General features: G+C 40.9%; 5 protein-coding genes across 14 annotated transcripts; 3 read left to right on the top strand and 2 right to left on the bottom strand.

Moving 5' to 3' along the window:
- Window positions 1-87,001: 87,001 nt before the first annotated feature.
- On the top strand, window positions 87,002-89,734 carry PHOX2B (paired like homeobox 2B; the record flags this gene model as incomplete). Its single annotated transcript, XM_079714788.1, has 3 exons — window positions 87,002-87,242; window positions 88,100-88,287; window positions 89,219-89,734. 3 exons carry the CDS (start codon window positions 87,002-87,004, stop codon window positions 89,732-89,734), a joined length of 945 nt encoding a protein of 314 aa, XP_079570914.1.
- Window positions 89,735-139,875: 50,141 nt separating this feature from the next.
- On the bottom strand, window positions 139,876-483,886 carry LIMCH1 (LIM and calponin homology domains 1). 10 transcript variants are annotated; one of them, XM_079701059.1, is made up of 34 exons: window positions 483,757-483,886; window positions 345,659-345,729; window positions 324,210-324,279; window positions 244,583-244,689; window positions 239,231-239,261; window positions 237,128-237,238; window positions 230,244-230,439; window positions 224,267-224,519; window positions 222,934-223,200; window positions 214,770-215,072; window positions 212,096-212,338; window positions 211,249-211,578; window positions 209,488-209,606; window positions 209,291-209,402; window positions 208,595-208,855; window positions 204,142-204,177; window positions 199,221-199,347; window positions 197,375-197,532; window positions 196,758-197,166; window positions 193,235-193,453; window positions 181,021-181,111; window positions 179,416-179,579; window positions 175,616-175,721; window positions 170,667-170,707; window positions 160,036-160,116; window positions 157,022-157,114; window positions 156,037-156,141; window positions 153,930-154,057; window positions 151,695-151,816; window positions 151,318-151,441; window positions 149,212-149,289; window positions 147,710-147,818; window positions 145,264-145,366; window positions 139,876-139,983 (listed from the first exon to the last, which is right to left on the bottom strand). In XM_079701059.1, exons 1-34 carry the CDS (start codon window positions 483,850-483,852, stop codon window positions 139,958-139,960), a joined length of 4,890 nt encoding a protein of 1,629 aa, XP_079557185.1. In that variant the 5' UTR covers window positions 483,853-483,886; the 3' UTR covers window positions 139,876-139,957. The 10 variants fall into 10 exon arrangements, with proteins under 10 accessions (XP_079557185.1, XP_079557187.1, XP_079557188.1 ...); XM_079701061.1 differs by lacking the exons at window positions 208,595-208,855; window positions 209,291-209,402; window positions 209,488-209,606; ... (2 more) ...; window positions 214,770-215,072; window positions 222,934-223,200 and having other exon boundaries at window positions 149,203-149,289; XM_079701062.1 differs by lacking the exons at window positions 208,595-208,855; window positions 209,291-209,402; window positions 209,488-209,606; ... (2 more) ...; window positions 214,770-215,072; window positions 222,934-223,200.
- A 63,856-nt stretch (window positions 483,887-547,742) lies between these two features.
- Window positions 547,743-549,409, top strand: LOC307055517 (elongation factor 1-alpha 1-like; the record flags this gene model as incomplete). Its single annotated transcript, XM_079707751.1, is given in 2 exon segments — window positions 547,743-548,135; window positions 548,139-549,409. Coding segments are annotated over 2 exon segments (1,386 nt in total). The 3' UTR covers window positions 549,132-549,409.
- Window positions 549,410-553,978: 4,569 nt separating this feature from the next.
- On the bottom strand, window positions 553,979-565,636 carry UCHL1 (ubiquitin C-terminal hydrolase L1; the record flags this gene model as incomplete). Its single annotated transcript, XM_079709587.1, has 7 exons — window positions 553,979-554,400; window positions 558,270-558,328; window positions 559,215-559,281; window positions 560,125-560,172; window positions 560,249-560,334; window positions 562,493-562,643; window positions 565,418-565,636. 7 exons carry the CDS (start codon window positions 565,634-565,636, stop codon window positions 554,314-554,316), a joined length of 717 nt encoding a protein of 238 aa, XP_079565713.1. The 3' UTR covers window positions 553,979-554,313.
- Window positions 555,512-555,682, top strand: LOC307055123 (translation machinery-associated protein 7-like; the record flags this gene model as incomplete). The annotated part of the gene is made up of 1 exon (XM_079707090.1): window positions 555,512-555,682. The coding sequence occupies one exon, from the start codon at window positions 555,512-555,514 to the stop codon at window positions 555,680-555,682; it is 171 nt and encodes a 56-aa protein (XP_079563216.1).
- Window positions 565,637-576,716: the final 11,080 nt, after the last annotated feature.

Here is a 576,716-nt window from a genome sequence, read left to right as displayed (position 1 = left end):
GACAAATATCATATGATATCACTTATATGTGAAATCTAAAATACGACACAAAGGACCATATCTATGAAACAGAGATTCACAGATATAGAGAACAGGCTTGTGGTTGCCAAGGAGGATGGGGATGGGGGAGGGGTAGAATGGGAGTTTGGGGTTGGCAGATGCCAACTATTATATATAGAATACATAAACAACAAGGTCCTACTGTATAGCACAGGGAACTATATTCAATATCCTGTTGTAAACCATAATGGAAAAGAATATGAAAAAGAATATATATATGTACAACTGAATCACTTTGTTGTATAGCAGAAATTAACACAACATTGTAAATCAACTATACTTCAACAAAGTTTAAAAAAAATAGAGTAAAGAAGTAGGGTGATGATTACTCTTGAAGGGTTAGTAATTGGGATGAAGCACAGAGAGGCCTCCATGGAGCTGATCATTTGTTATTTCTTATTCTGGCTACTGGTTCCACAGGTCTGTCCAGTGTGTGAAAATTCGTTGAGCTGTACACCTGAGATATCTGCATTTTTCCGAATATATGCTTTTCTAAAAAAGGGAAAAAGTACTTTCTGCATCCTTTTGAATTCTTTCTCGTGAGGAGTGGTCAGAGTAGGTGGTCTGCCATGCCGTAGGAAAGGAAAGAAGTCAGTGCTTGTTTGGCTTGCCGTTATACCTCTAGCATCTGGCACAGTATTTGGCCCAGAGTAAGGGCTCAATAAATATTTGTGGGTGCCATACATTTGGAATCTAATTTTTAAAAAACACACAATTACTAATTGACCAGTTTTCTTCATTAAAAATCAACCAACCAAGCCAACCAACCAGGAAATAACTGATATATACCTTTAGTAATACAGTCACCTTACTCTAAAAAATGAGGGCTGAATATATTATACTAGTTCATTCACTCCCAGAAAGCTATAAGTGAAGGAGGCTCAAAATGTTTCTCAGTTTAAAAGAGAACAGAATGATCTTAGGATTCATGTATGGACCAAAGGAATTTTTAAGTGAGTTCTTTTTATTTTGGATGTTTTGCCCTATGAGATATCAATTCCTTGAACAAAGAGTAAAAGTAATTTCCCTAATGGGTAGAAATGGGAAAAAAAAGTCTTTAGAAAAGTTTAAATTATATTGAGACGTGAAGGACATTTTACTTGAGGAAGTTAAAAAAAACTTATAACAGAAAAATGTTATAGCTCTGCAGGGAAACCTCAGTAAGTAGCTGTGTGACCTTGACCAAGCCTCCCGGCCTTCTCTGTTTCCAGTTTTCTCATTTGCAAAATGAGAAACAAGCACTAGGTTTCTTTCAAAACTAAAATTCTGTAATTGCGCAATTTCATCTAATGGTAGGAAACATTGACTCCAATTACTTTAAACGTATGAATTATAAATCATTAAAAAGGAAAGGTGGTTTTGTTTAAAGTAACAAAATACAGTATGATTTACAACAAAGTTCATGTTGTTTAGTGGAGGTCTTTTAATGGGGCTTGATTAAGTTATTAAAGAGGATCTAAAGAGTAATTAGAGTATTCATTGTTTAGAATTTTTTCTGCATTTTGCTAAGTACCACCGTGTCAGGGACTGGCCCCAGAGGCTGAGCCTGTTTCCTCTTCTTCCTGGGCACATAGCTAGACTCTAGTTCTCTCCTTCACAGTGAGCTGTGGTCGTGTGTTCTGGCCGATGCAGCATTAGCAGAAGTGATACACGTCTCTTCCAGGCCTGGCCCAATAACACCTCTGACCCAGGATCGTCCCAGCCTTCCCTTAGGCCACAGCATTAGAAGCCACACATAGAAGATGGCAGGGCCACAAGGTGAAGGAATTCTGGCCCTGAATTGTCGCTCGGAGGAGAGCTGCTGATAATCAGGAGCACCTGTTTTGGTCTTTCCATGAACAGGAAATAAATATCTAGTATTTGTTCGATTACATGGTTTGAGTTTACAACTATTAATGCATATTTAACTAAACAAACCCTCACAAAATGTTTCTTAAAAAGAGAAACTGCAGATTGAAGAGAATGCTAATTCTCAGTTTGTGAAAATTCATTGAGCTGTATACTTAAGATACCTGCATTTTTCTGAATGTATATTAAAGTTTTCCTAAAAAGAAAAAAATGCTTTAACTTTCTGCAAGCAAAGCAAATAATAAGAAAATAGCAGAGCTGACATTTCTCCTACTAATAATATTTGTTTTTTTATAAAGAAGAGTTTTCCTAACAATATAAAGTATTACCCTCTCAATATTCTCCAGGGACTGGACCAATCATTACAATATTAGCATTAGGAAGGCAGCAGGGTGTGGTGGAGATGGTGGAGACTGAGGATTCAGTCAGGCTGAGTTCAAGTCCTGATTTTACTACCCAGGGCTTCACTTTTCTCATCTATACAATGAAGCTAATAATAGACACCTAGTTAGGCTGTTAGCAGTAAAACAGAGTGGCTAAAAGCATGAAATTGGGGTTAGGCTACCCAGAATTGAATCCTGGCTCTGCCATCACTGGCTTGGGTGAGATGCTTCAGTTCCCTGTGCTCTGTGTCTTCATCTGGAAGGTGGGGATAATGATATAGATGTTGGAGAATTAATATGAGAATGAAGTGAGTTAATTCATGCAGAGTGCTTAGAATAGTGCCTACCACCAAGATGTATGTAAATGTTTATTTTACTGTTATTGTTGCAAGGATTCACTAGAATCTGGACAAAAATTCACCCACATTGTAGACACTCATTAGATGGCAACAGTGCACTATTCAAAGATGTTTGACAATACTTGTTTGTACATAAAAATGGCAGAATCTTGGTTTGATACCTTCTATATGCACAATACCCTATCGTCCAGAAATTTCATTTTAACCCATTTCAGTTTATCCAATATGTGATGGTATCCGATGAGAAATAGTTTAATTCCATGATTTAACAGGTTATTGCACTGAAAAAAAATAGAGCATATAGAAAGAAATCTGTCTTCTCTAAGACCAAGAGTTGTGGGCTTCTGTATCACGTTTCCCTACTCATATTTAGCTGGACATCAAGCCCTGTGCACCAAACTCTTAAGATTAAGGCCAGACGTGCTTGTCCCCTTAGCTGAGAAAATTTATGGAATCATCTTTCAGCTAGGATAAACTTTCCTTTCTGATAGTGTCCTTTATTAGCAAAAGGTTTTAAAGCATGCACTCTCAAAATTAGTATTATATATTCACTTGTAAATGACATACACTTAGTATTCATATATATGAGTATACATATTTATATACTATACATCACTATAATACACAAAAGCAAAAGTTTTAGCACGATGGAATAAAGGACATTACCTATAGTTTAAAACATATTCCTGGGCTTCCCTGGTGGCACAGTGGTTGAGAGTCCGCCTGCCGATGCAGGGGACATGGGTTCATGCCCCGGCCTGGGAAGATCCCACATGCCGCGGAGCGGCTGGACCCGTGAGCCATGGCTGCTGAGCCTGCATGTCCGGAGCCTGTGCTCCGCAACGGGAGAGACCACTACAGTGAGAGGCCCGCGTACCGCAAAAAAAACCCCAAAAACAAACAAAAAAAACAACATATTCCTAATTGTGATGACTTAATGCAATCATTAGCCAATACCTCAAGGCTCAATATATACTTGGGGTGGTTTCCATTGTTAATGACAGTGTATGTTAACCTATTTTAAATAAGATAATTTCTTACTAATTTCAAAATTGTTTATCTGACTTATGCCAGATCCAATTAGATCATCTTTTTTTTTTAAACTCATTATAACTGATGAAGAATCTTTCTAGAAGTATAAATTCTGCCATTTTCAAATTGTGCTTGCTTTATTAGGATGATCTTCAGTTCACAGTTTCTCCTTTCCTAGTTTGGTTAAAACAAGAAAATATAACTCTTAATCCACTAAACTGGGCACACTCTAAATTATAATGTGTTTCACTATGCCACCAGCAAACAGTTCTGTTTAAGAACCCTAAGGGTGCTCCTGCCCTTCTCTGGGAGAGACTATTGGACACATGAATCTCTGTTGGAGTCACTGAATGAAGGCAGCAATGTCCATACTGTACATATTTTACATATTACTTAAGTTACATGTCTGACTTTTAAAGCTAAAACTATAAATACAAGCAGAAGTTGTAATGTTTTCTTCCTGCGCATCAAAAGGAGCACATGGGGCCCTCACCTCACTTTTGTCTGCACATGGCGTAGGCTGCCCTGAATCATTCTCTTGTAGTTGAATATTTTTCTTCCATGCCAAAGAATATTACCTTTCCATCTCAGGCAGATCTGAAGGTTTCTTTCTTAATGGGTAAGAGAATTTTACCTTCTGTAGTATAGTACTTGTAATTGAAACCTTAGCAATAGAGCAAAAGAAAACTGAGCAGAAGGTGTAAATCCTGCCCTTGGGAGGCTGGTGAGTGTAGGGACACACAACCTGGCCTCGGGCATCATTCAACCCTTGATCCAAGTCCTGGCTCTACTGCTTACTAATGGTGTGAACTTGATGTAAATTAATCAATCTGAAACTCAATTTCCCCATCTGAAAAAAGTGATAATATCTACTGCATTAGGTAGGTATATGTTAGGTTGCTGTGAAAAAAACACACAGGAGGGATAGCTCAAAATACAGTGGCTTACAAAGATGCAATTCTATTTCTTTTACATGTAAAAGTTCATGTACACTGGGCTCCCTTCTCATGATTAAATGGGTCTTTCGGTTACTGCCATTATGTCTGATTCCAGCAAGAAGGAAGAAGGAAAAGGAAAGGGAAGGCACACACTACTTTTCTTTTAAGATTCTGACTTGGAAGTGTTTTAAATCCCATTGGCCAGGCCTTAGGCACATGGACACAGCTAACTGCAAAGGAGCATGGAAAGTGTAGTATTTCCTGGTGACCAGGTGCCTAGCTCCAGGTTTCTATTACTAAAGGAAGACAGGAATAGGATAGGGATTAAATGACACCATTTAGCATAGAACTGGGGCCTGTGGCTATACTACAAACCCAAAGATCACTATTATCGTTATTCAATCTCTAAGTCTTTTGTTTTGTCGTAAGCAAAGTGAATATTGATTGACTGTTTCATTCGGTAAACAGGCATTAAGTACTGATCTTAATATGGCAAGAGTGTCCTGCCTATCCCACTAGGTAGTAAGTATCAAACCAATAGTAACAGAAGTGGATGGGCTTTGAAAACTACATCATCTATCTATCTATCTATCTATCTATCTATCTATCTATCTATCTATGTATCTTTCACTTGCAAGGGATCATTCTTCTTACTCTCACGTTGGGATCTTCTGAGGGCCTTGTATCACAGCTAGAAAAAGGGTAAAAAGAAAATTTCTACAATTTTTGCAGAGAATATAAAAAATAAAAATACTAGGAAAAATAAGCTAATGGGGGAATCTCCTTGAAAGACTGGGGATGAGAAGCAATAGAGCAAAGTGGAAAAGGCCTAGAGTGTGGATCAAGACGATCTCGTGTATTAGACAACTTAGGCTGTAAGAACTCCTCAAATCAGTGTCTTACAACAATATTTCTTACTCCCAGATCTACGGGTTGAAAATAGCTTTGCTTGCTTCTGCCAGGCTCTTCTTGGGTTTGCTCCCTATATCTTTTCATTCTGGCACCTCGGTGTAGGGCATGTTTTTGTGACAGATGGCAGGAGCTTAGGAAGTCAAGCTATATCATGCAAGTGCACTTGGTGCCTCTATTTTTTCTCCCCAGCTTTACTGAGATATAATTGACACTTAAAATTGTGTAAGTTTAAGGTGTATAAATGTGATGGTTTGCTACACTTACTGCACAATGATTACCACCATAACATTACCTACTATCTCCATCCTGTCACATAGTTACCACTTCTTTTTGTGGTGAGAACATTTAAGATGTATTCTCTTAGCAACATTCAAGTATATGACACAGTATTATTAGCTATAATAACCATGCTGTACATTAGATCCCCAAATTTGTTAATCATATAACTGGAAGTTTGTACCCTTTGACAATATCTTGTCATTTCCTATCTTGTCATTTCTCCAGGCCCTGGTAACCACCACTCTCCTATGTTTCTCCGAGTTTGATTTTTTTAGACTCCATATATAGGTGATATCATATAGTATTTGTCTTTCTCTGTCTGATTTACTTCACTTAGCATAATGCCCTCAAGTTTCATCCAACTTGTCACAAATGGCAGGGGATCCTTCTTTCTCATGGCTGAATAATATTACATTGTATATATATGTACTGCATCTTCTTTATCCATTCATCCATTCATGGACACATGTTATTTCCATATCTTGACTATTGTGAGTAATGCTGCAATGAACATGGGAGTACAGATATCTCTATGAGATTGAAGCCTCTGTTTGGATCTGGCATATCCACTCACATTCCATTGATTAAAGCAGGTCATATGGCTAAGACCAAAGTCAATAGCATGGAGAAGTATTTTCCATCTTTTTTTTTTTTTTTAATGTTGAGCCTTCTTTTAATTAATTTATTTTTATTTTTGGCTGTGTTGGGTCTTCGTTTCTGTGAGAGGGCTTTCTCTAGTTGTGGCAAGCGGGGGCCACTCTTCATCGCAGTGCGCGGGCCTCTCACTGTCGTGGCCTCTCTTGTTGCGGAGCACAGGCTCCAGACGCGCAAGCTCAGTAGCTGTGGCTCACGGGCCTAGTTGCTCCACGGCATGTGGGATCTTCCCAGACCAGGGCTCAAACCCGTGTCCCCTGAACTAACAGGCAGATTCCCAACCACTGCACCACCAGGGAAACCCTTTCCATCTTACAAGTAAGCATGGCAAGGGCAGGAAAGGAATAAATAATTGTGAACAAATAATATAGTCTAAAACCCCTGAGTTTGAATTCCCAACTAGCTGTGTGATCAGGAGCAAGGCTCTTAACCTTCCTGAGTCTCATTTATAAATAAGGATAATACAGATAGCCCATAAGAGTGTACTTATTAAATGATATAATCCCTTTAAAGCAGAGTATCCCAGTGGCATGCCACAAATAGATTAAGTGTGTGGCATGATAGCGTATTTTTCAGTCCACAGACCAGCTGGGTGAGACTTGGGGCTACCAGATTCTCAGCCAGTGGCCTCCTGCCACAAACAGCCATGCCTGTATGTTGGCTGCACAAACAGTATCATTTTCTGTGTTCCATGATATGAAAAATATTAGAAGTCACTGGAAAGGAAAGCACCTAGATAGTGCCCGGCACTTGGTAAGTTTTAAACCAGAAGCAGCTGTCGTGACTGATGGATGGAGCAGAGACTGAGGCAGCAGTTTGATGGCAGTGAGGCATCAGTAGGAACCACTGACATAAGAGAATCATGCCCGCCACCCACAGCAGTTTCGAGAAAACTCTACTTGATGCTTTGCTGTTTTCCCCTCTGTGACCCTGTGGGGGTCATGACCTCACCCCACCCCCAGCCCCCAGCAATTTGAGAAATCCTGGGAAAGAGGATGCAGAAGACAATGACCAGAGCCCATGCTCTGTGTGACCAGAGTTGAAAGTTGAATCTAAAAATATGTCTTACTATAGAACACCAATTGTGGCTGTTTCTATAGTCATTCCGGAGCTTATTACAAATCTACCCCAAAAGAAATTCCTGGAATTGTGCTCGTCTGTGAATTGCTGGGAAGACACAGCGCCATTCTTGGTCTGGCATATGGTCAAGGCTGACTTGCAGTGGGTCTGAGTTGGAGCTTCTCACCATCTAAGAGTGGGAAGCCAGTGTTCTGGGTCTCTCTAGATTGGAATTGCTCCTTGCTGCTGAGATATGAGATAGTCTCCTCTTGCTACCATAAACATGAGTATTCTCAGCATAGACCAAAGACTGAGGGCAACAGCCTACGTCACTGGAAAATGTTGCTAATCTTTAGCTAGTGATACTGCCAGGTAAAGCATGTGGCTTTTGTGCACAGAGATGTTTTCCTATTATTTTAGTTTTATGTTTCCCCACTACCCAGCACAGGTGCAGTCAGGGTCTAGTGTCCTAAGACAAATATAACAGTTGAGAAGATTAACATTGAGAACTGAAGTTTAAAAAATAAAGTTGGATCCAATTTTCATGTTATTCTGAAAACTCAGCTTTATCCAAAGTGATTTCCATGGCATGATCATTGGTTTCTTTGACACTGATTTAACCCTTTATTCATTACTTCAGCAGACATTTATTGAAAGCCTTTTATGTGTGAGAGTCTGGAGATACAACAATGAATAAGGCATAGTTTCTGGCCTCAAGGAACTTTCATGGTAGGAATAGAGCATTAACGGAAATAAACATTATTTTGAAATTTCATCATAGTGTTAACTACGACACCTCTAATATCTTATACAGAAGAGAAAAAAAAACTGCATGAACATTCTCTGGTAATTAAACAGTACTTTAGATACACATATGAAAAGTATTGTTAATGAAGTCCATCTCTCTCTCCAAACTTGTGTGTCATAATGAGAATTTCCTATTATCTTTCTGTGGAGGAAGGAAAAAGACTTAGCCAGCAATGTTGCTAAGGGAACAGGGAAATGGCCATTCTCATGTACTGTTGATAGGCCTGAGAGGGGTCTAAATTGGTTCATGCTTTCAGGAATGGCAATCTGGCCATATGTAAATGCCCTACAATGGGAGGGCGATGCTTTAAATAAATTACGGAACATCGCACAAGGGAATACTATGTGAACCATAAAAATGATGCTCAGATGAATAATGAAATGGAATATGTTTTTGAACAAGAAAAATACAAAACAGTAGACACAGTATGATTCCAATTATGTGTGTGTGTGTGTGTGTGTGTACATGCATAAGCAAAACTTGGAAAAAGATAATGCTGATATGTTAAAGGTGGTTATTTCTTTTTTTTTTTTTTTTATTTTATTTTATTTTATTTTATTTTTTTTTTTTAATTTTTATTTTTATTTTTATTTTTTGCTTTATCACAAATTTAATCAGTTATATGTATACATATGTTCCCACATCCCCTCCCTTTTGCGTCTCCCTCCCACCCTCCCCATCCCACCCCTCCAGGCGGTCACAAAGCACCGAGCTGATCCCCCTGCGCTATGCGGCCGCCCCCCACCAGCCATCCACCCCACGCTTGGCAGTGTATACACGTCCATGCCGCTCCCCCACCCCGTCACAGCTCACCCCTCCCCCTCCCCATATCCCCAAGTCCATTCTCCAGTAGGCCTGTGTCTCTATTCCCGTCCTACCCCTATGCTCTTCATGACCTTCCCTTTTCTTAAATTCCATATATATGTGTCAGCACACAGTACCTGTCCTTCTCTTTCCGACCCACTCCACTCTGCACGACAGACTCTAGGTCCATCCACCCCACCACAAATAGCTCAACTTCACTTCCTTCCATGGCTGAGCAATATTCCACTGCATGCATGCGCCACATCTTCTCCACCCATCCATCCGACGACGGACACCCAGGCTGCCTCCATCTCCGGGCCACCGTAAACAGGGCTGCCATGAACACTCTGGTACACGCCTCTCCCTGAACCATGGTTTTCTCAGGGTATACGCCCAGCAGTGGGACCGCAGGGCCATATGGTAGTTCCATTTGTAGTTCTTCAAGGAACCTCCACACCGCTCTCCACAGTGGCTGCTCCAATTCACATTCCCACCAGCAGTGCAAGAGTGCTCCCCCTTTTCCACACCCTCTCCAGCATTTATTGTTTCTAGATTTTTTGATGATGGCCATTCTGACTGGTGTGAGATGATATCTCATTGTAGTTTTGATTTGCATTTCTCTAATTAGTAAAGATGTTGAGCATCCTTTCATGTGTTTGTTGGCAGTCTGTATATCTTCTGTGGAGAAATGTCTATTTAGGTCTTCTGCCCATTTTTGGATTGGGTTGTTTGTTTTTTTGTTATTGAGCTGCATGAGCTGCTTATAAATTTTGGAGATTAATCCTTTGTCAGTTGCTTCATTTGCAAATATTTTCTCCCATTCTGAGGGTTGTCTTTTGGTCTTGTTTATGGTTTCCTTTGCTGTGCAAAAGCTTTTAAGTTTCATTAGGTCCCATGTGTTTATTTTTGTCTTTATTTCCATTTCTCTAGGAGGTGGGTCAAAAAGGATCTTGCTGTGATTTATGTCATAGAGTGTTCTGCCTATGTTGTCCTCTAAGAGTTTGATAGTGTCTGGCCTTACATTTAGGTCTTTAATCCATTTTGAGCTTATTTTTGTGTATGGTGTTAGGGAGTGATCGAATCTCATACTTTTACATGTCCCTGTCCAGTTTTCCCAACACCACTTATTGAAGAGACTGTCCTTTCTCCACTGTACATTCCTGCCTCCTTTATCAAAGATAAGGTGACCATATGTCCGTGGGTTTATCTCTGGGCTTTCTATCCTGTTCCATTGATCTATCTTTCTGTTTCTGTGCCAGTACCATACTGTCTTGATTACTGCAGCTTTGTAGTATAGTCTGAAGTCAGGGAGCCTGATTCCTCCAGCTCCATTTTTCGTTCTCAAGATTGCTTTGGCTATTCGGGGTCTTTTGTGTTTCCATACAAATTGTGAAATTTTTTGTTCTAGTTCTGTGAAAAATGCCAGTGGTATTTTGATAGGGATTGCATTGAATCTGTAGATTGCTTTGGGTAGTAGAGTCATTTTCACAATGTTGATTCTTCCAATCCAAGAACATGGTACATCTCTCCATCTATTTGTATCATCTTTAATTTCTTTCATAAGTGTCTTATAATTTTCTGCATACAGGTCTTTTGTCTCCTTAGGTAGGTTTATTCCTAGATATTTTATTCTTTTTGTTGCAATGGTAAATGGGAGTGTTTCCTTGATTTCACTTTCAGATTTTTCATCATTAGTATATAGGAATGCCAGAGATTTCTGTGCATTAATTTTGTATCCTGCAACTTTACCAAATTCATTGATTAGCTCTAGTAGTTTTCTGGTAGCATCTTTAGGATTCTCTATGTATAGTATCATGTCATCTGCAAACAGTGACAGCTTTACTTCTTCTTTTCCAATTTGGATTCCTTTTATTTGCTTTTCTTCTCTGATTGCTGTGGCTAAAACTTCCAAAACTATGTTGAATAAGAGTGGTGAGAGTGGGCAACCTTGTCTTGTTCCTGATCTTAGTGGAAATGGTTTCAGTTTTTCACCATTGAGGACGATGCTGGCTGTGGGTTTGTCATATATGGCCTTTATTATGTTGAGGAAAGTTCCCTCTATGCCTACTTTCTGCAGGGTTTTTATCATGAATGGGTGTTGAATTTTGTCGAAAGCTTTCTCTGCATCTATTGAGATGATCATATGGTTTTTCTCCTTCAATTTGTTAATATGGTGTATCACGTTGATTGATTTGCGTATATTGAAGAATCCTTGCATTCCTGGGATAAACCCCACTTGATCATGGTGTATGATCCTTTTAATGTGCTGTTGGATTCTGTTTGCTAGTATTTTGTTGAGGATTTTTGCATCTATGTTCATCAGTGATATTGGCCTGTAGTTTTCTTTCTTTGTGACATCCTTGTCTGGTTTTGGTATCAAGGTGATGGTGGCCTCGTAGAATGAGTTTGGGAGTGTTCCTCCCTCTGCTATATTTTGGAAGAGTTTGAGAAGGATAGGCGTTAGCTCTTCTCTAAATGCTTGATAGAATTCGCCTGTGAAGCCATCTGGTCCTGGGCTTTTGTTTGTTGGAAGATTTTTTATCACAGTTTCAATTTCAGTGCTTGTGATTGGTCTGTTCATATGTTCTATTTCTTCCTGATTCAGTCTTGGCAGGTTGTGCATTTCTAAGAATTTGTCCATTTCTTCCAGGTTGTCCATTTTATTGGCATAGAGTTGCTTATAGTAATCTCTCACGATCTTTTGTATTTCTGCAGTGTCAGTTGTTACTTCTCCTTTTTCATTTCTAATTCTATTGATTTGAGTCTTCTCCCTTTTTTTCTTGATGAGTCTGGCTAATGGTTTATCAATTTTGTTTATCTTCTCAAAGAACCAGCTTTTAGTTTTATTGATCTTTGCTATTGTTTCCTTCATTTCTTTTTCATTTATTTCTGATCTGATTTTTATGATTTCTTTCCTTCTGCTAACTTTGGGATGTTTTTGTTCTTCTTTCTCTAATTGCTTTAGGTGCAAGGTTAGGTTGTTTAGTCGAGATATTTCCTGTTTCTTAAGGTGGGATTGTATTGCTATAAACTTCCCTCTTAGAACTGCTTTTGCTGCATCCCATAGGTTTTGGGTCGTCGTGTCTCCATTGTCATTTGTTTCTAGGTATTTTTTTATTTCCTCTTTGATTTCTTCAGTGATCACTTCGTTATTAAGTAATGTATTGTTTAGCCTCCATGTGTTTGTATTTTTTATAGCTCTTTTCCTGTAATTGATATCTAGTCTCATAGCATTGTGGTCGGAAAAGATACTTGATACAATTTCAATTTTCTTAAATTTACCAAGGCTTGATTTGTGACCCAAGATATGATCTATCCTGGAGAATGTTCCATGAGCACTTGAGAAAAATGTGTATTCTGTTGTTTTTGGATGGAATGTCCTATAAATATCAATTAAGTCCATCTTGTTTAATGTATCATTTAAAGCTTGTGTTTCCTTATTTATTTTCATTTTGGATGATCTGTCCATTGGTGAAAGTGGGGTGTTAAAGTCCCCTACTATGATTGTGTTACTGTCGATTTCTCCTTTTATGGCTGTTAGTGTTTGCCTTATGTATTGAGGTGCTCCTATGTTGGGTGCATAAATATTTACAATTGTTATATCTTCTTCTTGGATCGATCCCTTGATCATTATGTAGTGTCCTTCTTTGTCTCTTCTAGTAGTCTTTATTTTAAAGTCTATTTTGTCTGATATGAGAATTGCTACTCCAGCTTTCTTTTGGTTTCCATTTGCATGGAATATCTTTTTCCATCCCCTTACTTTCAGTCTGTATGTGTCTCTAGGTCTGAAGTGGGTCTCTTGTAGACAGCATATATATGGGTCTTGTTTTTGTATCCATTCAGCCAATCTGTGTCTTTTGGTGGGAGCGTTTAGTCCATTTACATTTAAGGTAATTATCGATATGTATGTTCCTATTCCCATTTTCTTAATTGTTTTGGGTTCGTTATTGTAGGTCTTTTCCTTCTGTTGTGTTTCTTGCCTAGAGAAGTTCCTTTAGCATTTGTTGTAAAGCTGGTTTGGTGGTGCTGAACTCTCTCAGCTTTTGCTTGTCTGTAAACGTTTTAATTTCTCCATCAAATCTGAATGAGATCCTTGCTGGGTAGAGTAATCTTGGTTGCAGGTTTCTCTCCTTCATCACTTTAATTATGTCCTGCCACTCCCTTCTGGCTTGTAGAGTTTCTGCTGAGAGATCAGCTGTTATCCTGATGGGGATTCCCTTGTGTGTTATTTGTTGTTTTTGCCTTGCTGCTTTTAATATGATTTCTTTGTGTTTAATTTTTGACAGTTTGATTAATATGTGTCTTGGCGTATTTCTCCTTGGATTTATTCTGTATGGGACTCTCTGTGCTTCTTGGACTTGATTAACTATTTCCTTTCCCATATTAGGGAAGTTTTCAACTATAATCTCTTCAAATATTTTCTCAGTCCCTTTCTTTTTCTCTTCTTCTTCTGGAACCCCTATAATTCGAATGTTGGTGCGTTTAATGTTGTCCCAGAGGTCTCTGATATTGTCCTCTGTTCTTTTCATTCTTTTCTCTTTATTTTGCTCTGCATTAGTTATTTCCACTATTTTATCTTCCACCTCACTTATCCGTTCTTCTGCCTCAGTTATTCTGCTATTGATCCCATCTAGAGTATTTTTCATTTCATTTATTGTGTTTTTAATCGATGCTTGATTCATCTTTAGTTCTACTAGGTCCTTGTTAACTGTTTCTTGCATTTTGTCTATTCTATTTCCAAGATTTTGGATCATCTTTACTATCATTATTCTGAATTCTTTTTCAGATAGACTGCCTATTACCTCTTCATTTGTTAGGTCTGGTGGGTTTTTATCTTGCTCCTTCTCCTGCTGTGTGTTTTTCTGTCTTCTCATTTTGCTTATGTTACTGTGTTTGGGGTCTCCTTTTTGCCGGCTGCAGGTTCGTAGTTCCTGTTGTTTTTGGTGTCTGTCCCCAGTGGCTAAGGTTGGTTTAGTGGGTTGTGTAGGTTTCCTGGTCGAGGGGACTAGTGCCTGTGTTCTGGTGGATGAGGCTGGATCTTGTCTTTCTGGTGGGCAGGTCCACGTCTGGTGGTGTGTTTTGGGGTGTCTGCAGACTTTTTATGATTTTAGGCCACCTCTCTGCTAATGGGTGGCGTTGTGTTCCTGTCTTGCTAGTTGTTTGGCATAGGGTGTCCAGCACTGTAGCTTGCTGGTCGTTGAGTGAAGCTGGGTGCTGGTGTTGAGATGGAGATCTCTGGAAGATTTTCGCCGTTTGATATTATGTGGAGCTGGGAGGTCTCTTGTGGACCAGTGTCCCGAAGTTGGCTCTCCCACCTCAGAGGCACAGTACTGACTCCTGGCTCCTCAATTTGGGATGATTTGTTGTCTATTCATGTATTCCACAGATGCAGGGTACATCAAGTTGATTGTGGAGCTTTAATCCGCTGCTTCTGAGGCTGCTGGGAGAGGTTTCCCTTTCTCTTCTTTGTTCTCACAGCTCCCGGGTCTCAGCTTTGGATTTGGCCCCGCCTCTGCGTGTAGGTCGCCGGAGGGCGTCTGTTCTTCGCTCAGACAGGAAAGGGTTAAAGGAGCAGCCTCTTCGGGAACTCTGGCTCACTCAGGCCGGGCGGGAGGGAGGGGCACGGAGTGCGGGGCGAGCCTGCAGCGGCAGAGGTCGGCGTGACGTTGCACCAGCCCGAGGCGCGCCGTGCGTTCTCCCAGGGAAGCCGCCCCTGGATCCCGGGACCCCGGCAGTGGCGGGCTGCTCAGGCTCCCGGAAGGGCGGTGTGGACAGTGACCTGCGCTCGCACACGGGCTTCTTGGCGGCGGCAGCAGCAGCCCCAGCGTCCCACGCCCGTCACTGGGCTCCGCGCTTTCAGTCGCGACTCGCGCCCGTCTGTGGAGCCCCTTTAAGCAGCGCTCTTAATCCCCTCTCCTCGCGCAGCAGGAAACCAAGAGGGAAGAACAAGTCTCTTGCCTCTTCGGCAGCTCCAGAGTTTTCCCGGACTCCCTCCCGGCTAGCTGTGGCACATTAGCCCCCTTCAGGCTGAGTTCTCGCCGCCAGCCCCAGTCCTCTCCCTGCGCTCTGACCGAAGCCCGAGCCTCAGCTTCCAGCGCCGCCCGCCCCGGCGGGCGAGCAGACAAGCCTCTCGGGCTGGTGAGTGCCGCTCGGCACCGATCCTCTGTGCGGGAATCTCTCCGCTTTGCCCTACCCAGGTATGTGGGGAGTTTCTTGCCTTTTGGGAGGTCTGGGGTCTTCTGCCAGCGTTCAGTAGGTGTTCTGTAGGAGTTGTTCCACGTGTAGCTGTATTTCTGGTGTATCCGTGAGGAGGAAGGTGATCTCCGCGTCTTACTCTTCCGCCATCTTACCCGGAAGTCAAAGGTGGTTATTTCTGAGTCTCGAGATTCCAAGTGATTTTTTTAAAAAATATTTATTTATTTATTTTTGGCTGAATTAATTAATTAATTAGTTTTTGACTGTATTGGGTCTTCATTGCTCTGCCCAGGCTTTCTCTAGTTGTGGTGAGCGGGGGCTTCACTTTTCATTGCGGTGTGTGGACTTCTCATCACGGTGGCTTCTTTTGTTGTGAAGCATGGGCTCTAGGCACACGGGCTTCAGTGGTTGTGGCTCGTGGGTTCCAGAGAGCAGGCTCAGTAGTTGTGGCACACGGGCTTAGTTGCTCCGCGGCATGTGGGATCTTCCCAGACCAGGGCTTGAACCAGTGTCCCCTGCATTGCCAGGCAGATTCTTAACCACTGCGCCACCAGGAAAACCCCCCAAGTGATTTTTAATTTGAGGAGTGTTTTTCATCACTTTCTGAATTTTCTACAAAGAACACATATTACTAGCATAATCAGAGCAGGTTGGGGAGGATTGGGGATTTTTGTTTGTTGTGTGTTTTAAGAATCAAAAAAGTCTGGATCGGATCATGTCAGCTCCAGGGGAAAAATGATTCCAAGTAAAAACATTTACCTTATGTGGCAGAATTAAAGACATGAGCTTAGGTAGCTGGTGGGATTTCTACTGATGTAGAATTTTCCACCTAGGCCTGTGGAAGAGGCACCTTTAGTTTTTTGGTTTTGTTTTTTGTTTTTTTTTTTTGCGGTACGCGGGCCTCTCACCGCTGTGGCCTCTCCCGTTGCGGAGCACAGGCTCCGGACGCGCAGGCTCAGTGGCCATGGCTCACGGGCCCAGCCGCTACGTGGCATGTGGGATCTTCCCAGACCGGGGCACAAACCCACGTCCCCTGCATCGGCAGGCAGACTCTCAACCACTGCGCCACCAGGGAAGCCCACCTTTAGTTTTTTGTTTTGTTTTTTTGTTTTGTTTCTGTGTGTGTAAGCAATGAAATTAATGAAAATTTAGCACACTTACAAGGAGAAGGTGCAGCAGCTCTCTTAGACAAATCAAGCCCTCTTTGGCGATTTTTCATTGGAAATCGGGAAAACAGAGAGCTGGGAGAACTGTTTGCTGGAGCACTATCCAGAACTAGGCCTGAGTAAGGGCTGGTGTTAGAGTTACTGCATGTCTCCCCTCACTTAAATTGTTGAATTTATGGAGCTCAAGAGTGCTGATTTCTCATTTCAGGTTTTCAAATAAAAGTTGATTCTTTTAAGCTACCATATGATCCAGGAATTTTACTTCTGGGCATATATCCAAAGAAAACTCTAATTTGAAAAGATACATACACCCCAATGCTCATAGCAGCACTATTTACAATAGCCAAGACATGGAAGCAACCTAAGTGTCCATCAACAGATGAATGGATAAAGAAGATGTGACACATATATACAATGGAATATTACTCAGCCATAAAGAAGAATGAAATGATGCCATTTGCAGCTACATGGATTGATCTAGAGATTATCATACTAAGTGAAGTAAGTCAGACAGAGAAAGACAGATATCATATATCATTTATATGTAGAATCTAAAAATGTGATACAAATGAACTTATTTACAAAACAGAAACAGACTCAGACATAGAAAACAAATTTATGGTTATCAAAGGGGAAAGGGAGCAATGACTTAGGAGTTCAGAATTAGCAGATGCAAACTACTATATATAATACAGGTAAACAACAAGGTCCTACTGTATAGCACATGGAACTATATTCAATATTGATATTTAATATCTTATAATAAACTATAATGGAAAAAGAGTTGATTCTTTTAAACACTGTATTAAAAATCATTATATATTTTAAACATACTTGAAAAAATAGGAAATTATAGGAAGAACACAGTTTTAAAAATTGGCCTATTTTCTTGACATTTTTCTCCTCCCCCCACTATAAATATTATAGATACAATGAAGCCATCTCTGAACCCTCTCCCCAATCCCATTTCCCTACCTTTCTCCTTAGAGTTAACCACACTAATTATTTCAGTGCTCTTCATTCCTATGCATGTTTCAGTAGTTTTTCTACATATTTTGCATCAATAAACATCGAAACTTTTTTTTCCTAAACTTTTGCTAAACTTCTTTTGGGTATTTTTCCTAGACCCCTCCAATTTTCTTTTTTTGGTTCTTGTTGTTGTTGCTGAGATTTATCTGTGTTGTTAGATGTCACTCTAATTTATTCATTCTGACTGCTGTATAGTAATCCACTGTCGAAATATGCAACAACATATTTATCCATTCTTCCATTGACAGACACTTAGGTTGTTTACAATTTTGTTTTTGTTTTTGCTATTTCCAACAATGCAACGGTGAACATTTGTGAACTTGTATCCCTGTCTAGCATGTATACCTTAGAAGTGGGATTACTGGATCATAGGCTAAGTGTATCTTCTACCTAACTAGGTATAGCCAATGGCTCTTCCAGGTGATTATACCAGCTTACAGTCCCACCATAAGTGTATGAAGGTTCTTGCCAATGTTTGGAATTGCCATTCTTTAAATTTTTGCCAATCTGAAGACTGTGAAATGATTTCTCAGTGTCATTTGATTTCCCTAATTAATCCTGGGGCTGACCATCCTTCCATACATTTATTGGTCATCAGTCTTTTTTTCTTCTTAGCGACTTTTTCTATATGTTGACCACTTCTAAAAAAATATTCTTTTCTATTATTATGGTTCATCACAGGATATTGAGTATAGTTCCCTGTGCTATACAGTAGGACCTTGTTGTTATCTATTCTATATGTAATAGTTTGCATCTGCTAAACCCAAACTCCAAATCCATCCCTTCTCCACCCCCTCCCCCTTGGCAACCACAAGTATTCTCTATGTCTGTTGATCACTTTCTTAATGAGTTTTTAGCCTTTCCCTGTTTGGTTTATTCTCAGCTTTAAAAAAATAAGAAAAAGAAATCCATTCACCTATCCATTCAGCATTTTTTTTTTTTTAGTGAAAATTGGCTGTTAGATGCTGTGACAGGATTATGAAAAAAGTAGTCTTTTACATGCAGATACTCAATTTATACTATGTTTGATGGTAAGAAGAGGACACTCTTCTTCAATATATTATATAAGTGTTGTATTAGGATTAATCTTTACTTCATTTGTATTTTGTTCTTAAGGTTTATTTCAGACTATTCCTGACAAAAATAAAAAATGATGTGGTTACACATATTGCTGTATTGCCCTTAATTGTCCAAATAAAACATCCATTCTAGACTCTAGAATCAGAAAATGAAGGAAGATGGCCATGCTCCCCCAAGGTTATCTTGCCCTCCTTATGCAGCCGCACATGTGGGATGGTCAGGGGTACACAGAGAATGACTAATGTATTAATAAGGCTTACATGTACCTCTCAGCCCCCTATAATTGCATTCCTTTCATTAGCTTTTACCCAGCTGGTCTGAGTTGCACAAACAAAATATTGTATAAGATCAGCCCACTGATGGTAAATTCAGAACAATTTTTGTAAAACCCTTGCCAAGTTACATACTGACCCCAGGGTCTTTAAACCAGCCAAAAAATGTTGAGCAAAAACTGAATTAAATCTATTATCACAAATTTGTGCCCCATAATCTGATGCGACTTCCAGATGTCCAGCCCAAGACCATCTGCTGAATGTCTGTGGGCACGCACTCCCAAAACATGTGCCTGGATAAGAGTAACAGACCGACAGCTTGCAGCTCTGAAACTCTGAGCAGTTGCTGCTTAGACATAAAAGTGACAAAGAATAAACCAGTAAGCGAGGTTTTTTTTGAGAGTTATTTTTTTTAACCATCATTTGCTTTCTGTCTAATTGACCAGTTGCTTTGTTCTTAGAGTCAAATGGCACATCTCTCTCAAAGACAGCAGACTGCGTGATTTCAAATATTTTTAAAAGCAACAACAAAACCTTTGAGAGTTAGCTGCTAACTTAGACTTGGTAATAATTCTGAGTAGCATGTTTTGTTTATTACAGTATCTGTCTTATGGCAGGATTCTGAGAAAACAGACTCTCAGAAGGAGCTGTATGGGCAATAGGTTTACTGGAGGGTGCTCTCAGGAACAATTTGCATGAGAGAGTGAGGGAAGTAGGATTGGGCAGAAAGAGAAACTGGACTGAGAGGCAGTGACAACAGAGGCCTCGTGCATTCCTATGGGGGGGACTTTAGAGCTTGGGTGGTGTGGCAATTAATTTTATTTGTCAACTTGGCCAGGCTGTGGTGCCCATTTGTTTGGTCAAACACCAGGCTAGATGCTGCTGTGAAGGTATATTGTGTGGTATTTTTTGTCGTTGTTGTTAGATGTGAGTAACATTTAAATCAGTACACTTCCACTGAAACAGATTACCCTCCATAATGTGGGTGGGCCTCATACAAAAGTATTAAACCGGGCTTCCCTGGTGGCGCAGTGGTTGAGAGTCCGCCTGCCGATGCAGGGGACGCGGGTTCGTGCCCCGGTCCGGGATGATCCCACGTGCCGCGGAGCGGCTGGGCCCGTGAGCCATGGCCTCTGAGCCTGGGCATCCGGAGCCTGTGCTCCGCAACGGGAGAGGCCACACAGTGAGAGGCCCGCGTACCGCCAAAAAAAAAAAAAAATTAAACAATCATATTTTTAGGCTCTGTAGTTGGTACTAAGAATATGTCGATTAATAATAATAATAATGGTACCAATGAAAGATCAAATGGAAAAGAATGGTCTTCTTTTTCAAAAGTCCGCTTTTAGTAGATCCAACGTATTCCAATTGGGCAATTCCTCTACTATTAGAGGAATAAGTCTTCTAATTTACCTTTGTTCTTCAAAGAGCCGAGACTGGGGTTTCTTGAAAGAGAAGGAATTCTCCTTAAGACTGCAATGTAAAAACCCTGCCTGAGTTTCCATTCTGCTGGAAATTCGGCCTCAGGACTGCAGTATCAACTCTCACCTGAATTTCCAGCCTTTCCTGCAGATTTCAGACTTGACAGCCCCCCACAATCATGTGAGTCAATTCCTTAGCCTAGGGGATAAACCCTAGGGGTCTATGTTATGACCCTTCTATTGGGGTTTGCCATAAACCGCACGTGGCATCAGCTGCCATTACAGTGTCAAGAACTGTGAAGGGTCTGAGATTTTGTGCTACTTGCAAGCTAGCAAGTTAGCTTGCCACCATTTCATGGATGCTGGTAGAAGACATGAGGCTCCTGGGTCAGTTTATTACTCACAGCTCTAGCCATAGCCAGAGTATCAGCATTTTTATACTGATTCCCTGAGCCCCAATGCCCATAAGGAGGATCATATCACACCTGCACCCACAGTGGATTGCATTACAATAGAGGGACCCTGAGTTTAGGGAATATAAATCTTTTATAATGGGCAGTAAGTGTGCCTGTCCTTTGCTCCAGAAGGAGGTACTACCTCCATCTTCCATGGCTGTAAGAAAACCTGCCCTAAGCTTTGGAGGAAGACAGTATATCTTCCAAGTCTATTTGCTATACAAACATCCTTGAAATCATAGTTCAGAACAAAGGACAGACAGTCCCTCAATCATAGGACATGCAGAAAAGACTCATAGAGAATTGTCTCTCAACACAAGAAACCTCTAGCATATGGTCTGCCAGGTCACATGGTCCAAAGGACAGTGCTTTTAAGAAGTTGCTTTTTAATGAAACTCTAAGAATTTGGTCTCTAACTTTATGTTAAACTGTGCTGTCTTTATTTGGCAACTTTTGACCAGTAGATTAAGAGACAGACTGCCTGGGTTTGTGTGGGCTCTGCCAAATACTTGCTGTGTGACCCTGGGAAAGTCACTTAACCCCTCTGTGTCTTAAAGTCTTACCTATATCATGATGATAATAAAAGCACCTCCCATATAGGGTTGTTGTGAAGATTAAATGAATTAATATGGATAAAGTATTTAGAACAGTGTCTGGCACACAGTAACACTGTTTTTATTCAATGCCTTGACATTTGTGCTTAAGGAAACCATTTGCCTCTTCCTCTTCTACTGCAGACAGGTCTATGGAGGCTAGATGGAAGGATCAATGCATTTTCCTTTCCAAACTCTATTGCAGAGTGTTTGCTAATGTGGCAGATATTACTATTGCCTAAGCCGATATCCATTCGCCCTCGTTTCCTTAGTGCTGGAACTTGAATTCCAGGAGTGAACAAAAGACCACATTTCCAAGTCTCTCTTGCAGCTATGTATGGCTTTGTGACTAGATTTTAGATGATAAGCTTCCAATCTGCTGAAATGTAGCTGCCCCACCTTACAGGGGCTCCCTTTTCATCCTTCTGCCTTCCTATCTTCTAGATTTTAATTAGGATGTGATGGTGGCAACTCCAGCAGCCATCCTAAATTGTGAAGGTACAAGCCACAGCCTATGAATAGCTGCAGAGAGAGAGGAGCCCATGTCTCTGTAGACGGCATAGAATTGCTATCTATATCAGCCTTGTATGGTTTGACTCCAGACTTCTTTAACGTAATAGTGAAATCAACTTTTTCTTGGTTAAGCCATCGTGATTTTGCTTGTTTGATATCAGCTATTGGCAGTCAACCTCTCCTGACTCATAACTGCTAGTTGCTATATTCATTCATTCATTAACTGATTCTTTATTCATTCACACGTTTATTGAGTCCTACTCTGTGGTAGGCCCTGTAGAGTTAAAACAACTTCTAGGAATATTTCCTTCCCCAGGTTACTGGGTCTCATGGAAATGAGTTATGGCTCCAATAAAACCAAATGGAAAATTATACAAAATGACTATGTTTGTGTTAGAGTATCGTCCTGTTTTTGAAAATGGAGCTGTTTAATGATCTGCAAATTCACAAGTTCAAAGAAAAGAATGAAGCTGCACTAAAAAATACCTTGGTAATTGTGGGATTCAGAGAGTTCTGGAAACTTGTTTTGATTTTCCTTCCTGCTCCTGGGCTCTGAATTCTTCCCTGCTTCCATCTTTGGTTGGAAATGACATCATCTCTCACTCTCACCAGCCTGAAATGAGTTGTCCTTTATCTCTGCAACTACGAATGTTCCTGTAAAGCCTTCTATTTTTAAGATGCAGGGGAAGCAGATACGAAAGTATATGAGGGAATTGTGATAACAATAATCATACACTCTCCATCTTTAAAAATTTCCACATAGTCCACAAGGCTCATAAATCCTTTAGTTATCTCTTGACAGGTCAGGCTGCTATTAGTAGACATATTTAGGTTAGGTCTATCTATGCAAAAGGAAACTGAGTGTAGAAGTTCTAAAGCTTTAGGTACTCATTCAATAAATATTTATTGAGTATCAACTGCAGACTTGGCACCAGGGATGGGGGTAAGCCACAAAATCAGAATGGTCCTTGCCCTCTTGTTTCTTAGAATTTTCAACAGCTCTCTTCCTTTTCCTGACAAAAAATTTTGAAGTTCCCATCCATCATTAATCTAAACATGCATGTATTCAACTTTTGACCCAGTGTAGACTCATTCAGATTTCTTTTCCCAACGAATCCCACCCCCCATTTTACATGAGTCATGGTATATGTATTCTTTTTTATTTTATTTAAAAAATTTTTTAATATTTATTTATTTATTTTTGCTGTGTTGGGTCTTTGTTTCTGTGCGAGGGCTTTCTCTACTTGTGGCAAGCAGGGGCCACTCTTCATCGCGGTGCACGGGCCTCTCACTATCGCGGCCTCTCTTGTTGCAGAACACAGGCTCCAGATGCGCAGGCTCAGTAGTTGTGGCTTACGGGCCCACTCGCTCTGCGGCATGTGGGATCTTCCCAGACCAGGGCTCGAACCCGTGTCCCCTGCATTGGCAGGCAGATTCTCAACCACTGCGCCACCAGGGAAGCCCCGGTATATGTATTCTTACGGCAATATGGCATAGATTTGAGTTTCTCTAGGAGAGTGCTATACAATTAACATTTATTTACCTCTCCAGGAAACTACTCCCTCCTCTCATAAAAATTAAACCTAATGTGCAAATACTCAGTAATCCTTTTTCTTTCACTTACCTTCAGAGCATCCTCACCTACTCAATGTAAATCATATTTACAAGGTAGGTTTTGTTGTTGTTGATTATTTTGTTTTTCAATATCTGGAGTATAATTGAGATAAAATGTAGGTCACTGAATAAAAGGCCTGGGACTTGTATTTTTCCTGCAACAAACAGCCTTTTGATCTATTTAAATTCATCAATAATAGATTAAACACATTACCATTTTATCTATTTTCTACAACCTCAAATTGGTTTGAAACTTAACAAAAAGTAAAACTATATTTGTATGTTTGTATGTCTTTCACACAGTATGAACTTGACAGGGTGGCATTGCTTTAGAATTCTGCTATGGGGGAAATTGTGTTTAATTGATGTGATAAAAACAAAGGGAAGTAACATAGACTTGAATAGCCAAAGAAAAAGGGTTGGCTTTTTTTTGAATGAAGGAAGTCTGGAAGTTAGATCAACAGTTGTATTTTTCAGTTCACTTTGTTTCTCATTCTCCCTCCCTGACTCCAATCTAATTTATTTTTGCATTAAATAATTCAGCTCCTTTCCTTTTGTAACGGGTTGGATTTGGCGAGAGGAAGACAAACTGCTTAGACCTTGAAAAACACATGGGCTCCTCGGGTAGATGGCATCTGGGAGGACTCAGAACTCCCTCCACATTCTATAGGGAAAAAACAGAGCCAGGTGCATTTCTTCCCAAATCAAATTAGCTGCAAGATGCCACATCCAATTGTGGCAAATTGATGTGAGAGTTTGTGATGTCTGCAGCAGCTCTTCCAGCAAAGGTCACCACGAAAAGACACAGGCACCAGGCGGGGGGTGCAGCAACTTGTGCTAGAGCCTCTCTGACAATAGCAGGGAAGATGTAAAATGCAATCAGCTTTTGGAAAATTGCAAGAGAATCCAGTTGTAAGTATGTATTCTAATTGGATTTACTGTGCCATCATTTACCTCTTTAAGGATGTTAACATAACATTATGTTTAATTGAAAAAATGGGTAGTTAACTATTCAGAAGAGATTCTCCAGCCCCCCATATAAGCCACAGCCTAATCAGGCACAAAATATAGGATGCCCTAATCACATCGCCAGACAGTTTTCACATTTCTTAAATAAAATTTGCTTATTTACCACTGAAAATTAACTCAAAATGTTGACATGTGACAAATTTGCCCATCTTGATAGTTGTTTTTAAAGCTCTCCCCTGACATTAACAAGTTTACATCATGCTTTATGACATTTAATTAGTCATATTTTATTTAATTAGCGTGGTAAGACATCTAAAGCAATCCAAATGTTTTCTGAAATGCCCAAACAGGAGGTGGCAGTTCCATACATTGTGAGAGACCAGGCAAATGTCTCTTCAGACCGATTACCAGGCAGTTTGCATTTTTGGCTACAGCTAGCAGCCTGTTCTTGCTGAGAAATGGGAATATTTTAAGGTTTCAACAACCATTTCAGGACCCCCCTCAAAATCTGTCTGTAAAGTGCATATACTTTTCCATGCTAACTTAACCCAGGATGTCTCTGCTTGAAGGTAAAAATAAAACTATGTACCTGGTAGGCTTGTGATCTAACTGTATTTATTAAATAATGAACGGATAAGTAAGTACGTAATCTTGGAGGAGATGGTTTTATGCGATTGAAATCCTTTCTTCTCACAACTTTCTTCGAGACTTCTCACATACTTTCTTTTCACAACTACTGATGAGTTTCAGGGTGCCAAGACTCTGCTATAAATGCAAGTCTTGAATACACTGAACGTTTATTGAGTGCTTATTATGTGCCAGGCAACTTGCCAACCACTCATGCATTATCGCTGCCATTTGTTAGATGATGAAACGGAGGCTTAGAGACGGTTACTAACAGCTGGCAAAAAAGTGACAAAGTTAAGGGTCAAGCCTAGAGCTTCTCACAGCAGATCAGGGCCCCTGCCAAAAACCACCATGTCCCTCAGAGGGCAGATCTGTGCTCATAAGTAACTCCTCAGCTCTGTTCACACCCAGGCTGCTCTATTCTGAATCCAAAGCTCGAGCACATAACCTGTCCACATCACAGCCTAACTCTTTTGTGGCTAATGGTGGCTGGTCCTACTCCTTTAAAAATACAGATAACTCTAAACAATTCAACATGATTGTGGAATATCCATAATAAAGTACCAAAAAAACCATGATGGAAACTTTATTTCTAATTCTAGCATGTAAATTCTGCTCCTCTCATACTGTAGCCTAGTAATAAAGCTGAGTCACCTATCCTGCCTTAGTTCTCCTAGTTCTAAGATTGCATTTCATTTTATGTTTTTTTAAGTGCTTTTTTAAAAAAAAAAATTATTTATTTATTTGGCTGCACTGGGTCTTAGCTGCAGCATGCGGGATCTTCTTTGCGGCCTGCCAATTGTTAGTTGCGACAGGCAGACGGGATCTAGTTCCCCAACCAGGGATCAAACCAGGGCCCCCTGCACTGGGAGCGTGGAGTCTTAGACACTGGACCACCAGGGAAGTCCCTATAGGACTTCATTTTAAATGCTACTGTAAACCCGAATGGTGCCTCCAAACTTAATATATTTTTTTCTGTACAGATATGTTCGTTCAACTTTTTAAACTGCAATAAGGCAAAGAATGGCCTTTGTTCCATGCAGGTGAGTAAACTAAGATGTCCAAAGGGAGGGGGCGGTGATAGGAGAGGAATCAGAAATCTACTCTCTGCCTTCACTTGACAATATAAAAAACTTGGGGGAGAGTTTTAAAAACACTCATACAAATCTGTTTCAGATTTGGACTGCTTGTATTGGAAAGTGAGATAAGTGTGACTTTAAAGCATTTACTTAAATATTCCAATGGATATGACTCCCCCCCCAATATCTGTGGTTACTCCAACCACTTCCAAACTCCCCCTCCCCTACATAGGGAATGTAGATGTAGGTTTTCTGCTAAAATAGCAGAGCTCTAAGTGCATTAAGAAAATCATTTCAATAGAGCTTTTACTAATGCAGACGATTTTTAAAATGAAACACGGCAGATACAATAGCAGAGGCGCCACAGATTGAATAAATATCACTTAACCAATTACCAATTATCCATGCTAATGAAGGATGAGACAGAGCCCTGATAAATTAAAACCCCAAATAAACCGAATGTTGGTTTAACCAGTGATTCTCCCCCTTTTGCAAAAGCGTCTAAGGAACAGCTATAAAATGACTGATCTGAATTTTACTTCCTCGCCCTTCCTCCACCTGCCCACCCTCTGACTGTGGCCCTGATGGGCAGGAAACCGGTCAAAGGGCAGACAGCTGGAGGGAACTCAAAGGGAGTAGGGGAGACCCACAGAGTAGAGAAGCTGCCCCTGGATAATTGAGAGTTGATTGGATGCACAATGGCCTCCTTTTGTCCACTTTTTATTTTGGATAAGGGGCCACAGCCAAGCCTGATAAGTAGCTCTTTCCTAGACCTTCCTTTCCTGGGCCAGCTGTGCGCATTCATGGGTGACAGCCGTGTTTGGCACATTCCTTGTTTCGCTTCTCTCCTCTCCGAGTAATCAGGGATTGAGCTAGAAAACTCCAGCCATACCGGAAGTCTGGTTCTCGTCATTTTGCAAAACCTCAGCGTAGGTCAAAGACTGGAAAGGACAGGACCGAAGGGGCTGCAGAGAAACATCTTCAAATGATCGGACACCAGGAGCTTCAGGCTACAGCATTCATAAGCCTCTGTCTTGCCCCCTGACATCCTCATGTTCTTCCTTTCTTCCGTTACTCTCACCCTACACTCCCTCATATGGATTCCTTCCCTCACTCCCCTAATACTTGAGTGTTCCATCTTGCCATCCAGGTCCTTTGCCTTATCTCTATTTTGTCGGCGGCCTCCCTCCCTCAGCATCACATATCCTGCATGTGACTGGAGCAATAGCTGGCTTTCTGATGCTCCATGGGGCACCTTGCCCAGGACTAACACAAAGCTACGTGCAACTGTAAGGTCATATCCTTTACTAAAATATCTGAGCCCCTAGACTGCATCTCTGCTAACCTGGCCTTCTCAGTCCAAACCTTAGGACTCCCCTTCCACCTTTCAATGTTTTAGCAACTAAAGGGTTAAAGCTGAGCACAGCAGGGAATCTACTTGACCTCCATTCTATTTGGTTGGTGCTCTTGCTGTGCAGTGCTCTTCAAAAGACACAGGTACCCCCAGGAACCTACCAGTGTTTAGACACAGTAGTAGGAGAATAAGTATAAAATGTTAAATATTTAGTCATTAGCAGAGTGGAAGTTGCTTTCCGGTCCTGTGAGCAGGACTCTGGCTGATCTATGGCTGCGTGTGTTAGAGCCTAGAATAATTTAGGGAAAAGATTTTTACTTATTTTAGAATTCCCGAAATCGTTCACAGCTCCATGTTCTTGCTCTACCTGGCACGCCCTTCCCAACCGTGCTCACCTGGCAAACTGCCACTGATCTTCTAAGACTCTGCTCATGTGTCTCCTCTTGTGCAGTTCTGATGATCCTTGTCTATTTAAGGAGTCACAGGCTTCCCTGTGTTCCCACAGAGGTTTGTACCATTCTCTTTTAGAGTGCCTAATGCCTAGTGCTGGAGCTGTTTGTTAACCCGTCTCTTTCTTCCACTAAACCAGTATTTCTCAACCTTGGCAGCATGTTGGAAGCCTCTGGGGAGTTCTAAGACTCACCAATAGTGGAGTTTCACCATCAGAGATTCTGATTTAATTGGGAAGAGGGGAGATCTGAGGGCCGAGAGATTTAATGCCTCCCCAGTGACTCTAACATGGAGCCCGGTTTGAGCTCCACTGCACTAGACTGAGCTACCTGAGGGAGTTATTGTATCTCACTCCTCTTTATAACCTCTGCCGCTGGCACAGCGCAGAGCAAGTGCTCACTGAATGAATGTATATCTGCATTAGTTGGCCTGCTCTAGTTGGTCAAGAGCCCTGTGGCAGAGACTGCCAACTTTCCACCAGTATTCATTCTCCCCTCTATGGGAGAGGTGGTAGAATTTTAGCTGCAGGTGTAGGGCTATTTAGGAGAAAGACCACGTTTCCCAGCTTCCCTTGTAGCTAGGAGAGGCCAAGAAAGTAATTCTGGTCCATGGGATGTGAGCAGAAATAGTGTGTGCAATTTCAAGGTTATGCCCTTAGAAAGAAAGGTCATCCCCTTCGATGCCCTCTTTCCTCTGTCCCTGCTGGCTGGAGTGCCAACGTGGTGGTGGTGGGCCATCTTGGACATGGGGATGAGAGAAATGTAATAGAAGGGACCTCATCCCTGACTTGGGGAGCCATCTTCCTGGCCCTAGAGAAAGACATAAATTGAAATCACTATTATTTTTGGTCTCTGTTACAGCACCCAAGTGTTTGTGACTAATTTGGAAAAACATTTGTACTGTACTATCACAAAGCCTGATACTTGAGTTTGATAACTCTAGCAAAACTTGTACTAACTCCACTCCAGTCTGGTAGCCAGCTCTGTGGCTTTACAAGAGCAAAACTACTTGTGTTTCTGATGGCTTGCCATCACTCTTAGGCTGAAGGCCAGAATCCAGGTCGTGGACCACAAGGCCTTGCCTCACCAGGCCAGGTCTGCCTCTGCAACATCATCCTGCCCTCTGCTCCCCTTGGTCTCTCTGCCGCAGTCTCACCAGCCTGCTCTTTTTTCCTCAAAGGAGCCTCATTCTCTTCCACCACAGGGCCATTGTATGGGCTGTTGCTTCCATCTGGAATGATCTTGCCCCAAGTTTTCACCCAGTTAACCCTAAGTCGTCCTGCTGGTCTTCAGATCTCAAATTGGTTGTCACTTTCTCAGGTCTCCCCTGACCTCTCTGACTAGGTAACCCCCATATTATACATCTTGAAACTCTCCACATTTATCACAGTTGTAATTTTGTAGTAATTGGAGGTAATTATAATTAGCAATTGTCTATATTACAAGACTCTTAGCTACACAAGAGCAAGGTCTGTGGCTGCTTTTTTTTTTTTTTGCGGTACACTGGCCTCTCACTGTTGTGGCCTCTCCCATTGCAGAGCACAGGCTCCGGACATGCAGGCTCAGCGGCCATGGCTCACGGGCACAGCTGCTCCGCGGCATGTGGGATCTTCCCGGACCGGGGCACGAACACGCGTCCCCTGCATCGGCAGGCGGACTCTCAACCACTGTGCCACCAGGGAAGCCTGTGGCTGTTTTTGCTCACCACTGACTCCCCAGTGCCCAACAGACCGTCAAGCATGTACTAGGAGCTCAGTAAATATTTACTGAATGAACAGATGAATACATGAGTGAGCCAAAGAGGGTAGTCTTTCCCTTCCATTGCAGAACCCGGAAGAGGCAGGGAAGATGGAAATCATATGGTAACGAGGGACTTTATTTCTTAGCGCTTTGGCCAGAGAGCATCACCCAACCATGGTTTGGCTAGAGGAAAGTTAGCCAAGTGTGATCTCACTAGCCTCAGCCTCAAATTAAGTTTTTTTGGCACTCTAACCACCAAATCACAGATAAGTGGGCCAGCTCAGCTCTGGGGTGCAGCATTTCTTCCTCGATCTGTGATGAATGGGAGAGCACTAGTACTTACTCTTTCCTCTTCTGCTTGCAGGTTCATCTGCCTAAACGTTCCTGGTCTGAGCTCCCCTAAAAAGTCATGTGCTCTTGGGACTTCCCTGGTGGTCCAGTGGTTGTGACTTCGCCTTCCAATGCAGGGGGTGCTGGTTTGATCCCTGGCCAGGGAGCTAAGATCCCACATGCCTCGGGGCCAAGAAACCAAGACATGGAACAGAAACAGTGTTGTAATAAATTCAATAGAGACTTTAAAAAATGGTCCACATAAAAAAAATCTTAAAAAAAAAAGTCATGTACTCTTATCCAATATATTTCCTCCTTCCAAAGAATCCAAGTCCTACACTTCCTTCAAAGCCAGCTTGTTCTACCTCCTTCAGGAAGACTTGATGAGCTACACTAACTTGTGAGTACTCCTCCCACTACCCCAGACTTCAGGAGTTTTGTCAGGCGCATTCAATAGGCTTTTATGATAAATTGCTTAGCAACATTATTTGTTTTTATGTAACTATACTATCTCTCCAAATAGAATATAAATTCTTTGAGGGCAGCAATATGAATCTTTTTTCTTAGTACCCAATATAGGGGGTGCTTCCTAGTAAGCAGCTAGTGAAGCATGAAGTGTTTGTTTAGGACAGTGATGGTGATGATGACATAAGGAAGTGTATATTCTCTCCCAAAAGGCTATTGCTAACCTGTAATCCTGTACCTCAGAATTAAGCCAGAATTAGTGCACATGGGTCTTGAGAAAATATTTCACTCCAGGATTGAAAGTCAAGTCCCTTCCAGCACAACACATCATGAGGGCTCTAATTTACTCAGGCCAGAGTGAAATAGATGAGATCTGAATCTCAAAATTGCCCAGGGCAATGAAAACTCTAAATGAATTGAAGAAGTCTCTTTTAACTTTGGTTGTAGTGAAAGAAAAAAAAAAGTTAGGTTAGAAGGGCATTAATCTTGGGTGCTAGCCCTGTGCTTTGTTATATTCACCTGGTGTCGAAAAGCCACTACCTGATTTATTCATCAGAGAGAAACTTATGGTTTCTTTTCTGAGAAAATACCAAAGTATTTTTTCAAGACATGAATTATGTTTTTTTGCTTTTGTCTGTCCATTCATCCATGCTTCCTCCCTTCCTTCCTTCCTTCCTCCCTCCCTCCCTCCCTCCCTTCCCTCCCTCCCTCCTTCCCCTCCTTCCTTCCTTCCATCCTTTTAGCCAGCCAGCAAAGATATATTGAGAGGTGCCCATATGCTAGACACTATGCTAGGCAAGTGATATAAGAACAGGTATTAGTAATAGCAGCAATGAAAAAAGTAGCTAGTGGTTTTTTTGAGTGATTACCATGTGATAGATATGCACATTGCTGCATTTAATCCTTCCAACAACCTCTAATGTGCAGGGCTATTGTATGCCTCACCTTGTATCTTCTTGACTCATCTTTTTAATTCCAGCTGCTGCCATGACAACCAGTTTCCTACAGGTATAACCTGGCAAAACCTTGCTTCAGCTATACCACTTACCTCTCACTTTCTGCTCTGGGGCTTCACTGCTGCCGCCAAGAACTCTACCTGTGGAACTGCTCAGCCGTTCTGATGTGAGCTCAGAAATGAGAGTGTGAGGGAGTCACCAACGGGGCTAACAGGAGGTAGATGGTGGTGGACAAGTGCTCCCTCTTCTATCTCTCAACAGGACAGTTCTGAGGTCTACACGGTTCCTCAGAGGGTCCCAGCAAGATGGAGCCCCAGCGCACAGAGTGACCGGCTCAATAAGGTGTGTATGTACTGATTTTCGCTCTTGCCCTGTTTCACTCTTCCTAGTTCCCTCTTGTTCCCTGAGATCACATCCCCCAAAAGACCACTTGCATAAGTCCTTGGTCTCAGTCCTGCTTTCCAGGAGGGAAATCAAACAAAAACAACTAGCATTCACATTTCAAGACTTGGGAATGTATTGGTGACCCCAAAGATGTAAAGTCCTAATCCCTAGAACCTGTAAACATTACCTTATTTGGGAAAAGGGTCTTTGCAGTTGTGATTAAATTAAGGATGTTTAGATGAGAGATTATCCTGGCTTATCAGATGGGCCCCTCATATTTGTCATCAGATATTATTCATGTGATGAGGCACAGGGAGAGCTGATACACACAGAATAGGAGGAAGCAATGTGACCACAGCGGCAGAGTGAATGATGTGATCACCAGTCAAAGAATGACTGCAGCCACCAGAAGCTGGAAGAGGCGAGGAGAAAATTCTCCTGTGGAGACTCCAGAGGGAGTGGGGACCTGCTGATACCTTGATTTCAGCCTCTGGACACTGATTTCCAGCTTCTGCCCTCCAGAATTGTGAGAGAATGAACGTTCATTGTTTCAAGCCACCAGGTTTGAGGTAATCTGTTACAACACCCACGGGAAATGAATACAAGGAAACTGAGGTTCACGAAGCTCAAATAATTTGCCAAAGGTCCTAGTTAATAAGTGGCAGAGTCAGGATTCAAACTCAGTTCTGTCTGACGCCAGTGCCCAAGTTCTCAATACTTTGCTTCCTCTCCAGAGGGAACAAAATTCCTGCTCTGGAGAGAAGGCAGAATCAGTGCTGATATTGTTAAGTCTACAATGGAAGGAGGTGGGTGTCTGGAAGTTGCAGGGAGAGGAAGGCTTCCCTGGACAGAGGTCATTACCTAGTGGCAACCAGGAAACACTGTGTGAGATGGGACCACACTGAGCGGCACACCTGATAGAGTCCTGTCTGCCCATTTCAACCCACTAACTTCCTTCTTTAATTTCCTCTGATGCTGGCTGAAAGCCAAATCCCTACCCAGTCAGTCCAAAATATTTGCTTTGATTCTCCCACCCTGTTGTCCAGGGTGGACTGAGATGAATTCTCCACAGGAGGGGCTCCCTCCGTTCTGGAGACTTTTCTAGGTTCCCACTAAAGTAAGACATTCTGTCTCTGAAGCCTTGGGAGGGAATTTATTGTGGACTCATGTGTTCATTGAAGGCATGCCCTACCTCAAAATACAGGGTTCGCCAAATGGGACGAAGACCCACTAGCAGTATGTGTTTCTCCACTCTGGAAAGACAGATAAACAGACAACAGGAAGTGAAAATGTACACAGGAACAAGCAAGGAATTTTTCAGGGTTTGTTTGATGGTGGGTGTTAACTCCTTAACTATGACCTTTCTAGTATGGTCATTAAGTCATAATAAAGCCATAAAAAATTCTAACCATTACCACTTAGCCTTAAATATTTTACTCCTCCAATACTTCTGGGGCTACTTCCTCCTTTCACCCAACAGTTTAACCCTGAAGACCTTCTCTGGGTAAGATTATGAGATAGCCTTGCCTAATCCTTCTCAGGGTACTGGGTTGGCACTTCTGATGACAACAGCAAATGCTGACAAGGATGTGGAGCAACAGGAGCTCTCATTCATTACTGGTGGGAAGAAAAATGGTAAGACACTTTGGGAAGATAGTTTGGTAGTTTCTTCAAAACAAACCCATATTATCCAGCAATTGTGCTTCTTGGTATTTACCCAGATGAGTTGAAAACTTATGTCCACACAAACACCTGTACAAATGTTTATAGCAGTGATAGTCATAATTGCCCAAACATGGAAGCAAGCAAGAAGTCCTTCATTAGGTGAGTGGATATATAAACGGTGTATGTCCAGACAATGGAATATTATTCATCACTAAAAAGAAATGAGCTATTAAGCCATGAAAAGATGTGGAGAAAACTTAAATGCATATTACTAAGTGAAAAAGCCAATCTGAAAAGTCTTCATACTGTATTATTCCAACCATATGACATTCTGGGAAAAGCAAAAGTATGGAGACAGTAAATGGATCAGTGGTTGCCAGGGGTTACCAGGGATGAGTAGGCAGAGCACAGAGGATTTTTAAGGTAGTGAAACCACTCTGTATGATACCATAATGGTGGATGTCATTACATATTTGTCAAAATCCATAGAATGTACAACACCAAGAGTGAACCCCAATGTAAACTATGGACTTTGGATGGTAATGATATGTCATTGTCGGTTCATCAATTCTAACAAATGTACCACTCTGATGAGGGATGTTGATAGTAGGGGAAGCTGGGGGAGATTGGGGCAAGAGTTATATGAGACATCTCCATACCTTCTGCTTGATTTTGCTGTGAACCTAAAACTGCTCTAAAAATAAAGTCTATTTTTTTATTATTTATTTTTAAAAATTATTTATTTATGGCTGCGTTGGGTCTTTATTGCTGCCCACGGGCTTATGGCAGTGGCTTCTCTTGTTGCGGAGCATGGGCTCTGGGCACGCAGGCTTCAGTAGTTGTGGCTTGCAGGCTCTAGGGTACAGGCTCAGTAGTTGTGGTGTAAGGACTTAGTTGCTCTGCAGCATGTGGGATCTTCCTGGACCAGGGCTTAAACCCATGTCCCCTGCATTGGCAGGTGGATTCCTAACCACTGTGCCACCAGGGAGTTCCCTAAAGTCTATTTTTAAAAAGTGTGGTTAGTCCAAATTGAGATGTTCTTTAACTATAAAATAGACCCCAAATTACAAAGACTTGTATGAAGAAAAGGAGGAAATATTTTAATAATTTTATTGATTACCTGATAGGAAAACAATATTTGGGATATATTAAGTAAAAGGTATTATTAAAATGTATTTACTTTTTTTTTTACTTAAAAAATGTGGCTACTATAGAGTTTAAAAGAGTATGTGGCTTGTATTCTATTTTTATTTTATTTTAAATTTTAAATTAAAAAAATTTTTTTGGCTGTGCAGCTTGCAGGATCTTAGTTCCCCGACCAGGGATCTAACCCATGCCCCCTACAGTGGAAGCATGGAGTTCTAACCACTGGACAACCAGGGAATTCCCTTGCATTCTATTTCTATTGGACAGTGCTGACTTAGACTATACACAAGCCAGCAATAAAACCAAGACTCTTGGCTTCTATTCCAAGATGAATCATTCATTCAACCAACATATTTGAAGTACCTATTCTGTGATGAATAAAATAGAGATGGTCCCTGCCCTTGGGAAGCTTACAGTCTTTTTCTGCCTTATTATTGAGATCAGTATAAGAAACAGTTTTGAAAAGTACAAAGCACCTTAACAATACAAAGAATAATATGAATATAGTTTCCAAGTGGAAAGAAGACCTGCTTTGATTTCCAGAGGAGAGTTAGAGTTATTTGGAGTCCTCGTGTGGGAAGAAAACCATGCAATCAGTCCAATAATTGTGACCAGTTAAGTGACTTTAAATTGGCATTGGTGTTATACCAGAGGGTAAAAAGGAAAGCTATGAAGTCTATAAAAATTGTAATTTCTGGCAAAAGAAGTTCAAGTTGGGATCCCCTGAAATGTACAGAACCAAAGGAGCTCTGCAGAGAGACTTGTATATCGACCAATCTTTGCCTTGGTAATAAAAGGAGAGGTTAGATTTTAAACAACTTTTCCTTGGTCAGTGCTATTGGGAAATCACAGCAGGAAGGAGTAGGGCAGAAGAAACAGTCAAACAAGGCCTCAAGGGAAGCTTAAATCACTCACAATTGCCAAGAAATCATGGCAGAGTGGTGACCTAGCAGAGGCACCTATGTTTTGAAGGGAAGCTCAGTTTGAACCAAGCCTTTGGGAGGGTCAAGGAGCTAAGAGGTCGGTGACCAGCAGCCTTGTCTCTGAATGGATGGAGGGGTGGAGAAAGCAGAGGCCAGGACCAAGCTTCATGGTGCGCTCAGCAAATGCTCACTGCAGGGTCAGGGACCATGTGCCCAGGAAGGAGACCTTCAAGACCACGCCTCTCATTTTGTAGATGAAAGGGAGGGAGGAACTGGAGGGGAGAAGCAGTCACTGGCTGAGATCTTGCTCTGTGTCAGGGCCTGGGCTACCCGTGGGAGCCCAAAGTGAATAAGATGACCCCTCCTTCTAGGGAGCAATTCCCGACTGGGAGCAGATCCCATTTATTTGGCAAAGTTTCTCCCACATCAGAAGCAGTCTGTAAAATGATTAGTTTAAAAATGTACATTACTCTATTTAAAAACTAATTTTGATAAAATACTCCAAACTTCTTTGTATGAGTCTGTAAAATTGGGATGGTTAGAAGAATTAATTATAAGAGAACATTTTGTACTTCAAAACAAAACCAAAAAAATAAAAAAATAAAAAAGAAACAAAAGGAAAAAACCCATTTTGCTACCACAGGAATCGTTCTTTGTAATTTGCAAATTCTTCCCCAGTTCAGGTACATGCTGGAGCTGGTGTCTGTATAACGATAAAATATTTAAGACAAGATTTAGAGTCACAGGCCTGGGTTCTGACACCAGTCCCACAACTTGCTAGCTGTGTGCCTTGGAGCAAGTTTTTCTTAAGGCCTTAACCTCATGTGTAAAATGGGGCAATGGCACCTACCATAAAAGGCTGTAAAAAGGATTGAATTAAATAACTGAGCTTGCTGAAACTCATAACATATTGTCAGGAAGCTAGAAATGCTCAATGAAAGGTAGCTGTTATTATTGTTGTTGTTGTTATTTTTAATACGTAAACAAGCCTAAAATCTGGATTTTTTCAAAAATCTCCCTTCCTCTCTTGCACGCATTCACAGACACATACTCATATGGTGAATGTAAGTGTCAGAACCAGAACTGGGGCTGGAAAACCTAAGACCTGGGTCAGTTCTCTCTGTCTCTTTCTTTTCATGTTATTCTCTGACAAAGATCAGATCCTATTATTGAGAACTCCAAGAGATTAAATACTTTTTTACACTTGAAATCATTGCATTGAATATTACTTGAAATATAGGTGTCATTGTACCTGGCTAGAAACATTTTTTTTCATTTATTGGACAAATATTTTCTAAGCAGTGACTATGTGTCAGACACAGTTCTGGGCCCTGGTGATACAGTTTTGAAGACCCAAATCCTTGCTCTGAGGATCTTCCATTCTAAACAAATAAGCATGGAGTGTGATGTCAGGTGCTCTGAGAAAACAAATAAAGCAGAGACTAGGAGTGACAGGGCCAGGCTCTTTTTGAAAAGACAATCGGGAAAGGCCTCTTTGGGAAGTTACAGTTGAAGAGATGAGGTTGATGAGCATTAGGGAGTGATGATGCAATCCATGAAGACATCGTGGGGAGGAGTGCTCCAGGCAGGGAAATCAGCAGACATGATGGGGGGGTTGGTTCTTGACTGTGACTCTATTTGTTGAAGTGAAATTTGCCTCTGTGAACATGGCTGTGTATATATTCCTTAGTGAATTTACCATGTTGATGGGTCTTTCAATAAAAGCAGAAATTTGGAAGATAGCTGGTGAAAGGTGGGGGGAGAGTCTGGAGGAGTGGGGGGAAGGCTTAAGGGAATGATAAGATGAGATCTTTAAATGGCTCTATATCTCACTGGTCTCATTCTTAGGGTGTGTCTACATCAGAGTTTCTTAATCTTTGCACTGTTGATATTTTGGACCGATCATTCATTGTTAAGGGTGGGTGGCGGGAAGTTGTCCAGGACACTGCAAAATGTTTAGAAAAATCCTTGGCCTCTACCTACTTGGTTCCAGTAGTATTCCTCATTTGTAGCCATCCAGAATGTCTCCAGACATTGACAAATCACCTCTAGGGAGCAAAATCACCCCCCGTTCAAAACCACTGGTCTATATATTGGTGGAGCAAGTGTTTGGAATTTCTCTACTTTAAAAAGCTCATCACGGGAAAGAAGTTTAATCAACATTTAATTCAAATTTGATTGGGAGGTTAGCTGCATATATCAAGCAGCCATGAATCAAGTGCTTTTTATATACTAGCTTATTTAATCTTCACAATGATCTGATGAAGGAAGTATCATTAGTGATGCTTTATATATGGGGAAACTGGGGCTTCTGGAGATTGACTTGTCCAAGATCATACAGCTAGTGAATGGTAGAGCCAGGATTCAAACCCAGGTTTATTTGACTCCAAAGATCCTCTTTTGCTCTAGATTTGCACTGTCCAATATGGTAGATATTAGCCATATGTGGCTATTTAAATTAAATTAAATTTACAAGTTCAGTTAGGCTAGTTACATTTCAACTGTTCAACAGCAACCTGTGATTAGTGACTACCATATCAGACAGTGTGGATATAACTTTCCATCATCACAGAAAGTTCTGTTGGATGGTACTGCTCTAGACCAATGGGCCCAAGAGGATGTGGAAGGATAAGATAAACGAGCAGACAGTCTTCATCTTCATGGCTGGCATTTTTCAGGCATTGGGATTCAATGTAGTTCTTTGTCCTACCTCACTGCCAACTGTACCAGTCCTCTCTTCCCCAACTCCCCACCATTACTTCCTTGGAGAATTCTTGCTCATGCCACTACATTCTGAAGCCTCCCCAGAGAAGGTAGACACTGTAGCTGCCTTTTGGTAATGACTTTCTCTCTGGCTTAGATCACTTCCGCAGCCTTACACAATCTACCTGCCATGGTTGGCCTTTCTGTGGGAAATACATGTAGGAGGCAGGCACGATCCTGGTGTTGCAAGGAGTTTATTTTTGTTTGCAGAAAAGGCTCTTAGAGAAAGAGATGAGCCTGGCTAGAATCATCATGAAGTCTGTTTTTAGTTCTAGATAAAACTTGCCCAAGAGCCAAAATAAAACTCTGACATCGACTTACTCTACTTCACTCTGCAAGGCAGATGTCCTCATTGCTATGTAGCCCTTTGCCAGTCTTCTTGAGTTCAATCTGGGCAGCCCCACTGTGGCTTTGGTTGGCATGTATTTTTGCCTCCTGCATTATCAGTGCATTACTTTAACAACCTGCCCTGGCAGAAGATGCAGGGATGACGGGTAGGTGCGTGGTACCCATGAGAACATGGTACCCCATCCCAAATAGGAGGAAGAGCTCCTAGTTCTTGTTTATTTTATTTTTTTAATTGAAGTATAGTTGATTTACAATGTTGTGTTAATGTCTGCTATACAGCAAAGTGATTCGGTTATACATATATACATTCTTTTTTATATGCTTTCTCATTATGGTTTATCACAGGATACTGAATTTAGTTCCCTGTGCTATACAGTAGGACCTTGTTGTGTATGCATTCTGTATATAATAGCTTATATCTGCTAACCCCACCCTCCCACTCCATCCCTCTTCCAACTCCCTCCCCTTTGGCAACCACCAGTCTGTTCTCTGTGTCCATGAGTCTGTTTCTGTTTCATAGATAGGTTCATAGTTCTTATTGATTATTCCATTGAGATCAATTTCTGAGGTCCAGAGCAGTCTCTCATTTTGGAAGCATGACTCCTCAGGTGTTTCTACCTCTGGCTACCAATATTCAGGACATATTTATTGAGCACCTCCTTCGTGCCAGACACTGTTCTAGACACTGGGTTTATAGCAGTGAACAAAACAAAAAATTCCCCTGCCTATATGGAACTTGCCTGTTAGTGGGGAGAGATAGACACAAAAGATAATAAATAAAATATATAGGATGACAGATGGGATACACGCTATGGAGAAAAATACAGTAGGGAAAAGAGTTAGGGAGTGCAGGTGAGGTGGCAATTTGAAATAGAGTGTTCAGGGATGGTTTCATGGAGTAAAAACCTAAGGAAAGTAAGATAAAGAGCCATTTGGATATCTGGGAGGATCTGCATTCCAGGTAGAGGAACAGCAAGTGCAAAGGCCCAAGCAGGTAGCAGGAACAGCAAGGAGGCTGGAGGGGCTAGACTGGAGAGAATAATGTGGAGAGGGGTAGGAGGTGAGGTCAGAGAGGTTGCAGGAGCACTAGAGCATGTAGGACCCTGAAGGCCTCTGTAAGGATTTGGCTGCTGTTTGAGTGAGATGAGAAGCCACTGGGCAGAGAATTGACATAAATGATCACTCTCACTTCTGTATTGAGAAAAGATTATAGAGGTGTGTGAGGGTTTTAAAATATGTACCACAGATGCTTCAATACTCCTGTCTTCAAAGAGGGGAGCCTGATTTCCTCTCCTTGAGTGTGGACTGCATTTGGTGACTCACTTCTCACAAATAGAAACGGTGGAAGAGGGGTGCGGGACTTTAGAGATTAAACATAAGGAGAAATGCAGCCTCCTCCTCGCCCTCTCATTCTCTCTCGGTTCACTTGCTCTGGGGGAAGCCAGCTGTCAAGTCAGGAGGACACTCAAGCAGCCTATGGACAGCCCATGTGGTGAGGAACTGAGAACTGCTGCCAGTGGCCAGAGAGGAGCTGAGGTCCTGTGTGGACAGCCATGCCGGTGAGGCATCTTGGATCCTCCAGTCAAGCCCTTGGAGGACACCTTAATGCTCACCTCATGAGAGACGCTGAGCCAGAACAACCCTGCTAAGCCTCCCCTGGGTTCCTGACCCACAGAAACTGTGAGGTAATAAATGCTTATTTTAAGCTGCTAACTTGCTATGCAGCAATAGGTAAGTAATACAAGGAGCGAGGGCAGAAGCCAGGAGTCCAGTTAAGGGGCTGTTTCAGTTACGCACATGAGGACGTGACTTGGAAGTGGTGAAAAATAGCTTTGCAGTCAGGATACGGTGAGTGAGAGAAGGAAGAATCGGGCTTTCATCCTGAAAAATGGGAAGGTCAGCTCCCACTTGAGCTCTTAAAATTATTCAACACATTCAGTCTTCCCCTCCTTAGAAGAATATTTTCTCCTGGCTTCCGTGACACCACACTCTGACTCTGGTTTTCCTTCTATGTCACCTACTGATCCTTTTCATTCTTTGCTGATTCGTCCTCTACCCACGCCCTTGATGTTGGAGTAAGCCAGGGCCGGAGTTTTGGCTTTATTCTCTTTTCAGTGTTTACAGTGTCTCACTGGGAATTCTCATCCTCTGTAAAGACTTTAAATACCATCCATATGACCCGTGATTTCTATTCCTCCAGTTGTGTCCTTCCCATTGAATCCCAGACTCAAAGATCCCTTTGCTTCTTGACATTTCCATGTCTCTCTCTAATGAGTTCTCAATTTTATCATGACCAAAACAGAACTCTTGATTTCCTGCACCAGCCCTACTCTCATGGCAATGGTCTCCATCTCAGTGAGTGGAACCACCATCATCCCAGTTGTTCAAGCCAAAAGTAGAGGCGTCATTCTTGATTTCTCTCTTTCCTTCAACCCTCACCTTCAGCAAGTCTGACTGATTCTACGTCCAAAACATATTCCAAACATGTATACTTCCTGCTATGGCCGCGGATACCACCCTACTTGAAGCTATCATCATTTTTCACTTGCCCTCCTTCTCCTCCACCGTTGCCAGCGTGATATTCAAAGAACACAAATCAGATTGAGAAGCTCTTGCTCTTAAAACCCTTCAAAGACTTTCCATCGCAGTCAAAATCAAATCCAGGCTTGTCTTGTCAGGGCTAACAAGTTCCTACATGAAGTTGGCCCCTGTCTATCTCTGACTTCATCTGATACTACTCGCCTGCTTTATTTTTCCTCAGTCACTCTGACCTTCTCTCTGTTTCTTGATGATGCTAAATTCATTCCTGGATTAAGACATTTGCATTCGTTGTTCCCTCTGCCTGGAATACTCTTTTTCAGATATCTGCGTGGCTCTAACCTTCTTGTCATTTTGGTCTCGTACAAATGTCATTTTCTCGGACAGCCCTTCCCTGAGTTCTAAGTCTCCTTCCGGTCGCTTCTTGTCATTTCATCCTTTTCGGTTTTCTTCATAGCACTTGCCTATCTGAAAGTATCTTGTCCATTTATTCGTTTACTTATTTATTTTCAGTCTTCTGGACACCTAGGCCCTAACCTTAATCCTAACCCTCATTTCTCTTATTCATTACCACATGTATCCTCAGCCTCTATCACAATACCTGGCACATTGCAGGTATTTGATAAATAACTGTTGAATGTATGCATGCATGAATAAATAAATGATCTGACAAAGAAGAAAAATCCCGATCTACTTTTCCATCACCATCTGAACTCAAGGTAGCACAGGTAAAGGGGAGCCCTTCTCAGCTTTACCAAGCCCTCACTTGCCTCTTGGCCTTTTCATTTTCTGACTTCACATACTTGATTCTCTCCTTTCCTCAGATGTCTGCTCAAATGTCACCTTATCAGAGAGGCCTACCCTAACCACTCTTTTTTTTTTTTTTTTTTCTTTTTGCGGTACGCGGGCCTCTCACTGCTGTGGCCTCTCCCGTTGCGGAGCACAGGCTCCGGACGCGCAGGCTCAGCGGCCATGGCTCACGGGCCCAGCCGTTCCGTGGCATGTGGGATCCTCCCGGACCAGGGCACGAACCCATGTCCCCTGCATCAGCAGGCAGACTCCCAACTACTGCGCCACCAGTGAAGCCCCCCCCCCGCAACCACTCTTAATCAAATAGATCCCTCTGTCATTTATTTCTAGAGATCCAGGGCGATAATTCATCTCCATTTTCTCCTCCTCTTAAAATATTGGGCTGTTTTTTTCACTAAGTTGATGAAGTTGTTCATTACTGTGAAGCCTCTTTAAACTTAATGCTTGAGTGAGCTTTTACTGCTCCATAACAAGCTGCCCCCAAATGTAAGGGTTTAAAACAACAAGTTATTTTCTCATGATTCTACAGTCTGGACTGAGCGCTCTGAGGGCTCCTCTGAGGGGCTGGCAGTGGGTGTGATTATATGCTGGGAGCTCAGCTAGGGCTGTCAACAAGAGTGCCTTGGTTCTCCTCCACTGGCCTCTTCACGTGGATCAGGTTTTTCATGGCTTGGCGGCTGGCTTCTAAGAGGGAGTGTTCTGAGCCTGTAAACTCAGAAGCTGCAGATTGCTTGACACCCAGCTTTGGAAGTTGTACTGTGTCACTCGAAGTCAGTCACAGGGCCACACCAGCATCAAAGGGAGAAGATACGACTCTGCCTCCCAATGGGGGAGTAGGAAGGAATTTATGACCATCTTCAACCCATCATCTTTAATCAACTCAGAAAGGCAATCATTTTGATTTCAGTCTTTGTTGATGAAAATGTTTCTAAAAATACATTAGTCCTGCAAGTAGATTATAATGGACAGAGTCTCCTCAATGATTCAGTCTTTCAGAAACTCAGGGTCATTCCCATTATTGTCAAGTTTGGGTCCTAGCCCCAGCTCTGTCACAAGCTACCTAATTTTGTTATCTTGGGAATATCACAGAGGATTTTGGTGTTTGTTTTCTTTTTCTTTTTTTTCTCTTTTTAAAAATTTTTAAATTTTTTGGCTGCGTTGGGTCTTCGTTGCTGTGCGTGGGCTTCTCATTCCGGTGGCTTCTCATTCTGGTGGCTTCTCTTGTTGCAGAGCATGGGCCCTAGAGTGCATGGGCTTCAGTAGTTGTGGCACACAGGCTCAGCAGTTGTGGTGCATGGGCTTAGTTGCTCCACGGCACGTGGGATCTTCCTGGACCAGGGATCGAACCCTTGTCTCCTGCACTGGCAGGCAGATTCTTAACCACTGTGCCCCCAGGGAAGTCCCCTGGTGTTTGTTTTCTCATCCACAAAATGAAGGGATAGAGTTACATGATTTCTATTTTCATTTCCAGCTCTGAGACACTATGATTTCATAGTTTCATTTAAAAAGTACAGGAGGTTAGACTACATCTGTAATAAATTCAAGTCATACCCGCTATGCATAAATTTCTTGTATGAACTTGTGTTTGCTTGTGATTATGTTATTTTTTTCTTTTCTTTCTTTTAAAAAATATAACCCATAATTCAATCACTGAGAATTTACCTCCCTTAACTCCAAGTTTCTGGGCCTTTGTATTTGACATTAGATCAAACATGGTAATTTGTGTTTGGCTTTTGGTTGACATTTGCATTGCCCTCCCATTTCTGTGCTTTTACAGCTGGAAAGACTAACCAGCTAAAGATCACCTAATTAGTCGATCTTCCATGTTTAGAGATGGACAGGAAACTGGAAACAGAGAATGGAAGGAGAAAGGCCGAGCCTTTGGTCTCTTTTTCCTTCACCTCAACATCATAATTTACCTCTCATTCTTCACCTTCAAAATTTATCTTAACTCAAACTTCATCCTTCCCCTCCCTCTTCCCCAGGACATTTTCATCTTCTCCATGGCCATAAAAGAAGAGCAACAAGAACCACCTCAAGAGCTAATGTTTATTGAGATGATTTAATTCTCTCAGTGACATTGAGTGAGGTATCACAATTAGCCCATTTTACAGATGAAGAAGCTGAAGCTCAGACCGTCTGTAACTTGGCCAAGATCTCTCAGAGAGGAAGTGGTTAGATCTTGGATGTGAATCTAGACCCTGTAATTCCAGAGTCTTGATCCAAACACTATGCCATCTGGCCATGAAACTAACCAGAATACAAAGTTCTGGATTCAACTGACTGGATTTGTGTGTTGAAGCATAGCGTACATACCTAAAAGTATGAAAATCATAAGTATATAGATAGCTTAATGAATTATCCAAAGGGAGCTCACCTGATAAACAGAACATACAAAGAATAGAACATTGTCCAGGAGCTGTCCAGCAGCTGTCAACTGTCCAGGAGCCCCCTCATGTATCCATCTCAAGTCACTGCCCTCTCTTCCCCGAGAATAACAATCATTCTAACATCTGAATTCGTTTTGCTTGTTTTTAAGCTTCCTATAAATGGAATCATATAGAATGTACTCTTTTTTTTTAAAGTTTATTATTATTTTTAAATTGAGGTATAATTGACATATAACATTATATTTGTTTCAGGTGTACAACATAATGATTTAATAGCTGTATGCATTGTGGAATGATTACATTATTCCTTTTGGAATGAAGGTATAGAACATTTGTTATACAGTTGAAGGAGGGTAATTGTTAAGTTCAGTTAATCTATTCATAGCAGAGACTGCCAGGTGTTCTCCAAAGCCCTTTTTCTTATCTTCCTAGACACACAGTGGAGCAGCATTTCCCAGCCTCCACTGCAGTTAGCTGTTGCCTTGAGACTGTGCTCTCATCAACGAGAGTAAAAGTACTGTATACCCTTTTCCCCTTTCAGTAGGCTGGATAGAGAGAGCCCCCCATTTCTTGAAGATGGCAGAGACTCCATCAGCATGAGTCCCTGGGTGACTGGTGGGGAAGGGCTGACCTGTTCGCCCACCCATTATTATAATAAATGAACTTCATTGTGTTTGAGTCATTATATATATGTATAATTATATATAATATCATTATATATATAATATAATTATATACTGGCTGGTCTATTTGTTACAGTAATTAGTCTATCATACATAAGTTTTACTGTGTTTTTCAAGATGCTTCAAAATACTTTAATGCTATTCTACTGGCTACAAAAAAGAACTAAATTATTTTCTATCTGTTGAGACATCTTCAATATTAAGATGATATCCATAATGTCCTATGTGTCTCAGGCCCTAAACTATCCTCAGAATGTGCCCTGATGGTTCTCTTTATACCCATCCTTATCTCTGCCCGTAGACTTCCCATCAGCCTTTGGTTATTTATTAAACAAATACCACTTTGGGCATCAGTTATATACCACCAGTGTTACAGGCATCGCTGAAAAGCAGTGAACAAAACAGAGAAAACGCTGCCCTCACGCAGCTTAGGGGAAGTTAGTGGCCTCAGGCGGTCCCTTGGTCAGCCACAGTAACTATCACTGCAGTCCAGAACCCCACACAGACAATAAACTTGTTCTGGTAATTGAGTTTACTATATAATGGAGATATCCCACTGAAAGTTTTTTAAAATTATTTCTAAAATGGGCCACAAATTTCCATTTTTTTTCTAGACTCAAGGTACAGAACACAATTTTACCTCATTATCATTATAACTGTATTATGTGGTAATGTAGCAGTAAGTCAAGGGCCAATGAAGTGCAGAGAACAATTTGCCTATACAACACGGCCTCAGATTGCTATGCCTTTTGAATTCTCACATCTACCTTTGACAGTTTTTCTATTTCCTTCATCCCAGTTGGGTTGTTTTTACCCTCCCGCCGGAATCCATTTTCACCTTGCAATTTGCTCCTTGTAGCTAAGAGAACTGAGAACTCAGGTTTTCTCGAATAGGGTTCTAATAAGGACGAAGTGAGAGGGCACAAGGCCACTGGAACCTTGGTTTTGCAATGCAGCTTTGACTGCTAGAAACTTTCCTGATCATTTGTTGCTTCCTTGCTGAGTTGTAGGTAGCTGCGGTCGATGGATATTTGATTTTTGTACCTGAGCCAAAATTTTGCCTGATGTTTGCTTCATAATTCTGCTTTGTCCTTTTGTAGAAATGTTCACACTTTGCAAGAGGGAAATAAAGAGATTAATTGCCAGAAACTCTGTTAGCCATTGAACTTTTAATAAAAACAGATTTTGGAGAAATTTGAAGAGGTTTTATTATGGGGGAAAGAATAAGAGTTCTGTGCTCCATGAAAGCTGGTGACCAGGGAGCTGGCCTGGAGAAGGAGGTCTAGAGGGAGAGGCCCTGGGGCCCAAACAGAAGGGTTCCAGGAAGTGAGTCTCAGGTGACCCTGAGGAGGGCAGGTTTGCCTTAGAATTTTAAGTGGGCCTACAGTTCAGACAGAAAGGATTTTGCCTTCTCCCAGGGAATTGTGGTAAATAACCATGGCGTTGACATAGGGGAGACACTGGTAGTTAAACTAGAAAGTGGAACTGCGGTTGACTCTAAAAATCTAATTTATGGATTAACTGGTGCCCAGTCAAAATAACTAATAATTCTGAGACTATAATTACCCACCTGTAGGCTTTCTATTTTTCCTCCAACTTTCTACTTTTCTGCATTTTACAAATGTTTAATAATGAACATGCATTCTTTTTATAATAAAAAAAATCCAATTAACTTAATTACAAAAAAATTACCCACCAGGTGACGGGAGGTTTCTCATTAATTTATCATTGGCTGTCATAGTCTGGCTTCAAGATCTCTGCCCGCTGAGGAACAGTTACTCGTGTGCTCTCAATGGCTGAATCCAGGTGTGTGTTGTAGGGGGCGTGAGGGAGGGGACGGAGGTGATAGGAAGAGTGAAGGGAAAAACAGTCCCCCAGAGCACATCTTTGGAAAAGAGAGCCACTGCAACTCCCTTTAAGTGGGAGCAGTGCCCATGGCTTTGGTGATTTCAAAAGGAGAGGGGTCTTCCCTGGTGGCGCAGTGGTTGAGAGTCCGCCTGCCGATGCAGGGGACACGGGTTCGTGCCCCGGTCCGGGAAGATCCCACATGCCGCGGAGCGGCTGGGCCCGTGAGCCGTGGCCGCTGAGCCTGCGCGTCTGGAGCCTGTGCTCCGCAACGACAGAGGCCACAATGGTGAGAGGCCCGCGTACGGCAAAAAAAAAAAAAAAGGGGGGAGGGGAAGGAAGCAGAGTTTCTGCTGGGGGTGGGAGGAGCTCTCTGCGTGTCTGATTTAGTTACACTATGTCCACTATCACTGATGGCATTTGGAAAGCTGGGTTTGGTCCAAACGGGAGCCTGGAAGAGAAGTCTGCCTCTATGCTGTGTGGTTCCTGCGAGGGTGCCAGAGATGGAGCAGCCAACTAGCTTCTCTCCCACCCAGGGCCATATTCTATCTCCCGCTGATAGGCTAGTTAGGTAGGCTTGCTGGGTAGATCTGCTTTGATACTGCCCAAAGCTTATAAAATCATCATCATTTCTCTAGGTTAGACCTGATGTTGGTGTTCGGGTGACCTGAATGAAAACTTGGGAAGACCTGAAGTGATTTACTCAATGCAAATGGAACCGTTCATTTTACTTTCATCTGAGGAAGTCAACATCATCTAGTGAGCAGCCGCTCTGAGCTCATTAAGGAAATAAAGGATGCAATCCTTGCCAGCCCAGGCTCCAGATGGAAGAGTCTCCCATTTCTCTGAAGTGCAGTGCCATCCTGGGATTCCAACATCACACCCCACACGTGGGGGAAGGAGGAATTTAGTCACAGTTTGCACTGAGGGTCAGAGGACTGCAGATGAGAATTAAGGACACAATGGAAAATGAAAATGTGTCATCACAAAGGGAAAAAAAATGTGTCTGGAATTGGAAAGGATGTTCATAGTCTGAAAGAAGCACACACGCACTAGGTATGGTTAATGCTTGACAGCTTTGTAATAATCATTCCATTATTGATTAACTTCACATTGTGGTGCCCGTAGTTAATTGTAGCCTTTTCCTGTTTTTGGCTCTGGTGTTTAAAGGCAAAATAGGCCCTTTGTTATGCTCTCAGAAGAACTATTTACACATTTTGATTTGGCAAAGAACAGCTCATTTTTTTCTGGGCCCTTCTGGCTTTTTTATTCCATATGGAATATGCAGGCAAAACTGGCTGAACTTTCAAACATCAGCTAAATCCTAATAATCACTACAGTGTTCCTTACCTTGCTCTTCTCAAATGGCTATATTTATTATAAACCAAGTCAACATTCTGCCACAGAAAGGTCAGTCTAACGGGGCCATCCGTCTGCTGCACTAATACTTCCAGAGCCAGAGGCCCTCTGACGCTGCTCGTTCAGCTTTACAGGCAGCCTGATCTGGAATGTGGTTCTCTCCCCAGGGAAGGGTCCCCAGGCACCATGTGGAGGAGGGGAGGTTGTGAGCAAAGTCATCAGCCCCTTAGAAGACGTCCTGACCTCCCCAGGACTGAACTTTCAACCTCTTGAGCTGACAGTTAGTGGTGGATGCACAAATTTTGTTTGCGACTAATTGCAGCTTATAAATGGAGCATTGTGGCCCTGGAAAAGAGTCTCTCTCCCCAGGGTCACCCAAGTGGAATCTGGACACAAGAGAGCCTGTCCCCTAATGGGCCTCCTCCGTGAGCCCTTCCCACCCTCTTGGGCTCTGGGCTTGCCTCCTTCATCAAGTTGAGAGCTAGAGGGCACAGCAGGAGACTCCTCTGCGAATCTTCTCTTCCAAATGCCAGGCTATTCATAGCTTGCAGCTCCCTCAGGAATTCCCACAGACTGACTGCCCAGAGCTGACTATTGTCTCGCCACCCAGCAGCAGTGGGGCCTCTCACAGACCCAAGGACACACGCCATCTCAAAGCACAAAATACTTTGCAAACCATCCATTGGGGGTTCATCAAGGAAACTCTGGAAAGTTGAGAGGAAGCAGAGGCAAGTTGGGAGGGTAGAGGGTGGATAAGATTTTCCAGCAAATCGACTGCTTCTTGTTAGTTTCTCAAAGCAGATACAGTTTGTAAATGACGAGGAAGCGATGGAATGGTTTAGAACAAGAAGCCACATCTCCATCTCTTGGAGGCGGCACTAGGGATGTGTCCAGCCTCTCTCTGATAGCACAGCAGGCTGCACGTGTGAATCACAGACCCCACGGACAGAAACCTTCAGCTGTAAGACGAAAGGGGTAGCCAAGGGTGACTCTCTTTGTTTTCTCCGAGAGTCTCATTGGACTGAGGAGATAGCTAATATCACCCTGTATCCTCAAACCATGAAAAGAACATAAGGAACTCTGTGAAAGTGTAGAGTGAGCTTCCCAGACCAGCGTCATATTGTTCTCAGTTAATCAAATTTGTCAAATTGTTCCCAGTGCCTTAGAGCTAAAGGGTGATACTTAGGACCACGGTAAACAAATCCCCAGCCATCTGCTCTGACAGCTGTTGGACCTTGAGCAAGAACTTGTACCCGTGGAGTCTTCTGAGAGCCCCAGGCGCAGGGATGGACTAGAACGGTTCAATCATCAAGTGGCCAAAGGTTAAAACTACTAATGGCCCCTGGGATATCTGCACCCAGCCAGTGGCACTCCCAGGAAGGAGCTACAAGAGCAAAATTTCTGCTCTGCCGGTCAGCCTCCCAACACCCCAGTTTCTGTGGCCACTGGATATTTTCTCAATACCTTTAGCCTAGCCTTAAAAATCAATGCAGTTAGTGAACAGCTTAGTTGAAACTGAACACATCTATTGATGCTGAAACGAGAGCTGTGCACTTCCAGCCAATTTAAAGAAATCTGCTCTGATGATCTATTCGATTCTGTGGCTTTCAAGTGTGAGGGCTCAGAGAATTAGCTTGCAGTTACAGTAAATTATTTCTGTGAAAGTTGTTTGCTTCTAACAAGTTAGTTTTCATGTCCCAATTTCATTAAGCCAACTGGGTTTCATAAATGATGTTAGAATAAGATGACCAACCATCCCAGTTATCCTGAGACTGTCCTTGTTTTAAAACTGAAAACCCCACATCCTGGGAAAATCCCTCATTCCTGGACAAACTGGGATGGTTTGTCACTATACCAACTCCTTTGCCTTCCAACGAGTCAGGATGTCCTGCTGAGTTTGAAAGTGTAGCAATGTAATAAATTCTGAGTTTCTGCGTTTAAAATCTTAGCGGGGTACAGATTGAAAGGGGGTCATCTGAAAGTGGGGAGGGGCTTCTCTCCTGGATATCTGTTTATTTTGTAATTATCCATGTGACAATTTTCAAAGGTTACTTTACATTTACAGTTACTGCAAAATACTGGCTATATTCCCTGTGTTATACAATACATCCTTGAGCATGTCTTATACCCAGTAGTTTGACCTCCCACTCCCCCATCTCTATATGCCTCCCCACAACTGGTAACCACTAGCTTGTTCTCTTTATCTGTGAGTCTGCTTCTTTTTTGTTATATTCACTTGTTTGTTGTATTTTTTGGATTCTGCATGTAAGTGATATCATCCAGTATTTGTCTTTTTTTTTTTTTTTTTTTTTGCGATACGCGGGCCTCTCACTGTTGTGGCCTCTCCCGTTGCGGAGCACAGGCTCCGGACACGCAGGCTCAGCGGCCATGGCTCACGGGCCCAGCCGCTCCACGGCATGTGGGATCTTCCTGGACAGGGGCACGAACCCGTGTTCCCTGCATTGGCAGGCGGACTCTCAACCACTGCGCCACCAGGGAAGCCCCTGTCTTTTTCTAAGTCAGTGCTTTTTAAACTTGAATGTGTCAACGAATCACCTTGGGGATCTTGTTAAAAATGCAGGTTCTGGTTCAGTAGATCTGGGGTGGAGCCTGAGATTCTGCATTTCTAACAAGCTCTGGGTGCTGCTGGTGGTCCGAGGCCCACATTTTAAGTAGCAAGGTCCCGGGTGACTGTACCTAAGTTTTCTTTACCTTTAGGACATTTCTAAAGAGAGACAGAGGAAAAAAATATTTCAAAGGAAGTAGAGGAAGAAAATTGCACTTTATACCCTCAAAAATAATGTCTGTTGAGAAAGAATCCTGTGAGCTTTAGTGTGCAACACAAATGCGATTAGAATTGAACCAAAACATCAGTGTACCTAGGAAAGGAAGGCAGATGGGAGGAAGTAAAGGGAATAAGGAACGGGGTGGCAATTACAGTGTCTGTGGCTGGAGGGGAGCCACTCTTCTTCAGAGTACCAGCACTTGCCTTTTCTTCCATCACTCTCTTTGCTGAACTTTGTAGCAGTCAGGCGTCTCCCTTCCAAAGGTTGCTCCGAGTGTAAGCGGTACTTTTGGTGCGAGGCAAGGAAATGTTTCATTCTCTTTCAACTGGTTGCAAGAACCCTACAAAAAGACCCATTAAAGATGAAAAATGAAATATGCTCTGAAAAAATGTACCAGTCTTTTCCTGTTGGTTGTCGTTTATGGTGTTTCTGAAGACACAAAAACAGATAATGAAGTACATAAGTAAGTAGAAGAGGAAATATCATTCAGTCAAATGCCTGACAGGAAATGGATTATGCTAAATCACATACAGTTCTGATATTGTTTTACAATAGCGGTTGTTAACGCAATTCAGTGAACGGCTATTGTTCACACGGCCCTGGTTAATGAGATGACACATTTAGGGGCAGAAGAGGAATGCTGGGATGAAATGTTTTAATTATTTAAGAACAAAATATATGTGCCTCAGAAATGGATAAGATGTTGTTGTTCCCCAGATGGCATCAGTTGTGACCCTGGGAGAGTTCACATCCCTTTCCCTGAAGAGAAGCATCAAACGTGGATGATGAAATTGTCACTAAGCACCAAAAAAAACCCTCCAATGTATTTTTATGTTCCATGAAAAAATGTGCTCTACCCAGTATGACTTTTACTTACTGCTCTTTCAGGGGCTTTGGACTCAAATAGAAAACACTTTTTTCCTGACAGGTCATCAACACAGAAGTAGCCCAAACTATGCTCCAGATTTCTTTGCATTTCCACAAAGGAGGAATACGGAATTGGAATAAACAGATTTCACAGTTTTCCCTTACCTAGGAGTCTGCCTCTGTTCAATTGTCTGTCATGTTTTTGTTTTGAACAGCCAGCTGCTCATAAATGTTCCTTTTGATCTGATGTCCTCAGATGCCCTTTCAGACTGTGCCAGGCTGGTGAGTGGAGCTGTTGATTGACTCATCACCAACACAGGTGGTTTCTCAGCCCAGCACACACCGCTCCAGTTCTTTAGAGAACGCTGGTGATGCTCCTTTGTCTTCACATGGATGAAAATTGCCCCGTTGCATCTTAGGTGTGCTTCCCTCTCTTTTTCCTTGATATGGGTATGCGGGGGCTGGTGGAGGGAAGCACAGAAGAGGGACAGCGAAAGAGGGCCGGTTGTATTCTTCTGCCTCTGCAGCCCCCGTGTTCACAACCTGCATACAGTGGGGACCATACACACACGTCTAGACGCCATCCCGGCTCCTCAGGTGTCCACACCTTGGACTTTGCTGCTGGTGGCGAGCCACAGCTCACAGGCAATGGTCTGTTTAAAATGTCCCTCCTTGCCTCCTTTCCTTTAATTTGCTCAGTCACTTGCACAGATTTACACACTCGCTCCTTTTATATACAGTTTGGGCATTTAACCTTATAACTGTCTTCCTCTCTCTCTCATATACATGTGTATAGGTATATGTGTTCCGTAACAGCTTATGGAAAAACCTGAACGAACTTTTGGCCAGCCCAGTATGCGTATCTGGCTGAGCTGCGGGTGGCTCGCGGGATCTTAGTTCTCTATTTAAAGTCATAATTTCCCCCTCCACTCCCCCACCCGCCCCTGTTTCTTTCTATTCTCTATAACTGCCTTGTTACATCTGACTCTGCACTCTCTGCTCCTGAGGGCATCGGGTCGTTCAGACTTTCAGTCATGGAACAAATATTTTTGGAGTGCCTCCAATGTTGGCAGTCACAGTTGTAGGTACTGGGGTACCACACTGACCAAAACAAAGCCCTGGCTCCTTTCATTCTAGTGGTGGGGCGGAGAGCCAGTCAACAAACACAGAACCAAATAGGTAAGCGCTACATTAGATGGTAATGAGTTCTAGGGAGGAGAATGTATAAGGTCAGGAGGATGGGAGTACAGCAGGGGACGTGGGGTGGTGCTCTTGTGCAAGGAATGGACGGTGGACCCCACATCCAGGGCTACTCCTGAGGGGTGGGTTTCATACAACTCCAGGCGGTGCCTTTCTCCTCATGGCTATTATACATCATTGTGGTTATGAAAATATTCTGGCATATGGGATCAAATTGAGAAAGAGAGGAACTTTCTTCTGATTTGTCCGTTTGGACTAATGCTGGGGCTTGATAAGGTGACATTTTAGCAGAGACCTGGAGGAAGGGAGGGAGGGACTCACACAGGTGTCAGGCAGATGAACAGCAAAGGTGAGGCCCTGAAGCAGGGGCTTCTTGGTGGGTCGGGGTCACAAGGCCAGCGGCTGGAGCAGAGGGGGTAATGGGCAGGTGGTAGGAGGTGCCCGTTACCTGGGGCACCAGGCTGGGGTGGAGGAGGGCAGATCACAGAGGGCTTGGGAGACCACTGGAGGGCCTTTGTCTTTCATTTTAATGGAAACAGAAAGTAGCTGGAGAGTTCTGAACTAAGGAGGGCTGTGACCTGATTTACATATTTTATGAATCACTCTGAAATATGGAGATCTGATTCTGGGGACAAGAGTACCAGAAGATAATAATGAGGTTATTGCAATTCTCCAGGTGAAAGAAGACAATGGTGTGGCCCAAGGTGGTGACAGTGGAAGTAGTAGAGAATATTAATTCTGGATATGTTTTTGGGAGAAGCCTTTCATGTGATTCCTGAGATCCACTGGCTTCTTGCACAAAGTGATGAGAGGCCCTTTCTTGCACACCAGGTCTATTTCACCAATCAATATCCTACAGAAGGTATGACGGAACCTCAGCATTGGAAGGGCTCTTAGAGGCAGGACATCTAGTGGAAAAAGAGTGAGAACAGAGACACTTGGTTTGGTCTTCACGTTGTGGAGTCTTGGATTTTGATGGAGGTGGGTAAGAATGAGATTGATGCCTCATAATAAACGTTGGTTTATCTGAAATTCACAGTGGTCCCACACTAGTAAACTAAAGGTGGAGGCTGGATCTTATTGTACGAAAGCACAAGATCTGAAAGCTCCCAATCTCACCAAATTCTCCTCTAAGAGCGTCTATTCCAACCTCTCACACAATGCAGGGGTTCCTGGCCCAGCATCCCAGAACATGTAAACCTGACTGTGACTACACCTCCTGGCAGAGTTCTCATTATTTCAAGGGCATTCACCATTCTCTTGGACACTTCCAAGCTTCTGGAAGTTTCTTCTTGGACAGGATTGAAATCCTTCTCTTTTCTACCCTTCTGCCCTCTGGAGCTATGCTGGCCAAAGAGAGACAATACAGTTGTATTGGTTAAGAGCATGGGCTCTGGAGCCAGACGGTCTAGGTCAGAATTCAAGCTCTTTGTGAACTTGAGCAAGTTACTTAACTCATCTGTGTCTCAGTTTCCTCATCAACAAGGTAGCAAATCTAAAGCACTTATAAGAGGACACGACACAGATTAAGTGCCCAAAAAGGGTAACTATAATGATTTATCCTGCATATTGATATGAATGTGAGAACCAGTTCCATATGTGAACACAGATCTCAAGAAGCTATACTTTCCCTGTCATTTACCAATTCTCATTAAGTTGTATAACCCCACAAGATTCCTGATAGCAACTATCAGTGAAATCTTACAAAAGCAAAGAGCCTGGGTTTGCCTTGGGGGCAGCAAGGAAAGGGGATTTACTCTTTACTGGTCTGAGGTTCAAGTAACAAGAAACCTGCTGTTGGGTCTCCAGCATTTAGAGGTTGACTCCATCTCAAATATTGATTCCCAAACCCCATTTCACTTAGGAAGCAGTTTTTCAGGATGCAGTGAAATGGTATTAGACTAGGTTTTATACTCTGATTTTGGGCATTTGAATCTGGCTCCAGCATTTCTTAGTCTATAATCATGGGCAACTTATTTAGTGATAATTATAATAATGCTACATATTCCTTAGGTTTGTTGTGAAGATTAAAGGAGACAATGCATATAAAGTTCTTAGCACAATCTAGCTGATCCAGAAATACTAGCAATAATTTTAAGTTCTAGAAATAAGTTTCTAAGATGAAGTCAATTCTTAAAAATGACTGTGTTTGAAAGTAACCAAAACTACATTCTCTGGGCTTCTTAGGGCATTTTATGTAGAGAGGAAGACAGGAAAATCAAGACTTGCTGCTGCTACCTTCCTGCCAAGTGTAGGCTCACTGAGGTTCATGATTGGAACCTCGTGGAACTGACCTCACCATCAAAGAAATGCAGGAGACTCTGAAGTCAGCTTACCTGACTGATACCTACCCAGCAACTGAAAATTAGAAATTTGCTTAAACTGGTTATTTGGTAGCAGGTAGTTTTTTTTGGGGTAGGAGATACATATATATATATAGTTGAGGTATCATTGATTTACAATATTATATTAATTTCAAGTGTGCAACAAAGAGATTCAAAATTTGTGTAGATTATACTCCATTTATAGTTATTATAAAATATTGGCTATATTCCCTATGCTTTACAATATATCCTTGCAGCTTATTTACTTTATACATAGTAGTTTGTATCTCTTAATCTCCTGCCCCTATCTTGCCCCTCCCCCTTTCCTTCTCCACACTGGTAACCACTAGTTTGTTCTCTATATCTGAGTCAGTTTCTTTTTTGTTGTATTTGCTAGTTTGTTTTATTTTTTATATTGGACATGTAGATTTTTAACAACATTTTTTTTCCTGAAAACAAAAATAATACATTTTTTAGTAGAAATATAGGAAAGCATAGAATAACCCAGAGAAGCAAACCATGTTTATTTCCACTGTTCAGAAGTTTTCTGCACAGCACACCAGGTGGGCAAGCAGCATAAGGCAGAGTGAGTCTGTCTGGTCCACTTCCAAGACCCTCGCAGGTACAGCGCCTGGTACAGAAGAGTCCTTGGTAATAAGTTGTTGGATGAATGACATATAATCAGGTGTATAAATATATTTCTGTCCCCACTGGGGATCATAATTGTCAGGTAGATTTTTTTTCATGTTTCTTTCTCTTAATTGGGCCCTCTGAAATATTGAATTTAAAGCCAGCAGTGAGTATAAGTAGATCCTAAATGAGTCAAGAATCACAGGCTCCTGTTTTGCCCATCTGTTGATCCACAACCCAAGAAGTGCTCATATGAATGGATCTTGAAGGCTGAGTTTGCTGATCTTAAGTGAATGGACCCTGCCTTGGCTTCTCCTCTCCAGGCTCCAAGGGTCAGTTGGTTCTTTAGCCTGGCTTCACCCAGAAATCTTTCCTCCTGAGAGTTTTAAAATTGCACTTTCAATTATTTGGAGGAGTTTTGCAAACATTTTAGAGGATTTCCTCCCCCATCCCAATTCAGCATTCCTTCTAATTATGATAGATACCACTTATTAAATACTTACAATAGGCATTGTCCTATGCTAAGCCTCAAACAGGTATTATCTCATTTGATTCTCATAACAACTCTTTGCGTTGGTCATCACCACTTTTATTTTATAGCTGAAAGAATTAGAGACTTAGGAAGGTGAAATGACTTTCCCAAAGTCACACAGCTTGTAAGTGGGAGATTCTAGTCAAGGTCTGCCTGACTCTGAATTCCATGCTTCAACCACCTTGATTGCTGTCATCAGAGTTTATGTGTAATTTTGCGTATTGTTCTTTATATTTAGCTTTATTTGATGAGCATTTACTCAAACTATTCTATTACCTTCAGCAGCATCATTCGAAACGTCGAAATAGTATTCTGAGTAGAATGTCAGAGCAGAAATGACCAACATAGGAAATTCAGACAGTCAAGAAGAGCATCCTGTTGTGGAGCCCCAGGGGGGTGAGATGGGGACAAACTAAAAGCCTACTAGCATAAAGGGACCAGGTGCTAGGAGACCTACAGCTTGGCAGACTCAACATTTGGCTCTCAGGAAATGATAGGAGCACTGAACAAAGGGGCTACAGAAGGGGGAAAGGGAGATTCTAGATTTTTACATTTTCCTATATCTGTTTTTTGCCTATCGGCCCTATTTTTCATTGGGCTGAACTCTTCTTATTACCCAGATTACATGGCATATTACGACGGTTTGACCATCAGAGGTCTGGGGGGCATAGGTGAGAAATAACGTCAAATGCAGATCTGCTGCTACGATCTCTCTCTCTCTCATCTGAAGAATCTGGAGGATGACTAGCAAGGGGTAAAAGAGGCTCCTCTTCTTCTCCTCCGCCCTCCCCCCTCTGGGGGCTGGGTCTTTCTGTCCTCAGAAACCTTGGTTCTGTCCGTGACTGTCAGCAAGGCTGTGAGGGTTGCTGCTGCTTCAGACACTGCCCGGGGGCAGATTGCTGGACCCTCCAGCCCAGCCCTGCCTTCCACACAATGAAGACCCTTCAGCTTCTCCCCAAGCTGTCTCAGGGCCACCCCTGGTAGGATGGGGGTGGGCAATTGAGTGGACCCCAGTGCAGGAGGGCAAAAGAGAGGGAGGTAGAAGGGCACGGTTAAAATCAGAGATTTTTTGAACGCTGGGTTAAAATCCCACCTCTGGGGCTTCCCTGGTGGCGCGGTGGTTGAGAGTCCGCCTGCCGATGCAGGGGACGGGGGTTCGTGCCCCGGTCTGGGAGGATCCCACATGCCGCGGAGCGGCTGGGCCTGTGAGCCATGGCCGCTGGGCCTGTGCGTCCGGAGCCTGTGCTCCGCAACGGGAGAGGCCACAACAGTGAGAGGCCCACATAACGCAAAAAAAAAAAAAAAAAAAAAAAAAAATCCCACCTCTGCCATTTATCTATGTAACTTTGATTTGTGTTACTTCACCTGGCAGAACCTCAGTTTTTCTATCTATAAAATGGTGATGATAGTCCCTAACTTACAGAATTGCTGAAAGGATTAAATAAAATTCAAGGACTGTGCTTGCTGTTCCATACATGTTCACTGATACTCGTGTTGTCAGCCTTAACAGCCTGAGGAACTACTTTCTTCTATTTTGAAAACAGTCCTATTTTGGTGTAATCTTCTTCTACTTAGTTAAACTGGTTCATTTATGCCTGGGTGAATTAATTTACTAACCTTCCCTTCCCTCTCCCAAAGTTTTTGTTCTTCTAGGTTCATGGCTTGGAGAAAGGACATGTAAGTCCTTTTTCTTTGAAGGATACTGGGGCCTGAGGCGACCCTCAGGTGACCTTCTGTTCTTGTCAGAGAATCTAGCTGGAGAGAAGTGTGCAGGAGGCACAGGTTTTTTTGTTCAGGAGTATTTAAAGGCATGTGTTATTCTTTGTAGGTTATGTACAGAAGCTATCCTAACATTTGCAGGTGAGAGAGTGAAATATTCCTTTCTCAGGACAAGACCTTCTGTTGGCATTATCTGTTTTTTTCTTTAAGTCTTGGGAACCCAGAAGAAGAAAGTGTGTGACCCTGAGAGGAAAGTGTGGCCTGAGAGAAAAGTGTGACCAATAATTGCTGATGGGAATTAACACTACTCTGTGATCTGTGTGGTTGTCATTAGTAACACAGTGAGGTTGCAGGGGGTTTAGAACAATGAGAAGAAAGAAAGAAAGAAAGAAAGAAAGAAAGAAAGAAAGAAAGAAAGAAAGAAAGAGAGAGAGAAAGAAAGAGAGAGAGAGAGGGAGGGAGGGAGGGAGGGAGGAAGGAAGGAAGGAAGGAAAGAAAGAAGGAAGAAAGAAAGAAAGGGGGAAAGAGAGAAAGAAAGGAAGGAAGAGTCTCATATTTTAGTAAAACAAGAAGAAGAAAACTTATGTCCCAATAGTAGGAAGGGATTTTAGGGTTAAATGGTGCCAGTTTGCTAAGAGTCTGCTTCTTCTTTATATTCCTCTAAGCAGTTCCTCAGTTCCTAGGCAGTCACCCTATTTCTGCTTTCAAGGGTCATTTCTCCTGTGACTATAGCAAGTCATCATTTCTCTTTCTAGAATGTGGGTTCAGAAAATTGCAATTGTTAACAATTTTAACATTGAATCTTAGGACAAAACTGAAAAAAAAATTTAAGTGCTGGATTGTTTCTAGAAACTACTCGATTTAGGGGATTTTAAATCACCAGGAATAGTCACAGTTGATTATTCTAGAAGTGATTGCATTTACCCAAATCTCAAAATTAATCATGCATATTTGCTTGGATTGACATGTTGATGCTGTTTACCACAAATAATCCCTCAAAGCTCAGGATCTGTTTTTAATTTTTACCCTAAATTAGAATTTAGCTTTTGAACAAAACTTGTTTACAGTTACTTAAAATTCCATGTAAATATATAAACTCCAACTTGTTCTCATTTAATTTCTCTGCCATTTTCACAGGCAATTTTTACATGAAAATCATGTCACCCTTAACAACCTAGACTTATTTCCTCATTTCCCTTTAATGGTTTTGTGTTCTGGGTTTCATTTAAGAATGGACTGCTTACATTTCACTTACAAATCTCCCTTCTAATCACTGTTATTAATATCACAATTTTGTTGTAATATCTGTAAGAGCACAAAATGTGTCCTCTTAAAGATGCATTTGCCAACCCCTGAATTGCATACATTTCAATTACAACTCTCCCTCATAATTATTATTATTAATATCACAATTACCATCGTAATATCCATAAGACTGCAGAAGGTGTCCTGTCATGGGTGCCTTTACAAACAGCTTGTCCAGTTTCCTCTTAAGAAAAATGTGGCAGACTTTATCTAAATTCGACTTCCCCCTATAATTTACATTAGACAACACACTCCATCAATAAAACCATCAAAATGATCTACTGCATTGTAGACAAAAGTTATTGTGTCAAGTTGACACTAATCAGTTAATTCCAGTAAACCTTCAGATAAACAAAAGCTTGTTGTCTATTACTGATGTGTGTGATGGGCCCCTTGTATGTCCTATGGTTCTGCCCATCTATAGAGATGTATCTGGCAGACACTTGCCCTGAGGCATCTATATGGAAACCGAGACAAGATCTATAGTTAATGATGTTGACCCTGACTCCCCCAACAGAGATTGAATTCAAATCCTCATAATATCTCGACAGCTGATATGTATACTGTGCTAATAATATTAACAATTACTCTGCCACTGGGATTCCCCAGGCTCTGACTTAAGCGATTTTAAAGCTTCTTCCCTAATATGAACTGATTTCCTTGTTTATACCCAACATCAGCACCGTCTCCCCATTAAGACAATGATGTGCTTCTGAATGGGGAAAGGCTTTTCTTAATATAGGTGTCTTATATTTCTAAGAAATTCTGTGGGAGTTAAACACTTCTGGACAAACTGATAGTATAGGTGATGGTGTGAGAAAGTGTTTCTAGTCACTGTTTTCCTGGCAGGCTGGGCTAGCAGGACTGGGGAGAGAGCTAGCTTCACATTGTTACCGTTGACGTGGATCAGAGAGCATTCCAAATGTCAACAGGCCTTGTCTGGTGTGGCTCTCCTTTGGACATGAAGGGGCAGCCTGTCAATCCCTGCTTGGTGTGATCGGGTGGCTGAGGAATCAGAAATCACCCTTGGGTCTCCTCAGCTCACTGCTGAGCCTTAGAGGAAAGTGAAGGAGCTGAACCAGACCTCTTTTCCTCACCTGTTCTCTCATTCCCTTCCTGCTTCTCTTTCCTCTGCAAAGACTGAGTGGGAAAGGCCACTGCCGACTCACAGGCCACGGAGAAGCTGAGGATGAAATGTTGACAGGGGGCACTGTTAGAAATTAAATTCTGCCCTATTTTGTGTACCATTCTTGTGAGTCACATTTGTGAATAGTAGCGAGAGATTTAATGATCGCATATTTTTTATCTTATTTCCCTTCGGTCGATGGCAATTTTTTTCTGTTAATGTCAACTTAGAGCTCAAAGTAATTTAGTAATTGATTCTAAGCACAGCAGTTCGCCAATGGCAGCTCTCCATTTGTGGGGAATATCTTTGCTAATTTTATCCATCAGAATGAGATTACCATGCTAATCTCTCCTATCCTCCTCTCTTGGTCATTTGGGACATGCTGATGCAAATGACTTATTAGACACAAGGCCTTCATTCAGCCCCGGGATCAGGGAAAGATGAAAGGAAGCCAAAATAAGGATGTTATAATGCCCTAACACACACAGATACTACACACACAAATACACACACACATACACGCTGACACACTAATACTAAAATGATAAGACCCTAAACTGGAAACCAGTATAAAAACTAGTTTTAACAAATGAAAAATGCAGTGTATCAAAATATATTAAATACCTGGAAAGGAAAGGACAAAAAGAATGAAGGCAGAACAAATGCATCTGGAGACACGTAATTGGAAACCTAAACATTCATTGGCTCAGGAAATCTAGAAAGTCCTAAGTCAGGTGGAGGGAGGCAGATGCCCTTAATGAGATTAAGTGGAGAAAACCAAAATGGCTGTGTTAACAAAAAGACTGAGGCTATATCTACAGACACAATCTGTCTGACTGTTTTCGGGGAATGGTTACTGACTAACTTAGTGATTGGTTGTTTGTCTGATTTAATTAAAATGCTGAAACCAGTGTGAGCGTGTGTGGTAAAAATAGCCTGAAACTAGTTTGGGTTACACACACACAATAGGGTATTGTATCACACAATGGGTTGAAAGGGCTTCCAAAGACATTTCTAGTAAATGGACACATTCTAAAATGCTTTGCTTTATGAAATAGCAAAATACTTAGAATGAGTTCAGAAAAGATCCGTTTAAATAATTCAGGTAAGAGTGAATTTCAAGAAAGAAAAATTAGCTAATATAGTAGCTGGGCGAGTGTTTATGAAGGCAGAAAACCCCCCAGAGAGAGAAAAGATATTTAGTATTTAAGATGCCTGATGTGAGATCAAAAGAGGAGAATCTAGATATTAAGCAAATAAATAAATCCTGTCTTTATTTTCCTCAACAGAAGGGAGGAGCGACTGAAATTATGGCCATTTTATCTTCAAAAAGCCAAAGCCTTATTACCAAAATAACAAAAATATGTCATGAAAAATCTAAAACAAAACTATTTTCAAGTTCCAATCATCGGCCCAATTATTTCAAATGTTTTATACTCTAACGTTGTTACACAACAGTGTCAATAGCCTAACAATAGGACAAAAAACTCCAAGGGTCGTTGTCTGTCACATACCCCTAACCTGAGACTGCCACCATCCCTCCCAAACCAGGATTTTCTCTAGACCTCCCAGTGCTGACTAAAGAGGCACAGTTCTGATAATTCAGAGTTATCTGCAACTCTTCTAAATTGTGGCGCTGTCTTGGGGTCCTGGCCCTTGTTCTTCTTCTGACCATGCAGTCAATTGCCAAGTCATATAGACTAACTCTGAAAATTCTCACCTTGTTTTCTATCTTCACTCCCAATTCCCTCATTTGGGTCTTGATTTTTGTTGTTGTTGTTGTTGTTGGGGGAGGGGATAATTCAAATAGTTTTCTTCACGGTTACTTATAGCAGTGGGTAAAGACCAGGGTGGAAGATACAGAATTAGAAGCTAGATTTCTCCAACTATATATGGCCGTATAGATTTGACTTTGAAACCACGTAAATATTTTACATAATTATAAAACAAGTTTAAAAAGAAAACTGAGATTCAAAAGCAAAATTAACCAAATGGATCTAAGTATGTATTGGCTTGATGACATAAGCACACAGAAGGGAACTGTTTCATAAAACTTGAAAACAGTAATTTGACAGCTTTCGATTCATTCTTGTCTATAGTTTTGCTCTAGCCTGCTCTTCTCAGCGCCCCACTCTGAATCATCATGCGTTAGGGCCAGATGACTCTTACTGAAAGCAAAGTCAGGCTGGGCTGGGACCAGGGTAAGACGAGCAAAGTGCTCACCTCGGGTATAAAATTTAAGGGAATGCCAAAACCCTCAGTAATTAAGATAAATATTATTTTAATGCAATATTTTTTTAAAAAATCAAAATTAATCCCAAAGAAATCCATGAGGAGCAAAATATCAAAATTTAAAATAAAGAACAGGATTCAACCATGTGCTTGCATAACCCTGCCTGCCCCTAATCCTCTCCCTGGTTTCAATCAAACTTTACTTACAAAAAGAGCAAAAAAAGGAGCTGGGCACCAAGTTTGCTGATTTTATGTTTTTTAAATATTGCATTATAATATTATTTATCTTGATTAATAAGTTCTTTGGCACCCCCTTAAATTTTGAGCCCAAGGTGAGTGTTCTGCTAGCCTCACCCTAGTCTCAGCCTTGCTCTGTGGTCCATCAAATCAAGTACAAATTCCTCAGCCTGGCATTTTAGGATTTTTGACTTTGGGGAGGTAGTATGGTTTTGTGATGATCTTGGTGGGCTTTGAGCTAGCCAGCGCTAACTACAAAACCTGGCTCTGCTGCTCGCCAGCTGTGGCCAGCTTGTGTAAGTGACTTCACCCTTTGCCTCTTAGTTTCCTCAACTGTAAATGAAGATTAAATAATGTTTACAGAAGGCATCATCCTATTTTTCCAGTCTTACCAGTCCACTGTTACAAAAATGCACAACTCTTTACAAAGTGTTTCATATACATGATTTAAGCGTGATGATAGCCATGTTAGGGAGATTTGATGCTGCTTCCTCCAACCTGAATCTCCTTCCCCCTCAACTCTGCAGTTTAAAAGTAGCCAACTTTCGGGGCTTCCCCGGTGGCGCAGTGGTTGAGAGTCTGCCTGCCAATGCAGGGGACATGGGTTCGTGCCCCGGTCCGGGAAGATCCCGCATGCCGCAGAGTGGCTGCGCCCGTGAGCCATGGCCACTGAGCCTGCGCGTCCGGAGCCTGTGCTCCACAACGGGAGAGGCCACGGCAGTGAGAGGCCCGCATACAGCAAAAAATAAATAAATAAATAAAAGTAGCCAACTTTCAAAGCCAGCCTCAAAATGACCACTTGCAGGAATGCTTTCTAAGTTTCCTGCAACCATGCAACAATAACAAACACGAATTGAGGGCCTGCAGCGTGTCAGTCACCAGGACTCAGCGCTGTACATGACAGAGGTGAGCCCCACCTTCATGGATCTGGAATCTAATGGCGAAAATGAACAAATAAACTACTAAACAAGCGCGTAAAATGACTTTAATTAATAAATAATAAATATCTTAAGTATTATGATTAACAAAATCAATGATTATATTTTTAATTAAATTAAAGTAATTAAATTAATTCTAATATACTTAAAAATAATTCCAGGCAGAGGAAACAGTCATGCAAAGGTCCTGAGCCACAAGAGGTCGGTTTTTGTGTTCAGGGTCCTTGAAGAACTGGAAGAAGGCTAATCCAAGCTGAAAGAAGATAGCAACATGCAGTTCTCTATGAACATTCAGGTAACTTTCATGTATATTTCTTGTGACTACTATCTCTCCCCACTTTATGTTCTGGTCAACTGTACCCTGGTCTGGTTCCAGTATTGGAGAAAGTTAAGAGCTTGGGTTTCTTAACTAGATTGTCTGGCTGGAATCCTGGCTCAATTGCTTATTAGCTGGAAGACCATGGACAAGTTGTAATCTCTCTAAACATTTTTTCCTTGAGTTGTAAAATGGGAGTGGTAATAATAGAACATACCTTATAGGGTTGTTGTGAGGATTCAATGAAGCATCCATGGAAAGCATTTAGAACAACACCAGCACATAGCAAGTGCCATGTAGGGGTTAGTTCTTGTGATTATTATAACTAGCCTGTAAGATCCTTTAAGAGTTCTTGTTTTTGCATTAAAGCAGCAACTTGCACACTGCTTTGCAAATAATAGGCTCTCAAAATATCTGTATTGAATCTAGTCATATATGAAAGACTGAAAAATTTTTTATAAACGCCAGTGATGAGATGTTTATAATTGAGGCATAGATTCTTTATTTGGCATCTTCTTTTCTGTGCTTTGACTTCTTACTGACTGAAAGAAACTATCTGCAAGGAGGGTTCAGGCTGAAACAGCATTTAACAAGGACCACTAGCATATAAGCTTTTAATATGCACCTGAAGCCAATACTGTTCAATGTTAATATTATTCTTTCTTTCTTCATTTGGGACTGTTTTACAGTTTAGGCTATGCCAAGTGACGATTTTTCAAAAAATTCTACATTCAGTAACACTGCTGATGGATATAGCCTGAGCTTTTGTGTTCATTTCCTTTAGGAGGCTGTAGAAATTTCCCACCATCAGGGGTGGGTTATAATTAGCCAGGAGGGCTAATTGTTATAGAGCATTTCTTACCGTGGCCTTTGCTGTAGGAGTGTAGGTGTATGTGATACACTGTAGACTAACTTCTCAGATAATTTGGGATCTTAAAGAATATACTTACTAGTGTTTTGAAATTCCTTTTATAAATAAAACTCCAACAATCCTCCTGTACTTATTCCGAGATGCTTACCCAAACTCACTTTAAGTGTATTAATGACTAATCAGGGAGGGGGAAGGAGTATAGAGCAGGACTCAAACCCCAGTTCTGCCATATAATTGCTGTGTGATTTTAATCTCCGTAGGCAACCTCTTTATGCTTCTCTTCCTTCATCTGTAAACATAAAATACTTATTTCATAGCATTAGTGTGAGGACCGGAGAATACACACACACATACACACTATGCACAGGGCATGACACATGAGTTAGTTTCTTAGGGCTGCTGTAACAAACTATCACAAACTTGGTGACTTAAAACAACAGAAATTCATTCTCTCCAGTTCTGGAGGCCAGAAGTTGAAAAACATTAACACTGGGTCAAAATCAAGGTTATGACAGGGTTGCACTATTTCTAGAGGCTCTGGAGGAGAATCAGTTCCTTGCCTTTTCCAGCCCCTTGTGGCTGCCAGCATTCTCGCTGGCTTGTGGCCACGTCACCCTAATCTCTCCCTACAGAATCATGTCGCCTTCTCTTCTGCCTAATCTCCCCTGGCTCCCTCTTATAGGAATCCATGTGATTCAGACATAGAGAGCAAACTAGTGGTTACCAGTGGGAAGAGGGCAGGGGGGAGGGGCACTATAGGGGTAGGAACTTAAACAGCACAAACTATTAGGTATAAAATAAGCTACATGGATATACTGTATAACATGGGGGCTATAACTTACAATAACTATAAATGGAGTATAACCTTTAAAAATTGTGAATCACTATATTGTACTCGTGTAACTTATATAATATTGTACATCAACTATACTTTAATAAAAAAAAGAATCCATGTGATTGAATTTAGGGCCCGTCTGGATAATTCAATATAATTTCCCCATCTCAAGTTTCTTATCTTAATCATATCTTCAAAGATCCCTTTTCCATATAAATTAAAATTTACAGGTTGCAGGGATTAAGATCTGATATCTTCAAAAGACCATTATTTTATTTTATTTTAATTTATTTTTTAATAATTTTTATTGGAGTATAGTTGATTTACAATGTTGTGTTAGTTTCAGGAGTACAGCAAAGTGAATCAGTTATACATATACATTTATCCACTATTTCTTAGATTCTTTTCCCATAGAGCAAAGGCCATTTTTTTAGCCAACCGCAGTACATAGTGTATATTTAATAAATTGCCTATTATTGTGATAATTATTAGTCATTCTTGAATTTTTAAAAATCAGAATTAGGAGTCTGGTAAAAATACATATTAGTGGCACAATATTAAAAATATAGTTCAAAATATATTTAGAATTTCTCTTTTTTGTTTATCTCAAAAGGTGATTAATAGGTTAATTAAAATGGAAAATATTTTATTCTGCTTTGTAGAGTAAGATGTAGTAGTGAAGTACAAGGGTATTAAATGCCCCCCCACATGACTTTGGGCATATTATATAGCCTTCTGAGGCTCAGTTTCTTTTTTTGTTAACTGGGGACAACCATAGGCATAGGGTTGTCACAAGGATTAAATGAAATAAGCCTGGCACAGAAGAAATACTCTCTAAATGGCAGGTCTTATCAATTCCAAAAATAAATGTACAAGCAAAAATCTGGCCCAATCTCTCTCACTTTTTCCCTGTGTCACTATGAGGATGTATTAGAAGACATAAATGTCAGCTGCTTGAGGAATCATTTCAGTTTGCATCTATACTGACCTCACTTTTTATCTCAGTTTGACCAAGTTTCTTCCAGAGTTAAAATCTCAGATCCTGTTTTTCATTTGCTTGAGGACTGCTGAGCTTTCAGGAGTGGAAGTGCAGCTTCCTATTTATGTGAACTAGTTCAGCCTCAAACCCTTAGGGAGCCTGAGTATGATCTCAATTCTTACAGCAAAGTGGACATCAGTTGAATGCTGTGCTCTGTAATTGACTTCTGCATGCACCTGATGATGAAATAATTGGCCAATTCAAAATCAGATTGCTAAATATTGCAACAAGAAGTCTCAGGGATTCATTTGTGTGTAGATTTTGTAAGTTTCCCATTGTAAGAAGGCTTCCTGAACCAATTCATGTCTTACAAAGGAGAGCTATTAGAAATGACTGGTCCAGGGCATGCAGCTTGTTGGGGGTACCCTGCTTTTGTTCACTTCCAGGATAGGGCATTTTCTACTCTCTGGAGAGCTGCTTCTAACACTTTCTTTTCTTTTTTTGTTCTTATATATATCATCTTTCTTTGTCAGCTGCTGGCCATGGGCGAGATATGCTATGGCCTCAGCAGTCAGGTAATGGGAACATGAATTCTCCTTACACTATGTCATCATACACCTAATATGTAAAAGAGGGGAAGTGGGAACAAAGCAGGGTTTTAGTAGTTTAATTATATTGACATCTCTTGGGTTTAGTAACATTGCTTGTACAGAGTAGTCCATGTGGTGTGATTAGATGTTTTTATCTCCTTTTACAAAATACTATTATGGGGTTGAATTTTTGCTCAATCCTGACCCAGTGCATATAAGAGGACTCCTAAGGACATCCAAGAGGGAATAAATCCTCAAAAAGCATTCTGAAGAGAATGAAATGGACTATTTTTATATCACGCCTACTGGGTGTGAAATTTCAGAAATTCTTGGCATGCGATTTTGGAGAATATTACAACAATAAAATGTAGGCATAAGTAGTCCACAGTATTATGTGTGCAAACATGCTTGTGCATACATTTAATTTAATCTACAAGATTAAATTCCATTTATAGTTTTACCCACTAATATCCTCTGAGCAGGGGCTTAAAATCAAAACAACAACAATAACAAATAGCTACTATTTATTAAGCACTGACCATATGCTAAGGCCTTGATGACTTGTATCTTGTTTATTCTCACAGTAATCTATGAGGCCATTTCTTTATTTTTAATATATTTTTAGCTCCATTTTGCAGGTGAAGAAACTGAGGCTTAGAGGGATAGTAACTTACTAAAATTCCTGGTGGGACTGGAGTTTGAACCTGAGTCTGGCTTTAAAACCATGTTCTTGACACTGCTCAGGACATTATCCTCCTGTGGCCCCATAACCAGTGTCCTCAACTCCCTCTGTTAGCTGTACCTGAGTCATTCAATGTTCAGTGATGCAGGCATTTCTAATATACATTTCCCAAAGTGTGTAGTGAAAACACAGCATGCGTTTCATGACGTCTTGATGGAGCATCCTGTCAGATAGGAAGTGTTCGATGGCCCATGTCAGAAGAGCAGTTTTGTTTGAAGTTTTGTGATCCTTGCACACAGGTCACCTAAGGCCTTTCCTGCTTCTGACTGGCCAGACTACATCTGCTGTCACCAACTTGCCACCCTGCATAGTTCTTTCATTAAGTCTTAAAGAGCTGAGAAATCAGAAAAATTACCGATAAATATAGAAGAGGGCAGGAGGACATTTTTATTGTTATTTTTAAATGCTTTATTGAGTTCATACCAACAGAGGAATATTTTATTTATGAATTTAATATAAATGCCATGAAATATATGCAAAAATACATGAAGCTTATGAACAAAACATTAACACTACTCAAGTTTAATTTTACCAATATCCTCTGGGTTCCATGGGAAGAATTTCAGCATAACATAATTATTTTCAGTTTGATGCAAAAAAATATTGGCTGAGCTTCGACTATGCGCTCGGCACTGAATCTACACGTGTGCAGACGGCTGACGCCTGCCCTCTTTTTTCTCAAACTACACATGATAGAGTCCTTATAAACCTCTCTAATATGGATTGAAAACCTATATGTAATTCTATATTTTAATAACTCTCCAACCCAAAGTTAAGTAAAAGAGCTTTCTAAGTAGCCTTATGTACTAGGTTTTATTATAGAAGCGAGAACTCGAGGGCCTAACGGCATTCCTAATGAGCATGTCACTAACTCCTGATGGGCTGAGACTTAGCCTCAGAATCCTTCTCAGCACAGCACTCCAAGCAGTCACTATTGGACTTGGCATGTGAGCTGCCACACCTCTCCTAAGGTTTTTCACTGAATATGTGAAATGCCATCCACTTAGAGTGGCTACTATTGAACCTTTGCTAATATTCAACATTCATTCCACAAAGATGTATTGAGGAATATAATAGCTAATTTAATAGTTAAGGCTATGGGTTGCTTGCAATGTGCCAGGCACTGCTCCAAGTTCTCTCCTTGCATTATTTAATTATCATAAAAACCCAATGAGGGGGCTTCCCTGGTGGCTCAGTGGTTGAGAGTCCGCCTGCCGATGCAGGGGACACGGGTTCGTGCCCCAGTCCGGGAAGATCCCACACGCCGCGGAGTGGCTGGGCCCGTGAGCCATGGCCGCTGAGCCTGCGTGTCCGGAGCCTGTTCTCCGCAACAGGAGAGGCCACAACAGTGAGAGGCCCGCGTACCGCAAAAAAAAAAAAAAAAAAAAAAAAAAGTGTACTGTTCGTATTGAACATGATAGCTGATGCTGGACTTGAGGGCTAATTTCCAGACAGTGAAGGTTTAGCTGCAACATTCAAAATTGACCATAGTGAGGGGGAATGTGGGCTGGAAGGAGATAGTCCCTGAGTACCCAGGGCCTGGACAAAGATCTTTGTCATGCTAAGGGAGAGAAGGTATATATTTCCATCTTTGATGGTGGCAGAGCTCTGAAAACAGAAACATTTTACCTTTGTTTGCGGCTTTGGGGCCAGAGCTTAATTTATAGACTATCAAAGAAGGAATTATTCTGTAGGTCTCAGGGCAGGTGGAGAGCTCACCAAAGGATTATTTTATTATTTTGAGAGCCCTTGATAACACAAGAACTACGTTTTAAGAAAAATCTCATAAAACCAAAATTCAAGGACATCATCTGACATGCTGCCATTTGACTTTTTCTCATAAATCATTTAATCCTAAGGGTGACAAGATATTCTTCAACCCTACATAAATCTTTGATCATTCTAGTAATTTCCCAGATAAGTATTAGCTAGTTTATACAGTCTTTTCAAATCCCCAAACTGTTAAATGCATCAAAACATATTTAATTCCTAGTGGAACTAGGAGGAAAATGCCCAATTAATCATTTATTACAATTTGGTTGTTACCAAAATAAAAAAATAAGATCCTTTAACCCAGCCCTCAAACAACTTAAATCATATTCAATATGTGTAGACTCAGCAGGTCTTACATGTAAAGTATACTCATTGCCTCATTTATAGAAAAAAAGAGATCCATGAAATATCTTCCTTCGAACAAGTTTCTCAGTATCTTGATCTTTTTGAATGTTTTCTAAAATAACTTGAATTAATTACCTTTTTTTTCTGGACTAGGATATCTGAAAAGATATAAAGAAGGTGGGAAGAAGTAATCCAATGCAGAACATATTTTTTGACATTATTTCTGCTGAGAATCAATGGGATGATAACCCATGCCTGAAGGCAGAGGGATGGGTTGGATGACTCCTTGAAGTCCTTGGCAACTGAATATGTCCAGGATTATGATTATGATTATGTTTACTTATTAACATTTATACTGGGCCATTTTAGTTGATTAGCACAATGCAATTACTAAAAATCTGCAGCTAAAAGTTCTGGGAAACATCTACATTGCTAGGAAAGTCTAGATATGATATCATTTCTGATTTTCAATAATTCAATTAAATAAACAAGCATATTACCTCCATGTTGCCACTGTCTCTCAGCATAGTTTCCAACGTGATGAAGAACTCAGTCTAATTGCTTAAAGTGGGGGCAATGAGAGTTAGTAATCTTCAATTCTTTGCTAATCACTCATTAACCCTTCTCTGTCTATAAAACAAGAAAGATAGTATCTAAAATTGAAGAAGCCATGGATGACCTGAACATGACTGCGTGTTTGCTCTCTTCTTGTCTCTGATGGGTCTAGTCTTGTGGCCACAGCTTCTGGCCAGGGCCAGACTCAGTGGAGGCTGAGAGGGCAGAGACCTGTGAAGTGGACTGGAACAGGGAACCCTTAACCAAAGACCTCTCTGTGTTTTTGAAATGTGGCCATTAGAGATTGATCCTTCTGAGGAAGACTTCATTCCTTGTTAAAATACAAATTCCTCTAAAATTTGAAACTGTTAAGTGTTATCAGCCACAAGTGAATGAATAAGGATTAATTTTCCACATCATTTCTTTAGAGCAGTGTCTCTCAAAGTATGGTCTGGTGACCCCTGGAAATCCCCAACATTCATTCAGGGGAGTGTCTGTGAGGTCAAAACTCTTCTCATAGAAATATAAATACATTGTTTACCTCAAGCAGGCTCATTCTCCCTCAAGTGTGCAGTGAAGTTTTCTAGAGTTTACATAACATGTGATACTGCAACATCTCAGTGCAGAAGCAGATATGAGAACCCGGTTGTCTTCTATCAAGCTAGGTATTTTTAAAAAATCACAAAAATGTTAAACCATGCCACTCTTCTAATATTTTTTTTGTTTTGGAAAATATTTTCATCAAAAGTATTTTGTTTGTGTTAATATTTAATAGGTTTTTATTATTTTTGTGTAAAATAATGAGTAAATATTTTGTATTTTTCTTAGTTTTAATTTCCAATGTGGCAAATATCAACAGATTTAACCCACATACACAAAAGTTCTTTGAGATCCTCAATGATTTTAAACAGTACAAAGGGTATGTCAATTATATCTCAATAAAACTGGAAGAAAAATAAATTAAATAAGTGGCTATTAAAAAGGTGTGTAAAGGAATGCTGGGACCACAAATGTTAGCCATAGAGAGTGTCAAAGTGGAAGAGGACCTTAGAAAGTATTAGATTCTTTCACCCCATTTACACATTGAAAATTGAGTCCCAAAGAGTTAGGACGACTTACCTGATATTCTGGTTACCTATCGTTGTGCTATACACCACGCCAAAACTTAGTGTTTGAAAATACAATAATCATTCCTTTTTCTCTTGAATATGAAATTTGGACTGGGCTTGGAGGGATGACATCTCTGCCCCATGTGATGTCTGGGGCTTCAGCTGGGGTGCAGCGACTGGGGCTCAGTAGGTGTCTCTCTCTCTCTGGTCTTTGCTAGTGGCTATTGGGGCTTCCTCACATGGTGAGCATTCCAAGAAGCTGGGGTGACAACAGCAAGGCTTCCTGTGACCTAGCCTCAGAAGCCCCATAGCTCCTACCACATTCTATTGGTTAAGCAAGTCACTGAGACCAGCCCAGATTCAAAGGGAGGAAAGTTAGACTCCATCTCTCAGCAGGAGGAACATCAAAGACTTTTCCGCCATCTTTAACCTACCACACCTGAGGTCCTAGAAATACTATTAGAAGAACTAAAACTAGAATCCATCTCTCTTGAGTCTTTGTGAAGTATGGCAACGTTGACAGTGGTGCATAGGAGGAGGATGAAAAGAAAAGACCAAAGTGTGAGGGCACTGTGTGAATGAAGAACGTTTCAGGGTGGAGTCTAAGCAGTCATGTGAGTAGCATGTGCATTTGGGAGCCTGAAAGGGAGACTTCAAAGGACAACAGGGGTCATGGACTCTCTGATACAGAAGAGAACTTAATTCTTTCTTATGATGGCTGACTCTCCTCAACGACTTCCCTGCTAGTTGTCTCTGTGTTTTTAATGGTCGGTTTGATTTGCGGGGCCGCCTACTCTGCCTCTGGGAAGCTTTGATTATTACAACACTTTCCCACAGAGCAGAAATCTGTTTCCCTCTAACTTCTACCCAGTGGTTCCAGTTGTATGCTTATATTGGCTTAGGGTAATATTGCGAAAGTCTTCTACATGCAGCTCTATAGCTATTGTAGCTCTTATAGTCCCTGTGAATTCTTTGATTCCAGGTTTCCGACTCTTCATTATAAATTAAAAAATTCCCCTACCAGCCAGGACACTCTCCTATAAGTTACCCCAGTTTGCCAATTGCTCTTTCAAAGTATTCTCCAAGAGGGAGCTGAACAGCCCACTGTTGACAAGCACCGCTATCACACACTGTGCACCCTGCCATTATCCGTGCACATTAATAATATGTGATGCAGAGCCAAACTCCTAAATTTTTTCATGTATGCCTTACTAACTGTGCTCCTCCCAGGTGGTTGTGTGTATGTGTGTGTCTGTGTGTGCTTGTTTTTGTTTTACTCAGCTGTGGAAATTTACATTTATCCCTAGAAATTTTATCTCAATAAATCCAACTTGACAGTATCTTTTTGGATCCAGACTCTATCACTAAGACTACTCATTGTCTCATTTAGCTTCATATAATCTGCAGATTTGTTAAGTATTTTTTCTATACTTTTATCTAAATCATTGATAAAAATGTTGAACTAGACAGAGCCCTATGTCACTCCACTAGAGACCATTCTCTATGCTGATGTCAATCTACTGATCAGCATCCTTTGGGTTCATCTATTCACCTAACTGTTGTTAATTCATCTAATCATCCTATCGTTTAGTCCATATTTCTCCATCTTGTCCAAAATAATACCATGATAGGCCTGGACAAATGCCCTGCTGAAGTCCAGATACATTATGTCGACTGCAATTGGCTGTTCTCTACATCCACTATCCCTGTCAGAGGAAATGAAGCAAATCCTACTCTTCTTCAAATGCACCATGCACTTTGATGATTCCAGGGCTTTGCTCATGTTCTTTTCTCTGTCCAGATTTTCTTCCATTCCACCTCACCTGCCTGCCTATTTCCATTGCTTAGATATCACCTCCTTGCTGTAGCTTTACTCCTTAACTCCGGGCATAATTATTTCCCCAAAGCTCTTTATACACAGTACCATGTCCTAGTTGTTTGTTTATGCCCATTCTCTTCTTTCTCATCTAGAATGAGCTATGTCTTATTTAATAAATGTATGATGACTTTAACTAGTCCCTGGTGTCTAGTGACCATCACTTCCTTTCCAAAATACTCGTATATCACTCAAGCTAAAATCCAATCTAAGACCTGCAATGTGGTCTCTAAATACCAATTCCCACTAAAAAGAACCAGGGCTCCTTGGAGAAATGGTTGATTCCAGGTCTAGGCAAAAAGTATAAAAGAGGAACCTGGGCCATCTTGTACCAGCTACAAGGATGCTATCAAAGACAATTAGTGTCCTGTCAAAAGAACTGAGAAGCCAAATGGAAGAGGCTTCCACTGGTCACAGTTTGGATAATTTGAGCATAAATAAGAATAAATACTGCAATAAAAGAAAATACATAAAATATATTTAGACCCATGAGTACATAACCCTGCAAAACAAAACAAAACACAAAAAATCCACTGATGGTCTTTGAAGGACACCAGGGAACAAACTCACTATTCTGAAAACTGGTATATAAAGAGAAAGATTTCAGCATTTTCCTTAACTTGTCAAACCTTACCATATCTTAGATATCCAGTACTTGATAAGGGAAGGGTTTTTTTCTCTTTATAGAAGTATTCTAGCTAATAAAATAACAAAAATGATATAATTAGAATATTACCATTTGCATACCCTAAACGAATAAAATCATTTAATCTAGGCAATGCTAATCAATAACTCCTAAAATCATTAGGTAGAAAGCTCATGGGGAACTTTATAATGGATAGTTCCAGCTGATGATACCCCAACCTTGCAGATCAAACCTGACATCGTAAAGAGAGAGACAAGGATATGGTGCAAGAGGAAGTACACAGCACCACCTGTGAAGTATCCTCGTTGAAAAATCGAACCTGAACCTGATGAAGCCTCTAAATTCAACTCCCAGTTTACAGAAATAAAAAGGGTTAGGATTAAACGCCACGGGGAGGCTATCAGCCAAATCCAGAATGTGGGTAATTCCACAGTACCTATGACCCATTTTCCTTTAAAATAAATTGTGGGGAGGAAAAAAAGGGGAGGGGGGAGGACCTGTAGATCAGAAGAGACTTAGGAGACATGAAAACAAATGCAATGGGCAGAACTTGATTGGATTCCGATTCAAACAAAATAACTCAAAAAATACTTTTTTGTGACACCATCAGGAAAATGGAACACCAGATATTTGAAGATATTAAGAAATTATAGTTGATATTTTTGGTGTGATGATGGCACTGTGATGATTTATTTTTAGGGGAAAAATTCCTTATCTTTTAGGGCTAATACTGAAATATTTAAGGAGGAAATCATATGATGTCATAGAATTGGCTCAAAACCACCAAGTCAGGGAGGCAGTGGGGGTCAGAATGGCAGGGTGGAAGCGGGGTAGGGATGGAGAGACAAGGTTGGCCATGAGTGGGTAATTGTTGTGTCTGGATAAAGGTTCATGATGCTTTCTTTATATTGTTCTCTTTCCTTCATATGTGGGAAATTTTCATAATACGTTTAAAATTCAATCTAGCATTTTACCTGAATTTGTTGTTGAGTTCATCAGTCTGTTATCTTCAGAACCCATGGTCTTTCCTTTTCTGAAAATTTACGGATTTGCCAGAAGAGCAGTCTTTTCGTTTCTCTTTCATCCTTCACAATTCCACGGAAACCACCAACCATCGTTTGGTGATCTCACTGGTGCGTTCTCTCTGGCCCCTGGGACAGAGACCTTGCAGAACGCATTAAAGTGGGCAGGACCCTTCACAATCACCAATGGGGCTCTGGTCCCTGTCACTAGTGTTCACGCTAATCCTTTTCGTTCCGAAGCTTATTCTCTTTGATAGAAAAGACAAAATTAAAATTGGAGTTTTCTTTATAATTTGGTCTCAATGTTAAAATAAAACCAGCCCCAAGTAATGAATTTATCTTTTTTTAATCATCTAGTTCTAAAGATAAGAAGACCCCTTTGTCCATCATTAGATATTTATTTTTTAAAATAAAGCTGGACTTTGGCATTTTGACTCTATTTTACAGGTCTCTGTTATCCTTGGAATTTACCTATTTCTGCTTTCCTTCTTTTCCGTAGAAAATAGCACAGTAAGAAGAGGGTAGGCAAAACTTTTTTACGGGTACTAAACAATGCTGGTGAGTATTGGAAGGCAGATACTATCATATTCTGCTCTGCAAATAGAAACCAGTGCCACCTTCCTGGAAGGCAGTTTTGCAACATGTGTCCAAAGCTTTTTAAACAGTGTATACTCTTTGATCCAGGAATTCCACTTTTAGGGTTTAATTCTAAGCAAGAATATCATATGGATATGCACAGAGATTTAGCTAATAGGGTGTCCAGAGCAGTGCTTTTAATATAGTTTAATAATTAGAAGCAAACTAAACGTCCAACAGAACAGAGTTGACTAAATAAACTATGGCTTATCATGCAGTGTAATACCACATAGCCATAAAACTGTGTTAGAAGAATATTACATGAAATGGGAAGGTGTTCATGACACATGATTTAGGGGGGAAAGGAGATTACAAAGCAGTACGTAGAGAATGCTTCCCATTTAAAAAAATTTATGTTTACACATGGAACAAAAAGACTGAAAAGTTATATTAAAAAGTTGAAGTATTGATTTTTATCACTTTTTAAGGAATACATTCCATAACATTTTCTATAATGGATACTAAGTACTTTGTAATAAGAAAAAAGTAATTAACAATAAAAATAGGAAGAGGGCACCCAGGGCCAGCTCTGACCACTATGCAGTGCTTCCTTTGTGGGGTGCAGTCTGCTCTGGCCTGACCATCCCCCAAGAACAGTCATGAACCTCCCTTGAAGGGTTTTTGCTGTCCCCTCCTGGTGCACAGAGAAGAGGGGCCAGAATCAATTACTCCCTCGGTTATAAGGGAGCTTCAGCAGCTGGTGCGAGGCTTGCTGCGCAATAGCTGCTAAATAAGGCGTCTGCCCCAGGAACACAGGCCTGGGCAAGGCAAGCCGGAGAAACCCCTCTGGCTTCAGCTCAATCTCCGGAAGGGCACGGTCTGGCTCCACCCTGGGGTTGTTTGGTGCTTTGTGGCTCACCTCTCAGCGGTTAGCACTGTTCATTCAAGAGGTTTCCCTGGGGTTTGGGTTAAAGCTGTTGGCCTCTGCTCTGTAGTCTCTTGTGCGACTCACTGTGCTGTTTTGTCCATTATTATGTCCCATTTCCCTGCTAGCAGCCTCCCTGCCTCTTCTTTAAAAATCTCTCTTCCTCCTCCTTTCCCCCAAGTCCAATCTCAAATGGTGAAGGTTGATCACAAGCAACAGAGTTAGCAGTGAGCTTGTGATTGTAACCCTCAACTCATAATTCTCTAGGCAGCAGTTTAACTTACCCCAGTAAACAAGGGGGTGGAGAGAGAGAGAGAGAGAGAGAGAGAGAGAGAAATATGTGTTTAAAAAGAAAATTAATATTCTCCATTACATCTAACTGGGGAAATACTACAAACATGCATCACTGTAAGCATTTTATTGTCTTCTGGCTCCTGAGGTCTAGGACACGTGGTGCCTGTCCCTGAGTACTGGATTACATTTGCTTCTAAATTCTGAATCAGCTGAAATTCACATTAAAATGCATGAAGCTGCAGCATATTACTGGTAAACTCCACAAACTTCCTAAATAAAACAAAGTAATATAAACAAACAAACAACAACAATAGGATCTTTTGAAAACCCAGAAAGAAGAATATGTTTTAGAAGTTTCAGGATTCTCAAGCATTTTTATATGTATTTCAAGGCTGAGCAGTTTAAGTTAGTGAATGACTCCAGAGCTCCTGACACGGCTCTCACTTGGCTCCCTGGGCTGACTCAGATACAAGATGGTGTTATTGCCACAAATTCTGTGTATGCCAGAGGCAACATAGAGCCCTCAGCTACCAGGGGCTAGGCAAGCTTTCCTTGTGGGTGGAGGATATGGATACCTACTAGATGCGACAGGAGTCACACTGGGAGGTGCCACCTAAAAGAGCTACCTCCACTTCTAGAATGCGTGTTATTCCACCATCCGTGATTCTTTCCTTGGTGATACTTGGCTCTTGGCATCTTCATTTGAAAATACTCCCAGAAGGGAAATACACACAAAATCCTAAGACCTTAACAAAAAGGATGAGGAACGGAGGACAATTACCCTCCTCTCTCCTGGTTTCCGCGTTGTGCTCTTCCCTGAACTCCTTTGATTTCCCACTAAACTCACTGCCCCTTGTGTTCTCTCTTTCATAGAGAAATACTCGAGGGGGAGGTTCTCAGGCAAAAGAACCAAACCAAACCAGAACAAAAACAGAATGTTAGGACTTAAAAGGACCACACAAATTCTTATCCCAATTCCTGAGGTAACTAAGGTCTTTCTCCGGATTGAGCAGTGACAGTCCAGCGTGCAGTCTCGACCCTGCAAACTCGGAGCCCGCGTGTTGCCACACTGCACCATGGGGGTCTCCACCTTCAGTCCACTGACTCCCACCTCCACTCAGAAACCTGCAGACCTCGGGTTTGCTCCATCTCAAAAGTTAGCTTTTCAGACACTATCTGAATCACTTCTACTCTAAAGTGCCGATTTCCAGAATATAGTATTTGACAAATACGGGTTGAATGAGTGAATGAATGAATGGTTGACAGTACCACGTGCTACCAAACCCAGAGAAGTAAGTGTGCTAATGAGGATCTCTAGGCCCAAGTTACAGAAGTGAAGATCTTGCTAGCAGATATGGGGGAGAGTTTTTGTTCTGAGGTGTCCTCTTGGACCCTCTGAGATCCTAGCACATGGCAGGACAATGTCCTCTGCCTGCCCTAAGACTCCACTTCTGTAACCCCTCTTGAATTCCCTTACTTCTCTTTGTCCTACGTTGCTATTCTCTTGGCTTAGATACCCATCATTTCTTGCCTACAGTAGGGCTGCAGCCTCCTAATTTGTCTCCCAGCTCCCCTGCTCCCTCATTCCCCCCCTCCCAGATTATACTTCACTGCATCCCCAGTCCTGCAGGACCTGATTCCAGTCTATCTCTCCTATCTTCTCTCATCACACCCTTCTTTGTGCGCCCCTCCCCCATATCTCCTGTTCTAACAGAAAACTGAAATGAAATATTTCTAGATTCCGAAACACTCCATGCTCTCTCTGGCTTTGGAGTCTGACCAGCACTGGTTCCTCTACCTGCAACTTCCTCCTGTTCCACACCACCACCATTTTCTTTGCTCCCTCCTATTCACCCTTTAGTAGGAGGATGAGTCACCTCGTAGGGGAGGATAGAGGATGCCGCCTCTTCCAGAATCCTTCTCTGATGCTCTAAGAAACTACATGTCCATTATGGGTCTTCTGGGACCTCTTCTTCAGGTCATACTCACATCAGAACTCAGGCTGACACAGCAGCCACATCTGAAGCTCTGTCAGCTACTATTAAACAGGGCAAAAAGGAGAGGGTAGAGACTTGGACACCAGACCTTAAGGCTCACCTGGAAGTCACACTTTAAACTTCCATTCAGTCTTCATTGGCCAAAGTCACATAGCCATATCTAACTTCTAGGGGACAGGGAAGTGAAGTCCTACTGTGTGCCCAGAAATGGGGAGAACTGGAAGTATTTGTTCAACAGCGCTAGCAACTTAAACATTCAAGGAAGTTAAAGCCCAGCAAATCCCCAATGGATTTGGTGACCTTAATGAGAAATGTTTAATTTGTTTGAGGGTGGTGGAAGCCATATTAGAGGAGGCTATGGAGTGATTGAGAAGTAAAGAAATAGAGACAATGAGAAGAGACATCTCCTTCAAGATGTTTGGCGGTCAAGGGGAGAAGGGAGATAAGTGGTGGGGTGGGGGAGTGTAACCAAGGAAGAAAGTGGTGTTCATTGTTTGGTTATTAGTGTGAGTGTAGTTTGAGCATGGTTAGATGACAACAGGATACATCCAGATGAGCATGAGAATTTGAAGATCCATGAAAGGAAGAACTGGGTAAGGTCTTGAGCCAGTGGAAGAGATTGGACTCCAAAGCACCGTGGAGGGATTGGCTTTAGATTGGAATAGGCTTTCCTCCTGCATGCAGCAGGGACAAGAAAGGAGCAAGTGGGTGCAGATGTCAACTGGTTATGGATTGGGAAGTAGAAAGTTGAGGGAATCTTGTCCAGTGGTTTCTGTTATCACTGTGAAATTCCTTTATATAAAGCTATGATAATCTGTTCCACTTGGAGAAATTTAGGAGATCATTATGGTGGGGGGAGGGATGCCCCTTTGTATCGCTGTGGTTTACTAGCACAATGGTTAGGAGGGTGTTGAACATTCTCTTTCTATACCACCCTCCCCTTCTAATTGAGCCTTATTTCAGGCATGTAGGTTTTAACTGCCAAATACAATCCTCTAAGCCCAGTAAAAAGTGGCTCATTCTTAGTTGTTGGCAGTAGGAGTTTTAACATAGCTATGAAATAAAAATCTGTTTCTGTCCAAACTCATCTCAAAATATTCTGTGCGGGCTTCCCTGGTGGCGCAGTGGTTGAGAGTCCGCCTGCCCAATATGGGAGACGCGGGTTCGTGCCCCGGTCCGGGAGGATCCCACATGCCGTGGAGCGGCTGGGCCCGTGAGCCATGGCTGCTGAGCCTGCACGTCCGGAGCCTGTGCTCTGCAACAGGAGAGGCCACAGCAGTGAGAGGCCCGCGTACCGAAAAATAATAATAATAATAAAAAATAAAAAAATTCTGTGCTATTATCAACCCAAGAGGCTTTGTCTTTACCTTCTTCCTGTCTTCAACCTGAAAATGATTTCTCAACCCATACTATACTGACACAGGTCAAGACATTCTCAGCTGAGAAGGACGATCTTACCTGACTCTATTCTTTGGAGCATAAAAAGATGCCTTTAAGGTTTCAGGACATTGCTACATTTGGATGGTGCTACTCCAGTTATTCTGGCAGCTACTGGTCCAGAAACTCATGATCCTCTCTGCAGGTGCTCTTCTGTACCCTTCAAGCTTGGTCAGGGCTCATGATTACTTTTTTTCCTCCCTTTTCAAATAGATTTTTGGGGGCGGTTCAGAGAGGCCTCCCTGCCTAATTTAATTTTGTCTCTCCTTTCTTTGTTGCAAGCAGATGTCACTTCTACATCTGTGACTCTGATCAAATACCCCATGTCTCCTCCACCACCAGCCCAGCAGATGTTACTACTATTAGCTAAACTCCAGCAAAAAAGGTAATAGGCAGCCGCTTCTGCTAATCACAGCACGCGGGAGGTGTGGAGGAGAGGAGGAGAGCTGGCCTCTTCCATGATGATGTCCTTAAAAGGATGGATACTGGGGATCTGTACCCCACTGCCTATTTAGAGAATAGCACTTACACATGGAGTGCCTCCAAAGTTCATTCAAATACAGAGACACCATCTATGACTTACTCATAAAGCTTTAACCCAAACTCACACAGCTAACCCAGGGCAAGTGCCTTTTAAAGTGACATGACCCTGAACACACAATATTTACATATGGGAGTAAAGCACCACCTTAATCATGCGTAAATACTGTGCCTAATGTAAGATAAAACATAGAATTAATTTATATACATACATGCTTTCTGGTGAATTCCTAAAAGATGGAAGTTTTCTGCCTGGTTGCCTTATTTTCTCCCATCTGATGTCCTGGAACATTCTCTATGATTTGTCCACCCTCTTCCACATGCATTATAAATATACAATAGAAAAGACATTGTCCATGCACCATCCAAATTGCAAAGCCAAGTATTTAGTGTGCAATTCAAGGAGACTCTACCAATGCAATTCAATGACTCTACCATCATTATTATTATCATCACCATCATCATCACCATCATAATCAGCATCATTATCATCATCACAGTACTGGTGGCTAACATTCACTGGATTCTTTCCAGGTGCCAAGCACTGTGTTAATTGCTTTGCAGATGCTATTGTTTATTAGTTAATAGTTGTCTCACAGTGCCAGAAATACAAAGAGTTTCTATTATGAAACATGTGTATTAAAATGTGGAAAATATGGTTAAAATTCTAAAATGCTAGGAGAATGTCTATATCAGTGGATCTTCACATTTGGGGATGCTGTGGCTGGTTTCCTTTTATGTTCTGGGGAAGTAAATCCTATCTATGTTATTTTCTTAGTGCAGGTGAGTGGGAAAGACTGCTGCCTGCAGCAATCTTTTGGAGAAACCCAAGGGCAAATTTGTTTTTTAATTCTCTGGTTGAGAGTACTGTTGGTTCTGAGTTGAGCCTTTGGTGGACAGTGGATTTACCGTGCTGGGATAATTTGGATGCAGCATTAAATAAAGCAATCAAAAAGAAAACTCCTCTGAAACTCTCACTGGTATTTCATATTTTATTCATTCCCATGTTATTGTGCTTTGCCTGTGGTAAAACAGCCTCCAAACAGCCTCCAAGGAGTGAAGCATTAGGAGGCTGACAAGCGTTTTCCCATGAATTGCTACTACAATACAATGGCATTTTGTTTGCTGTTTTGTTTCCTTGTCTTCTAACATTCTTTCTGACTTTCAAGGAAAAAAAGAAGAAGAAAAAGAAACCCTCCTATGAATGGCAAAGAAAAGGAAAGAAAAGTTTCTTTTAAACTTTCAACCTTTTTCATTTGGTACTGGGTAGCATGTAAACATTTTTTTTCTCATGGTATATATGCTGGTAGTCTCTTCCCTTTTTTGTGCTCTAAATGGCCTTCCCCCCCGCTTTTACCACATAGCATTGCCTTTCCATTATTGATTCAGAAAATCAGCAGGGGGAAAAAAATCAACCGTGTACACATATTAAGAAAGAGAAGTCAGAGGAAGATGGATCAAACCATCCATCTATCCATGTGGCCATTTATCTATCAATCCATCTCGCTACCCACCACCTCTATTAAAATAAATAGCGGGCACTGTACACATTGCTGGTTGGCTGAAGTTGTGATCTGGACAAAAGGTCTGTTTGGGAAAAGGATGCTGAAGCTCTAATTCTATTTGTGCCGGTTGAAAATCAGGAGGGGTTTTTCTACACTTCACTTTTATTAGATTATTTCTTATAGATGGTTTCTTTTTTCCTCCCAGACGCGTGGTGGAGGCTGCTGAAGCAGTTGGTCTATAGTTGGAATAATTAAATTAACCATTTGGTACAAGTTTTAGGGGAGAGCTCGCGTGTAGAAAGCACAGCTCGGAACAAAACAGGGCGCTGGGGCTGGGGCTCTGGCCTGGCCCAGCCCCTCACGCCTTTCATCTTCGGGTCAGAATCAGGACCACGGAGCACAAAAGACCCGCACAGGGGACGATGGGCCAGGGATGATGGGGGGGTGGGGCGAAGAGAGGGACAGTAACACGGAACAAACTAAACCTACAAGGCCTACAAAGGGGAAAATGAAGTCAAGCGCCTTCGTTCATCGGACCGTGCGGTGCCGGTGCCGAAAGGCCTCCTGGTACAAAGAGAAGGCGGTGCACAGCATCCTGAGCCAGCGAGGCCAGGCACCAGGGGGCGCCTGCAGAGAGGCCGGGGCCGGGCCCGGCACCTGGGAGAGGGTTGGCGCGGTGGGTCGGAGGAGGCTGGGATTCGAGGCCGGTGGGAGCCTCGGACAGCAGGGCGGGGAGAGACCCGGCCCCGGGCGGGCCCGGGGGCAGCGGAGAGCGCGAGCCGGTGCCCTGCACTGGCAGCTGCTGGGCCTGCCCCTCGGCGGCTCCCCCGGGCCCCCCCGCGGCCTCGCACTTCCCTCGCCTTGGCCCTTGGCGGGCTCCTCCCCCCGGTCCTCGTCTTCTCCAGAAGTCACCCTCCGACGCCTCTTCAACACCCAGCTCCCCTGAGCTGCACACCTCACTCCCCACGCCAACTTCCCCTGCGCACAGGAACTGCCTCCAGGCACCGACTAAACCCCAAAGTTCTACATCTTCACCGAAGACTCATCCTCAAAAGAGGCCGAAATAAACCCCTCTCCTCCCAGCTCCCCGCACACTCCAGGTTCGCGGTCCGCCCCCGCCCCAATGGGGACTGTCTGCAAATTAGGACCCGAAGGGGAATCGGCCGGCACTCATTTCGGGTGTACGGCCGGGCCCGGGCGCGGAGCAGCGGCGCGGGGCGCGTGCGCTCTATACCCAGTTGAGACACAACCCCGGGTGCGCCCAGGCGCGGGCGCCAAGAGCGGTGTGAGCCTGGTTATTGGCAAGCGTGGGCCTTGGAGCCCAAACGCATCCCCTCCAGGACACCTCATGTCTTTCTCTTCTCTGCAGAAGCGCTTAAACCCCATATAAGCGGGAGAAGCGGGCTAGCGGGGTGCCACGCAGGCCTGTGCTCCCAGCATCCACATCCCCCGAGTGTGCGCCTGGGGCGGCGGTGTCGCGTTGGGAGAGCCAGGAAGCTCCCCTGAAAAGTCCAAGAGAAACCTGGACAATTGCAGCCTTGTGCTTGACAACCTATCCCCCACCTCCCGGGGCGGGGGATGGGTAAGTCAGGGTGGGGAAAGTCTATGTGCAGCGTCCGAAGGGGCACAGCCGCCTCCCGATCCAAAGGCAGATTCATATTCATGAGAGCGGGATAAATAAAGACAAATCCCCACAGTAATAACACTTGGATTCGCATCCGTCTTTGCTGGCCTTTAGGTTTAGGGGACTGAAGACAGATGTTTGCATCTCTTTTCTCCTCTTGTCTGGTGACCATAAAGAAGAACCATTTAGAGCGCTGCAATTTGTTTCCCGCCGCAGTACAACCTTGTACACATTTATTTTCATTTCACCCCGTGCACAAAAAAGTGCACAGTGGTCACCAAGGGCCCTTCTTTATCAAATACGCATTGTACAACATACAACTGCAATAAAACTATCAGCCCTCCCCATAAAACTATCACCAAGCTCCTCGGCGGGTCCCACCGCCTGCACTCCCGACTTCAGTGCTTCCTCATGTCCAGAGGACGCGCCATCACCTGAAATCAGCCTGAAACTCACCCAGCGGAGAAGCACGAGGTTGGGGGGCTGCTGTCCCTGTTTAATCCATTACGGCGTCCGCTGCAGTTTAGTGCGCAATAAAACACAGTGGCAGTGGAGAGCGGGCGCCCATCCACTCCCCGGCACTAGCATCGAATTAAACCACTTAGTTTGGCAAACACTGAACGCCTAAATGCCCCTATAAAGACTTTATGAGTTTGTTACTTTAATTACTGACTTGTTACAGAGCACATAAAGGGGGTAATGAATGCAATAAAACTAATTATCTGCACATTTAATTCATATAAAATATCCAGGGTTTGTTTACACCACACGGCGATTCAACTAAGCATTCCTCCTCTTGTCCACCGAGAGAAAGGATTTAATGAAATAGTTTCCCTTATTCTGCTAGAGCCTAACAAACCAAATGAAAATTACCCTCCGCTTAAATCATGGGGCCACCGAGGTCCACAAATCACTGCTCGTTTCTTTGTCTGTGCCTCGCTACCAGCACCCAAGAGCCTGGGGTGTTGGACAAGAAAAGTTCCCGACCTGGAGCCTGGGCATTTAAAGAGCAAGGATTTCGTTCACTGCAGTCAGCAAACCTAAAGGGCGAGCAGACAGCAATCCTCTTTCGAAGGTTCGGGTCTTTAGAGAATTGTGGGTACCTGAAAAACTGGAGGCAAAAAAAAAAAACAAAACAACAAAAAAAAAAGGAGCGCACCCGAGAGGGATGGAAGAGGAGGCACATTTGGGGACACTTCATGCCCGCTTGCCAGTTAAACAGAGTAATTAAAAGCAACAACCACACAAACCAACAAAATGCAAACCTCACGCTAATGCAGAAAAACCCAGAACTGAGCACAAAGAAGCCATTGGTTGAAAATCCAGATGTATTTTATTCAAGAGCTTTACTTGGATGTTCTTTTATTTTTTAAATGGCTGGGTAAGCGGAGTCTCTAGAAAAGCACATTAAGCCAAGACAAGAAATGCAGTTTATAAGATGCTTTTTTTAAAAAAAACCCTCTACCAGGTGTATTTTAAAGAAATCCACTTATCGTTCACATACTTGGCCCACTTACTCTGTGTTACAGGGCGCCTGAGTCTTGCCAATGTCCTAGTGCTTTATAACATTTCATGCACTTCAGGGGGTAGGCTTGTTGTTAAATTGAGCGTGTAACGCTCTTACAAAACAAGTTTTCTATGACATCAAGGTTTGTTCTCCCTAACTGAGAAAGAGAGAGAGAGAGAGAGAGAGAGAAGAAGGGGGAAAACACACACACTATCTCAATTTATGCCTAAGGTATATGATCAGTTAAAAAGGCTTAAAAGCTCAGGGAAATTGGATCAGGGAGAATCGTCACCCAACTTTCATTATTTCCAAGTAGTGTGATTGAATTAAAGGGCAGGGAGCTGGTTAGAAGGGAGGATCAGGGGCTCAGTGCGTAATGGTGTGGTATTAAATTCTAATTAGAGATGCAGGAATCAATGATAGGGAGGTTGGACAGCTCAGTTCCCCAGTGCCAGCCCAATAGACGGATGAGTTATTGTCATGTAAAAAGCGCCAGCAATAAGACCAACCGCTTTGCTATTGTCCAAGTGGAAAGAGCCAAGTTTATTATGAGGACTATATGCTCTAGAGACCTCAGACAAGGCATCTCATAGGAGGCTTTTTCATAAAACTAGGCTCTGCTGGTAGTAAGGAGGCCAGTTTGGAGGCAGGCGTTGAGCTGTGCACATCTCCCCACTCCAGCCACCTTCTCCATACCCATCTTTTATTTCATTTTTCCACTTGGCTGAGCCATCCAGAGCCTTTTCAATGTATAAAATGGAATATTCTTACCTCAATTCCTCTGCCTACGAGTCCTGTATGGCCGGGATGGACACCTCGAGCCTGGCTTCAGCCTATGCTGACTTCAGTTCCTGCAGCCAGGCCAGTGGCTTCCAGTATAACCCGATAAGGACCACTTTTGGGGCCACGTCCGGCTGCCCGTCCCTCACGCCAGGATCCTGCAGCCTCGGCACCCTCAGGGACCACCAGAGCAGTCCGTACGCCGCAGGTAAGGACCGCCAGCTTTCTCAGCTGAGGAAGCCGCCTTTCCGCTCGTATATAGGAAGCCTTGATTGCATTTGAAAATGGAAATGTGTTTAGTATTTACCAAACGAAATTTGCTTACACAAATGAAAGAATTTATCACGTTAGAAGCGATTGCAGGGAGGGGTAATTCACTTACAGGGTTACACTATCCTAGTCACACCCGAACCGCCAACAAAATTATCTTAAGCTGCCAAAATGATAGGCATAATTTATTTACTTTGCGATGAGACGTAAAGCTTAGAAAATAATTAAATAACAAAGAGTAAAGCTCATTACTGGCAGTGTCTCTTTTTTTAAGATCCGACAGCGGCTCACACCTCTTTGGCGGGTCATTTTTCTGATTCTTTCTTTCTTTTCTTTTCTTTTCTTTTCTTTTTGCAGCGCTATCCCCCAACTTTTGGGCCGGGTCAACTTTTGAGAATTAAAAAGTTTCAACCGTGGGAGGGTTTGGTAACTTCATCCCTGGCTTCCTGATATTCCGACTGAGGTTTTCGGACTCTTTTTCCTCTCTCGTTCTTCCTCATCAAAGCATTCCCGTGTCCCCGGCCTTCAGCCGTCTCCAATGCGCTATTTCAACCCACCCAAAGGCGCTTGTGCCCGGAGGGACCCCACCACAGCCCGAAGTCTGCGCCCCTGTTTCCGTGTATAACTAATTTGCTCGGGTTTTTCTCGCCAGCTCCTTTCGGCCACTCTCCCGCGCCGGTGTCGGCGGCGGCGGCTCCAGCACCATCTGACCTCTGGAGTCCCCACATTCCGGCTCTGCGGCTCGCGCGCTCCAGACCATTTTGCTCATACTCTGTCCCCTCTGTTGTCCTCCAGTTCCTTACAAGCTCTTCACGGATCACGGCGGCCTCAACGAGAAGCGCAAGCAGCGGCGCATCCGCACCACTTTCACTAGTGCGCAGCTGAAAGAGCTGGAGAGGGTCTTCGCGGAGACGCACTACCCCGACATCTACACCCGGGAGGAGCTGGCCCTGAAGATCGACCTCACCGAAGCGCGAGTCCAGGTACGCGCTCCCGGAAGCCGATCCGGCTTTGCAGCATCGCGCGGGGCAGGGGTGCAGTGCGGGTTATTCTACTGAAGGTCCGAGCTCTCCGGCCTCTCCTGAAAGGCCAGGTCCGGAGGGGCCGTGCGCGCGAGGAAGGGTTAGGGAGCGCGTTCTTGGCTATAAATTCACAGCTGCAAAGTGCTCCCACCCCAGCTAGCGCCGCAGAGGCATTCAGGGGACAGGGAGTGCCCTGGGGGAGGAGTGCAGACTTTGCCTCCGTAGTATAAGTAGTTTTGCCAAATCCCTCCTAACTCAAGAGCTTTTAACTCGGAGCTAATGGCGTAGAGGTACAGGTGCATTTTCCCGGGAACTGTGACTTGCAGCAGATTCGCAAAGGGTCTGGGATTCTATGTAGGTCAAGATCCGCGCGGTACTCTAACCTTTTAGAGACACAGGTGCGCTCAAGAGCAGGCCATGGCGGCTCTGCCCGTGAGCCCCCCAGTGGAGGGGCGGTACGCACCAACGCTAGCTCTTCCAGGCCCAAAGGCCAGGATGGACAGCAGGCCCCAAGCCCAGAGCTCCCCCACCCCCGCCTTCTGTCTACCACTCAGAGTTTAACTTGAGACCTGAGGCCTAGAGGCGATGGCGAGTTTGGAGTGGCTCAGGAAGTAGACTGAGCAAAGGTCCGCCCAAATAAGGGCTTCCATTTTAGGGCCATTCTGGGACCTGCAGCCTTTTCACCTCTCCTGCAAGCCACCATTTCCGGGACATGCTCAAGTCGCCCTAAGAAAGTTTCTCAAAAGATGCACCAGCCACAGGCGCGGGGGTATCCGCGGCGCGTGGAGTTTAAAACAAGCTGAAATGGAACGTGGGCCACCCTAACCGCTTTTCTTTCCCGTTGGCTTCTTTCTCTTGCTGCTTCGCCGCCTCTCTTCTCCTCTCGGGCCAGGTGTGGTTCCAGAACCGCCGCGCCAAGTTCCGCAAGCAGGAGCGCGCGGCCGCGGCTGCAGCGGCCGCGGCCAAGAACGGTTCTTCGGGAAAGAAGTCCGACTCCTCCCGGGACGACGAGAGCAAAGAGGCCAAGAGCACCGATCCGGACAGCACTGGGGGCCCGGGCCCCAACCCCAACCCCACTCCCAGCTGCGGGGCGACTGGCGGCGGCGGCGGCGGGCCCAGCCCTGCAGGAGCCCCGGGGGCGGCGGGGCCGGGGGGGCCGGGAGGCGAACCCGGCAAGAGCGGCGCGGCGGCGGCGGCGGCGGCGGCGGCTGCGGCGGCAGCGGCAGCGGCGGCGGCGGCAGCTGGAGGCCTGGCTGCGGCCGGGGGCCCTGGACAAGGCTGGGCTCCCGGCCCCGGGCCCATCACCTCCATCCCGGATTCGCTCGGGGGCCCCTTCGCCAGCGTCCTATCCTCGCTCCAAAGACCCAACGGTGCCAAAGCCGCCTTAGTGAAGAGCAGTATGTTCTGATCTGGGATCCTGCGGCGGCGGCGGCGGCAGCGGGCGAGCCGGGGCCTGGCGGGCGAGTGGGCGAGCGGGTAGGCCCAAGGCTGTTGTCGCTGCTGCCGTGGCTTTTTCCTTGAGAGCCTAAAGTAATCGCGATAAGAATAAAGAGAAAACGGCGTCGCCTCCATTTCAACCCCACTCCTGCCCCCTTCCTTAACCCCCAAACCAAACCAAATCAAACAACACACCTCCCTGGCTTCGCACCTGCCTCAGGGCCGCGCAGACGGGCCAGGGCTCCGCTTGCCGCCGGGGACGTGTGAGCGGCGCGGCCTGGACTCGGGGGGGATCTCAGGAGGCTGTGTCTGCGTGTCGGTGTATGTCTGTCTCGGGGAATGTGTGTCTGTGGCCCGAGAAGGGTGACAGGGAGAGAGGGGTGGGAGGCCACAACCAACTCAGTGACTTGCTTAGAAAAAGAAAAAAGTAATCAAAACTCCCCCAAATTAAAAAAAAAAAAGGAAGTAACAATTTTTTAAAAACCCGAAAGTTTTTAAAATCTAAGAAAAATAAATAAAGTAAAGGGGGTAAGAGGGAAGCTGCGGCTGGCACTGTGTGAGGGCTCCATCTTGCGAATCCCTAAATTCATCCGCGCCCCCCACCCCGGACAGCACAGACTCCCTTGGGGCTCCTCTTCAGGGAGAGTAGGAAGGCCTTCCAGACGCCCCGCTTCCCCTCTTGTCCTTGGATTCGGGCCACTGCGGCGACGATTCGTGCAGATGGTCCCCGCGGCCAAGGTGACTTCCTCGCGCCAGCTTGCCAGCCCCACCTCGTCGAACAGCATTCCGCCATCTGCGCATCCGAACCGCGCACAGTTGCAGCTCGCAACCTGAATCTGTGCAGCCACTCGGCCCTGAAAGATGCCCTATACATGAAATGCCTTTTCATCTTCAAACTCTGCAAACGATGTCACATATCTCGCAACTCTTCCCTTTTTTTCTGTCCTGACACCCCAACCGGCATTTTCTTCCACCAGCTTTTACTGAACTTTTTGGCACTGCTTTGGATTGGAGTCAATTGCAGTCCACGCAAATGGCTGCAGAGAAATCTACCCAGCAAGGAAAAGAGGCGCACACAAGTTTGCAGAAGTGTCTCTGCATTTCTGTTTGATCCGAAATGGACGCACATCCTGTATGGTGGATGGACTGTATATTGATGATTCCATTCTTCTCGCAGTTTAGACATCTCTGTTGGGATTTTTTGTTTATTTGTTTTTTATTTTAAAAGGCACAAACTATAGATATTAGTTGAATGTTGAGGCTTTAACTTTTTTGGTGTCTTTCTACAACTGTGTTCTGTGACTCAATTGTATCGTGTTAATATCAGTACAGACCGTCTCCTCTACGTGACCGTATAATGTTTTTCTCTTCTTGTAGTCTCTATGGTGTGTCTTTATGGAATAATAAGGTTCTCACGGGTTCAATTCCTTTGTGTTTAGAGAGACCACGGTTCAGACAATGGTATATATTTTTGTTATCAGGTGCATGTCTGTCTGATTTCTTTTTTATTTTTTCCTTCTTGTTGGACTATGTTTGTGAACATAAGCGTCATAAGTTATGTTTCAGATTTTGGAATTTATTTATATGTGTTAAATGAATGCTTCTATTTAAAAGGGAAATATTTCTACATGTGCATATAGTTTTCCAAGAGTGTACCATTAACTTGATTGTTGATAATAAAAACAAAAAGCAAATCTAGCAACTGAACAATTCCGACTTTTTCTTGACTCATTTTTGCTTGATTTTTTTAAAAAATTAATTGAAAAACGATAAGGGAGGACAAGGAAATTGTACAGAATATCTAGATGCCGCAGCGGCTCTGGAAAACTAGGTGGGTTGGGGAATCTAAGTTCACGCGGCTAAATCCAGCCAATATAAAATTTAGTGCTTGGGACAGCAGGCAGGATTCTTCTGGTCCATTTTTATTTCTTTCCCAGTCACAGAGCACAAAAGAAGACGAGGGCGTTGATAAAAGTGCTCAGATCCGTGCCTAGGCTGCGGCTCCGCGGACTCGGCAACCGAGGAAGCAGGGTTAGGCAGCCTTCTAATTCCCAGCTTTGAGAAGCACTCGAAAGTGCAGCATGCAGGTGCCTTCAGGACCGATGGTGTCCGGGGAGGGCCAGGAGGTCTAGCCTCCTTAAGCCCCCAAAACTGCTGGCACCCAGAGACGCCAGGGTGGGTGGGTGGGGTCTTTGCGTGGACGGGTGCATCTGGAAGGCACCAGCCGGAGAGCAGCTCTGCCATGTTGGTGTGTTTGGAGAACTAACATCTACAACAACTGGAATTAGCGAGCACTTGCCTGTACTAGGTCGTGTTTTCCATACATTATCTCATCTACCCCTCAAGACAACATCAGGAAGCAGGTGCAATTACTATCCCTATTTTCTTTTAAACAGATGAGGAAGCTGAGGCAACAGAGAGGTTAACTTGCTCAAGAGGTTCTCGTGTATGAGGGATGGGGCCAGTCTTTGAGCCCAGGAAATCTGATTCCAGAGCCTGCCCTTTAACTATACCAGTGGTTACCAAAGTGTGGTCCCTGGACCAGCGGCCTCAGCATCATCTGGGAACTTGTTAGACCCATGAATTCTTAGACCCCATCTGAGACCTAGTGAATCAGAAACTCTGGGAGTGAGGCCCAGCCATCTGTGTTTCACAAGCCCTGTAGAGGATATGAGAACCGCTGAACTACACTATAATAAACCCAAATGGGAAGGTTCTAGCATTGGAACTGCATTGGGAACAGGTGTGTTTGTGCGTGGTGGGGGTGGGAGCGGTTCTGGAAGCTTCAGTGACACCCTTTTGGAAGGAAGGAATCATCACCACAGACCCAAGATGGAATTCTGCCTTTTCCTTGGACTGTTTGGCTGGGTCAACTTCTTCAAGCAGTTGCCCGTGTGGACTTTTGGTACTTACCTTGGTACCTTTCTGGTTGGGCTTTTTCAATGGAGGAGCCAGCTTCCCTCATTTGAGTGGAGGCCAGTCTGCCAACTCTGGTCTGAGGATTAGCAGCTGATCTGGTTTGAATTTATCAGGGCTTCTCACTTTAAGAATCCAAATATAGTGTGCATCAGATTAGGCAGGTTTCATCAAAAAACTTGAAACCTTTGGGTCTTATCAAACTTCCAGTCATTTTTCTAAAAAGCTTTTAAATAGTCTTTAAAAAATCTGTCTCTAAATGACCTTCAGTAAAGTCTCCAAGACAGCATTCCATAAACAATGGCATTAATTGTGCTGGTCTAAAATGCCAGCAATTGCCAGATCCCTGAGACCCCAGTCTTCAGTTGTAAATATAACTTAGAAGGTCTGGAAGAGACAAAAAGAAAGGCAGGAGAGTATTGACAAAAAGGGCATTCAAGGCCCAGGTAACCCAGTCCTGGGCTTGGCTGGAGGAAAATTAGCCTTCCTCTAGGCATTGAGGGCTGCCAAGTAAGCCTCTGTGAGCTGACATCAGGCCAGTGGGACAGGCATTCTGGAGAAGACAAGACCAGGAGAGAGAAAGAAAACAATAAGGAGAGAGAGGGAAGAAGAGAGATAGGGGAAGAAGAGAGATAGAGAAAGAAGAGGAAAAACAAATAGCCAAAGGAGAGTTTTTGGAAACCCCAGGGAGGGCCCTAGAAATCCTTTCAGATTTGGATAAACTTGATAAGCTTCCCCAAATTCCCTTCTCCTGGCCTTGACCTGCTTTGAGCTACTTATCTCCAGGACAAGGGAAACTTTGGAATATGGTGAGGAAAACATGCTTCCCTCTCTCCACCCCCCTTCCCCACCAGCTTCCCAGAAGACTGTATTTTAAATATCTGGAGGCATCCAGCTCTAGTATTTCAAATATCAACTTCTTTTTACTTTGGGTCACCTCTGCCTCTGGTCAAAAAGCGAACTGTCGGGAGGCAAGTTTATGATCAAATGCAGAATAATGCTCCTGAAATATGATGGAATCTAGTGGCAGGACACTATGTCTCTTGTGTTGTGTCATTTCCTTGGAGCCCGGCACAGTGTGAACAAGCTCACTTTCACTTTTCCTCTCCTAAGGAATTTGCATTTTGGCTCATCAAGGCATCCCTTTTCCTGGCAACTCCGGGACCACATGTGACTTCACAAAACCTGCATGAGTTATTGCCAGACAGCCCTCTCTAGGCCAAGTCCCCTTCACCATGGCCGAGTACAGGGAACCAGAGAGTGGTTTCAGAGGGGAGCCCATAACCCAGCAAAGAGTAGCTGTCTGCTACTCACCTCATGTCCTTAGAAAGACGGCCTCTGGCTAGATAGAGATGGCCCTCAATTCAGGGAAAGGAACTCTGTGACCTTGGACAGCAAATAATTAATCCCTCTGAGCCTGATTCATTAACCATAAATGTGAATAATAGTACAGACTTGTGAGGTCGCTGGGGGGATTACATAGGATGTCCAGTAAGTACCTGGCAGAGCAGGGAGTTTTCAGCAAATGTCAAATACTATTTTTTAACATTATTTTATTATGTAACTCCTGGATTCTGTCTTAATCTCCCTAGCTCAAGCCTCAGAAGATTAAAAAGATCCCTCAGTTGTCACTTATGTCAATGGCCCAGGAACACAGAGTGTGAGAAAATATGCAAAGTGGAATTGGAGAACTTTGCTGAGGGTGACAGTTAACAGCCTAGAATCAGCCAAAGGCTGACAAGTAATAACTACTAATATTTATTGAGTGCTTATTATATGCCAGGCGTTTTTAAGCTGACAAGCTTTAAAGCATTCAATCCTCACAACTACCCTACTGGAAAAGTGCTATTCCCACTTTTTTTTTTTTTCTTAAGAGGAAACTGAGGCATAGAGGGGTAAGGTAACATGCCCAGGTCACACAGCTGGTAGTAACGCAGCAGGGATCCAACCCCAACTGGTTTGTCTCCCAAGCCCATGCACCTTAACAACTGTTCTTTACAGTCTCTGCAAAGGGATGAATTCATTTTAGCCCATGAGGTCCTATACTGCCAGACCTGGGAAGAGATCTCCCCTTGCAAAAGGACTCTGAAAGGTAGGTGAGAGTTAGAAAGGGCATCAGAAAGAGCAGGACTGGGAGGCGAATCCCAACCAGATTCAGAATGAAGTCCAGGGCCTGAAAGGGAGCAGGCTTTGGGATCCCCAGAAGGAGGGAGAATGATTTCTGCAAGGCAACACATCTACGGTTCATAGTCCCTCTCTGGTAAGTGAACAAGGCAAGGAGTGACCAGAAGCATGGCACATGAAAGGGGAAAGAACGGTTACACTGATGAACCGTGGAATGTTGGTAGGTAGACAGGAATAGATGTCAGGAATAGATGTCAACCTCTAGGCTCATTTAGCACCACCATGACAGACAAATCAAATGGCGCAAATGACAAAGCCCACCTGAATCCTTAATTGTTCCAGGCTTAATTTCAGAGTGGCCGCTCACAACTCTCTGTAGATAATAAAACCAAATGCCTTCACTCACTAGTACTTCCATATTGGAAAGCAAAGTACAGTGCAAAGACCTGTGACCTCCTCAGACCAGTAGGCAGGTTATCTGAAGATGGTCTATGACTATGTCCCCATCACCACAGTAGACATCTTGGGTAGTGCTAGTCTTGGCTTAACTCAGGAGTTCTTAACCTTGGGTTCATGGATTGAATTCAAGGAGGAGAGAAAAAAATACATATATATATATTTTCACTAATCTCTACCTGAAATTTGGCAGTTTTTCAATGATGAATGTAGGCAACAAAGCCACAGTAGTAGTATTAGTACATATGACTGTCACCAGTGAAATCACAGATACTTTCATGTCATGTTAGAGGTTTTGAAACTATCTCAATAGGTCATTTGCATTCATCATTAATTTGAAATTGTGGTAATTATTAAACCAGCTACTAGATCTTGTTATTTAATACATTAATAAAGACGCACATACATGATTACAGCACCAATTTGTTTTAAAACATTTTTCATAATTTTATTTTAATTGGCTCCTTTTGTAATCCTATGCATTTTATTTTTTTACATTTAATAACGTTATCTTGAGAGGGGTTCATGGGCATCACCGGCTGCCAAGGGTTCTGTGGTACGTGCACACATGTGCTCTCGTGTGCACGCACACACACACACACACACACACAAGCTAGGAGCTCCTGGCTAATTGATGAGAGCCGGGTATTCCACCCCACTGCAAAGCTCTGACTTTAAGAATCTCTCATCAAGACCAGAGCATGTAATCATTTTACTCTACAGGTGGAAGAAATATTAGCCAAATCCTATAACATGCTCCTTTAAAGCACAAAATAAAATAAAACAAGCCCCCAAAGCTGAACAAAGAAAATTCCAGGATTTTAAAGACCACTGCTGCGTGGAGGTGACAGACAGCACAGGAGAGCAGGAGGTGATTAAAAGGTTTCAACAGGATTTGAACATCCTCATCATATTTACTGAGTATCTTCATGGGCCGGGCACTGTGCTGGGTGCACCACGGAGCAACCCCTATGATGAAGGTGGTGCTTTCCTTCTATTACACTACTGAAATCCAAAGCCATTGAGTCACATGTCCAAGTCACACCACTAATAATGGTAGAGCCAGGATGCAACCCACAGCCCTGAGTCTTAGCCAATATACTAAAAAGCTTAAAAAAAATGAGAAAAGGAATTCTTCATCTTCTGGGCTGTCACTCACTTTATCTTTTGTCTGAACCTGAAGCTATTTAGTTTGTTAAAATACCCCGAGGCCAAGTGATTGAACAACAATGTTACTTTAGCCTTGCATTTGATGTCAAAGACCTCCCTCTGGGGAAAGTCAGACATCAAGGGGGAAATAAAGTCTTCTTACCTGGACATAATTTCATTAGGGAACCAAGTGGATGACTGTTTGCTATTTGCTATCCAATGATTTAAGGGGCGATTTTCAGAACAGGAAGAGCCTGAGTGTAAAATTTAATTTCTTTAAGGCCCTAGAGGCATGGCTACCTCGGGCAAAAGTGAAGTGTAAACCTGGTTTGTCTGAGGCATAAGATATTGTGCTTTTGGAGTATTTACTATGTGTTAGGTACTTGGCTAACTGTTTAGCATTTGTTATGTATTATGACCTTTCAAAATTCCTAAGGTAGATAATAATGTTCTCATTTTAAAAAATCCAAGTAGCAGAGAGGCCAAGCAACTTGCTTAAGATCCCAGAGCTGGTAAGTGCCAGAGCTGAGCTCCAAATCAATGTCCCTTTGATTCCAAAGCCCTGATCAATCTCCGAGAGGTCCCAGAGTCCAGAGGAATCACTGAGGCAATAGCCTAGAATCCAGCACTGCCCTTAGCCTGCCTGTTGACACCTTAAGCCAATGTTAAAAAGGATAGAGAGTGTTATGAAAATGTTCTGGAATTTATAGTGATGATGGCTATACAACTTTGTGAATATACTAAAACCCACCTAATTGTACACTTTAAAAGAGTGAATTTTATGTTATGTGAATCATATCTCGATTTTTTAATTGAATAAATTTGACATGTAACATATAAATTTAAGGTGTACAGCTGTGTTACATTGATACATATTGTAATATGATTGCTGATATAGTGATATTTATCACATTATATAGTTATAGTACAGTATTATTGTCTATATTCATTACACTGTGCATTAGATCTCTATGGTTTATTTACTATTCTTTACAAGTCTGTACCCTTAAACACCATTGCTCTTAACCCCCTCCCCACCGATTCCCTGGTAACCACCATTTTACTCTGTTTTTAACAGGTTTCACTTTTTTATTATTCCACATTAAGTGATATCATATGGTACTTGCCTTTCTCTGTCTGACATCTTGCTTAGCTTAACGTGTTCAAGGTCCAACCATGTTGTCACAAATGGCAGGATGCTCTGCTTTCTCATGGCTGAATAATATTCCATTGCAGGGCTTCCCTGGTGGCGCAGTGGTTAAGAATCCGCCTGCCAATGCAGGGGACAAGGGTTCAAGCCCTGATCAGGGAAGATCCCACATGCCGCGGGGCGACTAAGCCCATGCGCCACAACTACAGAGCCTGCGCTCTAGAACCCGTGAGCCACAACTACTGAGCCCTCGAGCCACAACTACTGGAGCCCGTGCTCTGCAACAAGAGAAGCCCCTGCAATGAGAAGCCTGTACACCACAACCAAGAGTAGCCCCCGCTCACCGCAACTAGAGAAAGCCCACATGTAGCAACAAAGACCCAAAGCAGCCAAAAAAGAAAAAAAAATTTTTTAAAGCAGAGACTAATACAAGAAGCCCATGTCTTGTCTTCCTCTGTGATATCCTTGATTTCTTGCAGGTATAATTCATATATACCTTCATCTCAGTCTTAAGTCAGAGCAACATAAATTAACAAAGGGGGGAGAGAGTGAAAAATATTACCATTTTCTTAAGCAATTATCCTTTTTTTTTTTAAGTCTGGTGAATGTATGTTCTCCAGTATTGATTTTAAAACAAAATGGGCAAAAAATTCTTAAGCTGAAACCTTACACTGTAGTAATTTTTTCAGTCTAATCATTGAAAGTCCAGAGAGCTGTTAAAATAATCAGATATTTAACCATCCCTATACCTGACCATATATTCAAAAAGTCATGCATGGAAACTTCTTTCTAGAGGCACTCTTGCCTTCTATTGAAGGAAAGGGAGTCAGATTTAAAGGATATTTGAAAATGTCTCTGGGATTCATTCACTTATGCTGAGATTTTCTTCAAGTTCACTGAAACATTTTAAACAAGTCATTTCTTGAAAATTCGCAAAAGGCTAAAATTTCAGTACACGTTTATTAGCAGAAATTAGGGTATCCCACCTGAAAGGTTGTTTCGTGTTTTGTTGTAAGGTCTTTTGAGACGTATAGATGATGTTAGGATATGAGTTTGCAAGAAGACAAAAGTTGCATTTTAGGAGTTGATTTTCTGGCCTTAAGACAATTGGGCCTTTTTGTTAACCCAGGATTCTCCTGCTCAGAAAGTTTCTACTTGGAAGGAGAGAACCACATCTAGATGATAGCCCTGTAGTTACTTTCTTTTTGATGAGACGTCCTTCAGCACTGTTAGGGCTAGGATTGGTTAGGACTAGTTTCCATGTCATTCACACCTACTTGCTGAAAAAGTAGTTTGTGATAATAGAACCATATCTGAATAATTCAGTGATTTCAAAGTTTTAAAAAATTTTATAGGTGATACACGCACAAGGTAGAAGTTCAAATGAGTTAAAAGGGTCAATGAAAAGTATATCCTCTTCCTACCTCTGTCCTCTCAAAGTAACCAGACTTACTAGTTTCTTTTGTATCTTTCTTAAGTATAATGGGACGGCTTACCTAATTTCTGTACTTTTTTAAAAAAGTCAACATATATCCCAAAGGTCACTCCCTATCAAAATCTGTTGATCTGCCTTATTTTTAATGGCTTCATAGTATTTGGTTTCCAAAAAGGAATGCAACACAGTTCCTATGCTCCTAATGGCTCCTTGAATGGAAAGGAAGAACGTGACAAGAGACTGCTAATTCTTGCTAATAAGTATTCTCCTCTTCTTCCAGTTAGTGAAAGAACCCCTTGACTTTTTGACTGGCTGCAACATGGGCATCCAGATAGAGGTTACATTTCCCAGCCTCCCTTGAACCTAGACATGGCCATATGCCTAAGTTCTAGCCAACGGGATGAGAGCTGAAGGGATCTGTGCCACTTCTATGTCATGCCCTTTAAAGAAAGCTGCTTGCTGTCAACCTCTTTTCCTTTTGCTATGTGAAAGAATGTAGATGTGGTGGTGAAATAGAAGGTTCCTGAGCCCATGGACCACTTCTTAGAGTAGAAGCCACCCTATTATCCTCTATTAATTTTTTTTTTTTTTTTTTCAGTACGCTGGTCTCTCACTGCTGTGGCCTCTCCCATTGTGGAGCACAGGCTCCGGACGCGCAGGCTCAGCGGCCATGGCTCACGGGCCCAGCCGCTCCGCGGCATGTAGGATCTTCCCAGACCGGGGCACGAACCCGTGTCCCCTGCATCGGCAGGCGGACTCTCAACCACTGCACCACCAGGGAAGCCCCCTCTACCAATTTTTACAGAGAAATAAATAAACTATTACACCAGCAATTGTTTGGTCTGTGTTAAACAACTGAACCACTATCTTGATAAATAAGAGTTGTCCTGGATATTTGTGCTGAATGTGGAGTAGGACTCACCAGATGGATGGGGGTCTGAGAATGACATTTCAGGCTGTTACATGTACAAGGTTGGAGAGACTTAAATCCTTTTTTAAAAGAGCCAGTAAGTGGCAGATGGATTAGATAATTCAGGTCTGTTGTCATCAAAGTCCATAATCATTTCACAACACCATTAGTATGATATTCATTTAAGGTTTTTATTTTCCCCTGGAATATATTGATGGACCTGGGTATTACCCGTATGAATTGCCTAATTTGTTTGTGATTCACTGGGAAATCCCAGAACAGGTTTTTCCAGTAGAATGACATGAAAACCAGTCCTAACCAATCTTCGTGCTAACAGTGCTGAAGGACAATCCCTCAAAGAGAAAGTAACCACAGGGTTATCATCTAGATGTGGTTCTCTCCTTCTATGTAGAAATGTTCTGAGCAGGAGAATCCTGATTAACAAAAAGACCCAATTGTCTTAAGGCCAAAAAATCAATTCCTCAAAATGCAACTTGTGTCTTCTTGCAAAAACATATATACAAGCATCATCTATACTTCTCAAAACACCTTACAAGGAAACATGAAGCAGCCTTCCCAAAGACTTGATTAAGTGCCCAGTAAATAACCTCCTTGCAGCAGGTCTAGAAACATGTTTTACTTCATGACAAAGGAAACCCACTACTAACAGCCAATAATAATAATAACACTTAACTTCTATTCAGGATTTATCATGTGCTAGAAACTGTGCTAAGCACTTTACATGTGCTATCTCATTTTATCTTGGCGACTACCTTATGACATGGGTACTATGATTATTCCATTTTAGAGATAAGGAAACCAGGATTTAAAAGAGATTAAATAGCTTATTCAAGTTCCCACAGTTGGTAAGCAGCAGAACTGGAATTTGATTTAAACTCAAGTCAGCCTGATTCCAGAGACCACTCTGCTCTACTGTACCTGGTTATACACAGCACTCTTGTGCTTACTCATGCTTTTAGAGCATAAAAGCTTCCTCAGGGGCTTCCCTGGTGGCGCAATGGTTGAGAGTCCGCCTGCCGATGCAGGGGACACGGGTTCGTGCCCCGGTCCAGGAAGACCCTACATGCCGTGGAGCGGCTGGGCCCGTGAGCCATGGCCACTGAGCCTGAGAGTCCAGAGCCTGTGCTCAGCAACGGGAGAGGCCACAGCAGTGAGAGGCCCGCATACTGGAAAAAAAAAAAAAAAAGCTTCCTCATGAAGGACCCTCTCCCTGTAAGGGTCATGATGGGGCACAAGGCAGTATTTGTGCACAGTTTTGTGTGTGATTAAATATTCAAGAGCATTTTGTTGCTGTGTGCATTCTGAACCACATCCTTCTGCCAGCGAATGCTTACTTAGTGTTTACCTGTGCCAGGTGCCTACTGGACCTGAGGAGTTGGAACAGGAAGGATTCCATGGTGCTCTGGAAGTGGGTGAGATCCCATGGGGTCTACTTTGGATGCTCCTCTCCCTGTCCATCACTTTTCTTTCAGGTAGCCTTCTTCAGAGTCCAATTCACAGGAGCATCACCAGAAGCAGCCATAAGGGCTTGAGTTTAGGAGGTGGCCCCCAAATGACAAGGACTACACCATTAGGTCTTCCCTCTTTATGACTTTCTCCTAGGAGCAGAGGGTCAAGGCCTCTTCCCCAGCTCAGTGCCCACGTCACCATCTCATTTTGGTAAATATTACAGTAGGCTGATTCAGGGTTGCTAACACTTTCCAATCTGAGCCTGGAGACATCTGTTGCAGGTGATAAATGGATTGTACTTAACCAAAGCCCAACAATGTCCCAAGAAACTAACTGATAGGTCCACAACCTGCTGTGTGGCCCAGTTGAATCAAAGAATGTTATTTCATTTAGTTCTCACAGCAATCTTATAGATAGGTATTATTACTCCCATTTTCCAGATGTACAAACTGAGGCTTAGAGGGGGATGCAAAACTTGCAAGAGATTGCTACAGGAATAAGTGGTGGAAACTTGCATTAGAAACCCCATGCACTTTATTCAATGTTTCTGCTGCCTCCATTGAACCTATGTTTGGAATGGAAAAAATTATAGGAATGAGTTCCACATTCGGGGAATACATGACATTCTTTGCCACGGTCCCTTTGGCTATTTTAAACAAGGAAAATATACATGAAAATACCCATGTCCCCCAGCCCCAACTACAGCTGGGTGCAGAAGCGCATTCTGAGACCACTGGTTGTTATTGAACAAGAGCCCTGTGGGAGTTAAGCATCAGCTCTGAGCCCACTCAGACCTGGAGGAGCCAGGCCAGACCCCAGAGTGTCAGAATGATCCGTTCTTTTCCCTGCAGCAGGATCATTTCCAACCACAGCCAGGGACGGCCGAGGCATTAGCAAGCCTGCGACATCAAAACGGCCAGATCAATTCGCAGAAGCACTTCTAAGAGAAACAAATCAATAAGTTCTTTCCCCTAAAGATTGATAACATCATCAGGAAGCAACAGATGCATTTTAGGGCACCGTACACAGTGCCAGGGAGGTGAGGTCCCTGTGCTAAGGTTCTGCCTCTGGAAAAGCAATTGTAAATCAGCGGCTGAACATCAGTGCCTGCCACACCTGTCACAACAATCAAAGCTAACGTTCTCAATGCACTTGGCAGGTTTCAAGATGCCATCACATACTTTGTCTCTTTGGATTAAGACCCCACAAGGGGGATGTTACTGTCCCCATTTCATGGATGAGATTCAGTAAAACTGAACTGCCCAACTGGTTTAAAGCCATCATTATTTATAACCAAGCTGAGACTTGAATCTTCTGCCTTGGAACCCCATGTTCTTCCTCCTTGCCTAGTGTTCCCCAAACTTCATTCACTTTTTACCACCTTCACAATTTTGCATACATCAGAAAACCTCCTGTGTAATTTTTCTTTTTCTTTTCATTAACCTAGTTTTCTTTACCTAAATAAATTGATGTTAAAAGGAAATTTCTTGTTACTATTATAAATGAAAACAGTATGATTAACTGTAAGTAGAAATCATAAAAAACTGCATGATCTGGGCTTCCCTGGTGGCGCAGTGGTTAAGAGTCCGCCTGCCGATGAAGGGGACACGGGTTTGTGCCCCGGTCCGGGAAGATCCCACATGCCGCGGAGCGGCTGGGCCCGTGAGCCATGGCCGCTGAGCTTGCGCGTCCGGAGCCTGTGCTCCGCAACGGGAGAGGCCACAACAGTGAGAGGCCCGCGTACTGCAAAAAAAAAAAAAAAAAAAAAAAAAAATTGCATGATCTTTGAAAGGAAAAACCATGTCTGCCTGTGTCTTAACCTTCACAGACCACACTCTGTGAACACAATATTATACTACAGAACTTTATGAGGAATAAGAATGTAGTAATTTTAAGTTCTGAGGTCCTAAAACGTGAACTTTGTTTAAGTGAGCTGTGTTATTTTTTTGCCAAAATCGATAGAACAAGATTCACTTTATCTCAACAATAATAAAGGATTTAGGGTTTTAGGACAAATAAAAGAAGTTTTGTCTCCTCTCTCGCTTCCAGAGGCCTCACCCCTGGTACTGGCCCAGGGGAATGGAGGTGTTGGAAAGGGTAAATCAAGATGGGTTTCCTGAAACCTGGAGAATAGAGATGGAAAATTCCAAATTTTACTATTTAAACAAATAAAAATCAGATCGGTGTCCTATGCGTACAGAACAGGAATTAACTACCCTTCTAATTAAAATATTAAATGGAAAAATGTCTAACTTCACCCCAGAGATTAACCTATCATTTAAATTTGTTTAAGACCCATTTACATCCTATTGTCAATCCTGACTCCTATGTGTTCTCCACTGCCTGTCCTCAAAATGTATCAATCCCCTCCTCGCGCTTTACCTGGACCTGCCTTTAATTAGCAGCCTCACTGAAGTGGTCTGAGCTCAGTAGCCCGCCTCATTCTCATCCCCCATTGTTGACCTGTGCTACTGTAATGGCCTCCTCATTCGGTGCCTCCCTTCCAGGCTAATCCCTTCCAATTCATCCTCCACAAGTTGCCTGCATCATTTTTCCAAGATATAGATCTCCATCACCCCACACAGCACTGAACGTATTTAGTGGCTCCCTGTTGCTATAGAATCAAGTCTAAATTCCTAAATCCCACAAGGCCCTTCTTGAGGCAATACTTACATACATCCCTTTTTTGCCTAACCTTCTAAGCATTGCCCCCCAAAGCATCTAATTTAAAGGGATATGGTTTATTTGTAACATTAGGACTTAATGCTTGATTACATCCCTCCCTTTTCTCTAATGGTTTTTTGCCACCACCTTAAACTTCTCTGACAGAGTCCAGAAGACATTCAACAAATAACTTGCTGATGGATCTGTAGAGAAGAGGGGTAGTTTGCACCTCTGGGCCAGGTGTTTTAATGTGAGCAATGCTAAAGAAACACAGAAAAATTATTTGCAGATTCATGAATTATTTATAGACTTCTACTTCCCTTCCAAAAGGTAATTCTTTAAAAACAAAGTTTATTCATCGGTTACTTCCTTTTAGTAAGTGAAAATGTTGAGTGAAATTTCGTTCTTGGTACGAAATGCAAGACTTTAGAAATTCAAATATACATTTAGGAAAGCATACATTTTCATCTATTAGCTGACAATGACTGAAGCAGCAGGCTCTTCTTAGAGCAATTACCAGTTTGAGGAGAAGTGTAAACTTCAGCATAATTCACGAGCTGGTTCATTTTTCTTTCTTCAAGCATCAGTCTGGGTTTGGTATGCAATCAGCCCACACGTACCTTAAGTACATTCTACTTTATGCTGCCTTGCCTTACAGAGTCAGTGGATTCATTATAAATCCATTCTTCTACTCAGCAAACACTGAGTGTCTACGCTGGGCCAGGCACATTCTGAAAGATGGGATCATTTGACACAAATGGTTGGCATATCTAGTATCACAGATCTTTGCTTTAATCCAGAGGTAATCTGAAATGTTTACTGTAGGTAGTTTTGCAAGTTATGTTATAGAAATGATGGCAATATGCATGGTAAATTATGTAAATCTGTCACCTCCTTTTGCTCCTCTTTTTTTTTTTTTTTCAGTACGCGGGCCTCTCACTGTTGTGGCCTCTCCCGTTGCGGAGCACAGGCTCCAGACGCACAGGCTCAGCGGTCATGGCTCACGGGCCCAGCCGCTCCGCGGCATGTGGGATCTTCCCGGACTGGGGCACGAACCCGCGTCCCCTGCATCGGCAGGCGGACTCCCAACCACTGCGCCACCAGGGAAGCCCCCCTTTTGCTCCTCTTGACCACAAACAGCAGCCCTCCACATCTGTATCCTGCTTCACATTAATAATTTCATCACACAAGAAATTCTGCATAATCCCTGCTTTTCATGTGGGAAAACTGAGACATATATATTAAGTGACCTGTTTGTGGTCCGACTACAAATTCCTGTGCAAGTGTGAGTTCAGGGTGGGGCATGGGGATGGGTAGGACTAGGACAAGGGTGAAGATGGAGAACAAGAGAGGAGAATGAAGTGACAAGAAACATGGACTTACTTTGATTGAGTGCCTACTGCATGCCCGGCACCCGGCACACCCTAGTTCATTCGGCCCTCATAGCGTTTTGTGGTAAATATTATTCTCTCTCGTTTTACAGCTGTAGAGACTGGTTGTACAGATTGTAATCAGGGAACCAGTCTACAAACCTGTTGTTTCCACTTTTCCAAGCTAGTACCAGGGCCTTCTGGCCCCCAATCCAGTGTTCTTTCCACTCCATCACACTCGTATCCCAGCTGGAAGAAGGATTCGGTGGTCTGAAGATGCCCTTGGGTGGCTATCTATTAGATGAATTCTGGCTTTCCCATATGTTGATTTCCTAAAGTCTTGTTTGCATTGTTTTGGACACATAACTTGAGCCTCCCTTCCTCATGAGCTCAGCCTTTTTCTCCTCTAGCAAAATAAACATCTCCCACAGGGGTCATATTCACTGATGTTAGAGGTCTTGGAAATCTGACTCAATCTCAGGTTTTCTGTATCTAAAGCAAGATTTCTTCTTTATTTTGAATTTTTGAATTTTATTTTATTATTTTTTTATACAGCAGTTTCTTATTAGTTATTCATTTTATACATATTAGTGTATATATGTCAATCCTAATCTCCCAATTCATCACAAGCAAGATTTCAAAAGGAAAATAAAGATGAAGTTCCGTCCATTGCACTTCTGTCTTTATTTTGGAGAGTATTCAGTGGCTGAGGAAGGCCACTGGATGTTAGACTTCTGGCCAGGGGTGATATCCAAATTATCAACAATCAGCATCAATTAAATGGGTTATCCAGCAGAGAGGGTTCAATCTCTTGGGTCTCTCTCTGTGCCAGGCATTAATCCTTTAGCTGCTGGATCATGGAAGAAGTCTGAGGATCCCAGGAGAGGAGTTGGGATGGCCAGGCTTGCAGGCAGGCATTTAGGAGATCTTAGAAGAGTGATTCTTTCCCAAGCGGTGTGGCTATGTTTTAGTATTTTAACAACCAGTGCAGCCATATTGGTGCTTACTGACTGAGTATTGGCCCTGCTTCTGGCCCTCTTCCCAACCTCAGAGCTCCTGACCCCACTGTCCTCAGCAGGTGACTTCCCTATACTGGGCTGGTGTTGCTTCTAAAGAAGGGGGGAGAAAAGGGGTTACAACTTGAAAAGTTGTTCAGTCTTTTTTTGGCCTCCTAGCTCATCTGCATGCCTTGGGGAATAATGGTTTATGGCAGTGATTGCTGCCATTTGCCAATATTCATTCTTCTCTTCCTACAATAACCCAACTTGGGTTTTAGCTGGGTACACGTCTGCCTAGCTTCACACTACATTTCCCACACTTCCTTGAACCTCAGTGTGATCATTTGTCTGTTGTAGCCAATAGAATTGTACTACTTTCAAAATATGCCTTTAAAAGAAATGAGTGAGGGCCTCCCTGCTGGCACAGTGGTTAAGAATCCATCTGCCAATGCAGGGGACACGGGTTTGAGCCCTGGTCCAGGGAGGTCCCACATGCTGCGGAGCAGCTAAGCCCGTGTGCCACAACTACTGAGCCCACATGCCACAACCACTGAAGCCCGCACACCTAGAGCCTGTGCTCCGCAGCAAGAGAAGCCACCGCAATGAGAAGCCTGAGCACTGCAAGGAAGAGCAGCCCCCGCTTGCCACAACTGGAGAAAGCCCACGTGCAGCAATGAAGAACCAACGCAGCCAAAAATAAATAAATTAATTTAAAAAAAAAATAAAAGAAATGGGTGAGCTCTTCTTTTCCCTTTGTTCTTTCTAATGGCTGGGGTGCATGCAAAAGAGAAAGTAGCCAGAGAGGAGCTGCATTTGAGGATGGCAGATCTGCTCTACTAGCCAGGACTCCTTGGCTCTGGACCATTACATGGGCAAGAAATATTAAGCTCTTCTTGTTTAAGCTACACTATATTGGGGGATCTTTGTTTTAGCAGCTCAGACTCTACCCTAACAAATACTGCTCATTGGTTGTATCATTAGTTGGTTGGGTTTCCATAACTTACTACCTTTGAAAACAGAGGAGGGGGAGAGTGGGTAAAAAAGGCACAGCAGGGCTTCCCTGGTGGCGCAGTGGTTGAGAGTCCGCCTGCTGATGCAGGGGACACGGGTTTGTGCCCCAGTCCGGGAAGATCCCACATGCCGTGGAGCGGCTGGGCCCGTGAGCCATGGCCGCTGAGCCTGCGCGTCCGGAGCCTGTGCTCCACAACAGGAGAGGCCACAACAGTGAGAGGCCCTCGTACCACACACACAAAAAAGGCACAGCATTATACTGATATTAAGGCTGTAAGGTTAAAAAAAAAAAAAAAGCAAATTGCCTTAAGAGAACTGAAAGACATTCTGTGGACAAAGGATGGATCGTATGGGGAAACTGTCGAGAGAAGAGGTTGCAGAGATTAGAGTTAGAGGCCATGTTCGGTGACTTTATTTTGAGTCCAGGCAGACTCACTGAAGTTTTGAGTAAGAAAGTAACACGATCCAGTGTCTATTTTAGAAAGACTGCCCTGGAGTGTGGAGAATGGATTGGGGTTGTGAGGTTGGCAGTGGGGAGGCAAAATTAGAGACTGGGACACCAGGTATGAGGCGGTGGTGGTAAACTGGGTGAGAAATAATGACGGGCTAAACTAAACAAGAGAAAAGTAGGCAAAAGGAGAGACATTAGGGAGTGGAATCCTTGAGATCGGAGGTAAATGAGGGGGCTGGGTTGGTAGAGGAGAGAAGGAGTTTAGGATGATGCCAGGTTTCCAGTTTGTGTGGTGGTTTGCAGTGTTCTGAAGAGGGCATCCTGGCAAACAATAGAAATTGATAAAGCTAGCCTGCAGTGTCTCCCGCTGTCTCTTTCCATTTATACCCTCTCTCCTTCACTCATTTCTTCCCCATGGTCCTGGCTGTGGATCCTATATATTTCTGCCCTTTTCCAGACATGCCATTCAGAAGTGGTTTTCCAGTCTTTTCACTAAGGACTCCTTTGAGTCAATCCCATATGTACCCCAAATTTTGAAACATTTTCTCCCACACATTACCTGTGTCCATCACTTTAAAATGGCCTTGGCCCATTTCCAAGGCCAACTGTAAACCAGATACCACCATTCACATCAGAAACCACAGCTGTCAGATGAGGCTGCTGGTACCTCCCACCCACTTCAAAAATGCCTTGGAATTGCTCAAAAGCCAATCAGAGCTTTGGATTCACAATATCATCGCCACAGTTGAAGTCATTCAAGTAAAAAGGGGGGAATGGGACATTTTAGAGAGTCTGTGTTGCTGGAAGTCAGGTGCATGTGGGATCCTGCTAAATGTTTTGAAATACTGAACCTTGGAGAGTGTTCATTACTAACCTTTTTACTCCTAGGGCTCTGGGTTGCCATGGATTATAGACTTTTTTTCCTCCACAGTAAGGAATAAGAGTTTTAGGTCTCTTCTATGTCTAGTAATGGTCCCTTTCCAGTGCAAGCATTCTTATTCCACCTTGTGGGACTCTAGTTGGGTTTTATTTATTTATTTTTTATTTATTTTTGGCTGTGTTGGGTCTTCGTTTCTGTGCGAGGGCTTTCTCTAGCTGCGGCGAGCGGGGGCCACACTTCATAGCGGTGTGCAGGCCTCTCACTATTGCGGCCTCTCTTGCTGCGGAGCACAGGCTCCAGATGCGCAGGCTCAGTAGTTGTGGCTCACGGGCCTAGTTGCTCTGCGGCATGTGGGATCTTCCTAGACCAGGGCTCGAACCCGTATCCCCTGCATTGACAGGCAGATTCTTAACCACCGCGCTACCAGGGAAGCCCTCTACTACTTGGGTTTTAATCATGGCGTCCTTCTCTAACCAGAGGGACAGGCACATGTCCCAAATTGAACTGATCCTAGTGCCACCTCCTCCCCACAATCATGGTTGGTCCAAGAGGTGGGTATGTGACTCTTTGGGCCACTCATGGACTTTCCTGGGATTGATACATGGATGCTAGAAGAATGAAGGAATCTCTCTTTTGTTGGTGTTGCTAAGCTAGGATAACATAAATGTAGATCTGTCCATATTAATCTTCCTTGGCTGTATGGAGAAAACTCATCTTCAATAATCGAATATTGTGTCAACACCCAGAGAGAAACTGAACTGCGAGATGAGATGAGCAAATTCTGGTGCTGTCTGAGTTGTTGGTTCCAGACCACGTGCCCTTATTCCTGAGGCTCTCCCCTTAATCGCATGAGCCACTTTAGGTTCCTTCTCAGCTCTATGAACCAATGAGTTCCTTACTTGCTTAAGCTGGTTTGAATTGAGCTTTTGATACTTGCAGTGTTCTAATAATACCCGGTCAGTTCCCAAAGCTTATCTATAACAGAATTACTACTTAATGCCCAAGCACTCACAGATCCACGTGAATTGTTATGTTCCTCATCTGGTTTAACATTTGCATTAGAACGAATGCTTTGATGCTTTGATGCATGTTTGAACCCATGTCTCGCCCAATTATGTTTCACCCAAGGAGGGAACAGGTTTTAGGCAGTTTAGCAAGCCAAATGGAGAGAGATTTGCTGAGAGCACCTGGGCAGTCTGCAGACTCTCAAGTCATCTGAGGCCATGAAGCAGAGTCCTTCACCTGCAACATCTACTCCATCTCTAGATCCCCCCTGAGGTAGCTGGGGGCAGGGGTTGGAGCTAATGGATGTCAGGAGTTTATTTTGATGGGCTCTCTTCCAGGTTCCGGTCCTCCCATGCTGGTCCTCCCTCCACTCCTCTGCAGTAAGACATGGGTCGGTTGTCTGGTAGGTCAGTCACCACAAAATAACAATTGCAACCAATACCGCCACCCTTCAGGGAAGGACAGTTTGCAACTAATTACTTCCCATGAAAATACCCAAACATAATTTTGCTCATTATTAAAAATTTCCAATGATAGATTTATCTTCCCCATTAAATAATACATTATTCTCCTACAAAACACATAGTGCACTAGAATTACTAGGCATTGCTTATATTAAATTGCTGCTTAATAAATTAAAACTCCTATGGTTATGAATAAACTAGGTCATCTGCACGTTTTGTAAATTAGTAGTTTCTTGTAGTTATTCTCTCTTGGTCAAAGCCTAAAAGAAGGGGAGAGGAAAAATGATTATCATTATTATTTTATTGTTTTCAAGCCAACTACTGCTCTCTGCACTGTAGTTTAAAATAAGTCACTCAGGGCTTCCCTGGTGGCGCAGTGGTTGAGAATCTGCCTGCCAATGCAGGGGACACAGGTTCGAGCCCTGCTCTGGGAAGATCCCACATGCCGCGGAGCAACTGGCCCCGTGAGCCACAAATACTGAGCCTGCGTGTCTGGAGCCTGTGCTCCACAACGAGACGCCGCGATAGTGAGAGGCCTGCGCACCGCGATGAGGAGTGGCCCCCACTTGCCGCAACTAGAGAAAGCCCTCACACAGAAACGAAGAGCCAACACAGCCATAAATAAATAAATAAATAAATAATTAAAATAAGTCACTCAGTCTAATATGGTAGAATCAATGTTGAGTATCCATCAATTAGGATGAATTTTAAAGGCTATGGTCTGTAAAGTTTTAAAGTCATATTAGAAGCTAAACCTACTGGATGAATAACAAACCTCAGGTCATATTTGAAGATTCTTGAAGCAACAGGCACTGTCCAAAGTGATTTTAATTACTGGGCAAAATGTTTTTTCTTGTTACAACATTTGGGTGTGTTGAGAGGCTTTTCTTTTTGATTTTAGGATAAGTCAACTTCTCTGACATCTTTTCAATTTGAGATGATTAATAGAGATTTTCTATAGTCATATCCAAAATGGTTGACACTATTAAAGAATCAGCTACAAGGACTTCTCAGAGTACCAAATCCTTACTTACAGAATTGTATAATGGAAACAGATGGATGCACTTTTGAGATTTTTGTTTTCGTTTTTAAATTTCCCTACCCACTCAAAGGTTCACGAAGGACGGCAACCAAGCCACATTAAGACAATTGCTCCACCTGCTGGCAAAACTTTGGGATTGTTTAAACCCATGTCTCACCCAACTATGTTTCTTGAAGAGTGAACATACTGGGTGTACACTGCCTCGTGATGCTTGTTTTTCTATAGCTATAGCTCAGTTATTTCTACTGAGATAATTTCCCCCCTCAGAGCTATACACAGATGTTCCTTACACACATTCCTCTTTGTTGTCAGTTACCTCAGGAATCTTTTTCTTTCCTGAGCGATTCCCACCTGCCCTTCCACATAACTTTCTCCACCTCCTCTCTCTTTTTCTCACCACGTGGCAAAAAACAAAACAAAACAAAAAACCAAACAACTTTATCCTGTCTAATATATGTAAGAATAGTGCTGGTAGTAATAAGGAACACAAAAGTCAGACATTGGAACAGTAGATAACACAATAAGGAATCAGTGTCACCAGGCGCTTTGCACTGTTTCCTTCAGAATCTCTACAATAAATCCTAGGCTTATCTGCTTCTAAGTATGCCATTTAAAGTTATATTTATTTCACATTCAGTATTTTTTTCTGTTGGCTCATTAATTTTAAAATGAATAATTTCTTCTCTATTTATTCCCCAATATATGGTAGTTTAGCTACATTAAATAGGTTAACATTATTTCTATGTGTACTGTAGGTTACAGAGAACTAACTTTTTAGTCACAACATTCTGGAAGTTAAAGACATCTATTGAAAAAATTAGTTTTTCTTATTTATTTATTTATCTATTTATCATGAGACACAATTGACATATAATATTGTGTGAGTTTAAGGTGTACAACATGTTGATTTGATACATTTATACATTGCAATATGACTACCATCAGAGTTCTAGCTAACACCTCTATCATGTCACATAATTATCATTTCTTTTTTGTGGTGGGAACAATTAAGATCTAAACTCTTAGCAACTTTGAAGTTTATAATACAGTATTGTTGACTATAATGCTATGCTGTACATTAGATCTCCAGGACTTTTTATCTACTGGTTGCAGGTTTAGTTTGTCTTTTAGAGATACTTCTTCACAATTCCCCTGGCCTCAACTACCACGGTTAAGTATTTGTATTTTTAAAAATTAAGTTGTGCTTAAGCAATTATCAAAGTAGTAATTATTCATAAGGAAAAGGCAAAACAAAATGAATAAAATAAAAAATGAAAATCCCATCCCCTGTACCCTTCTCCATCTCTCATCAGAAATAGTCAAGAGTTTGAAGTGATCCACCCTCAGCTGGTACTAAGTGATCATTTCTTCTTGTTGGAAGCAGAATCTTCTTTCTTGTTCATCACTACCTCACCTGTATTAGTTTTATATTCTTGGTTAGTTAAGTCATAAGGGGGAGAGCTGGTTTAAAAAGGAGATTTTTGGTCAGTGGCAATCCAACATTCCCAGGACTACCCTCTGAAAAAACGAGAAGAAGGGTTTTCATGGAACCTTTAGTCCCTCCCACTTAGCGTCTTCCTTGTGACAAAGTTACCCTGAAATCTGGAAAATTGCTCCTTTTTGGCCACTTTCTCCAATAATTAGTGTATTTTTAATAATACCACCGTCTTGCAATGCCAAACAACCAGTGAATGTTAAAGGGAAATAATCATCTTGTAATTCAGACTGGTAGGAAACAGTCATTTCTAATTACTTGTCATAAGAGAATACAATGCAATTAAAGATTCTGGCTTAGACTAGAGCCTCCACGCAGCCACTGTCTCCACTTGAATCAGAATATTTTTGACTGTCTGAAAAGGCAAAGTCAGAGAGATGGACCATACACTCATTCAAATTGGCTTTTACCATGATGGACGACATCTTACAGATGTTTTATATTTTTGATGGGTGTTATTACATAGACTGGGAGAGGTAATTATTGAAAGCCAAGGTCCTTAGGTCTAGAAGAGTTATTAGGGATTATTTCAGAATGGGTTTAGGCACATTTAAACATGCAGTAGGTGCTTAAGCATGTCAGTCAACATCTTTTTGGAGGACACATTATGGTGAGCTCCTTAGGATACAAAGATAATTTTGTTACTATATCCAAGACACTTTTCAGTCCTCACCCTACTTAATCTTTGGGGCAAAGACAATATTATGTATTCACTGGGTTCTATTTTATTTTCCTCTTCTTGGATGCACAGGAGGACTGCTTTTTCTAGTCTCCCCTGTAGTTTGAAAACTACTTCTGGCCAAAACCTCTACAGGAAAGTGATGTGTGTCACTTCTGTGCCAAGACACAGAAGAGTGTGTGTGAGCCCTCCATGTTCTCTCTTACTCTATTTTGAGGACTTATCTTCAGGTGACAGAGACTCCGGGTGGAACCAGCCTGGTCACTCTTCGGGGTGGGCTTCCTCTGAGTCCTGCAGCAGATTGAGTGTGAGAAGGAAATAAATGCGTAGTGTAAAGCCACTGTGATTTGGAGGGTTAGTTTGTTACTGCAACATCACCTAGCTTATTCTGATTGACAGCCTCTTTGGAGGCATCTGACACCCCTAAACTTACTTGGATTACACCACTCAAAGCTCTCCTGATTTTCCTGCTACTCCTTTGACTTCACCATCTCAGACTGCCTTTAAGGTGCTTCTTCCCAGTCTCAGTCTTTAAATGTTGGAGTTTCTTCGGCTTCCCTGGTGGCGCAGTGGTTGAGAGTCCACCTGCCGATGCAGGGGACACAGGTTCATGCCCCGGTCTGGGAAGATCCCACATGCCGCGGAGCGGCTGGGCCCGTGAGCCATGGCCGCTGAGCCTGCGCGTCTGGAGCCTGTGCTCCGCAACAGGAGAGGCCACAACAGTGAGAGGCCTGCATACCACAAAAAAAAAAAAAAAGTTGGAGTTTCTTGGTTTTCTAACCTGGGCTCTCCTCCTCTCAATGTATGCAGTCTTCCTGTCTCCATTACCATATGATGAGGACTCTCAAAGTTATATCTCTAGCCCAGTCTTCCCTCCTAAGTTATAGATCCCTATACATATCTACCAACCTACTGGGTGTCTTATATGCATCTCAAGCTCAATCTACCCAAAATTTAACTTAAAAGTTCTCCTTCCCTCAAAGCTGTTCCTCCACCAGTTTTTCTATCCTCAGTGAATGGTATCACCATATGTTGTAGCTGTTTACCAAAGATGGCCCTGATGAACCATACCTTCCCATATGCATACTTGTATTTAGACTCTCCCACATTGAATCTGCCTGGCTCTGTGACCCATGTTAACCAGTAGAATGTGGCAGAAGTGAGACATGGCAATGGCAGCTTCCACCTTTGCATTTTTGGGAGCCTTGAGCTACCACCTAAGATGTCCAGCTACTCTTCTGGAGGGTCCCTATGAAGACAGAGAGACCCTGAGTCTACATGGAAAGAAGGGAGAGGCCCAACTCTCCTAACATTCCAGCTGAGCCAGTTTCCCAGCCGTCTGCACCGAGGCCCCAGACGAGATTGAAGCCACCTTGGATGTTCTAGCCCCAGCTGCCCTCTGACTGAGAACACGTGAGAGAGCACAAGCAACAGCAGTAGAAGAACTGCTCAGCTGAGCACTGTCAACTGACAGAATTATGAGAAATAAGAAAGCAGTCGTTTGTTTAGCCATTAAATGTTAAGTGGTTTGATGATGGCCATTCTGACCGGTGTGAGGTGATACCTCATTGTAGGTTTTTTTTTTTCGATACGCAGGCCTCCCACTGCTGTGGCCTCTCCTGCTGTGGAGCACAGGCTCCGGATGCTCAGGCTCAGCGGCCATGGCTCACGGGCCCAGCCGCTCTGCGGCATGTGGAATCCTCCCGGACCGGGCCATGAACCCGTGTCCCCTGCATCGGCAGGCGGACTCTCAACCACTGCGCCACCAGGGAAGCCCCTCATTGTAGTTTTGATTTGCATTTCTCTAATGATTAGTGATGTTGAGCATCCTTTCATGTGTTTGATGGCAATCTGTATATCTTCTTTGGAGAAATGTCTACTTAGGTCTTCTGCCAATTTTTGGATTGGGTTGTTTGTTTTTTTGATATAAAGCTGCATGAGCAGCTTATAAATTTTGGAGATTAATCCTTTGTCAGTTGCTTCATTTGCAAATATTTTCTCCCATTCTGAGGGTTGTCTTTTCGATGTTTTCCTTTGCTGTACAAAAGCTTTTAAGTTTCATTAGGTAACATTTGTTTATTTTTGTTTTTCTTCCCATTTCTCTAGGAGGTGGGTTGAAAAGGATCTTGCTGTGATTTATGTAATAGAATGTTCTGCCTATGTTTTCCTCTAAGAGTTTGATAGTGTCTGGCCTAACATTTAGGTCTTTAATCCATTTTGAGTTTGTTTTTGTGTATGGTGTTATGGAGTGCTCTAATTTGATTCTTTTACATGTAACTGTCCAGTTTTCCCAGCACCACTTATTGAAGAGGCTGTCTTTTCTGCATTGTATATTCTTGCCTCCTTTATCAAAAATAAGCTGACCATATGTGCATAGATTTATCTCTGGGCTTTCTATCCTGTTCCATTGATCTATATTTCTGTTTTTGTGCCAGTACCATACTGTCTTGATTACAGTAGCTTTGTAGTGTAGTCTGAAGTCTAGGAGCCTGATTCCTCCAGCTCCATTTTTCTTTCTCAAGATTGCTTTGGTGAGGGAAGGTAGGAAGATGGTGGAAGAGTGAGACACGGAGATCACCTTCCTCCCCACAGATACATCAGAAATTCATCTACACGTGGAACAACTCCTACAGAACACCTACTGAACACTGACAGAAGACCTCAGACCCCCCAAAAGGTAGATGAAAGGTTCTTGGTGCTGCAGCCAGGAGTCAGTGCTGTGCCTCTGAAGTGGGAGAGCCAACTTCAGGACACGGATCCACAAGAGACCTACCAGTTCCACATAATATCAAGCGGTGAAAATCTCCCAGAGATCTCCATCTCAACACCAGCACCCAGCTTCAGTCAACGACCAGCAAGCTACAGTGTGGGTCACCCTATGCCAAGCAACTAGCAAGACAGGAACACAACCCCACCCATTAGCAGAGAGGCTGCCTAAAAACATAATAAGGCCACAGGCACCCCAAAACACACCACCAGCCGTGGACCTGTCCACCAGAAAGACAAGATCGAGACTCAACCACCAGAACACAGGCACTAGTCCCCCCCACCAGGAAGCCTACACAACCTACTGAACCAACCTTAGCCACTGGGGACAGACACCAAAAACAACGGGAACTACGAATCTGCAGCCTGCAAAAAGGAGACCCCAAACACAGTAAGATAAGCAAAATGAGAAGACAGAAAAACACAGAGCAGGAGAAGGAGCAAGATAAAAACCTACCAGACCTAACAAATGAAGAGGTAATAGGCAGTCTACCTGAAAAAGAATTCAGAATAATGATAGTAAAGATGATCCAAGATTCTATGTCCAAGATCCAAAATCTTGGAAATAGAATAGACAAAATGCAAGAAACAGTTAACAAGGACCTAGAAGAACTAAAGATGAATCAAGCATCGATTAAAAGCACAATAAATGAAATGAAAAATACTCTAGATGGGATCAATAGCAGAATAACTGAGGCAGAAGAACGGATAAGTGAGGTGGAAGATAAAATAGTGGAAATAACTGCTACAGAGCAAAATAAAGAAAAAAGAATGAAAAGAATAGAGGACAGTCTCAGAGACCTCTGGGACAACATTAAACGCACCAACATTCGAATTATAGGGGTTCCAGAAGAAGAAGAGAAAAAGAAAGGGACTGAGAAAATATTTAAAGAGATTATAGTTGAAAACTTCCCTAATATGGGAAAGGAAATACGTAATCAAGGCCAGGAGGCACAGAGAGTCCCATACAGAATAAATCCAAGGAGAAATACACCAAGACACATATTAATCAAACTGTCAAAAATTAAACACAAAGAAATCATATTAAAAGCAGCAAGGGAAAAGCAACAAATAACACACAAGGGAATCCCCATCAGGTTAACAGCTGATCTCTCAGCAGAAACTCTACAAGCCAGAAGGGAGTGGCAGAACATAATTAAAGTGATGAAGGAGAGAAACCTGCAACCAAGATTACTCTACCCAGCAAGGATCTCATTCAGATTTGATGGAGAAATTAAAACGTTTACAGACAAGCAAAAGCTGAGAGAGTTCAGCACCACCAAACCAGCTTTACAACAAATGCTAATGGAACTTCTCTAGGCAAGAAACACAACAGAAGGAAAAGACCTACAATAACGAACCCAAAACAATTAAGGAAATGGGAATAGGAACATACATATCGATGATTACCTTAAATGTAAATGGACTAAATGCTCCCACCAAAAGACACAGAGTGGCTGAATGGATACAAAAACAAGACCCATATATATGCTGTCTACAAGAGACCCACTTAAGACCTAGAGACACATACAGATTGAAAGTAAGGGGATGGAAAAAGATATTCCATGCAAATGGAAATCAAAAGAAAGCTGGAGTAGCAATTCTTATATCAGACAAAATAGACTTTAAAATAAAGACTATTAGAAGAGACAAAGAAGGACACTACATAATGATCAAGGGATCGATCCAAGAAGAAGATATAACAATTGTAAATATTTATGCACCCAACATAGGAGCACTTCAATACATAAGGCAAATGCTAACAGCCATAAAAGGGGAAATCGACAGTAACACACTCATAGTAGGGGACTTTAACACCCCACTTTCACCAATGGACAGATCATCCAAAATGAAAATAAATAAGGAAACACAAGCTTTAAATGATACATTAAACAAGATGGACTTAATTGATATTTATAGGACATTCCATCCAAAAACAACAGAATACACATTTTTCTCAAGTGCTCATGGAATATTCTCCAGGATAGATCATATCTTGGGTCACAAATCAAGCCTTGGTAAATTTAAGAAAATTGAAATTGTATCAAGTATCTTTTCCGACCACAATGCTATAAGACTAGACATCAATTACAGGAAAATATCTGTAAAAAATACAAACACATGGAGGCTAAACAATACACTACTCAATAACGAAGTGATCACTGAAGAAATCAAAGAGGAAATAAAAAAATACCTAGAAACAAATGACAATGGAGACACTACAACCCAAAACCTATGGGACTCAGCAAAAGCAGTTCTAAGGGGGAAGTTTATAGCAATACAATCCCACCTAAAGAAACAGGAAACATCTCGAGTAAACAACCTGACCCTGCACCTAAAGCAATTAGAGAAAGAAGAACAAAAAAACCCCAAAGTTAGCAGAAGGAAAGAAATCATAAAGATCAGATCAGAAATAAATGAAAAAGAAATGAAGGAAACGATAGCAAAGATCAATAAAACTAAAAGCTGGTTCTTTGAGAAGATAAACAAAATTGATAAACCATTAGCCAGACTCATCAAGAAAAAAAGGGAGAAGACACAAATCAATAGAATTAGAAATGAAAAAGGAGAAGTAACAACTGACACTGCAGAAATACAAAAGATCATGAGAGATTACTACAAGAAGTTCTATGCCAATAAAATGGACAACCTGGAAGAAATGGACAAATTCTTAGAAAATCACAACCTTCCGAGACTGAATCAGGAAGAAATAGAAAACATGAATAGACCAATCACAAGCACTGAAATTGAAACTGTGATAAAAAATCTTCCAACAAACAAAAGCCCAGGACCAGATGGCTTCACAGGTGAATTCTATCAAACATTTAGAGAAGAGCTAACACCTATCCTTCTCAAACTCTTCCAAAATATAGCAGGGGGAGGAACACTCCCAAACTCATTCTATGAGGCCACCACCACTACAGGCCAATATCACTGATGAACATAGATGCAAAAATCCTCAACAAAATACTAGCAAACAGAATCCAACAGAACATAAAAAGGATCATACACCATGATCGAGGTGGGTTTATTCCAGGAATGCAAGGATTCTTCAATATATGCAAATCAATCAATGTGATACACCATATTAACAAATTGAAGAAGAAAAACCATATGATCATCTCAATAGATGCAGAGAAAGCTTTCGACAAAATTCAACACCCATTTATGATAAAAACCCTGCAGAAAGTAGGCATAGAGGGAACTTTCCTCAACATAATAAAGGCCATATATGACAAACCCACAGCCAACATCGTCCTCAATGGTGAAAAACTGAAACCATTTCCACTAAGATCAGGAACAAGACAAGGCTGCCCACTCTCACCACTCTTATTCAACTTAGTTTTGGAAGTTTTAGCCACAGCAATCAGAGAAGAAAAGGAAATAAAAGGAATCCAAATCGGAAAAGAAGAAGTAAAGCTGTCACTGTTTGCAGATGACATGATATTATACATAGAGAATCCTAAAGATGCTACCAGAAAACTACTAGAGCTAATCAATGAATTTGGTAAAGTAGCAGGATACAAAATTAATGCACAGAAATCTCTGGCATTCCTGTACACTAATGATGAAAAATCTGAAAGTGAAATCAAGAAAACACTCCCATTTACCATTGCAACAAAAAGAATAAAATATCTAGGAATAAACCTACCTAAGGAGACAAAAGACCTGTATGCAGAAAATTATAAGACACTGATGAAAGAAATTAAAGATGATACAAACAGATGGAGAGATATACCATGCTGCTGGATTGGAAGAATCAATATTGTGAAAATGGCTCTACTACCCAAAGCAATCTACAGATTCAATGCAATCCCTATCAAACTACCACTGGCATTTTTCACAGAACTAGAACAAAAAATTTCAAAATTTGTTTGGAAAAACAAAAGACCCCGAATAGCCAAAGCAATCTTGAGAATGAAAAACGGAGCTGGAGGAATCAGGCTCCCTGACTTCAGACTATACTACAAAGCTACAGTAATCAAGATAGTGTGGTACTGGCACAAAAACAGAAAGATAGATCAATGGAACAGGATAGAAAGCCCAGAGATAAACCCACGCACATATGGTCAACTTATCTTTGATAAAGGAGGCAGGAATGTACAGTGGAGAAAGGACAGCCTCTTCAATAAGTGGTGCTGGGAAAACTGGACAGGGACATGTAAAAGTATGAAATTTGATCATTCCCTGACACCATACACAAAAATAAGCTCAAAATGGATTAAAGACCTAAATGTAAGGCCAGAAACTATCAAACTCTTAGAGGAAAACATAGGCAGAACACTCTATGACATAAATCACAGCAAGATCCTTTTGGACCCACCTCCTAGAGAAATGGAACTAAAAACAAAGATAAACAAATGGGACCTGATGAAACTTCAAAGCTTTTGCACAGCAAAGGAAACCATAAACAAGACCACAAGACAACCCTCAGAATGGGAGAAAATATTTGCAAATGAAGCAACTGACAAAGGATTAATCTCCAAAATTTATAAGCAGCTCATGCAGCTCAATAGCAATAAACAAACAACCCAATCCAAAAATGGGCAGAAGACTTAAATAGGCATTTCTCCAAAGAAGATATCCAGACTGCCAACAAACACATGAAAGAATGCTCAACATCATTAATCATTAGAGGAATGCAAATCAAAACTACAATGAGATATCATCTCACACCAGTCAGAATGGCCATCATCAAGAAATCTAGAAACAATAAATGCTGGAGAGGGTGTGGAGAAAAGGGAACACTCTTGCACTGCTGGTGGGAATGTGAATTGGTACAGCCACTATGGAGAACAGTATGGAGGTTCCTTAAAAAACTAAAAATAGAACTACCATACGACCCAGCAATCCCACTACTAGGCATGTACCCTGAGAAAACCATAATTCAAAAAGGGACATGTACCAAAATGTTCATTGCAGCTCTATTCACAATAGCCCGGAGATGGAAACAACCTAAGTGTCCATCATCGGATGAATGGATAAAGAAGATGTGGCACATATATACAATGGAATATTACTCAGCCATAAAAAGAAATGAAACTGAGCTATTTGTAATGAGGTGGATAGACCTAGAGTCTGTCATACAGAGTGAAGTAAGTCAGAAAGAGAAAGACAAATACCGTATGCTAACACATATATATGGAATTTAAGAAAAAAAATGTCATGAAGAACCTAGGGGTAAAACAGGAATAAAGACACAGACCTACTTGAGAATGGACTTGAGGATATGGGGAGGGGGAAGGGTAAGCTGTGACAAAGCGAAAGAGAGGCATGGACATATATACAGTACCAAATGTAAGGTAGATAGATAGTGGGAAGCAGCCGCAGAGCACAGGGAGATCGGCTCGGTGCTTTGTGACTGCCTGGAGGGGTGGGATGGGGAGGGTGGGAGAGAGGGAGACGCAGGAGGGAAGGGATGTGGGAACAGGTGTATATGTATGACTGATTCACTTTGTTATAAAGCAGAAACTAATAAAAAAAATAAAATAAAATAAAACAAAACCAAATTTCTCCTCTCTGCACCAAAAAAAAAAAAAAAAAAAAGATTGCTTTGGCTATTTGGGGTCTTTTGTGTTTCCATACAAATTGCGGAATTTTTTGTTCTTTTGCAGCTCTATTTACAATAGCCAGGACATGGAAGCAACCTAAGTGTCCATTGACCGATGAATGGATAAAGAAGATGTGGCACATATATACAATGGAATATTAGCCACAAAAAGAAATGAAACTGAGTTATTTGTAGTGAGGTGGATGGCCCTAGAGACTGTCATACAGAGTGAAGTAAGAAAGAGAAAAACAAATACCATATGCTAACACATATATATGCAATCTAAAAAAAAAAAAGAAAGGTTCTGAAGAACCTAGGAGCAGGACAGGAATAAAGATGCAGACATAGAGAATGGACTTGAGGACGGGGGAGGGGGAAGGGTAAGCTGGGATGAAGTGAGAGAGCGGCATGGACACATATACACCACCAAGTGTAAAATGGATAGCTAGTGGGAAGCAGCTGCATAGCACAGGGAGATCAGCTTGGTGCTTTGTGTCCACCTAGAGGGGTGGGATAGAGAGGTTGGGAGGGAGACGCAAAAGGGAAGAGTTATGGGGATATATGTATATGTATAGCTGATTCACTTTGCTATAAAGCAGAAACTAACACACCATTATAAAGCAATTATACTCCAATAAAGATGTTTAAAAAAATGTTAAGTGGTTTGGAATACAGCAGTGTAGATAACTGAAGCACCGGATCCCCAGAAACCTGGAGATGATCTTTCATTTCTCTCCCTCATCCTCCACATCTAGTTTCCAGCCTCTTTGATTATACCTCCTAAATATTTTTTGAGTAGTACTCTTTTTTTCCATATGCCATTTTCCAGTCCAGATTACTATCATCCTTTTACTATTAGATTCCTCCTGTAGCAAGAGGGATCATTTAAATGCAAATTTGGTTATGATCTTGGCCAGCCACCTAAAACCCTCCATGGATCCCTGCTGTTTTTAGGATAAAATTCAATCTTCTTGACATTGCTTCCAAATCTGTGCAGGCTCTGGTCCTTGCCTATTTTCTAGACTTATGCAACTCTACATTTCAATCATCCTAGATTTGTTTCAATTTCTCCAGGGTGCCACTGTTGTCTCTTGACTCCCTGCTTTTTTATTTGTTCTTCTTTCTACCTAAAATACTTTCTCCTGTGGTCATCCCTTCTCTTTCTCCTTTTTCAAATTTCTACTCATCCTTCGGGTCTCAGTTTAAATATAATTTCCTCCTGGAAAACTTCTCTGATCCTCCAAGCCTGGGTTAGTTATCCTTGCCAAGAGTTACTGTGCAATTCATTAATTCTTTCATTCATTAAATTTTTAGTGAGCTTATATTATGAGTCAGACACTGTCACCCTTCCCCTATGATAACCTCATCATACTCCTCTGTAATTATTTGTTTGCCTAGCTTTGTCCCTAGCCTGTAGGCTCTTCAAGGAAAAGGACCATGTTTATCTCATTTCACTTTGTATCTCCAGTGTTTAGCACATAATACTCAATACATACGTAATGAATGGATGAAACTAAACTTAGTCTTTATAGGTGGTATAACCAGTGGAAGGAAATCATTATTCACTAGAGACTCAGTTCTGATAAACATACCACTTAGCATTTTAGTAAATATTTGGCAAGAGAAAAAAGTTCATGGTTTATTGGAGACAAAGCACAATTTTCGAAGACAAATTATGATCAAAATTCAAGTCCAGTTTGATTTTCTGAAATCATAGTTATCCACAAATTGGAGGGCCATAGTAGAAATCATTTAGCATTAAGCCAGCAGCTTTGATTCTGAACAGTTGCAAACATCAGGCTGAATAGAAAAGCTAACCCCCAAAAGTCACTACATCATTTATTTCACAGAGAGTTGCTAGTAGTGTCTGAGTACTCTGAAAACAGCTTGAATATATTTGCTTCAAAGAGACATAGTGCTAGGAATATCCTCATCTATTCTGGAAGGCCTAATATGCCTCAAAGATGAGTGGTTTCCAGGATGCTCAGACCTTATAATTGTGGTCATCCCCAGCAATGACTGCCCCTGGTTGACTGCCCCTGGTTGACTGCCCCTGGTTGACTGCCATAGGAAGCCTGGAAAATGCTAGGTAGACCAGTTTCCTTAAATAGCTTACCATCTTCAAAGGTCTTCAAATAACTGCCTCTGGCTCTTAGTCCCATTTTAGGGAAATTTCTGCAGGAAACCTGGAGTAGCCACCAAAGGATATAGAGGCACACAAACAGGCAAAATCCCGCTATCTTGGAATACTTATTGGTGATCACCCTCAGTCATTCCTGTTAGCATCACTGTCTCTGGTCAAAGAGGTCCTTGCATTCATTACAAAGCCCTTCTACTTTTAGCCTAATTTCAGTAGCCCTTTTGAATATTAGGCATTTATGCGAAGCCACCTCAAGTCCTTTCTGAAAGTATGTTGAATGCAAATAAACATTTCATGTATCAGTTGTTTATTGAATTAAGGTGCAGGCTATATTCCAAAGAGTGGTTTCTCTGGGTGCTTGAAATATGTTTGAGCTTAATTCTTTTAAGGTTTCTGATATTTTTTTGCATTGAGAATATTATTTTACAATAAGAAGTGACAGTATAATAATTAATAGGCCACAGAGGTAGAAGAGAACTTAATAATTATTTTGTCTAAGCCTGTCATTGTACACTTGAGGAAGATGCCACTCACAGAAGACGTGATTTACTTGATTCCTGATGAGATATGCAAACATTAGCCACTAGTGAGGTTTTGTTCAGTATTTTCAATTAAATGTCAATGATAGCTCTATCCGCAAGAATAGAGGAGAACTTTGGCTTTCTGGCCATACTGTTTTATCTTTTTCCTCCACCCCAAACATGACAAATTGGCTCATCACTAGAGATAAACATGTCTGACATCAGTATTTGAACTTGGAGTATTCATGGTTCTATTGGAGCATTTGAATAAAAGCGTTTGAATGACTCCTTATATTAAAAATTAAAACTTTTGAGTTACATAATTGCTATGAATTTAAAGCATGCTGGTGCTAGCAACGGTGGGCAGGTAAGGTTATTTTGACGTTTTCTTCTTTTTAAGCACTTCCGATCTAATTTTAAAACTTTTTGGATCCTACAGGATCTTCTCTTGTAAAGCAGAGGATGTGTAGCTGTGATTATCCACTTAGCCCAGATCCATTCTATGGTTTTAAAAAATGTTATTTGCTAACACATACCAGACTTCACACAGGCAAAAGGTAAACCCACGGGTCCAGTAACAAGATTTGCTGTGTTAAATGCAATTGGTTCTCAAATTTTAAGCAGTTAAATGTCTTAATTTGTCCTTTTCTTCCTACCATAATATAATGAGGATAAACTCTGACACACAGCAGCTCTGCAAAGAGAAGATTTCTCCTTGTTCATTGTTTGTCAAACCAATCTTCTCTCCTGAAATTTGATTTCCCAAGTGCCTTATAGTCCTTAAGCCAGGTGGCTGCAGTGAGTCCTCTTGGAACGTTCATAATCATCTGAAATAAAAGCACACCCTAGAAGCCAGAAACACTTAAGACAATCAAATGGGCTTAGTCACCAAGTGGAAATAACTCTTTGAACCTCGTGCTAACTCTGCCCTTTAGCCTACCCACCGACTCCAGCCCAGGTTGCTGAAGGGAATCACCTTGGCTCTGAAATAAATAGTATGAATATCCTCTGGGTTAAGTACTTATGTGTCCTCTTATACACACAATTCATTTTTCTGGTGCTTGGTTCAAATACTGTCAGCTGGAAGTTTGCCTTGTGGCTTGAAGAAAGAAAACTGTAGTGTGCTTTCCAAAGGACCCTGTCTATAGAGGCCCCCAACCCCAGGCTTCAAGATTTCAATATTAAATATTGTAATCTTTTTCCATAGCAATCAGTCTTCCATCTAGGAAAGGCCAACTGATGAGGTGATATGGTTTTTAGAAAATCAAAGAAATACAGTGTTAAATTTGTGGGGGAAAAGCATGGATTTGGATTTGACTGTACCTCGACAATTCTTGTTTGTTTATTTGTTTGCTTTTTAACAGAATTGTGCTGGGACACGTATGTTTCCTTTTACTTGGTTAACCTGAGCAGTAACTGGACTTCATTATGTATGTAGGCCCCTGATAAACAGGAGAGCTGCTGAACCCTGTGAATTAACCCAACTTTCTAGAATTTTTATGAGATGATAGTAACTACATTGACTTAAAAAGAGATATCAAACTTCTTCTACTTTTTTTTTCCCCCAAATGGGAAAGTCAGGAGATTGGTGTTGAAGAAGAGTAAATAAGAAGAAAGGCAAATCAATGATATTAAAATCAGGTAAGTTGTTACTAGGAAAAACTATGGAACCTATTAAATTTTGACCTTAAAATAAGCATCATAATAATTTTTTAAACCCGAAGTACTACCAGGGATAGAACTATAGGCACCTATGCTCATTTCAATGTGATTTTATTGCTATGTCATGGCCTAGTATGTCTGCCTGTGTTAGGAAGCTTTCCATTCCAAGGGACAGAAAAATCAACTCACACTGGATTAAATAATAAAGAGGAACTTCCCTAGTGGTCCAGTGGTTAAGAATCTGCCTTCCAATGCAGGGTACGTGGGTTCGATCCCTGGTTGGGGAAATAACCACATGCCGCGGGGCAACTAAGCCCTCATGCCACAACTACTGAGCCTACGTGCCTCAACTAGAGAGCCTGTGTGCCACAAACTACAGAGCCCACGCGATCTGGACCCCGCGCCACAACTAGAGAGAAGCCCGCGCACTACAACGAAGATCCCGCGCACAGCAACTGAGACCCTATGCAGCCAAATAAATAAATAAATAATTTTAAAAAATAAATAAAGGAATTTACAGGTATTACGAAAATGCAGTGGTGTGAGTTCCGGAACTGGTTAGTCTAGAGCTCAGTAATGTCACTGTGGACTCTGTTTCTTCTGTTTTTGTTTTTTTTTTTTCTCTACATCTGCCATCTACAGTGTGGGCTTCACCCAGAGGCTGGGCCCTTTGATGTTAGAAGAGAGCTGTCAGTATAATTAGGTCCACATGCTTCCTCTTTTTTATCCAGAGAAAGATAGAGTCTTTCCTTAGCTATCTAACAAAAATTCTGAGATCCCTGTTGATTGGACCTTTAATTGGTTTAAACCTAGGTCACTTTAACCGATATCTGTGGTGAAGGGGTGGGATTATCCTGATGGGTTATAGCAGTAAGACTTTACCCCTGAAGCTGGTGAAGGGGTTCATCCTACCTTAAAACATGACTGCTGTAGAATCGGTGTTGGGAAGGTGGCGATTTTCTATTATATGTACTCTGGGGAACAGTGAATTCAAGGTTCCCCATCCTTGAATTGTCTTTTATGTTAGGCAGTAAAGGATACAATAGTAAATTTAAAGCTATCAGAAATCTTGGTGTTTTTACTGAGCCCCGTTTCTGAGAGCTATTAGAGAAAGTAAGATTGTGAGGTTACCCCTCAGAGTCTTCTCATTTATGTTACTCATGCTTTCCTTCTATGAATCACATAGAAATATACTGATCACATACTGGTTCAAGTCAAAGAGTCAGAGAATTCTTCAATTCTACACCAAAGGATGAAGATCAATGACAATGAAGCTGGGAACTACCACAAATGTTTTACTCAAACTACAAAAATGTTGTATTAAATGATTCATTAAAGCAAAAGATATATCCTTACCTTACTTTTTTCCCCTTGTTTACAAAGATAAACTAAGAAGTTAGACAAGGGCATGTTTATCCCATTCAAAAGATTACCCAAACAGAAGAAACGATGGCATTTGTTGCATACTCTTGAATCACCAAACAATATCATCTTTGGGTCCAGAAGGGAATCTGGTTGCTGGTCAAGTAGACAACCAATATCAGAATTTACAAGCATCCTTGTACCGGCTTTCTGAAAGACAGTACATTCTTAGTCTATCAGAATAGATTGTCTGATATGCTTTTTCTTTTTTATTTTTTTAATTGGGGTATAGTTTTTTACAATGTTGTGTTAGTTTCTACCATACAGAGAAGTGAAGTAGAGTTCTTGTGCTATACAGCAATGATATGCTTTTTCAATACTGGGACTTCCCCAGCAGTCCTGTGTTTGGGATTCCTCATGACCACTGCAGGGGGCACAGGTTCGATCCCTGGTCAGGGACCTAGGATCCCACATGTTGCGTGGCACAGTGAAAAAAACAAAACAAAAAACCACAAAACGTCAATACTAACTCATGTTAGTTGCCTAGTCTCCTGAATTCAGCTTAAGGTGTTTATACACTTTCTAAGATTTCAGCAGCCCTCTGGAATCTTTGCTCGTGGTGCAATGCTTGAGATCTTTGGATACTAGTTTTAGAGCTTTCCCCCCCTGAGTGCTGGGAGAAGGTAGGAGAGAGAAAGGCATGTTAGATATGGACATTATACTTTCCTATAATGTTCAGTCTCTTGACACCCTACAAAAGTTTTATTTGTCCTGCCCTGAGAAATGAGTACCTCAACCATATTCTTGACAGGGTTCCTAATGACAGCATTACTTTCCATTAGAAATTTCTTAGGAGAAAAACTTGACTAAAGAGTGCTAATGAATTCCAGCCATTCCCACAGCTGCCTTGGTCCTTATCTCTCACGAGCCTCCACTTCCTACTTTCATAGTTCCAGATGTTTCCCATTTGGTTTTAATGTTGCCATTCTTGTAGTTGGGCATCACGAAATTTAAAATGGTCTAAGAATTAAAAAAAAAAAGTCTGTATATTATCAAGATACTTGTGTGATTTCCCAAATGTATTAATTGTTCAGTCAATACTTTCCAAAGTGGAAGAGAATGTTGAGAAGAGTATGGAATAGTTTCTTGATGAAATATATTTAGGAAAATGTGGGTTTAACAAATTCAAATGGACTACTGCAGAATTGTTCAGGCCTTTAATATGCATTCTTTACCTCCAAGAAAAACGATATCTGGTGCTTTCTACTCATGTTTGACCATGGAATCCTTTTCCTGAAGAACATTTCATATAACACATCTGAGGAACACACTTTGCAAAATGCTCATTTATGTCAAGTTACCATGTTTTTTGGGAGTCTGTTATCTGCTTTCCCTTTGTTGGCTTTTGTTATTAGATGTTCCTAGGATTCTATTCCATGACAAAATCCAGTAAGGAAAGCTTTGCCATTATTTTTCAAGGAGAAGTAGGATGGGAAAAGGCCCAAAATCTATTTTCTCAAGGAGAGCAGATCTGATTCAAAATCAGGAGCTTCTGATTCATCTTAATTGTTGTATTTCTGAGGGCAGAGGACATTTGCCATTAACTTCTAACAGGATCCTTTTTTCCTATCTTAAAGTACATTCTGCTATGTAAATACAAGGTCATACTAAACTTGGAAAGTGCCAACGCAATGGTTTTAGACAACTGACGTAAGTTTTATGGAAGCATTTTTGCAACCCACTTTTAAGGATAGGGTGAATTCTCCACATGTAAACTGCAAATGGGGATGAGCATCTGGTGTCAGCTACAAGTTCATGTTCAGATCTGAGTATGCCCCAGGGGAACAGAATTCTAATTATCTGAGTTAAGAGGCTGCAGCTGAAAAGCTCACAGGTCACTCCCAGAGCAGCAATATGGTCACATGGTGATGGCCAGGCTTTGCCAAGACTCAATATCCAGATGAATTCTCTCTTTATTCAAGCCTAGACTACATTTCATTGTAGAATTTTGGTAATTGAATAAATTCTAATAAACTCTTATCTGGTATGGATAGCTTTCTTTCTATATTTTCTACTGTTCTTAATTTTTCATGTTATAAAAGCAATAGATGGCCAGTGTTGGCAAAACACACAAAAGTGTGCAGTTAGGATAAAAATCATTCATAATCCCACAAATCAAAAATAACTGCTACTGATATTCTGGTTTATCTATTCCAATATTTTATTTCTTTTTGAGTTGTTACATAGTTCCTTTGCAGGATGCTTTGAAACTATCTCTGAACTTTTTGTGGCCCTAATGCGGTATGCTGGAATTTATTTTGGGGGCAGACTCTCTTTTCTCAGAAGAGCTGCACTGGTGAGACTGTCTAGCTATAGAGAAACAAGTTCAGCAAAAGTTTTTTTTTTTTCCTACTGTAGCCTTGAATATCGGTAGAGTAATTCCACTCCTACAACTTGTACTGTATTCCTACTAACACATGGTAATCCCAACACTAACGAAAACTGCTAACATTTTCTATATGTTAGAATATGTCCTGTTTTAAATGCAGTATCCTATTTAGTCCTTACAATAACACTATGTGTTACATTCTATTATTATCTCCATTGTGCAGGTGAGGAAACCAAGGCACAGAGAGGATAAACAACGTGCCCAAGGTCACAAGTATGAAGTGGTGAAGTTGGGGTTTGAACATTGCACCTCCAGAGTCTGTCTTCCTTCTTCAGACTGAGATGTTAACTGAGGTAAAGGCTGCCTTCACTGTGGGTTGAGTGTAGCCCTGAGAAATCATCGTGATATTAGCTGGCTTGATTCTGATTCCTCTAGCATGTTGGAATACAATGGTGCACTCCAAGGAGCAGGGGTGGTGGGTGAGGGGAGGAGAGAGTGAGAGAATATGAAAAAGCAAAGTCTAGTTGAGAGGAATGTGTCTCTGAACACGGCAGCAGGCCAGAGGCTGGAAGCTAGGGAGGAAGGAAGACATGGCTCCCTGTGAACAGGCTTGGCCAATGGATTTTAAGTGCAATGGTACATGAATTCCAATTTGATGTTTTTCTTTCTTGCCTTGTAATTTGGCTGTGCTATTGTCAACTTTATTAAACTTATCAAAGTTTATTAAACCACAGGAGTCCTCTCTTAGCTGGTCTCTGAAGAATAAAGGAGTGATGGCTTGTACTCATGTTTGGGGCTTAAGTATAGAAGGAATGCTGAAATGGGCAAAAGTGACAGAAGCAGCAGCCTGGGGCAGTAGTCAAGCATGGAAGGTGGGAAACAAAAACCAGGACATGCTGAAGATCACCATAAATAACTGCAGAGAGGACCAGACTTCTTATAGTCCTGTGGGATGGGGCATGGATTTATATTTGGATATCATGGGTAAGCTCAATCCTGTAGGCCTTGAAAACTGGTGACACTTGAGTGACATACACAATACAAAGCATATGTTATATAATACATTTTACTTATAAAACTTGAATCATATTTAATTTGATAAATGGCTTTTTATGTAGCATTTTATTGTGGGTATTTTAATAATTTAAATTAAAATTTTTGAAAATGCTATTTTTTAATGGCAGAAATGTCATTATAAGGAAGTACCATAGTATTCACAACTATTTCCCTATTGTTAGACATCTAGGATGTTTTCCAATTTTTTTGCCTATATAAATAGCAGTGTGGGATAAGAATGCCCATTATCATCACTTACTAGACATCTTAACAATAAAATAAGACATGAAAAAATGAGGACATAATTGGAAGGAGATGAACTTTTTTTTGTAGATGATGATTAACTACACAGAACATCAAAGAGAAATGATAAACAATGCATTTATTAGAACTAATAAGAGTGTCCAGCAAAGTTGCTGTGCCCCAAGTTAACATTTAAAAAAATCAGTGGTATTCTTGTATACTAACAATACCAATTAGAAAATTATAGTCTGTAAGTTCAATTTTGCTTAAAATCCCAGCAGGCATTTTACAGCTATTCCTAAAATTCATATGGAAGGGTAAAGGTCCAAAAATGGCCAAGACAATTTTGAGAAAGGAAGAAATTTGCCCTTCCAGATATCAAGGCTTGATATATAGTAATTAAAACAATGTGATACTGGTGTAGGGATAGTCAAATAGATCAAAGAGATGGAATTATTGCCCAGAAACAGACTCTCAGATATTGCAAGACAGTCTCTCAAAGAAGTGATGTTACAAATCAGCAGGAAAAGGATGAGGTATTTAATAAGTGGATCTGGGAAAATAGACTATCCAAAGGGAAAAAAACACGTTAGATCTGTAGTTCACTTGATAAAGATCTAAATGTGAATTTCAAAACTTTAAAAAATTTTAAGAGAGTAAGTAGCAGAATACCTTTATAGAATTGGAGTAGGGAAGGATTTCTTAAATGAGGCTCTAGAAGCACAGAACTTACACAGATGTTCATATACTTACTATGTTAAAATTTAAAATTGTTGAAAGACAAAATAAAGTTTACAAGACAAACCACAGATTGAGAAGAAACATTTGCAATGTGTGTGACTGATAAAGGATTTAGGATCTAGAATACTTACAAATCCTTATAAAGTAATAAACAAAAGAAAAGAAATTCAACAAGGAAATTTGCAAAGGAAATGAACAGGTAATTCAGGGAAGTGAAACTGGACTGTCCAATAAAGATATAAAAATATGCCCAGCTTCATCAGTAGTCAGGAGGATGCAAATGAAGGCAATGAAATACCATTTCCTTTCCACCAGAGAGGTAAAAATTAACAAGCCTGACTTAGCGAGTTTTGGGTGTGATGGGGGAAATAGGATCTTCCACACACTGTTGTCAGGCTACTTGGAACAATCGCCTTTGAAAGCAGTTTGGCAATATCTCGTGGGCCTGAAGGTACTCATAACAAAACAGCACTTATGAGTGGATGATAAAAAATAAAAAGGCAATCAAGTTGATACTTCCCGATGTGCCCTCCCTGACAGCATTCCCCTCCTTCAACCACAAATCCTGAATTTTGTTTATATTATTTCTTTGCTTTGCTCTTTTACCATATATTATGTACCCACAGAGACTATAATGTTTAGTTTTCTACTGCCTTTGGACTTCATATCAATGGGTATCATACTGTATGTAATCTCTGGTGTCTTGCTATTTTAACCTAATGTTATGTTTTTTGAGATTCATCCAAGTGTATATGTGCACTCCGTGGCTCACTAATTTTTCACTGCTAAAACGGAGTACTGTAATTTATATAAAGCAGCGCTGTGAGGGACATCCTTGAACCTGTCCCATGGACATCTGTGAGAGTTTCTTGAGCTTCTCTAGAGTTTAGGCTAAGGTGTTTATGTTCTAGAAGTGAAATTGCTACATCAAGGGGTATGAGCTTCATCAACTTCACTAGATAATGCACAGTTGTTTACCAATATACATTCTCATCAGCAGTGTGTGAGTTCCCATTCTCCACATCCTCACTGACACTTGATATCATCAAAGTTTAAATTTTTATCAATCTCACGAGTATACGATGGCATTTCATAATTGTTTTAATTTGCATTTCATTCCTAATAAAATTGAATATATATATATATTTTGTTAAGTTTTCTGTGAAGTGCCTTTTCATGTCTTTTGTCCATTTTTCTATTGACCTGTTCTTATTGATATTTTGCAGTTCTTTATATAGTTTGTATGCTAATTCTTTGTTGGCTGTATGTGTGACAAATAACTTCTCTTGGTTTGTAGCTTTATTAAAAACTTTCTTTTTGCGATATAGAAGTTTTTAAATTCTTAATATAATTGAGGACTTTCTATTTTTTGGGGGGTAGAGATAGCCTTATCTTACTTTTAAAGTTTGCATTTCTTTGATCACAAGTAAGGCTGAACTTTTTTTCATGTTTATTGGTCATTTATATTTATTTTTTGTCAGCTTTTTCATGTCCTTTTGCTCATTTTCTATTGATTTGTAAAGGACTTCATATGTGAAGGATATTAACCCTTTGTCATGTTTGTTGGGAATATTTCCCCTAGTTTCTTATTACTTTTAAATTTTGTTTAAAATTCTCTTTATTGAGTATGTTTTTAAGCATATTTAAATCCTAATTCTTCCTTTTCCTGTTTGTGTTTGTTTTTCACACTTGACAAAAATTAACTCATCTGGAATTAATTTTGTGATGAAGAGATGACATTAATCAACTGTCCCTCCTTTATCCACTGATTTGTGTTATCATTATTATGCACTAACATTTTTATGTTTAGTTGGGTCTGTTTCTGGACCATATACTTTGTTGTGTTAATTATAATTAGTTTATCCATTCTTGCCCAAGATACCTACTTTGTTTATTGTTCTCTTTCTAGTAAAGTTTACCATTTGGTAAGGCAAATTCCTTTGTTCTTTTCAAACTTTCTTGGATCATCTCAGAATAGGCATTCGCCATTTCTCTAATCAAATATTTCACTTGTTTCCCAGAGTGTTAGCATATAAACAAGACGCAGCTTCTCAATTTTCAAAGTGTTAGAAAACGTGAAATACTTTCATCACAACTTTTCATGAATTCAGGAGGAACTGTTGAATGTTCCAAGGTCAGAGCTTGGGACAGTAATTAATATTGTACCATTGAGAGTGAGGGTGTAGTGCTTGACATGATGTTTGACAGGGGCTTCCTATAGTTATACTTCAGTCACTTTCAGCCAAGGTATTTTCTTTTTTTTTTCTTCTTCTTCTTCTTCTTTTTTTTTTTCTTAATTCCCCGGCCAGGGATCGAACCCGGGCCCACAGCAATGAAAGTGCCACATTCTAACCACTGGACTGTAGGGGAACTCCCCAGCCAAGGTATTTTCTAAACCAACAGGGCCTGTTATGATTATTCTCTCTCTCCTTGATGGACAATGAAGAAAACAGGCTTTCATGGACAATGTCATTATTCCTGCTGAAAAAGTGAAACGCCTTGATTCCTGTATGAATGAATTCGTTTGTGGTGAAATGATACTGTACTATAGGAATCAATGAGCTGGGCCCTCAGTGTCTTCTCCCCAACAGAGTGGTTAGAGAGGGACCTTTCCTTTGTTCAGGCCTTGGCTGTTGAGTTTGAGAAAGTGGAGGACCAGTTTAGCAACACAAAAGTTGCGTTATCTATCAGGCAGAACTGGTATTCCCCAGTTCTGGAGATCAGACTTGGGGTTGGGCGGGGGAGGCTTTGCAGGTGGTGCGTGTCAGGAGAGAGGTCCCTGCAGCTCTGGCCAGAGGTGTGGATGGTGTGGAGACACTCCTCGGCCTCCTCTCCAGCAAACACCAAAGTGTCCAAGGTCATGCCCAAGGGGTAAAAATTGGATACTAAGTCTATTGGAGTATTTTATAAGTGTAAGTTTACTATAAAAAGAGTGTTCTAGTCTCCGTTTGAGTGCGGATTAAATCCTGCGAAGTCCAGCTATGCTCAGGGGTCCCCCTAGTTGGCTCATGTGGGGTCCCAGACATGAGGACCAGGCACAGTTGAATATGAGCTTCACCTAATCCCTCCTGACTGGAGCCAGTTGAAATACACAATTATGTAAAATCTTACACTCATTCAGAATAAGTCACTTATTCCTTGTATACCTCTATTCCTCATCTATAAAATGCGGAGGCATACATTTATCTTCTCATGTGCCAGAACTGCTTTTTGACAAATAAAACAATGCTTGCAAAAGTACAGTTGATAAAATGGTGCTAAACAGGTTCAGAAAAGATTCTGCCTTGTCTTTTGAGTCATTCAAAAGAAAGAAGGAAGGGGAAGGGCATGGTTCTGCAAAATGCTGAACATGGGTGCTTGTAAAAGAGCAATTTTTGATGACAATACACAAATAATGCTGAAAAGTGTCATGAATTGTAGCGATACCACCTGCTGATTAATGGCTTTATCAGCTTCTTTCTCTGAATGACCCAAGACACTCCAAAAGCAAAAATCTGGATGGCAAATCTCGACATATTTGTCAAATGAAAGGACACACAGCAAGTTAGTAGCAGCTGATAGAAAAGAGATTTAGTTACAGGTTGTGGCCTGAGAACAAACTTGGACTGTGGAGCCTCACAATTTTGGTTGGCACTGTGCTGGAAAATGCTTTGAATTGTCAATATTTAAAAAGCTGGGGATTTTGTATGAAAACAATTGGTTAGAGCTGGGTACCTGCCTCCTTCTTTAGACAGGACTGCTTTTTTTTTTTTTTTTTTTTTTTTGCTGTGCACCAGTGCCAATGTTTATTATTATTTAAAATTTTATTGAAGTATAGTTGATTTACAGTATTATGTTAATTTCTGCTGTACAGCAAATTGACTCAGTTATACATATATATTCTTTTCCATTACGGTTTATCACGGGATACTGAATATAGTTCCCTGTGCTATCCAGTAGGACCTTGTTGTTTATCCATCCTATATATACTAGTTTGCATCTGCGAATCCCAACCTCCCAATCCTTCCCTCTCCCACCCCTCCTCCCCCTTGGCAACCACAAGTCTGTGCTCTACGTCTGTGAATCTGTTTCTGTTTCATAGATATGTTCATTTGTTAGACAAAACTGTTCTTTTTTCAGTTTGCCATAGTCTATACCACTCTCTTAATACTGTCCTCTTCTGGTTCTCATTTACAATACCTAGCTGGTCCCTCCAGTCATTTAAGTTTGTAACCCCTGACTTAGATAATGCCAAAGGATGGGGAGAGATCCTTTGTGGTCCAGATTCAGACCTTAAAAAGGAGTCCTTAGGTCTTGAAGAAAGTCAATGGAAAAAAAGCTAGTTCAACATTATCCCAGGTAAAATGTTCTTCTTTTAATAAAGACATTCTTCATAGATCACATGTTAGAATAACAATCTTTTCTTTGTTTTGAAATGCATTGTAGTTGAATAAACTTTCACTTAAATAACAAGGGATATATTAAACTACTTCAATAGTTGCTAAAATTCTCTTACAAAAGGCAAATAATTCACTTTTATATGGAAACAGCAGCAACTACTAACTGCATACCAAACTTTGCAAAAAAAAGAAGCAGAATACAACTTGCAGTAGCAATTAGAATATTGCGTCTTAAAAGGGTGGAAACTTTCAAGGAATTTGATTGCTATTGCAATCACCTACAAATTAGAGACACAGTGCCAGGCAAGATACATGTGTATTTTGCTGATACAGTATCAGCAGGATGCCACCTTTTCAAAGGATATTCCCAGATTCAACAATGGAGAGAAAGGCCCTCAGTGAACAGACTGTATGTATACAGTGAGAGGGAGCATTGGGTCAGCACTGGAAAAAGCGGCAGAATATAGCGGCTTTAAAGGGTTTGACATGGTTTTCTCTAGCCAGTACTGGAAGTAAGCCATCATTTGGTTGTTTTAGACAATTTCCTCTGGTATTTGCAGGGTCTCTCCTGGTTATTGTGATTCTCATCTCAAGGAGTTTGAATCCTTCAGTGGCAGGCAATTCCTTGGTGACTCCTACAATCAGCTAGTAAGTTTGATTTGCCTTAAATAGCTGACCTCAAGATGCATCAATATACATACGCAAATATGCATCATTGCCATCAACTGACCCTGTAACTCTGGACCAAAAGCTGCAAGAGAGAGACAGCCTGATTATCTCTTCCCCAAGTAAGAAAACTGGCCCCCCCACCCCTCAAAAAAAATCAATGAAATACAAAGTTGATTTGAGTATTTTATTTATAAATGTACATTTACTATAAAAGCTGTTGCATTTTAGACAACTTTTTTTATGTTTATTTTTTACTATTTCTCAGAGGCATTTTAGAATAAATATTTTAAATGAAGGTTAGTGTAACTGATATAGAACATTGGCCCACCCAGAACAGTAACATCTTTTGGACGGACTCACATATGAGGTGGATCATTTCAGCCTGTTAAGTCTTACACTGTGTATAGATAACTATAATATGTATTGCATTAGTAACACTACACAGAAAGAATGAACACATGTCATGAAAGTTTGCAAGTGAAAAACAAAGAGTTACCCATTTTCTTCCTTAAGAAAGAGAAGGGACAAGCTTTTGAAGTATAAGGAAAAAAAAGATATACTTCCTCAGGAACAATAAATCACTCACTTGCCTCATCTGTTTTTTAAACAAACACATTTACATTGTAGCTCAACAGAGCAGGGCACTTTTTTTTTTCCTGGGATCTCAAAGATTATTTGAAAAGAAATAGATCATACTCATTATGCTGCATTGGAAAAAACAAGATCTAGTCTGCTCGAGCTGCCATGTAACAGACTCCAAATGAAATATAAATCAAATATAAATAGAAACAGTCGGCAATTAGAATTTAGAAAATGTTGGAGATTATTCTGTGCTGGTGACTATTGTTCATTATGGAAAAGCACATTTTGCAGTTGGAGAATGGGGCTTGATTTTTCTTGACTTGATTCTAGCTTCAATACATGTACAATGAGTCTCACTAAGAAATATGTATAAATGAGTTTGTGAAACCAGAAGAGAATGTGCAATATTCATATAATCCTTACATAACAGATGGAGTTCCACATGTAAAAAGTATTCTATAAAAATTGGTTATGAATAATCATATTGTACATGTTTGTGCATTACTGGTGGTAAAGTACTCTGCTAGTATCATGCAAAGTGTAAACATCCACATTATCAAAATATTTAATAAAACATGCAGGTGGTTAATCAAAATATTGGACTTAATCTGTACATTTTCAAAACTTTCTTTTTTTAAATTTTTCTATTTTTCTTTTTTAAAATTTTTTTCCTCCTGTAAAACAGCGAACACCTCCATGAGAAGTCTTGAGAACTTGGAGGTGACTTCATCTCTCTTCAATGTACTGCATCCTTAATTCATCACTGACTATGTGCAACAGCTTTGCATTTTCTAAGGCACAATTTTAAATGAAATGATCTGTAAATTTCAATCTAACAACAGCTCATCCAAATGACAAAATGGTCAAAATACCTCCAGTGGCTGAGGAAATTTCTGTACTTACATGGAACCCGCATGCAGAGAACCGTCTAGCATGTAAATAAATAATTGCTAGTCATACTCAATAAGACACAGAAAAAAAATTATTGCTTACATAACAGAAAAACATCTACTTGATTTCCTTTTATGACTACATTAACCTATTAGGAGTATATCCAGAGTCTACATTCACAAAATGTCATCTGTCATCATCACTTATTTGCCATCATTTTAAGGCAGAATAAATAGTCCCCCTTTCCCCAGTCTTAAAGAAAACAGCCTGGAGATCTAAAATGTGATGCTTTATAGTAACTTGCTTCCTTTCTTGGCCAGATGAAATTCATCACACAGGGCAAAAAATAAATCAGCTCTCCACAAGAGTTTCTCGCTAAACTTCTCCATGAGCAAGGTCCAGAATTCTTGGTAGTAAAGAGAGTTGGTGATGTAGGGCGTGAGGAGAGCAGGTAGGTATCCAGGAGGGTGGACAGGGCACGATGTGAACAGTAGGTTCTTGTTGATCACATGCTGGTGGCTTCTCACATCATATGTCATTCAGATTCTATTAAGATGGACTTAATGCTTTACTTTAGCCACCTGGGCTTCAGACCCCCAAGGAGAACTTGCAGGCAAGGGTGAGCAGTGGTCACATCTAATGATGGGCTGATCTCAATGAGAGCTTCCATATGTCCCACACTGAGTCTCTTGCTGAATCTAGAGCCTGAAGAGAAGCAAGCAACAAAGCCCTCCTGGCTATCATTGACCCACCACTGTTTGGAAGATTAAACTTCCTCACAGATTTTGGTAATAACTTTGGAAATGATGACTGAATTATGTCCCTCTGGTTTCTTCCTACCCTTGGTCAATGTCCCAGAGTGTAAGCCTAGCCCGTATAGCAAGGGTTCTCTCTATTTGATGGGTCAGGCTACAGCAATGGCGTAACTTCCAAAGGACACAGAATCTAACACTAACGGTGCAATAATTTATTGGTATGACTTCCACCTCAAAAAGTAAGTAACACAAATGTTTCAGGATTACAGTATATATTATCAGACTAGCATCTTTGCATTAAAAACAAGTTATAGCTCAGAGCTAGATGGTGTGATTTTTAGTTTCTGAAATGCATTAATTGTATGCTCCTGTCTCAGAAGACCACATGTCTCAAATTGGCATGTCCTGCATTTTCTGCAGCTCAATTCTGTAAACATAAAGTTTTTAATTCCTAGAAATGCTAAAAAAAAAAAGGTTTATTGCATCATTTATCTCATTAACTCCCAAAGAAGAGAATAACACATTTTAAACTGTAAGCCTGTTTGACCATGCTAAGACCTTTTTTTGGAACTATTCAGGATCATTACAATTCAATATTCTTTTGTATATACTGTGCAAATGCCGAAAAAAAAAAAAAAAAGGAAAGCAGGAAAAACACAAACACTGTGCTACAAAAGAACAGATACCATCTTTTAGAATAGCCTTTCAGTAATTAGGTGAATGCTGAGGAGCCCCTGCACTTAGGGTTTTGTTAAACGATTGCCAGGGGACACCCTCAGTAAGGAAATGGTGAGTGATCTGGAAGCTCAAAAACCACGTCACAATGTTGTGGGTTGGCCAGCACCTGGGACAAAGAACACAGAGCAACATTTGGTTAAAGTAGTCAACAATTCTGGCTTCAGATGTTTAAACATTTCCAAAATTAGCAATGCCCTTTGCCAAAGTCTCTTCCCTCTAGGGAGGGGAAACTTGTCCCACTATGCTACTCAAAGTGTGGTCCGGGGACCAGCCATATTGGCATCACCTGGAGCTTGTTAGAAATGCAGACTTTTGAGCCCCGTCCCAGAACTGAACAAGGTGATTCATATGCCCTGTCAAGTTTGGTTGAAGTCCTCTGGATTTCACCCTAAACCAAATGATCTCCACCAAGTTTTCTACCTTGTCTTCTGGGGCAAATAAGCAAGAAAATAATCTCTCTTCTTTCAGTTTCTCTAGGTTGTGGTTTCTCTAAGAAAAAATACATTGCAAGAGGAGGAATTTGACATATGATCTAGACATGAGGATTGTTAGATTTAGCAAATAAAATACAGAACACCCAATAAAATTTGAATTTTAGATAAACAACAGATACATTTTTTAGTATATATCCCATGGGATATTTGGGATATACTTGTGCTACATCCTGAGCAGGTGATGTTTGGGACACACAAACTAAAAAAAATTCACTGTTATCTGAAATTCAAAAACATTTAACTGGGCATCTTGTATTTTATCTGGCAAACCTATCTAGGAAGGATGGTTTGGGTCCCATATTCCCTGCTGAAACCTTCATAAAGTTTCTCCTTCATTTTAGGCACTAGAGTTGTGATGAGGCAATCGCAACATTGGAAAAGGCCCCAGGGATTTTGCATTAAATGCATCTCACAAGAGTGAATGATGGAACAGACACAAAGACATGGTCATCTAACACCCAAGCACAAATGGCACCAGTTAAACATGTGATGCCTTGATCCATGACAGGTAATTTGTTTTGCACTTCTATTCCCATTTACATACGAACTTAAAAACGGTTTACATTGCTTTTAGGAATTGCATTTTAATATGCTGTTATGCTCTTTTTCCCCTCCAAGAGAAAAATTTCATTTAAACGTGGCTACTTACTTAAAGAAAATAGGCTTATATATTCAGGTTTTATTATTCTACACAATGAAATTATTTTGTTTCACTTAGAATGCTTATGATGTAAACCACCCCTCACATCTATCCATCTCCTCTCTTCTCAACTTAGATCAAAAGAAAAAAAGAAAAAGAAAAAAAATTTTAGCCATTTTTCCCATTCTGACTCTTTTAATGCATTTGGGGTATATTCAACCAATTCAAGTGTATTTCTCTAGCCAATTATTAGCCTTTCCACCTATTCACTCTGAAGATATAGTTTTTCCTTATGACACCAAGAAAAATGAGCAGTACTCTCAGATGTACTGGTCATTCTCCCTGTCATGTGGTAACTTAATTAAAGTTTAGCCTAAAATGATATTAACATTTATCTGGAAAAATAAACAGGAGAGTTAGGAAAACTCAGAAAAAATAATTGGAGAGAAGGTAGCCATTCTCTCTTTCAATATTGAAACATAATATGAAGCTATAATAATTAAAACTGATACTAGAGAATAAATAGTAATAGAACATAATAAAACATAATAAAATATCCAGAAGAAGACCCAAATATATATGGGAACTTAGTTTAAGAGAAAGCTGGTATTTCAAATTAACAAGAAAAAATGGGATTATTCATTAAGTTACAGACATACAATTGGTTAATTGGAAAAAAAAATAAAGCTAGTATTTATCTTATTTCTTGTCCCCAAATACATTTCTGATTATCACATGTTTACATGCCAAAAAAAACCCAGAAAATATTTCTAGGAGAAATCTCAGCTAAATTTATTTATACCCTTGGAGTAGTGAGAGTTTTTCTAAGTAGGACACAAAACCCAGAATCCAAAAAGGAAAAAAGAGATATGTTTAACTATTTAAAATGAAAATCTTTTCTATGAAAAAAAATCACTAAGTAGAAAGACCAATGATAACTGCCCAAAGCAGCAAATATAAAATAAAGGGAAAATTTCCTTAATTTACAAAGAACTCGTAAAAATCAACTGCCAATAGAACAATGGGCAAAAGATAAAGAAATATAAATGTCAATAGAAAAAGAAATATAAATGGTGAACAAACATATGAAAAGAGGTTTAAATTCATTTATAGTTAAAAACTACAGATCAAAGCAAAGAGGTTTTTTTTTTTCCTCCCCACTTAGCAGAGTGGAAATTTTAAAAGTTTGATGATATCCAGAGCTGACATAGGCATGGAGAGAGAAAGAGGCTCTCTTATATACTTTGCAGGGAGCATACACTCTTCTGGAAGATAATTAGGCAAGTTGCCTGAAAATTTAAAAAGCACGTGCCTTTTTATTCAGCAGTACCACTGCTCAGAATCTACCCTGTGAAAATGCTTTCAAATGTTCATCAAGACATACATACAAGGATGTTCACTGGAACATTTAAAAAATAATATTAAAAAACTAGAAATAACTGGAGCACTCATTCATAGAGCATTAGTTTTAAATTACAGTTAAGTCCACACAATGGGATTGTATGCAGCTATTAAAGAGCCATTAAAAAGAATGAGGAGAAAGAAAATGCTATATGGAAAATTCCCAAGATATATCATTAAGTGAAAAACAATAGCAACAAAAACTAAGTACCACTGTGGCTATGTCATTACCTTTGTGAAATAAAAACCAATACAGGTAGATGTGTCACACACATATGCATCTGTGTGTGTGTGTGTGTGCGCACGCATGTGCGTGTATACAAACATACATTCTGCCCCTCTCCCCAAGAACTTATTAGAAAGTGATTACGTGGTTAAGGTTGAAGAGGTTCACTTTTAATTTGGTATCTTTCTAAACAATCTAATTTTTATAACCTTTTACCACTTATAACTTCTATTTATTTATTCTTTTGAATATTGATATTGGTTATCTAGGCAGAGAGATATTGAGCCTTTTTGCTTTCTTCTTAGTACCTTAGTATTCTAAAAAACATCCTAGTAAAATGTCGCATCAAAAACATTAAAGAAAAAATCATGTCTTTAATCTACCTCCAATCACCTTATTTTTCATCTTACAGGACAATTACAGGAACTCTGTGGTTCTTGTCTTTAGATTTGGAATCAAAAGCAGTTAGTGGCCTTTATATTCGTATACACAACAGAAAAATTGCTGGACTAGATCTGAAAAGCTAATTTCCAAAGAAATGACAGCGAAACACCCAGCTTCTCAATTAAAATGAAAATCTGGATGAAAGCAGGTCACTGTTTTCCAGAGGTGAGTTCAGGTTTGTTCTCTGCTGGCATTCTTCAAGCACTTCAAATTATGAAAGAAATTCAGATTTACAGCACTTTTCAAATCTGGTTCAAGAGGCCCTCAACCTAACAGTGCCCTCTTCTGGTTCCATGACTCACATTCAGCAGGTCATTGAGGTTGCAGGAAAAACTCCAATTTATGTTAGATGATAGGAAAAAAATCACTTTGAATCCTGAGACAAAAGGGTTTAGTTTTCCTTTTTAATGACTAATAAGAACCTGCTGTATAAAAAAATAAATAAAATAAAATTCAAAAATTAAATAAAGAGAAGAGCATTGGCACAAGAAGAGAAAATCAAAGAATATTCTTCTTCAAAAGTAAAAAAAAAACAGAAAAAGAAAAAAGAGGAAGCCCCCAATTTCTCCTAAGATTATCATTTTTTTTAATTTGCCAAAAATATTGGATACATGTATATCTATAACTGATTCACTTTGCTGTACACCTGAAACTAACACAACATTGTAAATCAACTATACTCCAATAAATTTAAAAAAATAAAAAAATAAATAAAATAGATAGCTAGTGCAAAGCAGCCACATAGCACAGGGAGATCAGCTTGGTGCTTTGTGACCACCTAGAGGGATGGGATAGGGAGGGTGGGAGGGATAAAGAAGAAAAAAACCCAAACAAACAACAAAACAAAACAAACAAATACAAACATAGTTTAAGTAAAATGTAATTATTATATATTATACATGTATATATGTATTTGTATATACCTGTATATATATTTATGGTATATATATGGTATACTATTATCCCATATTTTATATGTATAATACATAATATAAAAATTAATATCAATACTTTGTATATACATATAAAATAGTCCAGGTTGATGGCAGCAGCTCTAAGTTGGGACTGTTTTGACCTCAAGTCAAATGTTTATCATAGATCAAAACCACCTGGGTTTAATTTTTATTTCCCATCATTTTGTTAAAATAGGCATATATTTCTCTGAATTTACAAAATCTATAGCTATAAAACAACTTAGTTTCAATTTTCACTCTTAAAATCTTCAGTCTTGCAGATTTAGAAACCCACATAAAAAGACTGTAAAAATGCCACTTCACTTACTTAGAGAAATAATAAAAAATTCTTGAATTTCAAATTCCAGATCTTCGTTCATATTTTTTTTTAAAAGAGTTTTTGACTGATGAATTTGAATAGAAGAATCACCTGCTGTCTAGGTCATGCACCAGAAGGACTATACTTAGGATGGAGAGCGAGGAAGGATTCAGAGGCTAGCCACTGGCTAGTTTCAGATTTTCTAAACAGCAGCTGGGCAACAGCACCCCCTGGTGGCCCCCCCCCCAAATAACATTAACTTTCTGTGGCAGGAGACCCAGACATGAGATGCGAGAGCAGGCTCCTCAAGAGGGCTTCTCTGATTAGTATGTACTAAGGTATTTTGGAGGGGGCAGGGATTCACAGAGAAGTAGAACCCACCATTTGTCTTTCAAAGAATTTTAAATTTAGCTGGGAACAAGCCCACATTATGCCATGAAACTCCTGAATGGAGGCATGTAGATATTGAGGAGTTGGTGCTTGATTTGATGAGCAGTGGAGAGCTATTCTTCATATGTGAAACACCCTCCAAATGCTACTGGTCTTCTAAAGAGATGACTCAACAAATAAATAGGGTTCCAGACTTTATAGCATCCCTGCATCTCACTGAAATCTCTATGGTGAGCTCAAGCAGTGTCTCAAACTTGTTTTACATTTTTACCTGCTGGTGTATTAATGCACTTCTGGATAAAAAGAATTAGTCCATGTTATAGCAGTAACTTCCAGTAAGAAACAAGCGGTAAATACGGGATTATTTCATTATCATTTCTTTTACCTGGATGCTAATATATCTTTCCTTCAGTGTAGGAGTATCAACTGATGGGGAGTAGCTGAATTCCTAAGCTAGGTCTATGAAAGGCATATATGGTTGCACTCATTCATCTCAAGGTATTTCCCCTCAGGACTTACTTCTGGATCGCATGTAGCAGTCATTACAGTTTAGAAGACCATTTCGAATCCTAACATCTGTCCCACTCACTGCATCTCCAAGCTGTCCTTTACAAATTCCACACTATAGGGTAGAAAGAACAGAAGTTATAAGGTGCATAAGGAATTGTTTCCTTATAATGTTTAGTTATTGTTCACATGAATAGTACAGTAATCACTTCTCCAACCTCCACATTTGTTGCATATCTACTATGTATTAGATGCTGCACCACGACTTGACTTCCAGCAACAATATACTTTTAGCATTTTATCCTAACTCCTGGCATTTTTCAGAGGACACCAGTTCAGAGAGGTTAGCTGACTCGTCCAAGGTTGTGAAGTTGGTAAGTGGTAGCGGGTTGATCCCAAAGCCTATGCACACTGATTCTCAATCAAGATGGAAGAACCGTTTTAAACAGGTTAAATCCTAGTGGTTTTAAATAAACACATGGCCAAGGAATGATCAATATATATTGAAACTTGTCCCTGAATAATCTTCAAATGCTTTTTAGTGTTGTTGGTAAGTTCTACCCGACCAGAATGACTGGGAAATAGCTATTCCACTTTATGTTTCCACGTTAAAGGCAGTGATACCAAGTCAGCCTGAGAGCAGAAAGAGACTGTGGGGTACATTGTACTGGCTGAATCAGAGAACATGCCAGTTCTCTGGCATGTTGGTTCATGCCAGCCTACTGCAGGGGGATCTTGACCCAGCCCAGGAAACAAGGGCCAGCCCCAGACTGATGCTCTAAGGTCATCTCAGGCAGAGGGAGGCTTCATCCAAATTATGTTACAAGCTGCATCTACACAGAAGGGTAGGGGATAAATCTAAGAGGTGATGTACCTTAAAGCATCAGGTCAGCTCCAGGAAGTGAGTGACTTGAGAGAATAAAGGCCTTGACAGCTAAGAAGACAAGTCCCCTATCTGCTGAGAATCTGCAAAGACTCTTTGCCACCTTGATTATTCTGAGTTCTGGTAAAGTTTCTGAGAATAAACTGTGGTGTTGGAACATATTATCTTGGTATTATATGAATTTTTTAAAAGTATGAAGCTTCCAGGGACTTCCCTGGCAGTCCAGTGGTTAAGACTCCATGCTTCCAATGCAGGGGGCAGGGGTTCAATCCCTGGTCGGGGAACTAAGATCCCACATGACACACAGCGTGGCCAAAAAAAAAAAAAAAGTATATAGCCTCCAAACATTCCCAGACAATTTAGGATATACATTACCTATGTCAATTTTACAATAAGAATATTGATAAATGGAGTCTAATTAAGTATCCATATTGCATTTTGTCTGTCAGTTTTGCTTTCCAGTGATTACTGACATTATTAAATTAATAACTTTGGGACAACCTCACTCACTTTCTCTTAGCTTATAGGTAAAGTGGAAGTTATTTTAAACCCATGCAAGTTTACTTTATAGCTGAGGGGGCTACTAATGAGAAACAGGACAAATCCAAGAAGGACACAGAAAGCATGTTAGGGTTATAAAGAGAAAGAAATGATTCTTTTTCAGAGACAGAGGTTTGGCTTCACAATTATATATTATCTGAAACATGTCCATGGGTGAAAAAAGGAAATGCTGATATAGTCTGACTTGTAAATATTATAATAAATCAGGCATAAGTGGTTCGTTCACCTGCTTGTTGGCAGGAGATTTGGGACTAGAATTTAGTCCTCCTCATTTTCAGTTATTTATTAATTCATTCATCTAAAAATATTTATTGATACCATCACCACTGGGTACAGAGGATATAGTGGTGAGCCAGACAGACGTGGTCCCTGCCCTTATGGAGCTTGTAGAGAGCAGATGATAATTAAACAATTCAATAGTGAGCGATGAGGACCATGAAAGGTTCTATAAGGACCTGTAGCAAAGGCAACTTGACTTAGTGTGGTAAGTAGGTCAGCTTCTCAGAGGGAGTGATATTCAGTCTGTGACTGTAGACATACTCGTTTGGAGACCTACAAGTTAGCAACTAGCTGTAACCACTTAATTGACAATCTTCCATTATGTCAAAGACCAAAAATCTTTGAATTGAGTCTCAAGAGTTTGAGAAGCAGCAACAATGTTACATTCCAAATAAATCCATCTGGCCTTAAAAGATTCAGAAGCATCATCGTCCTCCAGGGTGGCTTTCTCAGCTTCCTGCTAAAGTATATGCTCTTTAGCAACGAAAAATGGTTTTATAAAGACACGTCGCACAAATCTGTTTTGCCTCCTCTAACCCGACATCCCAGAGGGATGCATGATAGGAGAGTTTCACCCTGAAGGATGGACTCCACGCACACTTCTGTACAACCTAGAGTCAGGAGGCTCTCACAAGCAAAGGCTGTCAGGATTTCCAGGAGGTAGTCACTCAGCACAGAACGAGGCCAAAAGACATTATGAGATTGTACTTAGGCAGAAGAGAGATGAATACATACCCTAAAGCACTGGATGTGAAAATAGAGATTGAGGGTCTCGATGATCATTGCAGCTCCTTTACCCAACGGAAGCCCACACGAAGAACACAGCTTCTTCCCACTTATAGACCTAAGTTGCAAAATATATGTCATAATAAAATGTTCCATTTAGAATCATTGGTCAAACACACTAATATGGAGCCTCATGCAAATAAATAAATAAATAAATAAAACATGAGTTTTTAAAATGTTTATACCGTAAGTGAAACAATTACTGAACTGATAATGAGCAGGAATTAAGCATTAGGTATAAGATGCAGACAATTGATAGATTAAATACAATAGGCCTCCACTGTGGAATGGAATTCTGTGTGTGTGTGTGTGTGCGTGTAGGTGTGTGTTATTATAAAAAGTTTGCGTTGTAGTCTGTTCAACCACAGTGATCAAATGCCTTGAAATGATTTAATGTATTTATCATATGTTTTCTCACATCCTAAAAGACAGTCAAGTTTAGCTTTATTAAGGTTTTAATGTTGTGTTAAATTTTTCTATAACTGGTTCATTGGCCCACTAGGGCATTTCTTTTTCCTTATTAAAATTTGTTGTTGTTGTTGTTTAAAAATAAAGAGGAAATTGTGATACAGCCTAACAGGTATCAGGCAGATGTGGGATCAAATCCCTGCTCTGATACCAAGTTCTGTGATCCGGTATGAAGAACTCACATTGGGTTTCCATTCCACCTGGCTCAGACAGGATGACTGTGCTCTAAGGCAGCTTTCCCACAGCTAAGATCGGATTGCAATGATGCCGATTGTCGGGAAAGCTCTTGGAATTACACAAGAAATTTTAAAATGTGCAACGTCATTTGGAAGCAAAGAGAGGGACAGAAGAAACAGAAAGACAAGAGAAAAAAGGAAGAGTTGCCCTTAGCAAACTCTATTTATTAGGATTTCCCTCTTATCCAGTAGTTAAATGAAATTTCGAAATCAAAGAAAACCTTGGAGTACTCAGTCATTTGTCTCTCCAGGGAATGGGAGCTCAGGCAGCTTTTATGAATATCATGGGGCCTAATTAATGTCCAGAAGCAATCATTAGAGAGCTCGAGTAGAGTAAAAGGGAGGATGAAGTTTCATTTCTCAGCGCCTGCCTGGTTCACTGTAAGAGCCATCAGCGGATCCCGCCTAGAAGGTCCGAGCCGTCTTGGAGGGAAAGGCGCCGACTTAGGAGCCCGGCAATTGTCTGGTGGATTTTCTTATTAGATTGCAGGTTCTGCACAATGTAATTAAAGCCCTATGGCCACAGCCGCGCCAACGTCACACACTTGGCTCTTTCGATTGTGGGCTGATAAAATCTTTAGGCAGATGGGGATGTTTTCTCTCCTCCTGCCTATGTGTGTGTAGGAAGAGACATGGATGGACAAATCCCTCACAATCCTCTGGCAAGCACTAATTTGGTTGCGATTGTGCTCTGCAGGCTCTAGCCAAAACAAAGCAGCCTCAGAAAGGCTTGCTGACCTCTTGTACCTGTTTGGTGACTGGCCAGGAGGGGTGGAGGAGCAGGGGGACAAGTGCCCAGCCTGGAAGTTCTCTCGAGGGCTTTTCCTGTAACATGGGAAAGGAGCCAAACATCATGTCAAGTAAAGAGAAGTCCAATCCCACAAGGAAAGGCTTTTTAGACAAGGAAAAAAAAACACCCCACTTCCTTGGCAACCAAATAAAAGACCACAGTGTGTCCTAGGGGTCATTTTTTTTTACAAAGGACAAAAAAGTTTCCATCTAGCAGACTGTACAGACATTGGATGTATGATATCAAAACCAGGCTGGCATTGTTGAACAGAAAGACAGAATAGTTCTCTATTCTTTATTTTGGTCAGGCTCTTTGCTAGTTAAAGTTGCATTCCAAGTTAGATATAAAAATTATGGATGGGGTGGGAGGGGAGAGATGAATGGGGGTGTAGGGAAAAGTTCTTAAAGAGAGCCCAGAAATAAAGGGCAGCGCTTAATGGAGGTATCTTTCAGTGAGGTGCCTTCCACCCCTATTCATAAATTTGTTACGTGATTAGGGATGATGTTCAAAACGCCTAATGACTGCTATGTCATTGGGCATCTACAAAGCAGAATGGTTCCCAGCCAGAAGCCCCCAGAATGGTTTTACAGGTGCTGTTGGTTACACATGAGACCTGCCTGTGATTAAGCTGTCAGTTCTGGGCTCTTGATTTTAAAAGTTAATTTCATTGGTAAAGAAAGGGACAGAAAAGAACAAGGAAAAGAGAAATGCCAGCATAGACATGAACAGAGCATGAGGCCATCTGTCTTGTAACTGCTTTCAGAATAACTCCCTGAGCCCCTGACCCCCCAAACCTCCCTCCTCAGACAGAGCTTGTCTTCTCCAAAATATCAGCTTTTCATGGAATATCCTAAAGTATAAGGACCATCACCTTGAAAAATGATGGAAAATCACCACAATAATCAATAAAAATAACGACTCCTTCTATGTGATTTTACCTTCTATTAATTCTGCATGTCATCTAGACATAGAGAAATGAAATTGGATAGACATAAGAGAAAAGGGGAAAATGGTTCAAAAGTGTATTGATAAAAAATGTAACAAGAAAAATAAGATAAAAGGATGAACTTATAAAACAAGCTATCATCATCATCATCATCATCACCATCGCTGTCATTATCAACACCACTGCCTACAATGTATAGTACTTACTACTTGCCAGGCACAAAACCCTATGAAGTAGGCACTACTATTATTCCCATTTTATACACGAAGAAACTGGAACAGAGAAAGATTAAGTATCTTGCTCAAAGTTCCATGCAGGTAAGTGTCAGAGTCAATATTTTGAATCCAGGTGGTCTGGCTCCAGGTAGAATTATTGGTTAAAGTATAATGAATATTATCTTTTTAAAACTGATTACAAGGAACCTCTGGCTCAAGTATGATCTTATCATGGAACTGTGGGTTCATTCTGAATCCCTCTACCACTCATCCAGACAAGTACTTTGGATAAGTTATTTAATTTCTCTGAGCCTCAATTTCCTCACCTGTAAAATGGGAACAATAACACAATAATGTTATTGGGAGAGTTCAGTGAGTTAATATATGAAAAGAAGAGGAGAAAGATATATGTAAACCTTTCAACACAGTGCCTATTATATTGACATGTTTCAAAAATGATGCAAACTATTATTACTATAAAAAATACAATTGTTACTAAATTAGAATAGAGCCTGGGGTAGTTAGTTAAGGGGAGAGAATGATGAGGAGAGGAAACATTTTTTCCTTGAAAGAACATTTGTCCATAGGCTCTGAGACAATTTAACTCACTTAAATAAATTGCTAATACAACAGACCTGCACAGTCTTTCCAATGTTTAGATTTGTGGGTTAAAAACATTACTTTGTCTCTTTTAAGTTGCCAAATTCAGACTAAATATTTACTTGCCAGCAAGATTGTTCCAAACTTCCATAAATATTTGTTACCTTGTCAATGACAGTCAATGGACAGAAAGCACAAAAATGCTGCTAACATCCAGCCATCTCACACTTTTTCACTTTTCCCCCTTAGTCAATTAAAAAAAAAGAAAAGAAATTCCACACCCATCTTATTTGGTTACTCACTTCCGCCTTTCACTTGGAGACTCAATCTGATGATTAATGTTTTTGTCCAATGGGAGGGTTTTTGGCTTCACATCTTCTAAAATGTGCATTGGTGGGTTTGATACCTGCTGATTCCGGGATGGATCTGAGGCCAAGTAAAGAACATACACTTAGTGCTCAGTAAAGCTGCCACCTTAGTGCTTAGTAATCACATTTCTTTAAAGTGCTAATGCCTGCTGAGGTCTCACAGTGATTTCATGGAGCCTCCGGACCGTGCTATTTAGCATAAGCTGGAAGATAAGCTTGCAGCCAGCAGAGGTCATATCTGTCTGGACAATGGGGTGGGGAAGGGGTCTTACAATAATTGAAACATGGGGTTTGGTTTTCTCCATTCTTACCCTGAGCTAGCTGTGGGTTTATCCCACAGGGTGAGGCCCCAGCTTCTGTATCCAGCTGGAGGTCCTGATAGATTCCTTTCAATGCAGGGTTCTCAGAATGAGTCAAGACTCCTTGAGTTAGGCTGTTAAAATAACAAATATATTTCAGAACAGGAATAAAAGCAACTGAACTAAAATTATCGATCTTATCCCTCAGGACCGATTAATATACGAAAAAAGAAATGGGGCTAAATAAATATTTATTCTTTTTATTTTAAACTAGATTTAAAATGGATTTAGAATACTGTAAAATGCTACGCATTTTCATTATCCAGCAGTTTAACAAACCATCATTTCTGATGCCCTCTCTACCTCCTTGTCCACAAAATTCTTCATTCTAATCATTTCAAGGGGTGCCAGAGCTAAATGCAATCTCCCAAATTTTCACAAGAGAGGACTTATTGTGGAAAATATTTGAGCCACATGGGGCTTCGGCAGCCTATGGTAATTCACTGGCCCTTTAGTAGCTTCTATGTGCAAAGAAAGGAGAGACAGAGGAGATTTTTTAAAGGTTTCTGGCAACAACAGGGACTGTCTGGAGAACGAGCAGTAATTCATGGAAAATGCTTATTAGCATCCTTCAAATATTCCTGACTAGTGGCTTTCATTTCAAAAACTGGAAAGTCTCTTTAAATAGTGCTAACTGGAAACAGATGTGCTGTTCCAAGGGCTCTGCAGGCTCTGGACATGGGTCCCAAGCTCTAATATCTTACAATTCACTGAGTCTCCTAGCTGATGAGCATAGGAGAATTCTCAGTGCAAATCCCATCAGAAGAGCTCAGCTCCCAGCCAACCTTTCAAATTGGCCAGTCTTTGAAAATGATACTTAGATAGCCTTTTGTGTCTTTGGGTCCCTCTGAGGGCGCTGTGTGTGTACCCAAGTGTGTATGCGCACACACACATGCATGCACACTTTCCAACATCTATCTGATATATCGGAGCCCCAGAGGCCAACATTTGTATCATAAAGAACTTGCTGGTGGCAGAGCACTGCCAGCCTCTGGGGTTTCTGCAGGTCCCTTTTAGGTCAGGCATGGGGTCCCATCAATAAACTCACTACAGTCCGTACCTACAACCAGATTCTGCTCCAGTCTGAGGTAGCTCTGAATGCTCCAGGAGTTTCTGGGTATCCTGTTCTGATCTCGCATGGAACATACTGGAACCCATGGGGTAGGGGGATTACCCATGACCAAGGGGTTTGTTGGCTATCCTTTATATTATCACCCAGAGTAAACATGGCTTCTCACAGGTCAGAGGATACTAATGGCAAAGTTCAGGTCCATAGTAAAACCACAGTGAGTAGGACACCACGGCCTCATTTTTTTTTTCTTCCTTTAAATAAACTTTATTTCTGTGGACCAGTCTTAGAGTTATTTAAAAAAATTGCAAAGATAGTACAGAGACTTCCCATCTACCCTGCACACAGTTTCCCCTGTTGTTTTCTGTGAGTATGGTACTTTGGTTACAGTTAATGAATCAGTATTGATACAATATTTTTTTTCTTTCTTTTTCTTTAGTTTTAATATTTTTTAAAATTTAAGTATAGTTGATTCACAATGCTGTGTTAATTTCTGTTTTACAGCAAAGTGGTTCAGTTTTATATATATATATGTATATGTATATATATATACACACACACACACACACACATATACATTCTTTTTTAAAATATTCTTTTCCATTATGGTTTATCATAGGTTCTCTGTGCTGTACAGTAGGACCTTGTTGTTCATCCATTCTATATATAATAGCTTACATCTGCTAACCCCAGCTTCCCACTCCATCCCTCCCCCAACCCCCTCCCCCTTGGCAACCACCAGACTGTTCTCTATAACCACACCACAGCCCCATTTTAAACTCTATCCCTCCAGACACATTAACCATTTCAGGTGAGTGGTATTTAGGTTTGGGACTTTGAATTGACAACATGCTCCTTTGGTGATCTATACTGTCTCCCCTCATTTAAAAACAGGTTTCACCTATTTAAAAATAAGGCTATTTATATTCAATAGTATAAGGACACTGACTTTAGAGCCATTAGAATGTCTTCAAGCAATAATATATGTATAATGTATTATTGGAATGATAATTCCAAAGCTGAATATGATTTGCATTAGTGATGGGTGCCCTTCCTGGGAGTGAAGGGGCGCAGCCCGGCTTTGCGCATATGGATGGACAGCCTGGAACGGCTCATACCTGCCCTTTTCCTCCAGTGGATCACCTTCCTTAGTCTTAAGCAATGAGCCACTGTTATCCCCCTGGAATGGTTTCTTCTGTCTTGTCTTTTGTTCTTCCTCTCGACAGTTTTCCAAGTCCATCTTATTCTAATGGGGAAAACAAGGATAATCTTGAATATAATTTTTAAACACACTGGACAATACTCATGTCTGGCCATGGAATATCTGAAGCATTTTCTCAATCACATTGACTACAATTTAAAGAACAGTCTTCAAATTAACAGTCTTCATAGTAACTGATTTCCAATGATTTGAAATGAACATGTAACCTGGATCTCTCTCAGAAGTTATCATAAAAGGGAACTGGCTAGAAAACCCATCTTTCAAAATAAAACAAAGTCATAGGATTGTTTATTTCAAGACAAGTGGCATTTGAGTGCCCATGGGTTATTTCAAAATGCAGATTATGTAGTGTAACCTTTAAAAATCGTATAAAAAAATTAAAACATTTTTAGTCTTTAATTTAAATTTTAAAAATTTAAGTAAAAAACAAGCAGAGGGCTTCCCTGGTGGCGCAGTGGTTGAGAGTCCGCCTGCCGATGCAGGGGACACGGGTTCGTGCCCTGGTCTGGGAAGATCCCACATGCCGCGGAGCGGCTGGGCCCGTGAGCCATGGCCGCTGAGCCTGTGCGTCCAGAGCCTGTGCTCCGCAACGGGAGAGGCCACAACGGTGAGAGGCCCGCGTACCGCAAAAAAAAAAAAAAAAACCAAGCAGAAACTAACACACCATTGTAAAGCAATTATACTCCAATAAAGATGTTAAAAAAAATAAAAAACAATACACTTCCAATTTTGATATTTGAAAATGGCTGGTAAATATTGAAAAATTGTTGGACAGTGTAGAATTCCTTTGATGATGATACATAAATAACTTATTTTAGAGTCTAGAAAATCTTTCATAATTATCATCGTAATATATGAAAGAGACATGAAAGATTTGGCTTTTGTGATAATCTTTGTATATAATAGCAAAGATAAGCAATAATCTGAGCTTCCTGAGTGACCATGCAATATCAAATTTGGTGAATTATTTTTGTACAATCTTCATTTGTATTAAGTTAAAATTGGATAATTTAAAAATTTCAGTGTATTGCAGCTTATATTGACTACAGAAATGACTAATATGACATATACCCAAGTGATATGTTTATTGCAAAATGAATTTATTCTGTTATTATACCATCAAAAACTAAAATGCAGATTATGGACTATCCAGGTGTTGGTATGACCTCTGTCCACTACCTCCATGACCTTATTTGGGGGATATGGAGGTTGACCAACCTTTCTGGACTCTCTCCAGACCTTGAAGACACACACACACACACACATATATATATATATATATATATATATATATATATATATATATATATATATATTCATGTGGAATTTTTTTTTTTTTTTTTTTTTTTTGTGGTACGCAGGCCTCTCACTGTTGTGGCCTCTCCCCTTGCAGAGCACAGGCTCCAGACGTGCAGGCTCAGCGGCCATGGCTCACGGGCCCAGCCGCTCCACGGCATGTGGGATCTTCCCGGACCGGGGCACAAACCCGTGTCCCCTGCATCAGCAGGCAGACTCTCAACCACTGCACCACCAGGGAAGCCCAATTCATGTGGAATTTTAAGAGTGATTCAGAAGAAACTTTCATGGAGGCTGGTGAGAGTGTATTGTTGGCATCCTACTGCTAACATCCAGTGCAAAGAGACGTATGGTCTGGCAGAGAGAAACATATGTCTGCTGAATGAATGAATGATGGGCAGTTAGAAAGACATTCCAGCACATGGCATCACTAACCAGGGTCTTGCCAACCAGTGCAGAGACTTTGGTTTCCAGCCTGTGGGGGCAGGGCTGGCCCTAGTAATACATTTACTGCTCTCAGGGATTGACTCTAGGGTTTCACCACGGCAATGACAGTATGAAGGGGTACAATGGCCACGTAGTAGCTGACATGATTCTAGAGAAACAGCTAGTCTTGGCTTCAAACTGGTGGAAAACTTGGCCTTGTGGTTTAGTACTTCTATTTTAGTTTTCTTATTTCATGAATTCCTTTTAATCTATGGTCTTACCATTGTCCCACTGCCTTCAGTCACAGAGGAGGATGTAGACAGCTGGTCTGCAGAACTTGAAGAAATAGTAAATGGAACCACAGTGTCCTCAATTATTTTGCGCTCCTAGGGGAAGGACAGGAATTAATGAAAGGGAGAGAAAGGATAAATCATATTTGTCAAGAGAGAAGTGTCATTAAAGAAATTTAGGGACAAACATCAGAATTATGTATAAACAAGCACGGCATAAAAAAAGGTCTTACTTTTAAAAAGCATGTAAATCAGATAACATGCTCTATGGGCAATGATTTAGAAATTAGCATTTAATTTAGAAAAACAGAGTCTTTGCAAGTTAATTAGTTAGTGTGATTCAAGAGGCCAAATTAGAAATGCTATTAGGGAAAGTATTATGCACAAAAATTATTGTTGAAGAAAAAATTCACAACAATATTAATCATAAACAGATTTTGGATAATATACATAAAGTGTAGTTTCAAATTCTCGAACGTGGTCTGGTTTGTTCATCTAAAAAATGAAACAAATGAAACAAAATTCTCCTCCCTTCTAAATCTCTTTAGTACCATACAGTGAATGTAGTAGTAAGGATTCACTTAGCCTTGATATCAAAATTATCCTCATAAAAATTAATATTAATTCACTACTACCAAACATGCTCGCCTCAAACAAACACACAAATAAACAAACTGATACTTTCATGTCATCTAAGACAAATCAAGAATCTGACCTTTGTGACTAAGAAGAGATACAACTCTATTCTCCCCCTTGACCATGACTCAACACACCCTTACCACAAGCTAAACTTGGAAGAGTAGTAGTCTTTTACAGCCTATAGGATAGGACTCTTTTAAAAGGTTGATAGGGCTCTGTTGTGAGTAAAGAGAATCAGACATGCCCCATGGGTACACACAGCACAGACAGAGAAAGTGCTGATAGACTTTGAGGAATCAGGGCTTCAGGGTCAAATTCCTTCCGGGGAATTTCCTACCTCTTCATAGTATCTGCGTTCTTCCTCTTCCACCTCCTTTTGGGCCTTTTCCCACTCTTCCTTCAGCTTGTCCTGCTCCTTCTGGTATCTCTCCTGTTATGGAATTTCCATAGATTGTTCTGAATGGACCAGTGCATACATCATTGGGACTTTTCCCCCCACTAAACCATCACGTACAATGTGTTGCAAGACTCTCTTCTTGCTGTAACGTTCTGAAGCTAACCCATTCATGCACCAAAAGGGGAATACCATTTTGTGGTACTCAGACATGTTAGGGACATAAAAATCCGACAGAGAACAATCTTTTCTGCTGTGGGTGTTTCATAGAATTGTTCTTCAGATATATGAGTAGGCATTTGCTTATGGAAAGAGAAAAGATGGAAAGATTCTAAACTCTTTCTTAACTTGGGTTTTGTCCTTAGAGGTAGGTTAAACCAATAGTTTGCTTTTACTGGGCCCTTCAGAGATGAGTTTTGCCATTCCACTAATAGAAATACGTTGCTGCTGGGACAGTTTAATAAAAGATTTTAAAAAAAAAACCTTGCAGGTTTACAAGATAGATGATGGAGAAAGGTCCAAAGTGGACAAAACGATAATTAGCTGAGTGGCTGAATTACTCTTTGCTTGTGGCCATTCTACTAAAATGGAATCTTCCTAACTTTAATTCCTCCTGAATTAAGAGTAGCTTTTAAACAGCCCATTAGAAGGCTTTGATATCAGAACTGTTATTATTGTTTTCAGAAAAACATAGGACACTAGTCACCACTTCCAGAGAAAAAAATAAAAATGCTCTGAATAGGATAAGGAGAGCTTTAAAAATGTGACTGGAGTCCCTGACAGCTGACTAGAAGAAATGAATACATGGAAATTAAAACAAATGCTTAAGATGCGAACTGACACCCCTGGATGCCTTGAGAATGGCATCCCTGACATGACAGAGACAAAGGAATTGCTGGAGTATACTATGCACAGTCAAATATTTTAGGCTGATTACTGTCAGTCTTCTCTCTGAGGCTAACATGAGTCTGTGCTTCCATCTTCTTGGGGAAGGCACCGAGAATTCCTCCAGGTATTACTTGTTATGTTATTATCTTAGGAGCAAAAGGGCTTTATGGGATTGTCTGGAGCCTAATGTTCCTATTAATGCTCTGGCCAAACCACTGTTGGTCAACCCATGGTAGGCTTTTAAACTTTGGCTAAAAATTTTGTTATAAAACCTAATATTGTAAAGTTTTAGAGAGGGACTCCAAGGGTCTTCAGAATAGAGGAAACAGACCTTAAAACTTTACAGAAGATGAAAAACAAGCAAAGCTTCTTACATTTATTGGTTCTAGGAGCTTATATCAAATGTTTCCCTCACCAAGACGATGAACTGATGATACAGGGGCCAAAGATATGGTATATCTGTCCACAGACACACACACACACACACACACACACACACACACAGACACCCTTCCTTCCCCATAAACACCTTGCCCCTAAGCCCCCATCCACACCTAAAACCACGGCCACCTTTCAAAGTATAACAGACACAGCACTACCATGGGAAACACAGGCTGTCTTCTTTACTCTGTGGAATTTCTGACTCCTGGTGGAATGGGCATCTGACTTCCAAGAGAATAGCAGATGACCAGGGCTGGTCTGGGGTCTGCCAATGGACCTAAATGTCCCAACAGCTCTGGGACTTTGCTGAACCTAGTTCTTACTAAGAACTAGATTTTGGTATTGAAGGTTTACTCCTATGTAATTTTGAAAAGTGTCAAACTTAACAGGCAGACCTAGAGCCACACTACAATTAATTAACTATCTAGCTGACTCTTGCTCCCCACCCCTGGGAATTAAGCCAAAGGATTAGAACAAAAAGATAAGAAAAAAAAGTAAAATAAACTTGCATTAAGCATTGCTTTCTACACATCAGCAGAAAGTCACAAAAATAAATGAGATTTAACATTCTTTTTCTTTATGACTTTTGGTAAAATCAATACCATTGGGAGTATAGGGGAAAAAACATGAGTTTTAGAGTCACCCAAGCTTGGATTTGAAACGAGGCTCAACATTTGTTAGAGGTATGACCTTGGGCAATTATTTAACTTATTTTGAGCCTTAATTTCTTCAATTGAAAACTGAGATCAATAAGACATACTTTGATGAGTTTTATGAGAATGAAGTTAGGTAAAATATGTCAAGCACCTACAAATATGCCAGTTCTGGCACACCCTAAATGCTCAGCATAGGTTAGTTTCTAAGGTTACTAGATTATTTTTTGAAGCTCTGTTGCTCCACAAAACTGGGATGAAACAAGTAGGAGCATGATAAGTTAACTCCCAGAATTTTTCTAGAATTGAAAATTAGGAGCTTTTGCTCAAAGATGGAGCAAACATTTCTACTTAAGGAAGAAGACCCAGGTCAACTTTTATTTCTCATGTAGGCTATAAATAACTTTCTGATAATTCCTTCCCACTCCTAGTTGGACTGGAATTTGATTGGCAGCGAACAGGGTGATGAGTGGGTGGACTGGCCCTTAATCAATACTTGGATTTTTTTTCTAAGTGAAATGCTTTCTCCTTATGTTCATCAGTGTAACCTCTGGTGGGAGGAATTAGACTCAGAGCATTCTGTCTCATGGACACAAAATGAACAGACTTAGACTCAACGACTTCTGAGAAGAAGCTGATTCCATGTATTCCCTGGGCTAAACATCTATTTATTTAATTTATTTATTTATTTATTTATTTTGCAGTATGCGGGCCTCTCACTGTTGTGGCCTCTCCCGTTGTGGAGCACAGGCTCCGGACGCGCAGGCTCAGCAGCCATGGCTCACGGGCCCAGCCGCTCCACGGCATGTGGGATCTTCCCGGACTGGGGCACGAACCCATGTCCCCTGCATCGGCAGGCGGACTCTCAACCACTGCGCCACCAGGGAGGCCCTAAACATCTATTTAATACAGCAGAAATTAAGAGAGCATCACCAAAAAGAAGAAAAAAATAAAAAGCAGCAAACCCAGTCCTACCTGGAGCAAACGTTCCTGCTCCTGTTGCCATTTTTCCTGTCGCCTGCGTTCCTCTTCTGGGTCCCATGCCCACAACTTCAACTGTTTAGAATATAAAACCCATGATCAGAACTGAGCCATGTCATCAAGGCCAGGCCAGGCCAAGGGGCACAATTAGCTCATGGTTTGACACCCAGATGGACACACAGAAGCAGAAACCTTCCCGTATCTAAAGGTGCTCTTTGTTGGCAGAAACCACTTTTTTTTCTTTTTTTTTTTTTTTTTTTTTGCAGTACGCGAGTCTCTCACTGCTGTGGCCTCTCCCGCTGCGGAGCACAGGCTCCGGACGCGCAGGCCCAGCGGCCATGGCTCACGGACCCAGCCGCTCCGCGGCACGCGGGATCCTCCCGGACCGGGGCACGAACCCACGTCCCCTGCATCGGCAGGCGGACTCTAAACCACTGCGCCACCAGGGAAGCCCCAGAAACCACTTTTTAATCTTAGTCCCTCTTTGGTTTACTTCCAATATGCTGGTATGATTCTGTGAACCTTTTCCGGAGCTAATGAAAACGCGAAGTAATTAGCCACTGGCATGGGAAGGCTTTTGCTTTGTTTCTCTTAGAAGTGATTTCTTAAATGTATTCACGCTCCTAAGCATAAGATACTCATTCTGCATATTGATCCTGGGTCCAAGCAAATAGGAATGTTTATTTCAGCAGAACTGCATTTTGTGAGAAGTGGTGTTTGCTGTGCTACAGAACTCATCTTTTATACTGCTATTATTGCTTTTCCATCCCAGTTTTCTCTAAAGTGGGATCATTTAACTCACCAGTGTTCGCCAGCATCACCAGAGATCCAGGCAAGGGGAGTCCCTGATCAGGGCCCACAAAACAAACATTCAAACCCACAGACTTTGGTGTTTTTGGTCTTTTAAAAAAGGTTTTTGTGATTTTGAGAACCAAGTAAATAAATGGGAATAATGGGAGAAGGATGCATGAACCAAAGTGGGCACCCAGGCCTCGGAATATGAATGGGATTGAGAGGGTCTGAGGGGGAAGAGAAATCATAGCTAGTCCCTGGGAAACCAGCAAAAGTGGGGAGGCTGATGTGTTTAAAGTTGGCCTCCCTTGTCACCCAGAGTAGGTGCTGAGGCAATCCAGGCTCCCCGATAACTGTGCTTCTTCCCTTCTCTCTGTTCTGATGGGACAGTTTTGGGAGGCACTTAGAACGGTCTGGGAATCCTGAGGGAAAGAGCAGGGTGAGGGTGAAGGAATTAGGGAGGAGGGGGAGAGTCTGGGGCAGGGTGCGGGGCAGGCAGACTCTACCTACTCTGGCTGCCTGCGAAGCTGGACAGAGTCAGTCCCATCCAAGGTTTAGATGGGTCTAGCTACTGCCCAAGATAGCTGGGCCAGCCCACCTCCCCTGCCCTGCCCCCAGTAATCCAGGCTACCACTCAGGTGCACAATGGCTGGCCCATCCAGGGAAGTCTCCGGGCTGAGAATACGAGCCAGGCCATGGCTGTTGCTCAATTTTTAACATTATAAATATCTATAGCTTTAATGTATTTAGACATGTGAAATGTGGGCCTCGGTGGATACTCTTGCTGTGGTTCCTGAAAATGGTAGGGATGGTCACAAAAAGTCAGAGAAAGGTGGCCAAATCAGGGAGGGAAATGTATTTCCTATATGCCACTCTTGGGATTCATACTGCATATCTGCATATGAAAGCCTCTGACAAGTTATGCAGGAGAAAAACTATTTTATTGTATAAAATCCAGAGTTTCCCACATTTCCTTGGATGACCATAAAATGTCATCTAAATATGGATCCCAGGTTGAAAATTCTCCTGGAATTAATGGAGTTGGATGTTGGCTCCACTTGGCATTTTCCTAACACTTGGAAGCAGTTTAAATGTTCAGACCCTCTCTCAGGGGCATGGCTCTTCTTTGACTTTTGAGGAAAAGGGTGTGGTAATGTGAATAAAGCTATAGGGAGCCCAATGGGGAAACTCCAACAGCAGGAAAATAAGAGCAACAATTAGAAATTATTTAGTTAATTTTCAGGTTTCCCTAGGTTGTAATGGCAAGAATAAGTCAGGAGTAAGCAGAAACAGGAGGGAGAAGTGTGGGATATGGGGATTGAGCACAGAAGACAATATGGAATATTTGTTAGAAAGCAAGAAAGAAAAACAATGAGCATTTTCAGAGGAAGATAAAGAGGAAGAGACCATTGTGATAAACAGGAGGGCAAGAGAAGTGGTCATGCTCCTTTTTCAGTGACTATTTGCTGAGCACTTACTTATGACCAGGTGGCATAGCAGGCGGCCAAGAGCCCCAGCCTCATGGAGCTTACAGCTGAGAGTGGGGATGGGGGTGGGCTTGTGAGGGAGTGACCCATATATAAACGATCCCCAGGAGACAGTGGGATAATTACCATAACAGAGATAGAAAAGTTTCCAGAGAAAGAATGCAGAGCGTTTGTCACACTTTGTTCTATAATTTATCTGTTTACAGATCTGGATCTTTCCCTGGCCTAGGGGTTCCTTGAGGGCAAAGAGGGCCCTTTATCCTGCCTAAGTATCTCAAGACCTTGAATTTTTAGGTCTTCAGGAAATGTTCGTTGAATAAATAAATGGAATAACTTCATGCTGGGTAATGCATCCTCTTCTCTCCCCTTCGTAGACCCTATAGCTTTGGGCCACTTCACGTCTGAGCAAAACTGCCCCGAGTCTATTGAGTTCAGACTAATCGAATGCTTACTTCCCCTCAACCTTCTCTTATTTTCCAATTTCTTTTAATTTTCCATTCTATGAAGAGCTATTTATCATCAAAAGAACATCAAATTTAGGTGGGTATTTTCAAGAATTCACCTATATGGGTCAGTAATTTCTCTCTTTCTTATTCTATTTTCCATACACAGAAATAAGAATGTATCTCTGTAGGACGTCCTTCCTCTCCATCCCTGCCAGGAGGGACTAGAACAATTTGACATGGTTGTTCCCATGTCATTTAAAATGGAACTCAATGGGTTATGTTATACTACTCTTCAGATCTGTGCCATGAATGCCAGCCTTGGGGTCCTTCTGGGGGTCCCATCCTCTGTGGATGTACTCAGCTTCCCAACAAACTCAGGATTCCCAGTACTGGCTTAAGACTGAGCCTCCACAAATGGTTGGTAGTTCTGGAACGTGGCTGGAGATATTGGGGAGGGGTTGTGATGGGTGATGGGTCCCTTCTCCATTCTGCACAGGTACTTAGGAATTCCCAAAGTGAGACAATTTACCTATAGATAAGAATTGGTGTTGGCTATGGTGGGCCTCTTGGATTAGCCACTGGGGAGGATTCGTTCATGTATTGGGCACTGTGCTACAGGCTTCTGTGTAATTATTTCAAATAAAGCCCACAACACTCTGAAAGTGTTATTATCTCACTGTACTACCAAGGAAAACAAGGTTCAGAGAAGTTATACAGCACCTTCAGGGTCATATGGTTAGTAAATCTGTAATCAAAGGTGCAGCAGTGATTATGCAGCTACACCTGGGGGCCTCAGGAAATGCTACAGTTGATTGTGCCATAGAGGAAGGCTCCAAACCAATTCAAATTTCAGAGGGTGAGTATTCCAGGCCCAGCATTGGAAATACTCAGTTCAGAGAAGAGTCAGGTCTATGAAGAATGTCCAGGTATAGGGCTTCCCTGGTGGCGCAGTGGTTGAGAGTCCGCCTGCCGATGCAGGGGACACAGGTTCGTGCCCCGGTCTGGGAAGATCCCACATGCCGCAGAGCGGCTAGGCCCGTGAGCCATGGCCACTGAGCCTGTGCCCCGGAGCCTGTGCTCCGCAAGGGGAGAGGCCACAGCAGTGAGAGGCCTGCCTACTGCAAAAATAAATAAATAAATAAAGAATGTCCAGGTATAATTCAGCAGCAAGGAATTTCTACAGTGTCATGGGTCTTGACATTTTAATTAGCAAGTGCTCTCTTTATTTCATCTAAATAAAGAATTGAAAACTAAATGTACAGTTAATATTATTCAAGATACTGATATTCAAGATGGCAGAGGAGTAGGTGGACGTGGAGTTCATCTCTCTCCACATAGGAATACATCTATAGATGCAACAGTTCTCACAGAACACCAGCTGAAAACTAGCAGAAGACCTTGGACACCAGAAAGGACTATAAAGATCCCTTCATAACTGGAAGGGAAGCATTTGAGGCTGTCAGAAGAGGGTGAAGCAGCCGATCTGTGGCAGAGGGGACAGAGAGAGAAATACACAGACGGTCAGTACCACAGCCCTACATGCCCCAGACTGGGATGTGTGTTCACAGGCTGCCCCTCCAAGAGCAGAGGCAGTGAGAGGACATGTGAGCACCGGTCTGCACGGGGAAGCAGTAGGGACAGAGCCTGGCACCACCTCCTGGTTCTCCCTTTCAGGGAAACCAGGGAAACAAGAACTAGCAAGAGCTTGACAAATGCCTGGCTTTGAATTGGAGACCATTCACCTGCTTATTGTTTCATTCCTGGAAATTTCACTGAAAATAAGTAAGAAAAAAAATACCTGAAAGAAAGAAAACAAAGAACAAAATACCCCAGAATTCCTAAAAAACAGGTCTTGGTGCTCTGGCCATGTGTCAGGCCTGAGCCTCTGAGGTGGGAGAGCCGAGTTCAGGACATTGGTCCACCAGAGACCTCTCAGCCCCATGTAATATCAAACGGCAAAAGCTCTCCCAGAGATCTCCATCTCAGTGCTAAGACCCAGCTCCACTCAACGACCAGCAAGCTAGAGTGCTGGGCACCCCATGCCAAACAACTAGCAAGACGGGAACACAAACCCACCCATTAGCAAAGAGGTTGCCTAAAATCATAATAAGTTCACAGACACCCCAAAACACACCACTGGACTTGGTCCTGTCCACCAGAAAGACAAGACCCAGCCTCATCCACCAGAACACAGGCACCAGGACCCACCACGAGGAAGCCTACACAACCCACTGAGCCAAGCTTACCCACTGGGGGCAGACACCAAAAACAACGGGAACTATGAACTTGCAGCCTGCGAAACGGAGACCCCAAACACAGTAAGTTAAGCAAAATGAGAAGACAGAGAAATACACAGCAGATGAAGGAGCAAGGTAAAAACCCACCAGACCAAACACATGAAGAGGAAATAGGTAGTCTACCTGAAAAAGAATTCAGAGTAATGATAGTAAACATGATCCCAAATCTTGGAAATACAATGGAGAAAATACAAGAAACATTTAACAAGGAACTAGAAGAACTAAAGAGCGAACAAACAATGATGAACAACAAAATAAATGAAATTAAAAATTCTCTAGAAGGAATCAATAGCAGAATAACTGAGGCAGAAGAATAGATAAGTGACCTGGAAGACAGAACAGTGGAAATAACTACCTCAGAGCAGAATAAAGAAAAAAGAATGAAAAGAGTTGAGGACAGTCTCAGAGACCTCTGGGACAACATTAAACACACCAACATTCGAATTATAGGGGTCCCAGAAGAAGAAGAGAAAAAGAAAGGGTCTGAGAAAATATTTGAAGAGATTATAGTTGAAAACTTCCCTAACATGGGAAAGGAAATAGTCAATCAAGTCCAGGAAGCACAGAGAGTCCCATACAGGATAAATCCAAGGAGAAACACGCCAAGACACATGTTAATCAAACTATCAAAAATTAACTTCAAAGAAAAAATATTAAAAGCAGCAAGGGAAAAGCAACAAATAACATACAAGGGAATCCCAATAAAGTTAACAGGTGATCTTTCAGCAGAAACTTTGCAAACCAGAAGGGAGTGGCAAGACATATTTAAAGCGATGAAAGGGAAAAACCTACAACCAAGATTATTCTACCCAGCAAGGATCTCATTCAGATTCAGTGGAGAAATTAAAAGCTTTACAGACAAGCAAAAGCTAAGGGAATTCAGCACCACCAAACCAGCTCTACAGCAAATGCTAAAGGAACTTCTCTAGGCAGGAAACACAAGAGAAGGAAAAGACCTACAATAACAAACTCAAAACAGTTAAGAAAATGGTAAAAGGAACATACATATCGATAACTACCTTAAATGTAAATGGATTAAATGCTCCAACCAAAAGACACAGATTGGTTGAAAGGATACAAGAATAAGACCCATACATATGCTGTCTACAAGAGACCCACTTCAGACGTACGGACACATACAGACTGAAAGTGAGAGGATGGAAAACGATATTCCATGCAAATGGAAATCAAAAGAAAGCTGGAGTAGCAATTCTCATATCAGACAAAATAGACTTTAAAATAAAGACTATTACAAGAGACAAAGAAGGACACTACACAATGATCAAAGGATCAATCCAAGAAGAAGATATAACAATTGTAAATATTTATGCACCCAACATAGGAGCACTTCAATACATAAGGCAAATGCTAACAGTCGTAAAAGGGGAAATCGTCAGTAACACAATAATAGTAGGGGATTTTAACACCCCACTTTCACCTATGGACAGATCATCCAAAATGAAAATAAATAAGGAAACACAAGCTTTAAATGATACATTAAACAAGATGGACTTAATTGATATTTATAGGACATTCCATCCAAAAACAGGATATTACACTTTCTTCTCAAGAGTTCATGGAACGTTTTCCAGGATAGATCATACCTTGGGTCACAAATCAAGCCTTGGTAAATTTAAGAAAATTGAAATCGTATCAAGTATCTTTTCTGACCACAACGCTATGAGACTAGATATCAATTACAGGAAAAAATCTGTAAAAAACACAAGCACATGCAGGCTAAACAATACACTATTAAATAACCAAGAGACCACTGAAGAAATCAAAGAGGAAACAAAAAAATACCTAGAAAGAAATGAAAATGAAAATACGACGACCCAAAACCTATGGCATGCAGCAAAAGCAGTTCTAAGAGGGAAGTTTATAGCAATACAATCCTACCTCAAGAAACAAGAACATCTCAAATAAACAACCTAACCTTACTCCTAAAGCAATTAGAGAAAGAAGAACAAAAAACGTCAAAGTTAGCAGAAGGAAAGAAATCATAAAGATCAGATCAGAAATAAATGAAAAAGAAATGAAGGAAATGATAGCAAAGATCAATAAAACTAAAAGCTGGTTCTTTGAGAAGATAAACAAAATTGATAAACCATTAGCCAGACTCATCAAGAAAAAAAGGGAGAAGACTCAAATCAATAGAATTACAAATGAAAAAGGAGAAGTAACAACTGACACTGCAGAAATACAAGGATCATGACAGATTACTACAAGCAACTCTATGCCAATAAAATGGACAACCTGGAAGAAATGGACAAATTCTTAGAAAAGCACAACCTTCTGAGACTGAACCAGGAAGAAACAGAAAATATAAACAGACCAATCACAAGGACTGAAATTGAGACTGTGATTAAAAATCTTCCAACAAACAAAAGCCCAGGACCAGATGGCTTCACAGGCAAATTCTATCAAACATGTAGAGAAGAGCTAACACCCATCCTTCTCAAACTCTTCCAAAATATAGCAGAGGGAGGAACACTCCCAAACTCATTCTACAAGGCCACCATCACCCTGATACCAAAACCAGACAAAGATGCCACAAACAATGAAAACTACAGGCCAATATCATTGATGAACAGAGATGCAAAGATCCTCAACAAAATACTAGCAAACAGAATCCAACAGCACATGAAAAGGATCATACAACATGATCAACTGGGGTTTATCCCAGGAATGCAAGGTTTCTTCAATATACGCAAATCAATCAATGTGATAAACCGTATTAACAAACTGAAGGAGAAAAACCACATGATCATGTCAATAGATGCAGAAAAAGCTTTTGACAAAATTCAACACCCATTTATGATAAAAACCCTCCAGAAAGTAGACATAGAGGGAACTGACCTCAACATAATAAAGGCTATATATGACAAACCCACAGCCAACATCATTCTCAATGGTGAAAAACTGAAACCATTTCCACTAAGATCAGGAACAAGATAAGGTTGTCCACTCTCACCACTATTTTTCAACATAGTTTTGGAAGTTTTAGCCACAGCAATCAGAGAAGAAAAAGAAATAAAAGGAATACAAATCACAAAAGAAGAAGTAAAACTGTCACTGTTTGCAGATGACATGATACTATACATAGAGAATCCTAAAGATGCTACCAGAAAACTACTAGAGCTAATCAATGAATTTGGTAAAGTAGCAGGATACAAAATTAATGCACAGAAATCTCTTGCATTCCTATACACTAATGATGAAAAATCTGAAAGAGAAATTAAGGAAACACTCCCATTTACCACTGTAACAAAAAGAATAAAATACCTAGGTATAAACCTACCTAAGGAGACAAAAGACCTGTATGCAGAAAACTATAAGACACTGATGAAAGAAATTAAAGATGTTACAGACAGATGGAGAGATATACCATGTTCTTGGATTGGAAGAATCAACATTGTGAAAATGACTATCCTACCCAAAGCAATCTACAGATTCAGTGCAATCCTTCTCAAACTACCAATGGCATTTTTCATAGAACTAGAACAAAAAATTGCACAATTTGTATGGAAACACAAAAGACCCCGAATAGCCAAAGCAATCTTGAGAAAGAAAAATAGAGCTGGAGGAATCAGGCTCCCTGACTTCAGACTGTACTACAAAGCTACAGTAATCAAGACAGTATGGTACTGGCACAAAAACAGAAATATAGATCAATGGAACGGGATAGAAAGTCCAGAGATAAACCCACGCACATATGGTCACCTTATCTTTGATAAAGGAGGCAAGAATATACAAGGGAGAAAAGACAGCCTCTTCAATAAGTGGTGCTGGGAAAACTGGACAGCTACATGTAAAAGAATGAAATTAGAACACTCCTTAACACCATACACATAAATAAACTCAAAATGGATTAAGGACCTAAATGTAAGGTCAGACACTATAAAACTCTTAGAGGAAAACATAGGCAGAACGCTCCATGACATAAATCACAGCTAGATCCTTTTTGACCCACCTCCTAGAGAAATGGAAATAAAAAGAAAAATAAACAAGTGGGACCTAATGAAACTTAAAAGCTTTTGCACAGCAAAGGAAACCATAAACAAGGCGAAAAAACAACCCTCAGAATGGGAGAAAACATTTGCAAACGAACCAACTGACAAAGGATTAATCTCCAAAATATACAAGCAGCTCAATATCAAAAAAACAAACAACCCAATCCAAAAATGGGCAGAAGACCTAAATAGACATTTCTCCAAAGAAGATATACAGACTGCCAACAAACACATGAAAGGATGCTTAACATCATTAATCATTAGAGAAATGCAAATCAAAACTACAATGAGGTATCATCTCACACCAGTCAGAATGGCCATCATCAAAAAATCTACAAACAATAAATGCTGGAGAGGGTGTGGAGAAAAGGGAACCCTCTTGCACTGCTGGTGGGAATGTAAATTGATACAGCCACTATGGAGAACTGTACGGAGGTTTCTCAAAAAACGAAAAATAGAACTACCATATGACCCAGCAATCCCACTACTGGGCATATACCCTGAGAAAACCATAATTCAAAAAGAGTCATGTACCACAATGTTCATTGCAGCTCTATTTACAATAACCAGGACATGGAAGCAACCTAAGTGTCCACTGACAGATGAATGGATAAAGAAGATGTGGCACATATATACAATGGAATATTACTCAGCCATAAAAAGAAATGAAATTGAGTTATTTGTAGTGAGGTGGATAGACCTAGAGTCTGTCATACAGAGTGAAGTAAGTCAGAAAGAGAAAAACAAATACTGTATTCTAACACATATATATGGAATCTAAAAAAAAAAAAAAGGTTCTGAAGAACCTCGGGGCAGGACAGGAATAAAGACACAGATGGAGAGAATGGACTTGAGGACACGGGGAGGGGGAAGGGTAAGCTGGGACGAAGTGAGAGAGTGGCATGGACATATATACACTACCAAATGTAAAACAGATAGCTAGTGGGAAGCAGCTGCATAGCACAGGGAGATCAGCTCGGTGCTTTGTGACTGCCTAGAGGGGTGGGATAGGGAGGGTAGGAGGGAGACGCCAAAAGGAAGAGATATGGGGATATGTATATACGTATAGCTGATTCACTTTGTTATGCAGCAGAAACTAACACACCATTGTAAAGCAGTTATACTCCAATAAAGATGTTAAAAAATATATATTATTCAAGATACTGATTGTGAGAAGGAATATAACCCAGACAGCATGGGTCTCCCAGGGAAAGTCCAGGCTGGGCCCTGTCTGCTGATGATACACTGTGTTAAAGTATTGTCTTCATTTAAAAAGCTGATTTTGAATGCCTACAGAAGTTGCATATTTTATTACTAATTCCTTATGTCACATTCATTTTGGTTGTTTCTTTTAGATTTTACTTTCCTGACTCATCATTTTGCTTCCAGGCATGATAACAACTGTGCAAAATGATAATCTATCTCTTTCTCCATAATTCAACTGACAGCATTATATGTGACAAAAATGTTCTTTTACAATCAAAAGTTTGGAGACCGTTTTTGATTGAATCCCCTTTAAGTGAATCAAAAACCTTATAAATTAAAATCACACTAAATGCATGATCTTATTTCTCAGTAGGAATTACTTACAGGTGTAGTTACAGGTGACTTTTCACTGCTTGGAGAATCCACTGTATAGAAAGAAAGGAAAACAGATCACAATGTGAGTAGCTTCTAATTGTCTTTCTTTTTTGATCGTCTCAGTGGAGTGTGGTTCCTATGTCAGCTTCAAACCAACTTTTTTTGGTTAGCCAAGAGCATTAGAAAATCATGATAAAGCAGACCCCTGAAGCAGCTTGTACCCATCACCAAGAGAAGTTATGACCAGTGTAATATGATTGATCCCATCAACTAGCACCAGGTACTAGATTATAGGAAGCGAAATCTATTCCTATGAGTGCTCGTTTTAAGGCACCTTGCACTCTGGCTTGACTGACCAGTTCCCTCACTGTCTGACACAGAGAAGGATCACACAGAGAGAGGCCAGATGTCATCCAGGAAGTAGAGAAGGTGACACAGTTAACAAGAGGACCGTTACCAGTTCCAGGTAAATGCTTCTAATCTTTGTTTTAAAAAAAAAAAAAAAAAAAAGAAGAAGAAGACCATAAAGAAAGAGGTGAATATTATTTCTTTGGATTTTCAAAATCAAAGTAAAATTCTGCGAATTTCCCCCAATTTTAGTACTGATAACTGGTACTGATATCAATGAACCAGCTCTTTGCTAACTGTGTGCCCCTGGAATCAGAAATGAAGAAAAGTACCAGATATAATTGGTTGCCCACAACATGGATTTTGCAAAAAAGAAATAGAGCTCCCCAGTATGCATTTTACCTGACTGGGAGAAAAACTGGGAACGTCGCCAAGAGTTCTGAACTCTCAGCAGAACGCTGGCAGTGCCAGGCGACTCTAGATCAGATGGCAGAACAGAACAAATAGAAAAACCATGAAAACAGGGCTGAGACTTGAATAGAACCACACTCCCAAGTACTAATGGAGGTTCGGCTGTCATCAGAACAAGGATTGAGAGTGAAAGAATCCAAAGTACAAAATATCTCAATAAAATGCACACAAAACCCGAAGATGTGGTCAAAAGTCCATAGATGGACCAGTTTATGCTATTGTTTGGTGTTGGGTGGGAGTTTAGGAGCTCATACTTAAAGGTGATATTGTTAAGATGCTGAATCTCAAAAATGATGGGATGATGTGTGATGTACGGGCAAAATGCACAGTTTACATTGCTTTTGGAAAGCACTAGAAAAGTATAAAAGACAGCAGAGATGAGTTCAATTATTCTTACACACTTTATAAATGTTATTATGGAAGTCTGTGGTGGCAGTTATATACGTGTGTAGTAAAAAGATGTGTATGTGTGTATCTGTAATGGGGTGGCATCAAGCAGACAGAAGCTGAAGGCAGGCATTTGCATCCTTAACCTAAATGCTATGCTCATCTGTCATCATTCTCAATGCAAGTAAAGACATCGGTTTTTAAAATGTGCACATATTTTCCTGAAACATCAATTCAAGATATCTTTCTACCATTGGGAGACAGTTGAGAAAAGAAAATCTGTCCTCTTTAAATGTTATTTTATGAATGTTTTCAGAGTATTTAAAGACTATTTATGCACATGTGTATGTTTAAGGGAAATCTGTGGAGCATCACTAGGGCCCCCAGCACATCTGCAGTAGCCTGTCTGAGCAGTCGAGAAATAGACCACTTGGTGGAGATGGTGGCATCATCACTGTCCTGGGGAGAGAATGTTAGGTATGGCTCCAGGATTCCTGATCCTGGCCCTACAGCTTCTTTGGACTTGATGTGCAGCCTCTGACTAGTCACTTAAATGTATGCTGACTTTTTTTTTTTTTTTTTTTTTTTTCAGTACGCGGGCCTCTCACTGTTGTGGGCTCTCCCGTTGCGGAGCACAGGCTCCAGACGCGCAGGCTCAGCGGCCATGGCTCATGGGCCCAGCCGCTCCGCGGCATGTGGGATCTTCCTGGACCGGGGCATAAACCCGTGTCCCCTGCATCGGCAGGCGGACTCCCAACCACTGCGCCACCAGGAAAGCCCCTATGTTGACTTTTTATAGCTGGACAAAGCCCTATACTCCCCCGCCAACCCCCAATTAAAGACAAATCATGTCTTTTAAGACTACATTTATTAGAGGCCTTTTGCTTCTTGAAAGATAGGAACTTTATACACTCCAAACAAGTATTAATGTTATTTTTACATCTACCAGTGATGTTTTTGGTACACAATTTAAACACATACTTCAAGCCAGTGGTTTCCAGAGTGTGGTCCCTGGATCTGTAGCATCAGCATCACCTTTGGGAACTTGTTAGAAATGTAAATACTGTGGCCCCAGCCCAGACCTACACAATCAGACGCTGTATGGGTGGGGTCCAGAGAGCGGTGTTTTAATTAATCCTGTAGGAGACCCTGCCACATCTCAGGTTTGAAAATTACTGCTATGTCTCTACAATATAAACACTCCTATTTTAAGGAGAGCATTTAAGAATGCTTTATTCCTGCCTGGCACCTTGCTTTATACTTCTACTCCTACTGCAGCTATTCTGCAGCTACTAGATTATACTGTAGTGCTTATTCTAGGTCAGATGTTGAGCTAAATGCTTTTTTTTTTTTTTTTGGTTTATCTCATTTAATTCTTCCAACAACCCTATGAGGTTGGTACTGTTATTATTTCCAGTTTACAGGTGACAGAGATTAGAGAGAGCTTGGTGGGTACGATCATACAGATTAGAACTCGAAGAGCCAGAATTTGAAGCCGGGCCTTCTGTCTCCAGAGCCTGCAGCTGTAATTACAGCTTCCATGAACCAGACAAGAGTATGGAACAGGTGTATGACAAATATAATCCCATCCTGAAGAATGATTTTGGAAATGCTCTAGTGCCACTGAATTTTATTTTTCATTTACCTTAGATAAAGCATGAAGTAAAGTCCCTTAATTCAACAGCACATTTTACAAAATCGAAATGCCTTACAACAGATAATTAGATGTAAAAATATCTAAGACAATAAAACTAATTAATATGGCTTAAAATATCTATTTCCTCTCTATATTACTTATATACACAATTAAAAAGTGCTAGAAATAGGGCAGAATTAAAATCTAAATGTGACCAATTGCTGACCCAGTTAGGAGAATTTACTTTTGTCACTTCCCATCAGGACAGTAGGGCTGACGAATTTAAATCAAATGCTTTGAAGACAGTATTGAACTTGTTTCCACATTAAGAAGCTAGTGATCATCAGTACAGGTACCAATTAATTCCCTCCCGAGTACTTCCTGTTATGTAGATAGAGCCCAACTTATCTTCCAGCCGTCAACAAAGACTAATGGAAGCCAAATAGCATTCTGCCAAAGAGCTGCCCATCCTTGAAAAGAAAAGTAGCAAGTCCCCAGCCACAATGACCCTGTACATCCTCTCTTTGCCTGGACTGATAGATCTATAAAGTGTACTGGGGAAAGCACATTAAAAAAGAAAAACAAGAAACCTTATAGTTCTTGCCTCCTGAACCCTTGCCGTTTTCACATCACATCAGTAAAGAGAGAGAACTCACACCAGTAAAGCCCAGTGGTCTGTCTCTTGTGAAGCATAGTCCCTATGGATCATGGAATCCTCAGGACCCATCCCCCTACTGTTCACAGCCCTCAGGCTCCTTTCTGGTGGTTGTGGGCGCCTGGGGTTCTTACCAAGATAAAGGGATTCAAGTTGGGCTCTTAAAGAGTGAAGGGGTGAATTCACAACCTATACATGGCCTAAAGGTACTTGGGGAGTTTGCAGTGGCCATTGCCATTTTAAGACCTTCAGAGGCCCTAAACGCCCATATTTTTTGAGGCCATCCCTCCCTAAATTATACCAAACATGTTAAAATGTATCAAACATGGGACAAAGTGAGAGAGTGGCATGGACATAGATACACTACCACATGTAAAATAGCTAGCTAGTGGGAAGCAACTGCATAGCACAGGGAGATCAGCTCGGTGCTTTGTGACCACCTAGAGGGGTGGGATAGGGAGGGTGGGAGGGAGACGCAAGAGGGAGGGGATATGGGGATATATGTATATGTATAGCTGATTCACTTTGTTATGCAGCAGAAACTAACACACCATTGTAAAGCAATTATACTCCAATAAAGATGTTAAAAAAATAAAATAAAATGTATCAGACATATGAAATATATTAAGGTTTATCCTCAGCCTATATATATGTGTTCCATATAACTATATATTCTAACTGTAAAGAATTTTTGGAAAGATTAAAGTTTTTGGCTATGAGTAACACATTTAATCTATGATCATGAATGTTTCTTGGTAATCATCATGCACAGCCAGGAACTATTATTGGGCAAGAAAATCTGACTTTCTTCCAAAATCACTGTCAAATTAAATGAATATTTTAGGAAGACTAGGCAATTAACAGTTAATGAACTTGATATAATATTAAGATCATAAACTATTAAAGTTATTGATTTTTTATTTTGTAATTTTTTTTTTTTTTTTTTTTTTGTGGTATGCGGGCCTCTCACTGTTGTGGCCTCTCCCGTTGTGGAGCACAGGCTCCGGACGCACAGGCCCAGCAGCCATGGACCACGGGCCCAGCCGCTCCGCGGCATGTGGGATCCTCCCAGACCAGGGCACGAACCTGTGTCCCCTGCATCGGCAGGCAGACTTTCAACCACAGCGCCACCAGGGAAGCCCTGTAATTTTTAAAATATTTAAGAGCCAATAAAAATTATTTTCGGGTATCAAATACTTGTACAGGCCCTATTGTGCCTACAGTGCCTGGCTGACAAAACGGTCTTGGCAGCTGGGGTTCCTGGCTAAGCCAAATAGAGACTGTAGCTCCAAACCTCCATTCTGAAGTGATTAATTTAGCCATCATGGACTCTGGCAAACCCAATGGCTAAAGGTACATCAACATAAAGGAAGTAATCTCCCTTGAAAATGAAGAATATTTCACTACAAATGGGCCCAGCAGAACATGTAGAACTAAAACAAAACATTTCTATCTTTTTACCTTGAGAACTGAGATTTGGCAAAGGTAATTGGCTGCTTTCAGGCATTTTGTCCAGAAATGGAAACGTCAGGGTTGCTTCTGGTTCTGGAGATTTTGGCTTTACCACCTGGATCATGGGCAACAGACATAAACATTACAAGTATTGTCCATTAATAAATGCACAGGTGAAATAAAATGTAAGGATCCATGGCTACAGTAAGTCAATAAACCCAAACATTTAAATTGTAAATGGAAAATTTTGCCCCTTCTCTAAACCCCTTCATGTTTTTCTACATTAATATAGAGGTCAATTTTTCAGAGAAATCAAACTAGAGCATAAAAATTTGATGATCATGTTTCTTCAAACTCAGAGGACAATATTTCATATTTGAGATAATACATCACTCTGTCTCATGTTCTTATTGGGATCAATCACGGTTTCTCTTCTTGGTACTACATAATACTGAATTTGTAATGTCAGGAAGTGAGATGTTCCACATAAGATTTAAAAAAAATTCTTACTATGTAAGTATTAAATATTAAAGTAATATTACCTTCTAATGGGCATTATTCTTGAGACACTACATACCCCCCCCAACAAATTTACGCAAAGCACATTACAGACAATATACTGTGCTTGTTGACAAAGAAGCATTATTGTAAATAACCATTATATCAAACAGTGCCATAGTGATGATGCCCTTAAGGGATTTTTGAAGCATGTTAGACCACGTGACCTTATGGTAAATAGATCCAAAATTACAGGCTTTAAAAATTCTTATGTTTGCTTTGTAAAAACAGATTTTTCTTGTTATTGCTAGTTAATTTTATTTTGTTTCTCCCCAATCGGAAGGACCTTTGGTAGAACACCCTCCTTCCGATTTGTTGCTTCTAATCAACTGATTCCTGAAAGACCAGATAACCAAACTAATGACCAAAATAAAGAGTCAATAGACTGAGCAGAGATCAGAATGAGGAGTGTGGCTGTATCAGTTCCGATGTCCTTTTAGCTGCTTAAAGAATCTTCTCTGATTCATTGGCTGGTGGCCATGAAGAGATTAATTTTATGGCCAGTGGGCGAGTGAGGCTCCAGAGCACTTGTTTCATCATAAGCTGATCTCTTATTTGGTCCTCAGGATGATTTAATGTCTAGAATTTCTCCTCAGTAAGATTTTATTTTTCTTGATGAATAATATATTCAACCCTAACGGAATCTTGAAGAAAATACAGTTAATTGTTCTGCATTACAGAGGTCAACCAGATGTCCAAATGAACTTCAGTGTTAAACATGCAGCAAAACCTAAGGCCTAGATTTACCAAAGTTGACAACCCTCAAATCTTAAGCTCATACCATTTCCTCCATAGTGGAATTGACAAAAATATGTTTCAGATAATGCCTGGTTGTAAATGAAACAGTTAATCTCAGCAGAAATGCTCAAAATACCCACTATGTAAAAAGTCAGCCTGTGTGCATTGGTACTTCATTTTATAAAGGTAACACTCTCAAGTGAAGTCAGAAAATAAAAGCTGTTGCAACCACTGTCATCATCTTTCTTTCTTTCTTTCTTTCTCTAAAAGTTAACTGTAAAGTAGAGAAAGGAGAAAAGGAGAAATTCACATGGTGTGAAAAGCATTGGGTTCAAAGACCATTATTCCATTTGCTAATCATCTAGCAGAGATTCTTAACCTGGAGTCCACAGAAAAGAAGTCATGTGGTTATACATATTTTGTACTACTTGATACCAAGGAAAACTTGGTAATGCTGTGTATTTTATGGCTTAAACAATATTATTCTGAGAATAACATTTACCAGATAGACAAAGGGTCCATGGTGCATGTACACGCGTGGGCACACGTGCAGCGTGTGTGTGTGCACACACACACTCATACACACAGAGTTAAGAACCCCTGAAAACAATTTTTTCCATAGTAGGGTAGCCATGACACTGGGGGTCCAAAGATGGATCACATAGATGAGGTTACGCAGATGAGGAATGCAGATGAATATTTTTTATGTTATGGTATCCATTTTGTTTGATTTTAAAAATATTTTTTTCTAGCAATGTTATAGAGTTTTCCTTTCATTTTATATTTACATAGGATAAAAGGTCAATTTGCAAGAAGAATAAATAAATAGATTACAAGTGTAATGTGGATCAGGCACAACCTGCAAAGGCAGGAAATCCTGTCTGCCCCCAACACTTTTCCTACAGTTAGGTTCTTCTGTTCAGACCTCCAGACCATTTTTTAATTCTCTATGTATAAAAATGGGGGAGTAGCTAGAGTCTGAAATCCCCAAAAGGCATCAGGGAAGCAGGCATTTTTGGGCTCCACCAGACATACAGCACCCTCAGCATCTTAAGGCCAGGGGCTGTGTCTTATTCACTGTTGAATATCCAGTGTCTGCAGAGTACCTGGCACATAGTAGGTGCACAACCACTATTGGTTGAGTAGATGATAGATGAACCAGAACTAGAAGTGGTAAATTTTTCACTCTAAAGTCAAATCCAAATTTAGGTTTAATTTTTAAAGTTGGAATATCACCACATAAAGTATCTAGTACGCAAGTCAGTTGTACTCTATCTTGGTGACCCCTCAGAATCACCTGGGGAGCTTTTGAAAATACAGATGCCTGAGCTCTGTTCCCAGAGACTGAGATTTATATGATCTGGTATCTATTAAATTCTAAAGGGTAACCAAGGTTGAGGACAACAGGTACAAAAGATGACTTTTAGACTGTGCCTGAAAACAAACTAAATTAATATGAAAGAGATGAGACTCCAAACAAAGAAGAAATTTAATAAAAACAAGATGTTAAAACCCATTATATCAGAATAATAATTTTCTAGTTTCCTTGTTATTCAAGTTCAGAGGCATCAGAAGTACCATTACTGTAAAACAGGTAAATATCGGAAAGAGAATATGGAGTAAGTTACAGATAAGCAAGCTCATGCATGGCAAACTAAAACCTAACTGCAAAGCTTTGTAACAGATATCTATACTACATTTTTCCTTTAAATGTATATAATTCTTCATAATTAAAAATTAGCCATTTAAAATAAATTTTAAAAGATGTTGAAAGAATATATTTACCACTTATTATTAATAGAGAGGTAGGTTTCAGTGACTTTTTCTCTCTTGCTCTATTTCTGTTTTTTATTTATATATTTTATGTATATTTACACATATTATTTGATAGATTTGTTACATATTTACATGTATATCACTGTAAATATACATTAAAAATAAATAGCTATAGGCTGAATGTTTGTGTCCCCCCAAAATTCATATGCTGAAACCCTAACCCCCCAAGGTAATGGTATTGGGAGCTGGGCCTTTTGGGAGGTGATTAGGTCATGGGGGTGAAGATCTCATGAATGGGACTAGTGACGGTATAAAAGAAACTCAGAAGAGCTCCCTTGGCCCTTCTGCCAAGTGAGGGCACAGCAAGAAGACAGCTGTCTGTGAGTCAGGAAGTGGGTTCTCACCAGATGCTGACTGTCAGTGCCTTGCTCTTGCACCTCCCAGTTGCCATAATTGACAGAAATAAATTTCTGTTGTTTATAAGCCACCAAGTCTATGGTTTTCTGTTATAGCAGCCCAAGTGGCCTAACACAGACATCTTTCTATATGTAGTTACTTTTTTTTTTTTTACAATGAACATGTATTATATTTGTATTAAGAAAAAAAATACAGATCAAAGGTAGGAAACAAGATCAGGAGAGAAAATAAATCTTCATTACAAAATGGTGCCACCATAGCAGCCGGCAGTAACATGAAGCCACATGAATCGTGGACTTAACGGCTTTAGTCCACCTCACCTTTTGTGACAGCACCAGTTCCACCTTTCCACTCATTTCATTTTCCGGTTTCTTCTGGTCTTTCTCTTCTGGCACCTCGTTCTTCACCTGGGGGCTGGAGGAAAGCTCCACAAAGGCCACGGTCGGGCTGGATCCAGTCACAGTTGATGTAAAATACTGTGGCTCTGAAATGGAGTTACATTCAGAAACATAAAGAACAAGATGAAAACCATATAAAGGCTCGTTGGTGCTGCCACGCCAGGAAGTACACTGAGTACATATCTTGCCCGGGGCAACACGGAGCTGGATTACAGTGTGATGAGAGGTACAAAAGAGCTTCAGGTACTAGAATTCTCTAGGCTCTTTCATGATATTATTAAAAAATCAAGCAACATAAAACACATCAAAGAACCCCACTATGAAAAACTTAAGTTCTGAATAAGAGTCCCAGTTTACATATGAATAACACTACATGAAACAAAATGCTGGCAGGAAATATTACGAGAGGTGGGTTGGACAGGTGAACATTTATAGATATTTTCTATCCAAATTTCTTTCCAAATGAGGGGCAGCCTGACTCTTCCTTTTGTATTTCGATGTTCCTTTTTAACATCATGTTCTCATAATTGGAATGTGTTAAGGATTGTGTGGTTAAAATCAATATAATGCAATGAAAATTAAGTGTTCTCGGATATACAAAGAAGAATTTGGTACAGTCTAAAGTGGGTGGAAAAGTCACCACCTGAAGGGGCATATCAGAATGTGGAGGTACAGTCTAGTTTGAAAAAGTATACGCTAAAATTTTTAGTAATGACTTTTAATTTACTTTACAATGCCATTTAAAAATAACTTGGTATTAGAAGAGGGTGAGAGGTTTTCATGTTTATCAAAAGAAAAAATGTGTTAAAAATATCGAGAAATATTACTTTAGGGAAGAGTGGGTTTCTATTCATTCTCACTGTTCATATGTGTGGCATTACTTTATTCTTTCAAACTATTCATTGGGTTTACCACTTCAGCATCTATCTATCTATCTACCTATATATATATATATATATATATATATTTTTTTTTTTTTTTTGCGGTACGCGGGCCTCTCACTGTTGTGGCCTCTCCTGTTGCAGAGCACAGGCTCTGGACGCGCAGGCTCAGCAGCCATGGCTCACGGGCCTAGCTGCTCCGCGGCATGTGGGATCTTCCCGGACCAGGGCACGAACCCGTGTCCCCTGCATCGGCAGGCGGACTCTCAACCATTGCGCCACCAGGGAAGCCCTCAGCATCTATTTTGATGATATATTTTTAATCTGTCTTATCTATTGTTGTTACTGTGTGTTAAATATAACCCTCAGTTTTTAGCATTATTGATTTGGGGAAATATAACTCTTTTATGATGACGGAGATAAACTTTCAAAAAAAAACAAAATGAAACAAGGTAGCAAAAAAGCATGGGTTCCTGTTTTTTTTTTTTACAGCAAGATAAATCACTTGGTCAGAATTCCCCCAGGAAGTCACTAGGTGGCAGCACAACCACACCAGTCACAGAGCCTCATTCGCTACCTTTTCTATTTTCATTCTCTTAAGAGTTATCACGCTTTACCTTAAAACTAGTCTGTTATAAAAACAAACCTGATGAGGCAACTTCTGTATTCCCTTTTTCTGTTTTTTCACCATAATTCTCATCTTCTTGACTGTTTGTTTCAGTTTCTTCAGTGGTTGCCTAAAAGAAAAATATTTTTCCACCTTGAATACATTATCCCCTTGAAGGTTCTAGAAGGTAAAGGATTTCTTTCTCTTTTTTCCAGTAGTAGTTTTCAGGCCAACGAGGTGAGCTGCCTATATGAATTCACTCTTTTCTATTTCCAGTGGTGAAAGGCTGGGTTTGTCAGAAGGAGATGTTCCGTGAAGGAGAACATAAGTGCTGAAGCAGAACCATGTTATGAGGGCACACAACCCCACTACCTCCCCACCTCCTCTGACTGCCTCTTCTTCCTTCCTTTCACTATCAGTTTTTCAAAATCATAGTTACCACTCTCTTGCTCCCAAATGCCTTTACAGTTGGCTTAGGGTCATATCACCAGTGAAAAAAAATATTTTTTTCAAGTTGCAATTAACCTCTCAGTAGCTTGTCTTCAGCACAGATGCTGGTGGCTCTTAGCATTGTGCATTTTATTCTTGAAGTTCTCTCCCTTTCTGGGCTCTCAACAACTTTCTGTTACCCAACTTCTCATATTCCACCCCCACCCCCCCATAATTTCTGAAAGAAACTGAAGAAGACAAAAAGATATGGAAAGATATCTTGTATTCATGGATTGGAAGAATTAATATTGTTAAAATATCCCCATTACCCAAAGCAATCTACAGATTCAATGCAATCCCTCTAAAAATTCCAATGGCATTTTTCACAGAAATAGAAAAAAAAACCCTACAATTCATATGGAAATACAAAGGACCCCAAATAGCTAAAGCAATCTTGAGCAAGAAGAACAAAACTGGAAGCATCACATTTCCTGATTTCAAACTATGTTACCAAGCTACATTAATCAAAACAGTTTGGTACTGGCATAAAAACAGACACAGAAATCAATGGAACAGAACATCCAGAAATCAACCCACACTTTTATGGTCAACTAATTTTTGACAAAGGCACCAAGAATACAAAATGGGTAAAGGATAGACTTTTCAGTAAATGCTGTTGGGAAAACTGGATATCGACATGCAAAAGAATGAAATTGGACTCTTATCTTACACCATACACCAAAATCAATGTCTAATGGATAAAAGACTTAAAAGTATGACTGAAAACCATAAAACTCCTAGAAGAAAACGGGGAAATCTCCTAGGCATTGGTCTTAGCAATGATTTCTTGGATTTGGCACCAAAAGCTCAGGCAACAAAAGCAAAAATAAACAAATGGGACTACATCAAACTGAAATGTTTCTGCACAGCAAAGGAAATAAATAACAAAATGAGAGGGCAATCTATGGAATGGGGGAAAATATTTGCAAATCATACATCCAATAAGGGATTGATATCCAAAATATAAAAGGAACTCTTACAACTCAATAGCAAAATACATCAAATAAACCAACTTAAAAATGGGAAAAGGACCTGAATAGACATTTTCCCAAAGAAGATATACAAATGGCCAACTGAAGTCATGTATATGAAAAGATGCTCAACATCACTAATCACCAGGGAAATCAAAACTACAGTGAGATACCACCTTATATCTTTTAGGGATTGTTATTATCAAAAAGTCAAAAGAGGGACTTCCCTGGTGCAGTGGTTAAGAACCCGCCTGCCAGTGCAGGGGACGTGGGTTCGAGCCCTGGTCGGGAAGATCCCACATGCCACAGAGCAACTAAGCCCGTGCGCCACAACTACTGAAGCCCACGCACCTAGAGCCTGTGCTCCGCAACAAAGAGAAGGCACCGCAATGAGAAGCCTGCGCACTGCAACGAAGAGTAGCCCCCGCTCGCCACAACTAGAAAAAGCCCACATGCAGCAACGAAGACCCAATGCAGCCAATAAATAAATAAATAAATAAATAAAAACGTCAAAAGATAACAAGTGTTGTTGAGAATGTGGAGAAAAGGGAACCATTGTACACTGATGGTGGGAATGTAAATTGGTACAGCCATTATGGAAAATAGTATGGAGTTTCATCAAAAATTTAAAATAGAACTATTATATGATCCAGCAATTCCACTTCTAGGTATATATAGCCAAAGGAAATGAAATCAGTATCTCGAAGAGATATCTGTACTCCCATGTTCATTGCAGCATTATTCACAATAGCCAAGTTATGGAAACAACCTAAATGTTGATGGATGACTAGATAAAGAAAACATGTATATATGTATATATTATTCATATATTCTGATACATAAATATTACTATATGCACAGATATCAATATTATACACACATATACAATGGAATATTATTGAGCCTTTAAAAAGAAGAAAATCCTGTCATTTGCGACAATATGCGTGAACCTGGAGAACATTATGCTGAGTGAAATAAGCCAGACACAGAAGGACAAATATTGCATGATCTCAGTTATATCTGGAATCTAAAAAATTAAAATTAAAAAATGCCAGACCCGTAGTAACAGAGAGTAGAATGGTAGCTACCAGAGGCTGGGGCATGGGGGAAAAGTGAAGGGGAAAAAAAAGTAAAATGATTGTTGCCTGGGTCTGAGGGGAGTGGGCCATGGGGAACTATTGTTTAACGGGTACAGAGTTTCAGTTTAGCAAGATGAAAAGAGTTCTGGAGATGGATGGTGGCAATGGTTGCACAACAATATGAATGTACTAAATACTACTAAACTGTGCACTTAAAAATGGTTAAGATAGTAAATTTTATGTTTTACTTTACCACAATAAAAAATGGAAAAAAATTTGTGAAAAAATTATTTGGAAATTTTCAAAGTTAAAAAAAAGACACAAGGAAACTTTAAGCCACTAGCCTTTCAAGCTGCTAAAGAATTTTATAATAGCATCTAGTGGCAAAGATATGCTTTTTCTTTTGGAGGATGGGGTAGTTTTGACATCTTCATAACTAGATGAGCACTTTCTAATGACAGATAACTGTGTATCAATTCTGGAAGAACAAAATATTAAATTAACATGCACCTTTAAAACCCTAGGAAGGAAATAAGCATCATATTTATACTACTTAATGGATTTTGTAACTCTTTAATACATCAAGAAGCCTGAATTGAAGCCCTTTAAGAGACTTAATGAGTGGAAATGGTTAAATAAACCAAAGTCTCTTTTATTATAGTGAAGTTACATATATATGTTCTCTGTGTGTGTGTGTGTCTGTACACTGTTATATGAACAACTGACATGAGAGTAGCATTTGAAGACCCACCAGCCTAGTATTACAACAGAATAACCTGGGTTTAATAATTTAAAGTGTCCCCCACACACATAGAAGTATTAATACATAGTATTTTTTATTTTATGATGTTAATATATAAATACTGCCAGAGATACTGATTTTTAATATATAAAATACTGTCTGAAATACTGATTTTTAGGTTTTCTCCTCAAATGGATTAGATTATGGAAAACTATCTGAGGTTGGGAAACAAATTTGCAGTTAAATATTGATGAATGATGCTCTTGAGAACACTGGTGTTTCCAGTGACTGGAAATAAATAACTACAAAAACTGAGCCAAAAGCCTTCCCGGCCCAAACATGGACAAAGAAATGGACATATTTTATTAAATCTTAGATGCCATCAAGTTTAAGCTGTATTATTTTAGGTACTACTAAGAAAGAAAGCAAACTACCTGTTAAATAGGACACACTATTGATTATAAGACATATCCTGAAAAAAAGACATGTCCTGATTTAGAGATGCTCAAGTGTGGCAAGTGTGCCCCTTGGAATCAATGAAATAAGATAATTCATGAAGTCCTTTAGACATAATTTTTTTTAATTTATTTATTTTATTTATTTATTTTTGGCTGCATTGGGTCTTCATTGCTGTGCGCAGGCTTTCCCTAGTTGTGGCGAGCAGGGTCTACTCTTTGTTGTGGTGTGTGGGCTTCTCATTGCCGTGTCTTCTCTTGTTGCAGAGCACGGGCTCTAGACGCACAGGCTTCAGTAGTTGTGGCACGTGGGCTCAGTAGTTGTGGCTCACGGGCTCTAGAGTGCAGGCTCAGTAGTTGTGGCTCGTGGCTCTAGAGTGCAGGCTCAGTAGTTGTGGCACACGGGCTTAGGCTCCGCGGCATGTGGGATCTTCCCGGACCAGGGCTCGAACCCGTGTCCCCTGCATTGGCAGGCGGATTCTTAACCGCTGCGCCACGAGGGAAGCCCTAGACATAATTTATAATGCAGAAGAGACAAAGTTCTCAAGCACTACTTCAATAAGGATGATTTTACTAGCACACCTCATTTCAGTAATATTTTACTTATGCATGACTAATGCAGAACTTCGATTTTCAAGAATACTCATGTTTCTGGATGCATTTCTATGTGGCTTAACACTCAAATACTGAACTCCCAGATGACCCAATTTATCTTCCCTTAAAATTATGTTTTAATGGTTATACACTGTTGTCACTGTAGCCATGGTCAATATTTACTAGATTTCCCACATGTCAGCACTTGATGTGGATTATCTTCCTTAGTCCTCAGAGCAAGCTTGTAAAGTATGCACCAATATGATTCCCTTTATACAGGTGAGGAAGCTGAGGCCCAGGAGGCTAAGTGACTTACCCAGAGCCACATTGCTAGTAGGCAGGGGAGGTAGGAACCTTGACCTGTGCTGGTAACCTCAGTGCTCCAACATCTGGACTTGGAGTCACACCCACTGCCAACTTCTCCCCAGGTATTTAAAGGTTTTGACCCATAAGATGCAATCCAGAACCTGAGTGTCCCAAGTTTATTGCTGAAATGATTCAAACTGCCATTTCCATGCCCTTTCCTTCTCATCCATTCTACCTCATCCTTTCCATTCTACCTCTCATCCATTTATTATGCAAAAGATGAGAACTCTCCGGGATCTCTCGGGACAGGGAGCAAGTTAGCCAAGTCCCACTTCCCAGGGCAGCTTGAGACCGGACCACCCCCAGCCATCACCCCATCTTGAGGCTTTTGATCCAGTCCAGGTTCTTAGGGGGGCAGGGACCCAGCATGGTATCTGACATAGAGTCAACATGTAACCCACGATAGGGAAGCAAATGTTAAGATGCAATATTTATGAAATTTATACTGTCAAGCTTAGTTTAAATGCATACTAGTCATCAAAATCAAGCTATTACTAACAAAATATTCAGGATAAATTAAGAGAAAAAGCAAGTTACAACACAATTTGAATAACATGAGCCCCCAAAATATTTTATATACACTGAGAAAAAGAGAAGGATGCACATTTTAAAAAATCTTAATTTCTGAGTGGCTGGAGTAATAACTAGTTTATATTTTTTTATGGTTTTCTATATTCTGTTTTATATATATATATATAGACTATATATAATCAAGGGAAATCCCAAAGCCAGTTTAATTAACTTCTGTCTGATACTCGATTCTGAAGTCTTGTTACTTTTCTACTCACATCATTACTTCAAAGGCAATGAGTTCAAAATTGGCAGTTTTAACCAGTGCTGATGGACTCAGAGATTTGCCTGAAACAAACCTGTCTTGCTGGAAAATGTGCTTTATAGCCCACACTTTCCTTTGGTTATAGCTGAAAAGAGGAGAAGGCTTCCCTTCTCCAACTGGTAATACTGTCTCAAGAATGAAAATAAAAACAGATCCCTGGACATGAATGAATGAGAGCACAGAAAGGTTACAGGGGCCTAAGCCAGGAGTTGGCATCTCCTTGACTAAGAACACCATCCAAACTGGCCCTGGTGCCAGACCGAGCCCTGAGGCCACAGGTGGGAGGTGGCAGTTTCCTAGCTTGAGAGGGACATGGTCTAGCCACAGATCTACCTGGCTTTGGGCTGTTCTTTTAACAAGAATCTTACTGGTGAACCAGCCCAGAGAGCATCTCTGTGGAATGAATTGGAAATATGAAGCAGGAGAGGACAAATGGTCCTGAGACCCAGGGTCTGAGTGGCCCTGTTTCTAGGACAGAGGAGGTATGAAAGCTTGGACTGATCATTTAACCTCTACGGGTTGGAAGGTGTGATGTCCAAGGTCCTTACCTGAGCTGCTATTTGGTGACTCTGACTGATTGTCCGGCTCCAGTCCTGAAGAACTTATCTGGACGCAAGCCTGGAAAATCAGTCTATTTATGTCTTGGCAGCAGGACCCAGGTGCCACATATGCCATGCATGTGTTTCCCTTTTTGCTTTTACATCACCAAATATCTATTTTCACTGGTTGAAAGAGGATCTACGTGGAGAATCAGCCTTTCCACTCCTTAAACTTTTTCTTTTTGCCTTAAACTTCTCCAACCAACAATGTGTGGGTCTGACCCAGGTCAGATGGGCTAGGTTTGATTTTTTTATTGTTCCTGATGTATACTATCTTGAAGTCTATAAACACTTTCATACCTAAATATCTTTAATGACTTAATTAGAGTATTAAATCTAATGCTCTTGCAACTACTTCTGGATGGAGTAAAACAGTTTCTAGAGAAATGTCTATTGACATTTGACATCTAAGAGGAATCTGCAGTTGGTCACAGTTGTAAGGAAAACAGCACCTACTCAAATGCCTTCACCCTGCTCTCACTGAAAAATGAAATGTTTCAAGAAAGATCTGATTGTCTGTTTTCCTGGATCAGAAAACGTTAGTAAAGTACTGAATTTTCAAGAGGAAGGCCTAGAGCTTTGTCAAGGTGGAAAGATCTTGTTACTTAGTTTGAGAAACACAGATGAAGTTGTTTAGATCCCTCAGAGCTGAGTTTGGCCGTTGGTCCATGAGGGAGAATTGCCACAGACCAGGTGGGAGGGTGCTGCCAGCGCAGAGGGCATGCAGGACATCGGTTGGGGTGAGCTGGCAAGAGGGCACTGACAGGAGGTCAACGGGTGAGAGTCCTGGGGGTTTAGGTGGCAGAGGGAAGCCAGACTTGGGAAAGAGTGAATAATAGGAGAACCAAAAAGAGCTGTTGGAAGAAGCATGTGAGCATCTGCAAGGGCAATCGTCTTCTGGAAAAAGCTGTTCATGTCTGTTTGCTTCCTAGAGAATTACAGCTGGAGCTACTGACGGGCTGAGTTGGAAGACAACATGGAATTTATCACATTTGTTTGAAATTCACATCTGTTCAATATGGTGATTCTGATGACCTTACTTTAACCTAAAAAACTTTGCACCTCTCACCCTTCCAGGCTTCTGAAAAATATACGGTAACTTTCTTTCTCCCATTTGTTGAACGACAATGTTAAAACTAACTTAAGGGCACCTCTATGAGTCACTGTGACATCATGCTAAGTGGTCTATACATATGAATTCTCACGATAACCATCAGATGCCTATACTATTATTATCCTTATTTTAAATATAAACTGAGGCTCAGGGGGGGTTTGGTCTTTGACCTAGTGCATGGGGTACTTTAGGTATTTTAGGAAAGGGTCATTTTTGGCAACAACAAGGCAGGAAGAGATTCAAAGACTCACACTGGATCAAGAAAACACTAGACTATCTTGAAGGGAGACATTTCTCTGTAGGTCACTAAACAGGATAAATTAGTCCTTAGATTAAAAGACCTTCCAAATTATTTTCCAATCCTGGATTCTACAAGTCTAGTATTTGTGCTATGATATGATTTTCTTACAGAAGCCAATATTTTAAAATGCAAAAAAAAGTGAGTGTTAGATTTCCACTGGGAAATATCTCAAGGATAACTGGGAGGGGCCATGGGAGCCCCCATCCCTCTGGTTGGAGTGTATGGCATCTAGTCACCCTCATCACCTCTTAGTCCTGTGATCCCCACTTAAGGTCTTTGCTTCTGCTGGTCGCAACATGTGGAACAGCTTGCTTCCCCCCTCCATTCCAATGCAAAGCCTACAAGTTGATTTTGAAATTCACATAAAACCTTCCCAACTAGACTAACTCCAGCCTACAATGATCTTACCTGTTCCTTGCCATTTTATGTCCCTCTAGGCTTCTAACCCTGTTTTCTAGCTCTTAATTAAATATTATGTTATATACTTTGCTAGTTGCTTTATGAAAATTGCTCTCATAGCAAGTTCATGAGTTTCTTTTTCAATTTCAAAAATGGGCCACAGAGTAGGTCATTTATTCATGCTTATCAGGTAACGGACAACCATCAGCACAACTGCTATCACGATCTCATTACCTTAAAGGTGATTCAGTTGAGGATGATCTGGAGTTTGTTGGTCTCAATAGATATAACCAGAGTATTAAAAATTAATAACAAGCCAAACTTAATTTAGGATCTATTTCTAAAGTAAGAGTCGATGGTCTCAAGAGTTTCTAATGAGAAAGATAAGGTAGAAGGAACCTAAAGACATGACGTCATACGCAAAAGTGGTTGTGCTGACGCAAGAGGCTGACCCTCCCACCTCACACCCCGTGGCCCATTGCAGTGTGGTGCCCACTCTCCTCTGCCACTCGGACTCTCCTTCTGAATTAATGCTCCTGCCTACTGGTACTGTGCCCTTTGAATAGTTCCAGCTCACCCTGAAGGAACCGTGACATTTTAGTGGTGGGTGAGGCTACTCCTTTGTAAAAAGTATATCTGTTGGGAATGCAGTTTTGGGAAGAAAGACACTATTTAAAAAGAAGAACACTATTCCTTTGACAGCCCCACAGAATGGGCCAAATGAATTAGAAACAGCAAATCAAGTGCAAGCTGGTAAAAAGGCCTGGGAGGCTGTTGAGTGCAGCCTCCTGTTTTAAGCTGGTCACCATATTTTGCCATGACCAATGAATTCTACCATTTCAATGGGAATATACTGGCTGAAACACAGTCAAGAAATGCTTTTCTTGGACCATGGAGAAGGAAGTAAAATGAGGAGTGGGTTTAAAAATGTCTCTTAGGGGATTTCCCTGGTGGCGCAGTGGTTAAGAGTCCACTTGCCAATGCAGGGGACACGGGTTCGAGCCCTGGTCCCGGAAGATTCCACATGTCACGGAGCAACTCAGCCCGTGTGCCACAATTTCGCTCACCACAACTAGAGAAAGCCCACGCGCATCGAAGACCCAACACAGCCAAAAATAAATAAATAAATGAATTAATTAATTAAAAGAAAACGGCTCTTAGGATAACATATTCTAAACGGAAAACTTTTGGTGTCATAAGTTGTAAGCGAGTATGAAGAGTGTTTTAGCCAAAATTTCGTGAAGTGCAGCTAACAACTTGGCTTGAAGTCTGATACATACAGGTAGTTATCTACCCAGAAAATAACATAGTAGCCCCTGACATGGTTAATTCAAGAGCCTAAAGTACTAGACATGAGGTAAATAAATGCTATGGCCTCTTCAGAACCACTAGGGTTTATTGAACTAGAAATCACTCCAAACTAGGCAGTTTTTTGCAGAGTAAGAGACTCCCAGGCTCTTCCATGAGATTAGACCTCAGGCTGCCCAGGATCAGGATGGTTTCCAGAAAAAAGTCCACAAGGCCACCTTTTGATTAGGGCTTTCCTTGTTATACCATATATACCTCTGAAATAACATGATTTCTTTCAGATCATCTAATTTTGCCTCTCTTGAAACAAGATACTTTTGGGGCAATGTAACCAATGTGACATATTTCAACCCATCTTCTCTTTGCCATTAGAGAGTATAGCAGTACAACTACTGTTAAGGTGGAAAATGCCTGGCAGTAAGAGACAATAGGCTATTTTCTTTTTATGTTGCTCATTGTAAAAATAAGAAAATTAGTAATTATTGAGAATGAGGGTTTTTTTTGTTTTTTTTTTTTTGCGGTACGCGGGCCTCTCACTGCTGTGGCCTCTCCCGTTGCGGAGCACAGGCTCCGGACGCGCAGGCTCAGCAGCCATGGCTCACGGGCCCAGCCACTCCGTGGCATGTGGGATCTTCCCGGACTGGGGCACAAACCCGTGTCCCCTGCATCGGCAGGCAGACTCTCAACCACTGCGCCACCAGGGAAGCCCCAAGAATGAGTATTTTTTAAGGGAGGTTTAGTAAAACCCCAAAACAGACAAATAAAACCCCCTTTTCTTCTGTTTACAATTCCATATAAGATTGATAAAGCTTTTTCCCCAAAGGGTTAGAAGCTTCGAACAAGAGAGATTAAATAGTTGGTGTGGGAAGTTTAGACCTTATACCGTCTGGTCTCTTTACTTATTCCTTTAACTTCTGCTGGTAAAAAACCTATTCCGCCAAGGGCAGGGTTCCTCCCAGATTCAAACAACAAAATGGTCAGAGGGCAGAGGTAAAGGTAGAGAATGGACACGTGCCTGATAGCAGAGCCCTTAGGATCTGTTCTTGGAATTAATCTACTGGGCCTGCCTAAGCCCTGTGTACCTCTGTTATGGGACCAGTGTGGCTCCTACACTGTTGCTTCTCCAAAGTACAGGGACAAAGAACTGTGCTCAACAGTATGTGCAAAGGTCCTGTGGCCTGATGGACAGAGTAACCAGATTGAGTCATGGAAAGGTTCTTATGAAGGGAACTTAGGAAACACTCATTATTAAGTGTGGCAAAAGAAAAATAAGAACAGAATTACTAACTGTCCCAGAAAAGCAATCCTACCACTGCAATGTCTAATTAATTGGGGGAACTTCACATTTAAATTTAAGAGCATAAGTTCATGTTGACTCTACTAGTAATGTTCCCACACTCCTAGCAGAACTCAGTGTTCCATCTCATGATAACACATAAGAACTCTTCAGAGGTGGTAACATTCATGCAAATGAAAAGTAGAATTAAATTCCAGGTTGAGGGATTCAGCCTGTGCCTTGATCACAAAACTTTTCTCCTAGAGACCAGCAAACATGTTACCATGGTGAGGAAGTTATTTTGGTCTATTCCACTTTGAATCTCTTTCTAGGGCTTGAGCACTGTGAGGAAGAGTTAAATGCTCTCAACTCCTCTGCGAAAACATATTTTATTCTTCAAAAGACAAATCCTGGAGATAAGAAAAACAATATCTAGTCCTCTGGAGGGGTTTAGGTAGCTGGGTCATTTAACTTAGCCCTGGAGCTGGAAGACAAGTTTCCCTCTGGACCAAACTTTTCTAGGTGCTGGGGGAAAATTTTTGACAGTTTCTCCCTTCCTTTATAATTCCAACCCAAACACTATAAATTAAAACCACAGAAATCAGCCTCTGGTGAGAACAGATAAGGCTGAACAGAGTCCGATTCTACCCCCAAAGCCGGCCTTTATCTGTGGTACTGACAGTTGGGGTTTGATCAGCAAAACCAGCACGAACCCTGGTGAGAGATCTAAGAAAAAGTGTAATCTTCTTGATGACGTTTTATACTCCAAATAAGCAAATCTAACGTTATTTTGAGTTCTCTCTTCTGCTATTCTTGAATTACCCTACATTTTTCAGCTTGGCCATTCAATAGTACTTCTAATTACACTGGATTTCAGGGGCTAAACCAATAAAAAAGTTAATTTGATTTTTAATGAGTTTTTTAAAACTAATAAGAAAGATACCCTTTTATACAAATTGTCAAGGATGTTAAGTCAGGTTCTGGTGGCACCAGTTATTTTCAAATTATTTTAACAAGTCTGATGGGGTCCTGAATAAACAAAAATGAAGGTATTTCAGAGATTTATTTCTTTTTCTATAACACTAGACACCAATCACAGGGGGACAAGAGAAAGGTTTTTACTCATTACACATGACACCTTCTGCTATATTCCTCTGTTAGGGCTGAACTGCGTCCTCCCCCATATTTATGTGTGGAAGTCCTAAACTCAATTACCTCAGAATGTGACTTTATTTGGAAACAAGATTTTTGCAGATGTAATTAAATTAACACGAGGTCATACTGGAGTGGAGTAGGTCCCTAATCCAGTATGACCTGTGTCCTCATAAAAAGGGGAGACTTGGACACAGACAACACACAGGGAGAGTGTCATGTGAACATGAAGGCAGAGATCAGGGTGGTGCATCTACCTCTTCTTTGGCAGAGAACGCCAAAGACTGCCAGCAAACCACCAGAAGCCAGGACCAGATTCTCCCTCATAGACACCAGAAGGAACCAACCCTGCCAACACCTTGACTTTGGACTTCCAGCCAGCAGGACCATGAGACAATTAATATCTGTTGTGTAAGCCACTCAGTTTGTGTCACTTCATTATGGCAGCCCTAGCAAACTAATACACCTTCCTAGAAAGAAATGATCATTATCAAGACCTACTTATTTTTTTTTAAATAGATTCTTTCACATTGAAATTATCCCGAAGAGGAAAAAAAAAAGTTTGCTTCTTACCGTCAGCTCTTGGGGAAGAGAACTTGGCTTCTTTATGTTGATCTCAATGCTACTGTTGTCTTGTTTCAGCTCCATGGGGGACCCATGCACTCTGGCCACACCTTCAAACATCTGGGATTTGGTCAACGAGGGGGCAAGTGCCATCGGGGGACACTCTCTTTCCTTCTCCTCCTCGTCAACGTGAACCGTCTCTCCATTCATGGTGACTTTCCCATCTACCTGTAAAAACCGGAATGAACAAGAACATGCTATTCCCCAGCAAAAGACTGTAACAAAATAACACGTTCAGAATCACCTTAAATCATTAGCATTTAATAATCATGGTCTAACAAAGAATAAGGTCTTTTATATGCTTCAGTCAGTTCTAGAAACTAGGGCTCCTCTAAATGCCATCTTTGAAGGTTTCTTTAAAAGTTGGTCTGCCTTCTCAGGCTGCTTCACGTTAGAATACATTTCATGTTCACCTTACTGTGGGTCTGTTTTTATTTTGCTGTATAGAAAATCAAGGGCATATTTGGGTTCCAGTAATTTTTCATTTACTTTCTGACTGCTAATCCACAACTTTGAGTTTTTTTTTTTCTGATTAGCATATTAAATTAGGTGGACCTCATCTTAGATCAGGAATATTTCACAGGTTATCCTGTCATGGTCAGGAGCAATGGGTACTTTTTGGAAGCTATCATGGAGGGCAGGGAACCTGGTGCTATGCTATGTGACAGTAAATTCCTATTTCTAGTTAACCTGACCATCCCATTTTCTTCAAGAAAAAGAGGCCATGCACATTAAAATATTTTTGTTTTGCACCCATGTCTAGGGAGGGTAGTGGGAGCGAGAAAGGAGTGACAGTGGTTAGTCTGGCTTATTAAAAGGCATCTAGAAATATCTGTCTTAAGGTCTGACAGTATGTAGCGTGGTCCTGAAAAGAAGCTCTGCAGTGAGACGGCCTCAGAGTGAGTCCTGGCTCTATTGCTTAACAGCCATGTAATCTTCAACCTCGGTTTCCTCACCTTTATTATTTATTTATTTATTTATTTATTTTTTTTTTGCGGTACGTGGGCCTCTCACTGTTGTGGCCTCTCCCGTTGCAGAGCACAGGCTCCGGACGCGCAGGCTCAGCGGCCATGGCTCATGGGCCCAGCCGCTCCGCGGCATGTGGGATCTTCCCGGACCGGGGCACGAACCCGTGTCCCCTGCATCGGCAGGCGGACTCTGAACCACTGCGCCACCAGGGAAGCCCCGATAATAGTATTTCTTAATGATGCTGTTATGGTGATTTTACGGATTAATATATGCACAGAATTTAGAACAGTATCTGACACATTGTAAGTATGTAAATATTAGCTATTCTTCTTACTAAACCTTCTAAAATCTTTTAAAAGGAATAATAGAAGGGCAGATGCTAGTTATAGTTTATTCACCCTAAGTCAGTGGCTTGTATATCTATCGTCTGTAATCCATGAAGTTGAAATCACCACTGAACGCACACACGTAAAGATAACTGAAACGAAGTTTTGCAAAATCATATTTACCTTTTTTTATGTGTGATGCACTAGGCTGTTTTTTAAACATTGTATTCTATTCTACCTCCTTTTTTTTTAAAAAAAAGAATGCTGATTCCAAACCACTAAATTGATTTCATAACCTAGCAACAGGTGGCAACTCTCAGTTTGAAAACACTGCCTTAAACCATTTTACTTGCTCTTCCTTTACTCTTAAATCTGTTGTACTAAGAAACTGAGCCTGTATTCCCTGTCTCCCGTGCCCACCTCCTCCCCACAAGAAAACACACACACACACACACATACACACACACATGCACATACACACACCCCTTAGCTTCAGTTCTGGCCTTATCTGGCAACAACTGTTCCATTTACATACTACCATACAAGTGGGTCCACCCACTCAATGGTGGGGCTGTGAACAGGGTTGACAGCCATCAAGGCCTATGATGAGTTGAGGGCTCACTGGTGAGCCCCAGCTCTGAAAGGATCTCTATCCAGTTCCTCAATCCACCTCTCCTGAGGCCTCCACACTGTCTTGCCACAATGGCAAGGGACTGGGTTTTCTCAGGGCCAAAGTCTTGCCATAAAGTCATCTATCCTAATTCTTCTGTTTAAATGATCACATTGTGCTGTTTATATTAAGGATAGGAAGTGGACATCTGGATTAATTGATCAGCTGCCTTGGATACCAACTTAAATAAATGTATTCCCTATCCCTGTGCTGGGCCACCTCAACATCAAACCTGCCTTCATGAAATCTCAGACAGTGCATCACCGTGGGCCCTAGGTGAAGGACAGCTGCTGAGGTACTTAGGTGGCCTGCCGAGCACATATGATCATGTGTATATCTGTGTGTGCACGAGTCTGCATGATGAGTAGCTCATCTTCTCAGGAAAAATTAGTGTATTTATTCAATGAACAGTTGCTGAGTGCCTAGGCACCTATGCCAGGCACTCAGGATGAAGCTATGAACAACAAGGACACAGCCCCTTCCCTTGAGGGATAAACATCACAATTCAACCCAGATGAGACAGCCAGGACATTTTTCTTTTGTTTCACCAAAGCCTAAGGCACAGATTTTGAAGATACATTCAGAGTTATCTAAGCAAAAGTCAGAAAGTGTGGTTTGGTTCCCTCTGAAATTCAATAGGAAGATACATGGCATCCCACTGCTCAATTAGTTTAGTTTAGCAAACTTTCTTTACAGTCACATGCCCGTGTCTGCTACTGATGAATTCCACCTGTCTTCTATTATGAACCCATGTGGTATGCAGGGACAATCAGAACTGATTTTTCTTTATAGTCAACATAGCTTGAGACAAAGGATGAGCACTTCCTCCTGATGTGAGGGAAAATATTAGAATTTGAGGAAGAAAAAAGACGTCTGACTGTCATAGATTCTTTGGTTCTGGTACATCACTTTACACATTCATTGGCAACCCCTCCAGCCCCCAAAACAACATAGTTTCTTCCCACTTAAAAAATAAAAAAAATCTGTCTCATCTGAGAACCAAGTACATCCCATGTATTCCTTGTATTATTATTTTTTTATATTGTAGCATCTTTTTAGATATGATGGCAGTTTCTTCCTAAAAGAGAGGTAGCTGTATATACTTCTATTTAAGCCAAAGGCAATCAAAATTTTGTTTTGAGGAATTTGCAATACCTCCAGATAGCTGGAGATACCTAGGGTGCTGCTAAATTAGGGCTTGTTATGACTACTATAGAGAGACCATGTCATCATATCCAACTATGAAACAGACATTACTCATGGAGATGACTCAACCACCAATCTCACTGAAGCCCATCAGTTTTAAAAACAGGAATTGAGGGGAATCATCTATCCCTTAACTATTTGCAAACCAGATCTCAGAGACACATAAACTTCACAATCATACATGTTAACACATTTTGCTTTTGTTTGATAAAAACAATTGCATCTTCTTGAGGCAAGATGCTTCCTTCCAGTGATTACCTGGGGTTCAGTTTTGGTTCTACCCTTAAGGAACTCATCCTACCTTGAAGGTCTTCAGGACCTCTTGAGAGTTTTTGGGCTGGGAGTAAGGCTTGGGTGTCAGCATAGGCACTGCTTTGGGAGTGACAGTTTTGCTTGGAGACCCACTGCCTGCTGACATGCTGGCATCCAGTACACTGGTACGAGCGATGGTGGTTTCCACGGTGGCAGTGAATTTGGGTGGAGACAGTGACTGTTGCCGCAGGTATTTCATGGGGTTGGGGTCATTCAGGAAGGAGGATAAGTTTGGCTCTGTTGAATGGCTTCTTTCCAGAATTTTTGGCATCTCCAAGCGTTCAAGAACAGCTTCGCTGATGGTGAACCTCTCGATGTACTGTTGAAGGATCCCTTCCGCCTCCTCCTGGGACCGTGCATTCTTGTATGCCTCATGCAACTCCCTCTCTCTCCGCTCCCTAAAGGATGGGCATGGGAGGGGAAGCAAGAACAAGGCAACGGTCACAGGAGTTGCAAAGCAGACCTTGTTAGAGCTGAAGGAAAGTATACAAACAGGAAGTGTAATATTGGTGTCAGAGCCGTCGTGATAACCAACAATTTTTAGGAAAAGCACATCTAGATAACACTGTACATTCAACAACAAGAACAACCACAGAAAGAACCCACTTTTCCTGGACAATTTCTCTGTAGGTTTTGATGCTTTTCCTGCGTTCACTTGTCCCATCCTCTCCAGCCAGTAACTTCTCCATTTTTTTCCTTTCTTCCTCTTTCTTGATTAAGTCCTGAGAAGCACTTCTTCTACGGCTCTTCCAACGAGCCAGGTCCTGCAGGGGTGGGGGAGGGAGATAGAACATTTTTCTTCAGACTTGCACATAATTCCATTTCTACTCTTCAGGGTTGAGTAAGCACTGACTATCGGCCAGACTAAGACATTTCTGTACATCCAACGTAAGTCTGGTTGGAACAGGACTACCTCGAAGGCAGGAACCCTTCAGAAATATCTACATTATCCATAGCAGGGCAGCGCATTTATTTAAACATGGTAATGTAAAATTTGTGATCAAATTCCATGTCAGTTGCCAAATTTTAAAGTATTGCCTCAGAGGGTATTGTAAGAAACTTCATTTATTGCTATTTATGACCTCTGCATTGTGAATGGACTCGCTGACAACAGAATGGTAGGAATTAACCACAGACCTACAATTCCCTCAGGGAAGGAAGAAAAGACAGAAAAAAAAATTGGCTTTGGGGTCTTACAGAACCAACAATTCTGTATGTATTAAGTCATCTGATCCTTTCAAGAACCTCACCACAAATCCTATGGGCAGTTAGAGCATAATGTTGAAGACTTAGGATTCTGGAGTCAGCCGGGTGGGAGTGCGGCTGTGAGAAACAATCCTAGCTCTATCCCTTCCACGCTTTGGAATCTCAGGCACGTTTCTTAGCCTCTCTGCACCTCAGTTTCCTCATCTCTAAAATAGAAATGATAATAATACCTACTCTTACAAGCCTGTTGTGAGGGTTAAATGAGGTAGTGCACATAAGGTGCCAGGCACAGACATAATTATTACCACATTTTATCAACTTTAGAAAAGTTAACTTTTTTGACTAAAGGTAGAGTCAAATCTGCAGTAGCCACCTCAGAGGGCTCTGTGAGGATGAAGTAATCCACTCTCCCTCCTCTCATCCCTATCTTTTTTTTTTTTTTCGGTACGTGGGCCTCTCACTGTTGTGGCCTCTCCCGTTGCGGAGCACAGGCTCCGGACGCGCAGGCTCAGCGGCCATGGCTCACGGGCCCAGTCGCTCTGCGGCATGTGGGATCCTCCCGGACCGGGGCACGAACCCGTGTCCCCTGCATCGGCAGGCGGACTCTCAACCACTGCGCCACCAGGGAAGCCCCTCTCATCCCTATCTTTAGGCTTCTCCCCTGCCCTGGCTCTTTGCTCTTAGCACACAGATGATCCCAAGGCCCCCATCAGGCCCTGGAGCCTTCCTTACTGGTTATAATCCTGGCTCTCTTGCTCACTAGCTGTGTTACTTTGGACAAGTTACTTAGCTGTTCTGGGACTCATCTGTAGAACTGAGGACAATAATAGTTGCTAGCTCATTGAATTACTGAGAGGATTAAAGAATGATTACATGCAAGGTACTTAGAATAGTACCTGTTACTGGTACGCTTTCAGTGTTGGCAATTATCATCATCATCATCATTATTATCATCGATTCCAAATATATAGCCTCAAAAGACAGTCCCTCCTCGATTCTGCATCCCATGACAGTCGCCTCCCTTCTGCTCCCCTCTTTTTTGTGGCCAAACTTCAGCAAGGGTACTTTCCCTAATGCCCACATGGGTTGTGTCACCGTTTGAAGCCCTCTAGGGGCCCCCTTCCTCTGCATGGCTTTCCAGCCCAAGTCTGGTTTTCCAGCCCCACCTGATTTTCTGCTCCAAAGGGCCTCTAGCCCAGCGGGCACAGCAGTCTCCCCGCTGCCCACGGCCCTGGACGGCACTCACATCTTGCCATTTGTCATCCTCTTCCCGCAGCTGGTTGTTTATCAGCTGCAGCTGCTCCTGGCGGGCCCTGCTGTGCGGCTGCACCTTGGCCTCCTCCTCACACCGCATGTCAAACATACTCGTGCTCCTGCGTGTGGAGAGAGCAGACGACGGTGGTCAGGGATCAGGGCTCCGCAAGTCTCCGCGCATTTGCAGCGTCCCGCCGCGTCGGGGCGCTACCGCGTTTGGAAAAACTGCCCCCTTCCCTCCACAGCTTAAGGCGGTAGCGTGATTTGCAGTCTATTCATCCCTCGGCCTGCAGCAGCGGGCATGCTAGCAGCCTCCCCTCTTCTCCTTTTGCGGCAAAAAGCGAAAATGTGACCATCTTTGTCTTCAGTGATGGCAGAATCAGGCCAATCTAATTTTATATGTAGGGGTCAATATATGTTTAAAGTAAAGGGCTAGAAAAAAGTATTTGAAGCTCTGGGCTCGTCTCACTTGTATTAGAAAGTAAAATGAAGAGAGTTAAAATGTATAACTTGGGGAGAATTTATAGGGAGGGAGAGTGGTGTTCCCTGAAGTGAAACGTAATTGCAGTAAATGCTTCTTTGTGTAAAGAGCTGGCTTAAATGCTCTCTCCGTTAACTGAGGCAATTTCTCCATTTTCAAAAAGAAAAAAAATATATCATACAGCTTCAAGTCTAAGGCATCACTTTTTCCTGTTGTATTTTCTGAATTTTGGTTGCATCCAACAGCTATGTATTAATGATACATACGTTTGATGTGGTTTACTTCTATGTCCTGTAAAACTGTCTGTAAATTGATAGTGCGTTGATGGCATCTTGGAATCAAGAAAATACTTTATGGTAAGATTAAAGGATAAAATATATAAATCAGTATATGCTTTGTATCCTAAAATTCTCACAATGATTTCACTTTATTTTTGTCAGGATACCTCTGAATTTACTCTTTTAAAAGCAAAAGTATGGGGAAAGCAATTAAAAAAAATTTTTAGGCTGTTCATATAATTGATATATTCTATAGGAGCTTATTAAATGTTGGGCAAGTCCATAGGGCCTTTTCTGCGATGCTTATGTAGACCTTTGCTACAACAAAAGCTGAAGCAGCAAGATAAAAATAGAAATAAAAACCAAAGCAAAATCTTCCATTTTTTTTCTCTCAAAGAAGTGACTAGCTCTGGGAACCAAATGGGTTATAGAGCGCTCAAATCAAGTGGAGGGCTGTTTAAGAACAGAAGACTGATAGTCCATTTTTGAAGCCAGCTTAACACAAAGAAAAAGAAAAGCCATGCACTGAGACACCAACTAGTTCCAGACATCATCAGTGATGCCCAAAATAGTCATCCCCATGGCCAGACAGTGCACAGCAGCAGCATCACTGGATGCCAGTGGGTTCCTTAGCAGGCAGCTCTCTGGAAGGAGAAGATGACCCCAAAGCAATGGCTGCCCACGTTCATTTCGGTCCACTCAGATGAACTTGCATGGATGTGTGGGTGCCTCTCCCCTCTCTCTGGATGTTGCACAATTTGAGTCTGACCTAAGAGAGCTAAAACTGAAGACTGCACTTGTAATCTGCTTTCCCCAAGAGTATTCTAATAATCTGCGCCAAGGGACTTTCTTTGATCTGAGGCTTCTATTTGCATGGATATGACAAACCACGTGAGGAGCTGTCCACAAACTCAGGGGACAGTGTTGATTGTGGCAGCTGTACCTTCCTGAAGGATAAACTGTAGCCCTCAAAAGACAGGAGGGGCTGCGATTTTTCACCTAGTTTATGCTATTTATTAATGTGGTTTAAGGAAGATTTAGGAATTTGCAGAGTTAGGTAGAAAAGTCTAACCCATGGTTTTTAAACTTCATGGATCAAAATCCCCTTAAACAAGCTTTCCAGAAAGGGACCCAAACTCATCCCATTCTTCCTTTCAGAGTTTAAAAAAGTCTTACCTTTAAATATGTCTGATTCAGTCAGTTCATCTTTTAAGGCAATTTACAGGCTTTGTGAAGGTCTTAGAAGATATAAACTCCTTTGAGCTGGGACTCTCTTGTAATCTACTAAATAGTTGGCAGATTGTGGGAGAGGAAGGAGGTCCCTTCCTTCAGCTTTGCCATCTATAATTTTGAAAGGGCAGAATTTTGGTTTAGGCCACAGTGGGTGGCCATAGAGCAAAGACTTCTTCTGGGACCCTGGGAAGAAAATGGCAGCTTTCTCCAGGATTTGAGAATTGCTTATCTCACTCGACTGGCATGGAGAGGATGGGAGCAAGGCCTTCAGAATTGCCTTCTTCTGTCCCGGGTTCCTATCTCTGCTCCCACCATGAAGTTTTAACTACCTCAGCCCGAATGTGGCCAAAAGCTGGTTAGTGAAATAAAAAGAGAAACACTTGCCTGCCTTCTCATATACCAGGAAGTACTATTTTTTCCTAGAGTTTTTTTTTTTTTAAAGAAACACCCGCCAACTGGCCCGAAAAAGAAATAATAAAACTATGAGCAATATCTTTACACCATTTCAAAAAAAGGAACTAAGCAAGCTGAGAACTGATAATAGTCGACAGAAAATAAGCTGAGTCACCATTCAGAAAATGTTCCCTAATTCAGAGGTTGGACTCAGCCTCCAAAATGAAGAAGTGCCTGTCTAGGGATGGGGTGGGGGACCCTGCAGAAGCCTAGGTTCCAGAATGTTAAATGGACTTGCACCAAGGCTATGCTTCTCAGCACAACAGGCTGTGCCCTTGGGCTGCTGGGACAAGGGGCCCTGGCTGCAGGGCCCAGGAGCCTCTCTCGGTGATGGGTTGGCATTTCTGAGGGCCAGGATTAAATTACCTCAAGGGGAGCCTGGAAACTGTTTCTGGACCAAGTCTAAGGTAAGGGAATTAAGAACAAAATGGCCTTTGGCTCTCACAGTGTCCAGCCTCCTCGGAGGGGACCGCTGGGAGAGGAGGCATGTGGAAGTAAAGGGCAAGAGGTGAAACTAAATCCATGGAGCCATTCGTGGCTTGCCAGGAGGTGGAAATTTCTGTTTGCCTGTGTGGTAGGTCTGCCCCTGACCTGCATTTTCCTTAAAGGGCACATCTTTTTTTAATTGGGTTGCATTTTAAGAATGTGTCAATTATGAACAAATAGAGCCTGTGCCAATAGTTGTCCTTAAAGGTTTTGAAAAAGGGAGATAGTGGGGGAATGAACAAAACATATTATACATTTCTGTTTAAAAAAAAAAAACCCTGACATAAACTTTTCTTTTTGTTCTCCACATGGTTTCATATAAATTACGTCTACTCCAAGAAAGAAATTCAGCCCTTTGGATGTTCCTAGATAAGACCCTTGGAAAAGAAGCTCTGTATACTCACCCTGGCCCATAAGGCTGCTTTTTTGGTAAATTTAGAGGAGTCCCCACTCCCACCCCTTTTTAAAAAATCATTAACTTCTCCTAAGGGTGAGGTTTCATATTCAGGTACAAGTAAAATTCAAAAGCTCTTTAATGTAGCTTCTTTTCTTTCAGCTTTTAGGGTTTTTTAGAGATCTGTATTAGGCAAATTGCACAGCAGCTTTGCAATGATGAAGAGTAAATCCATTCTATCAAAATGTTTTTGCTAACCAAATCAAAGAAGTGTTTTGCCTATCAATCTTATATAACCCTCCTTTCAGTGAATGTTAAATACTGCCACTGTAGATTTTAAAAGCAACAACCAGGGCTCAATTTTATAGACTACTTAGCTTCATGCAGTCAGTCAAGCTCCGGCTAAATTTGGTTTTGAGACATGAATGTTCCATGTGTCAGGCCACAAAGCAATTGCGCATCACACATCGGAAACTGATACCCTTGGCACACGAGTCAGACTGCTTTGAGCTACAAGTACAGACTAAGCTCACCTCTTGAACACAAACATGGAAAAAGCACAATTCAAAAACAGTAAATTGTGGCCTGATCTCGTTGTCATTGGTGGAAATGATATTTGTCTGTTCTACACTGTTATTTAGATTCCTCACTTGGTGACTTGAAACTATGGATCACGCCAGGAAGACAGGCAGGGGGAATACTAGGGTCCACTCTTATGATGGCCCAGATTCCCACTAGGCCACAAAATCCCTCTCCCAGAGGACAGACATCAGGCTTAGTGGGCCACTGTTGTTGGAATGAGATATTAATCATGTTTCTTAAATCTGAGCATTCTGCAAAGAAAACTTCTGCCTCGGATATCAGTTTCAGAATGCTCTGCCTATGAGAAATCCATTTTTGAAATGGAGTTAATGTGGTCACAAACAGGAGAGAGTGGATTCTTTTCAAATTTGGATGTGAGGCCGGGGATGGGAAATGCATCTCTGAGAGGAGCGGAAACCAAGGAGAGGCAGCCCAAGTCATGTTGTACATTTTGACCCCTGACTATGCCATGGAACTTGAACGAAATCCCAACGTTTTGGTCTCAAGCATCCCACAGTTTATATTATTCCAACCTGGGAGGAACTTGGGCTTCTGAACCTATCATTCGTGGTTTAGGATTTATTTTCTTAGCTTAAAAAAAATGTAGCTACGAGAATGACCACTTCATGGCTAAGCCTTTACATATCAAGAATTCAATGCAAAGCGCAGAAAAGCCTCTTAACAATTCCGTGGTTCAGAAGGGGTTCCAACGTCCGAACGCAAACAAGAATAACTTTCATATGCCCTGTCTATAAAAAGTAAATGTTAACTTTTAAGCAGCAGCTGCATATTAGAATCATGCTTCAGTGGCTTTTTCATTCATCTCTCCTGCACAGAACATATGTTCTGCATTCCAACTTCAAGTTCTTCTCTGAGGCTGCAGAGAAGAGTCAGTTAGCTCTTCAATCCACTGTTATATTAATTGCATTTCAATTAGTGGTGAGTACTGGAAGCATGCAGTTTAGGCTAGTAATTAATGTATTCCTACAAATACAAGACAACTTACTCTGCGTCATCAGACACAGGAGTTCTCGGTCCGTATCTATAAGACCAAATACAAAATTAGAGGATTGGTAAGACGGAGGTTAATGCTGTAACCAAGCTGGAAATAAAAACTACTAGTGAAATGTATGTGTGCCAAACCTTTTTTGCTGATCATACTGGAAGAGAAGTGTCATTATACAATTAGTAATATTCATTAACTGCTGAAAATGAAAGCAAAGTCTTGACATTTCTGAAGAATGCAAAATTTGTAGTAAAACCCAGAGGAGAAATGAAAAAAATCCCCATGCTACCCACAAAGAAAGAATCTGTTCAATATAAACACAAAAAGGCTAGGTGCAACCCACAATGTTTACAGAAGGCAGCTTAGAAAAACCCAAACATGTATTAAGATGGTTCACAAACAGCTGAACTGTTCTTTGCCTTTCTGTGCAGAGTAATGGGCTGTAATGGACACCCAGCATAGAAGCACACACTTACTGACCCTTTCCCTGATGTGTTAATGCATTTGCACAAATAACATCAAAGAGTGTTTCTGCAGTTTTCTGAAAGCAAACCAGAACTCCAACCAGAACCCCAATCAGTGCCTTCCGCATGCATTTGACAAAAACCACAATTCCTAGAAAACTGGCAGCCTTAATCAAAACCAGACGTGGATGATATTCCACAACTTAAAAAAAAAATGAAGTTTTTTTAAAACAATCTTTTATATTCTTCTGATTATTTAGATCTACAAAGTTGTACCTTCTTTGATATAGGCATTTTAAGTTTTAATGCATCTGATAAAACAAAGAAAAAGGTCAAATTAGAAAATAAAAACTAGAACATTATGAGGGCATATTTTAAGCACATTTAAAAAAAGCAGCTCCCACAAATGACTATTTCAGCAAAGGAGAATATTAAGAGAAGGTTCTTACCTATGCCCTGAAAGGCTGTTCATTCATGCATTCTGATGGCGGACAAAGAATTTTTTGAGTAAAGAAAAAATGTCCTGCTTTCAGTCCAATAAATTAAATTTGCGGGTTTTCAGCAAAAATTACCTGATCCTGTGTTCAGTTTGTAACAATTTATAGGGAAAAGAGTAATTTCTAAAGATCTCTTCCCATGATCTTAGAGAAAACACTCCAAAGCACATGGGTGTACACACACATACACCCTTCTCTCTGATGCCTTCATCATTCTACAACAGTCTGATTCATTAATAATTATTTTCATGCACAGTGAAGGCAACCACACTAGCTAAAAACCCAAAGTTTCTGTTGGAATGGCCAAAATCAAGAAAAGGAAAGTGTTTGTGAATGTCTCTTTTCCAGAAGCAAGACCCATTTTCTGTTTCTCTGGGGAATAGTTTCAGAAGGTGCTAAAGGTTAAATTAATACCCTCAATTTTCCAAAACCATCACTGCATGGAGGCAGATGGATTCCTTCACATCAAGAAAGAGTGCATAATCAGTGTTAATTCTACCCGGAATTAACACTGTTAATTCTGAAGCCTCGGTAAAATGTTTCCCAGTTAATTAACAGGCTTACTAGAATAGACATTCAAATATAGTGTTTTCTAAATTATCTATGGAAGCGAAGAGAGAAGTCATTCTTAATGGATGGCTAATCTAGGAATGATCAATTAACAGTTGGTATGTATTTCTGTGTCTATTGGAATATCTTAATTCATGTTTTACTGAAGTAAGATATACATATAGAAAGTGCACAGACCATACACACACACCTTGATGAATTTTCACAAACCACAGATTAGTGTTGAGTTTTGTGCTATATAAATGGACTTATACAGCATGGACTCTCCTGAGTTTGGCTTCCTTAGCACATTTCGTTTATGAGGTTCAGCTATGTTGCTGCATGCAGGATATATTTAAATTTAAATTGCTTCTACACAAAACACTTAACAGCATTTCGTGGACAGCTCTGCCAACAAATATAGATTAACACTGCAACATAAGCTCCATGATGGTAGGGATTTTTCTTTTGGGGTTCTCGGAACAGTGACCAGACTAGACCCTCAATAAGTACTTATTGGATGTTCTGGAAATTGAAAAGAATAGTGCAGTCTCTGAAGATGACCTTCATTTATCTGTTTACTATATACATATGGGTTTAAGAAATTTCCCCTCAGACTAATTTATTAGCTTTAAGAGGGCACAAATTTCATCAGAATTGCCTTTGCTGTTAGGGAGAAGATAATTAGAGTTTGGGCTTCAAATGATTTTCCCAGTTGTCCTATGGAAAATAGAAAAGTAAAGATGAGTTTAAAAAATCACTAAGAGATTTTTTTTTTAAATGCAAAGTAGGTCAGTCAACAGACTATCAAGTACAAAATTGGCCAGACAAATCACAGTTGGTATAAGCATCCTACAAAAAAAAAAAAAAAAAAAGCAAGTAATAAAGTTTAATTGTGACGGTGGCGGTATTTAGAAAGACAAAAAGAATACTCTATTCACCTATTGATTGTGTTTATGTAACTTTCAGCACTAATAAAGCACTTCAGGATCAATGATTAGCAATATTGTGAACTAGCATAAGCTTCATCTGAAGTGAGAGGGAAGAATGGATTTACTGCTCATTTAAGATTATCCCCCAGCACCCAGCACAGCGTTTTACACATAGTAATTACTCAGTAAATACTTGTTGAAAGGAAACATGAATTCCCGATGTGTGTGCTTGCTCAATCACACAATTACGTCACAGAGTTAATCTCACTATACCTCCTTATGCTCAAACCAGCCATTCAGTCCCATGTGAATATAAAGAGGTCTCTTCCCGAATCACAGGTAGAGGGACAGATACAAGTAACAGGGAAGTGGTCAGACCGCCACAGTTTCCTCTGGTAACCTGGTAGGTAATGCGCTGGCGTGGAACGGCGGCTCCCCCTTCAGACAGAGGTGGGTTTGGATCTTGGATCTGTGATTACCAGCTGTGTGAGACCAGGGCCTCGGTTTCTTATTGTAGAATACAGAAGAAACTGCTTAGTCTCAAAGGCTGTGTGAGAAGTGAGTAAATGGGCTGCCTAGAATGTTCTAGTAGGCAGCCTATAGGCCTCACTTCCTTCTCTCCTTTCATGCTAACTGCTCTCCAGCAGCCCATGGATGCAGGGTCCAGCACCACATCAGGGCATCTGGGGAGAGAGTGAGCGTGGTGGGCAAGGCTGTCCCTCTCTCACTAACCTGCCCTCACCTGCCGGGATACAGGTGTGATCCAGGTGTAACTTTTCTCTACATCAGGCTTCCCATTTGTGAGTTGGAGCCAACAGCCATTCAACCTACCTGTGAATTCCCAGGAGAAGGTACGCTGGAGGAAGCAGAAGCACTTTGAAAGGGTAACAGTTATAAAGTGGAGACGGCTACTACTCTGAAACCAGTGTGAAACCAGTGTGACAATAAGGCTCTCCTATGGTAGTATTATGATTCAGAAGAATGTAAAACATACATTAAATCCAGATGGGAATGATGGCTAGGATCTTAATCTTAAAATTTGGGGATTTCTTAAGATTTTCCGTACTCCCCACTCTACCCTCTGTCCCACTGCCATCAAGGTCCTTTGTGAAGCAGAACTTCATCACTTCCTGTTTTACAGTGGAGCTTTAATTATGCTACACACTCCTTACTCCTCTGCCCTGCACTGATCAGGCAGACCACACTTTTCACAAAAGTCTATCACTCTTACTAAATAGCAACAGAAGCTTCAACATATAGGACCTGAAACCAGACCATGAACCCCAGGATTACTATTTCCCTGCTTTCATTTTATTTTTTTAAATTTGTATTTTACATTGGAGTATAGTTGATTTATAATGCTGTGTTAGTTTCAGGTGTACAGCAAAGTGATTCAGTTATACATATACATATATGCATTCTTTTTCAGATTCTTTTCCCATATAGGTTATTACAGAATATTGAGTTCCCTGTGCTGTATAGTAGGTCGTTGTTGATTACCTTTTTAACATATTCCCTACTTTCATTTTAAATCAAGTCAGAGCACGGAATGGGAATCCTACCTCTAGAAAGCACTATTTGCTAATGTTAAAATTAAATTAAACTAATTTTATAAGTAGTATATATCTTCTTTGGACCTGAAGACCCTCCTGGAATCAGAATGAAATCAAGTAGGTCAGAAAGAAGTTCAACTCCTTTACCCGATGGCTCCTATGTGAGCTAGGAAGAAATAAAAGAGTTTCCCATTTAGGCTGCTCACAAAATGAGAGTCAGAAAGAATGTTTAATAGGACAATTCACAACTGAACTATTCTTTCCATACCTGCTCACATGCAAAAAAAAGAAAAAAAAATCTTGGCAGACTAGGCCAGTCATTTAATCATTTCATTTCTGCTAGCAATAGCAGGTAAGTGGCACTGATAAACCATAAAGCATTAATGACACATTCAAAGCATGTATCAAGGCTCAGACTGGAGAAACAAAGTCAAAACAGCTTAGGATAATCTTCTGGCCTCTTATCTTTTATTGGTGGACCCTTGGCAGATTCCTCCACAATGTGTTGCTTTGCAAATGGAACTGGACGGAACTGGTTTAGCTTGGATCCAATGTGTCTAAGAGACATCCCAGTTCTCCTGGCCATCACATCATCTTTTTGTGAATCATACAATTTTCTTTGGCCTTTCAGTCCACTGCCACTCCAGGCAGGAGCTGTCATCTTCTCTGACTTCTCTTCTCTCTCTGAAACCTCCCATTCAGAGGTCAGAGGACATGAACTAGGGCACATCAGTCCAGCCAGTCAAAGGCACTTATTGCTAAAGATGTTTTCAGTAGCATCACTCTCTTGGCATTAACTCAAGATGGAAGAAGCCAGTGATCACAGAGGCAGCAGCACATATAGCAACTGAGGATTAATACCTTGGACCTCCATCATGCAGCTGATACTTACACGGGAATGGATTTCCCTTTCTGGTGTTCATGATTCCTGAGAATGAAATTTGGCCAGCACCCAACCACATGCAAAGTCTAAAGTCTCTACCCAGGAAGGGCACTGAAAGCAGAACTCTGACCCTGGGATGGGCGCATTCCTTTAAGGGGCTCCACGCCACATCAGTCATCAAGCGCATACTGTGGCTTTAAGCTGTTTTGGGGGCCCCAGCAGCCACAAACAGCAGAGGCAGCGCACCCTGGAAAGCGGGCGAGGCGCTCACAGTGGCTGGCCGCTCTCCTCGGATCTTTCAGCCTTTGGCACCGTCTCAGAACCTCTTTGAACAACTCCTTCAGTCGCTTCTTTGTCATCCTGAGGCAGTTGTTTGCAGGTAACTAAAGCCAGACAGGACAGCTTTACTACTAGGAAAGAATTCCCACCAGAGGCCCTGGGCCCACCTGTCAGCCTTCACGTCCTCACCTTTCTCTGTCCTCCTCGGGCACTCACCTAAACTGCAGCTATGCTCTTCCTGGGACTCTGGCACCACAGCCAGCCGGCAGACCCTTTCACAATGGTCATCTACACCAGACGTCACTATTCTGTTGATGATCAAGTAGCATTGGCAGCAAGAGGGAAGAGGGAAAATAGTTAGGAAAGGAGACAATGTAAGTCACGGAGACTGAAAGGTTAAGAGAGAAAGTTCGGTTGCTATTCCAGAAGCCGGTTAGTAAGGATGACATACTCAGAATGAGATAATAGAATATGAACCCTGGCAAGGGCCTGAGAAAGTCAAAGAAGGCTAGCCTGACTCTGCCACCATGGGGCTGAGTGATGGCCCCTTAGTAGTCAAGGACTCAAGGATGCATTTCTTACTAATTTCTTAGTCCCACCCCTTCCACCCCCAGTCCCCATCAGCCTCTGAAACCCCAGCAGAGCATTGCTGGTGTACCAGGGTTATTTCTATTGACAGCCTCTAGGGTATCATCCACAGTATGGAACCAAAGAAACCCCTCTCTATGTCATGGACCATCCACTGTGTGCTTTGGACATCACGAACAAGGCATGGAGGAGACTGTCCTGAGCATTTCCTCCTGCCGTGGAGGGCTCTGCTTTGCTCCCACCATGCAGGTGGAGTGGAGTTTCCTGGGAGAATCCAGAATCTTATTATTATTATTTTTTAACAGAAACTCAAACAAATTTTGATAACATGTATACCTGGAAGAGACCCAGGAAAACTGAGTAGCTTACCAAAATGGCTGAAACCCTCACCTTAAGTACCATTCTTCAGCTAAAGACAAAAGAGGACGTGTGGGTAGTGGTTTGGGACCTCAAAGGGGAGGAAGGCAATTCACATGGAGATGGCAAAGCAAATGTTTAGTAAATTAATGTTTGCTGGGCCCTGCGTAGACAGTGGGGTGCAGAGTGGACTCTGATCTCTAAGTTTCCCCAAGCACACCTAGCGCATGGAGAATCCAGAACTTTAGAAATGCCCTATACCTGCTTAATGGACAAAAGACCAGCCTGCAGAACCAAATCCCCAACAGAGGGCTTGGGAATTCACAGCTGGAAGGCCTCCAGTGAGGATGAGGGCTGGTGACAGCTCTACAAGGTCTTTTCCCAGGTGACGCCTCACAAATTTGGATGGTGATTCAACCAAGGAAACTCCTGACTCATAGGAACCCTCAGAAGAAGAGTCTTTTTCCACTCATGTTCTGTTATATAATTTTAAAAACTGGGCAGGAGCTGGTGGGGAGAGATGTTTACTTTTTTGTGTGTCTACTTAGATGTCCAAAATCTGAACTTAATGACACTAATAACAATTTTTTTCTCCCTCGTGGGATAAGAAAGAGGGAGGGTATAGATAACCCAGATCTTTATCAATATATCTTTAGGAGAAACATGAAGGGTATCATTAAAGCATTCCATCTAGTTTGTTCAGTATTGCCAACAAATAAAATACTGCTTAATGCAGCCAAGGGAAGATGAATCATTTGCCAAAATTATTGGCATTCCCAGGCAGTGATTCTGGTGACAACAGAATCAAAGTGGATGTCTGTCATTTAACTTCACACACGTTTCCCCGCGGGGAAATCTATAGACATTACTTCTCTGCTAACCAGCAAAAGAGGCTGTTAAAACTATGTCATCTCTGGCGGTTTCTTTAACGTGCTTCAGCAAACTCTTTAAAAGCAGCAGGGATTCCCATGCAGATCTCCTTGCACATGTAATGGCAAAAAATACCTGCAGTCATTTTGTGGATTAAGCCTGTGGTCTTCCTGTAAACTGGACATGGCCGCCAAGGCAGGGGACACAGAGTACGTCTGAATCTTGTGGCTGTGACTGATGACTTCCTCTGCATCCTCCTTCGGCCCAGCCCTGCCAATGCTGAGCCGCTTCCATGTCTGCTGATCTATCTCTGTCACTGGTCCGAAGTGCACGAACTTTTGCCTAGGGCTGGAAGCTTTCTTATAAGCCCTTGCCTTGCGGCTGGCAAAGTCATCACGGATGGCAGTTTCTGCTTTAATTTCTGGTGAAGGCTCAGGGGCACACGTGTGCTCCACATCTCCATCCCTAGTCAGAACCGGAAATAAGTTCCAAAGGTTTCTAAGGTGAGTAAAATCAATGAAGAGTTTTGAAAAAATACTGGATGTATGAAATATACTTCAATGTCTAAAGCAGAATTGCTTTTCCATTAATCAATCAAATGAAGAAATGATCATTGTCTTGCCTAGGTAAATAGCACTTTAAGTTTCTGTAGCTTTCTTAACATCATAAATGATGGCATAAGAAAACTTTGGGTACAATGAAATAATTAAAATTATTTAAAAGTCAAGTTTAAATTCCTTACATGTAAATAAGTCTATCAAAATAAGCATTCACAATAAATCAGTTGAATCAAAGAGGATGTTCCCTGTCCTTGTGGCTTGTAATTTTTAGTATTAACAAGTTTCAACTCATGCAGAATATGCTCTGTGTTTTGAGGCAGTTTTTCTGGCCATGAAAATAAAAAATGATAGAAGGATAAGTGATTCCTTCAAAGTTAAATGATACCACTGTTAGGAGAAATCCAGGGGAAAACATGACACACCTCTTCTTTCCTGACACTTTCAGCCTCTCCCACGTCTCCCGGTCGGCTTCTGTTATATTGGTGACCGTGACAAAGCTCGGAGCCTCGCGGTGAGGGCCAAGCCTGCCCTGAATTCTGCGCTGCGCCAGGTCATCCTTGTGAAGATCCGGCACCTGCCTGAGCCCCTCTGCCGCAGGTTCACTCTCCTGAGCCCGCACAATACAGGTCACCCTCGACTTCACCTCTTCCGTTTGGCCTTGGTTGCTGTCAATTTGATCCAGGCCCCCACGTTATTGGAAAAATCAGGTTCCAGGAAGGGGAGCAGACAAACAGAATGTCAAGCATGGAAATTCAGAGGCTGAAGACAGAATGGAATGATGGAAGCACCTCTCCCTTTCTCAAAAATATGGAATCAATTGCAGCCTTGATTACTTTTGTCTATGCTACCCTTTTGACACTGTAAAGAGACAGTTTTTCCACCAGATGACAGACTCTAGTTTAGTTTAGGAAGAGAAGCCAGGGCTCGCTGAAAGACTATTAAGAATGGTAATGAGATTTCAGTTTGACAGTAATGATGCCCAATTCCCACACTATTCAAGTTACTGTAATGAATTCAAGTTTTCTGATTGAATCCCTGAGCCTTCTTGGAACGTCTTTTACTGCAGCAGAAAAGTGTTAGTAATGAGCTCTGCATGATCCAAATTCTAGAATCAGTTTGGAGATAGTTGGAACATTGTTCACATATTGAACACCTCAACCATAAACCTTCATACTGCCACAAAGTATGATTAGGTCAATGCTGAATAGAAAGTTTCAATGTTCAAACTCAGTCTCTGCCTCCTGATAGCATTACTTAGGTTTGGCTAATGTAAACTTGAAGAACAGAGAGGGTATCCTCTTTACCTGGATCCACAGAGGCAATACCCATTTGTTTCTTGTGTCAATAACTGTTCACCTTTATTAACGCTAAATCTGATATTTTCAATCGTTTTCCTAAGAAGTGAACGTTAGATGGCTAATGTTGACAATAGCATAATTTAAACCAAAGTTGTGGCATCTATATGCATAAACATTATATCACATTAAAAGTCAGTTTCTAACTAAATATGTTTCTTGAGATAGAAAATTTCAGAAATATACATAAATAGGGCTATTCATTTTTTTTCAAAATAAATCTTCCAAGCCAGAAAACCAAGAAGCATTCTTTTGTTACCTGGATGACTTGGTGTATTTACAGAGCCTATGCAAATAGGAAGGCGACAGAATTTTCTATTTACTTTTAGTTTGCGGAAGGGGATCAAGGAGGGCATAGCAAAGAGCCACCAGGGAGCCCTCTTGTTTTCATCAGTTCTTTGAAGCTCTCTAGAGAGATCATGGGCTGTGTCCCCAAACACAGAGTCAGGTGACAACAGACAAATGGGGCTGGAAATATCAGGAATTAAAATTGCATGCAGGAGAAAGGAAAAAAGGGAGGTACAAAAGCTACTCCTTTTCCTAACTCAAGTTGCTGATCCCCATCAATATGCCTTGATGCTACTCAGTTATCCAGAAGTCTTTGTTCCACTGGCAACAACTGATCCCTCCCACAAGGCCCTCTGAGAACAGTTTGTTACAAGGCATGCCAACAAGGACTGCAAAGACCAAGAGACTCCTGAAGCTAGAATGTGTCCTATAAAAAAATGTGCCGGGTCTTCTATGCTCAAATCCCTGTTCTATGTCCAGAGATCTTTCATGTGTTTTGTACCTGGTGCTTCCTAAATAAAACAATAGAAAACACTAACTGCTTCACTGATCTCAATGACTCTGCCCAAAGAACCACTTTAATTGTGTAAAACACAGTTTAGACATTTATATTCTTAGTTCATAGATTATAAACCTCTTAAGTGATAGGCAAATATGGCAATTAAATAATAAAGATGCGAACTCTGATTTTGATGTAAGGAAAAATACAAGAATGATGAACTCTGTACACTGAAATTTAGCAGGCTGATGGCTTGAATGAATTCATATCCCTCTTAGGATAAAAATCACTGGCCAAATTCCATTTCATTAAGCTTTCCTTTCCCTCATTAAGAAGATGGGAGAAAAGTTGGGAGAAGGAAACTCACTTAAAAATAATTTCTATGACAGAACAAATAGAAGTGTGTTATATTATATATTTGAGGACTTTTTAATGAGAAATCTCCATCATCAGATGTCTAGGTGATCGTGTTGGTGTGAGGGAAGAAACAGCAAGCCTCATTTTTCCCCCATATCTCAAAGGTGCTAATAAGATAGAAGGGCTCATAGCTAAGGAATAACTATGATTTCTGCCTGCTATGGATGAACTGGAGCAACCTTGAGAGGTGGCTGTTCCCTGATCAGCAATAGCACATGTCTATTTATGCCAATAATGCCCGTCCCTGACACCAGCACCCATATGTGGTGATGTGCCCACATATAGCACATCTGCACACTTGAGCTCCATATTTATTTGGTGAATTCAGCCCTATTTTGGACAGGACCATTCTACTCCCTGCCATCTGAACTTAGGAGAGACTGGATATCTGGGGTTCCACTTTAAAATAAACCACCGTTACTGATTATATGTAATTAGGGCAGGAAACAGAGGAATGGGGAGCTTTAATACAAATCACCTTTGCCGAATTATATTCTCTCTCTCCTTCATAGACACACACACACACACAGAGCACACCTTTTATGTTCTAGACTTTTCTTTTCTGAGATTCCCTTTGAGGGTTGCTTGCTGCCATCTGATTTCTCTGCCTCTTTTTTTCGGTAAGGCCCATAGAGGAGTTGATTCAGTGGCACCACTGGCTTGGTCTGGTTCATCCTTGCTCTCCTGGCAGCAAAGTCATCTTTCTCAAGATCAGGCAGTCGACATGCAACTTCATCTTCTGATTCTGAATCTCTGCTGTGTTGGTGGATCAGGAAAGGGTTTTCTTTGCGAAGGATAATATCTCGAACAGCTTCTTTCTCATCACTTAATTGCTTTTGACTGATAAAGCAAAATTAAATGGAACTCCACATGTGATCAGACCAAAACAGTTTTTAAATCCCCATCTCCAGGCAGCCAACTGTCTTGTTAGTGAAAGGTCTTCTCAATATCATTAGTCCAGATGACATCTGTTTACTATTTTAGTCCAGAGTTGCAGCAGGGTTAGGGTGGGTTTCAAAACCTGGAATTTAGTCAGCTACTAGCAACACTAAAATTTCATTTAACTTGCAGGGCCTCATCAGCATCAGAAAGGCAGAATCCTAAATGGCTCTGAAAGTGACAATCCAAATTCTTTTCATGAAATTGGGAAAAGTAAGAAACATTTTGTTATTATTTTTTCTCTGGCACATTAATAATGTACCCAATAGGTACTCAGTTTATTTTGACTGACAGGGCAAAAATCTGAGCTACCAAGAATCTGATCTGGAGGAATGCTAATGAATGCAGCTATGTGACAGCACACCTAGGATGTGTACCAGACTGCAAAGTGTAAGGACGGTCTTTCTGCAGAGCTGAGCTAACCTGAAACATCTGGAATAGTTTATGACCATTGATAGGATGGACTCAGGCACAAAAGCTTAATGTGTTCTGCACCCTCCCACCAGCAACCTTTTCTTCGGTCTTTTACCCCCATGACTCTCCACTGCCCAGCTCTTCCTCTTTGTCATATGCTAGCTGTCAAGTAAATCCTATTAAGACATTTTGCCAAAATGTTTACTTAGGGCTATTTTCATTTTCAAGGAAATCTTAAAGGCACCAAACTTTAAATTCTTTAGAATTTAAAGAGAAATGCAGTTTAATGGTGGAATATTAGGATTTTTTATGCTTTGTTTTTTGTTTTTGTTGGGGGTGGGTAGGGTGGGAATACAGTCGATGGCGCCTTTCTGATACTCAAACAAACTCCCCCCCCCCCACCACTCATAAGATCAGCCTTGCTTCTAAGTCATAATAAAATATTAAAACTTTAAAAATGTCATTTATTATCTTCTCAGTTCATAGAGATGGTGAGTAGATAAAGCATCTTGACTTCTAAAGAAAGTTCACCTACTTTGTATCCGATTTCTGAAGGAGGATTAAGGGTAAATTCTTCATGGTCATGGGACAGGTCGTCTCAGAAATGAAGACAGGAGGAATTAGCCTGGCTGAGAGTCATACAAGCAAGGAAACGCTGTCTACTCTGGCTGACCAGGTGGCCTGCTGTCTGTTGCTTACTCTGTACTGCTGCAGAGGCCTATCAGCCTAACATAACAGCAGGCCCTCACTCCTGACTTTTGGAAAAATCAAACCATCATTAGTCATGTCCAGAAAACTCCTTCTCCCTGCTGACCACTATTCTCAATAAAAGTTTAAATCATGGAATTTAGAGGTGGTGGGTGGTGCTTTGCTCTCTGAATAAAGTTATTTCTTAAAATATAAAATTCTGCCCTTTGAGTTGCACTCCGGCTCTTGGTCTCCTGCTTGGCCACTCCTGGACCGTGCTCACTCTCCTCCCTGCATCCTTAGCCAACAAGTCTGGCAAGAACCGACTGGTATTGGTTGACTGTGGCCATAAAGAATGGTCAGTGGGAAATGATAGGCCATTGAATTAATCTCTTCGAAAACGCATTATTTAAAAAGCACATTGATGATGACAAAGAAGGTGGTTAACTATTATTGAGCGCCCACAACGTGCCAGAATTCCTGCTAGTGTTAATTTGTTTAACCTTAATACTAGCCTGGCAATGGTAGTGTGATTAGCATCCCCATTTTATAGAGTGGAAACTGAGATCAGGTGAAGAAATTTGCCCAAGCTCAAAGTGCCACTGCTGAAGTTAAAATTCAAACCCAGGGAGTCTGGCTCCAGAGGTCCTGTTCTTAATCACTGCACTATTCATTAAACAAAGGACACGGCCAGGAACAGTTTTGAAAGCAGAACATCATACAAAAAATAAGGCATTATCATTACTATGGAAGTAGGAGAAAGAGAAGTATTTTGGTCACTAAATAAAGGGATCATATGAGTTGTGCTTAGAATGAAGTCGTGATTTGCACTGCTGGTTACAGACAGCAATGTTCAGCCAGGATTAATGACAGTAGAATGCTAACTAATCATACCTTACAGTGCTTGCACAGCACTTTACAGTTTACAGAGCCCTTTCAAATGCATTATCTCATCTCAGCTGATCTGACTCCAATTCTAGTAAAGGAGCAGATCCTGAGCTTGAAGCTTTCAAGTCCAAAAGCAACACTCCTTCCATTTTTTGACCAGGGTCCTGGGTTTCAATTTTCCCCAACTCAGGCAGAATGCTATGGAATAAAACATATGCATTTATGCAAATAGCCATGCCAATTTGTGATGCCAATTTGAGAAGGGAGAATCTCGTGCATTATGCATCATGTGAGTCCAGCCAGGCTACAAATTCCCCAGGGTGTTTCTTTTCAGGCTAAATGCCCAGTGTAGCAGGACTCATTTCAAGTGATCTCAATTTAGATATGTGGACTTAAAAAAAGAGGGTGAAGAAAGCTTTCCATATCATTGGCCTCTTAAAGCCACTCCCTGCCCACTTGAAAAAACGATCATAATGACATTCTGCTAATTGCTTGAATCCTGTAAATTCAGAGCTTCCAGGCAGGCTTAGAGAGAGCAAAAATTTAATGACATAAATTCTGGGCCGGCACTGTTGGCTATGAAGTAATAAATAATGTGTATAAGGCAGATATGTAGGATTGTGTTCGCAGGTGTCTAGTTAGCAGAATATTTAAATGACTTTTTATAATGAGTCCTTCTTTTCTGAAGGTCAGTCTATTGTAAAGCTTCAGTATATTCTACTTTGTTTTTCAATAATTATAATAGCTCTGAAGAGCTAGTATATTCCAGATACACTAACTTTTATGACAACCCTGCAAGATCAGTATTATCATGCCCACTGAGGTTTCCAGTTCCAGGCATCTGAATGTAGGTAAAGTAAGTAAATTTAAGTGGCAGACCCTGGCTGTCTGGCTTGATATTCATGGGGCGGTCTGGCACTTTTATTTTGTCTGAGTCATTCACAGATGAGTTAGTTGCCTTGGGAAGTAGGGGTTGCTCGGTGGACCCAGATCACTGCTTTACTAAGAAGGAATACAGGGACCTCCCTGATGGTCCAGTGGTTAAGAATTCGCCTTCCAATGCAGGGGACACGGGTTTGATCCCTGGTCGGGGAACTAAGATCCCATATGCCACGGGGCAACTAAGCCTGAGCGCCGCAACTACTGAGCCCACGTGCTCTGGAGCCCACGTGCCACAACTAGAGAGAAGCCCGTACACCACAACGGAAGATCCTGTGTGCCACAACTAAGACCTGAAGCAGCCAAAAATAATTTTTTTTTTAAAGAAGGAATACAGTCTAATGTGAAATGAGAAATGCCAAGCCTTGCCTTCAACCTGGCAACCCTGTCCTAAGACAAGTAAGGCTATCTTTGTAGGAGAGATTGTGGGTCCTAAGCAGGTGAGGGGGAGGGAAAGCTCTTGTCTCAGAGTTTCAAAGTCTTATATATTTCAAAGTGAATGAGATAATGATTTAAACTAAGGAAGAGCTAGCATTTTCTTTCACCCCCTTTTACTTGGCAACACACAAGCAACCAGCTCAGATTGGCAGTCAGTTTGTTCTATTGAAAGAAACTGGGCTCTCCAGAAAAGCCTGTTTGGCCTCCTGGGAATGTCACGGGCAACACCAGGGACCTCCCTGTTCACACAGTGTCCCAATAGGGCAGCTACATCCAGAGTCACAAAGGTTCATGCAAGTTATGTGTCTGCCTGGTCCCTGATCCCCAAGAATCTGTACAGCAAGAAGCAGTGACACAGGCATCTGGTAAGGAGGGATGGAGAGAAAACGTTCCTGGCACTTAGCTGCATCTGCTCTTCCTCTAAAGATTTCTAAAATGTCTATTGTTCCTTGGAGGGTTTCCCCCCCTCTGTAATTAATTACTATGTGCTTGAGAAGATCCACAGACTAGCAGAAAAGACTGAGTGCTGAAACATATGAAAACAATTAGAAAAGAAGTCCAATCACGTGAAACCTATAATTCAGTTCAAAAAAAAAGTTTACTTCTCCAAGGGGAAACACCAAGTCAGAGAACTCAAATCTCCATGGCATTTTAATTCAGGAGAAGTGAATCTTGCTTCTTATTTTATCCTCTTAAATGCAGAAATCTTGGCTTCTTTAGCAGAGTCTCATATTTGGGTGGGTAATTAGGCTAACTTAATCATAAACTATAAGAGAAGGAAAAGTAGTTTATGTACTTCTGACTTCAGTGGCAACTCTAATAAATATCAACTCCACATATTTAATAAGAAAGACCTACTTTCTGTCCCTTGGTGCTAAGATACCTCCTAATATATTCTTTGACAGGAAGCTTGGGACTTCTAGGCTTCTAAACTCACGTGAAAACGGACTAACATGCACTTTTGCTCCTTTTTATATATTAAAAATAATTTAAGGAGGTGTTTGAGAATACTTGGGAAACAACAGCCAAAAAAAAACAAAAACAAAAAACCAATCTGTAAAAGTACAGCCTTACTCTTGTCTACATGCCTCCTTCCTTGCCTATGCCTCATCCTCTACCCATCTCTGCAAACACAGACTTGCCCAGCTAAAAAAAATGGGCTGCAAGAAATATCTGGGGCCTCTTGTTGGGTTCCAAGATGTGGTGGCCAGAATTCATCTGGATTGCAAAGATAGGAGACTGAGGTTACAATGCCTTAAGAGACATCAGCATATTTAAATGTTTTATATTCTTATTTTCCAGACACCAAGAATCCTTTTCTTCTTCATGATATGCATTTCATTCCAGTTAAGCTACTTTCTGCCACATTAAAAGCAGGATCCCAAATGTGGATAAACTTAGAATGACTGTCAACTCTGCTGTGGGCTGCAAAAAGTAGGTGACAAAGACACAGAGAGGCCAGGCTAGTGGCATGGTATGTATAAAACTTTTATGAGAGAGCTAGCAGCTGAAAAATCTATCAACAAATGAATTCTGGGTGTTTGGAGCAGCTGTATTGTGTTGCTATTGGGAACATTCTCTGGGAATATGCATGATTTTCCTGAACTCCGTTTTAAATGCTAAGTCAGTAGCTCTAAGGTGTGACATTTGCAGATATTAACTGACCTGCGAATTTCTGCTTAATAGAGCTAACTTGGATAAAATATGTAAAAATTAAGGCAGATAACAGGAACATGGACAGGAGCAAAAATTACCACAAAAATATACTACTCATCAATTAGAATTACATTTGTAAACTAACCGTGATTCTAGGTTTGTACACAGAATGGGAGCTGTCATAAAAGATTGTACTGTTTTATCAGAAAATAAACCTCCCAGTTACTGAAGAGGCACAGTATACTCGTGGAATCCCCAGCCTTTGCCCACTCTTTTCTTTTCTCTACGTCATCATGATTCCTGGGTGTGCTGAGTTTGCTTAAAGTATCTGCCCATTTGTCTCCCCTTGCTCTTTTGGATACTCTAAAGATGATATGGAGTTTCCTTAAAAAAATTAAAAACAGAACTAGCGTGTGATCCAGCAATCCCACTTCTGGGTATATATCCAAAAGAAATGAAACCAGGATCTCAAAGCGATCTTAGCACTCCCATCTCATTGCATCATTATTCAAAAGAGCCAAGATGTAGAAACAACCTAAATGTCTATCAAGGGATGAATGGATAAGGGTAATGTTGTATATACATACAAAGAAATATTATTCGGCCTTATAAAAGAAGTAAATTCTGTAATATGGGACAACATGGATTAATCTTGAGGACGTTAAGCTAAGTGAAATAAGCCAGTCACAGAAAGAAAAATACTGCATGATTCCCCTTATATGAAGTAGTTAAAGTAGTGAAATACATAGAATCAAAGAGTGGCATGGTGGCTGCCAGGGGCTGAGGGAGGATGAAACAGGGATTGCTGATCAACAGCCATAAAGTTTCAGTTAAGCAGGATGAATAAATTCTAGAGATTTGGTGTATGATATTGTATCTGTAGTTAACAACACTGTATTGTACAGTTAAAGATTTGTTCAGAGTGTAGATCTCATGCCAAGTGTTCTTACCACAATACAATATTTTTTTTAAAAGGAAAAAATAAATGGCAAAGGATATGAGGGAATTTATAGAAGAAGAAACCCAAGTAGCCAATAAACATGGTATAATAGTCAGCAGCATTAGTAATCGTGGAAAAGTCAATTTTTTAAAATGAGATTTAAAAAATCAAGCAGATTGGCAATTTTTGAAGATAACAAGAAAAAAAACATCATAAAGATGATAGTGTCTTTGGTAAATTTTAGTTAAAGACTTCATAGATGTGATAAAAAATGAAGGTATGTGTGTCAAGGGTATTAAGATTAAAGATTTTTTATAAATTCATACTCTTATCTGTATCATCTATTACCTATTTCCACTGTGCCCTAGACTTGAAGACAGAAGCAGGAAAAATCTGAAAAACGGTAAGGGGATATATTTCATTTTTGTATTCTCAGCATCTAGCCTGGTCTTTGATATAAGTAGAAACTCAAATGATGTTGAAAAAGCATGTGTCTCACAAGGTCTCTGAACCAAAATTTAAAGAATATCTGGATTTATTTCTCTTTTTAAGATTCTGTGACATTATCCTTCATTATTTCAGAAACCCAGAGAGTTGCTTGTAACATTAGCACAGTTTTATGTTAGAGTTTTCTAGAAGCACATACATGTTTAGGACAGACAAGCCTGTCTGTGGGATACCACAGACAGAAAGAATTACATCCTTGATGTTTTATCAGTACAGAGCTACTCTAGGATTAAATCCATATAAGTCAGTACTGGAACTTTCACTGAAGACCTAGACCACAGCAATAATCACACATGGAGTTGTATGGAGGAATGGAAGACATTCCATTAAATGTGTGTGAGGCAGCTGTGGTACTATGGTCAGAACATCTGAATCTGGCCACCAGGTCAGTGGTAACCAGCTTTGAGACGGTCAAGTAACTTACTTTCACTGATCCTCAGTTTACTCTGCTTGAAAATGGGCATATCACCTACCTTTTAGGATTAAATGGAACAGCAAGTGGCAAAGGAATTTCAATTGTCAAACTGTTATGAATTTCAATTTGTCAAATAAATTTTGGTCTCACTATTATTTGTTAGTATCTTTGTGGCTATTATATGAGAAAAATTAATCAGCTTCCCCAAACACTACACAAAACTGTAGAACTATAGTTCTCTGTGACTTCAATCGCTAAAGGTCTCTATCTCACATGTAATATGAGGCCACCAGGACTGTATACTAGTGCCTTTGTTACAATTAAGAGAAGTAATTACTCCATTCTTTGTTTTTGAATCAACGAGCTTTAGAAAATGAGTCAAATAAACCTAATCTTACTTACTATTCCTTTGGGACAAAGAAAGTAAGTGGATTTTTGTCAGCCAGCCACTCTTTCTAAAGAGAGTGTTCCCCGTTCCAAAGAACTATTTTCTAGTGATGTGTAAAGTAAGATAAGAGCCATTTAGGGGTAGTGTGAAAATTAACAAGCCATAAACAATTGAAAAATAAGATGTTATTGCTCGATAAATCCTGCAGCCCACAAATGACTGACCACACATACTTGACCAGGACAAGGTCTACTCAAGCAGCACAAAGCTCCCTCTTCACCTCCATTTAAAATAACCAAAAACTCAGCAGAGACAGGCCTGAAGACAAAGACTATTAGCTATTTCTATGTGCTGCAAGTAGGAAATAATGATGCAACGGATAAAGCAGGAAGTGGAAAAACAAGATGGAAACTCCATCACACCAGACAGATTCCAAACCTCCAGGCATGCACAAAGCCAGCCAGGCCTGTCCTTGGCCCGCAAAGCTAACCTGGCAAAGCGCTGTGCTGCTGGCATGACCTTGATTCCAGCTTGCTCTAGCCTTCTGCGCTTTTGGATTTCAGCAGCATCTTCCTCTTCAGACTTGGGAGCTGCTGCCACTGCAGCTCCTTCTGGAGGAGACTGCTCCTTCCCACTGCTGGTGGGTAATTCTAACCCACCACCAGGAGGCTTCCCACCAGGGTCCATTCGGCTGACGGGGTCCTCTTCGCAAGGAGACCCCACTTCACTTCCCTCTTCCTCTATTGTTTCAGGATAGCTAGTGAGTTGGACAACAAAATTGACCAAACTAACAGACTAGGCTGGGGAGCAGATCCCATGTCATCTCCTGGTCATTCTGATATTACTTCCACTTAAAAAAAAATCATAGCATGCAATATGATCCCGGTAATGTGAAAAAAAATTAAATGCAGCCATTTTTAAATTAATACAATGCATCATAATCTCGACATTGATTAAGAGCTATTTCAGAATTGATATTGAAAGGCAAAAACCTTTTGTTCTAGAAAGGTAAAATTCATGTTTTGTCCAATAATTAAAACTTTTAATGTTTATTCAATGGGAAACCATAGATAATAAAGATGGACTATAAGGAATAACCATGCAATGATAAGGGTGGTTTTGCTGAAAGGGATTAGACGAGACTGTAAGTTTCTTTTATTGGACTATACGGCTCTTGAAGGCAGGGACTCTATCTTAGCTACCACCGGGTCCCCAAAGCCTAAAATATAGTACCTAGCATGTAGTAGAAGCTCACTAGATGCATACTTGCTGAATAAATGAATGAATAAATACAAAAACATAATCAGAGATTAGGGGAAAGACTGCTTGTTTCTCTCAAGAGATGAGAAGTCCAATGCTTCTTCCATTTCATTATGACTGTTTCTACATGTGACTCAAGCATGTTCATGCATCCCTTCAATAACGCTTGAGCTCATATCTAGATAAACTTACATCTAGATAAAAGGTCTTACTGCACCTGATCTAACAGGAGTGGGAGTCAGACAGTCTCCACAGAAGGCCATGGATGACAGATGTTCTTAGTGTCCTGCCGATAGAGCTAATTTCAAAAATCTGCTTGTTAAAATCTGCTCATTAGACCAGTATTGGTTGAATACCTACTGGGTGCCAGGTACACCTAGAACAGGTGCCTTCACGAAGCTTATATTCTATCATGACAATCCCTCTCTGAAGATCTGTCCTGCCCACCTCCATCTGTAATCTGACATCAAAGTTCTAAAATGGCTCTTTGAGCTCATTCTTGTCCTGGGGCCATAATTCCTGTACCACAAGCCAGGATGGGAGCAGCGCAGTCCAGGTCTTACCTGAAGGGCCTCTCCCCACCCAGGGGGGAGGTGGCAGTACTCCAGCTCTTCCGATATTCCTCTCGCTCTGCTTTCTTCTTTCTCAGAGGTGCGGGGACGTAGGCTGTCTGGTTGCTTTTGTTGGGGAGGTACTGGTTAAAAGGCACTGCTGATTTTGGCTCACCGTGGGAAGTCCGCCTCGCAGACATGTCATCCTTCTTCACATCCGGCAGCTTCCGATGGGGCAAGTCGGATTCTGAGTCGCTTCCTCTCCCTGGGAAGAGAGGATGGGTGCTGAGAAAGTGTGCTGGGCTAGCAATAAAGTTCCCAATGGCAAGTATGCAGTATGGGGGATGTGGTTACATCTGTGGGTTCTGGGGAATACTTCCTTAAATTATTCACTTAACAAATCTAAAGTATCAGTCGAAGTTAATCCACTCTGGGAAAAGCTCTCCATTCTAATCAGGATAAAAAAAAGTCAAATTAAAAAAAAAAAAAGAAAGCTTAGCTGTATCTGAGAGTTACAATTAACAACACATTTGCAATAGAACTATACGCCTGCTCAGATTCTTCAACTCTCAAAAGAAGAAACATAAATTTACCAATGGAGTTTTTATTCAGCACCTGTTGTTGCATGTCTTACACTGTGCTAGATATTCTGACAAATAAGAATTATGAAGGATTTATAATCCTTTGTCTTTGAGGTACCTTTAACCAACTCATGAAACACCTGGAGAATATCAGTTATAATCAAGGAGCACAGACATATAAGAACTATAGGAATTCAGAAAAATGATCAGTATGGATTATACCAAGGGTTTGCCTTCCAGGAAATAGCTTGAGTTATAATAAGTGCATATTCCTCTACTACGGAGCCCTTCCTGGTACCCATAGCTGGAGGCAATCTTTGTTTCCTATGAACACTGTGGCCAGAAGATCTATTTCTCTTCTGACTCATTATGCTTTCTACCTTGTATTTTGAAAATAAGGACTTTATATCCTTCACACTGTACTTATCACAGTGTCTTTGCGCACAGTGGGTACCCTCAAATGATCAGATGAATCAATGAATTAGTTTGGCTTAAACAGTGCTTTACACAACACAAAGGAATTCAACGTTACCAACATCAGTCTTTTGTTGGTCAATAGCCCCCATAATTATATTGTATCCTTGTTTCCTGAGTCTCATCTCACCAGATTTCTAAGATCCATTAGAGTGAAATTGTCATGAAAACACACACTACTGTGACAGGCAGCCACCATTTGAATGCTGGTTGAAAACTCTTAATCCCTGAGACCATTATGAAAAGGTTCTTCAGCTCCACTGATAGCAAATAGAAATTAACCTCTTTACCCTCGTGAAAAGAACCTTAAACTAAGAGTCCAGCGATGTGGCAGCCTAGCAGAGTGGGTAGTGCAGGGGGTAAAGTCAGATCCACTTCATTTTGAGCTCTGGCACTCATTAGTTTTGTCATCTGTCACTTCACCACTCCAAACCTCAGTTTCCCAATCTATAAAGTGAGGATAATCATATCACCTACTTCATAGCGCTGCTGGGAGGATCAGATACATGTAAAACTCTTGGGTACAGTACTTGGCCCCGAGTAAGTGCTTAACAAACACTGACTACTCTTTATGCCATAATAGCTCCGGATCTGCCACTGATGACCTGTGGGCTCCTAGGCTTGCCTCTAACACACTTGCCTGTCCTTTTACTGTAAAAATAGGAATGAAATGACTTGCCCTGGAGATAAAATGATTTAATGGCTTTTAAAAAATGGTGAAAGTTAAAGCATTGACCATAAACAAGCTGTTCATTGCTGCAGATGAAATATTCAGTTTATGAATTATTCATGCCACTTGCTTTCAGCCTCCGTTCTGAAGTTTTGACCATTTCATTACTTGTTGGTTTTTGATTCATAACTTAGCTCCCTTCTCACCCTGTCTTTTATCAAGTCTATCTGTCTCAGTGTCATAATAAAATATTTAGAGCCCCCCGCGAATGCTTTATAACAAACACTAATACTACCTTAACTTGCTAAGCACTTGGATTTGTTTCCCTATTTGATATTATCTCCATTTTACAGTGGTGGAAACAGAGGCCCAGAGAGACCCAAAGAGCCCTTTCTCCATGGCTGGTAAGTAACAGCTCCAGACTCCAGTTTCTGTTCTCCAGATTCCAGCCCAAGAAAGATCCCTAGTTGCTGGAAGGGAGAGAAGCATAGCCCTGGGGAAAGGAAGGATCAGACTTTGATAAAAGGATGTCGTCATCATGATGTGCACTGTTGCAGTTTCCTAACTTTGGGCACAAGTAGGGAATAAACAGTTCCTTCCTCTGCAACACACTTCTCTTGGAAAAATGTCCTTTGCTTAAAGCATCCTGACTAGGGGAAGAACTGTATTTTGCTGAATAAATGAATGGAGGAAAATGCTTCTTCAATCAACTATGAAGGCTTAGTATGGATTAGAGTTGTCTTGGTTCCCCCCCTTCTAAAATCCTGTAATCTATGAAACTTATTTTGGTACAATATCTAAAAACATATTATCCATAATATACTGAGAGAGAGTCTCAAAATAGGTTGCTTAACACATAAACTGATAACCTTTTTTTTCCCCCAATTAGTCTCTGATGAATGTCTTCAACAGGCACTTCAAGAAACGTTAATTTGCAAATGCCCTGAGGCAGAGTGGCTCAGTTGAAAGAAGGTTACCTTCTGGACCTAGAGACCAGGGTCTAATTTAAGCTCCATCATCTACTAGCTGTGTGACTGGGAAATGTAAGCCCTCTGTACCTCAGTGTCCTCACTGGAAATAAGGAGGTGATAATACAGCTCTTGTAAGTTGTCGTGAGGATTACAAGAGATGTAAAGCACCCAGATAGTGGCTGGTGAGGTAGACTTTCCATAAGTGTTAGAACTCCTCTTATCTCAGGCCAAGACTTCAAAAGATTTTGACTTGACTTCATCCTGAAGACATGAAAATGTACTAGGGTGGCATCTCCATCTATGCCCAACATTGCACGTGATGATGATGACATCCTTTTATCAAAGTCTGATCCTTCCTTTACGCCTGGGCTACATTTCTCTCCCTTCCAGCAACTAGGGTAGGGGTCTTTTTTTATGTATCTTTACCATACACACCGCCAACCCACTGCTTTTTCATCTCCTCTAACACTCTAATTTCTCTCATTCCTTATTTCTCTCCCTTAACTCATCTTTTCTATAAAAGATAAGAATATTTATTTAACAATATGCATTATGTTTATAAAATATGTTCTTAATTTTAAGAGCAGCTGAGTGGAAGGTTTTGTATTTCCTGTTCAGGGAAGCTTATTAGTGGCCTCAGAAGGCATGCCAGTGAGGGTGAGGGAGGAGCTGGGCACCTATTTATTAGCAAGACAGATTGGCTGAATTGACCCTGGAGATCCACAGCCTCCTTACCAGGTGGCTCTCGTGTCCAACCCATGGAATCATGGCACCTATTACGAGTGTGGCTCTTGATCATCCCTACTGAATGGGTCAGTGGACCTCAGTAATAATAAAATGAAAACTCTCTCTATTGACCCAATATGTTGTTGGAGAATTTCATGGTAAGACTTTCCCTAATTGATTGTGAGTCCTAGGAAATAAGTTTTCAAGAATTAAAATGTTCTTCTAAATTTGGAAGTGTTTATTAGGACCAGCAATCTTCTTGATTATCATCACTTAAAAAATATACCATAAACTCTAATGAAATACAACATCTATTTGGATAAAATTATACCACATTTTTTTTAAGGCAGATAAAAAAGTGTTGTTTTTCTTTAAAACCTCATTAGGTCTTGATTAGTTTACAAGAACATAAGCCTGAAGGTATCCGGCTGATTGGTGAAATCTGTGTGTTAAGATGCTCTTTCATGGATGGTGTTTTGTGAAGCTCAATTTCATGTTTTTCTTTACATGGGGAAACTTTTATGAAAAGTCTCTGTCTTATCAATCTTAACTGCTGCAAACGAAATTGTGCCTCAGCACATATTAGTACAATATTAGTAATTACCATCTCAAATCCCTTCAAGATGTGGCTCATTATAAACTCTGAACCCCTCGAAGCTGGTGACAGAATAAATAAAGGATCTGCATTACCAGTTATTAAAAACTAGGATGAGACAATAATTATTTTTTAAAACAATCAAAATAATATGGATGAAATAGTTTGGTTAAAATATGTTTCACAAAAGCAAATCTCCCTTTCAGTTATGTTAAAGCTCAATTAGATCATGCAGTTGGTATTGTAACTTCTAATACTGTGGGTGGGACTTAAGATGTCATGTAAATTTTTAGAAATGTTTTTCAAGCAGTTCACAATGCACCATGGAATTCTTTAGGAGTCACATACGATGTGGCCCTGAGGCTAATCTATTTGTTGGAAAGTTTAAATACTAAACAAAAGCGTTAGTTCAGTCATGCTAGAATTTGAAAAATCTATTAGGCAAACAGAAAGACGTGTGGGTAAATTAAGCTTTAGGGTATAAGTTTTGGACTCACGCTTCTAGAAGCTAACATCGTTACACTACTTACAGCGACTTAGGGCACTTAAAAACAATGTTAGGGGACTTCCCTGGTGGAGCAGTGGTTAAGAATCTGCCTGCCAATGCAGGGGACACAGGTTCGAGCCCTGGACCGGGAAGATGCCACATGCCGTGGAGCAACTAAGCCCATGCGCCACAACTACTGAGCCCGTGTGACACAACTACTGAAGCCCATGCACCTAGAGCCCATGCTCCGCAACAAGAGAAGCCACAGCAATGAGAAGCCCGCTCGCCGCAACTAGAGAAAGCCTGCACACAGCAACGAAGACCCAACGCAGCCAAAATAAATAAATGAATTACTTTAAAAAAAAAAAGACAATGTTAGGATGATTATTTAACCTCTCTAAGATTCATCTGTAAAATATGACTAAGGAATGTTTCACAGCCCTGTGAGAGGACTAAGTCAGATACTGAGTATCTTGTAATATGTACTGAGGGTTAAATGAGATACCAGGGGTCGAGTAATGAACTCAGGACCTGGGCATGTTAAATACCCAAGTATTTTGGTAACATAGAATTTTATAGCTGAAAGGGATCTTTTAGCTATAAAAGATAATTTTCATCTCAGACAGAAGACTTAAAGTCTCTAGAAACATTAGCTTCAGTCAAGCAATACATGAAAAAGAAATAGACACAAAAAAATTCCCTACCAGCCTTAGTGTCTTTCTGCAAGTTTATACATGCAGAGCCAATCTATCTTCCCTTCCTAAAAGCACAAAGGTGCAAGATAAGTAAGGTAAACAGCTCTTGGAAAATATGTGTTAAATTTACATCAGGTTGCATGACCATACATTTTTGTAAAGAAAAATGATCATTCCTTTCAGGTGACATAAAATGCATGGGATTTAAATCAAACCCAGCCTCAGAAGAAACAGGCAGTCTGAGTTGTGTTCTATACATTAATGGCCATCTGCATCGCTCTAGTCAATGGTCAGGTATCAAAAGCATTGCCCAAACTGTGCCAATTACGGTTTCACAATCCCAACCTTCAGAGCTTTCATAAGTGTGTGCAGTGTGTTTCCAGTTTGCTGGAAGTTGATCTATTTTCACTTACACAGTGTGGTACTCACTCAAACATTTCCCTTCCTCGTACCTGGAGCACATAAACCTTCGGCACACTTTATGAGCTAATGGTCTGCACAGCGTCTTGGTTTACTGAGACCCAGGGAGGAATGATGTAACACATTTTCCAACAGAAGATATGCTCATTGAGGCCGTGTTCAAACCAGCTGCTGGCAAAGCCAACCAAAATTCTAAGGACTACGAAAAACAACATTAAGAGATTTTTTTCCCTACCAGTTTAGAGTTACCAGATTCCAGCAAGGTGGATATGGAGTCTACCTTCCTAGGGCCAATCTCTCGGCCGGTGACAAGGCAGCCCTTGTTAATGTTTGATTCTAAGATGTGCAGTTTATTAAGGCTCCAACCTACCATCACTGCTTCCCCTGAGGACTACATCTGGTGAAGGTGTCTGCCGGGAACGGGAGCCGAAGGAATCCAGGCTATCGAAGGAATCATCTCTGCCGTGTCGAGGGGGAGAGAGGGAGTCGCTGCGCTCAGAGTCCCAGCAGTCGATGTAGCCACTGTCTCGAATACTACGTTTAGGGCTCTCAACGTCATCAGTCTCCTGTTCAAGAAGAAAACGAAAGGATTACAGACGTCACAGCAACAGACACAGAGGCTACAAATATCAGGAAAATCAGTCTCCAACGGTCTCCAAAAAATCCTGCATATAGAATCAATCTGAAAAGGCTACGGCAACCAGTTATCAAATTGATTATCATCTACACAACACTTCATTCTTTAACCCTTCCCTGCTGTAACTTTTTCAATCAGAAAATCACACATATTAAAAAAAAAAAAATCCCCAAGCATCTCGTACTCCACAATGTTGGGGAAAAAAAGTCCAAGGAACTGAGAATAAAAGATCATCAAGTTTGGATTCACAAGAATATAATGACAGATAAAAACAAAAATAAGAAACTAAAACCTTAACCTTGACCCATCTTTCAGGATCCATAACTGCATGTCTGTTCTGGGACCCAGCCCCTAGTTTAGCTGCACAACTGCTTCTGTTTATGCTGTCTGGCTAATGCACACAGCATTTGTTTTTTGCAGCAGAATCAGTTCCGTAAAATCCTGGAGCAGCATGCTTCCATCTTCTGCTACCTTGAAGGGAAATTCCTGCTCTGAAAGGGAGCTGTCTTTCTGGGGCAAAAAATTTTTAAAAAAAGCAGTGAAAAATATGTGAAATGATTTTCCTGATGCCTCGGAAGAATCCAGGCATGCTCTCGCGCTCGGCCAGCTCTTGGCACTGGGGGAGCTGAAAGCACTTGTGGCTGACCCACATGTTCAGAGCAGTGAGAACAATGGCTGTCTTTGACAGCCTGTGATTATAAATTCTTTCCAGCGCAAGCAGCACATACTAAAACACTGAAACTCCAGCAGAAGAAAGGTCAGTCAAAGCCATCCTCACCCTCGAATTATAATAAAAGCCTTGTTCCCGCCAGTGTCTTAGCATTAATTACAAGAGTCCAAGCTGACGAAAACAGAAATAACTCCGGTCACTCAAAGATAAACCTCAGTTTAATCTCTCCCAGACTGTTGCTTAAAGTCAGGGCTGTGAATGACATCCGCAAAGACTGGAAGGTCCCACTGCAGATTTCCTGGGATTCTCAGGCAGGTCCCCTCCCCATTCCCCACAGAAAAGAAAAAATAAATAAATATTCTCCGTGGTAGCAATTTTGGAAACTGTCTACACTGACTAATATGCTCGCCGGAGCCAAAGCCTTTTAGGAAGTGCCTTTGCCAGCTGCTTCTATCAATTATAACCAGATCCTCTGACACACTCCCCAGCAGGGGACCCTTTCGGGGGACAGAGCGGCTGTAATTCACAAGGCACGCACAGTGGTCTTGCATCAGGAGAAGGAGTGGGAAAAAGGGGAAGGGCAGGGTTGAGGGGGATACCCTGCTGCAGCCACACCGAGGACCTGATTAGTGCCCCTGAAGAACAGGTTGTCAAACAGCCTGGGTGAGTACAGATGACATGACCCTCCCGAGGAAGGCAGAAATTCCAGTTATGGAAATTAAGGTATTTTAGTTTACTCGCAGGTCAAAATTAACCAGGACTTGTACAAAAGCCAGGCCTGACTAGCAGGAAAAAGAATTCATGACTAACTGAAAAGTATACATCTAAATTGGATATGGTTTTGCATTTAGTTTCTTTGGAAATGCAAGTAATTATCTTGGATTATTTATCCACCGAGAATAGGCTAAATGGCTAACGTTATTGAACACTCACTATGTGTCTGGGGCTATGCTTGATGCTTTCTCTATGCTCTATTCTTTAATCCTCACAACCTGCTCCCCAGTGATGGGGTTAGCATTGCCCCTATTTTATAGAGGAGAAAAGAATCAGAGAGGTTGAGTAAATTGACTCAGGTCACACAGTAATCAGCAAAGCTGTGATTCTAACACAAGACTCTGTCTTCAACTACCAAATGGTAAAACCTGACATTTGATGAACTTTGGTATAGTTACAGCTGTCAACATCAGCATCACCTCTCCCAGCGGCTGGACACTTACTGCCTGCTTACTCAGTGGATGACACTAACCTGGATAATGTCCTTTCGCTAAACACTGTTTATGCCTAGATCACCAACCTATACATGCTGCAAAAGAGAGACAGTTTAGAGTAGGTTAAAAGCATGGTCTTGGAAGCTCAGCTGACAGTTTAAATCCTGGCTCCACCCTTTGTCAGCTGTCTGACCTTGGGCAAGTTATTTTACCTTGCCCAATTTCCGTTTTCTCATCTGTAAAATGGAGCTAATAATATTTATCTCATAGTATCGCTGGGAGGGTTAAATGTATTACTATATGGAAAGCATTCAGAAAAACACCTGACGCATAAGTGCTCGAAAAATGTTAGCTGTGTTATAATCACTACTATGTATTCATTTGGCAGGTAAATGTCAATATATAAATCATAGAAAATTTATAAATGCAGTTAAGGACATAATCTTATATACACACTGATACTCTTCTATCTCCTTCTCCATTTATATCCCATAACTAGATGCCTTGGGCCCAATTTCCCATCAGGGAGGGCAGACACTCAGGAAGTTGAGCCACTGGTAACATCTAGAAATGACACAATTTTACAAGCTGCTTGGCACAGAATTACAAAACTGGATTTTCAAGAAAATAATATCAGGCAAGTTTCCCCAGACACCCAGATGTCTCCCCCACCCTACCCTACAAACCACAGGAGAACAGAAAGGAAAAAGAGAAAGTTGACATGCTTCTTGGAGCTTCAGCTGCTTTCTCACAGCCAGTTATGGGAAAGAAAAACAAAAAGGCTGTTCTGTTCATGACTTTGTAGAAAGCCAAGAATTAAACCTTGGGTCAAGTGAGAGCTGGAAGCTGAATGGCAGGGTCAGCTTGACAAGTGAAAACCAGGTCACCTGTGGCCATCCTTGGCCAAGCTGGTCCCTTAGAAACCCCAGGGTGAAGCAAGAGGCTGGCTCTTTAGCCAGAAATAAAGATTTGGACATCCGCGGGATGAACAATTTTATTGGATTCCATCAAGTCACCCAAAGGCAAGCTTTGGGAGAGGGGTTAGAAGATATAAACCAACACAAAGGCTAGCACAGTCTAAGTACTCTGTACTCGGGGTCTATTACGTCGTCTATGCTTTCCATCTAGATGCCCAGTAGTGGCATCCTGTCTTCTACAGAGAGCACTCCAGGGAAAGGGAATAAGACTCAAATCTGTCCATCGTGCTAATTGCTGGTTGTTCTAGTAAAAGTGTGTTAATGAATGGGGTGTGAATTAGTAGCTTCCACAATATTTTTGGAGTATTTTACTCAGCTGTCCTCTTCTTAGCCTCCTTTGTCAGAGATAATGAGAACCAGCTACAGTTGGTGACTGACTTCTGGTATCTGAGAAACTCCAGATGCCTCTGTTTTACCACTCACCGTTTTCTGCTTCCTTTGTGATTTATAAGGTGGCTAAATCCTATTCTGCAGTGTGTTAGGTTCTACTTTTCCAGCCTGATGAGCCATCTCCACTCACCATACTCTGGTTGGTGAAGCAATTCATTCCACAGATACTGACTGAACATCGCCTATGTGCCAAGCACTGTCTCAGTGCTGGGGACACAATGTTATGCAAATTCGATAAATTCCCTGTCCTCATGGGCCTTATGCTCTAGCAGGGAAGGCAAAAAACAAACAGAAAAACCCTTAAATTGAATACAAAGTTGAATGGTAAGTATCATGAAAAAGTAAAGCAGGTTAAGGGAAGAGAAGTTGATGATGGCTGCTGCTCTAGGCCAAGGTCTTGTACTTGTTTGCCCATCAAGCTCCCCCCTCTTTATCCCCTTGTTCTGATAGCACCCTCTGAGACAGTAGTGGCTTAGGCCAATCATGGTATACCCTGTCCCTGGTCACACTGACTGGTTCAGGGATAGGACCCACACTGGACCAGAGTACACCCTAGGAATTTTAAAGCTGGGGCCAGGGAGAAGAATTCCTTGCCTTCTGGGCAAGAAGCTAGGAGCAGATAATCCCAGGGATGCTGTTGGCCATGGTCTCTGCTATGAGAGAGTGTTTGCCTACTGGAGGAGAGGATGAATTCAAGAAGAGACCGGAAGAGAAGAGAGACAGAAAGAGAGGGGAAGAACCTAGAATGTTGACTTTCTAGTTGCAGGCCCTGAGATCTCTAGGGCCACCCTCGTCCCTACAGTGCTCCCTTTAATCTCACTATTCTCATAGTAATTCCCCTTGGTTCAGCTTAAGTGTCCCTTCCTTTGGGAAACTTTCTCTGACGTATCCAGGCCCAGCGAAAGGCCATTGTCATGATGCTTTCAGAGACCTTTTTTGTCTATAGCAATAGCAACCTACTACGAACATCTACTATGTGTCCGATGCTTATGTTAAGGGTTCTACATGTGTTCCTTGCACTACAGAACTTAACAAGTTGTACCACAGTTAATCATTTTTATGCACATTTCTCCCACTAGAAAAAAATGAACATAAAAAAATTTCGGGCTAGCCTCCTTTGTGAAAGAAAAGCTTTTAATTTCAAATTTATTTCAGTCTGTATATGAGCAGAAGAGATTCCAGTTGTCTCTCAATATCTGTTTTCCATTTCTTCTCCAGTGAAAATACACACAGCTTTTAAATGAAATAAAATCTACTTTCCCCAAGTCTTTCCTTGCAGCTAGGTATGGATATGTGACCAAGTTCAAGTCAATAGGATGTGAGCAGAAGTGTAGTGCATGACTTCCCAGAAGTGTGTTTAAAGGAAGGCATAGGCCTTTCTTCTCCTCAGCCCTCCTTTCTCCTGGCTCAAAGGTGGACGTGAAGGCTAAAGCCTGTGCAGCCATCTTGGACCAGCAGGTGAGTGGCCATGAGTTGAGGACAGTATAGTAAAAAGACAGAAGGAGCCTGAGCCCTTGATGGTCACGGGACCCTCACACTAGCCCTGGACTGCTCATGTCCAGACCTTATGTGAGTTTGATATAAAACTCTATCTTATTTAAGCCACTGGCAGAGTTGTCTGCATTTCCCAGTTAAACTCAATCTTAATTGATAAAATGAGATAGTATACACTTTAGATAAATCTAATATTTTCAGGCATTGGATAGACCTGTGAAATTCAGGTCAATTACTCTCTTTATATAGAGACATGGGAGCACCACAGCTGGCCATTTTTAGTTAACTCACGCTTTGGCCAGTGATACTGACTACTCCCTCATGTCCTGTGATGTCATCTATATTCGTTAAAAAAAAGTAACAGCTGTTCACAACAACAGGTCATTTCAAGGCAGTTGTTAGTAACCAACTATCTCACTAGAAAGAGAAGTTAGGAGAGCTGCAGAGAGCAATAGTTGCTCAGATTATAGAGAAGCTGGACTAGTGATAAGAAACATCAATAATGAGAAGAAATCAGATTCCAAGAGAAATCAGCAGGGAAACTATGAGGCAGTTAAATAGTTTAAAACAGATAATCCACCTATCATTATCCAAGTCCAAATTGAACATAAGACTAACAAACATTTAGATTTCACAAATCCATACTGAAACTTACCTTTGTATTTTCCCTAAGTATCCTTTATTGAGAGAGATGAAAGATTAAAGGACAAATAAGAGTTAAGACTAAGAAGCAAAGTGTTGTGTTTGATTGAGTGGTGTGTTTATTTTATTTTTCAAGGAATTTAGCTTCAAGGACTTTGTTTATATGTGTTATGACCAATATGAAAGCTTTGTCCATTTATACATATATGAGCCAGCCTGGTTCCAGCCAAATGCAAAGAATTATTAGAACTATTAGCTTTAAGGAAAAAAGAATAAATCATTAGAAAGTTGGAGCAAATTCTTGCTTTCAGTATTAAAAGAAAATCCGTAAAATACAGAATGTCTCTCAACGAGGTCTCATTGGTGCATTTAATTTGCATGTTAGAGAAAAGAGGAAGAAGAAGGCCTTAATTATATATGCTGCACTATGGGTCTTATCCAAAACCCATGGATGCTACTGATTACAAATGAGCCTTACCTATTCACTAAGGCCTGTTGGGTGAGGCTGCTCCCGGGGAATACTGTATGCTAGTACTTTGGGTGAGTTAATGTACACTGCTGAATCCTAAAAAGGAACACATAGGCAGCCACACACAAAACACTGCACTGTTTCTTGGGCAAATTCCTACCTTAGGTCAGTCTCTCCCATAATTAAATACACAAATAAAGCTTTGACTATTACAAAACACGTTTTCCAAATTTCCAGGTCATTCAAATGCAATGGTCATAAAATATGCATCTTTGAAGAGAATGCTTCTAATTTTTCAGAGCCCATCCAGAGTGGGTACCCAGGCAAGAACTTGGCTAATGTTACTTCACCCACACCAAGGCCTTGATGGGTAAGCAAAATAACCTTTAGGATGAAAGTGCAGAGCAAGTCTTCATTTTTGTATAATGCTGTACTGTTTAATTCAGGCATTATTCCCCCAAGAAAATAAGCACTGAGCTCTTTGGTATCTAAAGTCATATACTGATGGATTGAACTTTCTCTTTTGGAATTAAAATTGGATAAAGCTCAGATCTCCCATTCTCAGAGGGGAATAAAAGTTCAGGTAGGCGTGGGTGTATGAGGCAAAGATGTCATTGGTAAGACAAGCGGTCATTTCCTTGAGTGCATGACATATTTGGTCTGTGCAATTTTACCACGTGAAACTGTAAAGATCTTAAAATCAAGCAAATGTGTTGCTTTCCCACCTTGTCTGAACATCATGGGATGAAGAAGAAAAGTCAAGTTACCTTTCTCATCTGAGCCAGCAAGCCTTCAAACTCCTTCAGGTTTAGCGTTGTTCCACTGTAAGATGCACAGCTATTTGCTGCTTTGCCCAGCCAGTAAATAGTCACTAGTACCTGGGAAAGAGAACCACACACAAAGAATTACTTTTAAACTAAGGAATCAATAATGCTTCCCTAACAGGAAAGCAGGAGGAGAGAATGTGCAACATTAATTTACAAAAACCACCATCCATGAGGTATCCATTCTAGGTAAAATCACTTTAATAAGAACCCAATGTTGCAGCGGTCAACACAATCACGATTCAGTAGTTAAAATAAGACTCCAGTTTTAGGAAGAATTTGGTTGTGAGAATGTGATCTATAAGACAGCAAGAAGGAAAAATAAATCCTCCAAAATTATTTTCATGTCATGAAGGTTTCAAAACCAGGAAGCAAAATTTTTCAGAAACTCTGGAGTCTTTCCCCAGACCAGCAGTGAAACAGGTTGTCAATCCCTTTTGAGAGAGGTGCTTTTAAAGGCCCATAATTTCTACTTGTGGGCACAGAGGTTCTGCTAAGACCACTGGCAAAAATTTTTCAAAGGAGTGATAAAGGTTAATTAGTGGTTTCCAGCACAAGATCAACAAAATATATCTAATTAAAGTCGGAAGACAGCAATGTAATGAAGAATGCAATCTGCAGAGACCTAGCTCTGGGGTACAGTTAGATTCCTATTAATCTGAGATGGGAAATTTTATCCTGGTCAAGACTACTGCCAATTAACAACCTTGGATGTTTAAGAATGTCTATGAATATTCACTGGTCTGAAGCTACAGTCTTAAGTTAATTTTGTGCTGTCTTTCCAAAGAAACTGTCCGCAAAAGCAAAGGCTCTTTACATTGACTTTTCCATAGAACCCAGCAGGGGTCAGCTAAAGATGAGCTCCTTAAAATTGAATTATTGGTATCTGAAGCCTATGGAAAAGCTAAGACTATTATTTTGTTTTCACATTTGGTCTTATTGCTTCAACTAGGCTAGGAAGTATTTATTGTACCTCCCTCTACTTGCTAGGCCAGAAAATGCTTTGGACAATGTGATATGTATACCTGCTTCCAGATGGCAACAGGCCCAAGATATGGTCGTGTGCATCATTGCTAGGATGTGATTTGGTTTTCTACCTCTGTGGGAAAATGTTACTTTAGGAATAATTCAAAACTTCCAGAAATTCTTTTTTAACTGATTGCTTACAAATAACTTTCCAGAGAACAGAAAATTGCGAATGTCAGGACATGAACTAGAGACATAAAATAACTAATGTGTGCTAAGAGTATGAGGCTCTCTTGAAAAGTGTAATAGGAAAATGGAAGATAGAACTGTGTTGTTTTAGATTATGGGGTTTCTGTTTAAAATTGTATGATGAAAAATGTCAAATATCCCTGGTTTTATAGAGGAAGGAAAAGAAGATAAGAATGAGAATGTCAATCAAATATAATAGCACCCTGAATATTTCTTTAAAAGGGGAGGGTCACAGCCAATTTTCACATTTTATATACAGAAGGTCATTTCTTACATTCTTTAATTTAAACTTAAAATAAAAGAACACTAACATACTTGCCTTGAAAAATAAGATCTAACTCTAAAAAGTTGATTTTGGAAGGTACTAATAAAAACTCAAGAGATTAATAGGAAAAAAACCACAAAAGGTACAGGCCCACAACAGTCAACACTATTTACATTATGTTAATCTTTTCCTCAAAACAACTTGCCCAACTGCTTAATTTAATAATCCCATCTGTGCCTACCAATGGCAAGGAAGTAATGTTAGTGCTAAAACAAATCATTCTGTGTTTAAGAAACCAAATTACAAATGGAGTGCAAGCTTTCATTTATTTATTTCTGGACTAAGCCCTTATCTAATTAAAGAGACCACCCCTCCCTGCAAAATCTACCATTTTTATTTCTATCAGAGTCATTAATTATTCTATCAGAGGCACATATAAGTGTTTTCTAAGAAAGATTCTTTCTAGAAAGGCATTCGAGAGGCATTGAACTTATGAGCTAAATTTTATACTTGAACCATCAAAGTTAGAAGGAAAAAAGTATGGAAAGTGAAATTAAAACACTTACATTTTTCAGCTTCCTGCTATAATCAAGACTCCTAGTTTGGAAAAAGGAAAAGAAAATATGATCAGTTTCTTCACTGTGATCTTCCCTTCAACACCTTTAAGATGTATTTGAAAGCTAACATATATAATGAAATCAGCAGATATTACTTTTAAGGTCTATGATTAGTGATTTCAGGTACTAAATAAAATTACTTAGAAAACAAAATACAGAAGGATAAGGTGGGATTAAAGTTCCATAGTGCACCATGGAAAGATGAATGCTTTGTAACATCTGGAAAATGAAGAATTCCATTTAAAACTACCACTGTTTATATCTGTATAATCAAAGCTTAACTGTAAAAGTAAAATTTTGCCTTGGTTATGTATCACTGTCGAATTGAAATCTGACTGCACTTCCAAAATCTTCTTTATACAAGTACTTTTAAAGAAGTTCTAAAACCTTACCTAATTAAAGAGACATGAAAATATATGTAAAAGAGGCAATGCTATTTTAATACTTGTTCTTTTCTGCTATGGACATAAATCAGTGCTGGGGAACTAGCCATAAGCAGGAAAATATGCATGCTATGTTCAAATATACACACAGGCATTCTTAAATATACATAAATGTTTATTCTCCAACTATAAACAAAAAAAGCTACTTGGTGGTACTTTCTACATATTCATACAGTGAAATATATAAATTTCTCCCAAATTATTTCAAAGTTTCTTTAACATGTCAACAAATAAATACTAGGAAAATAAATGCTACATTTCTTTTTTCCACAGAACTTCAGTGGGGGGGAGTTGGGGAGGGAGAATGTAATTCTATTATATAAACTAGTCAAGAATTCCTCCAGATATTTAGATCCCAGTTACCTTATTGCTGCATACTCTGACTCAAAGTACATATTAATGAATAGATGCACAATTTTAAGTCAATTGAGACTTGAGGGACTAGAAAACAATGTAGTCTATAGTCTATACTAATCTAGTCTATACTAAGGAAATAAACCATCAACAGAGACTTAGACTGTAAGAAGCAGTGGTCCAATTTGGATTTGATTAAGAGCATGTTTTCATATTCCCCCCTATTAACAGAAAAAAAGATTTATCATTATCTGCTTAGATATTTGCTAGGATTTAAAAAAATTTAACAACAGTAACAACAGCAAAACCAGATGAAAACAAAAATCTATAGAAGATTTGAAATTTTTGTGAAAAACAACTTAAGAACAGGGAACATAAGACTTTTTCTGCACTGCCAATGACTGTTTTTTGACTAAAATTGTGACCCAGTTCTAAAAAAAATCATGCATGGCACACAGTAGGAGCTCACAAAATATTTGTTTGAATGACTTCCACATAACAACCAATTAAGTGAAAATGCTCCCACATTTTTCAGAGACATCCTCGGGAGCAATCCAAAGGCTTTCTTCATTTTCATCCAATTGCTGCGATTCCCTGGAATGATACTTGCTGCATGCCCTTCTGGATTATGTTTTCATGTCCCATCAAGGTCGTCTGGCACCCATTACAGTAGAGTTCACGAAATTACACACAGAGTAATCATTTGCAGTTTTCCCTCTTTCTTTCTTTATAGTCTACTCAAGTTACTTCTCAAAAAAAAAAATAAGAAGAAGAAAAATTACCCACAATGAAAGCTAATCTAAAGAGTATTTTTCAAAAGACAATTTCAAAAAGCATCAAAATTTCCTCTTTGGGATCTACCCCTCTACCTATTGCTTCCACTATTAATTGGTGTCAGTAGGGGGTTCTCCATCTCTGCTAATGTTCGGCTCAACTTTCAGAGGGGAAAGCAGAAAAATATAGCAGTTCTACTTTCATCTTCCATAGCTATGAAATCTACATATGTTACAAATGTCCCCTGGACAGTGCCAAGTTAAACCAGCATCACTTACAGAAGAGTTGTGAAGCAGATAGCTCATTCCATGCCCCAATCTTCCCTAATACTAGAAAAGATTTTCTAAGTACCAGAAATGAATTTATGGCATAATTTTTAATATAAAGTTCTTCATGTGCTTCTAAATATTCATACAGTGAAATAAAAATGTTTTCTCCATAATTATGCCAAATTCAACAACCTACAACACTTGTGGACCACCCCTCCCACCACACTCGTCCTTGCTCATTACCCTTCTACCACACTGGCTGGCCACTCTTCTTTCTCTTTCTAGACATCAAGTTTGTTTCTCTTCACAGCCTTTCTACCTGATTCCTCTGCCCTGAATACCCTATAGATCTTAGCATGTCTGGCTCTTGTTTCCCATTCATGTCTCAGCCCTCAGCTGAAATGCCATGTCTTTAGAGAGACCATTATTGACCACCTTTCTCTTTTATTTCCTCCGTTTGACTGAGATATAATTGATATAAAACGTTATATAAGTTTAAGGTATGCAACACAGTGATTTGATATATGTATATATTGCCATGGTCACCATTTTTTACACCATCTATTTTATTATTATTTTATTTTCTTCTCAGCACTTATCACTCCCTGCAATTTTTAAAAATGTACTTATTTACTTCCCATTTCTTGACACAGGGTATAAATTCCCTGTGAACAGGGGACCTGTTCTCTAGTGACTGGAAAGTATCAGGCACATAGTAGCTGCTCAGTAAATCTTTGTTGAATTAATGAAAAATGACAGTCATAGGGGAAGGTGATGGGCAAGTATTGCTTAACGAAAATAATAATCTCAAGTGAAGGAAAAACTTAAAAGGGAAGAAAATGAGGAGAAGAAATGCAAAAATGGGAGACAGATGGAAAGGTATGATAAAGAAGGGAAGGGAAGCATAGGGAAGAGAAGGAGACAGAGAAAAGAAGCAGAGAGAAAGAGAAAAAGAACAGAGAAAAGAAGAGGAGAAGGGGAAGATTGTCCAGTAATTGAGAAGTGACTGTGTGCCACTGGTCTAAGTGACTTTTTTTCCTTTAGTTTGCTTTCTGTGCCTTTGAACTAAAGTTGCCTTCTTTAGAAGTTGGTTGAACCATCTTCCCAGATCTGCACTGAGAAAGCTTTAGCTAGAATCATACCTGAAAGAACATTCTGTCCAACATCAAACATGCTAACATTCTCATTATAGGGGTCCGGGAAGGAGAAAAGAGGGAGAAAGGAGCACCTAAATATATAATGTAAATATTTACTGAAATAAAAGGAGAAACTGAGAGTAAGAAAATAGTAGTATGGGACTTTAATACCTACTTAAATCAATGGACAGATCATCCAGACAGAAAATCAATAATAAAACATTAGTTTCAAATGACATATAAGATGGACTTATTAGATATGTACAGAACATTACAACCAAAAGCAGCAGAATACACATTCTTTTCAAGTGCACATGGAACATTCTTCAGGATGAATACCACACACACACACACACACACACACACACAAAAGAACATTCTGTCCAATTCCATTTTATAGATGAAGACACAGAGCCCTACTGAAGCAAGGGAGCTTGCCTAGGATTATAGACCTGGGGGTAGCAGATGTAGAGGTAGACCTGAGATTTCCTGATGCCCACGGTTTTGTAGAAAAGCAATAAAGTGATACGAGTTCTGAATTTCTAAAACCAATCAGTCTCAGAAGCCTCCTGGTTTAGTAACATATTGATTTAAAGTGACTCTTTAAAAAAAATGAATGCAGCTGCCAACAGTGTCAAAGTGAACTTTCCTTCACACTCTAATCAATGTGTGTGTAACAAATGATTACCTACCATGTCACACAGTTACTATTGTTTCTGGTCACTTGCCACCCAGGTGAAACTATGAATGTGAGATGAGGCAGAACCTGAAACAATTTCCTAAAATGAATAATGATTTATAGAGGCTGGATTTAGGTATAGAAATAAATGGAGCATGTGAGGACTAAAATGAGGTTTATGGTGGTTTACATATTCAAATATCATAATTTTTATTCTGTTCTTTTTACACTTAAGTAAAAATTTTCCATGAGAAATATTAAAGAGAGGTCAAAAGGTACAAACTTCCAGTTATAAAATAAATAAGTCATGGGGGTGTAATGTACAGCATGACAACTATAGTTAATAACACTGTATTGCATATTTGAAAGTTGTTAAGAAATTGCTAAGAGAGTAGATCTTAAAAGTTCTCATCACAAGTAACATAAACTTTATATGGTGACAGATGTTAACTAGACTCAATGTGGTAAACATTTTGGAATATACACAAATATCGAATCATTATGTTGTACACCTAAAACTAATATAATAGTGTACGTTAATTGTACTTCAAAAAAGAAAAGGCACATTGACAACAGAGAAGTGATTTTTACATAATCAATCATGGCTGACTTTCCCTTATTCCCAGTCATAAATCATAAAATCCAAAAATCATAAAATTCAATATGAACTCCAACTTGATTTCATTTAGTAGTTTCAACTATTTTTCCCCATCATTAAGAAAAGCCAGTATCGGCAAATAGCAAAAAATTAACAGCTCTGAATTTTGGTTTCTTTCTCTTTTCTGTCCTTCTATGATAAAATGACCTAAAAGTAATCAAAAGGAGAAGTATAGCCAGTCCAAAGATGCTATCTATATAGTTAAGCTTATTATTAAAGCATATTAATGCCAAATACTGTCTGACTAATTTCAAAAATGTTTTATCTGAATTTGGTAGAGTCTAAAGAACTTTTAAACTACAGGAAAGTTACCTCTACCATCTCAAAAGGACTTTTCATCTCATTACTCTGCTCATGAGCTATTTCTTCACAGGGAAGTACATTGCCTTTTCTTTTACTATAACATTCTTTCCCAAGAATTCTTTGGCCCCAAACGTGGCTCACTGAGTAGATACAGTCAACAATAGCCAAATGGCCAATGATCCATCTTCAAAGAACTTGATCACTGACATATATGAGAAAACAGTTACAAATGTAAATGAAGAAGATATTTTTCCATAATCTATTGACTTCTTTGCATAATAAACAGAGTTCAAATCTGTTTAGGAGTTTGCAGTCTTCCAGGAGCCTATTCATATGACCAAATGGAGCCAATAAAAGCTTTTTGTCTAACCCAAACAGATTTGTGCATATTTCTCCCTTGCCTCTCCCTCTGTTAAGTTTCACTTAACATTTTCCTCCCTTTCTCTAAAATTCTAACTCTATATACATGATTTTTGCATTTCAAAAAATCATGTTTGATCAGAATGAAAGCTATACACAAGGGAAGGCCAATGTGGTTTATTTTGAAAGCTAGGTTTTTACCTTCACATTTTAATTTTACTAGGCATGCCCAATTCTCTGCCTCTTAGACCTTACATCATCATCACAAAACTGCAAATCAAACCATAAACGGGTTTCCCTTGAACATAAATCATGCATTACTTACTTGACTGTTACTCTGTTGGACGTATCCTGTAGGTCACTCGGGTCAAAAAGTTGAGATTCTTTAAGGCCGAGCTCTTTACAACCTCTCAAGAATAATATGATATTGTCCTGGAAGGAAGAAAAGAAATCCAAGTCTATATTATTTTACATTATTTTATGAAACAGCCTTTCTTCTTTAATAGTCCAAATTACTGGAGGGATGTCTGTCATTAAGGCAGCGAGAGTCAGGTGTGATTCATACCTCATTAGGAAATGCTGGAATAAACAGACACTTCAAACTTCTAAACCAGCAGCTATGTCAAATTCATTTTTTTCCCTTTATCTTTTCACATTTGTATAAAACTGTAAGTTAAATGCCATTGGAAAGTAGAAATTAGCAATTTGGGGAAAATAGTACTCAAAACCCATGAATTCCCTATTGCTTCAAAGTTTTGTCCATGTCTTATTGCCTAGAATCTGGTTCAAAATGGATATATATATATTTTTAAATAGGTTTTACTAACCAAGTGTCATCTTCAACAAGTTTTTCTTTTTAATTGATCTTCAAAAATATATCCTTATCTAAAAAAAGGGTACAAATGAACTTATCTACAAAACAGAAATACAGTTTGTAGAAAACAAACTTATAGTTACCAGGGTAAGGGTGGGGGAGGGATAAATTGGGAGACTGGGATTGACATATACACACTACTATATATAAAATAAAATAGATAACTAATAAGGACCTACTGTATAGCACAGGGAACTCTACTCAATACTCTGTAATGGCCTATGTGGGAAAAGAATCTAAAAAAGAATAGATATATGTATGTGTATAACTAATTCACTTTGCTGTACACCTGAAACTAATACAACATCATAAATCAATTATACTCCAAAAAAATTTTTTAAAAATACATCCTTTATCAATGGGTTTTGACCAATAATACCTCTTTGTGGACTTATAAACTGAATTAAATGGGGTGGGGAAGTCTAGACTTAATTGGAAAGGGAAAAATGAGGGGGCAAGGAAATCTTTTGAATATAATGTCAAAGACCCTCCTCATGGAGACAAATTTTTCTAGCAGGTACAAGTTTACTTTGACCTGGCAGAGTAGCAGACACAATCGACAGCTGAGGAGGGTTCTGGTGTTCATCTGTTGGGAGTCATTAAGAATAACTAAATGGCTCTGGAAGGAATTGCAAATTGTGAGTCATACTTTTGGAACTCTAGGTTGTTAGCAGCAGGTTCATCAGTTATAAGTCTCCAGTTATCCTCTTCCTAAAAGACTTCTGATGAGCTAACTGGTCCCATCAGGTAGTTCAAACTACAGGAAAGGAATGATGAAGGCTGGGTCCAGGAGGCAAATCAATGTGAATCCATCTAAATGCTCTAAGAAAGATGCTACAAAAATCTGAAATAATGGTGGTGGTAAATAAATCATATATTCACCCAAGTGCAATTTAACAAAGTGAATAAAAATCATAGTATTTCCCAAAGACCAGTGTGTAGGTAGGATTCTAAGATGGTCCCCAAGAATCTCACCCACTGATGGACACACCCTGTATAATCACCTCCCCTTGAGTGCCAGTGGAACCTGTGCATCAGACGGGTTATCACTCTGTGATTAGGTCATTAGCCAGTGGCTTTGAGTTGATCAAAAGAAAGATGACCTGATTGCACCTGACCTAATCAGGGGAGCTTTTCAAAGGTGAAGTCAGAGTTACTGCTGGCCATGAGTTCTATAGCTGCAAGGAGATGCCTTCTGTCAATAATAATATGAGCTTGGAAGAGGCTTGGAAGAAGCTCAGCTTGGACTTCAGCCGCTGCCAACACCCCAATTTCAGCACTGTGAGCAAAGTATTCAGTCACGTCATGTCCATATTTCTGATTACAGAAACTAAGATAATCAGTGGGTGTTGATTGAAGATGCTAAGTTTACAGTAATTTTTTATGCAGCAATAAAAAAAATACATCCAGGTTCAAAATAACAAGAGCAATAGCAATAAATTGCTAACGTTTATATAGCCCTTATTATATGCCAAGCATTCTTCCAAGAATTTTACATATATTAGCTCACTTAATCCCTGCACAACCTTATGAGGTAGGTATTATTATCATCCTCATTTTACAGATGAGCAGTATGAGGCACAGAACAATTAAGCATCATTAAGGCCACAAAGCCAGCAAAGGATGGAGGTGCAAAACAACATGTCATATATGAGGAATTCAAGCATCAAATCTGAGGCCGGTATCAAAGGAAGATGAGGCTATGGAGTCAGGGTCTGATCATGGGGTCCTTGAAGGCCATGGAAGGCAGGTTATGGAAGTCACAGAGGGATGGTGATCTGAGAAGTAAACGCCCAGGTCTGCAGCAGAAGTAGATTGCTGGGGGTAGGCCTGGGGGGAGGTAGAGGGTGTGAAGGAAAGACTTAAGAGGAACAAGACAGGAGACAGGGAGACCAATGAGGAGCTACTCAAATCTCACTTCCCCCCATGGAGGGTGGCCCACCCCAGAATGTTTTCTTTCCTGTGCCCCTGGATTTTTCAGTAGGTAAGAAGTACCATCATTCGCAATATCTGTGTCCTTCACAACACCTCTTGTAGACTGACCATGAGCTGGTAAGAGTCTGAAGTCATCCATACCCTTCACAGTCTCTCCTGCAATTACTTTGCATGTTTTTTTTTTAAATTAGTTTCTGCTTTATAACAAAGTGAATCAGTTATACATATACATCTGTTCCCATATCCCTTCCCTCTTGTGTCTCCCTCCCTCCCACCCTCCCCATCCCACCCCTCCAGGCGGTCACAAGGCACCGAGCTGATCTCCCTGTGCTATGTGGCTGCTTCCCACTAGCTATCTATTTTACGTTTGGTAGTGTATATATGTCCATGCCTCTCTCTCGCTTTGTCACAGCTTACCCTTCCCCCTCCCCATATCCTCAAGCCCGTTCTCAAGTAGGTCTGCGTCTTTATTCCTGTTTTACCCCTAGGTTCTTCATGACATTTTTTTCGTAAATTCCATATATATGTGTTAGCATACGGTATTTGTCTCTTTCTGACTTATTTCACTCTGTATGACAGACTCTAGGTCTATCCACCTCATTACAAATAGCTCAATTTCGTTTCTTTTTATGGCTGAGTAATATTCCATTGTATATATGTGCCACATCTTCTTTATCCATTCATCTGATGATGGACACTTAGGTTGTTTCCATCTCCGGGCTATTGTAAATAGAGCTGCAATGAACATTTTGGTACATGACTCTTTTTGAATTATGGTTTTCTCAGGGTATATGCCCAGTAGTGGGATTTCTGGGACTTTGCATGTTTTAAAATTATCCAATTTTCCTTGGAGTTTTTCTATTTTCCCTCCCATCTCCAGAGGTTTGTAGAGGTTCAGGTGAGTCTTTTCTAGGCATGCAACTCTCTTTCTGGTTGGCCTAGGAGCTCTGAGGGCTTCTTACCCAGAGGAAAGCAAAGGATGGGTCCCGGAATTCTCTAGGAATCATTTGGGACCCCATTAAAAGGACAAGACTTGTGACTACCATGTGGTACCATCAGAGGCACAAGACTGTGGCACATCAGATTCTCAAGAAAGGCAAGAAGGTGCTCTTCCCACGTGCATTCCCGGATGTGCCCCGAGTGCCATGCTATCTTCAGCACACAAACTGCAAACACAGAAGCATTGCGTCACCAGCTGGGCTGAACATTTTGGGCTGGGAGATTTAAATAACGGCAGGTCTCCTTCCAGCTCTGTGCTGCAATCTAATGATGCTGGAAGGGAGCCAGACCCCAGTCAGGAGAAAAGCCCCACCCCACCCCACCCCCCCCCGCCACCAGCCAAGAGCTAACAGGGGCAGCGACCACAGCTGGCGGGGAGGCTGTGCCTTTAATTACCTAAAATGCATCCTGCAAATTCCCACCTGCCTTACTCTTTTTTTTTTATTAGTTTCTGCTTTATAACAAAGTGAATCAGCTATACATACACATCTGTTCCCATATCCCTTCCCTCTTGTGTCTCCCTCCCTCCCACCCTCCCCATCCCACCCCTCCAGGCGGTCACAAGGCACCGAGCTGATCTCCCTGTGCTATGCGGCCGCTTCCCACTATCTATCTACCTTACGTTTGGTACTGTATATATGTCCATGCCTCTCTTTCGCTTTGTCACAGCTTACCCTTCCCCCTCCCCATATCCTCAAGTCCATTCTCAAGTAGGTCTGTGTCTTTATTCCTGTTTTACCCCTAGGTTCTTCATGACATTTTTTTTTCTTAAATTCCATATATATGTGTTAGCATACAGTATTTGTCTTTCTCTTTCTGACTTACTTCACTCTGTATGACAGACTCTAGGTCTATCCACCTCATTACAAATAGCTCAATTTCGTTTCTTTTTATGGCTGAGTAATATTCCATTGTATATCTGTGCCACATCTTCTTTATCCATTCATCCGATACTCATTCTACGAGGCCACCATCACCTTGATACCAATATCACTGATATTCCAGGAATGCCTTACTCTTCACACTGAGTTTTTTCCACATTTACAACTCCAAGCAAAACTAACATCTTAGTGTCTTAGTTTCAGAAGCCAAGCAACACAACTGGTTCTAAAATCTGGCAAAGAAGAAGTGAAGACACCGATTTACCACAATGACTATTCAATTTAGCTCTTACTAGCATAGTATTGCAAACTCATTAAGACTTAGGCTTCAAAAGAAGGTTTTAAAGGACTCTTCAAAAAGTCAATGTCATGCTAAAACAAAAATTAGAGGCTAAAGAGACATGATGACATAATGTAATGTATGACCTTTGATTGGATCCTAGATCCAAAAAAGGAAAAGTAAATACGGCTATGAAAGTCCAGTTTAAAAGTGGACTGTTGTTGGATAATGTTATTGGATGAATGTTAATTTTCCTAGGCATGATGATGATGATGGTATTGTGGTTATATGAGAGAATGCCTTTATTTTTAGGCAAATATATGAATTATTTAGGGACAAGTTATCATGTCTATAACACAATTTCAAATGGTTCAAGAAAAAAATGTGTGTGTGTGTGTGTGTGTGTGTGTGTGTGTGTGTGTGTGTGTGTAGGCATGCACAGGAGAGAGGCAGAGAGAATGACATCTGCTTGTTATGGAGAAAGAAATAAAGCAAATATGGCAAAATATTAACAATTGGTGAATCTATATCTCAAAGGCTGGTAATTTTTTCCTGCAAAGTACCAGATAGTAAGTATGGCTTTGTGGGCCTGTGGTAGTCTCTGTCAAAATGACTTAACTCTTTCATTGTAGCCAGACAAATACACAAATGAATGGAAGTTGTCAGCATCCCTATACACTTAATTTACACAAGCAGGCATCGGGCTGGATTTGGCCCACAGGCTGTAGTCCACTGGCCCTGTTCTAGGTGAACAGTATTTGGGTATTCATTATGCCATCTGTACATTTAAAAACTTTCCAAAAAAAGTTTGGAGAAAAGGCTTTTAAATTTGTAAACATGTATTCAATTCCATAGGATTGTGAGTTCACTCGCAAAACCAGTTTCATAAAATTCAAGGAAAAAATAATGGTCACCTCAGAGACAACTACTGCAAAGTTCCTAAGGTAAATGCTCAAGTGCTACTGATGGAAAGTTACTATTTCTGGCTAAGAGAGTGCTGGAGAGTGCTGGAACATGAGCCTCAATTCAACACAGATGGGGAACATAAAGTTCCTAAAAGAGTTCATTTCGTGCTCGACTAATAGTAATATACGGATTTATACCCCTGTTTACCTAACTACTATGCATTCTCTCCTCCTTGTTCTTGGCCCAGTGGTTTCCCATTTCACTAACTTGTGGGCCACCCCTGTTTATAAGAACATCCCCTGGGGGCTCAGGGTTGAGGCCTGAGCTTTCCGCCCTCCCCTGGGCCTCTTCTCTGAAGAAGTCCTGGTACTTCTCTGCCCTTCTCACTCCAAAGGCAAGATGAAGGAAGGCCCAGGATGGTCTCTACCCCCAGAGTTTTACCGGCATATAGTAGGTACTCAGTAAATATTTAAAACAAATTAAGCACTACGTTCTAGGTACTTAGAAGAACGAAAAAAAAAAAAAAACCCACAAAATTCTAGTAGATGAAATAATAAGGACTTAGAAGTATCTTATCTTCAGGATTAATTTTCATGATCCGTCAAATAGCTGGATTTGTTCAAGATACACATAAACAGAGGTTTGTTTATGAAAAATTGTCTAATATGACAATGGAAATGAGAGAAGAACAAATGTATCTCGGAATACATAACATAACATAACAGCTTTGGAGTCAGGAGGACTCCAGTTAGAATCCCAGCCTTATCCTTGTACTAGTTATGCGGACTTGGGCATTTCCTAACCTTCTCGATCCTTGAATTTCTAATTTGTGAGGTGGGGGGGGTGACATCAACCTTATAGGGATTACAGAAACTATATATAAAGAACACAGCCCAGTGTCTGGGAAATTTCAGGTACTCATTCTATGTAAGTTATGTATTATCATGGCATTACTGTCAACTCAGGTCAAGAAGGGACCATAAAAGGTGAGATGAAGAACAGTTTATCCATCTACAAAAAACCAGACATGGTGTGTATTTATAGCCCTTGCCAGTTACATGGGAGATTTGTTTTTTTAAAGGGTAGTTGCAATTATTGTTGTTTAGTTACTGTTATAAATTGCCAACTTGACACTTTTATACAGGCAGCCTCAAACTTAGGTGCAAGCTATGAACCAAAAGCCCACTTGTAAGATGGCGGTTTGTAGGTCATCATTTGTAATTATCTAACAGAAATAGTCTTTGTATGGTGGTTCCCAGTTCAAGTCAGAAAGGTCGACTTAGTCCAAAATGTACCTGAAGGGGAGTCCTAATTACACCATGGAAACTAATGGCTTTGCAGAACAACATTTCAGTAGGAAAGCGTATTCAGAAATGCCTGCCCAACATATATACAATGCAATATTACTCAGCCAGAAAAAGACACTAAATTGAGTTATTTGTCGTGAGGTGTATGGACCTAGAGTCTGTCATACAGAGTGAAGTAAGTCAGAAAGAAAAACAAATACCGTATGCTAACGTATATATGTGGAATCTAAAAAAAAAGGAAAAAAATGGTTCCGAAGAACCTAGGGGCAGGACAGGAATAAAGACGCAGACGTAGAGAATGGACTTGAGGACACGGGGAGGGGGAAGGGTAAGCTTGGACGAAGTGAGAGAGTAGCACTGACATATATACACTACCAAATGTGAAATCGATAGCTAGTGGGAAGCAGCCACATAGCACAGGGAGATCAGCTCAGTGCTTTGTGACCACCTAGAGGGGTGGGATAGGGAGGGTGGGAGGAAGACGCAAGAGGGAGGAGATATGGGGATATATGTATATGTATAGCTGATTCACTTTGTTATAAAGCAGAAACTAACACACCATTGTAAAGCAATTATACTCCAATAAAGATGTTAAAAAAAAAAAAAAAAAGAAATGCCCAGCCGTGCTTTAGGCTGTAGTTGGGTGGAGGATTTCAGAGGCCATAGAAAAGGCTTCCTTAGCCCAAGGCAGCACCTCAGGAGGGAAAGGCAGGAGTGAGAGAGGAGGAAGGTGAGCCAGCAATTCATTCCAGTGCAGCCCCCTGAGACACATCACTGTCTCATCTAGGTTCTCCCTCCTGTCTTCAGAAGGCGAGCAAGGACCTGCTGGCTACCTTTCCCTTTCTCTGCTGTCATTTCCCACTGGCAAGGGGTTTCTCCCTTTCCTTGATCCACTGTGGAACAGCGTGCAGCTTTCTGGCTCTGAGGAAGGCACCAGCACTTAGTGGTTCTCTAGGGAAACCAGACAGGTAGTGGCGGGGGGGCCTCTACCCAATCCCCTTGGCTTTATTTCCTTTACAGCCAACAGGGAAAGGGCAACACGATGATGGATTTGGAGTTCACAGAAAATGAACGTAACGTTCATTTAGGTTTCAAATGAACCCAGACGCCTATATTGCCAGGTATTTAAAATGCAATATATATATAAAGCAACATATAATTTTCAGTTTCTATAAATGAAAAGACCAGGTGGAGGTAGCAAAATGTAAACTGAGAATACATCTGGTGAATTTATTATTTTAATACATTTTCTATAATAAATAGTTGCTTCAAAAATCTTAAGGATTAGGATATCTCAGAAAGATTTGCAAGCATATCAGAGAAGATCCAGACTTTTTGGAAAATCGATAACTAACACCAATGTTACATTTCTGTTCTATATATAAGGCTTAAAAAAAAAAAGAAAAAAAAACGTGGTTTTTGTTAGGTTTCCTGTATTTGAAGCGAACAAACTCCCTTTAACAGAGGTGCAATTATGAACTTCAGAACTTAAGGAATACATTACCAAAATATCTCTAGGAAGTTACCCTACAATTAATAGAATTTGGGGATTTCCTGTACCTGCTGTGTGTTCATGGTTGCTCTCCTAACCTGCACAGGTTCCAGCCTGGCTCCATTAATTGGCCGATGTCCAGCCACAATCACCACTCGCCAGACTTTCAATGCATTTGAGTTTGCCAGGAGCACTTAATGAGGACACCAGGCCTTCCACTGAGAGGCGAGACCTGCTCGTTCTGCCTGGGGGAATTCTGGGGAAGCCTGACCCAGAAGGTGGCAGCTGGGTGGCTGCTTGAAGGCGAAGAAACCACTTTATGGATAGGAAATGAGCAGAAGCACAGCGGATGCCAGGGAGAGAATGTAAGGTTGGAGAGGGGAAGAAAGTTCTAAGAGGTAAGCTTGGGAGAGTTGTGAGAGCCTTGTGAAGGATTTGGACTGTTCCTTAGACAGTGGGGATCAAGGCCAGTTGATGAGGACGGAAAGAGTCCTGGGAGCCGACCTTTCTTTTAGGAGAATATGTCAGGTGGCAGCAGGAGAGATCCACTGGGTGGAGGAGAGGGTCCGTTTAAGAGAGAATTACAAGAGCTCAGGGAGAGATGTGGAAAGCCTGAACTCATCCAGAAGCAGTAAGGGCAGTAAAGGGGGAGGATGAAAGCACCCCTTGTTGGCTTGGCGGTTGAGTGGATTTAGGAGCAGAGGGTGAGGAGAAGGAAGAGGTTTTGGTTGATGATAAGGTTTTTAGTCATTGGGACCATCTTAAAGAATAGAGGAAGGGGAGATCTGTGAGAAACAGAAATAATAAATTAAGCTTGGAACATTCCATATTCCAAGAGCCACAGCTCATTGGGAGCTTATATTTGGGTCGGCTAGTTAGTGGCTGAATGACCTTGGGCAAGTTGCTTACATGGTCTCTGCCTCAGCTTTCTCTTCGAAAGCCTAAGTTCTTACAAAGGCCTACAAGGCCCTACAGGAGTCGCTGTCCACTACCTCTCGGACCCCACCACCCCTCGCCCCCTGCAGCCAGGCACAGCTCCTTCCTGGCTGGTCCTCAACCAAACCAAGTAGATTCCTGCCAGGGCTTCTGCACTGCTCTTTTTCTTACCTAGATATGACCTAGAATGATCTCTTGTATATAGTAAGTCAACATTCAAGAAATATACATGGAATGAATGAATGAATGACCATAAAAACGGGGATACTCCAATGTCATAGGGCTGTCCTGGAGCTAAATATGAAAATATATGTCAAGTGCTTAGAATAGAACAGTGTTTGGTGCAATAAATGTTTTCCATTGTGATACTTATTTCTATTATTAGGATAAAACTGTTAAGTCATCAATGAATGGATTTTCTGATTAGAAGGACATTATTGACTTCGGGGACAACTTCAGGGCAATTATAGGGTGAAAACCTATAATTTCAGGAAGTTAAGAAATCAGTGTAGAATAAAAACATAGAGAAAACACAAAGAGACACTTTTGGGAAGTTTAGCAGAGAAGAGATTATGAGAAAAGGTACGGTGAGTCCAAAGAAGGTTGGCTGCTTGTTTCTTGTAGGAAAGCGGCAGGTAAGGAGAAACACAGCTCCCTGCTTGTCCTAAAGCTTCCTTGCCAGCCCAGACCACTGACATTATCATCCTCATGAGGAATCCTCACCATGTGTGAGGTTTGAGCCATCAGTTTTCACCATAATCACCTTCCATCCTACTCACTACTTCTGTCACAGTCATGGAGGACACTGGCACCAGGCTTACCGCTGACTACAGTCATCATTCTAGGTGCCTTTACATTCTACACAGCAACCTGTTCGACGGCCTGGCTTTACAGTTCTTTGACGTCCTCAATTCCAGTAGTTTTCACTTGTACACTCCATTTCACGATCATAGTCCTCACCCACACCTGCCCTGCGGAATCACCATTTCCAACATCCTACTCCTGGGCCTGAGTCCCTCTCCTCCCAGGTTTCTCACTCCTTCTCTCCCACACACCTGCTCTTTCATCTCCAGACTCTGCCTTTTCCTCTCAGTCCATTTCCCTCTCCTCTCATTGTCTTCTTTCTTTCCTGATTCAGTACAGACCAGTCTATTCAACTGCTCCAATGCCTGCACCTTCAACAGCCCCAGTTCTCCACCTTTCCATTAGGGAACAGTGACGAGGAAAAGGAAACAGCAGAGGTGGAACAGTTAGCCTTAGACATGAGCCTTGGCGGCTAAGCACCACCACTTGTCTCTACTTGAGATGGGATCAGTCATGCCCACTCCTCATGTTTCTCCATGGAGGAACAACACTCCTGGCCCCTCACTCTTCCTCTCCTAGGTTGGTTTGGGAGAAGGAACGGGGCATGCTCAGCTCAGCCAGTTTGGGATTTCCCCTCTGTGGAAACATGCGTCCCGTCTGTCTCTGCCGTGTGGGAAGGGGCCTTTCTCTGGGGTGGGAGAGGCCTGTGGTTGTCCAGCTGTGCTAGGAATGGGTGGATGAATTTGTTTAATTCAGGAGCAAGGATTAGCAAACCCACTTGGCTCTAAACCCACACTCTCCGATTTGTCTCATGAGAAGTAAAGCTGATGTTCTGACCTCTGATTCCTGTGTTTATGTCTCAGCTGGGAGGAGAAGAGAGGAGTGCTATTTACTGGTCACCCCAGTCCCTAATGCTCTGTTTCTAGTGCTACTGGAAATGATGGTGCTTTATTGGGTCTGGAGCTGCTAGGCATTTATAAGCTCCCACCTCAGTGGGCCCCCTGGATCCACTTGGTCATCCTTCTGGCATCCCTGGCCAGCCCTTCTCCCCATCCTTACAGAGGGTTTTACAAGCCTCCTCTGCTTTTTAAAATCTCTCTGTGGGATCTTCCCGGACTGGGGCACGAACCCATGTCCCCTGCATCGGCAGGCGGACTCTCAACCACTGCGCCACCAGGGAAGCCCCCTCCTCTGCTTTTTAAACTCTCTCTGCCATGTCCTCACCTTCTTCATCAACAGACAGATGTCATCAACCCCCAAGAGTTTTATATCCCTTCACGTTAACCATCCCAAGTTCTGTATCTAAACACTTTTTTGAAAAGAATATAAAGCTGTATATTTCAAAGCATCTGCAGCCAATCTGTTAACATGTTTTCGTCAACGGGGGTCTGTGTCAGAGTGCAGAGCAAACAGCCAGCAATTAGGCTCTATTATCTTTAGTTTAATTTTTTTTATTTATTCAAGCATATTAATTGAATACTTATGGTATGAAAGGCAACGTGCAAAGTGTTTTGGGCAGGAAGGCGTGATGATAAGAGCTGGCACTCTTATTTGCAAGTGAGAGAGGCCCGGATGGACCTAGGCTCATAATGGATTACAGAGCCCAGTGCATCACAGCCACAAGCGGGTAGAGGGGCAGCTGACCCCTTGAAACAACTACAAACCAGGGCTTTTGTGTATTTGGAACCTGGAATTGCTTCATCTCCTATCCACTCTCTCTGCATGTTGGCTTACTTGCTTTCACTGCACCCAGGTTTCCTCCACATGGATCCCCTAGTTTCCAATCTCATACATGAAGGTTGTCAGCCCCCGAGAGGACTAACTCTCTTTTTCACTTGCAGTTTCAAAACATCCCAGGTAAAGGAAAAGACTCTTATTGGCCTGCCTAGGGTCAGGTCCCCTCCCACAGTGACTAATGGGATGGGGTGAACAAGACCATGAATCATTTTAGTCAACAGTGGGGAGGAATAGGGGCTGGAACCGTTTCCAAAAGAAGGAGAATGTGATTCCCTAGGAAGGGGGCCCAGGGCAGATAAAACTAGCAACACTGGCTACCTTCACAAAACTGGACCAGATTTGGGTTATCCTCTCAGAGTCTTTACAGAGTAGAATACAGAATTACCACTGCCATCTTTCACATTCTAAATATAACTGATCAAATTTAGTTTTCCTGGGCTTCCCTGGTGGCACAGTGGTTGAGAGTCCGCCTGCCGATGCAGGGGATGCTGGTTTGCGCCCCGGTCCAGGAAGATCCCATATGCCGCAGAGCGGCTGGGCCCATGAGCCATGGTCACTGAGCCTGCGCGTCCGGAGCCTGTGCTCCGCAACGGGAGAGGCCACAACAGTGAGAGGCCCGCGTACAGGAAAAAAAAAAAAAAATTTAGTTTTCCTTTAAAGATGTTCTTTTGAAAGGATCTCTGCACTAAGCTGCAATGCTGCCTCAGTTTCCCAAAGGTAACAGGCTTGATGCCAAAGAGGACCAACCACAGAATGAAGCAAGCCCAAATTACCTAACTAACTCTGTTGCAAGAGCCTTTTCAAGCACAGTTACTCGTCAATACAGCGGTTGGAGCCTAGCTCTTCTTGCCTCAGAGCATTTACAGAAACAGAGTGCCAGACCCAAAAGTTCCAGCACCTTGATTTTATCTCTCTCTTTCTGGATTCCAGACTCACGATTGTCTACAAGGCAGTTGCTTCTCTTTTCAAGGACTTGACATTCAAGCCTACTTGAGGGTCAATGCCACAGTGCTCTATCAGGAGAACTCGGAGGCCAGCCTATTCAGAGAAACTGTCTAGATTCCAAAACATGACCAAACTATCCTCCCACCCAAAATAACATTATTATGTTATATTGCCACATTATTTTTCAGCATAATTTACAAGTTGTATTTAGGAACTGAACGAAAAATAGCTTTCAGTTATGTTAAAATAAAACTGCTTAAGTCATCTATCACACCTCATTAAATAATACTCGTATATTTGACATGTAATATAACTTCTCCGTTTCTCACAGCAGTGATAGACAAACTGTGATCTGTGGACTGCTGTGGGTTTGGTACTAGTTCATGAAGAGTAAATGCAGAATTGGAAAAGAGTCTTTAGAAACTTTTTTTAAAATTAACTAATTTATTTTTGGCTGCTTTGGTTCTTTGTTGCTGTGTACGGTGAGCGGGGCTACTCTTTGTTGCGGTGTGTAGGCTTCTCATTGCGGTGGCTTCTCTTGTTGCGGAGCATGGACTTCAGTAGTTGTGGCACACAGGCTCGGTAGTTGTGGCTCGTGGGCCCTAGAGCACAGGCTCAGTAGCTGTGGCACACAGGCTTAGTTGCTCCATGGTATATGGGATCTTCCTGGACCAGGGCTCGAACCCACATCCCCTGCATTGGCAGGCGGATTCTTAACCACTGTGCCACCAGGGAAGCCCTAGAAACTTTTATAACAACTTGGCATTCTAACCACATCCAAGGGTGTGATCACTGGTACACATCATTTTGGATGTTGTCCTAGCTGCGTATTGTGTGCACTGTGTAGTTAGTTAATGGCACTAGGATCACAGATCAGCCCAAACTGGATCAGAAATTAAACAACAACAAAATGCAGATTTAAACCATAATGAAACACCACTTTACACCAAGCAGAATGGCTATTAAAAAAAAACCACAGAAAATAACAAGTGTTGGCAAGGATGTGGAGAAACTGGAACGCTTGTGCATTGTTGGTGGGAATGTAAAATAATGTAGCTTCTGTGGAAAACAGTTTGGCAGTTGCTCAAAAAGTTAAACACAGAATTACAATATGAACCAGCAATTCCACTTCTAGGTAAATACTCGAAAGAACTGAAAGCAGGGACTCAAGCAGATACTTGTACATCAATGTTCATTTCACAATAGCCAAAAGGTAGAAACAAACCAAACCATCTGTTCATAAACAAATGAATGGATAAACATATACACATATAATGGAACATTGTCCAGTCTTAAAAAGGAAGGAAATTCTGACATACGGTGCAACATGGATGAGTCCCAAAGACATTATGCTAAGTGAAATAAGCCAGACATCAAAAAACAAATACTATATGATTCCACTTATATGAGGTACCTAGAATAGGAAACTTCAAAGAGACAGAAAGTATAATGGAGGTTACTAGGGGCTGGGTGTTCTGGGGAGTGGACAGCTGTTGCTTGACCAGGACAGAGTTACAGTTTGGGATGATGAAAAAGTTCTGAAAATGGTTAGTGGTGATGTTTGCAAAAGCAGTGTTATTACACTTAATGCCACTGGATTGTACACTTATAAATGGTTAAAACGATCAATCTTATGTATATTTTACCATAATAAAAATGCAACCGCCTCCCCCAACAGCAATAAACCTTGTTCTTTATCACAATAGTATGAGAATCCTTTCCCTAGAGTGTATGTCCTAGGGGGTTCTGGATCAAATAAAACTTGGAAAATGCTACATAAATGGCCCCACGTGGAGTTCATAAAGCTTAGACTAACAGTTCTGAGAAATTCCTTACTAAGAAACTCATAATTTTAACTCAGCATTTCCTAAACACATGGACTTCAGAACCTTTCTGTTACTGTACAACTAATATCTCACAAAACAGTTTAAGAAATGCTGAGCCAGAAATACTGAAGCGTGGTTTATACTTTCACATCACACACAAGTAAGAGTGAAATAGTCATCACACTTAGGTTGTAGCCCACTGTCTAAAACTGTCAACCTGTGGTTAGACCTTCCCGTTAGTTCCTGCGCTGGCAATGCCAACCCCCAAGGCCTGCCAGGTTAGCAGGAGTCAAAAAACCAGGGTCTGCTTCATCCCTGCATCGTTTAAAGCTTCACAGTAAGGACACATTTCACATTTGTCTTTATAGGGCTGCAAGTTAAGACAACAATTTACTAGTTAGAGGTGACCCCAGGAACAAAGTACTTCATAGTATAGGTCAGACATGTGGATGACATTAGAAAAAGAAACAGGCTTTTAGAGTGCAAATGAGTGTGCAAAAGCAGGAGCCATATTGATAGATCCAAATACCATTCCCCCTATCATATTTAAAGGTCACAACCTCTCTGCTGAGAAGGCGAAAAAGTCAGCGAGAAAGGAAATACCAAAAGGTAAAAAACCAAAAGCAACTTTTGCACTCATCAAAATATACCATAGACTGAAGGATTTTAGTATTTTTAATTTTCTGGCTGGAGAAAAGTTCACTTAAAATGTTCTGCTGATATTAAAACATATGTGAAAAGGAAGAAGAGGTATGCAAAGCAGGAATTTGAAGAAAAAAAGAAAAATCTGGTGAAAACATCACTGCCACTCCTTTTATTCTTTTAAGTATATTGGGTTCTTAACCCAAGTTGGGGCCGCCTTTACTCTTCCAGTTTTTTTTCTCTGTAATTCAAAAAAGGTGTGGAGAAAAGATTGTCTTCAAATAACTCTAGATTCTCGACTTTGTAATCATGCACAAGTGGAAACCACATTTCATCTTCAAGGAACATTTTTAAAAAAGGATATTCAAAATAATAAATTTTCCATGGGTACTGGTTTCCTCTTTCCAAGTTAGTGTTTGGACTAATTCATACAATAAATCTAATGGGCAAGTTGTCTCTCGCAAATAGCACCTAGCACATTCTTGGCATCTGAAAAGAGTTAGTTAACATGTTGCACATGCTCTTCATGTTCATAAAACAAGATATGTGAGAAAAAATATCACCGGGTGGGAGGGTGAGCATAGAAATGTCGAGGCCACCAATCATCTGCAAAGGACCCTCTCCTACACACTCAGGGTTTTGAAAGTGTATCCATGGGGCTGGAACCAAAGGACAAAAAGTACCGAGGCCCTCTAAGGTGTCTGGGACTTGGCAATTTATAACATATTTAATTTGAGCAACCTAGCTCTAAGTATGTCTACCTTAACAGGTGTGGGAAAAGATGACGTTTAAAATCAGTTCAGTTTTTTAAAGGGGTGCAGAGTTTCAGTTTGGGATATCAAAGTTCTGGAGACAAACGGTGGTGATGATTGCACAGTCATGTGAATGTATTTAATGCTACCGAATTGTACACTTAAAAATGGTTAAGGTGGTAGATTTTGTGTTATATATATTTTACCAGAAGAGAAAAAGATAAGTTTAGTAGTTTCCCAAGGTTACAGACTGTGTCCATGACAAAGCTAAGAGGTGGCAGTCTGACTCAAAGACCATTGTCTTTCCTTATATCTCTCAAAAATGATGATATATCAATAGATGAGGTGGTAATTATAAATTAGTTATAAATATCATCATCCCCATTCTCATTTTCACTTTTATCATTGGCTTGATGACTGCTTATTTTGTGCCAGACACTATTCTAAGCAACTTATATGTATTCATATGCTTAGTCCTCACAACAACCCTGCAAGGTAGATACAATTATTATTCCTATTTTCCAAATGAGAAAGTGCAGTACAGAGAGGTAATACAGCACCTCAAGGGCACGCAGCTAATCAAATCCAGGCAGTCTGATCCCAGATTCCCTGTTCTTTACCACTTACTGCATTGCCTCCTGGTATGTAAATTTATGTACACAGCATATGAAGACACAAACCTCATTAGTCTCAAGATGATTCACAAACCAAAAACGTCAATAGGTTATAAATAACGTTTAGACAAAATTCTAGTGCACGAGATGTGAGCTAGTCTAGTTCACACCTAGTTTCTGAAGACATCTATTTTAAAGATAGCTTAGATACCATCATCCATTAAATCCTCCCAGTGACTCTGGACCATGTTCCCTCGGCACTGCCCGAACCATGATGGTGGGAACATGCACACTCGCTCTGTATCATGTTTAGAGTCTACGACTTACTTCCCCACTATGTAGGCCATGAGTTCTCAGGCATGAATTAATTCCCCATGTATGTAACCCACTATTTTAGGATTAGCACCATGACTAGTACTCTGCATGTCTTCAGTAAATTTTTCTTAATTCACTTGAAATAGTTTAAATATTGTTACTATCTGTTTTTTAAGGGTCAGCTCTGTAACCATCAGGTTCTGGAGTCTTTATCAATGGTAACTCTTTAATTATCTTTCTAGTCCGTTCATGGTAATCCAGTATCTTCAGGGTTTCCACTGTTCCTGAGGTCAATTTTGATCATTTGCATTTTGCTAAGAAATCTTCCTTTTCCACTGGTTTTCACACCTCTTACTAAAGGGTTATTTATACACATCTCAACATGATTTTAATTTTTCTTGTATCTATTGTTCTGTCATTTATTTTTATTTGTTTTGTGTTCTTTAGCTACCATGTTTTTTCCTTAATTGGGCTTCCAAGGGGTTTATCTGTTTTATTGGTTTTTCTAAAGAACCAGCTTTTGGATTTATTTATCCATTATTCTATCCCTTTAATTTCAGCTTTCATCTATTAATCCCCTCTTACTAATTTTTTAGGGTTTTTTGTTCCACTTTATTTTGTAAGTAGTAAGTTGAACTATTGATGTTTTTCCTTTATTCTTTACTAAAGAATAAAACATTTCCTCTGAGTACAGCTTTTATTATCATTAGAAATTTTGTTGTTGTTGTTGTTGTTTTTGCAGTATGCGGGCCTCTCACTGTTGTGGCCTCTCCTGTTGCAGAGCACAGGCTTCGGACGCGCAGGCTCAGCGGCCATGGCTCACGGGTCCAGCCGCTCCGCGGCATGTGGGATCTTCCCGGACCGGGGCACAAACCCGTGTCCCCTGCATCGGCAGGCGGACTCTCAACCACTGCGCCACCAGGGAAGCCCTCCTTAGAAGTTTTGAAAAAGAAATGTTCTTTTTGTTTTCATTTCTTTTCCAGTAACTTTAACTTCCTCACTGATTTCCTTCTGATCCCAGAGTTATCAATGAGTGTGTTTTATAATTTGCAAGTGGACAAGGTTTTTAAAATTGCCTTCTTGCTTTTTCTTTCTATTCTCATTATACCATAATCAGGGAGTATGCCCTTATAAATCTCTCTCCTCTCTTTGAGTTTTTGAAGGCTTTCTTTGTGGTCAAGTATGTGATTCAGGGGAAGGAGATGGCATTAAATGATTCAGGGACATCTACCTGTCTATTTATATCTATTTGACTATGGTCTTTGAAAACTGACATGAAATTTGTTCACTTAACAATTGTTCTACAGGACACCTAGTATGATTATGATGACAAAAAGCATGAGATTTGGAATTTAAAACTCCTGTCTCCTCCCTTCATAGGCCTGGGTCTCAGTTACCTGATCTATAAAATGTAAATCACACTTAACCTGCTTTACTATGTTACCAGTGAGAAAATTAAATAAGCCTGGTGTGCTCTTCCTTCCCACACAATGTCTTCCTAAAAATCCCAGTTATCAAATACTGCTCTTAAGAAGCGGCTCTCTGTAGCCCTGCTAGGCAACAGAAAAGCCTCCAAGTGAGGTCATGCCCCTTGGACCACACAGTGTAAAGAAATGGACACACAGGGAGTTCCCTGGAGGTCCAGTGGTTAGGACTCGGCGCTTTCACCGCCATGACCCGGGCTCAATCCCTGGTCGGGGAACTAATATCCCGCAAGTCGGGAGGCGCGGTCAAAAAAAAAAAAAAAGAAATGGACACACTGCTCCATGTACATTACACAGGGCCTTGTATGTCGCACGGAGCAGATCCTAGAGAAAGGCAGCCATCCCCGCCTGTGTCTTTTGAAGCAGTTAAGTGTTTTAATTCCCTTAAAACACTGTGAGCGTGTGCGATGGGGGGAGGAGAAGGAGGACTTAAAGCAATTTTGCTGTTCTGCTCAGCACTGTAGAGAATTGTTTTGAAACTAAAGACTGATTGAGAAGGACATCAAAAGAGTTTGATTTGTTTGATGTTTGGACATATATACATGATGCAGATAACTGCTGGATTAATGATGACCGTCTGTACGCCAGATGGACCGTGTGACTGTGTCGAGACATCTGACTCAGCGCCATTTGAAAAGCAGATTAAGGTTAAACCATCCTAACACAAAGGATTCTCCCACCCCATGTTTCAGGGCACAACGTTCTATGGTTACTTTAAAAAATTCAGCAAATTACAATTAACTTTTAAGACATCTCCTGCCTGTGTCAACGCCGCCGTGTAAGAATCAGAAGTGAGATTGTTTATGCCTGTCACTTTCTGTGACTGGGCAAGACTCTTCCAGGACAGGCAGCAGGATGTGGTGAACTGCCCTGACACTGAGAGGTCCATCGTTGGCTATAACATAGCAGCTGCCTGTAGACTTCCACAATCATTTTAGGTTGGATATTTCTAAAAGCAGCTTTAAATCTGAGTAGCTAGACAAGCAAAAAGGAGAAAAAAAAAAAAAAAAAAAAGCAAAATCCCATCCTCCCAGAGCATTCTTTTAAGGGCTTTGTTCCACAAAAAATTGTTTATTTTTCTTTTGTGAGCTTTTATTTATAAGAAATACAAATGGCCAATATGTGGGAGAAATTTTAACCTACTAAAAAGTGTTAGTGCAAGTTAAAACAGTTTTACCATTGGATTGGCCAAGAGGAATACAAACAATAAGATCCGGTGTTGGGTAAGGTATGAAGAAGTTGGCAGTCTTAAATCCAGCTAGCAAGAGTGTGAATTGGTTCTCCACTACCTTTCAGAGGGGTGATTTAGAAATAAGAGCCAAAAGCCTTAGGATTTTGCATTTCTTGGATTCAGCAATTCACCTTTCAAGAATATGTTCTAAAGACATAAACATGAATCATTCACAAAGAGTTTTGTAAAAGAAAGCCCACTGGAACATTGACATGAAAAACTGGAAACAACATAAATGTTCAACAACAGGGGGCTGCTTAAATAGAACTGTGGTATGTACTCATGTTGGAAACGATTGTGATATATGCCTATGTTAATCATGTAGATGATCTGAAGAATCTAGGCAGTATAATCCTGAAATCCAAATTATACAGGTTTTTAAAAGATGACTATAAAAAATGATTTGCAGTGGAACTACTCAGAATAAGCATTGTTAGCATTAGGATGTATAATTTTAAATCAATTTTCCTATGTAGATACATAATTTTTCCTCCCTTCTAAAATTCTTCTGAGTGTTTGGAGTAGATGCTTTATTCACATGGTTAAAAAATACACAAAAGAGTATACTGCGAAGTTTCCTTCTTATTTCTGTCCTCCAGCCACTGAGATTCCCACTCCCAAGACAACTAATATTTCCAGTTTCTTATATATTTTTCCAGAAGTATTTTGTGTGTATACAAATCTATGTACATATATTCTACATCCTCTCCTACCTTTTTTAACACAAAGTATGTAAACCTTGCTTTTTTTTTTAACATCTTTATTGGAGTATAATTGCTTTACAATGTTGTGTTAGTTTCTGCTGTATAACAAAGTGAATCAGCTATATGTATAATATAAAAATTATTATTAATCAATAGATAAAGTGTCACCATTCCTTTTTTATGACTAAGTGGTATTCCATGGCAGAAGTAGACCAAAATTAGGATAAACATATAATTTATTGCCCCAATTAAGACACTTTTAAAAGGGATGCTATGACTAATTACTGTGGAACAACAGACAAAAACCAGGACTGTCTCAGACAAACCTGGAAGTAGGGTCGTTCTAACCATAAATGACCACAACTTATTAACCAGTCTCCTTTAGATGGAACTAAGGTTATTTCTAATCATTTCCTGGAGCAAAACATGCTGCAATGAAAAACTTTATACATGTGTCATTTCACACAAGTGGGAGTGCATCTGTAGGATATAATACTTAGAGTGAAATTGCTTAGTCAATGGATATCTGCATTGGTTTTATTTGGTAGATATTTCCAGATTGTCATCCAGAAAGGTTGTAATTATTTTCACTTTTTTTCTGAAATAAGCAGGTATTGCTGTTACAGCAAGATGGAACAATAAGTTGCTTTTAAAATTAAAAGTGATGTGAAAAAATGTAGATTTAGCAAGTTTAAAGTATTCTTAATCATAAAAACATATAGAAACACCAGACTGGAAATAAAGTTAAGTGTATTTAGATTATATGGAAGTTTCAAAAACAAACATAAACCCTACCGGAAATGTTGCACAAGAATAGACTATGCAGTCAGAGGGTAAACAAAAAAGCACTTTGTAAATACAATGCTTATTAAAGTCACAGTGCACCTCTTACCCTCCTTTGATTTTGTATCTTACACGTTCTTCTTTTTGTCCAACTAGGCAAGTTAGTTTTCATTTGAAGTCAGTAAGTGACAACAAATGGCTGAAAGAAGTCTGTCTTTTTTTTTTTTTTTTTTTTTCTTTCCTCAGAGAACAAACAGTTCCAGAAAGGCAGTCCTACTACTTAGGGGCAGCTATTGTAGTATCAGCAGTATCTGTTTCAGCTGCTGGACCTGAAACCCAAAAGTGGTAGGGAAATGTCCTGTGAGGGCCAATGGTTTGGGAGCATCTGCTAAAACTGTGGTGTCTCAACACCGCAAGAAGCAAATATCCACTACCTCCAAGATAGACTCATTCTTGCTTCATGTATATAGGCTCTGAGAGAAAAGCCACAGATTCTTTCACTTATGAAATGAAATCCTCACTTGCCAAAATATGTTTTCATAATCTCATATATTCAGGCCTTAATCCTAAACATCTTCCTGCTACTCACAAGACATCCCCAATATGAGCTTTATATTTATCATATAAATTTGTATGCCAAGAAATTACAAGACCAAGTACAGAGTGTTCTCAAATGTATAAGGGAGGATTTCATATCCACATGATGAAACAGTATTTGAAAATTATTTCCAAAAGACTACATGCCAAAATGAATACACTTTTAAAATTTTGAACCTCTAATGAGTATGTGAAACCATAGCATCATGCTGACATATAAGAACTACTTCCTGAATGACTGCATTTGGAGTGAGAAAGATATTTACCTAGTAAATCCACACCTTATACCATAATTCTGAGCTAACAGGCAAAACTTCACTTTTTCAATCACGATGCCTTTAAAAATCAGAGATGTTAAAGAAATGCTAATTTTGTCAGAGTCTTCATACTTAAAGCAGTAACAACTACTGGTCACGGAATAATTAGTCTTCTATTGATGGACGTTTAGGCCGTTTCCAATCTTTTGCTACTTCAAAATATGCTGCAATAAATAATGTGTGTGTGTGATTTCACACAAGTGGGAGTGCATCTGTAAGATTAAAACATTTAGAAGCAAAATTGTGCTATTTCAAAGACACTATTCTCTTCATTCTCACCCTACAAGGTGGCTCAGGTGCTCCTAATTTACAGATGAGGAAATTAAAAGTAAGGCCCAGAGTGGTGGAATGATTTCCCCACAGTCATAGAGCCACAGTGGTAGAGCTGGGACTCAAACCTAATCTCAAATGCCCATTACCCTCCCTTACACAGTCTCATAGATGTTTTTCCATAAAGCCCCAAACAAATAGCATAATAGAAATCTCAAGCAACACTTGAAGTCTTGATAACTTAAATTTAATAAATTAAAACAATGACAGTAGTTATGGATAAATAGATAGGTTTGTGGCCTGTACTAGTCTCCCAGTCATAGGTCTGGATCCTGCAATATGAAGATAGACCCTCATGGGTATTACTGAAATCCAGGAAGGACCCCACACACACCCTAAACACATTTTGCCTTATTTAAATTTTCACTCAATGGCCCCTGCCAAATCCCACCTGCGATTGTACTTAAGACCTGCCTGGAATAAAGCTAGGCCAATGAGGGACTTCCCTGGTGGTGCAGTGGTTAAGAATCCACCTGCCAATGCAGGGGACATGGGTTCGAGCCCTGGTCTGGGAAGATCCCACATGCTGTGGAGCAACTAAGACCGTGCGTCCCAACTACTGAGCTTCTGCTCTAGAGCCCATAAGCCACAACTACTGAGCCCGCATGCCACAACCACTGAAGCCCACGCGCCTAGTGACCGTGCTCCACCACAAGAGAAGCCACCACAATGAGAAGCCTGCACACTGCAATGAAGACACAAAGCAGCCAAAAATAAATAAATATTTTAAAAATAATAATAATAGGGCTTCCCTGGTGGCGCAGTGGTTGAGAGTCCGCCTGCCGATGCAGGGGACACGGGTTCGTGCCCCGGTCTGGGAGGATCCCACATGCCGTGGAGCGGCTGGGCCCGTGAGCCATGGCCACTGAGCCTGTGCTCCGGAGCCTGTGCTCCGCAAGGGGAGAGGCCACAACAGTGAGAGGCCCGCCTACCGCAAAAAAAAAAAAAATAATAATAATAATAATAAATAAAGCTAGTCCAATGAAACCCATGGTAATTCCTGGGTTTGCTTTCTAAAAACAGGCATGTTTGTTTAATTTGGCACAAATCCCCTCACAGATGGCATATAAGAGAGATTTGTCTTCCTAATTATATTATGTATGGGAGCTTATAGCAAAGGTCCAGGGCTCAAAAATTTTTAAATAGTTCTTAGAGCTAGGGACCAAATAGCCATCAGCCTTTATCAATCTTTTTGAGGGGGATTTGACAATATGTCTCAAAAACCTTAAAATGTGGGTTTTCTTTGATCTAACAATTTTACTATGGGAATTTGTTCTTTAAAAAGGTCAGGAAAAAAGACTTATGTACACTATTATTCATCACAAGTTTATTTATAATAACTTAAAAATGGAAATAAACCAAATGCCCAACAAGGAGAGTATACTAAAATAATTTATTGTATGTCCATATGGGGAAAAAATATACAGCCATCAAAATGGTGTTTTCAAAGAATACTTAACAACATAGAAATCCTCATGATCAAGGACAAAGGAAAACAAAGGATAGAAAATGCATGTGCAGTAATAACCTCAACCATGTCATCTGTATACATACTCATGTACAGAGAAAAAAAACAGAGGACCGTAACCCAGAATGCTAACAGTCTCTGAGTGGACTGCTATGCATAATTTCATCTTCCCTTCCATATATTTTTTTATTTTTATGTTCATATGGTGACTATATATTATTGTTAAATCCAGAAAAAGATGAAAAAATAGTAGTTTTTAAAAAAGATTCTTTAAATTGATTGTTGATGCTGTTGACTCTCTCAGCCATGGGGCTTCTCCAGTTACAGCCAAGCCAATTCGGTGTGGGCTATTTCTCTCTTGCCTCCTGCAATCTGACCAATTCACTGCTTACTGTATCACCACTGGTGTAGAAAGAGGGAATGCGATAGTGAAACTCAAAGCCATCTTTTTGTAGGAGAGACTGACTGCCATATATTTGTTTGGAGAAGATTTGAAAGCCCAACATGGGCTAAAGTTACTTAGAGATTTCCTTTATCTGTATAACCCCTGATGTAGAAATTGTTCCATTACTGTAGACAACTCTATCTTGGTCTGAGGAAGAAAGAACCCCTCAACTAAGAATTTCCATGATGTCACTGAATGGCAACAGCCCCTGTGAAGCACTTGAATCCTACTATGTGAACACCCGTCTGCCTCTTCCGTCAAGTTCCACACTCCTGATGCCTCATGACTGCAAAGTCCTTAACCAACCAAAGATTCAAGAACTAGGTCCTTCCCCAGTTCTAAGCCAAAGTATTATCTAACTGTCAAGATACCAAAATCAAAACACAAAATCTGTGTGGCGATATTCTGGTTATACACTGTCACAAATTCTAATTCCAGTTCATTTCAGTCTGACCTTGAATTATTCGTCTCTGTGTTTTCTCTTCCTTGCTTATAAAAGAATCTGTTCCATGTTATTTTTCTTAACTGTGCTCATTTAAAATCTGCTATTAAGAGCCTTGCTTTCATTTGCCAGAATGTCTTATCTCACAGACCCTCTTTTATTTATTTCCCTGTCAAATTCTATATCACTCAAACTCCACTCTTAATTTTGCTCCAGGAATTAAGATGTCTCATATTTTCTTTCCTTATGTAACAAACTAGGACTGTAAAAAGTTGTGGAATTTTCAAGCTGGGGCACTGAGATGTAGTATTAATATAAAACCAACTCCAGTGGTAACCTACTTAATTCCAATGTATTGCTGATTGTCACATCTTTGTTTCTTCGTGATTCTAAAACTGCATGTATCTCTATATAATTTATAATAATTTTAGTGGGGCGTTAGCAAGACCATATTCCTGCATCTGTGAAGATACTGTTATGTTACATTTACAGATGGATCTGTGCTTGGAAAAGGAAAAGTCCGAGGAAGTTGAATTCAGTTTAGCAGCTAAAGTTTCTCTCTTTCTCTCATTGTCAGAGCTCACACTCATTCTCTCCACTTGCTCCTACCCATATCAGCAAGCCAACCAATAAATATTTCTGAGAACTGTCCTATTCATCTTTCATCCATGCTTCGGTACAAATCATTATAGATTAAAATATCACTGGTCTCATTCTATTTCTGTTTTACTATAAAGGCAGGTATAAAGCATCCTTATAGATGTTCAGGCTCCTATAAATACCTACTTGGGGTAGGGGTGAATTTTTGAGGTGACTTGGCTTTTCAGCTTTCTTGACATCAAACCACACAGGAGTCGCCCACTTCACCTTCCTATAAGGCCAGGCTCCACTTTGGAGATCCACTGTGAACCTTGTCATGACCTGTGGTGATACCTTGGAAAAACCAGTACCATATTCCATGGTCAAACACATCATCCATCAAACTCTATCTCACTTTCAAAATGCACTCGTTCTTGGACCTCATAACCAACTTCTAACCCCTTGATCACTCAATGGAACATGTTGGCTCCATTATAAATTCACGGTTTCCAAACTCTATGGAGTCCTCCCTGAGACCCGTGCTTTTCCATTTCTTTCAGCAAATGATCCAACCTCCCATTTCTCTCTGTGTGCTTTGTATGCAACACTCCTCTCACTTGTTTTTAGATGTCTTTGCCTGCTGCTGCACAAAAATGATACTGTCACACTCCATTCCTCAATCACATACCCATGTCCACCTCCTTTCCCCTGGTCTGGGGACACAAGAAGTCTCCCCCTCCTTGTCAAGGTCATCCCTTTCTATCTTCCAAGACTTCATCCTACCTATTTTACCCTCTCTCCTATCCCCTCTTTTTCTCAACAGTCTTCTTCTCTATGTCCTATAAGTAAAACAAAAAAAAATGTTCCTACCCTGCAGATAAGTCCCGCAAGGACTGCGTGTCTCCCTCAAGTTAACACCCATTCTCTGCCCTTCCTTTTCAGCTCTCATGAGAGGTGTCCCCAGTCACAGTCTTTATTCTCTCTTCCTGTTTGATCCTCTACACAATTGACTTCAGTTCTCACCATCCGGTCCAAATGTTCTTTGCACAGTCATCCTGTACTTTTTAATTCAAGAGAGACTTTCCAGTTCTTACAGCTGGCTAATTCTCTACTTGTGTTTGACACAGTTCATTACCTTTTCTTTCTTGAGACATTTTCTTTCCCATTGATGCTATAATGTTCACTTTCTAATATTTCTCTGCCCTCTTTTCTCAATCTTCTTCCTGAGTTCCTCTTTCTCTATTATTTATTTTTTTTTATTTTTTTTTTATTTTTTTTTATTTTTATTTTTTGCTTTATCACAAATTTAATCAGTTATATGTATACATATGTTCCCATATCCCCTCCCTTTTGCGTCTCCCTCCCACCCTCCCTATCGCACCCCTCCAGGCGGTCACAAAGCACCGAGCTGATCTCCCTGTGCTATGCAGCTGCTTCCCACTAGCTATCTACCTTACGTTTGGTAGTGTATATATGTCCATGCCGCTCTTTCACTTTGTCACAGCTTACCCTTCCCCCTCCCCATATCCTCAAGTCCATTCTCTAGTAGGTCTGTGTCTTTATTCCTGTCTTACCCCTATGTTCTTCATGACCTTTTTTTTTCTTAAATTCCATATATATGTGTCAGCATACAGTATTTGTCTTTCTCTTTCTGACTTACTTCACTCTGTATGACAGACTCTAGGTCCATCCACCTCATTACAAATAGTTCAATTTCATTTCTTTTTATGGCTGAGTAATATTCCATTGTATGTATGTGCCACATCTTCTTTACCCATTCATCCGATGATGGATACTTAGGTTGTTTCCATCTCCGGGCTATTGTAAATAGGGCTGCTATGAACATTTTGGTACATGTCTCTTTTTGAATTATGGTTTTCTCAGGGTATATGCCCAGTAGTGGGATTGCAGGGTCATATGGTAGTTCTATTTGTAGTTTTTTAAGGAACCTCCATACCGTTCTCCATAGTGGCTGTACCAATTCACATTCCCACCAGCAGTGCAAGAGTGTTCCCTTTTTTCCACACCCTCTCCAGCATTTATTGTTTCTAGATTTTTTGATGATGGCCATTCTGACTGGTGTGAGATGATACCTCATTGTAGTTTTGATTTGCATTTCTCTAATTAGTAAAGATGTTGAGCATCCTTTCATGTGTTTGTTGGCAGTCTGTATATCTTCTGTGGAGAAATGTCTATTTAGGTCTTCTGCCCATTTTTGGATTGGGTTGTTTGTTTTTTTGTTATTGAGCTGCATGAGCTGCTTATAAATTTTGGAGATTAATCCTTTGTCAGTTGCTTCATTTGCAAATATTTTCTCCCATTCTGAGGGTTGTCTTTTGGTCTTGTTTATGGTTTCCTTTGCTGTGCAAAAGCTTTTAAGTTTCATTAGGTCCCATGTGTTTATTTTTGTCTTTATTTCCATTTCTCTAGGAGGTGGGTCAAAAAGGATCTTGCTGTGATTTATGTCATAGAGTGTTCTGCCTATGTTTTCCTCTAAGAGTTTGATAGTGTCTGGCCTTACATTTAGGTCTTTAATCCATTTTGAGCTTATTTTTGTGTATGGTGTTAGGGAGTGATCGAATCTCATACTTTTACATGTCCCTGTCCAGTTTTCCCAACACCACTTATTGAAGAGACTGTCCTTTCTCCACTGTACATTCCTGCCTCCTTTATCAAAGATAAGGTGACCATATGTCCGTGGGTTTATCTCTGGGCTTTCTATCCTGTTCCATTGATCTATCTTTCTGTTTCTGTGCCAGTACCATACTGTCTTGATTACTGCAGCTTTGTAGTATAGTCTGAAGTCAGGGAGCCTGATTCCTCCAGCTCCATTTTTCGTTCTCAAGATTGCTTTGGCTATTCGGGGTCTTTTGTGTTTCCATACAAATTGTGAAATTTTTTGTTCTAGTTCTGTGAAAAATGCCAGTGGTATTTTGATAGGGATTGCATTGAATCTGTAGATTGCTTTGGGTAGTAGAGTCATTTTCACAATGTTGATTCTTCCAATCCAAGAACATGGTACATCTCTCCATCTATTTGTATCATCTTTAATTTCTTTCATCAGTGTCTTATAATTTTCTGCATACAGGTCTTTTGTCTCCTTAGGTAGGTTTATTCCTAGATATTTTATTCTTTTTGTTGCAATGGTAAATGGGAGTGTTTCCTTGATTTCACTTTCAGATTTTTCATCATTAGTATATAGGAATGCCAGAGATTTCTGTGCATTAATTTTGTATCCTGCAACTTTACCAAATTCATTGATTAGCTCTAGTAGTTTTCTGGTAGCATCTTTAGGATTCTCTATGTATAGTATCATGTCATCTGCAAACAGTGACAGCTTTACTTCTTCTTTTCCAATTTGGATTCCTTTTATTTGCTTTTCTTCTCTGATTGCTGTGGCTAAAACTTCCAAAACTATGTTGAATAAGAGTGGTGAGAGTGGGCAACCTTGTCTTGTTCCTGATCTTAGTGGAAATGGTTTCAGTTTTTCACCATTGAGGACGATGCTGGCTGTGGGTTTGTCATATATGGCCTTTATTATGTTGAGGAAAGTTCCCTCTATGCCTACTTTCTGCAGGGTTTTTATCATGAATGGGTGTTGAATTTTGTCGAAAGCTTTCTCTGCATCTATTGAGATGATCATATGGTTTTTCTCCTTCAATTTGTTAATATGGTGTATCACGTTGATTGATTTGCGTATATTGAAGAATCCTTGCATTCCTGGGATAAACCCCACTTGATCATGGTGTATGATCCTTTTAATGTGCTGTTGGATTCTGTTTGCTAGTATTTTGTTGAGGATTTTTGCATCTATGTTCATCAGTGATATTGGCCTGTAGTTTTCTTTCTTTGTGACATCCTTGTCTGGTTTTGGTATCAAGGTGATGGTGGCCTCGTAGAATGAGTTTGGGAGTGTTCCTCCCTCTGCTATATTTTGGAAGAGTTTGAGAAGGATAGGCGTTAGCTCTTCTCTAAATGCTTGATAGAATTCGCCTGTGAAGCCATCTGGTCCTGGGCTTTTGTTTGTTGGAAGATTTTTTATCACAGTTTCAATTTCAGTGCTTGTGATTGGTCTGTTCATATGTTCTATTTCTTCCTGATTCAGTCTTGGCAGGTTGTGCATTTCTAAGAATTTGTCCATTTCTTCCAGGTTGTCCATTTTATTGGCATAGAGTTGCTTATAGTAATCTCTCACGATCTTTTGTATTTCTGCAGTGTCAGTTGTTACTTCTCCTTTTTCATTTCTAATTCTATTGATTTGAGTCTTCTCCCTTTTTTTCTTGATGAGTCTGGCTAATGGTTTATCAATTTTGTTTATCTTCTCAAAGAACCAGCTTTTAGTTTTATTGATCTTTGCTATTGTTTCCTTCATTTCTTTTTCATTTATTTCTGATCTGATTTTTATGATTTCTTTCCTTCTGCTAACTTTGGGATGTTTTTGTTCTTCTTTCTCTAATTGCTTTAGGTGCAAGGTTAGGTTGTTTAGTCGAGATATTTCCTGTTTCTTAAGGTGGGATTGTATTGCTATAAACTTCCCTCTTAGAACTGCTTTTGCTGCATCCCATAGGTTTTGGGTCGTCGTGTCTCCATTGTCATTTGTTTCTAGGTATTTTTTTATTTCCTCTTTGATTTCTTCAGTGATCACTTCGTTATTAAGTAATGTATTGTTTAGCCTCCATGTGTTTGTATTTTTTATAGCTCTTTTCCTGTAATTGATATCTAGTCTCATAGCATTGTGGTCAGAAAAGATACTTGATACAATTTCAATTTTCTTAAATTTACCAAGGCTTGATTTGTGACCCAAGATATGATCTATCCTGGAGAATGTTCCATGAGCACTTGAGAAAAATGTGTATTCTGTTGTTTTTGGATGGAATGTCCTATAAATATCAATTAAGTCCATCTTGTTTAATGTATCATTTAAAGCTTGTGTTTCCTTATTTATTTTCATTTTGGATGATCTGTCCATTGGTGAAAGTGGGGTGTTAAAGTCCCCTACTATGATTGTGTTACTGTCGATTTCTCCTTTTATGGCTGTTAGTGTTTGCCTTATGTATTGAGGTGCTCCTATGTTGGGTGCATAAATATTTACAATTGTTATATCTTCTTCTTGGATCGATCCCTTGATCATTATGTAGTGTCCTTCTTTGTCTCTTCTAGTAGTCTTTATTTTAAAGTCTATTTTGTCTGATATGAGAATTGCTACTCCAGCTTTCTTTTGGTTTCCATTTGCATGGAATATCTTTTTCCATCCCCTCACTTTCAGTCTGTATGTGTCTCTAGGTCTGAAGTGGGTCTCTTGTAGACAGCATATATATGGGTCTTGTTTTTGTATCCATTCAGCCAATCTGTGTCTTTTGGTGGGAGCGTTTAGTCCATTTACATTTAAGGTAATTATCGATATGTATGTTCCTATTCCCATTTTCTTAATTGTTTTGGGTTCGTTATTGTAGGTCTTTTCCTTCTGTTGTGTTTCTTGCCTAGAGAAGTTCCTTTAGCATTTGTTGTAAAGCTGGTTTGGTGGTGCTGAACTCTCTCAGCTTTTGCTTGTCTGTAAACGTTTTAATTTCTCCATCAAATCTGAATGAGATCCTTGCTGGGTAGAGTAATCTTGGTTGCAGGTTTCTCTCCTTCATCACTTTAATTATGTCCTGCCACTCCCTTCTGGCTTGTAGAGTTTCTGCTGAGAGATCAGCTGTTATCCTGATGGGGATTCCCTTGTGTGTTATTTGTTGTTTTTGCCTTGCTGCTTTTAATATGATTTCTTTGTGTTTAATTTTTGACAGTTTGATTAATATGTGTCTTGGCGTATTTCTCCTTGGATTTATTCTGTATGGGACTCTCTGTGCTTCTTGGACTTGATTAACTATTTCCTTTCCCATATTAGGGAAGTTTTCAACTATAATCTCTTCAAATATTTTCTCAGTCCCTTTCTTTTTCTCTTCTTCTTCTGGAACCCCTATAATTCGAATGTTGGTGCGTTTAATGTTGTCCCATAGGTCTCTGAGACTGTCCTCTGTTCTTTTCATTCTTTTCTCTTTATTTTGCTCTGCATTAGTTATTTCCACTATTTTATCTTCCACCTCACTTATCCGTTCTTCTGCCTCAGTTATTCTGCTATTGATCCCATCTAGAGTATTTTTCATTTCATTTATTGTGTTTTTAATCGATGCTTGATTCATCTTTAGTTCTACTAGGTCCTTGTTAACTGTTTCTTGCATTTTGTCTATTCTATTTCCAAGATTTTGGATCATCTTTACTATCATTATTCTGAATTCTTTTTCAGATAGACTGCCTATTACCTCTTCATTTGTTAGGTCTGGTGGGTTTTTATCTTGCTCCTTCTCCTGCTGTGTGTTTTTCTGTCTTCTCATTTTGCTTATGTTACTGTGTTTGGGGTCTCCTTTTTGCCGGCTGCAGGTTCGTAGTTCCTGTTGTTTTTGGTGTCTGTCCCCAGTGGCTAAGGTTGGTTTAGTGGGTTGTGTAGGTTTCCTGGTCGAGGGGACTAGTGCCTGTGTTCTGGTGGATGAGGCTGGATCTTGTCTTTCTGGTGGGCAGGTCCACGTCTGGTGGTGTGTTTTGGGGTGTCTGCAGACTTTTTATGATTTTAGGCCACCTCTCTGCTAATGGGTGGCGTTGTGTTCCTGTCTTGCTAGTTGTTTGGCATAGGGTGTCCAGCACTGTAGCTTGCTGGTCGTTGAGTGAAGCTGGGTGCTGGTGTTGAGATGGAGATCTCTGGAAGATTTTCGCCGTTTGATATTATGTGGAGCTGGGAGGTCTCTTGTGGACCAGTGTCCTGAAGTTGGCTCTCCCACCTCAGAGGCACAGTACTGACTCCTGGCTCCTCAATTTGGGATGATTTGTTGTCTATTCATGTATTCCACAGATGCAGGGTACATCAAGTTGATTGTGGAGCTTTAATCCGCTGCTTCTGAGGCTGCTGGGAGAGGTTTCCCTTTCTCTTCTTTGTTCTCACAGCTCCCGGGTCTCAGCTTTGGATTTGGCCCCGCCTCTGCGTGTAGGTCGCCGGAGGGCGTCTGTTCTTCGCTCAGACAGGAAAGGGTTAAAGGAGCAGCCTCTTCGGGAACTCTGGCTCACTCAGGCCGGGCGGGAGGGAGGGGCACGGAGTGCGGGGCGAGCCTGCAGCGGCAGAGGTCGGCGTGACGTTGCACCAGCCCGAGGCGCGCCGTGCGTTCTCCCAGGGAAGCCGCCCCTGGATCCCGGGACCCCGGCAGTGGCGGGCTGCTCAGGCTCCCGGAAGGGCGGTGTGGACAGTGACCTGCGCTCGCACACGGGCTTCTTGGCGGCGGCAGCAGCAGCCCCAGCGTCCCACGCCCGTCACTGGGCTCCGCGCTTTCAGTCGCGACTCGCGCCCGTCTGTGGAGCCCCTTTAAGCAGCGCTCTTAATCCCCTCTCCTCGCGCAGCAGGAAACCAAGAGGGAAGAACAAGTCTCTTGCCTCTTCGGCAGCTCCAGAGTTCTCCCGGACTCCCTCCCGGCTAGCTGTGGCACATTAGCCCCCCTCAGGCTGAGTTCTCGCCGCCAGCCCCAGTCCTCTCCCTGCGCTCTGACCGAAGCCCAAGCCTCAGCTTCCAGCGCCGCCCGCCCCGGCGGGCGAGCAGACAAGCCTCTCGGGCTGGTGAGTGCCGCTCGGCACCGATCCTCTGTGCGGGAATCTCTCCGCTTTGCCCTACCCAGGTATGTGGGGAGTTTCTTGCCTCTTGGGAGGTCTGGGGTCTTCTGCCAGCGCTCAGTAGGTGTTCTGTAGGAGTTGTTCCACGCGTAGCTGCATTTCTGGTGTATCCGTGAGGAGGAAGGTGATCTCCGCGTCTTACTCTTCCGCCATCTTACCCGGAAGTCTCTATTATTTATTAAATGACAGTTTCCTCAAGTCACACTCCATGACTGATTAGTCTTCTCAGTCTGTTCTTGGGCAATGCCATTCATCATTTTGGTTTTAACCTTTGCCAAAACGTTTATGATTCTTGAATCCTTCTAGACTGTCCCGAACTACCTACAGGACATCTTTATGCCAGAAAATGCACAGAGAATGGACATTGTTATGGATGGTGCTAAGTGACAATTTCCTCCTTTCCGTGGTGCTTAGATCCAAAATCATGACTCATTCTGTCTCCAAAACTATTGCCTCTACCTAAATGTATGCATGCAAACAGAAATTAATATGGGTTTCTATCTGCTCCACCACCAACACTAATGCACACCACATCACCTAGGAAAAAGTGGGCTGAATAGAACCAAGGCAAGGCTTAAACTTCAGATTCAACAGCTCCTGTTGAAACCACACAATCTCTGCAGCGATTAAGCAGAGGTGGGGCCGCATGTTTTGAGATCATTTACTTGAACCCCTTGGAAGACAAAGTTCTCTTAGAGTTATATCCAGAATGCCTCAGGTTGGAGCTTCGCTTTAGGACTATTGTTTAAAGCATGGAATGGCCACAGAATTGTGAGTGCCAGCCAGGCTTACCGTTTTCCAAAGTTCAAAGTGATGCAGGGACCTGACATCACACCACCATTCTGCAAGCATATGGCTAATGCTGTGCTCTCGGCCATGTGCTATGATGGCTGCCTTTTAGTTTTCTCTTTTCCTCCTTCAGGAGAAATTCAGTAACAATAGCGAGAGAAATGCTAGATAGATTAAATAGTGTAGGGACTTTTCTGCATAAACCCTTTACTGATGAGGAGGAGGAAGAAGACTTTGCTCTAATCAACAGATTCTTTCTCAATGGTGAATTTGATGCACAGGCAGAATTGGGATTCTGCTTTTCAGTAGCATTTTTGGAGTCCTTCTTATGTAGCATTATCTCTGAAACCATCCCCAGTATTTTTTTTTTTTTTTTTTTTTTTTTTTTTGTGGTACGCGGGCCTCTCACTGTTGTGGCCTCTCCCGTTGAGGAGCACAGGCTCCAGACGTGCAGGCTCAGTGGCCATGGCTCATGGGCCCAGCCGCTCCGCAGCATGTGGGATCTTCCTGGACCGGGGCACGAACCCGTGTGCCCTGCATCGGCAGGTGGACTCTCAACCACTGCGCCACCAGGGAAGCCCCATCCGCAGTATTGAATGTGGCTCTGGACTTTATGACCTTGACAACTCATCTCTAGTAATCTGGGTATGTAGGATACATTAATCATACTACTTGGTAAGCACGATGTACTGGAGTTAATGTGTTCAGCCAGGGTTGAAAAACAAAGTCCTAGATTTCAGCTGCATCTTATTTTAGAGTTTATCACTGAGGGCTGACCTTTTATTTTTATGCTCCATGTTTCTAGGTAGGGGAAGCTTCATTAGAGTAACACTCCTGGGCATTTACTGCCACCCTGCTTGTGAGTTATCTGAGTGCTGAGTACAGGAGAAGAGACAGCATTTTCAGCCAGCTCCCTACAGCTGCTGGCAAGAAGCATGCTTTCTCTCCTACTCCAGACTGTACATCTTACAGGCACAGCTCCTACAGGGGAGATCTGCATTGTGAGCTCTCCCTGGGGCTGCCTGGGTGAGTCTAGCGTAGTCAGGGCTGAAGCACACTTTCCAGCCCAAAGTCACAGTCTTCAACCCAGCTCTAATCAGTTAGAAAGTGAGCATTGTGATTTTTTTTTTTTTTTTTTTTTTTGCAGTACTTGGGCCTCTCACTGTTGTGGCCTCTCCCGTTGCGGAGCACAGGCTCCGGATGCGCAGGCTCAGCGGCCATGGCTCACGGGCCCAGCCACTCCGCCGCATGTGGGATCTTCCCGGACCGGGGCACGAACCCGTGTGCCCTGCATCGGCAGGCGGAGTCTCAACCACTGCGCCACCAGGGAAGCCCAAGCATTGTGATCTTTATCTGTCTCACTCCTGCATCTCTCAAGCAAATTAAGAGGTGATATTAATATGACTCATTATTAGTCATGAGAAACAAAACCAGTTAATAAACAGTATCTATGCTGGTTTGGGTTCAGACATTTATATAGTCAATTCTTATTTCTTTCCCTTGGTGGATAATTCTTTTTTAGTACAATGTTAAGAAGCACATTTTTTTTTTTAGCTACTTAGCACATTTCTCTATGATATTCAGTTTGTATTTTCATTACACCCTTATCTGGAAGGTCAACAGGATGAAAAACTGGAAATATAAACACAAATAGAGAAGAGAGAAGAAAAAGTTAGTGAGACTGCCAGTGAGCAAAAACAAGCAGGGTAACCTAAATAGGGAAGTACATGACACGTCTCCAAGACCTAGAATTTGGGAAAACACTTTTAAATGTTTATCCTTGCAATCCATTTCAAAGTCAAGCATCTTCTTTCAACAGTTCCTTATTCTTTACAGGAAATGCCAACACCTAGACTTGTAGCCTGGCTCTAATTTATGACAAAGAAGACAATTTACATTCAGTCATATATCCTACAACATCCATAGACATTTCATCAACATTTTGGCCCATTTTAGCGGCATCATATTTTTCTTACTCAGTCTTTCTGAAGGAAAGCCAGAAGAAATAATCTATTTTAGGGTATTTTTCTAGCACTGGTGTTTGAAGAAATTTAGATCTAAAAATAAGGAGAACATTATGTCACCCGAGTTTTGAATATACAAACTCAGTGTCCATATGGGTCGAATTCCATGACACCCCATTCCAAGGGACTGTGAAATTCTTCTTGTGCTGCAACTATTCTGACGAGTACTTTGGGGCACTTACAAGAGCATTGCTGGTTGGCAATCAAAGAACTGTAGGACTGATAATGGCTGAATCCTCACCAGGGAGCTGTCCAGCCTGAGCCTGAAAGGCTTCAGTGATGAGGAAGTGACTGATTTCTGATGCATTTCAGTCCATTTTGGGGTAACTCTGAATGTGAGAGAAAACTCTTATGTTGTGCCCATATGGTGCTTCCAACCATTTCTCCTCATTGGTTCTAATTCTACCTCCATGAAACTGCCTACATCACGCTCAGACTGTCTTCTACCCCACTGTCCTGCAGCATTTTGGTATTTCCTCACCTCTCTCCTCAGGCTTCCCTTCACCACAAAGCCTCACAACTGCCTCCATCCATATGACATGACCCTTAGTGTCCTCTCCACCAGGGATCCCCATTTTAGTGGGTAAGAGTTCAGGGATGGGGTGAGACAGACATTGGTTTACACCCTGGTTCTGTCTTACTAATTCTGTAGCCTTAGACAAGTTTCCTTATCTGTGAAATAGGAGTAAGAATAGCTACATATATTCTTGTGAGAATTAAGTAAGAAATTCCCAAGACCATAGTGCTGTGCCTGATACACAGTATATGTCCCCAAATGGAGTCGCTTGTAGCTGTGGTCATCATCATCTTGGATGCGGGGACAGTGTAGGGACACAAATGGGAACGTGACACCTACTCTGGTGCAGAGTCAGGACAGCACAGGTGGTGCTGGAAAGACGCCGATTCCTAAGCTCCCCCGCACACATCACAATTCCTCTCCCAGCCATGAGAGCCCAAACGCCTGCTTCTCCCTTTCTCAATATTGCTTCTCTGAGATTTGGAGATTTAACTGTTTGCCACTCCAAGTATACTAGTGCTAACAGATAGGTGGACCTTGTAAAACATCATGGGATTCTTTTTAGTGAAAGATATAAAAGCTAAGTGGTATTTTTTACTATGAGACAAGGGAAATTCTGAGAACCGTAAGACTGTTTGGCACAGTGAAAACAGACACAAGACAAATACCAGCTTGAAAACAAAAATTACCGAAATAGCTAAATCCCTCTTGGGAGTTGTTACTTCCAACCTTCTTTCCTGAGACGTCAGCCCTTAGGATGGAGAGCAATCAAACCACTAGGCGTAAACCAAGGAAATCTTGGCTTAGATGGCTGATCCTCACTTAGAACAGAACGGCGACAACTTGAAAACAAAATCATTGTAAACTCACACGAGCTTTTAGGCACAGTCCAGTCACTTTTACCATTGTCCCAAGATCTAATCTGGGGACATTCTTTATTTATATATTATTCTCTTATTTGTCTTTAATGGAAAGAATTTACCCTTCAGGTAATTCAGAATTCCTAAGGACTCACTGGTTTATAGTGAAAACTGACATCAGTCATGTTAACTCTATTCAAGTCGCTGTGAAGTTTCAGGAATGCAATACATTAATGTCTTTGAGGACAAAGCAGGGATCATCTCTCTCTGTGGTATTCCCCCACAGAACCTAGCACAGACCTTTAACCATATTATGCACTCAATAAGTATTTTCTGAATAAATGTTCCTGAAGTGCCAAAAAGCAGGCCTTTATTTTTCATTATATTGACCTTGAGCAACAAGGCTTTCACAGGGAACCAGGAGTCCTCTCTATAGAAAGCTGGTAATAGCTTCTATCTGAGTTCTATCCCCAGTTCTGCCAGCAGAACAAATGAGTGAGGGAGGCCCCTGGAGTCAGCTGCCTGAGTTCTAATTTGAGGTCTACCATCTTGGAGAAGTTACCTCACCTCTCTGTGCTGTTTTCCCATCTATAAAATGGAGATAATAATATTATCTGTAATATTATTAGAGATAATAGGCTTTTCATGCGAAGTAAGTATAATATATAAAGTACTTAAGGAGAGCTTTTGACCTGTGAATGGTCACTCAATATAATGTGAGCTATTGTATTATTTGCTAGTTGAAGGGCCTGGGGTAAGTCACTTAGCCACCCAGCTCCACCATTTCCTCACAGGTAAAGCAAAGAGTATGATCACAGTTGGAAAGGGCCTCCTGCTCTAGGATGGAGTGAAGGGGATTGATCAGGGGTCCAGCACTCCTGACCTAGAGGGAATTGGCAGGAGGACCTTGATGGAAAAGTTTCTGATTATTGGTACGAGAATGAGGAAGTAGGCAAAATGTAATGGTCTTCTGTCTCCATCTCTACCATAGATATCTTGGGACTCAAGAAATAAAATCTGATGATAGCTGGCTAGTGTGAGGAAAGCTGTTATGTATTAAACCTGACTTGGAGGTGGGCGGTTTCTAGGGAGGGAAGTTGGAGCACAGCTGTGCACGACATTCGCAAGCAGTGTTCAGGCATCTCTGCAGGATGGGAGAGAGGGAGACTCTGTTCTCCAAAGCATAGCTGCTTTGTAAGCCATTGGCTTATTGAATTTCCCAGAATGTCCCCTGAATTTCTCATATTGATTCAGGACAATGGAGAAAAGAAATTTGCTCTGCTTCTTGGTATCTATCCCTCTGGATAATTTAATTCTGCCCCTTTGTATAGGAAAAATACTAAAATCCATCTGAAAACATCTGGGCTGGTGACTTGCATTTGGAAGATACTCCCTTCACCTCACAAGCTATTTGTGGGGCTGTGATTGTCTGTGCTCTAGGTATATCTCTGGAGGAGAATTACATACATGGAGTATGGATACCAGGATACCGAGGGCTTACTGTGTGCCCACATAGTGCTGGCCACTTTATGTGTGTCACCTTTTATGCTACAAGAACCTCTGGAATGTATTAGCACTAAGTTTCACAGATCAAAGACTCTGAGTGTTTAGCGAGGTATGTGATTTGCACATTGTCACAGGTGATAGCACTGGATTTGATCCAAGGTCTCTACTGTCCACAGTTCATGCTATAGACCTTCAACTTCTAAAGGTAGAAGATAAACCTTCCCAATTTAAATGCACCGAAGTTTACAAGACAATTCTTCCCAGTTTTTCATTTGGAGAGGAAAAAAGATCCATCCTCATTAGAATTGGTGCTGCTCAATTTAATCTAGCTAAGAATGCTGCAATTGGGGGATTAAACCCTTTCATAATATTCTGCCGGTGTTTATCACCACCCATGTCATTTTGAACATCTTTTCTATAAAATGGCTATCAGTTCTAGTAAAAGGGAAAGCAAGAAAACCCCCCAGTGGCCCAGTGAGAGCAATATATTCTCCCTGGTACAGGTATTCAAATATCTATCTAATAAGAAGGTAATTTGGTCAAAGCCCCACAGAAGAGATCAACACTTATTTCCAGACTCTAGTCTGAACCTTCCCATTTTAAATGTTTCCACACCAATAATCATGGCCACAGTGAAATACCCCTAGTCTAGATACTAGGGTAATACTCTTAAATTTTGCTGGAGATTTTGCCATCTGATTGCACAATTTATTTGACAGCTAAATTTATTTCTTTTAGGACAGAATGACTGAACCCATCCTAATTTTCATGCTAGATCAAAAAATAACTTCCTTTTCATTTAAGCATTTCACCAAAACTGTTATCCTACTACCATACTTATTGACATTTTCCTTTCACTTCTGGGTAGAAACTTCGTTAACGGACACTCTCTCTGACTTTATTGAATGGGGACAAAGGAGAGCTAAAATAACAACTCAGAAAGGCTGACTGCCCTCACCACATTGAAGAGGGGCAAAACTCCCCGTACCTGCTGATCACTCAACCCGGGGTAAGATAAGAACATTTTTAAAGGGAAGCAAAGAGTTTGCAGAAAGTTCTAACTAAAAAGTGAGGAGTGGCTTATTAATCACTATGCCAAGTGGAGGGGAGGTCTGAGGGCCTCTTTTTCAAAAGAAGTGAGACTGGACTTCTGCCTCATCCCCAGGCCCAGGCCTGGTGCTGGCAGCATCTGGAAAAGGCAAGGTTGCTCTGGCGACTTTTCAAGCGGCTCAGAGGCTCCCAACAGAAGCAAAAGTGAAGTAAAACCCCAAACCCACAGCAATCATGACACTGCCTGTAAAAGCGGGTGAGACGTGCAGAAAATGTTTTATCATCAGAATTTTTCTCTAGACAGAAGGCTTTCTAGAGGCCTTTGGGGAGATTTCTGAGGATTCTTAAATACCATTTCAAGCAAATGTTTATTGAAGTGCATGCTCTTGTGACATCCTCCTGTTTCTTCACTGTATAATTAGGAGGCATAAAGGAGAGCATTGTTGGGTATTTTTCCCATCCTGCTATGGCTTTCGTCTCTTGTTGATCAAATTCCTGGTAGGAGTTTAGTTAGTCAGTGTCAGTGGAATTTTTGAAGAAAATCCTTTTTTTTTTTCTCATGATGCTTGTTCATTATTTTAATGCCCAAGAATATGAATTTAAGATTAAGAGAGATTTAGAAAATGTTATAGACTAGTTTGGCACACAGGATAAAGCCCACAAACTCCCTCTTGAAAACCATAAACAAGACTTGAAAGCCCCGTATTTATTTACAGGCTTCTTCTCAAAACCACACATACAAGTGCAGCGACTATACATCCCAATTAGTTTATCTGTATTCTGCTCATGCACTGCCATGCTCAAAGAACTTTAAAATTTTCATCATCATTTATGAAGCAGCCCTGACTCACCAAGATTTACAAAGCAATCAGTGGCAAAGTTAATTGGAATCTAGACTTTCTAACACCTACAGAAAAACCCATGCAGTTCTGAAAAAAAGAAAATACAGCCAAGGAAGCAAGATTTCAGTATGGCATTTCTAAACCAGAGAGAGAGACAGGAAGAAAGAGTAATTTACAAAGGATTTAAATCCATACTAAGACAGTCCCGTTTCTTTCCCTTTCGCCTTTAGGTTGGCTGGATTAAGCAATTCAGGATCTGAAGAGCCTGACAAATTCTACAGATCCAGCTCACCGCTTGCGTCTTCTCACGGATCTGAAATATACTGGAGAGGAAACGAGTCAGAATAGTTGCGTACCCAAACCCAGGAAAGACAGTAGAGAGGGGAGTAATAAGGATGAAGCTTGGGGAGGGGGCCACTAGATTTGAGGGAGGGGAGGACCGAGGTTTTTGTTCATGTCCACATGCCTCAGAAGCCTGGACTTTTATCGTTAACAGGGTGTTGCCTTCACTTGTGCCCTTATAATTATACAAGGTAAATTATAGTCAGACTTGTGGGGTCTTGAAAGCCTTGTAAAAGAATTTAAGGAATTTGAAGTCTTTCAATGTTGTTCTGAAGGGGCAAGAGAGTAACATAATCCCCACTGTGTCACAGGAGCTTTGACAAAGGCCAGAAGGAATGGAAAGGAAGAGATGATGGATGTGAGAGAGAGAACTTGGGTGGAATGTACAGGACTTTGGAATGACTGGGTGTACGGGCGAGTACTGGGAATGCCTTCAAGCAAGATGGATGAAAAGGGTGCTGCCATGAAGAGAAAATGGTTATTAAGGGAAATAAGGTATGCTGATGTGGAGACCAGTTATGTTTTTGACGGAATGAAATTGAGGAACTGTCAGGAACACAGGAAAAAAGGAGACAAAGCCCTGGAGAGAGGTTGGGACTGCCCATACTTAGGAGCCCCTGGCACAGGGACCTGGGTCCTCAGAATGTAGACAGTGGTTGACACAAAGGGAATAAGCAGGATTGTCAAGAGAAATGAGGTAGAGGGAGGTGCACAAAGGACCAAGGACAGTCCTGAGGAAATGCCTGCATTGGGCGGGGTCAGGGGCCATATAAAGGATACAAGGGAGAACTAGGAGCTGTAGTGTCACGACGTCAAGAGGCAAGGTAATTTCCAGCAGGGATTGATCAATGGTATTGATCATGTGGAAGGTAGCTGGTGACTGCTGGTGACTCCGAGAGTAGGTTTAACCCAGGTTAGAGGTGGAAGTCAGTAAAGGTTAAGTTGTGAGGAGATGCCGATGACATGGATGATGTGAATGCAGAACAGCCTGAAGAAAGGATGGAGAGAATGGAAGTTGGAAGATGCAGCCAGGTTCAGGAAAGGGGGCGTTAAGAGCAAGAAGGGGCTGAGTAGGTTTGTAGACTGAAGGGAAGGAGGTGGTGGGGAGGTGAGGGATGGAAAATGTAAGAGGGATGGGCTACAATAGTGGGGCCTGGTCCAGGAAGATTCTGGAAGAAAGTAGGATCAATCAGGATTGCGGGAAGAAGGACAGGACACAGGCTCCAAGGAACACTTGAGACAGAGAGGAAGGAAATTGAAGGTGCTTCTGTTAAGACGACTTGAAGCTGGACTTGCGATTTATTTTCTTTATGTTTTAGTGGCAACAACAGCAAGAGTATCTTATTTGAAAACCTACTATTCTCAGAGTACTGTATTTAAGACAAATTTTTAAAACCCTGCTTTCCAGCACATACCATCATAACCACGCCCCTGCCCTGCACAACTACCCTGCTAAACTAGACAAAAGATTTATCTTTCTTCAACTACAAAAATGATGTTTTGGGGGGTAATCCAAAATAAACCAACCAACCGAAAAATCTACATGCATTTGACAAACTTAAATTTCTGCATCAGTAGATCAATGTTCATCATAATTCTAGCTGGTGAAGACATGTTTGTTGAAATGAGGTTTAACACTGAAAAATCCAGTAATTTTAATAAAAAAGTGTGCTTGCATCGAGATTATATATAGGAAGCTGCCTATTTACGGCATTTATAACATTAATTCAATCATTCTAAATCAATCATTAGAATTATGTCACACTCTGAAGGGATTGATAGCAAATGGTCCCTAAATTCTATAGAATTTACTGTCTCAAGGAGGAGAAATACAAACACAACTTTCCTAAATAAAACGTACTTGACGTCCTTGTAGAGAACTGTGAAAGGGCTGTGGGCACCCAGTTGGAAGCGCCTAGCAGGGGCTTCAGAGGAGTGATGTGAGCTGGATCTCCAACAGGGCTTCACACCTGCCTCTTCTCTGAAAAAAGAGGGGCACTGGATGGTGGGGAGGAACGAGGGGATGGGAAAAGACTGTGGAGAAGCATATGGATTATACCTTGCTGGGAATGGAACCAATACAAGAATTTGAACTGGGAAGGAGCATAATCAGAAATCACTGCCTAATTTGTTTCAAGTCATTTACTTAGCCAAAGGCTCAGCCCCTTTTCATCCTTTCTTTAGGGAATTCCCACAAGACTGAAGGCAGGACAATGCTGTCTCATTCCTGCCTTTACAAATCTGAGAGGTGAGTTTTGAACCTCTTTTATGTTTTTAAATGTTGGTATTCATTTTTTATGACTCTTCAGAGAAGAGTGAAAGGGTGTAAGAGTTGTCACCAAAATGTCAAAGAGTGTCCTTCATGCATGTATCGTTTATGGGTGGCTTTTTATTTGGTCCCCGTGTATGTAGCAGCTATTCTTAAAGCTTTAAATAAACTTGATGGCTTTGAGTTGTCCTTAAGGAACTCAAACCACCAGGCTGGCATGTGTGGACACCACAGTCAGGTTAAGTTAGAATCTGCAACCTTAAAACCTATCTGTTGAACCTCAATTTATAGGGGAGGTTGACTTCAGCATGGGGAAGGTTAGAAAAAGGGAATGTGTTGGTTCCAAGTTCAGCTCTTCAGTATTTCTATTCAGATCTTAAGCTCACAACTGAAGCCCCATAAAAGCCTCACACTGATGGACTCACCTTCATTGGAGTGTAGTTTAGAACCTCCCTTGGGGCTTCAATTTGCCACGCCACCTTCACCCAATGGGGCATATTCAAGGATCCCTTCCAAGCACGCAGGGCCTGGAGAGAATTCCACTAAATCAAGTTTTCCTCAACATATTAAGTTTCCAGTGATGTTTTAGCACCTTGGTGACTAAAATTGTACTGGTTCTGCCCAGCTGGTCACACCTTATTAAAGATTCAGACCATCATTTTATTTATATACACATACACACACACACACACAAACACACACACAATAGCAGCTATAATTTTTATAAGATATATGCTTTCATGCCTTTGTTTGATTTAGGGCTACTTATTGAAAGAAAAAGCATCAGTTTAAACTTCCTTGGATATCTTTTTATTTTTTATTTTATTTTTTAATTAAAAAAATTTTTTAAACATCTTTATTGGAGTATAATATCTTTACAATGGTGTGTTAGTTTCTGCTTTATAACAAAGTGAATCAGCTATCCATATACATATATCCCCATATCTCCTCCCTCTTGCATCTCCCTCCCACCCTCCCTATCCCACCGCTCTAGGTGGTCACAAACCACCGAGCTGATCTCCCTGTGCTATGCGGCTGCTTCCCACTAGCTACCTATTTTACCTTTGGTAGTGTATATATGTCAGTGGTACTCTCTCACTTCCTTCCAGCTTACCCCTCCCCCTCCCAGTGTCCTCAAGTCCATTCTCCACGTCTGCGTCTTTATTCCTGTCCTGCCCCTAGGTTCATCAGAACCTTTTTTTTTTTTTTTAGATTCCATATATATGTGTTAGCATACGGTATTTGTTTTTCTCTTTCTGACTTACTTCACTCTGTATGACAGACTCTAGGTCCATCCACCTCACTACAAATAACTCAATTGTGTTTCTTTTTATGGCTGAGTAATAGTTCATTGTATATATGTGCCACATCTTCTTTATCCATTCATCTGTCAATGGACACTTAGGTTGCTTCCATGTCCTGGCTATTGTAAATAGAGCTGCAATGAACATTGTGGTACATGACTCTTTTTAAATTATGGTTTCCTCAGGGTATATGCCCAGGAGTGGGATTGCTGGGTCATATGGTAGTTCTATTTCTAGTTTTTTAAGGAACCTCCATACTGTTCTCCATAGTGGCTGTATTAATGTACATTCCCACCAACAGTGCAAGAGGGTTCCCTTTTCTCCACACCCTCTCCAGCATTTATTGTTGGTAGATTTTTTCATGATGGCCAGTTTGACTGGTGTGACGTGATACTTCATTGTAGTTTTGATTTGCATTTCTCTAATGATTAGTGATGTTGAGCATCCTTTCATGTGTTTGTTGGCAATCTGTACATCTTCTTTGGAGAAATGTCTATTTAGGTCTTCTGCCCATTTTTGGATTGAGTTGTTTGTTTTTGTGATATTGAGCTGCATGAACTGCTTGTAAATTTGGATATCTTTTTAAAAAGAGACCTGGGTTTTCCAAATCATCTCTCCTAGACTCTTGTAAATTCTAAATGTATGAGTGGAGCTGTATTTTTTTTTTAATGTGCTGCAAGTACACTGAATAGTACATGGGACTCCCAGGTATAACCCTTTATAAGTTCCCAGGCTTGGAACATAATTTTACATTTATTTTGCTTTTATGACATTGTTGGTCATGGTGACTACTCGATGCCTAGTCCTTATAAACACAGGCAACTCCTCTATTCTCATATTGTTGCTATGGAAAAAATGAGAACCGCTTTATAACAACCCACATGATGATATACTTTGCAATATTAGAGCACGAGGAAGTTCTGTGTTTATTATGTGTCAAGGTTGTCAAGCCATCACTAACCAGAGATATACACCAACAACAGTCACTAATGATAGTAAAGATAAACAGAATTCCATGCAGGAGGGCTGCCTTCATAGTAAATAGGTTATTCAAAGAGCTCTATTAACCTAGCTGGACAATCAGACCAAATACTTTGCCTCGTTGAGGGGAGGTTTCCTGGAAAAAGTGGCTCCTAAGGCAGATTTTGCACAGTGTATGAGTGATGTAATTTTCTCTCTTAGAAACCTGATCTCTTAGTTCCAAGGCCACTCCCCAGATTGCCTGACCCAAAGGGTAATTCCCTAGTCTGTTCCCACCAAGGTCACATACATGAGGGAAACCACAAGGCAAGGGGGAAAACGCTCAGGCTTTGGGAGTTAGAGTTCAAAGTCATATGGATTCAAATCCCATTTCAGCTGATACTTAAGGTATGGGACTTGGACTTTGCTTAATTAATCTGAGTCTCAGTTTCCTCAACTATAAATGGGGATTGATAATACAACCTACCTCCTAGGCAGATTCCCAACAATTATACATAAAGTATCCAATGCCTGGGTAGATCATGGGCACTCAAAAAGTGCTAGCGAACTTTATTGGCTAACTGGTAGCAGAGTTAATGACAAAAAAAATAGACCCAGGGATTTTGATACTGGCTGTTATCTCTGCATGTTATGATATTTTCCCAATAGCTGCATGACTAACTTCTTATTTAATTCAGATCTTTGCTCAAATATTACCTTCTCAAGAAGGCTTACACTGACCATCCACTCTCTCTATTTCACAGGACAACCTATAGCCGTATCTCCGAATATTTTATGGTTACTTAACATATACCATAATTTTATTATTTATTAGTTTTATTAGTAGTAGTATCTGTTTTCCCATTAGGATACAAGCTCGTCAAGGGTAGGAGTTTTGTCTGTTTTGCCTATTGATGCATTCCCAGCACTTAGCAGAGTCTTGATATTTGTTGAATTAATGAAAGAAGAACTTTGGTTAGGTTTGTTTTGCATTTGAATATTGGGTCGATTGAAGAAGGGTAATGCTTCCTCATAATCCTTACAGATCAGCTTTAGAGTCAGGGCAAGACTGAGGGCACCTCTAACTGGGAGCCCAGAACCAAAGGAAGGCGTCTAACTGGCTCTGGCGCAAGCACACCCGGCGTGTGAGTGACAGAGGCTCTTCTGAGATAGCCTTAAGGATTCACAACATGCTCCCTTGCCTCAAATTCTTCACACATTATGCCCATCAAGCAGCACAAGGGAAAGATGTTTGAGCTTTCCATGAAAACAGTAGGAAACTCTTGCTAAATCAACATCACCATGAGTGTGATGTCGATCAAGTTCACAGTGTCCAACAGAAACCTGCTTTTTGAAATTTGTGAACAGCTCCACATCCGCTAACTATTCATGCCTTGTTCAAACAGATGTGTCAACATCTCACGAAAATATCAATCAAATGGCAATGACTGGAATTTTAATCAACCACAGGAGCTCCCAAATAGAATGGAGATGCTTCCATAGCAAAAAGATGTTACAAAGTCGATAAAGTCTTTTAATCCTGACTGCGAAATCTTCAGCCTCCACCCTACCCTGCTGCAATTACAGCATAAATTACACAGGAGCAAGGACTATGGCAATGTTTTGTTCCCTGCACAGTGCCTGGCACCTCATAGGCACATGAGAAATATGAACTGAATGAATGAATCAACTTAGTTAATTCAATCCGTATTTCAAAGACCCTTTACAAAGCCCAACTGACACAGTTCAAGGACTAAAGATTTTGCTCAACAGGATGGATGAGACTTGGCCACAGTACATATGGAATGGAAAAGATCTGAGAGGTTTTGCTTTTCTCAAGCCTGACATGAGATGAGGGCCAACTGTGCAATTCATCTGCTAATTAAGCTCATTTCATCTGAGCCCAACTTAACAATTAACAGAAGCAATGTGTCTGGAGGATAAGAAATCATGATTCCTCTGCACTTCCAACTGGTCAAGCCACATCTAGAAGAGAGTTGTCCAGGTGTGGGTGCACGTTTTAAGAAAAATTCTGACGTAATGGTGGTAGTCCAGGAACTAAGTCTCAAAGGTAATAGAAGGAATTGGGTAGCATGAGAACATGCTTAGGATAGCTAACAGGAGCAAGGAAGACAAGTGGAGCAGCACTGGATTACCCCCATCACCTTGGCTGACAGCCAGGCCACCCCTCTCACATACAAGAGGGTCCCACCAACCTCCGCAGTCCACCAAGCTGACCATCCTGGTTGTCTGAGCAACAAACACTTGTTTTATACCCCTGAGGTTTTGTACCTGTTTGTTACATGGCTTAATTGCAACAATAGCTAACTGATACAAAGGGAAATAGTGGAAGGTCTATCTTAGATAAGAGGAAGCAAAATAGTTCTATTTCCTTAGAAGATGAGAATAGAAGAGATGAATTAAATGCTTAGTGTCTCTCAAGAAGAAAACTTTTGGCTCTTAGAAACTTAGAGCTTTCTAAGGATTGGAGCCATCCATCAAATGAGTGGGCTTTGCTGAATTTGAGCTTGGAAACCAGCAAAGCCAACGATGCCATCACAGTTTCACCAGGCTTAGGCTGCTGCATTGGGCCTGCCCTGGCTTAATATTAAAGAGCTTGAGAACTCACTTAGATCAGGGACCTTATCTGTTTTGTTTTTTCATCCTTACACATTCAGATAATGGTACAGGATCTAGCACACAGTAGGTATCCAATAAATATTTGTTAAACCAAAAATGAATGGAAGACGGCAAGGCTGGTCCCCAGTCCCTGAATCCAAGAGGGTAAATTGTTGAAACTGGGTGGAAAAAGCCACACATATCTAACCAAATATTTAGAAAATATTTAGCAAAGCTATTTTCCAAGCTCCTGAGAAAAGGAACAGGTGTAATAAAGAACAGGCTGAGAAGTAGAAGTAGGGTAATTTGAATAATTTATGGCACAAAACTCTAAAATATTCATTTTTATAATTTTTATGAATTAGTGAGAAGCAGCCTAGGGGAATAAGATGCAAGGAACAGGGAAAAGATGCTGATTCCAAGAGAACAAAAGCTGGTAAATGCTTCAAGGGCAAGGTGATGGTATTCATAAATATATTGGGCCTTAAGCTCATGAGTCCAGTCTTCTGGAACATTCTTCCTCTCAGGTGGATCCTGATGCAGGCTTAACAGATGCCATGTTTTAAAGATCAATGCATGAGGATATAAGGGATGAGCCACACAGACAGAGGCCCCTGGCCCTTAGAGAGGACAGCTCTTCTTTTCCCAGACTCTTCACACAGCTCATGAACACATGGAAAGTACTCTCTCCACCATAACAGGAGTCGGCAAATTTTTTTATTAAAGGTGCATATTTTAGGCTTTATGGGCCATATGTAGTCATAGATATTATGTAAATGAATGAGCATGACTGTATTCCAGTATAACTTTACTTATAGATACTGAAATAAGAATTTCACTTAATTTTCATGTGTTACAAAATATTATTATCCTTTAAGTTTCTTTCAACCATTGTAAAGACATAAAAAAACATTCTTAGCTTACAGGCTATGATAAAAAGGCAGCAGGATGGTTTTGGCCAACAGGCCATAGTGTGCCGACCCCTGCTCCATATTTGCCCTTTAATTTTATCTCATATTTGTGTCCTTCTACTGCCCAATGCTAACAAACAGACTGTCCCTGAAAGATTCTCAGTAGTGATCATTTTGATTCGATAAGAGTAACTTTTAATTTTATGATACAGTTGCATAAAGAAAAGTAGATCCTAAAGTTTTTGAAGGAACCTCCATACTGTTCTCCATAGTGGCTGCACCAATTTACATTCTCACCAACAGTGTAGGAGGGTTCCCTTTCTCCACACCCACTCCAGCATTTATTGTTTGTACACTTTTTTTTTTTGCGGTATGCGGGCCTCTCACTGTTGTGGCCTCTCCCGTTGCGGAGCACAGACTCCAGACGCGCAGGCTCAGTGGCCATGGCTCACGGGCCCAGTCGCTCCACGGCATGTGGGATCTTCCTGGACCGGGGCACGAACCCGTGTCCCCTGCATCGGCAGGCGGACTCTCAACCACTGGGCCACCAGGGAAGCCCTGTTTGTAGACTTTTTGATGATGGCCATTCTGACCAGTGTGAGGTGATACCTCATTGTAGTTTTGATTTGCATATCTCTGATAATTAGTGATGTTGAGCAGCTTTTCATGTGCTTTTTGGCCATCTGTATGTCTTCTTTGGAGGACTTATTTACAAAACAGAAACAGACTTACAGATATCGAAAACAAACTTATGGTTACCAAAGGGGAAATGTTGGGGGGAGGGATAAATCAGGAGCTTGGGATGACCATACACACACTACTATATATAAGATAGATAACCAACAAGGACCTATTGTATAGCACAGTGAACTCTACTCAGTATTCTGTTATAACCTATACCAGAAAAAAAAATCTAACAAAAGAATGAATATATGTATATGTATAACTGAATCACTTTGCTGTACATCTGAAACTAACACAACACTGTAAATCAACTATACTCCAACAAAATTAAAATATTTTTAAAAAAAGAAAAAGAAAAGTAGATCTTACTAGGATTACTTTGTCCCAAGTGACTCCTTTTGGAAATTTCAAGGATCAAGCACTGTTTTGCATGGTCTCTAATAAGCCTGGCAATGTATGGTAGAGCTATTATAGATATTCATGATTCAAAGTTCAACCAAACTCATGAACCCTATCGACAGTGCTGAAGAGATAAAAGACACACATTTTCTCCTACGGGCCATCTGTATTCTTATCTAATTGTACAACTAACCCAACAATGACTTCAAAAATTTGCTTCTCATCTTGAATGTTGTCAATTTCCTTTCATGTAGGTAGAAAGATAGAAGAAACACGCTGAGTATTTGGAAACAAAGAGTTAGTCTCCTACAGAAAGACCTATAAAAGGAATTTTATCTTCTAAACCTAGATGTTAAGAATAGACTGTTTCCTCAAAATAAATTAATATGATTGTGTTTCATGGAAGTGAAAATCTTAATAATTAATCATGTTTTCCTTTTTACTGTGGGTGCCAGGAAACTCAGAATCAAGTTTGTGCCCCAAATACAGAAATTAAATAAGATATTTATTCTTTAGTTACATTGATATTTTCCATGATCAAAGCTTTTATTTTCCCCCCCAATGACATCTTTGTTTTTCCTCACAACAGAATAAACCATGTTAGCAATACATTCATACCAAGATAAACCAAATGAAGCAATACACTCATATCGATATAAGCCAAATGAAGCATTTCTTTCAAATATCCTCTTTTTTAACATAGTCTTCCACTTTTCCATATGTTTCCATTCTTCATCTGGCTGTTAGTTTTTTGTTGCCATGGCACTTAGTATTTATATAAACAATAAAAAGCAAAGTAACAATTCCTGCCCACTTCCTGTCAACTCCTAGTTAGAATTTCAGATCAAGTGGTGCGTGGTTGATTCCAACCCAATGCACCCAGAGAAGGTGAGGTGAGAATGCCTTGAGCCATTCACTCCAGGTCATTTAGAAAGTTAAAGACTCATTTTTTTTAATGCCTAGGAGAGTAAAACAAGATAAGGGTATCAAATTATTTTTCCTTATTAAGTCAGTCAATAGGCATTAATTGAGCTCCTACTACATGTCCGACATACAATAAAAATTAACCGATTAGATTCTATATAAAATTTTGGGTCTCACCTTACTATAAACAGGAAATAGATGTTTAAGCAGCAGAGTGAAGAACTGAGGACATAAGTAATCAGAGCTGCACTGAGGATGCTGGGGGTGAAGTCTGACCTCTTTAGCAATTCGGGTACATGGTGAGGTTTTATTAAATCAGATAGCATTATTTGGAATAAAGACAAATCAGACAGGAGCCAGATTAAACTGTAATATCTTACTAAATAAAAAGACTCTATTTGCAAATAAATAACGTGTTGATTACAAAGTGATTCATACCTTACTCTTCAAGCAAATCTAATCTCTTAGTACTTAAAAGCCTCTATCTTATGTGTTAAAAAAAAAAAAGTATCCTTCTTTTTAAAATGTACCATAACTTAGCTTTTCACTAATCACAAAGGTACCTGTGGGAATAGTGAGAAATCTACTCAGGCCATGGGATGTGGTGGTTAAGAGCCAGGCTTGGATTTGAATCCCAGCTCTGTCTAGCTAGCTAACTAGCAGGGATACTTTGTCTAACCAGCTGGGTTACTTTGGCCAAATGTTTAACCTCTCTGTGCTTAGTTTCTTCATTTGTAAAACAAGGATATTATTCTATCCTTCCCTGTGTTGTAGGAAGGAAAAGGGAAAAAAATTAAGTGCTTAGGAATGTTGTATAATAAAATGACTAAGGGCAAGGGTACGGCATCAGACTCTGGGTTCAAATTCAAGCTTGATCCCTCATTCACCTGATCCCTCATTCACCTTGAGCACGTACCTACCATCCCTGTGTCTCAGTTTCCTCATCTATAAAAGGAAGATACTAGTTGCATCTACCTTGTTGGGTTACTATGGGGAGATGTAAATTTATAGATGTTATTTATAGATGTAAAGTGCTTAGCATACAATGAGCACTCAATTAATGTTAAGTTATCAGAGTAATGTCTGACATATTGTAGGTACTAAATAAGTCGTAGTTAATATTGACAGTATGAAAATTATGCTTGACATCACTAATCATCAGGAAAATGCACATCAAAACCACAATGAGGGCTTCCCTGGTGGCGCAGTGATTGGGAGTCTGCCTGCCGATGCAGGGGACGCGGGTTCGTGCCCCGGTCCGGGAGGATCCCGCGTGCCGCAGAGCGGCTGGGCCCGTGAGCCATGGCGGCTGGGCCTGCGCGTCCGGAGCCTGTGCTCCGTTGGGGGAGAGACCACAACAGTGAGAGGCCCGCGTACCGCAAAAAAAAAAAAAAAAAAACCACAATGAGCTATCACCTCACACCTCTCAAAAGGGTTATCATCAAAAAGACAACAAATAACAAGTGTTGGCAAGGATGTGGAGAAAAAGAAACCCTCGTGCACTGCTGGTGGAATTGTAAATTGGTGTCGTCACTATGGAAAAGAGCATGGTGGTTGCTCAAAAAAATGAAAATAGAACTACCATGTGACCTAGCAATTCCATTTCTGGGTACTTAGCCAAAGTAAATGAAACACTAACTTGAAAAGATATATGCACCCCCATGTTCACTGCAGCATGATTTATAATAGCCAAAATGTGAAAACAACCTAAGTGTTCATCAGCGGAAGAATGGATAAAGCAAATGTGGTATATGTATACGATAGAATATTACTCAGCCATAAAAAAGAATGCCATTTGTGAAAACATGGATGGACCTCGAGGACTTTAGGCTAAGTGAAATAAGTCAGACAGAGAAAGACAAATACCATTTGATCTCACTTATATGTGGAATTTTTTTAAAAAAAGCTCTCAGATACAGCGAACAGATTGATGGCTGCAAAGGCAGGGGGTGGGGCAAAATGGGTGAAGGGGGTCAAAAGGTTCAAACTTCCAGTTTTAAAATAAGTAAGTAAGTCATGGGGATGTCATGTACAACATGGTGACTATAGTTAATAATACTGTATGGCATATTTGAAAGTTTCTAAGAGAGCAGATCTTAAAAGTTTTCATCACAAGAAAAAAAATTCTATAAGTATATGTGGTGACAGATGTTAACCAGACTTACTGAGGTGATCATGTTGCAATATATACAAAATCAAATCACTATGTTGTACACCTGAAACTAATATAATGTTGTATGTCAATTATACCTCAACAACAAAAAATAAAAATAAGCCAAAAAACCCCCCAAAAACCAGTATGGGACCAAACAGGAAGGGATAGAGACCATAAAGCTTCACTGGAAGAAAAATTCTAGGAATCATTCTGTCTTATCTTTTTTTTTTTTTTTTTAACACCTTTATTGGAGTATAATTGCTTTACATTGCTGTGTTAGTTTCTGCTGTATAACAAAGTGAATCAGCTATATGTATACATATATCCCCATATCCCCTCCCTCTTGCGTCTCCCTCCCTCCCACCCTCCCTATCCCACCCCTCTAGGTGGTCACAAAGCACCGAGCTGATCTCCCTGTGCTATGCGGCTGCTTCCCACTAGCTAGCTATTTTACATGTGGTAGTGTATATATGTCAATGCTACTCTCTCACTTCGTCCCAGCTTCCCCTCCACCCCCTGGCCTCCGTGTCCTCAAGTCCATTCTGTTCTATCTTTCATCTGACAGATGGGAACACTAAGGACTAAAGCAACAGTAAGCACACTGTCCAAAGTCCCTCTGCTTTGGAGGCAGAGCCTGGACTGCAACGCAGGTCTTCGGGCTTGCAGTCCAAAGTTCTTAGCCTGAAAACACATGGCATACTTAGCCTTCCTGCCTCAGGGGTGATGAGATTGTAATGGAAACCAGTTTTTCATGTCTACTCTCCAAATGGAAAAAACTGGATGAGGATTTTGGGGGTAGAGCAAAGGGAGAGCAGCCACTGGCAAAGAGACAAAATTGAATCCTATTCCTCAATATGAGGTATATCTGCAAGGCATCAGGATTTAATTTTTGGTGAAACTGGCCAAGGGTTTATAGACTAAAAATATAAGCATGAGAAATAAGAATGGCTTTGGAGAATTATAGACTGATCAGTTACTCTTTTGGATGGGGCCACTTGATGAAGTCATTAATCATATAAACAAAACAGCCTGGGTTTTTAAATAAGAGAAAATTTACTAGGGGCCTAAAACGATTAATTTAGTAAGGTCTTTGGTGGTAGAAGGCAAAGAAGTTCTTTCAGATGAGTTTCTCAATAACAGGTATTTTTCAAAATTGAGTTGAGTGATGGAGGGGTCATTGCTAAAATACTTTAAAGGAAGAAACTATTCAGAGCATTTAGTTCAACACTGTCATTTTAGGATTAGGAATTAGAAACAGAGCAAGTGGGCTTGCTCATAATGACTTGGTTAGTTTAGTTTCAGGTCCTCATGGATGGGTTTATGGCTTAAAGTATATGCCTTAAACAAAGAGTAGAGATAAACAGGAGAAGTATAATGAGTCTACATAATTGCAGAACTCTCCTCCTCCGCTTACTGAGAGCTTACGGGATGCCAGAAAAGACACTGAGTTGATCCATATACCTTTATTCCTCACAAGTCAATGAGTTAGGTACTATTATTATGCCACTTTGCAGATGAGAAAGTAGGGATTTCCAGAAGGCTGTGAGTGACATTAGCACTTGCATCAGAACCATTACCACTGCTACATTTTCCTGAGCATGTACCATGCTCCAGGTAAACATTCTAATTTACCTGCATAAATTCATTTAATCCTTATAACAGTCTTATGAGGTCAGTACCGTAGTTAATTCTCATTTTACAGATGAGAAAGCTGAAACTTAGAAAAGGTTAAATAACTGGCCCAAGGTCACCTAGCTGGAAAGTGGCCAAACCAGGAGATAAATCTGGGCCTCTATGACATCTTTAAGAATAATAGCATCGGTGGTTGCCAGAGGCAGGGGATGGTGCGGGGGTGGGCAAAATGAATGAAGGGGTCAAAAGGCACAAATTTCCAGCTCTAAGATAAATAAGTCATAGGGATGTATATACAACATGGTGACTGTAGTTAACAATACTGTACGGCATATTCAAAAGTTGCTGAGAGAGTAGATCTTAAAAGTTCTCATCACAAGAAAAAAAAATTCTGTAACTGTGTGGTGATGAATGTTAACTCAACTTGCTGTGGTGGTCATTTTGCAAGGTATATAAATATTGAATCATTTTGTCGTGTACCTGAAACTAACAAAATGCTATATGTCAATTACCTCAAAAAATTTAAAAAGAAGAATAGAAAGGAGAAAGTGCAAAAAAAAAAAATCCATTTGCAAATCTTTGACTCTTCCAGTGTTAAAGGCCCAAGGTGACAAGGAGATATAAATACTATAGTGAAGAGCTTAAGGAATTCCTATAGATAGGGGGAGGGGAAACCCTTGGCATTTCTGTGGCTAACAGAACACACTGTTGAGTGGAGGAAGAATGGGGCTGACCCAGGAGAGCAATTTTTGCTCCGATTATACTAAAGCTCACTACTATTTCAGTGCCATCATCTATCACAGCGGAAGCAATCCGTCCATTGCCTGGAATGCCATGTAGTGGAACAGTAAATCAGGCAAGGAAAGAGCGTGCTGAAAGTACCTGAAAGATTCAGGAGTAAGGAAACTGAGCGAGGAGGGTTAGGGGAAGAAACACAAAGAAAGTTGAGAAATAACAGTCAACATGTTGATTTCATCCATGGACAGACAAGTGTAACAGAACAACACAAACAATGTCTCCCAGGGATTTTTTATTTAAAAAAATAGAAAGGAGTGAGGGTGTCTTTCTACTCTACACAGCAGGCAGTCTTCTATGCATTGATAACAACATATCACTATATAACTGCATAGAAATCTATTGACAAAGTCTGGGAAATCTAAGTGAATGAATAAAAAGGTAAGCCAAGTAGGAATAATTCCTTATTTTTTGTAAAGCTTTCAGTCCATTGTTAATACTTCATGGCGGCAAATTTAACCAACATAACAGTGGGGCCGTTTCAACTGTGGCCAAAAAATTAAAATATCAAATAAGTATGAAATGAAATAGATATTCTTGACTGAATGCATTATTTTGTCTTCCAACTGCTTACGTACATAAGCTCTGTGTGTACTTAACTTTTTGAAGAGTCAAACCTGTGACTTTTTAAATTAAGATTTTCTGATCAACCATAAGAAATTATCAGCCACTCATTTATTGATTAAATAACCATTTAATAAAACACACTGTAGCTCCAATACCCTTCAACTCAATTTGCAACAGTTTCTTTTCAGGGATATAGATGAGCAAAGGAGCCTTTGAACTAACCTGGGGAGGGAAAGTTAAAGCCATCCATCAAAGTCAATGTTAAATTTAGAGCCAGACGACATGGCAGCTCCCCAGTCCCTCTTGCTACAATTTTCTTAGCAAAGCTCTTTGTTTTCCATTCCTGCGGATGACTGCCCCTCACTTTCCACAGTAACTCTCCCCTCATACTGACAAACAGGAAAAAACCACTCAAGTTCTTTCTTACATAATGGTTTGGGTTTTTTTGTTTTTGTTTTTCTGGTTTTTTGGTGGGAGACCCAGAACTCAAAGAGCCTTGATGCTTTTTATCAATTCCACTAGTTGTCAAGGGCAGGAAATAAAAATATTTTTCTCTTCCGACTCAAAAACAATACCCCTTTGTGAAGTTGCTAAGAAGCTAGAAATAGCAAATCTGGGAAAAATTTCAGGTGAGAGATATGCATCAAAATATTTCATTTTGCTAAAAATATCTCTGAGTTGGTCTCAGCATTCCAACTCACATCATACTGCCGTTCAGGATGATGAACAAAATCTGTTTCCCCCTTATATTGGCAGTAACTCTGAGGTTCTACAAAGGAGTAAAGTAACCTGTCCTATGACGTCAAAGTTCCCGTAGGCATTTGTCAGTTCAAAGAAGTTGTTTTCAGAATGGAAACAAGAAAGACAGAAGAGGGAAGAGAGACCAATTCAAATTGCTGCATCTTTACTACCTGGCAATTGGAGTTTAGAGCAAGGACCCAAGAGGTAACTTAGGCAAGCTGGGGGGTCCCACAAAGCTGAATCCATGACAGCAAAGAGTGCGGGGTCCTAATCAGCTGCCCCAGCACAGATAAACGAGCCCCCCTAGGAAGCATCGCCATCCTAAAGGCAGTAGGGCTCATCCAGTGTCAGAGATGAACCTGGTGACAATAGGAGGTGTGTGTGGTCCAGGGTAAGCTCCAATGTTCCAGCCCCACAGCAGTGGAGGCATATGAGAAAATATAAAAAGAAAAGAAAGACTTGGCCTTGGGGAGCAGGGTGAATGCAGTGGAATAATGATATAAACCCTCAGCACCCAGCAGCTCCTGGGCTCCCCTCTCCTCCGTGGGCTTCTCCCTGCCACCCCAGAGTCTCCCAGTCCCAACTTCTCCCCTCAACAGGAGCAGAAAGTAGATGACAGCTAAGTTTTTTTCAAGTCCTGCCAAGAAAAACACTGCAAGGTTAAGAACACAAAAGGCTTCGAATATCTTGCTACTCAGGTTCTTTTTTAAAATAAGTTTCGGTATATATACACACACACAGAAGAAAATTCACTTTCAGTCAAAGGGTTCAAGAATGTTGACAATCTTTTCAAGGAGCCACTATGTTCTTAAACTCTTTCAACAGCTCTATTTGTTCTAAAAAGGGTCATAGATTTATTTAATAGCTGTTTATCTTTCAGCTGGCCCACTGCAAACCAAAGCATAACAGAAAGCATCCAGCATAATCACAGGCTTGGAGCTGAGGGGGCTCGAGGGGCAACGATGGGGAGTCAGAAGTACAGTAACAAGAGTTCCTTGTGTGTTTATTGTGGGAAAGCGTGCCCATAGGTGGAAAGATTGAATTTCAGATAAAAATGCAGAAGTAAACATCTGGAGAAAGAATATTTCCATGGCAGTCTTGTCAACATGTCCCCTAAATCTGTCACCCATGCAAAAGAAAAACAGCCACTAGGATCTGTGAAGTGATGGCGTGAGCATTCACTTAAGGTACAGTACCATCTTTCTACCAAGTGATAAAAACCTATCACAAAATAGGTAAAACGCCTTTGTTTTTTAAGAGAAACCTGGCAAAGATGTCAGGACCCTGGAGTATAACACTGCTCTGGGACTCAGAGGCCTGTCAGGGGAGCTGAGATCTGGAGAGAAAAAGAAAATTGTGATGTTTCCTTTATATGCCATCCAATTAATTGTGCTTATAATGCAGACAGAGTGACCACAAAAATACATCTCAGTCTACTGGATAGCATGCCAGCCTTGATCCTAGGCTCAAAGAAAAAGAAGAAAGCTCCAATTTGGGACAAAATAAACCTAGGGTTTAATTGTCATATATTTTAAACTTGGCCTGTTGTCCTGCTTGAGTAAATTTCATGAAAAATCCAAGTTTCTTAAATACTAGTTCTTTTAGGGATGAAACACTACCTATGCAGTAGTTCAAAGATGTCCCTAATACCACACTCAAATGTATTTCACATGTTTTATGTTTTTATATTTAAATCTACAAACATAGTTTAACATATTTCTATTAAAATACATAATATGTATATATATAGTAAAAACTAAATACTTTTAGCTGAGTTAGACATTCTGTGCCTTGAAAGATAACACTTGTCTTAGGGACAGGTACTTCTCACTGGGGAAGGAACTGCTGGATCCACCAATAGAATTAACCCCTGAAACTCTTCTTTCCCTCACAAATCACAAACTCTCTGCAATTAGCTTTCTTTGAACCGTGTTATTTACCAATAAAGATAAGCCAGTTAGTTATTTCTTGAAAGTCAACTGATCCCTTGACCATTATATTTACTAATCAGTTTTGCCATCATCAAAACAGATTAATTCTTTTACAATAATGTGAGGAATATTTGATAATTTATTTAGTCCTTATTTTCAATGTGTTGAAGTTAATTCATATAAACACACTATAGTAAGTTTCTCTCTTAATTGTTAATACCTGCACTGATGGAAGACTCTCCTCTGACATAAGAAGATATCTATATCAGTTTTGCTCACAGTATAATAGAATGTATTAGATGGGATGGATTTCTGGATACGACTGAAATACCAATGTGGCAATAAACTGTATAAATACTAGTTTTACGGCAATAGAAGAAGAGAGAAACAGGGAAAATAGGTCAACTTCAGGAAATAGGTGGCAGATGCTATTTAAGGGCAAAAAAAGAAGAAAAAGAAAAAAAAAGAGTCAGGAAAAAAAGGGATGCTCAGTTGCCAGACAATCAGATCTTTCTTTCTTTCTTCCTTCCTTCCTTTTTTTTTCTTTCCTTCCTTCCTTTCTTCCTTTCTTTTTTGTTTTTAACAAATCTATTTAAATCTATTTTTCTCTTAGGACTTTCTTTTTTGTATGAGTTTTTACTGCTTAATTCACATATTTTAATCTTCAATCACCTTGGTTGAATAGTTTGAGAGCAAAAACCTCTTACCATTAGAATCTTCTCAGGAAAAAAAAATATATATACACACATATTTATATCTATAGAATATATATATCCATATACATTTATATCTAGGAATTTACTAATTTTGTGCATATTCCTAAAAGCAAAATGCAGCAGCGGCAGCCTGGATAAAATCAATAAATTGAGAACTTCAAGGCTGGTTATTCTGGGAGTGAAAACTTGAAATAGAAATGACAAAGATGAAATGAGATTCTATCAAAATGACTTCAGCAGATTCAGGGCTAGAGTGAAAATCCCAGGATGTGTAATAAGAGGAGAGGAAACTCGATGCGGTCAGAACTCCACTCCATCACAGGGCAGCCAAGAAGAAGACAGCAAGCAGACCAATTCCCGACCACTGCTCACACCACAGTATGGCTGGGGCAGCTCTAGGAAGGGCAGGGAAACCTCAGAGACTTTTCAAATTGTATCCTTTATGGTATTCGCAGAGACCCAGCCAACAACAGCCAGGGGGCTGTTTACCAAAATCATTCCCTGGCACCACCCACAGAAACGCTGTGGAAATCACTGCCAAAGCTTACATGGGAATCAAACAAAGGAACTAAATACAGCCATGTAAAACATGCCCCAGTCATTTCGTAAGCTCGGTTTCTTCACAGATGGCTGTTGTGGAAGAAATGACTGCTTCCAGAAAACAGAGACCCCAGGAATTAATCCAGCAACACAGATGAAAGCAGAATGAAAAATTACTAATTATCCCATTCTACAATTCACACTGGTGACTTACTGCCTCTGGGCTATAAGACACCTGAGGTTAAAACTGCTCCTCAAAAACAGATACGACAAAAGTGAGTGAATGGTGTAAGGGGCAGGTCTCAGATCACTGTTGTTCCCCAAAGTAAAAAAAATAAAATAAAAGAGATTCACCAAATGAAAATATCAGAACATTCCACAGACCGGCAAAACCAGATGGAGATCAGCAGTTCACACACATCCTTGTATTTCCAAGAGATGTGAAGCTCCAGGTTCTGAAAAAGACCAAGCAGAAGCCCACCTGCCATGGCAGTACCAGGAGCTAAAAAGAGAAGACGACCTCGAAGAAATCCAGCCTTTTTCACTCTACACTCTCAAAGCTGGGCGTGGGGACTCAGGATCTTATGACTCTTACCTCCCATCTTTATAACTGCTTCGGTTTTCTCATTCTTTTACTCCTTACCTGTGCTCCTTTATGTGTCAGAGGTTGATTATACACATCACTACTTTGGATCTCCCTCCAGTTTCATGGGTCAATCCAATGCCCATGCTACTTATCTTTCACTACCTTTATATTACTGTGGAGTTGGGCTCTGTACGCCACTCCATACACACACTACTCTCCCTCTATTTCCTCACCCCTCGCTCACTGCTGGAAGCTAAGTTTGAAAGTATCATCCTTTTATGTCTACTCAACACAGAGAAAAAGAAACACAGCAGCTGTGTTCACTGAGTCAATAGATTCATAGTGCTTAACAGAGACTAGACTGTAGCATCCACTAAGGCAAGAACTACGACTGTTAGTTTCAACACTCAATATCCAATGTTTAGTTTGGTACCTGGCACACATTAGGAGTTCAATAACTGTTTTTTGAGAGACTGGAAGTAATTTTTTCTCTAAATTTCATTTTATTCTTTCATTCTCAAATTATTTTCTCTATTGAACAAAGGAAGATTTGTAAATCACTGGAATCATGGTTTAAGGGAATAAATGAACAAAAAAGACAGGTTAAAAATCTCAAAAGTTCCCAAATTCATTCCAATAACCAGTCCTCCTCCACCACCTCCTCCTGCTTTTTTTCCTCTTCATATCTTGAACTTTATTACAGGAAAACGTCTAGGTTCTTTACGTATATTAACTAATTTACTCTTCATGAAAACCATATAGGATAGTTACTATATTATTCCCATTTTGCAGACTAGGAAACAAAGGCCTCAAATGACTGAGTAACCTGCCAAAGAGCACACAGCTAAGAAGTTGCAAATCCAGAATTTAGGCCATCTGACTCCAGAATGTCAGCTCCTAATGACTCCCCTGCACTGCCTCCTGAAGGACAGCTGTTAAGAAGGCTAACTGATGCCATTCATTCAGTAAAATATTTATTGAGTGCCTACTACATGCCAGATGCCAAAAATACCCGCCACAGCCATGAATATTGTCTGCATATAGTCAACATTCCTTCTGCTTTCCTAGTCGCCCTTTGCCATGTCTCCCAAACAGTAAGCATGCAGAATCTGTTGGACAAGGAAATTTAATAAGAATTGGTTCTTTTTCTTTATCTCAGTCTTTTAAACTTTCTTACTGAAAACAATCACTAATCCTCTCAGCGTTACATGGGACTCTAGCAAGAGCCAGTGGGAATATGCAGCAGCCTGGAATGGCATAGGTAGAGACCTAAACAGAAACAGGGAAATGAATAAAATAGGGTTTCTGCTCTATTATTAGACCAAATGTATTGGCAACCTTTTCACACCTTGCTTAACAGTCCAAAGTCAAGCCACACGGAGGGTACTGGATTCTTGCCCCTTCTTCCCACACTTGGAAAGGTCTTCTAGGCAAGAAGAATTACGGTCACCCAATCACCCTCTATACACCTGACACAAAAGGCAGGAGAGTGGAAGTGGCACGTACCCCTGGCAGAATTTCTGAGCGAAAGTGTGCAGCCTCTGAGTGATCTGACCTTCACTTTGCTCTGCACCCACCCATGCCACGCAGACCAATCCCCTTCTCCCCGAGGCTGCTGAATCAGCCCTGCTGGGAACAGCCCAAAGAGAAGCTCAGACTCCTGAGACATTTGGTCTATTCAGCACCATGAAGGAAATAGCAGTCGTTCAGTGAGGGAATAAAAATGAGGAGTTGGCTGAATAAAGGTGATAAAAATAGATTTTCCAACTCCATGAAGATGAATCATTTTGCCATGGGGATTTGTCAGGCTCTGTTTCAGCTTCGTTTTCAACCCAGCCTCATAAATTTGACTAAGGAAAATTTCCTTCCTCTAGATAACCAGCGTTAGCATTAGGACAGTTCTAACGGGACTTTATTAGAGAATTGTCCAGAAATAACCTCCACTCCTTCCCTAGCCTGCAGTAAATATTGGCTTTCAAGGACAAGAGTGGGCTGGGCTGGGATGTGCAGCCCATGACCCCAGACTCACTGCCCCCCTCCATCCCCCCTCAATTTTCTCCTCAGTTCTTTCCCTCCTCATTTTAAGAAATGGAGATTTTTAGAAAGTAACAGGGGTGGTGGAAAGGAGCAGAATGTGAGGGGGCCTCAGGTAGGACAGCACCTCAAGGTATGCAGTCGCATTTTCCCCAGGACACCATGTGCTGCTGAGGAATACATCTTTAAATGTAGCAGAGTTGCTTCTAATTCACAAAATTATCAAAAATACTCTTTATTTTGACTAATGTGTCTATGTGCCTTCCATGACATACCCCAAAAGAAAAAACAATGGCTTTCCTTAGAGAATAAAAAAGGCTTAATTAAAAGCAACAGGTGGTTAAAAATATCAAGGAACAAGGTAAACTCCAGAGAAAAGTAATTTTGGTGTATTTTAGCCATACCATAGTGTATAAAAAGGACCTTTAAAAATAAAAACAAGTGATAAAATCTAAATAGCTTCCTTCCTTCACTCATGGACACCCATCATCGTGCATTTTTTTCATAATGGGTTTTACTTACCCCTACATGGCCTCATAGTCCACATAAAACTCCAGCATACCCACACTTAGGAGGTGGATGGGGCATCTCTCCTGGGTGCTCCAACAGTCAGCCCGTACACAGCAGCCGAAGCGCACTTACATCCTCTTTCCCAAAACAGTCCTCAGCACAGCAGACCCAGCTCTGCCCCAAACAGGCTGCAGCAGCTGAAATGCTGATGCAGTGAAAGAGAACTAACTGGAAGAGAGCGTGATTGCCACACCTATTGGGGAGGGAGGCGGGGAGTTCTGCTCCCACTGAGGAAGGGGGACAGAATCCCCAAGACGTAGAGACGTCCAGTGTGATTCTGCAGGAGAGCTTTGTGACAGCTGCTGCTGCATAGTTGGCACCCAGTACCATCAGTAAACCTGCATTTGGAACAGGACCCAGCAGGACCTGAGGGAGGAGAGTTCAAGTCCCAACTCTGGAAGAAAGTAGCCTTGTGACCCCAGGCAAGTCATTGCCCTCTGAGTCTCTGTTTCCTCATTTGTAACAATATTCTGTGATAACCTATACGAGAAAAGAATCTGAAAAAGAATGAATATATGTATATGTATAACTGAATCACTTTGCTCTACACCTGAAACTAACACAACATTGTACTCCAACTATACTCCAATAAAATTAAAATATAAAAATATAAACATTTAAAAAAATTTTTTAAATCTCTAAATAGTCTCTAGTTCTGAAATTTTAAGGCCATCAGAATAATCATGAATATAATAAATAATAAGCACAGCTACAATTTCTTGAAAACAGATGATGTACCATCCACCATATTAGGTATTTTACACATATTATCTCATTTAATCCCATGATACTGAGATAAGATTTATCAACCCCATTTTATAGATGAGGACACTGATGAACTCACTCCATGATTCCCCATGAAAATAAAGGATCAGCATATCCATTCAGGGTTTTGAATTTAAATGGAAGTATTTAATCTTTGTGCCTGAAATTGAGATGACGCCTGAGGATGGAATTTCTCCACTGTTGGGTGATTAATGTGTTTACAATCCTCTGATGGGATAATTCTGAGGTACTAGTATTTATGGTTACGGCCATTCATGCTACTGCAAAACCCATTTCCCACCTGTTGTCTTTTATTAAACCTCCCTAAAGGACATGAAATATTTCTTTGTGCAGATTCTAAAAACAGGGATCATGAAATATGTGAGCAGAAACCTCGTGTGTGGATTTACTGTTCGGAATTTTCAAATGCTATAAAACACAGTGTTTATAGCCAATTCATCATTTATAAGAGTTTATTAGACTGATATGCCCACTGACTCACTGGTATCCTGCCATGTATGGATACCAATCCTTCAAATGGTGGGTTGACATTTAATATTTATTAATAACGTCTGTGTTTCCTTGTCTATTTTATAGTATCTTTGCATTATGTTCTATTTTATGTTTATCGTCAATCATTCTAGTTTTCAAGTAAACTTTTTATTTTAAAATAGTTTTTAGATTTACAGAAAATTGCAGAGATAGTCCAGAGAGTTCCAGTATAACTTGTATGCTGTATTTTATATTACTAACCAGTGGTTAGTACCATTTATCAAAACTAATGAACAAACACTGGTACACTACCACTAACTAAACTTCAGGTTTTATTTGGGTGTCATTAGTTTTCCATTAATGTACTTTTTCTGTTCCAAGATCCATCCACGATACCATATTACAGTCATTTCTCTTAAGCTTCTTCTGGACTTTCCTCATTTCTCAGACTTTCCTTGACAGTTTTGAGAAGTACTGGTCAGGTATTCTGTATCCCATTTGGGTTTGTCTGATACTTTTCTCATGGTTAGACTGGGGTTATGGGTTTTGGGGAGGAAGACCACTGAGATGAATACCATTCCCGTATCACCTTATCAATCATCCTTTTATTACCTATAGGGAAAATATTTATGTCAAAACTTTAAACTGAATAAAGTTAATTTTAGAAAAGATAAATTAAATACCAAACTGTTTACTCAGAAATACAGTATTTTATCTTGTGGAGAAAATGACAGAGAGGGAAACTAATCTTTGTGTCCATTATGAGATAAGGGTAGACCTAAGATTCTAGCAGGAAGCCTGCTAATTACAAAAGAGGTGTCTAGCAAGTTCTTTTGAAGTGCTTGCCAAGGTAAACTTTCTACAAAACAATCTCAGATGATGGCACATTTTAAGAGAAGTTGTTTCAACCAAGCATGATCTCACTCTTTCATACAATACTTTTAGATATTTGGTGAAGTTTTTTTCCTGTTGTCAAACCACAGAATCCCTGTGAACCTGGGTTTGGAGTGCTAAAACTTAGTTGCACAGAAATTCCTTCTTTAGGTAAGCTATGGCTATGAAAAAAAGAGGACTGAGGCTGAAATATGTATTTCCTGCTATTATATATTTTTCCCTCACAGTTCCTAATTGGAGGTCTGTTCCTCAGGGGGAAAAAAGTAAGGAACTGATGTAATGTCACAAACTTCTGCTAAATGCTGTTCAATGAAAGATAAGGGAGAACAAGTAGTTTCTTTCTTTAAAGAATGGTATTTTTTTTTTCAGGGACAGGAAGGGGAGAAAAACAGAAAAAAAAAATGTTTTACAGCACTGCTATGTATAACCTTCCACCTTTGCAGAAGCATAAAATAATTAAGGAAACAAGCTTGAAAAATAGTTTGTGGTGGATAAAGAGGATACTAGACTTCAGTTAGCACGTCTAGGCATTCACAACACATGCGAATAAGAATTTCAGTCCTTGGCTGGCTTACCCACCATTATGGGCTGAACTGTGTCCCTCCCTAAATTCATATGTTGAAGTCAAAACCCCCAGTAACTCAGAACTGTGACTGTATTTGGAGGTAGGGTCTTTAAAGAAGTGACTATGTTAAATGGGGTCATTTAGAGCAGGCCCTAATCTAATATGTTTGGTGTCCTTATAAGAAGAGGAGATTAGGATACAAACACACATGCAGAGGGAAGACCATGTGAAGATCCAGGGAGAAGGTGGCCTTCTGCAAGCCAAGGAGAGAGACCTCAGAAGACAACAACGCTGCCCACTCCTTGATTTCAGACTTCTAGCCTCCAGAATTGTAAGAAAATAAATTTCTGTCCTTTAAGGCACCCAATCTGGGATACTTTGTTATGACAGCAAATTAACATGCTTACCTAGCACTAAGAGTGAAGAATCAAGGGGTATAAGAGAGGCTAGAGCATATGAGATTGGTTGGATATTATGTCTCAATAAATTTGTCAATAATATGAAGATCTTTCTAAGTCACTCTCTCTCATGATTTTCATAACTAAGTGTAATTGCTAATGACTCCTCCTGTGTTCCCAAATTCCTTTCATCACCCTTCTCCCCCCCACCCGTCTCTGCCAGTGAAAGTCAAACACTCCAAAGATCAGACTATAATTTGAGGGGAAAAAAGCTTCAAAGTTTGCGTTTATAGAAAAACAAATAATTTGTCTTCATATACACTTAAGCATAAGGATTTAACTTTAAAATCAGCCATTCATTAACTTAGTCCAATTTTTTATAACTTTTTCCATGAGTTCTAAACCAACATTTTCCAATCGTCTGCCAGACATCTGCACATGAATATCTCTTAAAGGTAGCCAACTCAGTACGTCCAAAACAGACTTCATCTTTTCTCTTGGAACCCATTTCTCCTTCCTTGCTCCCATGATTCCTATTAACGGCATCACTATTCGCCAAGTTGCTCAAATCCAAAATGGAGATGTCATCTTCCTAAGATTATTTATCATATTTCATCAATTCCAAGTTGTACATTTTTTACCTCTAAAATAATGATGCATCTTTCCATTACCGGTATATTAACATTGTGTCATAATTTAATTGATGGCTTTTAAAAAATTAGTTATACTTTTTAAAAATGGTGTGTCTTATAATTGATGGCATATTATTTTTAGTGAAAAACATAGAACCATAAATCCTGTGTCCACTTCTCCACTCTCACTGTTTCTACTAAGGTTAAGTAGTAGACATTATCTCTCATTTGGATTACTTGTCTCCTAATTGACTTTTGTTGCTGGTCTTTTCCCATAATCTACTTTCCACATGGCCACCAGAGTTATCTGGAACATGAGATTCCTTTGTTTGCAGTGGCTCTTACTGCATGTAAAATGAGTCCAAACACCTCTAGACGGCACTTCTGGTCTCTACCTACTATTCTTGGTCCACTTTCCACTGTACTGATTTCTTTCAGGGATTCTGGGCTCCAGCTGCAGCCACATACAAATAATAGCCACTCCCAGACAAGACCCAGGTTCCTGTGGCTCAAAGCCTTTCTTATTCCATCCTCTGAGGCTAGACTGTCCTCCCCCAACCCCAATGGTCTTCACCGATTGTAAATGCATGTTCAGATCCCAGGCCTTCCAAAGTTCTTACTCTCAAATAGAAACTGCTTCCTTGTTCTTCCTTGCATATTTCATTAACATTTCACAGTCCTCCTTTATTAGACCTTATTTGTACATTTTCCTCCTAGAAGGGGATCCCTTGAAAGCAGGAATTATGTCTTGAGTCAAAGTGGATTTTCACTTGGAAGGCAACAGAGAACATACCATCTCTTTTTAGTGTATATGTGCAGAAGAAAACTGGGAAACAGACCTTAGATGTCATGCAAGGGTCCAAGGAAAATTGTATTACCGCTAAGGTACTGTAACTATAAAGGACACATTTTCAGGGGAATAAGAAATTCATGCCCTGCTTTCTCAGCAGATTAAGACAATCATTTCATTCACTGTGGAAGCACCTTTTAATTGGCTTCCAGTGATCCCTTCCTCCTGTACACAGGTCCTTGCGTAATCTCCTCCCCCTGAGTGTGGGCTAGACCTAGTGACTTGCTTTTGATTAACAGAATATGGCAGAGGTGAGGAAACGTCACTTCTGAGATTAGGTTATAAATGATTGTGATGTCCATCTTGTTTGTTCTCTCTCCCTCTCTCTCTCCTTCTGGTTCTTCTTGCTTGCTCACTCTCATGAAGCAAGCTGCCACACTGTGAGGTGTTCTACGTAAATAGGCCCATGTGGCAAAGAACTGAGGATGGCTTTGGCCAACATCCTGCAACAAACCAAATCTTGTTGACATACACCTGAGTGAGTTTAGAACCAGATCCTTCCCTAGTCAAGTCTTAAAATGACACCAGCCAACACCTGATGGCAGCCTTGTGAGACATCCTGAAACTCTAACCAAACTAAGCCAAGCCCAGATTCTTGACCCATAGGAACTCTGGGATAGTAAATGTTTTAGGCCACTAAATTTGGGGGTAATTTGTTACACAGCAATGGATAACTAATACACTCACCAAATAAGAAAATCAGAAAACAGATAATAAACATAGGATGAGTAGAAAAGACAAAAAAAACTCTCATTGAGTCTTGCCAAGTACTCAAAAAAGATGGACAAGGGGACTAACTTATTGGTCTGATCCAAGCACTCAGTAGATAACCAAAAGCCAGCCTGTTCCAGTGGCCATCAACATTCCCCTTTACCCTGGTACAGCTCACTGTGGAGCATGGCTCTCACCAACTGACATACTTTTATTTTTGTATTCACTATGTGCCAAGTCTTTTGGTTTAGGTCATAAATTAACTGTAGTCCTGTTTCTTAAGAGTAATAATATGTAGTGGGAGATATACCTAGAACATTCCTTTAGCTGGAAAGGCCTTAAACGCCTTTCTGAGCTGTTATATGCAGTGGGCAGCTATGTAAGGTTATCTGATAAGGACCTGAGATAATCTGTACTTTTAGAAGGTACCTGTGGAAGCCGTTACACCTGGCAGCATACAAACCATACTCACTTGGGAGGCATTGAATAAAGTAACCACCACCACCACCCCTGGCACGTTCTTAGTCCACCATTCAACTAAAAGCAGGATCAAATGTACCAAAGACCATATGGGTTTTGCTGTTGTTTTTCCCTCCAGTTTGTGCTCTTTTATGTCTAAACCTACTAAAAGGCTAACCACCATCCCTGCTGCGGCTCGGTTTTGGCACCAAACTCGAGAGTAGCAAATTGAGCATTCCTTCTGTGTGTGGTGTGGAAACACAACTGAGGTTTCTCTCCCCGTGCCAGGGATGAGGATAAAGGAACGTGTGTCATTAAATTTAATTTTGGCTGAGATTCTTCACAATGTCTATTCATTTCCCTCAGTGAAATGTACCTCCTTTGCACAGAACATCGCTCAAACACCATTTTCCACTTGGCCCCCAAAGAAGAGCAAGACCACTTCCAGAAGCCCCCTCCCCCGATTGCACCATGCAACTACAGAAGAGCAGAGTGTGGCAGGAAAAACACACTGGGTGGGTGTGTTACAAGTCTCTCCTCCCCACCTGCCTATGAAGGAGAATTGTGTCTGCCTCTTCCTGAGCCTTTGTTGTCCAGAATCAGAATCATGATTCTGGGGGGGAATTGAAAGGAGCTAAGTCTAGCTGGATTGATTTGCACCTGAAAAGGCTGGGGGTTAGTAGCGGCAGAGAAAGGGGTAAGAAGCAAGAGAGACAAGAGCTAGTATAGTGTGAGTGTGAATGATTATAGGTAGTTGGGGCAGAGAGAGATTTGCAGGGGAGCTGGCAAGTATAAGGTGTGTGTGTGTGTGTGTGTGCACGCACGCGTGCACCATGTGTCAAGACAGAAAGACAGAGAGGAGAGAGAGAGGAGGGCATTTCAGGAAGTTTTACTGCATGTTACAAATGGAATAAGTCTATGACATTTTTTGGAAAGACTTCAGTAAAGATGTCTAACGTTCCCCTATTAGTATCCGTTGTTGAACTGGTGTTTCATTGACTGGGATGCTTGAGATGTGGCCACATGGAGATTGCTTTTATATGGGTGACAGTAGAAATGTTACATTTGCAGTGCCTTTTAAAATAGGCCACTGCCTCAATTTGGTGAAATTAATAGATCTTAAATGAGAAGGATGAGAGGTTGTCTTCTAAAAACATATGAGATCTCCTTAGAGGTTGATGCCTCCGAACAAATGTTCGGGAGTGTTGAGGTTCAAAGATCTATTATAAGACCTGATGGAGATAGTGTAACACAGTACAAAAGGCACAGAGCCTGGAGTTGGGCTAATCGGGGTGCAAATCTCCATACTGCCTCTTATTTATTGGAAAGCTGGTAACTTACTTCTTTGCACACTTGTTTTCTGAGATTAGTAAAAATACAGCAATAACTACATCGTAGGGCAATTGTAAAGATTAAGAAGGATAATCAAGCACTGCACCTGATACCTAGGGAGGTATTAATATACGATGGTTGTCATTATGGTGCCTTACACCTCTGGCCTCCCTCTTTGCCTGCTCTGCCTCCCTCCTGGCCTAAAACAACCAGGAAGAAAAACAGGCAGAGAACAGAAGCCTGACTAGATTTTTCTGGGGGAACCTATATGATAAACTGCTGAAGGGAAGGTAAATGCTCTAGAATGTCTACATGAAGTTGTAAATATAAACCTAAAATATAAGATATTGATAAGGATGAGCTGAGACAGACAAGAGCTAATCTCCAGTTAGGATTTGCAGGAAACTACTTCTTGGCAGGTAGACACCCAAAACACCTGGGACTCAAATTTACTGCGTTGTCATCTTCCTAAAATTATGACGTTTGTGTAAAGGCTTTTCACTCATACTACTCAGTTTTCAACAGCTTCACATGTCTAGCTTTGTCCAAAACAATATTTTTAATCTTCACATAATGTGGAAATCTCCACTGCCTTTTCATCCTTTCTCATTCTCTGACCTCCCTCAAACAATGAAACATCAACTGTTCTGGTATCAGTTTCATAAAATAAAACAGATACCTTTTGAAAGCTTCCTAAAGTCCACAGAGTTTATGGGAATTTACATTTTTATCCATTTCAGAAAGCTCAGCTCTGAGCATATTTGAAATCTTATCTTTTGGTTAAGGAAAAATACATCTTTTTTTTCTAAAGAATAAGTTTTTTTTTGTTTGTTTTTTTTTTTGCGGTACGCGGGCCTCTCACTGTTGTGGCCTCTCCCATTGCGGAGCACAGGCTCCGGATGCGCAGGCCCAGTGGCCATGGCTCACGGGCCCAGCCGCTCCACGGCACGTGGGATCTTCCCGGACCGGGGCACGAACCCGCGTCCCCTGCATCGGCAGGCGGACTCTCAACCACTGCGCCACCAGGGAAGCCCAAGAATAAGTTTTTGAGTGGGTTAGAGTAACTAAAATGGTAGGATAATTCTACCAGGTGCATTCCTGCTATAGCCTACTGAACTTCAGTTAGTGCAAATTTCCAGCATGCATCAGGTGAAATGAGCCCTTTCACAGAGCTTGGAAAGATATTTTTGAAGCTTTTGATCAAGAGGAAGAAAAGAAAGAGATGAACTGAAAAAGTGAGTCTTTGCTTTCCCCTATTTCTCACAAGAGGTAAAATAATTGTCATTTACATGTGTTCCATTTTCAACTGGGAACACTTGTGAGTGATACAACCAAGGAGAAGGGTGGCCTGTGCTTTGGATTCATCTCAGCTTTTACTGTTTGTGTGATCTTCCCCTCTATGGACCCACATGTCCTCATCTGTAAAACAAGTATATCTAAGATGTCCTTCCTGCTGTAAAATTCTTTTTTTCTCAGATTGCTTTCATCCTCATGGATTCATATGCAAGATCAACCAAATGTTTCATGACAGCCCTAGGAAGGTTCAGCACCCAAGGACAGAATCCCCAAATATCTATTTCCAATTATACTTCACACGTGAGTGCACACACACACACACACACACAGTGGCTGTTACAATTAAAATCTGGGTGAGAAAAGACTTAATCCCCAAATTCCTATTGTAAGCAAGGATTTCATACATTTGTGTCTCTTGCACAGAGTCTGATGTTTCTGGGATGAAATGGAATTTAGTACGATCTCTAATGACCATTAAATTGAATTTCAGGATATGGCTTGATTATGCAATACTGTCAAACTGGCCAAATAAAGGGCAGCATTTTTAAAAGTTGTTGGTATGCCAAGACCTAAATTTGAGGTCTTTCTCTCTGGCAAAATCTAACAGTATCAGTAACACCTAAAAAAGAATGCAAGCATCTGCAGGCAGTCACCACACGGCTGCATATGTCAGCAATCATTACAGAAGAAACACAGACCTGGATCCAGGGTCTTTGCATTCTTGCCAGGAAATGATTTTCAACTACTTTGTTTTAACACCTTCACCCCTGAATTCTTTGTAACCACAGCTCAACTCAGGGGCTAAAATACACCTATTCATGCCTTTGTAAATCTACACGTGTTTATAATTTGGGATTGCTATGTGAAAACACACTTTTCTATTTATCTTCAAGTCAAGCAGCTGGGCCATCTTAATGGATTCTTCTCAACACCAGGCCATTAAGACACACAGGCATGGGTTCCAGGCATGGAAAACCCTCTGGCCATACTTCTTAGATCTCCATGGCCTCTGCTACTGAGGGCTGCTTGATCAATAGAGGGTCAGTGACCTGTCAACCCCCTGACAAAGTACAAATCAACCTAGAAGTCTGTAGATGCACTTGAGGAATGCTGTTGTTCTTTCCTGAGTGTCACAAATATGGATGGAAGAACTGTCATGTGAAGAATATACTCACACAAAAGGCTGCATCTCTACACATCTTCAAATCTACTGCTTAACATTAAAAGGATTATACACCATGATCAAGTAGGGTTTATCCCAGGAATGCAAGGATTCTTCAATATAGGCAAATCAATCAATGTGATAAACCATATTAATAAATTGAAGAATAAAAATCATATGATCATCTCAATAGATGCAGAAAAAGCTTTTGACAAAATTCAACACCCATTTATGATAAAAACCCTCCAGAAAGTAGGCATAGAGGGAACATACCTCAACATAATAAAGGCCATATATGACAAACCCACAGCCAACATCGTTCTCAATGGTGAAAAACTGAAACCATTTCCTCTAAGATCAGGAACAAGACAAGGTTGTCCACTCTCACCATTACTATTCAACATAATTTTGGAAGTTTTAGCCACAACAATCAGAGAAGAAAAAGAAATAAAAGGAATACAGATTGGAAAAGAAGAAGTAAAACTGTCACTGTTTGCAGATGACATGATACTACACATAGAGAATCCTAAAGATGCTACCAGAAAACTACTAGAGCTAATCAATGAATTTGGTAAAGTAGCAGGATACAAAATTAATGCACAGAAATCTCTTGCATTCCTATACACTAATGATGAAAAATCTGAAAGAGAAATTAAGGAAACACTCCCATTTACCACTGCAACAAAAAGAATAAAATACCTAGGAATAAACCTACCTAAGGAGACAAAAGACCTGTATGCAGAAAACTCTAAGACACTGATGAAAGAAATTAAAGATGTTACAAACAGATGGAGAGATATACCATGTTCTTGGATTGGAAGAATCAACATTGTGAAAATGACTCTACTACCCAAAGCAATCTACAGATTCAATGCAATCCCTATCAAATTACCAATGGCATTTTTCATAGAACTAGAACAGAAAATTTCACAATTGCTATGGAAACACAAATGACCCCGAATAGCCAAAGCAATCTTGAAAAAGAAAAACGGAGCTGGAGGAATCAGGCTCTGTGACTTCAGACTATACTACAAAGCTACAGTAATCAAGACAGTATGGTACTGGCACAAAAACAGAAATATAGATTAATGGAACAGTATAGAAAGCCCAGAGATAAACCCACGCACATATGGTCACCTAATTTATAACAAAGGCAGCAAAAATATACAGTGGAGAAAAGACAGCCTCTTTAATAAATGGTGCTGGGAAAACTGGACAGGGACATGTAAAAGAATGAAATTAGAACACTCCCTAACACCATACACAAAAATAAACTCAAAATGGATTAAAGGCCTAAATGTGAGGACAGACACTATAAAACTCTTAGAGGAAAGCATAGGCAGAACACTGTATGACATAAATCACAGCAAGCTACTTTTTGACCCACCTCCTAGAGAAGTGGAAATAAAAACAAAAATAAACAAATGGGACCTAATGAAACTTAAAAGCTTTTGCACATCAAAGGAAAACATAAAAAAGGCGAAAAGACAGCCCTCAGAATGGGAGAAAATATTTGCAAATGAAGCAACTGACACAGGATTAATCTCCAAAATTTACAAGCAGCTCATGCACTCAATATCAAAAAAACAAACAACCCATTCCAAAAATGGGCAGAAGACCTAAATAGACATTTCTTCAAAGAAGATATACAGATTGCCAACAAACACATGAAAGGATGCTCAACATCAATAATCATTAGAGACATACAAATCAAAACTACAATGAGGTATCACCTTACACCAGTCAGAATGGGCACCATCAAAAAACCTACAAACATTAAATGCTGGAGAGGGTGTGGAGAAAAGGGAACACTCTTGCACTGTTGGTGGGAATGTAAATTGATACAGCCACTATGGAGAACAGTATGGAGGTTCCTTAAAAAACTACAAATAGAACTACCATATGACCCAGCAATCCCACTACTGGGCATATACCCTGACAAAACGATAATTCAAAAAAGTCATGTACCACAATGTTCATTGCAGCACTATGTACATTAGCCAGGACATGGAAGCAACCTAAGTGTCCATCGACAGATGAATGAATAAAGAAGATGTGGCACATATATACAATGGAATACTACTCAGCCATAAAAAGAAACGAAATTGAGTTATTTGTAGCTTACGTACATCTAACATCAAGAATATTCCCGTTACCACAACTACCTTAGACAAAATAGTTATCATGTAAAAGAAAATCAACACAGAGAAAACACTATTATCTAATATTCAATCTACACTCAAATTTCCCCAATCATCCCAATAATGTCTATTATAGTTACTCTTTCTCAATCAAGGATCACACATGGCATTTGGCTGTCATATCTCCTTAGCCACCTTTCATCTGCAACAGTTGTAGGGGATGGGGATGTGTCTTTAATGACACTGACAGAATTAGGGAATGCAAGCCAGATGTTTTATGGGAATGTCTGTCAATTTGGACTTGGCTGATTGTTTCCTCAGAATTGGATTAGGCTAATTATTTTGGCAGACACTCCATCAAGGTGATGCTGTGACTTCCTAGTACGTCACTAGGACACCTGATATCACTGCACCCATTAAAGGCATTGGTAAGTGTGAGCATGGACTTTTACTATTTGTGTGATCTTAAAGCTACAGTGCTTGAATGTGAATACTAAATCATTTACACACCTTGAATTTCGAACTGTTAACAATAGTTATTCAAAAGTCTTACTCCCCAAATCATATTTCAGTGCAGCTTTTATGTCTCTAATATAGTAACTCATTTTCTCATAAACCAGGAGATGCTAACTGCATTCTATAATAAAAGATCACGTGGACCATAAACACTAAAGGTTTCACAAAGGAGGTGATTTTGCATTGGGTCTTGATACATAAATAGGATTTAGTCAAGAAGAGCAGAGAGAGAGTACCATATTCATAAGAAGTGTCATGAGAAAAGGCTTCATACATGACAGTGAATAACATTTGAGGACCTATGAATTGACTGTAATAATCCAGGCAAGAGATGAGGAAGACTGGCTCTACGCCTTACCTAGTGGCCAAGGAAATGCAGACAAGTAGACAGAATGAAGAAAGTTGCCATATTCTCTGACAGCTCAACTAGGACAAGTGCATGTTTATGATGCCTTTACTGACACTGGTGGGTGTGAGTGGTCATTTAAGTCTAATTTTAATATGTTCAGTTCGAGGTGCTGGTAGGACATCCAGATGGAGCTGTCCAATACACAGAACAAGAGGCCTGGAGTTCAGGAGAAAAAACTTGGTGAGAAGTGATGACTTGGGTCATCCTGTAAAGAGTTGAGGTCATGAAAACAGACAAGAACGTGAGCAGAAGAAAGGAAGGAAGCAAAAAAGGAAGCAGACAATAGATTTGAAGAGCAAACTCTGGAAGAACATTAACAGGATGGGGGAAGGGAACAGAAGGGTGGCAGTTCTGTTTCTTGTTGGGACCCCAACTAGTGCGCTGGATTTTGGAAATGTTGATCTGAAGGTAATTGGAGGAGAGGAAAAAAGAATTTGACCAGATCTGTAGATTTAGGAATCATGAGTGAATGGGCAGTAATTAACTATACATAGATAAGTATTTTTTTGGTCTAAAGATAACTCCGTTGTGTGTTTTTTTTTCAACATCACCAAGAAATTAACTCAATTCTGACACTATTTACCTGGAGACAGTGTCAGATGGCCCAGGTCAAGGGCTCAGTCCCATTAAGACTGCCCCCACTTCAGATATCAGTCTCAAGTCCAGCTTGGTAGCTGTGCTTCTGACTAACTAGCTATAAATCAGAGGTTCCCAAGATCCCCTCCTTGGATTTGATTAATTTGCTAGAGTGGTTCACAGAGCACAGAGAAACATTTACTTATGCTTATCAGTTTTTTATAAAGAATATTATAAAGGATCCAGATGAACAGCCAGATGAAGAGGTATATAGGGCAGGGTATGTGGAAAGGGGCACAGAGCTTCCATGCTCTCTGGGTGCGCCACTCTCCTGGAATCTCCATGTGTTCACCAATCTGAAAACCCTCCAAACCATGTCCTTTTGGGTTTTTTATGGAGGCTTCATTACATAGGCATGATTGATTTAATCATTGACCATGGGCAATTGATTCAACTTCTAGCCCCTCTCCCTTCCCCAGAGGTCAGTGGGGTGGGACTGAAAGTTCCAACTCTCTAATCACGAGGCTGGTACCCCTGGCAACCAGGTCCCATCCTTGGGGCTTTCCAAAAGTTGCCTCATTCAGGTGGGGCTGAAAGGAGCTTGTTATAAAGAACAAGATACTCCTTCACCTTTATAGAACTGGAGCTATTTCAGGAACTGATGACAAAAGACCAAATATTATAACAAAAGATGCTCCCATTGTTCCTATCTCTTAGGAAATTCCAAGGGTTTTAGGTGCTCTCTGCCAGAAACAGACAAAGCCCAAATATATATCGCTTATTATAAATCACAATATCACAATAACAAATGAGTAAAGAAAATATAAGTGATATAGGAGGGGGTAAGTGAGGAACTATTAGTTGGAAAAGAGCAAGAGCAAGAAAAAGGAGGAATGATGGAAAGGACAAAATGGAAAGGAAATTCAAATGAAAAAGGAAAAGAGAAGAAAGAAAAGTCAAGGATATACATGGGAGTAAATCAACAGAAATCCGCTGGTTTTCTTGAATCACATTGCCTGCCTGTCCCAAAGTAGAGGCAATAGGTAAAGAACAACACTTGATCTGCTGTAAGAATCCAACATAAAGTTAATGCATGAGTCTCAAACCCTTAATTTTGCTAAAATTATTTACAATTCACACTTTAAATTAATGTTTCAAAAACCCTTTTCTCGGGCTTCCCTGGTGGCGCAGTGGTTGAGAGTCCGCCTGCCGATGCAGGGGACACGGGTTCGTGCCCTGGTCCGGGAAGACCCCACCTGCTGAAGAGCAGCTAGGCCTGTGAGCCATGGCCGCTGAGCCTGCGCGTCCGGAGCCTGTGCTCCACAATGGGAGAGGCCACAACAGTGAGAGGCCCGCGTACCGCAAAAACAAACAAACAAAAAAACCCTTTTCTCCTTAGCTTCTGGACTGAGGGCTGCTTGTCTCTGCTCATGTGGATTTCACTGGAGCCTTCCTGACTTCATGCTGCAGGTTTTGCTCTTATAACAATAAATCCCAGACCTCCAAGTCTGGAGATTCCACAGGCTTGGGGCCAAAGAGCCATTTGTCAGCATCATTAGAGCCGTGGCCTTAACATTTGGAAGAGATGGTTTTAGTAAAAAGTTTTAAAATAACTAATATATGTACACATTCACATATATAATATATAATATACATATATAGATTTTTAAATAAAATTATTCAAATCCATTCCTTCCAAATTTAACTATCTATCTATGTATGTATTATTTACTTGGTTACATGATTCTGACAAATGAAATTAGAAAGACTTTTATTGACTAATCACCAATGCACTACCAACCAGCATGGTAACTAAAATGCATCTGCAGAAATAGCAATTCTTACAATTTAAAAAAATCCATTTTATTCAACTCACTGAAACCATGTACCTAACTACGTCACCCCCACAGTTCTCAAACGTAATTTTTTTGTTGGTGTGCATCAAATTTCAATTAGTCATCGTGATATGACTACGAAACTGTTTAACAAATCATCAAAGGTCTAAGGATGAACCTGCTTAAATTCCTGACATTTTTCTAATTGTTTTCTGGAAGACCACGTGCACAGAAGGCAGTCACGATGGAAAGACTGCATTGTTACTAGGCCACATACGCCCTCAGCTTTCTGTGCACACGTGTGTCTGTACACGTGCTCGTGCGGGTGAAGGCTCGTGTGTGAGCTCATGTGCATGCACCTTGTTCCTTCCGGAACTAAGATTTGTTGGTCTTTTTTTTTTTTTTTTTTTTTTTTTTTTTTTTTTTTTTGTGGTACGCGGGCCTCTCACTGTTGTGGCCTCTCCCGTTGCGGAGCACAGGCTCCGGATGCGCAGGCTCAGCAGCCATGGCTCACGGGCCCAGCCGCTCCGCGGCATATGGGATCCTCCCAGACCGGGGCACGAACCCGTATCCCCTGCATCGGCAGGCGGACTCTCAACCACTGCGCCACCAGGGAGGCCCGATTTGTTTGTCTTTTGATCTTCCACCTTTTTCTTCTTACTACTACAAGGTAACGATAATTAAGAAATTAAAATTAGTGCCAAGAATTATGAAACATATCAAGGCATGAAAAAAATCCTGCATCTGACTACATGTGAACATTTGAGTTTTACTGGGTTTAGATGGGTAGGTTCAGAAGACCCAGGGATTTGCTCAAACAATTCTCCAGACGACATTAGAATCACCTGTGTCCATTATGTCTTTAGAAAGTTGGTCTACAAATGTGGTACTTAAATGCAGGTAGATTTTTAAGATTGAAAACAGCAATTTATCATGAAAGTCCTGCTCGTTCAACATGAAATTTCTTTCTCTCTACTTCTTCTCCCCTTCATTCCAAAGGAATGTAGAGAAGAACTGAAAATGAGAAAACCGTAATTACAATTGCCTTCCTCCCCTGGGGTCAGCCGAATTACCAGCCTCTCACCCCAAAACGAACTTACCTCTTTAAGAATGAATGTCATCCTTATCACTCATGGGAAAAATACAAACAAAGATTAAGATGCCATTTAGGCATAACTGCAATCTTTCATTTTTAAGTGACCTCTCAGTTTAATGGCTTCAATGCGTTCTCATTCACATGGAATATAGGAGAAAACTGTAATAAATGGCACTGTCATGACCCTTAGGTTAGAGCAAAGGAATATTGGAAGATAAATCTCAATTCTGGATACTCACCAATCCTGCAATGGGGGTTGGCAATCTATTGATCTTTTTAACAAGTCCTGGCTTTATAGCATTCAGCAACCTGTCATGAAAAAGGCAGAATGTCAAGTGAGACATAAAGCAAGATGGATCACACAAATCACCTTTATCCAAGGCTACAACTAAATTGCTAAATAGGAAAAGCAGCGAATTTAAAGCATGTAGTAAATCTCAGTAATCTATGAGCCTTCATGCATCCAAGTGAAGAGCTGTGCCAACACCAAGTTTGTCTGTGGCAGGTGAAGTTTTAGAATTTGGAAATGTTGGGGGAAAAGAAAGGATGGAGGCTGGGAGGAGCTTCAGAGGAAAGGACAAAAATGTGAGCTGGATTGAGGCTGGGAGAGAAGTGCCTAGTTTTGAAGCCAGGTATTACTACACAGCAAGGCTCGTTCCCAATTCTCCTGGCTAAGGCAGGGGTCTCTCCAGGGATGCACTAAGTTCAGAGACCAACATCTATCTTTGCAAATGATTTGCCAAGACTAATTCTACTTCCAGACCCTCTTGCTCTTTGAGGAGTGTGGCTTGTTAAATGTGGTGAGCTTCACTTAAGAAAGGAAAGAATATGTTTAGCAGGAGGTTAACCAGTCATATCCTGAAGATTTTAAACAAGGCTGACCACAATTCCCTAGGTATAAACGATATGTGAGCAAAACGTTTTCGGGGTAAAGGTTGAAATCACGTAAAAATGGTAATACAAGCAAAGGAATGCAAGAGAAACAACCATAACTGTTTGTCTTCAGGAAATATCAGTTCAGAGTGAAAAGAAATAAGGAAGGCAACTTGTAAAATGAAAATAGGGTTGGCATCAGGGTGATGTGGTAGAATTGTAGCATTTGCCAACTAGGTTATTCATAAAGGAATTATTGAAGGTACAGGGTTGTCGAATGGAAGCATTTATTCTTACATTAGGGAATTAGAGGAGAGAAGATCAGGTAATTTATCTCAGGACACATGGCAAGAGAAACTTAGGCAGGGGTTTAGTATAATTCAGGGGTCAGCAAACTATGAGCCATGGACCAAATCTGGCCCAATGACTGTTTCTGTAAACAAGTTTTACTGGAACACAGCCCTGTCCATTCATTTACATACTGTTTACTGCTGCTTTTGTGCTATGACAGCAGAGCTGAGTCGTTAAAACAGAGAACCTATAGCCCAAAAAGCAAACAATTTTTACTATTTGGCCCTTCACCAAAAAGTCTGCCAAACTCTGTTACCATTCATTCAATCTAAGGTTATAGTAAATTCTGAAGAACCTATGCTTGATAGATTTCTTCAAACCAGTAACAAAAGATTCTTTGAAATAGTTGAATAATTAGTCTTGAATTCAGCCTGTATTTTACTTTGACACCTCTGTGTATTGATATATTGAAAAATGTCACTACAATGGTTACAACAGACAGGATATTTCTGGTTTTGCACTAAGAATTGCCTGTTCTTGGTCACTTTCACTGCAATTCCAAATGCTGCCACCAAGAGGTAACACCCAGTGTAGACACAAAAAAGTAGTGCCTTTTGGCCCATTGAGAGCCAAGATGGTGCTCCTTTCATGAATACACTTAATTTTAACCATGAATTTATAATCTTCTCAAAAAGTGCTTTTATATAGCTTATTTTGGAATTATTGGTTTTTCAAGTTAGAAAGCAACTTGTTCACTCTTCTCATTTTACAGTTTAGAAAACTGAAGCCTGACGATGATGAGCTGATTAGTGGTACAGTCAGGCCCAGCTCCCAAGATCCCTGAATCAACACATTCTCTGGCAGGGTTAACATCCCATAGCACGTGATTCAAAATAAACAGATAGATATGATGTCTCCAAAGCAGATTTTAAACGTACAAAATTCTTAACATACATTACTTTTCTCATTAGTTCTTAACAGTGTCATTTTAAATAGTATTTGTGCACAATTGTTGAAAAAGGTCCTTGCGTGGATATGACTGCCGGTTAACCCAAGCTGGCCCCAGGCAGTCGGAGGCACTTCACCCTCTCCCCTGTCCTAGGAATGTACGTTCTGCCCACTATTCCCACAGTGGGAGCCATCGTCAAGCATTCAGCCTTGAGATAGTAGTGTGCTGTTGAGACCATCTGGACTGAATATCTACTGAACCCAGTTAAAGCATCTGTATAAACTTTTAAGATTCTGGCAAGATTCTCCTCATCTTTCAGCCGCCCAAGACAAGCAATATATGTAAGTTCTCTTGCTTATTAACCCTGCCACCTACAAATCTGGAGCTATCTGCCTCTTTCTTCGGGCTCTCCTTGCCTTCCGTGTCTGGGGACCAGATTTGAATTTCATGCTGGGAAATCCTGAGGTTGCCAACCAACAGCAGTGCTGACAATTCAAAAGGAACCAAAAGGATATCCAGTAAAACTTAAGTTTCACTGTCACCAGGATCCCACGGGGCCCTAGACTATTCCCTGAAGGTAACCTTAAAGACTTCCAAAGAAAATGTATAAAGATATTTGTAATTTTTTTTAAAAAGACAGGTGTAGCATATAATATGCACTGTCCTACACCTTATTTTTCCACTTAGCAATGCATAATGGAGATTAAATAATTTACACTGCAGAGCATGCCTTATTAACACGTGTGGACCTATGTCCTTCTTAATACCTGTGGACAAACTGATGAGGAGCTGGGAGAGGGGAGTGACAGCACTGGCTCTGAAGTCCAACTGGCTGAATCCAAAGTCCAGCTTGGTCACGCATCGGGGGAGTTAATTTGGGCAAGTCTATTAACACCAGTTTCCTCAACTGTCATAGAGAAACAATGGTAGCAATTGCATAGGTGTCAGTGAGGCTTAAATGTGACAAAATATGTGAGATGCTAGCACGGAGCCCGGTGCATAATAAGTTCTCTATAAATGGTTCTCTACATTTGTGTATAAGTATTTATATATACTAATTCAATTCACAGCATTCTAGATCAACTACTTTCTCTAATACTTTTAGCTTTTTCTAATGAAATAAAATACCATTATATCAGGTCCCTGAACTTTGTTTCTAATTATCCAAAGTAAAACAAAAATAACAAATACCCTACAAAAAAATTCATAAATTAAGAATCTTTTTAAAAAGAGGTACCCATTTTGTCTTCTATATCTAAGAATTGTATTATTTTTAGTAACAATGGATCCATCAACTCCTCTTTTATATATGTTTAGATTTTTAAACAGTTTTAAATGCTTCATTATATTCATCCTTTGTAGAATTATAGTTATATAGCAGAAACCTTTCCTGTCACATGAAGTTGTAAAAAAATTTTTAATGATAGACCTTAATTAAAAGAGCAACCAAAAAAATTACTATGATGTCTATCCAAATGTTTAACAGCAAATTAAAAGATAAAAAGCCACAGTGCTCTTAAATATTTGGGATATTTTCAAGATCAAGGCAGCTGTATTTTTTCATGTAAACATTGCCCCGGTTCCATACACAGTTTACAGTACACGACAATAAAAGATAACATTGAATTCACATTGTAGAAATGCCCACCACCTGCTTATCTTGTATTCTGCATTAAACTGAGGACATTTTTTGTATATATTAGAATCAGATAAGAAGTTCAACAAAACAGCTATGAGCATGAGTCAAGGATATTTTATTCACTTGAAATTTTATTAAAAACCACTATTAAAATATAAATATTTTCAATAAATATTTATTGATGACATGCTTTAAAGTAATGGTGATGATATTAATATTTTATTATTTATGAACCTTCTGAAATGCATTGTTCCCCCACTCTCCTGTCCTGCAGAGACAGGTCATGTATTCACTCCACCATTTTTATAGAAGAAAAGCTTGAGCCCCAAACAGGTGTGAAGCCTTCCCCAGAGACATGCACAGCTAGTTTGCAGCCCAGTTTGGAAAGCCTACTGCAGCTTGGTGCTTTAGAAAGTCCAGCTTCAGTATGTATCATCAAAGCACAAAACAATAACAACAACAAACCACAGAAAACAAACAAAACCCAATAAAAAACTATCTAAATACAATGTGAGAATATTAACACTAGGTGGGAATAAAAGGAAAATGGAAGCGGGTGTCTGCTGGGAAATGGTCACATTTCATCTATGGATGACATACAACATCCTCAGGAGGAATTCCAGAGAAAAGGAGGCGGTCTCTCACTTGCGGCAACTCCCCACTTAGCAGAACCCCACACCGGTTTCCCACATGTGAGCCCCAAAACCTATAGCTAGAAGGAGAACAGTCTGCCCTCTCTGGTAACAGATTAAATTTGTACTCATCTAAAGACATTTCTGGGACATTGGCATAATTTTAGATAACAAAAAAACACTGGTGTCATTCCACGTCTCCTGCATAAATTTACCCACAAAATAAAGATAATTTAAAAACTGGAGATATGAGAGCTAATTAGGGTGAACTGATATCCAGATATTTATTTATCCAGCAATTATTTATCAAGTGCCTGCCGTGTGTTGCACACTGTTCTAGACCCAGAAGGCAGTAGTGGAGAAGACAAATGAAGGACCTGCCCTTTAGAACATATCTTCTTAGAACAAATGAGTATGTGGGGCAGTGGGAGGAACAGAAAATAAACCAGTAAATAAATGAGAGGAAAATTTCATATTTCATAAGCACTGGGAAGACAAGCACAGTAACCCACACGGGTGGTACTTGAATCAGGTGATCAGAAGGCTGCTCTGGGGAGGTAACATTCGGGGAAAAAATGGGAAGATACAAAAGTATTAGCCAAAGAGAGACTGGAGACAAGAGTTCCAGGCAGAATGAACAGTAAGTAGAAAGGCCTGGAGACACGAGTGGGCTTAGTATATTCAAGGGCCAATGTGGCCAAGCAGAGTGAGTGGAAGGAGGAAACACATGACATGACAGCCAAGGTGTAAACAACGTCCAGGCTCAGGTAAGATGTCTAGATTTTTTTCTAAGAACGGTGTACTTAGAAGTACATCAGATTTTTAAGATGAAGACTGAAATTATCTGATTTATAGTTTTAAAACAGCATCATAGGCAAGTAGTATTAAAACAAATTTATAACTATATATAGGAAATTTGTGTTTATTAAAAAATCATGGGTATCAGATAGATGAAGAAAACATCATAAATAACATAACGCTCAGCAGTGTTATCATGAAGAGAGTGTAATGAATTTGGAGGAAGTTGTCTAGGTTTTAATGGGTAAAACACACATTAGCTATGAGCTACTGGGAGGTCACTTGATCAAAGTCTCAGTTTTCCCCTTAATAAAAATGGGGATTTTGAAAACCTACGCTTCCATCCAGAACTGTGGTGAGGATCCAGCGGGACAATGTGTGCTGCTAGCATTTGGTAAATGGAAACTTGCATATTCACACTCATTTGGTATACTGAGCATGTCCCTTTTTGCTAAGTAAGTGCATTTTAGTTTCAACTTTTCCATTAGTCAGCTGCCAAAGACTAAAATAAGTTTCACTTATTTTCTGGTCACCTTTGGATAAAAAACCTCACATAAATGAATCAAGTCAACAGATGTGCATAGCTTGCTCTCTCTATATATACATATATATATATATGGTAAGAAACGACTAAAAACAGGAAGAAAAGTTTTAATCTTGGATAATCCTCAATTACAAAAAGTTAATGACACTGAAGGTAAGCAAAAAGGCATGTGTTTCTGATATGATAGAAATGAATTGGTGTCTACTAAACTCATATTCCAAATCTAAAACACACTGTGACCTATTTCAAGTAAGGCTGTCCATGTGTTCCTTTATGTACTCAACAAATATTTATTGGGCGTGCATGATGTCTTGGCCCGGAGCTGGGCACGGGGAACACAAAGTAGGACAGGGCTGACCCCAGGTCTATCCCTCACGGGGCGTGCTCACTAAGAGATTTAAAACCTACAGGAAGACCAAAACTGGGCACATGTGTAGTTCACTGTCGTGCTACCTAATGCATGGCCATCTTGAGTTTTTGAGAAGGTGAATTAAAGACATACTCTGCACACATTCTGTGGAATCCAATTCTTAAAAGATTAAAGATTAGATTCCTTAAAGAAACAATTGTTGAGACATCCAGGAATGAGGCTGATGTTCTGATTCAACCACAGGCTGTATTTTGTAATTCTTTTTTCTTTTTTTTTTTTTTTTTGTGGTACGCGGGCCTCTCACTGTTGTGGCCTCTCCCCTTGAGGAGCACAGGCTCCGGACGCTCAGGCTCAGCGGCCATGGCTCACGGGCCCAGCCGCTCCGTGACTTGTGGGACCTTCCCGGACCGGGGCACGAACCCGTGTCCCCTGCATTGGCAGGTAGACTCTCAACCACTGTGCCACCAGGGAAGCCCTGTAATTCTTTTTAACACTTAATATCCAGCTTATGGTAGCCTCTCAATGATTGTTTAATGGTTATGAAATACAAACTGAAGAAATCTGTGTCTATCTGTAATTTTAAAAAAACCCTCAAATCCCTATTGTGGGACAGAGGGGTTCTGTTTCATACCGACTCTTCCAACAGCTGATATAATAGCTCTTCAAGGGTCACAATACTGTGACTACTGCTACAAAAGATACAAGACCATCCAAATGTTAGGAAATATACCAATGGGCAGCTTATTTTTTTACTGGACTGTAATAAACATTAAAGGTAAAATTTTTAAAGGGTTGCAAAATCCAGCTTACTCTATACATCATTCAATTCAGAAATTCAAGTCTAATAATTATCCTAGAGTTTGGGGGAGAGCAGAGACACCATCTAGACCTTGAACCCAGGGTTGGGAAGTTCATGCTTAATCTCATGGGAAATCACTTTATTCTTTGCAACAAGAGATTACATCATCATCTCATTTAGCTTGGTTTGCACAGCTGCAATAGGCAACTATGATCACAAAATTACCTACCTTGTGTCCCTTTTCATTTGGCTCAAGAGTGTTTTCCTATGCAGTTTCCTTGATAACTTTCTGGTTTGACACTGTACCCTGGACAAAGGTGTGCGCACTTTCATTTAATCTAACATGGCAACTGTTTTTGAACCTAAGCAAGAGATCAATTTAATCTTGACTACAAACCTGTTACAGATGTCATTTTTAGAGATTTCTTTTTAGAGTTGCCTTGGCAAAAGCAGGCAAGTTAATAAACCTTTTCTGAGGTCAAGAAAAAATTGACTAAAACGTGGGGGAAACCTGAACCAAAGGGGAGTTTCATTTGAACAAAATAGTGATGGAATGCAAATTGCCGTCATTAATATCTACCAAATGTTTGTGGGATGCTATGCCTTGTCAAGACTGTGTGAAGTATAGGTCTATTGAAGCCACTTGCCTTTAACATACCTAAAGAAGAGATCATAAGGATTTTAGAAGGTCTTTGTAGACTTGAAATTCCAAGAAATTGGGCCTAACTGTGAATTCTAGGGCTTAACAGTGCTGTGACTAACCTAATACACCTCCCAAGGCAGCAGCTGCTCCCCAAACTCAGCTCCTTTCTCCCCTAGACACACAGCTAGGCTACCTCTCTCAGCCTCTTTTGAAGTTTTCTGTAGTAATATAACAGAGTTCTGGCCAATGGAGTGTGGGCAGAGTAACATATGTCATACCTACGCCTGTCCCTAAAACCTCCCCCAAGCAATTCTCCATTCCCTCTCTTGCCTCCCCCCATTCACTAGTTAGATGTCAGCACCAGGGAAGACTTTCGAAATCACATGTTGAGGATGGAGTCTCTGTTAGCTGGGGTCCCTGAACAACGACCGGTAGCAGTCATCTCCACCCTTCCTTGCTGCCAAAACTGAGCTACACGAGAGTGAGAAGTACATTTTCATTGCATTAAACCACTGAGAGTTAGGAGTTTATTAGTTACAGCAGCCAGCATTACCCTAACTATTAAAGCTCTCCAGGAGGTCTTTTCTCATTAAAAAGGGACCTTACTTGGCCAAACTGTACCCAAGAAAATCCTGTCCTGAAATGCAAAATTAAACACCTGGGCACATCCTTTCCCCTGGGTCTTGTTGGGAGGCAGCAGGATGCAGAAGAGTTAAAATTTGGGCCATTGTAAGCAAATGGACCCATTTTTATTTTCCTACATTTGCTAGGGGTAAAAAGTCTTCTTGCCTATCGCTTCTGCTCTTAATACTAAAACAAAAAAACAAACCCAAAAAGCAAACCCAAAAACCCAACAGTAATGAAATAATCTATAAACATGAAAGGGAAACTCCAGCAATTATCTGAATATCTTGGAGTCCTTTTGATTCATTTTCAATGTCTCTCACAGTCTCACCTTTGCATCCCATCCTTGCTGTCTAGAAATTACAGAATTTTTGGATTTGAAAAGGCCTAAAAATCAATTAAAAATCTAGGAAAGGAAACTGTCACCAGGCACATATCTGAGATCAGAGATCCTAAGTGGTCGAGTTAGGATTACAAACTCAGGTTCCTACACCGAGAAGAGTGCTTTACATCTTGCATTTCAATAACTAATCTTCAGCCACCAGTCTCTACCATCTTAATCAATCTGCCCAATGCACCCAAACCGACCCCATCTAAACCCTGGCTTTGGCCATGTTGCTTCCTTCCTCCAATGACTCCCAGGCTCCTGAGTGCCCACAGGATGCCCTCCAAATGCCTTCAGCTGGTAATCAAGCCCCTTCACGCCCAAGCTGCCTTTCCCACTGTGCCTCCCACTCAAGGTCCTCCCCACTTTTATAAACTATAAGTTTAAGATGGCACATGTGATCAATGAACCGTGAAAGCTGGCAATACATGAAGAGAGTTTAGTGTAACCAAATAAAATGGAGACTGAAGTTACACCGACACAGGCAATGATACGTGTAATCATCATCGTGCTATGTAGTAACTATGTATAAATGAGTGTAATTAGTATTTCTTTTGCACAGCTAAAACCTGGTACTGCTGGGTTTACTGTCAGGAGGGTGGGAGAAAACTTGGAATGTGAAATTGCTGGGATGCAGCTCGGAAAGGCAGCCAGTTCCTTGCTCTCCATACTTCTTCAGCAAGAAGTGCTCAGAACCAAGAGTTCCAGGATTGAGACCCATAAAATCCCAACAGAAATAGGAACCTCCAGAGACAGAAAGACCTGAGGTGCAAATCCCAACTCTGCAACTCACTAGGCAAGTTATTTAAGTATTCAACATTGAGTCTCAGTTTCCTCCTCTGAAAAATGGGCACAATAATACTTATTGGTCATGGCATGAGAGTGTGAAATAATGCGTGTAATACATTTGGCACAGGCCTGGTGTACAGTGTGCACTTCATAAATGGAAGTTATTAACATCTCCTCCCTGCCGCCCTGCCATCCCCTTCCCCCGGCTCCCAAGCAGGTTTGGACCCCAGCCCTGCCCACAAGTGGAAATCTGATGTGTTAACTGTTGGCTCACTTCTGCTCCCAAGCATCCTGTCTGTGGCTAAAGCTAGGTTGGGAGTTGGGAGAGATGAAAGCACAGAAGCGAGGGAATGAGATAATGTTAGTCCTTTTGGAGGGCAGGCTTGCAAGGGCATGGTTGCTAACACTAGGAATGGGGAGGAAGGAAGGGAGAAAGCAGCAAAGCAAAGGCAGTAAGAAGTCCAAGGACAATCTTGGCGGCACTACAGCCGTGTCCACAGCTGCCTCTGGCCCTGCTTCACTGCCAAAGCCTAGCTATCCTTTAACTCTTGCCAAGGTTCCTGTCCCCCCATCTCACTTGCTGTCCTGAGGGTGATGGGGAAAAGGCAAGTACTGAAGAGGCCCTTTGCTATCCTGGAAAGGGGAGGTCAGCTCCTAATGTAGCTAGTTATAATTCTGCATCAATTTCCTATTCATTCCACATGTTGTTATCAAACACCCCACACCAGGTGCCAAGCTAAGCCCAAACCCCACCAGGAGACTGGGTTCTACAGTGGGCCCGACACTAATGCAGATGTGATATGGGTTACATAAGACGTTCCCCCCATAGAACACTAGTCTATGGGGAAATAGTTCCCAAGTTCTAAATGAGTGACTTGGAAAAGAACTTTGGAAACATAGAATGTACATAGTAGGGTGGTAAATTAAGGATAGACATAGCAAGACAAGTGTAGGAAGCATTTCTGCTTCTCCCCGGGAAGCATGACATTTTTTTCAAATATTCGTGTTTGGTGCACAGCAGAAAGTAATCAAAAGTCTCCACTGCAAACAGATGTAATTTCCTAAAAAACAACCTAATCTCATTGAATCTCCTCTGAATAGAGACCATGCTGGCTGTCTACTGCTCACTGGATGCTGTTTAAACTCCTTAACATGTTATTCCAGGTCTTGTGCAAATGGACCTGATACCTACCTTTCCTCTCTGGCCTGCCCCATTTCATCCTAGGCTCTGGCCACAGTTCCTTCCTTGAGCGTGCAAAACTCCTTCATATGGCTGAGCACTTTCACAAGCTTGCTGCTCCCGCTGTCTGACCTGCCTTTCCCACAGGCCTCCCCTCTTTCTTTATCCCCTTCATATGAAGAGGGAAGTCTATTTCTGCATGGTCAACTTTAGAAAGGAATCATTTATAAACTGGGTCCTTGGTGGGCTATTTAAGAAAAGGTCCTCTCCTGTGGGTAACCGAAGGGAAACATTTAGAATGGCATGCTTGAGGCAAGAATTTTGCACACTTCACTGTGGGAGGCCAGCGCACCCAACCTGATAGCCCAGTAGAGACAATCAAAAAATGGATTATTAAGGAAATACAATTAGGGAGCTACTAAATCCTCTCAAATACAAGCAAAGCCTAATCCAGCAGGTAAGCCCACAGGCAGCCAGTGGGATAGGCCGGTTTCTCCTCTGCCACACAAGCAGCCCATATTTAAACCTGTTGTTATATATATATATTTTTAAGTCAATTGATCATTCCAATAAATGTGTGATAAATTTGTTCAGGAAGAAAGAGATTAAGCCTGTGATTTCCATGAGCATAAGTTTAATATTTTTCAAGGCACAGATTGATAGGGTGAAGGAAATCACATTTTGAGGGAAGTGGTTCCTGAACGATAAATATGCTAAAATAAGTTTCAAACACAGTTTTGGAAGCGTGAAAACAAAACATACTTGCCATATATATTAAGAGAAAAGAAGTTGCGACAAGGATTATATACTTTGAAACGGAAAAAATATTTGCAAAGGTAGATGAGCTTGAGAACGTTTCAGATGCACACAAAAGTCCCCCCTCCCACGAGTAGATTCTTGTAATTGATGCTAGCGCACAGTTTGAACGGGAACAGTTGAATCCCCCCCTACACACTGTGCTGAGTCCCTCTTTTAAATAGAAACCAAGGGCTGTTTATTTGGTGAGGATTCAAAGAAAAAAATAAAAAGGCAATACTGGAAGTCCATTTTGCTCATCATGAATCCTACAAATTCTCCTTCCACATCCTTCATCCGTTTTCATCTTTCCTAACAGAAGACTGTCAGGGATACTCAGTTCTTGCCTAAGTCCCTACCTAAGCCATGCCAATCTTCAAACAAAAAGCAGCTTTTCACTGGAGATCTTTACTAAAAGAGTGGGTTGAAATGTCCTTACTTGAACCTAAAAGCTTAATGAGTCTTGGTGCCAAAGAGCTGGGGACAGGCCAAGTCAGTGAGGCCAGCTGTGATTTGGCAGAAAGACAAGAGAGAACCCTACATAGGAGGCCTATCAAATTCTTAACCAGTCCACTAAGGCCAAAATCAGTAAGGGAAAAAGGACCCAAGTTTGCTGAGATTTAAGTGAGCATCTGGGTTAGAGAAAGAGCTCTAGATGAAGAGCTGGAAGACACTGTGATCTACAACCTGGGGTCTCCATCTCAACATCAACAAGGGGGTGGTGGGATGATCTGATCCGGGTTGTTCACCTACTGTAGTTACAGAGAGGATAAAATAAGGGAAGGGTTTGTGAATACTGAACAAGGTAATGGTGATTGGAAGACACCAGTCTGGAATCGCCAACCACTGGGGTGACCATGCATGCACACACACACCGATGCACATGTGCATACATACATACATACGTACCTACATGGAAGATCCTACATGCCGCGGAGCGGCTGGGCCCGTGAGCCATGACCACTGAGCCTGCGCGTCCGGAGCCTGTGCTCCACAACGGGAGAGGCCACAACAGTGAGAGGCCCGCATACGGCAAAAAAAAAAGTCTCCAGTGCCTCCCTCTACCAGTGAGACAGGACTTTTTGGAGCTGACCTCTGCCAGGGCCATGCAATACAAGTGACCTCCAGCTCCTTAGAAGTCTTCTTAGCTCCCTTGGTTTCCATGACACCACGTGCCCTGGGTTTCCTCTCATCTCTCTGATAGCCTCTCTGTGAGCTTCTCTTTCTCTCATCTCTGACCAGGGAGAAGAATTCCTCAAACTGGGACCTTGTTCTGCTGCTCTTTCTTGATGTGATGTTTCCCTTAGAGAGACTGTCATATATCACAGCTTAACCTGTCCACCAATGGCTGGCAAGTCCAATTTGAATAAGTTAAATCCATCATGTCACCCCTAAGTTCTGCCTTTGTCCCCAGTAGCCTACAGGACTCTGCCTGAGTGGACTGTCTGTACCCTAAACTCAGTCTGCCCAAACTGAAATCATGACCTCTCCCACCAAATAAAGGACCCCTTCCAACTTGCAGCAAGGGCCCACCCTGCTTGTCATCAACAACTGAAATGCTGAAGTGATTTTTTAGTCTTTTCTTTCATTCGTCTATCCCTATACCCTACCAAGTCCTGTTGATCTCTTTTAAATTCCTCTTGTTTTCATTGCTCTGGAGATCACACCCAAAACTCCTTTTGTGGTTTCAAGGCCCCGTGCAATCTTTTTTTTTTTTTTTTTTTTTTTTTGAGGTACGCGGGCCTCTCACTGTTGTGGCCTCTCTCATTGCGGAGCACAGGCTCCGGACGCGCAGGCTCAGCGGCCATGGTTCACGGGCCTAGCCCCTCCGCGGCATGTGGGATCTTCCCGGACCGGGGCACGAACCTGTGTCCCCTGCATCGGCAGGCGGACTCTCAGCCACTGCGCCACCAGGGAAGCCCGCCCTGTGCAATCTTGATCCTGCCTACTTCTCTTCTTCATCCATCCTCATCTCATATCATTGTCCTCACTGTTTTCTACATTTTCACCAAGTAAGTCTTCTTGCAACTCCTCTAGTACATGGAGCTTCTATCTTAAGAATCTCAAACATGTTATTCTCTCAGCTAGAACATGTTTCCTCCCTCCTTTCACCTCTCTTCCCTCTTTCTGGGCCAATTTCTCCTCTTCATTCAGGTCTCTACCTACATGTCACTTCCTCAAGGAACTCTGAGGTTAACATAACACATGGGGTCAGGATTTAGATTCCAGATCTGATCAGGGTGCCCCTGTTACACAATGTTATGGCATAGTTTTTTGTTTTTTTTTTTTGTGGTACACAAGCCTCTCACTGTTGTGGCCTCTCCCATTGTGGAGCACAGGCTCCGGACGTGCAGGCTCAGCGGCCATGGCTCACGAGCCCAGCCGCTCCGCGGCATGTAGGATCTTCCCGGACCGGGGCACGAACCCGTGTCCCCTGTATCAGCAGGCGGACTCTCAACCACTGTGCCACCAGGGAAGCCCCTATGGCATAGTTTACTAGTGTCTATAGTAACTTACCACACCTGTAAGCAGGTTCTTAAAAAGGCTAATTGGATGAAGAAAGAGACACCTCCTGCCCCGACCCCCTGCCAGGCAGATCTCCCCTATGTTTGCCAAACACATCATCCTCATTCCTGTCCCCAAACCTTTCCCCCGCTCTCGTTCCTGTGTAGTCTGCCCCCTCCTTCCCTCAGCCTATTCTCACCTTAAGTAAAGATGTAACATCTCTCCAATAACTGTCTCCCAAACTACAACAATCTCCCCTTGTTTAACTTCTATTAAATTTGGGGAGTCAATCTTAGTCACTTTTGCATTTACTCATACACTGGTTTACACAGTAACAATTGCTTTGTGTGTGTGTCAACGCCCAAGCCCATTATAAAACTCTTGAAGATCAAGGATCAAGCCTTACATTCCCTTTTTATGCCCCTCAGTGCCTAGCATGGGGCTGTGCAGAACAGAGTTGGTTTCCAGTCAGTCCTCCATGTGACAAAATGTCTCCACGGAAAGCTACGCCATCAACTCCCAACCTGTCCTAGAAGATGAGTGCATATCCATGGCACACCACATCTTATGTTGAAATCAGGACAAGAATCTAAGACAAGCCCTCCTTCTTACAATAAGCAGCTCATTCATCAGCAATGATATAGACAAGTATTTGCCAACAGATTTCTTATCTTCAGAAAACTACTTCAGCAACATAAGAACTGAGACAAAAATCCACTGAGACATTCTTTATTGGTCACTTATTTGCAGACCAACATACTCGGACTTTGCATTCCATCAAAACGTGTCTGCAGAACAAACCCCAGAGGTTCACTTCTATGACTCCTAAGAAGATAGAGCTATAATGGAGAATCTTATAGGTAAAGAAAGCAGATACTTCCATCTGTTGAACTCCCAGTCTTCAGGGATGAGTCCATTCTTTATGTAAAATTGTGTGTGTGTGTCTGTGTGTGTGTGTGCGTGTGTCTGTGTGTGTGTGTGTGTCTGTGTATGTGTGTGTGTCTGTGTGTGTGTGTGAAGGAGAGGGAGGGGTAGAGTGTGGAGGGAAGGAGAGAAGAGGAGAAGGGAGAGAAACAGAGGATAATACTGATGATGACAGCAAAAAAATTGGGAGGAAGTTAATGATCTAATGAGGATTAAATTGCCAAGGTAGAACTCTTACTACTGGACTCAATTTATCCAACAGCTGTTTGTAACAGATGTATTGTGTGCCAGACCAGTGTCCAAGGGGGGAAATCCAAAGATAAATAGAAGAGGTCTTCAGGAAGCTTTCAATCTGGTACAGGAAGGAGACGTGGGATAAAGAGGTCGAGCACTGTGATAACAGCTAGTGCGGAGGCTGTACAGGTACTTAGACGCCAGGGAGGAACCCACTAACTCTGCCCAGAGGTTCTGGAACAGCTTCCCAGAGAAAGAAACCACAACGTACTGGAGGAAGCAGGAGGAAATGACGTCACCACAGAGGTCCAGGCCACTGTTTTCAAAACAATCGCTCTCAGCCTTGAGCTCTGCCAGCCAAAGTTCATTATTCACAGATGATCAAGTTTGTAAGGGACCCAAATGTTCTCGCCCAGTTTTTGATCACAGGCTAGGCTAAAGGAGCTAGGAAGTAAGCCTCCAGTTGGTTCATCCTGTGGCTTGTTGGCAGCCCAGTGAGAGAGCTGATGGGTGCACAGTGACATACAGAGTTGCACTGACTATGTCATATTTATAATTGACTTTAGGCCTATTTCCAACAATAATAATGAAAATGGCAAGTGATCCAGGGTGCCAGCCCAGCACCAGACACTGCTGAGCGGTTCACATATTCTCCCACTGGAATCTCTCAAGTATCTTATGAGGTATGAATTTCCCCCATTTCGTGGACAAAAGGAGAAAAGCTAACATTTAAGTGCCTGCTATGTTGCAAGCACTAAAGAGTTTATACACATTATCAATTCATTTACTCCTCTACAGCCCAATGACTTAGGTATAATTATATCTGGTTTTATAGATGAGGAAACTGGGGCTCAGGGAGGTGAGGTAACTTGCCTAAGGACACACAGGAGGCAAATCTAGGATCTGGACTGGCCACTAGGTTGAAGCATATGAAATCACACTATCTGACTGGTTTTGTTCTACTAATACAACAATTTCATTGGATTCAACCTAGGAGTTCCCAAATCCATTCACTTTCCACTATGCTCTCCATAAACAGATTTGAACTGGCTTTTGTTAAATGTATATTCTTGGATAGTAACCAAAAAGAATGAAAAGGGTGAGGCAAGGATGCGAAACCAAACCACAGAGAACAAAGGAGAGCGTATACACTGCAACTAGATGCAATTATTATTATTATCATTTTACTATACTATATCTCTTTCTGTCTATGCCTCTTTTTTCCTGAAGCATTTGCATATAGTTGTAGGGTATATGGATTATCATTACATTATTCTTGTCACTTCTCTGTAAGTTTAAAATTTTTCAAAATAAAAAGTTGGCGGGGTGGGGTGGACTTGTAAAGAGACTCATGAGAAAACCCTTCTTGAAAAGGTATTTGATTTCCCCAAATAGTGCTTTGCACTGCCCAAACTACTTAACTTTATGAGGGTAAACAATTCACATCCAAAATTAAGTCCATAGTCCTCATGGGCTGGCAAACTTTTTCTGTAAAGGACCAACAGGTAGTAAACATTTTTAGGCTCTGTGAGCCCCATACAAACTCTTGCTTTGTTTCGATTTGTTTTGTTTTTTGTTTACAACTCTTTTAGAATGTAAAAACCGTTCTTAGCAAGAAGGAAGGCCTGCACAAAAACAGGACATGGGCCAGAATTTGCCAACTCCTGATACAGATGGAATTCCATAGCATTCTATCTACATAATAAAGACTTAGGAAAACAAGTCAGAAACTTTCCTTTCTGGATTATTTCACAACAGTCTCTCTGATCTGGGTGCAGGGAACTAGATGCCAGTCATCACTGGCTCCATACTGGGAGTGGCTTCCTTAGGGAATAGTCTTTGTAGCCTTTCTTTTAAACTCTTAAGTCCCCAAGTACACAATGCAGTATTCATTTAACATTTCTAAAAGCATGACACTTGTCACACATTTGCAGCTTTGTCAAACTTTGACCCTAGGCCATTTATTTAATGCTCAGCGGAGAGCTCACATCGTTTGAGCATTTAACCTCCAAACTTCAACTGCACACACTCGGCAAAAACAACAGAGGAAGAGAGAGACGGTTAGAGCAAAAATACATCTATTATCATTCTATCTGGCACGTGCACTCTATTTTATTCTTGCTATTAGTTATACATTTATGCATAAGTATTACTGTTTTCGGGGGTACATGTGCAAGGGCAAGTGTTCTGCATTTCACAGGCGAAGTAAAAGAGCTCCCAGGGTGATTCTGAGGCTACTCAATTTCCATCTTATATGCTGCCTGGAGGTGCCAGTCTTTTCTCTCTCCTATCTCTGTAGTCTTTAGTACAGGTCCACCAACCTCATTTGTCGCCATCAAGTTTTGACAGGTCTTACCTAAGAATACTGAAACCCCTACACTGTCCGCCGACCATAGCCTCTTACCCCCTCAGCTCTCTCACGCCCTCCCTGTCACTGGACTTGCCTTCTTGTCTTAAGAGGGGCCACCAGGCCCTTGATGCTTATATTTTTCCAAGACCACCAACCCCACACAGTCCTTCTTCTTCCTCTGTCCAGATGAGACGCCGTGGTTACCCTCTGTACTGCATTTTTCCCCAAACTATAGGTTTTCTGGCACCAACTCCATCCCACCGCCATGACCCAACCTCTTGCTTTTCTCTCCCATTAAAATCCCAACTCTGGACACAGGACAATGATTAAGAGCAAAAGCAAAGGAATCAGACTTCTGAATTTAAATCTTTCTCATCTGGTACAACCTTAGCCTAGTTATTTAATCCTCTGTACCTCAGTTACTTGCTCTGAAAAATGGGTATCATAATAGTCCTTGTAGGCCACAGGTAAGTTTAGAATCAGGCTGGTAAGAGGAAAACCAGACTCCAAGCCCAGAATATGCCCTTCTGTCTGAGAAGAACTGTGAGGCTTTTTTCAGACTCATATACAACCACGATATTTTTTTTAACATCTTTATTGGGGTATAATTGCTTTACAGTGGTGTGTTAGTTTCTGCTTTATAACAAAGTGAATCCTACATATATCCCCATACCTCCTTCCTCTTGAGTCTCCCTCCCACCGTCCCTATCCCACCCCTCTAGGTGGTCAAAAAGCACCAAGCTGATCTCCCTGTGCTATGCGGCTGCTTCCCACTAGCTATCGATTTTACATTTGGTAGTGTCTATATGTCCATGCCACTCTCTCACTTCGTCCCAGCTTACCCTTCCCCCTCCCCGTGTTCTCAAGTCCATTCTCTATGAACCAGGACATTTTCAGTGAACAAAGAGCATGGTGTTTCTCCACAATTGCAACCAACATTTAGAGCCAATCCAACTCAGAAGAGGTGAACTGCCAGTTTTCAAAATTTGAAAATATAGAGAGTTCTTATGTTTTCAAGTATTGCTATATGGGTGGTGGTTGAGAGTTAGAACTTCTTAATCACCAGCATCCACAAAACTCTCTCTGGTTCTAGATAGTGGCACAGCCTTAGGTATTCTCATCTACTCTCCAAAGAGAACCCTCACTTTCCTGAGACTCTCCAAACTGGGTTTCCTGTCTTTCAGGCCCTGCCATCAGCCCACCCCATGCCTGGAACAGTGCAAGTCCCCCTCCTTGTCAGATTAGTCTCTGGATACAAGTCCTGGCAAAATACACTTGCTAATCTCAGTCTGCAGCAGCCCAATGCGCTTTGGTTCAGATCACACTTAGCCATGCCCCCATCCCTGACAAAAAGGAGAGGGAGATCTTCTTCCCCCATCGTCCCGACCTTCAGTGCATTCAGCTCCTGAGTCATGCTTCTGTCTCTCATTGTGCTGTGGGCCCTGCACTTAGAACTTTGTCTGCATCTTGTTTGTCTGGCTGCTGTCCCAGCCTTCTCTCCAAGGCTCGTCCGGGACTCATGCTGCTGGCTTTCAGGCCACCAGTGCAGTTCATTCCACCTTCACAAACTCTGCACCAGGACTGCCAGATGGAGTCCCATTGGGAAGCCAGGACTTGACCCTGGTCCTCAGACTCCTTCAAATATGCCAGGGGGTCTAATCCTCTGTGGTTAGAGGAGTTAAACAATAACTCACTTGTCCTGGGTTTTATCCTACCTACCCAGACAGTAACATTTGTCCACATCCTCTGTGTTGGCCATTTCCCTCAGCTCACCTGCAGGCTGTCAGCAGTCAAAACCCTTTATTTATTTAAAGAGGCTCCTGGGGGCTTCCCTGGTGGCGCAGTGGTTGAGAGTCCGCCTGCCGATGCAGGGGACACGGGTTCGTGCCCCGGTCTGGGAAGATCCCACATGCCGCGGAGCGGCTGGGCCCGTGAGCCATGGCCACTGAGCCTGTGCTCCGGAGCCTGTGCTCCGCAAGGGGGGAGGCCACAACAGTGAGAGGCCCGCCTACCGCAAAAAAAAAAAAAAAAAAAAGAGGCTCCTGGTTATAATCTGTGCCTCCATGCTGTCTAACCATACTATTTCCTCACCATGGCCTGGACCTAAACCCCACCTCTCCACCTCTAAACAACCCAAACATTCATTAATGTGTTTGTAAAAGGCCAACAGTTCGTGCCACTCCACATGAGAGACTCCATCCTCCAACTCAGCACCAACTAGGTAAGAAACAAAGTCCATGTGGGCAGATGTCTCTGGATCCAAAGCCTTGTCTTCAAACAAGCCTACCTAATCCAAAGGCAGGCAAGCGATATTACTCTATAACAGATTTACTCATATGATGGAGAGGTGGACGCCTATAAGAATCTTTGGAGCTAATGTTAGGAAAACAAAAGTTGGTACCAAAGACCCACTTTAACAGACTTAAGAGAGCATGATGCACATAAATTACATCAGATTCTGGCTCATCTGTTAACATCAGGAGAGGGCTAAGCCCAGAATCATTGGAGGAGCAGGTGCTAGAACACAAGAGAAGCATTTAGAGCCTGTCTGAGTTTGTTTCCATGAGATGCTAAACTAATTATGGTTTACCTAAGAGATGAGCTCTGCTTTAGATTTAATAAAGGGAAAAGAGGTGGTGAGGAAAGTAAAGTATGAGAAGAGGGGAGAGACTCCACAGGAAAGAAGGTATGGAAACAGAAATCAGGGGATGTACAGGCTTCCCTGGTGGCATAGTGGTTAAGAATCCACCTGCCAATGCAGGGGGATCTTCTGGGAAGATCCCACATGCTGCAAAAGCAACTAAGCCCATGCACCACAACTACTGAGCCTGCTCTCTAGAACCTGTGAGCCACAACTACTGAGCCCGCGTACCACAACTACTGAAGCCCGCGTGCCTAGAGACTGTGCTCTGCAACAAGAGAAGCCACCACAATGAGAAACCCGTGCACCACAACGAAGAGTAGCCTCCACTCGCTGCAACTAGAGAAAGCCCGCATGCAGCAACAAAGACCCAACGCAGCCAAAAATAAATAAATAGATAAATTTATTCAAAAAAAACAAAAGAAAGAAACGGGATGTAAATTTCTCTTTGAAGAAAGAAAGGCAGTGGAGAGCAGAAAAAATAAACTGACGTAAACTATGTTGAAAATTGCTGCATAATAATCAACGTTTGTACAGCAAATGTAATTTTTTAAAGCACCTTATCCACATTATCCTCTTGAAATTCACGAAAAACTTATGAAGTAGGCAGGAGTTGTAAACTTTTTACTACCCCTTTAAAGAGAAACAAATGAGACTCAAGGAGGTTATATGATTTAAGGGGTGAAGAAAGGATTTGAGGCTCTAAAGCTCAGGCTCCAAAACCCTTGCTCTTTCAACTACATCGGTGGGTCTCAAACAATATTCTGCAAGTCACCAAGATAAGAGTGCATTCTATGTGATTCCATTTACATAAAGTTCAAGATAAAGCAAAATAGACGCTAGGTGATAGAAATCAGAACAGTGCTTTTCTATAGGTGGTTGACATTGACTGGGAAGGGACATGAGAGAGACTTGTGTTCTATATCTTGCTCAGGGTGTAGGTTACATGAATGTACACAGTTTACAAAATCCATTGGGTTGCATATCTAGGAGCTGTGCATTTCATGCATGTACATTTCAACTCAATAAAACAAAAATCAGCATCCAAATGACAGAACCTATCAAGTGAATTCAAAATACAAAATCTTGATTTGAAGTTTATGTCCATCCCTCTGTAAGTATTAAGGCTCTAGCTTATTTTGTGTCTGGAAACACTTCACAGAAAGCTCTTGAATCCATCATCACAGGAGCACTCTATGACAAAGCCCAGGTTCAAAACATAAAAATTGAACACTGCAGTTATTTTGTCAACAGCACAAATTAAATATATTCAAAATACCTCAGGGAAGTAGGCTTAGTGAGGAGGACTGCCTGGCATGTTTCAAGATGTTGTCAGTAAATAGAAGCCCTGCTTTTACTTGGCACAAGCTGTTTTTGTTTGGAGGGAATAAGGGGAGAAAAGCTGCTTTTTTTAACACAACTTGGTCCACAACCTTCCAATTACTTGGGCCCGAATTCCTACATTGTAAAAGTTGGTTGGAACTGAGTAGCAGCTACCAGATATTCTTTCTTTAACTAATTTGAAATTGCCAAGGTCCCCACCACTCCCTACTGCCCCAAGACTACTTATCTTTACCGCCTAACCCATCTAAGTGATTTGTTTTTGAATTTCAGATTCAAACTGTGAATAAATTCAAAACAAACACTAGAAGTTTTTCAGACAAACTGAATAGCATTAATGATTTTTCTTGAATAAAACCAACTGAATATAGGCTATACTTACTCGCAGAGAAGGATTCCATTTTCTAACCCTGTCCGAAAATCTTTATCACCAAAACTTCTGCCAGTTACTTGCTGGAAAAGAAAAAAAGAAAAACAGAGCATAAATTTTTCTTTTTAAATCAGGAAGCTCAGTGATTTTTTTCCAAGATATTTCAAGAGACTTGAAATAACTGGTGGCACTCCAAGAATGGGAAAAATCCGTTAGGTCTGAATTTCCTTTCCATGTGTAGCTTTGCTTAGATCAGCTAATCTAAAATTTAGACCATTTCTTTGAAGTTTTTTTCCTATCCAATACCTTAAAAAATATCTGTTCTTCCTGATAAGGATATTACTTTTGGGGTTTGGCCATGATAAGTCAAGGCCACAGCCTCTTTCATCCTGAGGGTCCAACACACACTTTCAAAAAAGCCTGCAGAAAGCACCACCTAAGGGTAAAGTATCTATTTGTTAAAACATTAAGGGGGCAGAGGAAAGGAGGACACAGACCCCCTAACCTTGAGAGACTAACGTCAAGACTGGATGGAGAAAAGCCAATATCCATACTAACATGGTGTGAAAAAGGAAAATAAAAGCTGACAAAGAATGAACTGTGCTGTGTCTGATAAAAACACAGTACTGATGGCCTTCCTTGATGCCTCTGGCTCTCAGCAGCCCTTTGGTCTGGGCACCAGGGCATTCATTTTTTCATTCAGTAAATATTTATTGAGCATCTACAATATGCCAAGTAAATATGCATGCTATAAATCCTAAAGCAACTTCTAAAATAGCAAAATTTTAAAATATAGCTAATAAGCCAAGAAAGGAGATTAAATGGAATTATAAAAAAGATACTCTAACCATAAAAAGGAAAAAAGTAAAAGGGAATACAGAATAGGTGGAATAAATAGAAAGCAAATAGCTATATTATAGACTTAAACCTAACCATGTCCATCAAAGCATTAAACATAAATGGTGTAAATATCCCCAATTAAACTAAAGAGATCATCAGATTGGATTAAAAAAGCAAGACCCAACAATGTGATGCCTACAAGCAATGCACTTTAAATACAAAGATACGAATAGGTAAAAATGGAATAGAATAAGATATACCATGCTAACACTAATCAAAAGAAAGCTAAAGTGGTTTTATTAACTTCTACAATAAAGAATAATACCAGGGACAGAGAAAGTCATCTTAAAACAAAGGGTTTAGGTCATCAGGAAAATAATTCTAAACACTTTTACACCTAATTTGTTTTTTTTTAAAAAGCTTCAAGATACATAAGCCAAATCAGATAGATTTGCAAGGAGAAATAGACAAATTCACAACTAGAGTCAGAGATTTAGTATCTCTCTTTGATAACTGATAGAATAAGCAGATAGAAAATCAATAAGGATAAAGAAGGCTTGAATAACACTATCAACCAAATTGACTTAATTGACATTTCTAGAATATTCCACCCTACAACAGCAGAATGAACATTATTCTTAAGTTCACAATGAACATTTATTAAAATAGACCAGTTTCTGGGTCAGAAAACTAGTCCCCACGAACTTAAAAGAATTTAATACATAAAAAGAAAGCTATCTGACCACAACGGAATTAAATTAGAAATTAACAACAGAAATGTCTATGAAAAAAATCCCTAACCCCAAGTAATACAATTCTAAACAACCCATTGATCAAAGAAGAAATCAAAAGAAATTAGAATGTATTTCGTAGTGAAAGAATATGGCAATATAAAAATGTATGGAAAGATGCTAAAACAGTATATGGGGGAAATATATGGCACCAAACACCTATATATCAGAAAAAAGATCTCATATCAATGATTTCTGCTCTAACCTTAAGAAAATTAAGCCCAGATTAATCAGAAAAAAGAAGAATTTATAAGAGTTGAAATCAATCAAGCAGAAAACCAAAGACTGACAGAGAAAAAAAATCAATGAAATCAAAAGCTATTTAGGACCAGAAACTGCTGCAGTTCTCAGCCATGGTTAATAGTTGTTGTCAAGAGGATCCCAGGGCTCCTTGCTGGAGGGATGAGGAGCTGATGGGGACCCGTGGAGGGTTTCTCGGAGTCTCTGTGGAGCCCCTGGGCCAGATCTCATAGTGAAGGCTGTAGGATCTTCCTTCCAGCCCCAGAAGCTCTGCTTGAGTCCACAGGTGCCCACCTGACCTCTGGTTCCTGGGAAGAGTGGAGTTGTCAGCAAGAGACCCCAGGTGCTGAGGCCCAGGGGGAAGATGCCAGCCAACTGGAGTGCTCCTGGGCCATCCCTGGCTCTGACTACAGGTGGATGTGAAAACTCCTGTAAGCCGTGTGGCTGACAGAGTCTTGGTGCTCCAGACTGGTGTTAGGCCTGAGCCTCTGAGGTGGGAGAGCTGAGTTCAGGACATTGGACCACCAGAGACCTCATGGTCCCAAGTAATATCAATCAGTGAGAGCTCTCCCAGAGATCTCCATCTCAATGCTAAGACCCAGCTCCACCCAACAGCCAGGAAGCTCCAGTGCTGAACACCCCATGCCAAAAAACTAGCAAGAACACAGCCCTACCCATTAGCAGACAGGCTGCCTAAAATCATACTAAGTTCACAGACACCCCAAAACACACCACCAGACATGGTCCTGTCCATCAGAAAGACAAGATCCAGCCCCACCTACCAGAACACAGGCACCAGTCTCCTCTACCAGGAAGCCCTCACAAGCCACTGAACCAAACTCACCCACTGGGGGCAGACACCAAAAACAACGGGAACTACAAACCTGCAGCCTGCAAAAAAGGAGACGCCAAACACAGTAAGTTAAACAAAATGAGAAGACAGAAAAATGCAGCAGATGAAGGAGCAAGGTAAAAATCCACCAGACCAAACAAATGAAAAGGAAATAGGCAGTCTACCTGAAAAAGAATTCAGAGTAATTATAGTAAAGATGGTCCAAAATCTTGGAAATAGAATGGAGAAAATACAAGAAATGTTTAACAAGGACCTAGAAGAACTAAAGAGCAAACAAACAATGATGAACAACACAATACATGAAATTTAAAATTCTCTAGAAGGAATCAATAGCAGAATAACTGAGGCAGAAGAACAGATAAGTGACCTGGAAGATAAAATAGTGGAAATAACTACAGCAGAGCAAAATAAAGAAAAAAGAATGAAAAGAGCTGAGGACAGTCTCAGAGACCTCTGGGACAACATTAAGTGCACCAACATTCGAATTATAGGGGTCCCAGAAGAAGAAGAGAAAAAGAAAGGGTATGAGAAAATATTTGAAGAGATTATAGTTGAAAACTTCCCTAACATGGGAAAGGAAATAGTCAATCAAGTCCAGGAAGCACAGAGAGTCCCATACAGGATAAATCCAAGGAGAAACACTCCAAGACACATATTAATCAAACTATCAAAAATTAAATACAAAGAAAAATTATTAAAAGCAGCAAGGGAAAAGCAACAAATAACATACAAGGGAATCCCCATAAGGTTAACAGCTGATCTTTCAGCAGAAACTCTGCAAACCAGAAGGGAGTGGCAGGACATATTTAAAGTGATAAAAGTGAAAAACCTACAGCCAAGACTACCCTACCCAGCAAGTATCTCATTCAGACTCAAAAGAGAAATTAAAAGCTTTACAGACAAGCAAACGCTAAGAGAATTCAGCACCACCAAACCAGCTTTACAACAAACGCTAAAGAAACTTCTCTAGGCAAGAAGCACAAGAGAAGGAAAAGACCTACAATACCAAACCCAAAACAATTAAGAAAATGGTAATAGGAACATCCATATCAATAACTACCTTAAATGTAAATGGATTAAATGCTCCAATCAAAAGACATAGACCGGCTGAATGGATACAAAAACAAGATCCATATATATGCTGTCTACAAGAGACCCACTTCAGACCTAGGGACACATACAGACTGAAAGTGAGGGGATGGAAAAAGATATTCCATGAAAATGGAAATCAAAAGAAAGCTGGAGTAGCAATTCTCATATCAGATAAAATAGACTTTAAAATAAAGAATGTTACAAGAGACAAAGAAGGACACTACATAATGATCAAGGGATCAATCCAAGAAGAAGATACAACAATTGTAAATATTTATGCACGCAACATAGGAGCACCTCAATACATAAGGCAAATGCTAACAGCCTTAAAAGGGGAAATCGACAGTAACATAATCATAGTAGGGGACTTTAACACCCCACTTTCACCAATGGACAGATCACCCAAAATGGAAATAAATAAGGAAACACAAGCTTTAAATGACACATTAGACAGGATGCATTTAATTGATATTTATAGGACATTCCATCCAAAAACAACAGTATACATTTTCTTCTGAAGTGCTCATGGAACATTTTCCAGGATAGATCATACCCTGGGTCACAAATCAAGCCTTGGTAAATTTAAGAAAATTGAAATCTTATCAAGTATCTTTTCCAACCACAACGCTATGAGACTAGATATCAATTACAGGAAAAAAATACTGCAAAAAAATACAAACACATGGAGGCTAAACAATACACTACTGAATAACCGAGAGATCACTGAAGAAATCAAAGAGGAAATCAAAAAATACCTACAGACAAATGACAATGAAAACACGATGATCCAAAACCTATGGGATGCAGCAAAAGCAGTTCTAAAAGGGAAGTTTACAGCAATACAATCCTAGCTCAAGAAACAAGAAAAATCTAGGGTTTCCCTGGTGGCACTGTGGTTGAGAGTCCACCTGCCAATGCAGGGGACAAGGGTTCATGCCCCAATCCAGGAAGATCCCGCATGTCGGGGAGTGGCTAGGCCTGTGAGCCATGGCCGCTGAGCCTGTGCGTCCGGAGCCTGTGCTCCACAATGTGCTCCTCTCCACAATGGGAGAGGCCACAACAGTGAGAGGCCCGCGTACCGCAAAAAAAAAAAAAAAAAAAAAAGCGAGAAACAAGAAAAATCTCAAATAAACAACCTAAACTTACACTTAAAGCAATTAGAGAAAGAAGAACAAAAAAACCCAAAAGTTAGCAGAAGGAAAGAAATCATAAAGATCAGATCAGAAATAAATGAAAAATAAATGAAGGAAATGATAGCAAAGATGAAGAAAACTAAAAGCTGGTTCTTTGAGAAGACAAACAAAATTGATAAACCATTAGCCAGACTCATCAAGAAAAAAAGGGAGAAGACACAAATCAACAGAATTAGAAATGAAAAAGAAGTAAAAACTGACACTGAATAAATACAAAGGGTCATGAGAGATTACTATGAGCAACTATATGCCAATAAAATGGACAACCTGGAAGAAATGGACAAATTCTTAGAAAAGCACAACCTTCCAAGACAGAACCATGAAGAAATAGAAAATGTAACCAGACCAATCACAAGCACTGAAATTGAAACTGTGATTAAAAATCTTCCAACAAACAAAAGCCCAGGACTAGATGGCTTCACAGGTGAATTCTATCAAACATGTAGAGAAGAGCTAACATCTATCCTGCTCAAACTCTTCCAAAATATAGCAGAGGAAGGAACACTCTTAAACTCATTCTACAAGGCCACCATCACCCTGATACCAAAACCAGACAAAGATGCCACAAACAATGAAAACTATAGGCCAATATCATTGATGAACAGAGATGCAAAAATCCTCAACAAAATACTAGCAAACAGAATCCAACAGCACATGAAAAGGATCATACAACATGTCAACTGGGGTTTATCCCAGGAATGCAAGGTTTCTTCAATATACGCAAATCAATCAATGTGATAAACCATATTAACAAAGTGAAGGAGAAAAACCACATAATCATGTCAATAGATGCAGAAAAAGCTTTTGACAAAATTCAACACCCATTTATGATAAAAACCCTCCAGAAAGTAGACATAGAGGGAACTTACCTCAACATAATAAAGGCTATATATGACAAACCCACAGCCAACATCGTTCTCAATGGTGAAAAACTGAAACCATTTCCACTAAGATCAGGAACAAGACAAGGTTGCCCACTGTCACCACTATTATTCAACACAGCTGTTTTTTCTCTTTTTTTTTTTTTGCGGTATGCGGGCCTCTCACTGTTGTGGCCTCTCCCGTTGCGGAGCACAGGCTCCGGACGTGCAGGCCCAGTGGCCATGGCTCACGGGCCTAGCCGCTCCGTGGCATGTGGGATCATCCCGGACCGGGGCACGAACCCATGTCCCCTGCATCGGCAGGCGGACTCTCAACCACTGTGCCACCAGGGAAGCCCTATTCAACATAGTTTTGGAAGTTTTAGCCATGGCAATCAGAGAAGAAAAAGAAATAAAAGGAATACAAATCAGGAAAGTAGAAGTAAAACTGTCACTGTGTTCAGATGGCATGACACTACACATAGAGAATCCTAAAGATGCTACCAGAAAACTACTAGAGCTAATCAATGAATTTGGTAAAGTAGCAGGATACAAAATTAATGCACAGAAATCTCTTGCATTCCTATACACTAATGATGAAAAATCTGAAAGAAAAATTAAGGAAACACTCCCACTTATCACTGCAACAAAAAGAATAAAATACCTAAGAATAAGCCTACCTAAGGAGACAAAAGACCTGTACACAGAAAACTATAAGACACTGATGAAAGAAATTAAAGATAATACAAACAGGTGGAGAGATATACCATGTTCTTGGATTGGAAGAATCAACATTGTGAAAATAACTATACTACCCAAAGCAATCTACAGATTCAATGTAATCCCTATCAAACTACCAGTGGCATTTTTCATAGAACTAGAACAAAAAATTGCACAATTTGTATGGAAACACAAAAGACCCCGAATAGCCAAAGCAATGTTGAGAAAGAAAAACGGAGATGGAGGAATCAGGCTCCCTGACTTCAGACTATACTACAAAGCTACAGTAATCAAGACAGTATGGTACTGGCACAAAAACAGAAATACAGATCAATGGAATAGGATAGAAAGCCCAGAGATAACCTATGCACATATGGTCACCTTATCTTTCATAAAGGAGGCAAGAATATACAGTGGAGAAAAGACAGTCTCTTCAATAAGTGGTGCTGGGAAAACTGGACAGCTACATGTGAAAGTATGAAATTAGAACACTTCCTAATCCCATACACAAAAATAAACTCAAAATGGATAAAAGACCTAAATGTGAGGACAGACACTATAAAACTCTTAGAGGAAAACATAGGCAGAGCACTCTATGACATAAATCACAGCAAGATCCCTTTTGACCCACCTCCTAGAGAAATGGAAATAAAAACAAATATAAACAAATGGGACTGAATGAAACTTAAAAGCTTTTGCACAGCAAAGGAAAACATAAACAAGATGAAAAGACAAGCCTCAGAATGGGAGAAAATATTTGCAAATGAAGCAACTGACAAAGGATTAATCTCCAAGATATATAAGCAGCTCATGCAGCTCAATATCACAAAAACAAACAACCCAATCCAAAAATGGGCGGAGAACTAAATAGACATTTCTCCAGAGAAGATACACAGATTGCTGACAAATACATGAAAGGATGTTCAACATCACTAATCAGTAGGGAAATGCAAATCAAAAGTACAATGAGGTATCACCTCACACCAGTCAGAATGGCCATCATCAAAAACTCTACCAACAATAAATGCTGGAAAGGGTGTGGAGAAAAGGGAACCCTCTTGCACTGTTGGTGGGAATGTAAATTGATACAGCCACTATGGATAACATTACGGAGGTTCCTTAAAAAACTAAAAATAGAGCTACCATATGACCCAGCAATCCCACTACTGAGCATATACCCTGAAAAAACCATAATTCAAAAAGAGTCATGTACCACCATGTTCATTGCAGCACTATTTACAATAGCCAGGACATGGAAGCAACCTAAGTGTCCATCTACTGATAAATGGATAAAGAAGATGTGGCCATAAAAAGAAACGAAATTGAGTTATTTGTAGTGAGGTGGATGGACCTAGAGTCTGTCAGACAGAGTGAAGTAAGTCAGAAAGATAAAGACAAATATCGTATGCTGACACATATATATGGATCTAAAAAAAAAATTGTTCTGATGAACTTAGGGGCAGGACAGGAATAAAGACGCAGATGTAGAGAATGGACTTGAGGACACAGGGAGGTGGAAGGGTAAGCTGAGACAAAATGAGAGAGTAGCATTGACATATATACACTACCAAATGTAAAATAGATAGCTAGTGGGAAGCAGCTACATAGCACAGGGAGATCAGCTCAGTGCTTTGTGACCACTTAGAGGGGTGGGATAGGGAGGGTGGGAGGGAGACACAAGAGGGAGGGGATATGGGGATATATATATATATATATACATATAGCTGATTCACTTTGTTATACAGCAGAAAGTAATACAACATTGTAAAGGATTTATACTCCAATAACGATGTTAAAAAAACTCTTTATATGAGATCAACAAAACTGATAAACCTTTAGCTAATAAATTTGATAACCTTTGATTTTTAGCCAAAAAAGAAAGACACAAATTACCAATACAAGGAATGACATTATATCATTACAGATTCTACATACATTAAAAGGGTAACAAAGAAATATAAATAAATCTGTGACAATAAGTTCACCAACTTAGATGAATTGAATAAAATTTTTGACACAAGCATCCATAGTTCACTCAACAAAGAAATAGATAACCTTCCCAAAAGAAAACGCCAGGCACAGAAGGCTTACCTGGTGAATTACAGCAAATATTTAAGAAAGAAGTAATGCAATTCTACACAAACTCTTCTAGACAATTGAAGAGGAAAGAATACTTCCCAGTTCATTTTATTAGGGCAGCATTACTGTGATTCCAAAATGGAAGACATTATAAAACAGATAACACACATACACACACTCAGAGACACACACACAGGGGAAATATGTCAACACCATGGTGGGAATCAGCTGTGATCTTTATTTTCTTCTTTTAAAGTTTCCCTCTTTTTCTAAAACTTTCTCCAGTTAATACATATTACTTTAACCATCAGAAAAACCAAACAAGGTTTTTTCTTTTTCTTTTTTTTTTGAAGAGCAGCCCAAGGAAACTAAGCAGTCCCAACTCTTCCTTGTAAATCAGAGTTCAAGTTCTATTATAAGACATCCTTATTACCATTCCCACTAGAAAGGCAATCCACAAGCCAATATAATATACCACCTCAAAAAAATTCCTTTGTTAATATCCTCTCATTCTTATCTGAGGAAAGGTGAGAAAATAGATAAAACGTAGTTCCTTACAGTTTGCAAATATCTAGCTTTTTCCACAAAATAAAATATTAAGAAAGGAATTAAAGAAAGTCTTTATAAAGCTAAAGTTTTAACCACAGACTTAGAACAGCATAGCATTTTCTTTCGTGAATTTATTAGTCCTGATTTATATTCTCAAAACGTTACTAATATTCTCTATAAAACTAACCTCCATTCAGTGAGAAGTGATCAGAAAGTTTTAAAAACATTTTTTTCAGGTCTTTACATTTTTGTTAGAAGTATTATATTCTAGTGCAGATGGTGCTAACATTGAGAACCGAAGCTCGTTTAGTTACATTTATTACAGAATTTCTGGCTAAGTTAAGTCAGGTACCTCTCCATTTACTGGGCGAAGATAATAAGCAGGGCTGAGATAGAAACACAAATGAGACATGGCCACTGCATGCAGAAAACTCACAGATGGAAGGAAAGCAGATATCTAAGCTCCTACCATAAATAGAAGGTAACAGAACTATTAAGATTATAAGAAAATATTGGTGGCCCATGAACCACCTAAAATTCCCATGAACTATTTAAAATTATCTTGCATGTGATGCATGGCCACTAAAAAATTTCAAGTAGAGTCGATTTAATAGTCCAAAGTCAGCCTGCTAATCAAGGTGTCGTCTTTTCCCACATGCCACAACGAAGACCCTGCATGCCACAACTAAGACCCGTCACAGCCAAAATAAATAAATAAATAAGTAAATTTTTTTAAGTTACAATTTTAAAAAATTAAAAATAAAAAAATAAATGTTCGAAATCCTATTATAATGATCTTAAGAAGCAATTCTATTGGCTGGCAAAATAATGGTCCCTGCATTCAAGAAATAGAAAAAATACAAAATTTACTATATTTTGACTTAACCTTTGAAAGACATGGACATTTTCCCTAAATTGTTGTACAAAAACAGGTACACTTTTTAGAAGGTTTGATTTCCTCCTACCAACAGTCAATGAAAATCACACCTCTTTAATTCACCAGAGAAAATTATTTGTAGTTCATTATGCTCACTTCTCTTTTGATAATATTTGACTTATTTAACAAAAAGAGTATTCCTTTTTAAACCTAAATCGTAAAATAAAGCAGAAGAGAATTGCTCTTATTTTTCACATTTATTGACAAATAAATCCACTGCTATTTCTGTCTCCTTAATAGGGCTGCTAGAAAAATCAAATCAAAATTCTGTGGAAAAGAACACAGGAAGGAGGCAGCTGTCTGCAAGCTAGGAAGGGTGCTCTCACTAGAGACCAATCAGCTGGCATCTTCATCTTGGACTTCCCAGCATTGTGAACTTCCCAACTGGCCCAGAAAGCTGTGTTCTTGGTTTTCCGCAAGCTCATTAGCCACAGGATCCAATCCATTGCCAGCACAGGCTGTTACAACTCCAACCTGGGTCCAGAGATGGACTTTGGACTGTGCAGGCATAAAGGATAATAGTTTAAAAAAACAGATACACCAGAGGGCAGACAGCAGAAGCAAGAAGAACTACAGTCCTGCAGCCTGTGAAACAAAAACCACATTCACAGAAAGACAGACAAGATGAAAAGGCAGAGGGCTAGGTACCAGATGAAGGAACAAGATAAAACCCCAGAAAAACAACTAAATGAAGTGAAGATAGGCAACCTTCCAGAAAAAGAATTCAGAATAATGATAGTGAAGATGATCCAGGACCTCAGAAAAAGAATGGAGGCAAAGATCGAGAAGATGCAGGAAATGTTTAACAAAGACCTAGAAGAATTAAAGAACAAACAAACAGAGATGAACGATACACTAACTAAAATGAAAACTACACTAGAAGGAATCAATAGCAGAATAAGCGAGGCAGAAGAACGGATAAGTGACCCGGAAGACAGAATGGTGGAATTCACTGCTGCAGAACAGAATAAAGAAAAAAGAATGAAAAGAAATGAAGACAGCCTAAGAGACCTCTGGGACAACATTAAATGCAACAACATTCACATTATAGGGGTCCCAGGAGGAGAAGAGACAGAGAAAGGACCTGAGAAAAGCTTTGAAGAGATTACAGTCGAAAACTTCCCTAACATGGGAAAGGAAATAGCCACCTAAGTCCAGGAAGTGCAGAGAGTCCCATACAGGATACACCCAAGGAGAAACACACCGAGACACATAGTAATCAAACTGGCAAAAATTAAAGACAAAGAAAAATTATTGAAAGCAACAAGGGAAAAATGACAAATAACATACAAAGGAACTCCCATAAGGTTAACAGTTGATTTCTCAGCAGAAACTCTACAAGCCAGAAGGGAGTGGCATGATATACTTAAAGTGATGAAAGGGAAGAACCTAAAACCAAGATTACTCTACCCAGCAAGGATCTCATTCAGATTCGATGGAGAAATCAAAAGCTTTACAGACAAGCAAACGCTAAGAGAATTCAGCACCACCAAACCAGCTTTACAACAAATGCTAAAGAAACTTCTCTAGGCAAGAAGCACAAGAGAAGGAAAAGACCTACAATACCAAACCCAAAACAATTAAGAAAATGGTAATAGGAACATACATATCGATAACTACCTTAAATGTAAATGGATTAAATGCTCCAATCAAAAGACATAGACCGGCTGAATGGATACAAAAACAAGACCCATATATATGCTGTCTACAAGAGACCCACTTCAGACCTAGGGACACATACAGACTGAAAGTGAGGGGATGGAAAAAGATATTCCATGAAAATGGAAATCAAAAGAAAGCTGGAGTAGCAATTCTCATATCAGATAAAATAGACTTTAAAATAAAGAATGTTACAAGAGACAAGGAAGGACACTACACCATGATCAAAGGATCAATCCAAGAAGAAGATATAACAATTGTAAATATACATGCACCCAACATAGGAGCACCTCAATACATAAGGCAAATGCTAACAGCCTTAAAAGGGGAAATCGACAGTAACACAATAATAGTGGGAGACTTTAACACCTCACTTACACCAATGGACAGATCATCCAAAATGAAAATAAATAAGGAAACAGAAGCTTTAAATGACACAATAGACCAGATAGATTTAATTGATATTTATAGGACATTCCATCCAGAAACAGCAGATTACACTTTCTTCTCAAGTGCACACGGAACGTTCTCCAGGATAGATCACATCTTGGGTCACAAATAAAGCCACAGTAAATTTAAGAAAATTGAAATCATATCAAGCATCTTTTCTGCCCACAATGCTATGAAATTAGAAATGAATTACAGGGGGAAAAAACGTAAAAAACACAAACACATGGAGGCTAAACTATACGTTATTAAATAACCAAGAGATCACTGAAGAAATCAAAGAGGAAATTTAAAAATACCTAGAGACAAATGACAATGAAAACATGACAATCCAAAACCTATAGAATGCAGCAAAAGCAGTTCTAAGAGGGAACTTAATAGCTATACAAGCCTACCTCAAGAAACAAGAAAAATCTCAAATAAACAATCTAACCTTACACCTAAAGGAACTAGAGGAAGAAGAACAAACAAAACCCAAAGTTAGCAGAAGGAAAGAAATCATAAAGATCAGAGCAGAAATAAATGAAATAGAAACAAAGAAAACAATAGCAAAGATCAATAAAACTAAAAGGTGGTTCTTTGAGAAGATCAACAAAATTGATAAACCATTAGCCAGACTCATCAAGAAAAAGAGGGAGAGGACTCAAATCAATAAAATTAGAAATGAAAAAGGAAAAGTTACAACAGACACTGCAGAAATACAAAGCATCCTAAGAGACTACTACAAGCAACTCTATGCCAATAAAATGGACAACATGGGAGAAATGGACAAATTCTTAGAAAGGTATAACCTTCCAAGACTGAACCTGGAAGAAATAGAAAATATGAACAGACCAATCACAAGTAATGAAATTGAAACTGGGATTTGTTCCAACAAACAAAAGTCCAGGACCAGATGGCTTCACAGGTGAATTCTATCAAACATTTAGAGAAGAGCTAACACCCATCTTTCTCAAACTCTTCCAAAAAATTGGGGAGGAAGGAACACTCCCAAACTCATTCTATGAGGCCACCATCACCCTGATACCAAAACCAAACAAAGATACTACAAAAAAAGAAAATTACAGACCAATATCACTGATGAATGTAGATGCAAAAATCCTCAACAAAATACTAGCAAACAGAATCCACCAACACATTAAAAGGATCATACACCATGATCAAGTGGGATTTATCCCAGGGATGCAAGGATTCTTCAATATATGTAAATTAATCAATATGATAAATCATATTAACAAATTGAAGAATAAAAACCATATGATCATGTCAATAGATGCAGAAAAAGCTTTTGACAAAATTCAACATCCATTTATGATAAAAACTCTCCAGAAAGTGGGCATAGAGGGAACCTACCTCAACATAATAAAGGCCATATATGACAAACCCAAAGCAAACATCATTCTCAATGGTGAAAAACTGAAAGCGTTTCCTCTAAGATCAGGAACAGGACAAGAATGTCCACTCTCACCACTATTATTCAACATAGTTTTGGAAGTCCTAGCCATGGCAGTCAGAGAAGAAAAATAAATAAAAGGAATCCAAATTGGAAAAGAAGAATTAGAACTGTCACTGTTTGCAGATGACATGATACTATACATAGAGAATCCTAAAGGTGCCACCAGAAAACTACTAGAGCTAATCAATGAATTTGGTAAAGTAGCAGGATACAAAATTAATGCACAGAAATCCCTTGCATTCCTGTACATTAATGATGAAAAATCTGAAAGAGAAATTAAGGCAACACTCCCATTTACCATTGAAACAAAAAGAATAAAATACCTAGGAATAAACCTACCTAGGGAGACAAAAGACCTGTATGCAGAAAACTACAAGACACTGATGAAAGAAATTAAAGATGATACCAACAGATGGAGAGATATACCATGCTCTTGGATTGGAAGAATCAACATTGTGAAAATGACTATACTACCCAAAGCAATCTACAGATTCAATGAAATCCCTATCAAATTACCAATGGCATTTTTTACAGAACTGGAACAAAAAAATCTTAAAATTTGTATGGAGACACAAAAGACCCCGAATAGCCAAAGCAGTCTTGAGGGAAAAAAACAGAGCTGGAGGAATCAGACTCCCTGACTTCAGACTATACTACAAAGCTACAGTAATCAAGACAATATGGTACTGGCACAAAACCAGAAACATAGATCAATGGAACAAGATAGAAAGCCCAGAGATAAACCCAGGCATCTATGGTCAACTAATCTATGACAAAGGCTGCCAGGATATACAATGGAGAAAAGACAGTCTCTTCAATAAGCGGTGCTAGGAAAACTGGACAGCTACATGGAAAAGAATGAAATTAGAACACTCCCTAACACCATACACAAAAATAAACTCAAAATGGATTAGAGACCTAAATGTAAGACCGGACACTATAAAACTCTTAGAGGAAAACATAGGAAGAACACTCTCTCACAGAAATCATAGCAAGATCTTTTTTGATCCACCTCATAGAGAAATGGAAATAAAAACAAACAAATGGGACCTAATGAAACTTAAAAGCTTCTGCACAGCAAAGGAAACCATAAACAAGATGAAAAGACAACCCTCAAAATGGGAGAAAATATTTGTAAATGAATCAACAGACAAAGGATTAATCTCCAAAATATATAAATAGCTCATGCAGCTCAATATCAAAAAAACAAACAACCCAATCCAAAAATGGGCAGAAGACCTAAATAGACATTTCTCCAAAGAAGACATACAGATGGCCAAGAAGCACATGACAAGCTGCTCAACATCACTAATTATTAGAGAAATGCAAATCAAAACTACAATGACGGGCCTCCCTGGTGGCGCAGTGGTTGAGAGTCCGCCTGCTGATGCAGGGGATACGGGTTCGTGCCCCGGTCTGGGAGGATCCCATATGCCGCGGAGCGGCTGGGCCCGTGAGCCATGGCCGCTGAGCCTGTGCGTCCGGAGCCTGTGCTCTGCAACGGGAGAGGCCACAACAGTGAGAGGCCCACGTACCACAAAAAAAAAAAAAAAAAAAAAAAAAAAAAAACTACAACGACGTATCACCTCACACCAGTTAGAATGGGCATCATCAGAAAATCTGCAAACAACAAATGCTGGAGAGCGTGTGGAGAAAAGGGAACCCTCTTGCACTGTTGGTGGGAATGTAAATTGATACAGCCACTATGGATATCATTATGGAGGTTCCTTAAAAAACTAAAAATAGAATTACCATATGATCCAGCAATCCCAGTACTGGGCATATACCCAGAGAAAACCATAATTCAAAGTGACACACGCACCTCAATGTTCATTGCAGCACTATTTACAATAGCCAGGTCATGCAAGCAACCTAAATGCTCATCAACAGACGAATGGATAAAGAAGATGTGGTACATATATAGAACGGAATATACTCAGCCATGAAAAGGAACGAAATCGGGTCATTTGTTGAGATGTGGATGGATCTAGAGACTGTCATACAGAGTGAAGTAAGTCAGAAAGAGAAAGACAAATACCATATGCTAACACATATATATGGAATTTAAGAAAAAATATGCCATGAAGAACCTAGGGGTAAGACAGGACTAAAGACACAGACCTACTAGAGAATGGACTTGAGGATATGGGGAGGGGGAAGGGTAAGCTGTGGCAAAGTGAGAGAGTGGCATGGACATATACGCTACCAAACGTAAAATAGATAGCTAATGGGAAGCAGCCGCATAGCACAGGGAGATCAGCTCGGTGCTTTGTGACCACCTAGAGGGGTGGGACAGGGAGGGTGGGAGGGAGGGAGACACAAGAGGGAAGAGATATGGGAACATATGTATATGTATAACTGATTCACTTTGTTATAAAGCAGAAACTAACACACCATTGTAAAGCAATTATACTCCAATAAAGATGTAAAAAAAATAATAAATAAATAAGTAAAAGAAGAAAACAATAGCTCCTTACATCTATTCAGTTTGGGTTGGCAAAGAAACAGCATAGAAGTCCAGGCCTGAGGTTATTTAATCAACATTATCAGACCATGATCCTCTCCAGCACTAGCTCTGAGTGTTTAATGTTCAGGATAATAAAATGCAATCTGCAGAATCCATTTATATTTTCATCATGTCATCAGAAACCCAGAAGGCGTTGTTTATAGCCACAGATTGACAGACTCTGCTAAAAAAAAATCTAATTAAGAATACAAGAAATGCTCCAAAGCATGCTGGGAGCATTAAATCCTCTGATCTAGCCATTGCGTGCTCTAGACACAGGAAATGGGTCAGTCCAGGAACATATGAGTGGGTTTAGCAGTAAGTGTGTTTGCACACTTAGGCTATTCTTACCTTCTAAAGAGACAGAACAGACACTGCAAAGAAAGACAAACAACTCATGAGCTTTAACAGAACATAAAGTATTAGCAATTGATTTGAGAGCAAAGAAAAAGAATGAGTCCCGAAAGAAAATGGGCTAGTAAAGTGCTTCTGGGCTATGTGTGCTGTCTCTACTATAAGAAGCAGAGCTAGGCTTCAGCCACAGTGTGATTTTTACCTGGGTATCGTGTTGCTCCTTAAATAAATACTTCAATTCATGGTTAATTTTGACAAATCAGTGTATGGAACTGTCATCTGGTCCTCAGCACAGGGATATAAAAAACCTCTGAATTAGGCAAATCAGGGTCCAAATTTCAGGTGTGACACTTCAGAGCTACGTGACGCTGGACAAATGGCTTCGTTTCTCTGAGCCTGCTCCATCATCTTTAAAAGACAGTTGTAGGAACCTGTTTTACAAGGTTGTTAGAGGTTAGAAATCATGAGTAGAAACCATCTAATAGGACATTTACTACTGATTGGAAGCTCTATTACTTTCTTTCCTCGAGCTTCATATCTAAGGAGAAGAAAAAAATCCATGCTGGAGTGTCTAGATCAGGCGGTTGCAATTTCTGTTCAGAAATACCGCTCAAGGGCTTCCCTGGTGGCGCAGTGGTTGAGAGTCCGTCTGCCGATGCGGGGGACGGGGGGTTCGTGCCCCAGTCCGAGAAGATCCCACATGCCGCGCAGCGGCTGGGCCCATGAGCCATGGCCGCTGAGCCTGCGCATCCGGAGCCTGTGCTCCGCAACGGGAGAGGCCACAACAGTGAGAGGCCCGCGCACCGCAAAAAAAAAAAAAAAAAAAAAGAAAAAAAAAAAAAAAGAAATACCGCTCAAGAGAAGGTGAGTATGGCTGAGGCAGATCTGCTGCTTCACAGATGGCTCTGGGCTTGTGAGTGCTGGGTACAAAATCACACGATGTGACAGACTCCTATACACATGGTCCGGATTTAGTGAGACCATGAGGAGACAATTGGGCAAATCCAGAAACATGACACATTTTATAAGAAAATTGACCTTCAAAAAGCCAATGTCGTGAAGAAAAGGGGAGGCTTGTTACCTTAAATAAGAGACTTAAGGGACATGAAAACCAATTCATTGCACGCATCTTAGTGAAATCCTAGTTTAAAAGCAGATTTACAGGTGATATTTTGGGCACGATTGGGGAAATCTGAACATATACTGGTCATTTGATAATATCAGGGCATTACTTCACTTTATGAAGAGTGACAATGGCACGGTTGTTATGTAGAAGAATGTCCTCATAGCTTGGAGATGGGCACTAAAGTAGTTACAGGGAAAGGGGTCTGATGTCTGTAATTTATTTTGAAAAGGTTGAAAAGATATTAGGAGTATGTGTGCATGTGTTTGTGTTAGAAGTAAATAGAGAAAATGTTAACAATTATTGACACTAGGTGGTGGGTATATGGCCTCTTTGAACCAACCTACCTTCCTTCCTGCCTCTCTCTCTGTCTCTCTCTCTGTGTCTCTCTCTCTGTCTCTCTCTCTCTCTCTGTCTCTCTCTCTCTCTCATGTTTCAAAATATTCATAATAAAATGTTGTCTGGAGCTACAGCTGACAGTCATTCAGCAGTCCAGGGAAAGAAATCAAGTCAAAAACTTGTCTGGTGCCACCTCATTTGTTACTAGGAGTGCTTTTTCATATTTGTTTTCAATGGTTCACTATCAGTCATTTCATTTATATTCAACCCACTCTCTCTTCTTCTCACTACACAGAAATGGCTTTTGCCAGTCATCAAATCAACATGACGTTAGTACTGAGGATGGGAAGGAAAGAGGGGTCAAGCCCCTTGGCTTCCTGATTTGGGGCAAAGAATGGGAACTAGAGGCTCTGCCAAGTACACACAGTCCTGTGACAGTTGTAGAACTGTCTGAAGAACTGATCAATTTCACCATTTGATATTCTAATAACCTAATAATTTTTAGCTAAGAATCCAAAGTAACCACAAAACTGTTGTGTTTCACCAGTACTTGTTATTTTAAAACACATCGAAGTCAAGTTAGAAAACTACTAGAATTCACCCAAACAAGTTATTAGATTATCAAAGGAAAATAAAACATGGTGAAATGCTCATTATACAGATAGGATGATCACATTTTAAACAGCCTGTCCTTTTAAAAGTCATAGGTATGACTTGGGCAACACAACTAAGAAGAAAAGCCAGGAAGTGATCAACATAAAATGAGAAAGTGACTTTTAGAAGGAGGGAAGGAAATATCAATGGGAGGGAGCCCAGGACGGGCTTCCAGGGTGATAAAATTCTACTTCTTGATTTGAATCTACTTCTTGAGACAGTGATTCCAAGACTGTCCACCTTAAATAATTAACTAAGCTGTGAATTTATGTGGTTTTCTGTCATTGTGTTATACTTTACAATTAAAAAGATTTTAAAGGGAGGACTGGAGAAATAGAGGTTGACTTCCATAGTGGTTTAACCTCTTTTTTTTTTTTCTTTTGTTAGTAACAAAAGCCATTTTCCATTTGGTTTAACTCAGAAAAGTCTTTGTAGTGAGAAAATACTACTTGTAAAAGGTTTTTCATTCCAATGTAATAGAAATACACCTCCAACTAATAATATTCCTCAGGTCTATTAAAATGGTGGCTGGAAATATGGAGAAACAGTATGGAGGTTCCTTAAAAAAAACTAAAAATAGAGTTACCGTATGATCCAGCAATCCTACTCCTGGGCATTTATCCAGAAAAGACAAAAACTCTAATTTGAAAAGATACATCATGCACCCCAATGTTCACAGAAGCACTATTTACAGTAGCCAAGACATGGAAGCAACCCAAGTGTCCATCAACAGATGAATAGATAAAGAAGATGTGATACACACACACACACACACAATGGAATATCAGCCATAAAAAGAATGAAATATTGCCATTTGTGGCAACATGGATAGACCTAGAGATTATCATACTGAGTGAAGTAAGCCAGATAGACAAAGACAAATATTATATGATAACATTTATATGTGGAAGCTAAAAAATACAGATGAACTTATTTACAAAACAGAAACAGACTCACAGACATAGAAAACAAACATGTTTACCAAAGGGGAAAGGTGAGGGAGGAATAAATTAGCAGTATGGGATAACAGATACACACCACTATAAATAAAATAGATAAACAACAAGGAATTACTGAATAGCACAGGGAACTATATTCAACATCTTGTAATAACCTATAATGGAAAAGAGTCAGAAAAAAATATATATATATGTAAAACTGAATCACTTTGCTGTACACCGGAAACTAACACAGTATTGCAAATCAACTATACTTCAATTTAAAAAATGGTGACTGGGATCCACACATGCTTACTGCATGATATATATATATATTATTTTTAAATTTATTTTTTTTTATTTATTTATTTTTGGTTGCATTGGGTCTTCATTGTGTGCGGGCTTCTCTAGTTGTGGGGAGCAGGAGCTACTCTTCGTTGCGGCATGCGGGCTTCTCATTGGGTGGCTTTTCTTGTTGAGGAGCACAGGCTCTAGATGCGTGGGCTTCAGTAGTTGTGGCACCCAGGCTCAGTAGTTGCAGCTTGTGGGCTCTAGAGCGCAGGCTCAGTAGTTGTGGTGCACGGGCTTAGCTGCTCCACAGCATGTGGGATCTTCCCGGACCAGGGCTCGAACCTGTGTCCCCTGCACTGGCAGGCAGATTCTTAACCACTGTGCCACCAGGGAAGCCCTGCATAATATATATCTATATATATTTTTTAACATCTTTATTGGAGTATAATTGCTTTACAATGGTGTGTTAGTTTCTGCTTTAAAACAAAGTGAATCAGCTATACATATACATATATCCCCATATCTCTTCCCTCTTGCGTCTCTCTCCCTCCCACCCTCCTTATCCCACCCCTCTAGGCATAATATATTTTAAAACAAACATTTGAGTATCAAAGGAGCCAATGTACTGCTAGGCTTTGGAAAATAAATGACACATCATCTTCTGAGATTTTACCATTTGAATGGCTCTAGGCAGACACTTGGGGTCAGGAATGGCCACAGTGCCCCTTCCCCCCATCTTCTATCAATGGTTTGAATCACATGGTTATCTAAAGACACCTAGTCAGGATTGGTAGGAAGCTGAAAGTCCAGACAACTGGGTTCAAGCCACAGTTCTCTAATAACCAAGGGTTTCCAGCAAATCACTCCACTCCTTTAAGATAACTTTGTACAAATCTACAGATTCTCTGAACCCTGTTCCACCCTAGGCTCTCACCTTGAAGTTTTGATGATAATAGTAACAGCATCTTTTATGGAACCTTAATTAACTCGCTTACTCCTCAGTTCCCTGGTGCAGTTGTCAGAGCTACCACAGCTGGTTGCACAGGTTGTGCCCTCAACAGTGGTGCCCAGCTGAGGAGACAAGTTGGGGCTAAAAGCCAGCCTGAGCTCTCTTTGTCAAACTACACAAATTCTTCTGGCTAAAGAGTCCTGTTTTCCTAATTCACATAAAGCCACTGTCTGTACTCAAGCCCAAAGAGTCCACCCTATGATGTCTTTTTGAGTTTATACAAAGGTGCTCAATGGTCTCTCAGGGGCCCTGATAGAAGTGTGACTATTATCTCTGTTTTCCAGATGAAGAAACGAAAGTATAGACCATGAAGTAATTGGCCCAATTTCACACAGTAAGTGGCAGAGCCGGGACTCTAAGCTGGGCAGTCTGGTTCCCGACCCACATTCCCAACCAGAAGGCTATGCTGCCCAAATACGCCTGTGTCAGTTGAGTTGTAAAAAATGATCTGAAAAAAAAATAATAAATCATGATCTGACTTCCCACTGCCTATGCAATCTTCTCTCTTCAATGTGCCTCTTCCTCAGAACGTGGAAAAAGAATATAAGCCCCCAAATCCAGAGAAATGTCAAAATGTCTGCCCATATACTGTCAATTCACTCAACACTGTGGAGGTGAAATCATAACAATCTCTGTGATGTCACTGGATTTTAGCCTCTGTATTTAAAAAATCATCACACATATCCAAAGAATACAACTTGAAAGAATCTTATACACAACTTGATCCCCTATGGAATGAAAAATAAATATCCACTAATGGGGAGTGAAGGGGACTAGAAGGAAAGAAGACAAGATGCCTCATTTGAGACCATTAGGCATTTCAGAACAAAATATTTCCCTACTTATCTCCCTCTGGTTCTTTAGACTTACAAATAATGTATTATGGCAGGAAATCTGTTCTCTTGGCTGTTCTGTGATGAAGACAGCAAGTGGTAATCCCAGCCCCCTAAAGTGCTGTTCATCACTGGGCCTCACTGACACCACAATGTGGCGGCTGCCCCCACTGAGGAAGCAGCGCCATCTTGGTTTCTACTGGAGTGAACATTACTCAGACTCTGTGTTCATCTCTCCTTACACAATGTTTCCTCCATAAACATGGTCCACATCAATAAGGAAGGAGTCCTGTTTTCAGAGTGCTACAAAAAACCATAAGGAAACAATGTAATGCTGTACTACCACAGGTAAATTAAAGAAAAGACAAGAAGCCTATTTGTTATAAACCTAGTAGGTGAGATCCACGCTAATCAAAAACAAAACAAAACAAACAACAGGACCTTCTGCCCACGCATCATCTTGAAAAACTTCATTAACAAAAAGTCTAGAGAGAGGAAGAAGGAAAAAAGGGTAGAAAAAGTTAACTGTGTTATTGTTAGAATACGAGATATTCTAAGAGGTCCTTGGTTATATATATATATATATTTTTTAAACATTTATTTATTTGGCTGCATCGGGTCTTAGTTGCGACATGCAGGGTCTTCGTTGCAGCGTGCGGGTCTTTAGTTGCAGCATGCGAACTCTTAGTTGCGGCATGTGGGTCTTTAGTTGCAGCATGCGAACTCTTAGTTGCGGCATGTGGGATCTAGTTCCCTGACCAGAGATTGAATCCAGGCCCCCTGCATTGAGAGTGTGGAGTCTTAGCCACTGGACCACACGGGAAGTCTCTCCTTGGTTATATTTTTAAAACTCCTTATAATCAAGTCACCCTGAGAGATGGCCTAGAACCAATGGTATTCTGCTAAATGCTTAACAATGGGTTCTCATGAGGTGGGGAGGGGAGAAGAGCCCTGACGTGTAGCATTTGCCAATCTCCATGGCGTAAATATTCCCACTGTGGTTGATTTCAAGCTCAGCCTGATATCACTGAACACACAGTGAGGAGGAAATGCACACAAGCTTCTCTCTTGAGCCATATGAGCTGGCTCCAGAATACTACTGCAAACTCGCAATCTCTATTACATATATATTATGAGGCTAACAGTTAACTTAAATGTGATGTTTTAAATGTATTACAATATCCATGACATTGGAGAATTATCAAAAAATAATTGAAAACAAACCATACAACCATATGAATGTTTCTAAACTTGCATACACTCTTGTTCATAAACAATCAACATCTTATAGAAAGATGTAACTAGTATGATAATATAAACCTATTGTTCTTTCAGAGAGCTGTTTCTGATTCCTGGCTATAGGTAGATGACCAGAATGAAAAAGCAAAAGGTCTCCACTAAATTCCTGAAAATTGGAGCAGTAACAATAATCCAATGAATAGGCCTTTCCCAAGCATATAAAATCAAATATAAAAAGCTTACTTTTCTCCTAAATATTTCCTAGCTGTGGGGTATACTCAGGTTCTTGAAAGCTTGTATACTCTCTAGTCCTGAATTTTCAAATATATTTCCTTCCCCCCTTATAGGACAGCCAACAATTATAGCAAAGCTAATAATTGTCCCCAATCCATTCCAGTGTACCATGATATAATTTTTAATAAGTTTGTGGGCAATTAACTAGATTGTAACAATCTTTTAGAGAACAAAGGGAAAAATACAGCCCACTTCCAACATAAGGGCACAAACTATCCAAATGGGAGTTTTGACTACAGTGCCCGGAAGGTACTAAGTAGAACTACTAAAGCAGAACAGTTGCCATTTTGCTGCTGATTGACACAGAGAGCTGTTGTTTGTAAAAGGAAGAAATGGAGGACTAATGCTGTTGGCAATAATCAACAGCTCTGTTCTTTCTTTTTTTAATTGCTAGAACACCTGCTGCCTAAGTCTCTTCAGCCTCATCCATTATGCAGCATGTTGATGGTGACGGGACCGGGACACGCCAAGCACACAATGACCGACCTGAGAAAGACAAAGGGACAGACCCAACACTCAAAGGACAGGCATTGATAGCCCACACGCTTCCTCTTCCCACTCTCAGTATTTAAAAAGACAATCCACTTACACCAAAATTTACTGAGTTGTCATTTTATGGCATTAGGAGGAGTTAAAATACAAAGCCAGTACTTGTTTTCCACATCATGCGTTTAGGGAGATTAAATTATTATTTCCTGGGGATTGGCCTTCACATTTATTCTTTGGCCTACCTAAGAGAGGAAACACTTAACAGAAGCATTTCCCAAAGTATGTCCCACCGAATTCTAGTTCCGCCAGGATGTTGAGATGTGATGTGCAAAAAAGGTTCCACAGTCAAGTACATTTGGGGAATACTAAGTTGGTTTTTTTTACAACTCTGAGCTTCTCAGAGCCAATAATATTCTAATGTACACTGAGATCCTCCAGTGGGAGATAAAATAGTGTTTCCTAATTTGTTGTACCAAGACCCCTTTTCAAGAAAAGTCTCTGGGGCTTCCCTGGTGGCGCAGTGGTTGAGAGTCCGCCTGCCGATGAAGGGGACACGGGTTCGTGCCCCGGTCCGGGAAGATCCCACATGCCGTGGAGCGGCTGGGCCCGTGAGCCATGGCCGCTGAGCCTGCGCATCTGGAGCCTGTGCTCTGCAACGGGAGAGGCCACAAAAGTGAGAGGCCCCAACAGTGAGAGGCCCGCGTACCGCAAAAAAAAAAAAAAAAAGAAAAGTCTCTAGGGAGTGGGACCAGTGCTCTGTAGAAGGTGTATTAGGAAACTGACTTTCCAGGGAACTGGTAACTCATAGCCTAGAGGGACCGTACAGACCCTCACACAAGTTGTCTGTTCTTTACTGTATTGGACTCCTTGGTACTTCAGAAAATTTGAATAAGCTACCAAAATTTAAAAGCAGAAGAGCTAATATTTAAGCAATGACAACAACAAAGGTTTTTTTTTTTTTAATTGCTTCTCTTGAAAAGAAAAGAGGGGACTAAGGGGGCACTCCTTGTCCACAGAGTTGCCTTTTCTGCACAGACTATTTTAAACCATAAAGGAATTTTTAAAAACAAACTACATAATGTACCCAGTTTATAGTGAAGTTAAGGAAAGAAAAATCACACGTGCACTGTATATAGGTGTTCAGAGAAGTGAAGCAAAGGCAACTGAGAATGGGGTATTAAAGAGGGAGGTCTTCCCCAAGAGGTGGGGATGAACTTAGGTAGGAAGAAAGGAGGGATGTAGGCAGAGCTAAAGGGAATGCCAAGGACAAAAGCACAAGTAAGTGCTTGTATCAGTAAGTCATAAAGTAAGGAATCAGTAAGTCATAAAAAGAGATCACAGAGTACTTCAAAATATAGATACAAAACACACATGTTTGATTTAAATTTGTAATTTAATTGAGGAACACAGTGGTTAAGAATTTTAACAATTAAATAGCTCTGAACCATAGATAGGGTCAAATCAAGCCATTTGGCCATTAAACCCAATCTTTAAGAGGATAAACACTAGATGTTTCTTAGTTATATGACTAAGCAACTTCCAAAACAATTCCCCTCAAATGGCAGGTGCAAAAGCAATCACATCAAATTCCTTGCCAGTTCCACGGACCTGGGATAGCAGGGCCTCTGAGAACCAGGGAACCAGTTCGAAAATAATTCTGGCGCCTCAGAGATCCTATTACTAAGAAGCAGAAATAGATTTTCAAGTGCTCACTTTGAAATATTGAGCATGGTTCCACCCAGATCTTTCCACCATCCTAGAACACTTATTAAAAACCAGTTCAAAGTGAGTCATCATCTAAAATAAAGCTTCACCTTGCCTGAAGTCACAATGCATAGTGGTTTAACTTCACCACAGTGGGATTAGCACAATCTAAAAAACAAACAAAAAGAATACAAAAATATTTCCTTATTAAGAAGTTAGATCTAACAGGTGATGGGAGCTCAAAATGCGTTTCTTAATTTGAGTTAAGGTCTAACTGTTGCTGTTTTACAATTTGTTATTTTTTACATCATGACTCTTCCAAGATTTCTACTAACAACTCAAAACCCTAACCCCCAGACTTGACTAGTCTTCAGTCTTTATTTTCAGAACAATGTCTTGTTTTGGAAAGACTAGCAACCGCAGACACAAAAAAAGTCACCCTCCAAAATCTTGGGAGCTACCAGAATCTTCCCTAACCTTGGCACCTTTTTTTCTACCTCTAAGCAAAGAACTGCCTCTCTTTCTCTCTGAGCAAGTCCTTCCACCCAGGCCCTTGTTCCTGCTCCCTCCCCTCTGATCTCCTCTCCTCTCTCTTCTTTGCACCGCTCACCACGCTAAAGGATCCTCAGCAAACCTCTTTGCATGTGGCAGTCTTGATTCAGATATTTTTAAGTGTTTCCTACTGCCTCAAGCTCAAGCAGTAACTTGAATCAGCTACGTGAATCTACTCCTAAGTGAATTCACCAGACACATCCATGTCTCTTTGCAATTGCTCATGCCATTACCATATCTGGAATGCCTTTACTTGTTATTTATATCTAATCCCATGTTCAAATCTCAAGACACAAATACTCTAAGGTTTCCCTAAAGCACCCATTAACTCTTATATCCCTGTGTAAACCAAATTTGTCTCCAACTCCAAAGCACTTATTGTCCTTTATGAAATAAGATGAGATTTAGAATCAGAAAATCTGGCCTTAAATCCCACCTCCACCACTAACTAGCTATGTGATTTGGGGTGGATACATCTGCACTGTAGCTCTTTCCTTGCCTATAAAATAGGAAAATGATAGCACTTACAGGTAAGGATTAAATGAGATTATGTATATGAGAGCACGTGAAAGCTGTTAATGAAAAAATGTAACTTTTGAAATGTAATTTACCTTAAAGTGTCATTAATATTTGTATGTTTTGTCCCTGTGTCCCTGAGTAGATTCATTCATTGAATAGTTATTTACAGAGCACATCTTATGTGCCTGACATTGTTCTAGTCACTGGGGATGTGGTCCCTGAATTCATGTCATTGTTTAGTAGACAGACGATAAACAATATAACATGTAATACAACAGCAGGTAATAGTAAGAGCTATGAAGAAAAACAGAGCAAAATAAGGGGATAAAAAGTGGCAAAAAATGGGTTGCTACTTGAGATATTTTAAAGCGAAAAGGCTTCTCTGAGAAAATGACACATAATCAGAGACTTGAAAGAAGGAGGTAGTGAGCAGTGCTCATTTCTGTGGGAAAAGTATCCCAGGCAGAGACACGCAAGTTCAGGCCCCACAGGTGGGTGTGAGCATGTAGTGTCTGGTGAAGAAAAAGGCAAGTATGGCTAGACTAGAGGCAATAAGGGTGGCAGAGCAACAAGACGAGGACAGAGAGGGAGCTGAAAGCCTTATAGGCAATGATAAGGACCATGGAACTTATTCTCAGTGCTGTTCAAAGCATTCACTGAAAAGAGAGTTCTGACCAGGGAAGTGTTGTGATTTAATTAACATTAAAAAAAATTACTCTGGCCACTGTATGGCGAATTGACATGGGGGAAGCAAGTGGGCAAGACTGGAGACAGGAAAACCATTGAGGACACAACTACGTAGGCTAGGAGAGAAAGGTGGTAACTTGGACTAGGGTAGTAGCTGAGGGAATGAGAAGTGGTCGGATCCCCAGTTTAGTTTGAAGGTAGAAGCTAACAGATTTGCTGATGGACTGACCAAATGTAAGATATTAGCAAAGGAGCAGACTTGAGAATCTCTGTACATTTTGACCTTGAACAACAGTATGCTATGAAGATAGGGAAGACTTGAAGAGGAGCAGCTTTGGAAAGAAAAATCAAGAGCTGTATGTTGTGCCCATTAAGGTTGAGATGACTGTGTGATATCCAAGTGAGAAACGGATATACTAGCACTCAAAGGAAAGGACAGAGCTAGTGCTATATATTTGGATGTGGATCATGAGATAAAGTCACCCCTGGAGTGTGCAAGAGGTCCAGGGACTGAAGCCAGGGGTCACTCAGCAATTACACATCAGGAAAAAGATGACAGTCCAACAGAGGAGAACAAGAAGGAATTGGCTAATGAGTTAGGAGAACAATTATAAGACAAGGATGTCCTGGAAGCCAAGGGAGAAACAATGTTTAAAGAAGAAAGAAGAGGATAATGGTCCAATGATGCTGAAAGGTTGTATAAGATGAGAACTGGAGATTGTCTGTCGAATTTGGGCAGTGAAGAACACAGGTCACCTTGACCTGAGTAATTTCTATAGAATGGTGAGGATGCGAGGATAATGGAGTAAGAAGGAAAGTGTAGTCAATTCTGAATGAGAGAAGCAGGCAAAGATGGATGTGTAGTTTAGGAAGGGCACATGCTAAAGGAATGATGCCGTAGAAAAAGAGAAGGCAATGATAACAGGAAAGAGAAGGATGAGGGAGGGAGGAAAGAGTAAGTCTTTGAATAGGTGAAGGGATGTTGATCACAAGGCCAAGGTCTGGCCTTAGATGTGCAGAGAGAGATCATTCATTGTAAGGGAAGGAAGGCAGAGTAAATGGGTACAGATGCAGTGATAAGTTTGATGGTGAACAGATTAGAAGTTCTCATGAGATTGCTTTTAGGAGCTATTAGTTGAGAGTGAGAAAAGGAGAATGGTGTTAGAAGCTTAGGAAAGAAAAATGTGAAGAGTGGGGTTAGCAAACTGATATATGGATAGTGAATAAGTGTGGGCTGCCATCTGATGGTCCCTTTCTCTGCCTCGTCCTTCAAGAACCTCTACAGCTTTGCAGTTATTATCCACAAGACATGTGCTTAAAGATGAGCCTGATTTCTTTGAGAAACAGAAGATTTTTGCAAACCAGCAATGATATTATCCTGAAAAAGGATGTTAAAACTAAAAGGAAAGTTTTTCTGGAATATGTGTCACCAGCCATGCCTTGGACACTATGAAAAATGCCTAGGACTACACACATGGCCTAAAGCCATGTTCAGTCACCTTCATCTCTCATTTTGACAAGTATGCAGGAGTCATTGATGAGTGGGTCATTCCAGAGAAACAACACTTCAGAGACTTGGGAAATCTAGTACTGAAAGAGGAGGCAGAAAATAAAATAGATCAGTATGGTATGATTTTTGAGTTTCCACCACACTTGTATATTCTGGAGTAATATAAGGGATCCTATTTCCCCCAAAGAAGGAGCAAGATAAACAGATAGAGAAGTGTCAGCCACTCAAACATGGTTGCTTCATTTCAGTTGTGTGTTGGTGGCAGGGGGGAGTGGAGGTTAAAAGCATCAGTGTCCAACTACTAAGAGGTACAGCTCATTGACTTTCTACTTTCTAAGAGATATTGTGGTCTTCAGCCTCAATGGATTCATAGGATGACCCTGTGGCATCATTATAAATATCACGGTGAAAGCTGCCCATTTGACTATATTTAAGATAAGCCATGATAACAAATCCTCTGCTGAGTCTTTCGGGAAGAAGGGTTTGAAAATCACTAATATAAACACCTTGCCTGGGTTTCCTAGGGTCGTGTGTCAGCTTTGCAGCTTCTTAAAAATAAGAGTTCTTCACAAATGAGTTTCATGCACAATCCCAACAGACTAAAGCACAGAGTCAGAAATATGAGCTGCTACCTGCAAGCTATGCTGGACAAATAACAGACAGTAAGAGTGTATACAAGTAAACAAGACTCGAAAAGGTAGCTGGAGTATCATCACCAACTTTGGTCTTATCTGAATGAGAGAAAAACAGATACCTGGTAATGCAGGGCGACAAGTCTTACTCTTGAAAGTAATTTATAATTTCTTAGATTTTAGAATGATACTATAATGTATATACTGTCTATTATGTAACACCTCCAAGAGGTCTAGGGAAGTACTCTTTAATCAAATACAAAATTTTTGCGGTGAAATATTTGAATGGTCACATAAAGGGGAACAAATAAAAATAATAAATAGCCTGAAGTCATTTAAGATCAAGTCAAAGTTTTGTTACTCAATGAATTACAAAAGGAAGGAAGGGAGAAAGGGAGGGAGGGAGGGAGGGAGGGAAGGAAGGAAGGAAGGAAGGAAGGAAGGAAGGAAATTTTTAAAAATAAATTTTTAAAAATCTAAAATGAAAAAGAAAACTTCCACTTCTCAAACCTTTTTGGGTTTTGTAATTGTGCCCAAATGATTGCGGACCTATAAAAATACAAGGAAATATGCAAGCTTTGGCCTATAAGTTTGCTATATTAGACGACCAGGCTCCCAAAGAGCTGTCACTGTTACCGCTTGAAAAGAAGAATAGAAAAAATAGAGATAATAAAATATTAAAAATTACCAGGCAAGCACCATCTTTGGAGTATGATTTGTGACGTATGAATGGTGCACAGCATGTGTCAATGCTTCTGACTGTTCTGTGATGGACACTGCTAAATATTACTTGACCTCTGAGTTCAGGGTTACCTATAAGCATGAGGTTGATATTTTGTTTTCTGGTAAAGCTGCAAGATGTACAATGCTTATTTCTGACCACTGACTTTCCAAGAACATCATCTCCTACGTGTCAGGTTGGGATTCCTCTTAGGATCAGAAATATGAAGTTAAAAAGGAATTTAATAGACTTGAAGAGATACTTGTATATTCATGTTCATAGCAGCATTATTCACAATAGCCAAAAGATAGAAGCAATCCAAATGTCCATCAACAGGTGAATAGATAAAGCGTGGTGTGTATGTGTGTGTGTGTGTGCGTGTGTGTGTGTATATACACTGGAATATTACTCAGCCTTAAAAAGAAAAGGAAGGAAACTGTGATACATACTACAACATGGAAGAACCTTGAACACATTATGCTAAATGAAATAAGCCAGTCACAAAAGGACAAATATTGGATGATTCCATTAATATGAGGTACCTAGAGTAGGCAAGTTCATAGAGACAGACAGGAGAATGTTGGTTACCAGGGGATGAGGAAAAGGGTACTAGGGAGTTATTGTTTAATGGGTACAGTCTTGCAAGATGAAAAGAGTTCTGGAGATGGCTGTGATGGTAACAATATGAATGCACTTAATGCCCCTCAACTGTACACTTAAAATGGTTAAGATGGTAAATTTTGGTAAATTTTGTCTGATATGTATATTACAACAACTAAAAATAATAATAATAATAAATAAAAGGAATTTAATAGTAAAAGAAGGCATACTCTGAAAAAATATACTGAAGAACCTGAAAGATGACACAGGAACTGTACAAGGAGCAAACAAAAGAGTCCAAAATGACAAGGAAAAGAGTATAGTGATGAACCAGAAAGCTATGTAGAAGAGTAAAGGAAAAGAAGACTGAACTGTTGGCCTCTGAATAAATCATGTCCTTGGAAATTTGCAGTGACCTTTGGTGTGCAGGTTGGTGGCTTTGAGATGATGTGCAGCGGGGGCTTCACCCTACTCATTCCAACTCTTAGCTGAGGCAAAGCAGCTTAACTGTTTCTAAGCCTCAATAATGGTGATAAATTTGGGAGCCCAGTAAGCAGGGGTCATCAAGTAACCAAGGAAGAAGAAAGTAAATTTTTTAGGCTTTATGAGCCATACTGTCTCTGTCACAGCTCCTCAACTCTGCCTTTGTAGTATGAAAACTGCCATAGACAAACATAAATGAATGGATGCAGTTGTGTCCCAATAAAACTTTATTTATAAAACCAGGCAGTGGGCCATAATTTGCTGACCTCTGCTCCTTAAGGGAAAGAAGGCTCAGATTTTCTAAGTGGATAAAAATTATTACTTGGGCTTCCGAAGGAGAATCTCAAATACAGAGAGGAGTAGGGTCAATGTAAAACACTAGTTTTGGAGTTAAAAACAAAAACTGTGGGGAAGAAAATGGAAAGAAGGAAAACATGCTGATCCAGGTGGGAACATACAATGGGAACAAAGCAACTTAAGAAGCAGGTTGTAATTTTGTGTCCTTCTTTAAAAGAAAGAGAGAACTATAGAGAAAATGGACACAGAGCACTGGAAGAACAGGAATTATGGGCCAGGCTGCAGAAGAGGTAGTTGAAAGGCACGTCAGTAGGGCGATCATTCTAACTTAAGGCCTGGAGTCCAAAGGTTGAGAAAAGGCAAGCCTTTGAAAAGGATCATTTGGCCAAGGACATTCTGGACCTCACTGGCATGCCGGCAGCAGGGACTTAGGAATCAAGGGCACTGGTTCAGAACCCCATGAGCTGATTTCTCAGATGGGAACAATGTGAGGGCAGGTGGGAACCACTCCCGGGAGACTGGCTCACAGATTGTAGAGTTTCGAAGAGGAAGCAACAAATGGCAGCACAGGGGTAAGAAAGCCTGGGGACTCTGCCGGGGATGAGAACAGAAATGAGCAGGGGCTTCCCTGGTGGCGCAGTGGTTGAGAGTCCGCCTGCCGATGCAGGGGACACGGGTTCGTGCCCCAGTCCGGGGAAATCCCACATGCCGCAGAGCGACTGGGCCCGTGAGCCATGGCCGCTGAGCCTGCGCGTCCGGAGCCTGTGCTCCGCAACGAGAGAGGCCCGCATACCGCAAAAAAAAAGAAATGAGCAGAAGACAGACTGTGGGAAATGCAATTTGGAGCATTCCCGTCTTTAAATTTAAAGTAGCCTTTTCAATTTAGTTCTGGGCTGCCAGGAGTATATTAGTCCAAAAGGAAGGTTTGAAAGTTTGAGGTTTTGAACACACAGAATGTGCACTAAACAATAGATAGGGATCCTGGGAAACACAATGAGATGACAACCACTGTGATGGTGCAGTGATGAACACCACCACTTCAAATTTCCAAGTTCTGCAAGTAGATGGGTATGCTTCTGGCCACAGTGATCCAGGAGTAGATCTTCTCTGCAGAATATTCACTGATTCAACAAATATTGGTGTGTATTACTGTGAGAAAGGCATTGTGCTAGATACAAGAAACAGAATGATGAGGTATGTAGAGGGGAGAAGATAGTCATTAAATTATGCATATGCAAAATTACAACTGCTGCAAGTTCCAGAAAGGAGAGACATACAGTGCTAGGAGAGTTTAGGATGAGAACACTTGATCTGCTCAAGAAAATGGCTTCTGAGCTGAGAATTAGAAGGAGGTAAGGAAGGAAAAAGAGAGGGAAGAGGAAATGGCATGTGCACAGCCCAGTGGAAGGAGGGAACATGACACGTGTGAGGGATGGGAAGAAGGATGCGATAGTAAGGGGCTCGGAGAGCAAGGTGAGCAGAGCCCCACACCTGGCTAGAGATGTGGGTGGACAAGCACCAGTGCAAAGTCTTGCAGGGCACTTAAAGAAGTGTCACCTGAGCCCAGGAACAATGGAAAGCCATGGGACGAATTTAAGCAGAGTTGGGAAAAGGGTAACAGATCAGGTAAATCTCACTGTAAGAGAAAGGATCAGGAGAAGGGCAAGTGGGGAGTGGATGCGGAACAACACTGGGATGCTTGTTATAGACCCCTAACTGGAAGCCATGCCGCGATCAGTCAATAATGGTAGATTTCTACCAATTTGAAATGCCCAGGTCCTGGATTGTAGATATTTGTCACAGATTTACTGGCAAAGGTAAAACCATGAAGCCTCTTTCATTTTCCCCTGTTCTGTCTGAGCCTTAAAAACAAATAATGTAGCCTCTGCTCTAGGCTATGGCTGATAAGATAAATGGGAGTTTATCATAAAAAGAAAAAGTGTCCTTTAGGAAGTCAATTGTGTCTAGATCTTAAACAATTGATACTTGGGTCACCCTGTCCAAGCTCTTCAGGGGGGCCTTTGGGGTTTTAGAAAAGAATTTCATAGTTAAAACACATGAAGTTTACTCAACTGGTTCTCTATGTGTATAAGTCCCTTTGAGACCTTCCTGCGAGTAAATGATGATAGCAGCACAGAAGACAATATTTGAGTGATTTAATATTTTGTTCAATATTCAGGTGGTTCGAGATCCTGGATCCTCTCTAAGCAGCCTCATCCCAAGAACTGAGAGTTCTACTATGTTGGTGCTCAAAAGTGCTCTGGCCTTTCACATAATATAAACTATGCATGAGAGATCAATGTGTGCTGTTAAACCTATATTGACTGACTTCATATGAAGATGGAATTCCAATATAAACTCTGAAAAAGTAAAAGGTTTATTTTAAATTTCCAGGCAATTACAAGAGAGGCAAAATGTTGCTTTTTCCAGCTGTATTAGTTTTTGGGGAAAAAAAAAACCAAACAGGCTTTTCCTCTTTTATGTTTCATATGCAAGTCACAAGCCAGCAAACACTGCTATTTACTCCAACGTTAATAAAAGTAAATGACTTTGTGGTTTGGGGTCACTGGTATAAAACTTGTGCTCCTTTTCGTTTATGTTATGTACAAAAGTTCAAAATTTCAAGATGCATCCAGCACTAACTGATGACTTACTTATGCTTTTCTACAGTAATTCAAAGACACTTTTTCAGTTTATGTTTGAATTACTTCTGCTTTTCTATGCCAAATGCTCTGTGATTCCTGTGGGATGCTTCTTCTCTCTTCTTCTATCTTTTTTTACCTTTATGATGTTAGAACTTTTTTTTCTGCTGGAGCCATCTCCTCTATTATAATCTACTCAAGGAGGAAGTCAAACCCATGAGGAGTTACATTACCAATGAAACTCTCGTCTCAAACTGTAAGTTACCAATAAAGATTTTTTTCCAGAGAAATGGAATCTAATCAATCCTTTTTGCAGTTGCCTTTTTATTTCCTAAAGGATACTAGTCAACTGGGACCAGTACAAACAACTTGAAAAGAACACTCTAGGACGTAATATGCAGATGCCAAACATACTGCCTCCCTCCCAAATCCATCAAGTCCACACACCAGATGTGGGGACTGCATACACCCAAAGTTCAGCATGCTTTCAAGTCAGTCTTTCCATCAGCCAGATGCTCAAGCTGACAGTTTCCTTTATAATTATTCATCACATGAAGAGAATTGTGCAGACCTGAAGCAGCAGCTTCCTTGGCAATGCTGGCCGAAATGCTAAAGAGACTGGTCTTCTGCCTGCTGTCCAAAAGCATGCTACTGATTTAGGCAGTCCGGCAGAACAATCAATCATGGTTTCAGTCCCGATGAAGGGCCATGGGCTGCACACATTCATTTCATTAGGATAGTACTTAGGTCTGAGGACTTCTTTATGTTTTTAAGCTAAGGTAATCACTTCCATGCAAAGCAAAGGGACAGCATGTGAGGGGGAGAATGCCACCTGGGCTAATGTTTGGCTGATGGCTTTCATAATTTTTTAAGTCCTCAAAAAAAAATATTCCAGATTACGTTGAGGGCCTCCCAGCCCTTAAGGAATTGCCAAGCTTTTCAGAACCTAAGAGAAGTCAGACACCAGCCCTAAAAGCAACTCCGGTAAGGTCTGCCTCCCCTTTCTGCTAGTTTTGTGCTAAGTTTGTCATAGACATCCTAGGGGAATAAATCAATAAGCTAAGACTATATTCTCTTGCTCATGTGATTAGGTATCAATACAATGAAGTGTGACCACAGACCCTCAGATTCTCAAAAACCATCTGTAATTTTCTTTTATGCTTTTTACCTTTTTCTTTTTTTTTAAGCCAAAGACAGTGAAAATTGTGCAACTCACAACAGAACTATGCATCAAATGAGGTGAAATCTCTTTGGTCATTTTAAGCAGTCAAAGAAATAAGTCCAAACAAACTGCATCTAGCACTGCTAGGTCCTGAGCGAGAGAAACCCGGCCAGGAACATGGATTCTGAAGCCAGACTGCCAGGGGCTGAAACCCTGTTCCTCCACTTCCCACCCATGGACAATTACACTGAAACACTTTCTGCCTCAGTTTCCTCATTTGTAAGTTAAAAATAACAACACTGCTCAATTCATAATGCTTTTGTGAAAAGTCAATGAATTCGTAAGTGCTTAGGAAGTCCTAGTGTTTAGAAGAGGACCTGGCAGACAGTAACCACCACATAAATGTGCATCATTACTATTTCCACAAAACTATAAACAAACCAGATTATTGCATCTTGATCATTAACCAAATGGAAAGAAATTAGGCACAAGAGAGCCATTCAGAAATGATTTGTTTGTTTGGAAGAAAAACAAAACAAAACCCAGCAATTTCCCAACGGCCAGTGGGCAGCGCCTTCCACATCCAGGTCCGCGGGGAACTCAGAAGATCAGGAAGTTCATCTGGGCAGGCATTTCCTCACCACCCTGCAAGTCACTTCGGTGTAAACATCAACCACACAAACTGAAATAAAAGGCTTAACTACAAAAGGAAAAGCCCAAAGGACACAACTTCTCAGCCCCTCATAACAGCAGGCAAGTGAACCAAGAGAGGGCTGACGGGCAGAGGACCTTGTGACCAAAGCAGGTCACTCTTTCCAAAGACTGCGTTGAGCTGGAGTGGAGTGTATGGTGGGCGGTGCTCTGACAAAGCGGGGGCTCCCGAGGTGTGGACGCTGCAGCCGCTCAGAGAGGAACACAGAGTTTGCTGGGAACAGCTCAAGCTTCACCATAAATCTGAAGTGATAACCTTCTCATGTTCTGAATGCCATGATCAAGTCACCCTAAGTCCGCCCTATAGGTTGAAATATTTAACTTTACTAAATATTAGCTCAAAGGTATGGGTAGGAAAATTATTCACAGAATTTTAGGGCTGGTTAGTTGTGCAAACTCCTCCAGAAACAAAAACCTGCCTCTTTGGCCTTCTTCCTGCCTTAACGTGGATCAAGAACCTGCCCCGTCTCTGTCCTACCTCCTTCTCGGAAGCCTTTGTGGCCAAGACCCAGGTTTGTGACAATCCTCCCCCAGGACCAGAATCACCTTTGCTCTCTCAGTTCTGCTGTCTCAGCCCACCCTCCATTTCCTCTGTCTTCCAAACACCAAATCTCTCAGACCCTCTAGGGGTGGACTCATCACCAACATTTTAAACAAGATCCATCCCACCCCCAGCCCAAGGAGACTCTTGCTCTAGTTTAGACAGTGCATTCCTTGAAGTGGCAGAGCTGTGACTTTCATTCGCTATGCCCAGTGCCTATCGCAGTGCTGGTCACACAGTAAATGCTCAAAAATATTTATTTAATGAATGAATCCACAGTAATGTCAACTTCAGAAAGGACTTAAGTCTTTGAATCTCTTTTTTTTGCAAATGAGAGCCTTCTCCATTCCATGTCTGCCTCACTTCAAACCTCATCTACACCCCACCCTGTCCAGCATCTCCTGACAGATGTTGAACTCAGAATGTTTCCTAATGGCAGCATCTGCTTCCTTGCTATCCATTTACCCTTGACACTACCTCACACCTACTAGATCAACTTTTCATTTCCATCAAGATCTCCAATCGCCCCATTCTACAATCCCATTGCTTCTGTTTTGGCTTCGATGACCTTTCTTTGCAGCTAGGCTGCATGACTGACAATTTTAGATGGAATCACCGTCTCCTGATTTGCCGAGGCTTGGACCACAGGGTCTACTCTGTACCCTTAAACAAATTCACAAATTCTTAGTGGGTGGCTCTCTTCCCAAAAGTTCAACTATCACTTGTATGAGAACAACTTTTACATTCATATTCTCAGCCCAATCTCTAACCAGACCCAAATATGATGGCCAAGATAGCTTCACACATATAGCTTGCTGGATCCTCAAACCTACCATGGTCCAAAACAAGCTTAGTATCTCCCCTCCCAGAGAAGATTCTTCATGCAGTTTCCCTATCACTACCAAAACTATTACAAGTGCATTTGCCACAAAGACAAACTTCAGTACCTGTCTTTTCTTTATTCCCACCATCACGCCCCCAGCATTCCACAATTTTATAAGGTCTGTTCATTTTACCTCTTCACTGCCTCTCAAATCTGAATTTACCTTTCTATTTGCACTTCCTTAACACACCTTCATGACAGCATATAGACCAGCACTGTCCAATAGAACTTTCTGCAATAATGGAGATGTTCTATATTTGCATTGTCCAATAGGTAGCCACTAGCCGCATGTGATTGTTGAGCACTTGAAATGCAGCTAGTGCACCTAAGAAACTGAATTTTAAATTTCATTTAATTTATATCGCCACATGAGATTAGTGGCTACCATATTGGACAGCACAGATATAGCCAATTATAATTCCATCTGTGCCAGTCATTTGTTTGCTCTCAGATCCATTCCCTACTGCCCAAACGCCCTCTCTGCTTTATATTACAGGGGACTTCTAATTCCCTGCCTCGATTGACAACTGGCTTCCAGGTAAGTTGTCAGTGAGAGGTTTTGGTGAGGACTAGGACAGGAGGAGTAGAAAGGTCAGAGAGCTTCTCCCTCCCTAGCTTTGCCTCAGGTGGCATCTCCAGCAGTAGTTATCTCCCCTCCACAGCTCCAGCTCTCATGCGTCAGCCCCTCCCGCCACATTGCCAGCACTCATTGGCAGCCTTCACCACAGTTCTAGTTCCCACTGAGCAGCCTCAGTTTCTGGGCTCAGGTAACACTGTCTTCTCCATGTGTCCCTTCAGCCCTAGGAATAGTAGCGGCCATTCTGCCATTACTAATCTCTGATTGGCTCACTGTCCCGTTGGGTTTCTTAGCCCTTAATCCATCCATGTAACCAACTCCCTCTATTAATTTCCCTCTGTTAAAACACCCAGTATGGTTTTTGTTTTCCTTACTGAAGACTGATACTCCATCTTAACTGGAGTTTCCTCTTTAACTTTAATTCATCCTAATAATTGCTGCCATGAAACCAGCCATAATCGTCATCTTCTCCACCAAAATAGTATATGATATAAAAGTACATCAGAAATCATCACTTATCTGGTGCGTGCATGTCAAGCATTACATTGGGATTTTCACATATCATAGTTCATTTTTCCTTGTAAAACCCTAAGAGGTCAGTATTTTTATCCCCATTTTTATAACTGAGTCTAATGAGGCTTAGAGAACAACTTACACAGGTTAAACAGCAACTAAGTGAGTGATTCAGCATGCCTCAAGAGTTCATGTCAGGTCATGCAAATTCCTTCCTCTCTAGTATACTATTCAGACACTGTCGATTTCTCCTCATTGCCTCAGGAAAAAGTTCAACTTCCTCAGCCTGCTCTTCAAAAGAGATTCTCAGCATTCCAGCTTTAATCACCTTTCCAGTCATGGTCCTACTCTCTCCTTATTCATATCCAGAATGACTATATGCTGTTTTCCCTAGATGTGTGATTAGTGTTTTCCCACCCTTGTTTTATCCCTCATGTACTTCTCAAGACCTATTCAAAATTCGATTTAATTTCAGCATAATAAATATTTATTAATTGCCTACTGTTTCCAAAGCACAGTCATCTCGCCTTTCTCTGAAGTTTCCCATTTTGTAAGTTCTCATTCATTTATCTATTGTTTGGCTTATGTTCTAGTTGTATTCTTGTTTTAATACCTTTATAAAAGTGTAAAGTATTTGGGGATGAGTCATGGTGTTTTAAAGATTTTTTTAAATCTCCCGTCAGCATCTAAGAGTGACTTTTACAAACCACTTTTAGATGATCTGCAGACATTTGTTGAACTCATTTACACAGCTCTTCACAGATGCAGCATCATGTGATTTCTCAGAAGAAATGGAAGTCAAAGGCCTAGGCTTTGCCCAAATTTTTTACCTTCACCATGTGAGGGACATGGATTCTAGAGCCAAACTGCCTATGCTTTAACTCAGCTCCAGCACTTAACACTTGTATAATTTGGGATGAGCTACTTAACTACCAGGGCTACTGTTTTCTCACCTATAAAATGAAAATAATAAAACTACTTGCCTCATAGTACTATTGGGAGGATTAAATGAGCTATTTATATCAAGTGCTTACAGCAATGCCTGGAATATACTAAGTGCTCAATAAATGTTAGTTCTTATTAATATGACATCACCTCCCAAACCAGTGGCATGATGGACCTGGTTAAAGTGCACATAATTTCCCTAAGTCATGGAGTATACATCTCAGATCCATAATCTCCCTCTAGGTCTTATTCTGGCCTCCAGAAAACAAGTAGTCTATATCTATAAAACAAGGTGATCAAATTTATTATAAGCAGAATAATGTCAATAAGACTGTGAAAGCAAGATAAAATTAATTGACCATTGAGAAGTTAAAATATTTCAGAAAATTTATCTAAATTGAGAGTTGTGTGTCCAGTAAACCCACTATATTTGTTACATCGTGCCTATTGCAGAGAAAACACAGACGTTTTCCCGGTATCTAACCAATTATGAACACTGGACTTTTAGGTTTGCTGTGCCCAGTTTCCAAGTGGTACTTTCCCTCTGTGTGCTCTAGCTCTGATGGTCTTCGCATCAATGACAGAGTACTGGCTGGCCTCTCCTTCTTACATAGTAACAGAATATTGTTCTTGTCCTTGAAACCCAGCCCCTATATTTTGAGGAAGCCCAGGCCACACGGAAAGGCCACATGTAGATACTATGGTGACAGTCCCAGCCAAGGTCTCAGCTGACCTCCAGCATCAACTATGAGACATGTGAGCAAGCAAGCTGCAGATGATTCCAGGCCCCAGCCTTTGAGCTGACCTAGCTGATGTTGAATGGAACAGAGACAAGCTATCCCTGCAGAGCTCTGACCAAATTGCAGGTTTGTGAGTGAAATAAAGTCTTTCATTGTTTTCAGCCACTAAGTTTTTTGTGTAATTTGTGAAACAGGAACAGTAACTAGAGCAGACAGTATGTTATATAGCAAAAGCTATCTGATAAAGGCAGTATCTTCTACCTGCTTCTACCTTGGTGTATCTTCCTCAAAGCTGCAACATTGGTCAAAGAAGGTGGTCCAGGGCACACAGTATTGTTTTAAATCTAGATCTGATAATTTTTTTATTTGTTTAATTAGTTGCTTAAGACAAGGTACATTACTTACTGCACCAGAGGAATTTGTGATTGCTCTTTTGGACAAGAAAACATCACCCCTCTCCCCAAAAATCAAATAAATATAATAAGAGAAATAAGAAAATGCATCAGAGTAATACAGATTTCTGAAATCTCCAAGAACAGAGAATCCAGCTGGATCGTTCATTTTCTCTGTTAATAAAATGATATGGTGTGAACCCTAAAACAAATATTAATAATAAACTGTGTGAGAAATATTAAAGATAGCCATGTTTCAAAATAATAGCCGATAAAGCTATGCTGCTATTGAGTCCTAAGTTTTATAAGCTCTGATAGACCAAATATTCTTACTAACAAAATCATTACTGTAATAAAAGATATTGGTCTAGCTGTTCCACCGATATTATAAGAACCCAAACCCATGCAGGCAAAAAAAAAAAAAAGAAAAAAAGAGGCAGATGTCTCAGATCTGGGAACTGAATAAAATCAGAAATAAATTTATGTTAAAATACAAACTTACTAACTGGATAAGTAATTATATTATATTAGTAGGTCTAAACGAACAAGGAATTTCTAAGTCTTTAGGGTCAAATCAGAAACTATTACCATCGGGTATCTTGTCTGAAGCCAAAGAGTCCATGCTTAGGAACAGGTTAATGTAGCCAAAATGATTAACAAAACTCTTCACATCACAGAGTAACCACAGCAGTTAACAATATAGAACTTAAATAATTCACCAAACTCAGAGCATTAAATTTATCTGGGCACTGAGTCAAAGCAACCAAATGCAGATGTCCTCATCAGCAGGTCTGCAGGATGGCTGTTTGTTTGTTTGCTATAAATCATTTGGGGCAGTGAATGAAATAAACCTAAAAGAAGACTAAGTAGATGATGTCAAACACCTACTGGAAATAGCTGCAAGTTGCAGCCACATTCTTAGAAGCTGATTTAAAGTAATAACTAAAGATCACGTACGGCTGACCTTGCACAAAGCAGTGTCCTCCCCATACGCCCAGGCTCAGCTGTAGGACCAATGCAAGCCGCGGCTCTCTTCAAACCACACAATGCAGCCCCGTCCTCCCCCCCGACCCTCCACCGCCCCTCGCAAGGACTGCTTCCAGCCTCATCACTCCGGGCTCACCCTCTCCTTTTAGGGTCAAAGGGAACACACCCAGATGCGGTCAACCAGAATTTGCTCACAATATTGCTTGATACATTAAATAACAAGTTATCCTTTTATCTAAAGCCATATGTTTAAACACTATCATTGATAGCTGCCGCCCCTTTCTTCATCTTTCAGAATAGTCAGCTATTGTTTGCCTTCTAATCTGGGAAAACTATATTCTAGAAAAGAAACTACACATAACTATGTACAACAGTCAAGCCCCTAGAGAAATACAGTACATTTTATGTCTGTATCTATTCACGTCAATATTCGTGTCAGTATTCATGTCAATAACCCCAAACTAACCAGTTAAAGGAACACGTTTGCATTAAATTTGACTACATGTGAACTCATGCACACGTGTACACGTTCATGCACGTGCACACACACAGCTGTAAAACCCTCAGAAATACATTTTCTGTGCTATCAAAGCATGTGATGCAGAATCAGAGAAGGTCAGGACTTCGATCTCGCATTTTCTCACCACTGAGCATGGAATTGCCCTTAGGGCACTCCTACCATGTGTGAAAATAGCCTAATAATCAGATCAGATTCACAAGTGCTCCCTAGAAAATAGCCTGCTGTGAATGTTGACGTGCCTTGCATAGCTTATGCCTCGGCTTTATCTTTTAGAAACAGCTGTTAAGATGTGCACTGTCACTAGACACACCACCTAGCGTCACACTCAGAAGGCTGTTCAAATGCTACAGATTTCTCCGGAGCCTACTGGGCAAGCACACCAGGAGGGGTGTGGCATCCTCGGCACAGGGTGAACAGCTGGCCGCACCTACTCCCAGATATGCAGCCATTTTGCTTCCAGAGGTGTATTCTCTCTCTCTTGATCGTCCACCCATTTGAAAAAGCTCCATTTTTATTCACTTCCATTTAGCAAACATACACATTTTTTTTAAGAATGCCATTGGAAGTCTTTAAACTTCTCTACCAACTGATGAAATAGAAATTAAATTTTAGTTTAATTTAATAAAGGGTGATCAAAGAGAATCACTCGGCTGCTAAATTTACTCACTCCCTTATTTTACCAAGCAGATTCTGTGCAGCCCTTGAAGGGGTTTACATCGTAGTGGTGGATAAAAACATTAAGCATGCATGTAATTGCAAACAGTGGTCAGGCCATGAAGGGGTCATGAAGGCAGTTATGGAAAAGGATAATGGGGCGGGGGTGATTTACATGAGTTGGGAGGACAGGATTGGATGGGCCTCTCCTGATATTTAAACTTATCTCTGAAGGATCAGAAGGAGTTGACCAGGGTAAGCGTGTCAAAGCGGGTGGGGCAGGAGAAAAGGGTGGAAGAAGGAAAGCGAAAACAGGAAGAATGTTCCTTCTAAAAACAGTACGAGTGGAGGTGCTCAGGCAGGAAGTTAATTCTGAGAATCAAGCTATATATAACAAATAAATTTGTTATATACATGAAAGAGTATTAAAATTGTTAATATAGAAAGAGGTAATACAAACAATAAGAGAAATACCCCAAAAGAGAAAAGAACAAAGGACCATGAACAGAAATCTTACAAAAGGAAAAATATATATATATCAATACATATATATGCTAATATTCATTAGATGCCCAACTTAACTAATGTTCAAAGTAACTTAAAGCCAAGAGATACCATTTTCTCTCTGTCTTACTAACAAAGAGACTGGTAATCTCAGCACTGGGGCAGGTGTGGGGTAAAAAGTCCTCTTGTTTCTGAAGTCTTTCTAGAACACCATCTGGCCACCGATCAACAGCCTACAATAAGTGCATATCTTTTGTTGGCAACCCCAAATTGAACACAATGAAGTAGGAAGGGTGTGAATGATTTCTCAGAACATACCAGGCACTGAAGTGTATACACAAATATTTACCAAGCACCTAAAACGTACAAGGCACAGGTACTGTAGGTGCTGCAAAGATGAGTAAGGTCTTCTCTATCCTGAAGAGCTAGTTTATCTACTGGGGGCAACAGAGAAGTACACATTTAGGTATAAGATGAGTCAGACAACGGTAAGCATGAAAGAGATGCAAATAAAATGCTTCAGGCTCATCCCCAAAGAAGGAAGAACCATCTGATTTTGAGGGCTCAGGGAAGATATGGCATCTGAAATTGGCCTTGTAGTACAGGAGAGGGATGAAGGAGTTGGATTTAGGTAACTCCTGGGGGTGGAAGGGTGAAGAAACAGGCACTGTCCCTGCCTCTTAGAGTCTACAGTTTGGCAAGGACATTAAACAAGTGTGATGAGAAGACAAAAGTTCAGGGAGCTATGAGAATATCATAAAGGCAAGCAACAAAAAAGACAATAAACTCCAGTGTTAGTGAAAATATATGTAACTGAAACTCAAATTCAGTACTGATGGGAGAGTAAGTTGGCATAATCAGTTTGAGAAGCAACTAACTGATCAAAATATAGAAAGGCCGAAGAAAACACAGCTCATATGACTCAACAATTACACAAATATACTTAGAGAAACTCATACAAGGACATGTGCAAAATTGTTCCATCCATCAAGGTTTGCTACAGTGAAAAACTGAGAAGCCCTAAGTGTTTATTAACAGATGACATGAATAAGTAATGGTTTTCTCATATAATAAAACTCAGTAGCAAAAATTATGAATTAGAATTACACGAATAAATCTCAAAGGCAAAGAAAATTAGTTACAGAATGATACAATCAGTGTGTTACTGTTTCTATAAAGTTCAAAAACATGCAAAACAATATTATACGTAGTTTATGGATACACATATACAGTAAAAATATATAAGTGTGCATGGGAATGATAAAAACCCCAAAATCAGGCTAGTGGTTGCTTCTGAATATGCAAAGAGAGTGGAATTGGGGAGAGGTATAGAATGGGCTTCAAATATATATTATACATACTCCCTTCCCTGGATAGACTGGAAGCTTTTGAAGCCAGGACAACACACATTATCTCTAAGTCCTCAGCATCTACACTATGCCCCACAAGTTATCCATCCTCAAAAGTCTGTTGAATGAGTCAACATTTTATATGAGCGTTACTCGGATGCTTGCTGCCATGGTTTTGCTTGGGCACATCACTCCTCTCTACTGTATTTTCTAGCTGTGCAACAGATGTAAATGTCTGCAATACTTCCCAGGGAATCTAAATGATTGGAAAACCCAGTAATAAGCTGACACAACGGCAGCCCTTAGAAAGGTAGTCTCAATAAGAAAGAGCTACTGAAGTAAGAGATGGCCAAAGACGAAATGGGATTCCCCAAAAAGAGTGACTTTCCAGACCCTGAAGGTATTTATACTGGAGTGAGAAATCTACTTGGTGCAAAAGTTATGAAAGGGATTCAGGAACCACATGACCTCAAAGACTTTAGGATTCTTGCTTCAATGACCACCAAAAAGAAGTGACCTCAAATTCCTAGTCATGTCACTAGAAGCCATCTGTATGCTCCCCTTCATTGCCTGCACACGATTCTGTGTTTTCCCACGCACGGTCTTCTGGACATCTCCATCCATACTAATGGTAGGAATTAAAGCAGTCCCTGAGAGCTGTTTGTAGGTCAACCATTGTTAGGAGGAGTAAAGAATTTTTGCCTTCACAATGGCCCAAAGGGAGCTATCATGTGTTAAGTCCGAACTTTTGAAGATACTACCCTACTTCAGATTTACAGCCAAGTCATCATCCAAGACATATTTTCAAACTGAGAGTGCATAGCAAGCTGATGCACCACCTCACAGAGAGGGACTTGTTAAGTCTGTCTAGCAACAGCGAAATGCTCTAGAGGCCATAGGCAGGGGAACTAGCCTAGGTTATCTGCAGAAGAAATCCATACACCAAACAGTTATAGTACAGGTTCTGAAAGGAAACAAGGCAAAGCCTTCAAATGAGGACTGGGAACAGTGAAAGCACTGAGGCCTGCTATTTGATAACTTTATGCAAATTAGCCTTCACAACTAGGAAATAACTTCAAAAAGGAGCTAAGAAGTACCAGGTTGCCATGGTAGCAAAAGCACGCTTTGCCTTTTTGCAGTTCTTTCCATACTGGAGGGAGGGGGGTTCTGTAGACTGGAGCTTGAGCCTATAGGAAGAGCCTGGCAGGGGCTGGGTTGTCTGATGGTAAAAAGAAAATAGTTCGCCCAGAAAGCCTGTCCTAGGGCTTATGAGGAAGCAACGTGGCAAGTGAAGACTCCCTTGAGAAACACGCCCTAAGCTGGCAGAGGCTCCCAAAAGTAAGAGGATGGGGTGGGTGGAGATTAGCTAAAGAGATGAATATTTGTGTAGCATAAAAAGAAGAAAGAAAAGAAAACAGTGCAATAATCGAATGTGCAGTGCTACCCAAAAGGTAAAAGTTTAAACTGAACAATGTAATAAGGTAGCAAATAGCAAGGCAACTCTTTGAAACCAGGAACCGCAGGTCTGTGAAATGCAAAGGTTTCTCATGCACTCAAAATTTAAAATATTTCTGCTTTCAGCTACAGGATTTGAGATGAAATATGAAATGTTGCGTGTTGACACAACAGGCCAATCCTCAAATATTCCTGAACCAGCACACGACTGGGAAGGGGAGGACCTAGGAGGAGGAAAAACTCCCAGGAATTGGAAATGGAAGAGGGTATATAGCTGGAGGTGGGCTCTGAGTTTTCTTTTGACCATGAAAATAAATGTTTTAAAAACACTTTTTGGGGGCATTTCTTTTTTTCCATGTAATGTAAATAATTTTTCCATGTAATGACTGTATTTCTGAAGACTAACATGAGAAGGAAAGGGAGACCCTAGTGGTAATGAGTTTATTTTATGCGAACTCTCTCCTCATAACCGTATTTCAACTCCTATGCTTACTCTGTGATAAGCTATACACACGAAGTAAATTATCCAGCTTAAAACTCAGTCTATTCTGATAAAGGACAATTTTAGACTAATTCAAATATGTAAGTACCCCTAGATTATACAGCAACATTTCCTACAACTTTTACACTGCAAAATTAAATTTTCTCCCTTACTATTTTACTCCCTGCAGCAAACCTGCTCCATAGACATTTATGGAGTGCCAACAACCTGCCAGGTACCCCACTCCATTCTCATACCTACCTAATTTTCCTAACACAGGTTCACCCAATATTTCTATTCTGATGTTACTTTCCAAACACTGTAATTTTCTAAATGCCCCCAATCCAATAAATCTATAAAATTCAATTGATAAAATAGGTTAAATAGGTCTTCAGTAAAGAGAAATATATCCTGTTCCTGATTAGAAAAAGTCAACATTATATGTATATTTACCTCCCTAAATAAAATTTAAATTCAATTTTGTATCAATCAATGTATGACTTGAATTGTGTTCCCCTCTCTCTGGTTCAAATGTTTTAATCCTAACCCCTAGAACCTCAGAATGTGACCTTGTTTGGAAATTAGGTCATTACAGATGTGATTAGTTAAGCTGAGGTCATACTAGAGTAGGGTAGACCCCGAATCCAATTTGACTGGTGTCCCTATCAAAGGGGAAGTTTTGGACACAGGCACACATATTGGAGAATGCCATGAAGACAGCCAAGGAGAGAGGCTCAGAACAGACATTTCCCTGGAAGCCCTCAAAAGGAACCAACCAGGCCAACACCCTGATGCTGGACTTCTTGCCTCCAGAACTGTGAGACAATAATTTCTGTTGTTTAAGCTACCCAGTTGGTGGCACTTTGTTACAGAAGCCTTAGCAAACTGACATAAGCAACATCCCCATAAACAAGCTTTAATGCTTGGAATCACTTCAATCTGATATTCAAGTCACTCCACAATCTGATCGCAATGTATTTTTCTGGATATTTTTTTAAGTATGACAAAAAATGGCATGGACATTCTAGGAATGTATCCTACGAACACAAGTGGAAATGTGCAGAGATTCATGTACAAGGGAAAATATTCTTCACAACATTGTTTTTAATAGTTTAAAAAAAAAAGAAAGTAGGGCTTCCCTGGTGGCGCAGTGGCTGAGAGTCCGCCTGCTCATGCAGGGGACAAAGGTTCGAGCCCTGGTCTGGGAAGGCCCCACATGCCGCAGAGCAGCTGGGCCCGTGAGCCACAACTACTGAGCCTGTGCGTCTGGAGCCTGTGCTCCGCAACAAGAGAGGCCACAACAGTGAGAGGCCTGCGCACCGCGATGAAGAGTGGCCCCCACTTGCCACAACTAGAGAAAGCCCTTGCACAGAAACGAAGACCCAACACAGCCAAAAATAAAGAAATAAATTAATTAAAAGAAGGCTCAACATTAAAAAAAAAAAAAAAGAAAGTAAGCAATCTACAAGTTTAACCCCTGTCATCTAGCATGGGATACTGACAAATAAATTTATTGTTATAATAAATAGGTATGGACTGTTAAGAGAAGGGAAAGGTAGGAACACCGAACTGTGCTCAGGAGATTAAAGAAGACTAGCAGAGGAGGTATACCTGGGCATATTCTCTAGGAATTAGAAAGAGTCTCTAGGAATTAGAAGGACAAAGATTGAGACAGCATTCCAGGCACAGGGAACAGCTAAGGTACAGTGCTGGCATGGTGGGGAAAAAAAACTCGGCATCTAAGAAAACTACCTGGAGTTTGTGAGAAGGGGATTGGAAGCTGCTGGAGGGCAGAAAGAGAGACTAAGAGGTCAGGTGGGCCCTAACTTAAGTGGGTTGAACCAAGGGCATCAAAATAGTGTAGGGCACACAGAGAGGTGTGGGGGACAAATGTCAGCTTTCCTACCTCATCAGTGTATGTTTGATAATATAATACTATATTAATAGCGTGACATATATAGTTTATAAATGTATTTCTATATAATAAATTGTGTCAGCCTGGATGTGGAAGTTCATCTCTTTCCTCAAGGCTTCTGTTGAGTCAGTACCATCAACCCAAGAGAAGGAGGATTGGGGGACCATGATGGCTAAAGGGTATGGGGTTCCCTTTTGAGATGATGGATGAAAATGTTCAAAAATTGATTGTGGTGATGCTTGTACAACTCTGTGAATATACTAAAAACACGATTTGCATACTTTAAGTGGGTGAATTGTATGGTATGGTATATGAACTATTTCTCCAAAAAGTTGTCAAAAAAACTACAAAGATAAAAGACCTAAAGAATTGTGCTTCCTCATACATTACAAACATTGTATCTATTATAGTTCCTGGGTCAGTGCAGGCCAAGGGGAAGGCACGAAACAGCTAGGAGCACTCTGATGAATGAAAGCATTTCTGCATCAGACAAGTGCCGGCAGTTGAACCTGCAGGTATGCTATAGCTTCTGAATAAGGGGCTGGAATGCTGTGGTTGTCTGCAAACCCTATGAGTCAGACAGGGCCCTAGCCTGAACCAGTCAGCCTCACCTCTCCAGTCTGTGGTGGGATTTTCTGGTCTAGCCAAGCCTAAAGCAGCCTCCAAAGCTGAGGCTCTAGAATGCAGGAAAAATAATGTTTTACCTCATTGACCACATACACCTGGGTGGACACACATGCAGAGCACGGATACAAAGTTTGAAAAATAGTACTGACCTTTTACTAGAGTCAATGTACTGTGATATTTTCTATTCCAGTTCGTTTTTTAAGATGCTAGTCACAACGCACTAGCTTGATTTTATTATCCTCAAAAGGGTTACAACCAGCAGTTTAGAAATCACTGCTCTGTGGGTAAGAGGTGAGACAAACGGGCATTTGTCTCAAAATGCTCTTCTCCACTGTTCCACATTCCTCAGATCTAGAATTAATCTACTGGACAAGAATTTTCCCTCAGTTTAATAAAAGATGTAGTGATTGACATATGTTCCATTTTATAAAAAACAGATTTTTAAGAGCAGATGTGCAAATCGCAACTCCATTACTTTCTTAAAAAAGAACATTTGGTTTTCCTTGAAGATTCCATGAATCATAGTCCTCTAGTTTGGATTGACATCACTGCAGTAATAATAAAAACAGCATTTGCTGCCTAACAATCATATTACTTATTTCCAGACATAGACGTGAATGGTGATCCTGTTAAAGAAGCAAAAATCAGTATTTAGCCCAACTTATCCAAAGGCCCTGTAGCCTTCTCACACGACACTTGCTCCTCTTGTAATAAAATGAATTAATTTAACCTTCATATTTGTCTCTGATGCTTCCATTACACTGATCTACTTCAGAATCTTCAACTCAGAAACACACGCAAACATCATTCTTCCTTTTCCTCTCACAGTAATTCAATTTCTGAAGCCACTTTCCATTTTAAAGAAACTTTGAAAGATCAAGAAAAACATGTGGGATTTTATCACTTATCTTTTGATAAAGCATTACCAATTAGATTTATATACAGGGGTTTACTAGTTAAATCATAAACGCATGGTTTATTCCTTTAAATTCCAGCTAATGGCCTTAGGGCTCACGTTGTCTTGCATCACTTACTCAGCACATCTCTCCATTTGTTCACCATTCCAGAAAGGTTAGAGGATGTGTGGCACATTAACTCATTAGCTGGTATGAAAATAAAGCAATCAGCATTCAAAACTCACTTTATTCCAGCTATTTCCATGCTGCGCTCTGAATACTGACTTCTAAAAGTTATGGTTCCACTATCTGTATCTGTGAATCTCTTAGGATAATCTTTCCTTCCCGATTGATTAGGGATCTAGTTTTTCATCTACTTTAACATACACTTGTATGAGGCATTCATAGACTCAGAGGTTTCAAAAGTGCAACAGGAATAGGAATGCTAGTTTAAATCCTCTGGACCCTGCTACACACCCCGATGCCACGCTGTCCCAGTCTTACAGGTCCCATCAGTTATGACAGCCAGAATGGAGACTTTTCCCCTACTCCGCTGCAACTGAACCTGGAGTTTAGAATTGTGCCCCTCATCTTCAGCTTGGAAATGGACTGGCAGCAACCCTCTAACCCTTTGACAAAAAAGACCTCTTTTAGAACAATCACTCGATGTACTGAGGCTTTGAACCATAATCCTTTAGGGAAACTTCATTATACCATATTTGAACTCTTAATTCTTTCCACAATGGCAATTCTCTAGGAATTCATTCATAGAGGGAAATAAAACCCACTCTAAGATGATACATATTTATCTTAGCCACAAAGAACCAAAGTCCTCCAAAGATTGCATTTGTTTTATCAAACCATTCTGGGAAATTGCCCTGGAAGAGAAAGGTACTGCCAAGACCAACAGATAATAAAGCAAGATATCAAGGTCAGTAGCTACCCCGTCTCCAGAATGGACAGAAACTCAGGTCATCATGCAAAATTAATTTCCATTTTTAGGCTAAATAAATTCCATTTGAAAAGTATTGTGGAAAGATACGGGTCAGTGGACAGATAAGGAAAACTTCACATATTTTTATGCTTTCCTTGATTACCTATTGGAGGAACTAACTGTAACAATCTACTTTTACTATTTTTCTTAAAAATACTAAGAGTGCTTCAACTGCAATATTTATTGCCAAAAAATTTAAGGACAAAAATTCCACAGGTGTCTCTGATCCTTTCCGCTTTATGGTTACTTTACAGGGGCTCTCATTTCAGAGGACTGCTGTCATTTTCCACCTAAACTAGTGCTGGGGAACACAGGACATGATGAGTCCACCTTTCATGGGCAGTCAATGAACTGATCATCAATCAGAGGGTTGAGATCCTAAGATGCTTCCTACAAGTTAACAAAGAATGGAAAAACAGTGAAGATTCTCTTAATCTGTACCTATAAAAACACATATTGGTTATTGAGCAAGACCATCTAGCCAGCAGAAGTTCGCAACATCACCAATAAATCACCCAGCACTTTGACCTCAGTCTAAATGGTCTGGTCATCACAACAGAGACTGTGGATGGGCAGATTTAGGCACAGTATAGTCCACAAGATTTCTTTTATGAGTATTATATCCATAACCACCAGGGAAAGGAAGATTATCCTAAGAGACACTCAAATCCCCAGTGTTGAGCAAGACTGAAAATCCCATTGCTCTGAGGGTCAGCCCAGGGGGCACTGAGGTTTCTAGGGATGCCCCTCCTTAGGGCACATGGGACCTCATGTTGTTGTACTTGGCAAGGGTTTGTGGTTGTGTCAGCTCCTCTGTTCCCAGGGTTATGTGGGGAGGGAAGCGCTGCTGTGATATTTTGACTGCCTGAGGAGAGGTAGAGTTTGCCAGGCAAAGAAGCCATTGTGTTGGGCAATGAAGAGTCACCACGAGCACAAGTTATGAACTGGCCTGACATCCACCAAATAGTTTTAGGACCAGTAACTTGACCAGTGACTTACGTTGAAGGTCAAGCTCATGTACTGGCATGGATTTTCCTCCAAATTCTGTAATTGTATATCATCCTTCTCACTTCTCAAAGGAACTACAAAAACAAACTAATGCTATGCCCTGAATAACAAAGAGAAAAAATTTACATATGGCATTGAAAAGTCACCAAGTGGCTGTTTAGGAGTATCAAAAATAGAATGTTGTACAAAGAAAACCTGCCAGATCTTAAACTCAAACCAAATGAGTGTCTAAGTTTTGGGAACTATTCAGACTCATGCAAACTGGAAGAGCTCTTCTGTCTCTAAGGCATCTCCTGCATGCACTTTGGCTCCCTTCAGTCCCATTGACAATAGCTATCCAGATAGAGATATCCACATTGTCTCTGATTAGTTTTCTCTGAAGGATGCAGCCTTTTCTATCAATCACAGTTTTCATTAGGTCTAGGTCAACTTGCATTTTCTTGAGTCAGTGAGTTTTATGTGGGCACACTCTTCAAAACAAAGCAAGCAACACAGAAGGAAGTTGCTGAGTTGCTTATATTAATAGCTCTCAACCCTTGAGGCCAAGGGTTGAGGCAAATCTCCTCACATCTTTTTCACGCTGGAATTAGAGACACAGCAGCACCTGCTCTGTGAGTCTCTCTCAGCCAAGCTGCTCCCTTGGTTAAATGAGAACATTCCATTTTATCTGGCAGGAAAGCTTTCCTTCAACAGGTGTATTTCTGATGTTTTCAGAAAAGAGTTTATCCATGGCTTACAGATACCATATATTAAAAGAACTTCATTTCTCCTAGGAACTGGTGCTTTTGAATCACATGTGAGGTTTTGAAAAATACAGCTGCCCTGGCTTCCTGAAATCTGGAAAGCTTTACAACATGAAAGAATGTTTTCATTGGATAATAATCCATTTGCAATAAGAGCAAGGTCCATATTACTATTAAATGTGTTTATCCACTGATTCATCTGAATTCTCCTTGATTTGCTTTAAATACTATAATCAAATGTTGTTACCTAATTCAACATAGATTCAGGAAAGCAATCTGGAGTCTCACAGGTGGTCTGAACTCACTACATTGCTCACATTTGCTGCACTAACAGGGCAGAAAGAAAAAGACATCCAGTGTAATTTTTTTTCTCTTTACATTGGAGCATGAGACACAAAGCTTTTATGCAGGAACTCATTCCCAAAAGGTGAGACTGTGTCTTGCTAGCTTATGTTTCCATTTAAACAAATCTCTAACTAAGCACACATGAAAACCGATATGACCCTTCCTTTGATAAAAATCTAGCGTCAAACATTGACAGGCAAAATTTAAGTCACTTCCTGAATTGCTGAACAGTTACACAAAAAGAATCACCAAATACAACACATTCATATTTTTCCCTTCCATTTACTTAGCAATTCCTTTCCTCAAATTAAAAACCGTAGTTTTCTAGCAATTATTGTTTATCCTGGTTAAACTACTGATGTCTAATAATGTAATTACATGTGATAAAATGGAGTGAGGCAGGAAAGGAGACATGTGCCGCTAATATGATTAAAACTCAACCCATTATTATTTCCATATTGCTTCACTATAACATGAGTGCTTTTGTGAGAAGCTGTATTTGGACTTCTGAGTGTTAGAAAGTCTCTTCCTGCATCAAGACGGTCAACAAAATGAATATAGAAAGTCTGTTTGGAAAATACAGGTGATTTCAACCCACAGTGGAGACCCAGACTAGTGAAGATCTCAACTATCACCGAAATCAGTTATCCTGATTTCACTCATTTGCTTCACAAATATATACTGAGAGCCATCTGTGCCAGGGAACATGCTAAAAATGTGTACAACAGTGAGTCTATTTTAGACACGACTCTAAATGGCCAAACTCATTATCTTTTGTAAAATATTTTTTTGGTGGTCTGTTCTGGCCCATCTGTCCTCTTTTATTTTAAAATTAATGTCTAAGAAAAGGAATCACAACCCTTGTTTCCCGTACCATCTCCAAGTTCCCACTAACCCAAGAGTTTAGGGACAGAGAGAGACAAAAAAGCAAAACTACTCCTGATTCTAATTACTCTCTATTTCCTTAGCAGAGTTCCCACTCCCCAAAATGTAAAATTAATATATTTTTAGCTTATACTATTATTAGTTTCTACAAGCAAATGAGTTTATGTTAGCAAAGTAGACATTTAATATTAATTTTTTTATAAAAGGTCTTTCATTCTGTAGGAAGTCAAAGTAAAATCCAAGGAAAAGAAAAATAGAGGTTATTATATACCACTTAGCAACCTAAGCTCCTAGATGAAATAGCACTATTCAGAAATCAGAACTCTTCACCACTGAGAAATGCATTTCTTAAGTATCTGTGAAAGATTCTGTTTCGAATTTGTTTTCCAAATCCCATGCATATTTTAGACAGTGGGGGTGGGGAGGAAGAAAAATTCCAAATATTTAATACAAATTCCACTCCCACCTTCATTTTCCCTCATATTAAGACTAAGGCACAATGATGCCTTTACCAGAGAGAAAAAAAAAATCACAGATTTGAGAGACAGCACACCCTGAGTACTGAAGTCTTTCTCTTTAGAAACTCAAAAACAGAGCCAGAGAGAATCGAGCCGAGGAATCTACAATAAATACCAGTATTTTTTAATATATTCATTAGGTCTTTTTTTTTTTTTTTTTTTTTTTATGGCTGTGTTGGGTCTTCGTTTCTGTGCGAGGGCTTTCTCTAGTTGCAGCAAGTGGGGGCCACACCTCATCGCGGTGCGCGGGCCTCTCACTATCGCGGCCTCTCTTGTTGCGGAGCACAGGCTCCAGACGCGCAGTCTCAGTAATTGTGGCTCACGGGGCTAGCTGCTCCGCGGCATGTGGGGTCTTCCCAGACCAGGGCTCGAACCCATGTCCCCTGCGTTGGCAGGCAGATTCTCAACCACTGCACCACCAGGGAAGCCCTCATTGGTCTTTACTTGAGATATTACTAATAGATTTTATTTGTAAAGAAGTTATTTGATTTTCATTTTCCATTAAAACTGAACTAAATTTCATTTCTACTGATTTCTATAATAATTTAGACATGCATTTTCATATTCTTTCCAAGTAATTTCAATGCAAGAGATCAGCTGAATCAAGAATCCCCAGCAATCCACGTCATCCTTGACTTTCCAAGGCAAAGAAGAGGTAGAAAGAAGGACTGAAGTCATTACCACCTATACATGCAGCACCAAGTGAAAGAGACCTCCAAACCATGAGACAGGAGTGAAATCTAACATGAAGGGAAAGAATCCGTGAACAATGAGAGTCAAAGACTTAAGACCAAACTTCTTATTCTGCCACTTCATATTGAGTCACTGTAAAGGCTTTTGAGAGTGTCACGAATTTTTTTTATACTTGGTCACCATAGGATTAGGTCTACTCATATTACCAAAAACAGACAATGGTATTTTTTTCTTCATTTTGTAGACCCTAAAATTCTAGGTGATTGTTTATGCCGTTTTGGGCCAACGAATCCAAATGGTACCATATTGCACCATTTAACCAGTACTAGCTCACATAACAAATTATTCTGCTAAGTACAGGCACTTTTCACACTTCTGTCTGACGGGCTTTATTCTTAAGGAAAGTATTAAAGTCAAAAAATCTTTCAGCAAGACATGATTTTTTCCATAGAAACATTGTTTTAATTAAATGCTAGTTTCCTGATTAATATCCTTAAAAAATAAAATTACTACAAATACTGTGTTTAATCACATATAAAGGATATAATTAAGCATTAAACATTTTCTTGAAATTGTTATTTACAGAGGACCAACTAATAACAAAATTAATACTAAAGTTTATTTAATGATAAGGATCTTCTTCTTACTTCTTCCCCTCCTCTAGCAGCAGTAAACTACAACGTATAGCAACACTACCTTAATCACAAAACATCTACCAAGGTGCAAGTGTACAGGAGATGCTCAATACATGAGTTGAATGAACTGCCAAGTGATTAATAAGGACTTTGGGAGAAACTACTATAATGATAAGTGTTTTGTTGCCCTCCCCCTTTTGAATCTCCCTGCTCCTCTTCCCCACATATACATTTTGTTGTAGGTGTTCGAAATCTCTTGGTGTTTCTCCTGCAGAGGAGGTTGCAATGTGTGCCCATCTGACTTGACAGCAATAACCTGGGTAGACTGGATGAGAGCACGACCTGCTGGAATTCAGGATTGTCCTGGAGAGAGTAAGGAAAGCCACACCATCCGCTAGCTGAAGGGTCCACCTTCCATGTATTCACCTTTACTCCCAGGGTTTCCTCTTCAGCCAGGCTCTGGCTTTCCCCAGACATACAGTCCCCTCACCCTCACACCAAAGTAGCGCTACTCAAAGTGCCATCTGTGAGTTCATCCTTACAGGTCCATGACATCACCATGGACTTGAGGATGAGCGTTGGAAACTTGCATAGCAATTGGCATTGCCACCCCATCCAAGCACGTGATCAGACGACTCGTCTTGCCGAGCAGGATGTCAGTTGGTTTAGGTGTTGGCCAAGTGGCTGGGTGAGTTGCATGTGATACAGGTTGTGTACTAATCACAACATAATACAGTGTGTACAGTATTACAATGGATTGGAAGTTTCAAAAAACAAAACAAACCAAAACAGTCCTTCACCAGCGAAGTTTGAGAAGCGATAAAGGGCACAGGCACTGGCGTCAAACAGACCCAGGAATGAGTCCCCCTGCTCTACCACTTGGTCACGTGACCGGAGCAAGTTACTTAACCTCTCTGAACCTCCGTCCTCTTATCTGAGCAGATCAGGATACAGGAAGCTGTGTCTCTGTTAAATGAGCCACTTCCTCCCTGTGTCGTGTAACGGGCGACAATTTCAATATGTGTTCAATACAAAGGTCAATCACACACTGCATATGCTTCGGATGTGGTTTGTTCCACAGCTGTGTGAACAAACTGATAGCTGTTTTGGGCAACAGCTTGCCTGCAATAATATAGTGAGTCTCCTAGCATCTTCTCATACCCCGCGTGGAAAATATTTTGGCAACAAATTCTGTGCATAATGGGCTGCACAGGACTTGATCCTGTGGTCACTAGATCCTGTGGTTTGGACTTAACCATATGTGACAATTCACTTTGGGCCATTGTGAAAGCAAAAATTTCTCAACTCCATCCAACAACAGCTGAAGACCTAAAAACAGCTTTCCAGATGCCTTTGATGACTTAAAGTCATAAACATGGAAAAAGATGTCTGGGAGAACAAGAGGAAAAAATTTATGTGGAAAATAGAGGGAAATACACAGAAACCTTCTAATCAGCATACATCAGGCCATTCTGGCCACTCTGTAAATGAAAAACAAAAACAAAGCCCCTTTCTCATTATTGCAAAGCCCATCTGCAACACCCCGAGCACAATATCTGGAAAGATAGCAAATAAATGCTCCCTTTTGATCCTTCTATGCCATTTTTGCCTGTAAAATCGTGCTTTAATGCTTCCTTCCGTTATGTAAGTTAATTACATTTCAGAGTTTCCTTTCTATTAGTTATAAATGCCATCTGGGTGGAAACCTAACAACACGTCAGTGACACTACTCACGATGGTTCCGAAGCTTTTCCACCCTTAATCTGTAGGACTATCAGCAATAGTCTTTAAGAGGCTCCAAACAGGAAAGCTCCATAATGCCAGGGCTGCTTTATAACATCAGTCGTCAAGCTCCTTACACACTTCTGGCTCCTATTACACTAGTTGAGTGAGAGGTCACTTGGGTCACATGGGACCTTACAAGGTTTCTGGGGAGAATAATAGTTTTTCTGTATCCCTTCCTTACGAAAGACAAGTGATCAGCACTACTGTCTAGACATTCAAAGATATTTTTCATGGACACAAACTAGGTTTTTCTTGCGTGTGTGTTTTTTTTAAGTGAAAAACGGATTTACTTTTATTCTAAAGCATGCACCCAGCTACAGTAGCCCTTCTGGAAATCCTTCTTGAGAAGATTTTTGTGTCAGGCTCACGTTTAGAAATAACAAAAAGCGTAACTAAAGGGATCCGAGCTCCCTGACAGTATTTGACACGTCACCTAGGGGATTCTGGAGATGGATTTCATTTTTAAAGAATTCACCTTTCATTTGGAGGTATGGAAGACCAGCTAGAAACCATGTCTTTTTACCCTAATTTTCCACTTTATAACGCACCTCCTTAGTGGACTTCTTTCTACCAGTGCCACACTTCCAACATAGACCTGGACACTCACCAAATCTATGTTTCCCATCCTCTGCAAACAAAGCACTGGAAAACATATTGAAGTTCCTTGGGTGTGACCAAAGAGTATGCACAGAAATGTAGAAATGTCTGAATTCCACCTCCAGTTCTGACAGCATCTCTCACACAGATTGTTCTGGCACCATTATTTTAATTACTTTACATGCTGCCTCTACAATCCTGATGATAAAATGGAAAAGCTGTTTTGCTGGAACTTGTGCTGCAAATAGCACAATGATAATGTTAGGAAAAATCTCTCACGGTATTAACTGGCTCACAAAGATTATTCTTAACACAAGCTGTCCCCAACATATGGATATTATTTCTGAATGACCCAGATTGGTGAGCAGGTCCAATGAAGCCTGTGATCCCAATCCTCCAGTGGGGACAACAGCCCACCTTTCCTAGGTCAGAACAGCTCAAGGAGAACTGACCTGGAGGTGTGCCCACTCACGGTCCAGTGGTACCACAACAATGGGCAAGTGCAAAGAATGAAGAAGCCTGGTGTCCAGAAATCTAGAAGGAGATGAGGAAACACGACACTCAAACTACCCCCACCAACGTCACCTCCAACGATGGAATGAGGATTACTGGCCTCCTAATTTGGAAATCAGAAGGGTTTTTTTTTATTAGAAAAACAGATTTTTTTTCTGGTTCTTTGGCTTTTGCCATCAAAAGAAATTAGAACAAATGAACTTTGTCAAAAACTGTAAATGAACTTAAGACTGCCTACACCATTCAAAGTAGAGTAAATATGGTATACTCGTTATTTCTTTTTTTTTTTTTTTTTTTTTTCGGTACGCGGGCCTCTCACTGTTGTGGCCTCTCCCATCGCGGAGCACAGCCTCCGGACGCGCAGGCTCAGCAGCCGTGGCTCACGGGCCCAGCCGCTCCGCAGCACGTGGGATCCTCCCGGACCGGGGCACGAACCCGTGCCCCCTGCATCGGCAGGCGGACTCCCAACCACTGCGCCACCAGGGAAGCCCTGGTTATTTCTTAAGGAGTCAAAATCTTCGAAAGTAAGGATGAGTGGATCATTTAGTCATGTACTGGCAATTGTTTTCATATTACTTCTAGGAAGCAACGTGTCAGTAAATTGTTACAATTTTCTACTTTGATACATTTGGGTACAAGACCATGCTCTTGCATGATGTTCCCAGAGAGCTTCTCCGTGGCTCAGAAAGAACTGAGCTCTAAACCTGGTTTAATCGTTAACCATTCAATCTAGACAAAGCTACTGAACTTCACTCCCTACCCTTCAAAGTTCTTATTTATCAAATAGACAGAAATAATATCTTACTAGGAGAACGAATGTGGAAAAAATAAAGCTAATTCTAGCTCTGTTCTGCACCCAGATGAACAATGAAATTGTAGCTTCAATGTTTCCAAGTGACTTTATTTAGTTTTCTACTGCTGCTGTAACAAATTACCACATTACTTTTAGTGGATTGAAACAACACAAATTTATCCTCTTACAGTTCTGGAGGTCAGAAGTCTCACATTAAGGTCTTGGCAAGGCTGCTTTTTCTTTCACAGCTTCACGGGAGCTTTCCTTGCCTTTTCCAGCTTCTAGAGGCTACCTGCATTCCTTAGCTCATGGCCCTTTCCTCCATGTTAAAAGTACATCACTCCAACATCTGATTCTGTCGCCCTGTCTCACTCTTACAAAGACCCTTGTGATTACATTGGATGTACTCAGATAATCTAGGATAACTTTTCCATCACAAGATCCTTAACTTAATCATACCTACAAAGTTTCTTTTGCCATGTAAGATAACATATTCAGAGGTTCTGAGGATTAGGACATGAACATATTTGGTGGCCATTATTCAGACTACCAGAAGAAGGGAGACCTAATTGTAGACAAATCTGGCAAATACTTACCCCAATGAAATAAACGGTTACATTAAGTTTAGTCTTTTTAGGCATCATGATCAGTTGCTCAGATTTCTTGCTCTCCACCTGGAGAGAGGGGGTTATATCTCCATTATTACAGTGACATGAGATATGGGGAACACAAATCAGATGGTGTCCTCTTAATCCTGGGTACCCTCTGCTGCAAAGTGACCAGTCTGGGCTGCTGCCTGGCCTGGGGACCACAGAAGTGAGATTGGCTAGATCTCTCACCCTTGATATCCCATGAGCACCTGCTATTGACATCCATAGCTGGTGGTCAGGGCCTTGGGTACCACCAGCCAGCTTCCAGTGGTGCTAGAGCCAGCTCTGGGTCTCAGGCTCCACCCAGTTCCTGCCCTAAGCCTACTATCTTTTTTTTTTTTTTTTTAACATCTTTACTGGAGTATAATTGCTTTACAATGTTGTGTTAGTTTCTGCTGTATAACAAAGTGAATCAGCTATAGTATGCATATATCCCCATATCCCCTCCCTCTTGTGTCTCCCTCCCACCCTCCCTATCCCACCCCTCTAGGTGGTCACGACGCACCGAGCTGATCTCCCTGTGCTATGCGGCTGCTTCCCACTAGCTATCTATTTTACATTTGGTAGTGTATATATGTCCATGCCACTCTCTCACTTTGTCCCAGCTTACCCTTCCCCCTCCCCATGTCCTCAAGTCCCTTCTCTACGTCTGCGTCTTTATTCCTGCCCTGCCCCTAGGTTCATCAGAACCATTTTTTTTTTAGATTCCATATATATGTGTTAGCATATGGTATTTGTTTTTCTCTTTCTGACTTACTTCACTCTGTGCGACAGACTCTAGGTCCATCCACCTCACTACAAATAACACAATTTCGTTTCTTTTTATGGCTGAGTAATATTCCATTGTATATATGTGCCATATCTTCTTTGTCCATTCATCTGTCAATGGACACTTAGGTTGTTTCCATGTCCTAAGCCCACTGTCTTTTAACGCAGCTACTTTCTGAGTCCTCTCTTGAAGAAATTAAGAACTTTTGATGCCACCACACAGGAGCTGAGAGAGGACTGTGAGTGCAGCTGAGACCTCCTTTCACCCGACCTCACCATTGTGCCCTCTTATGTTGCTGTTCACCCCTTCCAGGTTGGCATGAGGATACTTCACGTACCAGCCTCCACTCAGAATCCTGAATAGGAAAGTGGGACAAAACTTGCCTCTGCCTTTGGCATTTCCATCAGCCAAGAAAAGGCCCGCTGCCCTCAGTACCCCCTCTATCTATCTAGTTTTGGCCATCAATCCCTTCCCTCCCTTTAAGCATACACCTCTCCATCCATCAAGAGGTGGGGTCTATTCCCCTCCCCTTGTACCTGGACTGACTCTAACTTCCTTTGACCAATAGGATATGGAGAAAGTAATGTTCTGGAATTAGCCTTAAGAGGACTGGCAGCTTCTGCTTTCTGTCGCTTGGAAGCCAGCTACCTGAGGAAATACAACTGTCCGGAGATCTCCATGTTATGAGAAGTACTGAGGTACAAGACATGGCGGAAAAGACTTCTCGGACCTTTCAGCCCAGACTCTCAACACCAGCTGAAAACAATGACCTGCCAACACTATTTGGAACAGGACGGCCCAGCTGAGCTAGTCAACTCAGAAAATCTTGAGAAATAATAAACTGCTGTTATTTTAAGCCAATAAGTTTGCATGGTTTCTTACACAGTTAATATGTAACTAAAACAGTCAGAAAAATAGAAAAATAAGATATAAATATATTAAAGGGTTTCCTAAAATGTAATCACAGTGACACGGTAGTAAAGACACATACAAAGTGACAAAAATGTGGGAAGCAGCCATTTCAACAGAATGCCCACTCGTTTGGAAGAGTTTTGTTGTGCTTTATTTTTCTAACTAAATGCACTCACACATTTAATTCATCTGTAGCCAAAGAACCACTTACACTACTTTTTTCCTTCCCCAATTAGCATGCAGGGATTTCCATCCTGATTAAGAGAATGTGATATGCAAAGTCAGTGGACCACTGTCTTGCATAACAAACCAAAATCTTTTGACATCAGTGAGAAAATTCCTCAAGAATGCAGAGGACATAATGCCAATTGTTAAGTGTGAAATTCCAGGGTATTAACCCTTTGAGAGATGCTGTCATGTTCAGTCTTATTTGAGGCTGATCAAAAGGACCATGAAACTAGATCAGAAAATTATGCGACAGCCTCCATTGCCTACTTAAAAAAAAAATTATAATAGAAACTTGATCCTTTTAAGAGCTCCCAAGCGTCCTGCATTTTAGCAACCAGGTTTTAAGTCATGAGAGATCACTATCATTTAAGAACGGTGTCCAGCCAAGTAAGCCTCTTAATTCAGAGTAAAAGTCCCAATCAATAGCCATCACCTAGGCCTTAACATTTACTTTAGGAAATGTTTTTAAATGGAAAACTGACCACAAAGCCATGCCCAAATTATATCATTAAAAACAAGGACATAGGGCCCCTGGATTCACTTAACTAGGCCAATTTGTTTAGAAAGTTGTCAGGGGTGAGGGAAATGAGGGAGTCATTTAGACAGGAAGGTACAAGCTGTTTGCTTTCTCTAGTTTCTATCTGTACCTTTCTTCTTCTCATTCCTAACCCTTCCATTATGGATGCAGACCAGGGGCCCCGCGTACACAAAATCTGAAGTTACAAATGGAGCGTCACACCAAGGACAGGATTCCAGGTCTCAAAACGCCCTCTCAGGCATCAAGAGCAGCACCACACATATTTTAAAGTCACCCAGACAAGCAAGTTTAGATTGTACAGAAAGGCCACAATTCACCCTGTTATTTTTAGTTGCCATGATTTATCTACTCAAGCAGTGTTCACACAGCATTCATCAGCCAGGAACGCAACCCCCTTATTTTGAACTCAAACTTGTCTGTACAATAGAGCTCAGAGGGGAAAAACAAACTATTCTGAAATCAAGGGGTCTGGATTCAAATTCCAGGAACAGCACTTGTTAGCATTTACTAAGTATGTTGCCCAGGGCAAATTATTTAACGTCCTAGACTGAATTTCTTCATCTATAGCTACATTACGGGGTTGAGGGAACATTAACTATGATTTTAGATGAGAAAAGAAAACTTTAATTACTAGCTGGGCACAGATTCAATTAGTGTTAGTTATGATCATTAAAAGTATTGCAGTTTTTGTTTTCCTTACCTATAGTATTGGCACCCAGCCCCTCAGCCCTTAATCATTGCTCACTATAATAATCACTCAAAACTCAAAAGAGCATCAGATAAGATTTATAAGTTAAGAAAGGCAGTTAGAGGGACTCAGTGTATATGGAATCTAACAAGATGATGACTGAGGAGAAACGTGAACAGAGGAGAAAGCAGACATACATTATAATTAAATAAGAGCTTTGCTAAGTCAGCTGTGACTGTGACCCCAAGAGAATTTGAAGTTTTATTTTTTATTTTTTGGCAAGTTAATGGAAATCCAATTCAGCTATACGCCTTTTACCTCCTTGATTTATTCCCATGAGATAAAATCCGATGAGATCCTTTGAAAACCAGTAAGCACTGTGCCAATAGGGAATATTTATTGGGTGCTTATTACATTGCTGGCATTTTATGTACACCATATACTGAACTCTCACAACAACCCTCTGAAACAGTTTTTATGTTCCTCATTTTATGGAAAAGGAAACTGAGCCTTAAAGAGATTAAGCAATTTGCCCAAGGTTGTCCAGGTAGCAAGAGGCCGGCCAAGATTTCCACTTGTGTCCATAGAACACAAGTGTCTGTTCTTTCTACCAAGGAGGAGGAGGTGGTACGTCTCAAAGTTTTGAGACCTACTCTGAATGTTGCAGAGATGAACAGGAAATGGATTGCACAATCATTTTTCATTTCATGTCTAGACTCTAGGAAACAACCCATAACCAGCAAGGAAGCAGACAAGAAGCATGGGGCTGTGAACCAGCACTGAAAATTCCTCTGAGGAGGAGGGAGAAATAACAATCGGGACATTCAGTTGCAGTTTAGAAGGTCAGCACCAACTTCAGACAGACGTCCGATATTTTAAATGGCAAATTTGCTTGTATATTGTGCAGAATTGCTACACTTTCAGTTATGAAGCCATAATGCTGGTTTATTTCCAATCTCAGCGTTGAAGGACACATAGGAAAAAAATAGAAAACCAACTGGCTTTCAATGGAATTTTGTCTGAGTTTTTAGCCAGCATGTAATAAAGAAGTTATCCTCCTTAGGCACATTCAATTTTTAGACTGCTGAAGCATGGCAAAAACACAAAAACTGTGTGTTTCATAATGATTCAAAGGAGGACCTAAAAATTATGTGAAATTAAGTAAAGCCAACTTTTCTTAACCAGATTTAAGTTCTGAAGATTATTTCATAGCTATTTGTGGCTTATGGAAAACAATTACAAAAACTGGAGAAATAGGATGATAAAGGAAACATTCCCAGTCTCTTTTAATACAGAGATGGTTTTTAAACCAACTCTACTTCATCATTATATTTTTGAAATTCCTATATGAAACTGTTTCCCCAAAATTTAATTTCTCTAAGACTAGGACACACACTGTTCATTTTTGTGTCCATAGCATCCATTATGGTATTTGGCTTATGAAAAGTCTGTGGTAGGCATTTAGTGCTGTTTACCAAATATTTCTGATTCTCCTCCCTCTAAGAACATGATAAGATTATGCTTTTCTGCCCACCTGAAGTTAGGCATGGCCACTTGACTTGCCTTGACTTGCCTTTCATTTACTGGCCAATAAAATGTGAGTGGAAATAATATCACCTCCAGGCCAAATCGCACGCATGATTCACCATGTTTCCTTACCTTCACCATGGTAACTGGCAACATTCCAGGTGGGGAAGACTCCATCAGCCTACATGCCACCAGAAACGAGCTCTCCACTGACAGGTAACATGAACAATAATGAAAACTCTGTTGTTTTAAGCAGCCGAGATTTGAGTGTCATTTGTTACTACAGCATAATCTAGCACAACCTGACTGAGAAAAAAATATTACGAATGAAACTTCAGTGAGGAAAAATCAAGAACGGAAAACCTGAAGACTATAGGTAGAATGACCATTCCCACTGAACTCATCGTCCTTTTTCCATAATTCTTTCTAGGTTCAAATCCGGGAACACTGTGCTTACCACAGCCTGATACAAACATTAATACAACCAAGGTGAATATATGTTCAAATCATGCTGCCAAAGGCCACTATGGTCAGCATCACCTCTCAAAGATACTAAAATCAGTAGAGAAGAGTCTGCATATCTTAGGCCAGAATAACAGGTTTGCTCCTCAGAAATGAGTACCCTTCACTCAATGGCTAAACAGAGTAAATTTATATTCAAATAACCCAGGGTCAAAGCACCAGAAGCAAACAAAAACAAAAACAAACAAATAAAAAACAAATGCTGCTTTGTAAAATAGGAATATTTACAGAGCCCAAGGGGAAAAAATGAGAACAATAAAGCACCTCCCTACCAAAAAAAAACATACACATAAGAAAATGGTGTGCAGATGGACTGTAATATCAAAAATACGCTGTCAAGTTAGGCAGAAAGAATTCAGCACAGCCACTTAAGCATGTTCCCTGTGCCGGAACTCATCTGGCGTACTGGCACCTGATCTTTATGCTGCTGCTAACATCTTAAGCTCACCACCTTCTTCCTTCCCAAGGAGAGAGATTTCAAACAACAAGACCCTTTCATGTGCAACTTAGAAAGGGAAAAGGTCAAAAAATAAGAAATGGAACCAAATGCTTGAGAGGCAAAGAGGAAAATACACGCAAGAAACCCATGAAAGCCTTAAGGCAGCAGCGAGCCGCTATCTTCATGAAGCAATTCAAACCCGTGCCTCTCAGCCTCAGCCTTGCCTCCAGTGATGTTCTTTTCTCATTCACACTCAGGAAATGGCTTAGATACCAGGTGTGCACACTATATTCTTTCCTTAATCCTAACTGAAACCACAGTCCAGCTTCTGCTCCTAGCACATCCCTAAAAATGGAGGCTAGGTCCATAGATTTCTGGAGTTGGAACAAACCTAGAAGAATGTCTAGCCAGCTGAATTTGTCACCTGTGGGGAGGTTAAGCAACTTGCTTAAGGTCGCACATCTGAATAGTTAGAAGCCACTTAAGATCTCCAAATAATCTCCTTATTGTCTACCCTTTGATCCTCACCTTCTTGCTTTCTCTGCCACTTTTATCCCCGCTGATTATCTCTTCTCATTTGAAATCAACTTCCTCCCTTGGAGTTCTTGACACTAATCTCTCCTGGCATTTTCCTACCTCTAGTTCTTTTTAATTTATTTCACCAACACTTATATACCAGTTATTAAGCGTCAGGCTTTGTTCTAAGTACCTTAGAAATATTAAGTTCTTTAATCACTATAACATGGGATAAATACTATTATTATCCCCATTATACAGATTAGACCCAGAGAGGTTTAGTGACTTGCCCAAGGTTCACTGCTAGGAAGAGACAGAGCCAGGATTCAAAACCAAGTAGACTGGGACTTCCCTGGCAGTCCAGTGGTTAAGACTCCGTGTTTCTACTGCAGGGGGCACAGGTTCTATCCCTGGTCAGAGAACTAAGATCCCACATGCTGGGCACAATGTGGCCAAAAAACCCAAAAAAACACAAAACAAACAAACAAAAAAACCCAAGTAGACTGTCCTCAGAGTTATGTTCTTTACTACTACTCCATGCTGCTCTCTCCATTGCTGCGTCCCCTTGTCTCCCAAAGATTAGAAAGTCAGTACTCCCCCTGCCCCATCAAGAAGTCACCTCTGAGAATCTCAAACTAGAGCAATCTAGCCATTGAGTTGTTAAGACCACCCAAGGAAAACTACTTATTATTCCCCAGAACACATTTTGGAGAAATTTCTTTTCTAATTGCTGAACACATGGAGAGGGAAAAAACAGTAAACTACTTTTTTTTTCCAAATGGACTAACCATTTGGTGTGTAAACAAGGTGAGGAAACAGAATGAAGCCCCAAGGACTAGAAAATGTGGTATGAGTTAAAGATAAAGCAAAACCTGCACTGAATTCATCAGGAATGATTGATTGAAACTTAACTGGGGAACTCATTTGTTTATAGTCTAAAGAAGGAAGGAGTCCTGTTTTGGTAAGATAACCCTAAGTCTGGCTTCTGTTTTATTTTTGTTATGTATTTTTGTAACTTGGGGGCGGGGGGTCGGCGGGGGAGGTTTGTATGAGCAGGAGTGCAAAGGTCTTCTGGTAAAAACTCTTTTGTTAAAATCCAGAAAAACAAACAACCAACATTGATGTTTTGGAACAGCCCACGGCTGCCCTGCTTTCAAACATTTTACCTTCCACTTATTTAAGGAAATGAACACACAAAGGCTTCCAGAATTGTATCTGACCCTGTGGAGGTCACTGCACCGGACCCACTGATTTCTGGCATAAGACATGCAGAGGGCTGGAGGATAGGAGGGAGGAAATGGCCATGCAGACTGATAAATACAAATCTGCCCACTCTCTTGACCCTCAGGCAGAAGGAAAACAAAATCCATCATTTGTGAGCTGGCAAAGGAAGCTTTACTTTGAGGAAAAAGTTCACGTGGTACTTAAAACACACATTACATGGCCTTCCCTTGAGTCGGCAGAAATGAATAGTGCGTACAGGAAGACCCGGACAGCTCACGGCAGAAAGAGGAAAGGGGTAGAGGAAGAGCGATGGAAATTCTCCAAACATTCATATTATCTCAAGGCATCAGTTTCAAAACCTCTCTTTCTCCAAACTCTCCAAGAAATGCTCAGATGTAAAATAACTTAGGTCTGGCCACTTTCTCTGATCATCAGGAGGTACCAGTGACCATTCATTCACTGACTCCCCGATGTGAAGTGGATGCCACATCTTCATCTGTGGGATGTTGCAGGTTAACTGGAATTTCGCAGAAAACATCAAGCAGGTGCGCTTTTATGTACCAAGAGTATAAATGAATGCATTTTTTACCTAGTATCTTACCTGTACTGATTATTTTAGATGAAAGGGAAGCCAACAACAATTGCTCAATAACTGAAATGTAAATGTGAGAGCTGAGATCTTCCCTAATTTCAACAAGGCTGAAGAAATTTGTTTAACAAAGACCTGCACTCAGGAAAGGGGTGGCTGTTTTTAAGTAATGTTTCCATGCCAGCTCTTAGTCTAAAGAGGACAGTCTCTGCTAGGAAATGACACTTCTGTGTGGAACCAACTGCAGTACATATTAGACTCTTTACAGCCAGAGAACAACCCTTTCCAAACCTCGCCTCAAATGTGAAAGGCAGTAATATGCAGAGAATCTTCAAAAGACTGAGTTACCTGAATTACTCTAAGCATATATTTCTAAAGTAAAATTGCCAGAATATGGTTATGATTCATAAATTTCACTAAAGTCTCCTATGAAACATCTATACAGAATAAATCTTTCAGCATTATAAAGAAGAAGGTAGAAAAACCCTTCTTATAGACATACCGTGAAAAAAACTAAGACTCACCTGGAATTTTATACGAATCTTTTCACTCTTTCAGATTTCATAGTTAGCCTCAATTTCAGATCAAAACTCTTCACATGCATATAAATAAATGGTTCCAAAAACAGCAGCACTTCAGACATCCAGCTCTCAACTGTCCAGAAACCCCAGTTCACTGAAACAGCCCTGAAACTAGACATTTAAGTGTCTGCATACATGAGCAGAATCCCAGAAAAGCCTCTGACATGAAGAGTGAGTAAGAGGCAGTATGCTTGTTAGGTAACTGTTTTTAGAGATGGCAAGTGGTTGTCCAAGCCAGTACCCCACAGACACCCAGTCTGCAGGGATAAAGAACTAAGAGTCAAGGGCTTCCCTGGTGGCGCAGTGGTTGAGAGTCCACCTGCTGATGCAGGGGAAACAGATTTGTGCCCCGGTCCGGGAAGATCCCACATGCCGCGGAGCGGCTGGGCCCGTGAGCCACGGCCGCTGAGCCTGCGCGTCCGGAGCCTGTGCTCCACAACGGGAGAGGCCACAACAGTGAGAGGCCCGCATACAGCAAAAAAAAAAAAAAAAAAAAAAAGAACTAAGAGTCAATATAATTGGTATAAAAGCAGCAAGTAGCAGAGACAGCAGGTAACAGAAATAGAGATGGGGTGGTAGGAAAGAGATCCCAAGAGTACTGAAAAGTGAGGGTGGAAACTGTGCTGATGGGAAGAGACATAGGGCAACAACTGATGAAGCTGGAACCATTCATGGCATCCCAACCCTTTACAGACATGAAGCCATTAGAAGGCATTATCTCTCTGTATTAAAACAAGTAAATTACTTTTTACAGTTTGTTTCACGTTCAAAATAATTTTAAATGTTCAGAAGAAAAACAAATATGCTCTTCTCAGTTTAAGAATCTATTGCACCAGGCCAAACCCAGGTTGTTAAAATGAGTGAACAATGTCTCATATTCTTCAAGCAGCGACCAGGAGAGGGACTAAGAAACTTGTTGGTCAAGAGGAATATTTGTATAATTGAGAAACAGAGCTAATCAGATCCAACACAAACACCCAGAGGGAAGAGCAAAGACGAAGTTTCCTCTGATTTTCTCTTTGACTGTGGAGCATAAAAGAAATACAGATTTCCTGCAGGAAACAGAAGACGAATGATACTGATGGCCACTCTGTCTGACCCAGAGGAATACAGTTTTTTTACAACTTTTTTTTTTTTTTTTTTGCGGTACTCGGGCCTCTCACCGTTGTGGCCTCTCCTGCTGAAGAGCACAGGCTCCGGACGCGCAGGCTCAGCGGCCATGGCTCACGGGCCCAGCCGCTCCGCAGCACGTGGGATCCTCCCGGACGGGGGCACGAATCTGTGTCCCCTGCATCGGCAGGCGGATTCTCAACCACTGCGCCACCAGGGAAGCCCGTAATACAATTTTTTAAAGGCGGACTGGACAACATCTAGCAGCAGCATAAGCAAAAGTAGTTGCAAAGAACTGCTATGGTCCACAATTCCAAAATTCCGAAAGCTCTGAAAACCAAAAATATATAAGTTTGGTAAAAACTCAATTAGTGATAAAACCTGATGTGAATTTACTTGAAGTTATGTATTAACTTTATCTAATGTGAACATTCATATAATATTATATGAATACAGGGTGCTGCTACTGGAGATGTTATATAATATGTGTTATATGCACTATATTAACTCCTTAAAATCTGAAAAATTCTGAAATATGAATATATTTGGCCCCAAGAATTTCAGATACATGTCTGTGGATCTGTACATGGCAAGATTACTTTAGGCTGCCGACAAAAACTTATGAAACAGTTTTTAATTTTTACCTAGATTCTTTCATTCAACCAACATTTTTAAAGCATTCACTATGTGCCTGAAACTGGGCTAGGTATTGGTATATTTATTTCCAAAAGGCCTCAATTTTATGTTTGCCTTGTATGTAAAACAAGATCAGGAATAAGAATCACTATAGCTACAGAAATTATTAACAGAGTTCCATGTTCATAGGAGGAAGGAAGGAAGGAAGGAGGAAGGAAGGAAGGAAGGAAGGAGGAAGGAAGGGAGGAGGGAAGGGAGGGAGGAAGGAAGGGAAGAGGGAAGGGAGGGAGGGAGGAAGGGAGGAAGTGAGGAAGGGAGGAAGGAAGGAAGGAAGGAAGGAGGAAGGAAGGAGGAGGGAAGGGAGGGAGGGAGGGAAGAAGGAAGGGAGGAGGGAAGGGAGGGAGGGAGGAAGGGAGGAAGGGAGGAAGGAAGGAAGGAAGGAGGAAGGAAGGGAGGAGGAAGGAAGGGAGGAGGGAAGGGAGGAGGGAAGGGAGGGAGGGAGGGAAGAAGGAAGGAAGGAAGGAGGAAGGAGGAAGGAAGGGAGGAGGGAAGAGAGGGAGGGAGGAAGGGAGGAAGGAAGGAAGGAAGGAGGAAGGAAGGGAGGAGGGAAGGGAGGGAGGGAGGAAGGGAGGAAGGGAAGGGAGGGAGGAGAGAGAGGAAGGAACCCTGTCATATGCATAGGGCTGGGTGTGAGTGGAAAAAAATTTCAAGGAAGATGTGTTAGTTGATCATAGCGAGGGAGGGAGGGAGGGAGGGAAAGAAAGAAAGAACAGCACTATTGGCAGAATCTGACCTAATTATTCTGAGGCTCAGAACATCACTTGCAGGGAAGGAGTCGTCCACAGACTGGTCCTGCCAACTGGAAATACCACTGTGCTCCTTCAGTTCTTCCCCAACCACCTCCACCTTCTCTCTGCCACATGCCTCCTTTCCCCTAAACTCCACGCCTTCACTTCAGCTTAAAACTTAACTTCTCAATTCTCAGCCTTCAACTAAGACTTCTCCCAGCTTGGGGTGATCACAGCAGAGACCAGTATATATTAAAATGTATCTGTTTATAAGACTTATAAACAGGGATTCCCTGGTGGCGCAGTGGTTGGGAGTACGCCTGCCGATGCAGGGGACACAGGTTCGTGCCCCGGTCCGGGAGGATCCCACATGCCGCAGAGCGGCTGGGCCCGTGAGCCATGGCCACTGAGCCTGCGCGTCCGGAGCCTGTGCTCTGCAATGGGAGAGGCCACAGCAGTGAGAGGCCCACGTACCGCAAAAAAAGACTTATCACACACACACACACACACACACACAGAGGCTGTAAGCTTTGAGAAGGTAGGAACTTTGGACCTATTTGTCTAACATAGTGTCTGGTACATAGCGGGGCCTTTAAAAAATGTTGGTTGACTATATGTCCATCAACAGATGAATGGATAAAGAAGATGTAGTACAGATACATAATGCAATACTTACTACTCAGCCTTAAAAAAGAATGAAATAATGCCATTTTCAGCAACATGGATAGACCTAGAGATCATCATACTAAGTGAAGTAAGTCAGACAGAGAAACAAATATCATATGATATCAGTTATACATGAGATCTAAAATATGATACAAATGAACTTACTGACAAAACAGAAATAGACTCACAGACCTAGAAAACAAACTTGTGGCTACCAAAGGGGAAAGTGCGGGGAGGGATAAATTGGGAATTTTTGATTAACAGATACACACTACCATATATAAAGTAGATAAACAACAAGGACCTATGTTATAGCACAGAGAACTATATTCAATATCTTGTAAGAACCTATAATGGAAAAGAATCTGAAAAAGAATAGATATGGATATAGATGTATAACTGAATCCCTTTGCTGTATACCTGAAACACTGTAAATTAACTATACTTCAATTTAAAAAAAAAAATTTTAATTAAAATGTTGGTTGAATGAATAAAAGAACTTAAAAGTGAGATAGTGTCCCAGTAAACTTGATTACTCATTGCTCAATGAAATATTGTTTTTATTTTATACTTAATTCAACAACTGTGTCCAAAAAAATATCCTGAGTCCTGGTTCAAAGATTCTTATTGACTGTTTAAAGTAATCTTACCATAAACAGGTCCACACAGGGCCTTATTTGAAAGCCTTGGGGCCAGATACCTTTTCTATTTCAGAATTTTCCAGATATTAAAAAGTTAACACAGTACATATACCCTACATTACACAAGTGAATATGCTGGCCTGCTCTCAACAAACAGTCTGCAATTCTGGTGGCTGATATCAGAAAAAGGGGGATGCCTGGAGAGGCAGTGCTAGACTCACCGTCTCCACCAAAGCAGAAATCTATAGAGTGTTGGAAGCTGATACTGAAAGCATAGTCCATGAACAAACACTAAACCAATAATGTTGACAGTGCCAAAAATAAAATTGATAATAACCAGCATTTCCTGAGCATATTCTGTGTGCCAGGCCTTGCGGTCAGAGCTGTGTGTGCTCCAAATCATTGCATGCTCATACGATTCCATATATAGATACCAGTCTTACTCCCATTTTACAGATCAGGAAACTGAGGTCCAGAAAGGTGAAATAATGTGTGTAAGCTTACTCAGCTAAGACACAGTGGACCCAGAGCATGATATTCATTAAAAGCTAATGGAATTAATGAATTTCCTATTCACTCATTCATACAGCATAGGTTAATCAGAAAAAGTAAGTGTAGTGGGAAGAATAGGAACTTCTGCAGTCCGTGACATGCCATGACATGAATATGTGGCCATGAGGACAGGACTCGAACTCTATGACTCATCCCCTCCCAGCATAAAGAGAGTGACTGCCACTTACTGACTGACAGCAGCACTTCACATGACTTTTTTTTTACATTCACTGTATACTTATATGCCAGGCGCTATATATGTTCTATTTAATTCTCAGAAAAATCCAGTAATATAGACACTATTATGAACCTTATTTTTGACATGAGGAAACTGAAGCTTAGAGAGATTGGGTACTTGTTGGCTTTCCTTTCCCTTTCCCAGCTAAGGCTTCAGTCTAAACGAGAAGGAATAATGCGCATGTTTCTTTTCCTGGATGCAAGAGTTCTCTTCCCAAGTAGAACAGGTATCTGGAAGGGTCTTTTTAATTTAGATGTTTGTGTAACATTTTCCTGGCTTGTATCCTTCATGATGATGTCAGCCTTGAAACAGAAACTTATTCTCATCTAAAACCAAGTTAAAATCATCTCCCAATGCTTAAATTTCCTGAACACGATCATGCGTTCACATACTTGATGTTTGCAAAAATTACTGCCTCAGACTCAATGTAAAATATAAACGAAATAAGTTGTGAAAGTTAACAACCAGTGTAACGGCTACAATTGGAAATCCTAGATTCAATCAGCTGTAAAACAAACGTCTGACTTTTATATGTCCGATATAAAAGTTTTAGGATAAGGTACAGGTGTCACATTCCAAGACATTTGTTACATCCACAGTGTCCTGCCTCAGGTGAATGAAGTGATCGCTTTCAGTCCTGAATGGCTGATGAAAATCGGTGGTTTTGTAGAGGTTTTGCTGAAGCAGGGACGTGTCTGAGCTTGCTATTCTCCAGTCTATAACTCCAAGCAGACACCGCCTATCTCCATGTGTGTCCATGGTGTGCCTAGAGCAAATCAGGAAATCACAGCAAGCTGGTCTGGGGGCACCCTAGGGACATCCCCCGCTTGGCTAACTCTACATCCTCTCTCCTTCAGGAAATTCTCTAGAAGCCCCCAACTTACCCATTCCTCCGCCTCTGCCAGCAGACCACCACCGTAATTTCTCACATCTCCTCCCACCTCCACTCCCAAATCAATACCCTAGTGCTCTCCTCAGAGCTCTGTGGGATTTTTTTCTTACCCCAAGACAACAAACTTGTATTTAATACAAAGCATTTTTCAACTCATTCGCAAAATTCATTTTAACAGCCTCTTGGTCGTGTTGGTGTGCGTCCCACCCAAAACTCTCTCCCAGGCCGCATGAAAGTCACATGTTTCCATTTGTGGAGGGCTGTAGTCAAAGCCAAAAGGCTTTCCCTTAAGCAATTACCCTTGGAAAGAAAAGTAATGACTTCAAGCCAGTTCATAAATTTGCCGAGTCTGCTTCTTCATATCACACAGAGGGTTTCTGATGATGTTTATCACACACCCCATGAATGCCAGCCTTCAGAGCAGTCTCCTAGGAGGGCATTCACTTCTTGCACTGAGGCAGACTTGGGTGACAGAGAATGCCATTTGAAATTTTCCATCAATCTGCTGGGACCACATGGGACAAATCACAATCTTGCCACACCTTTGGCTTTTTAACTCCAAACTGATGACTCATCTACCACTGTCTTGTTTTACTTTTTTTTTTTTTTTTTGCAGTACGTGGGCCTCTCACTGTTGTGGCCTCTCCCGTTGCGGAGCACAGGCTCCGGACGCGCAGACTCAGCGGCCATGGCTCATGGGCCCAGCCGCTCCGCGGCATGTGGGATCTTCCCGGACCGGAGCACGAATCCGTGTCCCCTGCATTGGCAGGCGGACTCTCAACCACTGCGCCACCAGGGAAGCCCTTATTTTACTTTTGAAGCCACTTTCTGTTTCTGAAAAAACTATCGAGGGATTTTCTCCAATTTTTTTTAAGAAAAGTGTCCTCAAATTTTTTGTTTTTAAAAATTAATATTAAAACAACGTAATGCTGATTGTTGAGGCAATTTCCAAGGAGAAATTCAGGTATATTTGTGAATGACGGCATCAGGAAAAGTCTATAAACTCATTTCAAGAGGCAAAATGCTCATGTGATGTACACACTTCTAGTTCATTTTTTAACCGTATTCTTTTATAGTTTTGTCTCAAGGGAAAGTTTATTTGACTGTAATATTGGAAATATCACGTTCAGTGTTATGCTTTTCACCCTCATTATGAAATTAGGAGGCAGATACGAAAAGACCAGTGGCATACTAAAAAAAATCAACAAAGTAACATCAGGAGTCATTTCGAAATAACCACTATGAACCTCAGTTTCCCGATAAGTAAATCAGAGTTAACAGCACAACTACTAATGTGCTATTTTATTACAATAACCTTAAATATCCTAATATGCTACTTTCTGAGTTTATGTTTTAAAATCATAACCAATAACAGTTCAGCGCAAGAAAAAGTAGGAAGATTACTAGACCTAGAATCAAGAGATTCACGTTGGGTCCCAGGCCTGCAAATGTGCTTACTCAAGCCAGCAATGTGATGTCTGGATCTCCATCTCCCCCCACATAAAGTCTTGGTTCAGGCCCAGGCACTACTCAAAGGGACTTATAGATATTAACTTAATCCTCACATCACTCCTCAGAGATGTGTCCTATGAATCTCACTTTACAATGAGGAACCAAGTCACAGAGTAGTTAAATAAGTCAACCAACATCTCACCGCTAATCATCGAACCTGGATTCAACCCCAGGAAGTCCAGAATCAGAGCATCAATAGCCTTTATTGATGCTCTGCCACACTACAGGGGATACCATTCCTGGACTGACCCTAAGAACCACCAGGGTCATTGTTGTAAGGCCCAAAGATCCAGGTCAAGGTGTGAATGTGAATACTGTACAAATATGAGCATTAGTTATTCTTGTATTACTTCAGTAAACCTGGAATGCAGCTTGTGACATAAACTCTACAACAGTTACGTCTAGTAAGAATAAATTCGAATTGGCCCACGTACAGTAAAATGTGCTTTCTACAGCATTCTTGCTGAGGAATCTCTGTCATCTAGCGCTTGGCACACACAAGGTAACACCTGCCGTCAAATCTCCCCAAGCCAAAGCCATCTCTTCCACGCTCTGAACTGCAGAACTTGGGAATTTCAGTGGAGGACCTGCCAAGAGTTGAGCAGAGCCCATCTCAGGAGCCTCCTGAGGCGAGCGTATTGACCCTACCTTCAAGGTTTCCTTGGGGAAGAGGAATCAAGTTAAGTAAAACTAAGGTGTGGCTCCTATGGTGAAGTCCTATGCCCAACTCACTATCAAATAACTAAGTTGTAGCCAACTCTTGAAATAAAGCTGGCAAATAATGGAAGAAAATCGACTCCTCCAGTGATCTCAAGAAGCCAGCCTAGATTCTGGCATCATCTTTTTCAGTCCTACTCTGTAAATCTAAAGCATGGCTCCAGTAGACCTTTTATTCTGGCCTCTACTGCCAACAGATTTTTATATAGATGACATGATGATTAATTCAACTAACAGACATGCAAAATTGTGGTGTGGGGGGAGATTTTTTTGAAGCCCTACTATTAGTATAATTTAAGGCTTTTATGCCCCAAAGCACTATGCCGGGCATTCTTGCAAGTTACTTCAGTTAATCCCAACCAATTTAACAGATAGGTATCATCCTGTCCCATCTGCTACCATTTACACCAGGGAAAAATGAAGTTTCCCCCCCCATAACTTCTCTAGCCAACTAGCCAACAGTCCCCCCCATAACTTCTCATCATTCAGGTCTCAACTGAAAGGTCAGCTCCACAGAGAAGCACTCCCAGAGCACCCATTTGAAAGCCACAGTTCCCCTTCCACTTCTCAGCCCCCTCTTCATCACATGATCTTGTTTAGTTTCATTTACAGTGCTTAATACTATCTGAAATTCTTATTTATTTATTGTCTGTCCCCAGTAGAATGTCAGTTTCTGAGAGCAAGTGAACTTGTTTGTCTGGTTCAGAGATCCAATGCCAATAATAAAGTGTGGTATATTTCCAATGCCAATAACAATGCCTGTCAAAGAATAGGCACCTAAGTACGAGAGGAAGGAAGGGAGGAAGGAAGGGGGGGGAGAGGGGGAGGGAGGGAAGGAGGGAGGGAGGAAGGAAGGAAGGAAGGAAGGAAGGGAGGTAGGGAAGGAGGGAGGGAGGAAATACCTCCATAAGTTTTAAAGCGGGAAAGGCTTATTTTAGACATTAGAGAGAAAGAACTTTGTGGCTTAGAAATGATGTCAAATTCTGAGATGCACCACTAAAGGAAGTTGTGAAGTAACTGGAGATTCAGAGGTGAATTAAGCACTGTCTTTCTGAAAAAATATGTTAGTGCAATCTTTTGAGAAATGTCAGTGACTTTAAATTCCAGGGCCATTCGACCTTTCAGACACCTTCATTTTCTCACTGCTGACATTCAAAACCTCTGAAGAAGAAGATACATGTTTGTTCTCTGGTTGGAAATTGCTTATTGATTACTCTTCATTATCGTCCCATCCCCAACACACACACACACACACACACATGCCCTGTCAGTGCCCTAAAAGCCTGAGTTAACACAGTTTCACGGTCACAAGCAGCATTCTAAAATTGGAATTTGGCTGCACGACCACACACACTAGCCCTGGAATTCAGCAAACATCTGGGCCAGTGAGTGTGAGAAAGTTCTGTGGTAACAAAAGTCTCTGAGGCAACAGTGAGAGTTGCAATCCCACAGGCAACAAGGGGCAGGTGCCTACGAGGCTCGCCAACCAGGCGACAGGGCTGCAGACTCCCTGCCCCAGTGTGGCTCTGGGAAGCCAGGCGACTTCACTGGCACATACACACTTGGTGATGGACTCCTCAAGCAACACTGCACAGTTTCATAGTCTACACCAGCACGGGGGCGACCAGAGGATTCCTATGCCAGCTGCTCAAATAGCGGCTCACCCAGGTTGAGGAACTCCTCATACCTGGGTGAATGGAGAAGGCAGATTTAATTTACTTTTACAACTTCCCTGTAATCTAGCATAGAGTCGTTTGGTATATTAAATTTTTGAAAGTTAGAGACTTTGCTCCCTAATGGAAAAGAAGCATTTGCTGGCTAGAAGGTTGTATTCTTTTTCACAGTCACTGAGGTTTCATACTATATTATTTATTAGCTAAAGCTTCACTCACCCTCACAAATATGGCAAATGAGAATCAAATGCAAGTGAATTGCAGAGATCCAGGAGACGAAGAAAATGGTGGGCAGGGGGAAGAAAAAGGAAGAAATCTGGGGTATCTTTTGTTTTGAATAAGAAAACAAAAGTTTCTTTCGTTGAAAACTATCCTTTACTGTTTTATTTTATTGACTATAAAATAATACTTGCTCACTTAAAAAAATTTTTTTTCAAACCAAATGGAAAAGTACGCTACAGAGAGCAAAAGCTTCCCCATAAATTCAGTCCCCAGAGACAACCACTGTTAATTTTTGGTGGATGACCTATCAGGGGTGTTTCTTCTCTGCTTAATAAATATATATAACACTCTGCATACTGCTCTCTGACCTGCTTTTCATCCATGTCCAAAATGTTCTCTACCTCTTTCTATGCTAGTCAATGTAACTCTACCTCATCTGTAAATTGAGGATAATGGCATCCAGATTTGATAGGGACGTTGTAAGGATTAAATGAGATATTTGTTAAATGCTTAGAATAGGACCTGGTACATGACAAAAATGCCAATAAGTATTATTATCAGCTGCCCAGTGTTAAATGTTATAATAGCGTTAGTTATTTAGCAAATGCCCTAGTGATAAAAGTTTATAATTCTCACTATTATAAACTACCACAATAAAGATTATGGCTTAGGTTTCAATATTATGACTTTTTTATTTTCTTCTACTGCCCAACATTTTCCAATGTACGTAAAATATTCACATGCGTTCATTTGAGCTCACATCAATGATTTGTAGGAGACAAATCAGGTGTGACGCTCATTTGAGAGACAAGGAAATTGTGGATTTGAAAAAGTGAGTAAGTGGCTCAAGGCCACCCAGCAAGAAAGCCTGAAGTCATGCCTTGATTCTTGCCATGTAATCATTCGACATGTGTTTACTAAGTCGGTATTCGGCGCCAGGATCTCTTCTGGGCCCTGGGAATATAAAAATACATAAAACACCCTCAAAGAACTCAGAGTCTCATGGGTAGTCAACGACTATTTTTTTAAATAACCATATGGTATTCCAAGCATAATAGTGGCATGTACACAAATAGCAATACCAGACGTAGACAAAGAAAGCAATGACTAACCAGAGCCATAGAAGTAGCAAAAGAGTTGGTGATAATTCCAAAATCTGTCCTCCAAAACTGAAGACAGATGCATGGGCAAGGGTGGTTTCAGACTTCTGACTTCCAGTCCTGTTCTTTTTCTACTGCAACATGCTATTTCATACACTCAAAGCATTTAGATTGTTTATGCCAGCAAAAAAAAAATCATATGCACGTTACTGCCACCAAAGTTCTCGTCAAGGGGGGGAAGGGGACAAGAGATGGGATGGAAAGCTTAAATAATTAATTGGATGTTTTAAAAAAATCATTATCAGGCTTCCCTGGTGGCGCAGTGGTTAAGAATCTGCCTGCCAATGCAGGAGACACGGGTTCGAGCCCTGGTCCGGGAAGATCCCACATGCCGCGGAGCAACTAAGCCCGTGCGCCACAACTACAGAGCCTGTGCCCTAGAGCCTTCGAGCCACAGCTACTGAAGCCCGTGCACCTAGAGCCCGTGCTCCGCAACAAGAGAAGACACCGCAATGAGAAGCCTGCGCACAGCAATGAAGACCCAACGCAGCCAAAAATAAATAAATAAATAAATTTATTTTTTAAAAAAATCATTATCACGTCACCTCCCAATAATAAACCATGAAGACATACTACTGGCATCTCTGTGTTGCTTTAAAGGGCACTAAGACAAAAATAAATATGTTCTACAACATCAGTAACAACAACAGGCATGAATCCCTCTCCATTTTGAGGAAGGTACTATAAATCCAAGATGTTAAGAGTGGTAACTTTATTATTTATTTCTTCATTATTATTAACTGAAGCTAGCCTTTCTTGAGCACTCACAATGTGCTAGGCTAAAGCCTTTATATTCATCATCTCATTCATCACAACATCTCTATGAAACAGGTATTACCCTATCCCCATTGTATACATGGGGGAAATGAGGTTGAGAGAGATTAAACAACGAGTAAGTGTCAGGACCAAGACTCACACTAAGATTTGATTTCAAATCCCATGCTCCTAATCATTCTATTACACTTACTTTCCATTCTATCAATAACACTTGCTTTTTTGAATATTTTGAGTATAATATGTGCACAACACTCTTTAAAAGCATTGAATGATTTTATTTTTTAGATATTAAGAACCACCTGTGAGATTTACGTTGTTTTAAAGAACAAATTTAGGAAACTTTATCATCACGGCTGGCTGACATCTGAATTTGAAATTGGCCCCTTTTATTGCATTTCATTCTCCGGAAATTAGACAATCAGGACCCACATCAAACAAAGGCTTCCGTGATGATTCGTTGACACAGCAACATAATGCACAAATTTTACATCAGGTTCCAGGTCCAACATAATTTATGTTCATAACAAAAATGGCAGTCACCCAGTATCTGTCATATGGAATTATGGGCTTGGCTGTGGCCAAGTCAAACCACATTAGCCTAGTGTGTCTAAACATCTGACTCTAATCACTACAGTGAGGCTCAAGTCAGGCATTTGAGGCTTTTAACTGTATTTCTCTGAGTGTGGGAAGTTGAGAGGAAAATAGTTTTTAGGGAGGGGATGTTGGGGTGATTTTTTTTTAAATTTTAAATCATCAACAGTCAGTAGGATGTGAGTTGTCTCTTCCGCCCCATCTCCTTTCCTCACGGTAAGAATTCAACTATGTCCAATGTTGTCCAGCCAAGAAGGTCAGGCAGAAGACAGAGGAGAAGATTCTGTGGGAGTCTTAGCATCGTCAGCCATCATCTTATTCATTGTTCTATATCATCCACACACACCCTCTTCCTGCCTCCCCGATTCCGTTAAATAACAGAGCATTATTTAGTTTTTTATTCACTCCCAGATATTTGGGGGAATGAGTTACAATAAATCGGTAATCTAATCCTTCCTCATATAAATATAAAGAACTAAAATTTAAACTAAATATATTTATTATCCTCTAATGATATTTCCCATTCTACCAGGAACTATGGAGGCATGGCTCCACCACCCCTTAGTCTCAAGGTCTGCATCGAAATCCTGCACCAGCTACCCTGGTCTGTTAATCCTCTGTCATCCATCTCCTCCCCGACGACTTCCTTTTTATAAACCACAGAAACCTCTGCTAGTCTTTTTTTTTTTTTTTTTTTTTTTTTTTTTAACACATTTATCCTCCTCCTACTTGAGGTCAGCTTTCCATTATGTGGAACTGATCTGGACATTAACCACTCCACAACAAGAATCACAACCATGCTAAATAAATATTCATAGCCACAGGATAAATGGGGTAAGATGTTAGTGTCTCATCATTTCTCCTGGTGTTTATGTTAACATCTTTGCTATTTTCTTAAAAGTTAAATCATAGAGGGCATCCTCCCGGCCCCACAAAGTTTCAAACTATTTAGCCAGATAATAACCTCCAGGAAGATCCCTTAAACATACAAAAGCTCTGCTTTTTTTTTTTTTTACTTATTAAGTCTACATGCTGCATATGTAAAATGGTTCTTTATGAGGTTTTATAAGAGAAAGAAGACTCAGCAGAAAACAATGTCATAAGGAAAAATTTAGACAGCTTATAGATCAGTATATAAAGCAAGGAGAAGGGAATTTCACATTTATCAAGTACCAGATACTGTTATGTACATGATTTCAGTTAATCTCAGAGGTGGTAGGTAAGCTCATCCCCCCAACACCTTTCAGGTTAGGTATGGGGCTCTCCAAACTTGAAGCTCCAGCCAGGTCCAGTAACTTACTCAGGTTACAAAGCTGGTAAGCCCGGAGTTGTACTAAACCTTTTTTTAAAATCCAGAGTCAACTATACCATACTGGCCCCCAAGATGAACACCTTCTCTTTCCATTATTTTTGTCTTGACATAGTGGATCCTTCTCACCATCTGTTTGGCCAGAAGGCAAAGATCAAGTGTACCTGAAGCCAGAATGATGTGTTTCAGTCCTGGCTCTGTCCTTACTCCTCTAGCCTCTTGGTCAACCTGTTTAACCTTCTAAGGCTCATTCCTCCCCTCTAAAGCACGATTCCAATATGTGACAGTATTAGAATATAATGCAAAAACAGTTTTCCCTTTCCAATGCATGTGTCTTTCTCATATACATGTATACATATATAAACTGACCCAATTACCACATTCTTTTTTTAATACTGCCCTAAATATTAATATTTTAGAGTTTCCCATTTTACCTCTAGTTCCCACTATGACTATAAAACATCAGGTCACTTAGTATCCTTAAGTAACCTCTATAGATACTGGGACCATCTAAAAGTCTTCAAATATGAAAAATGAAGGAAAAATATGAGTTGAGATATGAAATTCAGCACCTAAAACAACAGCTATCAAATATCTTCAGTACATAATTATATTTCATTTACTAATTATCTTCTAACTTTCAACTGGACCCTTTCTTAGACACAATTAAAAATATTTGGCTGCATGAGGCATGAGAAAACAAAGCTGCATATAAATTCTTCAATGTGTACCTAATAAATCACTACTCAACTGTACCAACTCCAATGCATGACTGTGAGGATGAGAGCTGTGGATTGCAGCCTCCAGGAAGAAAACTTTTTTTTTAAGAACTTAATTTAAATAAGACATAGTGGGACATAGCTAATAGCCTCTGCTACTGGAGTTGGTTTTTTTTTTAAACTTCTTTATTGGAGTATAATTGCTTTAAAATGCTGTGTTAGTTTCTGCTGTATAACACAGTGAATCAGCTATACGTATCCATATATCCCCATATCCCCTCCCTCTTGCGTCTCCCTCCCATTCTCCTTATCCCACCCCTCTAGGTAGTCGCAAAGCACCGAGCTGATCTCCCTGTGCCATGCAGCTACTTCCCACTAGCTATCTATTTTACATTTGGTAGTGTATATATGTCAATGTTACTCTCTCACTTTGTCCCAGCTTACCCTTCCCCCTCCCCGTGTCCTCAAGTTCATTCTCTATGTCTGCATCTTTATTCCTGTCCTGCCCCTAGGTTCATCAGAAGAATTTTTTCTTTTTTTAATCCATATATATGTGTTAGCATACAGTATTTGTTTTTCTCTTTCTGACTTACTTCACTCTGTATGACAGACTCTAGGTCCATCCACCTCACTACAAATAACTCGATTTCATCTCTTTTTATGGCTGAGTAATATTCCATTGTATATATGTGCCACATCTTCTTTATCCATTCATCTGTCGATGGACACTTAGACTGCTTCCATGTCCTGGCCATTGTAAATAGAGCTGCAATGAACATTGTGGTACATGACTCTTTTTGAATTATGGTTTTCTCAGGGTATATGCCCAGTAGTGGGATTGCTGGGTCATATGGTAGTTCTATTTTCAGTTTTTTAAGGAACCTCCATACTGTTCTCCATAGTGGCTGTATCAATTTACATTCCCACCAATAGGGCAAGAGGGTATGGATTTGGTTTTTAAAAATGCACATTCTCTGCCATCTTTTTTTTGTTTATTTTTGTTGTGTTTTAGTTTGCTCTTTTTCTCTGCAATTGATTTTAAACAGGCATTTTTGACCTGTGCCAGTGCTATCCTTTCTTTCTGTAGGAGCTGAGTGCATTGGCAAGTGATGGACCGAAGAAGTGGGTGGTGAAAGCATCAACCAGGCAATGAATCGCATCAGGGCCAAACCAGAGAGAGAGGAAAACATGAGGTCTGAAGATCTCTTAAACCTTCCAGGAAACTCACTGCGAAAATGTAAAACAGCAACACAGCAATTTTGGGCTGAGAAGTTTTGATCACAACTTTGGCCATGATGAGTTAAAATGCCATGCGAGCAAAGGACTGGGTTATATATATAAAGGATTGTGTGCAAATTCTTATCCCTCTATTATCCCAAGTATAAAATTGAGTAATTTAAGAAAATGGGCTCTGGAGCCAGACTACCTGGGTTGAAATCTCAGCCTAGGTATCTTCTAAATATATTTATAAGTTCAGGCCAATCCACCCTTGTGTACTTCCATAATATTCTCTACATCAGAGGAGTGTTCTGAGGATTAAGTGAATGAATATGTGTAAAGTATATAGAAGACTGCCTGGTACAAGGAAGTCTATATGCTGATGCTGTATTACCATTTCATATCATCATCGTTATCATTATTATGTAATGTTAAATCTTTCCTGGGTACCAATCAAGTTCACAGAATTTTAACTGACACCAGAGTTTAAAACACACACACACACACGTTTCCTCAATGAATATCCAACTTGAGAGAGAAAGATGAGAAACAGACACATCAGACTGGCTATTTCCACATGTAGTTATGAACTGAAATAGTCAATAGAAGCTGAACACTACAGAGAATAACGTCATTTCTAACCCTAGGATGGCACAGAGTAAAGAGAAAAGGAGTCCCAGGTTCCTGGCTGTGTGGCTTTGACAAGTCATTAACTTTGAGGAACAGTTTCCTTTCTCATCTATAAAAAAATACCTACTGTTTATGCTACCTGGAACATTCCCTCCATTTTCTCACACCCAACCTTCTTTCACCAGATCTTACAGATCTTATTTTAAATCTTGCAGCCTCTGGCCCTCTCTGACCCCTAAGGTTAACTAGGTCTCCATGCTGTACAGTCACATGGCATTTCTCCACCATGTCCCAAGCGCCTAGATCTGTATCTGGCACCGAGTTGACTCTCAATAAATATTGGGTGGATGGATGGATGGATGGATGGATGGACGGATAAAAGGATGAGATACCTTTCTTCTCTCTTAAGACCAAGTGAGACATCTAGGTGAAAATGCACACCATTAAAATGCTTTACAAATGTAGGCTATTACTCAGGGTTGAGTTTGAGAAGACTGAGAGTCTTAAATGGAGCCTAACAGAAAGGAAAAAAAAAACAAACCTGATGATGGTGAAGAGTTTCTTGGGCTGTATAGACATCTACAAACACAATGGGCAAGACTGCAGATTGGAGTTAGTTTGCCTGACCCCATGTCAGGCCAGGGAGGCACAAGGACCAGGAAAGTGAGATGGAAAGACAAGGTGGTACCACTGACCCAAGGAGACAAGCTCTGTGGTACAGGGAAGTCAACTAGAACAAAAAGTCAAGCAGGCATCATACATCATCCATAGGAGTCTAGAGATCACACCAAAGGTGACTGTGAACTTGGGAGAAGAAAAATTACATCTTTATTTCTGAAATTTAATATTTAACATTTCCTTTGATTAATAAACCACAGTAGTAGCAGAATCTGTAACCAAAGGAAATCAGGGCTTTTTTTTTTTTTTTTTTTTTTTTGGTCACATTATAATTGAAGATATCAAAAACATCTTTAACTATCATCAATATTTTAAAATTAAGGTACTTCTTAGAGCCACCACTGAATCTTGTCATTTAGTTTTAAAAAAAACGTATATTACTATATCATAAATTTAATATTTTCACAATTTATTCCAGCGTAACTGGCTTTCTTTGTACCATGTACCTATCTTATCTGATACACTTAAAACATTATTCTGAGAGAGGATGCATAGGCTTCACCAGACAATCAAGGGGTCCAGAGCACAAAAATATGTTAAGAGCCCTTGGCTATAAGAAGGGTCCTATATAACACAGAGAAACCAACAGCGATTTTTAAAAAATGCTTGTGATCCAACAAAAAGATGATAGTAATTCTCTTGAGTTTTGCAGTAGGTATGGAAAAAAATTCTGAAGAACTGCTCACTAATCCAGGAATGATCTGACTAACACCAAATCAGGCTAATGAACCAATTATGTAGCAGAAACAGAAGCACATAACTTAACCCCCAAATGTCTGGGGCCCAAATACTTCTCACTGAATCTCAAGAATGAGGGAGGGAGCTGCTGGCCATGATTGACAACATGGGGGGAGGAGTGCTGTTTGTCAGGGAAAACAAGGAGTTCTATTTTTCCTCACATTTTATTTAAGTGCACCCAAGCAGAGCTGTCGTAACCAGGTTGAGACGTAATGTTTTGAGGGCGGATTCTTAAGGGGAAGGCAAAGAAGGACCACTGATAAAAGCAACAGTAATGGGAACAGGAAGAAATCTTTCCTTCCTGCAGCACCAGTAGCACAGGCCCTAGTGGAAGAGTAGAAATGAACTGAAATGACTGTACATTTTAACTGAACCAGAAGAAGCTGCAGTGAGAATGTGAAGGCTGAGTTAATCAAGACAGGAGAGCAGCATCAAATATTGTGTAAGATGCAATCTACAGGCCCAAGGAATGCTAAGCACAGGCTCCCGGGAAAGTATAAGGTACGAACTGGGCCTTGAATCACCATCTCCCTTGTTTATGGGAGGCAAGACAGTCAAAATGCATCCATCCTCTGAGGCTACACGGCTAAAATCAGCTCTGACTTTTTTTCCTGTGCTTTCATTCAGAATCTGATGGATTTTTTCCCGGTTTACGTAAAAGGATTTTGGTAGCATAAGCTATAAAGCCCTTCTATGACTCCATTTTTAGGAATTCCTAACGCAATACTCTTTCTTAGCTATTCTAAAGCAGATTAGAGAGACACCTTTAAGATTTTTTTCTCTTTCATTTTTAAAGAATTTAAATCAAAATGATTTAAGGAATCATTAAAGCCTTGAGGAAAGGCTTTAATTAAAAGGACCAGAATTTCCAGTTAAAAAATAAATAAGTCCTGGGGATGTAATGCACAGCATAAGGAATACAGTCAATAATATTGTAATAACTTTGTATGGTGACAGATGGTAACTAGACTTGGTAGTAATCATTTCAAATGTATAAAAAATATCTACTCACTTGCTGTACACCTGAAGCTAACATAATGTTGTAAGTCAACTATACTTCAAATTTTTTTTTAATATTTATTTATTTTTTATTTATTTGGCTGCACCGGGTCTTAGTTACGGCATGCAAGATCTTCGTTGCAGCATGCGGCATCTTTTAGTTGCAGCATGCGGGCTCTTAGTTGTGGCATGTGGGATCTAGTTCCCTGATCAGGGGTCATACCCGGGCCCCCTGCATTGGGAGCGCGTAGCCTTAGCCACTGGAACACCAGGGAAGTTCCTAGTCAACTACACCTCAATATTTCAAAAAGAAAAAAAAAAAAAAGTAAGTAAAATCCAGGATAAAGCCTTGTTGAATTTCAGGATAAACAATTGCACACAAACTTGATAATGTTCAGAATAGTAAAAGAACACTACCAGAAAAGAGTGAATAAAGTTGGCTATTACTCAGCTCAATCAACCTGTAACAAGAAAACTAATTTAGCACTGGCACTTTTGCTTGGAATGAGTAAAGAGGGCAACTTTCACATTGTTTCAAATTACAATGCAGCTGTAAAATCTGGCAACATTATTGGAGTAAAAGAGCCAAGAATGGACTTTCTAAAGAATTAACACAATGTTACTGTATTGTGACATCATGTATAGGAACCCCCCCATAAGTTAATTTCAACACAACTTCTGAATAAAGACTGGACCAGTTTACAGCTATCAAATCCTTACCCTTCCTCATTTAGGTACAAATGACAGCTTTTTAATTATATCAAGGATACCTAAATTTAAAAAAAATCAAATCAGTTAATATTTACCCACTACCAAGCTATTACTGGTGATCACTGGATACATTTTCTGACTTACCTAAATGGTGTATTGTCCAAGTTTAAAATGTCGTAATGGAATAGTCCACTAGTTGGATTAATCCCCCTGATGCTCTAGGCCCAGAGGAGCCTCAAGGAATGTTGTTTGCCGAATATTTCCTAATGACCTGACTCAAAATTCAAGCCACTGACTTCAAGTGCTCATGGGTAATAATGAGTCACATGTTGTTGCTTACAAACAATGTTTTTTTAGATTTGTCATGAAAAATAAGCCAAGCCCTGGCATCACTATAGGAATAAGCAGTCATATCATAGAATCTCAAGGCAAGTTTCCAAGCTTATGTAATAAAAAAAAGTTCCCAAAAGGAAGCAAGCACACTCTCCCACACTGACCTATACAACCCATGCACTGACCAGGTCAGGGCTAGTAAATGTCATAAAATACTTTTAATCAGGATACAGATGCCAACAAATTATTTTGGGTCATTGGTTCCTGCAGCAAAAGTGAAAAGCCTTAATTCCAAGACTGAATTGCTGATCATCCCTGGAATTTATCAGAAACATCAGAACCAATTTAAGTGCTAGAAGATTCCACAGCAATAATTGTTGGGGTCAATAACTGTTCCATCTTGGAAGCTTACCCTCAGTATAGTCCGAATGAACTCTCAAAAGTTCAAACCCTCACAGATGTTTTAAAAAGGCCTAAACAAAGTGAAGATGTTATTGCAGGTGAACAATCAACACCTGTTGATTCGACCGCTATTTTTGATTCCATAACACACAAGAAACAACCCTACTTAATTTTTATTTCTCGTCCATTCTCTACTTTTGCTCAGGGATAATAGACACTATACAGTTGGAAAACCCAACTATCTTAACATGAGAATGTGCATTTTTTTTTTTTTTTTTTGTGGTACACGGGCCTCTCACTGTTGTGGCCTCTCCCGTTACAGAGCATAGGCTCCAGATGCGCAGGCTCAGCGGCCATGGCTCACGGGCCCAGCCGCTCCGCGGCATGTGGGATCTTCCCGGACCGGGGCACGAACCCGTGTTCCCTGCATCGGCAGGCGGGCTCTCAACCACTGCGCTACCAGGGAAGCCCGCATGTTTTGAGTGCCAGCAGGGAAGTACTGGCTGTGAGAATTTGGACAAGTTCTTGACTATTCTGAGTCTCAGTTTCCTCATTTATGAAATGGGATAGTAATAGGTGTTGTGCAGCTTGTTGCAAGCACAGAAACACACACAGTAGTCATGTTATACTTGCAGTAAATCAGAGAAATCCAACTACACAGATTCCATACAGGGAGTTCTCATGAGGGTATCTTAGGATGAGCCTTTTACTGCACTGAATAGGATGCTGGCATTAAAGGGTATCCCCTTTTCACAAAATTGACCCCTCAATGCAAATCAACTACTAATTCATTCAACAAATATGTACTGATCACTCTTCCAGGCCCTGGGATACAGCAGTGAAGGAAAGCAGCGAAATCCTTGGAGTTAACATTCTAAAGCTCAACTGAGGAAGAGTTAAGGACATTAAGGTATTTTTAAGGATAATTTTCATACATACATTTTCACCTTATTTACTGACTTTAAGTTTAATCTCTGTGCAAGATGAGACTTGAAAGTGAATTTAAAATATCATAGGTGCTTGAGGACATCATAGATGCTTAATAAATATTACCCAAAGTAATTATTTTTATATGCTGTCACTATGGAAATAAAGATGCACTTGATCAAGGCCCTTCATTTCTATGACGCTTTACAGTTTACTGTTTTCATATATATATTCTCTCATTTGCATGTTCCAGCAATCTGCAGAGATACATAATGTTTCTATTTTGTCATTGAAGAAATAAGGGGCCAAGTGACTTATGTAGTAACATAGATAGTAAATACTAAAAATTTAACCCCTAAAATTTCTCTGTTTTTGAAAAGGAGTCAGGGGTAGGAGAAATGGCAACTTTGACTCAAATGAAAGTAACTCAGTGACTATCAATGGTCTTTTCACTGCAGAGACTAACCAACATTGATGTGCATGGGAGGAACTGGAAAGACAGGTCTTGTGGCTGTAAGCACCTAGAGTATGGTTCATCTTAGACCACAGGGATCCACAGCCCAGCTCCACTACTGACTAGCTGAACTATGGGTGTGATATGTTACTGGCCAATGCCTGAGTTTCCTCATCTGAAAAACAAGAAAACTAAGACCAACTTAATGTGTTGCTGTCAGGATTAAATGAGTTACTACGAATACTTGGAACAGACTGAGAACACTGCCTCGTACCAAGCAGCACTCGATAAATCATAACATGAAATTTATACACACATACGCGCATATACATACACGCAAGTTGTTAGCCACCTTCACAGATATTATTAATCCTCAAAATAACACTGAGCAAAACATAACATTATTCCAATTATTAAACTTGTACCAAAGGCTCAAAGCCATATTATGGCCAGCTCAAGGTCACAGCCAATACGTGATAGAGCCTGGACAAGAGCCCAACTCTAACTCCAAACCCTACCCCTTCCACAAGTATTTCTGTTTTCCGAAGAACATTTCACAGACTGACAGCTTTCAGAAAATCAGATATTCTTCTTTCTGTGCTGCAACGAGCCATCTTTGTTCAACCCTTCTCTGACCTCAGCAGCCCAGAGAGCCTTTAATTTTTCTTGACTCCTTTAAGCCCTCACGCCACTTTCCACTTGCCTCTTGTTCACTTCACTGCCTTGTATTAACACACCTGCCTGGTACTCATTCCTCACCCCTTCAACCTGATATTTTGAGCGCCAGTTATGGATGAGGCACTGAGCAAGGTGAGGTCTGAAATAAGGCGAGGCCAATAACTGTATATATAAATAGTTCCTGGGTATTTTGCTTCCAGGAGCTCTTTCTAATGACACACACAAAACTAAGCCCAGCAGGGCTTCCCTGGTGGCGCAGTGGTTAAGAATCTGCCTGCCAATGCAAGGGACACAGGTTTGAGCCCAGGCCCGGGAAGATCCCACATGCTGCGGAGCAACTAAGCCCATGTGCCACAACTACTGAGCCTGAGCTCTAGAGCCCACGAGCCACAACTACTGAGCCCGCGTGCCACAACAACTGAGGCCTGCGCACCTACAGCCTGTGCTCTGCAACAAGAGAAGCCATGACAATGAGAAGCCCATGCATTGCAACGAAGAGTAGCCCCCACTCGCCGTAACTAGAGAAAGCCCGCGCACAGCAACGAAGACCCAACACAGCCAAAAAATAAATAAATAAAATTAATTAATTAATTTAAAAAAAAAAAAAAACAACTAAGCCCAGCAATGTGAACTTAGTACATCTGTTGAGCAACAAATTGAAATATCCAGAGCACTCCTAGCCTGGACTTTGAATCGAGAGAAACTGGGAAGGTAGAGAGCTATTGGCAAACAGCTTCAAATACTCAGATATTCGAGTCTAGACTTGGTATGTTGGTTTTGTCTTGTTTTTCTTGTTTATTTGTTTGCTTGTTTTTCTTACTCCAGCACTGTACCCAAAAGGTACAGGTAGGCCAAATGACAGCACTGACACCACTCACCAATGGACACTGACCGCTAACTCTGGGACCCCATTCAGGGAGGATGAAGATGACGGGAAGCAACCAGTGTGGAGTCTGGACTCACAGAGGAGTTTCTTTTACCTGAAGCCCAAGAAGCAACACGAGGATCAACGCAAACCCTCTTACTAGAAAACTGGAGAAATCCATTGTCATGAAAGCAAGTCTGGGCTCCACTGAAGCAGCCAAAAGCCATGAGGCACATTGACTTGAAGTGATACGTGAGACCTTTAGAAAACCTTAGGACACCCAGCAATGATAGTCACATATGCCTGGAAGTGTAGAGATCACACACACCCATGTTCTCAAACTGCCAAGAATGCCTGTGACAATTGTGCACAATTGTCACCAACTCTTTTTTTTTTTTTTTTTTTTTGCGGTACGTGGGCCTCTCACTGTTGTGGCCTCTCCCTCCGCGGAGCACAGGCTCCGGACGCACAAGCTCAGCGGCCATGGCTCACGGGCCCAGCCGCTCCGCGGCATGTGGGATCTTCCCCGGACCGGGGCACGAACCCCTGTCCCCTGCATCGGCAGGTGGACTCTCAACCACTGCGCCACCAGGGAAGCCCTGTCACCAACTCTTAATCATATTTCCTGAAGCATGGTAACTCTGGGAGAATCCTTTCATTGAAACTTAAAATTATATCCTTGTTGGGATCTTTTATAATGAATATATATTCTGCCTCAGTTCACTTGAATAAAAATTATTACCATACACACCAAAGGAATATATGATCATCCAGTATTTTGTTGCAACATTTTTTTAATTTAATGACAAAAACCTTGTTTGTGTCTTTAGACACTGAAATCCATTGTTGGACTCTTTTAGGGCAAGTCTTCAGAAAATCCTAGTCACAAAACAAAATCCTGACATTTCAATACTCTTTTCTCAATATAGTATCCAAACCCTTGGCTTCCATAGTAAAAAGGAAATCAATTAACAATAGCTATCATCCCAAGTAACCTTCTCCTTGTGCACATATGCTGAGCCTTCCCATTCACAGTGAAATATTTCCCTGCGCTTCAGCCTTCCAAGCACAGAGAAGTAAAAGTCAAGCTTCTGATGACATCATACAGCTGTTCTAAATAATTTACTGAATAAAAATGAAAGCAATCAACTAAAAGAGCTACCATAAAACACACCCAAATTCTGAAAGTAGACTTTTCATAACTATAAATCAAGTAATATTCTTTGCCCAGGGTCAGAACAGGCCTATAAAGTATCTTTAAAATGTCAGTTAATTATGTTTCTTCAAGGCAGAAACACTGGATCTGGCCCCAGAAGAATTTACTTCAACCACCCTCCTGAAACAAAGATACTGAAGTTACAAAGAGAGTACAAGTGATTTTTATTTTTTTATTTATTTATTTATTTATTTATTTTTGGCTGTGTTGGGTCTTCGTTGCGGCGCGTGGGCTTTCTCTAGTTGCGGCAAGCGGGAGCTACTCTTCATTGCGGTGCACAGGCTTCTCATTGCGGTGGTTTCTCTTGTTGCGGAGCACGGGCTCTAGGTGTGCGGGCTCAGTAGTTGTGGCTCGCGGGCTTAGTTGCTCCGCGGCATGTGGCATCTTCCCGGACCAGTGATCAAACCCCTGTCCCCTGCATTGGCAGGCAGATTCTTAACCACTGCGCCACCAGGGAAGTCCCTGTACAAGTGACTGATGGAGGCTTCATTACGTCAGAAAGCTCACTTTGTTTTTCAACTTCAGGAACATTAATTGTATAAAGGCAAAGTGAAACAAACTGTTCCCTTTGAAACACATCAAGACAATATAAACAGTCTAGAACATTCCATATAGAGAACATTCAACGTGGTCTCTCTTGTCCCATATCCCCTCAGACTTAGTTTTGCGACTGCCTTCTGTATTAAATAATTATGGTTCTGTTCTTAGCACTGCATGACTTCAAAAGTTCAACCACTATATATGAGGAAAGTCAAATCCATTTAACAAGCTTTTATTGAACAGCTGTTATGTACAAGGTATTGTGTGAGGCTTGAGGGATGGTAGGCTACAAAGATAAGTAAGATACTTCCTGTGCTCACCAGTGCTGAGGAAGACAAAATTAGAGAATGACATTGCAAGTCAGGCTGTGCAATGGAAATGTAAAAGACAAAGCAAAGATGAACCAAGGGTACAGTGATTACTGAAAAAAAATGTTCAGTTGTACTCAAAGACCACACTATGTTTCCTTGTCTAAATGAGATCCCTTGCCTAGAATAATTTTACTCATTATTCAGAGGTTTTTTGAGTCACCTGAATGACATGTAATAGTCATTTGGCTCTTCAAATAAAATTGCAGGGGAAAAATTATCCCAATGTATTATAGATGAAATTTTAAAATATTAAATAAAATTTTAATAAACTAAGATAGGTTTTTTAACTGAAACTGCTTTATAGAAATATTGAGAAAAATACAGCAAATACACTATGCTCACTCCCTGGTTATCAAATATTTAGTAAGAACACATCCGGGTAGTCTGGTAAAGAAAATAGGTCAGGTCCGTATCCCAAAGGAAGTTAAAAATAATAGATTCAAAATAAACACACATACAAAAGACTGACAAAGCAATAAAAATGTGTCAAAAAAAACACACCAAAGATTATACAAGTAAAATAAAAATCAAGACAATAAATAAATCAAGGCTTACATTATGTACTTGATATATGATAGTTCAATGAATATTTATTGAAGGGTTGAAGGAACAAAGGAATGAAGAAAAGAATGAACAGAAAAACATGCCCTAGGATCACTTATTTGGCCACTGCTTCCATATGCAATGCAATATTGGTATATTGAATTCTGTTCATAGATTTTTTAACATTTATTTTATTTTATTTATTTTATTTTTGGCTGTGTTGGGTCTTTGTTGCTGCGCGCGGGTTTTTCTCTAGTTGCAGAGAGCGGGAGCTACTCTTGTTGCGGTGCGTGGGCTTCCTTTTGTGGTGCGTGGGCTTCTTTTTGCGGTGCCTGGGCTTCTCATTGTGGTGGCTTCTCTTGTTGCAGAGCACAGGCTCTAGGCGCCTGGGCTTCAGTAGTTGTGGCACGCGGGCTCAGTAGTTGTGGCTCACGGGCTCTAGAGTGCAGGCTCAGTAGTTGTGGCACACAGGCTTAGTTGTTCCGCGGCCTGTGGGATCTTTCCGGACCAGGGCCCGAACCCGTGTCCCCTGCATTGGCAGACAGATTCTTAGCCACTGAGCCACCAGGGAAGCCCTGTTCATAGATTTTTTTTAAAAAGAAGACACTGTCAGAGCGGCAGCATCAGACTCAAGTAGTTGGCACTGCACCCACCTTAACCTTTATTGATAGTACTCTTTCTCAAGGAAAAGAGAATGGAATAGTACTAGCTGTCATTGGTTTCTGGCTTTCCTGTTCAGACACAAGATTAGATGGCTCTTATCTGCCCCCTCTACAGTCAGGCATCCTGTAGGACTTGCTCTGGCCAGTGAATCACTTCCCAGCAAAAAGTTACCTTCCCCTCCCATTGTAAGCGTGACTGTGGTAATAGCTAGCATGGAGGAAGCCTCTGTCAGTCTGGGCACCAAACCATATTGGACACATAGCATGAATGAAAAAAAAAAAACTTCCATTGTGCCAACCTCTGAGATCTTGAGTTGTTTGTAACTGAAGCATAAACTAGCCACCCTGGCTCAGGTAGGCAGTCTTAAGCATATAAAAACCATTCCCATTTCCCCTGTACCTACCCCATCTCAAACAGTCCTCAGTTGCACCAACGCATTACATCTCAAATATCTGAAATCAATTTGTTTTTATAATATTCTTTTAAAGCAAAGTATTTTGGCAGAAAAAGAAAGAGAAGGGAAGGAGGGAGGAAAGAAGGGAGGAAGGGAGGGAAGAAAGGGAAGGAAATAATGTCTCCACCATTGCATCTTTTCATCCAACAGAATCCATCTCAATTCCAACATTTCTTCTCAGCCCTTGACAACGGCATGGAATTAATGAGATGAACGAAGTCTGCCATGGGAATTCAACATACAAGTAGGCCAACTGAAATACTGTGAGTTGAAAAATATACAGGATCAATGCAGGAGCTAGGTGGGAATTACAGGGTTACTAGTGGAGAATAACAAAACACAAGAACTCTGGTAGGTCCCTTAAAATAGAAAGAGCAACATACCTCCTTACAGTTTAAATTTCATGTTTATAAATCGAGTAAGAAATTCCATCTCCCACCCTCACCCCAGGAGAAAATTTAGTAATAAAATGTCTAATAGACAACTGGGACATTTTTACAACATTCGGTCTCCCTTCCTAGATTTGATTCACTGGGCTTATTACTTTTTTGGACTTGGAAAATATTTAAGCCATGATAACTGTATAAAATGGTCAACATGAAATATTTCATCTTCATCGAATTCCTACTCGTTTCATTTTCAGCATTTGGATAGGTCTTTCTTTAATAATACAAGAAAAGTGGGCTCAAAGAACACTTAAACATATCTAGCTTTGAAATTTCTGTTGCAAATTTCCAAGGCCTAAGTTTAATTTTTGGCTAATTTCTCACATTCTCACCAAAATATGTCCTAGAATTAACATTCTAGGATCAATTTTTACATACCTTGATTTGTTTCATATTGATATCTATTTTAAGATCTATCTAGAAAACACCAAGTAATGTTTAAACTGTATTCTAGAGCCCTTGGCATTATAGCATAATACTAAGTTTAATTACTGTTGACATTCTACACTGCCTAAATAAACTGCATTAGAGCTTTATTCTTCCAATTCTACATGTAATGAGACAGTATAGATAGAACATTTTCCTATGTTTCAATTTTGTATTCAGTATGAATGGCAAAGTACATGTAATTCTTCAAGCACTGCTCATGACAGGGTCCAGTTTTAAATAGATATCGTCCCTGGCATTAATAATGAACAACAAGCTGGAGAAAAAATTCACAGGATAGAATATGCATTTTATCCTTTTTGCCAAGGTGAAATACAAGGGTGGAAATTCTTCCAAGGTATCACATGACCAGTTAAGAACTTTAAGACACTCTCCCTGGACTTCAGCTTTCTCTCCTATGAACTGACCTCTAAAGAACATTTCAACTGTAAAATGCTATGCTTCTATTGCTACTGCTTTTTTTGAAAAAAATACAAAGTGATTTCAGTTGTATATTTCATTTCCTCAAGTATTCAAATGCAGTCTAGGGTAGCCATTAGGGGCACGGCCTTTGTCTAAATCTTGGTTTTATAATCAGTTGAGGCTTTAGGAAAGTTAGCCTCTCTAAGCTTCAATTCTCTCCTCAAAAAGAAAATGGAAATGAAAATCGTACCTACCTCATATGAGAGTTAAGAGTAAAATTAGTTGAATTACATACAAAAAGTCTTACTTCCCACCAGTATGAGTACATATATTATAAGCACTCATAAACCATTAGCCAATGTTCTTATTATAATTACCTCTTCTCTTGAAAAGTACGCCTAGAACCTGCCATAATTGACCAGCTACATGCAAGATCTTGTAATAGGGAATTTGACTTCTCTCAACCAAGAACTGCCCTCATTTATTCTTATTGAATGCAATCTCAACTTCCTCCATTGCCTCACTTTCCAGCCTCCTTCAGGCAAATATATGTTATTTCTTTTCCTTCTAAGTTCCTCCCTCTCCCCCCACCTTCTTCATCCTTTATATTTTTACAGGATTTTTTTTCTCTTATTTGTCCCACTGAGCAGTCTTAATATAAGAAACAAGCAAATAAATAAAGAAGTCTGTATTGTGTGAAACAGCAGTTTTTCAGAATAAACAATGAGACAAAGTACTGAGGCTGATTTGTACTAAGCCTCACATGAAAATCAACCTCCTTACGTTATAATAACACCTCCTGTTTCTGCTTTCCCCTTTAAGCAGGCAAGAAGACAAAGGCAAATTTTAATTTATCTCTACAAAGCTTAAATAACACATCACACAGTGGCACAGCAATGGCACCCTGTAAATGTTAGTTAGCTGAAATCTTTTCATAGAATCCTCCTTTTATATTTCTAAACACCATAACACAAGGATTTCCTAGATTTTGCCAAAATAAAAAAAGAACTCTCTTCCTGATAGATATTTGGGTTGTATTCAGGGTGAAGGAGGCAAGAGAGATGAGTATTTTTAAGTCTTTGTCAGTATCCTGCAGCGATGCGATGCTTAGGATGGGGGCACTTACTTCACACTTTTTTGCCCGCCTTTCCCTACAAGATTTTGAAAGAGAACACTGTCCTTTGGCATCGATTATCAGAGGCCTGTCAGGTAACTCACTGCAGGCTCAACAATGAGAGAAATATGCACAGAGCTGCCTTGGGCAGAACCTCTGAACCGCTCAGATTTCAGTTCAGATGGAGAAAAGACACTCACTGTTAGCATTTTCCCAGGGTCTTGGCCAGACTTTTCATTTTACCTGCTCACTCCCCATTGAGAAGCAAGGTTCCACTGCAAACTTTTATATAACTACTAAGAGAGAGATGTGAGTTACGACAAAACACCAAAACTATTTCTTCAAATAAAGCAGTAACGTTCCTAATTCATTAAACTCAGTCAGATGATGAAAAAGTACAGAAAGTGATGAGACTTCAGTTCTGGCCACCTTGAAACCCTTGTATATGGGTGTCACGATTTGCTAGTATCACCTGTGATTACGAATAAATCTAGTAAATGAATGGAATAAAGGGATAACCAAAGTTCTTGGACAATATTTTTTAAGTTCTTAAAGTATCTGGGTGTACATGCAAGAGTAGTCTCCAAAGACTCTGGCATGTGGGCATAGGTTTGTATCTTTTTTTTTTTTTAACACCTTTATTGGAGTATAATTGCTTTACAACGCTGTTTTCGTTTCTGCTTTATAACAAAGTGAATCAGCTATACATATACATATATCCCCATATCCCCTCCCTCTTGCAGCTCCCTCCCTCCCATCCTCCCTATCCCACCCCTCTAGGTGGTCACAAAGCACCAAGCTGATCTCCCTGTGCTATGCAGCTGCTTCCCACTAGCTATCTATTTTACGTTTGGTAGTGTATATAAGTCCATGCCACTCTCTCACTTCCTCCCAGCTTACCCTTCCCCCTCCCCGTGTCCTCAAGTCCATTCTCTATGTCTGCGTCTTTATTCCTGCCCTGCCCCTAGGTTCTTCAGAACCTTTTTTTTTTTTAGATTCCATATATAATGTGCTAGCATACGGTATTTGTTTTTCTCTTTCTGACTTACTTCACTCTGTATGACAGACTCTAGGTCCATCCACCTCACTACAAATAACTCGATTTCATCTCTTTTTATGGCTGAGTAATATTCCATTGTATATATGTGCCACATCTTCTTTATCCATTCATCTGTCGATGGACACTTAGGTTGCTTCCATGTCCTGGCTATTGTAAATAGAGCTGCAATGAACACTGTGGTACATGACTCTTTTTGAATTATGGTTTTCTCTGGGTATATGCCCAGTAGTGGGATTGCTGGGTCGTATGGTAGCTCTATTTTAAGTTTTTTAAGGAACCTCCATACTGTTCTCCATAGTGGCTGTATCAATTTACATTCCCACCAACAGTACAAGAGGGTTCCCTTTTCTCCACACCCTCTCCAGCATTTAATGTTTGTAGGTTTTTTGATGATGGCCATTCTGACTGGTGTAAGGTGATACCTCATTGTAGTTTTGATTTGCATTTCTCTAATGATTAGTGATGTTGAGCAGTCTTTCATGTGTTTGTTGGCTATCTGTATGTCTTCTTTGGAGAAATGTCTATTTAGGTCCTCTGCCAATTTTTGGATTGGGTTGTTTGTTTTTTTGATATTGAGCTGCTTGTAAATTTTGGAGATTATTCCTTTGTCACTATAGGGTTGTATCTTAAAATTACCTTTTCTTTTCTACTATTGTCAGTTCAGATGCTGCTAACTTAAAAAGCAGGGTATGATCATTAGAATAAATTAATATTGTCTAAAGGGTCCTTCCAGCTTTTTAAACATACAAAATTATTATAGTCCTTTCATGTATGCAAAACTGAAGATATAATACAAGGAAATTTAATGTAACCACATTTCTATTTTAATGTTCTAAATCATTTCAGTAACTTGGGAGTCCATTAGGCTAAATATTACTGGAAAACACTAAGTGTAAATCCATATAATGTATTCTGAGATGGGCTGCAGGAAGGGAATTAACAAATCTCTATTGGTTAGGATACTTTCAGCTGTAAATGAAACAAACAAATAAACAAATAAACTTGCCTCAAATAATAAGGATATTATATTATCTCATCCAGCTCTGGAGGTGAGCTCCAGAGCTGGATGACTCCACAGCTCAGCAAGTACTGACTTCATTCTCAGGCTGGTAGCAAGATGGCTGCAGTGGTTCCAGGCATCACCTATAGACACAGCAAGAGCAGAGGAAGAAAGGCAACCTTCTCTTCCTGTCCTTAGAAGTCAGGAAACCCTTCATAGATGGTCCCCCCAACTTTGGCCATGACTGAGTCACTGGCCCATTCCTTGTCCAATTTCTGGCAAAGAGCCATGAAAGCCACAGCTAGCTCACTAGAAGGGGCTGGACATAGGGAGTCAACCACAGTGACCATGGTGGGTGGCCTGGATGACAGGGCACAATAACTATTTATATCAAAAACATACTGTCTTCCCAGAGCTTACTTTCTAAAAATACCCTGATGCTGGTGAACAACAAAGCCAGACACACAACCAAAGACCACACGATGCAATCACGAAACAAACAGTATATCAACCTTCTATTCCTAGAGAGGGTTAAGTACATTTTGTTGGACTGGGAAGGGCTCCGAGCTCAGAAAATTTAAATAGGTCAGTAGCAAGCATTGCTTTCCCTGGCAAATGACACATAAAGGAAAGTGTTTAAACAGACACCTAGATTTCAATTGTTTGCATTTAACACATTGTTCTTTGGATTTGGTTTTTTGTGTTTTTTTAAAAAAACAATGGGGGCTAGTACAGGAAGAAGATGAAAGAGGCTGAGCGGAAGAAGAGCTAAATCACCTTAGGATACAACTCACACAGGAGAAAATCTAAACTCTTTCCTTTGGCCTGTGAGATCCTAGAGATCTGGTCCCATGACCTCTCTGACGGAATCTCCTATTACTGTCCCCTTCTCTCCCTCCACTCTGCCACTTCCTTCTTGTTCCCATTGCCAGAAGAGCTCTTTTCCCAGGTGTTCCTATGGCCTGCTCCCTCGTGCCTTTCAGGTCTCTGCTCAGATGTCATCTTCTCAGTGAGACCACCTCTGACCACCTTAAATACACAGCATATTCTCCCAGTGAATATTTCCTATTATTACCCTGCTTTATTTTTCCCCATAGCACCTGTCACTACCCGATATATATATTTACCTTTTTTTTTTGTCTTTACTCTCTAGAATATGCTTCCTGAAGGCAGGGATCCCCAGGAGTTAGAAAAGATTCTGACACATATAGGTGCTCAAAAAAACATTTGCTGAATGTATGAATGGGGATAAGATGAAAGCATAATAGGAAAACAATACACTTAATACTTTTATAAAAGTAGAAATTGAGACCTAGCCACCAAGAAGTATTTTCATAGAGTAGTATAGTTTTCTTTCTTTCTTGAACACAAAAATAAAAATAATTATGTCATCACTGAGTATATTCACTTCTATTTATCCAGCTGATAAAGAAAATCCATTTTAAAAGTATAAAATACTAAAAAGAAAAATGTATAAGATAGTATATCAAATTATTCTTTTCCAAAGTAAGCTTCCAGGAGTCAAATCATTTTTCTAAAATTAACATCTGATGCCTAACAATCATACAACATAGACAAACGTTTTCTCTTCCCTCTCCCCATTTTTTTTTTTATGGGAAACTAGTTTAATGGCAAAGGTCCTAGAACTGTAAAGAATACATTCCTGATACTCCCTGTCTTATGCTGCCAGCAACAAATACTATCTTTAAATGCATTTGCAATTCATTTTCTCAGACATCCAGCAGTATGTCTTGTCCTTTTGTCCAAAGGAGGAAGGGATGCTGTTAACTTAGATTTAATGACTGTACAGATTTTAAAGAGAACACATGCTAGGTCCTTAGTTTCTGATCAGACCTGGATCTAGGCAGTGCCTTGCCCTGAGCAATGCATATAAATGCCAGAACGTGCTGCCAGGTCTCCAAGCACGCAGATTCCTGCAGCCACAAAAGATGCTCTCTGAATTGTCTGCATTGCCCTAAATACTTGCCAATTACAGAACCAAGGAGAAAGCTATTTAGGTGCTCTGTGACACATGTGATTTCCAGGGAACATGAAGGTGACTCACAATAAAGAATCTTGAATTAAAGGTCATAGAGGCCCCTACAGTCCCAGATCAAGAAGAGCAGTAATTTCCTTGGCATTTTAACTTCCACTCCCATCCACTACCAATCTCAGGAAATCCAAAGGTTTTAAATACCAAGACCAAGAGTACAGCCACCCAGCTTTCCCAGCTTGCAGAGAAGTATGATAGAGATTTTCAGATTAGGTTTAGTACACAATAGGTCTTTATTCTGTACCTCCTATATGAAATTTAAGAATTTAACAGGTTCTGAGCAAATGAATATTTCATTCTTGTTCCATAGTATAATAAAAAAAAGTCCTTTTCATTGGGAGGGCTTAAACGTAACCCAAGAATCCAACTTCTGATTCTATCAGTCTGCCACAACCAGGGTCCTATTGAAAGTGTTCATTCCTTAATGCATTCAACAGTCCTCTCCTGGCAGTGCTGATGGGGCTCAATCACAAACTGCTGATAATACATAAGACAGAACCAATTCTGGCACAGCACACTTCGGAAATGCAGGGAAAATTCTTTATGTAGTTACTTTAAAACTACATGAATTAAGTTTACATAGACAAAGAATTCAGTCCCCAAAGCAAGGATAAAAAGCTGCCCTTAGATATAAAGTTTCTACTTAAGCCCATATATTTCAGACCCGGGGACTTTTTATGTTATTCCAAAACCATTGTTATTTTTCCTAATGATACAGTAAAAATAGTTGCTGAGATAATTCAATTGAAAGGGTTCCATTTTAAACATCTCCTAAAAATGAAAAAGCCTGAGCCAGATGATAAAAATACATTCTGAATAAAAGAAAAATTTATTTCTTTTTGTACAAGCATCTTCAGGTCTTTCCAATTTTAGTTTATATTCATACCTACAAGTCTAGATGACTAAGAAAGGGATCCATTTTTATAGGTTGAAGGGGTCAAGATAAAAGTGTTCTTTCTTTTGTTACATAGTTTTAAAGTTCCAAATGAAACTATGGTTCTTTATTCCACAGGAGAATATTTCTTTTATATCCAGCAGAGTTTTCAGGCATTCAGCCTCCCTCATTGGACTATCTAGCTACATATGAGTGAGTAACTAGAACACACTTCTGTGTAACGGGCCCAGTCCTTCTCACTGGGTATGTTTAGAGAGGCTGTCTTTTAGGACCCTATAATAAAGGAATCCTTTATCAAAGTACATGCCAAAACCAGTTGCAACAACCCCGCATACTCTACTAATGTACACTTTATTGCCGTGAGAGTGACATTCACAGAGATCACAGCAGAATCATCCTAATTTACTACCTGCAGCAGCTGCCACATTCTCATCCTCAACCAAAGGGAATAAACACAGAGCACTCTCCTCCTGCCAGTTCTCTCACAAGCCGGTAGGAGAGTGGGCTAAAGGAGGAAAGCCAGAGAAGACTGGAAGCCATCAAAGAAGAAGTCATCCTCTTCCGGCAATACTCAATGTCTCGATCCTGAATGTACTGTGGAGTCCCATCCAACTTGCCTTGGATAAATTCAATATAAGCCATATGCGCTTGACCAAAAATAAAAGAGAGAAAAATAACATTTTGAATTGCATGGACATTTTACTGGAGAAGCATATGACACTGGATAAGATGGGAGAAGACTGCCCCTTCACCCAAGTTGAGTGCAATTCCAGGAGTTAAAGATACATATTTTTCCTAGAACATGACTCCAAATGAAAGCTAGCTACCCTGAGGCTCAAACAAGCAAACAGCATCCCATGCTGTTTTTCAAATATACCAACAAGCATGTAATATCTCAGGACCCTTGCACATGGTATTTCCACTGTCTGGGAGGCTTTCCCCCAAAAATATCTATATGGTCCACATGGCTCATTTCCTCACTTTCTTCATATATTTACATTAAAGTCACCTTCTCACTGAGGTCTTCTTTGATCCTTCAATCTAAACATTTATCAACCCTCCAACACATTATTTCTTTTTTCTCTGCTTTACTTTCCCCAATATCACTTAACACTATTTAACGTACTATACGTTTTGTATTATTTGTTATCTCCTCCTACTAGAATGTAAGCTCCATCAGGGCAGAGATTTTTTTTACTGTTTTGTTCACTGCTATGTCTCCAGTACCAGAAAAACCCATGTTAAATATTTATTGATAAAACAGTAATCTGCTCTAATACTGGAAGAAAAACAGACACGCTAATCTTCTTTCAGGGTAGCACATGGTTCTCATTCACAACATGGGACATTCTCAAGAGAATTTAAGAAGTACTTTTTAAAAAAGAACATTATTTTTTTAACATCTTTATTGGAGTATATTGCTTTACAATGGTGTGTTAGTTTCTGCTTTCTAACAAAGTGAATCAACTATACATATACATATATCCTCATATCTCCTCCCTCTTGAGTCTCCCTCCCTCCCACCCTCCCTATCCCACCCGTCTAGGTGGTCACAAAGCACTGAGCTGATCTCCCTGTGCTATGCGGTTGCTTCCCACTAGCTATTTATTTTACATTTGGTAGTGTATATATGTCCACGCCACTCTCTCACTTTATCCCCCCCAAACAATAAAAAAGAACATTAAAAAAATACTTCAGATTTAAGAAGAGTTGCAAAGAGAGTTCCCATGTGCCCTTCACACAGCTTCCCCTAATGCAAGCATCTTACCTAACCATGTGCATGTTTTCAAACACAATACTGTTAACTAAACTACAGAGTTTGCTCAGATTTCTCCAGTTTTTCCACTAATGTCGTTATTGTGTTTCATCATCATGATCCCTTAGTCTCCTCCAACCAGTGACAGCTCTTTTATCTTCCCTTGATTTTCATGATCCTGACACTTTTGAAAAGTACTTGGTCAGATATTTTGTAGAATGTCCCTCAGTTTGGGTTTGTCTTATGCTTTCCTATGACTAATCTGGGGTATGGATTGTGGAGAAGAATAACACAGGGATGAAGCACCCTTCTCACTGCATCGTGTCAGAAGACATATAAGGTTTATTATCATTGTTATTATTATTATTATTGACATTAACCTTGAATATTTGGTAAACGTGGTGCTGCCAGTTTCCTCCACTGTAAAGCTACTGTTTTTCCCTTTCCATACCCTATTTGTTAGAAGTGAGTCACTATGTCAGCCCACACTCAGGAGTACTTTTAACTACACATGATGTTTGCTTTGTGTGCAGACTTTAGAACATAACGCCTGCAGAAACACACCTCCATGTGCACTCAGTCACCAAGAGAAGATGAAGTGTATAAAATGTAGATGGCCTGACAAAAATGGGATCAATACTCAGCCATGTAAGAGGATTATTTCTGTGGACCCAATCAACATAGACCCTTTCTTTTTTTGACAGAGTACAACACAAATGGAAAAAGTAGAGCATGGAAGGATTAAAATACTATCCCAATATGACAGGATAAAACAACAAATGAGTTGAATCCAAGAATAATCCTCCTTGCTATATCCTTGGCAATGATCCAGACAATTTCTACATTGCTGCAACTGGGTAACACCCTTTGTTTTATTAACCGTGTTTCATCAATAGCATTTATTTAACAGTACTGTAGAGAGAAAACAAAATGTGTGGCCAAGACTATTAATTTCCCCAAATTCTTCCCATATAACAGAACCCTCAATTTGTAGCTTAGGCACATGGTCAGAATAAAGACCATATCCAAGCCACCCTGGGAGCTAGGTGTGGCCATTGGATTAAAGTCCAGACATTAACATGTAAGCAGAAGTTCTAAACTCAGCCCATAAGGCTAACCACAGCCCCTCACAAGCTTAGAGTCTACTGAGAAGGAGGGGAGCCCACACTTACAGGTAATATTTACCCTAATTTTCAAATTAAAAAAACAAGGTTCAGAGATATTAAGTCACCTGCTGAATTCCTAACTAGTCAAATGGAGAAGCCAAAAGTGAAGGCAAGTCTGGTGGAAATTTCATGGCTGCCCAATACATCACAGGATACAAAGTTAGATTTGAATTTCAGGCAAAGGGACATAAAGATACTAAACATGTTGTTATTTATTCAAAATTCAAATCTAACCGGTCACCTTGTATTTTTGCTTGCTGTATCTGGCAATCCTAGTCAGACCCCAAAGCCTAGATACCTTGATACCATCTGATAATCGATGGCACAGTAACATCACACACCATGATGTGGCAGACCCTCCTACACAGCATTCCCTCTGCAGCTATTTGATGACCTGAGTTGAACTAAGCAGGACATGTATGCAGAGACAAGGAACATGCAACAACTAGCCAACAGAATGAAGAAAACTGTATTCCTCAGAAACCCAGGAAGGCAGAGAGGCTGCCCAGCCTGAGGACCCTCCCCTCTCTGAGAAAAGCAGGTGGAGCAGAATATACCCAAGCTTTGGAAAGTAGTAAAGGGAGAAGAATACGGCAGGAAGTGGGCAGAAGGGTCACAGAAAGAGGGCACCCAGGATTTAAGGAAAAGAGGCATGTTGTTTGCTCTGCGGCTAATGCTTCTTTTCATCTTTCCAGGAAAAAAAAAAAAAAAAAAACATGGTGCTGATGCTTCTGTGGTGTCAATTCCCTATGGTGAATGCAAAGAAGCACCAAGTCTAGCTTTAAGTACAAGAAGAAAGGCTTCAAGGCAAACCATGGGGAGCTGGGGGAGGGGGGATTTGACACCTATTTAACATAGACGGGAAGGGAAGGTGAAATCAGCACCTATTGACCATGCACATCTTTGTATTTTTCACTAATAGAACAGTTCAGGATCTAAAGCCACAGAGCAGCGGTTTCCAACCTAGCTGGTCATGACAACCACTTAGGAAGGTCATTGAAAGCAGGTACTCCAAGGCTGTAGGCAGGCCCAGGACTCTTTTTTTTTTTTTTTTTTTTTTTAAATTTTTACTTCATATAGGAGTAACCTTTTTTTTTTTTTTTTTGAGTATAATTGCTTTACAATGTTGTGTTAGTTTCTGCTGTACAATGAAGTGAATCAGCTATATGTATACCTATATCCCCTCCTTCTTGGACCTCTCTCCCACCACCCCCCCCCATCCCACCCACCTAGGTTGTCACAGAGCACCGAGCAGCTTCCTGTGCTTTATACCATGTTCCCGCTAGCTATCTATTTTACACATGGTAGTGTATATATGTCAATCCTAATCTCCCAACTCATCCCTATACACTAACAATGAAAAATCAGAAAGAGGAATTAAGGAAACACTCCCATTTACCATCATAACAAAAAGAATAAAACACCTAGGAATAAACCTACCTAAGGAGGCAAAAGACCTGTACTCAGAAAACTATAAAACACTGATGAGAGAAATCAAAGATGACATAAACAGATGGAGAAATATACCATGTTCTTGGATTGGAAGAATCAATATTGTGAAAATGACTATACTACCCAAGGCAATCTACAGATTCAATGCAATCCCTATCAAATTACCAATGGCATTCTTCACAGAATTAGAACAAAAAATTTCACAATTTGTATGGAAACACAAAAGACCTCAAATAGCCAAAGCGATCTTGAGAAAGAAAAACAGAGCTGGAGGAATCAGGCTCCCCAACTTCAAACTATACTGCAAAGCTACAGTCATCAAGACAGTATGGTACTGGCACAAAAACAGAAATATAGATAAATGGTACAGGATAGAAAGCCCAGAGATAAACCCATGCACATATGGTCACCTAATTTATGACAAAGGAGGCAAGAACATACAATAGAGAAAAGACAGCCTCTTCAATAAGTGGTGCTGGGAAAACTGGACAGCTACATCGTTGATTAACAATGTTGTGTTGGTTTCAGGTGTACAGCAAAGTGATTCAGTTATACATATACATATATCTATTCTTTTTCAAATTATTTTCCCATTTGGGCTTTTACACAGTTTTGAGCAGAGTTCCCTATGCTATACAGTAGGTCCTTGTTGGTTATCTATTTTAAATACAGCAGGGTGTACGTGTCAATCTCAAACTCTCAGTCTGTCTCCGCCCCCTTCCCCCCTGGTAACCATAAGCTTATTTTCTAAGTCTGTGAGTCTGTTTCTGTTTTGTAAATAAGTTCATTTGTATCATTTTTTTAGATTTCACATATAAGCAATATCATATGATATTTGTCTTTCTCTGACTTACTTCACTTAGTATGATAATCAAGGACTCTTTTTTTTAATTTCCCAAATGATTCTGATGAGCAGACAGGTTGGGAAATTCTGCTGCAGATGTCATATTAGCTTCCTTTTTCAGGTTTTGACAATCAAGTACTGAGCATAGAGGTTTTTTGTTTTAAATAGCTTTATGGATATATGATTTACACACTATAAAATTCACCCACTGTAAATATCCAATTCAATAATTTTTAGTAAATTTATAGAGTTGTACAGCCATCACTACAAACCAGTTTTAGAACATTTCCATCACTTCAAAAAGCCTCCACATGCCTACTTGCAGTTCATGCCCACTCTCACCTCCAGCCCCAAACAACCACCAATCTGATTTCTGTCTCTATAGATCTGCCTTTTCTAGATATTTCATATAAACTGAATAATACAATGCATAGTCTTTGGCATCTGGTTTCTTTCACTTAGCATAATGCTCTTGAGGTTCACCCATGTTATAGGATATAGCAGTAATTGATTCCTTTGTATTTCTAGGTAGCATAGTATTCCATTGTATGGATAGACCACCTTTTGTTTATCCATTCTCCTGTTCATAGACACTTGGGCTGTTTCAACTTATTGGCTATTATGAATAACGCTGCTATGAACCTTCATGCACAAGTTTTTGTAAATATATGTTTTCAATTCTCTTATATAGATTCCTAGGAGTAGAATTGCTGGGTCTGTAGTGAGTCAAGTTTTTAAGAAACTGAATATCAAGTTTTAGTTGGTGAAAACTGTGAAACAGTTGCCAAATGTAGATTTCTAAGGTAATTACCTACTGTTCCTTTGCTCATCACTCGGGTCCTCACTGAACACTACTATACCTCCTGCACAAAACCAATACGGATTTTTCATCAAATGAAATGCCTTCATCAAGAAATGGTCCCCACTGTGGTACATATGCAGAGGGCAGCTGCTTCTTTGGCTGTTAAAATAAACAATTTTTTAAGTTGAAGGAGCTTCATTGTTATGCACAGCTGGCAAGTGGCCAGTGCTGGTTATTTAACAATAGGTTTACAAACTGTAAAACCTTACATGTTGATTAGAGTAATAATTAAATACTTTTTTATTAATCTGTCTTTTTAAATAAGTTGCTCAATGATATCGTAGATGTATATTCATTGTAAAGGAAATGTGTTTATATTTTAAAATAGAAATCATATGATCCCCTTTTAGATAAAAATGTTTATGTACCTAGAAAATGCTCACATAAGTAGATTCCATACGAAATGACTTATGAACATTTTTCTTTGTACTTACTTATATTTTCTGATTTTCTGTATTTCCATATCTTTGTAATAAAACAAATGAAAGAAAGTTTTGCTTAATTTTTAAAAAAAATACAACATGCATGAGTACTTACTGAATTATTATCATGGATAACAATTTATGTCTCAGAAGTAAAACTGTTTTATTCTTTTTGCACTTTCTGGTAGCCAATTCTTCATCACTCTTCTGAGTGAGAAAAAGAGAGCCCAGATAATCAAAAAGTCTCCTTTGGACCAAAAGCTGCAGCATCCACCACAGCACACAGATACAATGGCTCCTTTAGCTAAAAAAATTAAGTATACAATTTATTTTCCTGCAGTGCACACCAGAAAACTCACCCCTGAGTTTGGTGCACATCAGAAACCCCACCCTTGAAGTGATCTAATGGTTATCCAGGCTGTCCTTTTGATACACCTTTGCTAAATAGCCACACCGTTCCTAAATGCTTGAGACCAGAATGTTTTGTCAATTATCTCCCAGTATTCCACATGATGCCACATGACTGAAAACTGGGTTTCAATACCTCCCCTCCCCATTTATATTTATCCCATTTAACTCATCAAAAGTAATTGCTAAAGAACAACAACAAAAAGTAATTGCTTGGCTGGTCATGTTGTAAACATATCCAATTCAGAAAAAGACACAGCCAAAAAAGCATTGCTCATAGATTCTTGAATAATCAGAAATTATAACTGGTGCTTTCTATGTTTCAGAAATTTCTTCTAATGCCTTTTATATATTAACTCATTTATTCTTCAAAACAGCCCTATGAGATAGGTGCTATTATCATAACCATTTCATAGATAAGGAAACGGAAGTTTGAAGAGACCTTCCTAAGCTCTCCCAGCTACTAATGCTGTGGCTGGAATTCCAACCAGTCCGTCAGGCTCTCTGCCTGAGTGCTTCATCCCTCCCCTACTCAATACGTGTACTGGTGTCCCTGTAAGTCTGATGGTGCTTCTCCAAGAGGGGTCACAGAAGTCCTACTGTAGCAGCCTTTTGGAGGTCAGACACTGAGTTCTAGATGACCAGTTTGGTGCTACAACTGGATGTCCTGTTGACAACTGGCTTGCCTACAGTCCCACCACAAAAATGGTGCTGGACTTGATTCCACTTTTTAGTTCTTATTGATCAGTGCAGCAATTCATTGACTATGTATTATATCTTTTTTGATATTTATCTCCCCCTTCTCAAAATTGTTCTAATCAAGTCACTCTAGTAACACTATTCCAGTGGTCAAGATGCTGTCTAATGGAATCTCAAGGGCCTTCCCCTACCAACTCCCATCGCTCTCCATTCATCCTTGGCCCTGATACTTACAGGTGTCTCCAAAAAGGTTGCACTACAAAGAAAAACTCATCAGGCTATTTGCTGGACCTTTTTATAGCCCTTCTTCATGAGAAAAGGGAAATGAGATCATAAATAACACTGACCCACACAGGGCACCAAATCCATTCTTTTTTGAGCTCATTTCCTGGATAGCTGGCTACACAATCTGCATTGCTCTTTTACACCTCATTATCTAGTTTCAGAATTTTCCTTTCAGAAAAACAAATAAGAGCATTCTACCAAGTTTCCATGGTGATTTTTTTGCTTTCCTTTTTAGAACATTGTTTATAGGCAGAATAAAATGTGTTACAGCACTCTGACAAATTTGAACACCCACAGGATATGCTTGGGAGTCATCATCTGCAAAATTACATTTTTTTAAACTTGTTGCAACATCTAGGGAACCCATGACAATGATTTCTGCATCACTCAAAATATCAGAAAAAAAAAATCTGAATTATCAATTTAATAAGGTGCTCAGATAACAAATATTCTCAATCTAAAGTGCCTTTACATAAGAGGCGGCTTACGTATTTGCATTAATTCCCTAGCAAAGAAGTCTGTGCTGAAACAGTAGAACAGATGTCCAATCCATATATGTAGATAAGAATTCTTCACTTGCCTACTTATCACTAACAGATGAAGGAAGTGCATTTATTAAGGAAACAGAGCTTGCCCAAGTGGAACAGAGCCAGATCACAATTATCCATTGGTCCAGAGTACAACTGAATTTTCCCAATTTCAAAGAACAGAGAAGTTAAATACATTGAAAAATCAAATTTTCAATTTGAAACTACCATAAAAGAAGTAGTCCTACCTGCTCATCCAAAGAGGATGAGTTCCCCCCCCGCCATCAATTTTAGTTCACTTATACCCAGAAATATATTTTTTCATTCCTTTTGTCTTAAATTCCTAGATTTCTTATTCTTTTTTATGTAAGTTCTGTTACATTCCCAAGCTTATAAAATTAAGGGAAAACCTTAGCTTTGGTTATCTGCAAGTTATCCCTGGTTGTATTTAGATTGAATCTTTTTTTTTTTTGTTTTTTTTTTTTTTTTTTTTTGTGGTACGCGGGCCTCTCACTGTTGTGGCCTCTCCCGTTGCGGAGCACAGGCTCCGGACGCACAGGCTCAGCAGCCATGGCTCACGGGCCCAGCCGCTCCGCGGCATATGGGATCCTCCCAGACCGGGGCACGAACCCGTATCCCCTGCATCGGCAGGCAGACTCTCAACCACTGCGCCACCAGGGAGGCCCTAGATTGAATCTTGAAGACAAAGTTCTACTCATAGAATAATCAGAAAAAAAAAAGCATCAAATTCAACGTGTCCAAAATCCCACCTAGTATCCTCTCCCTTGTACACCTAAAACACAAAAACAAACTCAGGCTGTTCTTCCTGCTTTGCTGCAAATCTCAACAAATGCCATTACTATAGGCCTAATCAGCCAGGTTAAAAATTTTGCATCACCTTAGCCCCTTCCTTCACCATTACCCATTCTTTCACCTATTTAAAATTTGAGTGCAGAGGATTCCATGATAACCAAGAAAGCAGAGCCTAATGTGAATGCCCTTTCACTGTTCACACTTTCTCATCTCCTACTCACTGCTCACCCCACTACAGTCTGGTTTCTACCCCACCACTCCACTGAACCGGCTCCAGCTAAGATTGCCAACAGCCTTCAGTAGCCAAAGCCAGCAGTCACATTTCAGCTCATTGTCTGCCTTCCTGGCAGCATTTGACAATTAATTTGACAATTGTGTTCACCCCTTCCTTCTTAAAAACTTATCTTCCAGGGCTTCCCTGGTGGCGCAGTTGTTGGGAGTCCGCCTGCCGATGCAGGGGATGCGGGTTCGTGCCCTGGTCTGGGAAGATCCCACATGCCGCGGAGCAGCTGGCCCGTGAGCCACGGCCGCTGAGCCTTCGTGTCCGGAGCCTGTGCTCCGCAACGGGAGAGGCCACAGCAGTGAGAGGCCCGCATACCGCAAAAAAAAAAAAAAAAAAAAAAAAAAAATTAGCTTCCAAGACTCCACTCTCTTAGTTGTCCACCAACTAAGCTGTCTTCCCTATCTTAGTTTTTCAGTAAGTTCCTCTTCTACTCATCTCTTAAAAGTTGTAGTTCTTCCCAGTTCCCTTTTTCCTTCTCACACACTCCCTGGTCAATTTCACCCACTGGCACAGGCTCCAGTGATGTAGATCATCACACAGTAATGATCTACAGTTCTTTTATCTCCAGGCTAGTAATTTCTCCTGAACTCCACACTCTTATAACCAATTATCTAGTGGACAATCCTACATGGAGGTTCCACAGAGCATTTCAAACTCAACTAAAACTATAAGCCTTATCTTCGTGAAACCTGTTCTTCCGACATTTCCTAAATCAGTGAAGCATATTGCCTACCTCTCCATGATCATGTCAGAGACCTGGGAGACTTCCTTGAATCATACTCCTCCATCCCCCTACAAGCAATCAATCTTAAGTTCTATTGATTTTAACTCCTAAATATCTCTTACTCTATACATGTTTTCTCCAAGCCCACTCAAACCATTATCACCCACGTAGATTACTTGATGCCTCCCTGGTGTCCCTGACCCAATATTGCCCTTCCCTCCAGTCCTTCCTCTCCACTGTAGGCCTACAGTTCTCAAGCCTGGCCAGACACCAGCACTACCCATGGAGTTTTAAATATATACACAGACACATACAAGCCACATACTCTGGTTATGATGATTCAGTAGGTTTGAAGTGAGACCCAGGTACCTGTATTATTAAAAGCTCCATTAGGGCTTCCCTGGTGGCGCAGTGGTTGGGAGTCTGCCTGCCGATGCAGGGGACGTGGGTTCGTGCCCCAGTCCAGGAAGATCCCACATGCCGCAGAGCGGCTGGGCCTGTGAGCCATGGCCACTGAGCCTGCATGTCCGGAGCCTGTGCTCCGCGATGGGAGAGGCCACAACAGTGAGAGGCCCGTGTACCGCAAAAAAAAAAAAAAAACCACTCCATTAGGTGGTTCTGATGTGCAGCCAGGATTAAAAATCAATCAGTGTGATTTTCCCCAGCACAGCTCTGATCATAATCTACAAGGCCCTTCATAATCAAGCTCTTCTGAGTTTTCTTCTGTCTCTCAAATGTGCTGTGTTTCCTCTCAATCCAGGGCCATAAAACCCACAATTTCCTGGCTTTCACTCCTCATTACCAAATCCTACCTTTGCTTTCTTTCCTCCAAGAGGCCCCCCGTCCATGCCCTCTCTTACGCCCCTCATCATAGCATGTATCGTGATTGCCTGTTTATCTGTGTGTTGCTCCACTAGACAGACCATAAGCTCCAGGAAAGCATATACCTCTCCAGTTCACAGCTGTCTCCAAAGCACCTACACTACCAAGCCAAACACAGAGTAGGTGCTTAATAAGGGAATTAGCAGTTGATAATATTCAAGAGACAGACTTACAACTGATTTGTTAGAAGATGGAAAATTCAATGCTAAAAAGATTAACACAGTCTTATGGACGGGAAAAAAACAGTGGTAAGAGCTGTAAGGGCGCTACCTTCACGAGACACGGAAGATGTCACCAAAAAGACTTTCTTGAGTGTTGAGCTGACTTCTGAAGATTAATTAGAGCAAGGGTCCCCAACCCCAGGCCCATGGACCGGTACCGGCCCGCGGCCTGTTAGGAACCAGGCCGCACAGCAGGAGGTGAGCAGCGAGAGAGCAAAGCTGCATCAGCCACTCCCCATCGCTCGCATCACCGCCTGAACCATCCCCCACGCCCCCACCCTCCACTGCCCTGTCCGTGGAAAAATTGTCTTCCACGAAACCGGTCCCTGTTACCAAAAAGGTTGAAGACCACTGCAGTAGAGGATGCCCAGAGGAAAGGGGATATTTCACAATGAGGAAACCAAACGTGCAAAGGCAGAAATGTAGAGATTCCCAAACTGTATCGATTTTACACCCAAATGTCTCTGGCAACCATCCTCTCCTTTTCAAACCTACGATTATTCTCTAATTCAGGTCTTCTGCACCAATCACTTGAACTACAGCAAAACCTTCCCTCCCGCCTCCAATTCCCCCTCCCTATTGCTGCCTAAAGTACAGACTGATTATACTGTTCTCTCTGCTATAAATAAATGGTAAATACATACATAAAACTTCTGACAGTTCTCCCTTGCCCATGAATAATCATGTTCACAATTCATACCAAGGCACCTAAAGTCTCCATGGATACAGCCCCTAAACTAGCTTTTCAGTCTTGTCTGTACCTCATACTAACCCCATTCTACCTACAAACCCATTCTTCACGCTTGCACCACGCTGGATTTCTTGTCCAGTTCAACCTCCCATTTTCACGTTTCCACGTTTTCACTCATTGTATTAGCTACCCAGTCCACAATAATGTTACATAACAAACAGCCACAAACTTCAACAGCAAACAACAATAAGCATTTATTGCTCATGCATCTGGGGTCAGCATCTGGGTAGTTCTGCTGATCTTGGATGGACCACCTCCTAAGTCTAGGGCAGTGGTTCTCAATCAGGGGCATTTTTCTCTTTGGCGTGTCTGGAGACTTTTTTGCTTGTCACAACTGGAGGGAATTGGGTGCTACTGGAATCTAGTGGGTAGAGGCCCAGGAAGATGCTAAACACCCTAAAATGGACATCCCCAGAGCAAAGAATTACCCAGCTCCAAAGGTCAACAGTGCCTCTGTTGAGGAACCCTGATATAGGTGTTGGCTGGCTGGCCGCGTCTAGGACAACTGGGGCAACTTGGCTCTGTCCGTGGTCTCTCATCCTCCTACAGGCTGTCTTGGGCATCACATCATAGCGATGGCAGAGGAGCAAGAACAAGCAGAGTTACTCGAGGCATTTTACAGCCTAAGCTTGGAACTGGCACATCATTACTTCTGCCACATTCTATTTGCCAAAGCAAGTCAAAAGGCCTTCCCTGATCCACAGGGTAAGGAAACAGACTCCACCTTTTTTAGAAGGACTGCATCCACCTGAAAGGGTGCGTATTGGACGGCATGAAGAATGGATGCAACCAACCAGACTGATTCTCTTCCCTCTATGAGGGAAACATGAATTTGGAATTATAAAAGTGTTCTTTTCTCTCTGCTCCCTCTTGTTTACGTTTCTCTTTGGATATTTAAAATATTATATTTTGTGTTACCTACACTCAGGGCAGCCAGTATGCACTGAACCGACTACCTGTGGCTGGCACCACTGCAACTGAGTTATTCTGACTGGTTGCTGCTGTGCTGTTTTAGTAACAGTTCTTAAACTTTTCTTACCTTTGCTTCCTCTTATTTGTATGCCTGCTTATCTCCTACACTGAGATGAAGAGTCACTCATTTGAAGCAAGAATCTCTGTCTTATTCTTCCTTGGGCATTCAGTGCCTGGCAGTACCTGGCACATCGTAGGTGTTCAAGAATGTTTTATTTAATAAATGAATGTATTCACACAAAGGACAGTAACTTCAATATGAGCTTACACTCTGGGATGTCTGTGATTCGATGCAGAAAATAGGAAGATTCTCCTAAAAGAAACTGTTGTCAAATGTGCTCAGGTATCTGGAATGTCATACTCTTCTTTAGAATCCACCATGAAATACTGATATTTTATTCCATTATATGAACTAGGAATGATGTTATTGGCAGAAACTGTAACTATATTCCCCGGATGCACATCCCTTCACACCCCCCCACAGAAATAATCATTAAAATATGTTTTAAATCTTACATCTGCCAATGTTGCCCTGTGCAACTTATTCTCGCTTGTTTTGTCATCTGCTGTGTTCTCCACCCTGGCTGCACGTTGGAATCACTCGGGGGAAACTTTTATGCAATAACAGTGCCCAGGCCCTGATCCAGATCACTTTAAATCAAAAGCTCCCAAGTGATTCTAATGTGCAGCCAGGGCTGAGAACTGCTGAGCTCAAGCTCTCCACTAACAGGGAGGCAGTAATTATTTAAAAAAATAAAATTTGAGAAAACCCCAAATCTCTGTAAGATTTTGTTGGAACAAAAAGCTTCAGAATCAAGCAAAATTTTGAGCAACATGGGTTTAGGTATAAATGGTCCATATTACCAGTGATTATCTGTATCAGGTGAGATTCTGGGCTCAGAGGCTATTTTACTCCTGTATTATTTGTTGCTGTTATTGTTTACACTTTTACAGTTTAAAAGACTAGATCCATTTTGGAAAATATATCTAGGAGAACATCTTAAACTCACCGTTTATCCAAATAGACTAGATTAGGACAAATGATTGTATGTCAGAATATCTACTACTGAATCCCCTATATATAAAGCATGACACATGATCAATTACAGTTAAAAGTACATGTTGATTCTGTAGCCACTTATGGTGGTTTAAAATTCTTTGATGCTCCTCCCTTCAAGAAGTGGGACTGATATATACACACTACTATATATAAAATAGGTAACTAGTAAGAACCTGCTGTATAGCACAGGGAACTCTACTCAATATTCTGTAATGGCCTATATGGGAAAAGAATCTTTAAAAAGTGGATATATGTATACATATAACTGATTCACTTTGTTGTACACCTGAAACTAACACAACATTGTAAACCAACCGTACTCCAATAAAAAAATTTTTTTTAAAGTGAAATCTAATTCTCCTCCTCTTGAGTGTGGGTTATACTTAGTGACTCATTCTTAAGGAATACAATGTGGCAGACATGGAAGCCTGTGAATTCTGTGGCCAGGTCATAATAGGATGGTGGCATCCTCCTTACTCTCTTGAATCACTCACTCAGGAAGTGAGCTGTCCTAAGGACACACAAGCAGCCCTACAGAGAGGCCTACACAGCAAGGAACTAAGACCTCCTGCCAACAGCCGGCAAAGACCTGAAGCTCCTGCTCACATGAGTGGGCCGTCTTCGAAGAGGATCTTCTAGCTCTAGTCAAGCCTTCAGATGACTGCAGCCCAAGCCAACATTTTGTTTGCAGCCTCAAAAAAGACCCTGAGACAGAACAACCCATCTAATCTTCCTAAATTTCTGACACACAGAAACTGAGAAATGATAAATATTCATTGATTTAAGCTGCTATGTTTGTGATTAATTTGTTATACAGCAATAGATAATTAAGGCACCATCACAAAACTTTTAACAGTCTTCTTGACAAGTATCTAGAAGTGTCCTTTCTCCTATTTACGTCTCCTCTAAATCCCCTTCCTGTATGTCCCAGGAACCTTTTCTTATTCATCATACCTTCTCACTGTTATACAATCAATGTCTCCCCTCCTCCTCTCTCAAAGCCATCTAATACGTTCAAGTCTTTTCCATCTTCAAATACAGAACAAAACAAATCCTACTGAAACCTTATGTTCCTCTCTCCCTGCTATTTACAGCTGTCTCCTTTCGTTGCTGTCAAGCACCACGAAATGATAATCTATACTCCCTCTCCCAGCTTTTACACCTCCCACCACGCCTTAAATCACTGCAATCACTCAAAGCAATTCACACTGTCCTCTTTCAGCCAAAGGACCCTGCTTCTTAAACATTCCTGAATGTCTCATAGGCTCCTCCAATAACACATTCAAACCTGAACTCATCCTCTTTCTCCTCACATCACTCCTCTTCCTATGTTTCCTATCTCAGGAAATCAAACCACCCAGTTGATCAAGACATAAATTTGAGAGTCACTCTCAATTTCTCTGTTTCTCTCACCTCCCCCATCCATTCAGTCACTAAATCTCATCAATGTTATATCCTTAATGTCTCTCCCATTCATTCCCACTTTGCTGCCATCATCACCTCTGGCTTCCCTGCTTCAGTACTGACTACCATAATCATTCTCTTCCTTGCCACCAAGGTCATCTTCCCAAAACATAATATAATTATGTCCCTTCCTTACTTTTGGTGATTCCTCATTGTTTAAAGATAAAATCTAAACTCCATTTAAAAATACTAGTAGCTGGGACTTCCATGGTGGCGCAGTGGTTAAGAATCTGTCTTCCACTGCAGGAGATGGGGGTTCGATCCCTGGTCAGGGAACTAGATCCCACATGCATGCCACAACTAAGGAGCCCACGAGCCACAACCAAGAAGCCCACGAGCTGCAACTAAGGAGCCCACTGGCCGAAACTAAAGAACCTGCCTGCAGCAACACAGACCTGGTGCAATGAAAATAAATAAAATAAATTTTAAAAAAATTAAAAAATAAAAATACTAATAGCTGCCAACACCTATTAAGCACTTGATATATGTCAAGTACTTTTATAGGGGCCTTCTGTGTGTTAACTTTTTGATCCTAACAGTTCATGAGGTAGACACTGAGAATAGTCTTACCATTCTACAGACGATGAACTAAGGCACAGAGATGCTAAGTAAGTTCCCCACAGTCACAGAGCTAGTAAATGGAAGGGTGAAGTTTTGAACGCAGGCTGTCTGATTCCATAGCCCAGCCCTTTTAGTTCCAACACCAAACCCTAAGGCATGGTGCACAAGGTCTTCATTGATAGGACCCAGTCTTTTCTCCCAGCAGCCCTTTCCAAATGCTATACTCTGGCCCTGCTGCTTCCTAAACATACCCTGCTCCTGCAAATCTCCATCTCTCTGCTCAAGCTGCTCTCATGATCTAGAAGGCCCTTCTCCAACACTTGCTCTCATCTCTCCTCACCCTTACCTTCCCCATCCAACTGACAACACTTGCTCATTTATCAAGACTCAACCCAATGCCCATCTCCTCAAAGATACTGATCCCTACCCAGGGAGAAATGTTCTCTTCTCCCTTTGTGGCTACGAGGAACCACAAACACTTTGTGATAGACTGGAGTATTGTTTGAAGAATATTCACTCCCCTCCCCTCCTACTGTGAGCAAAATGTCTTTCCCTGTCTCACTGACTTGGCCACATCACTTGCTTTGGCAGTGGAATGTGAGTAGATGTGATGCAAGTGGAGAATTTAAATCCATTGCATGATTTGGCTGGGCCCTGGTGCACCTGTCATTCATCTGCCATGAAGACATCTCCCAGGTAGCCTCTGGTCCAAGGAGAACAAACACACATGAAGCAGATCTGAACACAACCCACAGTCTTGACCCAAGTGCAGCGAACCCAGAGCTTGAAGCAGAACTGCTCCAGCAGACCACTGGAACCTTGAGCCAAAAAAGATTGCTATCTGCTGCTGTGAGTTTTAGTGGGTGGTGTGTCACACTGCACTGCTGTACCAAGCGTTAATTAATATATACCTTAATTTCACGTGTTTTTTACACATCTTGAGAATAGTTATAACAACATTAAGAGCTCTTAATAGATTTTTTAACATAAAACTCACTCTTTTAGATGTCTAATTCAGAATATTTTAGTATTTCCACTAAGTACTATAAATAAATGGGCAAACATCACCACTGTCTAATTCTAGAATATTTCTATCACCGCCAAAAGATATCAATAGGCATTATTAGTCTCTTAGTAGATTTCAAAATAATGAGTAACTTAATAAATGATATGTAAGAAAATTCTTAGAACTCTTGTTCCAAACTAGCATTAATGATATAAACATTGCATTAAAAAGATGTGTCTCCAAAAGGGCATTTTGAGATTTTTTTTAAATTTTATTTTAAAAATAATTTATACTCACATTCTCCATATATCACCATATATTTTAAATATCAATACTTAATATTCTTCTATATTGCTATTGCAAGGCAAAGTCCATTTGGGGATTTAATTTTCAATCTACAGATCACAGACAGATGCTTACACTAAAAGACACAAAGCATTCAGGAGGAAAAAAATTGTCACATGCTTCAAAGCTATCAGTAAGTGAGGAAAACGTGACACAGAATTTGCTTTTGCACTTTAACAAAATATATTGGTCAAATGCCAAAAATAAAAATCTCGAAATTTCCACTAATAAGGACCAGAGCTTCAAAAATTAGCAAATCCGCACTTTAAAACAGAAATTTCAAAATCCAAAAAATGACAGGATTGAAAAACTATTCTCATTAGATAATTGACACCATACTTAAACACTGTTACTCTTTCTTTTTATAACAAAGAAAACTGTTTTTTTAAACACCCTATAATGACAAGCTCATTTCACTCTATTATCAAAGAGAGAGAGGTCTTATTTCAGAGAGTAATTCCATTAAAGAGATGCCTTTGGAAAAAAAGTTTTATTAAAGACTTGAATGTTGAATAGTGGGATAAATAAGAAACTCATAGGCAAAATATTCTAAACTCAAAAAACATATTTTCTACATATAGAAAAAAGCAACTTAGACTGTGTTTTGCTGTGCTGTATGAAATTATTTTACCATTTACGAAACCTAGGAAACTGTCCCTGTAACCAGTACTAGCCCTTAAAAAAAAAAGTGAAAATCTGACCAAGGACTGGCAAAGCTACCAGTGAGCTTTCAAGTACCCTGACTCCGCCTAAACTGTCCAACCGGTTTTTATGTTTACCCTCCTCTTTCCCATACAGGCTCTGCATAGGATCCAGCTGCGCTGTGCCAATCTGGGTCACTCAGCCAGAGGATCAGTGGGTGACAGCCGCCGTACCCACTTTTAGAAGGCCCACATGCCTGGGGAGTGCACAGGCACAGGGCCGAGCATTCTCCAGCAAACAGCAACTGTGCGGTTTTGCTATTTCTAGGCTTCAGCCTCCACAAAACACATCCTTACCTGAGGAATATGAAATTTAATGAGGAAAACAAATCAGATTCTGGTATTGGATACTTTCATTTCTAACATTTTTTAAAAGCTGCTCTTTTATAATTCAGTAAAAAGGTCAATATATATTGAGAAAAAAGGAGAATTGAAGTACCCAGTTTGGACCTTTTTATGTTATTTTTTTCAGTTTTATTGAAATATAATTGACAAATAAAATTATAAGATATTTAAAATGTACGTTGTGATGATTTGATACAGATATGTATATATATTGTGAAAGGATTCCTCCCACCTAGTTAACACATTCCGTTACCTCATATATTTATATATTTGTTTATATATATATATGTGTGTGTGTGTGTGTGTGTGTGTGTATTACATAACACATTCTGTTACCTCATATATTTATTTATATATTTGTTTATATATATGTGTGTGTGTGTGTATATATACACACATATATATGGGATTTTTTTTTTTTTGGTGAGAACATTAAGTTCTACTCTCTTAGCAAATTTCAATTACACAGTATCATCGACTACAGTCACCATGTTATACATTAGATCTTCAGACTTTATTCATCTTATGCCTGAAAGTTTGTATCCTTTTGCTAACCTCTTCCTATTTCCCCCACCCTCACCTCCTGGCAACCACTTTTCTACTCTCTGTTTTCACAAGTTCAACTTTTTTTAATAAAGATTCCACATATAAGTGAGATCATACAATATTTGTCTCTCTCTGTCTGACTTATTTCACTTAGCATAATGCCTTCAAGATCCATTCATGTTATCACAAATGGTGAGATCTTTTTTATGGCTAAGTAGCATTCAACTGTGTGTGTGTGTGTGTGTGTGTGCGCGCGCACGCGCGTATGACATCTTCTTTATCCATTCATCTGTTGATGGACACTTATGTTGTTTCCATATCTTGGCTATTGTAAATAATGCTGTGATGAACACACAGATACATATATTTTTTGAATTAGTGTTTTTGTTCTCTTTGGAAAAATACCCAGAAGTGGAATTGCTGAATCATATGGTAGTTCTACTTTTAATTTTTTGAGGAACCACCATACTGTTTTCCATAGTTGCTGCACCAATTTACATGCTCACCCACAGTGCATAAGGGTTCCCTCTTCTACACGTCCTCACCAACAGTTGTTATTTATTGTCTTTTTGAGGATAGCCATTCTAACAAGCGTGAGGTGATATCTCGTTGTGGTTTTGATTTGCATTTCCCTGATGATTAGTGATGTTGAGCACCTTTTCATGTACTTGTTGGCCATCTGTATGTCCTCTTTGGAAAAAAGTCTATTCAGTTCCTCTGCCTATTTTTTAATCAGGTTGTTTGTGGTTTTGCTATTAAGTTGTGTGAGTTACATTACTTTTTAATCAACACTTCAAAGTCAATCTGATTCACTCAATCACACTTTTACACCTAGTAGAACCACTTAAGTGCTGGGTTGGGCCCCTGACACTCAGTGATATCTCTAAAACCGACCCTTTTCTAATCTTCTAAAAATAGGAATGAAACAATCTATTAATGCCTTTTTTAACGAATCTTAGATTATAATCCCAAACTCACCTCCAAGAAATAGCTATTGTTCTCAGTTTTTTAACTATTTCCTTGTTTTTCTCTATAGTCTTGCCACCCACGTATGCATTCCTATATATTATCGCATTTTAATTAAAATACTGGTAACGTTTATTGGTGATCTCATCATCATCTACTTCTCCTAGGTTTTCCTTTAGGGAATTCACCACTTCACTGTTGGGTAGCAGCCAGTGGTAGGGATGGACCAGGGTGGACCCCGACTGACTTCAGCTAACCAACTGATCCACTCCCCTGGTGATCATGAAAGAGGGCTGTGTCTCCTTTCTGTGGCCAGAGGGTGTAAAGAGAATATGAGGACTGGAATTGCTCTTGTCCCACCAAGTCCTCAAATGGAAAAGCCTGGACTTTCTGGAATGGTGTAGGGCAGGCATGGATATATTACATAAAGCCAGAGCAGAAAGCCATGCAATGTACAGCACAGTTGAAAGGCTGAGAGAATCCTTGTCCTTACTGATACCATTGAGCTGCTGAGTCAGCCTCATCTGAAGTAGGAATCTACCTCCAGACTGTCAATAGGCCAATACACCATCCTTTTTCTAAAGCCAGTTTAGGTTGGATTTCTGTTTGTTGCAACCATCAGAATACTAACTAAAACACACAAAAGAATGTTTGAATGAAAAAAATTACTAAACACACTCAAATAAAAGCCAAATGAATAAAAAAAAAATTTTTAACACATTATACAATTCACAACTCTTGATGCAAGTTAAAAGTCAGTGGTTTATTATGTCAGAGCAACCCCAGGGTCCATCAGGCCACTTGGGAACCAAGACCATGACATATGCATTAGAATCTAGGGTTAGAGAGATGCCTAGGGTCTCATCTGGATAAAATCACTCTCTTTTCCAGGTAGCAGCAACTGTCAAGCAGTGTATTGGGTAAAGAGATTCATTTGGGGAGTTTCTTTAAAAATACTGAAAACATTTCTAAAGCCAACACAGGCTTCCAGCATCCTGGGGCATCATCCCCATCTCCACCTCACCCCACCTCTTCACTACTGCCCCCCACCCCCCATCACCAATATCCTTCAAGGTTGCCCTTGGTGACAAGCCTGTATCACATCCCACAGCATGGTGGTTACTAGCAGAGGTAAAGCAGCCAGACTGCCTGGGTTTGAAGATCAGCTCCACCACCTAATGACTGTGTGACCTTCGACTATTTACTTATTTCTCTGTAAAATGGGAGTAATAAAAGTTTGCCCCTAGCTCACACGATGGTTGAGAAGTTAAATGCTTAGAATAGGGCCATAGGCGATACACCCTCATAAATTATTACTATTTTTTAATTTATTTATTTAATTTATTTATTTTTGGCTGTGTTGGGTCTTTGTTGCTGTGCACGGGCTTTCTCTAGTTGCGGCGAGCCGGGGCTACTCTTCATTGCGCGGGCTTCTCATTGTGGTGGCTTCTCCTGTTGCAGAGCACGGGCTCTAGGTGCGTGGGCTTCAGTAGTTGCAGCGTGTGGGCTCAGTAATTGTAGCACACGGGCCCTAGAACGCAGGCTCAGCAGTTGTGGCACACGGGCTGAGTTGCTCCGCGGCATGTGGGATCTTCCCGGACCAGGGCTCTAACCCGTGTCCCCTGCATTGGCAGGCAGATTCTTAACCACTGCGCCACCAGGGAAGTCCCAAGCCCTCACAAATTATTATCATGAACTATGATAATTTGAGGAAGTGTGGAGAAAATCTGGTCCCTGTCGTCCAAGAGAGAGCCAGCCATGGCCCCAGGCTAGGGCCAGACAGCCCTGAGGACTCCCACCTCCTGCACCAGGCTGAGCAGCCCTCCCTCCACCCCGCCTTCCAGCTTCATCCCGAACCTCCCTCGCCCTGACTTCCAACACACCCACCTCACTGGGCTCCTCCAACGCTTTCTTTGGAGTCTTCACACACCCCTCAGCCTCCACCTGGAACACAATTTCTTGCTCTCTTTTGTCTGGCCAGTCCCTGCTCATTCTTTGGGTCTCAGCTTAGACAGCACTTCCTCAGAGAGGCTGCCTGAGGCCCCACAGACCAAATGAGGCCCAACCCTCTCCATGTCTACACAACCGGCTCTGAATGTGCATCACACACACACAGAATTCTGTGTTCAGGGTCTGTCTCTCCTGGAAGAGTGTAACTTCACAAGGGCAGGGACCACGTTTGTCTCATCTGCTCCTGAGTTCTTAGGATATGCTCAATAAATATATAATGAATGAACGAATAATGTCCCAAACTGAGACAAGTTGCCAATATGTATATACTGGCTCAGGAAGGCCACACGAGTCACAGCCTAGAAGCCAACAACCCTCCGGACAAACCACCTACACTTACCCTCAAGTCTCAGTTTCCTCATTTCCAACTCGCCTCATTTCCAAGAGCTTCTCACCCACAACAAATAATTCTCATAGGCTCCCTTGGGGAGAAGGACACTGCTCTAAGTACTACCAAGGCATAAAATCCCAAAGAAAAATGCCTCAGGAAAAAAAATGCACTATTCCACCACCTCTCCAAAATCAGTAGGAGCTTCTCTGAGGAATGTTGTCCAAGGTCATCTGACAGTAGATAGGAAATGTGAAGTTCCTAAAAATGTTTCCTTAGGACCCAAGATCCTCAATTCCAGCATCAGGAATCTTCCCGCTGTTGTTTTATACATCTGTGTGTGTGTGAGCCTGTGAGTGAGAGTCAGTAAGTCTGCACAGACATTAAGATCCAAGTATTTCTACTATAAAACAACAACGCACATTCCTAAAAATGAATCAATAATGTCCCAAAGTAAGACAAACAACCAAAAACCTCATATTTTGCAAAATCAAACACTAAAATATAACAGGGCTTAATGGAAAATTTAGAGTTGGGCAGAAGGCTCAAATCCCATTCAACTTTGTAACCAGAACACTAACAGAAACAATAAGAAACTGAGAATTACTAGCACAGATAAAAAGATGTTTTCTATTTCCTATTATAGAATAAATACGGGAATTTTACCAAAAAGGTGGGGTGGGGCAAGGGAGCAGTATGGAAAGCATGTGAGGAAAGACTGAAGCTGCTGCGTTATGGAGATAAGATAAAACACACAAATATCTGGGGAAATCAGAATTTTTAATAAGTGCAAAGCCAAATGGAGCCCAGAGCAAGAACAAGGTGCCATCGCCTCCCCCCGTTCACTTCCACTAGCCTCCTTTGCTTTCAATTACTGCTAATTGGTGATGCAAAATACTAAGGTGCTAAGAAAAATCTCATACAAACCACTGCAACTTGCATCTTAAAAGCATCACACCCTATTTCTCAACTGCATATGAGATAATTCACACTACGGAAACATAAATTATAGCAGAGCCAACTGTATTTGCTCAGAACACCAGGGGTCCACGCCGGGTAAGGGGTCTGAGTGGAGCTGCGACCAGGAGGTACCAGATGTGTGAGCCAAGAGAAGTATCATTGCGAGGGGCATCATTTAAGGGCCCTGGAGCCACATCGGATCAGAGTCCTGACCAACTTGCCTGCCAGTCTTAACATGACTAAAACTTACTGGAACAGGCACAGTAAAGACCCTTGAACTGGTTCGGTGGGCCACAGATATGTGTTACACAAGGACTAAATAGGATGACAAATGTAGAGCAGCCAGCAGGAACACACACTAACTACACATGCTTTTCTTCCTCCTGTTAATAATAATTTCTGTTCCAGGACTACTTGAACACAGATGGTGAGCCAGGTTTCAACCAGAGGGAAAGAGACTGGTGAAGAGAAAGGAAGTAAAAATAGTTCCACCCATCGGTTATGGTTTATTCTGCTCCTGTAATGGTTTTTCATCATAGTTGTAACCATTCGCCTGCCAAAATTTATCTTTTTAAAAGCAATGAAAGGGCTCCAGTTCCACAAAATGTGCTCAGGAATCACAGAGATGGAACTGTTTCCTAGCAACTAACAGTACCATGCACACAGAAGATGCCCACTAAACAGCTGCTACGGGAAAGAGGAAGCCAGAGGGAAGGCAGGTCACCTGCTTGCTTAGATAGTTGGGATCATGATCCTTTTAGAAGTTTTGCTTTTCCTTCTAGAGCATAGCAGTCACCAGCCCAAGCTCAAGCTCTGGAACAAAACTGCCTGTATTCAAATCCCAGCTCTGCCACTTATTAACTATGTGACTTCAGGCAGATCAATTAACATTTCTGTACTCCAGTTTTCCCATCATGTATTGAGAAAATGGGCATAAAATGGTGCTTACCTGAGAAGCACCTTATCTGCTGGGCACAGTGCTAGGTTATTATATTACATTACATTACATTGCATTATATAGTAACTCAAGCACCTGGACTAGCAATGCCACAAGATAAGTGCTCTATAAGTGTGTTAACTATTATTATTTTTATTTGTCACTGAACTAGCTACCTTATCACTACATTATCACATTCCGTCAACTCTTGCAACATGATGAATCAGGCTTCCACTTGTCACCCACCCCTCCTATTTATGACATCTTGCAAGGTTCCTGAGGAAACAGGCGGCAACCACATCTGTTGGTTGATAACATTCAGCTCCACAAGCTCCTTTTTTAATTTTCTGTAGGAAAGGCAGAGAGGATGCCAGTTCTCAGTGTTTCCATTGGGTCACGACAATGAATGGTCATAGCCATAGTCACTTATTAATACCAGCTGCTGGTCATTAGTTTTTACGGGGTATTGTCCTTTTAAAAATACCTATCTAATAAGAACTCATACAGATGACCACTACAATAAAATTCCTCCGTGCTTTTTCTTTAGCTAGATCCTACAACAGGGGAGAGAGAGGAGCCTGACTGATTGGCTGAGGTGGGGAGAGAAAGAGGGGGTGAGAGTCCCGGGGCAGAATGCTGGGGAGCATGTTTATTTAAAGAAAGGAGATGTCTGCTCTCCAGCCCTGCAGACAGAAATGCCAAGTGCAGTGAGCCCTGCACCAGTCCAACCTGAGGGGAAGGGTGGCCTCCTAAATAATTCCTTCAACTGATATCACCTACCTAAGAGCCAAGAGTGGAATCACTTTCCAAGTGTCCAATCACTGACTGTCTCCAGGCAACTACTGGGTAAACTGCTTTTTTTAATCAGTCTTTAAAAAAAAAAAAATTTGCTTCCTGTCAGGGCAGCAACAGAGTCTATTTTCTCTGCCACGGCAGAGTCCAAGTGCCAATCAGGCAATCGTAGCTGGGCACAAGCTCACTGAGAAATCTCTCGGGCAGTGGGGAATATGGCTCTGAGGCCCTAATGGGGAGCAAAGTGAATAAACTGAAGAGGAGTGGGACGATCACTAAGAACCCAGACCTTGGCCACGGGGTTTATCAAAGTAGGCAGGTCCCAAGCAACGATATATTCATTACAATGAAATATGACAATTTTCTAACAGAGGTGAATTCTAAATGTCAGGTGTGCACAGAGAAGGATTAGTGGGCTTAAAGGAATCAGCGAGTCTGCCTCAGAGGCAGTCATATGTAAGCCCTGTCTGGAAGGATTTGTCCCTGGAGAAGTGGAGAAGGGGCACTCCAGGGTGCCCCTACCTCAACCACCATTCTCCCCTTTCTCCTAAGGAATAGAACCCAGATTATTACATGGAAACATTACACCCTCCCCTGCAATCAGGGGTGGCTATGTTACTGAAATTCTGGGCAATAAAATGGAACCAGAAGTGTCAGGAAGACTTTTCTAAAAGACATCTTATAAGGAAAAGACGCATTCTTCATTTTCCCTTCCTCTATCTTGTTTCCTGGAAAGGTGACGTGATGATGAATCTCTAGCTGCCACGCTGGATGATGAGGGAGGGGATCTAGTGGTAAAAGAAACCTAAGTCACAGAGTTTACAATTTCTGGGGCTCCCAGATGACATGTGACTTTATTAGTTTATAAAGCACCTTCTTTCAGAGGAATTTGGGAGACAAGTTCCCAAATCAAAGGACACCTGTGGGTCACCACCCGAAGTCTCACACAAAATTGCTCTGCTTACTCACTGAAAAGTAGGCAGGTTTCTTGCAGTCCCTTCTCACTTCAGAGTGGAATGCAGCGTCTACAGCCCCTATTCTGTGTAAGAATTTTAATCCCAGAGTCCAAGCTTAAATGTAAATCCCGAAGTCTTCTCTGCCATTTCTCCGAGAAGAGGGTCTCTTGATTTATTGTGCCTTGGTCCTAAGTGGTATGTAGACCATCATGCAAACCCCACTCTGAGTGGCCGGCAAGAATATTTGAGAATTTCTGACTCAGCTCCCTTCTCCGCCCCCTCCCCTACATACACACCTGGAAAACTATAAGAGCATAAAAGCATGTGTTGTGTGTACACACAAGCTCTTATCTCAATAAATTAGCATCAGTCTAATTCCCTTGCTCAGCACCCTTCTCTGGCCTCAGCTTAAATATTACTTTCACTATGAGTCCTTGTCTGCTTAAAGTCCTTTTCTCTTAAGTCCCCCATTCTTTGTTGTCATAGCAATTATCCCAATTTGTTATTATGAATTTATTGTTTAAGCTCTACCCCACACACACCACAACTACACTGTGCATTTCCTGTAGGCAGGAATCATGTTTATTTTGTTCGCCACCTAACCTTGGTTCTCAGCACTATGCCTGGTATATGGTTGGAGCTTAGTTAACACTTTTCAGGTAATGAATATTAAAATTTGTTTAAAACACTTTCACACATTAATGCTTATTTTCACCATTAATGCTTATTTTTAGTGTTTATGCTGAAGTGAACTTATAAGTGAGTGACAGCCAAGCATCCCAAATAATTATTTTCGTATCTTAAACCATTTGACTGAGCCTATCCTAGCCTTCATTCAGTTTCCCATTAGAATAAAATAATTGTTTGAATATCATTTTTTAAAATATTTCTTAGGAGAGGAAAAGAGCCGTCTACTCCACAATAAATAACTTCAATTCCTCACTTAGTGTCCCACTTGGTAAAAAATAAGGCTGAGGACTTTTTTATAACAGTACTGGGATGTAAACATTTAAAAAAGCCCTTCACTTTTATAAAAAACAAAAACAAGTGTAGGTCTATTCTCACATGGTCTCCGAATGGGCTATTTAGGAATAGAAGGGTGGGGTACATCCCTAACTTCTAAGGTTGACCAGGAGGCCGAGCTGCCTCCTACAATGGCTGTAACTGTCACAGTCAGAATGCAGAGCCGTGGAAACATGGAGCTTTCTCAGCCTAACCAATATTTTATCCTTAAGGTCCCAGCATAAATAAAAGGATACAGTTTTGCTGATAGTATAAGTTTAGTGAGAAAAGGTGTCAGCCAAGATATTCCTTAGGTGCATGTTTTATGACTACGTCACCTTGTTTTTTTCCCCTTATGCCAAAGATAATTCCCTGAGATTCGATGGCAACCCCATCAGGGTTAGCTACATGAGGGCATCTCTTTGGGATTATTGTTTTCAACACTGCAAACATGGAATTTTACCACGGCAGAGCTGAACTCCATGACATCATTCTTCTTTGCAAAGAGAGATATAACATGTCCCCGTGTCCAGGCAGAAGTCTTTCCAATATTCCATCAGTCTTTTTATAAGGACTATTTTTTTTTCAAGGACTATTTTTTTTCCTGTACCTTCTAGTAACCCTCTAATTTAGGCTATTTTTATATTTCTCAATTACTTAAAAATAAAGTTCTGTTATCCTTTCCTTTCCTCATTTGCCTGCACTGAAGTCCTTCTTTTTCCCACTCTACCCTCCCCCCAACAAAAAGATCCTATCTGATACCTTTCTTTTGCTTCAAAAGTAAACACACACACATCCTTAGGAACAAATGAGGGGAAATATTATACAATTGTATTGCACAGTTTTCTAAATAACGGAAGAGTGAACTGGGCTTCAAAAAATTTAAAAATCTAGCTCCAATGAAAGTAGTTTAGTCAAAAATCCACCAATGTTAAAAAAAAAAAAAAGTTTCGATATCGCTATTAAAGTAGAAAAAAAAATCAACCAGTGTTAAGCGATTCAGTCCTTAACCATGAAAATAAAGGCCGAAATGACTAGGGTTAGACTGGAATGTAGGTGACAGGGATGCTGACTATAGCCAAGATTCCCAGACGTCACAGAGCTACTTTGTTTAGACCCTTCAGTTCTTCAGGATGGGACCGGGATACCTGCAGGAGAGGCCATCAATCTCCTCTCTTGGAAGGATCTGCCTCTGGCTGAACTCAACAACAAAACTGTTCCCAGGTGAGCTCCTGTCCAAACAGGAGAACTCTCAGGTAAGAGTGAAGGAGCTGTGGCAAAGGCCTCAGACAGATGTGCCGACAGCGCTTAAACACATCAGCATGGGGAAGAGACAGCCCTTTGCACACATAGCCTTTTGTGTTTTGGAGCACAAGATCACACAGGTAGTAGGTCTTTACTCAAACTCTCTGGGGAAGGTAAAGTATGGAATAATACAGCTACTCAACTTCTCCATTAGAAAATACTAAAGCACACATGGACTATGCATTTATGCATCCCCATATGGAACGGCCATTGGAGGTTAAACTGTAACAAGAGAGCCATAGTCCCTAATATCATAAACATAAAATATTCTAGAATATCTGTCCCCTTAAATAATCGTATGTTAAGGAATCAGCAAGCTTTTTAAAAATTTTTTAAACTAATTACTTACTTATTGGCCATTTGCCCTAATAAAACTTCAATGGAGTGACTGGGAGCTGTAACAACAGGAGACAGAAACCGGATTCTAGCAACTCTGTACTACAGACAATGCCATTGCCCAGTTCCGCCTTAGCAAAGTGAGGTGTGAAGGCAGCCAGCAAAGGTGCAGAGCCTGAGGGCCTTGGGAGCACCACCTACCTGGTGTCCCGCCCCTCCCCCACCCAATGTAAGGTCTGTCCCAGTGAGGACAGCCCCTCAGTCCTGGCAGCAGAAAGGTACCAACTGTGAAGAAAAACAAACTAGGGAGCCATAGCTTCTGAAATCCACATCATGTCTCAGAAAAAAGGCAGGGGTGGGGGGAACCTCTGCACAGTCAGAGGGACAGAAAGCTCAGTCCTTACAGAAATTTTCACACATAGGTATGATCCTGCAATCCCACTCCTGGATATACATCTGGAGAAAAACATAATTCGAAAAGACACATGCACCCCAATGTTCATAGAAGCACTGTTTACGATAGTCAAGACATGGAAGCAAGCTAAATGTCCATCAACAGATGAATAAATAAAGAAGATGTGGTGCATATATACAATGAAATATTACTCAGCCATAAAAAAGGAAATAATGCCATCTGCAGCAACATGGATGGACCTAGAGATTGTATACTAAGTGAAGTAAGTCAGAGAAAGACAAATATCATATGATATCACTTATATGTGGAATCTAATAAAAGGATACAAATGAACTTATTTACAAAACAGAAATAGACTCACAGACATAGAAAACAAACTTATGGTTACCAAAAGGAAGGGGGGAAGAGGGATAAGTTAGGAGTTTGGGATGAAAATATACACACTACTATGTTTAAAATAGATAACCAACAAGGACCTACTGTATAGCACGGGGAACTATACTCAATATCTTGTAAAAACCTATAATGGAAGAGGATGTAAAATATATATATATATATGTTTATATATATATATATATGTATAACTGAATCACTTTACTGTACACCTGAAACAAATACAACATTGTAAATCAACTATATTTCAATAAAAATTTTAAAAAATTTTTAAAAGATAACAAGGGCTTCCAAGTTAGACAGCCTGGGTTTCGAATACTGACTCTAACCAGCACTTCCTGACTAGGTGACCCTGAGCAAGTCTCCTAATTCCTGGAAGCCACAATGTCTTCAGCTGTAAATTTTGGATATCTGGGTACATATATTTGTAGAAGTTAAGAAAGGATGCTTTCAATTAAAGTCCTAGTTTTGCCACTTACTTGTGACTTTGGGGAAGATGTTTTCTCACCTGTAAATGGGGATAATAACAGTACTTACTTATAAGGGATGAATGAGTTTTTCACCCTGTGCCTGACACGTAGTAAGTACTCAATAAATATCAGCTATTATCATCACGAGCACTGGTTTCATCACCATCCTTATCATTATCATGTTACCCCTAGCTATGACACTTTTAAGTTTCAGGATAGTCCAAAGCAAAAAGAGAAGTTTCCAGGCCAATTTCCAGGAGCCGCCTGGTCCCACCTAGCACCAACTGCCACTCACAGAATCACCGGCCAGATGTCCACATCACGGCTCCATTGTCATCCATCAATAGAGAGCCGGGGACCCAGAGATCCAGTTGCTGGGGACGCACACCCCACTCTACCGCCCTCTTGGTGGCCAGAGCTCAGTCTGCTCATTTGGAGCTTGCCTGATGCAAACTTGGTTTCCAGGGAGATGCTGGGGCCAGAAGAGCCAGCCCCACCTCCCACTCCACTTCCCCTTTCCCCAAATCTGTGGGACCTCACTGTTCTCCTACCACGTGACAGCATTGTGTCATAGCAGCCCTTGTATACAAACAAGCTAGACTATTTAAATGTCACTGTGAGAATGATGCTGCCTGCTCTCATTTCCATATCTATTCAGACCACCACTCCTTTCTTGAGCCAGCCAGAAAAGTTTTTCTTCCTCTTCCCTAGCTCTCCATGCAGAGTAGAGAACCATATGCAAAGTTAAATCTTTGTTGTAGTAAAATGATGTAAGAGTCATCAAGTCCTGACAGAGAAGGAGAATTAGAATGACTATATAACTCATGGCACATGTTCATTCATCATTACATCGCAAATGTCGTATGTTCCTGGCCACCAAATGCTACATTCTCTCAAAGGCTACAGATAAATTCCCCCAACTGCCAAACAATACAACAGCTTTCAGCCTTGGAGAGCTAAGGTACACTCGGTGCTTTTAATCTTCAAAAGCAGGTCCCAGTTGAATAAGAAAACAATTATATGTGAGCAGGACGGCGGGGGGGAGATGACCCAAAATGATGAACTGATCTCTCCCAGTACTAGTTCCCACTCATGTGAAATACGGATTAGGTCACAAATGAGATTATATGCAGCACCAAGCCCCACAGGCATGCTATGATTAAAGTTAAAGGAGTCCAGAAACGTCTCAAGTTGAGAAGTAAGGCTGAGTTGGGTTGAAATTTCCAACCCCTCCCTAAAGCCCTGGCAACTTGCTCCAAATCACAACTGAAACTGAGTTGAAGCGACATCTGTTTCTCCAGAAAGTGTTTGGCATTGCAGAGAAGAACTACAGATTAGAACAGATAAACACTCTTGTGGGTGGAGAAGCAAAGGGGAGGGGGGAGACCAAGAAAATTAGAATCATCTACCTGCTAACATAGTCTTGTAACTCAATAACTACCATCACAGGGGGGCGGCGGGGGAGGGAAAGAGGAAAAAGAAGGGAGGAAGGAGGAAGGAAAATAAATGCGGGACTTCTTCTTCTACAGGGAGTTGACAGTGTCAATGAACAAAACACTGCTACACTGGAGTTGAATATTCAGACAACCACCATTTGTTTAACAATTTAATGTTGGATTGTGTGCAAGAAGAGAGGAATTGAGCATTCTGCTTGGAGTTTGGTTAACAAAGACTATGCGTTAAACTTAAATCGTCAACCCAGTATTGAGGAATAATTTTCTAAACCTTAATGGACCATCAGGATCATCTTATCAGTTGGTATTACTGGTTTTCCTCTGATGCCTAAATCTCTTTTAACTCAAGTCAGAGTAACACACGACACCTACTTAACTTCTAGTCCAGGTATCTGAAGCTAATGAGGTAAGACAATAGAATTAGGTCAGTAGACAACTGAATTATATTTTTTACACTAAAAAACTCAGGGTTCTGAAGATTTTCTTCCAAAATCAGCTGTAGTTGTTATTAACAACAATAGAAACAACAGCAATAATAGCAATAACAGTATTAATAAAGATAGCAGTGGTAATAGTAGCAGTACTATAGTAGTAATGGTAGTAGTGATATTAATAGCAGTAGTAATATAATGGTAATAATAATAATGACCACTACTTAACCGGCACATCCTAAATGCTGCGTACTGTTCTAAGCATCTTAAATGTATTAACTTATTTCATTCTCACAGCACTCCTTCGAGGTAGGTAAGCTACTATTAGTACCCCTGTTTTACAGATGCTTTGAACAATATCTCTTTGTTATTTTTGTTGTTGTTAACGACTAGCGCTAGCTTTCAAAGAAACTATTTAGAACCAAAAGAAGAGGAAACACAGCCTGTCCAATGTCACACAGCTAGAAGGCAATACACCTGGGATTCCAACCCAGGCTGCCCAGCCCCAAAGCCTGACCTCTAACCGCTGTGCTGCACTCACTGCCCCTTTGCTTTGGGAGGCCTTCTAGAAAAGGAATGTGGAAGGAAATTAGGCCCCTGCCTGCTGGTAGCCAGAGTTAATATGTGAAGTTTGCTGTTTCCTTCAGGAGTCTCCCCAAAGCCACATTAAGACACGTAGCCTGCTCCGACGGCTATAAAAAGTCGCTGGAAGTGTTATGGAACTGTTCCCACCTGGCCTGTGACCTCCGTCAGGGCTTTCACCTTTGCCAGCCAAGGCAGAAGCTGGGGGTGGGGTGAGATGGGGGCATGGTTCCCAGGCCACAGTTTCCTGCCCAGTAACACAGCCCTCAAACAGCCAAGACTGCAGGCCGAGAGAAATTCCTCACTAACAAGTTATCTCCTGGAGCTTGTTCCCTGAGCCTTTATTAAGAATGAACAGTTTTCTCACCAATCCATGACTCAACGAAGACCAGGGACTGAAGAGGAGAGAAAAACTGCAAAGTTTGTTTATTAACCTGCTGCACCCAAGGGAACATTTTTCTGAAAGGGCGAAATTCCTGACTACTCAAAAGAAAAAGGAAAAAAAAAAAAAGGCTGTGGGAAATTTAATCACCAACTGAATAAAAGTGAAAAACAAAGCCCTACCAATGAGGATGTTGCCGAAGACAACGGGGCCCCTAAAGGAGATGCAATTGTCTCGAGATAACAGTCCCCCTGGGAACTCGGCTCGCACTAAGTACTACATTATTGCTATATTAGCCGAGGAATCTTTGTTCACTGGGCAACTGCGCGCAGAACCATCTGTTACTGCTCCTAGGTTCCCCCGGTTTGCAGACGCGGCATTTACATTTCAAGAGGAATCTCCGGGAAGGAAGAGGGACGGTCTCTATCTCTCCCCGGAGCAAACACCTTTTTATACAGCCTGGGAGGGGAAGCTCTCCTTTCCGTGAAACCCAACTCCGCGATTGAAAGGAGATAGGCCGCTTCAATAATGCACACGCACAGCGCCACGACTGCTTCGTCCTAAAGCCACGCACTGCCCGTTACGGCTTTCACATTCTCAAATTGGTAGATCTGGTAAAGCATCAAAAACAATGCCCAACTGTCTATAGGGCCCAATGGGGCTCTGCTTTCTTAAGGAAGCCCTTCTTGTTTTTAAACCTGTGGAACCAGGACAAAAGCTGATATTCTGCACTGCATAATATTTAGCTTGAAATATACCACCACTTAAAAACAGACTGTGACCTGGGCTGAAGAAGATGTTTTAGACCGTAATCTAAGTGGGGGCTAGAGTACTATATACCTAGGTGAAAATTCATGGAGGTGTGCACTTGAGATGTGTGCACTTTCCTGTGTGCAACTGATCCCACAATACATTTTTTTAAAGTATAGTATGTATGCCCGTGTTACTTACAATTAAGGAAATGGGGAATAAACCGCTTGCCTTCAAGAACCGTAGAGTGCTGTCCTCTTATACCCTCCCCTCATCACCATCCACATCCAAAATCTCTCCTGAGAATTTTAAAGTTCCAGAACATGAAAAACACAGCTCTCCAACTCTCAACCAAGCCAGTGACTACAAATGTTTCCTGTATGTCCTGTGAGCCCAAGTATGCAGCACAGAGAAAGCACCTGTCACAGCCCAAGCCGTGCCAGCCACATCTCACAAATAAAAAGCCAAGGTCTTTTTCTCATCTGCTCATTAGCCATCAAATTATGAGAGACATGACTGGGGCTTTTAGCAATAGAGCCTCGAGTTTATTCTTCTGTTTCTTTAACCCTATTTTTAAATAGATCTTTCTAAACTCTGCCTGACACTCTTGCTTGTATGAAGCAGGTTAACCCTGTAAGGTGCAGGCCTGTGGCTGGAGCATTAGAGCAGCATTAAGTGAGGGTGGTTTCTCCAGGCATCTCAGCAGATTTAAATCTGTACCATCGTAGCTCTGTTACCCCAGCAGCATCAAGGGTGTCACTAAGTGACAGTCTGAGTACTAACAGGCTTCACCATTGCTGGATCATGACTTAGCGGTACATATCTTCCTTTGAACTACCAGGGAGGGAGAGCTGCCCTGTCCCTGAGGAAAAGATGGTCAAATTCGCCTTCCACTAAGCCTCAAGAAAGGCCGCCAGCCGCAAAACAGAGGCTCACTGCACGGATCATAATGGGTCACCTTTCCCCGCTCGCAACCTCCTAGCGTCCTGACCCCCGCAGACACTTGATTTCGGGAGCGCAGGGCCACCAAGCTGCATCTACAGATAAACATCGAGAATCAGGATCGCCCAGCGAGCGCTTCCTGGACTGAGCCGAGAGCTCCAGTGATTTCCCTGGCCTGCCACCGAGTCATTTAAGAAGTGAAATATGCCAACGGGGCCGGGTACCCAGCACCTGGGAGCCCGTCCCACCGCCTCTGCGATGGAGTGGGAGCTGCCAATGGCTGGGCAACGTCTCTGCGGATGGCGCATTCGCAGGTGGGTCTTGCAGGCTCCCCGGCCCTCTGCGCTGTGCCAGCCTCACACCTGACCCGGTGCCAGGAATACAGCCAGAGGCTCCGGTGGGTATGCGCTTCCGTGGAGACACGCACAACTCCGCTCGGGAAGGGCGGGGAGAGGGAGCCAACGGGTGGAGGTAGGACAGGGAGCAGGACCCCCGACATGCTGCGTCGGCAAGGACACCGGGGGCTCGCGCATAATGAGGCTTTGCGGCGCTTCTGCTCGCACTGCGCTTCCTTTGGCAGCGCCTGAAAGCGGCAGGAGCTGAGATTTGCGCGGCTGGCGGGCAGGAGGGATGGAGGCTCAGGGGACCGCTTCCTGCCCCCCACACGCACAGCTAGACCGCAGTGTCCCCCCTTCGCGCCCACCCTCACCCGAGACGCCAGTGACAAAGCGTCAGGGGGTCGCAGCTCGCTCGAGGCCCTGACGGGTGCCCCGGAGCAGCTGGCAAAAGAAAGTGGGGGGAGGCGAGGCTGGACCTGTCGTCAGTGTGTGTGCGGGTCGGTGGCTCCGGGCTGCCTCTGCAAAGCCCCCGCCAGTCGCGGGCACCTACCTCGATCCACTTCTGCGCCTCGGAGAAGGCGGGCTCGGGGGGCGGCTCAGGCTGCAGGGGCTGAAGAGCTTCCAGACCGAGAGCGGCACAAGCCATTTGCGAAGCCCCGCGTCCACTCAAGCGCTGGGCCGCCGGGATGAGGACGGCCGCCGCCGCCGCCGCCGCCGCCGCCGCCGCAGGAGCGCGCTCCCCGCCCCTTCCCGCCCGCCCGCTCTCCTCCCCTGCCCGCCCCTCCCCCTCGCGGCGCAGATCCCGGAGGAGAGCCGCGCTGCCGCCGAGGACGCCGCCGCAGCTGTTCCCAGCGCCGCCCGGCTCGGCCGCGCCGTGAGTCCCCGCGGGAGCGAGCGCGGAGGCGCCAGGAGCTCCCTCCTCCCCACCTCCTCTGCCCGCTCCACCCACCCCCTCCGGGGCGGGGGTGTCAGCCACCAACTAAAAATAACCGAGAGTGAGCACTGGGTGTCTCCCTCCCTCCCCACGACGCGACTGGGAGAGGGACTCGGGCAGCCGCCCCGCACGCCCCCGCGGCGCGCCGGCTGCGGAGGGGCAAGCGGGTCGGGCCGCACGTGGGAGACGCGCGGCGAGCCGGGCGCACGCGTCCCGGGGGAGCCCGCGCTGCCGCAGCCTAGCAGTGGCCGCCCGCACCTGCTGTCCCCCACTCACGGCCGCAGAAGTGGGGGAGAGGCGCAGCCCTCTGACCCGATGCCAGGGATGTCCAGTCACCTGATCTTTTTGTAAGAAAAAAAAAAAAAAAGATAAACGACCCTTATAAACTTCTTTCTCTGCGGGCAAGCTACCTGTGTCCCAGTCTGTTGATTGATTTAACTCATCTTTATTGTGCACCTACTATGCGCTGGGGACACAGAGATGAAAAAAGGATAGGGAAGGGGAGGGAAGAACTGGAAGATCCCGCCCTCAAAATAATTACATTCTAGAGGGAATGGGGTAAAACAGAAGAAGGTAATAGTGGAGAGTAATATATGCTAAGAAGATAAAAGAGGAGAAAGGATCGGCTATGACCTGGGAAGAGAGTATTGGCTAACTTCGGACTGCCTCTCCACCTTCACCTGGGAGGCTGGCCTGTGAGTCCAGTTTCTGGTGATGGGAGGGAGGCAGGAGGTCAGCAGGCTGGAGGAGAGGGAAGTGGGGGTATTTTTGCTGCCTCTTCTGCAAAAGGCTGGGGGACTGGCGGCACCACTCCGCCAAGGCTGCCACTCTGTCTGGGGCCTCTCCTTGTTCTCTGAAGGTTCCCGGTCTCCTCTTGCGCCACCCCACTTCCCCAGGCCCAGTGGGTGTAAAGCCTTCCCCATCCTATTCTGGTTTCTGGCCTGCCCACTCCCTGCTAATGGTCTCTTAATAAACTCTTCTCAGCCACCTTTATGTGAGCACGCCTGCTGTTTTGCCTGAGAGCCCAAATGATGATCAAGGAAGGTTTTCCTGACAAGATGATGTGATGAGGTGACATGAATGAGGAAGATGTTAATCATGCAAAAATCTGGAGAAACATTTCCAGATGGGTGCAAAGGCCTCGAGGTAGAAGTAAGTTTGGTAAGGGCTCATGGAACCCACAGAAAGCCAGCGTTACTGGAGTGTGCTGAGCAAAGAATCAGGTGGGAATGATAGCATGGGAGAGACAGCCGAGATGGGGGGGTGCCAGACCACAGTGGGCAGGGCAAGAAGTCCGTGGGTGCCTCAGCAGCTAAGTCTCTTTTCTGTTCAGAGTCCAAGTTTAGCCTTTGTCTAATTCTGCTGCTATAATGGGAGAATGGAACAAAAAGCAGGCCTGAAATTCCACTATTACTGGCTTTGGAGTCAGACAGGCTTTAGTTTATTTACTTTTAAAACACTTACATGGCACTTGAATTGTGCCAGGCACTGTTTTAAGTGCATTACAAATAATTGACTAACTCATTCCCTATTTCAACCCTGTAAGATACACTATTACCATGCCTATGAAAAAACTGGGGACTGAGAGGGGTGTCACACAGCTGGTGAGCAGTGAAACCCTGATTCAAGCCCAGACAGCCTGGCGCCAGATCTGCTCTTAACCGCACACCAAGCTGCCTTACTAGTCCCAGTCCAGGCTCTGCTGCTTACACTATGTGCCTCAGTTTCCTCATCTCAAATGAGGTTGAAATGGCAACATTTCAGCAAATCACTGTGAGGAACAAACAGGATCTCTGAATGTGAAAGGACCAAAACTGGGCCTGGCATATAATTACTGCTCAGTACAAGCCAGCTGAGCTTCCCTCCCGTCCTGCCTTCCAGAAAGGACGAGAGGGAGAAGTTAAAAAGAAGAGTGAAGAAGGCAAGCAGAGGAAAAGGGTTAGTAAAATATAGTCAGAAGATGACCTTGTCTCCATGAAGAAACATGGTAAAGTAAAATAATTCGCAAAATGATGCAGCACACTGACACAAGATGCCACTTTGGGCCGATTCCACTGCATGCAGTGACTAGGAGTAGGGGAAGCCTGCTGACCCAAATGACATATCTGCATCCATTTGAAAACGAGTATAAAAGTTAAATCCACCATATGTCTGAAGTATCTGCTATCAAAATTGGCATTCGTACTAAAGCATATTTTTTCTTTCAGTACTTTCTAAGTGTTTTAAGGTTTATAATCACAAGGTGACATCTGCTTTTCCTGAACTCTGCTACCAATAACAAATTCACATGTTACCAAAGACCTAAAGACTTAAATCCATAATAGAGTTCAAGCCTAGCGTCATTATCAATAATATTTATAAATCATTGCTAAGCACCTACTATGTGTAAGAAATTGTACTAGCATCAGAAGAATCCACAAAGGGACACACAGAATTTTCATTTCTGTATAGTCTAGTTTTCATATATAAAAGTAATGCTTGTTGGAAAAAATCTGAAAAATATAATGAAGAAAACTAATCTGGAAGAAACCCTACAATTCAGAGATCATCATCACTATTTGGGAGGTGTGAAACAACATTTTGATTAGGAAAAAAACTATAAGACAATATATGGTAAATGCCAAATGAGGGATATAATGTATTCAAAGAGCATGGATTTTTTGGTAACAGACTTCTTAAGATATCATTCACATACCATACAATCCACCCGCTTAGACTGTATAGTTCAGTGTTTTTTAGTATATTCAGAGTTGTGCAACCATCACCACATTAATTGTGGAACATTTTAATCCCTCCAAAAAGGAAACCTCATACCCTGTAGCTGCTATCCCCCTAACCTCTCATGCCCCCAAGCCCTGGCAACCACTAATCTACTTTCTGTCTCTATAAATTTGACTATTCTGGACATTTCATATAAATGAGATCATACAAGGTGTGGTCCTTTGTGTGTGGCTTCTCTCACTTGGCAGAATGTTTTCCAGGTTCATCCATGTTGCAGCATGTATCAGTACTTCATTCCTTTTTATAGACAAATAACGTGCCACTGTATGGCTACACCATATTATGTATATCATTCATCAGTTGATAGGGCCTTGGGTTGTTTCCACTTTTTGGTTATTATGAATAATGCTTCTCTAAACGTTCATGTACAAGTTTCTGTGTGGCCATATGTTTTGGTTTCTCTTGGGCATATGCCAAGAAGTAGAATTGCTGGGTTATTTGATAACTCTATGTTTAAATTTTTTCATAAGCTACCAACCGTGTTCCAAAGTATTGATAGCTACACCATCTTACATTCCCACCAACAGTGTAAAAGAGTTCCAATTTCTCCACCTCCTTGCTAACACTTGTCATTTTCCAACTTTTTGATTACAGATATCCTAGAGGGTGTGAAGTGGTATCTCCTTGTGGTTTTAATTTGCATTTCTCTGATGACTAATGATGTTAAGCATCTTTCCATGTACATAATGGCCATTTGGACATCTTCTTGGGAGAAATGTCTATTCAGATTTTTGTCCATTTTTAAATTGTCGTTTCTCTTTTTACTATTGAGTTATGAATTCTTTATATATTCTAGGTAGGAGTCACTTATCAGATATATGATTTGCAAATATTTTCTCCATTCTGTGGGTTAACATTTCACTTTCTTGAACCTGTCCTTTGAAACACAGAAGTTTTTAATTTTGACAAAGTCTAATGAATCTGTTTTTTTCTTTTGTTGTTTGTGCTTTTAGTGTGATATCTAAGGAGGCGTTGCCTAATCCAAGGTCGTGAAGATTTATGCCTGTGTTTTCTTCTAAGTTTTATAGTTGTCATTCTTACATTTAGATACTTAATCCATACTTAGTTATTTTTGTAAAAGCATGGGTTTTGAGGTCAAACTTAGTGTGACAGTCTGGGTCTTCTGAGAAACAGACACCAAGATGGAATTAAAGGTGCAAGGATTTTATTAGGGAAATGACTATGAGAGAAAATGCTGGGAAAGCAATCAGAGCACAATGCAAGTCTGACCTGAGTGAAGAGAGGAGAAGGAAGGTCAGGTAAAAACCTTGCTGTAGGCTGCCTTTCAGTCCAAGGAAGGTTCAACAAGGCCATCAGAAGGTCCTTGAACCAAAGTCAGCTACCAGAAGAGTCCTGGGTCTCCTAGAAACAAGCCTGCCTTAGTATTCCTGCTGTATCCCTGCCGTATTTAGTAACTGGCTGGGGGCAGCCCAGTGGGAAATGCTGTTCAATGCAAATATGGCAATGGATTTCAGAGCACAACTGCTGGGGCCCTTGGTCAGTTCAGCTCCCTGAAGGGCGCATTTCATAGATGCCACATGTTACGTAAGTGAAAATGTTATTTAACCTCTCTGAGTCTCCGTTTTCTTGATTAAGCACCTGTTTCCTTACCTGGGACGTAGAAATCAGGGGGTAATAATAGTTTTGATGATATTATGTATATTTAAATATATATCTATTAATATATAAAATGCAATAAATCAGTTGGACAAAGACTAACTCTAAATTTCATTGTGTGTAATACTTTGAAGAATTATGGTTGGTGGTAAATAAATGTACTAAACTTCTCATCCTCCAAGATCTGACTTAAATGTCACCTTTTTGATGACTTCGCTAGCAACCATGTCAAAACTAGTCATCTCTTCTTCTGTGTTCCCACATAGTAGTGATTCTCAACCTAACAAAGTAGGTATGAGAATCTTTAGGAAGGGTTTTGAAAAATAGTCCAAATTCATCATTGTTTGGTTTTAAAGCCATTTAAAAATAACGTGAATAACAATTTTAATTTCCCAGACTATGACAGACTAACTTTCCTGTTATAAAACTCATATAAATGCCGCACAAAATATTTTTTTATTTTTTACATGAATAGCCGAACTCAAAAGAAATTCCCAGGAAGGCAAAATGGAGAAGAAACATAAAACTAGAGCAGTGAGCTTATGAATTGACCCTCAACTGCCCTGTAGAGAGACCTAGTGAACAGTGGCCACTAGACTCAGAAACATAGGGCTAGGGTTTTAGTCCTAGAAGTTGAGGCCCTGGGCCTGTGCCACGTGAAGAAATGAAACTGAGCAGCAACACACACACACACAGACACATACGTATGTGCAATACTCTCACAGAGAAAGAATAAACCAGAAAATATTCCACTACCACCACCACCACAGAATAAGGAATAAGGAAGAATAAGGAAGCTTCTTTTTCTTGACCTCATCTCTGGTTGGGAGGTGGGTGAACCTCCCCTGAGAATATGTGAACAAAGGCCTAACCCACTTTATGGACAACTTACACAAGATCTGTGGCCTCCCAAGCTTAGAAATTAACTTAGAATTTGGTCTAGAACCTCTTAGGTACCTAGAAGGAGCAAATGTAAAATCCCTTTTGAAGACATGCCCTCCATCCAAGCCTCACAGGACCACCACCCCCACCAGACAAACTGCTGAAAATAAGCTTACAATTCAAAAGTACAAAATGCATGCAAAAACCATGCAACCTAAACAAAATTCAAGAGACACAACAAAGAACTAATTAGGCTCCCCAAAACAACTAGAAAGGTGTAGTCATAAATGTAAAACTCAAAGGATGTGTTACAGTACAGGTTAGACACAAGTGAAAAGAGAATTTGTGAACTAGAAGATGGATCTTTGGAAATTATATGGAATGAAGCCTAGGAAAATAGGGAAAAAAATGTTTAAAAGGGGTTAAGAGAATATGAATATTCCATAAAACAGTTCCTAGGAATTATAGAAGGACAGAATGGAGAAAATGAGGAGAGGCAATATTTCAAAAGATAATGGCTAGAATCTTCTAGAATTAATGAAGTACATGAACAATTAGATTCAGAAAGCATAATGAGTCCAGGATAAAGTATTATATTTATTTTAAAAAGACATTATTTAATGATGATGAAAAACACTGAGATAACAGCTTCTTTATATCTCTACATCTCTACACATATAATACTGTCCTATGGTTAGATGTATAGTAGGAATCAGTTCTTTTCTTTGAGACTGACACTGTCATGGCTTAGTACCAAGTGAGTGCTGAATGTATGAATGAATGATGATGGATAAATGTAATCTAGTACAAATAGTTTAAACCAATCTATAGTGAAGGTGAAATACACTTCTAACATGTTCTTTTTAAATTTTTCAATTGCATTTGTTTCACAAAATTTTAAGGAAATTTCATAAGAGAAATGCAAGTAAAAATTATACTGAACTAGCATTTCTGAACTATTGATTTTCTGGGTACTGAGTAACTCTCTAAAATCTGAAGAGTCAGATCATTCTTCAAGTCTAAAACTTTTCATTTCTTTCAAAGTTTCCTCCTTTCCATTTTCTTTCTTCTAGAACTTCTGTTTGTTGGAGTTGTTCCCCTTGGTGGTCCTCTATGTCTCATCTTTTCTCTCATATTTTCCATCTCATTGTTTTTATGCTTGATGTTCTGAGTGACTTCTTTTTTCTGGTTTTCCTATTGAATTTTTAATTTTAGTAACTATAATTTTATCACTAAGAGTTTGCTTGTGTCAAGTGTTGCTTTCTCTTAGCAAAATATTCTTGTTTTGTGGATATATTAACATCTTAAACATGAATATATTAGAAATTAAAATTTTCTTCTGGGGTGATGAAAATGTTTTGCATCTTCATGGGTGGTTATACAGTTATATAAACAGAAGTCAATGAGCTCTACATTATGATTTGTGCATTTTACTCTCTGTAAATTTTGCCTTAAAAATGACTTTGCTGTTACTGGAGGAATGAGAACAAAAGTAAATCTGGGTTCTACTGGGCCTGAGGCTTTTACAAATTACAAATATGAAATTAGGTTTGAAAGTAAATATTTATTTAGAATGAAAAAAGAACTAAAACAAAATACAAATTTTAAGAAGCTTTCAAATACCACAACCATTACAAAATCCAGAAAAATAATAAAATTATTTTTGTTAATTGCCTGACACATCTCTATAATGTTTTTTTGGGGGGGAGGGTGCATCCTCTTTGATTACCTCTTCATATTACATTTTGTATAATCATTTTTCCATACAGAGAAGAGAAAGCGAGAATATTCAGTCTTGTCTTTATCATGGTAAATTGACATTTGGTTTGTTTTTTTTTTTCACTGAAATTTTCTTTTATTAGACTTAATATACTCATGAAAAAAATATTAAAAACCACAATATACATTACAGTATGAAAAGAAAAAAGTAATGGATTAATATTTTTAGTAACATTACTATATTCTTTAACATGCGGAAAAAACACATGAAACTTTGCTTCCAATAAGTAGACTGCAAAGTTGAGAGATTGATTTGCACTAAGAATATTAGCATTGAAGTAGTTCAAGTTGTTTCTTCAGTTTTACAATCACTGTGCTATCTATCACTGTTTATTCAGAAGCTACTGTTTAAATGCAGGGTATGTATTGTCAGAGGTTAAAGACACATCTGTGTTTGAAGCAAACTGAAATTATTCTGAACCATTATGATGAACCTACTCTCAAAAAGACATGTGTGGCTGCATCAATGTGTGTCTTGAGGTTAACTGTATAACTGGGAGTTTATCAAACATAACTCCCATGTGGAATATAATGCTCATTAAAGGATGAGTAATTAAAAATGGACTAATTTAAACTTTACACAACTATTGTGTTATAAAATCTCAGTAGTAAAGGTAGCCATTGCTTTGAACTTAGACCAACAGAAGACTTTGTGAGAGAGGATTTTTTTTATCACTAACAATGTTAAGTTACTGGAACATGGCAATATTAAAATCTGGATTTTTGTTGATGGTTCAGAAAGCTTCTTGCAACTGTACAGCTCACTGTTGAAACATGATATAAAATTTTAAGATTATTATCGAATCTAGGAAAACTATCAAGTTTTTTTTATATGAGTTATAAGATCCCAGGCCTTTCAAGTTTCCTGTAATTCTCAGTTACTGTAATAGTGACCCATCTTAAATGCTCTTCCAATCAACAGTTCTCATTAACCATTTTGCTATTAACGTTCCTGTGGTAGTTATTATTGAGTTTTATGTTTCCTTTGCCCTCAGTATTTCGTGTTAATTCAGCTGGAAATTTAATCATAGGAATTCTGATAAATACTGTATGAAACAATTTTTGTTAAAAATGTACAGTGTGTTTATAATTATACACACTGCATTAGCAAGACTATTTCTGATTGGCTAGAACTTCCAATTTGACTAGAATTCATTGAGAACCAAATCCTCCATCTTTGGTTTTACAAGTCCGATGATGGAAAGAATTTCCCACAGACTAGCTCCTCGCTCCACTTCCATCTTGTTTCTCCGCCACACCCACATCCCAGGGTGCCAGGTACCACAGGACATGGTCATCCCTCAATCCTGTCTCTGACCCAGCACCTTTGTGTCATGGTGCTGAGTGAATGCACATAGTGGGCAGTAGAAATATTACTACAACTTGTTCCTACGCCAGAACGACCGCCATCCACATAAATATATCCCACTAAATCCATACTTAATATTTCCCCAACTCAACTGCTCCTTACCCAGACCCCCAAAAATACCTGCAGTCATTTCCTCACCACCCAACAGGAGGGGAATTGGATAGAGGGGAAGTCTGCGTGAAAAGGGACAGCAGTCTTAACCACTGCAGTTAAAATCTCTTTTACAAATGTTACAAAAATTTTACAAAAATATATGGCCATGTGAACATTCTGAAGGCTCACCTCAGGGTCTTGGAAGAGGCCAAAGTGAGGGCGGGGACATGAAGCTTAAACTTCCTTAGCTTCCCTGTTAATCCACCTCTGGATGTGAGACAGACACAAGCGAGATGAACTCTCTTCAATCATTAATTCCAAAATGCATAGGGCTCTCCAGAGTTGCTTATTCCTCACATGGTAACTGAGTGTCTGGAAGTTCAGGCAAAATATATATTAATGATATCTTTTATTCCTAGAAGAAAACTACATTGACAGAAAAAATCACATTTATTTGAAAGTCTGTTCTCTACAGGAAATGAAGACTGAAACAATGATTTCTGCTTGTCATTGTCTCACTTAGTAAAGAATATAGTTTTGGTGCTGGAGACCACTAAAGCTTATTAATGATTTTCAGATTTCAGCAATTAGATGCTTGCACTGTCTTTCCCGTATCTGATACTTACAGACACTTTAACATATTTAAGCATGTACCTGAGTATCGTATCATTTATTTTCCTGTTATTAACTAAAGTTAAAGCACTTTAGGAGGAACTACTAAACATCTCTGCGGAAAATGGTAGAATAGTACAGTCCTTTCTTAAACTATCCTGATGGGGAGTCTGTTTCCTATTCAGTTCAAATGCCAGGCAGTATGGCTGCTTCCTCTGTTCCTATGGAAACCTCAGCCTTGCTGAAGTTCAAGTTAATTTCTTACCGCCATCTGCCTGTTGAGCTACAGGGCTTTCTTTAGCTAATATCGTGCAGAGGCCTGTTAGGAGAATGAAGTTTACTTAGGAACTCCCTGGGCTGTCCCAACAGGAGGGCAAGATTGAAAACAGATACAGCTGAACCTTAGTGCAGAATTAGCTGAAGGATGAAAGGAGTTAAAATATACTGTGTGAGGTTTTTAAAAAAATTAACCCATATTTAATACCAATTGACTAGATGGGATATTAAAAAGAGTTCACACTACATTGGACAAAGTTTGTGTAATGTTTTATCATCCCTTTAAACTCTAAAATTGCCACATTTCTATGTGCTTCTTGAAAATATTAATGATATCTCAAATGAAAGGTCACAAGCTGGTGACCCATGAATCAGCTGTGGCCTGCAGACACGGTTTTTTGGCCCACACAGTGTTTTAAAACAATGCTTGAATTAGTGGCCAACTTCTAGAAATGAGAAAACTTCATGAGAGAAAGAAAAAAGCCCTCTGGATTTCCAACTTCTCTTTAAAAAACAACTTGCAAGGGCTTCCCTGGTGGCGCAGCGGTTGACAGTCCGCCTGCCGATGCAGGGGTAACGGGTTCATGCCCCCGTCCTGGAAGATCCCACATGCCGCAGAGCGGCTGGGCCCGTGAGCCATGGCCACTGAGCCTGCACGTCCGGAGCCTGTGCTCCAAAACGGGAGAGGCCGCAGCAGTGAGAGGCCCGCGTAATGCAAAAAAAAAAAAAAAAAAAAAACCAACTTGGAAGATGTGGTCAGCTCCTCATTCGTCATTGTTGAAGCCAGAGCTCAGGAGCGGCTGCCCCGGGGAGAGGCGGGGGTCTCCCACTTGTCACAGTCCCCGGCACTCCTTACCCTTTCACACTGGCCCGCTTCTTTCATTAGTAGTAGCTGCCCTGCCTCTACGACACTTGCATTCACAATTCCTGCCTTAGATTCATGTAGTCCTCACTTCCTAAAGAGTAATACATAAACTCAAAAACCCAAGCACGCACTAGCTCACAGAATACAGTATTTTTACCAGCCTAACACATAGGGTAGCAAATAATCAATCCTTTTCACTAATAGATCAGTGATATTAATCCCTTTTGTTTGCTTCTCTAGCATGAATTCTCTAGCATAAATTACTTGATTTAAATAATTTGCGGGCTTCCCTGGTGGCGCAGTGGTTGAGAGTCCGCCTGCCGATGCAGGGGACACGGGTTCGTGCCCCGGTCTGGGAGGATCCCACATGCCGCGGAGCGGCTGGGCCCGTGAGCCACGGCCGCTGGGCCTGCGCGTCCGGAGCCTGTGCTCCGCAATGGGAGAGGCCACAACAGTGAGAGGCCCACGTACAGCAAAAAAAAAAAAAAAAAAAAAAAAATTTGCAATGCTGCCCATCAAGTATCAGCAAAGAAGAAGACGGTAAGCATATCAGCCTCTCTGTTCTCTACCTAAGAATGGTCATTAGTAATAATCATCTGTATTTGTTGTTTGCTTACTGTGCTTTATAGCGATACCATATCAAATCACTATAATCCTCTTCGTTTTACAGATGAGAGAACTGAGGTTTGGGAGGATCAGTAACTTGCTAGTAGATAACTAATTCCAGCTTCACTCAATTCTTTCTGATTCTAGAGCCTGCACATAAACCACTACAGCTTGTTTATCCTCATTTTAGGTAAATGTTTTCACCAAGAGTTTAAACTATTTCTGTATTTCTAAATCTGCTTTAGAATATGTTCAGAATGACAAAAAAGTCTGTGACACAGTCCTTTCCTTCAAGGAATATAGCATTTCAGTGAGAAGAATCATTGTTTTAGCAGATTTTATTGCCTACACTGCCCACAAACAAATAAATATGCAATTACATGTTATCTTAGAGGGAAATAGAACGATCTATGCTAATGCATAGAATTGAAGCATGGGTTAACCAGAAGAAAAAGTATGCACAAAGACATTTGGAAGTACAAGACAGTATGGTGCTTGGGGAAAGTAGTTGACGTGAGCAAAGAACAAGAAGAGGCATTTCACAAAAGGATAAGTACAATTGGCCAATAACATGGTGGGATAATACTCTGAAATATCAGCAAATGTTTTTAAATGAGTATTTACTTTCTCCCTTTGCCCTTCCTTCCCTGCATCTCAACAGCTTGGTGTTTCATACTGATGACCTCAAGGAAATGGTGGTATGACTAGACAGGTGGAGCCTCTGACAGCCTCACGATCCTTCTCACGTGCCAGCCTGTCACAGGGCAGCACAACGATGCCTGTGCCCCAAAAGGGGCCTCAGAAATGGTGAAGTGGGCTGTCAGAACTGAAAGCTCCTCCTGGAAAGGAATAAGGGACATCTTGACATGTTTTTATCCCTAATCCCACAGGGACCGATGATCAAAGACCAAGTGAATAGATGGCCATCTCATTCCAATACACACTAGAGTGGGAAAGTAGCATCACCAGTCAGTTGGATTCCCCCCAAAACGCACGCCAGGACTCATACCCAATGCCTCACACTTAGTCCCCTGGAATTTGGCTGTGATCCCAGAGGAAAGTGTGTGGGACTGAGATTAAATTCCCATCTCCCCAGTGGAATGAGAACCCAAAGACTGAGAAAATAGACTGAGTACAGAAAAATAAACACCTGAGCTGAGGACCAAGTGTCATAGCATCTTTTAGGAATCACTAATAATTGCGGAAATACAGATTATAATAAGATTCCATTTGTTTTCCCTAACATATCGACAAACACTAAATAGGTTGATAATTACGTTTGTGAGATTGCAGGGAGACAGGCAGTCTCAAATACTGTTGGTGGGAGAGTAAACCAATATAAACACTCTTGAGGGCATTGTGGCACCATGTATCCATTCTAAGGAAATCGCTGGACGTGCACTCAATATATAAAGAACGTTCAGTTTAGTGTTACTTGCAATAGTGAATAATTACAGTGACATATCCAACAAAAGTGGCATTTATTAAGTAAATTATAATAAATTATTAAAATGGGACAACACATAGCCATTAAAATAATTGAGGTAGTTCTCTGCTTACTAACATATCCAATGCTTGTAATATATAGTTAAAGTGGAGAAAAGCAAGTGTCCAAATGGTGGGTATATTATGATCAAATTCTTTTAACTACTTATACTTGCAGAAAAAAATCTGTGAGGATATGCACCAATGTATTAACAGTGACAGTCTTTGACTGACATGATTATGAATCATTTAAATTTTGTTTCCATTGGACTTCTCTGTATCTTCTAATTGTTATCAATGGATATGAATTACTTGTGTAACTATTTTCTTAACGTTATTTTAAAAAAGAAAGTAGTTGAGGAAGGCTAAAACCTACGATGACCATGAACGAATGATAAGGATGGGAAATGGAGAAGTGCTCAGGGACCGGATCAAGAGCTCAAGGCATTTTTTTTTCAACATCCCAGTAAACAACATAACTATAAAAATGACTGAGCCATTTCTCTCAGCAGTCACCGAGAGACCTTGCGAATTAATACTAGAGCCAATATCTTAACATTTTTATTCTCATGTAAATGGTTAAATACAGATCATTTATTTTCCCTTGCCTACATTACCGAGGCAACAAAATATAGCATCTTTATGGTGATAATTATCTGCTCTCCATCTGATATACCACAATTATTATTTATACTGTTGGTTCTCCTACTTTTATTCAGAGCCAGCCCAATAGGACTCCCAACAACAGGTAGTGATTTTTCAAGGAGAACATGCTCCCTTCCCGGTACTCCCCTCCCTGGAAAGGAGGCGCTTGATACCTCTTCCAGGAGATTCTACTATCTCTCCCCCAGATATCCTGTCTGATCTATACTGTTCAGTTGTAACAAATCACACAGTACCTTGTCACATCCTTTTTCCTGGTGTAACATTTGCATTGGTTTCCTAGGGCTGCTGAAGCAAATTACCACAAATGTGGGATCTTAAAACAACAGAAATTTATTATTTCACAATTCTGGAGGTCAGAAGGTCCAAAATCAAGGTGTCAGGAGGGCCGCTCTCCCTCTGATGTTCTAGGGGAGAACCCTTCCTTGCCTCTTCCTGGCATTCCTTGGCTGGTGGCAGCATAACTCCAGTCTCTGCCTCCATCTTCACATGCCCTTCTTTTCCGTCTCGCTCTCTCTCTCTCTCTCTCTCTCTCTCTCTCTCTCTCTCTCTCTCTCATTTTAAGACCCACCCTGAATCCAGCATGCCCTCACCAAGACTTAACTGCATCTGCAAAGAACCTATTTGCAGATAAGGTCACATCCACAGGTACTTGGGGGTAGGATTTGGACATATCTTTTGGGGGGACACAATTCAACCCACTACAATGTTACACCTATATATGATTTTCTTTTTAGATAAGGAGCTAACTATAATTACAGCTAAAATTTATTGAGAATTTATTCAGGCATTGTGTTAAGCATTTTATGAGCATTATCTCAGTTAAGGTTACAAAATCTTTCCCCCACCCTAACCTTCCACCTCCCATCCGATACTCAAAGATCCAGTTTCCATTACTTTGCCTTCTGGTAAGGAGAGTAGCATTTCAAAATTCCTGCCAGGGAGTAAAGCTACGGCTTTCACAAAGGAAGAAGAATTGCTGCCCCTGGACAATCACTAGTATGACCTGTTTGGCCACTTTTTTTTTTTTTTCTTTTTACATCATTATTGGAGTATAATTACTTTACAATGGTGTGTTGGTTTCTGCTGTATGACAAAGTGAATCAGCTATACATATACATATATCCCCATATCTCCTCCCTCTTGTGACTCCCTTTCACCCTCCCTATCCCACCCCTCTAGGTGGTCACAAAGCACCGAGCTGATCTCCCTGGGAGCTGATCGAGCTGATCTCCCTGGGAGCTGATCTCCCTGTGCTATGTGGCTGCTTCCTACTAGCTAGCTATTTTACGTTTGGTAGTGTATATATCAGTGTTACTCTCTCACTTTGTCCCAGCTTACCCTTCTCCCTCCCCGTGTCCTCAAGTCCATTCTCTACATCTGTGTCTTTATTCCTATCCTGCCCCTAGGTTCTTCAGAACCATTTTTTTTAGATTCCATATATATGTGTTAGCATACGGTATTTGTTTTTCTCTTTCTGACTTACTTCACTCTGTATGACAGACTCTAGGTCCATCCACCTCACTACAAATAACTCAATTTCGTTTCTTTTTATGGCTGAGTAATATTCCATTGTACATATGTGCCACATCTTCTTTATCCATTCATCTGTCGATGGACACTTAGGTTGCTTCCATGTCCTGGCTATTGTAAAAATAGAGCTACAATGAACATTGTGATACATGACTCTTTTTGAATTATGGTTTTCTCAGGGTAGGTATATGCCCAGCAGTGGGATTGCTGGGTCATATGGTAGTTCTATTTTAAGTCTTTTAAGGAACCTCCATAGTGTTCTCCATAGTGGCTGTATCAATTTACATTCCCACCAACAGTGCAAGAGGGTTCCCTTTTCCTCACACCCTATCCAGGATTTAATGTTTGTAGATTTTTTGATGATGGCCATTCTGACCTGTGTGAGGTGATACCTCACTGTAGTTTTGATTTGCATTTCTCTAATGATTAGTGATATTGAGCAGTCTTTCATGTGTTTGTTGGCAATCTGCATATCTTCTTCGGAGAAATGTCTATTTAGGTCTTCTGCCTATTTTTGGATTGGGTTGTTTGTTTTTGTGATATTGAGTGCATGAGCTGCTTATAAATTTTGGAGATTAATCCTGTGTCAGTTGCTTCATTTGCAAATATTTTCTCCCATTCTGAGGGTTGTCTTTTCGTCTTGTTTATGGTTTCCTTTGTTGTGCAAAAGCTTTTAAGTTTCATTAGGTCCCATTTGTTTATTTTTGTTTTTACTTCCATTTCTCTGGGAAGTGGGTCAAAAAGGATCTTGCTGTGATTTATGTCATAGACTGTTCTGCCTATGTTTTCCTCTAAGAGTTTTATAGTGTCTGACCTTACATTTAGGTTTTTAATCCATTTTGACTTTATTTTTGTGTATGGTGTTAGGGAGTGTTCTAATTTCATTCTTTTACATGTAGCTGTCCAGTTTTCCCAGCACCACTTATTTAAGAGGCTGTCTTTTCTCCATTGTATACTCTTGCCTCCTTTATCAAAGATAAAGGGACCATATGTGCGTGGGTTTATCTCTGGGCTTTCTATCCTGTTCCATTGATCTATATTTCTGTTTTTGTGCCAGTACCATACTGTCTTGATTACTGTAGCTTTGTAGTATAGTCTGAAGTCTGGGAGCCTGATTCCTCCAGCTCTGTTTTTCTTTCTCAAGATTGCTTTGGGGCTTCCCTGGTGGCGCAGTGGTTGAGAGTCCGCCTGCCAATGCAGGGGACATGGGTTCGTGCCCCGGTCTGGAAAGATCCCACATGCCGCGGAGCGGCTGGGCCCGTGAGCTGTGGCCGCTGAGCCTGTGCGTCCGGAGCCTGTGCTCCAAAACGGGAGAGGCCACAACAGTGAGAGGCCCGCAAAAAAAAAAAAAAAAAAAAAAAGAAGAAGAAAGGTCCACATCAAAGATTGCTTTGGCTATTCAGGGTCTTTTGTGTTTCCACACAAATTGTGAAATTTTTTGTTCTAGTTCAGTGAAAAATGCCATTGGTAGTTTGATAAGGATTTCATTGAAACTGTAGATTGCTTTGGGTACTCCAGTCATTTTCACAATGTTGATTCTTCCAATCCAAGAACATGGTATATCTCTCCATCTGTTTGTAACATCTTTAATTTCTTTCATCAGTGTCTTATAGTTTTCTGCATATAGGTCTTTTGTCTCCTTAGTTAGGTTTATTCCTAGGTATTCTATTCTTTTTGTTGCAGTGGTAAAGGGGAGTATTTCCTTAATGTCTCTTTCAGATTTTTCATCATTAGTATATAGGAATGCAAGAGATTTCTGTGCATTAATTTTGCATCCTGCTACTTTACTAGATTCATTGATTAGCTCTAGTAGTTTTCTGGTAGCATCTTTAGGATTCTCTATGTATAGTATCATGTCATCTGCAAACACTGATAGCTTTACTTCTTCTTTTCTGATTTGGATTCCTTTTATTTCTTTTTCTTCTCTGATTGCTGTGGCTAAAACTCCCAAAACTATGTTGAATAATAGTGGTGAGAGTGGACAACCTTGCCTTGTTCCTGATCTTAGAGGAAATGGTTTCAGTTTTTCACCATTGAGAAAGATGTTGAGAATGAGTTTGGGAGTGTTCCTCTCTCTGCTATATTTTGGAAGAGTTTGAGAAGGACAGATGTTCACTGTTCTCTAAATGTTTGATAGAATTCGCCTGGGAAACCATCTGGTCCTGGGCTTTTGTTTGTTGGAAGATTTTTAATCACATTCTCAATTTCAGTGTTTGTGATTGGTCTGTTTATATTTTCTATTTCTTCCTGGTTCAGTCTTGGAAGGTTATGCTTTTCTAAGAATTTGTCCATTTCTTCCAGGTTGTCCATTTTATTGGCATATAGTGGCTTGTAGTAATCTCTCGTGATCCTTTGTATTTCTGCAGTGTCAGTTGTTACTTCTCGTTTTTCATTTCTAATTCTATTGATTTGAGTCTTCTCCCTTTTTTTCTTGATGAGTCTGGCTAATGGTTTATCACTTTTGTTTATCTTCTCAAAGAACCAGCTTTAGTTTTATTGATCTTTGTTGCTGTTTCCTTCATTTCTTTCTGATCTGATCTTTACGATTTATTTCCTTCTGCTAACTTGGGGTTTTTTTGTTCTTCTTTCTCTAATTGCTTTAGGAGTAAGGTTGGGTTGTTTATTTGAGATGTTTCTTGTTTCTTGAGGTAGGACTGTATTGCTATAAACTTCCCTCTTAGAACTGCTTTTGCTGCATCCCATAGGTTACGGTCATTGTGTTTTCACTGTCATATGTTTCAAGGTATTTTTTGATTTCCTCTTTCATTTCTTCAGTGATCACTTGGTTATTAAGTAGTGTATTGTTTAGCCTCCATGTGTTTGTATTTTTTACGATTTTTTCCTGTAATTGATATCTAGTCTCATAGCATAGTCTCATAGTCTCATAGAAAACATACTTTATACGATTTCAATTTTCTTAAATTTACCAAGGCTTGATTTGTGACCCAAGATATGATCTATCCTGGAGAATGTTCCATGAGCTCTTCAGAAGAAAGTGTAATCTGCTGTTTCTGGATGGAATGTCCTATAAATATCAACTAAATCTATCTGGTCTATTGTGTCATTTAAAGCTTGTGTTTCCTTATTTATTTTCATTTTGGGTGATCTGTCCATTGGTGAAAGTGGGGTGTTAAAGTCCCCTACTAATTGTGTTACTGTCGATTTCCCCTTTTATGGCTGTTAGCATTTGCCTTATGTATTGAGGTGCTCCTATGTTGGGTGCATAAATATTTACAATTGTTATATCTTCTTCTTGGATTGATCCCTTGATCATTATGTAGTGTCCTTCTTTGTCTCTTGTAATAGTCTTTATTTTAAAGTCTATTTTGTCTGATATGAGAATTGCTACTCCAGCTTTCTTTTGATTTCCATCTGCATGGAATATCTTTTTCCATCCCCTCACTTTCAGTCTGTATGTGGCCCTAGGTCTGAAGTGGATCTCTTGTAGACTGCATATATATGGGTCTTGTTTTTGTATCCGTTCAGCCAGTCTATGTCTTTTTGTTGGAGCACTTAGTCCATTTACATTTAAGGTAGTTATCGATATGTATGTTCCTATTACCATTTTCTTAATTGTTTTGAGTTTGTTATTGTAGGTCTTTTCCTACTCTTGTGTTTCCTGCCTAGAGAAGTTCCCTTAGCATTTGCTGTAGAGCTGGTTTGGTGGTGCTGAATTCTCTTAGCCTTTGCTTGTCTGTAAAGCTTTTAATTTCTCCATCGAATCTGAATGAGATCCTTGCTGGGTAGAGTAATCTTGGTTGTTGAAACAAACAAACAATTTTGGTTGTTGATGAAACCTTCCTTTCATCACTTTAAATATGTCCTGCCACTCCCTTCTGGCTTGCAGAGTTTCTGCTGAAAGATCAGCTGTTAACCTTATGGGGATTCCCTTGTATGTTATTTGTTATTTTTCCCCTTGCTGCTTTTAATATTTTTCTTTGTATTTAATTTTTGATAGTTTGATTAGCATGTATCTTGGAGTGTTTCTCCTTGGATTTATCCTGTATGGGACTCTCTGTGATTCCTGGACTTGATTGACGATTTCCTTTCCCATATTAGGGAAATTTTCAACTATAATCTCTTCAAATATTTTCTCAGTCCCTTTCTTTTTCTCTTCCTCTTCTGGGACCCCTATAATTTGAATGTTGGTGTGTTTAATGTTGTCCCAGAGGACTCTAAGACTGTCCTCAATTCTTTTCATTCTTTTTTTTTTATTTTGCTCTGCAGTTGTCATTTCCACTATTTTATCTTCCAGGTCACTTATCTGTTCTTCTGCCTCAGTTATTCTGCTATTTATTCCTTCTAGAGAATTTTTAATTGCATCTATTGTGTTGTTCATCATTATTTGTTTGCTCTTTAGTTCTGCTAGGGACTTGTTAAATGTTTCTTATATTTCCTCCATTCTATTTCCAAAATTTTGGATCATCTTTACTATCATTACTCTGAATTCTTTTTCAGGTAGACTGCCTACTTCCTTTTCATTTGTTTGGTCTGGTGGGTTTTTACCTTGCTCCTTCATCTGCTGTGTGTTTCTCTGTCTTCTCATTTTGCTTAGTTTACTGTGTTTGGGGTCTCCTTTTGCAGACTGCAGGTTTGTAGTTCCCGTTGTTTTGGTGTCTGTCCTCAGTGGCTAAGGTTGATTCTGTGGGTTGTGTAGGCTTCCTGGTGAGGGGACAAGTGCTTGTCTTCTGGTGGATGAGGCTGGATCTTGTCTTCCTGGTGGGCAGGACCACATCCGGTGGTGTGTTTTTGAGTGTCTGTGACCTTATTATGATGTTAGGCAGCCTCTCTGCTAATGGGTGAGTTTGTGTTCCTGTCTTGCTAGTTGTTTGGCATAGGGTGTCTAGCACTGTAGCTTGCTGGTCGTTGAGTAGAGCTGTGTCTTAGCATTGAGATGGAGATCTCTGGGAGAGCTTTCGCTGTTAGGTATTACATGGAGCCGGGAGGTCTCTGGTGGACCAATGTCCTGAACTTGGCCCTCCCACCTCAGAGGCACAGGCCTGACATGCAGCTGGAGCACCAAGACCCTGTCAGCCACACAGCTTCAGTGTCTTTTTCATTCCCCCTCCTTTCTTGGTCACTTTTTGAAGCTGTACAGCTAGACTTACATGTGGTTTTAATGCCAACGTGATCTGCAAAACAATATCTGATGCAAAACAGGCTCTTTTTAAGGAAAATAGTTTCTATCTACTTCTCAATTTATATCAAATGCCTGTGTCAAGCTATAACATCATAATGCACACTGTTTTTTTCCAAAATTTTGTTTTGAAAAATTTCAGACATACAACAGAATTGAAAGAATTTCACAGTTAACACCCATACACTCTCTACCTAAATGCTACATTAACATTTTACTATTCTAGCTTTATTCTGTAATTAGGCATCCACCTGTCCTATCTATCCATGAATCAATCTTATTTTTTCTCCCCAATACTTCAACATGCACATCATTGAACCAGACCAAAACATAGGCTCTTCAGTGGCAGGCAGATCCCTAAAGAGAAGAAAGAGGGAAGAGGTTAGCTGACCATACCCAGTTTCTTCTTTCGCACTACCAATTAAACCAGGCACCCCTTTTGCCATGGGGTAAGAAGTGGCAAGAGAGGCCAAGACTGTGACAGTAGGGATCCCTCTCCACAAGGTAACAAGAGGAGTGGGAAATATATTCCCTTACAAAGAGTACACTGAGTGATTTAGTGGATGAGCATCTTCAGTAGTATCCAAGTAATAAACATAACAGTTTCCTGGCATTCCTAACACTCCTACCTAACAGCAATTTGGACTTCAGTAACTCTAGTGTCTTCCATTTTTCACAATTCTCCTATAACTATATCCATCTCTGTTTCTCTTCCCTTTTATTTACCTGTTGCTCTCATTCTCTCACACTCCAAAAGCTCATTCTCCATGCAAAGAGGAATATGGTGGCCCATTGTGATGGACTTACATCCCAAAAGTTCCCTGCTCTGAGAGAAAAAAGAATTATTTATTTCCAACTCCAATTTCAAGGAAGGACTAAAATTGGTCCAGATTGGATCACATGTCTATTTTGGAAAAAGCACTGGGGCCAAGAGGTCATGTGTCAACTCCTGTGTTCAAAGGGATAAAGTCTACTATAGAAAGAAGTTAGGGATGCTGGGCCTCACTGGAAACACAAAGGAATTCCAATGTTCTAACTCATTTATTTAACCCTTTTACCTCAATGTCCACTCTACCCATAAACTTTATTAAAAGTTGAAATTCCTGTTGATGTTATAGTGAGAAAATCTCTTTAGCAAACATATTTTATATTGTAACATTGGGGGGAGCAGTGATTTTTTTTTTAAGGATCTGTTTCAATTGAGTGATTAGTGAAAGATTAACATGTTTCATATCAAAGAATATTAATAGTTTTTACTTAGATTGATCTTGAAATTTTTTGTTCTTGAAATTGTTGAGTCAAATAGAAACTTTAAGGATGAATTCAAACGTCTAAGGAACTTGGTATGAAGGGGAGAATAAACTGTTTAACCTCTGTTTAACCTTCTCTAGAATGTTTATTTAAACGTTCTGCCAATGTTGATATGATTCACCCAGGAATGTAACCCAGGTTATGTACAGTTAGATATAATTTATTTACAAATCTGCAGAACTTTGGTTATGTCTATAACAAACTTTAAGAAAATAAACTAAATGCGCAACTGCTTTAATCAAACAGCGCCCACATATATAAAAGTAAGAACAAAATTGAGACAATTCCAACCCTTAACAACAACTTTGTTTTTCCAGCTCAAAGATTTGACCAGTAGCCAAATAAAGAGATATTAGAACAAACAAAACAAGTCCAGTGTCTCATATCAAAATCTTGCCCTTCTCCAACTTTAATATCAATAATCAATCCATTCTATCAAAATCAAACCAACCAAAAACCCATTTTCTTCTGCAAAAGCTACAATCTTCTCTTATGACAGTGTTAGCAGAACTAAAATTCTGGGACTCCTTATCTTTCCCAGCACATGGGTTTTAAAATCTCAAATACCCTCATTTTTTCAAAGTACAAGGGCTGAATCCTACAAGGAATTGGAACTTGGGTTAAAATGTACTTTAAAATGCAATCAAAGAAAGAAATGAACTATCAAATGGCTCCCCTGTAAGACAGCTTCAGATATTCAGTTTAGAGTTTTTTCAGAGATGCTGAGTAAATTCTGACTTGGTTCTAAACCAAATGCCCTTGGGCGTCTCCAGCTGAATGCCAGAGTCTTCCATAGTGTTGTGATTAGACCCTCTCTTGGGCCCTCCCTATGCATGCTCTGTTCCTGCTTTGCAGACAGCCTATCTGCCAGGGGAAATTCTGCCTATCAGTCCAAAAAGCCTGGGTGGGGTTTTGCCACAACCGAGTTAGCCTGCTTCTATGGATCCTTTGGAAGAGAAGATAGATGAATTCGACAGTTGAAACATAACAGGGAAGTGGTTCCTCCGGGTTCCTGCAACAGGAAATAGTTCCTAGTGCCAAGACTCTAACTCCAATGCCAAGACCACAATCATATGGAGGTTGACATCTGTGTTCGGTTCCACTGCTACTAAAGGAATAATGCTTTGCAAAAGGCCATGATGTCTACAGTGCATCCTGTTCAGCATAGGGCCTTGAGCAAACACAGAAACATTTGTCCCTGCTTCTATCGTATGGTGGACAAAGACTACCAGTCATAATTCTCTTCCCCTTCTCATCTTATCAATCAATCCTTTTTTTAAAAAATGGAAAATTAAAAGTAAGACATTAGAACATTGGAATGACTGAGCCAGACCAGAGGGCAATCCCATTCAGCCCAATATTTTGTTTTTAAGAGTGGAGACTCATGACTATTTCAAGGAATAGTGTTGTTGCCCTTCATGATCTAAGCCCAAAAGGTATTGCTAGGTCCCAAATATCTCTAATTGCCCTTAATTATAGCCTACAAGTCCTCATAAACCTAACTCAGTCATATAACACTTCCACCTTTGACCCAGGCAAATTACCTTGGGGCACACATAGAGTCATCACTCAGCATTCAAGGAGTTAACTCCTGAAGTTCTAGCTTCTCTTACTTCCTCCTGTTCAATTCTCCTTGAACATCCTTCAACACATTTTTTTTTTTGGCTTAGCCTTTCCAGTTTAATGGACTGATGATTGCCTCTTATGGATTCTAACCTAAGGTTCTAGTTCTTGCTTTGTAAACGCCTATGTCCTATGACTGCTGTTTGTCACAAACGTGCTATTGGGAGCCACATTACCTATTTACATCACCATTTCACCCAGGCAAGTCACACCGAGTATGGCCTAACCTTCCAGACATACTCTTTTATGGGTAATGCATTCCCCAAGTTAATTGCCCCTCTTCTTTATATTGTAACACTTTTCCTTATTCACAACAAACCACTTGGTTCAAGCATTAAGCCCATAGTTTCCAAAATGCATATTAGAATCCAGTGGGGCATTTTAAAGACTTACCTATGCCTGTATCTCACCCCCAGAGTCTGACTTAATAAGTATAGGTTGCAACAGGGATTCTTCAAAGGCTGCAAAGTTGAGAATTCTTAGACTTGGAGCATACATTTCAGTTCAAGGCAACTTAGCCCTCTCCACATCTGTCTTTACTGACTGAAAAGTTTAAATCTTTTTAGTATGACTTCTTACAGAATTCTTCTAACCTCTTGATTATTTTAACTGCTGCTCTCAACTCAGTAAAGTTTGTAATGTTAATTTGGACAGGTGAAAAAAATAATTGATACCACCTGCAGACCACAGCAGCTAGAAGTCAAGCGGATGGAAACAATCATATTGTAAGCTCCTCAAAGGAAGGGACATGCCTTACCCTTCTTTGTATTTCCACAGCATCCACCATGGTACTTGGATCAAAGTAGGTGTCTAATACATATTTAGGAGGGAAAGTAGGATAACCTGTATATAGGATCTGCTTCCAATTTTTTAAATATCTGTAATAAATATGATGTTCATGTAGCTGGAAAATACATCATTTGGTGGGGAGCAACCAGTATGTTTTCAATTGGCTCACTTTTTTTTTAGCAACTTTATTGGGATATAAATCACATACCATACAATCCACACTTTTAAAGTGTACAATTCAATGACTTTTAGTATATTCAGAGGGTTGTGTAACCAACACCATAATCAATTCTAGAACATTCATCACCTTAAAAGGAAACCCCAGACCCATTAGCAGCCACTCCCCATTCCTCCCCAATCCCTTTCCCCTCAGACCTAGGCAACCACTAATATATTTTCTGTCTCTATAGATTTGCCTATTCTGGACATTCATGTAAATGGAATCATACAATACCTGGTCTTATATGTCAAGCGTTTTTCACTTTGTATGTTTCCAAGATTCATTCATGTTGTAGCAGGTACCAGCACACCATTCATCTTTATTGCCAAATAATATTCCACTGTATGGATACAAAGTATTTTATTTATCCATTCATCAGCTGATGGCATTTGGGTTATTTTCACTATTGGCTATTATGAATAATGTTGCTATGAACATTTGTTTTTATATGGACCTATATTTTTATTTCTCTTGGGTGTACACACCAGAGGGGAATTGCTGAGTCACATGGTAACACTATGTTTAACCTTTTGAGAAACTGCCAAATGGTTTTCTAAATTGGCTGCACCATTTCACATGGCCACAATCTCCCCTTCCCTCCTCCTTCCCTCCATTCATGCAGCTAGGCCTTTCTTTTCCCATTGCTTCAGGGGAAGGATGTGACTGACTGAAAGAAAAACCAAAGGAGTGTTCCTGACTTTCATTTCCAAAAGTATACACCTTGGGGCTTCCCTGGTGGTGCAGTGGTTGAGAGTCCGCCTGCCGATGCAGGGGATGCGGGTTCGTGCCCCAGTCTGGGAAGATCCCACATGCCGCGGACTGACCAGGCCTGTGAGCCATGGCCGCTGAGCCTGCGCGTCCGGAGTCTGTGCTCCGCAACGGGAGAGTCCACAGCAGTGAGAGGCCCGCGTACCGCAAAAAAAAAAAAAAAAAAAAAGTATACACCTTTAGGGGACCAGTAAAGACTGGCAAAACAGACAAAAAGAAGACAGTTGCTGGGAGTTAATGGGTCCCAGAAGGGGGTTGTTGGATGGGCAGTGTGATATCCTTAGTAAGAAGACCCCTTAAAAGCTCAGGGAGAAAACTGCTACCTAAGGAATCTAGGCCCCTGGGTCTTTAGAGAGCCTTTCAGATGTTTCTTCACCCAGTATGGCAAGAAAAGCAGATAGTTTAGCTGCACTCAAAGTTGGCACAGTAGAGCCAGGTTGAAGGAATAAAGAACAACTCACTGTCAACATAGAGATGAGGGACCCAGAGCCTGCTCCCAACCCCCTGGAACTACATACACCTCCTGGAATTTAGGTTTAAACTCAGGGGGAAGAAGTGGTGAGAGAACCCCAAACTGAGCAAGATTCATTTTCTACCAGCGTAGCAAAATACAAGTTCAAAATTAAAATTCAATTGTGTTTGGGTAAAGTGAAAAAATTGTATTTTTGACTTATGCACTGAAAAGAGTACCCACCACATAAGATTGGAAGAAAGACTAAAGAAGTCAATGTCCCAGACCTACTAGAGCATGGACTTGAGGATATGGGGAGGGGGAAGGGTAAGCTGGGACAAAGTGAGAGAGTGGCATGGACATCTATACACTACCAAATGTAAACTAGATAGCTAGTGGGAAGCAGCCGCATAGCACAGGGAGATCAGCTCGGTGGTTTGTGACCACCGGTGGGAGGGAGACGCAAGAGGGAAGAGATATGGGAACATATGTATATGTATAACTGATTCACTTTGTTATACAGCAGAAACTAACACACCATTGTAAAGCAATTATACTCCAATAAAGATGTTAAAAAAAAAAGTCAATGTCCAATAAATATATGAAAAAACAACTCACCGCTGACAATACCATGTGCAGCAAGGATGTGGAACAAAAGGAATTCTTCTGAACTGCTGGTAGTGATCAGTTGGAACTACAATTTTGGAGAGCAACTCAGCAGGACTTAAATTGAACAGCTGCAGGTCTATAACCCAGGAACTCCTTTCCTCCGTCTGTAAGGTAGAGATCTCTTGCACAGGTGTACCAAGAGAGATGCAAAAAAAAAAAAAAAGCTCACCGTAACATTGTTTGTAATGGCAAAAAAAAATTTACAGACAAGCTAAAAGTCCATCAGCAGGGGACTAGATGAATAAATTGTGCCATGTGCATTCAAAGGAATACTATACAGCCCTTTTCCCCAAAATGTGATTCCTCAACAGCCTCATTCACTCCACCTGAGAACTCCAGACCTACCCAAACAGAATCTGTATTTTAACAAGATCCCCTGGTGATTCTTGTGCCTATAAAAGTTTGAGAAGTGCGGTTCTAGGCAGTTAAATGAATGAACTAGGGCTGCTTGTGTCAACCTGGATAACTCTTAAAAACATAATATTCAGAGAAAAAAATATACTAGTTGCCAAAAGTTAGTATAGTATGATGCCATTTAAATAAAATTTGAAAACATGAGCAAATTTTTATGAGTATATTCATATGTAGTTGACATTAGGACATGCAGAAAATTTTATAAACACCAAATCCTGGATACTGGTTACCTCTGGAGGGAAAGAGAGAGGATCAGAAAGCCACAGAGGAGGAGGCTTCAACTGCAGTTACAATGATGACTTGTTCTAAAGCTGCATGGTGAGTACACTTGGGTTTCTTTCATATGTTTTTACAGGCCCAGAATTTTCATTTGAACAAGGAGCTTTTCAAAAACAGTATTGAAATCTGGGTGGATAATTTTAATTTTTTTCTGAATATGTTTAATATTTTCCAAATATTTACAATGACCATATATTGCTTATATAGTCAAAAAGTCTATATTAAGAGTAATATTGCATTCTTTGTTTTTGATGAACAAGGCATCTTTTTACTTAAAACACCAAACTAATTGCCAGTCTTATTGCTTTCTAGACACTCACTCCAATCTCCCACATCACGCCTTACTTTAGCATACAGATTGGGGCTCAGGAGTCGCTGGTGCCCGAAGATGTACCCAGGGTGGTGGCTGGCACAGAGGGATGGGAGATGATTCTGAATTGGAGCTCTGGTGGTTGGTCTGCCTTTGTCACCTGAAGCAGTGTGGAATCTGGAAAAGCATGTCATTTCTAGGAGCCTCTCTTTTCTTTAAAATGGGGATAATAACTCATGCCTGGTTTATCTCGCAAAAGAGAGAAGGAATATGAAAATAGTTTTGAACTTTACAATGCTTTGGGAAAGTCAAGTTCTTCCTTAACTGCTCAGCTGCTTGTATTAGTTACCAATCCTGGGCTGCCTAGAGATTACTGTAGCAATTCCATCCAAGAGGATTTCTAACCTTTGTTCCATGTCTGGTTGGTGGGGTAGTCTATGGGGTTGCTCCCCAACTTTTCCTGGTTTCTCCCTTTTCTGGGCACATGGTAGGATTGCACATTCCTGTCTTGTTGAAATCAGATATGGCCATGTGAGTTGGTGTCTTCAGTGAATTTTGAGCATTAAGTGATGTGTGTCCCTTCCAAGAAGAAACTTGAAGAGTGGCTTGGGGGGTCACCACCTCACTTTCCAACTGCAGGGTGATGTGGAAACACACGTGGTGATGCAGCCTCAGAACTCCTGTGTCTCTGAGTGACTGCGGTAAGCAGATATATACATACCTACAGTGGAGAGTAGCATGGATGAAAAATAAACTTGTTACAGTTAGGACGTGAGATTTGGAGACTATTTATAACCACAGCAAAACTAAGTCTAGCCTGATAGATGCAGCTGGCTAAAATTAGTGTAGTATGTGTATTAAAGAAAAGGATGGGTGACAACAACACGTCTTCATCAGAAATAAAAGTAACAGGGGTAATACAGGATGTGGATTCATGATTCCCCTTCAGTTACTCCCTCCATGACTCAGCAGAGACTTATACTTTCTCATTTAAGATCAGAAGGACAGCAATTTCCAGGCTCTTTTTGACCCTTGCAAAGAAGTACTCTCATGTGTTTCAGAGAGGGTTTTACACCCAATAATAAATGGCCAAGTCAAGGATTGGCATGATAGCTATTAAAGCTGTTTGCCAAATATTTCTTGTTTTCCTCCTTTCCAGGAATATGGTAAGATTGTACCACCTATTCCTCTTGGGATTGGGTGGGGTCATGTAATTAGTTTGGGGCAATGAGTTATAACCAATTAATTGCCAGTGCAAAACCCTCCAGTTTTTCCCTCTGGTCTGATGACCCACAGTGTTCGAGATGATGGCTGCTCCATCAGCAGGAGAGCAGGAGTTCCTAGATATGATGAGCCAATCCCTCCTGCCCAATCCAAAATGGACATGTAATCTTACATGAAAAATTGTTTTAAGCCACTGAGATTATGGCTTGTTTGTTACAGCAGCATAACCTAGCTTTTCCTGACTGATATAGAGAGAAATCCTGAAATAAAGTTACTGCTTCCTTTGAAATGATCACAACCATCACAAGCCTCAAGTGAAGTTATGCATTCCTCTCCATAATCTGGCTAACTGAGCAAAAACAAAATAAAATAGAAACAAAGCAAAAAGAACACTGAGTCCTCAGAGGCTTTATTAATGGAGCTAAAGTCCTCTGGGGAGGGACTTACATGTTCCTCCAGTAAGCGTTAAGTCTGGTTCTCAGGTACCATCTCATCTGTGGCTTGATCACAGGGGCATCTCTGAAGCTGGGAACACAGAGCTCCAGAAAGGATGTTTTTCCTCCTGCTTCCAGTTCCAAGGTTGAGTTCCCAGAGGTGAGTTAACAAGTGAATTTTTCTTATTCTTTATTATTATTGAGATATAATTGACATATAACATATTAGTTCCAGGTGTACAACATAATGATTTGATATATGTATATATTGTGAAATGGTCACCACAAGTTCACTTAACATATGTCACCATACTTAGTTATGATTTTGTGTGTATGATGAGAACTTTTAAGACTTACTCTCTTAGCGACTTGTAAATATGCAATGCAGTATTTTTAACTATAGTCACCATGCTGTACATTACATCCCCATGACTTATTTATTTCATAACTAGCAGTTTGTACCTTTTGACCACCTTCACCCATTTTGCCCACACCTCTACCCCTGACTCTGGCAACAACCAATCTGCTCTCTATAAGCTGGGTTTTTTGTTTTTGTTTTGTTTTGTTTCTTTAGATTCCACATATAAGTGAGACCATATAGTATTTGTCTTTGTCTATCTGACTATTTAACTTAGCATAATGCCCTCAAGGTCCATCCATGTTGGAATTCCCTTTTTATGGCTGAGTAATATTCCATCGTATAGATGTACCACATCTTCTTTATCCATTCATCTGTTGATGGAAACTTAGATTGTGTACATGTCTTGGCTATTGTAAATAATCCTTCAGTGAACATGGGGGTGCATATATCTTTTTGAGTTAGTGTTTTTGCTTTCTTCAGGTAAATACCTAGAAGTGGAAATTTTGGATCATACAGTAGTTCTATTTTTAATTTTTTGAGGAACCTCCATACTGATTTCCATGGTGGCTACACCAATTTACATTCCCACCAATAGTGCACAGGGTTCCCTTTTTTCCACATCCTTGTCAACAAGTGAATATTCAAGGTCCGTTAGTGTTCATGAGCTTTACTAATCGTTTTCGCAGTGTTTACCACTTACTCAGTATTCCATACGTATGTGTTTTCTTTTAAATGTGTTCGTTCTCCTGAGAAAGAAAAAAGCTGCCTTATGCAGTCAGGTGATCTCTAGCCGGTGATCAACTGTTATAACTTTGACCTTGGAATCCCCACAGAGCTTTTTTTCAGTTGCCTTGTGCAAAGTACTTTATTTCAAGTGCTTGGAAGAATACCTGAAGAATTACTCATCAACTGAGGTTCTCATCTCCATATGATGCATTTTTACCTCAGCCTTTATTTGGTTTTGTTTCTGAGACAACATCTCTGAAACTCTCAATTTATTGCCAAGCACACTTAAACTTTACTTTATTCAATGGACTGATCCCTGAATTTTTAGAAACATTTATTTATATGTGTTTTCATCTGATTAAGGAGAAGTTCAGAAGATAAAGAATGTAATCACCAAAGAATATCCATCTATAGCAGGAGAAATGTTCTGCAGTAATGTTCAGATGTTGACACAAGTGGTGGAGGAAATTGTTTACAGATTCTTTGAAACTTAATTGAATAGCTGCTTTGAGAGAAAAGAGAGGCACCTTCAGATGAGGCTGTTATGGGCATACTCAGTTGTCAGAAGAAGCTAGGCTACTGTAAACTAATTGAAATCTGGGATGCAAGTAGATTCACGGTTCTTTCTTCTGCCTTCCCTCCTTCTTTCAGCTGGGTTTCTCCACTCAACCTCCTGGTCTCCAGCTAAATATTTCTCCCTCAGCAAACCACCCCTAACACCCTAATAGGTCAGGCCCTTCATACACTCTCTTATAGAACTCCATATATTTCCATCCTAGCTCACAATGATCACTAAATAAGCATTTCTATAATTGTTCGTTGTCCCCTGCAATAAATCATAAGCTCTGTGACAGCAGTGGTCACATTTGTATTGTTTGCCACTATTCCAGTACCAACTTACCAATTCAACAAATATTTATCAAGTGTCTTTTATGTGCCAGGCCACTGTACTAGTTCCTTGGGATGCTTGGTGAACAAAACAAAGTTTTCTGACCTGATGAAACTAACATGCAAGAGCAAGAACTCAAACAATAAATGATCAACATAAAGTACATGGTATGTTAAAAGATGAAAAGCGCCATCGAAAAAGGAAAAGGTAGAGCAAGGTCAAAAAGGGAAGCTCCTTGCAGTGTTAAATAAAGTAGTCAGCTTAAGCATCATTGAGAAGGTGGGATTTGAACAAGACTTGGAGAAGGGAAGGAAGTTAGCCAAGCAGATACCTGGTTAATAGTGTTCTCGGCCCAGGATCAGGTAAAGCACATTTTTTAAGGCAGGGGGGTGCCTGGTTTGTTCTACTAACAGCAACAGGGCCAGTGTGCTGGAATGGAGAAAGCAAGAGAGCAGAAGGGAAGGTCAGAGATGCTCAGTAAATATTTGTCAAGGGAATGAATGAAAAAACAAACACTTGTGTTTAGAATGTGCTTTGCAGGATTTTCACATGCTTTGTGTATTTTCCCATAGGTGAGAAAAGTCTCTAGGTTCATCCAGTCCACAAACTGTAATCTCATGTAAATTAAGTGGGAACTCTAGAAGGCACTGTGTCCTTCTACTGCCAAAGAGGAAACATCTGGCTGTGTCAAGGGATGGCCATGCTCTCAACCCTAAGTCTCTGGGCCCTCCTAGACTGGATTCACACAGCAGAGTCTGAAGCTGAGGAGGATAAAGTTGATTCTGTGGCTCCACTCAGAAGCCCATGGTGCTGACAGTCCACTCCACCTTCAGGGCTGACGTGATGGGAACCAAACTGAGACCACAAAGCATTCAAAGCAGCCAAGAAGCATTATCTCACTCAGTACATTGAGCAGATGGAGGTAGAAAGGAAAATGGGCTCTTTGTGAACAAATGGCTTCCCCTCACTGAAACTCACTCTCTGGAAAGGTTCTGAAATCCCATACATTAATGGTATATATCAGTGATTTCCAAGCGCCACTGCGGGATTTGTTGTGAGATGCTTGGCTAACTCAGAATCTCCTAAGAAGTTTTCTCAAAATATGGATCCTGGGAGCCTACCTTTGGAAGATCTGAATCAGTGGGTCTAGGTGGGCTCAGGAATTCGTGCTTTTAACCTCTCCCCAAGGGATTATCATGAGCAGCCAAGACTGAGAAACACTGTTGTAATGTTCTGATCATGTACCTGCATTTGGCCAGAAAACAACATCTCTTGCTAATGGTGTAGGTTTCTACTGGTGGAATCTCAGCCATTGATGATCAAAAGAAGTTATGTTGAGGTAATAGGGACGAGGAGGCCTGCTGGAATTTCTGTAATCACAGGCATGAAAGGCCATCTTCACAGTGCAAATGTCCCATGGGACAGCAATGGGAGAATTTGTCCCCCTTCCCAGGTTTCTCTGAGCCTCTACCAGCAAGTTCTTCCAGTGAGGTCACCAGTTTGAAAGCAGCTGGAGAATTTTGTGCATATTGAAGAAATTGTAACAATAGAAATAGGAAGTTTGGGAATCTTAGAATTTCTACAAATAATCTAGTAAGAGGTGGTGAGGAAGATGGGCAAGGGCACCAGTCCCCAAGATGGCCCCCAAGGATCGCTACCTCCTGGCAGCCATGCCCTTGGGTAGTCTCCTTTCACCGTGCTAGGGTAGATCTATGTAACCAACAGCATACAGCAGCAGTGATGGTATGTCACTTCTACAATTAGGCTATAAAAAAAAAACAAAACACTGTGGCTTTCATCTTGGACTCTCTTTCTCCCTCACCTCTCTCACTCTGGAGGAAGCTAGCTGCCATGATGTTAGGACACTCAGGCAACCTATGGAAAGGGCCACATTATGAGGAACTGAGAACCCAGCCAACAGCTGACAAGGAACTGGGGCCTGCCAAAGAGGTGAATGAGGGGAGAAGTGGATCCTCCAGGCCCAGTCAAGTTTTCAGACGACTAAAGCCCCAGCCAACAGTTTGAGTGCAACCTTATGAGAGACTCTGAGCCAGAACTACTCCGCTAACCCACCCCTAGACTCTTGACCCTCAGAAACCATGGGAGAGAAGGTTTGTCGTTTTAAGCTACTAAGTTTCGGAATAATTGTTATATAGCAGTACATAATACAATACTGAGTTCAACAGTTCACCAGAAAATTATTCATGTAATCCCAACTTAGACTTTTCTTTCCAGTTAAGTCATATAGCATTTCAATAAACTTTTATTGAAGTATAACATATATGTTAAAATGTATACAAATCCTGGGGCTTCCCTGGTGGCGCAGTGGTTAAGAATCCGCCTGCTAATGCAGAAGACACGGGTTCGATCCCTGGTCTGGGAAGATCCCACATGCCGTGGAGCAACTAAGCCCGTGTGCCACAACTATTGAGCCTGTGCTCTAGAGCCTGTGAGCCGCAACTACTGAGCCCGCGTGCCACAACTACTGAAGCCCATGAGTCTGGAGCCCGGGCTCCGCAACAAAGGAAGCCACCACAATGAGAAGCCCGCGCACCGCAACAAAGAGTAGCCCCCGCTCGCCACAACTAGAGAAAGCCCACATGCAGCAATGAAGACCCAATGCAGCCAAAAATATATATATATATTTTTTAAAAGTATACAAATCCTAAAAGAATACATCCCTTTATACAGCACTCATATCAGAAAATAAAATATTACCAAGATCCCAGAAGCCTCTTCCAGTTACATAGCCACCTTAAAGGTAACCAGCATGGCACACAGAATACTTTTGCCTGCTTTTGAACTTTAAAAATTAATTCATACAATATATACATTTTTTTGGTCTGTCTTCTTGAACTCATTATGTTAGTGATATTCATCCATGTTACTTTGTGTACTGAAAGTATCTGTTGAATTATATTGATTTGTAAGAGTTAGTTATATATTCTGGATACCAATCCTTGGTCAGTTATATAAAATACAAGATGGGGCCTCCCTGGTGGCACAGTGGTTGAGAGTCCGCCTGCCAGTGCTGGCAACACGGGTTCGTGCCCCGGTCTGGGAAGATCCTACATGCCGCAGAGCGGCTGTGAGCCATGGCCGCTGAGCCTGCGCGTCCGGAGACTGTGCTCCGCAAAGGGAGAGACCACAACAGTGAGAGGCCCGCGTACCGCAAAAAAAAAAAAAATACCAGATGTCTTCTCTCATGTTTTGGTTTTTTTATTCTCTTAATGGGATCTTCTAATGAAGGAAGTTCTTATTTACGTAATCCAATTTATCACATAATTTGTGGTTTGTGCTTTTTGTACCTTGTTTGAGAAATACTTGCCTACACCAAGGTCATGAAAATATTTTCTTTGTTTTCTCTTAGAAGCTTTATTTTGTTTTCCTACAATTCATATAGCATTGATTGTTGCATATCATGTAGGATAGAGATCATAATTCATTTTCTTCTCTGTGGATTTCCAATTTGATTCAGCACAATTTACTGAAGACCATTATTTTCCTTGTACTTTATTTTCCCTTTGGCATAAATCTAGTGACTCTATATGGTCTGCTTCTGAACGGTCTATTCTGTTCCAGTCTCTGTCTACCCTTGTATCATCACTGTCTTAGTAATGGTAAGTCTAGTATGTTCTCCTTAAAGACTGCCTTGGCTATCTTGGTCTTTTGCACTTCCATATAAATTAGAATCATCAATTTCCCATACACAAAATCTGCAGTGATTTAGGGGGATTATATCAAATCTATAGATCATTTTGGGGAAAATCAGTATTTTTAAAATTTGAAGTCCATTGATTCATGAATATGGTATATTTCTCCATTTATTTCAGCCTCATTTATTTTATTTCAGTAATATTATATAGTTTCCAGTGTACAGTGTCTAGCATTTTTTTGTTTTTTTTTACTTTTTATTTTGAAATAGTTTTAGACTTATGAAAGAGTTACAAAGATAGTACAGAGCTCCCACATACCCATCACTCAGCTTTGCCTAATGTTAACATCACAGTACATTGATCAAAACTAAGAAAATTGGGCTTCCTTGGTGGTGCAGTGGTTGAGAGTCCGCCTGCCGATGCAGGGGACACGGGTTCGTGCCCCAGTCTGGGAAGATCCCACATGCCGTGGAGCTGCTGGGCCCGTGAGCCATGGCCGCTGGGCCTGAGCGTCCGGAGGCTGTACTCCACAACGGGAGAGGCCACAGCAGTGAGAGGCCCGCGTATCGAAAAAAAAAAAAAAAAACTAAGAAAATTAACATTGGTAAATATTATTAACTTAAACTGCAGACTTTATTCAGGTTCCCACCAATTATGCCACTGTCCTTTCTCTATTCCAGGATCCACTTCAGGTTACCACATAGCATTTAGGTGGCCAGCATGTTTAGAGAGCGGATTCCTGTCTGTGGTCAGCATCTGCTTATCTCCCTTCATTCCCAGGCACTCCCATCACCACTGGAGCTTCTGCTCTTCTTCTGCAGGGCTTCCCCACATCCCATCTAGCAGAAGGATGGTGAGCCAGATAAAAGTTACAGCTGATGATACTCCACAGTAGTGGAAAATTTTCTGCACAGAACACTTCTCTTCCGGAAAACTGCATACCTCACTCTGTCGCTCCATTTGGGTCTCTGTTCAAATGTCCCTCCTCAAAGATGTCTTCCTTGAACATTCCATCTAAAATAGCACTCTATCACTCTCTAACACCCTTACCCTGCTTCGTTTTTAATCCATAGGACTTATTACCACCTGACATGACATACACATGTTGGCATGTTTATTGTCTGTCCTCCCCAATGAGATGTAAGCTCTCTGAGGACAAGGAAAGTTTTCTCTTTTGTTCTCTTTTGTATTCTCAGCATTTAACACTATTCTTGGCACCTGGTAGGCACTCATTAATTTTTTCTTAAGTTACTGGATGAATGAATGTGCAGCTTTATTCCCACGGAGAACCTTCAAAGAGGTTTCAGGGTTGGGGAAAGTGTGTGCAAAAGTACCTGTTGTAGAAAGCCTTGTATTCTCCTGGAAGGGAATAGAAAGAACAAAGTATATGGAGTCAGAACTCACTTTGAATCCTCTCACTTACCAGCTTTTAGCTTTTTTTTCTGGGCAAGTTACTCTGAACTTAAATATTCTCATCTGTAATATGGATCCAGTAATACCTACCCTGCAAGGTTGCTCTAAGAATTGAAGGCATTAATATATGTGAATTGATGGTCACTTGTGCAAGCATTCATAAATTACTGGTGAAACAGTCTGTGTGCATGGCTGTACTGTGGTAAGGTTTGGGGTGCACTTTGAGGTTAAATATCTGAAACGAGGCCAGAGACATGAAAACCGGGGTCTCATATTTGAAAAGGGCTTTGTTTGCATGAATGTCTCAAATCTTAGCTCCATCACTTGATTAGAGATTAAAAAGAAATGAGGGGGAAAAATATCCAAAGACTCAATAGAAACAAGGGAGCAAGTAGAACAGCAGCATAGAAGTGCTTGAGAATTGAGTGGCCACGTGACAAGCTGGATGCTGCACCAGCCGTCTCAGGGTGATTCTGTGGCAAGATCAGCATAAGAATCCATGTGTTTTCCTCCCCTACCAGCCAGTCTTCCTTCATTTAGGCCAACACTGTCTGCTCTTTATTTATAGTCTAGTTAAGAAGCTGCAGCCCTGCTTAAATGTCCATATAAACTCTTCATATCCACAGCACATGTTTGACAAACAGAAAGTAGATGTCTGAGTATAATAAACCAAGTAGTTCATTAAGAAAAAAAATCCCATGTGTTTTAGTTGGAGCTTAAGTCTCTTCTGGTAGAAAATGGCAGGACTGAACTCAAACCAGCTTTAAAAATTAGTGGTTCATGTAGCTTTAGAGTCCAGGCGCGGCTAGAAGCTCATGTGATTCAATCAGGACCAGTTTGTCTATTTCTTAGCTCTGTTTCCTCTGTGTTGACTCCCTTCGGCTTTGAGTCTCCCCTCAACAACAAACAATGGCTGCCAGTAGCTCCTGGAGTTACATACTTCCTGATTCACAACCACCGGAAAAAAGCAGGAAGCTCCTTCTCTGAGAACTCAAGGAAAAGCCATGAATCCAGTCTGATTGTCTCTGATTGGCCTGACTTGAGCTCTTTATCTGTGAGCCAGTCATTGACTCCAGATTCTGACTAGTTCATATCTAGACTACATGCTCTCCTCTGAATCAGAAATGCAACCCCACCTGAAGACCAGGGAATAAGGAGGGGGGCGGTCCCTGGGGGGAGGAATCAGGCTATTTGCCAGAGGGTGGATGGATGCTGAAGGACAAAAATAACAGATGTCTACTGGGCCATGTCTTCAAACTCATAGTCTGCATTCTTTGTCCACAGAACAACCATTACTTTATAAGACTGAGGTCATTTTTTTTAAGTTAAGCCTCACTTGTTGGCTTTACTTCTGTAAAGGCCGTATCTTTTGCAGATCTATTCAGGCTCACAGAAAGAATCATTTAAGCATTCTTAAATAAAGCTGTCCAGCTACGCCAAAAAAAAAAAAAAATCTGTAACTAAGAAGAAGGGAAACTAATTTATACGGGAGAAGACAGAAAGTAGAGAGAGAAGCATAAACTGAAAATAGACAGAGAAAATGCCATAACTAAGAAAGCATAGAGGAGCAAAGCCCATCAGAAATTCCAGTGTCTATCTGAATATTTTCTCCTTGCTTCTTACGTTGGGTTTCCTAAAGGCAGATCCAGGGAATGCTCTCAGGAGAAGGGGAGCGAGGGAAGTAGCATAGGGCAGGGGGGCAGCTAAGCAAAGGTGCCATCTCACTTGAGACGAGCTTGGGTCTGATCCCACAGGAAAGCTCTGGTACACAAACTGTACCATTGTAACATCCAGAGGCAAGGGGTGGCCTTTTGCACCTTGTGCCATTCAATCGTGGGGTGGAGTAGAAGACAGCTCCTGTTCAGCCAGGAGCAACTTTCCAGAGAAAGGGCCAGCTGTGAGTTGCTATCAGCCAGCACAGCAGCTAGGGGATGGGAGATTTGCAGATGAATAGGATGGGGGAGGGAGTACCGACAGCAACCACTACACCTGTGACCTGTTTTTCACTACACTTTGCCTATAACTCTCATCTGAGCTTTAATACAATGTCCCACAGTATGACTAATTCTTACGTTTTCTAAATATCTGCTCCTCTCCACTCACACAACTGCTAATTTAGTTCAGCCCCTCACTGTCTATTCCCTATTCTCTAAAAATAACCTAGTTGTGTGGCCCCCAATAAACCATGCTTCCCTGTAGTCACATCTTTGTGCTGTCTCCTCCCACATGGCTTTGACCAGTCAACTGCAGTAGAAATGACATCGTGCAACCTTTGAGGTAGACCTTGAGAAGATCTGAAGCTTCAGCTTTTGCCTTCTTGGAATGCTCTCACCACTATGTATGAAAACATGGCCTAGATGCTAAATGATGACCAAGCACTCAGGATGAGAGAGAAAGGCCTTGAGACCATGTGGATAAAGAGGCCTGTCCAGCCCTCTGCTGACTTATCAGCTAATGCTGCCATGTGAGTGAGCCCAGGTGAGACTAGAAGAGCCACCCAGCTGACTCACAAGATTATGAGAACTAGATCATCATTGTTCTAATTCACTAAGTTTGGGGTCATTTGTTATAGTGATAATTAAAACACTCCTTGCTTTTATCCCCTCAAATCCTTTCTCCACACTGCTTCCCAGTTCTTTCCAAGCCTGTATCTGAACATCTCTCTTCCCTGCTTAAGAAAACCCTGATAGGGCTTCCCTGGTGGCGCAGTGGTTGAGAGTCCGCCTGCCGATGCAGGGGACACGGGTTCGTGCCCCGGTCCGGGAAGATCCCACATGCCACGGAGCGGCTGGGCCCGTGAGCCATGGCCGCTGAGCCTGCGCGTCCGGAGCCTGTGCTCCGCAACGGGAGAGGCCACAACAGTGAGAGGCCCACGTACCGCAAAAAAAAAAAAAAAAGAAAAGAAAACCCTGATGAACCTCTCTTTACAGAATCAGGTCTCAGCTCCTCATTGTGGCATGTGGCGTATGCCAGAGCTTAGCCCTCACTTACTGTTCCATCCTAGCCTTCAATCATGAAGCCTGCGCTCCACACACCATGAGGTTCTCCCCTTACTCTGGTCCCGCCATGTTGTCCCATATGCCATCCTTGTCCAACCCCCCCTCACCCCCCAACCCGGTTCCAAGGATAAATTCTCCTTCCAGCCCTCCTCAGCTCCTTCACATAGAGTCCACCGCTCTTGTCTCTTTGAGCCTTCTTACCTTCACTGCAGTTCTTATCACATTTCACTTGTGCCCATCTCCTCCTACTGACAAACTCCTTCATTGCAGGGACCATGCTGTGTTCATTTGTGAACCCCCAGAACCTAGGTCAATGCCTGCCATGTAGTTCAGCCATCCGTGGCGACTGACTGATTGCGAAGTATTGCTGACTATGTGCTTCTTGCGAGCAGGTGTTACCGAAACAGGTTCGTTTTGCCCGCTGCCCAACAAGCCAAAACGCTGAGAGGAGGGGTTTGCAGCGAAGAGCCGGTTTGGTTACAAGGCAGCCAAGTGAGAAGCAGGAAGAACAAGTCTCAGATCTGCCTCCCTGACGGCAAGGGGCTTGGGGTATTTATGGCACAAAGAATAAAGAAACAGGGTGGTCAGGTGTGGGGAGCGTGGGGAAAGGTGATTGGAAGAAAGTGTAGTAAATAGTCTTTCTGCACAGGTGTAACTAAGCTACAAGCTGCTGTCCATGAAAAAATGAAGGCACTTAGCAAGACCTGAGTGTGGAGTTTCCAACCCTCTGACACCAAAAGGTCACTGAGCAGACACTCACACATGCCTAGCTGGAGGGCCAGTGGTCCTACCCAGTCTTAACCAGGTCAGCTTGAACTAGACACAGCTGACTCCAAGTTCCGGGAAAACAACTTGGGCAAACTTATTGTTTAGACTACATGCTGCTTGGAGGACATGCAAGTCTTTTATAGCAACAATTTAAATGACCCTGCTTAGTGAAGGTAGGTGAAATGGATTTGACTAATGATTACTCACGGTTTCACAGGCACTAAATCTCATTCATCTCATGGTGCTTGGTTCAGAGCCTGGAACATGATAGGTATTCACGGAGGATTTGATTGAATTGAGCGATGGGAAATAGAAAAGTTAAGAAGCAAGAAAGCAAAAGGATAGAAAACAACAAATTAGAAGGCAAGGAGGAGGCAGAGTCTTAAGAAAGACAAAGTCAAGTAGAAGCTCTCAGGAAGGAAGAATCATTACATTCTCTAAACACTGATTTTAGTTGGTTCTCAATTTATCCCTCTATTTCTTTTTTCTTTTTTCAACATCTTTATTGGAGTATGATTGCTTTACAATGGTGCGTTAGCTTCTGCTGTATAACAAAGTGAATCAGCTATACGTATACACATATCCCCATATCTCTTCCCTCTTGCATTTCCCTCCCACCCTCCCTATCCCACCCCACTAGGTGGTCACAAAGCACCGAGCTGATCTCCCTGTGCTATGCGGCTGCTTCCCACTAGCTATCTATTTTACATTTGGTAGTGTATATATGTCAATGCCACTCTCTCATTTCGTCCCAGCTTACCCTTCCCTCTCCCCGTGTTCTCAGGTCCACTCTCCACGTCTGCATCTTTATTCCTGTCCAGCCCCTAAGTTCTTCAGAACCCTTTTTTTTTTTTAGAGTCCATATATAATGCGTTAGCATACGATATTTTTTTTTCTCTTTCTGACTTACTTCACTCTGTATGACAGACTCTAGGTCCATCCAACTCACTACAAATAACTGAATTTCATTTCTTTTTATAGCTGAGCAATATTCCATTGTATATATGTGCCACATCTTCTTTATCCATTCATCTGTCGATGGACAATTAGGTTGCTTCCATGTCCTGGCTATTGTAAATAGAGCTGCAATGAACACTGTGGTACATGACTCTTTTTGAATTCTGGTTTTCCCAGGGGAAAAAAAAACCTAAAAATAGAACTATCCCTCTATTTTTTGAACCAAGTGGTAAGTTTGAATAGAGGATGAAGAGCCCTGCAATGGGGTTTGAGGGCTGATATTACTGACTTTTCTCAGACACCTCCTCTCAGAGGCTCTGGCACAGACCGTGCTCATAGACTGGGTTTTAGTGAGGTGGTGTCAAGATGGAGTCCAGGACGGCACGAACAACCATTCACACTTATTTCCATATGTTGTCTGCTCTGCCACGATAAACTGGAGCCACTTCAGACAGGCCTAGAGCACACACCTTCCTTTCTTGCTGGCCCTGGGGCAAGGAGAAGATTTTCCCAGGGTTTCTACACTTGGCTTTATTGTTCAGAGAGCTCAGAGTGATTTCCATTTTCAATCATTTAAATAAGGGGTGAGGCATGGGTTTGCATTAACTATAGTTCAGGAGAGTCACAAATTGTGCCATTAGTGAGAAGGAAGACTGGACACTCAGGTATATATAAACAAATTCCTGCACCAGTTGTTCTCAAACGTTAGCTACATCAGAATCATCGGGGGGGCTTGTTAAAACAGACTGCTGGGCTCACCTCCAGAGTCTGATTATTTGCCTTTCTAAGAAGTTCCCAGGTGATGCTGAGTCTGCCAACTCAAAGACCGCACTTTGAGCATCACTGCCCTAGACCATGAACTCCTTGTACAGAAGGAACTGGCCTTTTATCTCTGTATGTGCAAGCCTAGCACATAGGAGGTGTTCGTGTATGCTTTTTTTATTTGAATTACATGAAAGATAATTACAATTGTTAGAAAAGTTATTCAAAAAGTCATTCTAGGGCTTCCTTGGTGGCACAGTGGTTAAGAATCCACCTGCCAATGCAGGGGACACAGGTTCAAGTCCTGTGTGGGTCCGGGAGGATCCCACATGTCGCGGAGCAGCTAGGCCCGTGAGCCACAACTACTGAGCCTGTGCTCTAGAGCCTGCGAGCCACAACTGCTGAGTCCACATGCCACAACTACTGAAGCCTGCGTTCCTAGATCCTGTGCTCTGCAACAAGAGAAGCCACCACAATGAGAAGCCCACGCACCACAACGAAGAGTAGCCCCTGCTCGCCGCAACTAGAGAAAGCCCACACGCAGCAATGAAGACCCAATGCAGCCAAAGATAAATAAATAAAATAAATAAATTTTTTTAAAAAAGAATGAAGGCTTAAACACATATAAGTGTACTTACAAATACTTGAAAAAAAAAAAAGTCATTCTAAGGACTTCCCTGGTGGTCCAGTGGTTAAGACTCCGTGCTCCCAATGCAGGGGGCCCGGGTTCGATCCCTGGTCAGGGAATTAGATCCCTTATGCCGCAACTAAAAGAACCCACATGCCGCAACGAAGATCCAGTGTGCCGCAACTAAGACCTGGTTCAGCCAAATAAATATTGTTTTAAAAGCCATCTATCATGTGTCTGTAATGCCATCTTTTTGTATCTCTTGGCTTAAGGAAAAAACACATCTTCATAGAGCTTAGTTCTCCCCTTTTATCTCCACCACCAATTCCTACTGAAGATATCAACTCAGATAACACTGTTTCCAGCAGTCAAATAGAGTCTAGAGATACAGATCATTCAAGTAAGTGCCGGAAAAAGAACTTTGCCTGGTGGTGACCATAAACTGTTCTTGATGTTGTATTGGGTTGGCCAAAATTTTCATTTTTTTTCTTCCATAAGATGGCTCCAATAGCGCTTAGTTGTCTTTAACTTCATTCAAAATAATTTTCTTAGATTATCTTGTGTCAGCTGTCATATCAGTGTGCATTTAAAAAAAACATATCAAAATTGGTGAATTTTTGTGTAGCCATTTTAGTATTGAAGATGGAAGAAAAAAAGCAACATTTTCGGCATATTATGCTTTATTATTTCAAGAAAGGTAAAAATGCAACTGAAACGCAAAAAAAGATTTGTGCAATGTATGGAGAAGGTGCTGTGACTGAGGGAACGTGTCAAAAGTGGTTTGTGAAGTTCCATGCTGGAGATTTCTCACTGGACGATGCCCCACGGTCGGGTAGACCAGTTGAAGTTGATAGCGATAAAATCAAGATGTTAATTGAGAACAATCAACGTTATACCACACGGGAGATAGCCGACATACTCAAAATATCCAAATCAAGCATTGAAAATCATTTGCACCAGCTTGGTTATGTTCATCACTTTGGTGTTTGGGTTCCACATAGGTTAAGTGAAAAAAACCTTCTTGACCATATTTCCACATGCAATTCTCTACTTAAATGTAATGAAAATGTTCCGTTTTTAAAACAAATTGTGATGGGCGATGAAAAGTGGATACTGTACCACAATGTGGAACAGAAGAGATCGTGAGGCAAGTGAAATGAACCACCACCAACCACACCAAAGGCCTGTCTTCATCCAAAGAAGGCGATGTTGTGTATATGGTGGAATTGGAATGGAGTTCTCTATCATGAGCTCCTTCTGGAAAACCAAACAATTCATTCCAACAAGTACTGCTCCCAATTAGGCCAACTTGAAAGCATCACTCGACGAAAAGCGTCCGGAATTAGTCAACAGAAAATGCGTAATCTTCCATCAGGATAATGCAAGACTGCATGTTTCTTTGATGACCAGGCAAAAACTGTTACAGCTTGGCTGGGAAGTTCTGATTCATCTGCTGTATTCACCAGATATTGCACCTTTGGATTTCCATCTATTTCGGTCTTTACAAAATTCTCTTAATGGAAAAAATTTCAATTCCCTGGAAGACTGCAAAGGCACCTGGGACAGTTCTTTGCTCAAAAAGTTTGGGGAAGATGGAATTATGAAGCTGCCTAAAAAATGGCAGAAGGCAGTGGAAGAAAAGGGCGAATACATTGTTCAATAAACTTCTTGGTGAAAATGAAAAATGTGTCTTTCATTTTTACCTTAAAAACCGAAGGAACCTTTTGGTCAACCCAATATTTGCTTGGTTTCAAGTGATAGAAACACTTCTCTAAGCAAAAGAGAGAGAAAGCAGAACTTATTGGTTTGCAGAACTCAAGAAGAGTTAGACCAAACCCAGCAGGGATGTGGCTGAGCCCAGGACTAGAACCAGGGTCCTAAAACCAGCCAGTGCTCCTTCCTCTCTTGGTCACTCTTCTTAGTCTCTCTATTTTGGCTCTGTTGGCTATCACTGTAGACTGGCTTTCTCCATATTACAATAAATTCAAGGAAGAGACCCAGCTCATCTTAGATTAAGAGCTGGGGTCACAGAAGAAAATGCATCTCCCACAGTAGCCATGTGAGTGAGGAAGGGCACAGGTCTCACAAGCGTAGATATTAGAGATGTCAGTCACTGATGCTTTTGGACAATGAAAACCTATATAAGAGTTGATAAGTCGGGCTTCCCTGGTGGCGCAGTGGTTAAGAATCCGCCTGCCAATGCAGGGGACACGGGTTCGAGCCCTGGTCCGGGAAGATCCCACATGCCACAGAGCAACTAAGCCCGTGTGCCACAACTACTGAGCCTGAATTCTAGAGCCCACGAGCCACAACTACTGAGCCCACGTGCCACAACTACTGAAGCCCATGTGCCTAGAGCCCGTGCTCCGCAACAAGAGAAGCCACCACGAGAAGCCCGCTCACCGCAACGTAGAGTAGCCCTTGCTTACTGCAACTAGAGAAAGCCCACGTGCAGCAACAAAAGACCCAACTCAGCCAAAAAAAATAAATAGATAAATAAATAAATTAAATTTTTTTAAAAAGAGTTGGTAAGTCCTTTCGTAAACATTCTTCTAAATCTTCAGTACCAACCAGATGTAATAACAGTCAGACACAAATACCATCAGATTACTAGAGAGCAGCTGAAGCCTGCAACCAAGAGGGAAGACCAGCCTGGAATTGAGATGTACTTGAGAAATATTCCGAACTACCAATGGGGTATTACATCTTGGTGCTTCTTTAAATCTTACCCTCAAATGAGGGGGTTATGAAATGTAAGGTAGAAGTTCTCTAATATATACCAGACCCTACTCACTAGCAAATCATGTTTTAAAGGATATCAGCATGACTTTCCTAGATCTTTGCAAGAGATTTTTCTCTTCCATCTCCACATGGACCCAAAAACAGGACAAAATATTTCCTCTGCCTTTGGCTAACCCAAACCTGAATTTTTCATATTGAAAAATCCTACCATGTGAGGAGATTCCCAAATAAAATCGCAGTCAATATGATACATTGTCTTTTAGACATACATGAAAATCAGCCTGTTCTTTCTACTCTGTTAGTTCTGAATGTTTTTCATTTTAAGTACTATAATGTCAGTTTTAGTTTAGATGAAGGCCCAGGGACAGAGATCCTTTAGAAAAAAATTAAACTGTAGCAAACACTATGATGCTGCTATTATAAAAGCTGATAAAACACAAGTTCAAGCTTACTTTGAAAATGAGTGTTGTGGTTTTTTTTTCCAAAACGCTGACTCAAGTTCTATGTTGGGAGGATGCAGCAACACAATGCTTTGTCTCTGCCAAAATAGGTCACCAGTGCTGATTCCAGTGGACACTAACATTTCAGCTGGTGATTGCTGTGGTTTTCCTTTGTATGTGGCAATCATTCAGGCGAAAACTTCTGAGGTTTCCTACTGTGTTTTTAGGCTGAAATTTAATGTTTACTTTTCTATGTGCTCCACCTTCATGCTCTATTATTGTTGAAGGTGGAAATCCCGCAGGTAGATGAGTTCAGAACGTGTTGCTCTGATGAGAAAGCAAACTATGAATAAATAAAATTTGACAAATGAAAAATGGGGGGGGGGAAATTGACAATCAAAATAAAGTACATTATGAAAGCGTGAATATTTTCTTCAAATCACACAATGGAGAGTGGAACAAAAGAATAAAAGCTTAATTAAGCCATCTGAAGCAGATCTTAATACCTAACAACAGGAGTAGAAGTAGAAAGTGTTTATTTGGCGACAGCGAGGCACTGGAACATAATTTGCATGGTGCAGATACATACACATCAAAGTGCATGGGTTATTATCTGTGCAACCGTTTATATTTCTCTTATAAATTTAGACTTACCATCATTTTGTTACTTCCAAAGAGACAGAGTCTATCCCGATCATTAATTTTATCAACAATTACAACTTTCCATTCTGTGCCAAACCCTTGAGGTAATTGCTGGAGATATAACAATAAATAAAGCTCCTGTCTCCAGAAGTTCACCATCCAGCAGGAGACAGACATGTAAATAAGTAATCTGAAGGAAGATTACTAATCCTTACAATATAATTGTCTCCTTATAGTTAAGCACATTCAATAAGTACTGAACTGTTGAACCCCATCTGACCATGGCCGCCAAGATTCTAGGGACCAGAACAGGAAAAGCTAGATAAGCAGCACTGTTATTATGGGTTACTGCTTTGGCTGGAATTCTGTCTGTCTGGATTTGGAATGCATTTGATCTGAGGACCATTCAAGGCGCTATGGGACAACAGGCCGTGCCTGTGTCTATTTTCCCCTACACTTTCAACATAAGAAAAGAGTATTTGGGGAATTCCCTGGCAGTCCAGTGGTTAGGTGCTTTCACTGCTGTGGCCTGGGTTCAATCCCTTGTCGGGGAACTAAGATCCTGCAAGACAGAGAGAATAAGCTCATATGACTGTGGAAGACTATTTAAAACTCCTAACTTGGAAAGGCAGAGGAATAGAGGATTGCCTTGTGTAGATATAAGGATTACTAAAATAAATGAATTTTGATTCACTCTAATTTACTATCAGACTCTTGTATTATTCCTGTCAGCCCCAGGTAGAACTATATCCTGGTCAGAATCAATTGTTGAGCTTCCTGGCTGGGAGGAAGGTAGAAGACACCTAACTTCCTAATTAGGGTGGGACCAGGCCATAGGATGGACACAGCCCACCAGAACTGTCCCCCAAGACTGAGCCTTGGTCACTCTGCCAACTATGCCCTTTGGAGATGTCCAAGCTTACCAGGGGACTCTACTTCCCACCACATGACACCAAGTTGTCACTGGGGATCCTATTTCTTTAGTTTAGATACATCTTAATCCCTCTCTTCCTTCCTTTGTGACTGTTTCTTAGCCCTTTGAGAAGGCAGGTCCAGACCCCTTACCTTTTCAATTTTCAGCTTCTAGATATGGTGTCAGGTATAGCTGTACATGCCTGATGAGTCAATATGTAACCATGAAACATGAGAGTAATTCATTTTCCAAAAGAATAGATACAATATCTAATAAGGGATTAATATCCAAAATATTCAAGGAAATCATACAACTCAATAGCAATAAAACAACCCAATTTAAAAATGGTCAGGGACTTCCCTGGTGGCACAGTGGTTGGGAGTCCGCCTGCCAGTGCAGGGGACACGGGTTCGAGCCCTGGTCCGGGAGGATCCCACATGTAGCAGAGCAGCTAGGCCTGTGAGCCACAACTACTGAGCCTGTGCTCTAGAGCCTGCGAGCCACAACTGCTGAGCCCACATGCCACACTACTGAAGCCTGCACACCTAGAGCCTGTGCTCTGCAACAAGAGAAGCCACCGCAACAAGAAGCCTGTGCACCACACAACAAAGTGTAGCCCCAGCTCGCCGTAACTAGAGGATGCCCGCACGCAGCAGTGAAGACGCAATGCAAAAAATAAATTTAAAAAAATAAAAATATTAAACATAAAAATGGTCAAAGAACATTTTTCCAAAGACAACACACAAATGGCTAACAGGTAGATGAAAAGATGCTCAACATCGCTAATCATCAGGGAAATGCAAATCAAAACCACAATGAGCTATCACCTCACACCTGTTAGGATGTTATTATCAAAAAGGTAAGAGATAACAAATGCTGGAGTAGATGTGGAGATAAACACTTGTGCACTGATTATGGGAATGTAAACTGGTGCAGACACTATGGAAAACAGTATAGAGGTTCCTCAAGAACAGAATTACCATATGATCCAGCAATCTCACTCCTGGATATATCTCCAAAGGAAATGAAATAATTATCTCAAAGAGTTATCTGTACTCCCATGTTCATAGCAGGATTATTCACAATAGCCAAGGTATGGAAACAAGTGTCCACTGACAGAAGAATCGATAAAGAAGATGTGGTATATATAAATATACAATAGAATATACAGTTGTAAATATACAATAAGGCTCTTTTTCGGCCTTAAAGAAGAAGGAAATCCTCTCATTTGTGATAACATGGCTAAATCTGGAGGACATTATGCCACATGGAGTAAGCCAGACAAAGATAAATACTGCATGATATCACTTATATTAGGGGAAAAAAAGTCGAACTTGTAGAAACAGAGAGTAGAAAAGTGGTTATCAAGGGCTCTGAGGTGGGGAAAATAGGGGAAGATTGGTAAAAAGGGTACAAGTTTTTTGTTATAAGATAAACAAGGTCTGAGGATCTAATGTATAAGATAGGAACTATATCTGATAACACTCTATGTATAAGGATCTAATGTATAAGGATCTAATGTATAAGATAGGAACTATATCTGATAACACTCTATGCATAATTGAAATTTGCTAAGAGAGTAAAATTTAAGTGTTCTCTCCAAAAAAAATATATAAGTAAATACGTGAGGTAATGGATATGTTAATTCACTCGAGGGGAGGGGTCCTTTCACAGTGTATACACATACCAAATCACCACACTGTACACTCTGAATATCTTATAATTTTGTCAATTATACCTCAGTAAAACTAGGAGAAGGGAGAAAGTAGGGAAGTAGAAAGACAAAAAATGGCTACAATAATAATTCACCCTAGTTATTCCTCAAACTCAGAGGGGGTACCTTAAAAAAAAAAACTATAGATGTTTAGACATTGCCCCAGAATCAGCATCTCTAGGAGAAGAGAACTTGACACTTTTTCAAGTCCTCAGAAGTTTTTGTGGAAGAGCCAACCAATATCAAGGACTGAACTAAATGGTGCTTCTTAAATTTGCCTGGTCCAAAGAATCAGCTGGGTAGCTTATTAAACCTTCTGAGTCCCATCTTTCTTCTGTAGACACTTATTTAATAGGTCTGAGGTGGTGGCCCCAGAATCTGAAAGCTTAAGAGAGCCCCCAAGTGTTTTTTACATTGAGCAAGTTTGGGAAGCACTAAACTAGGCTGGATTTCCCAAACTTCTCTTGTGATAAGAAGCACCTGGGGCTCTAGCTGGAAAGAAAATTTCTTTGCCCCCAACAAGACCAACAGAATCAAAATTTCTAGCTCAGAGGTCTGGCAGCCTATTTATTTAATAAAGATCTCCACTTGATTCTTACTATCTGAGAAATGGTAATACAGGCTCATTGAGTCCCAGCTTTGGCTTGTCATTAATATTACCTGGGAACTCTGTGCATGTATGTGTGTGTGTGTGTGTGTGTCTGTCTGTCTGTCTGCACACATTCAGAGATGAGCACATGCATGAGTGCACATGTATGTATTAAAATACACAAACATGAAATTTATACGTGTCACATTCGTGACATTTAATACATTCACAATGTTGTGCAATCATCACTACTATCTAGCTCCAGAACATTTTCATCACTCATCTAGGGATTTTTAAAACATCCAGATGCGGGCTTCCCTGGTGGCGCAGTGGTTGAGAGTCCACCTGCCGATACAAGGGACGTGGGTTCGTGCCCCGGTCCGGAAAGATCCCACATGCCACGGAGCGGCTGGGCCCGTGAGCCATGGCCTCTGAGCCTGCCCGTCCAGAGCCTGCGCTCCGCAATGGGAGAGGCCACAACAGTGAGAGGCCCGCGTACCACAAAAAACAAAACAAAAACAAAAACAAAAAAAGAATCCAGATGTCTAGGCTGTACCCAAATCAAATAATAGAGAATCCCCAGGGTGGGACCCAGGCATCAGTACTCTTTAAAACATTCCAGCTGATTAAAATGTGCAGTCAACTTTGGAACCATTCAGTATTCCTATGCTCTGAAAGCATTTGTTTTTTTTTTTTTTTTTTTTTTTTTTTGTGGTACGCGGGCCTCTCCCATTGCCGAGCACAGGCTCCGGACGCGCAGGCTCAGCGGCCATGGCTCACGGGCCCAGCCGCTCCGCGGCATGTGGGATCTTCCCGGACTGGGGCACGAACCCGTGTCCCCTGCATCAGCAGGCGGACTCTCAACCGCTGTGCCACCAGGGAAGCCCTGAAAGCATTTGTTAATTTGTCCCACCAGGGTCTCTCATCCTGGTCCTCTGCATTCCAAGTACATCCTTACTTTGCTTTATTCATTCTCTTTTTTAACTAATTTGATTAATTTGATTCTCATACCCCATTAAGACCCTTAAATTCTTATGTCCTTCTCAGAAATGGTGACAAAATTTCCTAAGGCTTTCGTACCCGTCCTGGGGGCCTAGTCATGGGCCTGATCCCAAAGGTTCACATTCAGTTGAATGAGTTTATTTAGAGTAACCTTACAAGGATATTTTTAGGAAGCAATTGTTTAACTAATTTGGTAAACACAGATGGAGCACCAATTATGTGCCAGGCATTATGCTAGCCCAGGCCCTACTCTCATGATGGGAATCGAGGGAAAAAGCAGATATAGGACAAGATGGCCTATACTGTGACATTCCATCACAGCAAGATGAAAATGGGAATACATAAAGAGAGGTATCTAAACCAGGATCCAAAGACTTTTTCTGTAAAGAGCCAAGGATAGGTTTCTTTGCCTTTTGGAGCCGTATACAACTGTCACACCTAATTAATTCTGCAATTGCCATTTTGTACAAGAGCAGCCATAGAAAATAATACATCTATGACTGGGCATGGCAATGCTACAAGTCAAGTGGTGGGCTTGATTTGATCTGAGGGCTGACATTCTCCATCTCCTGACCTAATACACACTGGAAGGGGAAGAGCATGTTTCAGAAACATGGAACTGTTAAAAAATAAACTGAGACATGTTAAATTTTTTAATTATTTATTTGAGCAAAAATCTATTTGAATTGGTCAGCATCAAACCCGAGGTGGTTAGGAGTGCTCCACTCACAGGACTTAGGGGCAAGACTTTTACAGAGAAGATGCAGAAGAGAAGCAAGGAAATAATTTGATTGCTATAGCTTAAGCAGTTGCCTTATTTAAGGGAAAGCCTAACTGGCTGTTTGTGATTGTCCTTAGATGTTGATTGAGGCTTTTACAGACATAGGTTTGGGTTTGCTTTTGTCGTCTGCTAAGGCATTAGAACACTTAGTCTAATGACCTCCTTCTTTAATTAATTTAAAAATACTAGGACACCACAGTGCATTACGTAGAGTTCCCTGTGCTATACAGTATGTTCCCATCAGTTGTCTATTTTATACATAGTATCAATAATGTATATGTGTCAATCCCAATCTCCCAATTCCTCCCACCCCAACTCTTTCCCCCTTGATATCCATACATTTATTCTCTACCTCTGTGTCTCTGTTTCTGCAAGGGAGGGAATATATGTATATATATGGCTGATTCATTTTGCTGTGCAGTAGAAGCTAACACAATATTGTAAAGCAACTATACTCGGATAAAATTTTTTTTAATTTAACAATATTGGAAGAGTTGAAGCACTATTTGAAGCTTACTAGCAAAGATGGGGGGAGAAAGATTCCAGGCAGAGAGAAAATGTACTGCCAAATTTTCAGTTCAGTGTAGCTAACCCTGGGAAGTGGGGAGGGCTGAGACTGGAGAAGGCAGGGGCCAGATTATTAGGGCTATGTGTAGATTGTATGTGGAAGCAATAAACAGGGTTTTAAACATTTGTGAATGGTCACCCTGACCAGGGGACGAGGATGGTTTAGGTGGGTCAAGGTAAGGCAAGCCTATTAGTTAAAAGATTGCTGTGTTGTTGGGAAAATTGGATGTCCACACACAAAAGGATAATGTTGGACCCTGACCTAAAACCATATATAAAAATTAAGTCAAAGTTGATCAAAAACCTAAAAGTAAGAGGTAAAGCTATATAACTCTTAAGAGAAAACAGGAAAAGCTTCATGGCATTGGATTTGGCGATGATTCCTCGTATGTGACACTAAAAGCACAGAGAAGAAAAGAAAAAATAGATAATTGGGTGACATCAAAATTTTTAGATTCTGGGACTTCCCTGGTGGTCCAGTGGTTGGGACCCCAAGCTTCCACTGCAGCGGGCATGGGTTTGATCCCCGGTCGGGCAACTAAGATTTTTTTTATTCTATATATAAAGGACACAATCAACAGAGTAAAAAGGCAAACTACACAAGCCTCAAGGAGATTTCAACTGGGGAAAATAGGTAACATCCAAGATAAAAGCAGAGAGTGAGAGTGGTACGGGAGAAATGAAAGAGGACGACGTGGTGGTGATGGCGATAAAGGTTGTCAAGGTGATAATTGAGTTGTGTCTTAAATGATGAGATAGAGTCTGTTTTTCAAAGATATGGAGGAAGAGTATGTCAGATGGAAGCAACGTCACACACAAAGAAGCCAAGGCAGGGATGATCTCAGTTGGTTTTAGGAACAGGAAGAACAAAAACAGAAAAAAAGGCGAATGGGGCTGCAATCATTTGGACTTGCTATGTCTGAAGATTTTGATTAGCCATCTCTATTAGAATTCATTCTCAAAATATGTCAGGGAGGCAGTTGGAGACACTGTATTAAAAAATGCATCATGGGGGCAGAGGGATTCATAGGTGGAGCACAGAGAATTTTTAGGGCAGAGAAACTACTCTGTATGATACTATAATGGTAGATACATGTCATTATGTTTGTCCAAATTCATAGAATGTACAACACTGAGTGAACTCTAATGTAAACTGTGGATTTTAGGTGATTATGATGTATCAATGTAGGACCCTCAGCTGTAACAAACGTACCACTCTGGTGGAGGATGTTGATGTTGGGGAAGGCTGTGCATGGGGTGGGGGGCAGGAGAGATGTGGGCATCTCTGTATTTCCTCTCAGTTTTGCTGTGAACCTAAAACTGCTCTAAAATACAGTCTTTTAAAAGCAGATTGGAAAAAAAAAAAACCATAGGTAAAAAGGGACTTAAGAGACAGAATTTTTTTAAGACAAAATTATAGCATCTAGGGATGTACACTTCAGTGACAACAAGCAAGAAAGTGGTTATCTTTAAAGTCAGGATAATGGTTCCTTTACTGGGGGCAGCAGGGGGTTGCGACTGAGATGGGGCACACAGAGAACCCCTGGGGGGCTGGCAAGGTTCTATTTCTTCACCTGGGTGGTGATTCCAAGTGTGCTTGCCTTATAATAATTCATCAGTAATCATCCAAGGAGCAATCCTATCTTTAGGGGCTTAGGACGATTGGGACAATAAAAGATCCTGTTTTTTGACAGAGAGCTGAAAGCTGTGCAGGCAAGGTGTGGGTACCACTTGGCATTGCATTTAACAGAAAATCAAGGACTCTGATACCTGGTATCCAAAATATCTATTTCAAGGCAAACAAGAAGACTAAAAAATATGGTCTGGTCAAGAGAGAAAAAGCAATCCCAGGTTCAGCAGCTAGACAGCTGGCCTTAGGAAGAAGCATGTAAGGTGTTCACATGTAAGATGTTCTAAGGACGCCTGAACTGCCTGCCCAACCCTGATGCCTGGAGAGTTACGGAACTTGATCACAGACCATCTCACGAGCTGGTAACAATAAGGGAAGGACCACAGAAAGGGAAGTGAAAGCCATCCAAAATACTTGTTACATTTCAACTTTACCTTGAACCAGTGCTGAGCCAGGTAAATAACATGTTAGAAGGGCAGATCTGCTGTGGGAAATAAAAGATTAGGAAACCACTCATTATTTGAAAATTTTTGTCATCAAGTTGGACAATTATTTTATAGGTCTTTCTGTGTTATATACTATAATTTGAAAGGTTTAAACAATAAAATATATTCATTCTAATTTTTTAAGTGCATTAAAAGCATTCTCTCCTTTAATCCTCATGACAGCCCTCCTAGGTAGGTATTTTCCTGTTTAGATAATGATCCTGAGACATTAAGCTGCTTGACCACACAAAATGTATATATTTAGTGACAGAACCAAGATTCAAGTCCAAGTCTTCTGAATCTGAAATTCTTACTGACACTCCCTCTCACTGTAACTTCACAAGAGTAACAGAGAACATTTAAAAAGGAGGTCTTGGGCTTCCCTGGTGGCGCAGTGGTTGAGAGTCCGCCTGCCGATGCAGGGGACACGGGTTTGTGCCCAGGTCCGGGAGGATCCCACATGCCGCGGAGCGGCTGGGCCCGTGAGCCATGGCTGCTGAGCCTGCGCGTCCGGAGCCTGTGCTCCGCAGAGGGAGAGGCCACAACAGTGAGAGGCCCGCGTACCGAAAGAAAAAAAAAAAGGAGGTCTTGAAGTGTGCTCCTTGAGAACCCCCAGGGACCATCAGTGGATTCTACCTTAGGGATTCTCATCCCTGAGGAGACCACTGCCACATATGGCGGCTCAGCCAATATCCGGTGATAAGACACTGACCTGCCCCTTCCACTCCCCTCCTTCTCTGTAGACACTTCACAAGGCAGTGGTTCCTAGATGGACACCATCAAACCAGCACCAGACTTCTCAAAGTCCTTCAATGAAGAGTCGGGTAGATGAACCTCTGAATGCCGGTCAAGTGTGACAGGAAACACGTTGGAATTCTAACTTGGTCTTTTCTTCTACTGCCTCTTCCCCAGGAGAGGGTCTCCCAGGAATACCTTCTCCTTTCCCAAACCTGCTTTACACTCTCTGAGCCCCATATCAAAGTCCTCAGCCCAGTGGCCCCAGTCAGAAAACTTGGTCCCTCCCCTCAAGAAAAGGAGTTTCAGGCCCTTGGTCTCTCTCTGCATTCTGCAAACATGAGCAATGGTTTGGATTCAACCAGATGTTCATTCAGGCTCTCCTCTGCTCAGTCAGTGAATACATCTATTGAGTACCTACTGTAGATTCAAGGCTGAGGATGCTGAGGGTCTTATTCTCAGTGTCAGCACGGGGCTGAGATTAGGGCTTGGGGCGGGGAGATGAGGGTGGGAGCTCCCAGCACCGTGAACAAGGGCAGCTGTAAGTACCGTATTCAGTCTTCCCACCAGAGAGAGTTATAGATGATCCCTCCCAGGCACCCAAGGGGACTAAGCACACCTCACCATGACACAGTCAGCATGCTATCCATGCCTCGTGCAGAGGCAAGGATGATTCTCCTATTAACATGGCTTTGGCCTTTCCACCTCTTTTTTTTTTTTTTTTTTGTGGTACGCAGGCCTCTCACTGTTGTGGCCTCTCCCGTTGCGGAGCACAGGCTCCGGACGCGCAGGCTCAGCGGCCATGGCCCACGGGCCCAGCCGCTCCGCGGCATGTGGGATCCTCCCAGACCGGGACATGAACCTGTGTGCCCTGCATCGGCAGGCGGACTCTCAACCACTGCGCCACCAGGGAAGCCCGTCCACCCCTTTTAAAAGAAAATTTTTTTTAAGTCTTGAATGTCTGTCTACTGAGCTCCAGACATAATCCTTGGTGTTGGGAATACAGTATAAATATAGGACACTACTCCCTGCTCTTTCGCAGGGAGTTTAGCGAACAGAAGGCAAAAACTGTTGGCTTTGCCCTTTTGGAGCAACATAGACTCTGCTGTTATTGTATGAAGGAGATTTACCTCTTTCCTGCCCTGCCGAGCCTGGCTTGCATTAGTGGAGAAACCACCCAGCTGTAAACGCTCACAGTAAAGGGCAATGGCGCCAGCGCCCATTAAATGAATTTGATTCCAAGTCGCCCCTGATGGAAAAGGGGCGGGGGCTGCCACCTCTGTGAGGATCACAGAGGTTACATGGAAAACCATTTGGGCTGCTTAAAACTCATAACTCCTCTCTGCACAGAGACAGAAGCCAAAGTCCTGAGCACAGGCTCCCAAACCCTCGTATTCCCACTGCCGTCCCACTCCCCTCACCCAGCCCTCAACTGTCAGCAGTTTCTGAATCAGAAAAGCAAGCTTTCTCTCTCCCCTGTGCCTGGGACTTCACTCTGCCTGGCCCACAACACACTTTCCCCACTAACCAGGTTTTCCTGACATTCTCCTTCTCCTCAAGGCTTACCTCAGCCCCCAGCCACCTGTGAGGCTCCACTGCCCCCTTAGCTCCCCCCACCCCACCCCACCCCCGCCACAGAGTTAGAGACCTCACTCTCCCCTCACAAAGCACTCAGTCCGTGCCAGAGACCTATGAGCAGCTGGGTCATGTCATCACCGTGCTCTTACTTGCCTCTCTTTCCCTCCCTCTGTCTCTGTCTCTGTCTCTCTCAGGGACTGTGTGCTGCTATTTCTGTGCCTCCAGAACCAGCACCATGTCCATGCATGATTTTACTGGAGATAAGAAAATCAGAACCGGGAGGTGGGCTTCCTATCACACTACACTACCACTCCTATCTGATGGGGTGTGTATATTGAGGTGTGTTTGTGTTTTGTAAAAAGGGCAAGGAAAAGAGGCAGATGTGAGAGGGAAGGTAGGCAAGGACAGTACTGTAAACTCTCCATTCTCCTATCATTCAAACCTGGACAGTATTCACTTTGTACCTCTGTTCTGTTTCTCTCTCATTTCCCTATAGTCCATTTTCCACGCAGGAGCAGCCAGGGAGATTGTTTTAAAACAAAAATCATATCATGTCACCCCTTTGCTTAAAATCCTGGAATGGCTTCCCATCAATCGTCTCACACAGAATAAAGCCAAAGTCCTAACAGCAGCCCGCGAGGTCTCCTATGACCTGCCCCCACCCATGACCTCTCTGCTCTCAGCTCTTACTTTTCTCCCCTTTCATTCACTCTGACCCCACTGGCCTCTCAGCACCAGCTCTTCCCTCTGTGGGGAATCCTCTTCCCCAGATGCATCAGTTTTGCTCAGAGTCATTTCCTCAATGAGATTGACCTTGACTGCCTCATTCAACACATTCAAGGTTGACCCTGACGTTTCCATTCAACCACTTGCCTCTCCCCCAACTCCTTACCTTGCTCTGCTGTTTTATTTTTTATTTTTTCCATAGCTTTCATCACCTCCTACCATACCAGATACTTTACTTATATGTTTATTGTTTACCCAGAGATTTTTGTCTATTTTGTGGTTATATAGATGTCTTTCCCCTACTTTCCCCTAGTCAGTTATATTGTTTCCTTTTTCACTACTATAATATTGTTAAGAACAACATCTTACTACATAAATCTTCACATAGACCTTTGATTATTTCTAAAAATTCGAGTCACTTGATCAGATGCTACATACTTATAAGGCTTTTGATACCGATTACAAAGTTGATTTCCTATCATACTTTTTGAGTAGTATGTACTTGTTGAGAAGGAATGTTACCCTGTGTTGGGGGCAGTCTATAAACTTAATTATGTGCCCCAGCAATTCCACTCTAGGAGTCTACCCACAAGAAATGAAAACACATCCACACAAACACATGTATATGACTGTTCAGAGCAGCATTGTTCGTCATAGCCCCAAACTGGGAATGACACAGATGTCTATCAGCTGATGAATGGATAAAAAAGATGAGGTATTTTCATACCATGGAATACTACTCAGCAATAAAAAGGACAGAACAATTGGTACATGCCACAATATGAATGAGCTTGTGCTAAGCATACATTTGTATGCTTCTATTTATATGAAATGTCCAGAAAAAGCACATTGGTAGAGACAAAACAGATCAGTCATTACCTGGGGCTGGGGTAGGAGCAGGGATTAACTGCAAACAGAAACAAGAAACTTTGGGGGATGATGGAAATGTTCTAAAACTGGATTTGTGGGGATGATTTTACAGCTCTATTTACTAAAATAATAGAATACTTACAATGGGTGGATTTTATGGTACATAAAACTACACCTTAATAAAGTCATTAAGGGAATTGGGAATAAATGTAATCAGAGGGAAAGATTAGGAAGAAAATTCATATACAATGCATGCTGTGATTTTAAAAGTTTGAGGAATAAAAAGTAGCATAAGGCAGAAAGGAAGGGGGGCAGGGAGGAAAGAAAGAGAAGGAGAGAAAGAAAGAAAGAAGGAAGGAAAAGGGAGAGAGAAATGTCATATATATATTTGAGGGCCCCTTTTGTGATGGCTCAAGACTATCAGAAGAGACCCCCATGGAAAATCCATGAAGTGAGTCGACTTGGCAAAAATAATAAGAACTTATGGCCTCTATACTGTCAGCACGTGTCTTTAAAGAAGGGACATGGGCCCATAGCATCCCACAGAAGCAAATAAAGGCACCAAGGTAACAAAAAAAAAAACTAGGCCTGGTCTCTGAGCCAACTGTTATTCTTCACTTATTTCAAAGAAGATTTTATGGGTCTTAAATGTTTAAATAATAATTATTATAAAGCTCTCAAATGTAGCATCATGTTTTCAAAAGGAATAAAAAAGGGAGCCTTCCAGAGTGATGTGGCTCTGTTGGTGGCCTTTCTGAGCAGTACTGGGGGTGGGGAGGGGACTACAGGAGGAACTATAGAAAAAAATAGTCCCCGAGAGAAGCAGGCAGCAGCTCATACCTGAAGGCCTGGAATTCTTCACTACACACAAAATATGACTTTTCAGTACCATGCCTTTTTTTTTTTGGCCACGAGGCACGGCTTGCAGAATTTCAGTTCCCCGACAAGGAACTGAACCCGGGCCATGGCAGTGAAAGTACCAAATTCTAACCAGTAGACCACCAGGAAACCCCCAAGTACTATGCATCTTAAGGCCATTCTTTTTTAAATTATATTCATACAGTTTGGATTTATGTGACCTTCTGTAGCAATGAGTCAAACGTGCAGGCCAGATTTCAGTAAGTGATTAAGGTTACGCATCACCTTACCTGTTTACACGTCACCCAATTGGTGTCTGCTGAGGACAAGCACCGGCAGAGCTGGGAGGGTGCTCGTGAGGCAAACTCGGGCTGCGGGCTGGACACACCCCAACTGGAGACGCAGAATATAAGGGAGGGCTGTCGTCTCCCGGAATGTCAGCAGATTCTTCACGCCCTCGCGCTCCCAGACGTGGGGAGGGCAAAGGGACTGAGAAGAACCAATGTGACTTGCTCCTGGGGCAGCCACGGGGGTCAGTGGTGGGGACCACGTAGGGGTGGTTTAGACAGGACGGTCAGGGCAGTCCAGTGACTCTCGAACATGTTGCATTGGCTTATTATGTCTGAGTTTCCTTTTGCTGCATAACAAATTATCACAAACTTAGAGGATTGAATCAATACCCGTTTCTTAGCGCACGGTGCTGTAGGCCAGAAGTCCAGCTTGGCCTGGCTGGGTTGTCTTACAAGGCTGAAATTAAGGTGTCGGCTGTGTTTCTTTCTGGAGGCTCTGGGGAAGAATCTGCTTCCGGTTGTTGGCCAGATTCAGTTCCTTCAGGCTCTAGAACTGAGACCATCATTTCCCTGCTGTCAGCTGGGGGCCACTCTCACCTCCTAGAGGCTGCCCACATTCCTTTGCCAAGAAAGGCCTAGTCCTTTCTGAGGACTAGGTCAGGCCAACTGAGGATAATCTATCTTAATGCCAATTTATTGGGGACCTTAATTACATCTGCAAACTCCTTTTAGTGTTTGATTGAGTGCCCAGGAGAAGGTGTTTATACACCAGGACCTGGGAGGCTTGGGGGCCACTCTGGAATTCTACCTGCGACAAGTTACTTAGGAAAGCTTCTCCAGTGCAGCTAAGTGATCCTCAGGGCGGGTGATACCAAGCCCTAATGGATGTTTTGTAAATTCATGGGCAAATATTTTGTTGTGGTAATGGGGATATGTTCCACCGGCATTTCGTATTTGGGGCCAGGTCATAAAAAGAAAGCCTCACACAGTGAGGAATCTTGCTGTATGTTACACAGCTTTCAAAGGTCCCTCGAGGCATTTGTGTCGCTGAAAAATCTGTGTATAATTGTCTGAAACTCTATTTGTTTGCATGCTGTTTGCACTGAAGTTTCCATAAATACAATAGTGAATAAGTCAGGGGAAGAACGTAATTACTTTGTTTGGGACTTTACCAAGATTTTCACCATTTGGGGAAAATTGCATGACCGATAACAAGGCTGCTCATGGAATCTGAACTGTCAACACACCATCCCCTGCTCCATCTGCAGCTGTCTCTGTCTTCGTGATTCTAAGTACAAGCCTCACCTCACTTTATATCTTCTCATATGATGATACCGGAGCACTTACCCATTGAAACATATTTTCTTTAAATTGATTTCTTAAGATTATGTATATAGGTAGGTTATATTAGCTATGAACTCTTTCAGGATTGTAATGGGGGCATTTCAACATAGTGCTTATAATAAGGGGCCACGGATCTGAAGAGCTGAGAGACAAAGGTCTACTGCATGCACCTCCTGAAGCTGGGATTGGCCAAGAGCGAGAATGGTGGAGGTTGTGGTATATAAACTCGTGGAGATGAGGCACTTCAATGAGCTTTGAGTCGATTTTTTTATTTAAAAAAGAGGAAACTGAGGCCAGAAAAGGGAATTGGTTAATGTCACCCAACTACTTATATGTTAATACTGGACCAGACCCAGTTTTCCTAATGGTAAAGGTCAAATCCATCCATATGAAACTACTTGAAAGGGAATTCCCTGGTGGTCCAGTGGTTAGGACTCTGTGCTTTTACTGTGGTGTCCCAGGTTCAATCCCTGGTTGGGGAACTAAGATGTCCTAAGTGGCCTGGTGCAGTCTTAAAAAAAAAGAAAAGAAGAAAGAAACTACTTGAAAATAAAATTAACATTGTGTAACTGAAGTATTGAGAAAAATATTATCCTAAACATCTGTTATAACAATTTAATATTATACAATTAAGTCTACTATTTTCTAATGTTAAGATGTTGAAAGCCAGATTCTACTAATGTAGAGTTGATTATAGAATTGATTTTATCAAATCAATTGGATTTGGGATAATAGCTAACTCAACATAAGCAGAAGAAGCTTTTTTTTTTTTTGCGGTATGCGGGCCTCTCACTGTTGTGGCCTCTCCCGTTGTGGAGCACAGGCTCCGGACACGCAGGCTCAGCGGCCATGGCTCACAGGCCCAGCCGCTCCGTGGCATGTGGGATCTTCCCGGACCGGGGCACGAACCTGTGTCCCCTGCATCGGCAGACGGACTCTCAACCACTGCGCTACCAGGGAAGCCCCAGGAAGCATTTTTTAATAAACTTGTGATTTGAAATTATTCCTGCTCATTTCTATTTATTTTTCTGATAAAATAAATAGAACCTGGGCAAAATTTTGAATAGCCCAACAAGCAATTCACAAGGCTGATTTTAGCCAATCTACACTAGGACTGGTTAGTCCAGTCCAAAACAGTGGGCCAAAATGAAGGCCCGAGCACTATCATACTTCTCCATCTTGCCCAGAGGGGCCAGTCACCAAAAGCTACTGGTTTTTCCTTCCTGGCTCAACTTTGTTCAAACCTACTTAGCTTTGAAGTTGCCATAAGCTTTCCTTTGCTGCCACCTACTGGATGTAGTGAGTATAGTTAAATAAAGCTTTTGTCTTCCTACGTATTGTATTTTAATGTGAAATAGGCAATTCAGGTATTGGCCACTCAATTTGGACTCAAACGTCCAAACTTTGGACATTTAAAGTTGTTTCCTCTAATGACTAGAGCAACTTTAATGTCAAGCAAAGCAAATAAACCTATGAATCTCCGTTTTCAAAGCCCCTCTTCTGTCCTTATAAAGTTATACTTTAAAGTTCAATCATATGATTCCCTTCTTAAAAATCAGTGGCCTACAAGAGGGTAAATACACTTGTATTACTCATGTCTTGATGTGAAACAGAATGTACCCCACTCACTGCAAAGAATGAGGCACTGACGGACTGGGAGCCATGAATTAGGATAACTTTTAGGAAAAGTTGCTTTGGAAATGGGCCCTTATCCCAGGAAATGGGGGACACTTGGTAGCTTGGAATTTCAGTGGGATAAAAAGGAGAGATGGATGCAAACAGATAGGTGGTGATGAAAATTAAAACCATAGCACTTGCTATATTCTAGCACACCCCAAAGTACTTCACAAGTATTCTCATGTGCTTTCCCAACAACCCTATGAGGCAGATACTGAACCACTTTACAGATGAGGAAATCAAGGCTTAGGAGGGGTTAAGTTGGCCAAGGCACCCATCTGGTAAGGGGCAGAGATGATGGCACAACCCTCAGGTCTCAACCACAAGCTGTGCTGCCTGCACTGGCCCCAGGAGACCACAAACAGTGGAACTGTCAAGAGCCAGAGCCAAAGCAGCACCTTGGATCAACATAATTGGTTTTAGTTCAATAAATCACAGCCAAGAGGAGCCTAGGGAGACAGGACAACTACATATCATGTGGTGTCCTAGATGATGGGATTCTGGAACAGAAAAAGGACATTAGGTGAAAACTAAAGAAATAAAGTCTGGACTTAAGTTAATAATAACGTATCATTGTTAGTTCATTCATTGTAACAAATGTACTACCATACTAAGGTAAGATTAAAAAAATAAAAAAACCTGTTTTTTAGAGAATGATGAACACTGTGGAAAGCATCCGATTCCTAAGAATGAAGAGATGCATTACTATAAAATTTGATTTTGAATCAGGTTAAGGATATTAACATGACCAGGGAAAGGAAACCGCCAAGTGACTTAAATTGTCCAAATCCAGGTATTTTGTACTAGGAGGGAACATTATCCGTACTATTTCATCTGCTGAGACTTCTCTACTTCTCTTTCTTTTTTGTTCATAAATATTCACACACACACACACACTCAACTCCTATAACAGTTTATGTTACATTAATAAAAATGCTCAAGGCATGGTCACGATGTGCTGAGCTCTACGTGCCTTATCTTAGCTCCAACCTCCTAATCCTGGAAGAGGTCCTGTAATTCGCATTCTACAGGATTATACCAGACAACCTAACCACACAGGCAATCCACAGCACCCCACTCCTTGCCGCTACACCAAGCCAGGTCAAGAATGAAAAGGATGAACAACTTAACACTATAATACAAATGAATTAATAAGATCACATCATTCAAGGGACACAGAAAGTTAACTCCCAAATGTCAAGTCATTATTGAACATGTCACGATGTGCAGGAAACTGAACAGGTTCCAAGTAACTTGGGGTTTAGGAGAACATAAAGATGATCATTTAAAGTTCTGAAGTAGCCTTGTAATGAAGCCCATTTCATCTTAGAAGACTAAGTTGCACGGACTTCAGTTATAAACTGAAGAAATTTGGGAGGTAAGCTAAACTAACCAGCAGTAGCTCAGACAGAATTAATTCCATAATTCATTCATTGCAGTCCTAGAGAAAAACTTAAGCTTTTTTACTATAAAAGTAATATAGCAATTTTAGAAAGCTTGGAAAATGAGGATATAAAGTTAAAATCACTCATAATCTCAACATCCAGAGGCAGGAGCAGACCCACGTTTTTAAAGGATTTGTAAATTTCACAAGGACACAAAAGCCAGGAAACTGGAATGAGCCATTAAATTGTGAGGCCCTAAAGCTTAAACTTCATTCACCTTAAGGTAGGTTCACCTCTGCCCAGCAATGATCATTAATATCGTGGGCTCCTAGAGCCAGCCTGCTTGGATTTGAATGTCAGCAACATCCCTCACTAGCTGAGTAAGATTGGGCAAGTTGTTTAAGCTTCGCTGTGACTAAGTTTAACTTAGAATATAGTAAACATCTAGCTATTATGGTCCTGTCTTTTCTAAACACATATGCATACACATTTTACAAAACTATCTCACTAGTTTCATGCATAAACTTTTTTTATTATCATGGGTCTTTAAGACAGACAATATTATACTGAATAGATGTGTAACCTAAATATTCCTCAATTGGACATTCTGGGTATTAGTTAAAAAAGGGGGGATACCTAGCATCAGGTGGCTTTATCTATTGAAAGCACAACAAGTCGCCTTCATTACATTCTCTAACACCATATACAAAAATAAACTCAAAATGGATTAAAGACCTCAGTGCAACACTGGATACTATAAAACTCCTGGAGGAAAACATAGGCATAACACTCTTCGACATAAATCGCAGCACTTTTTTTTACCCGTCTCCTAAAGCAAAGGAAATAAAAGCAAAAATAAACAAATGGAATCTAATTAAACTTAAAAGCTTTAGCACAGCAAAGAAAACCATCCAAAAGACAACCTACTGAATGGGAGAAAATATTTGCAAACGATATGACCAATAAGGGATTAATATTTAACATATATAAACAGCTCATATAACTTGACATCAAAAAACAAAAACCCAATTAAGAAGCAGGCAGAAGAAATGAATAGACATTTTTCCAAAGAGGAAATGCAGATGGCCAACAGGCACATGAAATGATGCTCAACATCGCTAATCATCAGGGAAATGCAAATCAAAACCACAATGAGATATCACCTCACACCTGTCAAAACGGCTATCATCAAAAAGAACACAAATAACAAATGTTGGGCTTTTTCACAACGGGTTTGCCGCCAGGATACAGGTGTCGTGAAAACCACCGCTAAACCTAAGCAAAAATGGGAAAAGAGAAGATGCACATCAACATCATTGTCATCGGACACGTAGATTCGGGGAAGTCCACCACTACTGGCCATCTGATCTACAAATGTGGTGTGATTGACAAGAGAACCACTGAAAAGTTCAAGAAGGAGGCTGCCGAGATGGGGAAGGGCTCCTTCAAGTATGCCTGGGTCTTGGACAAACTGAAAGTTGAACGCGAGCGTGGTATCACCATTGATATATCCGTATGGAAATTTGAGACCAGCAAGTACTACGTGACCATCATTGATGCCTCAGGACACAGAGACTTCATCAAAAACATGATTACAGGCACATCCCAGGCTGACTGTGCTGTCCTGATTGTTGCTGCTGGTGTTGGTGAATTTGAAGCAGATATTTCCAAGAATGGGTAGACCCGTGAGCATGCCCTTCTGGCCTACACTCTGGGTGTGAAACAACTAATTGTTGGAGTTAATAAAATGGATTCCACCGAGCCACCCTACAGCCAGAAGAGATACGAGGAAATTGTAAAGGAAGTCAGCACCTACATTAAGAAAATTGGCTACAACCCCGACACAGTAGCATTTGTGCCAATTTCTGGCTGGAATGGTGACAACATGCTGGAGCCAAGTGCTAACATGCCGTGGTTCAAGGGATGGAAAGTCACCCGTAAAGATGGTAATGCCAGTGGAACCATAATGCTTGAAACTCTGGATTGCATCCTGCCACCAACTCGCCCAACTGACAAGCCCTTGCATTTGCCCCTCCAGGACGTCTACAAAATTGTTGGTATTGGCACTGTCCCTGGGGGTCGAGGGGAGACTGGTGTTCTCAGACCTGGCATGATGGTCGCCTTTGCTCCAGTCAATGTGACAACTGAAGCGAAGTCTGTTGAAATGCACCATGAAGCTTTGAGTGAAGCCCTTCCTGGGGACAATGTGGGCTTCAATGTCAAGAATGTGTCTGTCAAAGATGTTCGTCGTGGCAATGTGGCTGGTGACAGCAAAAATGACCCACCAATGGAAGCAGCTGGCTTCACAGCTCAGGTGATTATCTTGAACCATCCAGGCCAAATCAGTGCTGGCTGTGCACCTGTGCTGGACTGTCACACAGCTCACATTGCCTGCAAGTTTGCTGAGCTGAAGGAGAAGATTGATCGTCGTTCTGGGAAAAAGCTGGAAGATGGCCCCAAATTCTTGAAATCTGGTGATGCTGCCATTGTTGATATTGTTCCTGGCAAACCCATGTGTGTTGAGAGCTTCTCTGACTATCCTCCTCTGGGCCGCTTTTCTGTTCGTGACATGAGACAGACGGTTGCTGTGGGTGTCATCAAAGCAGTGGACAAGAAGGCAGCTGGAGCTAGCAAGGTCACCAAGTCTGCCCAGAAAGCTCAGAAGGCTAAATGAATATTATCCCCAATACCTGCCACCCCAGTCTTAATCAGTGGTGGAAGAACGGTCTCAGAATGGTTTGTGTCAATTGGCTATTTAAGTTTAATAGCAAAAGACTGGTTAATGATAACAATGCATCGTAAAACCTTCAGAAGGAAAGGAGAATGTGTTGTGGACCATTTGTTTTGTGTGTGGCAGTTTTAAGTTATTAGTTTTTAAAATCAGTACTTTTTAATGGAAACAACTTGACCAAAAATCTGTCACAGAATTTGAGACCCATTAAAAAAGTTTAATGAGAAAAAATAAAAATTAAAATAAAATAAAATAAAATAAAAAATAATAACAAATGTTGGCAAGGATGTGGAGAAAAGGGAACCTTCGTACACCGCTGGTGGGAACGTAAATTGGTGTAGCCACTATGGAAAACAATATGGAGGTTTCTCAAAAAACGAAAATTAGAACTACCATATGACCCAACAATTCCACTCCTGGGTATATATACGGGGGGGAAAAGAAAAAAAACCACTAATTCCAAAAGATATATGTACCCCAATGTTCATAGCAGCATTATTTACAATTGCCTAAGTATGGAAGCAACCTAGGTGTCCAGCAGATGAATGGGTAAAGAAGATGTGGTACATATATATATTTATACAATGGAATATTACTCAGCCATTAAAAAAATGAAATTCTGCCATCTGCAACAACATGGATGAACCTAGAGTGTATTATGCTGAGTGAAATAAGTCAGACAGAGAAAGACAAATACTGTATGATATCACTTATATGCGGAATCTAAAAAAGTACACAAACTAGTGACTATAACAAAAAAGCAGAAGACTCACAGGTATAGAGAACAAACTAGTGGTTACCACTAGGGAGAGGGAAGCGGGGGACAATATAGGGGTAGGGGCTTAAGTGGTACAAACTATTAGGTATAAAATAAGCTACAAGGCTATGTTGTAGGGACTTCCCTGGTGGCACAGTGGTTAAGAATCCACCTGCCAATGCAGGGGACACGGGTTCGAGCCCTGGTCCGGGAAGATCCCACATGCTACGGAGCAACTAAGCCCATGCGCCACAACTACTGAGCCTGTGCTCTAAAGCCTGTGAGCCACAACTACTGAGCCCACGTGCCACAACTACTGAAGCCCGCGCACCTAGAGCCCATGCTCTGCAACAAGAGAAGCCATTGCAGTGAGAAGCCCACGCACTGCAATGAAGAGTACCCCCCACTTGCCACAACTAGAGAAAGCCCACACACAGCAACGAAGACCCAACACAGCCAGAAATAAATAAATAAAAGGATATGTTGTACAACAAGGGGAATGTAGGCAATATTGTATAATAACTATAAATGGAATATAACCTTTAAAAATTATGAATCACTATATTGTACACCTGTACTTACATAATATTGTACAGCAAACTGTACTTCAATTAAAAAAACCAAAATTACTTTCATTGCCAAAGATTAGTAACATTCTAAAGAATAAGCCAACTGGACATGATCTTTGATAAATCCAAGATGTCAATTAATAGGGTTTATTGGAGAAACAAGAACCTCTTGAGTTGCACAACTCCAGGGGGTACTGCCCTCACATAGAATACAAAGTTGATGTTACCCCATGGGGTTACACATGGCTGAGGTCTCAGGGAGAGCAGTAGGGAAGATGTTGGTACTAGAGGGAAACTTCTAGAAGCCAGGCCCTTCCCAACACATCTTCACTGTGTGTTGTCCATTTTAACGTGAAACAATGAAGACGTGGGAGAGGGAAATTTCTTTGCCCAAAGTTACCGAGAGGCAGAGTGGAGGTCAAAGACATTTGATAAGCCCTGAAGTCTATAATATTGACTCCCGAGGACAGCTACCTCTAGGTGGTCAGTCCACGGTCTAAACCGATTTCCCTAGTAATTAGCAGTGAGAATTTGGGCATGTAAGCTAACCTGTGTTTCCTCAGTAAAACTGCAATTTCTCTGCACCTCTAGGGTTGCAATCTCCCACATACAACAGCCATTACATGACCCTCCATGGTGTGACATGCTAAGGTGTGTTAGGAGTTTGTGAGCATTTTAATAATGCTTCTCATGCATAAAGTCTTATAGCTACACTTAGTGGTATAATTGTACTCCTGAGACCAAAAGTAGTATTTTCACCAGCTCTTATTAGCAGGAAGGAGGCTTGTTCTGTTTCTTTTCCCCTAAGTCGATCTCCAAGGTGACTGCATGAAAGTCACACACCAAATTAGAACTGAAAGTGCATCCCTCTGGCTTCAACTCCAAGCAATTAGAATCACCTGAGTCACCATGTATTTAGTTTTCTACATTAGAAGGAATAGTAGTGATCACTTTCCCCCTAGGAACCAAAATATCCTTCACTTAGAAGTTGGAATCAGAAGTATTATCACCATAGAAAAGTCAGAGTTGAAAACTTTAAGGCAGCTGAAACCCAAGCTACCTGGGCTCCTGGCAACAGACAGGATAAAGCTCTTCTGTGAGGATCACACTAAGAGCAGGAGGTCTGGGGGTTTCTTCCCCACAGTGCTTAATCCCTGTAACTAGAGAGTAACTGTTATATTCAAGTATCAATTGTTGAGAACAAATGTCATTTAACATTTAATGCAAGCCTATAAGTTACATATTAATGTATCATAATCTATAAAATAGTTAAGGTTTAACAAATGGCAAAGACATTGATTTTTTTTTGAGGTTGATCAGAAACTTTCATTTGGTCCTTATCATTTATTAAGCAACCTACAAAATCATTTTCTATGTATCTACCACAAGCAGCAGCAGCTGCATCCAGGCCAGAAATGGAAGACACAAGTAGTGCAAGACCTTACAAAGAAAAGCTAACAGGTGAGATCTCTGCTTATCCAGGCTTAGGTGAAGGTAGAACAGGAAAAGTGTGTAAGTTCAGTATTCCAAAGACTCTTCTTCAAAGCTGAGGCCTGCAGAGAGCCTAGCTGAAGGATGCAGGTACAGGCTCACAAAACTGCCCAGCTCAGCAATCAATCCAAAGTACCTTCCAGAAAAGCAAATTCATCCACAGCTTCTATTGCGTTACCCAAATCTCTCCTCTGAAAGGTTTTCCTCTTCCCTTGTTGAGCTCAACAGTAGGCATCTTTTGCTATGGTGTCCACAAACAGTTCCACGGCTCGTGCCAAAATGAAGCTGGCTTCCTGTCCCGCGAGCATCACGTCGGGGTCCGCCTTCACCAAGGCCTTCAGTCGCACCAGAGGCAGCCTCGAGAGACGAGACCCGGGCGCACTCGTCAGGGATTGGGGCTGTAGAGCTGCTGCATCCCCACCGGTGCCCTCCTCCTCCCAGGAAGCCCCGTTTCCAGCCACCATCTGGACCCCCAATGACACTGATTTTTAAAAAACTAATTTCTGGGGCTTCCCTGGTGGTGCAGTGGTTGAGAGTCTGCCTGCCGATGCAGGGGACACGGGTTCGTGCCCCGGTCCGGGAAGATCCCACATGCCACGGAGCGGCTGGGCCCGTGAGCCATGTCCGCTGAGCCTGCGCGTCCAGAGCCTGTGCTCCGCGGCGAAAGAGGTCACGGCAGTGAGAGGCCCGCATACCGCAAAAAAAAAAAAAAAACATAAAACTAATTTCTGGAAAGTAAACTATCGCTAAAAAAAAAAAGCAAAACCCACATTGATTGGGGTATGTCAAAGGGACACAGGAGCCGAATGAAATAGCTCTCAATGGCCAAAGCTAGAACAATTTGAACAAAATGTACTGGATTATAACCCAGAGTATAAAATAGCCATGAGTTCATACTGACATAAATGAATAAATAGGGGATAAGAGACAAATCTCCCTTGCAAAAGATTTCCAAATAATTTATATAGATACTCCACCTTCAAGAAGGTAGAGCTTAATTCAACCCCCTACTCCTATAGGGTCAGCTGTGCATAGACTTCTTTCCAGTATATAATAGAGGGCTGTAGGGTGGGGAAAGTAGCTTTAATTGGAGAAACCTGACAAACGCCAACCAGCCAGGTGATCAAGGTTAACATTAACCATAAGGAATGTTGACGCTATGTACCCTGATATGACATGATGAGACCAGCACTTTACCTGTGGTTCTCCTCCCCCAAAACTCATAACACTAGTCTAATTGAGAAAACATTAGGCAAATCCCAAGAGGGGCATCCTACAAAATACTTGATCAGTACTCCTTGAAACTGTCAAAATCATCAAAAGCAAAGCCTGAGAAACTGTCACAGCCAAGAACAGCCTAAGGAGCATTCTGGATGGGATCCTCCCAAAGAAAAAAGACATCAGGTAATAACCAAGGTAATCTGAATAAGGTATGGACTTTAGTCAATAGAATTGTCAATAATGGTTCATCAATTGTTACAAATGTATCATACTAATGTAAGATGTAATGGGGGAAACGAATGAAAGGTATATAGGAACTCTAGTATCTTCTCAATTTTTCTGTAAATCTAAAATCATTCTTATAGCATAAGGAATATGGTCACTAATACTGCGATAACTTTGTAAGGGGACAGATGGTTACTAGCCTTATCGTGGTGATCATTTCATGATGTACTTAAATGTCAAATCACTCTGTTGTACATCTGAAACTAATATAATATTTATTATCAACTATATTTCAATAAAAGTAATTGTTCCAAAAAATAAAGTATTTAATTTTTTTTTAAGTCTACAGGTACACATAGTAACATAAATGTATAGAAAAAAGTGTAGAAACACACTAAACCGATAATATTTGTATGGTAATTTTCTTACCTGTACTGTATAAGTTCTTACATGGAAGATATGTATGTAATTACTATAATTTGGGATATACTGGGGGAAGGAAAAATGAAAACCAGTTTAGGCTCATCTCTTATCAGCAGAAAAATTTTATTCCTTTTAAGGACAAACCACATCCAAGGCCTTAGCTTACAGACAGAAACCAAAGTAGCCATTAAAGCATTAGATACTGAGGTATAAGACATACAGTGAGGGGAATGCTTTGCCATCAGAGGGTGACACCAAACTTGCTCGATGGAGCTCTGCTAGTGCGTGGGCGAAGTTGCGGGTAAGTGCGTATCTGCGGAACCGAAGGAGAACAGCTGTGCTCTACAAGTACTGAAGCATTTAGACCACATAGGTAGGGATATACTTTCACGATGAAGGAAAGGGGGGAGAAAGCGAAGTGCCCCACCACTTAGGCACATTAGGCTGCCTTGCAGAGGGCCACGGCGGAGAAGCGGACCTCCCCTTGCTCACGCTCAGTGAATTCTCTGCAGACCTTGGCGGCGTCCTGAGAAGGAGGAATGTCACGAATTAAGGTCTAAACAGCAAAAGCTCAAAATGAAAGCTTCAAGGGGAAAGTATCAGTGAGGTCTATTACCTGACCCACTTTAAACCTCCCAATAAACTTGAAAACCAGGGCTTAAGAGGAAAAAAAATCAGGTGATGGGAAAGAAGGACCCACATCACAAATCCAGCTTCAGAAGCTTTGATTCCTTTATTCTTTCTACCAAATGCTCTGTGCTTCTGCCACCTTGTGCCTGGTTTTGACAAGAAAACTATACTCTTGGTGCTCTTTCCCTCAAATCCAAAGATAAAAAATTGATTTCTCTTCCATAAGGAAAAAGTTCTAACTCAGAAATTCCCAGAGTAAAGACAGACTTATTTCAAGTAAACATTTTACAAAACAGGCTTAAAGTTTAAATACCTGGTATTCCAAGTACAGATAAGTGATGGACTCCTACATATTTAGGGAATGACATATGTTACTAATTCTAAGCACTAGATGACAAAGATTAGGAATAGAAAACTGACCCCAATGTTACTTGAGAAATTCTGGGGTTTAAATGCCTTGGGACCAGAATATCAATCACTGTTCAATTTGTAAAAAATCCAGTGGGAAGAAAGCCCCACCAACATTAAGTACGAGACCTTCAAGAGGACAGTGGATATGCTATGACAGAGAACAGTCACGGAACATCAGCTCCCAAGGCCTAAAAATCACCAACCTGATAATGAGTTCTGGCCCTGAAAAAAGCATCAACCCCACCCCGGTTTTGTTTCTGCTTTGAAACCACTTAGAAAAACTGAAGAGGATCTAGAGTAATATCTACATTTTATTCTATCAGAATTTTTAATATATTGATATCCCAGACCTGCCTTCCCCAAAGCCACTTTCCTTTAGGACCCATGCGGTTGATTAATGTTAAGGGTGTGCCTATAAAAACAGCCATCTCCTATACAGATGATAAGCAGTGACCTAATTCACTCAAGTTTAGGATACTTGGGTTGTTTATGGATTTTCTCACCAATTTAACAAGTTAATTCCGGGTATAGTTTAGACAACCTAAAACATCTCTAGGCATCCGGTGGCAGGGTCTGAGGAAGGGGCGGCAGGCGCCATGTCAGGCCGCGAAGGTGGCAAGAAGCAAGCCAAAGAGATGGACGAGGAAGATAAGGCATTTAAGCAGAAGCAGAAGGAGGAGCAAAAGAAACTTGAGGAGCTAAAAGCGAAGGCCACAGGGAAAGGCCCCCTGGCCACAGGTGCAATTAAGAAATCTGGCAAAAAGTAAGCTGTTCCTTGTGCCTGAGGCAATGATGATCCTTAGTTCCATTCCTGTTTAAACATCTGGATTCCCTGCCACAACATCTGTTGACACCTATAGCTAGAATGAAGTGTTGTCTTGGAACCTATTGTACATTTAAGAATAAACTTTTGTAAAAAAAAAAAAAATCTCTAACCATATAGAACCAGCCTTACTTAGGATAAGAATTTCCACTAATTAAGATGCTATTTTCTAGTCAATTAATTTAAAATGAGATTCTGTGGGGGGGTTTTTTTAAACAAAAAAAGTTTTACCTTCCCCACACCTCATAAATTCTACTCACGTAACAGTTTTAAGTATCCTATGCAGAGCACGTTTTATGGTACAGGCATACCTCATTTTATTGCACTTCACTTTATTGTGCTTTGCAGATACTCCATTTTTATTTTTTGGCAAATTGAAGGTTTGTGGCAATCCTGCATGGAGCAAGTCTATCAGCATCACTTTTCCAGCAGCACTGGCTCACTTCATGTCTCTGGGTCACATTTTGGTAATTCTCATAATGTTCCAAACTTTTCATTATTCTTATATTTGTTATGGTGATCTGTGATCATTGATCTTTGATGCTACTACTGCAAAAAGACTGACTCACTGAACACTCAGATGATGGTTAGCATTGTTTTAACAATATTTTAAATTAAGATATGTACGTTGGTTTTTTATACATAATGCTATTGCACACTTAACAGACTACAGTATAGTGTAAACATAACTTTTATATGCAGTAGGAAGCAAAAAAACTCAAAACTTCTCTTTATTGTGATATTTGTTTTACTGCAGTGGTCTGGAACTGAACCCACAATGTGAGGTGTGCCTGTATTAGGATAGTGTTTGATAGGAGTTGGTAGTACCTAGGAAGCTTTATTAGATGGACCAGAATCTTTCCTCCAGACAGGTCATAACCAGAAATTCTGCCCCTGTTCTTATTCTCTCCCGTTAAGTGAATCCTGACTCTCACGCAAATCCCCATTCTGTTTCTCTAGGTTTAGTTCTCATTCCATATCACTATTCTCATTTACCCCTGGTATATCCAAGAATTAGCTCTGACTGATCTCAGGTGTATAGGACAGCAGGCTAGAGAAAGTGACTGTCCCTCCTAGGACTGCATAATTTAGTCCACTAGTACCTTGAGGTCATCAGGTCTGTGATGTTCCAAACACAGGTCTACTATAAAGGTAGTATTGTACAGTGGCTAAGAGCACAGACTCTAGAGACAGACTGTCTAGATTTGAACCATGATTCTGTAGTTTGCCATTGACCTTGGGCATCACTTACCTCCGCACCTCTGCTTCCTCATCTGTAAAATGTAAGTAATACTAACTACCTCAGAGCATCATTAAAAGGAGTCTATAGAGGTTAACTAACTTAGAACAGCATCTAGCATGGAGTCAGCAAACTGCAGTCTGTGGGCCAAATCCAACCTGCTACCTGTTTTTGTTAATAAAGTTTTAGTGGAACACAGCCATACACATTCATTTAGACACTACCTATGGGGCTGCTTTGGAACTGTCACAGCAGAAATGAATACCTGCAACAGAGCCCATATGCTACACAAAACCTAAAATATTTCCTGGCTCTTCACAGAAAAAGTTTGCCAACCCCCAGTCTACACACAAGAAGCACGCAAAAAAGTTTAGCTGTTATGACAAATGAAGTAATTATACCTTAACATCATTTTTAATTTTATCACAAGCCATTTTCCCTTCTAACAGCAAACTGACTAAACTCTAGAGATTCATTTTTAGAGGGAAGAGAACTAGTCTACCAACTCGTGTTCAGAATTAAGAGATTTCTGCCGTCACTTTTACCAGGACGGTTACCCTGGATCGTAAAGTTCTGGTCAGGCATGTTTTGAATTTGCTTCCTTTGACTTGTTAACAGTGGACCGACCGTGTGGGAAGAAAACAATCACAGAGTTAACTGCCTAACCAGAATCCACAGTCAGAGAGGGACTACAAGACTGACCCAAATCCAGCAGTCAGAGAGGGACTAGGAAAGGCTTGGGTTGCTGTTCCATGAGTCTGAGTCACTGGCTATGATGTAATCTGACAAGAGGACAAGAGTCACCTTAATCCCACAAGGAAATAAACAATGGCTTTCAGGCTAAATCAAACTGTGGGCTAAAGAAAGCACGTGATACAGATTAGGCAGGGCTGCTCTAAAGGATGCTGTTTAAAACTATTAGCTATAAAATAAAGCAGACAGAATTACTGAGATGATCTTTAAGCCCTAAAGACTGCTCTTATCCCAGATGATTGATGCTGCCTGTACTGAAAAAGGTTTGCACTTTAGGGCATCCCTGGTGGCGCAGTGGTTGAGAGTCCACCTGCTGATGCAAGGGACGCGGGTTCGTGTCCCGGTCCGGGAAGATCCCACATGCCGCGGAGCGGCTGGGCCCGTGAGCCATGGCCGCTGAGCCTGTGTGTCTGGAGCCTGTGCTCCGCAACGGGAGAGGCCACAGTAGTGAGAGGCCGAAAAAAAAGGTTTGCACTTTAGAGTAGACAAACTGGCTAAAGAAATATGGGCCCTAGTGGAAATGGATTCCAAAGACTACCTGCAGCAGTGAGCCCTCTGAACTGGTGCCATGGTTCACCGGAAAAGGCATCCGTCCATCTGTAACGAAAAAGCCAGGCATGTCAATTTTCTCTGCACGTTTTCTGTCTACTGTGCTTGTCCAGCTTAAAGGCAGGTTTTAGATTCTTCCAAATACCACTGCCACTCCCACAAAGGTTAGGCTGGTTATGAAGCAATAGGCTGGAAATGAGGTTCAAGTGTTCCTAGATATCCACCCCAGGCAATTCTCATCTAAGCACCAAGACCACAAGACCACACAAGGCCAAACTAGCTACCCTACTAGGAGGGCTTGTGCCCATCTCTTGGGAAGGACCACAAAGCAAAAGTCAGAAGCAGTCTATGAGGTACAGGGAAGGTGGAGGGAAGAAAAAGGATCCTTGAGATTTCATTTGCCCCTCAATGACTGCTGAACGGCCCCAAGTTTTCTTTGCCCTTGCTTGCCATAGGTAGTATCTTGGCTTGAGATGACACAGCTGCAAGTCTTTCTCCATTAATACAAAGGAGATGACTCTTCTTAATACAGAGATGGACATGTCTGAATTTTTACACAAACCAGGTTGTGTTTAGGCATTTACCTCCTTCCGAAAGTATTCCTTGCCTGGAAAGGATGGCGGTGGAGACCTTATACTGGTGATGCTAATAGTGGAAGGTGGAAAGAGAAAATCTGAACGTGTATACTTTGAACTGGCTGATCAGTTCTCTTTACTGGTTTGTGACTAAAGCCATTCATCCCACAGGCCAGGTTCCTGAGGGCTCTGGGCATGATAAAGGGTTAAGTGCCCCCTTGAGAATACCTCAGTGTTCTGGCTTCATAAATGGATATACTAAGTGCTGCCATAAAGTCACACACCAGTACTGTAAGAGGAATTATGTCTGAGAGAATGCACGCATCTATATTAGATTCCAAAACTGGAGTGAAACGTACCAAGTTCATAGAGGTGGCCATCCACGTTGTTAAACAGAATAAAATGAAAGTTCACTTTGTCATCTACCTGCAGAAAGTCAATATATTTTTTCAAAAATGAGTACTTTTTATTGTATTATAAACTGCATTTAAAAATTAAGATACAAATGACGTAACATCACGTAAGTTTAAGGTCTACAACCTGTTGATTTGATACACATATTTTGCAATGTGATTATTTTATAAGCAGAAGTTAATTTGTTAAAAATAAATTCTCTAAGTAGAATATGCTTGAACCAACCTGCCTACATATTATTTTAAATGATTATAGCTAATATTTATTTCTTATATACTAGGTACTATTCTAAGACCATTAAAGTAGATATACTGTAACTCTCAGAACTCTAAGACTTGCTTTTTACTGAGGAGGAAATTAAGGCTTAGGGAGGATAAGTACTTCACCCAAGGTCACGACTAGAATGTGAGAGTCAACTGCAGTTATACAGGCACTATCACTGACTTAAATCTCATCAACAGTTGACTTGAAGGCTGTGTTCAGATTAATGGTACATTTAAGTCATCTAGAAACTTTTAGTCCTCGTTGGTCCAGCTTGCTCGCCAACAGACTGTGAGAAGAGTATGTGAAATGTTCAGTTATTAAGAGGGGTGCTACTCACTCTATTAGACCCATTTGGATCTATATAAAACACTACCAGCCTGAATTTACTCAAGACTGTGTCAACTGCCAATTAGATATTTTGAAGAGCCATTTCTATGAACAGGTCTGGTCAAGGCATTATTCTAGTAGAATTTTCTGGCATTCATCAGCCTTGGGTGGAAACATGTGCTGTGTTCCAGTAAGAGGTTCTTGCACATATTTCTGGGGAAACATGGGTGACACCTGGACAGCTTGGCTCTAACTTGTATTTACCCGACATTGGCCTTCCTGTGCCACAGCATCATGGGCTGCCTGGATGGCCTGCAGAAAACAGAATAGTTAGCATGAAAACCTCCAGAGTTACTGAAAATCGATGCTCTAGAAGTTCTCTTCCTACCTCATTCTTTTCAAAGCATTTTGCTCTGTCTTCAGGGGACAACTTCTCTGTTTCAGAAAGAAACTGTTTCAGAACTGACCCATCCTCTTTAAAAAAAAAAAAGCATATGTTAGTACCGATATAATGCAAATGGTTGCACATTTATTGCTGACTTAAGCCACTGCATAGTCTGTCACGTGTGGCAACCTGACTTTTTACCATGGCCTCTGAGGATGTGGATGAGCAGTGCCTCTTCCCCAGCCTTTTTCCAACCATTCCCCTCTCACTGCATTCAAGCCAGAGAACTCTCAGTTCCTCCAGCATGCCAAGCTCTTCCTCACATCCTCCCTGTCCCCCGACCCCTCCCCACCTTCCACCTCACCCTCACCTCTCAGATCTCCTACCACCTCTGTTACAGCACTGATCCAGTGGTAACATGTATTTGTGAGACTTTCAATGCCATAAAGGCAGGAACTGTCTTGTCTATTGCTCTTATCTACAGCACTTAGCAATGCACAATTAATGTTTATTGCATACATGATGTAACAATAACATTCTAATCTATCAATATCAACAGTTCTCAAACCAAGACTTTTATTTCAGGGTAGAAAATGCAATCTTAGTAATATGGTTATCCAGAGAGACATCAACCTACAGATCTTAAATAGAAATACAAAGACCCTAACAGTCTGGTCTAGAGACAGCTAACTAGCTGATGGTTGGCATAAGCATTTTGCCATTGCTCAGTGTGGATGAGTCTAGGATGCAAGAGCAACTTGTATTTCAAAAGACCTCAATTTGAACTTTCAGCTCTAAACTTAAACAAATTTGTTAAATGGGGACCATTTAAAATTTTGAAATTATAGGAATCCTCTCAACTTTATGAGGGCTGTGACTCAGATTAAGCCGATGGTACCGTCATGACCATGTTTATGGAAGAGTTACAGTATCTGTGACCTCAGGAACACAGTATTCTAAAAGAAATTATACTAACTACAGAAAAAAAAAAAAGGATCAAACTATGACTTTTTTTTTTTTTTGCTTTATAACAAATTTAATCAGTTATACATATACATATGTTCCCATATCCCCTCCTTTTTGCGTCTCCCTCCCACCCTCCCTATCCCACCCCTCCAGGCAGTCACAAAGCACCGAGCTGATCTCCCTGTGCTATGCGGCTGCTTCCCACTAGCTATCTACCTTACGTTTGGTACAAACTATGACTTCTTAATGACTCACTCAAGTCAATATTTGAAAAAGCAACTTCTAGAATATCTGGACCTTTGTTGCCAGACAAGCCTTTTTTTTTTTGATTTCAGAAGTATACCAGGAGTAGAATCTTGGCCACAATTCCCTTGTTTAAATTAAAAAAAAAAAAAAAAAGTATTTGACCTGCTACAGGCAACAGCATGGACTGTTAGTTGAACTTATTCAATTCTCAGCCACCCCCATCCATTGTCTAAATCAGGAGTTGGCAGACTACTGCCACCTAATAAAGTTTTATTGGAACACAGCCACATCCACTGCTCTACATCTTGTCTATGGCTGCTCTTGCACTACAAGAGCAGAGATTATATGGCCCTCAAGGCCTAAAAGATTTACTCTCTGGCCTTTTAAGAAAGTTTGCTGACCCCTGGCCAAAATCATACACAATGCCGTGTATTTTAACATATTTCAATGCTGTTACTTGCGCTTCTGACAACTTAAGGGCTGAGACTCATCTCTTCTCTATCCTCCATGGCATCCACTGGAGACGAGCTAAAATTCCTGACCAAGCTTTGTTCACAGATGGATCTCTCAAGGTGCCAGCCTGCGGCTATGCCTCCCTGCAGGACCTCGTGCTGTGTCCTGCTGCTTTAGGCTGTTTTGGTTCTCCTGTTGCTTATGAGACACAGCACCATTAAAGAAAGGTCCTGAAGGTTGGCGTTTTATGCCTTAACAGCATCTCTAATTCTTTAGAATTGTCAAGACTAGCAGGAAGATCTGCACATGAAGAACCCAGGTGGAGAGGCAAGTACAAAACGGCACTGTCACCCGCCCTGCCTCTCCAGGCGGAGGAAACCACACTATGTTTCTTGGATGCGCTTCCCTTCCTCAAAAGGGAGGAACAATGAGAATTCACCCACTGATTCTAACTGCATAAGCAGATTTTCAAAAAAATTTAAGGCAATGGCTTTGCCAAACAGAGGCTTGGGGGTGTTGGAAGGAAGCATTACAGTTAATTAAAGGTCAACCAGAGGATGACTGGCCTCAAAACCCACTCACCGAACTCCAGTTTGTCCTGATTATTGGCCACTGCATGAATGAGTCCGATGGTTCCACAGGAGTTGCCAATGGTCTGCTTCATGAAGTACACCTTAGGACTTACTTCTTGTCCCTTCAGCTCTTCAATCTGTTTTTTCCTGAAGTTCTCATGCTTTGAGTGCAAAAAAACATTTTTACATCTCAAAATGAAAATGCAAAGAACAGACAGCAGCACAGTAAGTTCTAGCACCTAAATGGAAACAGAAGTGGGATATGTGACAGGAGCCTTGGTTCTAGGTGCTGGCTGGCGCCCAGAGAATGGCCCGTCTGCCACCCACGCCCACGTCAGCCCGTGGGGTTCTGAGAGGTTCTGACACTCCACCCTGATGCTGCAGTGCAGTAGCGGCCTTGGATATTGCCCAAGCCTTTGTCTAGACACCACTGCAACCTTTTAGCTTGAAATGGATGGCATGCTGAAGTCAGAAAAACAGACAAGTTCGTTATTTTCTTCCTTTAACACTAACGACTTTCACACAGGCATTCCAATCAAGCGCTGGTCAGTTGAATGCCCAAGAACACCAGCTAGTTTATACCTCACTATTCTTTGAAGTTCTACTTCTATTCTGCCCAAATACATGTCTCTTCAAAAACAAAACAATACAAAACTTAACTAAAGAAAGGAGCAATTTAAAGAAATTAACTATTCCCTCATCCTTTTTTAGGAAGGAAAGACAACTGGTCTGGGGTGCTGGACTGTGATTTCACAAAACTTTTTCATCCTACAAGAGGAAGATGTAACTCTTGTTTTCCTTGACAACTATACAATTTGAGGAGACTAGTGTCCTCAAAGCATTATCTCTTTGTACAGTAATATAGAGGGCTTGCCTGGCCCTTTCACTAACAAGTTCTAAAGACCTTAAAGGTATGACTGCTCAGTTAAAAGCAGAGTGCTGATGCTATAGAAACACTAATGTCTTACTACTGGTATAAACCGTATGGAACCCGAGAAGTAGATATATTTCTAATTCTAGCAGCCTTGCATTACTGTACACAGAACTGAAGTAAGCCTTGTGTGTGGTACCATCAGAGGAATAAGCTCTCTTGTCCCACAAGATCAACTTAAACTCCAACTAGTAGAAGTTCTAGCATCATGTATCTACCTACTGGATCCTTGAATTGAGCTACTCATTGACTGTTAAGGATTTTCACTTTTCTAAAAAGGTTTAATTTTTTTGTAATCGGATAGCATCATCCTTTAGGGTTTTTTGAGCTCTTGCATGCAGACATTTCTGTAAATATCCCTTAAAATGTGTTAAAAGTAGTCCATTTAGGATTTCATAATATTCTTAGATAAAATTAGATGCTTTCTAAATTAACATTAGCTTGTTTGGAAGTCAACCTATAAACCTCGACTTTTCTTGTAATTTGCTTCAGTATTTAGCCCAATAGGTGTTTTGTGCCACATAACAGGCATTCAGTAAAATCTGATAGACAGAACTGGAGCGAAAAGACAAAGTATCGAGCTCTTTCAAACATAAAACATTCTACCCAGAATGTTCTACTAACCAAGATCTGCTTGATCCAGCAAAATGAGAGCAGTGGGCTTTTGCAAGACAAACACGCTGCACCACTGCCTCCCAAAGGCCTTGCCTTTGAGTGCTGCTGCTCTAAAACCTCCGAGTCATCATGGTTCCTCTAATAAGAAACCTCTGGGAGAGGCTCAAATGAGAGAGAGATTGCATTTGATTTGATCAATGGGGAAGCTAATTTGACTTGCAATTATTTGCGAACTCCATTTTCACCTTAGTAAAGGTTTTGGCAATAACAAACGTGTCAGTGGGACTATCCTAACAGCTTTAATAAGTGTTTTTAACCCACAATACTTAGCCCATTTACTAGGCGGAACACCTGGAACTTCCCATAGGGCTTAGTTTATGCTGAGGATGCTTCTAGAACACCCGGCATTAGGATGGTGCTTCAGTTTAGCTCACTCTGTTTGGACCAATGCCGTATACGCTAATGCCCCCAAGTTTCACTAAAGCAAAATTCAACCACTCCTCAATCAGGGGTCGAGTGGCAGCAATCGATAGACAAAACCATGCTAATTAGTGGGATTCCACACATCCAAGACAACAATTACCCCAGCTACCTTTTTATATCTGATGCTCAGTCTTTGAGGTACATACATACTTGCACACTTGCAGGTGGAAGACCATCTAAAGGGAAATGAAAAAGCATTTCCAAGACTGGTCTAATGCCCACCTATTCACTTAACTACAAGGCCAGAGAGGAAAGAGGCTGAGAGGTAGAAGGGAGGTTCTCACACAGGAACCACACACAAATGATTAAGCTTTAGAAAAACACATTGGAGAAACTAAAATCCAAGTGTGTACGTTGTAGGGAGTGAAGGGTTGGGAAGAAACCCCTGAACCCACTGAAGACCCAGGCAGCAGAGGTGGAAAATTAAAGAACCTATTGTTTTCTTGTGGTTTAGGCAAGCCCATCCCCCTCCATTTTACAGCAAGGTGGGAGTCTGAGAACCAAACAATAAAACGACACGTCACAGCCGTTAAAGGGAAACAACCGGCCAGCCATTCCTTGGCTCAAACTGCCAAAAAGCCTAGGCTCAAACTGCACTCATGAGCAGGGTGAACTGTCTTCCTGGATAATTGGGATGATGGAACTGAGATACTGCTTCTCCTCCAAATTCAAGGCAATACTGGATGGATGAACGACCAGGCAATAAACTCTGTTACAACAGCAGCCCAGTGAGTAGGTACCATGAAAGTGCGAGTTCCTCCCTCCACCCGCCGCAAGGAAGGGGCAGTGTGCCAGCTCTGGGCGCCCAGGCCAGGACGGGAGGAGAGCCTGCACCGTCCTCAATGCCTCACTCTGGTCTAGGGGCAGCGCGCGCAGCGCCTGCGCACCCCGGGCCCCACGCCCTACCTGGGCCGTGAGAGGAAAGAGCAGCAGCAGCGCGCAGGCAGGCGCCGGCACCGAGCCCAGAGACTCCTCTTCCAGTCCCAGCACGTCCTCGAAGCGCCACTGGCCGGCGACCCCCAGCCGGGCCAGCACCTGCGGGGAAAAAACATGGCGGCCAGGCGCGGAGACAGGCAAGTGGCGGGCACCTACCGGGAGGCGGGGGAGGCGGGGCGGGCTCTGCATCCTCGCACCTCTCCCCGGGCCTGGGAGGAGCCCGGCCCCGCCCCCCACCCGAGCCGAGCGCAATGACACAGCACAAAGCGCGGCCCACACGTGGCTCCCGCGACGCCCGGGGCTAGCAGCCTCCTCCATCCCACCTCTGACCGGTTTCGCAGTCACCGCAGCCCCCGAGGCAGGGGCAGAGGGACGGCACCCCGGCCGCGCCCCAGCCCCGCCGCCTCCGGAGCGCGCAGGGCGCCGCTCGGTCCCCGAGAAACAGCCGGAGCCGGTGGGCGCCTCCGCCTCGGTGCTCCCGGGGGAGGGAGACAGAGGCAGCCCGAGACGTCACTCACTTTGTTCAGCATCTGAAAGGCAAATGCAAAGAAAAAAAAATGCAAAGATAAAAGCAGTCATTGATACCGCTACCTGGTGAGGGCTGACCCTCGGCCCTGCGCTCCCCGAGTAACAGTGCACCTGATGCTCACCTCCGGGTTAATCTCCATCGGCTTCAGCTGCATCTTCGCGAACTACAGCAGGATGCACGGCCCAGAGAAGAGGAAAAACAGAGAGCGGAGCCGCCCAGGCTGCAGCTATAAAGCACCGGCCTGACGCACTGTGGGTGCCTGTGCAGGGGGAGCAGAGGCAAAACCAAGCGAGGAGAAACGGTCAGTCGCAGCCAAATGTGCACGAACCCCCCCCCTTGCGCAGCGCGGAGTGGTACGGCCAAACCCCCAAACCTTGCAGTCTCACTTGCTGGTGAGATAATCTGGTGGTTGTGGAGATGGGTTTTGTTGGTGGGTGTTCCTTGACCGTGTGGAGCAGTCTTTTCTGATGGAGTCTGATTTTTTGCTAAGTCTCTGGAAACCCACACTTTCGACCATCCCAGTTACCTGAAAGCTTAGAGTCTCTGAAGCACTGAGAAAAAGCCCAAATTCAACAGGTATATATTTAACATGAATATAAATCTAGGAGCAGTTTGCATTTGACCTTAGATAATTCATCCTCCATGTTAAAGCAAACCAGCACCGAGGTTCGTTTTTAATTGACCGCCTAGAATAAAACATAGTCTGTAATATAGCACATATTGCATTAGTGATGCTGATGTAATGTGACTCCCAGGGAAGAATTGGTTGGTCTTGGGGAAGCGGTAGAGACCTGGGGGATGTGGCTGTAATACGACACACAGAGAAGGCAGGCTGTCGGAGACTTTAGGAAACATATCCAGGGAAAAAGACAGGTATAATTTCAGGATGAGAGGCTGTAAAAGGAAACGCATTTTTTTCAAGGAATGGGAGGCTTTGAAAAATAAAACGTTAAGTTCACAATAGAATACTCCCAGTGAAGAAGAAAGGTAATGGCAACTTTAAAAACCACTGTTCTCTAATGATCTCAGGTGGGGTTTGGGTTTTTTTTCTACCAGCGTATTCAAAAGATGGAAACAAATAGCATATGCCTAAGAATGAATAAAAATAAAAAGTGGAACAAACTCTGTAAGAATAGTGCAGGAAAACAAAACCTCAGAATGAAGTGGGGCTTGCTGAATCCTAAGAAAAGAAGAAGGTTGGGTATTTTTTCACTTATGCTCAGAACAAGATAATGATGATGGTGAAAAAATAGACCTACTGTTTAGGGGATCCAAGGTTAAAAGATGACAGAGAGAAGGGAAGGGATCTGCTGTTTTTGAGTTATTACCTCTACTGTGGATCAGATTTTTTGCATGTCATCTCACAACCCTTAGAGAAGCCAATGAAGAAACTCTTCGTAGTGCAGTTTTACAGCTCAGAATCCATGGCTTGGAGAGGTTAATTTGCTTTAAGATCACAACTGAAAAGTAAAACTGAGAAGCAAACCCTCGTAAATTGGGCTCAAGGAGCCCATTCTCTATCCAAAATTCCACTACATTCCACTTCTATTTTCTTCCCATTTTTACTATCAGAAAAATGACCTTCACACAGAACATGAGAGAGGAAAAGACATTAGTAAGAAGAACTTAATGGATGAATTTTGTGGTATGTAAATTATGCCTCACTAAAGTTGTTTCTTTAAAAATAGAAGACTTGGGCTTCCCTGGCGGCACAGTGGTTGAGAATATGCCTGCCAATGCAGGGGACACGGGTTCGAGCCCTGGTCTGGGAAGGTCCCACATGCCGCGGAGCAACTAGGCCCGTGAGCCACAAGTACTGAGCCTGCGCGTCTGGAGCCTGTGCTCCGCAACAAGAGAGGCCGCGATAGTGAGGCCTGCGCACCGCGATGAAGAGTGGCCCCGGCTTGCCGCAACTACAGAAAGCCCTCGCACAGAAACGAAGACCCAACACAGCCAAAACATTAATTAATTAATTTTAAAAAAAATCCAAAGCATTGCTCTCTGAAAAAAAAAAATAATAATAGAAGACTTGAAAGTCTTGACAAGTGAATAGTAGTACAAGAATACCTGGCTATGTTGAATGAGTTCTTGCCTTTAAGACTGAGACAAATTACATCCTAATTTACTTCATTTTTTCAACAAGTACCAATTAAGCACCTACTGTGTAATGGGGATACAAAGGTGAACAAAGTAACTTCTGTCATCGAGCTCTTATCAGTAATAAGAGTGGTGTGAGAGGGAGTAGAGTTCAGGAATGCTTAGCGTAGGGAATCGGGAGGGCTTCCCAAAGGAAGTGACATTTAATATAAGGCCTGATGGACCTGTAGAAGTTAGCAGTTTACAGTTATTGCCAAAATAAATAGTAAAAGAAATAATGATAATATTGTAAATCAACTATACTTCAATAAAATTTTTAAAAAAGAAGTAATGAGGGACTTCCCTGGTGGCACAGTGGTTAGGAATCCACCTGCCAATGTAGGGGACACAGGTTCCAGCCCTGGTCTGGGAAGATCCCACATGCCGCGGAGCAACTAAGCCCGTGCGCCACAACTACTGCGCCTGTACTCTAGAGCCCGTGAGACACAACTACTGAGCCCACATGCCACAACTACTGAAGCCCGCATGCCTAGAGCCCATGCTCCGCAACAAGAGAAGCCACCACAATGAGAAGCCTGCGCACCGCAACGAAGAGTAGCCCCCGCTCGCCACGACTAGAGAAAGCCCGTGCGCAGCCACAAAGACCCAACGTGGCCAAAGATTGATTAATTAATTAATTAATTAATTAAAAAAGAAGTAATGATAACACTTTCTGAAATCTTCGTTAAAGGTAGTCACTCATTCACTCAACTAATATATATATAATGAGGGCCTACTATGTGCCAGGAAGCATCAGAGCAATGAATAAAACAGCTCCCTGCTTACAAGAAGATGCCAGAGACTAGACATGAACAAACTGTATCCTGATCTTTTTTTTAAAAAAAGAGGGGAGAGCCAGGGGAGAATGTATCACTGAAACTGTAGACCAGGAGATTTGATATCAATCATTAGCCAAATTCTAGGACTCATAAGTAGTGAATTCTTTGAAAAAATAGAATGCTTTGGGGCTTACTAGCTAGATGGACTGGGAGAACACTTCTCATTGTATTCTTTCTTCATGCTGCCTGGGTTGACATCAACTGATATTAAAATTGAGGTGGTTTTATAGCTTATTTAAGTTACTCTACCTTTGAAAAAGAAGTGCTGCTGAATGAAGTAATCTCAACCTGTAGCCACCCGACAATGGTTCTAATCCTGTCCTGTGCAGTTTTATTGGAGCAGAGAGAGAGAGGGAGAGAGCACATGCAAGCGAGAATAAGCAAACTAAATGGCAGAGTCATGAGATTCAGAAAAATGAGTTAAAAATAAAATGATGATATTTAATAGAGATTTTGGTGATAGTTGTACACCCCTATGAATATACCAAAAAACTTTAAATGGGTGAATGTTATCTTAGCAAAGGTGTTAAAAATTCTGTAGGGATATGTATGAAGCTCTGCACATCAATTATCATAGTACAGTTGGTCTTTATAGTCACTTTTTTCTTGATTCTGTGGTTGTAAACGTATGTAATAATGTGGAAAATATCAAGTGAAAAACAAGTCCACAACATTTTGTTTATAAACATTAAAAATGAATACACAAAGATCAGAAGGAAAACCATTTTTTTAAAAAATCAAATACGCAGGGTAAATATGGAGTAGACCTGTTAGAGGTGGAAAAACAAAATCAGTGAGTGGATAAGTTGTCCTTCATAAATAAAGTTGCCATTTCTGATTCACCAGTAATAGGATTTTTATCATAAGTGGCTTTTTTGTTTTGTTTTGTTTTTTAGCAATAAGATTTGGGATTGACCCTTTAGAAACCAACTTTTTTTTGATTCCGATAATTAATAAGACAGATATATTCAAACATCCTTGGTAGAACAGTCCTACAGTATATGGGAGTCAATCCTGAAGGCTCAGCCCACAAAGTTTGTTCTCCAGCACTCCCAGTGGTTTTGTAAGCACCTAATTCCCTGTATTAAATTCCATTCTACTTAAAATGCCTAAAGTAGTTTTGGACTCCTGCATTGCTATACTGCAGGCATACCAATAGAAGTACATGAGATGATTTCAGGTGAATCACAAACATGTAATAGTTATTTGTTTTAATGCACATCATAAAAGCTGTGTGTTCTTGTACGTGTGTATAATTAGAACAAGTTTGTGATTTCACAGCTGTTAAATCTTTGGGCAAATCTAACATATACTAAGCAAATAGTATTATTGGTCTATAAGGATACTGCAAAAAAAAAAGGAGTCATTCATAAATCTCAAAGATAGGAAAACTCTAATGACAAAAGACTGTTACTAGTTGAAGGGGGAGAGTATACAGTGTCTTTGTGAAGACAGGCAACGCAAGCACTGAAGCAGTGCTCCCCAAATATTTTGAGAAGTGGGTATTTCTGCCTGAAATCAGAAGTTACCCAAGGAGGGAGATGAGGAAGGAAAGAGCACTAGCCTTTTTTGTTATACAAAGGACATTGTATTTGTCATCCCCATTGAATCCTCAGACCAATCCTCTGATATTCATACTTCTACCTTGATTTTGCGGGTAAGTAAACTCAGTAAACTGAGGCCTCAGAGAGACTGTTTAAATTGCTAATGTCACACAGCTACTAAGTATCTGAGTCTAGGTTTCAACCCAAGTTTATTTGATTCAAAAACTTGTGCATGTTCAACTGTCCTGCCTACTTCCATCTAAGGGCCAGCCTTACAGCCTTAGTCATAGTAAGTCATAATAAGATGAAGATCAACCGCTGAGAAAAAGGCACTTAAAATGACTTCCCCAGTGTCCAGTGCCAGAGCAAGTCACCCAACTCTGATAAGCGTGGCTCACTTTGAGTTCTGAGAGTCTAGTTTGAATTTATAATTAGCACATAAATTATTGACAGACAAAGTACTTCCTCAACATTTAGAAAAATTACTTGGCAATTCCTCTGTCAATAATGTTTCCCCAGAAGCAAGGTTCTGACATCCAGATATTTTAAAGTTAAAAATAACACAATAAAAAATTGCATATAATGCCGAGAAATTACCGCACTTAGTTCCCATGGTAAAGTCAATTTTCATCCTGTTTCCTAAAAGCGGTTCATTAACTGGGTATCCACAAATATGTCGGAAGGAAGAAAGAGAAATGTGAGAGAGGAGAGTGCATGTCCTCATTGAATTATACCTTACTTCATATAGTCATGTATTTATTCAACACATATTTTTGAGCACCTACTATGTGTTAGACACTATACTATGCTTACCTGGGTTGGGGGTGAGGTTAGCAGATGACAGCTATAAGGCATAGACCATGTTTTCTGGGCTTTTAAATGTCGTCAATTTTAAGATAAATGATCAATTTAAGAGCTTCTTTTGTAGGGGGAAGGGGCAGATCCTGAGCATCAAATGTATTTATCAGTTGTAAGGCATCTCTCTTTTCAAAAATGTTTAAACGTGAAAAACAGGTGCATCTTAGACACAAGGAAACACTGGTTCTGTTTTTTATCAAGCTCTTCACAATCAACTTGTGTTCAGGACAGCTAGCAGCATGCACTGTCCACAGTGAAAAAGAAATGCCTTATGTTTCTAAGGTATAGAGAAAGGGCTTGAGGACATAGGAGAAATATGACACAGCTGGCAACTGGTAGCAGATAATGAGAGGTGTTCTCAGGACAGGTGAAATAGAGATCCTGCCCTACTGTCCCTCAGTTACTATTTCTTGTGGAGCTGTGAAATTGGAAATCAGAGGGCTTTGGTGGACCCAGATCAGCCATCCAAAATGTGAACACAGGCAGTTTAATTAACTTCTTTACATCCCAGTTTCCTCAACAGTAAAATGAGTGTTACAGGAACACTACAATTTCTCCCAATTCTAGCATCCCAAGGACCTTGAGCAGCAGAAAATAAAAGATATATACACCAAATCATATAAAAATTTGGGTAAGTCTACTTTCATCTCTAATTCCTTAATTTTAGCCATTAGCCCTGTTTGATGTGACTAGGATATAATAAACAAGATTTATCAGTTAAAATTGGTTTCTGAAGTGTGTTTCTGAGCTGTTTGTTACATATATCCTTTTACCAGGAGATTAGTATATGAGGAATATGATAAGCAGAAAAAATTTAAGTCTATAAATATACCAGGAAATGTCTTCTCGAGAACACTGCTGAGTTCTAAGACCTAACCAAGCGTTTTTTCAGAATCCTTTGAGTAAATAGATCAATTTATAGATGTCTAGTGTCTTGGTCTTACCTGGACATTTAGCTTCAGTGGCCTAAGAACATGAAGCAATTAAAAAAAAAAACTCAACCCATACATAAATTCACTACTCTAAGGAATTTACCTTTTCATTTCTCCACATATTTCTTCTAGTACTTGGCCATCTGTATAGCAAACCCTGTTGCTATCGACATTTATTATCCTCTTCCTTCTAACTTGGCTGCCCACTGTTCCAGTCCCAACTCCATACTGCTTTCTTAGACCCCAGCTCAAGTCTGTTTTCTTTTGGGGGATCGTTCAGGGCAAGGAGGAGGAAGGGAGGTTGTCACTGGAGAACTCCTTTGCTTCTTGTGAGACAGACAGTATTTCAAACAGTGTGTCCTATGCACTGTATTAGTAGACCTTCCATGGAAGAGCCCCTTAGAGCACTAGGTCAGCCATAATGCCAGAAGCAGATACCCTGTTTTTTTCTTTTTTCTTTTATATTGGAGTATAGTTGATATACAATGTTGTGTTAGTTTCTGGTATACAGCAAAGTGATTCAGTTATACATACAAATATATCTATTCTTTTTCAGATTCTTTTCCCATTTAGGTTATTACAGAATACTGAGTAGAGTTCCCTGTGCTATACAGTAGGTCCTTGTTGATTATTTATTTTATATATAGTAGTGTGTATATGTTAATACCAAACTCCTAATTTATACCTCCTCCAACCTTTCCCCTTTGGTAACCATAAGTTTGTTTTCTAAGTCTGTGAGTCTGTTTTTGTTTTGTAAATTAGTTCATTTGTATCATTTTTTTATACTCCACATATAAATGGTATCATATGATATTTGTCTTTCTCTATCTGACTTACTTCACTTAGTATGATAATCTCTAGTCCATCCATGTTGCTGCAAATGGCATTATTTCATTCTTTTTATGGCTGAGTAATATTCCATTGTATATATATACCACATCTTCTTTATCCATTCATCTGTCAATGGATGTTTAGGTTGCTTCCATGTCTTGGCTATTGTAAATAGTGCTGCTATGAACATTGGGGTGTATGTATCTTTCCAAAGTATGGTTTTCTCCAGATATATGCCCAGCACTGGGATTGCTAGATCATATGGTAGCTCTATTTATAGGTTTTTAAAAAAAATATTCTATTTATTTATTTATTTGGCTGTGTTGGGTCTTAGTTGCTGCACGTGGGATCTTTCATTGTAGCGCGCAGGCTCTTCCTTGCAGCATGCAGCCTTCTCTAGTTGCAGCACGTGGGCTCTCCAGTTGTGGCACACGGGCTCCAGAGCACATGGGCTCAGTAGTTGTAACGCACAGGCTCTCTAGTTGCAGCACACAGGCTTAGTTGCCCCACCGCATGTGGTATCTTAGTTCCCCAACCAGGGATCAAACCCACGTCCCCTGCATTGGAAGGCAGATTCTTAACCACTGGACCACCAGGGAAGTCCCCAAGCTCTATTTATAGTTTTTTAAGGAACCTCCATACTGTTCTCCATAGTGGCTGCACCAGTTTATATTCCCACCAGCAGTGTAGGAGGGTTCCCTTTTTTCTACACCCTCTCCAGCATTTATTGTTTGTAGCCTTTTTGATGATAGCTATTCTGACTGGTGTGAGGTGATACCTCATTGTAGCTTTGATTTGCATTTTTCTAATAATTAGTAATGTTGAGCAGCTTTTCATGTACTATTTGGCCATCTGTATGTCTTTTTTGGAGAAATGTCTGTTTAGATCTTCTGCCCATTTTTTGATTGGGTTGTTTGTTTTCTGATATTGAGCTGTATGAGCTGTTTGTATATTTTGGAGATTAATCCCTTGTCGGTCAGATCATTAGCAAATATTTTCTCCCAGTCTATGGGTTGTCTTTTCGTTTTGTGGATGGTTTCCTTTGCTGTGCAAAACCTTTTAAGTTTAATTAGGTCCCATTTGTTTGTTTTTGTTTTTATTTTCATTACTCTAAGAGGTGGATCCAAAAAGATAATTGCTGCGATTTATGTCAAAAAGTGTTCTGCCCGTGTTTTCCTCTAAGAGTTTTATAGTATCTGGTCTTACATTTAGGTCTTTAATCCATTTTGAGTTTATACCCTGTTTGTTTCTTTTTATCAGCTACCAAACTTTCACCAGCAGCCCACTACTCCTTAAAAACTGCCCTTGTGAAAACTGACCAGAACAGAGCCTTATGCCTATCTCAGTAAGAGGACCTCAAACATTTAAGCAGAGTGGGAAGTACATTGTATCTCAGAAAGGACAAATTAAAGAAACACAACGTATCCCTAAAAGGAAAAATAAAAAGAAATCCATGCTTAGATATAAGTAGTGAAACTGCAGAACACCAAGAACAAAGAAAGATTTTAGAATCAGCCACAAAGAAAGCATAAATGAAAATGACATCAGTCTCCTCAATAGCAACCAAGGAAGCCAGGAGACAATGGAATCATACCTCCAATGTGCTGAGAGAAAATAACTGTCATCCTTGAATTTCATATTCAGCAAAACTATCTTTCAAAAACAAAGGTGAAAAAAATTTACATATAAACATAAGCTGAGTTTACTACTTAGAGAGTTGTACAAAAGTAACTTCTAAAAGATGTAATTAAAGAAGAAAAAATGATCCAGTCGTTGGTCTGAGAAAAGGGATTAAAATAATATTCAGTGGAAACATATATGTAAATCCAAATAAATAGAATAGTGCTAAAATACGATTTTACATAATAATATATATGATGTGAGGAAGTGCAAGGAGAGTGAATGTATTCACAGGTTCTTTATTGTTCTGGCAGAGGTTAAGAAATTATTTAACTTTAGGCTTTGTTAAGTTGTCTCAAGGGCAATTGATAAAGAAAAGAAAAAAACATATAAATCCAAACAATTAGAGCTAAATAGGAGAAGGGAAGAAACACAATCAAACCCCCCCAAAAGGCAAGATAAGAGGAAAAAAAGCATAGAAAATCCAGGACAAATAGGAATAATAAGGTAAGAGAGAGAAAAGTAGAAAAAAGTCCAAATTTTAAAATCATATTAAATGTAAATGGACTAAACTTACGTTTTATCAAATTAGATTCTTTAAATCTAGATACGTGCTATTTTTAAGAGACATGCCTAAGGCATAAGGATATGGCAAAATCAAAAGTAAAAGGAAGGGGAAAAGTTTTCCAGCAAAATTATTAACCAAGGAAACCTAGTGTAACTATATTAATATCCACATAATGGATTGTTAAGCAAAAGCATGATTAGAGATAAGGGTATCATTATGATTATTTAATTCATCAGGAAGATACAACAATTCTAAAGTTGCATGCTCCTAATAAAGTAGCCTTAAATGTGTAAAACAAAATTTGATAGGACTGCAGGGGAGAATGGATAAATCCACCATTACCTTGTACCCACCTTTCTGAATTATTTATAAGTCAAACTGACAATATAGTGAGGAGTGTGGTACCTGGTTAAAACCTATGTGTGGTTTTTTTCAGGCCTGATCACAGGCAGTTACAAAGGCTTTACCTGGCAGGCCTCTTGGGGAAGAGGCCTACATCAGATTTGAGGTACAGCCAATGCATTGCAGCCTCTGAGAGGACCTGCAGGCAAGGACTCAGGCCCCTCTGGCCAATCATGCTCTTTGACATACTTGCATTCCTACTCCCAGAACCTTTATTTCTAAGCTTTTATCTAAGCCTTGGGCAGATCTCTCCTTCAGGTGCCTGGGTTGAGGCCTCCTTATGGGGAGCAGAGGGGAACCATCGAAGGCACCTTTGCCCAGGCTTACTCAGTACTTTTCCACACCTCATCCTTCCCCCGTGCCCTCAGCCCCAACCCCAGGGGCCATAAAACTATTGGTGTCTTTTGTTCCGGGGCTCCCTCAACAGTGAGATGATCCCCACATCTTCACTGATCCAGCTGACCTGGACCAGTGTGTACTTCCCTGGGGGAAAGCGGAACAGAGGAGTCTGCACTTTCTGCAGTTTAGCTACTTGCTTGTTCCAAAGCAGTAAGTGGTTAAGCCCTTTCATTTTTGGCTTGTTTTCATCAGCTACTCTGACACCTGGCAGCTCACTCCTCTCTCTATCTCTCTCTCTCTCTCTCTGTCTCACCCAGCTCAGCTGGCTGAGCTTCTGACATATAGAAGATTAAAAAACAAAACTGAATACCACAATAAAACAGTCTTAATCTAATGGTCGTATATAAAACTCTGTACCCAACAATTTTAAAATGTGCATTCTTCTCAAGCATTCATGGAGCATTTATAAACATTGATTAAGTGCCTAGTCATGAAGCATGACTCAACACATCTTATAGAATCAGTATTATGCAGATGACATTTTCTAATTGCAATGCAGTTAATTCAAATACCAATAATAAAATGACAAGTGAGACTTTTAAAATTAACTTTGGAAATTAAATGCATGCTCTTTAGTAAATCATGGGTCAAAACCATCATTGAAATTTGAA

This window comes from Hyperoodon ampullatus, assembly GCF_949752795.1.
Source record: "Hyperoodon ampullatus genome assembly, chromosome: 1".
NCBI classification, from domain to species: domain Eukaryota; kingdom Metazoa; phylum Chordata; class Mammalia; order Artiodactyla; family Ziphiidae; genus Hyperoodon; species Hyperoodon ampullatus.
This window is presented reverse-complemented; position numbering and strand designations above follow the sequence as displayed.

Coding starts and splice junctions, on each gene's coding strand:
- LIMCH1 (XM_079701059.1), bottom strand. CDS start 483,852: ATGGCTTGTGCCGCTCTCGGTCTGGAAGCTCTTCAGCCCCTGCAGCCT. Junction 230,440..237,127: donor TGCTGGCTCAGATGAGAAAG/GTAACTTGACTT, acceptor CTTCTTGAACAG/GAGACTGATGACGTTGAGAG. Junction 149,290..151,317: donor TCTCCAAGTGAAAGGCGGAA/GTGAGTAACCAA, acceptor CCCATGTTACAG/GAAAAGCCCTCGAGAGAACT.